Raw genomic sequence first — 576,716 nt, forward strand, 5'->3', positions numbered from 1 at the left:
TTAATAAATTATAATTTCCATATTGTACTAAAATTAATAAAAAAAAAAATCGATCCAGCCTTTTTTAGTCAAACTACTTACAATTATAGGAAAGTAATTTATAAAAAGTTACACCACTCTAGCTGTAACAGCTCTTTTGATATTCAAAAATACCTATATATTATGTATGATCTGATACCATCCATTTGCAATACGTTAAATGCTTCCAAAATAACACATGCAAAGTATTGATAATCACACTATTATAAGTATCCAGATATCAATTAGAATATCGCAAGATATTTAGAAATAACTGTTTTTTTGTATAGGAGGTGATTCACAGGGGTGAATCCTTCCTATTTTTGGTTAAGCTTTGTGCAGTGATGTGAAATAGAATCATATAGTTTTAATTTAAGCAATTATTCTACTCCAGATATTCGAAAAAAAACTATTTACATTGTATGATAGGTGCCACGCCCACTAATCAAATAATATTCGAAAATAACTACATAATTACTTTGAATAACTAATTATTTGTTCCGATCCGTCCCATTTTTGGTTTGACTTCATGCACTGATAAGAAATTGGTTCGTATAATGTTTGAAGATATTCAAAAATAACTATTTACTTTATATGATAGGTGCCACACCCATTTAGCCAATTCCATCCACAATGGTACCGAAGTAAATTCCCCTAAGTTTTGTTGCTTTCACAGTTATAGTTCACCAGATATTCCATAATAACTATTTATTTTGTCTGATATTTTCTATTGAATTTTGAGTTTTGAATTTGATAATTTACAATGGAATATACAATTTTCGTTATTGGTTGAACTTTAAATACAAAAATTATTGAATAGATAATTTTCGTAATTGAAAACACAAAAAATAACAAAAGTGTGTTTTCAATTACGAAAATTATCTATTCAATAATTTTTGTATTTAAATTTGTATTTTTGAAAGCGGCGAGTAAGTGTGTAAAAGAAATTTAGAATCGTTAAAGCTTTAGTATGAGGGGAAGATTAAATAATGAACCGAAAATGATCATAGCTTTTCGACCTATGACTAATTATGAGCTGATCTTCATAAAATTAGGTAAGGCTATATTTGTAAACATGAGGATTATTGATGTTGTTTTGGTTAAGTTTTGGTAATAAAAACTTTACCTTTCTGTTAAATTACATTAGCGGTATTCACAATGTAGAGTACTTGGCATAGTAAAAAGAAAAGCTACTTATTGACAAACATTTAAATTTCGAATGTATTTTGTTTTTATTTATTTTTGTTGATATTGTGCTCTTTTACTACATTGCCAGGTACTCTACATTGTGAATACCGCTATTATTTTAATTTTTAAAATTTTCATAACAATCTTAAATAACTAATTAGGCAACAAATCAAATTTTCAAGTACTATTTTTAATTTTTCTCATAGCAAGTTTTCTTTGAACCAAAATTGGGTCAAATTTAAAAATACTGTTAAATTGTTTTAAAATAAATTAACAAAATTATACAGTACACGTACGCAAAAAAAATCTCACACATTAAAAATATGTAAGTTTGTACATATTGTTTATATTGTTTATAAAACAAACAAATTGTAAAGATAGTAATAATTTAATTTGTTAAAGTTAACGCATAAAATAAGTACTTATGTACTACAAGATAAGTAAGTAAGTAATATGTATAATAATAATAACAAATGCCACAAGTTGTACAGGAAAAATAACAAACAATTTATTTTAGGAAATGCCCCTAAACTTAAGAAAGGTCAATGTGATTTGTTATTAAAATTAAAACAAGTGACTACAAAAATAAATAGTACTATAGCAAGTAACTACATTTGTATAATAAAAATGTATAAAATGAAAACCTTAATAAATAATGTTGAGATGTATAGTAATCGTACGTTTGATGTTAAACATTGTATTTAATACATAATTTTGTTAATTGTTGGTCTGAGAATTAAATAGTCAACGACTAAGGAATGACCCTAAAAATGAATTTTAAAATTGTATTATTACACAGGACTGCAATGATTCTGTTGCTGCCAAAGCTAATACTAATTTTAAATATATTCGATACCCTGAGTTAACTGTATACTTATGTTTTTTTTTTAATTTTAAGTTATGTATGTACACTTTTGTGTATGTTTTTGAACCGGAAAGGATCTCGAGTCAAAAAGTTTATAATATGATAAACACTTGCAATAAATAATAACTGTGGTAAATTTCGTTAAAATCGGAGATGAGAAATCAAAAAATTACTAGTTTCTGTACGCTTTGGGATAGATTCTCCCTACATTTAGCTTTAAGTAAAAAAAAAAAATTATAAACAAAAAAAACAAACATTTTATGCACACTCACATACTTAAATAGATAAATCTGTAGACAGTTTCGCGATGAAGTGTGAGTTTAAATATTTTGGAACCCAGCAAACACTACAAATGTTTTTCTGAAATCTTAATAAATGCATTTTCAGCGTCATTCAAACAATAATTAATACATTTAATAATTACGTTTGAGAAAATGTTAATTCTTTGTGACTTAGGGGTTGGCCCGTGGATAATGAACTGAGCAGTGCATAAACTCCAATTTGTGTATTGATAGGACAAGGCAGGTTGTGACAAGAGTAGTGTATAAAGTATATACAGTAGGGTGGAGCGATTTTGATTTTTTTTCGTAATCGCTTAGGAATACTTGTTAAAAGTTGCCTTTTTAACTCCTAAATATACACAAAAAATTTCATTTGGTGGATCATATATATAGAGGTGCCCCCACATCATTATAATAATACAGAAATAAATGTCTCTAGAAAGCGGGGGGAGTGGAAGTCCCCAATGCCCTCCTTATGTCTAGTAGCCTTGGATTTCCTCTATCAGTAAAGAAAATAATTTTTTTTTTCCATTGAAAAAAAAAAATTCATACATTATCGCTGGAATGGTTAATATTAAATAACAATAAATATACAAAAGAGCTAAGTCCATTTTTTGGTTGTAAAAATTTAAAAATTATCATTCAAAATTATCAGTCAAATGGAATTGAGTATAAATATGTTACTAAATATATAATACTTGTTTTAATTATAGGTATATTCATTAAATTTCAACCAAAAAATATAAATCAATTTTTCAATTAAATATTTGATATGAAACCGAAAATGTTACAAGTCCCAAAAAAGGACCTATAAGATGTAAACGCACTTCCTCTTAGCTGTGATTATTTGTCATTATAAAAAAAACTCCATTATCAGTTTCCTTAAATATTTCAAATAATGGATTTTTGAACGTTTTTTGTCTCTCTTGTAATATTTCTGAAAAGCTAACGAAATGATTAATAAATTAAAATTTTAAGAACAAAACACACTAATGAAGTCAACTTTATTGAAGGAAGGTATGTACATCGAATTCATTTTAACGTTTGGTAGGATCATCACTAAGTTTTTAATGTATCATTAGTAAGATTTAGCATAAACCTATAGAATTATGCGGAATTTAATTTTAAGTTTTAATAGTTTCATTATGTGACTTTTATTCTGAAAAAATTTTTAACTCATTAATTACCAGAAATTTAAACGTTGGAATTTTTTTGATAAAAATTTCAGGAACGTCTTTTGATACCATTTTAAACATTTTCACAGAAAACAATTTTTTTTCGACGAGTAGTTTTTCTGAAAATTGTCGTGTGTTTGACCACACGTTGGTACTGTAAAATGCTTTGAAATATTTTGTTCGGTACAATTTTTTTAGTTATTTATTGTACATATTTAAGAAAGTATAAGTATATAAAGAAAACAGCTGTTCGATAAAAAAAAAACAAGCCGCTACTAAAAAAATATTAAATGTCCAATTTCACTATCAGTACCACCGTGTGGTGAAACACACGTCGGTATTAACTGCCACCTAGCGGCTCATATATTTACCAGTACGGTGGGTAAATGGCCTCAGCTTCCTTTTTGGAGATTTTTTTTATATATATTATATAATTAATTTAAAAAGAGTCTATTTTTGGACACTTTTTAAACCACATCTTGTGAAATGGGCTTGCGAATAATTTCCAAAAATATTTTTTTGTTGGTAAGAGACCATACATTTAATTATATATATTTATCTGTGTTTTATATTTACTCAAAGTTGAGAAATGATAAACTTGTGCTCAAGCCGTTAAGAAATGGGTTAAGTAAACTCATCGTCCTCTACTATTTATTATCATTGTAATTCTTGTAAATCAGCAGTTTAGGTTTCAAATCAGACCAACAATGAATTTTAAAAACCAGTTAACCGGTGATAAAAATCGGATAAACCGGTTAACCCCAGATTCGGTTTTTCGGTTAACCGGTAACTGTGATAAATTTCATTAATATCGGAGATGAGAAATCCGAAAAGTACTGTTTTCTGTCCGCTTTGGGACAGAAATATTACCATTTATTAAATGTTACCCATACCCTCATAATATGTTGCATTTTTAAAGATCACAATAGAACAAAAATCATTACCATTTATGCAATTCTCTTTTATGTAGCCTCGAAATATTATAAAACTATACTTTTTGCTTATATAAAAAGTGGTGCATTTCTAACCCTTTGATACAATTGAGGGTGAAACATGTAGCATATATTCAGGGTTTTAGGGTAAGCTTACAACTAAGAAGTTCTTCAGGTATGTAAAACTATGTCCTATTCAACTAAGCAAATATTAAAAACTTGTGTTATAGGGCCCATACACTACACCATCATGAATGTGCAATCAAGTGATTGTGCCAGCTGATTGGCCGTGTATGAGCTTGTAGTGTGATTGTACCAGCTGCTGGTGCTTTATCAAAAATAGTTTGATATTTGTTTGATTGTACCAGTATGATTGAATCGAATGTTGTAAAATTAGCTCATACAAGTTAAATAAAACCTAGCTTTCCTTTGTTTTCTAGCAATTTATTTATCCAAACGCGTTTTTTAGTCCTCTTTCGTTTTAGGATAATAGCAATAATAAATGCATTACAAATTTAATCGTTATTCATTACAACCTCTTCCACTCAATTTTTGGTAAAAAAATTATTTTGTACCAGCATGCTGGTTGTAGTGTGTGTGTCCACTTTAATTGCGCAATCACTTGATGGCACACCTTTGATGGTGTTGTGTATGAGCCCTATTACTTACATAAAAACCTCAAAGTTTACATTAACCTTCGCTTTACCAAAGGTTTTTTATGTACATGGTTTACCAATACCCACCCGGGTGACACTACACTTCTATAAATATATGCGACGAACGAAATTTTAAAAAATTGAAAAAACCTTATAAAAAGTTTAAAATGGTTCTATTAAATTCTATAGAACTCTAGAATTTGTTCAGTGAGTACAAATTTCATATAAATCGAAACAAAATTAAAAAAAATATTAAACCAATAAAATCGATGTCGACAAATTTCATTTAAATCGAAACAAAATTAAAAAAAATATTAAACCAATAAAATCGATGTGGGTAAAGCGAAGGTTAAAGCTCATTTTTGAAGAAGAGGAGGAATCGGTTAAACACCTTCTATATGATTGCCATGCTCTACAGAATCATAAATTAAAATATCTTGTTATAGGTCTCTTGATCTGAACTGAAAATTTATCAGAAGAACAGATTGTTTCTCACGGGGACCACGGGAGATAACGTGGTCTGGATTAGGGAGGGTGATTTTTAATATTCATGTGTAAATGGTTCTTAAAGGTATCCGAATGTACTCGCGACCCAAGTAACCTAACCTAGCCTGACTTTTTTAGCAAACTCTTTAGATATAAGTAGAGATGCTAATCGGGACTGATTTTTGAAAATCCCGGGGATCGGGATTTGGTAAAATCCCGAAACCCCGGATCGGGATTTCGGGATTTTCGGGAAATCTAAAATCCCGAAAATTATAAGAAAGAAACGTACATAATTATGTATTTACAATTGAAAGTAAATTTTTTATTTAGCAATTAATTTTTATTAGACACTAAAAAGCATACTATTGCATCTATGGTTTCGTCAGCCATTCTGGAACGAATTTTGTTTCCGACATATGCTGCTGACGAAAAACATATTTCATATTGGCAAAAGCGTTTGCAAATACTTACAACAAATCTGCAAGTAATTTCCTATTGTTCCTTCAGAAATAAAGTGATATATTTCTTTTGCAAGTTGCAAATCTACATATACATAACTTGGTTTCGTTATTGTTATTTGGGTTTTTTACATTTATTAATAATATCTTTTAGCCTTTGAGCAATCGAAATATTTTCATTTTGTTCGAGCTCCTCATCTGAGATAAAATCAATTTCGTTTGAAGAGGATTTAAATTGAGTTTTGTTAGATAACATACAAAAAAATGTGAAGAATTGATTTTCCAGAGGCCCAAAAATACCCCTTTCCTTTATTAACTATGTTGTAGCAGGAGTTGAGCTTAACAAGTTTGCTGAACGTCACTTTGCGATATTCGGACATGTAGAATGTCAAAATGCATAAAAAAGGCACACAAAAATTATAATTTCCCCTATTTATTTATGAAAAACGGGATTTGGAAAATCCCGAAAATCCCGGGATATAAAATTAAAAAATAAATAAAATTAAAACTCCGGGATTTTCGGGAACGGGATTCCCCGTTTGGCATCTCTAGATATAAGTATATATATTCTCTTATTTTACAGAAGTTGGTATTTTTGGAAAAATTAACGGTTTATCAGACAAATGTTTCCATTTATATTAAAATATAAAAACAATTTCAACATACTTATTGCAATGCCCCGGCAGACTGAACACTTCTTATAATGACTTCTCGAGCAGGTCAGAAAAAGGTTGAACACCTCCTCTGTCTTTGCCCTGCTCTATTGGGGACCCGGACTACGACAATGGGTAGTCATTTTATGTACGTTTTAGCTGATATATCGAGGGTGGATATTAGGAAAATGGATTCGTTTATTAATTGCAAACATTTTAAAAAATGTTTGCTTTATAAGTCAAACAGTTCCCCCAAAGCACAAGAGATAATATAACGAGATAATAATAGGCTGTGCAAACTATAATGTTTGCTGGGCTATCGTAAGTATCTATTGTATGTAATATGTATTTAAAGGCATATGGAATAAATCGTAAAATTTTTCACGCAAAATTCATAACCTTGAAATAAATTGTGATGAATGGGCAATAAAGACGTTAATTTTTGGTTTAAAAAAATAACGAAAACCGAAACAAATTCCATTTTACAAAGTGCGGTCAGAAACAAAGTAATAAAAAGAAAAGAAGCAAATGCCAAAATGATCATCTACAATATAAACAGAAAAAGTTTAATAAAACTACTACAATACATTTGAACCCCCATTGAAATTGGTAACGCTTGAAAGTACTTTTAAATTATTCTGTTTTTCCATATCGGTCAAAAACACACTTCTTCACCTCAAAGTTCATGCAACAATAATTCATCTTTAAAATGTAACAGGTGTAAAATAGACATGATTTATAATGCTAGTTAATGAATAATTAATATTTTATTTGAAAAGTTTTTAAGAAATTTGTATACATACCTCAATTTTTTCAAAACAGTTTGCACAATTTGTATATTTTCAAAATTATTAAAGTTATGTGTGCAGTGGTCACTCTTGCACATTGTGACACATCAGTGTTTTATTTATTTTTTTTTTTTTTTAAAAAAAAACTAAAACTATTTGTTTACACCTGTGATCACAATCCGCAAATTACAATTCACATGTACTCGTATTAAATGATACACTTTGCATCACACTTTTATCATATACGAGAGTACGAGTGCGTGGAACTGACGACAGAGTCGCAGCAGTCTCCGTCATATTGCCAAATTGTCATCGTTGGTTTATTGAAATTTAAAACCATAGTTTACAGTTGTTGTACGAGTATTGCACTGAGGTATTGTATTTTAAATGAATGAACGCATACATACTTAAATACAAACGTACATAGATATGTATGTGAAAGAAATGCGAATTACAGTGGCATCTGGGATGATGAGTTAACAATAGACAAATAGTTATGGTAACCACTGTTATACACTGAATATTAAATCGGTTTTGATATGTAGAGCAGGGACATATTTATGTCATAGTTTTTGCACATTGGGCCCAGTCATAAAGGAATGTTAAAACAAATAGTACTTCTAAACTACATGCATTCAATCTTTTTTAATTTAAAACAATACAAATCAATTAAATAGTATATGTTTACCGAATATGATAATATCGGAATACCTAAGGTCAATTTGTCTAATTTTTATAATCTTACCCTCATTTTCTCAATATCTTGTTATCGTTTTTCGTAACGATATACATACATACTTCCAATTTACATTTTTTTGTATGAGAACTGTCAGTATATCGTCACGATAAAAAATAACTAGATATTGAGAAAATGGGAGTTAATCTTATACTAATCCTTGAATGCTTTTTATACCCTTCACCACCATAGTGGGGACAAAGCCTATTCAAACTGGTTGAAATCCGTCCATTATTTCACCTAGCCCCCATACAAATGTCCTCTCGAAATTGGACTTTATCGGTCATAAATGTTTAATTTATACATGTATCTCCACAAATTCCGCTCCAAGTAAGTTTTATATACACAAAATTCATGTCACCAAATTTTGTTACGATCGATCCATAATTAGTCATAGCTCACATATAGACCCGTTTCCGAAAATCACTTTAACGTGCTTAAATTACTTAAAAATGTTGGTATATACACAAAATTCAACATAAATAACTTTCATTAAGACATAAATCACACGACCTAATTTCAAGGTGATCGGTTCATAATTGGTCATAGCTCCCATATAAGGCCCACTTCCGAAAATCACTCACGAATAAAAATTATTGATATTTTAAAAGAAAAATATATTTACTCATTTATTTGGTGTAGGGTATTATATGGTCGGGCTTGACCGACCATACTTTGTTATATGTTTTCTAATGTATTAGGTACTCAAAAAAAATTAGATGATCAGGGTCCTTTGAAAACGGATGTCTTTAAATTAATGAGCTTAATTTAGTTAGTGCATGACTTAAAAATTCGGGATTTTCAATAGATGGCATTTCTTTTCAACGCGGTTTATGTTTTTAATCTATAAAACAAAAAATGTTTCCACAAATGCCGTTATAGACTCTGAAACCATTCAACTGATTTCATTGCAAAGGAAATTTTCTGAAGATGGTTTTAGACACCATTCGGTCCATTCTTAAACACTAAAAGTCGAACTTAATCAAAATATATGCAAAAAATAAGTGGACAGGTTGTGGTACTTTTGATTTTTGTACTTTTAAGGGTATAAAATGGACGAAACCTAAGTTTTAGTACTTTTTTGTATCCCATATCGAAGAAATTTAATTTAAACGGAATTGTTGTCCTTCTAAAAAAAAATAAAATTGATTTTGTCACTTTTTAGAAATTTGAACGTGTAAGGGGTTAAATTGATCCCTCTTTTTGGTACTTTTTATACCTTAATATGGTATAAAAATGTTTGTTATAAAACAACTCTATTAATAAACAATTTTTATCGTAGTAGAATACGCTGGGTATCCGCTAGTAACTTACATGGGCAATTCCACAAGAATGACAACCATGACTGAAAAAACAAAAACGCTTGAAACTTTTTTTCAAAATTATTTGAATAGGAGAAAACACTAAAATGTTATTAAGTGAAAGTAGAGCTTATTACAACATTTTAAGGGCAAAAATAAGAGTATAAATTGCATATTTTTATTTTTTTATTTAATTGGTATGTTTTAGGCAAAGATTGCGGAGAAAACTAAGCTCCATGTTAGCATGTAGTATGACATGAATTTGACTCCGATTGTTTTTTTTTTTTTTGCTATTATCAAATTGTTTAGTGAAACCGAATTTTTAGTTTTTGTATACATATCATGGTGGGCCAATTTGTTCGGGCGTGAAAAAACGTGACAGGCGTATAGCAAAATCGGAATCTACACAAAATTCTAAGAAAATTACCAAAGTATGGGTCTAAAATCAAAACCTAGCTCCCGCTGAGAGACATCAAGATACACGTTTAAGAAATTTCACTGTCCAACAAATTGAGACTTTTTGATTGAAACAGAATAGCGACCCTATAATTCTGAAAGGGCATGTTGAGTAGATCATTTTTGCAGAATAAACTTATAGTCCAGCTGGTCGGAATTTTTTTTTACAGTGGGTCAAAGTTTTCATTTTTTTATCGAAGGGAGCAGTATACTAACTGAAAAAAATGTTGTAAGTTAATGTCTAAGAGAATTCTTATTGTCAGAGTTATATTGTGGAATTTTATGGGGATCATTTTTGTGGAAGATCTTAGCCCTCTATCTCCACTCTTTAGGGGTCAATTAGACGGTTTTTCGAGAAAATAAAAAAAAATCCTTTAAAAAATTACTTTTAAGGATTAAAATATTCTACGAAAATGTTTGCCGGAAAATTTCAGTGGGGTCACCAAAGATATTAAAGTTGTAAATAAAGCTCTTTATGCTTAATTAGCAAATTTACACGCCACCTTGGGTCTCATATTTTTAAAAAATATCTCCAAAAATCCAAGTATGCTCCGCATGAGCTGAAATTTAAAATATAAATAGTCCTTAAGGAGATCTACAAAAAATATGCATACATATGTAAGCTATCTCTTTTAGTTCAAGAGATATTTAGGTTCATTTATTTATTTTTTTTAATTCTGCTCGATTTTTTTTTTGGTTTTTTAGATATGGCGGGACTACGGAGGTTCGAAATTTTTAAAAATATCGTCTATATTTGTAATTAAATTTTGAATACAATAAAAATAACTTTCAAAAGTTAGAACATGTAAAAATGGCTGTATTTTTTAAATTTTTTCGCAAAAAAGTCCCTATATTTTTTCTTTTGTATAAACAAATTTTCTTCGGGACTATATAAAATTTTATTCGAAAAGAAAACCTAATGTAAAAGCATGTAAAGTAAAACTTGGCTCACCTAAGTGAACCTGGTCGCCTCCAGAACTATCCAATCTTTGCCAATTTAAAAAAAAATTGGTTGGAGTAAAAAATTCTAAAGAGGCAAAGCACCGATCCTCGAAAAAGTATCATGCCCTATATCTTATTTAAATACGTACAATGTTATTTTACTATCACCCGAAATAAATAAATAAACCTAAATATCTCTTGAACTAAAAGAGATAACTTACATACGTATGCATGTTTTTTGTAGATCTCCTTAAGGACTATTTATATTTTAAATTTCAGCTCATGCGGAGCATACTTGGATTTTTGGAGATATTTTTAAAAAATCTGAGACCCGAGATGACGTGTAATTTTGCTAATTAAACCTAAAGGGCTTTATTTACATCTTTTGTATCTTTGGTGACCCCCACTAAAATTTTCGGATAATATTTTAATCCTTAAATGTCCATTTTGAAAGGACTTTTTTGATTTTCTCGAAAAAAGGGTCAAATTGACCCCTAAAGAGAGGCAATAGAGGGTTAAGATCTTCCAGAAAAATGATCTCCATAAAATTCCACAATATAACTCTGACAATAAGAATTATCTTACAACATTTTTTTCAGTTAGTATAATGCAACCTTCGATCAAAAAATTAAAACTTTGACCCACTGTAAAAAAAATTCAGACCAGCTGGACTATAAGTTTATTCTACAAAAATGATCTACTCAACATGCCCTTTCAGAATTATAGGGTCGCTAGTCTGTTCCAAAAATGCTGTTGGACAGTGTAATTAAAAAAGTTCCAGCGTTTTGTATTATAATCTAAATTTTCATAAAAAGTGGACTTAGCTCTCGTTTGCATACAAAGCTAATGATATTTATCTTTATATTATGTACTTTTATTAAAATAATAATGATCACAATTTAGGTATATGTACTTTAAAATATCCTTGCTTAATTGGTATTGTTTAAATTTGTTAAAGTCCCTGCGATTAATATAAGACTAAGGCCGGGTAACTTATTAAATTTTAAATATAGTTAAGGCTTAATCAAAGATAAAATTTATTTAATTTTATTAAAAAAAATACATTTCAGAATTTGTTTCTTTTACAAATAGTAACTACATATTTTTAAAGACAAATGAACATAGTAGGGTGATCGATTCTTCGACATTTTTTAGAAACCGGTTTTCGGTTTCTTCGAAAAATTGCGGTTTCGGTTTTTTTTATAATAACCGGTTAACCGTGTTTTAGGAAAAATATTAAAACGCCTAGAATAAGAAGAAAAACAGTGTTAATTATTAAAATAATAGTGATTAAAACCATTTTGATTACTTTTTCATCCTTCACAAGGTCTTCGGTTCAAATTTGACCCATTTTGAAATTAATATTTAATTTTTTATAAAATAGAGTGGTTGATATTTTTGATATTTTATGAATTTTATTTCATTTCAAATGTTAGGTTTTTAGAAAAACAAATTGGCAAACAAATATCTATAAACTTTTTTGGTCCTAAGGACTTTTGTTACGTACAATTAAGTTACATTTTTTTCAGAGCTTTGGTAGCACTACAATATATCTTTGGTAGCTCTAATATATATCTGTCTCTTTTCATCATACTTGCTGAACTACTGTTTTTCTTATCCTTCATAAGATCTTCGGGTAAAATGTTACCCATTTTGAAATTAAAATTGAATATTTTCTAAAACTGAGTGGTTTATATTTTTGATATTTTATGACTTTAATTAATTTTCAAATGTCAACAACTACGTTAGGTTTTTTTAAAAAAATCTATTTTCTATTTGGGTCAAATTTGACCCGAAGATCGTTAGCGTCAGTAAATTTGAAGACCTTATGAAGGTAAAATAATCTCTTAGGAATAAGTAAAACACAGTTTAAATGCTATGGAGTATATCAATTTTTTTTTGCTTTTATAAAACTAGTCATTGAAAATCATCTTTTACTCGGAGTATTTGTAGGACATATAGAAAACAAAGCATTGAGTAAGTTTTCAGGCTTTCCATATCACTTGTGAGATTTTCTAAATATAAAAAGTCTTCTAAAATACTTGAAGTATTTGTTTTAATTTTTTGGATTTTGAATATTTTTTAAAGTTTTTAATACACTAAGAGTCATTATTACAACTTGCCTTTATAGTTAATGTTAACTTTAAGGGTACCTATTTCTATTGCTTAAAGTTACCTTTAAATATAAAGGCAAGTTGTAATAATGGCCCTAAAACTCATAAAAACATACTCTTAGAAAAAACCGGCTATTCGAGGAGAAAAACCCGGTTTCTTCGACATTCGAAATGTGAGCTTTTCAAAAAAAAACGAAAATGACCTTATCATAAAAACCGGTTATAACCGGTTATTAAAAACAGGTCGTTTCGCGAAAAAAAGGCTTTGAATGTTTTATGACATTTTACTATTTCTTAAATAAATTTTCAACAAATCATTGGATTTCAGAAATAAAACTTGATTTAAATAGTAAATATTAATATATTTCTAATCTGTACTTAACCCAAATGTTTACTTGTCAAATATACGAGAAAACATGAATTTTAATTTTGACGTTTACAACAAAAGAAAAATACTCTCGTACAAATAATAATTAATTTTTTTTAAAACTGATAAAACTATATGAAAGACTAAAGAACGGCGCATATTTTGTATTACTCAGTTCAAAACACCCGGATTTTGAGTTATGACGTTGTTGCAGCAAATGAGCGATATTATTTTGCGTAAATTCTTAAGACATATTATAACTTTAAAATTCTAAATTTATCTTCCTAGTAGCACACACAATGTTATTACCCATGTGTTTGTCCACTAATTCGGTTTAATTAAGAATTCATGTCAGTTACATCGAGATTTGATGGTATGATTTTAAAATTAAATTACAATAATTATTTGTAACACATTTGTTTGTGTTTCTTCTTCTATTTTTTGTATTGTTGTTAATAATAAACAAATAAAGAAGTAAACAAAAACTAAGAAACGCCTTAACAACAATAGATCTAACGGCAACAACAATAATAATATTGTAATAGCCAACAATAATAACAAGAAAAAAAATTTGTTTAAAAATCTGACATGAATGATACCAATTAAACTCAATGCTCTATTTAATGTAATTCACATAAATTTCAAACATTCAAACAGACGGATGGTCGGATGGACGTATGAACGAATAACGTGCTTGCGTCACTTTCTTTTTAATGAGAAGCGAATTGTTGAATGAATGAATTGTTAAACTTATTTAAAGCCGCCTTCGTTTTTGACCATCGTGTTGATGCTTTTGGCATAAGCATGTCTGACAGTTTTGCTTAATCGAATAAATCTTTTAAACTTTTTGGTAATGTTGACAAAACATTGTTTTTAATGTTTGTAATTTTGTTGTTTGTTATCGTTCAAAAAGGCGATAATGTGGAAATATTAACAAGTCTTAAGAAATACACAGTTACCGCAAGATACTTATTACAAAGACTATTTAGTCAGAATTTGTTTTAAAATTTTGGTTAACGACATACTATCACAGAAAACAAAATCATTACCCCCCAACAAATGTCGGATATTTAAAACTGTTTGCTTAGAAAAGGCACTGCTACACGTTCAATATATATTGACCGCGATCCAGTATCGCGATATATATTGAACGTTTAGCGTGCAGTATTGATGGATCGCGATCCAAATCGCAGAGTAACCTAATTTTGCGTGATCCATTACAATGGATCGCGATCCAAATATCACAACATATGTTGAACGTGTACCAGTGCCCCATGAATTCATCTTCTTCCACAAATAATTCGTTTTTCCCTAAAAACCTGATGAAGACAAGTAAGTGTGTTTGTTATAAGTATTCGTCTGATCCTAATATTGTAGTGCATTTTGTATAAAAACATTTATCTGGTTCAACCGATTTGGTCAGTTTTATATTTTCTACTAGCTGAACCCTGTCCGAGTTGCTGGTCCTTAGAAAACACTTGTTTTATATTGCATCTCGGTTTTAATATACAGTGTCGCACACTTATTATCTATATCCAGATATTCATAAGTACAGTGCCATGATATGCAAATGGAATATATATTATATTTATGAATTCATCTTAAGGCCAAGGGATATACAATGTTTCTTGTTTTTTTTTATTTGGAGTAAAAATATATAAATTATGAAAAACATGAATTTTCCAAATGTAAGCCAGCAATGGTCAATGATTGGCCTTGTGCTTTGGTAATGGTTCTAGCAAAGGCATGACGAAACGGGAACTGGAGCCGCTTGAATTCAAATGGTAAGTCGTTGGAAATCATCGGTATGCATGGAATCAGTACGACTTCGCCTTTGAATCTGCCGCCGATGATTGATGCCCCAATTAAATTTGGTGAACATTTTTTAATGGTCAATCTTGTTCCGTTGCATAATCCAACCTTAAACCATTAATTGACGGCTTGTTCTTCGTTCATTGCTGTGTCAATCGATTTGCAGTTCATTCTTTTTCCAGGCAGTTTCAATTGAATTTGCTCATTGAACTCGTTGACATCATAATTTGATGGTGCCAAAATTGCAAGTTCCCACAACCAATCCGAATTTTTGTAGTTGGTTTTAAGACTTGGGAATACCTTGTCGGCAACGGCTTGAATATTCAATTGCATTTGGCAGAAGTTCGCCGGCAACGAAATCTCATTTGTGTCAGGATCAATTGGAACTTTTCCATTTCCGATGTCCAACAGTTGTTTTGAGTACGTTTTGGCAGAAGAGTTTTGCAGCAAATGCACACGCATGTTCGTCGATAGCGTGATTTTCTCGAATCGGTTCCAAAGGTATGAAGATTTCAAGCATGCGTTCAACTCATCAGAAGGCATTGATCGAGGAATAACGGGCAAAGTTTGGCGGAAGTTAACATTAAGAATAATCCCAACGGTTGGTTGTTTCCTCGAAAATCACGCAGGGTCCGGTCAGGCGCTTCGAGTAATTTCTTATGTGCTATTGTGCATTCATCCCAAATGCACGTTTTAAGGATTGTGGCCATGTCGGATCTTTTTTTTGATGTCATTAGCGGTGTAATGCAAACATTTGATTTTGCAACTCCCCTCCATCCACAGACCGAAAATCAAAAATCTGACTTTATAGTGTCATCATCGGAAATGGTTCTTATATGGGACCTATAACCAATTATAAGCCGATGATATCAAATTTACAACTAATTGTGATATTTTTAAGTGATTTTTGAAAATGGACCTTATATGAAGCTATGATCAAATATTTAAGATATTTATGTAGGTTAATGGTTTTCACAGGACTGGTAAGTAGCGATTGTTTTCGAAGCAGTACATGGTATCAGAAGAGCAACTTATTCAACAATGAATCATTGCCGGTCAATTCCAAAGTCACAGGGGAAGGGTTCTAAAACCGCGGATTTGGTTTTAAACAATTTAAAACCGACAGATTTTGGTTATTTTCGGGCTTGTTTCTAAAAATGTTATCATATTATAGATGAAGATTAGTTGTCGGGAGATATGATAGTTTTTTTAAATGAATTGGTAACATTCTTTATTGAAAGGTTTTCAAATATTTAGGAAGGTTTGTTTCATCGCTTACAAAACTTAGCATACTACTTCATCAGAATCAATTGTTGAAAAACAAATACATATTATATTATGGGTACCCCGATAGATTAGACCTTAGTGAGCTGGAATATCAATCTGAGGGTTGCGGGTTTGATTTCCGCAGGAGACTCTGTATCAGCAGAAAATCATAACGCTTCGCTGTTTGTGCAACTATTACTTGAATTTTCAAAATATGTCTTTAAGAAATCGTATTTCCACAGTTAATTAAATGCTAGTGAACAATTAGAATAATATTGTGAATACATTTCCTTGGTCTAAAAGTGATTTTTTGACAATCCTGTCTAAGAGACTATTTACTATCCTTAACTGTTTTCCAATAGTCAATGTAATGAAGACATGTTCAAATTATTGATAATTTCAAAGCTGGATAAACCTGTGGACTACAAAATACTCGATCCTCTATTCAATTCTATTTTTTTGACAAGGATACCTGATAAATCGCCAGCTTAGGAGATAGCGATACATTATACATAAATCCCTATATATATCGTGAAGGCCAGAACTACATTAAATTACTTGAGAACAGCTGTCATATTGATAAACAATATCTTTCCACAAAGGAAAACTTTATTCCAATCAGATCTGTCTGGCACAACACTCTTCCAGTCTGCTATATTGGCTTTCCTGCAATCTTCTTCGACTCCTTCAAGCCATCTTGACCTTGGTTTGCCATTTGCTCTGGTTCTGTATGGAGTAACATTCATAATTCTTTGTTTGTGCCTTTATAAATCTCACCACATCTATACCTACGATTATATTGTCGACCTCTCGGTTGCTTCTTTTAAGGAACTCTCGTCCGTTTCAAGGACAGCGAAGATTTCTACCAGCTCTCGAACACTATACGCTATTATATGGTCCTAGAATTTTGCGGTTTATCGAATAGAAAGCCTGTTTGAAGTCAATCATGAGCAAACGAGATTTACCTCTTTTATACTCATTCCCCTTTTCCATTGGAGTATTTAGCAGTGTTATTCCCCTGTAATTTTCACAGTTCATTTTGTTACCCTTTTTGTGTATAGGAATTATAATCCCACGTTGCCAATCGTTGGGGATCGTTTTTGTTACCCCTATTGTGCATATCAATTTATGGAACTGGGACCGGAACATCATCACAAGGGGCCTTGTTGTTTTTGATTTGTTAAATCGCCAGTTCAACTTCATGTGTTGAGGGCAGTGCATCAAAGGTTGATGATTTTTCGCCTTGAAAGTTTATTTCGCCGGCTAAATCGATGAGCTGCTCTGTCACCTTTAGCAGAGCCCACCTCTTTAGTATTGCCTTGTCTTCACTCAGTATGTTTCCATCTGTGTCTAGACAATTGTTTAACCTCGACTGGAACCCGTCTTTTATATTCTTTATGCCTTAGTAGAAAGCCTTCGAATTACCAGAATCGAAGTCATTACAAATTCTTTCTAGTTTCCTTTGTTGAGCATCTTTTTTCTTTAGTTTTGCATGTCATTTAGCTTTAGCTCTGACTCGTTTATATATTATCTTGCGTTTGATCCTTATTTTGAGCCAGAAACTTACTTCTCGCCTCCATTTTATTCTTCACTGCCAATTCTCTCTTCCATGTCGTTGCTAATAAAAGATGGGTGAAAAAACACACTTGCATTGAAACCAGAAAAATCTTGTGTTACATATGTAAATCCACTGATAATGCGTTCTGCGGTCAATCAATTAAGACTCCGTTTTCGAAACTTTATATCGGTAATGTTTGGCAAGTGGGCCCTTGGTACACATGATTGGGTTAGAAGTTTGCAAAGGAGATGAAGAGGAAACGACTGAAAATCTTCTCTACGTTCCTACGACAATTGGATATTATCTCCGGAACGACACGTCTTACTCGGCCAAAGATTATTGAAGGATTATTGAAGATATTTCGAATCAACCTAACCTACGTAAATTTTCAAAATTAATGTTTTTAAAGGATTGTTTTTTTGGAATCTTATAAAGGATAAGAGAATCAACGTCAAAAAATAAGAGCAATATCTCACATAAATAACGCAATTATTTGACAACAATTTTACAAAAAAACTACTAATCAATCTTATTCTGTCTCAGTAAATACTATTAAATTTAATCGAAATATTATGAATGTATTTGCTAAAAAGTATTTCGCTACATTTAGGATTGATATTGCAAGTTAAAAATGTGATAATTAACTCCTTTGAAACCAAAAAACCCTTGTTAACTTGTCTATATTATTTCCACATCTCCTTATTTTTAAATGTAAATATTAATCTCATACATACAATCGATATAACTGTACAACTAGCTGTCTAAATGTCCATCAATTTGACAGTTTTAATTCATGGACTTCATATTTATTTAAATACCTTTTTTTATTACCAAATATTTTATCTGTTGTTTGCTTCCAAAACGATATTTTGCATTCTCAGCTCAAACACGCCTTTTAATTAATGACCGAAAAATATAAATCATTTCAATGAAGAAAAAAAAACAAAAAAATCTGTAACAACTGAAAATAAAATAAATGATTTGGCAAGTATTTGTTGAAACATTAATGAAACGATTTGTTGCTACAAATAAAAAATAAAAAAATTTAAAAAATGAAAGTACAAATTAATTAAGCTCTAATGCTGATGACTGACTCTGACTTTGGTTGTTAATGTGGTTGCAGCATGGTTGGGTTTTTTTTCTTCTTTGTCTCACTAAGGGAAAGACCAAAAGCAGCAAACATAATATAAATGATAGTGCATTTCAATTGAATTTAATTAAAGTTCAAGGTTAGAAAAAAAAAACAAAATATTTTTATTACCAAATTTTTGGTATTTTTTTTTTTAATTTTGTTTTGTTATTTAATTGTTAATCTAATTAAATATATCGTCTCATAGCAGTATGTTTTATTTTTATTTTTGCTAAAGAATTTACTTAAAATAAAAATAATTAATTTAATGTTATTTTAACTCTAAAGCAAAATAAAAACAATTAATAAACAGTGTAATTAAGTTTAGTTTTAAAACCACTAAGAAATAATTAATTTGTATTTGTATAATATGTAAATATTCCCAGCAGTAGGAAGAAACTTTAAATTGTTTTAGACTTTTTTTAACAAATATATTACGCAGTGAACAGAGCACCGTTGAGGAAAACAAGTGCGGATACTGATTCACATGATATTCGTTCTATTGCCAATTCCCCTGAACACTTGATTATGAAAATTAAATAAAATTATTAATTAGTTTCAGGATTTTTTAACGCAGGACTACATTTTTAAAATTTATGTATACAATTTCTGAACATTATGACCTAAATCTAAATGCCTAACCAATTATCCTCTTATCCGCATGGGTTTCCTTCTTAAAGTATTTCATGTATGGATTTAACTCCGTATAATCACATATTTCTGTATAAAAATAATGCTAACTAGCAACTAGCAGAACTAATAGTAAGGCTTATTGCTACTTGTAAAAGTATGTATGTAAATGCTCAAAAACAAAATTTTCTGATATTTTCTATTGAATTTTGAGTTTTGAATTTGATAATTTTGACAATTGAATACACAAATTTCGTTATTGGTTGAATTTCAAATACAAAAATTATTGAATACACATTTTTGTTATTTTTTGTGTTTTCAATTACGAAAATTATCTATTCAATAATTTTTGTATTTAAAGTTCAACCAATAACGAAAATTGTATATGCAATTGTCAAAATTATCAAATTCAAAACTCAAAATTCAATAGAAAATATCAGAAAATTTTGTTTTTGAGCACATGAATACTTTATTTAATTATGAAATAATTGAAACCAGTTCAATATGGGATAAATGATTGAATTGAAATATGTTTTTTTCTGTGTAGAATCAGAATCAATTTGCAAAACATGTTTGTAATTAATAATGAATTCATCGGCGCCATCCAAATCTAATATAAAAAAATTTTTAACAGCTTTAGATAATGGAATGTTTTCGAATCGGTATTCAATATTAAAAATTATGCTACATATTACTGGATTATATATATTTAACTTCCAATAATCAACTGAAGGAATAGAATCCGGCAAATCCAGATTTTAGCTTTTACCTAATATTGATTCTATATAAAAATCTTCAAGATCACTTTTAATTACAGCGTAATTATACCCTACACCACCATAGTGGGGAGGGTATTATGCTTTTGTGCAGATGTTTGTAACGCCCAAAAATATTAGTCTAACACCCACCTTAAAGTATACCGATCGACTTAGAATCACTTTCTGAGTCGATTAAACGATGTCCGTCCGTCCGTCCGTCTGGTTGGCTGGCTGGCTGGCTGGCTGGCTGGCTGGCTGGCTGGCTGGCTGGCTGTCCATGTAAACCTTGTGCGCAGAGTACAGGTCGCAATTTTGAAGATATATCGATCAAATTTGGTACATATTACTTTTTCGGCCCAAGGACCAAGCCTATTGAAACTGGCTGAAATCGGTCCATTATTTCACCTAGCCCCCATACAAATGTCCCCTCGAAATTGGACTTTATCGGTCATAAATGTATAATTTATCTATGTATCTACACAAATTTCGCTCCAAATAAGTTTTATATATACAAAATTCATGTCACCAAATTTTGTTACGATCGGTCCATAATTAGTCATAGCTCCCATATAGACCCGCTTCCGAAAATCACTTTAACGTGCATAAATCACTTAAAAATGTTGGTATACACACAAAATTCAACATAAATAACTTTCATATAGACATAAATCACACGACCTAATTTTATCGGTCCATAATTGATCATAGCTCCCATATAAGGCCCCTTCGAAAAATCACTCAAAAATATAAATTATTGATATTTTAAAAGAAAAATATTTTTACTCATTTACTTGGTGTAGGGTATTATATGTTCGGGCTTGACCGACCATACTTTCTTACTTGTTTTTAATTACTGACTTGCAAATTTTATATCTATAACTCCATCTAGTTGTGCAAAGGCTGTTTATTGTATTATATTATTAAACTGTTTAATTTGAAGAGCTTGGCTTAGGCTTTTTAAATCATTATTACTTTCTGGTTTCGAAAAGTGAATGCATAAAGCCTCTATGCTAAGAATGTTTGCGCTGGTGATACATATGTGTGAACACGAATCCACAATAACTAAGTTTAGCTGTCGGATAAACAATGAGCCAAAATGGCTTGCGGATTTGACTCCTTTATTTTATTTTGTAAACCGTTTTTAAAACCAAACATTACATGTACGATGGGCATTGGAAATTTTTTGGGTTCCAAAAACCCCATGATTAATGTTCTAGGGAACTGGAATCTCTTAACGGAACAATCTACAAATCCAAAAAAAATCTTTCTGCGACTTTCCAAATTTTTATCTGGGGTGGGCAGATGCGAGTCTGGGGTGGTTCTATGTTTAGTATTGAAATAGTCGGCAATGCAGTGCCGTTTTTAAAAAAACAGCAAGATTCTGTAAATTTTCTGTTTGTTGTTGATTTTGAATCCATAAATTTGACTAGTGGAAAAGATAAGATAATATTATATATCAACGTATAGGAAATTGTGTCTTCTTTTCAAAAATAAATACAATTTTAAAGAATTAAAAAATTTATAGAAGACTTTTTGTAAAAATGTGAGAAAAAATGTTATTAGGGGATATTTGCTTTATCTTTACTTTATAAAATCAAAAGTTGTGGATTGATTTTAATCATTTAGAGCTTGTTTTATTTGAAACTTTATTTTCTATACGCTTAGAAAAAATTAATAGCGTTGCTTCATTTTTAGCTAAAAAATTATTTTTTTGGCAAATAAATTTTTTTTTTAAATTTTTGCGAAATTTCGGTTTTTTCAATTAATTCAATAAACTAAACCGTTTTTGAGTTACGCGAATATATGTTGTTCAACCTCCTCCATTTTGAAATAACGGTGTTGAAGTTAAATAAGCTCCTGGTCTCCACTATACACAGAAAAAAATGGTAACAGTTATTAGGTAATTAAAATTTTTTTTTTTGAAATTTGATTTAAATTTTCAATAATTTTTTTATTTAATATATTTTTTTGATACTCATATCAACAATTTATTTTAGATATTTATTAACAATTTCAGTTGTTGAAATTCAATGGAAAATTATATTGAAAGTAACAAAAATAAATGTGTCAATAAAATAAAAAATAAAGAAAATTATACACATTTTTTTTTCATAAAAAATGTTTTCTTTTAGATTATGATAAAATTGGAGCATTATATATGGTAAGTTTAATGTGAAATTATAATCTATCGCATCACTTTTATCAATTTTATAAAAAAAACTTTTCAACTACACTTTACAACAGGATTTCAAGTGGACTCTTTTTGTCATCAAATGCGTCCAGTGTAAAAGGAACTCATTCAAGAACAATACTGGAGGAACAATATGTATAACCGTTCGTAGAAGGGGATATTGATCAAATTACTGGTTCAAATGGTGAGAAAATGGATATTTACATGCTTTAACTTTATATTTTAAACTTATATTTGATATTATTGTAATAATTTGTAAATTTGTTTATAATAATAAAAAAAATAATTAAAACTATCAAATTGCATTTTTATTAATATAAGAAAAAGCTATTGCAGATATACTATATATTATTAACTAGTAACAATATAATTATTCAATATTACAAACTTATTGTTACAATTTTAATGTTGACTGTTAACAAATTTTTTGTTTAATTTCACAAACTCGTTGTTAAAACTTTTTGTTGAGAGTTAACAATTTTAAGTAACAAAAATATTTTTTGTATGAACAAAATCGGTTGTTGGTGCCTTTTCGATTAAAAAATTATTTGTATTGACGAATATGGTAATTAATATGACAATTGATTTGTCGTAATTTTTTCTGTGTAGATTGTAAACACAGAATTTTAGTTTTGGGTTTTAAAAAAATATTTAATTTTATTTATTAATATTTTAAACGCTGTTGTTAATACTCTTATGTTAAAATTCTTTTTGGTATGGTGGCCAAGAAAAGTTTTTTTGTTATACAAACAATATGTCATAAATTTACAGATTTCACTCAACAAAAATCTTACAATGTGAAGTTAACAATAATAAAAAAGAGGTTAACGATTATTTTTAATATCTCGAAAATACGAGCTCATCTAAAAAACGGTTAGCACCACTGATTTCAGCGTACCCGAATTAGTTCAACCCATTGGGTGCTCCGCTTGACAGTTTTTTTCTACTAGCACAGTAATCGAATGACCATGATGTATTTTAGGTTTTAACCAGAGAAAGTCAGTTGATAATGATGACTTTGCGTTTCACTGTTCTATCGGTACTACAATGGAATGTGTTCTAATGAAATTAGAGAACTTGTTCCTGATACCCGCAGATTTTTACGTAATACTCGTTTTTCATCAAGAACACATCCCTTTGTGGTGGGTTGGGCACAGGACAATACATATCCGTATGTGGAACAAACTTCCCGCTGAAGTCTTTACTGTCATTTTTAATATAAGAATGTTCAAATTGAATACTACTCCCCTTTCCTCCCTCACATAACCTATTTTCCTAGTGCCAACACAATGCTTTGTATGAGTAGGGTCATCCCCTGAGTGCTAGTCTAAGAAGAAAAACAAATCATTTGGTTGGTAATAATTTCGGTTGTCACAACAAAACTCCATATTTAGTTATTTGTCGGTGACAAATATTTGCTTTCAATTTTACTCCGACATGTAATATTTTTGCAGATATGGGGTTATAAATTATTGCATGAAATACACGGATGAGCTAAATTCTGAGCAGAATGTAAATGCATTTTCATGTTTCAGAACCAGAAATAATATGCGATAATATGGAACATGCTTCTACATAAAAATACAAAACCCTTCCGGAATTTATATTAAAATTCATACATTTTTATTAATGCGTATTGAATTAAAAACAAAAGATAAGCAGAACTATTCTATAACTTTAAACTTTTCATACATACAACATTTGTACGCGTGTTAACAATATTTATTATCTTACTTTTTCCTTAACTAATCTAGTTTCAAATCTCAACTTCCTATATCCGGTTCTTTAAAAAACCCAAATATTTTCCCACAAATAAAAATTACTTATCATAATTTTGGCATTTATTTTTTTTATGGAAAAATACGGAAGTACCGGTTTACATATTACGGCTATAATTTAAATTCAAAACAAACAAATTAAAAAAATATAAAAATAAATAATTTTCATATCATTTAAACAAGAACTAAAATTAAATAAAGTAATTTTTTAACGCTCAAATTCTACATGTTTAAGTTTAAATGTTTTTTGTTTGTTTTATTCATGCGTTTAAAAATGATTGACGTCTCTTGTTGTAATTCAAAAAAAAAATGAAAGGCCAGTGTTTTAAAATTCCAGCTATAATTATTATTATCTAACTTATATAATTTTGTTTTATTATTATCATAGCATTAATAAAGTTACTATTTGATGATTGATATTACGCGAAGAAGTGTTACTAAAAGAATGACTAGGTTTTTTGTGTGAACAATATCTACAGCATAGAGGAAGACATAGAACAGACGCTATGCAATCAAAAACATAGTTGTGATAAATATACCCATTAGTGTAAACTAACTATGAATTCAAAGATAACACTTATTTGTAGTATATTTTGTGTAATTTTTGGCTATTGAGTGTGTTTGATCTCAATGACACTCAAGGTGCTACGGCAAATTACAGAAAAATCTATACAATATATTTTTCAATATTTTACTAAATTTATTTCCCTGGGTGTTTGACTAATAATAATAATAACACATCATTCAACAGAGCAACTCCCTTAAATATATTTACCACACAATACATATAACAAACTAAACAATAAACAATAGATTGATTATTCATACAAGTACGTATAAAGTGAATAATAAACCCCTGCACAGTGGGACCTAAACTATATGGTAATACATATAAAACATCTTTACTACAGGTCAGATTTCTTTGAAATCTAGAAAGTCAATAAAGTAGGAGCTGAACATTTAACATAGTTATCATTGACAAGAATTAGCAATTTTACTGTGTGACATTAAGTATTGAATCCATTTATTTGACATATTTTTTATCTACAGATAAAAAACACTGTGCTAGTTGAAAAAACAGTCAAGCAGGGAACCCGGTGGGTTAAACTAATTCGGATACGCTGAATTCAGTGGTGCTAACCGTTTTTTTAGGTTAGCTCGTATTTTCGAGATATACCGTTATTTCGAAAATGAAGGAAGTTGTATAACATATATTCGCGTAACTCAAAACCGGTTTTGTTTATTGTAAAAAATTAAAAAACCGAAAATATCGCCTAATAACATTTTAACATTTTTTCCCACATTTGTACAAAAAGTCTTCTATAAATTTTTTAATTTTTAAAAATTGTATTCATTTTTGAAAAGAAGACACAATTTCCTATACGTTGATATATAATATTATCTTATTTTTTCCACTAGTCAAATTTATGGATTCAAAATCAACAACAAACAGCAAAGTTACAGAATCTTGCCGTTTTGTAAAAACGGCACTGCATTGACGACTATTGCAGTACTAAACATAGAAAACAGTGCACGATGTAACTAATTACTACGAGTTATGTATCTTATCTTTTGTGAATAAAATTAAAAGTTGTGGACAGATTTTAATCTTTAGGGCTTGTTTTATTTGAAACTTCGTTTTCAATTTTTAACAAAACCAAAAATTTCGAAATTTTTCTAAAAAATTATTTTTTTTTTGGCCAAAAAAAATTTATGTTTCTAAAGCGACTGCGAAGATTAAAGAGGTGTTAAGCCTTACTTAAAGGTAATTTTATTTCGGAATTTCGGTTTTTTCAGTTTATTCAAGAAACTAAACCGTTTTTGAATTACATAATATGTGTTATGCAACCCCCTCTCGAAAATACGAGCTCACATAAAAAACGGTTAGCACCATTGAAATCAGCGTACCCGAATTATATTAAACCACCGGCTGCCTCGCTTGACAGTTTTTTCAACTAGCACAGTGTAATTATTATATTTATATGTACTTCATTACGAGTTGGCTAAATTTTGAATTAATTGATTTCACAACAAAAAAGAATTGAATGAAATTTGAATCAATTCAAACGAATTAGGCAGAAATGAATTTCAATTCATTTCCAATTCAAATACATTTGTAAAAATGAGTTGCAATTCGTTTCCAATTCAAATGAATTTGTCAAAGTGAATTGCAATTCATTTCCAATTCGTATGAATTGAATTAATTCAAATGAATTAGAACAAAGAATTGCAATTCAAATGAATAAAATCAAAAATGAGTTGTAATCAATCAAAGGGGGAATGAAAAATTTAAATTTCTCCTACCAAAATTAAAATTTTCAGTACAAAAATTGAAAAGCCTTTGGGTTCAAAGCTTTTAACCACAGGCACTTAATTGGTGGACAAAGAAGAGATGCCACAATTAAAGTTTTGACAGATGCATCTCAGTTATAGAAATTGTTAAAGTTTTTTCGTCAATTCAAATGAGCTGGAAATGAATTGCTAATTATTTTTTCTAATTCATTTGAATTAATTCAAAATCAATTCAATTCAAATAAATTGGAAATGAATTGCAATTCACTTTGGCAAATTCAAATTCTACAAATTCATTTGAATTGTAAACGAATTACAATTAATTTTTACCAAATTCATTTGAAATTCATTAGATTCTTTATATGTAAGTTTTATGAAATCGGAACCCAAACGAAGAAATAGAATCGTAATAGAAAATGTAACATACTCGAGGTGTCTTTCTTTGGGGACTCCTGGACACGGCCCTGGTAGGCCCATGAGGTCCGAACTCAAAACTTAAACTCGACAATACTTCCTCTTTGCGCATGTCAAATTTAATTGAAATTGGACTAAGCGTTTAAAAGTTACAGATTTATTTCCGACTATTTTTTTCTATACCACTGTGCATCGTTTAGTCGACTCAGAACGATCGGTATACTTTAATCCCGCAATACTAACGTTACACAGTGGGGGAACTAAGAAAAAAAGTGGAAATAAATCTGTAGCTTCTAAACGAAATTTTAATAAAAATTTGGGCTTATAACACCAAGGGAGCGCCGAGCCACAATGCCCTAAAGTGGGGCACCTCGGGTATATCAAAAATTAAAAATGATTTAAAATTTTTGCGATCCGATTTAAAAGATTTTTATACATGTAATCTAATAGCCGAGATCTACAAAAAACATTGCGTTAGCCATATATTATCTCTTATAGTTTACGAGTTATTCGCATTTGAAAAGTAAAATTTTATGTTTTTTACCTACCTTGGTCTGATTTTTTGCTAATAACGGATCCAATTCTTTCCCGATTTTCTTGAAGTATCTTTTTTGAATTAAAAACAAATTTATTAATAATCGTAAGAAAAAACTGAAATAGTCGTTTTTACATTAATTTTAAATTATACAGAAAATAAGAAAGATAACATCTCGGGAAATATTATAAAAGCAAAATAATGTCAAAATTCTTATAAGTGCGTGGTCCAGATCCTTCCGAAATAGACCTATTTTTTAATCGCATATCTGCTTTCAAAAAATGCATGTTTTGTATGTCCCAATATGTTCTTCAATACTGCGTAAAGGGATTTCATAGCCCCGAACTTGGTACCTTCAATAGATCAAAAAAATCTATTGAGAATTGTGGGATTGTCATTACCAATTTACAAATATCTTTTCCACTTTTGGATTTGGATCAAAAGTTTGTATATAAGTGTAAAATTGCATTAAAAACGAATCATAAACAAAACTTTTATTGCATTTTAAAAATTAAAATTTTCAAAAAAATCAGCTACCATTTTTATTCCCATATTTTTGAAAAAAGTCTTCTATAATTTTTGTAACTCTTAAAAATTTTGTACATTTTTGAAGAGAGTATATAATTTCCTACACGTTGATATATAATATGTAGTTATATCTTTTCTTTTCCACTAGTCAAATTTATGGATTCAAAATCAACAACAAACATAATATTATAAAATCTTGCCGTTTTGTAATATATTTTTTTGCACTGCCTTGCCGACTGCTGCATAAGCAAATACCGGTGAACACTACAAGATGAAGCTAATTACTGTGAGTTATGTATTTTGAAGCCATTAATGAGAATAGTGGAAAGGAAAAGATATACATATTATATATCAACGTTTAGGAAAGAAGACTTTTTTCAAAAATATGGGAATAAAAACTGGTAGCTGACTTTTTTGAAAATATTAATTTTTAAAATGCAATAAAAGTTTTATTGAAGAACAAAAGCAGCTATGCGACTGCAGAAAATGTTGTCTAAAGTTGAAATTTACATAAAAAATAGGTCTACTTCGGAAGGCTCTGGACCACGCACAAATACGAATTTTGATATTATTTTGTTTTTATAATATTTCTCGAGATGTTATTTTTCAGAAATATATAAAAAAGGTACTTTAAGAAAATCGGGAAAGAATTGGATCCGTTATTAGCAAAAAAGCGGACCAAGGTAGGTAAAAAACATAAAAATTTACTTTTCAAATGCGAATAACTCGTAAACTATAAGAGATAGTATATGGCTAAAGCAATGTTTTTTGTAGATCTTGTCTAGTAGATTCTATATATGGGGGATTTCACGTCAAGTGAACAAACTTTTAAAATCGATGTCTTCCGATCGGGATGCACCATGGTTTGACCTATTGGATAGTAATTCAGACACAATTTTTCAACAAGATCTGTCAAGAACTCTCGGAATTAGATGGGGTCAAAATTTTACATTTTGGCCAAGCATGTGATTATTCTCATCCATGTAACTTATTACCTATTGTTCTTAGCAAAATGTGTCCTAAATAGTTTATAAAGCTATTTCTTCAATCTTTCGAAAAAAATATTTAAAAAAAATAAAAAATTTTTAATTTTTTCCCGAAATCAAAAACTTTTTTGATTTTTTTTTTGTTCAAAATGGGCCCTTTTTTGTCTTAAAATAAAGCTTAGATATTTTCCTTGAGGACCTATTTGGTCGCTTAGTGGGATGCGAGTTCGATATCTATCAAAAAAATGTTTTGTAACTCAAGACATACAATTTTTGTGTTAAAACATTTATTTTGATCACACGGCATCCCTCTAAGAGACCAAAAAGCTCTTAAAGGAATGGACCTAAGCTTTCATTTGAGCAAAAAACAATTTTAAAAAGAGGGCCCATTTTGGCTCGGCGCTCCCTAAGTGTTATAAACCCAAACCCAAAAAAACATAAACTTATCAACACCTCCTCTATAGCCATGGGAATTTTTATTAAAATCGGTCTATTCGTTTAGAAGTTACAGATTTATTTCCACTTTTTTTCTGAGATCCCCCACTGTGCTATGGTAGTGTAGGGTATAGAAAATAACGATAGCAAATGTTGAAAAAATTTTAAACTTTTTAGAAAAATTGCCAAAATTGCCTGCCTTTGCTTAAAACACATAATTCCACAGAAAATATTTTGAAATATAAATTTTTCCTCTACAGATTCCACTGTGACCAGTAGCTTAGAGTGTAACGCCAAAATTGTAAATCTGAATATACTACTGGTAATTACAGGTGTTTGTTTTTACCTACATTGCAGCAATAGAAGTTTTCTTTCATTGTTTATTTATTTAGTTATTTATTTCGAAAAATTCCCTACCAATATGGCACAAAATAGAATAGGAAATGACACAATTTCTTTAAACAAACTCTTAATTATTTAATAAAGTCATGCAGTTAGTCAGTCACTAAGTCAGCCAGTTAAAATGAGGAAATTTGCCAAGTTTTAATATTTAAGAACCACAAATGAAAACAATTCATTCGTTCAATCAATTAATTATGGATATAAGAAAGCATAAATTAAACAAATAAATTACGTTTATTAGCCTAAATAGAAAATGAAGTGTGTATTAACCAGTTAATAAGTTATGAATGCACAATTTTGTATCTAAATACGAGTGTTTTATAGATACACAGGTACGAGTTAGTTATTTAGTATTTTAGTTATTGAAGGTACAAGTAAATATTTATGTATATATTATATATATTTAGTTGTTAGGTATTCATTATGCAATACATTCACTTGTTGTGAAAAGAAAAAATAAAAAATAAATTATGAAAATAAAAAAAGAAATGCAGAGAAAAAAAACCTAAACAATAAAATTAAGTAAATATTGTAAAAAGAAAGGTAAATTACTTTGCAAAAATATAAGCAGTATGAATTTATGATAAATGAAGAAGAAAAAAGCTAAAATAAAAATAATAATTTAACAGTTGAAATGGAATTAAATATAAAACGGTTTTAATGAAGTAAATATTTAAGTATAAAAGAAAATAAATAATAAAAAAATAATAATTTTAAACTAAAATTTGCACAGAGTTAAAGTAATTTAGTGCAGTCGAAAACTAAATATAAACTACAAACCAATTTATTTATTACAAAACCAAATATTTAGGAAGCAAACTTGAAAGCAAATGGACTATTTTGATTATTGTTATTATTTTTTGCTAAATTAGTTTTTCATATACTTATAATATACTCGTATACTTATAATAAATTTGTAATACACAATTGAGGGATTCAAACGGTCTGCTATTAGGTCATATTGTCATAATGTCCGAATATATTATGATAGTTTAAACAAACTAATAAGACTTTTTGAACTACGTTTATTAATTTGTCATAAAATAAAACTTTTTTAGTATGAAGCACAACGACAATTTGTTTAAACTATCATAATACATTAGAACATTAGCTTAATTTTCTATAACTTAGTTTTTTTTATTTTTAACCAGACTTAGCACTATTACTCTTCAACATGAGACTGTATGTCTATTGAAATCAGTGTTGCCAATTCTTGGTGAACAAAAAAGGCTAAATTCTTAGAAAAAAGGCTAAAACATGGCTAAAAATTTTTAATTAAAAAACACATACATTTTATACCAAGAACAACTTAGAATGTTATATTTGGTTGTGCCGAATGGATAAACAAAATTGTACGAATATAACACACGATCAGATGGATGGAAATAGAGAAATATCCCTGTATGTTGATCTTTAACATTAAAATAACGTAATATTTGGCCGCACGTATATCACGGGTCGATCTTTTTTGGAACCTCGTATTTATCAGCTTGCCTGAAAAATACTGCTATTTCATAGTATCTCTCAAATAGTGCCATAAAAAAAGATGTTCTAAAAATTATACACTTCGCTCGGTAGCTCAGAATTAATTTTCATTGGCCAAAACATACATATTTGCACAGAAAAACTATTTCTTAAACCGTTTCAATTTAAATATATATCACATATTGAACTGGTTTCAATTATTTTGTAATTGAATCAAGTATTCATGTGCTCAAAAACAAAATTTTTTGATATTTTCTATTGAATTTTGAGTTTTGAATTTGATAATTTTGATATTTGAATATACAATTTTCATTATTGGTTGAACTTTAAGTACAAAAATTATTGAATAGATAATTTTCGTAATTGAAAACACATTTTTGTTATTTTTTGTTTTTTCAACTACGAAAATTATCCATTCAATAATTTTTGTATTTAAAGTTCAACCAATAACGAAAATTGTATATTCAAATATCAAAATTATCAAATTCAATAGAAAATATCAGAAAATTTTGTTTTTGAGTACATGAATACTTGATTCAATTATGGAATAATTGAAACTAGTTCTATATGTGATAAATGTTTGAATTAAAATATAATTTTTTCTGTGTGGTTAATTATTTATATTTGATCCGATATAAATGATCATAGATTGTAAACTATTATCGATAATGGATTGACATTTTTTTGCTAAATTAGACGGATTGTAGTCTTTAGAGGAACTTAACTCTTAAGGATAAAAAAATCATCCAAAGAAAGTGTCTTTATAAATGCCCGAACCCGCCCGTAGAACATTTTTAATATTAACAATTTTTATTCAAATAATTAAAATTTTTGAAGTCGTTTTTATTTTACCTGCTTATATTTATGAGTCTAATATACGCGTAGTCCTATAAGTATAATATTTAGACTAGTTTTACCTTTTTTAACCCCTTTTAATAAGTATAGCATAATTTTAAATTCTATTTAATTATATGTAAAAGCTACAAAGTTTTGGCCAATGAAAAACGATTCTGAGCAACTGTGCGTCCCAGGCAAGAATACAACATGTATTTTGAATGCGCCTTTGATGCAAATAATAAAATAATCGATCACAAATTTAAAGATATAATTTGAAAACTAGAGCAAGTTTGAAGGATGTATGGAAGGTTTCAACATTTGTATGTGCCTAAATTGTTTACAGATTCAACTTTTTTAGTTAATTTTTGTCATAATATTCCTGTAAATTTTTTTATGTATAATCAAATTGTGAGTAGTATAATTGGAACCGATTATGGCCTATTGGCTAGGATTCTGTAACTGAATAAAAAAATTAATTTTTTTTAACTGATTTTACTCGTTTTTCACACCAAAAATTTCAGATCATTAGAGTAAATATATAGTTTTGATTTAGCCATAAAAATTAGTAAATAAAATAAAAAAAGCTAACACAGAAAAAACTATATTTCAATTCAAACATTTATCACATATTGAACTGGTTTCAATTATTTCATAATTGAATCAAGTATTCATGTACTCAAAAACAAAATTTTCTGATATTTTCTATTGAATTTTGAGTTTTGAATTTGATAATTTTGATATTTGAATATACAATTCTCGTTATTGGTTGAACTTTAAATACAAAAAATATTGAATGGATAATTTTCGTAATTAAAAAAACAAAAAATAACAAAAATGTGTTTTCAATTACGAAAATTATCTATTCAATAATTTTTGTATATAAAGTTCAACCAATAACGAAAAATTGTATATTCAGTTATCAAAATTATCAAATTCAAAACTCAAAATTCAATAGAAAATATCAAGAAATTTTGTTTTTGAGCAAATGAATACTTGATTTAATTATGAAATAATTGAAACCAGTTCAATATGTGATAAATATTTGAAATGAAACGGTTTAAGAAATAGTTTTTTCTGTGTAAGAAAAGCCTTTAGCTAAATTAATTTTTTACTGGCTAAAAAAGATTGAAAACGGCCAGAAAAGGGCTAAATTGGCAACACTGGTTGAAATCAACTTTTTGAAGCTCCAAAAAAACTTATGTTACAGTTTCTCGATCAGGTTGCTATTGAAAATGAGGAGGAATATGTTTATTTAAATAGGAAAATTAAAACAAAACACTTGTTTAACAAATTAAAATTACCTCAAGAATTCCTCGATACTACTCTGCATTTAATATATTGTTACTAGGTAGCATTAACGATTAGAATTTAACGGTCTGTGACCGCTGCTTGCAATATTAATCATGTTTATAAACATTTCCATCAGTAGAAACTTTTACTTTTCAACAATGTTGATAATACCAGTTATTAACATTGTTTGTAAGTATGGTAACATTAAAGCTGCTAACATTAACATTGAAGCTGCAAAAACTCTAGAAATAGAACATTCTAGTTTTATCGTTAGGCGATGATAGACTTAACATCAAAGGTATTATTGTACATTATAAAGTGTGTAATATAAGGTGGCGCAAAAGTAATCCTCCTATCAGAAAATGCTATATGCTAATGTCAGTTCTGTTTTGAGATTTGTGTAGTAAACACATGCGAAATACAAGTTAATAAACAATGTTACGCTATACTGCTCCAGAACGCGGAATATTGCTGACTATTTATTTGACCAATAATCGGTCAGTGACTTTGGCACAACGTGAATTTCGTCGCAGAGGCCCATTTCCATCTTAGCGGGTACGTAAATAAGCAAAATTTACGCTTCTGGGGCACTGAAAATCCGCGTGTAACCCACGAAGAGCCATTACACCAGCTCAAGGTCACTGTATTGTGTGCTGTTTTCGCTTTAGGAGTCATCGGACCTTTTTTCTTCGAAGACGTCGCGGGCCAAACGGTTACTGTGAATGGTGAGCGCTACAGAGCAATGATCAACGAGTTCTTTTTGCCGCAACTTGATGAATTGGGATTGGAAAACATGTGGTTCCAACAGGACGGTGCAACGGCACTCACTGCACGTGCCACAACCGATATGCTGAAGGATGCATTTTCCGGGCGCCTAATCTCCCGTTTTGGCGATTTGCACTGGCCAGCAAGATCGCCTGATTTGACCACTCCAGATTTCTTTTTGTGGGACTTTTTGAAGTCGCGGGTTTATATCAACAAGCCTCAGACTCTTGCAGCTCTTAAATACAATATCCGTCAAGAATGTGAGGACCTATCGCCGGAAGTTTTGGCCAAAGTGATGGAAAATGTCATAAAAAGGGCTCAAATGAGAATCAACTGTGGCGGCGACATCATATTTTCGACTTGATGTAAAAAAAATTAAAGGAAAAGACCTAAGTCGAAAAATTTTTTGATTTCGGAAAAAAAATGTAAAAAATTTTTATCTCGAAAGATTGAAGAAATAGCTATCTAAACTATTTGGGACACATATTGCTAAGAACAACAAGTAATAAGTTACATGGATGAGAAAAAACACCTGTTTGGTAAAAATATAAAATTTTGACCCCCTCTAACTCAGAGAGTTCTTGACCGATCTTCTTAAAAAATTGTGTCTGAAGTCTTATCCAATAGGACTAACCTTGGTTTAATCCCGATCGGATGACATCAATTTCAAAAGTTGATTCACTTGACATGAAATCCCCCATATATTTAAAAGAAATCTTTCTAAGATATTCTGATAACAAGAATAAGACAATGTGTCCAAAAATACAAATGTTATTAGCAATTTTATTTTCCACCCACAAATTTAAAAATGTCAACTACTTTCAATATCTGCAAAAGCCGAACTAAAGTTATTCCCCATATCCTCTACTTTTACGAAATCAACTTTTGTGGTCTTCCAATTGATAGCGACATATTTCAGAAACTACATCTGTCGAATTGGCTGTCATTTTTACGTTGATGTAGCGTTCAACAACACGTGCAAAATTTGCCGAATTTGCTACGTACCATACAGCTCATACCAGATTGGATATTCTGCACGAGCGATTTGAGGGCATGGTCATCTCTCGTGGAGGTAATGTGTACTGGCCATCGAAATCATGTGCTTTGAGTCTAAAACTACTCCATGTTATTTGGGCTCTTTTGAGAAGTCCTGAGGAATACCAACCAATCGAGAAGGCCTGAAAACTGGAATTACGAATTACCTGGTAAAAAGCATTCTCCTTCTTGATCCATGGTATTAAGACGTCCAAAACTGATTACATTAGTTCACTTATCGTGGAGAAGAACACATTGCGCTATAACTTATTTTTCATAGAAAATACCACTTCCTTTCCCTGATATACGATTTTTGATCTCCCTATTATATATCGTTGATATGATAGTTATGCAGAAGTTACTCGGTCAACTGACATGTACGTCAACCAATGCTTTCCTTAAAAATGATTAGATATTTGTTGGTCTATCTATAACTCCTTTTTTTTCGATCCATTTTCAAGACTCGATAACGCAATAATCACATCCAGAGTGACATCGTTGAATGCCCCCAATAAGTCTATGAATACTACCATTGTAGATTCAGTAATAGAGAAATATTTCTCTAAAGTACTTACTAGCTAATGTATAGAAGTCTTGATAATCTGAAAGCCTTACTTTTTGCATATATGCCACACAATTCTCGAATATGTCTTCTGATTCCAAAGATATTAATATATATTTTTACTTAGCTTTCATATTAAAAATAAGTTTTTTTCTACTGAAATGTTATTAAAAAACTCAAAAACTTATATTTGTATAATGTTTACTTAATAATTTTATTATTTTTTAATATCTATTTAATAACAATTTATTCTACAACAAAACACAAACTAAAAAGAAACATTTTTACATAAATTTAAATGTATTTTCAAAACAAAATTTCATAAATATTTCTAGCACATGATTTGTAATCAATTATAAGCTTAATTGTGAGTTAGATTTAATTAATGATTTGCTAGATTTTTGTTATTCAATTTTATATGAAATTTATTCCAAGATGTTTCACCCTTCTCTTATTAGAAACAGCACGATCATCATTATTGAAGTCGTCATTACGATCAACTCCATGCTAAAGAGTGCAATAATGTTTGTTTAATATGAGTACAAGTATGAGTTTAAAATATTAATACTGTTTGCATGTGTTTTTTAACATTTTTCCAATTTAGTTTTCTAGTTTCTATGAAGTTTAATTTTGTATTTATTTTATTATTTCTTCTATATTGTTTGAAATAAGAAAAAAACAATTTAAACAGAAGATGGAAGACTCGAAACTTGTTTGATGATTTTCCCAGCCTTCAGTTTAAGATTTTTTTTTTAACTTTAAGTCATCGCTGTTGTTGTTGCTGTAGTTGTTACTATTGTTGTTATTTAATTTCGAACTTCTCTAGACGTCTGTACAAGTTAGGTTGGCATGTTGTATTTATTCACTCGTACTCGTACTCGTAGTCAAACAGAGGGTAAATTTGTAATTCGTAATAAACTGCATAAATTTGCTATAAAACCACATTTGCATGTTGAATGCAATAAATGATGTTTAGAAATTATATTCTCCCACCATAAAAAATGTATTTGCAAAAAAAAAATAAAATAAAGAAAAATCTCAAATCAAGTATGAAATTTATGATCAGGTTAGCTTAGTTAGATGATGCGCTACTGTCTCACCATTTTTATTTACATGACAAAGGTTCAACTAATGATGAAATGGTTCGATTTACATTCGATTACTGCCCACAACGGATGATTGGTTAGTGTGATTTGTTCATGTTCGACGTCTTGTTATTTGTTAATAGGGCTGCGTGCGAACCAAATCATAAGTAATTGAACATTTTCAATCACAAATCACACCGTTTGTGACCAGCTTTAGTCTCCTGTCCACGATCTTATCCATATTAGCACTATACATAGATTTTAGTTTGATTACATTCAGTTTCTGGAAAGTAAAATAGTCCCTCCTCGTGGAAAGTACCAGTTCCATCTTCAAGGTGTTCACACTAAGTTCACATCTTCATCGCTGAAATCAGATCGAATGAACATATTCAGGATATAATTTTACCTTCAGGCGCTTCAAGTATTAACTGCAAATTTAATCATGGTGAATCCGTTTCATGGAGCAGCAGTGAAGCATAAACCTATTTAGAAAGGAAAGTACTCATGTCAGAAACTTATTGGAAAAACATTGGGATATAATAGACCATAGTTAGGTGAATCCGGGCACATAGTTTACTTGTATGGTGGCCTATAATGAACTAACTACTTCTATTCACCTTTTATAGTATGGCTCAGACTGGTATGACGAAAGTCCGGTGAACAAGTTCGACCATTTGCAAAAGGAAAGCTATGAGCTATCCTACCCGGTGAATTTTCCAAGCAGACGTAAACAACCATAATGGTGGACCAGAAAACATCAAGTTCAAAGATTGACGGGGAGATGCTTGTTCAACAAAGCCAAGCTCACAATATTATCTAAAGAATAGCTCAAGAGGTCAAACCGGAATTCATGGGTGTTATACTGCGAATCAGTTGACAATGTCAATGAGTTATCTAGGTTCCGTCGAATTCAAAGGGAAGATAACTCATGGACGGAGTATATGATGCTTTATTTCTATTGGCTGATATTTTCGAGTGTTGTCACATTAGGGGTTATCTTCCTAGAGGGTGAATAGAGGTAATCCTACTTCAAGGGTAAGTCTATGAGGTTGTGGATGGTATTGAGCAAGGCTTGAAACACTAGCTGCGTTTTTGGATATATAGGCAAACTTCAGTAATATGAAGATAGAGAGATTCGTTAGTAGAACTCGTAGTTCAGCACTTCCTAATGAGTTGGATAGTTTCAATGCTATGTAACAGGATTATCAATTCAACCCTAGGGGATGATAGGATTACGAGACGAGTTAGCTGGTTACACAACACGAAGAAGTGTTTACTCCTATATTATGGTTACTAGTGGTTAATTCTATTATCAGAATCTTTGAATCTAAAGATAGGTAGATAGTTGCCTATGCGGATGACGTTGTGATTCTGTTCAAGGGAAATATTGTTTCCACAATCAGTGATATCATGCAGGCGGCCCTAGTAGTTCTCTCAGTCTGAGCAAAAAAACTTAATAACAAAGGAAATTCATGGAAGAAAAATACTCAGGAATTTATAAATCTCCATTCCCGAAATCAAATTCATTAGCTTCATTCAAAAGCACCCATAGTCCCAGGGGCCAAGTAACTTCGAATATTTATACGTGCAAAACACGAGCTTCAACAAAATTCAAAACAAATACTTCATTCAGCTGTATGCTAGCCACGTGGTTTGAAAAATAGAGAACACATTTCTGAAAAATTACACTTTTAATATTTTTCAAGAACGAATATTTTTGTTATCTTTATAAATACAATCATGATAAAATAATATAGCCAGAAGTTTGACTGAGTGAAAAACACCAATACGGACATTGGTTTAATGGAATTGTTAAGAGATGATGGAAGATTCAAAATGTTATGAATTGTATATCTTTCAGAATATTCTTGAATTGAATGGTAAAATCCACAGAAGATTACGAAATACGTAAAATTTATAAAAATAAATAAAAAAGAAGAACTAAGATCAGTCTAAGAGATTAATCATAAGAGCAATACAATAGAGGCTCTGTGTGCATTAATATAACCTGGAGTTAAAACTTTCATATAGATAAGGTACCCACCATCTCAATTACTGAATAATTATCTTCAATATAATATGGTAAGCGGCATTGTAGAGTAAAATACACTCTGCAAAATATTTTAAAGAATTTTACATCCAAGAGCTTTGATCAACCATTGACCGATCCTCAGAAAAGGGATAAGACTAAATCCAGGAGAACATCTGCATGGAAAGTATGATAAATTATTTGTGTTGTCTTCAAAATTGCGACCTGTAATGTAGAGCCGAGATATCTTGAAAACCTCTACTTAGAGAATCTTTTTCTACCCGATGCGAAATCAGCCTTCCAAAATCAATTACAATAGATGTGGTACAAAAGTCTGCAATTTCATATTATAAAAAAGAGAATGCTGAATGTAGGGTATGAAGAAAAATCCCATATAAGTTTGCTACTGATTGCTAAGTACAAATACAGAGTATTTGCATAAAAAGCTACACATTTCTACAAACAATTAAACAATGAAATTTTGTGAGATGCAGTTTAGTGTTTTTGCGCATTTCACAAAAAAGAAAAAAATAACAAAATTAAAACGTTTGATGAACTTTAAAATCATTTCAAATGATTTGTATTTAAACACTTGATAAACTTCTTTGTTGTTATTGTTGGTGTTTTTTTATTTGAAAACAGCAACAAAATGTATGCATAAATAAATATTTATTTGTATTTGCTTTAGAAAATGAAAATCATAATCATTGAAGCATGTTAGAAGAAGTTACTCAGCCAGTTCATTTATTTTTGTTGCTGATTTTTTCAATTCAGCAGCAAATACTCCAGCTGCAGCTGTTGACGTTGTTGCTGATGATGATGCTGTTGTTGTCTGCTTGTAATGCTTCTGTAACTATTTTTTTTCCTTCATTTAGACAGAGAGAAGACCTAGAGTTGTTGCACTTGTTTTTCTTATTTCTGTCTGTGTAAAAGAAATGAAAACCACAACAAAAGCAGCTTTAGCAGTTGCATGATTGTTGTTGTTGGTGTTGTTTCAACATCTTTAAAATGCATTTTGCCGGTCGAACACTGACCGCTGGTTAAAAGAGTTTGGTTTTGGATGAATTGTTGAAAATCTAGCTTGGATTTAAAATGCTTTTTTTGGTTTTCAGAAAATTTAACAAGTGAAAAAAACAACAACATAAATAGCAAATAGTTTTATATGAATAAAACTTAAAATACCGTAACGATAGAAGAAAGTGGTTGTTGGTTAGTGTTGGTAACTGGTGGTTGCCATGACTTCTGGTGTTTCATCCATTGCGGTTTATTTCATTTGTTTCTTTTCATTTCTGCTCGTAATTCATTTTGAATATTGAAAGTGAATTGCAATGAATTGCATTGAATGAGTGTGTGTAAGTGTAACAATGTATTGCAGTTATTTATTTATAACACAAGTATTATGAAATTTCTACATAAATAAATAAATAATATCAATTATAGAAATTATGAAATAAATAATGGAAAAATAGAAAAATCGAAAAATGATCAAAATAAACTAGAGTTTATAATGCCACCAAGTGTTTAAGCCAAACACAGGCATAACTAATTTCAAATAAACCATTTATTTAAAAGGAAATTGAAAATGATTGCTGTGTTTGTGATACAATACACACTCGCATACAAAAATACACCCATTGGACAAGTAAAGGGTGTTAAAAAACTACTACATTAAAGTTTATGTTAAAACAAAAGACTTGAACAACAAACTTGAAAAATGTCGGTAAATCGGTGCGGTTTGCTTGTGTAAAACAAAAGACATAGGAAACGAACTTGAAATATGATTGTCTAGAAATTAAACAAACTAATCAACATCGAATGTTCGTGTGTTTGAAGTTTAAACTTAAAATACTTTTAAATTAATAGATAACAACTAAATGATTAATTAATTTAAATCACAACATACACTCACACACACACACGCAAATGCACACATGTTAGCACATCATGTAATAGATTGTTGTAAGTAACTCAATTTAACTGATAATTAACAGTTGTTATTGGTAAAGCTGATTACAACAGTACCATTTTGTTAAGTCTTAAGGAAAATTACAGCTCTTCATTTTTAGCAAATGTTAACCAGCCAAAAATCCCTCTACCATAGATTCGATTAGTACACTATCCTGACTTTCGGGAAAAACTATATTCATTTTTAAACAAGTAAGAAAGTATGGTCGGTCAAGCCCGACTATATAATACCCTACACTAAGTAAAAGAGAAAAAACATTTTTCTTTTAAAATTTCAATAACTTATATTTTGTATATATAAAACATATTTGGAGCGGAATTTGTGGAGATACATATATAAATTAAACATTTATGACCGATAAAGTCCAATTTCGGAAGGACATTTGTATGGTGGCTAGGTGAAATAATGTACCGATTTCAGCCAGTTAAAGGCCGAAAAAATTATATGTACCAAATTTGATCGAAATATCATCAAAATTGCGACCTGTACTCTGCGCACAAGGTTTGCATGGATAGCCAGCCGACCAGCCAGCCAGACGGACGGACATCATTTAATCGACTCAGAAAGTGATTCTAAGTCGATCGGTATACTTTAAGGTGGGTGTTAGACTAATATTTTTGGGAGTTACAAACATCTGCATAAACGCATTATACCCTCCCCACTATGGTGGTGTAGGGTATAAAAAATGTCTTGACAAACTTAAAATGCATTCGCATGGTGAAAATTTAATTTTTACTTCATTAAAAGTCATTAAAAATAAACAAATTGAATTTGTGTAAAGCCTTAAAGGCAGCTGAAGTCTTGCTGTAAGCTATCTTAGCAGTATCGTTCATATCGAAGGGCCTATATTCAAAACCCCCTATCTTTGATTTTCACGAAAATTACTTTTACATGGTAAAATGTTAAGTAAAACAGTATATGCATAGTGGCCGAAATATCCAATCTAGCGGCGCTTTGTTAATAACTTCACAAACATAAAAAATTGTGAATGAATTTTTTTATTTTTTTTTAATTTATATATATTTAAATATAATAAATTAATTAAATTTTAAATTTTGTTTGTTTTTTTAAGTATATGGATACTTCCATATATAACCAACCAACAAAATATACATTTTGGACCTGATCCTCTCCAATCTTGACGAAATTCGGTATAAAAATTGTGTTCTACATGGTTAAGACAAATAAAAACTTTTGGATTACTGGACCAAATGGTTCCGGAGATACCAGGGCATGAAAAGTGAAAAAATCGTCAAAATATTATTCGCCGCGTGGGCGGTGTGCGTGACCGATTTTATTGAAACTCGCATGTGATCTTTGTTTGAATCAGAAAATGTATGTACCAAATTTCTAAACTTTTGCTTGGATAGGACAAATTTTACACGCCCACTGAGAGTGGGCGTGTAAGTTTTTGATCGAAGGGCCATTATACTAAATGTATCAAATGTTGTAAGTTAATGCCTGAGAGAATTCTTATTGTCAAAGTTATATTTTGGATTTTTATGAGGATCATCTGTTTAGTGGTCAATTTGACACTTTTTAGAGAAAATCAAAAAAAGTCCTTTCAAAAAGGACATTTAAGGATTAAAATATTCTACAAAAATGTTTGACGGAAAATTTCAGTGCGGTCACCAAAGATACAAAAGTTTTAAATAAAGCACTTTACGCTTAATTAGCAAAATTATACGCAAAATTATACGCCATTTATGATCGAATGAGCTGAAATTAGTGTTTATAAAAAACCGACTTTTCAAAAAACCAGTTTGTCGGTTAACAGAAAATTGTCCTTTTTTAGTAAACCGGTTTTTCGGTTAACCGTCATATATGTGTAGAAAACATAAAATGTCCCATAAAGTATATACAACTTTAAAATTTGTAGTTTTTAGTAGTCAGGAATGGTTAATATTAAATAACTATAAATATACAAAAGAGCTAAGTCCATTTTATTTTGTAAAAATTTCAAAATTATTATCTCAGTCAAATGGAATTGAGTATAAATATGTTACTAAATATATAATACTTGTTTTAATTATTGGTTTATTCATTAAATTTCAACCAAAAAATGTAAATCAATTTTTTTAATTAAATATTTGATAATTTTAAAATTTATTATCACCTCGACTTTATGATATGAAAAATAAATTGTTACAAGTCCCAAAAAAATGACTTATAAGATGCAAATGCACTTCTTCTTAGCTGTGATTATTTGTCATTATAAATCATACCAAATAATTTATAAAAATCCATTATCAGATTTCAAAAAGATTTCAAATCATGGATTTTTGAACGTTTTTTGTCTCTCCTGAAAAGGACTTTGTACAGTAAGCTTACGAAATGAATAATGAAATTAAATTTTAAGAACAAAACACACTGATGAAGTCAAATTTATTGAAAGAAGTTATATACATCAAATTCAATTTAACGTTTGGAAAAATCATCACAAAGTTTATAATGAATCAGTAGTAAGATTTAGCTTAACTTCTAGAATTATGCGGAATTAAATTTTTTATAGTTTCATTGTGAGCAATTTATTCCGAAAAAGTTTTTCAGTAAACTCATCGTCCTCTACTATTTAAAATCATTGTAATTCTTAAAAATATTGATCTAAAGAGGTTTGTATTGTAAATCAGCAGTTTAGGTTTCAAATCAGACCAATAATTTTTATACAATGAATATAAAAAATGCACAAAAACATGAGATTTATTAATTTTAGTCCCAAATTTTAAAAACCGGTTAAACGAGTGATAAAAACCGGATAAACCGGTTAACCGAAAATCAACATTTTAAATTAACCGGTTCGCAAAAACCCGAGATTTCGAAGAAAAACCGGTTTTTCGGTCAACCAGTTAACCGGTTTATAAAAACTAGCTGAAATATAAAATATAAATAGATCTTAATATGGTCCACAAAAAACATGAATACAAATGTAAGTTATCTATTTTAGTTGAAGAAATATTTTGATTTTTTTATTTAGTTTTTTAATTCTGCTCGATCTTTTTTTTTGTTTTTTTAGATATGACAACCCTATGGAGGGTCGAAAAAATTTAAATTTAAAAATATCAGCTATATTTGCTATACAATTCTGAATAAAACTAAAATGACTTGCTAATCTCGTTCCTATAAAAAGTTACATGCATCAAAAGTTGGAACATGTAAAAAAGGCCGTATTTTTTTACGTTTTTTACTAAAAAAGTCCCTATATTATTTCTGTTATTGAAACAAATTTTCTTCGGGACTATATAAAATTTGTATATGGTCCAAAAAGACATCTTAATGCAAAAGCAAGTAAAGTAAAACTTGGCTCACTTAAGCAACCCTAGTCGCCCCCAGACCTATCGAAACATTTCCAATTTTAAAAAAAATTTGTTTTGAGTAAAAAATTATAAAAAAGGCAAAGTACCGATCCTCGAAAAGGCTCCATATTTGTATAACCCTATATCTTATTTAAATACATACAAAGTAATTTTACTACCACAAGGTAAATAAAGTCACAGTAGGCACTTTTCTAAAAAAAACTCAGTTTTTGGAATACATTTTTCCCGTTTTAGAAATTTCGGTATTTGAAAATAAAAAATGTCAAAAATTGTAACGCCATTAATTTAAGGACATTCGGTTCTACATTATTTCCAAATATTGTTAAACCATTAAAATTTTACATTAATTCAAATTTTAAAATTTTATTCATGGAAAATCCCTATATTATAATTTTTTTAGTTTCTAAGGTAAACGACCCCCGAAATATTCATAAAATTATTTCATTTCACTAAACTGTTAATTTTAAAGTCCTAAGGTTTTCATCAATATCAACTACTTATACAAAAAGCTTATATTTATTCATCAGGAGCTACACACCTTCTCTATTGCCGTTCCAAGTTTCAGAGGAATCTGAGCAGTAGTTTAGAACTTACTTATTTATTGCTATTTATTTTTCGATAAGCCCCACTGTGCACTGTAAATTGTTTAGTAAAACTATAAATAGGCGTTTTCTTGAAAATGTTTGAATAAATGGACATATCTATAAATAAATTTAGCTATTTGAAAATATTTCTTTTTTTAATTTGAAAATAAAAGTAAACTTTTTTTTGCAGTTACTATTAGTTTTTGTAACTTAAAACAAAAGCCATCTATGGTTTTTCTACATTAAAATAAGTTAAAAGCTCTCATTATTGTAATTCTCTTTTACTCATTTTTTCACAATTTTTATTCAAATGTTTTCACTCAAATTATTAATTATGCTCTTTAAATTGTCTCGTATTCAGCAAACTCAAAGAGCAACTAAATGCTGGCTGACTTATTTTACTAACAAAGTTTGGTATGAATGAGTATTGTTGGCCATTGCTGGCTGTTTTTTGTTAACAACTATTAAAATTGGTGAGTAAAATTAAAAAAATAAATTTTGTTTATGCCACCAAACAAACGATTTTTCTTGAAGGTGTTTTTCTTTAGTGAGTGTGTATTCGTTGGATTGTTTTTATTTTGGCAGTTTTTGTATTTTTTTATTTTTCAAAACTGTTTTTGCAGTATAAAATACAAAAAGTTTCAATAAAAGCGATTCATTTAAAGAGTAGAGCTCAATTGTTAAATATCAAAAGGAATATAAATAAAATATATAAGAAATAAATTTAGAAAAAAAAATACTATTTGTAAAGCAACAAAAAATAAATTAAAGGTTTTAAAGTGCAGTGTTTTTTTTTAAATAAAATATTTTAAAAATATTTGAAATAAAATAGAAACCTCAAAATAAAAAAAGAGTTTATTGAAGTGTTTAAACAAAAACTATTTGTTTTAGTTGGTTTTTAAACCAAAAAAAAACAAGGATTATTTTCTTTTTTGCCACAGTTAAGGATTGGTTTGGATAAATCTTTAAACTAAAACAATGCAGTAAGTTTTTTTTTATAATTAAATTAACAATGAAAAAAGAAAAATGTAAAATTTAAAATGTTACAGTTCCATTTTTAAAGTGTAATTAAAGTGTTGCAAACCTAAGCCGACTCACTTTTTGTCATTTGCTTTTTACCTTTAAAGCTTAAGGGCCTAAAATGATCTTTATAAAAATAAGATTTTCAAAAACCTAAAAATAAATTTAAAATCTTAGTAAACCAGCAGAGACTTGGCAACACAAAATAAATGTTATGCAAATTGTATTTATTTAACATCTGTTGATTTAAGATTCTGAATTTTTTCCTTTAAGTTTCAGTTTTAAAATGAAACAAAGACAAATAAGTAAAACAAAAAAAAAAGTTGAATTCAAAACAATTGAAAAAACAATCTAAACCTTTGTGTAAACAATTCATAACTAACACCAGTGTTACTTTGGTTTTTCATTATTTTACAAGTTTTTGTGGGAGTCTTTTTGGCTTAAAAACCAAAAGCCTTGTGCCAGCATTAACTACTTGACAGTCTCTAGTAGATCTTCTTCACAGAAATTATATATTTTTTCGTATAATTTTCTAGTGTTTATTTTAATGATTTTTTTTTGCTTGGTTTTATGGCTGTATTTTGTCATTTGTTTTTTTTGCAGATTTATGTTGGGCTTAAGAGTTGGTGTTTTTTGTGTCTGTCAATCAATAGTGTGTAAATGGGTTTTCTTAATACTCATTTTTTGCTTTCAGTTTTTGTTTCGAAAAATATTGTGATAATTTCATTAACTACGTGGGTTGTTTGTTCTTTTATCAATACATGTTACGTGTTTGTGTCTTAAGACTTTTGTTTTGTTATTAATATCAAATTAATTGTTATTTGGCAGACATGATTGTAGACACCACAAATAAACTAACAAAAAAAAAATAGACACCACAATTCTTATTCCGGATATATGCAATAGTCACAAAAATAAATAAATAAAATACAATATTATAGTTAAATAAATGTATTGGTTACAATTGGAAATTGAAAATTTACAGTTTAGCAGAGGTGGCATTGGGTAGTGATTAGAATCTTAAATTAACTAGGCTTTATTTATTTATTTTTTTTTTTTTAAATTTCATTTAAATACCAAATTAATAAGCAAGTATATTCGATTAAGCCTAAAAATATTTTAGCCTACAACATGTTGTACTGTTGTAACAGTTCAATTAGTTGTTTAGTACCGAAACTTATTTGTATAATTTAACTATGGATTATTTTCAAACAATTTCATACTGATATTTTAGTTCAAAAAATACTTATAGACAGACCTCTTTCTGTCTATATAAAAGTTTATTTACTTTATAAATATAAAAAACTTATGACGAAATGTTCGAAAGAACTAATTTATAGTTGAATTTTCAAAATTAATTAATTAATTCATAGGCTACATTCTTCATTACTTCAAAAGTATTGAATAAATTCCTTTAAGAATTAATTCTTTTTAGAATTAATTATTTATAATCTTTTATTCCTTATTCAATTTGTCTTGATTTTATAAATAAAATAATAAAATAAATTGAATAATTAAATTTTTCTTCAATTCAAATTAGACAAGTTTATCAACTAATTTTAAATTTTAAACAATTAAGAGAGCTATATTCGACTGCGCCGAATCTTATATACCCTTCACCAAATTATACTTCAAAATAAAAATTTGAAATATTTTTAGGTAAACATTTTTTTTTTTTTCCAAAGTGTTTTTTTTTAATTTTTTGGAAAAAATTTTTTTCGAATTGTTTTTTTTTTAAATTTAAAATATTTTTCTTTTTAAAACTTAAAAATTTTTTTTTTGATTTTTCAATTTTTTTTTAATATTTAGCGAAAAAAAAAACTTTTGGTGAAAAAAAAAAATTAAAAAATAATTTTTCCGATTTTGACCCATTGTAGATGCAACTTACTATGGTCTTATATACGTCGTAAGCTTTGAAATATCTATTATTAGATATCCATATTGTCTATATTAATGACTTGTTAATCCAGATATAGGTCAAAAATCCTTTTTCCTTATATCTCAGCCATTTGTGGACCGATTTTCTCTATTTTAATAGCAACGGAAGAATTCCAGATATATTGATGTATGAATCGTGTATGTATTTTGGGGGCTTCGATAAGTTGATTTCAACAGGCAGACAGACGTACCGACAGACGGACATGGCTTAATCGACTCCGCTATCTATAAGGATCCAGAATATATAGACTTTATAGGGTCGGAAAATTATATTGTGGAAATTATACCCTTCTCACGATGATTAAGTGTATAAAAAACTAACTGAACACAAAATTATTTTCATTAAATTTAATAATATTTGAATTAACAAAAAATTAGTCATTTGAAGGTTAAAACTAAAATTAATTAATATTGAGTTTAATTCATTAAATCTTAATTCAGAAATAAAATTTGTCAGCAATTCATTCAATTAATGGTAAAAAGTTATCATTTATCTTCAAAGGCTTTTATTTAAATAGAATTCATTCAATGTTGAATCAATTCATAATGGAATTAATTCAAATCTAATGCAAATAAAATTAAAATATTTTTTTTATTCAATTTGTTTTTGATATTAATCATTTACAAAAATAATTGTTTATTTGTAATAGATTTGAATTGAAAAAAAAATGTAATCATTCAATAAATTTAATTAAGCCATTTTGTAATGAATTTGAATTACAGAAAACTTGAATGATTCAATAGAGAATTAATCATATAAAGAATGAATTTTCAAACCAATGAACTCAATACATTTGATGTACGAAGGAGTGGAATGTTAAAGAGAATATATTTAATTTGATTTTGAATATTTCATTAAGAGTTAATACTTTCGAACATTTAAATGAATATTATCAATTATTTGAATCACGATAAATAATAAGTTTTTTTGGGAATGATTTTATGAAATGAAATGACAAATTATTACCAATTTCCATAGGCTTCGTCATAAATATCGATTTCAATGGGATCTGGCTGAGATTAATGACTGTCAAGCGGGGCACCCGGCGAACTAACCTCATTCGGGTATGCTGAATCCGTTTTTTTAGGTTGGCTCTTATTTTTTATATATACCGTTATTTCGAAAATGGAGAAAACAGCTCAGTTTATTGAATTAGCTTAAAAAATCGAAATTCGACAATAATTACCTTTAAGAAAGACTAAACCTTTTTTATATGCGCAGTCGCTTTTGAAATATAATTTTTTTTTATAAAATCTAAAGTGTATAAAATCAAAAGTTGTTAACAGATTTTAATCATTTTAAAAATCAAAAATTTCGAAATTTTTATAAAAAATAATTTTTTTCGGAAAAAAAAAAATTATATTTCTAAAACGACTGCTAAGATTATTTACTTAAAGGTAATTTTATTGCGCAATTTTGGGTTACGCAAATATATGTTGTGCAACCTCCTCCATTTTCGAAATAACGGTATATCTCGAAAACAAGAGCTAACCTTAAAAACGGTTAGCACCACTGGATTCAGCGTACCCGAATTAGGTTAACCCGCTGGGTACCCCTCTTGACAGAAAGTGTCAAAATCGTGCACAGTGTTATCATAAACTTTAACAAAATAATCGTATGTGTAAATTATATTTAATTAAATTAAAAATTGCGGCATATACTTTAAATACTATGTTTACATGGACCCACAGAAAGACAGACACCCTGACGGACGAATACATATCGTTAGGACTCAGAAAGTTGTTATGTTTCTTTTTAAATAAAGGCGTATTTTATATGGTATCGTTTTTAATAAGATAGGGCAACATTTTTGAAAAAAAAGAAGAAAAAATCTGGACTTTTAAGGTTAATAAAATCTTTGTTTTCAAATTCTCTAAAATCCTCATTAAAAAAAGAATACATTCATTGTTGAATTAATTCATAGTGCAACTCAATTTTGGAATAATTAATTCAAAATTCAATCCAAAAATAATAAAATAATTTTTTTGTTTGTCAAAAAAAAATCGAAGATTCATTCATAATTAAAGTTTCAAAATCAAATCAAATTAAAGTTTATCTCTTAACAATTCCATTAAATAATACATTACGAATTAATTCACAAGCTTAATTCATTATTACTTGAGTAATATTGAATGCATTCCTTTGAGAATTAATTCCTTATTGAATAATTCAGGTTTTATTTAATTCAAATCCATTTAAAATGTAGTTTAACGATTAATTTTGTAAATGATTAAAAACAAAACTAAAAGAAATGAAATGAAATGATAGCAACATATTTCCATTCAATTTTGTTTAAATTTGAATTAACAAAAATTGAACCATTCTAAAGTTAAATGAATTTTATTGTGAATTAATTCAATAACGAATGAATTATGAAATGAAATAAAATATATTTGAATTCTTTTATTTACTTCAAAAATTTATTTTACTTTGGATGATACAAAACAAAAAATTTAGTTTTATTTTATTTGATGCTGTTTGATCTTACAAAACAATTGTAAGAGTAAACATGTCAAACAAATTTGTGCTAAAAAAAGTGGTTACGCTTTTTTGAGCAAATATTTGCCATGTGTGACCCTACCTTTAGTAAGCTAATTCGATTCTATAAGGAATGATTTTGATTCAATTAAGTACCCATCCATAGTGTGAAACAGTTGCTGCAAAACATTTGAGTTTGTTGATGAAAGGGGAAAGAGGAATCGTATTCGTTCGTATTCGTTTTGTACAGAAATGTCAAAAACTGTAAAGCAAAAACTTCACTGTGTTTCAAAAGAGAATTTAGAAATGTTTCGAAGCAAATGATTCACAGTGTGGGCCGAGACTAAGTAAAACAAAATTTATTAGAAATTGAAAGAGTATATGGAAAAGAAATAGAGTCTCCTTTTTATTAATTTTTACTAATTCCTATCATTAATTTTGTTTTCATTTTGAAAATTAAGGAAATTCAAAATGTTATTAGAAATGAAGCATTTGTTATTTTACTAAAAATATTTTTATTATGCTCTTTGTTTCTAAGCGACTTACTTGACTTTTTTCCTACAATTATATATTAATCATACTCTATAGATTCTCAGGCTAGTACCCACACCCAGCCTCCATTATATGCATTGTGTAATTATTTTCAGCATAAAATAGAGAGAAAAAAAATAAAAAACAAATTAAGTAAGAAAATATTTTCATTGGCATATGTCAAGGTTGAATTAAAGTTTTTTTTATACAAAAATAAACAATAAAAACTAAATACAAAGTAGACATTTTAATTGAAATTAAACCGTAAATAACTCCGACTGTTAGATTTTGAAATAATAAATAAAAACAGTTTCATCTTTTATAACAATTATAATAACAATAATTTACAATTTTCTGCATCAATTAATTAAACGAGTTAAAATTATTTAATACTTTACATGCTTCATATTTATCTGAACGAAAAAACACATTTAATTCCATTAGTTTTTTATCGTTTAACATTTACCAGCTTGTTAAAGAAATCAACGAAGTGTTAAATAGCGATTTTTTAAAACTTTTTATTATTTTCAAAAAAAGTTGTGGCAAAAATGCGTTTATTACATGTGTTTTTCAATTAAATTGCAGTTTTAATTTACTTTTACAAACAAAAACAATTATTTTATTGTTTGCCCCTGATTATTGTTGCACAATTGGTCTGCTTCAATTTTGCAGGCCTATTGCATGTGAAAGAAAACTATTTGAAGTTTAATATTCAATAACAAGAAATATATATATATGTATGTATGTTTGAAAATTTTCAAGGTTTATGACCTGTATTTTTTAAATAATTGTTTTTATTGTGAAAGGTACACAAAACTCAAATATTTTTAACTCTTTTAATGCCTATTATTCAACATTCGAATTGTGTAACACTTGGAATTATTAATCTAGTAACCAACAGAATTATATATTACATTAAACATATGTTTACCTTCCTAATAGAAAAATCGTTACCTTAGATACAAATATTTATAACTTTTAATACTTTGTGCAAAATTTAGAAAAATCTAAAATATTCAGGTCTGTCATGGAATTTGTACGAAAGTGAAAATAATCGTATGTTCCAATTCGTAACGTTTTGCTTTTGATTCTTCAGCTTTCGTAAAAACGTTCTGCTAGAAAAACGTTACATACATTAAGGCGCAAATCACAATTTTTTTTTTCAAGCACAAAACTTATGAAAGAATTATTTATTTATGACTCCTAAAAGTATACATGAAATATTTTCATGGATTTTTCGTTTGAAAGTGGAATTCACAGATTATTACAGATATGCAACAAATTACAGTTTTAAATAAAGTAATATCGAACCGTATGGTTATTTTGAATTTCTACAACCACTTTTCAATAGTTGCGGTTTGCAGACCGAGAGAAAAAATACAACTTTCAATAGGCAACTCTTGTTATATGTACATATATATTTGTCCATCTTTCCAAACCTCAACCATTTTGATATTTTTTTTGTTTGTTTTTTATTGCCATATTAATGAAACCAGCTGATTCATATCTGTATAATCTGTGGTGAAATTTTTTGGTTTTCTATAGAACTTAAATACGTTTTAGTTTTCATTTTCGTACGAATTTGATAACTGTGATATTAGGGTGGCTCTTAATAAACAAAAGTTGGATTTTTGCCAGTTTCATTGGTAAAAAAAATCATCTGAAGTTTTGAGCTGCATTTACAAAGGGAAAAAATGCAATTTTTTCAGTTTTTGTAAAAATAATATGGAATAAAAATATGAAAAATGTATGACAATACCTCCTATATACCTACGAATTTGAAATATAACATGAAGTCTATTATTTACAATAACAGCTCAAAAATGGAAATTAACCCTTACTGTTAAGGTTTAATTTTAATTTTTGAGCTGTTATTGTAAATAATAGACTTCATGTTAAATTTTTCTTAAGTTTCATCAAAATCGGCCCAAAAATATATAACATTTCGCTATCTTTCCATTAGAAATTCCAAATATTGAAAAATTTGACCTTTGACCTTCACGATTTAAGGGTTAACGTTTCCCAATTTTAGTAGAACTTTCAGACCATATTTCAAATTGCTAGGACTATAATATTATTCTGAACAGATTTTACTTAAAATTAATAACAGTAAGGAAATTGGGCTCATTTGCCAAAATATGGCCAAAAAATTAATTTTTCTCGAAAATCACAAAATTTATATAGCAGGTACGGAAATACTATAGGAGGTATTGACATACTTTTTTCACATTTTTATTCCCTATTATGTTGTCAATAAATCCCCATGTGATCATCAAAAAATTCTAACATTTGTTCAACAAAACTTTTAAAAATTTAAAAATTGAGTTTTGAAACCGCCGTTAAAAAAATAATTTGTTTTGGTCATTCCTGCGAATAGGTTAACGGTATCCAATGAAGAAAAAAACTTATATACAAGTAAATATGGATATATTTTAAGTAAAAATGTGCTTTTATTTTAATATTTCTAAAAATTTTGTTCCTATATTTCTGTTCTAGTGGCCTAGTCACGTTAATGACCTGGATAATTTGTAATAACTTTAACATTTTTTAACCTATTTTTGTCTTTTATATCTTATTAGAACGACAATGTAAAAGTAATTTTTATAATATCAAAATATTTACAAAAACTGAAAAAATTGCACGTCTTATCCCCAACCGATTTACCTAAAAAAATTTCAGGATGATTTTTTTACCAATGTTTTTTACCACACTGAGGGGTGAGACTGGCAAAAATCCAACTTTTGTTATTAAGAGCCACCCTACTGTGATATACCTGATTGTTTGAAATACTTCTGCCAATGGAAGTTATGAATACAAATTTTAACCCTTAAATGCATGATTTTTACTTTCATTTTTCTATAAAGTATCAAATATTTAGTTGATTTTTATTTATTATATTTCCTTTAGCTTTAGTTTGATTTAGAATTTCTTTAGCTGAAACATTTCGTACTTCATTTGAATTTGCTGAAGGAGAATTTGAATTAGTATCAAGCTTATATTCGTCTAAAATTAAGTGGAACTGGAATGTAGACAATTGGCAACAATATGCATTAAAGGATTAAAGCCTTTGGGTCTAAAGAAACATTATGGAGTAATAATTGCAAGTCATTACCAAGTTTTCACTTGGATTCTTTTTATATAAATTTAAAACTTACCAAATGAACTTAGCTGTCTTTACTGTCTTAAAAATAATCTGGTAAATATAATAGTGTAAGTCACGTTGTGGTACCTTTGTCAGTTTCTGAGCAGATTTATCGAAAATCGAGTTCTCTGCAAATCCATAATGGGCCATATTCTGCAAATCCAAATGGAAATATTGCCAGTGGGTACTCTTTTCCATTTATCGTTGGATCTAAAAGAAGATTTTTGTGAGATCAGTTGTAGAATATCACGTCTGAAATCATTCGAATTTATATTGGTGATTGCTTTCTTAAGAATTTATAAAAACAATCTCTAACGAATAGAGTTTATAATCTGTATATATTCATTAAAATATGTATAAAATACATACACTTATTAACTAAGATAATAAAAGAAATTCAATAACAAAATATTGACTCACAACTTAAAATGATTTTATAGAGATTTCAAACTGTATTTCAATTCACATTTATAAAACAAATTAAGAGCCAAATCAAATAAATTGCACATAATATTGAATTCAAATTGTAACAACATAAATGTACGGCATTCAAAGAAATAATAAGTGAGTCATTATAATAAGCAATCAAGATTAGATTTCGCCTTGTAAATAGTAAATGGATTTATTCTTATTAAACACAGCTGAAAGCAAACACAAACCTAACAATATTAATATTAATACAACCAAAATAAATTGATTACTAAAGTATATATTTCTATCAATTTAGAACAAAGATCATATATCTAACCACTCATAAACCAAACAAACAAAAAGAGAAAAAGTAGGCTAATAACTTAAAAAGACCCTTGCAATAGTTGAACTCACAGAATGATTTTTCATATTAAAAAAAAAATTACTAAATTTTGGATTTTTTAAGACTTCAAAGCCATAAATAAGAAAAACTTTAGGCAAAAAGCAAACGCCCCTTAACAATTGTCAGTAATTGTTGTTAGAAAAAAACAAAGCATACAAACAAAACAAAACAAAAGACTTAAGCAACATGCACCATACACTATACATGGCTGAAACAAAATAAAATAAATCATGCTGCTGTTCAGTGTATTTTTCATTCATTTACATATTTATATAATTTAGTTTTTTTTTCTCTTCTCTCTTTTTTGCATATCATATAATCTGTTTGAGTAAATGCATAAACGCATGATCATATTTCAATTATGCGTGAAAAATCTATAACATTTGTAACTTCAGCTTACGGCCCAAAAAATACATTTGTTTCGAATGGTTTTATGTGGCCATTTAGTGGCAGTATAAAGTATTTCAAAGATTTTTTAAGTGTTTCAGTAGCAGCCATAGCGGTTTTCAGTTTACAATTTACAACACATTTGAAATACGAGCTTAACCATTCACTTCTGATCTAAAACATGTGAATCTAGTATTCAATGAATGACTGAATGACTGATTGCCGACTGAATGAATGAATGCGAGAATAAGCGACAGTGTGAAGCAAGGAATGAGTGAATGAATGAATTTATTGTAAATTGAATAAAGTGCATTTCGATGTGTGTGTATTGCGTAGACGCCTTAGTTTTTTTTTAAACAAAAAAAAAAGCTCTACAAAAGCAACATTCAAACACATACGTTCATATATTTGAGACTCAAAAATTCACAACACTTTAAATTGAAAGTAATAAAAACTAGCTGCAACAGCAAACTGCAACAATTGCAGCATAGACAACGCCTGTTATGGTTATACATGCTACAGACATGCTAACATACTCGTACTTAAATAACAATATTTATATCTATAGATGTTCATATAAATAAATATATCTCAAATAATAAGAAACATTTACATTAGCATGGACCCAAACATTAGTGTAATTTTTAACCCCAATTGCCATTAAGAGTTAATTTCCATTTTTGTGCTAGACACTAGACATCATGTTATATTTTTCTAAAGTTTCAGCACAATCGGCCCAAAAATATATAACATTTCACTATCTTTCCATTAGAAATTCCAAATATTGAAACATTTAACCTTTGACCTTCACGATTTAAGGTTTAATGTTATCCAATTTTAGTAAAACTTTCAGACCATATTTAAAATTGCCAGGACTATAAAATATTATGAATAGGTTTTACTTAAAATTCATAACAGTAAGGAAAAGAGCTCATTCGCCAAAATATGTCCAATCAATTTATTTTTCTATTGAAGGTATTTTCATAATTTTTATTCCCTATTATATTCTCAATAAATCTCAATGTGATGATCAGAAAATTCTGAAATTAGGTTAACAAAATTTTTAAAAATTTAAAAATGAAAAATTAAATATCTTTAGTTTAAAGTTTAAAGGTATCCTACGAAGACTCATATACAAGTAAATATTGATATATTTTAAGTAAAAATGAGCTTTTATTTTAATAATCTCAAAATATGTTCATTTTGTTCTTACATTTCTTGTTCTAGTGGCCTGAGACACGTTAATGGCCTGGGGAATTTTTAATAACTTAAAGTTTTTAACCAATTTTTGTCTTTTATATCTCATTAGAACGACAATTATGTACACATTTCTATTCTTTCAAATTAAATAGCAAAAGTATTTTTTTAATGGCAACATTTCTACAAAAACTGAAAAAGTTGCATTTTCCCCTTATAAATGCTTCACGTCTTAATCCCATCCGAATTACCAAAAACTAGTTCAGCAGGATTTTTTTTTTACCAAAATTCACCAAACTGGGGTTGAGACTGGGGAAAAATCAAACTTTTCTTTATTAAGGCCACCCGTAGGGGAAACTGATTCTACTAATAATTATAAAAATGGAAATTCTAAAATATCTGTTAGCCGGATTATTTTCATATTTTTCATTTCTTTCCATTATCTTTATCAAGCCGAATTTATACAAGGTGAATTTATATCGAGTGAATTTATTTGTTTACATTTGGAGTTTGATATTCAAAACTATTTTCTCACTGTTGAGAATGCGAAATAAAGACAAAATCAAGGTGTATTAACAAGGTGAGTGCATAAAATCATCTGTTTTTTAATTCGCCGTAGTTTAATGTAGGTCTTCTGTCAAACTATGTTTATGTTTTTATTTGTTATTGTAAATAACATAGTAATTTTTTAATTCGCCTTGATTTTGACATTTGTTCTACATTTTAACAAAAACAAAATTCAGCAAAAGAACATTGGGTGATTACTTTTGCCCCACCTTGTACATTCAATAGCATTAAACAAAACTTAAATATAATTATTCTATTCACAGAACATGAAATAAAGTTCACTTAACGGTAACTTATTGCTATTTTCGATAATAAAACAACCTGAACCTAATTACTTTATCCCCATAAAATCCCCGAAATATTTTCAAATATCCCCAGTCCCCAAATGAAATTTTCTGTCCCCAAAAATCCTTACAAAATCCCGATCTTTGGGGACAAATCCCCAATATTGGCAAGCCTGAGCCTTGGACAAAATAAATACCAAGGCGAATTTATACATGGTGGTGGCAGTGGCAAATTCAGGCAAATTTGAGCAATTTCATTAAATGTTTGATATTCTCAAAATTGAGAGAATTATTTGAAAGTGTCAAACTCCATATATAAAAAATACAATAATTGGCTTGATTTTGCATGAATTCTCCACTGTGTCCAATTTGTCAACCAGTAATCAAGGCGAATTTATACAAGGTGGAGTCAGTCAAACAGCTGATAATTTTTTTTCGCCTTTTGGTTCTAACCACTGTCAAATCTTGTTTTTATATTTAAATATCTACATATTCTAAGCTTATTAAAAAAATATTTATTGTTTAAATAAATAAGTAAAGCCCTCACTATTCAATTATCTACACTATATTAAGTTTAAATACAAGGCGTATTTAACAAGGTGACAGCAGTGGCGAATTGAAATAAATACAGGCGAATTCGCTTATTTTTTATATATGGAGTTTAACATAATGGCGTTCCGGCGAATATTTTTTATCTATGTAGTTTGACATTATCGCGTTCTAGTTCTATAATCAGCTGTGCTCTCGATGACACCAGATTAAATGCACGTTGTTTAAATACTTATTTGTTTAATTTTTCATTTTGGTTTTTTGACATTTGTTAAGACCAATCGTTGTTTTTGTAGAACTGACACCACCTTGTATGAATTCGCCTTGCCAGTAATCGAGTGAGAATTAATGGAAACTAAGTTCCTTTTTTTATAAATTGTAAAAAATATAACAGTTTATATTAATACGAATAATAAATACAAATTCATGAATATTAAATTTGAATAAAAACAAACTGTTGAAAATTTCGAAAAATTGTTACGTTATAATTTAATAAATACTACTTTCATATGATAAAAATAAAAAATTCTGAAGAATGTCGATTTGGTTCACTAATAAGTGACTCTGAATCAAAAACTTTTAGAAATTGCCTTTATTTTAAAATTTAATTTTCAAAATATTTTTTGTCTTCATACTAATGGACCATCCTAATGTATACAAATGCATACATATGTGTTCATGTAAGTAATGAGAAACATCTACATGGTTTCTTGCTAGTTGCAGCATCAGTCATTTGCTGCTAGTTTTAATTTTAAGAAAAAATCGAAAATATATAAAGAAACATTTTTCTTTATTGCATAATTCTTTAAAATGTTTGCTACAATTTAAACTAGTATTTTTTTCAAATAACTTTTATTATATAATAAAATTAAATTAGAAAAATATCAAAGAAATTTGGAGGCTTTTTCGATTCCAAAACAAATGATCTTCTATTCAACTTTTGTATTTAAATAATTATAAATTTACACAGAAAACACTTTCTAATTCTTATATTTTCTATGTGTCTAACCAATTTAATCATGTTATGTAGAATTGTCCTTGTCCTACTTGATGGCAAATAATGATTGGATTGTTTTTTTCTTTTAGATAATATTTTATAAAACCTTGATAAAAATAGATTTCTGCGGTATGATATTGACTAATCAAGCCGCGCCCTTTTATTTTTTTGACATTAAATTTGCTTGCTTTTATTTGACATGTACGAAACCAGATCATCAGATCCTTTATATTTTGAATTTGCTGTAAAACAACAACAAGATAAACAAACAATTTTATTGTTTACCACCCTCTATTTTTGGCATATTATTAAAACCAAAACTGTTTAACAATTTGAAATAATTACATAATTTACTAAATACTTAAAACACAAGCAATTTACCAAATTATCTTAATTTGCATATAACCTTAATTTGTGAGCATACAGTACATGCCATTCAAATGAATACCAGAAATAAATTTACATAATTTCTTAAGGTGGCAAGCATTTAATTAGAGAAATTATATTTGGCACATGCTCCATTAGACAAACTACTTTATTTTATTTTTATTTTTTTGCGCACTTAACATTTGTTTGTAATTTTTTTTAACAATGACATTATGTAGACACTTGTCCAACAATTATTTAAAACGCTTGGACATGATTCAGCTGATAAGTTTTATTTTTTTTGTTGTTTATATTGAATGTGCCAACAATTTGTCGTTAATATGAAATCAATTCCGAATATGAGTGGTCTTAATGGCAACATATTAAAGAGCATGGCCAATCAGAAATTGCTTGGCTGGGAAGTGGCAATAAAAAGTAAAAGTATAACATACAATAATACATTGGCATATAACTTTCAATCACTAATGATGACCTCAATTAAGAAATATGTAGACAAAATGCATATGACGGACGGACGGACTGATGGACTACTCGCTTAAAACTATTTGAAGAGCTGCTTAAATTAATGTATTTCAAATGCCGGCAGCTGCATAAGTGTATTGTTGCAATCTATTAATATTGTTTAATGTAAATATTTGTATTTATGACTTGTGTTGTAAATCTTAAATATAATTATTATTAATAGATAACAGTATTTTAATCTTAATTTCAGATATTCGTTTAAATCTGTTATAAACAAGGAAAGAAAAGTTGTTAACGATACAGTTATTATTTAAATTAATATGGTACCAACAAAAATATTAAAAAAATTTCAGAAATTGGGAATTCCAATATTTTTGACCATTGGGATCACACTTGATCCGAGGCTGATAAAAACTTTTATGGCATTTTCAAAACATACTAGGGCATATAATATTGTATTTCATTGGGGATTCCCTGCTTTGGTACTTTTGAAAAAATAGGATAAATCGAAAATTTTAAATTTTTAAAATTTGTTCGATTCGAAAACTTCTCATAAGTTATAGAAACGAGGTCTAGTTTGCAAAGCTTTGTACAGTTCGTAACTTGTATAAATATGGACAGTAGGGTGTCCCAATTTTTTGTTGGAATTTTGGAACGCATACCCTCTATTATTTTTATATATATAAAACTATAGTGAAATATGAAATTTTGTCTTTCTATCAGTTTCTAAAGTTTTGAGGTGCTTTTTCAAGGGGAACAATTTTTTTCAGTTTTTGTAAAAAATTTGCCATTAAATAATTACTTTTGCAATTTAATTTAAAAAAAAAACGAAATGTGTACATATTTATCGTTCTAATAAGATATAAAACACAAAAATTGGTTAAAAAATTTTAAAGTTATTAAAAATTCGCCAGGCCATTAACGTGTCTCAGGTCAAGAAATGAACAAGAACAAGAAATGTAGGAACAAAATTAACATATTTTGAGAAATATTAAAATAAAAGCTTATTTTTACTTAAAATATATCCATATTTACTTGTATATGAGTTTTTGTCTTCTTAGGATACCGTTAAACTATTCGCAGGTATAGCCAAAAAAAAAAATTTTAACGGCAGTTTTAAAACTCAATTTTCAAATTTTTAAAAATTTTGATAAACAAATTTCAGAATTTTTTAATCATCACATTGAGATTTATTGAGAACATAATAGGGAACAAAAATATGAAAAAAGTGCTATTTAAATTTTGCGATTTTCGAGAAAAACTTATTTTTTGGCCATATTTTGGCGAATGAGCCGAATTTCCTTACTGTTATGATTTTTAAGTAAAAGCTATTCAGAATATTATATAGAGTTCTGTCCGGCTATCTATTGATAACACGATAGGGCCCAAACGAAAGGAAATATCTGTCTGAAATTTCCCAGAAAAACAGCGAATTTTTATTTGATATTGAAAATGGGCAATATTGGTCCGTAATTTCACCTAGCCCGTATACAAATGTCTCCCCGGAATACTGATTTAGCAGTCATAAATTTGTTGATTATGCTGCAGTCCTGATAAAATGTTTCACAAATTAGTTATAAGTACTGTAAAATTATACTGTAATGTATCGTTACGTTTTTACCTTTTAAAAATGTTGGTTTATTTCCTTTAAATAAACCGGATACTTTTGATTGCAAATAAAAACAGATTAGACTGACTGTTTGGTGTTCTCATGTGCACTACATTACCATCTAGATTCTAGATGCTTCTTGAAAGCTTTATTTCTATAATGTTCTTGAAACTACTATATTCAAAATTTTGAGCTTTCGATGTTAATGTTAGCAGCTTAATCATTTAGTGTTTATTTCTTAGCTATTATTTACAATATATTTTCAGTTAAAACCAAATTAATGTTTTAAAATATTATGTAATGGTATATTTTTTTAATTTATGAGCTCTGTTACAATTATTAATAGCTACTGATTATGCCTTTTACAAAAATACATATAAAACTTTTCTTAACCTTAAGCCTTTCTAATTAATTTTCACAAAATAAAACTACAATTATAACAATTTAAATTACAATGATAATAATTATTAACAAACATTCATAAATTATTATACACATAAATAAAAGTACAATACAATGAAAATAATAATATTTGCAATTATAGTGACCTTAAAATTGTTAACGACTTTTTGTGGCCAGAAAAAGAAAAGACAACAAAAAATTAACAACCACTGTGCATAATGATGGTAAACAGTTCAATTATAGACATAACTAGATGATTTCAAAAATAAAAAAAACACATAAAAAGAAGGCAAAAAATAACTGTTACCAAAAACATTAACAACATTAATGAAATAAAAAAAAATAAAAACAAATTATAGTCATTTATACCATACCAATGTCCAATTGTAATGGTTGCGACAATCAAAAATCTTTCCCAGACTACTTGGTCACTTTAGCTTAAAGTTGACGCAATTTAAAAGTTGATTTTTTTTAATTAAACGTTATTGAGTGAATATGTATGACACACTTACCATTAGTTGTAGTGAAGATAGCTGAGATGCTTAAGTGTAATTCTTAAGATTTAATTATAATTAAAGATTGTTTCACTGTTCATAAATCAAAAACTGGCAAAGTTTGCTAAAACTGTGACATTATTGCAAATTTTTTTTTTAAATTTTTCTCAAAGATTTTGAAAAAGTGTGAAATATTGATAAAAATGGTGTTTAGCTTATTGAATAAACTTGAAATTCCGCAATAAAATTACCTTTAAGTAAGAAATAAATTTTTTTGCCAAAAAAAAAATAGCCCTAAATGACTAAAATCCGTCCAAAACTTTTCATTTTATTTGCAAAAGATAAAACAAATATCCCTAATATTTTAACAAAATACAGAACTCGTAGTAATCAGCTACATCTTGCAGTGTTCTCCTATGTTTAGTACTGCAATAGTCGGCAATGCAGTGTACAAAAATATATTACAAAATGGCAAGATTCTGTAAATTTTCTGCTTGTTTTTGATTTTGAATTCATAAATTTGACTAGTGGAAATGATAAAATATATTTATTATATATCAACGTATAGGAAATTGTGTCTTCTTTTCAAAAATGTATACAATTTTAAAGAATTAAAAAATTTATAGCAGACTTTTTGCAAAAATATGAGAAAAAATGTTATTAGGGGGTATTTGCTTTATTATCATTTGTTTATAAAATCAAAAGTTGTGGACAGATTTATATCGTTTGGAGATTGTTATGTTTAGAACTTTGCTTTCTATACGCATAGCTGTATTTTCCAATTTTTTATGCCGTTTTAAAAAACAAAAATTTCGAAATAAAATTTATATTTCTAAAACGACTACGAAGATTAAAAAAGTAATTTAAATCCGGAATTTCGGTTTTTTAGTTTATTCAATAAGTTAAACCGTTTTAGAGTTACGCGAATATATGTTGTGCAACCCCTACATTTTCGAAATAACGGTATATCTCGAAAACAAGAGCTAATCTAAAAAAACTGGTCTATTAGGTCTATTCCTTTAAGAGCTTTTTGGTCTCGTAGTGGGATGCGAGTGGATTATCTATCAAATAGATCTTAAAGGACTAGACCCAAGCTTTCTTTTGAGCAAAAAAAAAAAATTAAAAAAGTGCCCATTTTGGGAAAAAAGTTCGATTTTGAAAAAAAGTGAAAAATTGCATGTTTTGAGTTACAAAACATTTATTTTGAAAGATATCCCACTCACATCCCACTAAGCGACCAAATAGGTCTTCAAGGAAAATATCTAAGCTTTATTTTAAGAAAAAAGGGCCCATTTTGAAAAAAGTTAAACAAGTTTTTGATTTCGGAAAAAAAATATTAAACATTTTTTATTTTTTTTTTAAATATTTTTTGTTTCGAAAGATTGAAGAAATAGCTATCTAAACTATTTGGAACACATTTTGCTAAGAACAATAGGTAATAAGTTACATGAATGAGAAAAATTACATGTTTGGCCAAAATGTCAAATTTTGACCCCCTCTAACTCAGAGAGTTCTGGACCGATCTTGTTGAAAAATTGTGTCTGAATTACTATCCAATAGGTCTAACCTGGTGTAAATTTCATTCCGATCGGAAGACTTCGATTTTAAAAATTGGTTCACTTGACGTGAAATCTCCCATATATGTAGTTTAAGAAATCTGAGCAAATCGAAATGGCTCCAAAAAATTTTTCATTTGTTAAGTTAGCTTGGTCTACCTTCGTATTAGTACTACTACTAAATGAAAGTTTGGAATATTTTCTTTCATTTTATGTAAAAAAAATTCTGCGACTTTTTGCGATCGGTGAACAAACTTATAAATTTTGTGATAAAACTCACGTATTTTTTATGAATATTTACAGTAAAAGGTTTTGCATACTTTTAGGCTTTTACTTTTTATATGGGGGATAGGACAGAGCTGTAAATGAATCATTCTTTTTTGATTTTAATTCATTATGAATTAGCTAAATTTTGAATTAATTCATTGAATTGAAAAAATGAATTGAATGAAATTTGAATCAATTCAAACGAATTAGGCAGAAATGAATTTCAATTCATTTCCAATTCAAATGAATTTGTAAAAATGAGTTGCAATTCATTTACAATTCATTTGAATTGAATTGATTTTGAATTAATTCAAATGAATTAGAAAAAAGAATTAGCAATTCAAATGAATGATTCAAAAATGAGTTGCAATCAATCAAATTCAAGAGCAGATCTCTAGGGGGAATGAAAGATTTCTCCTACCAAAATGAAAATTTCCAGTACAAAAATTTAAAAGCCTTGTCCTGTATACGCGCCTGATCAATGAAAACATGGTGTTTGCAGTTTATTTCTTCAAGAAGAACTGATTTTTATTTTGAAATACGCTGAACGACATAACATATTTAATATTCAAGAAGCAATTAATAATTTTTGAAATTTTGTGACCCACGACCACCCAACAACAAACTTTTTGCTAATATTTATATTATATTTATTTCAAAAAAATAAAACTATCTTCCAAAAATAATCAAAAATCAGGAAAAATAACAATGTATGTAGTTCAAAACACAATTGAGTTTCATAAATAAGGCTAATTAGATTTAATTAGAATGCTTCATTCACCTTAAACAACAATAGCTTTTCAAAATTATCATCTGAAAGAGATCCACGTTTAGGGATGTTTAGAATAGAGGCGTACGAAAATAATCTTTCAATACCAGCTGACGATGGTAACGGCGCATTATATTTAAAGGAAGACTCTTTAACCGTCGATTAATTATACTGCATACTTAATGACATTGAAGAATCTGCTAAATATGCTGCGAATTTCGCGTCGGAGTTGGAAATGAATTGCTAATGTTTTTTCTAATTCGTTTGAATTAATTCAAAATCTTGTTCAATTCAAATGAATTGTAAATGAATTGAATTAATTCAAAATCAATTCAATTCATTTGAATTGGAAACGAATTGCAATTCATTTTTACCAAATTCATTTGAATTAATTCAAAATCAATTCAATTCATTTGAATTGGAAACGAATTGCAATTCATTTTTACCAAATTCATTCGAATTGACTCAAATTTCATTCAATTAATTTTTTTGTGTGAATGATTCGCGAATTAATTCAAAAATGAGTGATTCGTTTACAGCTCTGGGATAGGAGCAATTATGCTCCTATTCTTATGAAACTTAACAGATAGATTTGGGTTTATATAAAACTTGTTTATGTCGAATTTCATCACGATACTATTATTTTTATGTTAGTTTTGAACAATAAAACTATTTTCAGAAAGGGACCTATATATGGACTAGGTTCAAATATGGACCGATTTTCTTCATACTTTGTAGTATGATATCTGGGCACTTGGAACTAAAATATGCAAAATTTAAATAAGATCGTTGCATTCTTTATGAATTTATGACTTATACAACGTTATTTTGGAAGGACCCTTGTATGGGAGGTACCCCTAGGGACTATCCGATATGAACCATATTTAATATTTGGCTTTACTATATGAAACTTACCAAGTGTACCAAATTTATTATCATAGGAGCACTGCTTCTACTTTTTGCAAAAAATGTATGAACACATACCACTGTGCGCCGGTTGCCCCGCTTGACAGAAAAAAAGTGTCAATTTCGTGCACAGTGTAATTAGTCTATGCTTTTTTAGAAACATTAAAAAACTATGACACCATATACCACCTTAAATCCAGATATTTCACTTTCTCTCATTTCGAAAAGATCACGTTATTTGCTTTTACAAAAGACATGTAAGATCGAATAAACAAATGTGATCGTATATTTGGCCTAGGGTTCTGAAATTGTTATTAACGGAAAAATCTCCTGTTATTTATTTAATACGCACCTATATTTAATCTAATTGATCAGTATTAAATTATCTGATCAAATGTAGCCACAGATTATGAATTTATTTCAGAAAAAACCTACCTGACTTTACCTGTTATGACATTATCACTGAACCCAACAACAAATACTATACTAACCCACATATAGAAATGCTTAAATTATACATTTCTAATGCAATTTATGAATCAGGAAGTTTTGGGATAACAAACACACACACTTGCAAACTAACATTTAATAAACTAAAAGTAAAACTAGGACACAACCTGCTGATCTACTTTTCGCCAACAGTGTGTGCAACACAAAAACCGGCTTCAACTCCAAAAAGAAAGAAAGAAACAAAAAAGCAAATGAAAATATTTCCTAGTAAAATTTCAAACTCAATTACAAATAAATAGTGGAAAATAAATAAACCAGTGTGCGTTTTTATGCAATATTTGGTAAATTTTATTTAAGATTTTTGGAAAATATGTATTTGTTTGTTTGCTGTTTAAACGAAATTGCTGTGGTGCAGTAGTTGACAGCCAAAGTAAAGCAGACCAACCAAGCCACCATATTCCAAAGCATCGCTTACAGTCTTTACTTTTTTTTGCATACTTTATGTTAAAAGTAAAATTGTACATAAAAAGTGAAAACAACATTGAAATGACGTTTGAAAAATTGCATCATATTAGGCAAAATACGAAAAAAAACGAATAAATTTTTGTACTATAACTAATATTACAAATCACAATCAGTTAGTTGATAGTTATGGTAAAAGCCTTACAATTTGTTAAAAATGAAATATTTATAATTACTTGACTAACTTACATACATACTATAAATAGTTTTGAAATTAGTTTTAGATATTTTTTTTTATTTTAGGTAATTAGTTAACAACATGTATCAATACTTGTTGAGGTATCGGAAATTTAATTGGGGCCACATAAATACCATAAAAGCACAAAAGCAATTCATTTGAAATAAAACTACCGACTACCCAAAATAAACCAAAATATAATTATAATATAGTTAGCGTTACCTTTTCGCCATTTCGAAACGATAGCCAACCTTACAAGAAACATGTTTATATTGAATGAAAGAGATTTACGATTTTTCGGGATGGACTTTGGTAAATGCGTCTTTTTTAATAACCAAAGGCCGCATAGTGAGGACGATCGAAAACAAGTGGTAGATATATTATTAACTAGTTGATCGGCCCGGCTTCGCCCGGAAGCATTTACTAATGTTAGTTCTTCAAGTTTCTCCAACCCACTCACACCAGCCTGTTCTTATTTATTTGCAAATAAAATATCTAAATTTGTACTGCATACTTTAGCGAGCTTTTTTATTACAGTTGACTGGACTCACAAAAAAAAGAATTTCCGAGTTTTACCCGGAATTTTTTTCTTTACAAACTATCTCCTGAAAATTTCGAATCGAATAAAAAAAAATCAGCCAAATCGCTCAAGCCGTTCTCACGTGATGACATTACATACTTGAACCATTTCATGTTTGTATATATAGATTTCTAAAATACTGGTCAGAACAAATCATACAGGAGGCCATAAACTTTCCTAAAATGTAATATATGACCACCATGTTAGAATACAAAGAGAGATACAGAGTATCAAAGTTGAGGTGGTTTGCAAAACTTTGAAGAGCTCGTAACTTGAACAAATATAGACAGAATAATATTCTCATAAAAAATCCCGTTAAGGTATCATAATAATTTTTTAAATATAAAATTACAATATAATAATTTCAAAATTTAAAGTTGAATATCTTTTAAATTATAGGAGATAATTTAGGATAATAAACAGGATTTTCATTACTATTATATCTTATAACAGAGTAAAATTGACCATATTTGTTCAAGTTACGAGCTGTCCAAATTTTATCTTTTAAAATAACAGACCTTAATATTTAAATTTTATTTTTCAATATACATATATAAAAATGAAATGGTCCATGTATGTAATGGCATCACGTGAGAACGGCTGCTGCGATTTGGCTGATTTTTTTTTATTCCATTCGAAATTTTCAGGAGATGGTTTGTAAAGAAAAATATTAAAAAATTACGGCTAAAACCGGCTTTTTTGTGTCCAGTCAACTGTAATAAAAAAGCCCCTAAAGTATGCAGTACAAATTTAGATATTTTATTTGCAAATAAATAAGAACAGGCAGGGTTGGAGAAACTTGACGAATAAAAATAACTAGGTTAGGTTCCATTGGTTGCCACTCTTCAAGCAGCTCACTTGGGTCCATGCAAAACAGATCCCATTGTGATACCCAAGGGGTAAACATCAGGGTGTTAATTATACATCCATTGTTTCCAGGCTAAACCAACCAGATTCTCTGATGAAAGAGTAGATTCGTCTAATACTCAACCTTGATAGCTCATCTAAGCATGATAGGATGCGTTCCTCAGGTCGGGCATTGGCAGAATAGGTGGGACACCGTATCCTCCTCTTCTTCATTATGACAGCTCCTACAGTAGTCATTGTACCGTAGGACCAATCTCCTAGCATGTGTCCCAATTATACAGTGTCCTGTAATGAAGGAAACAATTAGCCTTATTTGCTCACGACGAAATTTCATAAGTAGATTCGTCCTACTGGCATCATATACGAGCCAAGTAGACCTCGTTATAACACAGGAAGACTCATTGGTCCACCTGCTTTATGAAGACAGCCATCTTGCATTTAACAAGGGAAATACCAGAAAAGGGGTCGATCTCCTCATCATCCATCATCGCACCTCTTTTGGCCAGTTCGTCTGCTATATCCTAGAATGTCTAGCTATTTCATTAAGGGATACCCGGCATTCAGTATCGCGATAATCCTGAGAACTCGTTCCACAGCCTTCCGGTGAGTAGCATTATCAAAGGCTGACATGCCTTGAGTATCAATTAACAACTGCTTTGAAGATCCAATTGATACCCTTCGGCATAATACGGTTGTCATAACTTACAAAGTTGTCAGTAAAATGTTCTCATGGTTGTGTTAACCATTTTCCGAGCATTTTTCTGACAATCTGACAACCGTGAACACGTAGCTATTGATACTTTTAACTTACAAAATAGTATTATTTTTTTAAAACAACAAGTTATAATACAAATATTTTTTAAAAAAAATTAAAAAGAAAGGGCCTGTATGACAATAACACTTCATAAAACTTTAATATAAATTGTCCTTTTGTTAAATGTGTAATATTTTTAATAATTTTTGTTTCGTTACTAAAAAAAAAATTCACACAATAATAAAATATGTATTTAAATGTTTGGAGGCTTTCAACATTTAGTTTTTTTGTTTTATTTTATTAAATTTTACTGTAGTTTTTTTTTTTTTTTTGTTTGTTATTGTCTCTTTACTATTTATATTTTTACTTTTTATGTTGAAGATGAGCTCGCAAATGTAAAATCAATTTTATTTTTCTTTTTTTGTTCAATTTTATTGCATGTGCTTTAATGGGCGCTACTTTGAAGTCAGCGGCGTCTTGTGTTATGCTTTTCATATGTTACAGTGTTAGCTTGTAATAAATGCTATAATACACCAAATTGTTTATATTCAAAACCGCCTATCAGCACAAGTTTTCAGGAAAGCAATAAAAACTGTTTCACTTATTCATAAGGAAATTGTCATTCATTCTTTTACAATATTCCTGGTTCTTTGAACTAGTTCCGACACGTCAAATTAGTTAGACACTGAGAACTACTACTAGTGAATTTTCAAACCACGCGCGATGTTAATGGCTGGTGAATTTCACAAGGGGATGTCATTGCAGATGGCCGATTAGCACACTTTGCGTAACACTTCACTAATTAATTCAATAGTACTAATTCTACAGCATTTGAGAAAGAAATAAATTTAAACTCTCGTTTTCTTGTCAAATGATATAACCACTAAGCAACAGAGATCTTATTAGTACTGTTCTCTATTTGTTATTAAGAATTGCATTTTCTGCATCATCAGTGAGAACGAAAACACGAAACTAAAATCTTACTCGGTGTAGGGTATAAAAAGACACATCATGTGCTACTAAGTCGTATGTTAAAGATTTACCTGTGTCTTCTTTATATACATATGTATATAAAAACATATAGATGTATAAGTAAATATTTATACACATGTAACTAACTACCACATAAGGTAGTTAACATATTTCACTTTGTAACGCATTTGTTTTGTCAATATTTAAAAGGTCAGTTGCAATGTTTAAACAACTTGTACTGCGATCGTCTACCACTATACTCCATCTAAAGTAAAAGTGATGATCGTTAAAAACAAAAAGAAGAGTTTTTTTTTAATATAAATTTAATTTTATTATTTAATATAACTGTGAGAAATAGCATAAAAACAAAATGATGGTGTTTTTTAGATGTTGTATGTTTGACTTGGGCAACCAAAAGTCAAACAAAGTTTGTGTTTTAATTTGTTTCAATATTGTTTGTGTCAGACAATTGTGATTTTTGTAAATAAAGTTTGTAATTATAATAAAGTTATAAAGTTTATTATTAGACGAAATTATTTAGGCTCGACCGGATGTTGGGCAAATATACAAGCGAATGTTGGGTTTTCTTTTTTAGTATAAATGAACTTGGGTGATTGCAGCTGTTCTTTGACCTTTAGTATGATTGAAAATACTGTTTAACATCAAAGAAGAAATGGCATACAAGGGTTAAGTTGTTTAGAGTTGAGACAAAATTAATTTAAATTGATGTGGTCTTTTTTTAAGATCATTAAATTGTAATTGTGTACATCAAGGGGCTGTATTCAATACCCCTATCATCGATTTCCATGAAGACGAGTTTTTGTTGGCAAAATATTCAGCAAACAAGTCTACATATCCCAATGCAAAATCATCCATCTTTTTGAATAATTACTTTTTAATTCAATTATTTTCTATAAATTTCACTTACAAATATTTTAAATTGACTAAAGTGTTTTCGAGATATCGCCCATTTTATTGTTTTATGTTTATTTATAAATATGTAAATATTTTACCCGGATTATATACTATATAAACCTCTGAATTAAATTAAAATGATCTATGGTTAGTAGTACATTTTGATAGATTACGTTGTTGTACTGGTTCAGTCATATTGAAAGCTTAACGCTCTAACCCGCAAACTTTAAAAAGCTAAAAAAAAGTTGTCGAATAATTTTTTTAGGGTATTTATGATTTTTGGAAGTGGGCCTTATATGTGGACCAATTAAATACCGATCGCCATGAAATTAGGTCGTGTGATTTATGTCTATATGAAAGTTTACTATGTTGAATTTTGTGAGTATACCAACATTTTTAAGCGGCTTATGCACGTTAAAGTGATTTTCGGAAGCGGGTCTATATGGGAGCTATGACTAATTATGGACCGATCGTAACAAAATTTGGTGACAAGAATTTTGTATAAATAAAACTTATTTGGAGCGGAATTTGTGGAGATACATATATAAATTAAACATTTATGACCGATAAAGTCCAAGTTCGGAAGGACATTTATATGGGGGCTAGGTGAAATAATAGACCGATTTCAGCAAGTTTCAATAGGCTTGGTCCTTGGGAAAAAATAATATGTACCAAATTTGATCGAAATATCTTCATAAATTCGAAATATCTTTAAAAACCTCTACGCACAAGGTTTATATGAACAGCCAGCCAGCCAGACGGACGGACATCGTTTAATCGACTCAGAAAGTGATTCTAAGTCGATCGGTATACTTTAAGATTAAACTAATATTTTTGGGCGTTACAAACATCTGCACAAACTAGAGTGTCCAAGGAAAAAGGTCTCCTTAAATTTATTTTTATTTGTGTTAAAAAATAAATCAATATTTTTGAAAATGTTATCGAAGTTTTTCATAAATATGTTTGAATGACCTCTAGAAAATATATTTAATTAAATCCGGTTAACCGTCTTACAAAAATCGGTTTCTCAAAAAACCAAAAAGTTAAAAAAACCGAATCCGGTGGAGTTTACAAAGATGAAAAAACCGGTTGACCGTTTTTCGGTTTTGGATACTCTAGCTCAAACGCATTATTCCCTCCCCACTATGGTGGTATAGGGTATAATTACTTTTTGAGATAATTGGTGTTTTGTAATGCATGGCACTCTTGCGGGTTAGAGGGTTAAAAAAGGTAAAAGTCGTTTTTGTAGACAATACGTACTATATATTTCTGTATTTATCCTTCCTGATGTCAAAAATTATTGGCTTCTTTTGTCACAACTGCTTGGCTTGACACACAAGAAACTTCTTGAGGAATTTTGTTTGTTTTTTGTCCGGTATTGCTCTTCAACATTTCCTCGTCCATCAGCCACATAAAAATCTTGACCCTGAAGTTGTGAAGTCTGTCAGTACATAAGTTTCATCATCCATCATACAACAGATGTATTTTTTCTGAAGATTATACAACTGCAAACCAGCATTAGCTTTGGCTCTGCGCACAAAAGAGTCAGATCATTTAACTTTACGAGCTGCTTTTCTGATAGAAGTGTTCAGTGCTCTTCGAAATAGTTGTTCGGCTTCTTTTGTCTTACCAATATCTGTTAGACCTTTTTTCATCCTTATTCATTTCAATGTTCAAGTCTTCCTTACACTGTGTAATGGCTTTTGAAACAGTGTGACGATGAACATTAAAATCTTTTGCAATTTTCTTGAAACTCCATATTGGATTTATTGAAAAGTTTTAATTATTTTTTCACGTACTTTTTTCGGTAGCCATTTTGACCGAAATAACGGTTGTAAATGGATGATTTAGAAAAGATAAGTTTTGGATGGAATAGTGTGTATACGTTTTTTTTACTACTCTTTATATGGAATAGTATTGGATTTAATATACCTTATTAATTTTCGAAATAAGCAGTTATTTTGATCCCCTGAAAACGTGTGCTTTCTAAGATAGAGGGTTTTGAATATATAGCCCCTCGAGATTATGGTTCCAGAAGATTTTTTGTTGTTTATCAAAGACTACATTGTATTCATATGTTGTTACCTTGTAAAATAACTATTAAACTTCAAATTGAGTTCAGTCAGCCTAACCACATGTCAAACATGCTTATTATATTTCAATACAGTTTAAATCGAACAGTTTTGGTGTTAATTTAAAAACTTTTGCAAAGTTTTCCAATCTTCTTATAAAATTTCCAACATATACATAGGTATGTAAGTATGTAGATTTTTTCAATTTGTTTTACTAAAATTCTAAAATAAACTTGTGACACTTAGCAGTTCACAATTGTTTCATTGAAACCCAAAAAATCATATCCATTACCATTAAAGAGTTATTTAATAAGTATTCTTAATACAAATATGTAATAAATTCTAATTACACACATTTGTGTGGGTTTTAAATTCACCAAAAAAAATATAACCTACAATTTAAACGTATCATTTTTAAACAAATTTATAAAATAACCTCTGAAATCTATACGACACCAAAATAAACCAAAATGTTTTAGAAATTAAAATAAACAAATTGTGGCTGTTTTTTTTTTTTTGCCACTTCTACAGCCTGTTCAAATAAAATGCCGACAATAATATAAAAACCACCACAATGAGACCAAAAACAACAAAATAATCTGCGCAAAAAAACATACTGACTGAATGACTGACTGACGTACTAGTACCTCTACTTACTACTTATTGTTGCATAATGTTGCGCAGAAGACTTCAGCAAATAACAAAAATGAAGAAGACAAAGAAGAAAAAGTAGAAAAATAGAAATAGAAACACACGGCGACTATGACTTTGAGGCTGACAAATGCTGCAAAGACACCAACAATAACAACAACAAAACAATAGTGGTAAATAATCATTGTATTAGCCAAAAAACTGTAGACCACATACAACAACAATTACAGCTAGACATTGTTGTATGACTTCTTTTATTTGCCACATCTTTACAATTTACCAAAAAGATTTTTCTAAAAGCCAACTTTGGTAAATCCAAAGAGGGGATACTTTAACCCAAACAGGGTTTTAGTAAAGTACTAAGACATGCAAGTATAGTTGCCACATAAATGTGTTACAAAATCATCACATTGAATTTTCAAAATCTCCAAAAACTATTTGTCATAGATAAAGAGTGATCCAGAAAAAACTTATACTTGTATTAAGTTAAATTGTTCAATATAAAAATTCGTAAAAATACGTAAATTTATTCAAATATTGTTCAAATTCATTAAACATTAAAATATTGGCATATTACTCGATATTTATGAATTAATCCACATTTTCCGGAAATTCTTCCATTATAGATTTTATAGTTGCACTTACGCTTAAAATCGTACATGTCCTGGCATACCTGCTCTGTGCTCTTTAAATCTCATTTCACAAGAGCCCAACCCCTGTCCACAGGCCGAAGTTCTTGACAGTTGTTTGGATTTGCCTCCCGTTATTGGAGACACTCCGAAATATATTTTTCAGTGTTTATCGTGCCTAATTTCACAAATGATTAGCTAGCTTTTTTTGCCACAACTGCAAATGGCTTGCCACAAAAGAAACTTCTTAGATAATTTTGTTCGTTTTTGTCCCCTTCACCTTCGTGACAAGGGTATATATAAGTTTTTCCGACCCTATAAAGTATATATATTCTGGATCCTTATAGATAGCGGAGTCTGTTGAAATCAACTTTCCGAAGCCGAACGATTCATACATCAATATCTCCTGAATTCTTCCGGCTCGGTTGCTATTTAAAATCGAGAAAATCGGTCCACAAATGGACAACCTCGATTTTTGACCTATTCTTTGACCTATATCTGGATTACTAAGTCATTAATATAGACAATATGGATATTTAATGATAGATATTTCAAAGACCTTTGCAATGACGTATATAAGACCATAGTAAGTTGAACCAACAGTGGATCAAAATCGGAAAAAATATTTTTTAACCCGAATTTTTTCTTTTACCAAAAGTTTTTTTCGCTAAATATTAAATAAAAAATTGAAAAAACAAAAAAAAATTATAATTTAAAAAAAAGAAAATTTAAAATTTAAAAAAAAATTAAAAAAACAATTCAAAAGATTTCTTTTTCCAAAAAATTAAAAAACAACTTTGGAAATAAATTTTGTTTACCTAAAAATATTTAAAATTTTTATTTTGAAATATAATTTGGTGAAGGGTATATAATATAGTGCTTAATACTTAAACATTACCTTGTCCATCAGCCACATAAAAATCATGACCCGGAAGTTGTAAAAAGTCTGCCAGTACATAAGTTTCATCATCGATCACAAATCAGGTATATTTTTTTTTTATAAAATTGTACTTCGATTTTTTCGCTCGTTCTTTTGCTTCTAAGTTCATTGCTGCATTGCAATCTGGAACTTTCTGAACTTCATACGATTCCAATCTAGTGTTCGGTGGTCTTCGGAAGTGTTGTTCGACTTCTTTTGCTTTACCAATTTCTGTTATCCCTTTCTTGCATTGAATATTGGATATAAACCATATGTTTGAACCCAGTACAAATTTCCTTTAATGGATTAAAGCCAAATATAGAACGCGACATAGTTTGGAAAACATTAGGGTCTGTAGAAATGGTCTATGAAGCAAAAACCTATAATCACTAAACGTTTGGTCTTGTTACAACTCAAAATCGCAGTAATTCCAGTAATTTTCATTAACCGACTTTCTAAAAATTGGGACCATTTTTACCACTGAAAATCGTCAAATCTGGCAACAATTCATGTAACTACAATACTTTAATATTCGATACATACACATGTGTATGAGTAGCAAGAAAAACACCTACAAAATAAATTTTCCCGCGCACTTTTCTATTATTTGGCTGTTTTGCAAAGTTATAGTTGCTGGAGTTGATTTTTTTGTTTATTTTGTCTTCTTCAGGAATTTTCCCATATCATAAAGATGTTTCATTGATTGCATGTTAAGTTTTTTTGAAAAGCAACAAAAAATTAAAAAAAGCACTTACTAAAAAATAAAATGAAGAAGCTCCAATAATGTGATGTACAGTGGGATTGTCATAAAAAATTTTAAATCCGACGATTAGGAAAGAATGTTAAAATGAAAACAAATAATAAATTTTGTACTATAACTATAATTATTAAAAAAAATATTCATAAAACTAAGTAATTTATGAATACTGATGATAACTAGTCTCGTGACTGCTTACTCAATGGTAGGGACCAGATCTGTTTAGTTCAATACTTTATATGAATTCAACCTGTAACTTTAGCATGGAGTTGACATTAGATGCTGGTCAATTGAAACGATTTAAATACTTTTTGACAGGCGAAATCTTAACCAAGGTCGTTAAGATTAAGCCTGAGACGAACACTAGTTATTTCCGCTGATTTATCCACAGGAATTATACTAGAACCGTTCGGACGTTCCGCTCACATCAATGACTTGTGATAATGGTTGGACAAATTTAATATAACAGTTTGTTCAAAAGTGTGTACATTACATTCACTCTAAGAAGCGAGAGTTGTCCTTTCAAACAGATAAACAATATCAAAATAACAGAACTAAAAAACCTTGGAATACTTCTTGACCGCTATCGAACATGGACCCACCATATTTAATATAAAGTAATGCCCTGATATCTTATATGAAGGGGACCCATAACTTTATCATGGAATCGCCATTTAGATACTCTTCGACATGCGTAATCTTAACAGGCGCAGTCGAAACATTTCATAATGTTTCTATTTGGGGAGCCGCAGAACAAAAGGTACTTTTTTGAATATTTCAAAATGTTGGGAAATTGATTTTTTCTAGAAGATTTCAACCAAATATTATAAAAATACCAAAAAATCAATAAAAAAAATTCGAAAAAGTACCTTTTGTACTGCGGCTCATCATTTATACAAATACACTAACCAGAGAAGACTTAGCCCAATTTTCTTCATCATCTCTCTTTGTATGAGAACTGAGTATATCGTCCCGATAAAAAATAAACAGATACTGAGAAAATGGGGCCATAGACTAAAAAATTGCAATCTTTATTCAAAAGTGCTTGGTGTGAGGTTCATTTAAAAATTGGGTGAACTACAAAACTTTTCCGGAATAGTTAGGAATTGAGAATATTTATTTGTTCAATCGAGTTGTTTAGAAAATAATTATTTTATTATGCAATGCACTGTGTCACAGTGCATTGCATTACAATACAACTAACTAAACAATAAAAACCATCTAAATCACAGGTGACTGATGGAGCATGTATCACGTTAAATTAAAAAAAATACAACATGGAAACAATGATTGCATTGATCATGTTTTATATACCATGAAGGTTTTAACTTTGTCAATTTCCAAAATACAATGTAGGAAAATCGAAAATGATTTTCTTCATATATCGCGTTTGAATATTAACCTTAAAATAAGGAAACTTGTCAACTTACCTGTTAAAGGTGAGTCTTCCAAAAAAATAAAAATTGTAATACAAGAAAACTATCTACATGATTTTTGTTAATTATTCAATACGAATGTAGTTGTTTGATCAAACTTTCACCAAACATGTAAGGCCTTATTCATAAACAATTTTTTCAAATCAAATTTTGTATGGAAATTTTGCTTTAAAACATTATTTAAATTTAAAATTTTTATGAATATGGGTGTTAATAAAAACAAATAATAAAACAAAGAGTTTTAATAAAACAATTTAGGAACAAAACACGTTATCCATCATTTAACACTTAACATTTTAAGCAATAATTATAAACAGTTGCAAAACAGTTGTATTACAAAATATATTGCAAATATACTTATGTTCCGCTTCTCTTTCTCTCTACTTACAGTTTCAATTATTTCCTACTAGTCTCCTTGGCATGTTTTGTGGGCTACAGTCAGACGGCCGCCACTACAAGCGTTACAGCCTCAGCTACCACTGCCAAGCCACAAGGCTTTCAATCACGTTCCATAGATGCCGCCAGCGAAGATGAAGGCGATGATGTTTTTGAAACTCAGGCACAAACACATTTGACCTACAGACAGCAGCAGCAACACTATCTGCAACAACAGCAACATCAGACACAACAACAACAACCGCTTTACGATTACAGTCAGTCGGAGGAAGAACAAGAGGAGCCCCCTCGGCAACAATATCAAACACGTAAGCAGCAGCAACAAAATTATCAGAGCAGCGTAAAAGCAAATTCTAAACAGAAACAGTCAAGCGAAGAAGAGACTGAGGAGGAGGAAGAGGAGCCCGATAGGCTGTCACTGTTGTTGGCACAATCGAAATTTGCTTGCAATGGAAAAACTACTGGGTATGTTTTAAAATTAAACACAATTTTAAAAAAGATTTAAAGGTATTTCTTAATGATTAAAAAAATCTTTTTCGATCATTCAGGAGATTAGCAAACTAGGGTAGAGCTTGAGGCGCAACTGAGAGTAAAAATAATTACTCTCTATGTTAACAAATATCAGCGATTGACAATTTTTTAATTTTTATTTTAAAATCTGTAAATCAACGTTTTCGAAATATGACATTCATTAATATTTGAGGACATTAGGCATTTCCCAATGACAGAATAAAAGACTGATGAAAGTGTTACAATATTCTTGACAATTTTGCGACTTTAGGTCCGAGATTTATATCAGCTGAAGATATAAATCTTACCAATTGTATTTTAGAAGTTTCTAATTGTATTTCAGAAAATTTCAATTGAATTTCCGAAATTTCCAATTATATTTCAGAATTTTCTGATAGAATTTAACAATTTTCCAATTATATTTCAGATATTTCTAATTGAATTTATGTTGGAAAAATTGAAAACCGGTCGGTTTCGGTAGGTTTTGTGATAATTTATTAAATATCAAGTATTATAGAAACAAAATCAGTTGATAATATAGGAAATGCTATACACATTTAAAATTCAAACTTGACGGGTGTTCAAGAGGATAAAGGAAAATTGGTACATTTGCTTTTAATGGTACTTTTCTAATATATTAAATTAGTTAGCTTATATACATTAAAGTTGGCTAATTTGCTTCTCAGTAAAGAAATAATCAAGAATAGGGGGCTCAATACTATTATGATTCAAAAAAGGAATACTCAACCAAACTAAGGAGTATTTTTTTGTTCTTCAAAATGGTACTTTTTGAATTTTCTTCATATTGAACCTATAATCGGGAAATTACTTTGATTTCAAACTTGAAAATTGGTACTTATGTACATAATAGTTAGCTATAGTACTATTTATTTATTGTAATAGTACTTTTGGAATATTTTATAATAATAAACCTAAAAATTAGACACACATGATTCTGAATGAGTTAGAAATAGCAAAAGGTGACTTTAAAGGTACATTTCTTTAGCATTTTCAATAATAATAATGGGCGCAGAAATATGAAATTAGGCATTTATGATGCTGATTGGGAATACAAAATGTGGTACTTTTTTAATTATAATAATACGTTTCAAATAAGCTGAAATCCTTATTACAATAAACCAATAAACTTGAAACTAGAGACATGTTATCCGGAATTATTAATAATTCACAAAGGGAGACTTAATAGTACTATTTCTTTCTTCTAATTGGGGTGGCGAAGCGCACCGGGTCAGTCAGTACAACATACTTTTATTGGATATTTGTAAATAACTAAGTCTTTGTTAAAAACACTTTGCATTCTTTTTTTTAAATTAAATAAATAAACAGTCATTTGAATTTTAATTGTCAGAAAATACTTGGATGAATCCTTGGATGAATCCTTGGATGAAAAAGTTTGTTTTTCATTTCTAATTTTTTTATTTTTCTACTGAAAATAGATTAAAAGTAAAAACCGCGGTTTCGGTTTCGATTAAAACCGAACACGAAACTATAGTATATGTCATATCTATAGACGAACTTGACTAGTGTCGAACTGGTCTACAAATCTCAATACGATTCCCCATCTATTTGACTTTGCATTGAATATTTCCCGAATGGAAAGTATCAGAACACGGAAAAGATGTTAGTCAGCTGACGTCATATATATAGCTTGTTGTTAATATTCTCAAAATTGTTTAAAATGTTGCTCCCTGAAAACCTAGTAACACATATTGACACTAACTGCATTGTTTCTGGTTATTAATTTGAATTCAGAAGCAAACATAATGCCATCAAACAAGTAAATCGTTTATTCTACCAAATGAGTCCACGTTACATTCACTCTCAGAAGTTGTTCTCGATCTTTTGTGTACTAATTTCGATAATCGTGTTATCAGTCGGCTTGGCGAAGTCAATTGGCCGCCACGGAGCTGTTTTTTGACTCATTTAGACTTTTTGCGTACTAAGTTCGATAACCACGTTTTAAGTCGTCTTGGTGACGTCAATTGGCTGTCAATAGGAGCCAAAATAAATTAAGTTTAGTTCATTTTATTTAATTTTTAAAAAACTACAAGGGTACTAACTTGAGTACTAGAGCATCAAATTCTCCCTACAAGGGATTTGCTATCATGTGTGACTTAATATAGTCAGAACATAAAATCGCATAAGACATTAATTTCCTCATTATTAATTAATTGCGAAGTTGTTACATTAGTTTTCATCCTCTTACTATTTAAGAGTCCAGTCGAAAAATCTACTTTGATTTCTCTTTACACATCCTCGTATCAAAAACGTTTCTCAATAGGTCCTTCAAATACTGAATAGAATTAATTCATATTCATAAATGTATCTGCTATTGATTCGCTATGCTAAATCGATCATAGAATCAAGAAAGCACATAAATTAAAATTTCCTTACCATATAAATATTAACAATATATCTCTTTATAACTCTCTCTCTTCCCCAATATCCAGTTACTACGCTGATGATACACTCAACTGCGAAGTCTTCCATTATTGTCAGGAAAATCAACGTCACTCTTGGATCTGTCCTGAAGGTTTCACCTTCCATCAAATCCATTTGATTTGTATGCCACCCTCCAATGATAACATTTGCCAACAATCAGCCAAATATCATATTGTCAATGAGTATCTGTATAAACCTGTCAATTTGCAAGAACATCAAAGTAAACCCAATGTAACATTGCGTTATTCCGAACGTTATTATCCCGAGAGCTATTATGACAATGATCGTTATGAAGATGAGGAGGAAGCACCCAAACCACGTGTGCAGCATCATAGACAACCAGTAAGCTTTAGCAACTAACACCTAATATGTCTTAAAATAAACTACAAAACTAAACTAAATTTTTTCCCACCAGCTCCAAGTTGGATTCCACCAACAGCAGCAACAACAGCAACAGCCACAATATCAACGATCACAATCTGTGCCACAGCAACAACAACAGGTACGTCATCAACCTGTGCAACAGATCTCGCAACCCCAACAAACCACAGTCTATCGTAAACCACTGCCAGTAACCACCATTCAACCTCAAATCCAACCACAAATCCAACAGATACGCAATCAAGCGCCAGCACCCACTGTAACACCATCGCCCTATCGTTACTTTACCGCTGCACCACAATTGCAACACTTGCAACAGAATCAACAGCAGGTGTATCGTTCACCCGAAGAGATTAACATTTCCCTGCAACAGAGACGTCCTCAGATCTTCATAGCCAGCACAACACCGCGCTACTACGAGGATGAGTATTTGTATGAGAGAAAGTAAATGCTAGTGTGAGAGCATAGAGGAGAGCAAATGCCTTGCTTAACCTTTAAAAATCTATTTTAGTTTTCATTTCAAATAAATTCTCTCCTCATTTGAACTAATTCCATAAACATATTTGTAACTTTCAAAAATATTTAATTTTTATTTAAACATTCTAATTAGATTTTTTTTAATATATATTTTGCTTGTAGAACGAAGAATACTTTGCAATTTTATTGTTTATATACTTATATATATAAATATGTATTTAATTTTATTATTTTATTTTATTTTTTTCTTATGCTTTATGAGTATAGTAACTACTAAATACTACTCTACTTCTTCTTAGTTTTATTAAGTTTAATTTAATTTTTATTAACAACAAAATACTGCGCGAATAGTCCCATACAACAAAAATAAAAAGCGAAAGAAACACGAGATTTATTTTAAATGTTTTTAATCTTTAAGTTTTTGATTCTAGTAGATTTGAATTTTTTAAAAATATATAAATAAAAAGAAAATATATGTTTTTATATAAATAAATTAATTTTTTAGTTTCTATTCATCGGGGGTATTAAAAAAGCGAGATCTTATATACGAATTGTATACCAGCCTGAATAAACTATTTTTCTATAAGAGAAATAATATGAAGAACTTTCTCAGATCTTGTACATATCCACATATACGAGTATCATTTTTGTATATTCGAAGAACATTTCTGAGATGCCTCGGAAGGACTCTTACTCTCTTAAGTGGATGTTATGGTGGTTTCTCCGATGACTTCCCAGAAAGAACTGGGGAGAAATCAAGCTGTTGTGTTCCTTGACCGGTAATATTTTTGTTTTCCCATTAATATTGCATTCCTAATTTGAGTGGCTATGGCAGTTAATGCTGTGGTGGTGCTGTGCTTTTTCCGGAAACCATTCTGGTTATGAGCAACTGTAGGGTGTCGTGTCAGTGTGTTATCTCAAGTATTTTCGCGGCTGCAGATAACAGGTCAGGTTTCAGCAGGGGGATCACTCGATCCATTTTTCATATATCGGGTATAATTAGCATCTTTGTCTAATTATAACTGTAACTTCGTTAGGCTAGAAAAGTTGTGGTTCTTCAGTGGCTAGAAGGTTGTGAAGTTTGCAAACAACGCTTCGTTTCGCAGGCTTAAAGAGAGATCAGGTAAAGGCACGAAACTGTACAAGGTTCTCTCTGGCATACTTTGAAAGGAGTTATCCTTTAAAGTACAGGCAAGAGAGAGGCAACTCATTAGGAAACACAGAGTGTCGCAAGATTAGAAGGAACCTAGGGTCCTCTCAGTGCTATCCTGGACAGATCCTCTTCCAAGGAACTGCTCAACAAAGTAGAGCGGCAGTAGCCACGATTACAACAGGCTCGATGAAAGGGGAGACGGGTGATGTTATTTCGCCCAAAGTGCTCATATGTTGGAATGAGCTGCAAGGGCCGAGGGAACATTGCCTAAGGTCTCCACACAGGCGTTCAAAATATTGGACTTGACTGGAAGGTTAGTGAGACTCCGGCTGTATATCCTAAGCACCCCCAAAAGGAAGCTATTAAGAGAGATAGATCTGGAGACGATTAGCCTTCCACACCAAAGAAAGCAAGGAGGTTGAAGAGCACTGTTGCATATCTTCAAGTGGCCGTCATAGATCAGAACGATTCGGATGGGAGGATCAGAACGGATCTATTGCAGCTGGTTGAGGACAGGCTCCTTAACAGTTGTCATACTAGCCTCGGGAAACGAGGTGGAATATCTAATTGTATATACTAAAAGAATAACCACTAATCTGGTATTAGGGTGTGATGCTAACGCATATCACAGGAAGCAAGGAACTAAATAAGAGATGTAAGTTAGTGTATGAGTTTATAACTACTAACAATCTTATAGTCAACAACACGTTGAGAAATAAGGATAGGGAAGCAGTTATAGACATCACATTGACAAACAGTAAGGATGGCCTCTTGTTGTAAATCACTTATACAGCGCAAACTTTTTCAGTCTGCTCAGCTATGATGAGCTATTTTGACAAATTGCTCAGTATCTATATAGGCTTATAAGGCACTTTTACGACCATCATGGGCAATGTCCCTTACGGGACTACCACGGGTTGGGCTACGAATTTTGATAGCCGTAGTTTAGAAACTTTTTTTGGAAATAATTCGGTATCTTGGGAACTATTGCAGATATTGTTACGAAAGTGCACATGGTTTGAGCTGAGGTGATTTCGAATTGATTTACGTTTGTTTAGCTTTCTAGCGATAATGGGGTCCAGTGCATAGCCCCTCAAAGTTGGCAACCTCGGATCTCAGTTTTTTTTTTAAAAATCGCCAAAAATCCATTTATGATCCGAATGAGCTGAAATTTTAAATATAAATAGTCCTTGAGAAGGTCTACAAAAAAAGTACAAGTGTAGGTTATCTCTATTATTTGAATAGATATTCAGGTTTATTTTTTTAACTATACTCGATCTTTTTATTGTTTTTTAGATATGGCGGGCCTACGGAGGGTCGAAATTTATTTTTAAAATATCAGCTATAATGGCGATAAAATTCTAAATAAAATAAAAAAAAAACTTGCGAACAGTTATATGTTCCCTATGAAAGTTATATGCATCCAAAGTTGGAATTTGTAAAAATGGCAATATTTTTTACGTTTTTTCCCAAAAAAGCCCACATATACGCCCCAGAACTGGCGAATTTTTAAAAAAAAATTTTGGTTTGAGTAAAAAATTCTAAAAAGGTATTTTTTGAAAATCACCATATTATACAGTGGTGGCCAGGAATTTAAGACAAAAATTGTTTGCTAAATTCCACGTGATTGTCAATTATTTTTTCAAATATTTCAACAAATATGTATGCATGAGGACTGTTTTAACACACAAGTGTGTTTTATTCGACTGTGTCAATTCATACATATTCACCACGAACACATAAAATTTTTCTACAACTTGACCAAAAAATTTTTTTTTTAAATAAACATATTTCTCACATTTATATAATGATATATTTTTATTATTATAAAATATTCGGACCAAATTTCGTATTTTTAGTTCCATTAGTTTCGGTCATATCATGTTATTAACAGCGGATGTTCGCTGAGGTGGGTCAACGTATTTCCACATATCTTTGTACATATATGTTTTACCGATTTTTCCAAACATTTTTGAGAAACTAGAAACATTAATAATAAATTGCATACCCTTAGAAGTCCTTTTATTTTGGCTCTAACGCACTTAAAATTCAGTTGATGAAAAATATTCAAGTATTTGTCTTAAATTGGTGGCCACCACTGTATTTCTTTAGTTTTTAAGGTAAATGAAGTCTCAAAATTTTATAAAATTATTTAATTTTACTAAAATAATATCAATCCTCAAGTCATAATATTGTTACGAAATTGTACTTGAATTCAAATATAACGATTTTAAGGGCTGATTTAAAAGTAGAATAATGCTTTCAAATAACAGTGCTGTAATGGCAGACTGTAACATATCTGTGGGCATTGTTAAATAAAAGCTTTCAGTTGATTTGATCGTAAGTTGGCAACGCTGTATTCGAATATTCAGTTAAAGAACATTGTAGAAAGTACAACCACAGATGGCGTATGATCTATAATATTCGAACTTTGACAGTTAAAGAGCTTTCTAGATGGTAATGCAGTGTTATAAATAGTGGCAGAGGTTGCAGTCGTGTGTGAGTTGATCAGAGACGCTTTTCGAAGAAATATCATCTAAGTGCCTTAAGCTGGCCACACACGGATGATTTGTGAGTCCGATTTGTTCGTGTTTGACTAGTTAATGGGGCAGTGCGCGAACAAAATCACAAGTAATTGAAAATTTTCAATCACAAATCAGGCGAACAAATCATTCCGTGTGTGGCCAGCTTTAAAGTGTGTTGTGTTTTTCAAGCAAATTCGTGTACATTATAAATTGTGTCTGTAATTCTGAGAATTTATAAACGTGTATAAAAAACATTGAGTGGCTATTTAATTCTGTTGTTGTTGTACATTTTAAAGAAATAAAGAGTTGTTACAATTTTCAAACTACTAAACGGCTTTTATTTGCAATCAAAAGTATCCGGTTTATATAAAGGAAATAAACCAGCGTTTTGAAAAGGTTAAAACGTAACAATATTTTCAACAGTATCAAATATTTATATAAAAAGCCTTTATTTACTCGTAAGAAGTTCCACAAACCTTGCCCCCTTTGACAAATTTGTACGTTTTTTCATATAAATTTCGTAACAATATATCCAATAATTCCCAAGATACTGAATTATTTCCAAAAAAAAAGTTTCTAATGAGGTGCGTATTAATCTTGATCATCAGATATAGATCTATCGTCGCTCGAGTGTTTTCAAAAGAACAGAAAACAGGTTGATAGGTCTGAAATTCTTTGATTTCGAGTTATTATTCTCAAACATTATTATTTCTTTCCAATGATAACCATGTTGATAATTTATTAATCATAGGCCGGCTAACTTATCAAAATTTTAAACATACATATATAGTTCCTGTGGAATAAAACACGTTATTTTAACACAAACTATTTCTAAAACTAATTTTATTCAGATCAAACTTTAATGTAACAAACAATTATAAATTTACGTTGTGAGAAATGTTTTCTACAGCTGTAGCAGCAAAGACAACGCGAGGAATAATTTTCTGTTTTCTTCTACTTCTATTTTCTGATGTGTTGCCAGACTCATCACCTTCACGAGCTGACAGTCTCGGTGCTGCCACATCCACTCCCTCTCCAGTGACTAAGTCAGGAACTGTTTGGAACGATCCACTTTCAGCGGCGTTAACTCCAGAATCAGTGGAAGTCTCGTAATGGGGTGATGTTGTAGGTTGTTGTGACTGAAGGTTTCGAGAATTCAGTTGTTGCAAATTGTCCTGTTGAGTATCGTTGATGATAAAGGCTGGTTTCAAACGATCTACGCTAATGTTAACATCTTTGCCTTTAATTTTAATGGTGTATACACGATCAGATAAACGTTGAATAACCTCATACGGGCCGGTATAAGGCGTTTGAAGTGGTTCTCGAACTGCATCGGTGCGTAGGAACACATGACTACAATCGTCAATATTTTTCAAAACAAACATTTTTCCTTTGTTATGATGAGCTGTGGGTGTTGGTCGAAGAACATCAAAATGGTTACGAAGTTTCTTGAGAAATTCATCGGAATTAACTGTGTCGTCAGTATCCTCAAAAAATTCATTTGGTAAACGTACTGGACCTCCATATAGTAAATCTGAAGGAGAAGCCTGCACATCCTCTTTGAAGGCGGTTCTCAGACCAAGTAATACTGTTTGGTAATATGTCAACCCATGACGTATTAGGATGGCACGTAAGAGCTGTTTTAAATGTCCTATGCCATCGCTCAACCATACCGTTCGACTGCGGATGATATGCAGTAGTTCTAGCGCGCTTAGAACCAGTAAAATTAATCAATGCTTTGAAAAGTGCTGATTCAAACTGGGTACCTTGATCCGTTGTTATCGTTTTCGGACATCCGAATCTTGATATCCAGTGGGTCCAAAAAGCTGTTGCAACGGTTTGTGCGGACATGTCCTTTAATGGAATTGATTCTGGCCATCTTGAAAACCTGTCAATCATGGTGAGACAGTATCTATAACCTTGTACTAGCGGCATTACTACGATGTCCAAGTGAATATGGTCGAAACGGTTATCAGGTACATCTATTTTGTTGGGTGTAAAACGATTGTGTTTGGTTATTTTTGCCCTTTGACAAGGTAAACAATTACGAGCCCAACTGATAATTTGTTTCTTCATTCCAGGCCAAACATATTTTTTTCGGATCTGTTGAAGACTAGCTTTACCACCGGGGTGTGAAAGGTTGTGTATGGAGTTAAAAATTTGTTGGCGTAGTCCATTAGGAACGTAGGGACGAACATAACCAGTCGAAACATCGCAATAAATTGAAGAGTCGAAATGAACGATTTGAAGTTTTAACGAGTTGTTACCTTCCAGTAAAGTTTTCAATTCGTCGTCTGCTTCCTGTGACAATTGTAGTTCCTCATACGAAATTGTTAATGGCATTGAAATCGCACTCAGGCGTGACAGGGCATCGGCAACTGTGTTATCGGAGCCAGATAAATGTATTATCTCTGTAGTAAACTGCGATATGAAATCTAAATGCCTGTCGAGGGGAAGCTTTTTCAGGTTTCTGCGAGAATGCGTAAACTAACGGTCTGTGATCGGTTTTAATGACGAAGTGTCGAGCTTCCAGCATATGACGAAAATGTTTAATAGAATCATAGATCGCCAGTAATTCCCTGTCATAAGTACTGTAGTTGTTTTCCGCCTTTGACAATTTCCTGGAGAAAAAACCTAGCGGCTTCCACAAACCACCAATTTTCTGCTCGAGAACAGCTCCGATAGCTGTGTCAGAAGCGTCCGTAACGAGTGCCAGTTCGGAGTTTGGGGCAGTATGCGCTAGCATAGTAGCCTCGCTTATACTTTTCTTACAAGCTTCAAAGGCACTTTCAGCTTCTGGTGTCCAAAGTACTTTCCTTTTAATAATTAATACACCCAGTAATAATTAATGACACCCAGAAATCTTCGAAGCTCACAAATCGTTTCTGGTTTCGCGTAATTCTCAATAGTAGTAACACGATCTTTAGGTGGTCGACAACCACTACTATTGATAGTGTATGCCAAAAATTGTACTTCCGATTCACCAAAATGACATTTTCCAACATTAATTGTCAATCCGTGTTGGCGGAGGCGATCAAAAACTAAACGCAAGTGGCGATCATGCTCTTCGATTGAATCGGACATTATTATAATATCATCAATGTAACAATAAACGAAGTCCAAACCTCTTAGCACAAAGTCCATAAATCTTTGAAACGTCTGTGTGGCATTTCGAAGACCGAAAGGCATATATAAAAATTCTATTAAACCAAAAGGGGTACATAAAGCTGTTTTTTCAATGTCCTCATCGGCCATCGGAATTTGGTAATATGCTCAAACAAGATCTAGAGTGGTAAAAATGGACTTACCATATAGCTTTTCAGCAAAATCGTTGATATTAGCTATTGGATAACGATCCGGAACAGTTTGCGAGTTTAACTTACGATAGTCACCGCATACACGCCAACCACCAGTTTTTTTAGCTACCATGTGTATAGGGCTAGACCACTGGCTCTTAGAAACACGGCAAATTCCTTGATCCAATAGAAAATCAATTTCCACTTTCGCAGCAGCTAATTTGTCTCCTGAAAATCTGCGAGGGCGATCCGCTACAGGCTTACCGATGGTTTCGATGTGATGTACGACAGTTGCATCTCCTGTGTTACGTCTCAATGTTGTCGTCGTAATACTAACATACTCCTGTAGTAAATTTGAAAATTGTGTGTTCGACGAAATGGTTGAAATACTAAAATCTTTGGTCTTACGAATTTCACCATTACTAGAAAGGTTGGTTATACCATCCAATAAGCGTTGGTTTTTGAGATCAATAATTAAATTGTAATTAATTAAAAAGTCGGCTCCAATTATGGGCGATTGGACGTCAGCAATAACGAATAACCATTTAAACTCACGACGTAACCCAAGGTCCAGTTTAAAAACAGAGTGACCATAGGTTGTTATCTCACTGTGATTGGCTGCCAAAAGTTTGACCTTCGATGGGCAGAGTTTAGCTTTGACTAATGATGGGGGTATGACCGAGACCACCGATCCAGAGTCAATTAAAAATTTAGATTTGGTTGAGTTGTCATAGATGTGTAAACGATTCTCTAAAATGATTCTATTATCACTGTTGCTGCCGCCAATTGAATTGATTGACGACAGCTCGAATAGTTTTCCGAATTGCCGTTGTTGTAACGGGGGCAATTGGGTTTACAACGTTTTGCATTATTCCCAAATTTGTCATGGTACCAGCAAAGTTGTGGTTCGGAAGAACTTTGACCCGATTTAAAACGGCTACGAGATCGTGATCGGCTACGACGACCATTATTCTGATCCGATTGCATTTTCATATTGTCAATCTTATCTGATAAAATGTTTATGGCTCGAGTAAGTTCGGTCATTGTTGGGTTGATAGCATTCACCGAAAGTTGTGTCTCACTATTTGTACTACTGTGTGATATAGCACTGACCGTGTTGGTATTTGCTTCTAACATTTTATCTGCTGTTTTGGCCAGTTTGTCCAGATCGTCTTGTTCCCATATACTTAAAAGTGGACGAATCGATTCTGGCATTTGGCCAATAAAAAGTGTACGGATTATTGCCTCATTTTCTTTACCAGGTGCAAGACGTTTCATATGCGCTAAAACTTCGGACGGTTTCATACCAACTGTTTCACCACCTTGTAATAAACGGCGTAATTTGGATTCAGGTGACTCAGCAAATTTTGAGATCAGTCTCTCCCTTAAAACGTTCAATTTGTCGTTTGCAGGAGGATTGGTTATTAAATCCTCAACAGACAAAAGTACATCGTCCTCGAGACGAACAGAAACAAAATCAAATTTGTCATTATCGGATGTAACATCACACAAAGCAAACGATCTTTCCACTTGAGCAAACCATAAGTGTGGGTTATGCTTGCTGAATTTAGGAATGTGCACTTTTTGTATATTCGATCACGCTGCTCCCGCAATGAGTGTACTTCTCGTTGAAGTTCCCTCATTTGAGTAAGAATATTATCCATCTCAGACATTGCCAAATTTGTAGTATCAAAAAATTCGATGTCGTCACTGCCAAATGAACTTTTTTCGCTTGCCACAGTTTTCTTGCTTCTTAAATTGTATTCGTTTGAATCCATAAACAGGATTGTTCTTGCTCGTGCAAAATTTGTTGTTGTCGCATTGAAAAAACTTTAAGATTTCAAAAATGCTGCGACTGCGCTGCTTCCAGGAAAAAAAAATCCTATCAGAATCTCACAAATTCGTGGTTTGCCACAATTAAATGGAATACGGGGTCACCAATATGGTTCCTGTGGAATAAAACACGTTATTTTAACACAAACTATTTCTAAAACTAATTTTATTCAGATCAAACTTTAATGTAACAAACAATTATAAATTTACGTTGTGAGAAATGTTTTCTACAGCTGTAGCAGCAAAGACAACGCGAGGAATAATTTTCTGTTTTCTTCTACTTCTATTTTCTGATGTGTTGCCAGACTCATCACCTTCACGAGCTGACAGTCTTGGTGCTGCCACACATAGTTTAGGCATAATCAATGTTTAAATATATTTTTTTCATATAAAAAAAATATTTAAACAATGATAAAGCTTAACTATGTTTAAAATTTTGATAAGTTACCCGCCCATAGAATGGTTAAAGTTATACACATAGAGAAATATACATAGAGACGAGACACTTCGATTTGTCAAGCAAAAATACAACAATTCATATGTCTGATACAACAACAAGATACATTGAATTACATGTATTTTGTTGTTGAAAGAAATAGGTTTTTGTCAACAGACTTAGGTTTTTGAAAATTACGTCTCGCCACAATGTTACCCTATGGTTATACATAGAAATTTTAAATTTAATAGTGCATTTACACCGAAGCGAAATCTAGTACATATGAGATTTCGAGCCAAATCTAGTTATTTTGACGAGATTTCCCATACAAAATGAAATCTACTTCGTGACTAGATTTTGGGGAAATCTCCTCAAATCTACTCAGTACCAAGTGATGCAACCGTGAATTTCTTCATAACGGACTAACAAATACAGCACTGTACAAGTAAAATTTGACAGATACAAATAAAAAAAATAATATAAAAAGTGCGGAACAATTTTAGCGTTTGATAAATATTTTCAATGGATGCAAATATGAATAAAAGTTAAATTTATAAATTATAATACTAAAAATTTACTAATTTACTGCGGGTTTTGTTAGTCAGCTGTTTTTGTTATTAAATGAAATCTTGCTAAATGTCAGAAAACAGCGGTGTAAACGGTATAGATTTTGAACAAGATTTCAATTAAAATCCACTAGATTTCGCTTCGGTGTAAATGCACTATAACCGATATTGATTTATAGCCTAGACACCCTGTTGCCTTCAATAATAACAAACAGCATGAATCATAAACAATAAAAACCCTAAACAAAAATAAACAGCTGACGTTGACGTTTCACAGCGGCGTAAACACACACGTAGTGCATGTGAAAGCATATATTTCGCAAATTTCTTGAATTAAAATTAAAATATTTCTTATAAAACTACACAAAAATGGTAACACAGGAATTTCAAGCAGTTGTCTTGGCTGCAGGAAGAGGTACACGTTTGCCTGAAGTACTTGGACAAACACCAAAATGTTTGCTGCCAATCGGACCGTACCCTTTAATATGGTATCCTTTAAATCTATTGCAGCAGCACAATTTCCAAGGTAGATTTTATGATGAAATCCTAGTATATATTATTAATTTAAAAATTTTATTTATAGAGACTATTATTGTGGTTTTGGAAAGTGAGCGCTCCGAGATTCAACTAGCCTTGGAACGTTTATCTTTAAAAATGAAGATAGACCTTGTTAGCATACCCACAGACAGTGATTTCGGTACTGCTGACAGTTTGCGCTATATACGCGATAAAATCTTTTCAGACTTTTTGGTTTTGAGTTGTGACATTGTTTCCAATGTATCGTTATATCCCTTGATTAATAAATTCCGTCAACATGACGCCTCTTTGACGGCTCTTTTATTTAAAAGTGGTTTTGAGTCTGATGTTACATTGCCCGGACCAAAAAGTAAACATAAACCCGAAAGAGATTTAATTGGCATACACCCCGAAACAAGGCGTTTATTGTTTTTGGCTTCAGCCAGTGATTTTGAGGAAGTGATGAATGTTAATGCTCATCTTTTGCGCAAGAATGGTAAAATGACTATATTCTCCAGATTAACTGATTCACATATCTATGTGGTCAAGAAATGGGTGCTGGATTATTTGGAAAAGGTACGTTGTTTCACTGTTTAAATTGTGATTTAGATTTAAATATTTCTATTTTTTTGTAGAAAGAACATTTTTCCACATTAAAAGGAGAATTTTTGCCTTACTTAGTCAAAAAACAAATGGCCAAAGCTGCCGGAAGTGGCAGTAACGCCAATCATGTTTCGGATACACAGTCAGAATTGGGTACTAGTATCAAACAAGAGGAGAATATTTTCGGTGTATGTAATAACAGTTTTTCAAAGTGAAAACTTATAAAATCTGTTTAAATTAAGTTGTAAATAAATTTAATACTTTTTTGCAGTTCATTCCCAATTCAACTTTAGATCAACAAATTTTAAAGATCACTCTTTACAACGATAACAAAACGAAACCTTTATATCATGGAGATTTACTGAGATGTTATGCCTTGGAAGCTCCCAAGGAAACAATTGGCGTAAGAGTTAATACAACTCTATCATTTTTTGCAGTAAATCAAAAGGTAAAGACACTACTGTAAAATAAGCCAAACATTTTAATTCCAATTTATTATATGTTTTTAAAAGCTCTCTACTATTTGGCCTTTGCTGTGTGGTGGTCAGGAAATACCTTTAATATCGCCAAACGCTTTAGTTAACTCTACTCAAACTAAAGAAATAGCTGTGGCAGATAATGCGAAGTTGTCGGAGAAAACTTCATTGAATTTCAGTGTCTTTGGACCGAACAGTTTTATTAATCCTAAAAATATTGTTAATAAATCTTTAATAATGGCTCATGCTGTTGTTGAGGAAGGGTAAGTTGTACAGAAGGGACTTGTTTGCAGCGCTTGTTATTTATTTTACTTTTAATTCTAGTTGCAATATAGAAAATTGTATTATTGGACCAAACGCTGTGGTAAAAAAAGGTACAAAATTGAAAAATTGTTTGGTGGGTGCCAATTTTGTAGTCGAAGAAGGTTCACTTTTGGAAGCAAAACACTTAACGCATGCTGATGGTTATATGGAAATTGATATACAATAAAATTGTAAATACAAGGAAGGAGTTTTTGAAAATATATCGATGAACTATTTTGTAAAAAATCAATTAAATATTCATTAAAAAAATGTATATAAAGTTATTTTCAAAGTTTTTATACAGACGGGTTAGATTGTTGTGTTGAAAATTTTTTTAGATTTTGCAATGTATCACACAACTCGTTGTGATGTCTTTTGTAAACTACAATAATTTTTTTACTTTATTATGTATCGATTGTCCTTGAAAAATCTTCTAAATGTTATGAAAGGAATCATACTCATACAATTAATCAGGCCTGTCACACATTTTGTTCGCAGTGGTTTTAATTCCGTAGTTTCTATTTCGATCGATTTCATTTTAGGTTCTTCAGATTCCGTGTATAAATTAAATGGTTCAAGTATGTAATGGCATTACGTGAGAACGGCTGGAGCGATTTGGCTGATTTTTTTTATTCGATTCGAAATTTTCAGGAGATGGTTTGTAAAGAAAAAAAATTCAAAAATTCCGGGTAAAACTCGGAAATTTTTATTTTTTTAGTCCAGTCAACTGTAATAAAAAGCTCCCTAAAGTATGCAGTACAAATTTAGATATTTTATTTGCAAATAAATAAGAACAGGCAGTAGTATACGGGTTGGCCGGGGCGCCCAACTAGTATTTAATAATTCTGTATTTCTAATTTTAATTTGACAGAGTTGTTTATGCATACATATATTGAAACAAAAGTGAAGTGTTTGGTACAGAAATTGATAAAAAAAAATTTAGAAAAGCAAATATCAATTCGACTTTGAAAACTGAAACTGGTTTTATTCCAAAAAAATATTCGTTTTACTTTTTCTGAAGAACCGAAATACAGAATTAATTCTACTTTCGAACGGAATGGAATTCTGTGACAAGCATTAATAGTTTTATTTGACTTTGCCTTTCAATAAATAAAAAAATTTTAGAAAAGCAAATATCAATTCGACTTTGAAAACTGAAACTGGTTTTATTCCAAAAAAATATTCGTTTTACTTTTTCTGAAGAACCGAAATACAGAATTAATTCTACTTTCGAACGGAATGGAATTCTGTGACAAGCATTAATAGTTTTATTTGACTTAGCCTTTCAAGAAAAAAAAAATTCCTATATCGGTTAAGTCGGTTAAGCCGTGCCGAGAACTATTAGGACATTATGACAATATGGCATGATATTTACTTGCGAACTGACCAAATATATCAAAATAATACCGGTCAAAACTTTGACTGGTTTAAATCCAACGACTTTTGAAACTTAGTGATCAATGTGTCGTTAATGGAATAAGGTAAACATAATTTCTTAAAATTCTTACAATATTTTCCAAAAATGTAATATTTATTGTTTGCTCTAGAATTTGAATTTATTGTTTTCAATATCAAATGGTCTAAATTTAGCCAAAGTAACACATTTTGAACTATTTCTTTATCTTTTCATCAATTTGGTTAAATCAAACACAGCAATCTCCAAATATATTTTCATAATTGTCCGCAAACTTCTATGTGAATTTTGTTCATCTCATTCTAATATAATAAAAAACATATATACTAAGTACAGGTCTTTTTCATTTATTACGGAAACTAAAAACTGAAGATTACAGCCTTTACTTCCATACCCCTCATTAATCCATTATAATTTCCTTCTATTTTATTTCTACAATCCGAAATAAAGTAAAATATAACCGTTATCAAAATTAAAATAATCTTCGATAACACTATCGATTGCTCAACGATAACAGGAGACATCCATTCATTGTGATTTCACTGCTGCATCGGTGTGTTATTATTTTAATGTGAGTGGTATTGTGGTTGCAAACATTTAGATTGTTTTGATTATTTTGTGCGAAAAAAATTATAAATATCTATTAAATAATTATAAAAAAATGTCCACCACCAGTAATGAAAATAATAAATACTCCGAAACAAATTCCATTGCACAAAACAACCCCAACGCGGATGATTCAAATTCAACAGAACCGGCTTCATATAATCCTACTCTTGCGGAAAATGAATGCGAGGAGAACGATTTGGAGCGTTTAAAAGGTGATGCTATTGGTGATACACTGTACAGTGAACGTTTTGTCTTGAATACACTGCTTCGACTGGGACAACTCAGTAAAGATCTGCAGGAAGAGGAAGATGTCGAAAGAGATTTGTGTTCTCTATGGGACATGACTCTGGAAGAGGATGTTGTTAAGTATTTGTTAAATCATGATGTTTTAGAACTGTTCGCCAATATAATTAAGAGCACAGAGGATAAACGTTTAACCGAAATATTGGTAGGCATAATAGGGAATATGTGTAATGTGCAGCAGACAAGAAATCTATTGACTGAGAAGAAAGAAGTCATTAACATTTTATTAGATTTATCTGCCTGTATGGACTCCTTAACCCTTGAACAGTTAATGCGTCTTTTGGCGGTAGTGTTTGTAAAAATGTCCGAAGATCAAATAGAAAAATGGTATAATCTTATATTGAAATCAGACAAATTTGTGGAAAATCTGTGTTTTATTTTAAATAATGCCGCCAATAACTCTCTTATTTTACAAACTATGGAATCGTTAAATGCCATATTGGCAAAATTTTTTGTTCTCAAGCTCTCACTGGCAACGGAGAATGGCAAACGTCTAAACGAAATAAGCAAAACTAGTTTTGAGGAATTATTTGTGCAGCCAGAAATGATCGAGTGCACCATAGAGGCTTTTAAAACATTGGTAAAAGAGAGTAATGAAAAAAAAGATTCCTATGAAGCGGCTGAAATTCCGGAGAGCATACACAAAGCCAAACAAACTTTTTGTAATATACATAGTATATTAACACAATATCAACAACTATCCAGAGATGCCTACGCATCTAGCAATGACGAAATCTTAAAATGTTTTAAAGATATTTTGCAGCCCATGGCTGAAGATGACAGCATAACAACTTGGCAGCAATACGAACAAGATGTTTTGGAAACAATAAATGATATACTGAGGGTAAGATATAGACAGATGTTTTTAAGATTACAATTGAATTACATTTAATTATAATATATATTCATTATCTTACCAGGTTTTACCTCGACCTCTAGATTTGGACATCGTAAGATATTTACTTAAACTCCTTTATCATGTTGATAAGGAGCAAGAAAAACAGTTACAAAAATCTGCTACTGCAAATGATTTTGAATCAGACGACGATGATGATACTGAAATTGATCATCAAATTTCCTATACTATAATATTAAATACTCTATACTATTTAGTTTTAAAAGCTGACAAAGAAATACTTAAACAATATGTTTCAACGTGTCCTCGAATGTATACTGTCAAATTGTTAGAATCATTTGAACAGCCTCTGGAAACAGAGTATATGAAAAATTGTTATCAGAAATTAAAAGAGGCTCTGGATTAATAAAAAAATTGTATTCAGACAAAATATTTATAAAAAAAAATATGCGAATAACTGATTTAATTTATTTTTATTTCTACAATAATAAATAAACTAATTTATCTTATGTAGAAGCTCATCTACACTAATGAAACTGTCTAGCCATAAACATGTAAATTGTGTTTACTATCTAAATATTAAATTTTAATTTGCTGTTGCATATTGCCCACTTTACTGGCAATCTATTTTTGTTCTCAATATTGTGTATTTCATAAGTAAATTAATAAAGAAATAATTGTATTTGTTAATTCTTTAAAAACTTCTTCAAAAAGCTTCAATTTAAACAATGATGATTATGGAATCTATAAAATCTTTTGGCTTCGTAAGAGTGTTATATTCGGGTATACCCTTCATCAGAGCATAACACAGTGATTGATACAAAAAAGAATGTAGTATAAATACGTTTAAGGTGATACTATTTTTCTGGTAGGTTTTGTCGAGTACTAAAAAAAATTGTTCTGGAGAAATACCCATAGATTTCTCAAGGTTACTTTAATATCATCTATATCATTCTAAAGGCCTCAGTTTCATGTTTCTAAATCCGGGAATATACACTATCAATCATGTTTGTAAATTATTGTGGGTTTCGGAAAGTGGCAAAATCGACTTCAATATCAATAATGATCCAAAAACACAATCTATCTTTCTAACCATGCACACAATCTAAGTGCCTCTATTTACCTGCAATGCTTTAGGGGTTAAATTCGGTAACCTTATATCTTATAAACTAAAAAAATTCTTTTCTTAAAATTCGAACCTTTTATAGGTGGATACAAGTATTGTCGATTACTTATCAAAAATATCAAGTACATATTTGGTACTTTTTAGAAATTTAAACCCTTATGGGGTAAAAATTGTATTTACTTTTCGTACTTTTTTCCACAAAATATGTGTTTTTTTATAAACTCACATAGCTATATGACCATTTGATTATGAGCTCCCACTACTATTACGAAAATTATAAAATTCAAAGGGCATAATAAACTATAAAAACAAATGAAGTTAAGTATTGTGTTAACAGCTAATATTCAAAATGGTTTTGAATGATCATTGATACTAATATATATATTTTTGAACTTTAGAGTCATCTGGCTAAAAACATTTTATTTTAATTATATATTGCATTTAAATATACACATATGTATTTAACATATTAACTAGTTTAAGAATTCACGTTTTAAGATTTTGCTTTTCGGCCATTTGTAAACGCATCATATCCATCCATGATGATTTCCCTAAAGTCGTTGAACTCTTACTAACAACCTTTAATTGATTCGGCTGTTGCTTATTTAAAGGCCACTTAAATTGTTGCTTATTTTCAGCTAAACCTAATGATAAATGCTTCAATGTGCTGTCCAATGTAATGATGGATGTGTCAGTATCCGCAGTCAAATTCACATCTACTAATGTATTTTTCTCTACATCATCAGATATATTAATTATAGACGATGTTAGATTGTTAACCTCAATAGTATTTTCACCTTGTAATTCGGATATTTGCAAGTACATGGTTCCTTCATTGGCAACAACACTTAGATTACCGTGAATGCCAGCTGTAAAATAAAAAATTAAAAATTGTAATAGTAATTAAGATATTTCGTGGATTTATTTTGTAAAAAGAATAAAAAAGATGTAGAAATGTAAAATTTTTTCCACCAATTTCTTTCCGATTGACAAAATAAGCCTTTTAAGTAAATCTTACTCATTTTGAGATCTCCCTTCTTATGTACAAAAACAGCCGATTTTTTGTGTACATTTTTTAAATCCAAACAACCTGTGTCTGTTTCAAATTTGGATGATTCCACATAACTACAGTTGGTAGATATGTTTCCCTGATTAGTTTTACATGTTATTCTATCACCTTGCAGTTTGTCCAATATTATATTCTAAAAGTAATACGAGATTGTTACAATGTAAGGGTTTTATTACAGCTAATTTGTTTGAATTTATATATTGTTATTCTCTTCTCTTAAATTCTGATTGAACTTTAAGAAAATCGTGATTATTTTCGTAGATTATTGTAGCGTAATAAATTTTACGATCAACTGATTAACTAAGTTTATTTGGTACATATACCTATTATGGAAATCGATTTTGAAATCAAAAGAAGTTGTAATGGATTTCTTACTTTCGTTTTGTGTTGTTAAAATTTGAAATGTGATTAAATTTGTATCACATTTATTAACTAAATTCTGTTAAATTACTTGAAACTTTTCACATATATTTTGTAAAGAAATAATAACCTACTACTTAAAAATTTATATTTTTGAAATCGAACGATATTCATCACATTTTTTCAAATCGATTGTTTTGAAACCTATCGATTTCCATAACATAACTCTGTGGTTCAAAATTATCTCTTATTTAAAAATATCATTCCAGAATATTTTACAAATATTTTCTTTCAAACAAATTGTTTATTTCAATTTGTGGTTAACTCACTCCTTTATTTTGTGCCTCTACCGTAGTCTCTTTTCCCAATAATATTCCCTCACACTTGATGTCGCCTTCCGAGCTTAACAACTCTATAGTTTCTGCCCGAACGTTTTTCGTCTTGATAAATTTCGCCGCCTTCACTTTCAATTCATCGCCAAAAGTATTCATAACAATGACGTCGTGCTGAGAATTGATATTAAGAGCCGCCTTTATGGGCACCGCTAATTCACAAAGAAAATCCGTATCTTCAGTTAATTTTTTCAAAACAATTTCCACATTATGCTCATCATCGCTAACTTTCACCTGCATAGAAGCAGTACAATTTTTTACCGGGCCTCCTCGTAGTTCTGCAATTAGAGCATCACCATTGGGATATTTGTGCGGATCAGCAGAGTATACTTTTACGAAAATATCGGAGTTTATTTTGATGCAGGCGTGCGGATTAATGTAACGTAATGTTTCCTGATGGACTTGATTCATATTGGCATCTGTGGTGGCGACGACTTTGCGTGCATAAAAACGCTGGTATAATTGAAGACGTTGTGAAAATGGCGCCAATCGACGCAAAATTAACATGACTCTAAGGTTTCTGCTGTATTTATTTAAAATTGTTTTAATTAAATATTTTTACTAACAAGTAAAAGGCACGAATTTTAATAACTTTTTTAATTAGAACAGCTGTTTAGTATGGACAACAACCCTTACAAATTGGAATTAAAACAGACGAGTATCGATTATAAATAAAATTAAAAAAATCGATATTATTTCAAAATTCATAGAGTTTTAAGCAAACCCGTTAAAATATCAATGTTTACTATTGCTACAACTACCGCTTCAAAATGTTTCTGTAGCGGTAGCATTTATATATATTCGTTTTCTTATTATTACTAAAGCTACTGCTACTTAAACGTATATACCAGAGCTGTAAATGAATCATTCTTTTTTGATTTTAATTCATTATGAATTAGCTAAATTTTGAATTAATTCATTGAATTGAAAAAATGAATTGAATGAAATTTGAATCAATTCAAACGAATTAGGCAGAAATGAATTTCAATTCATTTCCAATTCAAATGAATTTGTAAAAATGAATTGCAATTCATTTACAATTCATTTGAATTGAATTGATTTTGAATTAATTCAAATGAATTAGAAAAAAGAATAGCAATTCAAATGAATGATTCAAAAATGAGTTGCAATCAATCAAATTCAAGAGCAGATCTCTAGGGGGAATGAAAGATTTCTCCTACCAAAATGAAAATATCCAGTACAAAAATTGAAAAGCCTTGTCCTGTATACGCGCCTGATCAATGAAAACATGGTGTTTGGAGTTTATTTATTCAAGAAGAACTGATTTTTATTTTGAAATACGCTGAACGACAAAACATATTTAATATTCAAGAAGCAATTAATAATTTTTGAAATTTTGTGACCCACGACCACCCAACAACAAACTTTTTGCTAATATTTATATTATATTTATTTCAAAAAAATAAAACTATCTTCCAAAAATAATCAAAAATAAGGAAAACTAACAATGTATGTAGTTCAAAACACAATTGAGTTTCATTAATAAGGCTAATTAGATTTAATTAGAATGCATCATTCACCTTAAACAACAATAGCTTTTCAAAATTATCATCTGAAAGAAATCCACGTTTAGGGATGTTTAGAATAGAGGCGTACGAAAATAATCTTTCAACACCAGCTGACGATGGTAACGGCGCATTATATTTAAAGGAAGACTTTTTAACCGTCGATTAATTATACTGCATACTTAATGACATTGAAGAATCTGCTAAATATGCTGCGAATTTCGCGTCGGAGTTGGAAATGAATTGCTAATTTTTTTTTTAATTCGTTTGAATTAATTCAAAATCAATTCAATTCAAATGAATTGTAAATGAATTGAATTAATTCAAAATCAATTCAATTCATTTGAATTGGAAACGAATTGCAATTCATTTTTACCAAATTCATTTGAATTAATTCAAAATCAATTCAATTCATTTGAATTGGAAACGAATTGCAATTCATTTTTACCAAATTCATTTGAATTGACTCAAATTTCATTCAATTCATTTTTTTGTGTGAATGATTCGCGAATTAATTCAAAAATGAGTGATTCATTTACAGCTCTGGTATATACTAATCATTGCTACTGCTCTACTTTGAGTTTTAATTTTTATTACTTAGAAGTTGTGTTTTTATTAAAATCTGCAATCGATGTCATGCATTAAAACAGAGTTGTTACTTGACACTCGATAAAATTATAAAGTGTCAAATTGCGAGACTCGAATGTCAAATTAAAAAAAATGTTTACAGTTGTTCGCTCGGAAGAAGAAGAAGAAACACACAAATAAATGCGACAAGACCACGGAAATTTCAAGAATTTACTAAATAAATCGCTACAAAAAGTAATAACAGAAGACCATGTCGTTCGATTCTATACCAAAAGATTTACGAGGTTTAAGAGCCTGCTTGGTGTGCTCCCTGATAAAGGTTAGTAAAATTACCAGTCAGCAACGATTGCGTTTCCTAACATGAAAACTAAACTTTCTAAACGTTTTTGTCTTTTTACAGTCCTTTGACCAATTTGAATACGATGGTTGTGACAATTGCGATGAATTTTTGCGCATGAAAAACAATAAGGACAATGTCTACGATCACACTAGCAATAATTTTGATGGCATTATAGCTTTAATGAGTCCTGAGGATTCTTGGGTGGCCAAATGGCAAAGAATAGGTTAGTTTTTGTTGTTGCTTGTGATTTTTGTGCAACAATTGAAACCTAAGTGTATGTATATTTGTAGGTCGCTTTTCAAGAGGCGTGTATGCCATATCCGTATCGGGTAATTTGCCTCAGGCCACATTAAGGGAAATGAAGAGTCGTGGCATTCCATACAGACCAAGAGATACTAGCCAACGTTAATTGAAATACATTGCTGGGGAAAAACAAGAGGTAAGTAAATTTGTATTGTCAACTCGTGTCTTATTGAATGCTGACACATACGCATGAAATACTCTTCTCCGCACAATGGAGCAACATTTATTTAGCAGTCTGGAAAAAATGTAATTTTCTGAAATCTTTCCATACGATATTTTTTGACGCAACCACGTTATAATACATTAGTTTAAAGTTATATACCCTCCATCACCTTACTAAAAAAATGGTTTGATTTTACCAACTAATGCGAATTTTTGTTTTTGTAACAGTTCCACTGTTGTCGAGAGATATTATTACTTGTGTATATGGTAACGGGAACTGGAGAAATTTTGACAAATCATAAATCAATGAGGCACAAACCAGGGGAACAAGTGGTATAATTTAACAATTCGTTCAATTCGGCACAAACCAGGGAACTAGTTGTATAATTTAATTCGTTCACGGTAGGCCTAGTACATGACGATCCTGAACAATGGCTGCACATAAATGATGACCTCAGTGATGTCAGTTAGATTTTAAATGTCAGCAATGGCCGACGGTCGGCCTCTTTCTACCGTAGTTCAGAGCTACTAAATACGAGTTACCATCTAGTGGATCCTTTACGTACCACCGTGTGTTCTCTAAAATTCGTAGGTCATTAAACTGCTTAATCAATATGACATATTTTCCATGTCCCAAAATAGATCTGATTCTGATGTAATTTGCTTGCAGCTTGTGACTGTTCATAAGGCCTATTTGGCTGATTTTCAATACAGAAATTCTCATATATCTGATATATTCATATACACTGATGGACGAAAGTCACCGCCATTTCCCTTCAGAATGTTTAAAGGACTACCACGTTATAAATATAATTGAAACAAAATTTTATTTTTTCAACAAAAACAATAATTCAATTTAATTATACTTCAGTTAAAACAAGTCTTTTTAACTTAACCTAATTTACAAATACGTACCGTGGCGATCCTTTACACATCCTAAAGAGGAAATGTCGGTGAATTTTGTCCATCAGTGTACATAGTAATTTTTCCTGGGACTGATTTAAACAACACACGGAAACTAGGACATCTCTAAATCAACTCCAGGATAAATACTTTATGTGGCGGCAAATGAAATTATCAGGTAGGTATGTCAAGAAAATCGATTTTGAAAAAGAATCGTTTGATGCCGAAAAAGGTTGTGATGGATTTAAACATTCGTTTTGTGTGTTGTTTAAAAATTCCATTTGATACTTTTCCTTAAATTTTTATCAGATTTCTTGACTTGAAGTCTGTTAAATTACTTCATATTTGTTATTTGGGCTGTATTTGGAAATAAATAACAACCACTACATGAAATCTTATATTTGAAAACGAACGAAATTCATCATACTCTTTCAAATCAATCGATTGTTTTGAAACCGATCGATTTACATCACATGCCTGCATATAAACCTTTACAACCCACGATGAACTTTGACTTTTCGAACTTTAGATTTTTTTTAAACTTTTTAATAAGTTAATTTTGGGAACGAAAAATCCACTTTTGCCGACTTTTAAAATGTTTCGTCTTAATGTAAAAATATATAGTTGATAGGTTTATGATAAGAAAAACTAATTTTTTAATATTAGTACAAAAAAATGAATATTAAAAATAATCGATGTGCATTTCTCTATGGTTAAAAATCAAACGTAAAAATAAAATACGACTGTTTAGCAGTATTTAAAAATTAACCATCTTGTAATTGTACTATTTCAGCGGTATTTATTGACAACAATAATTGATTTATGTTATTTAAATATGTACACAAGTTGTTTATCATTCTCTTTTATTTCAGTTTTAATGCAGAATGAATTCATTGGAATAATTTTCACTGTTGGACGTACTAAACTTTCTGGATTTGGTCAAGCTAAACTATAAACAACAATCGAATTGCATATTCTGTTTAAAATCTTTTGTTTAACAATAAAAATACTTTATTATAAATTTATATATGGACAATGTCCTCAAAAAAAATAATAGTTAATAATAAAAAAATATTATACAATATTAAGCAAAAAATACATAAACAATTTGTTCTTATTTCATGTATCTTTATACATTTTACACCACTGCTAAATTATTACAATTGTTCCATACGTAAACCTTCACCTCCAGCCGTGGTAGCAAATACTCCAAAACCTGCTCCCTCCAATTCCTCTTTTAATTTCCAATATACCTCATTGCTGGCATAGTTTTCGGGCAATAAAACAATCACATAACCACCGGCACCAGCACCTGTTAATTTACTGAAAAATCCCCGCTTAAAGGCAATCGAAAAGATCTGTTCCAATTTGGGATGTGTAACGCCAATGGCTTTCATTAAATCATTGTTGATTTGAAATAAACGTTCGAGTTTTTCAAATTTCTCACTGTCATCTTGGCTATTACCAAAGTTTTCGTACAAAGGAATGGCATCGTTAACCAAAGCCTCACAGGCATTCCAAATCGAATTGATTACTTCGGGAAATTGTTCGCCGAGATGGCGCACCTTGGCTACAATATCAGCGGTGGATCTTTTAACTTTACTGTCCACCAATAGTATATTTAAGGGTCTCTGTATTTTAAGTGCTTGAAAACCTTGACCCTTAACGAAACGCAACATGCCACCGTAAGTGCAGACGGTATTGTCAACGCCAGAGGGAGTGCCATGCATTACACGTTCCGACTCAAAAGCCCAGTTGGAAATTAATGCTTGATTTTCGGGCTCGTTATAAGAATTCAGATCGAAATGATGAGCATAGAGAAGAAAAGCCGCCGCCAATGCTGCTCCATAGGAGGCAGAGCTGCCTAAGCCGGCTCCAATATTGAGTTCAGTATCTACGTTAACGGTAAATGCTTGTGTTAATTCCAATTCCTGTTTAGGTGATGATAAAATGGCTCCAGCCAAAAGATAATATATCGACAAAAAAGCCTTTTGAGCTTGTTGCTTCTTCGGCGATCCCTGCTCCAATAATTCCTCATGCTGTCTGTTGAGTTCGGTGCGCACTTCTTCCAACAACTGGGCACCACTTTCAAATGTTTCCTGGGGAAATTTTGAGCGACATTGCTTAAGAAACTTATTAAACGTGTCAACTTGTATTTCGAAATTTGCGTTCAAAGCCTCCAATTGTATGGTAACAACTCGTTTGCCATTTTCAGCCGCTGTAAACTTTAATGTTGTGCCCAAACCCACTACCGCAGCCAGAGCAGGTTTGTGATAAACCACTGCATGCTCACCATGTAAAATGATCTTTCCTGGTGATTTCACTTGGAATTTCAACATTATGTAATCTCGTTTTGAAAAATCAAAACCAAAATTCAATGTGATGTTTTGAGAAGAGTTTTATTCTATATGTGATGCAGAAGTATTTGTAAAAAGTGTACACTGGGGTCAAATAATGTTTCTTTATTCGTTTGTTCGTTATAGATTCAAATATCAGTCTATGAAAAAATGTTTTACTTCAAAAGTTTTTGTTTTTTATTATTTATCCGCTTTTAAAAAATCTACAATATTATAGTTTATTACGGTTCAAAGCTTGGCTTAACACTGTGGAAGTTTTTTGTTTATGCTGTTTAATTTTTTTGCTGTTTTGTATTCCAAACACTTTCACTTTCTTTGCGATGTTGATTTTTGTTCGTTTGTTCGACTTTAAATAAAAAAAACTCATATTACTACTAACTGTTGCACAGTGGCTTGTAAAGATGCTAAATTTCTTGATCTGATTACATCAATGATGTTTTGGATACATCACTCGTATTGTTAAAATAAAGCAATTTAATGTAAATGTCAACATTTATGTTGTTTCTTATTTCAAGACTTATTAATTTGAAATATTTTTTTTCCCTTTTTCCCATTGAGGTAATACGAATTTTACTCATAGAAATTTCAGTATCGTAGATCGTAACAAAAATATATATAATTTTTACGTCTGAAAGACCCCTTTCACATTAGGCAATTTAGTTGCACAAGTCTCTTGAGTTTGTGGATGTCAGAGGTAATGTCGGGTTAAGGAGAAGAAAATTGTGCATGTTGAGCAACTAAAGTGCCTAATGTGAAAGGGGTCAAAGGTTCGATTATCCAAATATATATTTTGTATTTTTTGATAAGTGAAGAATATGATTTAGAATCTATTTGCATTATTATTGGTTTAAAGAATACATAGGGTGTAAAAAAGTGACAATTCTAAAATTATGTTGATTTAGTCTGTCGGTAACATTACTCTTTATATATAGCGAGCTGTTAACTTTCACTTATGGAAATTTAATCACATTGAGCATAGGTCCGCTAGTGTTCCGCAGGTACATAAATACGATTTAGTGTCATGATTGATAAAATATTTTAGGAGACTTTAATGATTTAACATTTTTAATATCGGATACACTTTTTCTGAAAGAGAAAAATCTAATCTTATGGGATAATCGAGTTCACTATCTCTTCGGCCTTTTAATTTTTAACGCAGCAGTGTGGCAGATCGATAATTGCAACTTTTAAAGTCTAATGGTAGGGTCACACATGTCAAATATTTGAAAAAGATGTAACCACTAAATATACATTTGAATTCGTTTATTTATTTTAAAAACTTATCACGTTTTTAAGTTAAACATGAAGCAAAGTTAGCCGGGTTTTAACCGATGATTGTGAATCCTCAAAATCTTTCATATACATACATAAATATGTCAATACCAAAATTTATAAAAAAAATACTACAAAATATAAACCATAGAGAAAATAGGTATACACTTAATCGCAAAACTCTACATACAATATCGACATTTCATTTAATTTGCGAATAATTTTATATTTAATCTTTGAAAATGATCACTTGTAAATATTTATCAGGGTACACTTTACATCACTGCAATACATTTTTTTAAAAAACTATGGTCACTGTTTGTTAAAATTGAAATTATTGCAATATTCTACATTTGAAGCGTTGCAAAAGTCTACATACGACATTTACTTCTATACAAAATTGTTATGATAAAGCCGTTAATTTCACAATTGATCAGTTGATTTATATTTATAGTAGCTGCGTGTGTGAGATTTGGTGCTAATTTTTTATTAATTGTAATACAATGAATCTCAAAATGGCGAAAATATAGGAAATATCCGCCGACTTCGGAAAATTTACGGCAAATGTGGCGGAAATCGTTAGTTTGTCAAAATCTAGAGTCTAATAGAGAATCTAAACTACATATCGTCCCCTCAATAAAACAATAGTGAATCGTAACCATTATTTTTATTGCATAATAAGAATCTTCATAACTGATTCTATATGCGGTCAAAATTTGGTGAAATTCTACTTCCACAAAGTGGGCCAAAAGATCAATTGAAATATTACTTTTGATCTAGATGTCTACTAACACAAAAATTTTAAACTCAATTATTTCGAAATGGAAAATAAATTATACACTATTGTTTTACTAAGGGTACGTATGTATGCATAACCAAAAAACATAAAAGTTAAATAACGTTTATTTTTAGATTAACTAATCTGATTATTATTAACTAGCTTTTGATCCTAAACTCAAAAACCTGCCCTAAATTGTTCATAAAATGATATCAATGTTCATGGATTAACCAAGTCAGACTAGATCAGCGGTCGGCATAAAGAGAACATGGGCTATGATACCCTGTTATGGACTTTCTTTCTCTGTTGTAATCTGACCAGCTAGTGATTGTAATTTTGGTTTCTTTTCTGTTCATTTTTATGAAGTTCATTGACATGTTTGTGATGGCTACAAAGTGAAAGCCATATGACAAATTGCTGCATTTTTATATTGTTAAATAGTGAAAAATTTTCAATATACCTACTTAAAATTTTACATATTTAAGCAAGCCAAAAAGGTAAATATTGTCCAAGTTTCTGTTGAAACCCAGTATCGTTCAGACTTTAATAAGTTAATTATTACAAAATATCGATTAAAAGTATTAAGATTTTCATAACAATTTCTTTACAGCCCACTGTGCAAATGGTATATTATGCAGTCTCTCATTGTTTAAATATAATTTTTTGGTTTTAATTTTATTGAACCCTTTGTTACATTACACAAACACACAGCAGTATTTATTTAAACTTTTTTACATTTAACAAAAAAAGAACTTCATTAAATTTTTTTTTTTAATTATGTTACTATTTGTTTATTAGTCTCTTATTGTTGCTGCTGCACTTTCTCCCACTCTTCTGGTGTGTAGGATTTTTGTGAGAAGGCGTGTATTTCTTTAAGTTCTTCCGCTAAAGCTGTATTAACCAAACGATGTTTTTGCAGTAGTGTTTTGCCTTTAAACTGGTCGGATACTATTGTCACACTAAACTTGCCACCACAACCATCTGATTCATCTATGGCTTTAACATATTTTGCTTCAAGTTGTTCGGTTAGTTTGTCTTCAAGATATTTTGTTGTGTATTTGCTCATTTTGATTATTATTCTTTGTTTCGTTTGATTCCAATACACTGCTGGAGTGGTTTGTTTATGTCTTCTAGAATGTTTGTTTGCTTCGTAATAGAGATTTGTTTAAATCTATTTAATTTATTATGCAAATAAATACTTGTTTTATTTAAGTTTTTTTTATTAATGGTCTTGTGTGTTTTTATAACCTACCTTTCCGGTTTTTTAAAGTTCTTTTTGCTCTGCCTTTCTATTTATATGAATTTGTGCGAAAACAAAAGAAGCGCTAATGCGAGACTCGTTTAATGACATTTCAATGAAATAACAGTGTTGGAAAGTTGCTAAATATTATATGCAGCGGTACATACCATGTAAAATTACTAAGGAGTTCAGTTCTTAAAATTCCTTTTGTATTTAATTTAGGCTTTCTATATGTACAGAATTAGGGTTTATAATTTCACGGACTTTTTCCATTCCCGAGAAATATTAAAAGAATCTGTTAATTCCCTGGAAATGTTTAATACTAAATTATGCCTAAAACCAGTAAAAGTTTTAAAATAATCGGTCAAAAAATCCGACTAAGTTAAAATTAGAAAAAAAATTGAGAAATACGTTTCGAAAGAACATATTAATAATAGAATGTATATCGTCACCTGAAATGCAAAGGGCCTAACATTTCTATTTTTAAAAATAACGACTTTATTGAAGAAAGAAAATTAATATGTTTTTTGTATCTAGGCCCTTTTGCATTTTAGGTGACGATTTATATAAACAAATTTAAACCAATATTATTGTCATTACTTTTTTTAAATTGAATATCCTTTGAAATATAATCAGAGGTATGTGATGAAAAACGATTTAGATGCAAAAATGATTTCAAAACGACAAAAGGTGTGATGTGTTTGTTTGAATCCTTTTGTCATATTAGTTTCAAATTGCAATTTGCTTCAAAAGGAATTTATCGAAATCAAATTTTCACATTAATTAAGGTAAACAAATGGAGAGTTGCATATTTTGTTTTTTGCTATAAAAATTATACGGAATGAACCAAAAATTGAATATGAAATCAATCGAAATTCATCATACCTAAATCGTTTTTGAAATTGATTTCAGTTTTAAAAACGATTGTTTTTCATCACATGCCTTAATAACTAAAACTTCAATTTGTATTAAATAAAACGTTTTTTTGTTTTTCGTCACACAGACAATAGTTTTGGTAGTGGTAAGTAACCGAATTTATTGATTATCAAATGATTCACTATAAATTACCGAATTTTCCTAAACGGAAAATGTTTGCGATTAGGAACCCTAATTAGTAGTCGTTTTTACTAGCTCTTTTTAGTCGGGAATAATTCCTTTTTGGTATTTTGCATAACTTCCTAATAACAGCCAAATATGAATTTTAACCATGGTTGGCTACCGTTACCGCTGAAATACCATTACAGAAATTATCCAAATTAGTGTTACCATTACCTTTTAAAAGTTTCTAATCGGTAGCCAGCCTAATAATGGAGTTAATATTTACTAATAAAAACTTTGTTAAATAACTTTTTTAAATTGAAGCAAAAACTTTATTTTCTGTAATATGTCTAATATTTTAAAGATATTTTCAATCATTTTTTTAATTATTAATGTACCTATGTATATGAATGAATAAATGTTCGTTTATTTAATAAGGCAAGTAGTGTAGCACATTGAGACAAACAATTAATACATACTAAAGGAATGTTAAAAATTGGGAAAACTAAAGCACGCTCATACTTACAAAATTAAAAGCAATATAAATAGGTCTAACAAAAAAAACATAAAAGCTGCACAAATTAAATAAACAATAAATACTGAACACGTCTCAAAAGAAACAAACAAAATCAAGCTAAAGTACAATTAACTAAATGGGTTTATAAATCGTATAAAAACAAATTGTTTAGAATTCTTAAATACCAAACAAACCTTTTTTAAAAAAAGTTTGATATGAACCACAATATTATTGAAATATTTTAAACTACTAACAACCAACTTAAGGCAATTGATGCAGATCATAGAGAGTGTACAGCGCCTGGGTGCGATCATACACCGTTTTGGTATTATTTAACATTTCGGGTAAGAATTCTGATATACGATCTACATTGCAGCACACACGTTTTAACAGTTCACCTTGTGTGGGCAAGGCATACATGGCCACCAATGCGCCCTTGCGTACAACCCAGGGATGATATTTGGCCAAAGTCGATTCATATGCCGTCTTACAGCAACCATGCACTTTATCACTTTCACACAAGTCACCTAAACGATTGAGGAATTCATAGACAAACTCTGAAAAAGAATAGATATAACAAAATTAAAAAGTAAACCAACAAAGTTTAGACAGAAATTGAAATAAGTTACTACATATTTGATAAAAATTGACATGACAAGTAAACAAGATAAGATATATAAACAAAATGAATGAGAAAGAAATGTTGAGGAACACTGTGCAATAGTTGAATAGAGCAAGAAATAATGTTCTCGTCAAGGAAAGCTAAGCGTTTACATGCCTACAGTCTGATTCTGTATTGCGACTGAGGTGTTCGTTTAGTAATTATGCTTGGAACTACTTTGAAGTAGTTTTAATTAAAATTTTCTTTCGATTTTATATATTTATGTTATAATAAATACCAATTCTGACTATAAGTAATAATAATAAACTGTAACAGAACATCCACAAAGTCATATTACTAATTTCAATCTCACCCAATCCTCTATGTAAACGCAACAGTGTACGACTGCCCGAAACATATTTAGTATCCTTTAATAAATTAGCATCCTTTTCATATGACATCATTGTTTTGATTGTAAGAAATTTATCAGCTTTTTCCACATCCGTTTCCTTTCGAAACGTTGTTAAAATTTCGATTTTCGATCTCACATCACTGCTTACAAAACCAAATACTGAACCCAACAAACTGAAAAATCTGTAATTATCACAAGAAAAACATCACAAATAAAATATATGCATATATAGGCAACACCATGAGAACAAAGAAAGTTCAAAAACATCCTTTTGCACATAGCAAATTGTATGTAATGTAGTTTACTTGTTTATTTCCTCGTATGCTTTTAAATAATCATCCATTGAAACATCATCATCGTCACGTAAACTATCTTGAAATATTTGAGCAACTTTTTCAATATCAAAACGTTCGACAGCAGCCATTTTTTATTACTGATTTATACACTGATATTGTTAATATTTCTTAGTAATATTTATTATTATAAAAGTTAAAGTACACTAAACTATGTATTCAACTAACGTTGGTTGCTGCAATTTATTCTAAACATAGACGAACTTCTATAAAATGAACTAAATTAATGTGAAAGTAATCATGTTGATGTATAATTGCAGTTCAATGTAGTTGCAAACAGGCTGGTTCAAATATATTTAATAATAATGCTTATCAACACTGTTGGGGTATAATGTAGTTAGGCAAAAAACCGTTATTTCTAAATTTAAAAGTTTGATATTGTTTGTTTTTACCCTATATGATAACATTAATTAAAGGCAAATATTAAATCACAAATTAGTCTTAAAAATTTCTGAAACAACCTAAAATGCGAAGTTATTCTGTAAAGTCCGTTTTCGGTTAGGTTAATTTTCTACTGTAAATTAACATTTGTATTTCTAGTGTATTTTTAGTTTGTGCTAGACCAAGTACTCTACATTGTGAATACCGCTATTGAATTTCAAGCGAAATTGTCACAATTTATATTAAATTACATGTTTTTTTTTAAATATTTAATTTATTTTTGTTCTAAGCATGGTTGTAAAAATATGGAGTATTTGCAGTAAGACAGAGATGTTCATTGTAATTTCGTCGAAATTAAGCAACAAAACATAATCTGGAAGTTACCAAATTTAATTAGGTACAGCTGCGAAAAAAATAGCACCATACCCAAAAAATACCTTCATGTTTAATGGTTTTTGTTGTATATTTTGGATTGTATTCGAGTTTTGAGGACGTCTGACGTATAAGCGAGAACCTTCTCCACCAAACATGACAAATTTACTCCCATCTGACCATAAAATATTCTTCCACTTTTGGACTGGCCAATTTTGATGTTCCTTTGGGAACTTCATGCGGATCAATCTTTTGGCGTGAAGGGGGGTCAGAACTCGTTTTCTTCCACGTCTTTCAGCCTTTTCTTCATAATAATAAATTGCGTTGTGAATCATTTGGTTAGAAAACCCAACCAATCGACCAACTTCTCTATAAGATTTTCAATCCGAGATTAGTTTTTTTCATTATTTCGAGCTTCACCGCACTGGAGTCTTTTCCACGATCCATTTTATTTAAAATATTTGATTTTCATTAATCTTTATGATCGAAATAATAAAAATCATTTCCTTTAAACACGTGCTTTCCATTAAAGCACTTTTGCGAAACAAAACAGTTTTTATAAAAAACTAGATCGCCCGGTAGCTATTTACTAATGTTAGTTCTTCAAGTTTTCCAAAAAATTTCTCTTATTATGAAAAGTGAGATAAGTGGCGGCATGGTGTAGTGGTTAAAGTGTTTGCCTACAAAACCAAGCACACCAGGTTCGATCCCCGGCAGAGGACGAAAAATTTTCATTATGGTTTTCGAGTTTTTAAAAAATTAACACCCTCTAAATAATCCATCCAAGAAGACACCTGACCACCTCTCCCCCTGGAAAAGAGGATAACATCATGATAAAGTTCAGGTAGCCCGCCACCCCCTGGGAAAAAAGGTAGGAATCATGTATGCTTGGACCCGCTACATCAGACCAATCACCAACATAGCAGGAACAACAACCGTTTAACGAAACTGATACAAAAATAACAACAGTCTGGTTCTAATGGCAACATCGTACATGAAGACGCACGATACTCCAATAACAAGGAGTGCAATCTTACATGGGAAATATACGAAAAACAAATCGTATAAGATGGAGATGCTTTATGGAAGCCAAATGCTCTCAAGAGGAGTAATGGAAAAAAAAATTAAAAGTGAGAAGTGAAAAAAAGAAGGCAATATATTCAAAATTAAAATTTCGAATTTTTGAATTTTTTTTCTTTACAAACCACATCCTGAAAATTTCGAATCAAATAAAAAAATATCTGACAAATCGCTCCAGTCGTTCTCACGCGATGGCGTTACATACATGGACCATTTCATTTTTATATATATAGATTTGTAAGTGATGCTATTTTATTTTTCGGCATTTTTTGAAATTTTTACTTCAAATTGCGAAAAAAAATTACTATAACAATTCCAAGAGAAGTAGTACATTTTTAATGTAGGGGACATGCTAAGCTATGAATTAAATATCAACATTTGTAAAAATACTAATTAATTGTTTTTGGAAAAATAAAAAAAAGTGTCATGGTGGTGCTATTATTTTTTCACAACTGTATGTATGTGCTAGGGTATTCAATCGATCGGTTTACCGATTAATTTTTTTGGTCGATTAACTGTTCGAATAATTTGAAATTGCCGATTTTCAAATAACAAATAAACCGATTAATTTGTGTCGATTATCCGATTAACATACATTTTTCAAGTAGAAATATACAATGCCATTAATCATGTACGTATTAGGTACTACTTAAGTGCTGTAATAAATCATATGAAAAACAGCAAAAATTACATGCTTACGTAAAGTTGCTAGAAAATAAAGAGATTCGCCTTAAACATAATGTAAAACATCGCTTGCCATTCTTGTCTAATACGATAGACAATTTCATTCGTATATAGAAATACGTTAACCATGCTCCTTCTGAATTGGTTTAAATCCCTAGCAGTTCTAGGAGACAGTTCCGAACTAGTGATTTTAACCATCATTTAGGATGGGAACTAGTAACTTCCATAGTTACGTGATTAAAATGAGACTGTCCAACAGCTGGTCCGGTTACATAGCGTCAGTTACCTTACTAGCTACCTAACTGGTAACATGATCAGCTAAATAACTAGTTATTTTAATATGTACGGGTGCTAATTGACCTCAAATGGTAACTAAAAAGACATATCATAGTCAGTCGAATAAACAGTACAAAATATACGTTTAAAGTGACTTTACTAAAGTGACTATTGACATCATATTTTACATGGGATGTCAGTATACTTAAGCAAAAATAAACTGTATGAGAATTATATCATCACAATTTGTATAAAACCAGTTTGTACGAATAACTCACAAAACATTTAAAGTGACTACACTCTAGAATACTTAGAGACACTTAATTGACAATTGTATTCACACTAGATTACCTGGGATGTATAAAGTAACCAATGGTCTTCTCTCTTCACTTTAAGGAGTTTCAAATGACCCAAATATATAATTTGGAGACAGCCAAGTGATATGACATTAGTGACAATTACTGTCTATAAGGGACACATTGACTACTTGCTTCACTGCTGGGTCCTTTTACAAACTCGGAAATACAAGTTTTGGAAAACATATCTAAAACCTTAAAGCCGTTGGACGTGGATATAAAAGATCTTAGTAAGGATTCTGCTACTTTAATTGAATTTAAGAAAATAAAAAACTTAACGAAACTATTAAAAGTATTCAAAATCTAAAAAAATCAAAAAAGGACTCCAATGGTATAATGGAGGATTTTATATGTTTAGAAAGAGTTTTTTCTAAGAAATAAATCTTTTAAAAGGAAAACATTTAAATTAAATTCTTTTTTAAAAGATTATTACAGAAGATCTCCTTAAATCGTAAAAAAACTGTGTATGTATATAAAAAATACCAAATACCACACTTTTTGCTACTATTTATTTTTTTGGTTTAATTGTCATGTTTTGTTCGTTTTATTAATAAAATACTTAAATAAGTACAAATAAAATATAAATTATTCGGTTAATCGAATAATTTAAAATTAACATATTATTAACCGATTAAATCTAAACCCCGATTAATTATTTGCTCGATTAACCGATAAAACCAGAAACCCGATTAATTGGATAGCCTAGTATGTGCGAATAATCGATTAATCTAACATCCTGATTAATGAAATTCCTAATTAATCAAACATTTTGAATATTCATATCATAAGCTATTCATTGGTATATAATACTACTAAATAATTTTATTGGGTTAAATAACAAACATTTTAGTTTAACTAAAATACTTTATTTATCTTGTTTTCCTTGTTTCAATTTTAATATTTTTGTTTATTTAATGCGATAAATTAAAACAAATGTGGTGCTTATATAATATAAGGTTTATTATTTTACACTTTACATATTGGCAATTCCATGTCATCGTACGTGACATTTGTACGCCTATAGAGTGGAATAGATTTTGCAAAAATAAGAGTATCTGAAAAATAATTTGGTCTTTATGTTCCATTCAGGGGGTACAATATTTAAAAAAAAAAATAATAAGTTCTTTCGAAACATTTTTGTCCAAAATATTGAGCTAGATAAGGGCATATCGTACGTGACATAAAACGGAAGTAATTTTGAGGCACATGTAGGAAAATGCGAAAATTTGATAATCGTGAGATGCGTTATGTTTTCTTTTAATTTCTTACACTAAGCCAAATATATTTCCTTTACAATCTGTCATATTTAAATAAAATCAATCTTTGGAAATTTAATAGTAAAAAATTTAATATCGTATTTAAAAAATCGTATCGTAATTAAAAAAAACTAAACATTTTTGAGAAAAATTACAAAAGTTCGAATATTTTTGTACACCTATCACATGATACTGAATAACAGAAAATAAGTATAGACCGGAATTCCACAAAGGCTGTCATTTAAAATAGCCTGATTTTTTCCCTGATAAAGCCTACTAGATTGCCTAGATCATATATTCTCTAGCTCATCGTTGAATATATCCCCTAGCCATTTTTTCCTGCGACTTTGTTAACTAGGAGAGTTACACTAAATGTGTTCTTCTGTTTCTAGCTCCTCAATGTACTCACACAACTTACAAAAGTCCTGTGTGCCACTTTCCCATTTACTGATGAAGGCTTCAATTGAGCAGTGGCCAGTTATCAATCCTACTAAAGATCTGAGACTTCTCCTATCCAACCCAATTAGTATTTTAGTTACATTTTCAGCCAACTTTGGCCAAACAGCCTTGGACACCTTGCAATCCATTCTACTGAGCTAGGATTGCTTTGTAGAGTAACAGAATATTTTAAAGATCAATCCGTAATAGTGTCCCTCTACTATGATCCAGGTCTGAACTCTGTCTGGCCACTTCATCTCTTTTCACATTACATACCCTGTTTGTTACAGTTCGCTGACTATCTACATAAATTCGCCACGTCTCGACGACACGATGGCTTTACAGATCGATAAGATCTCTACCTGAAGACGTTGCATTCGTCCTGGTGTATGTATGATATTTTAATGTCTCTTTCTACCAGTGCCAGATTCCATCTTGGATCCATCAGTGAAAACTGCAAACCCTTCAAACAACAGTTCAGATCCAATCCATCCTTAGGGTAGAAGGGGTACCATTCGCCATAGGGGCACATCTGCCAATACCGAATATCTTAAAAACCGATTTTGTTACATTATCATGTTATGTTTTCGTTTATAAATTATTTACCATCCCTCAAAGTTGGAAAGTTTAATTTTGCATATGATGTAAATTAATTGTTTTTCAAAAAGCTGTGAAAATATTTCAGCTTGTGAATTTTTGTGCTAACTTCTTTAGTTTTTGGTATACAAAAAAGTTATTGGTTGGTGATAGAATGTCAATAATAGTGAACAATAAGTGGCAATAGACTTTTCGATCATTTAATTTGAATTAAAAAAAATTATATTAAACCTCAAAACTCCCCCTGGGGCACATTCGCCAGATACTAGGAATCCCTGTCATGTAGAGCAAAATGTTGATAAAATATAGAAAAAATCAATCACAATTTGTTTACATTTTTTTGTTAAATTATGTGAAATAAACAATAAATATATCTAGTTTATTATACTTTGTTTATATTTTTGGATTTTTTTTTGTTTTATTTTACAAATCTGCCGTTTGGCGTATTTACCCCATGGGTGGGGTGGTTTCGCCATTTTTGGTCAGTCTATAAATGTTAAAAAATATGCATATTAAGATGAGATAGGCAAGAAACAGGAAGAAATTTAAGAATATGTATTGTGGTTTTGATTTGAGATCGCTTAAAAAAAGTGGCGTATGGTCCCCCTTCTACCGTACTTGGAAACACAATTTGGCGTGTAGCTCCAAAGTCTAAAGTCGTTACATTATGGTCCGAAATCCCCGTAGGAATTCTATCCTGACCAATTAGTCCTACCAGTCTTAAGATAGAAGACTCTAAAAATTCTTCATTATCAGGTATGTTCTGCAAATCACATTTTATAAAAGTGGTTTGAAATCACATAAAAGGTGTTCTGAGCACATAATTTTGTGATTTTAAAACGTTCAACAAAGTCACTAATGTTTTCAAATCACTTGGTTATTTCTGCGGCTATTGCATGGAAAATATTAAAATAAATTATTTAAATAAATTAAACAATATGTCCGTTATTAATTTTCTTATAGAATTACTTGTTTTATTAAAAAAACACTTAAAATTTAATAAAAATCTAGAGACACCTTTTCTGCTGTAAAAAGTTTATTTGCTTTTGTGATTTCTTTTGTGGTTTCAGGTTTGTTTTCAGTTGTCAGCTGTTTATGATTTTCGAAAATACATGGAAGCTTGCCAGACTAAAATTTTTTAATGTCTGTCTAAAATATGTTCAATATCTTTAAATTAATTATAGAATTCGTCATAAAATTTATAATATTTGTTAGATTATATTATAAGTTATCAATATGCGTTAAGTTTTTTGCGCAAATTGGAAAAAAAAATGCAACAAAGTTGAAGCAAGTGGTAACCAAAAGCAATTGTGTACTGTGGCAGCTTTGCTGTTTTGTTTTCTTTTTGACATAGTGGTTGAGCTTGCGCCATAGTTTTTGCAAAATGTTTATAAAATGTAATTCCATTCTTTTTAATTCAATTAAAGATATAACAGAAGCTCCAGGCATTTTTTTATTTTCACTTTAATATTTCTACAAAATTATTTGCAAAACAAAACATTTAAAATAAACGAATCAGCTGTTTTCTTGTGCTTTCGAAAATTTAAAATCACACCGAAAAATACAATAACAGTGTGATTTACAGAACAGGCACAAATCACACGTGTGATTTTAAAACGGTATGTGATTTGAAATCACGTGGATTACAGAACATACCTGTATGACATGAATCTAAATTGAATAAAACATGTTAATACGCAGAATAAAGTTTTGTAGTTCTGTGTAATTTATATTAATATAAATTACAGTACTAAATATCAGTATTCAATTATACATATGTATATGAACCCTGGTTGTATAATAGGTCGCAAGGACTTCCCTTTACAATATAGTTGTATTCATTCCTCATTTAACGTTTCCCAAATCATGTTTTTTTGTAAAAACTAGGATTATTATATTATTAAAAATACTTTAAGATCTCAAACATTGATCGCGAATTTCCGAACTTAACATGTTGTGATTATATTTAAATAAATCAAATTTAAGGAAATAAATATGTATTTATGTGTATGTGCACACGAATACTTCGAGATAATAATATTTGGTGGAAGTAAATTAAGGAAAATATTAAACAAACGCTAATCCAAAATAAATATATGTAAATATTAACATGCTCAAGCCAATCCATAGCAACATTAAAAACTACCTAAGATGAAAAGAAAACAAGTGTATTTTGTAGGGTCAAGGTAAATTTGCTCCCTAGCGTAACACTTTTCAAGATAAAAATATGATAAATTTTATTTTAATGACTAAACGGAACGACTAAAACGAAAGAAACATTACGATGGACTTGTGTTTATTTATTGCAACATCATAAACAATAAAAAAAATATTGTACATAAATGTGTATTCTGCTTAAAAAGGGATACTTCCAGGAATATAATGTACCTGTTTTAAAAGAGAAACAAAAACATGAAAATAGAAGATAAAAAGGGAATCAAACAAAAATGAAGTAGTTTTATTTAATTTGTGTTTGAGTTTAGCTGGTCACCCTAATGTTGAAACCGTGTTACCTGTATTTAAGTGCAATGCACTCATACACTTACAAACAATTACTCTCACACTTATTTACACGCATACACATTTGCAATTGCACACACACAATTGAGCGCCATCTTTAAATTAAACGAAATTTTAACTTTAGCTTCGTTAGACCACAGCACATGAAAACAAATCATTCGCTAAGCAACATTCAACGGGTAAAGACGTTTTAAATTCTTTATTCGGTTAGTAAATTTGTTAGTTAACACTGTGTGTGTGTTTGAGTAAGTTAGTGAGAACGGGAGTGTACTGTTAAGTGAGTAACGGTTAAAAAGAGTGTGTGTTTTTTTATTAATTAAACGCAGAGAGAAAGAGCTTTGAACAAACTTGGCTTAAAGTAGAGAATTCAAAAAAGAATAAGAAGATAAACCCTATAACAACAATAAAGAAAATAATAAGAGAGGTAAAAAAAGTCAAGTGTTTTCAGTTGTTGATTTGAAGTTTAATACTGCGTATATTAAATCTTCACTTAAAGTCAGAAAGAGAGCAGCCTAAAATATACAACATCTCGGAGCAGTGTTTCTTCTTGTACTTTAAAATTTTTCTATAATAGAGATCATTTTGATCGTTTTTCGGAGACGCAGCGAGAAACAGCCAAATAAAATTTAAAATACTACTATACAGTTTCAAATTGACTCTTAAAGAAGCAACAAAGCGAAGAAAGAATATCGAAGCATTAAATTATTAAGCGTTTCTTTTCTTAATCGAGACAAGCAAACAAAAATCCCAAGCTTAGGGTGTGGTGAGCTTAAATATACAAGCAAAAAATAAATTGAATTGAAATAAAATTAACAAAAACAGAAGATTTTATTAAATTTTCCGCGATATTTTTTTTATATAACCAAATAAAAAAATATAAACAAATAGACCAAAATGTCTACAAATAGAAGAAATTTATTTTCAACACAAATATCCACCTCACAAATGCTCACATTCTTTGTGATATTGATGACGACGTTAACGTTTAAAGGCGCGCAGGCCCAAAGAACACCAACGATCTCTTATGTAACACAGGAACAGATCAAGGATATTGGCGGTACAGTAGAATTTGACTGTTCCGTTCAATATGCCAAAGAATATTCGGTTATATGGACAAAAACCGATGGCGATTCGGTATTTTTATCGACGGGCTCTACTCTGGTGATTAAAGATTCCCGCTTTTCACTGCGCTACGATCCCAGCTCCTCCACCTATAAGCTGCAAATTAAAGACATACAAGAGACCGATGCTGGTACTTACACCTGTCAGGTGGTCATTTCTGTTGTTCACAAAGTTACCGCCGATGTAAAATTATCGGTCAGACGTCCTCCAGTAATTTCCGACAATTCAACACAATCTTTGGTAGCCAGCGAAGGCAGTGAAGTACAAATGGAATGTTATGCCAGTGGCTATCCAACACCATCAATTACTTGGCGTCGGGAAAACAATGCTATTTTGCCAACTGGTAAGTTATAAAAAAAAAATTTATTAATTCACATGTATGTATGTAGATTTCTCATGCATATTTATTGCCAAGAGTTTATAAAGTCAAGAAAATATATGTAGGAAAAGCACTAGAGTAGTAAATAATTAATAAACCATGTAATGTGACTATTTTAGCGGGTTTTAAAAGCACAAAGTTGTTAAAAGATTAGCTAACTATATTGCTGAAAATATATATATTTTTTTGGGGAAACAATTTAATAAAATTAATTGCTGATAAGGGCAGCACCTTTAAATTATCTGCTGACAGAAATATTTGTGTATTGTATATTAATCTTTGAGTTTATACAAAGAATTAATAGCACAAGACGGTAAACATATTTTTTCCGTGGCGTAATTTTTTGTAATCAACTTAGATACTTGTCATAATAATGTTCTATGCTTAGAAACTTTTTTAATTGACTTTGGTTCTCAGGATTGGTCTAATTAAAATTACCTCCAAGCTAAACTAATATTACTTCAGAGTTATACCAAAATTATTTTTTTTAAATTTTTCTTTTTGTCATTTTGGAATCGTTTTATTTTTTTTGGTCGTTTTGGAATTTTAAAAAATTAAAAATTGAGCTGAATAAAAAATAGTGTTAGTATAGCTGGGATGTATTTTGAATTAGAATCGGACAAATCATTCTCCAGTTATGTTTTTTGTTTGAAAAGTAAGTTTTTACATATTTCACAAGACTAGCAAAAATAAATTTTTGGCAAAACCTTGTTTTGAGTTATTGAGTTGTGTATCCACCAGAACATATCGAATATTGGTTTTGACCCCATAACTGATATATATTTTGGATCCTTATGAAACTTAAATACCATCTAGTCATGCCCGTCGGTTTATACGTCTGTTGAAGGAAAAATATTTTTTACCTTGTCAATTACGAATTACGTTTTTGTCAATTCACATTCAACATCCTAATTTACAATATATTAGAAAAAATTACGAATGCAAAGAAAGTTCTCAAACAAATGTTAAATTTGTGGAGTATGCAAATTAAGTAAATGAGTTAGTGTTATTAATGATAATATTATTATTATATTTACTTGTACTTATTTTTATTGATTTAATCGCTTATAACACAATTCTCCTTTGTTATTAACAACACTTGCGAAAATAGGTATATTTCATTAGCTTTATTTCGTTGAGTCACTCACCCTCACCAACAACTGTGTAAGAGTATCGAAAATCTCCAAACACTAGTTCTCAGTTCTTGTTTTTACTCACTCTCGCTATAAACCAGTATTTTTTAAAATAAACTTGGCTTAAATAAGCTCTCAGTTCTCTTTTATTATTTATTATTACGCAAAATTAATGCATTTTTGTTTTCTATTTTGTTGTTTTCTTTATTCATTCCAAACATGAATGGATATGTTTGGAATTTTTTCTAATATAAAAAATTAAGACTAAACAATAGATTACATTGATCTCAAAATTTAATTAAATTTTAAAGCATGTCGTTGCTAAAGAATTTTAAAATATTTCATAATTTAAACAAAGTCTGGAAAAATTAAAAAATTATGCATTTTTAGGTTCTTAAAAACATAAAATAAATATGAGATAAATTTTAACAAAACTCTCTAAAACCTATAAAAATGTTGCTAAAGAAATTCAAAATCTATTTCACAATTTAAACAAAGTTTGGAAAATTGTATAAAGTCATTTCATTTAATTATAAAACAACATTTTCCCATATTATTTTTTTTTGTTTTCATTCCCTGCCTGGAACAATGGACCAACAGGTGTAAATGTTATTGTTTCTTTCATTATTTGTGTAGACGTAATCTTGCTATTATAGGTTATTTCCTTTACAATTGTTTTATTCTCTCAATTTTTTTGTTGTTGAGTTGTATATTTGTTTGTTCTTTTGTGTTATTACTATAAAACAGGTAGTAAGTTGATACTTTTGTTTGGTAGATTATAAAAAGGTGTTATACCTTTCATAGCTAAAGTTAATTAGCGAATTTTTGTCCAGTCATTATTTCCTAAAGTACAATGCATTTTACTACGGATTAACATTTTCCTTTACTAATTTAAAAAAATAATTAATGATCTTTTAAAATATGCAGTTACAGCTAGAAATGTGTGTCTGTGTTGTGAAAATATTTCAACAAATTTGTTAAGAAATTTAAGAATAATAAAAAATATCTTATTAAAAACAGTTTTAAGTTAAACTGCCTTAATTAAATAATGACCACTGTTCTGTAAACCGAAACCGATCAACGTTTTCGTTTTTCAAACGAATTCACATATTTTGGTTTTACTTACCGTTCGTCTCCACGTAACATAAGTTTGTCAAGGCCGCATTTGTTTGAATATTTTTTTTTCGCCATAAATGTTATGTCTGATCAATAATGTCAAATAGAGTTTTTATTTTGCAAAACAAAAAAATACCCCTTCAACAAACTCTTGCGATTTAAAATTATTCCGTTTTGGAAATCGAAGGTTTTTAAAATCACTGGATTTATAGAATCGCTGGATTTAAATTTTAAACTTGTTCTCGACTTAAAGTTTACATGAATTTCAAGCATATTTTTAACCTTAAAAATAAAATGTTTTTATTCTTTTTACTATCTGACACAAAACAAATGACTATTGTTGGCATTTTCGCTGCATTACTCATACGCCTGGAGATTTTTCCGCATAAGTAAAGTCTTGTTGGTGTTAAAAAGGACACCATAAGTGTGTTTTATTATATAATCCCCAGAGGTTATCTTTTTGCTTAGCTTTTCTTCTAATGAATTAATGCCGGTGTATCCTTACACCTCGTCTAAGAGCATATAAACAATTTGGTAAACACCAAAGGTTGTCTTAATAAAGAATTAAATTCAAATGAAAAAAGATTTAAAACCATTTGACCTAAGTATTAATAAAATGTATCGATATCGCAGTGAGAGTAAAACAAAAAACAAAACTGTTTAAATTTACATTTCTAAGCGAACATAAAAAACTGGCACACGTTCTAACTAAATCCCCTGATACCCTAACGTAACTTCACACAGTAAATAAATCCTGTCAGTTTATATAAAATTTATGGGAATATTTCCAAAATGACTTTACACTGATTATCTTAGCAATAAAATCAAATTTAAACATATACAACAACAACAAAAATGTAAACATAAACCAGCGTTACAATATTTAGGATTAACACTTATAAAAAAGTATGTACAATGAAGCCTACATAAAGTAAGCAGCGCTGCATAAGTGTATGATTATTGCTGTTACTAAAGCCATCAAACCATTGACAACAGCAACACCAAAACAATACCAAATTCATCAGGAAGAAGCTTTGTAAACAAAAGTTTGTTTTTCTCCCACCCAAAGTCAGTTACATCTTTCTTTTAATGGCAAGTTTCACACTTTGCATGCAATTTCTTTCTTTCTTCTCAAAAAGAAAAAAATGCTTGTAATAAGAAATGAAATTTTTTATATTGGATGGAATAATGATGATGTGTAATATTGTGTATGTCCACAAGGAAGGAAGGATGTGTTGTAGTATAAACAAAAATATAAATAAAAAAACCCTTCTTTCATCATCTGCATGCTCGTATTAGTGAAGTACAGGTCTACCAAAGACTAAATGACGTCGATACGTTTGAGGATTCGACAACTTCAGCACGCGCAATTTGCTTCCGCATCTTGAAAATGTGCCCGAGCAAAGAAAAAATGGGTGGTTTGGCTATATGCCCATACTTAAGCCATACACTACAATCAAATAAAAATATAAAACAACGAAGACGACATGTATACATGCAAAATATAACAAAGAAAAAAGGGAACGAACGAACATACATTTGAAGTACATTATTAGAGCAGTGACTCCCAAACTACATACATTATTCTATGAAGACATTTACATACATTAAGCTGTCCTTATTGGAAAACCTTTTAGAATTGGGTTAGGTTAATAAGAAGGAGCATATATTGATTCGTTGGCCCTACGTTTTCAATATAGGTTAAATCGGATCCTACTGTATCCCCTAATAAATATTTGTCTTATATTCAACCAAAACCTGGACACTAGTGTTCTAAAGATTCGTCCTCCTCCTTCAATTCAATATAACCAGTAGGGACTCCTATTTGCCTTCTCAATAATGGTCTGCTTAAATACTGAATTTTGAAAGAATACCGAAATCGTAACTTTTATAATGAAAAACCATTCCAGAGGGGGTGAAATAGGAATTCCCCCCAAAGCCGAAGTTTTTTCCAAAGTTGTTTTTTTCATTTTTAAAATTTTTTTTTTTCAATTTTGTTTTTTTAATATTAACGAAAAAAAACTTTTGGTGAAAAAAAAAATCGGGTTAAAAAATATGTTTCCGATTTTGACCCATTGCAGGTCCAACTTACTATGGTCTTATATACGTCGTTGCAAAGGTCTTTGGAATATCTATAATTAGATATCCATACTGTCTATATTAATGACTTAGAATACAGATATAGGTCAAAAATAGGTCAAAATCGATGTTGTCCTTATATCTCAGCCATTTGTGGACCGTTATTTGGGGGCTTCGGAAAGTAGATTTCAACAGACAGACCGAAGATTTTCTATAGAAAATTTTCAATTCTGAATACGGAAGAGTTTCTACTAAAAAGGTGAACATTCGTAATATTGTTAAATATTATCTATAGAAAATAATGTTATACTGAGGATTTTCTATAGAAAATGTTCTTATTCTGAAGATTTTATGCAGAAAATAGTGTAAGGTATATTGAAGATTTTCTTTCTCAGATGCTGTTATCCACATGATTATCTATAGACAATATTTTTTATAGAAAATACTGAACTATAGTAAAATATCATCTGAATATGTAAATTTTACATGTTACATAAAATACTGAAAATAATTTGAAAGTATCACTTGAGTCGCAGAATTTTTGAATATGAATTAGTATCAAAAAAGTACGATCGTAGGTATCAACTTTTATATTCCTGTATACAAGTATTTCACAGAAGTTTTCATATTCCCGATTTGTCAAAATGAAAGCGATGATTATGATGATATTTTTTTATTGTGAATTTTGCGAAAGTTCCATTAAAGCAGCACAGCAGACATTTTTCATAAAAAACAAAGTTTGAGAAACCCTGTCTTAGACTTTAGTTAAACATACAACGAGAAACAAAAAAGGATAACGACAACAACAAACGTACATACATATTTAGAAACTTTTTTTGTAGACACGGGCACTGTTAATGCAAACAGTTTGCAACTAATGTAAACAAATCCAAACAAAAAACCCATAACGAATCCGTAACAAAAAGGATTCGTTACTTAAGCTACATGAATTCTACATTTTCACATCCATACATAAACACATACACGTTTTTCGTCTCTCCTAAATGTGACATTCAGACTAAAAAACAAACAATGGACTTTAACGAAAATATATGTACTACATAAAAAACAAATTTTGTATGGCGGCATAAAACAGCCTTACAAAAACAAATGAAAATAAAAAATATATGCAGTATATAAATTACAAGGTACTAATAACAAGGTAACAAAACACTGAGAAAACGCCCGATGAATGTTGCTGCTGTGGATGAGACGATTGTTACTATTGTGTGAAAAATAAACAAACATGCAGAGTTTGCAAACATTGCATGAACTTAAATGCAAACTCCCCTCGAACAGAAAAAACTTAACCTCACCAACTCCCTTTTCCGCTAAGACCGCTCGCAACGAATGTACTACTATGAAAAACAAAACTCTTTCATGGTTTATTATGACAAATATAGGGGTCTCTCTTTCATTACAAAACAACAAAAAAAGTGCATGCATAAAAAAACTGTATCAAGGTTTCAGGGTTACAATTTCCCAAAAATTACTCAAAATTACAAAAAAAACACAATAAAACAATACTCGTACAAATAACTGTAATTAACTGCAAACAAAATCAATTTGTTATTGTTTCTCTGCGTTTTTTAATTCACAACAAAAAGTGCTTAATGAACAAGGTAATGCACCAAAACAAAAATTTTGACCTCCCATACCTCTCTCTGTTTGTTTTGTTTCTTCTCCTCTACCCCATGTTTTTTGTTTACCCTTTTATTGTTATTGTTGCTCAATTGTAACTAAAGTTCTAAAATTGCAGCTGTTTTTATTTCTAGTGTTTTTTTCAAAAATTATTTAAATGTTTATTGTTTTGAATTTTTTTATATGCATTTATGTGTAATATGTATCGTTCACGTGCTTCATGAGTTGTAAAATCGAAGACAATGCTAAAATTTATTAATGCAGTTTAGTTTAAATGCTTTAAAGTCAAGTGAGAAATTTCGTTGTATGAATCAACAGCAATTGACATCTGTGGCTGTTTTATAGAAGTTTGGTTTTAAAAACTAAATATTAGTCATCATTATTATTGTTTTTTTTTAATAAGTCACCAAAAATTAAGGCCAAAACTTTAAGCTTAAAGTTGTGTTCGATATTTCTTTAAAAAATCTGTTCTTGTATTTATTTACAAAACTTATTTTGCACTAAGTAAATAGTACTTAGATACATATGTATTTTCATTTAAAATAACATTCTTGGGGTTGCTAATACTCTGCTGCTTCTTTAGCTTTTATGGAAATTTTAATAAATTTCATTTTTTTTAATAAGCAATTTACCAACTTCAAAACTTAATAATCCATAAACAAATTAAACATTATGCTACTGTTTGTTGTTTGTCCCATCTAAGGGGAGTTTCTCAATAAAATTCTTTAGAATCAATTTCAAATTTTAATACAATTTGAATAAATTATACGGAATTTTAAACAAAATTGTATAAATATTGCAAGTGGATAGCAGGAACATCAATTTTAAATGTATGGTACTAAAATGAAGTCATGTGGAAAATAAGAAATTTTAAAATGATATTAAATTATAATAACAACAACAACAACGCAAATGGTAGGGTTAATAAAGCAACAAACAAGCAATATCCCATACTCCAGGTATTGCTAAGTTCATACGATCGTACTTTTTATTCAAAAGAACCGTGGTATACTCCCGTAACTAATTTGATACATAATACAGGCCTGTCACAGAATTCCATTCTGATCTAAAGTGGAATTAATTCCGCATTTTGCTTTTTCAGAAAAAGTAAAACGAAAATTTCTTTCGGAATGATACCACTTTCAGTTTTCAAAGTGGAATTGATATTTCTTTGTATTTATTAGTTTTTTTTAAAAATTTTAATAAATTTCTGTACCAAAAACTTCCCTTTTGTTCTAATATTAAAAACGTTTTCAAATTAAAATCAGAAATATAGAATTATTAATTATTTTTTGAATTAATAAGTTACGCGAAATCTGAAGAATCTAAAACGAAATCGATCGGAATAAAAACTACGTAATTGGAACCATTCCGAACAAAATGTGTGACAGGCAGGTGATGTAATTTGAACATTTAAATTTAGTTCCAATTTGATGTTCAAAACGGGACAAAATTACTTTTTAGAAAATATACAAGAAAGTAGAGTAGAAAGTAGTGGCAATTCAATTGAAATATATTGTATATAGATCAATAGTGCCGAAATTACTTTTTAGGAAATAATCAGTTTGACACAATTTTTATATAATTTGTTGAAGAGTAGTGGCAATTCAATATACTGATATCGAACTTGTTTAAATATAAATCAATAGTGCCGAAATATAAACAGGATTCGAATTGTTTTTAATATAATTCGTTTAAAATATACTACGTCATCTGAAATCAAACCAAACAAGGTTGGTGGATCCATTCCAATTTGTTTTCCAACAATATCTCGTGCGTTTTTTTTAAATATGGCAATTATAATGAAGACATAAGATGAAAATAATATTTAATTATGTTCGAACTGAATTTAGCAGGATTGATAAATGAGATGTTCCATATTGTACTAAATTAAATAACAAATTTTACTTTTTGTATCCTAATTGTACTAAAATGTTTAATATACTTAAAATTAAAAAAAAATATGAATTCAAATGTACCAGCTAAAGGCCGAAACACCTTCAATATTGTTTAGGTATATTCATTGTGGCAATAAAGGATGTTTACTGAAAAATCTAAAAATTATGCCAAATTCTGTAATATATTAGACTTTCAGTCAATTATTCAACTGTCAAACAATGATCGAACCTTTGTATCTTTAATTTAATGACATAAATTAAATCAGAACTTTTGAAAAGTGATTTGTACTGAAAAAAAGTACAATTGTGCCGAATTTATCAACCCTGTTAGTTGTAAAAATTCCTTTATTTTTTAAATATAGCTTAATAATGAAAACTTGTTCTTTTTTAATATTAAATTCTGGAATGAATGCATTTAGTTTTATTCGTAAATAGCACAATGCCGCAAATCCCATATTACAAAAAAGTATGGGAAAGACGCGGTGTGACATTTACAATTCTAGCCCCATTTTCTCAATCTCTGGTTATTTTTTATAGTGACGATTTACTGACAGTTCTCATACAAAAATTATATTAATTGGAAGTATTTCGTTACGAAAAACAATGACATTAACCAGTTTTAGCTTAATGGCCAATGAATAGAACCGCAGTTTTAATAGTTTTTCGATTTTTTTCTGTGAATTTTTAAAAATCTAAAATATTTTTCTTCAATCGTTTCTGAATATCTACAAAACTATTGGGCAGATTAAATAATAATGTATAACTTGTAGGTAATTTGAATACTTTTTTAACCATCACAGAAAATTTTGTTTGCATCAAAATTGACTAATAAATCCCTTGCCACAGAACAATTTAAGCTAAATTCACTAAAATTATGATTCAGAATTAATAATGTCAGCATAGGATTGCATAAAAGAATTCCGACAAAGGTTTTTATTTGAATAGAATTCATTTATAGTTGAATTATGTAATTCATTCAAAATTTTAATGATTATATTTTTGTTAATTCAAGTCCAAATTGAATTAAAATATTTTTTCTTCATTCAATCTGTTTTTGTTTTTAATCATTTACAAAATGAATTTGAAATAATTATTATAAAGACTTTTTGTAATAGTTTTGAATTGAAAACAATTGAATAATTCAATCAATTTTATTAAGCTAATTTTCAATGGATTTCAATTAAAGACAACTTGAATGATTCTATAAATAATGAATTCTCAAAGGAATGAACTCAATACGTTTGAACTACTAAGGAATTAAGCCTATGAATTGATTCATAATGAATTAGTTCATGGAATGCAAAAGAATCAATGTTGCCCTGTGTTTTAATTATTTACTAACGGTGGTTTAGTGGCAGCTCTAAATTTAGTGCCAAAAGCTGTCGTTTAAAAGGAAAATTCAAAGAAGAAAAAAAACTTGTTTAGTTAAGGTTGCTAAGGTAAAATAGAAGAAACGATTAAATAAGTATATATGTGTATATAACAAAAAATACTAGAAACAAACTTAAGTACTTAGTACACAAAAAGTAACGGTCGTTGTTAAGAAGGTTTTAAGACGAGACACCACATAATAAAACAGTTTTGTATTGTATTTTAAGAAAAACCAAGTTAAGAAACAGGTATTAAAGAAAATGTATAAATAAAACAAAAAGAAAACTAAAAAATAAAAAAATAATGCCAGAAATAAAACTAAAACTAAAATAGTACAATGCCAACAAACATATCGTAGCTGTATCATTGATGTTCTGTATTCAGAATTATTATTCTTATTATTGTATGTAGGTATATAAATTGTTGTAGCCGGTGTGTTGTAAAGACAACAAACAGCAACAGAAAATCATACCAACCAAACCAACCAACCAACAAACACATCAAACATGAAGAAAGAACCCTGTAAAGTTGTAGGTAAAGTTGAGTAAACTCTATTTAGTACAGTTTTTCCCCATTCAACTCGGCTCAACTAAGTTCTTGACTGATTATTATTACAACACTGAAGCATTTTTGTGCTCTACGTTTTTCTATTTACAAGTACATATTTGTGGTTATTTATTTAGCCCTAGGTATAGGTTTTCAAATGTTTTACATTATTTGAAAAATGTTCTTTTACCTTTTTTTCCATTTTCCGTTTTCTCAAAAAGACAGTCTCTGTTTAGTTTAGTTTGAAAAAACAAGGAAAAACATTATTTTGCACTAAACAAATATTGTAAACAAATTTTCTTCTTTTTTTAGAGGAAAATTATTATTTTGATGTTTTTTTTTCTATTTTGTGTATTTTTTACACAATAGTGTTAGAAAACTCGTTTATTGTTTACCAAAACCAACAGACCCCATCAGATGTAGAAACGTACCAATATTGTACTTATTGTATAGTAGTGAAGCGTACGAACTTATGCATGATTTATTTATTTGATTATTATTTATTTTAAGGCTTAAACACCATGTTTGTTTAGGTCTCAAAACATACATAAATACCTCTATGATTTAGAAAGAATTTATGATGTAAAAATTGTTACAATAGGGATTGAAAAACATATTGAAGCATTTGAGCGGGATTAATATTTGTTACACGTCCATACTACATATCATTATTTTAAGCCTAATTGCGTTTTTAATAGTTCGCTTCCCTTATCAACAAACGAGATAATTTTCGGGGTTAATTTTTGGAAAAATTTCATTTCTTATGCATTTTACGGTAAACAGGATTATCTACTAGATTTATGGGAGGGGGTAAGTTACATACATTGTGATTTTGGTTGCTACTCAAACTTGTGATTGGTTGCTGCTACTTTTATGCACAAGTCCTTAACCATGGGTTGCTCTCTTCTTGTTTGGTTTATAATTTGTTTAAACATATTTAAATTGCTGTGTAAATTGTAACGAATTTTCATTTAATTATGATAATCCGGTAAAACAAACCTACCGCCTTTTATGGTAATAGTAACAGAAGTCTTCAGTCCCAGGGCCTTTGTTCAAGCCTTCAATAAAATATTTCTAACAAAATTGTAGTCGGTAAATTATGACATTCTAAAAAAAAAAAAAAAAATGGCGTTTTTATAAATTTTTATAAATATGTATTCAAAATGAAAAAAAGAACTCCACAAAATCTCAGTTTAAATAAATTTTTCAAATATTTAACTAATCCAAAAAAAATCGTAACCATTAAATTTAAACAATTTAAATTTCCATACAAAATTTGATTTTAAAAAGTTGTTTATATTTAAAAAAATTTTATGAATAAGGCCTCTAGTATTTTATTAATAAAAATAAGTAAAATAAGAACACAATTAATTGACAAAACAACAGAAAGAAAGGACCATTTTTACAAAATTTGTCTGGTCCTTTTTGTGACATAGGACAATTTTCTCATTAGGTGATTATCTTTTTTCCCAACGAAAAACTGCAGATTAAAGAAATTTGGTTTTCACAATGTCTCATTTGCTTCTTTCTCTCACAAAGCTAACCCGACCTCACCAGCCAATTATTTATTTATCGTACAGATAAATTCAATCAGCTGATTGCTGTTCATAGTTTTTATGTGTTTGTGTTTTTGTAAACGATATTAAATAGATTTCTTAAAAAATAAGTTTAATAGAGGAATTAACATTAATTGGATGGAGGATGAACTCGAAGAACATGAGTTCCAAGTGAATGCTGAAAGAGTTTATCATGCCAGGCCTAACTACCAGGCAGACATGCAGGATAATGAATTTTTCAAAAGATTCCGGATGTCGATGGCCACATAAACATGTTGTCACTTGAAAGCATCTTTCACATCCATTTTGAGAGGTATTGCCATCTGAAAATAATGTTTTTTGTCGGTATATTGAGAAAACCAAAATTGTTATCAGACAGTTTATCTGCCTAATAAATTTATGTCGACATTTAGTAACAAGCAGTTTGTCGATACATTGAGAAAACGGGCCTTAGTATTTTGCTGGAGAGCCCTTGTTTTTTATTGCTGTTTCACCGCGAAGATGCATTCATTGAAGCAATTAAAGACAGAATCGTCTTCTTTGAAATATTTTTCCATTCCAACTTATTACTACAAAAGCTTCCTTCGTGGTTTAATTTTGAGCCCGTTTATTGTGATATAAAATATTCTATGGGATTGAGATCTGGCGATTGAACAGACCACATTAAAAAACAATTAATGGACAAAACAATGTAAACTTAGAATAATTTTTACAAAATTTGTTTGGCCCTTTTAGTGACTCAGTATTTTACTGGATAGCCCTAGTTTTTTTATTTCTACTTCACAGCGATGATGATTCATTGAAGCAATTAAAGACTGAATCGTCTCCTTTGAAATATTTTGCCATTCTCTTATAACCACATCTGATAAAGCTTCCGTCGTGGTTTAATTTTGAGCCCGTTTTTTGCGATATAAAATTTTCTAAAATATCTTAAAGTATTCGCTCATCACTGCCTCTTAATTTCTATTTCGAAAAGAGAACAGTATTCCATTTCTATCTCGACTAGTTTGAATGTTATTTGGCAAATTGTTTTTTTAGAAATAAGTTATTTAGCGGGGCGATTGCAACCAAGTCCAAAAAGTTGAGCTTTTACAATACCTGTCTCACGAAATTCTTGTACAATTTGTTCAATCCAGCATTAAAATTGTTTATTATTTTGGTTTTGTAACACAATTTTATAAAGGTCATATTTATGAAAACTGAAATCAAGGAATATAGTTTTCAAAAAAGTTGTCAATTATATATTGACACTCACTATATTTTTGGAATTAATAAATTTCACGGAATCTGAAGAACCTAAAACGAAATCGATCGGATTAAAAACTACGAAATTGAAACCATTCCGAACTAGACTAGACGATAATGTCTTGAACTATCAATCTGGGTAGTCTCTGGGTGTATCTGCAGACAAGCAAAAAGCTTCGGAGTATGTGTTTGTTTAAAAAAAAATAAAAAAATGTGTGACAGGCCTGTATATTTATAAAATAAAGCCAACAAAATCACTTTGCACTTTGATATTATTCAAGTAATAAATCGACCAAAATGACGATAAATTTGTCAGCAGCAAATTCTCTCACTGATTTAATTAAATAATATACAAATTTCCTATAAAAAAAGATGCCACAACATCATCAATTTTGTTTGGTACGACCAAAAAAATAAATTTCTCTGGAAGCCTATTAAACAACTTTTTATATTCTAAATACATATCGTAGATGTGTACATAAATATTTCGAAAAAAAATATTGTTGACACAAGCAAAACACATTGCAAATCATAAAGAAAATATGAGAGGGAAAAAACACAACCTTTATAACACCCAAAGTGGGTGCATTCACATGTCTCAAGAGCTTGTTATATGCTCGATATGTTATAATATACAAAACAACAAGTACGAATGCAGCAAACGGTAAAACCATAAATATTAAAGAATATCAGTAGAAGTAACAACAACAAAAACAACATCAAGGTCCCCCCCTTACAGAAATGTCATATAAAAGAACACCAAGCTTAAAACCTACCGAAAAAAAAATCAATTCTAAAACGCGTACATTGTATGTATGCACGTAATAATTTTCAAAGTTCAAAAAAAAGTGAAAATTTCTCTATGTGTACTTATTTTCTATTGCTAAGCCAGTATGGAAAAATTCCTTAGTATGCAGCCGTTACTTTATTCTTAATTGGATTTTATTTTATTTCTTTTTTTTTAAATTTATGTGCACATACTTCTACTTTATACATATATCTCCAATCCTCAAAACAAAATGTCAAAATTACTTTTCGTCGTATGTTGAGTTTGACAAACACCTCGCTCGCTCTAAGGGGAGTTGAGTGAGCTGTTTGTTATTTTATGCCATTTTTTTGTTGTTTATTTTTGCACGTTTTATATAAAGCAGTTCTGTTTTTTTTTTGCTCTTGTCATTATCCTTTACACATATCCTGTGACATTATTTTTTTGCTGCCGGTTTTGTTGTGTTTCTTTCATTTCAATTTTTTTTAATTCAAAAAACACCAGAAGTCAGACAAATTTAACAAGGCTTGCTTAATTTAAAAGCATCGTTATTGTTTTTCTTCATAGTCAGAAGAAGAAGAAAAAAACATAAATTTGTTAAGAAATCATTAAGTGTAAATTTAGGGAAATAAAGAAACGGATTTGCAATAAAAAAAATCATGGCAAATTTCACACATCGTAGTTAAGCAGTATTAAGACAAAATAAAACTAAGCTTTAAAGTTAAACTAGCTTTAAACTTTAGTTATTTAAAAAGTTTTTGGTATTAAATATTTCATCGTGTTTTAACTAGAGTTTCCAAGAAACAGCTGTTTCGGTTTGAAAAAAAATTTAAAACCGAAAAAAAACATATTGTAATATGAGTATTACAATAGAATAATACCTAGACCCATTTTCTCAATCTCTGGTTATAGTTTATCGTAACGATATACTTCCAATTAATAAAAAATAACCAGAATTGAGAAAATTGGGGTATAACTTGTCACATTGGTGTTAAAATTATAATTCTGAATATTGAAATATTTAATTGGATTATTATTTCACAACACAAATAAAATATATGTTTTGAAAATTTGCAAATTTAAAATAAAAACTAATATTCTTGTATGTTTCAAAACAGGAACCTTATTCAGCAAGAGTTCTTTAAAAAAAAACAAGTAAGAGAGCTATATTCGGCTGTGCCGAATCTTATATACCCTTCACCAAATTATACTTCAAAATACAAATTTTAAATATTTTTAGGTAAACAAAATTTATTTTTTTTCTAAAGTTGTTTTTTTCATTTCTTGGAACATTTTTTTTTTCGAATTTTTAAAAATTTTATAAATTTTAAAAAAAAATTTTTGCTTTTTAAATTTAAAAAGTTTTTTTTTTTAATTTAAAAAAAAATTTATTTGTGTTTTGAATTATTTTTTGGTGAAAAAAAAAATTCGGATTAAAAAATATTTTTTCGATTTTGACCCATTGTAGGTCCAACTTACTATGGTCTTATATACCACGTTGCAAAGGTATTTGAAATATCTATCATTAGATATCCATATTGTCTATATTAATGACAGAGTAATCCAGATATAGGTCAAAAATCGAGGTTGTCTTGGTTTTTTGCTCATATCTCAGCCATTTGTGGACCGATTTTGCTTTTGCAAACGGAATGACAAACTTATATATACCCTTCTCACGAAGGCGAAGGGTATAAAAAACGTCACCAAAAACCAAATATGTAAAAACTAATTATGAAAACTTAAAAATTTGTTAATTTTATTGTGAAATTAACAAAAGTTTAAGTCATTAAATAGCAGCTATTAGCTTTTCTTTGACGTGAGAATTTTGAAACAGTCATGAATTAAACATATTTTATGGTGATTTTTTTTCTTTTTTTGTTTAAATTTACAATTAACGAAGCGTGACTCTTAACCAAAAATATATGTAGGACTATGAAAAATGCTATTAAAATTTACAAATTATAATATTGCTAACGTAATGTAACCACATACATACATACTTTTTCTAAATTTCAATACGCATAATTATAAAATAAATAACGAAAATAACGAATAACGAAAGAAGAAAGCTTCATTCTCTATCTAGTCAGTCACATTGTAGTGATTAAAACCATAAATGTTTTCATGCATTTTAAAACAAAAGAACCCCGTCCGTTTTGTTTGGCTTATTTTCAAAATAACACAAAAGCCTAAACATATAATAAAACTGGGGTGTTTTTTAGCAAATAACTAAAACGTGTTTAAAATTTTAACAAAAGTTGTTACGTTGCTACTTGTATTTGAATGGAAACAACAACAGATGTTCTTAAAGACTTTCTAGCCATAATTGGGTGTGGACTTTTTTTTAAGCTTCAACTGCTTTAAACACTCACCACATTTGTATCTTTATCGGCAGCAACAGCATATTGTATTAATTAACTAACTATGTATGCATTATTATAAGTACAAAATAATGCTATCGTTGACCGCCAATTTATATGGGTATTTTTAATAAACGAATTTCGTTGCCTTATCACCCTCCTCCAGAACATATTTGTTTATTTCGTAGAAATGAATAACGTATTGTGAATATTTACGATGAAAGATCACAAATTATATGTATGTATTCAAGAGTAAATGGCGTATGTTAGTCATAAATTAAGAATATTTTCTTTATTTTTCATTTTTGTTATTATTAATTGTATTTGGTAAATTATTTGGAAGTTAATGTTTGGGTCATTTTAGGTTACATGTTAAACATAATAATAATAAATCATTAATTGTTTTTAATTAAATAATTATTTGTAAATAAGCCATGATGTTATTTGTATGTTGGGATTTATTTTTACTTTTTTTACAAACAAAAATAAATCAATCATTTGAATTTCCTGTTTTCATAACGAAACACCTGCTTTTTCTATTCCATCTTTTGTCAGAAAGACTTATCTGTTTGCTCTAAATGTTTTCATCTATTTGATTAGAATTTTCTTTAACAATATCAATTGTGAAATTAAATGTTTCTATTATAAAAGATAAATGATGCTGACTGTAATAGACAAAATATATTATACATACATATATCCGTTTCAATAGTTGAAGTGTAAGTGACTTGCATTTGGGCCAGACAATTGAAGTCTTCTGTTTTATTCATGTTGAGAAAACAGTAGGAACTATAGATTCTGTTACATAGGCAGAATTCGATTTTAGAAATTTTAATTTTTAAAAATTTTAGGTTACAATGTCTGCTAAAATTCCGTGAATGGGACGAAATGAAAAATATCAATGTTGAAACTAAGAAATACTAATTAAGAAAAGTGATTAGGGCCTGTTTACGTTTTCCAAACGTTTTTTTTACAAAAATATTTTTTTTAAAACTGATCTTATCCGTAGAACAGTGGTGGAATTCAGTATTAAGTGCGAATAGTCGACACCGTGAAACAGGCAGTTAAAAAAATCCAAAGTAAATGCATAAAAATATGGCGGCAATATCTTAACAATCAATTGGTTAATTTTCTTTTTCACTTTCACTGATATTTTAGTGTCGCCATATTGAAAGAGAGAGATAGTGATACAAACGCAATATTGTTTATCTTATTTTTGCAATCCAACAACAAAATACATACATAGGAATGCAATTGTCAACACTCAAAATTGTTTTTTAGCTTTTTTGCGATGTATATTTCATTGCCATCACATTTTCCACATGTCTCTCTCTCATTTAACATGGCGAAATAAAAATAACAGAGAAAGTGAACGAGAAGAAGAAAATAATTAAAGATGTTGCCATATATTAGTGTTTTTGCTTAGGAAACATTGTTTAAAGAAAAAGTTGCACTTGTGATCTTTTGCAAACCATAACGCATATTTATCGGATACCACTACTGATTTATAGGTTTTTATATAAAATTGGTTTAAAATGAAAACTCTTTATCAAAAATTTCATAAACTTAGTATGTTTAAATTAAACCGATATATATTTGTGCTATATTTCTTTGGTTTTAAAGAAAAATTATAAAAAATCATTAATAAAGTTTTCTTTATTTTTAAATTTAAAAACTACATTGAATGTATTGAGTACCGAAATGAAAAAATCGAGTAATCAAAAGTAATGTAATATGCACTTCCCTTAAATATATAAGCACATAATTTTAACTAAAAACTAAGTCAGTTTTATAAAAAAAAACTTTAAAATCTTTTCAAGTGTCTCAGCTGCCAGAAAAACACATATTTTTCTAAAAAAATTATAAAAAGCTGAGAACAAAAATTAAAATTTTTAATTAGAAAGAAATTGAAAAATTACATTTGTTGAAAACATACCTTTTTCAAACAAAAACTCGTTACTTTTATAAAGATAAGAAAATTCCTTTCCCAGACAGGTTTCCACATGAAATGACAAGTGATATCATAAATTATATACAAAAAAAAAGATAGAAAAAAACAAAGGCTAACCTTTTTAAAAAGGATCATTTCTAGCCTTTCAACCTGTTCAACTTAGACCAAAACACATTAAATGAGTTTTCAATAGACAAGTTAAAACCAACCATGACATTTATTATATTTTCTGTTAAAGAATAGATAGATAATAATTTATTACATTAAGGGATAGTTTTTCGACAATAAAATGCCTCAATAACGTTTGTGCATTGTTAACCATAACAACAACACCTAAATGATAATGTTTTTTTGGTATTAGTTTCCCCCCAAAAAAAAAGGTAACTAAAATATGTTTAATGTTTTGTTACATTTTTCTTAATTTCATTTTTGTTTTGTTTGTTGGCTCCCAAAAAAAGGTGATAAACTGACATTTGTTTAAGTGGTTGAGATCACTCAGTGGAACGATTTCTTTGCTAACAAAACAACAGGTAAAATTATTTAACATAAATAGTTTTAATAACCACCAAATAAAATTGTTCATTTAAAACGCCATTTTTGTTTATGAAATTTAAATTTGAAACCCTTATTTCTTCACACTTTTGTTAAAAAAAAAACAAATTTCATCTCCGGGGGAAAATGCCACCACACTTATTTAGTTTTTTATTCCCAAGCTGTAGCAACCAATCGTCATCATCGTCACCACCACCATAGGTCGTTATAACGTTAATATAATTGTCTGTACAAATTTTGTGATTTTTTTTTCCAAGTTTAATTTTTGTTGCTGGTTGTATATATTTTTCCTTCGGGTTTTTTGTATATCCTGTTTTGTGTTGTTTGCCAGACAACAACCCAACTTCAGTGTCTATGTGCTGTGCCGAGTTGGTTGTCGTCTACCAGGTTCTTTACTAATTTCCTGTAATTTTGCACGCACTTCTTAATTTTTGTTTTGTATTTCTTACATTTTTTTATTTATTTTTTTGTTTGTTTCGTTACCTTCATAACATTTACATGACATGCAGAAATGTTGACTGACGGTAATATTATGCTCTTATATCCTTTATTTTTTCCTGCAATCAATAAACTCCTACTCCAGTGGCAGTGTCCTGATGTGTTTAGGTGTTCTTTTTTATTTATTCACCATTTAACACATGTACGACAGGAGGATTTTGCACTACATTACTCATAACATTTGTATATTTCTTTCTGACACGGCAATTTTCGATGACTTTATGTTGATAATGATTATAATTATTTGTAGAAATAAAGGGTAAAAAGTCTGGTTTTAAATTTATATGTGCATATTTTAGACAAAGTAATTTCTAATACACAATAATATTTTTTCTATTATGAATCATCATTATAAACAGGGGGAAAATTGCATTTTTTGGTTTAACTCAAGATGAATGCTACAACAATTTTGAACGTGTTTAAATGTAATAAAAACAAACTATTTACATATTTTGTAACAAAATCTTACAAAAATGCTTGAAAATAGGAGGTTTTTATATAAAAATTTAGTGTTTTGCTATAGTCTTAACTGGAAATCAAATAAAAATTACTGTTTTGTTATATTAAATAGGAGCAACATTCCCGTTATGCAGAAATATGTCAAACTTAACAGTAAATTTAGTTTGGAAATAATACTGATCTCAAACCAAAGAAGTATTTTTATAATATATAAAAAAGTACTAAATTCTTTGCACTTAATAAAAGTTGAAATTCGTTTTAGATTGTAATTCAACAATCTCCCCATGACAAATATATGAATCATACCCCTGTCTATACTTGACAAATATTCATCATAACAATAAATGACATTTGTTGTCAATACAAATTTGTCTAAGCTAAAGCACTAACAATTTTATCATAACGAAGCAATAATACTAATAAATGGAGGCTATACCTGATAAGTTTTTATCTAGGCAACCATTTTGAAGTTTATCATTATAAAAATTTATCAGGTATAACCAGGGGGTAAAACAATTTTCAGATCCAATAGCATATTTTGACTTTTGAAAAAAGCCAAAATATATACAATACAATTAGGGAATTTAATTTAACATTTACAAACTTACATTCACTCGGCAAATATTTTAAATTTTACCCAAGTTTAATTTGGATTATATTAGATATTTATAGAAATGTTTCAAAAATTCTTATATCAATCCACCAAATTCTTTAATTCTAGAAATTGTAAGAGAATAAATAATAGCAAGATTGTTAAGTCATTATGAATCATAGCTTCAAATTAATTAATTCAAACAAAAATTAAAAATTTCAACAATTTATTCCACAAAACCATACTTTAGCTTCATGTAAAGACTTTTATTTGCATATAATTAATTCATTGTGGAATTAATTCACAATAAAATTCATTCACCCCTTGAATAGTTAATTTTTTATTAATACAAATTTAATGAATATATGTTTCTTCATTCAGTTTTGTTTTTGTTGAGCTTTTAACAATTTACAAAATAAGTTGGAAAAAAATGAATTAAGCCTTTTTGTAATAGATTTCAATTGAAGAACAATTTAATCATTCCATATTCGAATTAATTCTCATAGGAATGAGTCATACGTAGTGAATTCTTTTATTAATGGTTAAGAGGAAAAAAAATTAATTCGATTCGAACTTTAGTTCAGTTCATGTCTTTGAGGTTTATAAAGATTTAATTCATATTGAAATTAATTCATAATGAAATTATTTAAATGAAAAATTTAATTTGATTTTGAAAATTTAACCAAAAATTTATATTTTTTAAGGAAATTTTTAAGGAATTTTGAAATTTATTATCATCTGACTACTGACATCAAAAACGTTGATGCATTGCTTTATGAGATCAACTTTAGTGACAATATAGACTTTAAATCAAAAAAGAGTTAAAACAATAAAAATGTGTTAAAGTCCACTAAAAAAAGAACAACAAAAATAATAGAAAATGAGCTATGTTCCAAAAAAAAAAAGAATTATAGGTCGCCAATGCACCTCTTATAAACTATAATTATTTATTATTATAAATCATATCAATTAAAGTAAAAAAACTGGATTAGCAGATTTCAAAAATATTTAAAACTAAGAATTTTAGTGTTTCTTCTGTAAAAATTGTTAAAAGGGACTTAGCACGTTTTCTCACCAAGCAAAAAATATACCTAAAAGTGGCGCTATGTTTTAAAAAGTGGATGACACTTAAAATTAGTGTTTTTCTTATGGAGCACTCTATTATTAATACTTCAAAAAATTAAAATAATATTTCCTAAATCATTCCTTACAATAATTATTCTCAGCACTTATACATTATAATAAAGTTCTAAGGCTTGATATTTGTAATATAAGAAGATCTTAATATAAATACAACAAAATATGTAATTGAATGACAAACATAAAAAAAGAAAAGAAAAATAATTTAATGCAATTGAAATTGACTCTATTTACGACTTAAGCGAACATGAACATTTTATTCCCAGTCAGTCATGAAGAAATAAGTCACGTTCTTAATGATTCATGTATGATAGATACATTTATGTATATGATGCAGTAGACTATGTTCGAATGTACGTAGTATGTACTTAAATACTTAACATTTTTTTATAAAACAACTTCAATTACTTAATGAAATGTCACTTAAAACTCAACCTATAGACAGTTTTGAATTTTTTTTTATTCTAAACAATTTAGCTTTCTTAAGAGGAACTAGAGGGGAGATGAGTAAAGGGTTTTACAACCAGCATGATTTGGATTTTTTTTATATTAAAATAAAACAATCCAGTAGCTATAAATGTATACATACGTATATACATGAAAATTAAAATTTATTTAAAATCTTCTATTAAGAAAATGTACATTTTAAGTAAGTTTTCATATTGACATTAATTTCAAGTTGATGAATTGAAAATTGTTTAGTTAGTGTTTTAGGATTTCATTACCCAAAAGTAATTAATGTATATTATACTGACTGACATGCATTCAAACAATTTTCTTTTGCACCCGCATTATTTCCCATAGACACGCGTATTTATTTTGTTTTAATTTTTCATGCAATTGTGTTTGAGTTGGAAAGATTTTACTTTTCCATACCCTCCGGACAAACAATATAACTAACATGCTCATACAGTACTTAAGAATGAGTGCATGTTTGCCGAGAATTGTTTAAAGTTATTGAACTGTGCATATTTTGCCTATAACAATAAATTAATTGCACAGGAGGATCAATATTGAAAAAATATAACTAAATAGAAGAGGGTTCCTTTTACCAAACAACATACAATTAAGGGTAACAGGATTTTTGAGCATAGACCCATCCGAAAATAGTTATCAGTAATTAAAGTATAGGTTTACTTAGCTGCAAAGGGATGTCTGAAAATTCCTTTTAAAATGCGAGAAAAATAATAATACAAAATTCTTCGTCGTGACCTCGTTGCTAATTCCATCTGAAAAAACTGCTATGTAGGCTGTGGAGTGTTGCACGTTTAGGTTCTGAATGAATTTTAGTTATTGCCCTCGTACACCGCATAATTTTTGCCACATCTATACGTTTCAATTGTTTAACTTGTGCACTTTTTTCCCTTATCATATCATAACATTCCCTACTCTACTCTATCATGTACTTCATACGTACGTACATTCATTCATACTCTTTTTCTTTTTTGCTGTTTTGTTAGTGAAGTGCATTTTTGGTATGCACGTTTCACATGCACAAACACACACTCATGCGAACCTCATGATAATTATGTAGGTTTAACGGCTGGCAACTCTGCGTTACCGATTTTATTCAGTTTTTCTGTTTTCTTTTTTTTTGTCTTGTTTATAGTTAATACACTTCCGGTTTTTAGGGTATATTAAAATATGAAGAGTTAAATAGAGAAAAACTTTAGGTTATGAACTCGTTAAATGCTAGGTTGCATCATTTTGTTGTTGTTGTTGTTGTTTGTTATTATTTCATACATAACCTCATTTCAAGTACACCATATACATGGAAGATTTTTGTGAATAAGAAATAACTTTTTATTATACACTTAGCCAAACACATATTTATTACTTACATGCAGTAACGGTAAGCTTGTGTTTAATTTTTTTAGTGTAAAAATAAATTTCTATAGAATAAACTTGAACATTTAAAGATTCTATGGCAGCACATTAAAACAACATAAAGCCCAATTTGCAATGACATGCAGTTTTTTAAAGCAGCAGATATTTTAAAGCGCGCAGTTTGATTACAATTGGGGTTTTTAATTTCCCAACCAAATTTTTTCCGGGAATCGGGAAAAATTTTCTCTACATTCCCGGGTACCCGGCTATTCCCGAAATATATAATAATACTGTAAGTTATGAATATTATAGCAAAATTTCATATAAAAACTCAGTGCTATAATCATTATATATAGAGCTTCGTATTAATTAATTCAATTTGAGCTTAATTCACTAAAATCTTAATCCGTAATTAAAAAATGTCAGTCTTTCATTTCATAAATTCATTCCCAATATCTAATTCTTTAGCTTCCTACAAAAGCTTCATTTAAATTGAAGTTAATTAATAACAGTATTTATTCAAACTTTGAATGAATAAATTTTTGTTGATTAAAATCATTCAGTTTTATTTTGCTTTCAGTCATTTACAAAATGAATTAAAAAAAAATTTCTTAAGCCTTTTAGTAAAAGGAATGAATCGTTAAGAGATAAAATTTATTTTGTCTCGAAAATGGAATTACATAATAATTAATTCCTTCGATCCTTTGTTATATATGTTATATGTACATATACATAAATTTAATGCTTTGTTATTTACAATATATAAACGTTTATACAAGTAATTTTTAACAAATATAATGACGGAAAGCTTAAAGATGAAAATTTCCAAATTATTGGAAATTCAAAATCAAGACGATTATGAATTTTTTTAATACATCTGCAAAACACACTAATTATAAACCTTTTATTGTTACTAAGAACAATTGCTGAGTTTCCTTTAAAGGCCAAAATAAAATCTATACTTGTAAATACCAAATGGTGTGCCGCCATCAAAAGTAGGGGCCTTTGTTCTACTGGAGTTTTTTGGAATAATTCGCACCGATCCAGCTTGGCATTGAAGATTATTCACCTTCATTTCTAGATCGTGTAGTTTTCCATAAAAAGACATATTTTTTAAATGTTAATTCGAAAAACTCCAAATAAATAATAATAAGCGGTCTATTATTGCCAAGATATAAACGAAAAACTGTTTATTTTTTTTTTTTAAAAATAGAGTTCTTACTTGTTTTATTTGTAGTTTCGTCAGTTTTTAATTCCCGGGAATCCTGACTAAAAATCCCGGAAATCGGGTAGTTAAGAAGAGAAATTTGTCCCGGGAATTCCCGGTATAGTTTGGAGCAATATACATTTAACTGACTAGAAAGAAGTCAATGCTAATTTGGGCTAAAGTCGAGATTAGGGTTTTCAATTATTTGAGTTTTAATTTGATCGAATAAATGTTCATAATTTAGTAAGATTTAAAATCAGAGTATTCTTGATAATTTGTTAGCTTAGTGTACAAACGTGCTAATTCCACATTTATGAAAATTGTGATTTTAATACAAAACGCTAGAATAAGTGTTTGCTTAAAGAAAATTTACAATTATTTGCAATTATGTGCATTTTGTGGTATTCCCAACAATGATGAGTTTTTATTACTTCTCGAGAAGGGAAAAAGTTCGGGAAATTATGAACCCTAGTCGAGGTGATAATTGAACCTTTCTTATGAAGTGATGAATAAAATGTCTATATTGTCATTTGACTGAATGATGTAATATTTTGTACAAATTGTTTTTTGGATGTACCAGGATTTAATTCATTTACTTTTAAAATCTTGTAACGAGAGATCAAGATCGATAATACAGTGACAGTTCGATGATAGAAAAGTAAAGAAATTTCTTACACTATTGTGCACCATGTGGCACACTCGATAATTATAAAAGGGGCCTGATACAGAACTAGTCCTGTGAAACGATTATAACAATTTATATAAAAGGAACCTGTCACAGGTCATCAACTATGTAGACTCAAATTAACAGGTATGTGATGGAAATCGATTTTGAAAACTAATAGTTGTGATGAATTTTTTACTTTCATTTTATGTTTTGTTAAAATTTTAATTTTATACTTTTCCATCAATAATTTGTGGAATAAATTATTTTAAATTACTTGAAATCTGGGCTTGATCATCTCTACTGTATACTCGTATTGATATAAGAACCCACTATTTAAGAAAACTGATCGATTTCCATCACAAACCTGTAATGTTTTTGCTTGCATTTAATCACACAAAGAATAAAATAGTGCATAAATGGTACTTATTATTTGAATATAAACATTTTTGTTTAAATTTATTTATATAAATTTATAAAAGCTTTATAAAATGAAAATTCATGTATTACAATACAAAATTAGTTTATAAACCTATGTATGATACATTTAAAAGTTGATTATGAATAAGGCCTATACATTTTAACTTTAATATACATATAACTGCAGTGTACACTTGAAATAGTGCAAGCGAGCATTTAAAAACAAATAAGCCGTTTGCGAAAAAAAGACGTAGGAATAAAACGGTTTAAAACAAAAAAAAAACTTTCAACTCATAAATTTCCTTAATAAGACCCTGAGGTTTTTTGTTGCTTTTCCTATTTGTTAAACTCCACAAAACGCAAAAATAAAACAAAAATATAGGAGAAGTAGAAGAAAAAAATTAGCAAATTATGGTAGGTAACTCCCCAAACCATTAGTTAAATTGCACATTTCTTTCTATATGATGCAGCTGCTTTCACAGCAGGCCCATTCATCTTTTGCGTTTCCCTTTTTATGATTTTTCTGCTGTTTTTGCACATAATGTACTTGGATTGCACTATGTAAGTATGCTGTAGGATGAGTACAATGCAAGTACAATAATGTTTTTGTATTTAAGAGTAGTACAGAGTAGTACTTTCATAAATTTTCCTGAAAGATGCAATGAACTAAAAGGTCATTAACGTTGTTATTGTTTTAAAAAGTTTAAGGTTTTTTCCCTATGCCACCATTCAACAATTAATTTCGAAACCAAACTACTTCCAACTATGCCATAAAACAGATCATAATAAAATAAATTGATTTTTGACGTAAAACGATTTACCCTCATAGGAAATAATGACATAAAATTAATTTTCAATATCAGGATATTGAACAATGATTATATGAAGTACCAGGGGTTTAGAAATAAACGAAAAATTGAAACTAAACAGTTCACGTTGCGATTTAAACCACTTAATGACAACTTGTTGTGGAAAGTGAAGAGAAAAAAAAAAACTCAAACACTTGACCACATAGAAATTCAACTTGAAATTTATGTGGAATTTAAAGATGAGGTGGAGGAAGGGATGTTAGTTGCCATTTCATGTTCATTTATGTTAGTAGTATAAATATTAGAGTACATATTCAAATCGGTTAACCGATTTAATTTAAATGTTTCATTATTTTACAATCTATTTTAAATTAGATTGCAAATTCGGTTGTGATTTTTACAAATAATGAACAATTAAACTTGCGATCAGGAAAGTGTATCAAAAGCATCTGCAGTTCAAATTGGTCTTGAAATCGAACCATTTTTTTCCTTTTACAAATAGGCTCTGTTCGGCTATTGGTCTTGGAACCAGAAGCTATTATTTTAATTGCAATGTTTGTAGTATGTTGGTTTAATAGTTCTCATTGTCATACCTGATGAAAATTAAATATTATGTTCGAAAATTCGTAGTTATGTTCGAACAAATTTTAAAGTTGTTAAAATAAGTTCTACCTTAAGCTTAAACTCGATAACAATGCAATATTATGTTCGAAATTAAATTCGAACTTACTTTCGAAAACTTTGTAAAGCAATTAAAATAATCTCTAAATAAGAAGGATTCTTAAAAAAATTATTTTAGTTTTATTTGAGCTCAATTTCAATTCGAAAATATTCAAAACCGGTCTTTTTTTGAAACAGAAATAACCGGTTTCCAGTTTTAGAATACTCTAAAAATACTCCCTTGCCTTTAAAAATATTTAAAATGATTAAATCAGCCTTATAAATTAAATACCTTATACTTAACCTTAAAGAAATATAAATAATTTTTGAAAACTTTCTTACATTTTATTTTCTTTTATTTCAATTACAGATAGCGCTACCTATGTGGGCAACATTTTGAAAATTAAATCGGTTAAAAAAGAAGATCGTGGTACTTACTATTGTGTAGCTGATAATGGTGTCTCTGTGGGCGATCGTCGTAACATCAATTTAGAAGTTGAATTTTCCCCTGTCATTACCGTGCCCCGTCCTCGCTTGGGACAAGCTTTACAATACGACATGGATTTGGAGTGCCACATTGAAGCCTACCCACCACCAGCCATTGTCTGGCTCAAGGATGACATTCAATTATCCAACAATCAACATTACAGTATTTCACATTTCGCTACTGCCGATGAATATACCGATTCTACTCTACGTGTCATTACCATTGAAAAACGTCAATATGGTGATTATGTCTGCAAGGCTGTAAATAAATTGGGTGAAGCTCAGGCTCGTGTTAATCTTTTTGAGACAGTTATTCCAGTATGTCCTCCCGCCTGTGGCCAGGCGTATTATGGTGATGCTGAACGTGTGGCTGCCACCTCCTTGGCATCGTTAGCTATTCTCTTAACAGCTTTATACGTCAGATAAACAGTTTCCCGCCTTCCTGAATGTGTAGCCAGTGATTAAAATGTTAAATAAGGCTTTAAACAGGCAAAATAAAACGAATAGCAGCAACATTAAACAGGAAACTAATATTTTACAAACAAAAAAGTGATTAATTAAAAGCAAAGTATTTAGTTTATGTAAACATTCCATATTTAAAGAAAATTAAAACTCGAAAACATTCCAAAAAAAACTCCTTATTTTTCACAAATACATGTAATTTAGGATTCTTTTCTCTATTTTCATACGTCCATTTTTTAAGTTAATAACTATAAAATAAGTTTTTACTAAAACAAAAACGAATTATTAACCCTTAACCCGTCCGTTAATGTATACAAATCTTCTAAATGAAATGGACCCACCATTTTTCTAATTCGAATACTTGTATCTTGCAAGAATCTCTGTCTTAAACAAATATATTTGTTTTTTTCTACATACATCATTTAATTACAAAAATCATCACGAAAGCAATTATTATTAATTTTTAAAACTCCTTCAGCAGTTATAACTAAAAACTTGAAAATATTTTATATTTATTAAATAATTTATAAAATATTTTCATTTAAAATTATTATTTCTTTTTTTGTTTACATCATAAGACTCTAGTAATGTAAATTTTCCATTCTAAAATAAATAATTAAAAAAAAAACACATTAATGTCAATTTATTGTATCTGATATTTTCTGATCCCTCTTTTGTAGTAGTTAAGTACAAACCGTAACTCTTTAAAAAAAAATTATAAAATATTCTATAAAATTATTTCGTATAAATATAAAAAACCCATATTTTAAATAAAACTAAATGTATATGTATGTGTAGTTTTTATATAAAAAAAAATATTAATAAAAATTAAGTCGTAAGTTTACAAAAAAAAAAAACATTTTGAGACCCATACCAATTTATGAATACTGGGTGTAAATACAACTAAAAAAATAAAACAATTTTTGAAATAAAACAAATGTGTATGCCTCAATTTTATACAAAAATTATTTTAAATAAAATTACAAAAAAATATATAAATATTTGCATTTTTATTTTTGAGATTAAAGGCCATAATCACATTATATCGTCCCCTCAATAAAACAATAGTGTATATATACACCATTATTTTTTTATTGCATAATAAGAATCTACATAACTGATTCTAGATGTGGTCAAAATTTGGTGAAATTCTACATCCACAAAGTGGGTCAAAAGATCAATTGAAATATTACTTTTGTTCTAGATGTCTACTAACACAAAAATTTTGAACTCAATTATTTCGAAATGGCAAAAAAATTATACACTATTGTTTTATTAAGGGGACTATATATTAATTGATTGATATGGGGGTAAATATTAGGATAAGAAATCCGTCATATTTTTGTATTTATGTTATTTTCAATGACTTTTTGAATGTCCTCTGGATTAACTATGATTATCTGATTAAAAGGAGGATTTACTAGTACAAAGTTATTATTGGATGAATTAAAAAACATTACTTCCTAATTAACATTAGCCTTTCTCAACGGACTTTTTCCCTCTACCGGCGGTTTAATGTCACGTGTTGTTACCAAAGAGAAATGTTCGTATGTTTAACACTCGTCAAACACTGGATCTATTTCAGCGATCCTCCTCTAAACAAAGGGTCTTCTAGTATTGATGGTCAGACAGCCTCTGCTTTGCTCTCTTCTAAGCTGTCTTTTTTGTAAAAGTAATCGTTCATTTTCTGAATTGAAAATATGCATTTTTCGTTTTGCTTCGTGCTCGGTTTTAACCGAAACCGCGGATTTTCAATGCCTAAAACCGAAACCGACAATTATTCTTCGGTTTCAACTTTTAAACAATTTTCAGTAGAAAAATTAAAAAAATTTTAAATTAAAACCAAAATTTTTATTTGTATGGAAAACACGCAGAATAACAGGTTTTTATATTCTGATGATTCATCCAATTTCTCTAAAAGCAGTTTGATGTAAAAATATCTTTAGATTTCTTTAAAATTTTTAAATTGTATTACAATAATTGCTTCAAGTGATGTAACACGCTGCCTTTCGCAGACTAGGCAAGTAAACCTTTTAATAAAGAATGACAGTAAACTTTTATGTATATAAGACATGTTCTCATTGTGGTGTTTATTTATGTTGTAATGATAAAAAATACTGTTTCGTAAAATACCATAAAATAGTCTTGTAATAGAAAATGTTACAAAAGTTACAAAACTAATTAATATATTAATAAATATTTAAACATAAATCTATGAGTTTTTTATCTTTTGGCTGATGCCGACCCAAGGATACCAGGTCCTACACAAAGTTAAAATTTTGTAAATTACTTCAGGAAGTATTTATTTACAATATTTCATAAAAAAAATATAACTTTTTCAACGATTTAAAGCCTTGGTCAATAAGGGGTTAAATGGCTTCTAATTAAGATGCCAGTACCATCATGGGATTTTCCGTCAGGGTGTAAGTGTTATGGAATGACAAATCTGGGATATATATAGTTGTATCTATTTGTAAGGTGAGTCTCAGAATTTAACAGTATATCGCTTTCTTTATTCCAGAGACCGAAAATAACGAGTCTAATTGCAGTTCAATGGCCTTAATCAATTAAATATCATGTTGCTGTTATATCATTGAGAGAATGTTTTATAAGGGCACATTTTAGGTTAGTGGTTGAGAGAAAGTAATCAGATGAGTTATTTGTTCAAATCTTAAATCTAAATATTAATTTTTATTTACGTCCCACCACAGTTGGACGAAAAATTATGTTTAATTTATAGATCCTATCATCAGCGCAGGTATTTTGGATTCCTTCTTCTTAGTCGGATAGCCATTACTTCTCATTAATGTTCGTGCAAGTGGGTTTGGGTGAACTTCTAACTTTTTCAAATATGACTCCCCTTGGTTTTTTATTTCATTTTTCACCAGGGAGACACCTAGGTCCTTATGAATGTTAATATTCCTCACATACCAAGGCGCTGCTGTTATCATTCTTAATATTTTATTTTGGAATCTTTGAATTTTTCAATATTAGAAGCTGAGGCCGTGCCCCATAATTGAATTCCATAGCACCATATGGGTTTTATTATTGAGCTGTACAGCAAATCTCGAGTTTTTACCAATTAGCCAGTAAATTTGTAGTAATTTTAACTTCATTTGAGTCAATTTCGTATCTATATGCTTTTTCCAGGTAAGACGTCGGTCTAGATGCAGACCTAGATATTTAACTTCAGTTTGTTGAGGAATTATATGATTATTTATTAGGATTGGAGGGCACGATTCTCTACGCAATGTGAATGTAAGATGTATACATTTTTGCTCGTTTATTTTTATTGTTTTAACCACCTTTCTATGTCGAGTATATGGTCTTATAAAAGTACAGATGCTTCTTGGGGGTTTTCATGAATGGCTAGTATAGCTGTGTCTTCAGCAAAAGTTGATATGTGGGTTCGACTGTTTGTAGGCATATCACAAGTATATAGCAAACATAGGAAGGGACCCAGTACACTTCCTTGGGGTACGCCTGCTGTGGAGAACTTATGAAGTCTCCCTCTTTAAGAACGAACTTTCGATGACTTAAATAACTTTCTAGAAGCTTGTGTGTGTTCACTGGTAAATATTGTTCTATTTTTATCGATAATCCTTCATGCCATACTTTGTTGAAGGCTTGCGAAACGTCGATGAAGAATGCAGAACAATATTTTTTTTCTTCAAATGTCTTGGATATGATTTCTACCAACCTGTGAGTTTGTTCTATGGTGTTATGTTTTTCTCGAAATCCGAATTGATGAGTTGGAATATAATCAAAATGATTCACTATCGGCTTTAACTTATGCATTAACAGTTTTTCGAATAGCTTTGATATATTTGACAATAGGCTAATGGGTCTATATGATTCTACTTTACTGTGATCTTTTCCCGGCTTAGGTATCATTGTAACTAAAGAAACCTTCCATTCTGGTGCATAATATTCAAGGCGTAATATAGCATTAAAAATAAATAGGATTATTTTTAATGCAATTTGGGGTATGAAATATGAAATTAATAAATCATTGAATGTAAAATTATCATAACTTTTTTTAAAAAATCATAACTTTTTTAAAAAATTCAAAAAATTTAAAATATTTTCAAAAAATTAAAAAAAAAATACAAATCGTTAGTTCTAGAACTCAGATTAACCCAGATATGCCGACTGTACTACATGTAGTTCTTGTTTACAGGATACGTCACGTTTATCAAAATACCATTTTTTTTGTTCACATACTTAGTACTCACCAATACCTCATGGGAAATTGTGTGATCGCATTATTTTTTGCTACTATTTTTGAGTTATTGAATTTTTAATTTGTGATATTTTCATAATGCCCATATTCAGTCATTATGGACATATCTCGTTTGTACGGAAAGTAAAATTTTGTACATTTACAAGTGAATAAATACTATTATTTTTTGGAATTTATATTTAAGAAGAGTAGCTTGATTGTTATATGCATGAATGTTTCATTATTGCGTTTAAGTTTTGATGTTGTGACCCCAATGTCCTATATATAGGACGACTTTAAAAAACACTTTTTCCAATAAATATTTAAAAAACAGTAATTTCACTGTTTTTTATTTCTCATTTGCTTCCAATTCATACAGTAACGTAGAGACGGAACGTAATTGTCAAAACTTAAGTCTATAGAGAATAGACATAGAGCGGCAACTCTCCTGTCAAAGAACTAACTCAGTTGTCAGAAACCTAAGTGAGAATGTATTAGTAGAAAAATATATGTGAAAACAAAAACAACACTCGTATGTGTAATTATTTTGAGTAATTTTTTTGTTTGAGTTTTTTTCTAGTTTCCGCTCTATGTTTCTCTATGATATTAGACATATGATTTGTTTTAATTTTGTTTGACAAAAATATGGCTCAAGTATTTTTTCGTTGGCCAGGTTCAATATTTGTGTTTAAAGTTATTTCCGCTTACTGCAATTTTTTCAAAAAAATAAATGTTAAAAATAACCTTTATTTCGGCTTGAAAATACCAAAAATGTTCTACTATTAGACAATTTCTCATTGCTAGATTTATGCATTTAAATTTTATTGGCTTTTTACAGGTTCAATACATTTTCTTAATTTTTAAACACAATAACTATTTGTGTCAAATTTCTTTTATTTTCCACGTATCCTCGTTTAGGCCCTATATTGTTTTAATTGTCGAACGGACATGTATTCTAAATAAATGTTTGGATTTATACTAAATATATTTTTGGTTGGATCGATTTTGTCTATTTTAAATATCAAATATCCCTAATTGAATTCAAAAGGAAATCGATTCGAATTACAATGTATTTAGCACACAATTTCGAACATTTTCATTTTCGAATTCAAATTGGTATAAAAATTATGATTAATAACATTGTGAGTATTTTTTTCGATTTAGTATGTGTTATTAAATATGTAATATACATATATTACTCTAGAATTCTCTAAGACTATTACCATTTTCGTTGAAATACTTGTTAATAAAACATTAATTTCAGTAATATTTGTTACTAAATTTAAATATTTTATAGTTTAATCTCAGTCCTTATGGACAAATTAATTTAAGGAATGTAATCAAATGGTAAATTAACATTAATTTGCCTTATTAATATCCATATACCGAGATAGAGCGTTAGTACTCACTTTATTAATTTTTTTCTTTTTATTCGCTTTTACCCGTTTTATTAGCAACAGCATCGTCATAAGTTGTCCACGAATTAATTCTAACTTCAACAATTCAAGGTTTGATTTGAGTATCTGTAAACATATATAAAAATTTATTTAAAATAACACACACAGGCATCATTAAAAAATCAAATAATATTTAAACTAACATTATAAACTAAGTCCAATCAATGTCTTTTTTCTCTCCTTACAAAGGGGACCGAGGGTTATTATTAAAATAAAACACTCATCAAAACATACAAACGAATACATTCCCTTAAAATTAGCATGCCAATTGTACCACTTCAAACGTAAATCATTTACTTAATGGAATTTCCAGTTGTGGCCATGCGAATATACATGAGTAGTTCAGCTTCATAATCTGCATATGATTGATTGTTAAACAATTTTGTTGAGGGTATGAAGTGGCGCAGAGGATTGTCAATTAGAAAATCATAAGTTTTTGTCAATTTCTGTAAGCTACGCAAAGAATTTAATGAACAAACATCAATTTTATCTAATATTTCAATAATGCGATCATGCTGTTGTTTAGCGCGCTCTTTAAATGCTTGTGGATCAACTGAAATGGAAAGTAACAACATGAAATGCAATTATCAATAATAAAAATACGAAAAAAAGCAAATCTTCTAGTGGCTAAATTAGTTGTATCACAATCAAATAAATGAGAAAATATTTTACACACTATACCTAAAAATGTGTCCAAGTTTATCTTCAAATCATTTGAATGTTGTGCAATTAAATCCGCCCACAAAATACGATTGCGGACTTCCTGTAAGGCACCAAAGGGTGTTAATAAAATGCCTGGAGCTAACTGGATTGTAGATGTGAGTTCACGAGATTCAATTATTAAGGGATTTGGTGATAAATAAAATGCACTGTTGTTTTAAGGGGGAAGAATATACAAAGTACAAAATATTAGGTGGTTTAAACAGAAATATAAAACAAAATGGTTTTTGCATATAAAGAGTGTTTTTTTTAGAGCTAAACCAGTTTAAATCATAATAAAACAAAGAAATATATTCGTAGGCCCTAATTTTGTAAATCACGTCACCAAAGTGATATAAAACAAAACAAATTTTTAAAATGTGTGAAATTTTGTTTTTGCTATGCACATAAATATCACTTGGGTGACGTGATTTACAAAATTAGTGCCATAATATCAATGAAGCGGACTTTATTTGATAGACATTCATGTTTAAATATGACTTTGGCCATATGGCCGCCACGGCTAGCGTGCACAAGGCGCAATCAGGAACACCAATTTTCACAAACTTTTCGCAGCATTTGCGGTCGTATTTGTAATTTAAATTTCTAATCATGTCCCTATACCGTTCACCATTGACAGTAACATTCTGACCATCGTCGTTTTTGAAGACATATGGACCATTGACTCCGCCAACCCACAAAACGCACCAAACAGCAATTTTCTGTGAATGTGATAGTGTTTCGACAAAAGCTTGTGAATTATCCTATTTTTCTGCTTATTTACGTACCAATTCAACCAAAAATGGGCTTAATCAGAGAACAAAATTTTGAATGGAGATTCAATATCAATATTGGTGTTCCAGATTGCGCCTTGTACGCGCCAGCCGTGGCTGTTACATGGCCGAAATCACATTTAAACATTAATGTCTATCTAATAAAGCCTTTTTCATTGATATTAAGTATATATTTTTTGGTTTTATTATGATTTAAACTTGCGTAACTCTAAAAAAAACACCCGATATGAATATGTATATATAAAGTGTATGTGCAACTTCTTTTTAATAACAAACAAATACCAACAAAATATGTTTGTCTATATTTACCATTCTTTACTCATACAAGATAAATGCTCCAATGATAGGTCACAAAACGTATTCAATTCCATAGTGTGGGGAGTCAATATTTTATTTTGCGCCTGAGGCATTAATGTAACGTCACCAGCTCCAAAAGTACGTCGTGACGATGAATTGTTCAAGGGGGAAATAGTAGAATCAAAATCCAATTTTGTACTACAGAAAACATTGTCGTTACTCATCTCAAAACTGTCAACACCCAGTAGTGAATGATTATTGTTATTGTTAAGTTTTAACTTGGTGGGTATGAAGCTCGATTTGACGTTAGTTGTTGCTTCTAAATCATCCAATTGATGCTTCATAATGTTTTTCGAATAAATTATTTTGTCTTTAATTTGTGATAATTGCATCATATCGTACTGTAGCCGATTAACAGAAGTACTTATTTCGCCGTAAACTTGTTTTATAGAACCAAGAAGTATCTGAAATTTGGATATTAAAGTTAGAAAATAATTTTTATATGGGATAAAAAGTTAAATAAATTAAGAAATTCCTTTTTATCTATAACGATCCAGAATATATATACCCTTACTGCTCATAATGAAGGGTATAAAACTATTTCAAGAACTTCCAGCGTCAGAAAGAAAAATAAATTATACGAATTTCCAACTTACTTCATGATTATCCAAATGCTTATTAGAGTTATCTATCTCCGCTTTCAGCATTTCAATTTGTTGCTGCAAATACTCATTTTGACCCTTGGTAAAATTCAACGAATAGTATTGTATTACATAGTTACGCATAATGGCTTCATTATGTTCCGAATCTGTATCAGCATTAAATATTTTCACTTTTTCCAATAGCTTATCTTCGAATTCACTAAATGCCTTAACATATTGTTCCTCCAAACGTTTGCGTTCTTGACACGCGGACAAATATTTGCCCACAAGACTTAAAAAACTCGATTTTGTTTTCATCAGATTTAATTCAAAATTTGTCAATGATTCACGATTATTAGTGACATTGTTTATATGAGATTCATTGGATGCAGTTTTATTTAAGGCCATTATATATTGCAATTGATCCTCCTTTAAGCGCATGATGGCATTAAAGATGAGAAATACTGGTATATTGGTGAACATTTTACGCAAATTAGACCATAAATTATTCTTGGCTTCTTGTAATTCTACGGCTGTAAAAAAACATTAATTAAGTTACGCTATTTTTAGAAATTAAAATCATGTCTTTTCAAACATACCATTAGTATTATTTTGACAAAATGTATAGAAATCTTCCAGTTCTTTAAGAGCTTTATTCACGGCCTCTGCAGCATTATGTTCACTCTTATTTTCATTTGTTAGGATCACTGGCATTGTGGCTTTTATCTTTTCTTTATTCTCTTCTTCTCTCTCAATTTCTTTATCCAGTGCTTTAGTCTTGAGATCCAAAATGTGTACTTTAGCTTCCAATAAATCACACTTATTTTCTAAATTTATTTCTTGAATGTCTTCATAAAATTAGAACAAATTTAGAAAATCGTTAAAAAAAATTATATATGTAAAAAACTTACTTTTAGCTTTAATTGAAGCGGCCAGCGCTTCATATTCTTTTTTGCGTTCATCAAAACGTTGTTGCAAATCCTTTTGCTTCTTTTTTAGATCTTGAACCTTAAGATGCGTTTGCATTTCCCGGGGTAAAAAGGCACGTTCGGAGACCTTTTTTACAAATTATATACTAAGTTAGATTATTTGTATACAATGTTAACTATATATCATATCATTAGTCTTACAACTAGAACAATTGAAATAATTGACATTGAAATGCATACATTCCTATTATATATTATTTAAAACAAATAGCAAATCACCTTTGTTGATAATAATTAGGGTTAAAAAATATATTTCGCGATTTTGAGCATTAGAAATGATACTATAAATTGTTATCATTAGATATCCATGTTAATGAATTAATAATGCAGATATACGTCAAAAATCGAATTAGTCATACAAAATTCAACGCAAATAAGTTTTATCAGTTTATCGTGTATAAATTCTCTTTTTAAAAAAAACATTGAAATAAAATTTGACTTAAATAACTTTTATAATTACCTAAATCGTTCTACCAAGTTTTATGACGATCGGCCAATATTTGGACATAGCTCCCGTAAAAAAGACCACAAAAAATATTATTTAAAATTTACGAATTATAGACCTAAAGCATGTTTTATGTTTGATATTGCTTGATATCTCATAAAAACCGTACAAAACATCGAACAACGGCCTTCGGAATTACGAAAAGGACATTTTAAATATAAATGTCAACAATAAGCCATAACTTTGTGATCGCATATTTATTATTAAAGATATAAAGTCTAAGTAATTTAGAGTGCTCAATGATTTCCTAAAAAATTATATTGATGTAAAAAAAATAGAAAAAATCCTGAGTTAATTTTTGCTCCAAATGTTTTTAATTTATTTCAATATCAACTTTTTGTGCCACCCTGTTTTTTTAAATTGTTTTGCAAATAGGTTTCCATTCCTAAAGAATATATTCTTACCGGCACAACACGTCCTTTGATTTTTTCCACTTTATGTATCAATATATTCTCCTTAACATCTTGTACTTCCTGTCGAGGACAAACACGACGCATCAAATTGCAAAAATAATCCCGTTGGCGAGATTTAAAAACACTACAAACAAAATTTGGGTGGTGGTTCATCACAATACATGTCAATCTAGTGGCGGAATTTATTTATTAACTTACGATTTTAAAGCATCTTCACTGGGTATTGCATCGGGGGGACAACCTAGTTTTGTAGCCCACACACGAAATGCTTCCATGTCATCTTCAATGGTCATTTTTTAGTCGAATTAACAAAATTTCTACAAATAAAGAAAACTAATGCAACACAAAATTAACCAATTGATTAATATTTTTGTTTTTGAAACATGGCCGCTAAATTATGAAAAAGTGCTGCCAAATTTATATTAAAAATAAAGTTACCAGACTCTTTAAAGTTGCCAGTTAGTTTGTTTTTAAACGAGATGTCGCTGCAAGCGTTTAATTAATTATATACAAAATTAACTATTTTATTAAACGCAGTGCGTTTACATTATCCGTTTTTTTATAAAACGATACATCTGATGTGTATTTTGCTTATATTTTGTTTTTTTACTTTTGATACTTAAGTAAATTAAATATGTATGAATTAATTGCATTGAGTCATAGAAAGAAGAAATTTAACATTAATTACAACTCAACTGACAGCTTATTGCTTAGCAATAATTGCTCAGGCATTCTATAAAGCAATCATTGCGCAATGGATTGCTACATATGGCAATTTGCCGTCTACACTCGCAAATTTCATTGACGCAATATAAATATTTCTACGTGGAGACCTGGTGTAAATAAGTAATGTTTAAAATAATCTGTCAAAAACAGAACAATAGAAATAATGTTAATAGTAATTAAGCAGACAAATCAAGAAATGAATAAAAACAGTTATAAAAATAAGAAATTACAAAAAAAAATTAGTAAAATATAATAATGTTATAACGTAAACTGTCAAATTTAATTAGTTTTTTAAATTGAGTATATTCTTTGTAGAATCAAAACAGAACAAAAGTAGTTCTGTTGAAGAGGATTAATTTTAATTTTTCGAATTTAAATATTTTTGTTCAGAAAAGTTAAAAAAACACATAAACAAAATTTTTCAATTAATTTTGAATATGAATAATCAGAATATTTGATTAATCAGGATTTAGACCCTTTTCATTTAGTTGCGAAAGTATATTGTGTTTGTAGATGTTGGGATAAGTAGAAGAAAATTTTGGAAGTTGTTTGGAAGACTTGCGCAATTTCATCGTCTAATCATAAATTGTATTAGATTTTCAAATATTACACATATTTTTTTGGTTTACGGACGGTTTTCATAAATTCCCTGAAAGAAATGTCAATAGTGAAACTGTATTGACTTACTATTGACACTGTCACCAGTACTAGTGACTTATTATACCCCAGACAATGCTATTTATTATAGATATTTAACATGTGAGTGTTTTATTGACTAAGTACTTCTTGGGGACCATATGTAGACATTGTAACCAGAGACTGGCTAGTACATTTTAGTAATTCTAGTCTACACTTTTGGTGCTTTTCTGAAGTAGGTGTCGATAATGACGTTGTGTTAAAAAAAAAAATTGAAAAAAAATGTTTTTCTTTTTTTCTCATCAAAGACAAGTATAAAAATGTAGATGCTACGTTGACAATGTCACCAAAAAGTCACCAAAATAGTCGACAAAACTTGTGATTTGTAGACAGTTGTCCCCATCAAAAAATACTTTCCATTGGTTTTCTTTTTTTTTATGGTGAATTGAACTTTATACAATCTTTGAAAAATTCAAATATTCAAAATATGTACTACATGTGATCTAAATAAGATCCAAAATTTAAGATCCATCAAAAAATACTTTCCATTGGTTTTCTTTTTTTATGGTGAATTGAACTTTATACAATCTTTGAAAAATTCAAATATTCAAAATATGTACTACATGTGATCTAAATAAGATCCAAAATTTAATTTGTGTATGCTATATTAAAATTAAGATAGCTTTTATAAAAATTGCAAAAAAAAATAGCTGAGATTAAAATGAGTGCACTCAATTTTTCGTTTAATATTTTTATAAACCATTTATGGTGTAAAAAAAATATTTTAGGAGTGGCAACACTGTTCAGCTAGATCAATTTGACAGCGCGCATTTTTTTACTACGCCAACAACTGTCAGACGTATTTTCCTCGAATTTTTTTTTTCATTCAAAATTTTCTTGCATTGCTTCAGAATTGAACATGAATTTTATGCTGCAATTTAGTGTAAAAATAAAATAAGTTGATTTAAATAAAGTGGAAAAACAAGTAAACATCATGAAAACAAATATGAATTATGTACAAAAATACTTCAGCAGACAACAGGGAATTTGTAAGTATTGCACAAAAACAGAAGAGTAAAAGTAAACAGAGGTTTTTGTTGGTAACTTTATTGAAAGAAGTTGAAGAAATGCGAGGGGGGCTTGCTAAAAATACAACAACAGTAAACATTTGGCGCTTTAAAAAAGTCATTTTGGCTCCAAAACTCCCCTTCTATGCAATAACTAGGCGGGAAATAATAGCGCCAATTGTTTTTGTTGATAAAAAAGGTTTTTTTTTCATAAATTTATACGATATTTATTAATTCTAAAAGTGCAGTGTAAAAAAAAGCTGATGTATCAAAATTTTTCTTTTTTAATTGTGTTGTTTATTTTTATTCATTTACAGCAAGTGACCTGAGTTATGATTTCGCTCTGAAACGTTTATGTGTGGCAAAAGAGGATAGTTGGCGTGGCATATTGCCATCAAATTACAGTTCAGACTTCAATCCGGAACCACCTATATTTGCAGCAAAATTTGCCAATTGTGAGGGTTATCGTCATATGTTGGCTATCGCCAACGAAGATGGCAAAATCGCCTTGCAAGACACCACACAACGCAACTATGAACCAGAGGAAAAATCTTTGACGGCGCCCCAATGCCATTACAATGCCGTATTCGATTTGGAGTGGGCTCCGGGACAAATGCGCTTTGTATCGGCCTCTGGAGATCATACAGCACGTCTTTGGGAAGTAACAAATAGTGAAATCATAGGTGTGCGGCCATTTGTAGGCCATACTCGTTCTGTAAAAACGGCAGCTTTTCGTAAAAACGATTCATCAGTATTTGCCACCGGTGGTAGAGATGGAGCCATTATCATTTGGGATACAAGAGCAAATTTAAATGTAGACATGACTCCAAGAGCGGATAATTGTATATATAGTGGTCATGTTGGTGGCCCTGGTACGCCTGTGTCACAGAGAAAACGCTCACGTACACCGAAAATGCCACCAAACACAACATCGAGCAGTATAACCGGCTTAGCTTTTCAAGTAAGTGTATATTTATTTAGTTGGCCAAATTTAGTTACATTCTAAACTTCCATAAAACCTATGGTATGTTAGTGTTTCATCATTCCTGCAGTTTAAGGAAATTATAGATACAACTTTTCATACCAGGGGGGTTACCCTCTATTGCGATGCGAAAGCAATTTCGATGCGAAAGGTAAATGCGTTAAGAATACAATTTTGTACTCTGTATCGTCTACGCAAACGCTTTCGCAAAAAGAAGCAATACTGGCACCACAAAATAAACAATAGCGAAGAATGACAAAATTAAATGTCAAAACTTGTAAATAAAAACATTTTAAACTAATTTTTTGTGCGATGCGAAAACGCAATAAAGGGTACCAATTGTACCATTTTTCTTTCGCATCGCAATAGAGAGTAACCCCCCAGGAATTGAAATATTTAAACGATATTGGAAGGAAACAGAAATGTTTGACAACACATCGGACCTTACCCGAAATCCTGGAGAACATTATATATTATCGACATTTTTCATTTCGTCCCTATTGTCACATATTTTTATAACTAGCTATCAATCACATTTGGGAATAAAGTGTTTGACAGAAATGTTAGAAATAGGATAAATATCTCATTCAACCACTTCAATATTGCAATGAAACTTTAAGATTTTTATAAACATTTGCATGAAAAACTAAGTAGTCAATAGTTTAAAGATTAATTTATTTCAACTGTTATTTGAAATTTTTGTTAATGAAATTTATTCGCAAAAATTACCTAAAATATCGTTAAAAATAATGAAAACATTTCAACAGTATTGATCCGTTCGGTTCATTCCTGTCTAGTTCCATGGTTGTTATGATAGAAAAAATTAAACATATTTATATGAAATCACCAATCATTTAAAAAATCTTTATTTTAAATTTTTACAAAAATTATTTTTCTTACACTTTTAGGATGAAAACACTTTAATTTCCTGCGGAGCTGGTGATGGTATTATAAAAGTTTGGGATCTTAGACGTAACTATAGTTCCTACAAAAAGGAACCACATCCTAAACACAGTCTGCCATATGCCGGCTCATCCACCTTTAAAGGTTTCACAAATTTAATAGTAGATGATTCGGGCAGTCGTCTTTTTGCCAATTGCATGGATAATACCATCTACTGTTATAATTTACATTCATATTCACCAAAGCCTTTGGCACTTTATCGCGGCCTTTTAAATAGTACCTTTTATATAAAGTCTTGCCTTAGTCCGGATGGCAAATATCTACTGAGTGGCAGTTCAGACGAGAAAGCCTACATTTGGAACTTGGATTATCCGGATGAACCGCTGGTGGGTTTATCAGGACATACCGTGGAGGTGACTTGTGTTGCATGGGGCTCTACACACGATCGTCCAATTGTTACATGTAGTGATGATGCTAGGCACAAAATATGGCGTATAGGACCGGAGGAGTTGTTGCCCTCAGACATAACGGAAAACTATCGTGGCCAGGCGGAATATGTTAGAAAGTTTTCAAAACCAGCCCATCATACGGCATCTACGCATAAGTATAATCTTCGAGATTTGGAAAGTACTCCTAGATCTTTGAAGAGACTGGTGGAACAGAACGAAAGGACACCCAATACTGTGGAAAAAGTTTCAACCAAAAGAAGTTTCTTGGAAATGTTGGGTTGCACTTCCACAAATCAGGCTAATGAAGATAGTGGAGATATGGAAATACATGAACCTAAGAGACCAAAAACCTTGGAAACTCGGGGACGTAGACTATTCAGTCCTTGTCACTCAAGTGCCAGCGGCCCCTCTACAAGTTCGGCAGCCGGTTTTTCATCGAGAAGTATTTTTAAACAATTGTCGAGTATTCCAGAAGAACGTAATATTAGTATTAATGCGAACGCAACAAGTCCTTTAACACATCACCACGAAACTCTGCAGAACAACGATTCGAATCAAGAAAATAACCAAGAAACTGTAGTTCTGCAAACACCACCCTCCGGTGTTACGGCAAATATATCAAAAATGAATTTAAATACTAGCAGCAATACTCCTTCGCCATTGTCAGAAAGACGGCCAGGTTTAGAAATGAATCTCTCAGCAGCCTCTTTTACTTCTCCGCCCTCTACGAGTCTGCCGGCTGCTTACACACCCACACAGCAACCTTTCTCTCCCATGATCTTTTCACCTACTTCAAATTTACCTAATTATGTATTAGACGGAGAGGCGCCACATTTAGGCATCATGTCACCGAAACGTAAACTAAAAGATAAGGTCGATTGGCTGACAAAAATACGCAAACAAAAGCTAATGTCTTCGTGTCGAGGGACATCTTTGACAGAGAAAATGCAAGAACACCAGCCACATTCTCCAGCCATATACACAAATGAAGTTACAGGTGGTGGAACAGCTGGTGCAATGACACAAGTATCATCCCCTCGTTTACAAAGTCTTCGTCAGTCAGAGTGTAGCCCAAGATCTACAACACCACGCAGACGTCTGTCACAAAATCATTTGTCCTCGCCCTCATCATCTTCACATCATAATCACCAACCACGCACACCCACCTCAAGTCGAAGGAATAGTGAAACTACTCTTCTTCGTTTCTTTAGTGTTCAGTCTCAAAACTCCTCCTCGTCCAGACAACAGCACACATCCACATTATCTACGGCCGATGTGGGAGAAATGATGCCATTGTCTCCCAACACCATCAGTTCATCTCTCAATACCAATCCCTCATCATCTAGCAACAATATATCAAACCCAAATGCGCCTTCTTTACATCCAACGCCCACGTCGGCAACCACCTGCACTGAGTGATTTAGTTTTATAATACAAATTTGAGTTGTTAGTTGTTAGTTTTGTACTACTAAATTAATTTATTTTTTTACATTTATATTTTTTCACTACATCATTATTTTTATTTTGTTTTAACAAACGTTGTTGTCAATTCCAGATTTCGCGTTAATTTGCATTTTTTTACTTCTATAATTTATAAGTTTTTGTTTAGTTTTTCTTTTTATTAAAATATTATTTTTATTTGTAAATTATTTAGTTCTTAAGTTAATCATAACTGAATTTTTTTTTATTAAAACACTAGTTGTTAGTCTTTTTAAAATTCTTTACCTTTTTAAAAAGAATTTTAAGTTACTATAGTTTTTAAATCCAACAAATTGATAACCCATTTATTGTTCTCGAAAACAAAGTTGCCGCTTTTTCCCGCATTGGAAAAAATAGTTTAAAAATAATAAAGACTTATAAAATTATTTATAATTTAATAAAGTTAATGAGATTTATTATTTTTATAGGGAATTATGAATATTGAATTATGTTCTAAGTAGTGACTGGTAAATCGAATACGATTATAGTCGAAAATCGATTTTCAGGGTTTAAAAACGATTATTTCGTGATCGATTATATACTCCGATTTTTATGCTGAAATCGATTTTTGATAACGTTTAATCGAAATAGAAATAAAATTCCGGAATTTTTAGTATTGTCTACGTTTTTTGATTACATTAAAATTTGCAATATATTAATCTTCAGTTGACATCGGAAAATATTCACGAAATTTTTTCAAACTTAAGAAATTTTTATAAAAAGTGCTACAAAATTGTTTCCATAAAATTGTTGTTAAATGTTTGACGTTACGGTTTATAAAATGAGCACCTCAACATAAAGGACTTATAATACTCTTCCAAAATATGATTTTAATCCGTAATTATAGCGTATATGGGTCATTTGCTATAGTTCCCAAAAATGCAGGTCGATTATTAAAAAATCGATTATTGGGTTCGATTAATCGACTGTAAAAATCGAAATGAAAATGGTTGATCGAAAAGTCGAAAATCGATTATTAGCTTTTCATACCATTCACTAGTTCTAAGCTTCATCCAAAGTTTTTATTTTAGTATAGAGCCCAATCATGAATAAAAAATCCGCGGCATTTTTTTCCCTTTATCCCTTTTCCCTTTTTTCATGTTCAAATTCAGTGTTAAAAAATGGGAAAAAAACTCCCACGGATTTTTTACTCATGATTGACAGATAATGTAATTAATTTAAGAGAATGATTCAGTAGTTCGATCACAGAACCACGTTAGTAAATATATTCTGGGTCCTACAAGACGATCTAACTATGTCTGTTGAAAACACGATAGGGTCCAAACAAAAGGAGCTAGCTGGTTGAGATTTTCCACAAATACAAGCTGTTGGTACGGTTTGCTTGGTATTGAAAATGGTCAATATAGGTCTATGATTTCACCAAGTCCCCATACAAATGTCCCCCGGAATACTGTTTGAGCTGTCAAAAATATAGGCAAATCCTAATAAAACTTTGCACAAATTACTTCAAAGTACTCTGAATTTACACTATAAAGTATGGCGAAAATCGGTCATCATTTCTTCCTAGTCCCCATAAAAGGTCCCCCTCAGAAAATGATTTCAACATTAATAATTATCTTATAATAATTAATAATATATTCATGATAACCAAGTTTTATATCAACCTAGATCTTTCTACCAACTTTTTAAATGATCGGTCCATAATTGCCCCTACCCACCATATAACCCCTATATCAGAAAAATATTTTATTGTCACATATTAATAGGTATACAAGATTCGACAAAGCCGAGCATAGCTATCTTACTTCTGGTTAATTCAAATCTCCCAGGAAAAACGTTGTTAGTTCCAAAACTAGTTATAGAACTCATAAATATAGCAACTACTTATTCTATTTTGACGTCGGGACAAGTTCTATTGAATCGTCACGAAGCCAGTACCCCTCAATGAATTTTGCATGCAATTGTCACCCTCGGAAATAGTTCTACGAAAGGGCATTCATTTCTTGTGTTTATTGTAACCAAGTGTAATAAAATCAGAAGGTAAAAAAAATTACAAATAAATAAATATTGAAATAACAAAATAACATGATGCTTTTTACATCGTTTTATGTTTTGGTCTTATTTCTTGTAAAATCGTTTTTTTTTTTTTCATAAAATTTTTGTCATACTTTATTCGTCTTTTATTCTATTACATTTATGCATTTTGTTTTATAAATTTTAACAAATATAATTTGAATATTAATTTTAATGTTTCTTAGTCTTAGATTTGGCACTTGATATGGAACCATTAGCAGATGACTGTTTAGCTTCATTTAAATCTTGTTGTTTTCGTATGGCAGTACTTTGACTAAGAGTTTTGAACATATTGCGGGCCACACCATATAATAAAATCAAATGACTTAAATGTAAAACAACACTGGAGAAATCGGTACTGGGATATGTATTCCAACAGAATTCTATAAGACCCAATAAAAGATAACGCAATCCCAAACTGTAGTTGGTGGACCATGTCAAGTAAGGCAATGAGTGGTAATACCAAACATAGAATTGGTAGTGTAACGAACGAGCACATAAGACACCTATAAAGTTGCACAGGAAAAAGGGCAACAACGCCAATTGGGTGCATTGATCAAAGTGTACAGATACTTTTTCTGTTTCCGAGTGGGATTCCACAGACTTTTCAGGTTCTTGCTGTTTAATTGGTCCCTTACGGCCAGTTGATTGTTGCAAACCCTTTTCAAAACTATGTAGAAAAGCTTCTTGTTCAGCTGTTAGTTGTTCTTCATCCCCAACCACTTTTTTGGCTTCAACTGGTTTTTTCGTTTTCTTGATTTTGTCCTCCTTTAATTTCATATTTTGTTGGTCCAATTGAGGCTGGAATTGAGATTGCAACTGTCTAAGGCGTGTGTAATTTTTAAAAAATGTTATTGTTGGTTTGGCAAACACCATCAGCAGCAAAATATGCAGACATAGAAGAGCCAAATGGAAATATTTATTTTCAAAATAATCCGTGGCTAAAAATCTGTAGTTTACCGTCCATTTATGCTCGAATACACGTCCCAAATCAAAACTACCCTTTACATACTGCCACGGATAAGTCAATAAGAAGGGCAGACCCAATACTAATTGTAGTATGCCACAAACAGCCAACTGCACAATGGTCTTCACAAGACCCAAATTAATCAAGTAGAACAGTAAAAGTGCTGGCGCAAATAGTAGTATATTCATTTTGCATCCCACACCCAAACTGAAGCATACACTACCCCATGTCCAGCGACGGTCCAAAAATAGGTTGAGAGCAGCATATAGGAAGAGTATGGCCACAGGATCATTGAAGAGACGCAATACATAAATTGAATGTATGCGATACGATGTGAAGGCACTGATTACTAAAACATATGGAGGCACTTTGCGACTCTTGCTATAGAGACGTAATACAAGCCACATTTGCAGCAAGTATATTAAACCGAACACATATTGAGCTAAGCGTATATTTTGTCCATAAGATGTAAGGAAGTACAACGCTGAATAGATGTACACAAAGGCAGCAGGATAAACCAAAGGACCAGTGTCACCTAAAAGTATACATATAAAAACATGGATTAATACGAAAATTAGTTGATTTCATTTAAAAAAAATTTTATTGATTTTTAAATTTATCAAAGGTTTATAACAAAAATTTTGTATGGAAATTTTCTTTTATAAACCCTTTATAAAATTATAAATAACGTTTAATTTTGTATTTTTCTAGTAAAATTCGATTCATTTTAAAATCACTTATTAAACACAATTTAAATTTCTTATTTGTAACGGTTTAAATTCCTCTGCTCAAAATAGTTATTCGTTTGGTGTAGCAACGACCGCGTGTTATTGTGATTGTTTTTATTGACATTTAGTTTTTTTTTTGTTTTTATTTGCAAAGTGTTGCTAACCTTTCCTTATTGTAAGCCGCTAAATTTTAGCTAGAAAAATCTAGAAAATATATTACTCCATTTGTTTTTGGTTCAAGGTTAATCAATAATTAAATTATAAATATTTTTCTTAATATTAATTCATAAATAGGAAAAGGTAGGAAAAAAGCAATAATGGATACAAAATTGTTCGTCAGGCACTAAATAAATTATATTTATTAGATGTAAGATATGAAATACTTATGCATTAAACACATTGAAGACAGCAGGCTTCACGACTTCACGAACACAAATGCTGCTGGCTGAAGTTGCAGCCGTGCGGCAGCCGGTGAATTCTTTTAAAGACGACAGCTTCAAAGTAAACAGCTGATTTATAATTCAGTGATGTCACTTTAATTTTTTATTTTAATAAAAAATAACCGTACAAAATTCCAAAGTAATTAAACGTTAAACAATTATTTTGAGTAAATATATATATGTGGTAATAATTTATGTACCTGTTATTAATTCATTTCAATATGGTTATCAGAAACTTCTCTTAATTAAGTAAAAAAAAATATATTTTTTTAAGCACTAATTTGATTTACATTTTTTATTATATTAGCAACACTATTTCTGTTTTGAAGTTGACAAAAATAGAAATTAGCCTAATTGGGCAGCAGCAGCAAACGAAGTCGTGTCGTCGTGAAGTTGTGCTGTCGTCAAAAGAATCGTCTTCATATAAACGTGTGTATTCTATTTTTGACAGATTGAAGTCGGAAGCCTGCTGTCTTCAATGTGTTTAATGCATTATTGTTAATTTATTAAGTAATGAAAAATACGCAGACATTTATTTAGCAATTTGGATATATTAATCGCATTTAAATATTTATTTGATGTTACCTTTAAACCATTTATCTTCTTTATTTTGATAAGCTTTATGTTCTTGTTTAGTTTCGGTCCTTATTGTTTTTGACGGAATGCACTATAGGAAAATTCACTAACTTTTATGTCTAATTACCACCAAACAGCTGGCCTGATTTAAATGATTTGTTGGATTTTACAATTTAAATACGCAGAAGATTTAAATAACAGAAGATTATTTTTTTGTTTCTGATTTTTGAAAAAAGTTTTAATTTAGTAGAGGCATACTGCGTTTTAATCAAACAGCAGGCTGAATTTTAAAAGCCTTCAAACACTAACACTTATGCCTTTACAGATTCATATTTGATTAAAATATTCGTAGATGCTCTTCTCAATATTATCTAAAGTTTTCGGAACGATAACCTCCAACAATACAAAGCGGCTTCTTTGTCAGCTTCACTGAGTTTTTCTTGCCATATAGTAAAGAACTCTGAATTTGGCACGATAGAGAATTGATTTTTATAATATAAATTAATAAAACTTTAGGTGCCTAAAACGTTTGAACTAAGAAATTAACAGTAATAAAAATTATTAAATACAATCTGCTTCTTTTATAGATTGTTATATTTCCAGGAAACTTTTCCCCAGAAAATCGCTAAATTAACATCACTTATTGTGAAGCAGCATGGAAGTTACGGCATTTCATCAGCTGTGATTGTGATAGAATTTTGTGTGGAAAAGAATTGTGTGTAAAAAGCGAAAAATTTATGTAAAAATGATAACTTGTAATCGCATAAATTTGCACATTTTACGTAAAGTATCAATTAAAAGTGTAACACAACAGCCTCTGCTGGCAATCGAGAATATTGGAAACAGCAGACAAAACACAAAGTCCTGGACCAGCCTCAGTTTAACAAATGGAAATTTCTTATTGCAAAGACAGCTGGAGCAACAACAACAACACCAGACAAGTAAAATACAACGTAACTTTTATACCTCACAAAAATTAAATGCCAAGGATTACTATCAAACACTGGGAGTGGCTAAAAATGCCTCGGCTAAAGACATAAAAAAGGCCTACTATCAATTGGCTAAGAAGTATCACCCTGATACGAATAAGGACGATCCCGACGCCGGTCGCAAGTTTCAAGAGGTTTCTGAAGCCTATGAAGTCTTGAGTGATGACACAAAAAGACGGGAATATGATACATATGGCCAAACTTCAGAAAATATGGGTCGCCAGGGAGCAGGAGGTTTTGGCGGACATGGTCCTCAAGGATTTTCACAAAATTGGCAATTTAGATCGTCCATAGATCCAGAAGAATTATTCCGTAAAATATTTGGTGAAGGAAATTTCCGTTCCAATTCATTTGATGATTTTGCCGAGTCACAATATGGTTTTGGCCGCTCCCAAGAAATGGTAATGGATTTGACATTTGCCCAAGCTGCTAGAGGTGTCAATAAAGACATCAATGTGAATGTGGTGGACACCTGCAATAAATGCAATGGCAGCAAATGTGAACCGGGTACCAAACCAGGCAAATGTCAATATTGTAATGGCACAGGTATGGAAACCATATCGACTGGCCCCTTCGTCATGCGCTCCACATGCCGCTATTGCCAGGGCACACGGCAATACATTAAGTATCCTTGTGCCGAATGTGAGGGTAAGGGACAAACAGTGCAAAGAAGAAAAGTAACAGTACCAGTGCCGGCTGGCATTGAAAATGGACAAACTGTTCGCATGCAAGTGGGTAAAAAGGAACTATTCATTACGTTCCGTGTCGAGCCTAGTAAATACTTTAAACGTGAGGGTGCCGATGTTCATACCGATGCTACCATTTCCCTGTCACAGGCAGTCTTGGGAGGCTCAATACGTGTCGAAGGCGTCTATGAAGATCAATGGCTAAATATAGAACCGGGCACTTCATCACATCACAAAATTTTCCTCAGAGGCAAAGGTCTGAAGCGTGTAAATGCTCACGGCCACGGTGACCACTATGTAAATATTAAAATAGAAATTCCTAAAAAATTAACCAAAGAACAAAAAGAGTTATTACAACGTTATGCTGAATTAGAAACAAATACACCGGGTTCGATACATGGCTTGGCAAATCGACAAGATGGCAGCAAGAAAGCAACGTAAAGTATTATCAAAATGTTAAATTCGTCTCAAATCCTTTAAAATATAAATTCTAATTAATTTTCAATTTTATAAATTACAGTTCAAGCTCTTCACAAAATTCCACAAAAAGTGAAACCGAGTCACCATCTTCGTCAGCACAATCTTCTACAACACCGAAATCGTCTTCAAAAGAAGAGGAAGATAAAAAAGATAAAGATTCAGGCATGTTTTCGAAACTAAAATCCATGTTTAATTAATTAATCTTAATTAATTGGCTGTTTTTTAATTAGTAATTTTGTTTTGTTAAAATTTTGTGTATTTTATCCCCTTCCTCAACAGCTGTTAAGAATTTGCAAGAAGTTTGTAGAACAAATGCCTCCCAACTAAGTTCGATTTTTTTTTATAAAATGTTAATTTTATAAAAAAGTAAATAAATAAATAAAAGAACATGTTATGTTATAATTGTTAGTTATTTTACATTAAAAAAATAACAATAAATAGACAAAATGATAAAACAAATGGAGAATACTTATTTTATGTTTTATTCAAAAGCAACATGGTTGGCTACGATTCGAAATGTTCCGACGACTTCGTTTTGGATCTTCGCTCCACGAATCTGACTCGGCCAAAGATTCAATAAAAAAGCAATATTCGGATTTCCGAACCGTATATACCCATCAATATATGTGCAGTTTTTATAATACAAGCCAGTACCTTGAGGGGAAATTTTACATGAATTTTGTTTTGTTACAATGAAAAAACACATGTAAAATATCCACTCAAAGTATATACTCGATTGTATTATAAAAAACAGCACATTTTAATATTTTTATATAAAGATTAAAAACAATTTTACCAAATTTGCTCTAAAAATTTAAAATATGCTGTAAAAACTAATAAATGCAAAAATATACTCTTGAGGGCAAAATATGAAAAAATTTGTTCTACTTGATTCTTAAAAAGTTCTGAAACGGATAAATTATGCATCTCTCCATAGGACGTTCTGGAAAAAAATGCATTTGCATGGTTCCGGTTTCCCTGATGATATAATTAGGAAAATAGTGCAACATTGGCAAGAGTTGCAAATAAAACCAACATGTTGCTAGCTACATTTATGTTGTGATGCCAACTGAGAATATTAAAAGCACTATCATTAATTTGGAATATATATTCACTCCTAACTAAATTTTTTTATAAATAATCGGTGGGCCAAAACGCGTATAAACTGGCAATATATTCTAAATATTAGTATTTTCATGTATTTTTCGAATTAATGAAAACCCTAGTCTATTCAATGATTGTTCATTGGTTTTAGCTATATTTTTAATGACGGCACTTTAGCTAAATCCGAATCATGCTAATGTTAAAACAATGCATGTTTCACATAAAAATAACCAGTTCATTATCAGTGGCATTTACTACTTCTTTTGCAAAACTTTTTTTGTTGGGTATTTATAGAGAGTCGCGATGTACATTTGTTCGTTCAAATAGGTTTTTTGAAGCTACCAGATAACGTACGTATCCACATATAAATATATCACTCCTAGTCATGAGCAACCAGTTAAAACCAGTTCATAAATTATTACAAGATTATTTTATTAAGAAACCAAATACATATGAAGAGCCACAGAGCAAAAACATTTGCAATTTATGGGAAATTGAGTATTATTTATTTGGCCCTTTAAAAAAGTGCATGAATCTGAAATTTGTAACAAGTTGCTCACTTATCAATAGATACATCTAACTGCCATAAGTCACCACAATAAATGTAAAGGATGTTTGATATAAAACTATTTTTATATCGGAAAAAGAGCCTTTTGTTAAAAATGAAGTAAAAAAGTACATTTTGTTAAAACCAAAATTAAAAAGTACGTTTTTCATGAGTTTTTTTTAAACAATATTTTGAATGAATGTTTTAACCTGATCTAATATATAAACAAATTAGACATTTGAATTAAATATATTATTTTTCTCTTCTACGTTTTGTTAAACACCAATTTTTTTAGAACCCATTTACTTAGTAAAAAATTTTGCTAACTTTGTTTCTAGATTTCAACCCAAATATTATAAAAATACCAAAAAAAAACATTTTGTTAAAAATACGAAAAAGTACCTTTTGTACCAAATTTACCAAACTTTTTTTAATATTTATTTTCTGAGCACCGGCGATATGTTTATAATAATAAAACTTTGTTGCTGCAACAATTAAACCAACAATGTTCTATTTGTCAATCACATTTGACAACATTGTTGAATGAAAATAAACAAAAATAGAACAAGCTAAACAGCCTCGACACCAAATTAGGATAAAAATCAAAAACTATTGCACTGGACACATAACACATACCTTTTAGCAGAGCATAGTTGGTGGTGCCATTCAAGAATCCTTCACATTCCTGCATATACGCCTTCCAGTCAATTTCCGTATACGGAACACGATTTATAACCAGAACATTCAGAACCAATTCAGCCAACAGTATGAAGACGGTAACAATGGGCAAAGCAGCCGGATCGAATATAAGGTATTTAGCAAATTGAAAATTTACATATTTTCTATAAACTTTTTGCAGAAAATGTTCACCGTTAAAACGTTTATTGACGGCTGCACGAGCTACAGCAGCTGGAGGTTTTGTGGATGGAGGCGCCATAACTGCCCAACCGCGTTCTTTCGCCCACAGAACTTGTAAATAGGTAGCCGGCTACCTAAGTTGCGTAGATAGAAGTGGTGTGGCATTAAATGAAATCAGAAACAAAAACAACATAGTTGAAACATGTTGCTAGATAGACAGACAGCTGTTTTCATTTAGTAAACAATTGTCAGTGTGATGTATGTTCAGTGTTGTTGAAAAGGGTTACCAAACATATTTTTATGGTTTTGTTTTTTTTTGTGTGAAATAAATGTATTATATTCGTTAGTTTGTGTATCTAATAATTTGTTATTGGATTGCGTTCGTTTAATATTAAAAAATTGTGCATAAATCAAGGTAATCAGCTTTTATATTAATAATTTCAAGGTATATTTTGGATGAAGCTAAATTTGAAGATGCACATTAACTCCACCATTGTTGGAGTGCATGACTTGTTTTTGACCTATTTAGAAACTAAACCATTACAATTATTACAATTTCAATTGTTAAAACCAATTGTTGTTTTTGTATTCTTTTTAACTTAACGCATCAAATAAGTAGGCATAACGAAGATTCTCATTACCTACAAAAATTAAGCCTAAGTGGTTCCAAATTTTGGAAAATTTATAAAAAAAAAATTAAATCACGCGCCATTTTAAAGCTAAGATTTTGGTTTAAGAACTGCGATTATCTGTAAACTGTAATTATTTCTTCCGAACTTTATATTGAAACTATAGGGAACTTTATATCAAATCAATTACGATGTAATACTTACAATATTTAGTAACATTCTTTGTGGTGAATTTTATCTTGATATTTATAAGTGATAAACGATTTTCGGTAATGTCTGTATTATATAAAACTTATTTGTGTCTAAGTAATTATCAGGAGTGAGCCACATATTAGAACAATGATCCAATATGGTCGATCCTCACAACATTTCCTTGTGAGATTATGCAAATTTGTATCTCAATAACGACATTTGTAAGAGCTTTATGTACGTAAAACAGTTTCTTCTGAATATTTTTCAACTCGATTACAATATAGTATCCATTTTACATTTTTTTTAAATTAAAATATCTAGTCTTCAATATTACATGTGTTCTAAAGATTTTAATTGCAATATAAACGAACGGGTTTTCAAAGTATTTTTGAATTTATAAGATCAACCATTAGCTAAGACGTATAGTTCACTAATAAATTTAAGTTTTAAAAGAATTTATACAGATAAGTTTTTTTATACGACGGACTTGTTTTTTGTCTTCTAAATCTTCGAATTTAGAACTTTTTGAAGGGCCCCTCGATTTTAGGATAAAGTTTGTCAAAATCTCACTAGTTTATTGAATATTGAAAATTTCCAAATTGAAATTAAACTTTTATTTATGAATATTTTTTAATGAAATTTTACAGTTATATAGATTTTTCTATTGAAAATTGAAAAATAAAAACATGGAGAAAAACGGGAAATATTTGAACCCGCTGTTATCAAAAAACTGGAGTAAGGTGTTTTAATTTTCAAATGCGAATATCTCCTAAGTTGTAAGAGTTAACTCATAGCTACGACGAGGTTTTTTGTAGTTAAAGTATATTTCTTAATAAATATCCTTAAAGTCCTTGATTTTTTATGGTCATTTTGTTAAATTTTAACAAAATTGAATGAATTTATACGAGGAAACACTTAATTTTATTTCCAGAGTGAGTATATTAAATTGGATGCAACTTTTTCCACGATGTTTAATTACTATATACCTTAACTTGTGAATTTCATGTAGTTTACTCCCGGAGAAATATAAAAAAATCATGTATTGTTATAATAGAACTTATTACCCAGCGGAATTAAAATTATGTTTAGCAATTGCATAAATATCGTACATTATTCCAAATTTATAAAAACTTTATCCTAAAAATTTCCCTTTTTCAAGATAAAATGTAAAAATAATACTTTTTACTAATTTTTTCACATCACGAACAGAAATAACTAGTGTTTCAGTCAAATAATAAGTAGTTATCACTTACCTCCAATATTATTTGCTGCCTTACTAGATAAGAACCCATTTAACGTAATGGAATCACAATTGTAATCCTTTTTATGTTGTGACCGAATGTCAATAAAATCTAAATATTTTTAGTAGAAAAATTAGCTCCATATTAATATTTTCTTTTAATTTATCGAAGGTTTATGAGCATACAAAGTTTGTTTTATAAATGGTCTTTTTATAGAGTTGAAAAACTTCAAATTTAAATAAAACATTATTACCTAGATTGGCTGATGCGGCTAGCGAGTGCATGGTCTACCCTGGAGGTTAAATTTTCCAATTCATAAAAAAAATCGTTTATATAATCTTATGATTAATATCCCTTAATCATTCCATTAAAGAATTCATTATGAATTAGTTCATATGCTTATGCGTTTGACGTACTAAGGAAAGTCAAACATATTGATATTGAATTAATAATTCATTAATTGTAGAATTAATTTCTTATTGAATCATTCAAGTTATCATTAATTGAAATGCAGTAAAAAATAGCTTAACAAAATTTGTTGAATGATTAAATTCTTCTTAAATTCAAATCTATTACAAATAGGCTTTAGTATAACTCTATTTTCTATAGAAACTATTGCATTTTATAGAAAATCTCATTTTAAGCAGTGTGTTTGTGTTAGGGATGCCAAACGGGACTGGGTTTTACAAATCCCGGGATTCGGGATTTTAGAAATATAAATCCCGGGATCCCGGGATTTTTCGGGACCCCGGGATTTTTCGGGATCCCGGGATTTTTCGGGATTTCGGGATTTTTCGGGACTTCGGGATTTTAGTTAAACGTCAAAAACATTAAATTCAACAATAAAAACTATTGATTTCATTAATATATTTAAGTAAAAATATAACAAATCAAAAACTAATGCATTAAATTAAAATAAATGGTCCATGATTTCCCCTAGCTCCATACAATTGTCCCCCGGAGTACTGTTTGAGCAGTCATAAATATCTTGATTACACGGCAATCCTTATAAAATTTTGCACAAAATAAGTTGTAAGTACTCTGAAATTATACTGTAGAGTACTGCGGAAATCGGACTACATTTGCCCCTAGTCCCCTTCAGAAAATAACTTGTAAATTGTGTAAAAGCCTGTCAATGCAAGGGAGACGTGCTGCTCCCTGATTCAAGTGAAAAAATTTGGCTGCGTTTGGATTTGAAGCGAAATTAGTATTATAAATATGCTGAAATTTAGCTTTCTAAGTATTTTGGGTGCTTCAAAAATCTTCCTAAAATATCAAAAATCTCATATATTAGCTAAGACGTATAGTTCACTAATAAATTTAAGTTTTAAAAGAATTTATACAGATAAGTTTTTTTATACGACGGACTTGTTTTTTGTCTTCTAAATCTTCGAATTTAGAACTTTTTGAAGGGCCCCTCGATTTTAGGATAAAGTTTGTCAAAATCTCACTAGTTTATTGAATATTGAAAATTTCCAAATTGAAATTAAACTTTTATTTATGAATATTTTTTAATGAAATTTTACAGTTATATAGATTTTTCTATTGAAAATTGAAAAATAAAAACATGGAGAAAAACGGGAAATATTTGAACCCGCTGTTATCAAAAAACTGGAGTAAGGTGTTTTAATTTTCAAATGCGAATATCTCCTAAGTTGTAAGAGTTAACTCATAGCTACGACGAGGTTTTTTGTAGTTAAAGTATATTTCTTAATAAATATCCTTAAAGTCCTTGATTTTTTATGGTCATTTTGTTAAATTTTAACAAAATTGAATGAATTTATACGAGGAAACACTTAATTTTATTTCCAGAGTGAGTATATTAAATTGGATGCAACTTTTTCCACGATGTTTAATTACTATATACCTTAACTTGTGAATTTCATGTAGTTTACTCCCGGAGAAATATAAAAAAATCATGTATTGTTATAATAGAACTTATTACCCAGCGGAATTAAAATTATGTTTAGCAATTGCATAAATATCGTACATTATTCCAAATTTATAAAAACTTTATCCTAAAAATTTCCCTTTTTCAAGATAAAATGTAAAAATAATACTTTTTACTAATTTTTTCACATCACGAACAGAAATAACTAGTGTTTCAGTCAAATAATAAGTAGTTATCACTTACCTCCAATATTATTTGCTGCCTTACTAGATAAGAACCCATTTAACGTAATGGAATCACAATTGTAATCCTTTTTATGTTGTGACCGAATGTCAATAAAATCTAAATATTTTTAGTAGAAAAATTAGCTCCATATTAATATTTTCTTTTAATTTATCGAAGGTTTATGAGCATACAAAGTTTGTTTTATAAATGGTCTTTTTATAGAGTTGAAAAACTTCAAATTTAAATAAAACATTATTACCTAGATTGGCTGACGCGGCTAGCGAGTGCATGGTCTACCCTGGAGGTTAAATTTTCCAATTCATAAAAAAAATCGTTTATATAATCTTATGATTAATATCCCTTAATCATTCCATTAAAGAATTCATTATGAATTAGTTCATATGCTTATGCGTTTGACGTACTAAGGAAAGTCAAACATATTGATATTGAATTAATAATTCATTAATTGTAGAATTAATTTCTTATTGAATCATTCAAGTTATCATTAATTGAAATGCAGTAAAAAATAGCTTAACAAAATTTGTTGAATGATTAAATTCTTCTTAAATTCAAATCTATTACAAATAGGCTTTAGTATAACTCTATTTTCTATAGAAACTATTGCATTTTATAGAAAATCTCATTTTAAGCAGTGTGTTTGTGTTAGGGATGCCAAACGGGACTGGGTTTTACAAATCCCGGGATTCGGGATTTTAGAAATATAAATCCCGGGATCCCGGGATTTTTCGGGACCCCGGGATTTTTCGGGATCCCGGGATTTTTCGGGATTTCGGGATTTTTCGGGACTTCGGGATTTTAGTTAAACGTCAAAAACATTAAATTCAACAATAAAAACTATTGATTTCATTAATATATTTAAGTAAAAATATAACAAATCAAAAACTAATGCATTAAATTAAAATAAATGGTCCATGATTTCCCCTAGCTCCATACAATTGTCCCCCGGAGTACTGTTTGAGCAGTCATAAATATCTTGATTACACGGCAATCCTTATAAAATTTTGCACAAAATAAGTTGTAAGTACTCTGAAATTATACTGTAGAGTACTGCGGAAATCGGACTACATTTGCCCCTAGTCCCCTTCAGAAAATAACTTGTAAATTGTGTAAAAGCCTGTCAATGCAAGGGAGACGTGCTGCTCCCTGATTCAAGTGAAAAAATTTGGCTGCGTTTGGATTTGAAGCGAAATTAGTATTATAAATATGCTGAAATTTAGCTTTCTAAGTATTTTGGGTGCTTCAAAAATCTTCCTAAAATATCAAAAATCTCATATTTCGGGATTTGTTAATCCCGAAAAATCCCGGGATTCTTTTTCACAAATCCCGGGATTCGGGAAATCCCGATCCCGAAAAATCCCGGGATTTTCGGGATCGGGATTTCGGGATTGGCATCCCTAGTTTGTGTAGACAATTTTATATATAACGGTATTTTTGTAGTAGATTTGCACCATAGAACTACGCTAATATCAAAATAAGTAAACAATTAAATTTTAGTACTTTTTTTAAACCTACCGAGCAATATTTCAGTTGCCATCTCTGGTGTGAAACAACATCTCTCATGTGTACGAGAGAGTGAGAGAGATGTGTTTTTTTTAATAATATCGGTCACTTGTTATCAATTTTCTATCATTGAAAACACACTACCACCACTACTATTGAAATACATACACACATAAATACATACCGTGTTATCGTTATCAATTTGAGCAGATATTATTGTTGTAGTTGTTGTGATTTTCATTGTTTAGATTTGAATGCACCCTTTTTGTTATTGTTAAAATTTGTTTATAAATCAATAATGTTTTCATTTGTTTTGCTGATAAGATACAACGTCAATAATTTCAAATTTTTTTAGCACCGCCGTCTGTCTGTCAGTGTAAAAAAAGTGTTTTTTTTGGGCTATTGTGTTAGTAATGTAGCTAGCACACATATGTTTGCAAATGCATTTGTTGAAAATCTATTAGATTGAAAATAAACAAGGTGTTTTATATTAAAAATGTACATGTTAGTAACTGTTGTTGCTGTTGTTGATAACACCGCACAACAAAAGTCAAAAACAATTGTAAAACATGATACACACTTAATATAGTCATACTTGATTTTCAGTTTTCATCTCGTTATCCTTTTTTGCTTCAAAAGGACTTTAAATTTTCAAAGAAATTGAAATTTGAATTTCTTCTTTTCTTTAATTTATTTCATATACACATCTGCTCAAAATAATAGATACACCTAATTGGAAAAAATTTAAATGGCGGTAACATTGAAAATTTCCTCGCAAGCGTTAAGAATACATCATATTATTAAAATTTCTATCTGGAAATGTCATGTCAGTCAAAAATCTGGCAACTATTTGCTTTCATGTTGATTTTTAAAAACGAATTTATTTGAATTACAAAAAATTATTTGCTCATAAAAATAGATACACATCAGTAATTTGTAATTTGTTTATATACAATTTTTTTTTGTGCAATTTTTTGTTCCTATTTACGTGAAACAGTAAGTATAATTTAAATTTTAGCAACAATTTTATAAAAAATAGGACTCTTTTGAAGAAAATGGGACGAAATCATCATTGTACCGAAGATGAGAAAAAAATTGTTCAAACGATGAGAAATCAAGGAAAATCATTACGGGAAATAGCAAAGAGCATAGGAAGATCTTTACATTTTGTCCAAAATGCTTTATCTAAAAAACAAAAAAGAGAAACTCGCGGTAGACCAAAGAAAACCAGTCCAGAAACAGATAGGCGGATCGTCCTTATGGTTAAAAAAGACCCTTTCATATCATCGAAAGCTATTTCTGCGGAGCTATGTAACGAAATCAGTCCACAAACAGTTCGTCGTCGTCTTTTACAAGCTAAATTGCCGGGAAGAATTGCCAGAAAAGTGCCACTAATGCGCCAAAAAAATATCAAGACAAGATTAGAATTTGCTAAAGAGCACTTACAATGGTCCGGGTGTGAACGCGAAAAAAAAATGGAGAAATATTTTATGGAGCGACGAAACAAAAATAAATTTGTTTGGAAACGACTGCCAAAGAAATGTACGCCGACCAAAAGGAAAAGAATTCCACGTTAAATTTACAAAAAGACGGTAAAACATGGCGGGGGAAACATAATGGTTTGGGGTTGCTTTTCATGGAATGGTGTTGGTCCGATATTCCGAATAGAAGATACCATGAATGCTAGTGGGTATAGAGACATATTGGAAAACGTAATGCTTCCATATGCATCGGAAAATATGCCATTAATATGGACATTCCAGCAGGACAACGACCCAAAACATAGTTCAAGATTAGTTAAAAACTGGTTCTTGGAGAATAACGTACCTGTTTTAAGCTGGCCCAGCCAATCCCCTGATTTAAACCCAATAGAAAACTTGTGGAGTGAATTAAAGATAAGGCTTTCGAAGGAAGTTTTCAAAAATAAAGACGATTTATGGGAGAAAACGCAAAAAATATGGTACGAGATTCCATTGGAGAAGTGTCAGAACTTGATTCATCTCGTTATCCTTTTTTGCTACAAAAGGACTTTAAATTTTCAAAGAAATTGAAATTTGAATTTCTTCTTTTCTTTAATTTATTTCATATATGTAAAAAATGTCCTTCAAAACTTTAATATCCTTGAAAGTTTCCATGCCTTTGTCTGCAAAAATAAAATCTTTAGCTGTGTTACTACTAGCTAAATTTTTAAACAGAAATTTTTAATTTTCTTATTGAGAAAATTTGTATTAATTTATTTACTGTATTAATAACACTGTGCTAGTTGAAAAAACTGTCAAGCGGGGCACCCAGCGGCTTAAACTAATTCGGGTACGCTGAATTCAGTGATGCTAACCGTGTTTTTAGGTTAGCTCGTATTTTCGAGATATACCGTTATTTCGAAAATAGAGAGGTTGCGCAACATATATTCGCGTAACTCAAAAACGGTTTATTTTATTGAACAAACTGAAAAAACCGAAATTCCGCAACAAAATTACCTTTAAACAAATCTTGACATGTTTTTAATCTTCGCAGTTATTTTACAAATATAAATTTTTTTTTAGAAAATTTTCGAAATTTTTGGTTTTTAAAACGGCATTAAAAATTGGAAAATGCGTAGACGCTCTTAATTTTTAAATTCATATGCATATAACTTTGGAGTCAGTCACGATTTGTAAACAATTATTTTTTTGTTTGACATACATATACATTTGTAGTTAGTCCAATAAAAGAAAAAAGGAGCAAATCGGGAAATATTTGGACCCGCTGTTATCAAAAAACTGGAGTATGGTGGGTAAAAATGTTGATAATTTAATTTTCAAATGCGAATATCTCCTAAGCTGTAAGAGATAGTTGATATCCACATACTATATGTGTAAGCTTTTTGAAATCGGAACACAAACGAAGAAATAGGATCGTTTAAATTAGATTTAGATTTATTTCCTCTTTTTTTCTCTACCACTGTGCACTGCACGATGTAGCTACTTACCATGATAAAAATATAGAAGGTAGTTTCAATCAAATTTTTTTTTTCAAATAAGGTTTTTTGAAGTTTCCTTATTTTGTGAGCATTATAAAAAGCGTTGCCACATTCCTAAAAATCATTTTTATTTTAGAGAAATTTTTTACAAAAAATGTGTAATTTATAATTTAGTATTTAAATAAAAATATATTATGTATGTTGGAAGTTAATGTATTAACTGAAATATTGCTTTTAAGGAAATGGTCGGAGCACACCATTGGCTCTTTCGGCAAATCTTCTTCGCAAGTTTTACATACATCCAGCCACTGTTGTCGTTTGTTAGGTAATGTAGGGACTTTAAAAAAATTTACATTTGAATTTTTGCAAAAATATTTGGTATTTTCGCAGTTGGGGAAAATGCAACTCATGTTTGTTAAATCTTAAAATAATGTTCACAAATTAGTTTTGAAATATTTGAAAATAAAAATCTTACCTTTGATCCCAATTTGATAGTAAATATTTTTTATATTTTTTTAATATTTTTCAAATTAATGAAAATTATGTATTAATTTTTTACAAACTTTAAAGAATATATGGGAAAATTTTTAATTAATATGGTATTACTATTTTAACGAAAACGTCAAAATCCTTAAGCATGTCAGACGTAGAATTTTAAAAAATAAAGAGAGAATGAAACTACCTACTATTTTTCTACAATGCTACTTACTACGAGTTATGTATGTATTTTGATAAAATATTAGGGAATATTTGTATAATTTTTTGTGAATAAAATGAAAAGTTGTGGACAGATTTTATTTATTTAGAGCTTGTTTTATTTGGAACTTCGTTTTCTAAATGTGTAAAAAAAATTAAGAGCGTATATGCATTTTTCAATTTTTAATGCCGTTTTAAAAACCAAAAACTTCAAAATTTTTCTAAAAAATTATTTTTTTTGCCAAAAAAAAAATTATATTTCTAAAACGATTGCGAATATTATAAACATGTTAAGATTAGCTTGAAGGTAATTTCGTTGGGGAATTTTGGTTTTTTCAGTTTATTCAATAAACTAAACCGTTTTTGAGTTACGCGAATATATGTTGTGCAACCTCCTCCATTTTCGAAATAACGATATATCTCGAAAATACGAGCTAACCTAAAAAAACGGTTAGCACCACTGAATTCAGCGTACCCGAATTAGTTTAAGCCGCTGGGTGCCCCTCTTGACAGAAAAAAAAGTGTCAATTTCGTGCATAGTGTAATTTACGATTTTTAAAGTTTTATGAAAACTAACAAAAATATAGATATAAGGACCAAATTTAACCTTTCTCCTAAGCTGTAAAAGATAATTGATAGTAGATAGTGCTTGGAGAGGAGATTCTTTAAATGTAATTTTTGATATCGGAACCCCAACGAAGAAATACAAATTTAACATACCCGATGGGTCCGAACTGAAATCTTTAACTAGACAACACGGACTAAGCGTTTGGAACTTCGAATTTATATCCCTCTATTTTTATACCCTTCACCTTTGTGAGAAGGGTATATAAAAGTTTGTCATTCCGTTTGTAATTTCCACAATATAATTTGCCGACCCTATAAAGTATGTACATATGTATATATATATTCTGGATCCTTATAGATAGCGGAGTCGATTAAGCCATGTCCGTCTGTCTGATGAAATCAATTTTCTGAAGACCCCAGATATCTTCGGGCTCGAAATGTTCAATAATTCTGTCAGACATGCTTTCGAGAAGTTTCCTATTTAAAATCAGCAAAATCGGTCCACAAATGGCTGAGATATGAGGAAAAAACCAGGACAACCTCGATTTTTGACCTACATATATCTGGATTACTAAGTCATTAATGTAGACAATATGTATATCTAATGATAGATATTTTAAAGACCATTGCAACGACGTATATAAGACCATAGTAAGTTGGACCTACAATGGGTCAAAATCAGAAAAATATTTTTTAATCCAAATTTTTTTTTTCAAAAAAAAAAAAAAAAAATTTTTAAATTTAAAATAACAATTCGAAAAAAAAATTTTGCAAAAAATTAAAAAAAAATTTTTGTTTACCTAAAAATATTTAAAATTTGTATTTTGAAGTAAATTTGGTGAAGGATATATAAAATTAGGCACAGCCGAATATAGCTATCTTACTTGTTTTTCTAATTCATTGTCAAGCTGCATGAATACGCGACATGTACCGTTATGTTTTTATTCCAATATTATAATGAACTCTTAAACATGGTTTAAGATAAGAAATTGCATTGAAAATAAAGGAAATATGAAAGTTTGAAAACTGCTGGGATATATAATCCCAGTAGTCCCGAAAGGGTTTAGAATAGTCATAGGGTAACATAGAGGCGAGACGTAATTGTCAAAAATCTAAGTCTGTTGTCAAAAACCTAAGTCTTGCAACAACAAAATATATGTTAGTCAATAAATTTTGTTGTTGGATCAGACATATGATTTGTTGTATTTTTATTTGACAAATCAGAGTGTCTCGTCTCTATGTATAATTATCTATGAATCTAGTACTTATTTATAATGTCTGCAATATAAGTTGTTTAGAATAAATTATGGGAAAAGTTTAAGGATATTAAGGATATAATTTTTGAACGACATTTAGGACATAATTTGAACATCAATAATATTCTATTTCATTTGATACCCATATTCGGTGCACCATATAACAAAAATTAAGAATATTTATAACAAATATGAAAGGGCATAGAGGAGAACTAATATTGTTCAAATATTTCACGAAATAGGCTTTCCCAATATCTTAAACATATTTGTTTAAAGGAAAATTTAAATTTTTAAGCAGTCACACTTATTAGATCAAATATTTGAGCAATATGAACGTACCTTAACATACTCGTAACTACTTTTTCAGTGTTTAAATTCGTTATGAAGCATTTTTTTTTAAATTAGCACAACAAAAATGCCAAAAATGTCCTTTAAATTAATTAAATTAAACCTTGAAATGTAATCCATTAATATCCTTGCAAATCTCAAATAAGTTTTTCTATATAAGATATTAAAATTAACAATATTGTATGATATCTTTACTCTTAATATTTTTTTAGGATACGTTATGGAAAAATCTTAAGGATATTACAGGATAAAGATTAAAGCAAATAATTTTACCGAAATAGCAAAATCGTTGATGCACCATTTTTGAATAAAGGCATAGTGGGGTAAGTAAAAATATTATATTAAACAAGTAAGATAGAGCTATATTCGGCTGTGCCGAATTTTATATACCCTTCACCAAATTATACTTCAAAAATTTTAAATATTTTTACGTAAATTAATTTTTGTTTTCTGTTTTTGGAAAAAAAAATTGTCGATTTTTTTTTTTTTTAAATTTTTAAAAATTAAAAAAAACTTTTGGTGAAAAAAAAATTCGGGTTAAAAAATATTTTTTCCGATTTTGACCCATTGTAGGTCCAAATTACTATGGTCTTATATACGTCGTTGCAAAGGTCTTTGAAATATCTATCATTAGATATCCATATTGTCTATATTAATGACTTAGTAATCCAGATATAGGTCACAAATAGGTAAAAAATCGAGGTTGTCCCAGTTTTTTTATTTATATCTCAGCCATTTGTGGGCCGATTTTGTCGATTTTAAATAGCAACCGAGGCGGAAGAATTCCCGACATATTGATGTATGAATCGTGTATGTAAGTTATTTGGGGGCTACGGAAAGTTGATTTCAACATACAGACGGACAGATAGACAGACGGACATGGCTATATCGACTTCGCTATCTATAAGGATCCATAATATATATATATGTACATACTTTATAGGGTCGAAAGTGTCGGTTAAGCCGAGCTGCCGAATCATGATATATTAAGACCTTGTGAATTGACCAATTGTCTATATTAATGACTTATGTATATCTCAGCCATTTTATGAACGATTAATACATCTATATCCGGAGATATAGATGTATGAATCGTGTATGTAAGTTATTTGGGGGCTTCGATAAGTTGATTTCAAGAGACAGACAGACGGACATGGCTTAATCGACTCCGATATCTATTAGGATCCAGAATATATATACTTTATGGGGTCGGAAAATTATATTTTGGATATTACAAACGGAATGACAAACTTATATACCCTTCTCACGAAGGTAAAGGGTATAAAAATATGATACTTGAAATTTTAAAATCCTTTATGTACTTACTATAAATGGTGTGATAAAAGTGTTAAAAATGCCGTTGTATGGTGTAATAGATTGAAACATTAAACTAAGCTTTTCTCTACAAATGGAAAATAAATATTTTATATGTAGTATGATTTAGTTATAATGTGCTAAATTTCCAATTTAACTATTGATAAATTCACTGAAATTTATTGTTGGAGGATAAGCTAGTATGTGCATTTCACTGGTTGCTTTATAGTGGCGTGAAAGTATTGAATGGATCTAATTGACAAGGTTTTGATGGAATTGGTTCATAAACAAGTTTTATATGAACCTAAATATTTCTACCAAATTTTGTGAGGATTGGTACACAACTCATTAAGCCAATACAACCAGAAATGTCTTCCAGTTCATCGTAGAATTGTATGCTCAGCCATCTAATTCTATGATATTGTTACGAATTTGCAATTAGTAAGCAGTATGTACGAGTAGTATGTGGTTTTTGATGTTACTGAGTTCATGTTAGATCATTCAAATCTCTACATCGTTTTGCTTTTTAAAGAATCACGAATAGAATTGACATTTATCCCTGGGTAGTCAATTTTAATCCTACAAAATACTCCAGTTCTGCATTTTATTTCTTTAGATTCTTAAAATTTTACATTTGATTCTTTGTCTCCTATAAATAGTTCATCTATTCCGACGTACAAACATACATATAGACATATGTAGATAATTATGTACATATGTATGTATGAATGTATGTATGCCTTTCTATGCTATAAGTACAATTGCAAGTTATTATAAATCCCACAATTCCATGGCATAGTTCAACATGGTCTGCGTCTACGATGTGATTGTATCGTTATCATGGTTCGCCGTCAATGATGCAGAGCTCACTCGCATAAAAACAACCAAAACGAGCAGCTACAGTACATATTCGTATGTACATATTTTATTTTTCATTATACCAGTGCGATACGAGGGCCATCTGAAAAGAACTTTTAGAGATGTTGAATGTAGTTTTGTTTTTCTGAGGGAGTTAGGTGACATATATGTTGTGTTTGAGCAAGAAGATCTAGAAAGGTGAATATTTTACGAACCTGTTGAAACATTTTAACGACGATTTGTGAGAAATCATTCTATTTGCTAATTAAAACTTACCAAAGCACAAACAATTTGTGAACGTGATGAATATTTTCTGGAGTACAACATATGTGGGAGTGTTGGTTCAATCCTAGATCGATTGCCATATATATAAATCTTCTGACATCTGTAAGGTTTGTGTTATATATAATAAGCTTTGGGAAATTATGGATCGACCCTCACAAAATTAAATAATTTATTTGGGTGCTGTGTGTTGAATTTTATTATGATACCAATATTTTTTAGAAAAGTAATTTTCAGACAATCACCTTATATGATGAGTGCGATCTTTAATTATGGACTAGGATTCCTAGTTTTCCGGACTTTTTCCCTTCCCGGGAGGAAATTAAAAATGCTTTTGAATCCCGGGAATTTTTTATACTTTATAAACTCAAACAAATGTTTTTCTTGTTTGCTATCGCCCCGCGAAAACAACTCTTATTTCAAAAAAACGTACTGATCGTATATAATTTGACAAAAACATTAAAGAGACTGAACTGGAATAGTGTTCTCTTTTCGAATGTCTCCAAATACAATATAAGACGCAGTGATGAGAGAACATTTATAAGACGGCCGAAGGCAAAGATACTGGACCCCAAGGAATGGGTCCAATACATATCCTAAGATATACTAACACTGGTATCCAGACACTGAGAAAAATATGCCGCTAGTTTGGGGATTCCAGCACGACTATAATCCCAAACACATTTCTAGAATTGTTACCGAGTGGTTACAATCCAATGAGGTGCGTGTTTTGAAGTGGAAATTGTATATCGCAAAAAACGGACTCACCTAAGCTTTTATTGTTTTGTCAATACCTTAGTAATAAATATTTTTTAGTTTCCATTGCACCACCACATCACTATATATACCAGATCCTTATAGATAGCAGATAACCTACAGATATAGTCATGAGAATTTTTGTATTTTAAAATCAGCACAGAAATGGCTTAAAACAGAAAGCTTAACCTCACGAAAACATTTATTTTTCACCCAAAACATACAACAAATTAACTTTTGGAAGCTCTCAGAAAACGCTGCAATCTGCCAGAAATTCATTTAGAGTTGTCTAATACATATAAGCGAAACATGTTTATCGGTTCTAGTGTAATTTTCTCTACTCTTTCATGTTTTCAATTGCTTTGTAAATAGACTATTTTAAGACTGTCCTCGTATATTACTTGTAGTAAAAAATAAAGAAAAACAGCAGCACCACCCAGCAGTTTTACAAGTAGTCAATGTATCCCTTAGAGGCAGTAATTGTCTCTAATGTCTGATCAATGGCTGACTCCTATTTATATATTTTGGGACATTTGACATGTATGTGCTCTTTGTAGTACAGAAAGAAGTTAATTGTTTACTTTATACATCCCAGGTTATCTAGAGTGAAGACAATTGTCACTTAACTGTTGACGTAGTTTACTCGTACAAGTGTTTTGTAAGATCAATTAATATCAAATAAAATTAAATTAAATATTGATTTTAAATCATAAAAAAATAAGTTTTTGAAATAAATTAAATAAGAATTCAAATCTGTTTTTAGTGGTGCACTTTAGAAAGTAGTTATTTTACCCACCAGTAGTTAGTTATATATTGAAGAGTATTCGCATGACAACTTGGATTGCCTAGGAGATGTCTTTTTAACTGACTATTTGAGGTCAATTAGCTTCCGGTTAGCACCCTAGTTACATTGTCAGTCAAATTTATAGCACTTACGGCCATTTTCACAATGTACAATTATTTCATTTTAACCGGAAAATTAACTAACTGTCGGTTTGTTTAACGGGGACCATTTAACCAACGGTTACCGATTTACGTTTCACCATCATTTGATTACTTAACCAAAGCATTCAGTAGAAAGTATGGCAATAATGCATACATTTGTTTACGAAAAATAGTGTAATGAAAGATTGAAATATAAAAAATTGTCTATAATAAAAAAACGTATAAAACTCAAAAATATTAAGGTACCTAACTGTAAAATTTACAGAACAAACTGAACAACAATTACTGAAAACCAACAAGGAAAAGTGCACATTTGTTGTTTGGTTTGTAAGTGCAATATCCGGGTGCAAAAATTACTTTTCTTCACTTTACACTTTTAAAAATTATAAATATTACAAAAATATAAATGTTTTTCCATGTTATTTTATTATATTTCTTACAATTAAGATGCTAACCGGCGAAATTTATTCGGTTATATTTAACAGCAACTTTGTTGTTAAATAGTGTCAGTTAAGAATTAATCGTATATTGTGAAAATGGCCGTTAAAGCAATTAACATGGGAAATATTTTTATTTTTTGTAATTTTTATTAAATAAAATATAAAATCTTTAATTAATCCCCATTTACTTTATAAGTAAACTTTTCTCTAAGAAATATTAACCTTTCAATTAGTCATAACGGTATTTTGGAAAAATACACAGATTTTATGCAGTCAAAATAATATTACCATCGTGTAAAAATATAGAATATTTGTGTGTCCTTTTATCCTCTTAAAATTGTAATTTGAATCTATTTACTCATCGAATTGAGCAAAATTAAAATCTATTTTCATATGTTTTTATTGACCAGGTGTATAGAAACAATGAATTTAGAACAAAAATATTTATAGATATTAATAAATGGTATTAAAAGACATTGCGTTCCAATAGAAATTTAAAGTTTATGTTAGGAAACTGCAATATCTCATTTAATCATAATACTCTTGGCCCATTGTTTCGAAAATCAGGATCTTGTGTTCTCGACGATTCTCAAAAACGACCTTCAAGTGATCCAGCTGACCATACAAACTACAACTTCGGGACAGTTATCCAGCAGTTAAGCAAGTAGTCAAAGTATCCTTTAAGGTATGGTCACACATGACAAATATTTGATGAAAGAGACGTAACCACTAAATAAAATACATTTGAATTATTTAATTTATTTTAAAAACTTATTTTACTTAGGATGATTCAAAACAAAAAATTTAGTTTCATTTAATTTGATGCTGTTTGATCTTACAAAACACTTGTAAGAGTAAACACATCAAACAAATTTGTGCTAAAAAAAGTGGATACGCTTTTTTGAGCAAATATTTGCCATGTGTGACCCTCCCTACCTTTATAGGCAGTAATTGTCACTAATGTGTGATTTGGGTTATTTGGCACGTAGTGTAGAGATAAGTAACTTGGTTACTTTATACATACCATGTGATCTAGTGTGAAGTCAATCGCCAGTTCAGTGTCTCTAAGTAATCTAGAGTGTAGTCACTTTAAACATATATTATGTGAAACCATTTGTCATGTACAGTGTATTTTGTTTTTACTTAAGTATACTGACATCCCGTGTAAACTAATGTGGAGTCAATTGTCACTTTAGTGTCTTTAAGTAACCTAGAGTTATGATTTATAAAGTAGTTATTTTACCCATTAGGTGTTGATAGTTGTCGTAGGAAGGAATTAACTGACAATTTGAAGTCAATTTGCATCCGAACATGTTAAAATAACTAGTTATGTAACTGATGTAGTAACCACTTATGTAGCTAGTAAGGTAACTGACTCTATGTAACTGCTAGGGGAATCCAACTTTGGACCAGCAATCAGACAGTCTCATTGTAATCAAAAAGGGTCTGGAATGCATTTATGTATCTAGTTGTCACCCTAACCATTAACACGAAGTCTGGTTATGTTATAACTAATAGTTACACTGACAGTTTTCATACAAAAATAATTTTAACCCACAGTATAACTATTAGTTAACGCATAACCAGGCTTCGTGTTAGTGGGGGTAAGTGGTAAAATCACTAGTTCGGGACAGTCGCCAAGAACTGCTGGACTTTGGAAACAACACACACGCACACTCACATATCAAGTAGCAACGAAGATTTAACGAATATCAGTACAACAGTACAAACCATAATAATAACAACAAACGAATAAGTAAAAACACTCACTGAACGAACACCGAGTTGAACTGAACAGACTTGAATGGTTGTTGTTTTTTTATTTCATTTATTATTATTTTGATTACAGTTGTTGTTGTCGCATATGGAGAGGCCTGTATGAAAAATAAGAAAACAAACTACAAAAAATAAAAAAAAAAAATATAAAATTGTATATACACAACAACAGTTCAGTTGAAGTTTGGTTACGGTCGGTTGTGGAACGTGGTATATGTGCGTTACGTTTTCGTTTTTTTTTTGAAATTTTTGATTTTCGTTTTATTTTCTAATACCTATAATTTTGTTTTGAAATGAATTTATTTGAACAAATTAAATAAAAATCTAATTTTGCCAAATAAATAACAACAATTGAATGTAGGATATTGTTGTTTTAATAAAATTATTTACTTTTATTGGTGCTTGTTGAATATATAAAAAAGAAATAACAAAATATAAGATTTGATTTAAATTTTGAAATAAAATCTGACGAATTATGATATGAAGTATAAAATTAGATCCGTGTTGTTTAAAAAAGAATTAAAATTTTTGAATTTAATCTTGTTTTGTTTACGGTTAAAGTGATTTTCAAAAAAAAAGAAAAATATTATATACCTATGTGTTGTGTTTATTTGATATTTATTTTATTTGTTTACCAAAAAAATAAAAGCCTAAAAAATATATAAAATAATAGTGAAAAATAAAAACTGAAAATTTGTTTTGGTTGCTTGTTGTTTAATTTAAACTCTGTTAAGGTTGTTTTTGATGATGGAATATTTTGCTTTTTTCTTTTATTTTTTGGTAAACAATTCATAAATCCCAACAAAAATATGGAAATTTTTATTTTACTGTGGCTATTTTCGTAACTGCTTGAGTTTTTGGGTGAAAAGATAAGCAAAAACTTTTATTCACATAAAAACATAAAAAAACGTTTTATCGAAAAAAAAATGTTAAAAGAAAAACTACATAAATCTTTATAACTGAAGAATAACCAGCAAATGTTAACAAATATCTAAATTTATCAAAAATCTATTAAAATCTTTAAAACCCATTCATTGCTTTAAAAAAAATCAACAAATCCAGAAAAAAATTAAAATTTTAAATTACTAAAATAAATTATTTTAATTTATGTGTATGCCGGCTTTAATTTTTTTTTATTTAGTATTAATAAATATCAGACATCATGTATGAAAACAACATTAACAGTAATAAATACAACAACCACAAACAAAACATGACAAAAAAAAGAAACAAACTTCTTGTCAAAATAGAGCAGAGGTCTGTCTGTCCGTCTGTCATTTATTCAATCAGCTACAATATTTTGTTTTTTTTTTTGGAATAACATCTTGTTGTTTTCGTTTCGTTTCAAAACAAATGTAATTAGAGCTGCCAGATTTTAAAGGATTTGTTTAATAGATTTTTTGGTTTATCATTATTAGAAACATTTTTAGTATGTATAAGCCAGTCAATATTAGGCTGTTTCAAATCTTATATTAAATTAAAGCTTAATATTTTGCCTATAAACTAACTTTATCTAAAATACTTAAAAATGTAGGTTTAAAAAAAATTTCCCCGAAATTGGCGGATTGTTGATCCAAAATTCAAAGTTGAATTATATTTTGACGAACCTCTTTACATTTGATATGTATTTATAATGCATATGTAACGAACATAGTATCCGAGCCTATAAATAATTTGTATTTTTACTTGCAATTATAGACATTATTTGAATGTGATACAGTGGTGGTTCGCAGTCTAATTCATGGATTTTTGCCATGGAAACTGCATATGTTTGTACCGTTTTGTACACTCGCTAGTGAGCAAACGTGGCAGCTATCTTGCGGAAAGCTTCCTCATACCCAAGTAAGCCATGTGAGATGCCTATAGATTCCAAAATCTCTGGCACTTTCAATCTCCGATCGGCCAACACCATATCGTGATTTTTTTTGTTCAATTGTTTCGGGTGTAAAGACCTCAACTGGACATATATTTCCATCGACATCTTCCGTGCTTGTACGGCCACAACGAAATTCAGTAAACCAATTGAATTGATGGTGCAGAGTTCCGATACTATATATCAAGCTTAGGACCGTTTTCTTAATGTATCGACAAACTGCGTGTTACTAAATGTCGACATAAATTTATTAGGCCGATAAACTGTCCGTTAACAATTTTGGTTTTCTCAATATACCGACAAAAAACATTTTCATATGGCAATACCTCTCAAAATAGATGTGAAAGTTGGGAACAACATGTTTACATAAATCAGCTGTTTAATGTGGCCATTGACAGCCGGAATCTTTTGAAAAATTCATTATCCTGCATGTCTGCCAGGTAGCTAGGCCTGGCATGATAAACTCTTTTAGCATTCACTTGGAACTCATGTTCTTCGAGTTCATCTATTTAATTTCGTTTACAAAAACACAAACACATAAAAACTATGAACAGCAGTCAGCTGATTGAATTTATCTGTACGATAAATAAATAATTGGCAGATGCGGTCGGGTTAGGTTTGCGACAGAATTTCTTTAATCTGCAGTTTTTCGTTGGGAAAAAAGATAATCACCTAATTACAAAACGGCCCTTAGACTTTATTTGAGTTATGGGTTTTTCCCGCAAAAAAGAATGCTTAATTAGCAGACGAAATTTACTTTTTTTCAATTTCTCCTCAAGTCACGAGGTATGGTCTGTTCACTGCGCTGCATCTGATGCAAATGTCTTGAGTTCTAAAAGGCAACCGTCGAACAGATGATGCGCAAAAAAACATCAAACAATCCTCACAAAAATGGCTGATGCATCGTCTGCAAATCATGATTTTAGGCCCGTAGTCTGTATCAATGGCTGTCAAATACAGTTTGTTCAAATTTTGACAGGAGTCTGACAGATGCCTGTTGACAGGAGCAGTGTTGTCCTTTCAGTTAAGAGACGGGAGATTCAAAAAACAGCGGTCTTATCAACCCATCCTTGTAAGAACTGGACCCATAGCATGCCATGAAAAGCAGCCTTACACCATAATATTGCCATCGCCAAACTTGACTATATTTTTTGTGTACTCTTTCCCTTTGAACGTCTAACAAATGTTCTCCCATCACTTCCTTTCAAATTGTATTTGGATTCATCCGAAAAGGTAACAGTATTTCTGTCTCGGCCAGTTTAAACGATCTTTGGCAAAATGTGAACAAACAGTAAGGTTTTTTAGAATCAAAAGTTAATTACGCGGAGTGATAACAACCACCAGCAGCCATATTTACTCTGTGGTAATTCTATTACAAATTTGCAATTTTAGATTATTCATTTCTTAAATTCTCTTAGAGTAGTTTTACGAGGACTTTCTACATACTTTCTATATTTGCGGAATATAGTCACTCACTTTATACAAATTTCCACTAGAACCGAGTTAACGCACTTTTTAAAAACAGGCCATTTATGGACCGATATTTGATATTGGGAAAGCCTATTTATATACATTATACGGTCGCAATCTGGAAATTTTTATTTTAATTCCGACATCGAATGCAAAACAGCGAAACGAAATTTAATACTATTTGTTTGGAATGAAAAGAAAATCATCAACTTTTATCTTTAATCTGGTAACTCAAGTTTTTGCGTAATTAAAGAGATTGACAGAATCTAAAATGAAAATGATGCGGATACATCAGAATTTGAAATATTTAAATTTGTATCAACTAAAATAGATAACATGAACAGAGTAAACAACAAATAAATTCAGTCAAATAAATAATATGCTCTTGAATTATGATTTCAAGAAAATTATTTTTTTTTTTTTAAAATATCAAAATTTTCATTACTCACTCACTATCTGCAAACATAAACTGTGAACTAATAAAATATAATAAATTTTCATTTAAAAGTGTTGACAAATTTATGCAAATAAATAAAAATATCTATCTTTCTTCTAGACTATTTGTAGTGATATGTATGTTCGTTCAGTGTTCTAATTTTCATAAACAAATATAATAAATTTTGATTATTTATTATAAATTAGAAAAAATTTAGATTTATCTAAATTATAGAAACCCATACTTTTAACAAACTAAATATTGAAATGCCATACGGTTTAGCTGTCATTAAATCAATACAACTTAAAACAAATTCTGGGTGGTAAGTTTATTTACAAACTTTTTTATTTCTTTAACTTATATTTTGATTATTGTAGCTCTTCATATTAATATATTATTAATAAAAATAATTAATTTTAAGAACTAGATACAATTTTAAGTCTAGTGTATGTTTTTATACCCACCACTAAAAATATGGGGAGTATATTGAGTTCGTCATTCCGTTTTTAACATATCAAAATATTGGTCGTGTAACCAAAAATTATATATATTCTAGGTCCGTATAATATTCTAAGTAGATCTAGCTATGTCCGTCTGTCTGTTGTTGGCACGAAAGGGCCTCGAGGATGAAATTTTATCGAAATTTGAAAATGGCTAAATCGGTCAAGTAGTACCAGAGTTATATATAAATTTCATATTCTTCTAAAGTACATGAAATAAACATAATTTTTTGCTCTATTTTGCTATATGGCTCTATGGCAAATAAATGCCTATATAATAGCATTATCCATACAAAATTCAGTAAAAGTGAGCTATATGTACGGTTTTTAATTTCCCGACCTTTTTTGATTCCCGGGAATCGGGAAATTTTTTTCTACATTCCCGGGTACCCGGCTATTCCCGAAATATATAATGATACTGTAAATTAGGAATATTATAGCCAAAAAACTTAGTGTTATAATTATTAAATATCAGAGCTTCGAACTAATTAATAAAATTTGAGCTTAATTCACTAAAATCTTAATCCGTAATTAAAGAATGTCAGCCTTTCATTCCATAAATCCATTCCTAATATTTAATTTTTTAGATTAATTCCAAAGCCTTTGTTTAAACTGAATTAATTTTAAAGTTAATTAATAACAGAATTTATTCAAACTTTGAATGATTAAATTTTTGTTAAATCAAATCATTTACAAAATTAATTGAAAAAATTGTCTTAAGCTACGTTTCCGCATACACCGTAATCGGCACCGAAAACGATATTCCATACATTTGTTCGTTTCAGAAATCTGCAACGAAAATTGGGAACGAAACGGCCACGATCAGTAACGAAAACCTGTCATATAGGGCCGGAACGAAAACAACTTCAAGTAGGTTGTTTTCGGTGCTGTAGGAACGAAATTATTTTAATTATTTAAAATTTAAAGAAAATCAAAATGAAAGAAAAAAATTAATTTTCTTTATTTTCTACTGTTTTATGCCGCAACGCACCCAACTAAAACGAAAACAATTCAGAAACGAGACTGTGAAGAACACCTACGTTTTTCAGTTTCAGTTTTCGTTATCGGCGCCCATTACGGTGTATGCGGAAACCAACATTTAAGCCTTTTTGTACTAGATTTGAATTGAAGAAAAATTTTATAATTTAATAAATTTTTGAAGCTATTTTGTTATGGATTTGAAGAAGAAATTTAAAGAAATTAGAATGATTCAATAAGAAATAAATTCTACATATAAATAATGAATTCACTTTTTAAATTTTCATACGAAAAACCCCAAATAAATAATAATAATAAGCGATCTATTATTGCCGAGATATAAGCAAAAAACTGTAAAAAACGTTTCACTGTTTTTTGGTGAAAAAATAGAGTTCTAACTTGTTTTCTATGTATTTTCGTCAGGTAGTAAAATAATGGCAAAATTCCCGGGAAATTTGTACCGGGATTTCCCGGGATATAAACCTTAGCTATATGTAAAAAGAAATCACAAAACGGAATTTTATTTAAATACGCATAAATATCTTATAAATATCGTTATCACGTGAAAGTTTGGCATAAATAATACTCCTATATGGGCAATTCCATATCATCGTACATGACATTTGTACGCCTATAGAGTGGAATAGATTTTGCAAAAATACGAGTATCTGAAAAATAATTTGGTCTTTATGTTCCATTCAGATGGTACTATATTTGAAAATAAAAAAAAGTTCTTTTGAAACATTGTTGTCCAAAATATCGAGCGAAATAAGAGTATATCGTACGTGACATAAAACGGAAGTCATTTTGAAGTACATGTGGTAAAATGGAAAATTTTCGAATTGTGAGAGGCGTTATGTTTTCTTTTAATTTCTTACACTAAACGAAATATTTTTCCTTTACAAGACGTCATATTTAAATAAAAACAATATTTGGAAGATTTTATAATAAATATAATTTAATATCGTACGTGACATACTGTACGTGACAGATTTTTCTCTTATAATAAAACAGTATACATATATTCAGTAAATATACATATGTATACAAAAACTAAAAAAGTGAATAGAAAATACACATTCGGTTTCAATAATCAATTTTATAATAGGAAATAAACAATCAGATTCAAATTCATTTCATACTACAAGCTAATTCGGAACTTAGTTTTAAACGAAGTGGTCTGCTATTAGTCATATTGTCATAATGTCCTAATATATTATAATTGTTGTTGTTGTGTTTTAAACAAAAAAGTATTATTTTATGACAAAACAATAAACATAGTTCAAATAGTGTTATTAGTTTAGAACTTTTTTGTTTGAAACACAACAAAAATTTGTTAAACTATCAGAAAAAAAGGACATTATGATAATATGAATAAATAGTAGATCATGTGAATCCCCCAAATATTTATTTATTGTATAACAATATTCTTCACATTTCTTATTCTGGTATGAGTTTAAAAATAATTCTATCATTATATTGAAAAAGTAAATTAGACATTTGGCAGACTGGATAATTTGTCTGTTAAGTCTTCACCTAACATTGTCTAATTTGCAATTATAGTTCACGATAACTGTTTATGTTATTAATTGAGATATTTTGTAAATGACCGTTAAACATTTTAATATGATTTAGCTAAAATATTTATTGATTTTATATGACTGCTCACATAATCATTTTTAAATTGTGTCCAATTTTTTAACAGTTTGATTAATAGTCAAATTATATTATGTCCAATCTATCTATTAATTTTACTGGGATATTAACAAACTATTGATTTGATTAATGAGCACTAATTAACCATCATAATATAATTTATCAGAAACAAACACTTGAGATAGAAAATATGGCAACACTACTACCTCTATTTGTTTGCGAAAGTTGGATAGAAAGATAAATAAAATAAAAGATATAGAAACAGAAAAACAAAACAGAATAAAAAAAGTGACCAAAAAAATTTTAGAATTCTTAAAAATAAAATATTTGTTTGATGGACAAATATTGCAACAAATTTTTAAGTGTATGTTTGCTAGATAAGAAAATACGTAGTAAAAAAGGTTAAACCTTAATTGAACGTTGTGTAGGACGATAATGTATTAACAAAACACCTTAGAAATATATAGAGGAAGCTCTGCTATAAAATATCTTAATACGAAGTTCATATCTGACTTTTTCAGAGCTAATTATTTACTTGTTAGTTAAACCTATAAAATTAAGTCAGTGTTAGATTTAAAAGTGCCAAATTCTAGATTTGGGTGTATTGTTATTCAAGAACTCATTAATGTGTATACATTTCGCCCAGTTAAGGACCGATTTTGCAGATTTTCAATACCCCAATTAATCACTATATCTGAACATATTTTGTTCCGTAGGTTATCTCGGGGCGTTGGCAAACCAATTTCAAACTACACACGAACGTACTTGGAAAAACATATTTGAATCGACTGATCTTTCTATAAGGATCCAGAATATATAAACTTTAAAAAGTCGCAAATGAATGGGTATTGTTGAATATTACTACTCAGTGTGAAGAGTATACAAATGTTTATTGTTCTGGATTAATTAATGAAATTATTTATTCCTTCATTGATATGTTGTGTATTCAAAAACCAACCGCTAATAAAATCAAATGATATTTATACATATTCATATAATTATTTAAGTAGTATTAAATAAATTACTTGTTTAACCATTTCTATACATATCTTAGCAAATACAATGATGTTTTGTGTAGGTGTAAATCTTACTAAATAGGGTAATATCTAATATATTTAAGTTCAAAATAATGATTAAATACATACTTATTTATATTGTTAATTTAAATTTGAACTAATTGTTATGCCCACAATCAAAAAAGATGGGGGCTATATTGATTTTAATATTCCGTTTGAAACATATCGATAATATTGGTCGTAGAACCACAAGTATATATATTCTGGGTGCTCATAAGATTCTAAGATTCTGTTGAAAACACGATAGGGCAGAAATGAAAGGAGCTAGCTGGTTGAATTATTCCACAAATATTCTCTGCTGATAAGGTGAGAAAGATAGGTATCTCAATCCGTATCTCAATTACCTTTTAAAAACGGTGGTTAATTTCGTTTAATTAAACCGTATTCTTTTAATTTCAAATAAAAGCGATTAGTAGTCTTTACATTTTATTTAAATTAACACAATAATTTATTTAAATTAACACAATAATTTACACTCTCTTTTAATACACACATTTTAAAAACACACCTTATAATTTACAAGAATACACTGGTAATACAGTTGATTTTAATTCTAACAGCGCCTTCGATATACTGACTCAATCACAACCCGCTGTTATTATTTAAATACACAGCGCCATCGTCTAGAAGTCTCATGAATAATCTAACGGAAATACTAGAATGTTCTATTTCTACAATGATCACCTAGAACTTTTAAAGCTGTTTTACAGTTAATTTTGTCATATATATAAACAATGTTAATAACAGCGTGTTATCAACATTGTTGATAAGTAGAAGTTTCTACTGATGGAAATGTATAGACATGATGAATGTAGACATGACGGTCTGTAACGGCCGTTAAATTCAAATTGATAATGCAATTTTGTAACAATACATTTTTAATTGTGAAATCACTTAAGATTTGCGGCGGTTACATTAGAAGTTCATACCATATTTCTTAAAGCAACGTGGATTGCACAGAGAAAACTGATTCGTTATAGCAACCGAATTTGTTGCCAATCGAATGATTCTACCTTAGTGACCGAATTTCACAGTTGTGGCTACAAAATTTTAGTAGGGTAACAATAGTTTGGTTGCTTCAACTGAAATTCTTCTTCATCACCTGACTTTCTGTTGATAGAACCGAAAAATTCTATGTGTGCAATCCAATTATTTGATTGGCAACAAATACTGTTGCTACTACGAATCCGTTTTCTCTGTGTGTGTAAAGGTTGGCTACCTTGGTTTATAGTTTATTGGTTGGCTTAATTTCATAATTTCTAGGTCCATTATTATTGAAAATTCAAAAAGTACCATTGAGAGGAAAAAATGTATAACTAAAGTGACCTTTTCTAGATTCTAATTCATTTAAAAGTACCATATTCAAAAAGTATTATTAGTACGAAAAAAGTACTCGTAAGTCCAGTTTTTGTATTAGAAATCTAACTAAGTCTAGGTTCAATATTACAGAAAATTCAAAAAGTACCATTTGAAGAACGAAAAAGTACCATTAGTTCTCCACTTTTGTTACCATAATGTGAAATAAAAATTTGTCAAATTAAAATCCGGCTCCGTAAAAGTTTGAAACACGATTAGTATTATAAGTATGTTGATTTTCATTATACACCTATATATTAGTATCGGGCGCGGATCCAGGTCAACCATTTGGTCTACATATTTCTTTTTTTTTACTTTTTTATAAGAAAACTTTTTGGTTTTGGATTTCTATTTCACCCCCTCTGGATCCGCGCCTGATTAGTATATATTGAATAGATATTTAATTTTAAACAATAGTTTAAACTAAAACTGAAAAATAGCTATTTACATTCGATATAGAAAATACAATTTTGTAATTCACATACACTGTATTCGCATTTAGTTTTAATTAAATTCCCTTATTTTGTATTTGTTGTGTTTTAATTAAATGTGAATACTACTTACATACAAAATTTCTTCACTTGACCTTGGTTAACATTAAACGGATTAGATTTTATTTCATTTGTATTTTACTTAGTTTATTTTGTATTGAATCAAAATCGTATTATTTTTATGTTTCTCAGTACATTTATACATAAACATACACATGTATTTGTTTATACAGTTATGTATTAAACAATAGAGTCAAAAATTTCAAATCTTTTAAACATATTTATACGAATTTCTAGAAATTTACTTTAGAAAAAAAATCTAACCATATCAAATCTTCATTTGCCACTAAAAAAATCAAACAACTGGCAACTGCGTTTTCTTTGAGCTGCCATATAGTTGTTTAGATATTGCCCCTGTCTGGACAATCAATCAATTTGTTTATTCAGTGGACAATATTTTGTGCACACATGAATTTGTCTAGTGTGGACAGGAACATAACACTGGCAAGAGGTGTCCAAATACGACATATTCAAGATGTGGGTTTAAAACTGCTAGATTTAATTGAAATTCATTACGGCTAATATTCAAATATGTTTTTCTATATTTTTGTACCCAACTGCACATAGTTTTGTATAAGTGTTGGTGTAATTATGATTATCTGTGATTTGTTGCTAAGTAAACAGAGTTGACAGTTGTAATGTAAAATACAACAATAACAATAATAAAAACAAACAGAAAATCTAAATAGATACGAGTGGGGTACTAAAGTTGTACTTATATATCGTTAGCTAAAAAGCAAAACCACGTAACTGAAAGAATTTTCGAAATCAATTTTTTAATTAATATATATTGTTTTAGTCCGCCAAGATATTCAATTCTAAGCTCCGGTAACATATAATAAATGCATAGAACGGAAGGATAGAGAAATGGCAGAAGTTATTATAAGAATTCTATTCGATTAACTAGTAAGAACCAATAGAGTCTGGGTCATTTCATTCGCCAAAAATGGGCCAGAGAATTATGGATATTATTAATACCAGCGGTATTAATTTCTCCAAATAAGTGGAAATTGTAGAGTAGGACAAATAGTGGTATTAATTTCAATTGCAAAATTATCTGCAAAAAAAATTTAGAGGAGGATATAAGTTTTCAGAAAATTTAATTTTTTAGAATACAAGACACAGTGGGGCAGAATCGAAATTTTTGGTAAATAAATCTGGCATTTCTAAACGGCTTATCCGATCAGGATGAAATTTGACATGGACAAGGGGTATTCGTGTTTAAGTTATTAAAATTATTATGATTAATAAAAAAAGAGTTAAGTCACCCTTTCTCCCAAAAAACAGCAAAAATCTACTATTTTTTAATTTTTAATTTTAAAATTGAAAATCGTTTATTTTTGGATCCGTAATTGAATTACTCTGAAATCTTTTACATATTATTGGTAATTTAGTTGTCTAACTAATAAAAAAAATGGAGTCCATTCGGTCCTATATTTTTAAAAAAGTGGACCAAGGTATGGTAAATTTTAAAATTTCAATTTTCAAATGCCTATAACTTGGAAATTTTAAGAGATACATAGCATACACAAGACCTAGCTTTCCAAAAATATAAAAATCTTTGAATTTGGATGGGAAACAAAAAAAAAGCATTTGTAGGGTCGATATTAATAACTTAAACTCGCCCATGTCAAATTTCATTCTGCCCCACTGTGCAAGGTGAGACTTGATCGACTTTGAGATATCACCTCGGTTGTGCAAAACTTTGCACAGATTATAACTTGTACAAATATAGACAGATTTCAATGAATTCATAAAGAAAATAGGAAAACAAAGATAATCCGGTTAATCTCTGAGTTACCATGAGGTCCCGACACTTTGGATCCCCATTAATCTATAAAGTTCGATATTGCAAGCAAGATTCATTCAAGGACGACCCATACATTCGTTTGAATTTTCATTTTGACTGATTTCCTCATGTCCCGGGTCCCATCTTAGCTCGACATAGTGTTGGACAGCTGGGTTAGGGAAGTATATACAGTAGACATTTCGACTTTACCATGTAGTCGAAAACGGTACTGATATGGGCAGACTGAGAGATACCCGAAGGTTTTACACAAACTGTATAGAACCAGAGCCTTTGTTGGGAATCGAACCAGCAAACCTCAGACTGATATTCCAGCATTGCTGACCCAGCATACTATGACCTTAATGTGAAGATCAGCAGATATCGGTAACGGTACTTTGGCTCATCTCGGTAACGGTATTTCCTGTTATTTAGGTATGGTATTCAGGCAGCCGTCCAAAAACTTCGTCTCGTACAGCTCACTTGGGTCCAATAATCGTTCCCTTTCTGATACCTGAAGAAGAAAAATTAAAACAGAAAGAAGGAAAAGGGAAATAGAAGTTAAAGAAAGGGGAAATCTATAGATTAAGTTATAGTGAAATTTTCAAGAGTAGAGTGTAGATAGAAAGAGAAAAGAAGGAGGAGAGGGGTTGAGAATTCAAAGAATTCGAATAACGCAGACCTTCATGGGATGGTTGCTGGGTCCCTAAGAGGTACAATTTGCATGTCCGGTCTTATCAAGCATCCGCTTTCCCTGATAAAGGCGTCTATATTAGAGTATCCAAAACCGAAAACCGGTCAACCGGTTTTTTCATCTTTGTAACCTCAACCGGTTTCGGTTTTTTTAAATTTTCGGATTTTTGACAAACCGGTTTTTATAAGACGGTTAACCGGTATATATATTTTCTAAAACTCAATCAAACATATTTATGAAAACGTTGATAGAATTTTTAAAAACATTGATTTGTTTTATAGAAAATTATAGCATTTGTTTTATAGAAAATTATAGCATTTGACAATATTTCGTAAAGCATATTGTTACGAAATTGTACTTGAATTCAAATATAACGATTTTAAGGGCTGATTTAAAAGTAGCATAATGCTTTCAAATAACAGTGCTGTAATAGCAAACTGTAACATATGTGTGGGCATTATTAAATAAAAGCTTTCAGTTGATTTGATCGTAAGTTGGCAACACTGTATTCGAATTCGAATATTCAGTTAAAGAACATTGTAGAAAGTACACCACAGATGGCGTATGTATTAGTAAGATCTAGAATATTCGAGTGCAGATGGCAGTGTTATAAATAGTGGCAGAGGTTGCAGTAGTGAGTGAGTTTATCAGAGACGCTATTTGAATAAACATCAACTGAGTGCCTTAAAGTGTGCTTGTATTTCTCAAGTGAATTCGTATACATTATAAAGTGTCTGTATTTCTGAGAATTTATAAACGTGTATAAAAAAACATTGAGTGACTATTTAATTCTATTGTTGTACATTTTAAATAAATAAAGAGTTGTTACAATTTTCAAACTTCTAAACGGCTTTTATTTGCAATCAAAAGTATCCGGTTTATTTAAAGGAAATAAACTAACGTTTTGAAAAGGTTAAAACGTAACAATATAAAGTAATTGCTAAAGATAGAGCTTTAAAAATTCGAAAATGCTAAATAAAAATTTAATATAAACCGCTTAACCGGTTTTTTAAAATTCAATAATCATAACCGGTTTTTTCAAAAACACACTTTTTCGGTTAAACCGGAAACAGGTTTTTTCAAATTTGCCGGTTTTTTAGACACTCTAGTCTATACATCTTAGTTCCTTCACAGATAACCCGGAGAGGGTACTAAAGATTAGGTAACGGTAATTTAGGTCTGACATGAATTATTGTTAATGTTTACATAAATTAAAAATAATATGACTCAATTATTAAAATAAACTATTTTTATTTTTATATTATAAAATTATTTATAGTTTAGCGGTAATGTTAATTGATGTTATTTCGCAGTACAGCTAAAAGTATATTTTAGGGTTAACGGAAGCTTTGCGGTAACCGTAGCCAACCTTGAATAAATTTCAACAAATAATGCTTACAATCTGGGTCATAAGTCTTTTAAGCGTTCCAGCTTCCTATATGAAGATATAGGTCGACTAGGGACTTACTTAAATCGTGTGGTATACCCTGGCGTTTTGGTTAAAAAAACCAAAAAAGGACAATAAAAATAACCGGGACAACTAAAGAAAAAAAGTTTATTGTGGTGGAAAAATGGAAAAGATAAGATTAGAATATTTTGGTACTAAATTTATTGATAACTGTTCAATAATTGCAAAATCTCTGCCAAATTCTTGTATTTTTTTACTTTTTGCCGAACTTTTTTACATGGCGAAGAACAGCTGATGCTGTTGTTAAATGAGTTAATAACAGCTTCAGATTGTTTTATATTTACAGTCGACTTTAACGTCAAAAATATACTTTAACTTGTCTAAAGACCTAAAAAAAACCTAAAGTCCACTCTTAAGTAAAGACGACTTTATTTATATTAAAATATACTTTATTTCTGACTATGATTATGGGCCAAACATTTTTCATTTGTGCATAGATGAAGTGCAATCAATTGTTATTTCTCTATGCAACATAAAGAGAAATGACACATTTACCTCAAACCAAATATAATTACATGGAATATATGAAAAAAGCAGAATAGAAAAATGCAAAAATTGCAAAAGAAAACAAATCAAACAAAATGTTTGTAGAAAGTATGACTAACAGAACAACTGACTTGACAGACTGTCAAACTGACTGCAAATGTGCAAACATTGTATTCCTATATAAAATGAACATAAAATGAATGAACAAACAAAAAGTAACAAATTGAGGTGACTGAACTTGTTGAACCTTAAGCAAAATGTTGCACAAAAACTACATGGGTACTATGAGAAGCAACTATTAAAGTACTCGTACGTATTGTTGTTTTTAGAGTTTTCTTTTGCCCATCAGCAGCCATAACGATAGGAAAACTGCAAGAAAATTACGATTTTAGGCTACACATGGAGAAATGGCTGTACGATTTTAAGAAAATGCTAAAGAGTTCCTTACAACCATTTATCTGGGGCATTCTTGGCTATTAGTGACTTTATCTTTTATAATAATAAACACAACTTTATTGTTCATTTTCCAAATTAAAATATAATAGAGTTTTTTTTAATTAATTGCCACTTAAATTAACGCTTGGCTTGTAAAATGAAAACTACAAGAGGCAACAACACACTTATCAAAAGGCCCTGGCAACAGCTAAATAAATATGTTTTATTGTTGCTTTAAATTGTATGTAATTCTCATATGTGCAATACAAAATAAATCCCTCATTGTACACCCCTTCCAACCCTTTCCAATGATGTCGTCATCAGGCACTCTATAATTTTCAATTTTGCTTGGAAAATGTAACAAGTGTGTATGAAAAAAACAAGTACTAAACTGGAATGGGTGCCATGTATTTTTCTCTCTTTTCTAGCGGGCAGAGGGGAGTAGGAGGTGTAGAGGGGAGCAGTATAAAGACTGGCATTAAATAAATGAACAGATACAGAAACAGATTTACTGATAATTAGGGTGGTTGTATGGAATAAAATCGAAAAAAAAGAAAATGATTTCATTGATTCATTCATTGATAATCGTAATCGGTTGGCGACGTCAATTTTGATTTAGGCAAACATTCACTTGTGTTAACATTTGATTGGCCATTGATTTAATAATCAATTGTTGACTTTAACCTGTTATTAAAACTATAAGTTAAATTAGGGAAAAGAAATTAGAAATGTTAATCTTTATTCAAGCATGAATTTCAATAAAATAGCAATATTACTTAAAGTAACAAAGTAGCAAAACTTATTAAACATTTGATATTTTACATGGATATCCTAAATATGTGATCTTTAACTATTGTAAACTAGTTGACCTCCCCGGCTTCGCCCGGTAGCATTTACTAAAGTTAGTTCTTCAAGTTTCTCCAACCCACATACACCTGCCTGTTCTTATTTATTTGCAAATAAAATATCTAAATTTGTACTGCATACTTTAGGGAGCTTTTTTATTACAGTTGACTGGACTCAAAAAAAATCCAAGTTTTACCCGGAATTTTTGAATTTTTTTTCTTTATTCTTTCTCCTGAAAATTTCGAATCGAATAAAAAAATCAGCCAAATCGTTCCAGCCGTTCTCACGTGATGTCATTACATACATGGACCATTTCATATTTGTTACGAAATTGTCCTTGAATTCAAATATAACGATTTTAATGGCTGATTTAAAGTTGCATAATGCTTTCAAACAGCAGTGCCTCTCAAACTGTAACATAACTGTGGGCATTATTAACATTGAATAAAAGCTTTGAGTTGATCATTGATCGTAGGTATGGCAACGCGACTCGTATATTCGAATTCGAATATCCGGTTTATTTAAAGGAAATAAACCAACGTTTTGAAAAGGTTAAAACGTAACAATATATAGATTGAAGGTAGATAACATATGAGAAAGCGAACTTTTATTTTTTAAAGTGTGTTTGCTCCATGACCGAGACTATTCCAAAACATGTGCAACTGCACATTTAGACCTTTAAAAAAGTCACTTGTTTTTGAGGCAAACTTTAAAAACTCCCATTATCGGTGTTTTCCAATTGCTTTTTTTTAAAAAAATTTCAGCCTAACAGATATTAGTGAACATTCTAGATTGATTAAATAATACGTTCGTGTCATGAATGGATTTTATTTTCAACCAATCAACACGAACATATTTCTTTGGGAAAATGACCCTTTGATCGATAATGATTTTTTTATTTACGCAGTCGACGACTATGAGAGATAGAAATTGAACAATAGATGTGATTCTAAACTCTACGAACGACTGACGGCCATGCAAGTAATTCATTCAGGTTGTTTGATATGCAGGACTGAAATTATGGAATTACTGTTAGTGTCAATGACCTTAGGTAGGTTCAGTGCCACATGGAAAGTTATTTCACACAGTTTTAGTTGGTTCAACTCTTTTGAAAATTGCAGAATAGTGAAGTAGAAGAGCCCCGAGTGTCTACGAGACAGCAGACAGATACTACCTGTAGTGCGATTCACTAACTTTTAACGAACCGACAATCGTAATGTTTATCGACATAAATAATCGCTTGCAGTAACGATAGTGTGATTCAGTAATTTATTTTTAACGATTGTTGAAGATATAACATCTCTGTCTACAAAATATCAAAATAAGCTAAAAGTAGAAAACCATTATTTGACACATAATGAAATAATTAACCAGTGGTGTAGTGAGTACAACGTTGACTAGCAATCGGAAGGTTGTTGGTTCGACACTTGGCTGCGACTTGCATTTTTTTATTTTTTTTTTTAGTAAATACATAATTTTATAAATAATTCTACTAACAAAACAACTTATTTCCTGCCAAAATGTAAAGGATTACTTTTGGGACATCGCGAACAAAAATAAGTACTTGAATAATTAGTAGTACTATAATCGTCAAATTCCCATATTTTTTATATTTTATTGTAAATATTAATAAGTTAAGTAAACAAAAATGTGTTTCCATTATTTTTACGATAGTTCCAGCTACAAAAGATGAAGATGACGACGAAAAAATTGCAAATACACTTTATCGATTAAATAAACACAACTTAAATTATTGTCGCTAACATAACGAAAGAAAAACTGCATAAAGTAACAGCTGACTTCAACCGACAGCGATTGTCGTTAAAAATGTTACTGAATAGCAAATTCGATAAATTTTCGTTATATTTATTTTAACGATACGATTATCGTTATAAAAGTTAGTGAATCGCAGTACTGGATCGAAATTTTCCCAAATTTGAGGAGTGGAAGTTCCCGATTCTTGACGAACAGTGTTATAAACTCAACTCACTGCTCTCCAATAATCTCCAGCATCAGCATGGTAATTCCAATTGGGAAAATAGCTTTAGAAGGATATGTAGTTTTGATAACCTCTGCAACTTACATAGACGTGAAAATCTGATCAGAGATTGAAATGTTGTGTCGTTTAGCCTTATTTGTTGTCAAATAATTGGTAATGACGCATATTTTTGTTGGCCATAATTACAGCCAAACCGCTTGACCGACTTAAATGATATTTTGGATTTTACTTTTTGAAGGCTCCCTTAACATTTTGCATATACTAACACTCGAATCTAATAGAAGACAATTTTTTTATTACAGCTTTTTGGCAAAATGTTAATTGCAGGAGTCCAGTTTTTTTGTTTTACTCATGCAAAGCATTGTGTTGGAACTATGAAAATAGGTTATTTGAGGGAGGATAGAGGGAGTAGTGTTTGTGGACATTTGATTTGAATTTTCCTATATTGAAAGTGACAGGAAATACTTCAGGAGGAAGCTTATTCCACATACGGACAGTACGGCTAAAGAACGAATTTTCCCTGTAATGTGTTGTGCGATCTACTGTCCAGTCGACAACGAATTGATGTGCCCTTGCAGAAGAACGTGTGTTGCGTAAAAAACTACGGGTTCCGGGAGAAAGTTACCTAATTTCAGCAGAGCACATTCCATTGTAGTATCGGTAGAACAGTGAAACACAACCCGAATTGCGACGATGTTCCAGTGAGTCAATAGAGCTAGATACCCTACTGTCACCGATAAGCACCTTCGCCCTCTCCTGTACGTGGTCGAGTAACTCCAAAATATACTTCGAAGCACCGGCCCACACCTGAGAGTTGTAATGTGTTTTGTGATCCACCCTTGATGAGCCCTTGCCGAAGAACGCGTGTTGCGTAAAAAACTACGAGTTTCGGGAGAAAGTTCCCTAATTTCAGCAGAGCACATTCTATTGTAGTATCAGTAGAACAGTGAAACACAACCCGAATTGCGACGATATTCCAGTAAAGCTGGCCACACACGGATGATTTGTGAGTCCGATTTGTTCGTGTTCGACTTGTTAATGGGGCTGTGCGCGAACAAAATCACAAGTAATTGAAAATTTTCAATCACAAATCAGGCGAACAAATCATTCCGTGTGTGGCCAGCTTAAGTCAACAGAGCTAAATACCCTACTGTCACCGATAAGCACCTTCGCCGTCTCTTGTTCGCGGTCGAGTAACTCCAAAATATACTTCGAAGCACCGGCCCACACCTGAGAGTTGTATTCCATTTTAGGTCGGATATAAGTGGTGTAAATAGTAAAGAGATCAGATGGAGTTAAGTATTTCTTACACCGTTTTAGAAAACCAAGACACTTGAATGTTTTTTTCGACACTCGAAAAATGTGTTTTGTCCAGCGGACATCGCACTGAATACTCATGCCAAGAACATCAAGAGCTTCTGATTCCTTAATATTTACACCACCCATAAAAACAGATGGAGCAACATGATCTCTTGGGCGTTTGTGTGTTAACATACAACATTGAGTCTTGCGTGCATTGAAATCGACTCTATTCGCACAACCCCATTCAGAAATTGTCACAAGCTCTTGGTTGAGCGTATCATTCATGTTTTGCCTCATTGCTCCAATCTCCGACAGGCTTGGTCTATAATTGAATGCATATGAATGGCAAATGTTGCTGTCATCTGCAAAAGAGTAGATAGGGTTGGAAATTGGACGTAGAAAGACCTTCTACTTAAAGATAAGAAATATAGTAGGAGAAAAAATGGAGCCTTGCGGTACCCCTAAATCGTTCTTGAACTCGTTTGATGAGATTCCATCTATAACAAGAAAGCTCGTTATAAATCGAGAGAAGTTATTACCGACACCATTGGTTATAAGCCAAACAGCATGCTGAGTTGAAAAAGCCTTCAAACACCTACAATTCTAATGTCATTTCCGATTCATATTTTATCTAAATATTCGTGACTGCTCCTCTAAATATTTTTTAAAGTTTCCGGAACAATGACTCTCAGCAATATAATATATATTATCATAATATTATTATTATGTATGAATAAAAATGAGCATAATTATTGTTTCTATTGTAGGCATCGCTATTAATATCTCGCTATATAGTTAATAATTGGAATCCTAGAAAAATAGGTTGTACGTAGAAAACTGTAAACACATGCAGCTGAAATAAATTAACTTTGGGAGATAATAGATTGGTCTAGATAAAGTCTAAACAAAATTCCAATTTATAATTTCATTAGTTCATCTTAAGTTCACTTCAAGTTTACAGATTTATTTATCTAACAGACGTATTCACAAACACTTCAATTTATATAAATAAACTAGTCACTTTCGAAATTATTTTACATTAATTACATGAGAACAAATGGGAATAAATAGCGGCTCCTTTTTCAGTTTCTCTCGCGATATAGTAAATAATTCTGAATTTGGCACAATAGAAAAATTGTTTTTTTTGAAACTGCAAATATATACAGCTGAAATAAATTAATTTCGGAAGATAATGGATTGGTCTAGATAACTGTTATGATATTATAATTTCAATCCTAGAGATTACTTATTGGCCTAGGACTTTTCAGACTGTTAAAAACTTGTTAAGTATAAATAATTACAATTTGAGACATTTTAATTCCTCTCATTAAACCATATCACGAATTTATGGTTATAAGTCATCTCCTCAGCGTTCTATTTCAGTTCTGGTGGTGCTAACCATTTGTTAAACCAATTATAATAGAAATTATAGACACTTTTTTAATTTCTATAAGTTTTAATTCACAATTTCTATAATAATATGGCCACCCTATAATCATCGTTGATTTTGCACATTTTCAAATGTGCATGTACGTACGCATTCATGTACATTAGGAGAGTCCCATTTTTAGGGAATTATTAGTTAATAACCCTTATCGTGAAACACATGTGAAATTCATGTGCCCATGAAATATCCATTTCCCTCGAAGGGAAAATTGCTATCGTGATATTCCCCTGAACATTTCATTCACAATAGTTGATTTTGTTCCTAAAAGCTGTTTATTGTTTACAAAATTCCATCTAAAAATTTCCCATGTTGGGGAAACAAAGTTTATGAACGAAAAATGGGAAAAGGGAACACCTTACATGTGAAATATTGATTCGCGATAGGGGTGAATGATTTTAACCCTCCGTAGGATGAGAAGGGGACTTTTTTCTTTTTCAAACTGAAATTACTCCTTGATGGTCCATGGGAAGTATACCCGTCCCCCACATGTATTCCAAGGAAATTTTATCTAGAATCGTTTAAAAAAAATCAAAGCGATCCAACCAATAGCTTAGTTTCTATTGAGATTTAAATGTGTTTAAATCTGAAAAGGTAAAAGGTCTCTGAGGACCTTTTTATATAATAAAAAATCAAAACAAAAAATGTTTAAAAAATGCGTTTTCATATAAAATTCCCTAAAGGTCCCTGTCCCTGCAATTTTTTTTCAACCGTCGGAGGGTTAATCAAAATGGTTTTCCCGTGCAGTCGAATTTAGTCATCTTATTACAATAAAACCATGTGACATTGATTCATCTAATATTTTAGGAAATGATATCGGAAGGCGTTTTCTTTTGTGGCAAGAAAGATGTCCTTTTTCTGGCCTTTGCCTTTTTGTGTTATTCTATGAAAAACAGGCAAAACTATGGGAGAAAAAATTACAACCTAAAATGGCAATAAATGTTTTTCAAATATTTGTATGAAAAACACTCAAAAATTATTTAATAACTGAGTGATTTTCTTACAAAAATTTGGAAATTGTATTCCTTTTGTCTTTTTGAATCAGGCCCTCAGTTTTGTTTAGAACTTTGAGTGCTATTTTTTTGGTGTCATCCTAATATTCATGCATATGTGAAATTGTGTCTAAAAAAATAACCTGTTGTTGCTAACTTCAAATAACAATAACAAAACAAAAAAAAAAATAATAATAATAATGAAAATATTGCATATAAAAACATATGTATTGTATATTTATAAATATGTATGTATGCATTTAATTTTTGTTGTGCATGTTACAAAAACAACAACACAAAAAAACGGTATTATTGCAAACAAAACGAACAACAACATTAAAGAAATACTGTTACTAAGCAATTTTTTACAGCAACAAATTAAAAGAGTACAAAAGCAACATGCATGCATGTGCAAAACAGACATATACAACTATTAATTCAAATAGTTTTTTTTATAAGAAAATTGCTAATCAAAAATTGCACACATATTTCAAAATATCCAATAATGAATTAATTCTCTTAATTCACATTGGTTATTTTTTTTTTTAAAAAGAAACAAGTAATACTTAAAACAAATTACATCGTCAACATTTAAAAATATTGCACTTTCGCTATTTGTTTCTCTTTTGCGTTGATTTAGTGAGTTCAGCTTTTACGCACATTAAAATTATATTGATTTTACAAAAGAAGACAAATTATTGACAATACTAACGTATTAAATAATTAATTTAATAATAAAATTTATTAAGAATGAAATTAAACTTGTTTTGGATGGGTAGATTTGGCAAATCGAATAGAAGAGGCAACTAAGTTGCCAACTTCCTGTTTGGCAAACTGATAATCCTATTGAGAATGAAATTAAACTTGTTTTAATTTAATTTCATTGTTGCAAATTTCGAGCAGTGCGGAAGATTAGTGAGTGTAACACTTCAAATTAATTTTTTTTTGGCAAAAATAATTATTAATTTTCTGATTTAGTAATAATGGAATCGTAATCTATACATCAATCACCCTTATTCTACAAAAAATGGTAGATGTTACGCCGATATCGATAACAATTGGTAACTTTTGACAGCGTTTTCTACTTTAACCCGACTTATTAAAGTATAAAATTCTGTCAAAAGTTACCAATTGTTATCGATTTCGGAGAAACACATACCATTTTTTGACTCAATATTGACGACGACGCCAAGTAGAATAAGGGTGAATATATTTAAACCGATATAAAAGTCAAAAATCGTTTGGTAGAAGTTTGAATTATTAAAATTCCCCCAAGAATTCCTAGACTATTTTCTTCTCGGATTTTTTTATTGATGATTGGGCTGAATGTTAAACAATGTTTAGTCAAGGTCATCAAAATAGGTATTTTTTGTGAGATGATTTCATCGTTGTGGTCAAATCTCTTTCAAGAAATAGACACTCGGGGCTAAATCCGTGAATTCGTAGCCTAATTCATGGATTTTTGCCAGGGAAACTGCAGATGTGTGAACCCTTTTGTGCACCCGATTGTGAGAAAACGCAGCAGCCATCTTGCGGAAAGCTTTCTCGTATTCAAGTGATCATTAAAAATTTAAACCACTGAGCCATGTGAGATGCTTAAGTGTTCCACAAACTCTCGCACCAATACCATATCCTGATTTTTTTTAATTGTTTCGGATGTAGAGGTCTCAACTTCGTTACGTATACGACAGCAACGAAATTCAGTAAACCACTTTTTTAACATTAAAATTGATGGTGCAGAGTTTATTCTTGATTTATTTGAGTGATGAGTTCTTTCCACAGACCATCATGTTTAATGAGCAGAAGAAATTCTGCTATCAATGGCTGTCAAACACAAACTAAATGACGCAGCTTGTTCAAATTGTGACAGAAGTCAACTGACAGAGCCTGGAAATTTAAAAAGTTGCCGAATTGTTGGCTCATCCTCGTTACTTTTGCAGTTGTTATTTCGTAGCAGCTCTTCGAATTATTTAATGAAATTTTGAGCTTAATTGACTAAAATCTTAATTCGAAATTATAAAATGTCAGTCATTCCATAAATCCATTCTCAAAATCGAATTCATTAGTTTCATTCAAAGGTTTTATTACAATAGAATTCATTCATTGCGAATTAATGCATAATGGAGTTAGTTCATAATAAAATTTATTCAACCATTGAATGATTACATTTTTATTAATTCTAATCTAATACAAATTTAATTAAACAATTTTTTTCTTCATTCTATTTGTTTTTTTTAGCTTTAATCATTTGCAAAATTTAAAAAAAAAATTTCTAAAGCCTTTTAGTAATAGATTCGAATTGAAGAAAAATGTAATCATTCAATACGTGTTTAAAGCTATTATGTAATGAATTTCAATTAAAGAAAAGTTGAAGAATTCAGTTGTTCCTAATTTCCCGGATTTTTCCATTCCCGGGAAATATTAAAAAAATCAGTTGAATCTGAATTTTTTAATACGTAATAAAGCCAAAAACCAGTGTTATATTTTAAATAATCGATGAAGAATGCGTAATTCGTTTCGAAAGATAACTTTTTTAAATCATGAATATATTAAGAAGTTTTAATGTTAAGCTTATTTAAGCTTATTTAATCTGTTTTATCTTTGCGGAAATAATACTGTAACTTTAAGAACGAAACTTATAAAGAAATACCGGAATTTTATTTATATAATTAGGAACCCTATTATTAAAGGCTCTACCATTAAACGTTTAAATTTAAATAAAACAAAGTGTGTGTGAGATATCATCAAGATTTTTTCGTTTGAAAGGTCTATCGTTGGCGTTATTTATGTATGCACGAAATTTAAAATTTTCCATGACTCTGGCGCATAAATCAGTCTGAATTTGACCGATGACATGGATTATGTTGCCTTTGGGATCGCTTTGGTTTGTGGTTTACTCGCATAGACCTGTGACTTAAGAAACCCCCACCCACTAACGGGGTAAAATCGGCCACGATTTCGGTGGCCAGCTCACATCACCTCCCCGTCCAATCTAGTGGGTAATCAAAGACCTATAACGCTCGCCGTTGACGGTGATGTTGTGGTCATCTTCGTTTTCGAAGAAATATGGACCGATTACGCCGCCAGCTCAAAATCCACACAGTAAACAGTGACTTTTTCGGGATGCATTGCACACTCTTGTATCTCATTTTTGTTTGTTGAATTTTGGTCTCATTGCGTAAAATATACGAAGCTCGCGAAACATTGGCCAAACTATTTTTTTATTGAAACGCTATATCCGTCCATGATAAAATGTCAGCCAATTGGACAGATGTAGCTTTAACAATATGGCCGCTATCAACTGTCAAAGTGCGGAAGTCCTCTTCGAAGACCCTTTATATAGTTAAAAAACCTATTATTTTAAGCAAAGTTAGAATTTCTAGATTGTTTACATTTTGATTTATGTTTTATAGGATATTTTGAGAAAGCTTAGAGTAAATCAGTTGAAACAAACATTTTTTTTCTGCTTTCAAACGTTTTCAGTGAATTTTATCAATGATTCATATGCCTTTTTTATAGCTCTTTACTATATACTCGTATATACATATGTATATTGTGAATTGTCTATCAACATAAAATAAAACATATTTATGTACTAAATATTCAATTTATAACCGAAATAAATCCATCATTATTGTTGTCAACGTACATACAATCATAGAGAAATACACCTAGAATAGAAACTAAAAAAAACTCAAACAAAAAAATTACTCAAAATAATCACACATACGAGCGTTGATTTTGTTTTCAACACATAGATTTTTGACAACTGAGTTAGGTCTTTGAGAGGAGAGTTTCCAATCTATGTGTATTTATTTATGCATACAATTTTGTTTTTATCAATTGCTTTTGCATTTAGTTGTGTTCCCGTTCCATTCCCCTCTTTATTGGTTTAAAGATTATTTACGATAAATATCGACCTTGCTATAAAATATTACCACAATTTAGTTTTAATATAAACTTCACTTGTAGTGTCTAATTTCTTACTAAAAATCTGTGGGGAAATGGAGGGATTTTAATCTTAACAGATTTATCTGCTAATTGAATTTGCTTCTTTCTTCTTCTTTTATTTTGTGTTGCTTCTGTTTACGTGTTGCCAACTGCTTTTTTTTGTTTTTATTTATAAAATAAGATAAGATTGTGTGGCCAAACAAGCAAAACAAAATAACAATCGCTTAAATTAATTTAACAGACTTGTTAAGTGAAGAACATGGAGAAAAATACAAACAATTATATATAGAATATGAATGAGTTAATATTAATTAAACAAGACTTTGTTAGAATAATTATTTTTATTTTATTTTTATTGCAGATTTCCACCAATATAGGATTGAAATAATAAAATAAAAAGAAATCATCATTATCACCTGTCAAACTTTTGATAACGCTTGAAAGGTATTTATTAATAGTAAATTCATTAATTATACTGTAAATGTTGTTATACGTCATAAATGCCTTCAAAACAGACAAATGAAATATAAAACAGTCCGCCCTATGTAGGAAATAGGAAACATTTTTACAATTAAATATTCAATCCAAACAAAAATAATCGAATGTTTATAAGTTTTTTTTTATAATTTCGAGGAGTTGGATGTTTATGTTCATAGTTGTCTTTGTAATTTTTTAAAATTGCATTATTATTATTATGTGAATATGACATTCAGATATAGGTTTGCGAACAAATGATGTTCTGACAGCGAAGTTCAAACATGAATGTAACACCGACAAGAAGACAAGAAATTGTTCGCCGTGCGAACAAATTGATGGCTTGTGAAGACGGGGGATTAAAAAAAAACTTGTTTTGACATAATTTACAGAATGGGGCTGACAATAAAATATGTTCACAAACAAAGCTAGACGCAACAACATGAAAGTAAACAACTAATAAACAAAATAAAAGTGTCGTCAAATAAAACAAAGCGAAAACGAATATAACAGTTCCAATAATTTAGCTAAAATTATCTCGTTTATACTTCTTTATGACCAATGTAAATAATAAATGAAATAGACAATCTGTCAAAATGATCAATATTCGATGACAACATAAATTAAACATTATTTTATATCATAACAGAACAATTAAATATTTAACTATTTCATAATATTTATTATCATGATTATTAATTCACAATAGCAGTATTCACAATGTAGAGTACTTGCTCTAGTAAAAAAGCAATGTACTCTACATTGTGAATACTAATGTACTATTTTGTTTTTATTTTTTTGATATTGTGCTCTTTTACTACATTACCAGGCCAAGTACTCTACATTGTGAATACCGCTAATATATTATTGTAAATATTTACTTATAATATCTAATATAGAAATAAGCAAGTAATGTTTTAATATATGGGGGATTTCATGTCAAGTGAACCAACTTTTGAAATCGATGTCTTCCGATCGGGATGAAATTTGCACCAAGGTTAGCTCTATTGGATAGTAACTCAGACACAATTTTTCAACAACATCGGTCGAGAACTCTCTGAGTTATAGGGGGTAAAATTTTGACAATTTGGTCAAACAGGGGTTTTTTCTTATCCATGTAACTTATTACCTATTGTTCTTAGCAAAATGTGTTCCAAATAGTATAGATAGCTATTTCTTCGATCTTTCGAAAAAAAATATTAAAAAAAAAAATAAAAAAATTTTAATATTTTTTTTCCGAAATCAAAAACTTTTTTGACTTTTTTTTAAAATACGCTATTTTTTTTTATTTTTTTTTTTTTCTTAAAATAAAGTTTAGATATTTTCCTTGAACACCTACTTGGTCGCTTAGTGGGATGCGAGTGGGATATCTATCAAAATAAATATTTTGTAACTCAAAACATAAAATTTTTGACTTTTTTTGCAAAATCAAAAACTTTGTTGACTTTTTTTTTTCAAAATGGACCCTTTTTTAATCTTTTTTTTTAGGTCAAACAAAAGCTTAGATATTATCCTTGAAGACCCTTTTGGTCGCTTAGTGGGATGCGAGTGGGATATCTATCAAAATAAATATTTTTTAACTCAAGACTTACAATTTTTGACTTTTTTTTTTGCAAATACGATTTTTTTTCCAAATGGGCCCTTTTTTTAAAATTTTTTTTGTAGTCAAAGAAAGCTTAGGTCCATTCCTTTAAGATATTTTTAGTCCCTTAGTGGGATGCGAGTGGGATATCTATCAAAATAAATATTTTGTAACGCAAGACATACAATTTTTTAATTTTTTTTTGCAAAATCAAAATTTTTTTCCAATATGGGCCCTTTTTTAATTTTTTTTTTTGCTCAAAAGAAAGCCTAGGTCCATTCCTTTAAGATATTTTTAGTCCCTTAGTGGGATGCGAGTGGGATATCTATCAAAATAAATATTTTGTAACGCAAGACATACAATTTTTTAATTTTTTTTTGCAAAATCGAAATTTTTTTCCAATATGGGACTTTTTTTAAAAAATTTTTTTTGCTCAAAAGAAAGCTTAGGTCTTTTCCTTTAAGACCTATTTTATCACTTAGGAAGATGTGAGTAGGATATCTATTAAAATAAAAATGTTGTAACTCAAGACATTCAATTATTGACTTTTTTTTTGCAAATTCGAATTTTTTTTCAAAATGGGCCCTTTTTTAAAAAATTTTTTTTAGTCAAAAGAAAGCTTAGGTCCATTCCTTTAAGATATTTTAGGTCCCTTAGTGGGATACGAGTGGGATATCTATCAAAATAAATATTTTGTAACTCAAGATATACAATTTTTGATTTTTTGGCAAAATCAAAAACTTTTTTGACTTTTTTTTAAAATGGGCCCTTTTTGTAATTTTTTTTTTTGCTATAAAGAAAGCTTAGGCCTATTCCTTTAAGATGGTTTTGATCGCTTAGTGGGATGCGAGTGGGATATATATCAAAATAAATGTTTTGTAACTCAAGACATACAATTTTTGTGTTAAAACATTTATTTTGATAGATATCCCACTCGCATCCCACTAAGGGACTAAAAATATCTTAAAGGAATGGACCTAGGCTTTCTTTTGAGCAAAAAAAAAAATTAAAAAAGGGCCCATATTGGAAAAAAATTTTGATTTTGCAAAAAAAAATTAAAAAATTGTATGTCTTGCGTTACAAAATATTTATTTTGATAGATATCCTACTCGCATCCCACTAAGGGACTAAAAATATCTTAAAGGAATGGACCTAAGCTTTCTTTTGACTACAAAAAAAATTTTAAAAAAAGGGCCCATTTGGAAAAAAAATCGTATTTGCAAAAAAAAAAGTCAAAAATTGTAAGTCTTGAGTTAAAAAATATTTATTTTGATAGATATCCCACTCGCATCCCACTAAGCGACCAAAAGGGTCTTCAAGGATAATATCTAAGCTTTTGTTTGACCTAAAAAAAAAGATTAAAAAAGGGTCCATTTTGAAAAAAAAAGTCAACAAAGTTTTTGATTTTGCAAAAAAAGTCAAAAATTTTATGTTTTGAGTTACAAAATATTTATTTTGATAGATATCCCACTCGCATCCCACTAAGCGACCAAGTAGGTGTTCAAGGAAAATATCTAAACTTTATTTTAAGAAAAAAAAAAAATAAAAAAAAATAGCGTATTTTAAAAAAAAGTCAAAAAAGTTTTTGATTTCGGAAAAAAAATATTAAAATTTTTTTATTTTTTTTTTTAAATATTTTTTTTCGAAAGATCGAAAAAATAAGTTACATGGATAAGAAAAAACCCCTGTTTGACCAAATTGTCAAAATTTTACCCCCTATAACTCAGAGAGTTCTCGACCGATGTTGTTGAAAAATTGTGTCTGAGTTACTATCCAATAGAGCTAACCTTGGTGCAAATTTCATCCCGATCGGAAGACATCGATTTCAAAAGTTGGTTCACTTGACATGAAATCCCCCATATGTGTATAGTTTCAAATTTTATTTATTTCTGTACAAACATGCAAAAAGTTTGAAAACGATGAAAAGGTTTTTGTCAAATATTTTTTTCAAAATATCCTATAAAGCCTAAATCAAAATGTAAAGAATCTAGAAATTCTAACTTTGCTTAAAATAATATGTAGGGGTCTTCGTATAGGGATTTCCGAACTTTGACAGTTGATAGCGGCCATATTGTTAAAGCTACATCTGTTTTCAGAGCAACTTTAATGGCAATAGGAACATTAAATAAAATGTCGAGAGTTAAATGGTTTAAAATAAAGAAAATATTTTATAAGAAAATATATTTAGCTAAAAACAACAAAATAAGTAATGGAAAATGAGCTAAGTCACAAAAAAGGACTTATAAGTCGCCAACGCACTTCTTCTAAACTGTGATTATTTATCATTATAAAACATTATAATTATAAGTAATAAAAATGCAATGAAAGATTTCAGTAATATTTAAAACCAAAGATTTTAAATCGTTTTGAAGGCTCTTCAACAAATTTTGAAAAGGGACTTAGCACATTTGCACACGATATAATTCATAATTGCAAAGTTTACTAGTGTCCTATAGTTGAAACAAAAAGTCAACTTTTCGACTTTTACTAATTTACTAAAAGTCGACTTTTTATGGTTGATAAGAAAAAGGTCTTCTATTTAAATTTTGCAATAAAAATAAAAACTTAACTATACGACTTTTTCAGTTATTGATTAAAAAAACAAATTTTCCAATGTTACGACTTTTTCAGGTAGTAGACTTTTATGGATAAAGTCTACTTTTATATACTTTTTATTCTATTTTAAAGTACAATTTATATGGTTGATAAGAAAAATTGTGGGTAGCTGCCTTTCTTATCGGCTCATTTTAATTTTGGAATAAAAATTCGATTTTACGACTTTTTCAATTTGTCGACTTTTTTGCAATAATCGATTGTTCGATTTATTTCCTGACTAAGAAGATGATTGATAATTTTATGAATAAAAAATAGACTTAACGACTGTTTCATTTGAGTTTTTTTGGGATAGCGTAATCGATTTTTCCTGACAAAAAGTCAAGTGTTCAATTATTTGAAGGTTTAATGTAATCCGACCAATTAACATGAGCTTAATACATATTTGAGGGATTCAAACGGTCAGCTATTAGGTCGTATTCTCATAATGTCCTGAAATATTATTTTAGTTTAAATTAAAGAATATTTTAGGACATTATGACAATATGGCCTAATAGCAGACCGTTTGAATCCCCCAATTATGTAAAAAATTAACACAATTAAATCGACAAAAAAAATAACATTTAATTTCAGAATGTAATAAAATTAAATAAAACCATGTGTGGTCTATCTGTCAATAATAAATTCAATTAAATTACAAAACGAAAAACCCTCTCTTATACAAGTGTTTTGGAGGGGGAAAAATAATATTAAAATACAAACACTTGATACATTTAATAAACAATTTATTTAATTAATTATATTGTGCTTATTTGTTTTAAACACAAAATGTTTAAACTATTTCAATGATGTAATATGTGTTTGTTCAATTTTGTAATATTTCAAAAAAACAAAGCAAATAAACTTTGTTTGTTATTCTTATGCCCAATATATTTATGGATCCAAACACAATGTTTATTTTAAAGTGGCCCCAATTTACAAAACATTTATTTTTATCTTGTATTTTTTGAAAATATAGTTTCTTTCAAACATTTAAATGTTTGGCTAAAATATTTTAAATTGAACAAATTTAACATAAAACGTAAGAAAAATATTTGTGTGTCAAATACGCTGTCAAAGTGTCAAAAAATATAATAATAATTGTTGATGGTTTAATTATGGCACTTTACAGAATTTGAATACCCATAATGAGGGCCAGCCAGGCATAGTGATGCCAACTTTGAGAATGTCATTAGTTACTTTTACATTACATTAGGGTGGTGTTTCTTTTTTAAACTATAAATTAATTTTTAGAATTCTATAGGACTATGGTTATTGCTATACATGTTATAATAATTTATTAAACTCTGAAAAATTCAAACAATACTTTCTTCACCTCTATGTATGTTATTAGAAAGATATTTCTGTACTGTTAAAATTAAATTCAAAATTTCAAATTCAAATTTAGTGCTGATGCGAAACAGGTTAACATTGCAATTGTGTACCAAGTGTCATACTAATCCAGGCCTCACTTCTGGATAAAGAGAAAATAAACTGCCTAATATTTATATCTAGGTTTACAATTTTAATTTGTATTTAAATGTTAATACATTTTCACAACAACAGCCGAAATTTTACAGTTTTTCTTTAAATTCAAATAAAAAACAAACAAAAGCAATGATTCAAAAAAAACATTTGCCAAATAAATAGTAATTTTAACACGTGCATTTAGTACAATATTTGCTAATTGTTTGTTAAAATTTGTTTTCAATATTTTTCTCTTTAGGAAAAATTTAAAACAAATCATTAACAATTGTGGTTTATTGACATTTTACAGCTAAATGAAAAATTACCCTAATTTATTTCATAATTTCACTTGTCAGTTAATATTAATTTGAAATACTTTGTATTTATGTATTTAAAATGAACTATTCAAAGAAATTTCTTATTTAAATAAAATAAATTTTTAGCTTTATTTGTTTGTGTTCATTTTTCATTTGTTTCTATTTTGTTTTGTTATTTTATCATCATACTAAATAGCTGTCAAGTAACTAATTGAAGTCAATTAATTAATTAAATTTAATTAAAATCAGTATGTGATCAAATAAATGGGAAAGCGCGTATTACAATTACACATGACCATGTTCACTCACATGTTGTGAGGGGTTAGTTAGTTGACAACATTTTAAACGCTGAAAAACATAAAATAAAAATACAAAAAAAAAAAATTTTGTTTTTGTCCCACATCTAAATAAATAAATATATAAATAAATAAGTAAATATCATCTGGTAAAAACGCATAATTAGTCAACAAATGTTCATTGTATTTAAATCATCATATTGTCTGAAAAGGTTTAAACTTTTAAATATTTTAGTAAACACAGACGATTAAATATTTGAATTTATATGAAAATCATTTTGCCGGATTTACTGAATCAGACCCAATCTCTAACTCCCTGTCTATACTTGACAATAACATTTAATGACGTTTGTTGTCAAGAACAAAATCACTAACAATTTTGTGAAAACAAAGTAATAATATTAATAAATGCTATTTATTTATCTTGACAACCATTTTGACGTTTATCATAACAAAAAATTATCAGGTATAGACGACATAGGGTATAGCTTTTGTTTATCATATTGGAAAAATATTATTTGTCATTTGTTATTTACATGAAATGCAACAAAAATACAGATGTTTGCATTTAGTATTCCAAATTAAAAATCATGTGATAAAATTCTACATCTGTTGCTAATTTAAATCAATTGTATATTTGATTTTATTTTTTTTGGTAAAAATGATGCAAGTTTTTGCATAAAACTACTCATACCCAACAACCCACCAAAATAAAACGCATTGATTAAGAATCTGAACAATTTATCTTATTCACACTTGTTTGGCACACCGCTATTTCTGTGTAAAATAAAAAGTAAATTTTGAACACTAGAACCAATGCACATCTCGTGAGTAAAACTTTAAAAATAGATTTTGAAATTTTAAAAACAAAAACTATAGAACGTTGATCTTTTTTTTCTTTCTTTTTATGGTTTTTCAAATTTGTTTTTGAATATAAATTATGTAAGAGACAGGTAATTTGCTTTATAAATTTTAATGCAGGTGTAAAATTCTTATAACAATGTAGAGTGAGTGATAAAACAATGGAAATATTTTTGAAAACTATATTCTGTAATTTCTGTTTTGAAAAACATGAGCTTTGTTTTAATAACTTATATGTATGAAATTTTGAAGGATACATATCTGTCATTTATTCTCATTTATTTATTAATTTATTGAACAATATTTTTTTTTTGAAAAAATACATCAAAAACTTATCATACAAACCTCCTAGTATAACTCCTACTTGTTTGTGAATATTTTTTTATTGATTAAATAAATTCAAATAAAATTCGGTTCATTCACTCCATTGAAAAATTATAAATAATTATTGCATTTTTGAAAACATGTGTTACTTTGTTAAATGAATAAATAATAAAAAAAATAATTATTTATAAAATAACAGAAAAAAACCAATACAAATTTTCAACATCAATCATACTCATAATTGGTTTTTGTCTGTTAAGAAGTTTTTTTTTATATTTTTTGTTTTTTTTTTTAATGTATATCAGCAATTTATAAAATAAATCAATTTTTATTTTTATAAAAAAAACTCACTATGTTTTAATGAACTCTTATTTGTTGCAATAATTTTGTTTTTAAGACAAACAAACTGACAGATGACAAATACAAAACACAACAATTTGCATTTTTTTATTTAAAAAAGCGACGAATTGTCTATTGAAATTCTGTCACAAAGAAACTGTTTAAAATATCACACTGTGGGTTAGATACAAATATATATGGATATGTTTGCATGTATGTTTTAAAAATTTTGAAATTCACCGACAAAAAAGAAAACACAATAAATACAATTATGAATAATATTAGTGCAGTGAGTAGAATTTTAAATATACTACAATAGGACATTCTTTTAATTATTAACAATAAAAAATTCTTTAAATTCCCCAAAAATCATTTGAATCTAACACTGAACCTACTTTTAGTGATACTCACTGAACGTTAAACGCTCAAATTAACATTCAAACTGAACATACTGCCAAAATGAACAGTTGTTATTATTATTGTTTAGATGTTGTGGTTTGATGACTCTTGCAATTTGTCATAAGCGTTAGATAAATTAAATAAACAAAATAAAAACGCACAAATTTTCTTAAATTAATGGATGAACGAAAACAAGAAAACAAATTCATTGAGTTTATTATTTATTATGTTCGTTGTTGTCGTTGTATTTTTTGTTATAAAAAAAATTATTGATTCAAGGCAACAGTCGAGTGTCAAACTAATTTGCATTCGCCATTAAGAAAACAAATCAAATCAAATTTCTTATATTTTCTTAATTTTGTGAGATGACAAATAAATAAAAAATACATAATTTAATGACAATAACAATTCGATTACATTTAACGGAAAATTTGAAATTTCCACGAATGAAAGAGGGTTGGCAACACTAAACAGTGAGAAAAACAAGCAGAGCACAGCAGAGTGGAGAGAATTTAAAAAAAATGGAAATAAATCTGTAATTTCTAGACAGAAAGTCTGATTTTAATAAAACTTCGCTTAGCTATAGAAAAGTTTATGTTTTGAATTTGTACCCTTTGGGGAACAGGGTCACAAGGAGCTAAAGTGAAATATCTAGGGACTATGCAACATTGAAAACGATGTTTTTGATCCGATTGTACGATAAAGAGTGAGTAAAAAAAACTTATATTTGTATTAAGTTAAATAAAACGTAATCGTTCAATATAAAAATTCTCAAAAATACGTAAATTTATTCAAATATTGTACAAATTCCTTAAACATTAAAATATTGACATATTACTCGGTAATCCTCCTTTTAAAGATTTTATACAAGAGCCCAACACCTTTCTACAGGCCGAAGTTCTGGGCAGTTGGGTGGATTTACCACCTCCCGTGGCACAAAATTTATATACCATTCAAAGGCCTTTTTCTAAAGTGGCATGATGCCAAATCGGTCCAGAAATATGAAGTCAAAGGTGAAAAGCGTTTTTGTACACTCAGTAATATATTTTTCTATTTCTATCGTGCCTAATGTCACAAATAATTGGCTTCTTTTGCCACAACTGCAAATGGCTTGCCACACAAGGAACTTCTTGGGAAAGTTTTGTTTGTTTTTTTTGTCCGATATTGTTCTTGAACATTATATCGTCCATCAGCCACATAAAAATCTTGACCGGAAGTTGTGAAAAGTCTGCCAGGACATAAGATTCATCATCCATCCCACAACAGGTGTTTTTAGGTTAGCTTCCCAGACAGCCGCATAGTGAAGATTGGAAAGAGAGCTGCTCACTTGGGTTCAGGTCTGAAAATAAAGAAAGAAAGAAAAACAAGGGACAGATAGAAATGAAAGGAGAAGGGGAAGTCAGATGTAATGAAGAAGTGAAGAGGAAGGAGGTCCGATAAAGAGAGGAGAATATTATTATTATTAGGCACCAGTTGATTGACGGATAATAGGACTCTCCATTGAGATTTCCGTGTATGACCTAATTAGCCATTTGCTATACCTGATAAAGGCATTGATGCACTCTAGCTTCATATCCGAAAGCTCAGACAAACTATTTAAGGAAGTCTATGTGTCCGTAACACAGTTGCACAGTTGCCCGTAATATCTCCGTGTTCACGTACACATATGAGTACGACTGTTGAATGTCTCGCCATCCTGTTTAAGGATGCTCAGCATTCCTGGATTAAGTTAGATGTGTACACACCTGTCAGAGATTTTATTGCGGTCTGACTGTCAGTATATATACGAGCCAGTTATCCGCCCTTTAATGGCCGATATTTCAGCTTGAATAATGCTACATTCATTCTAAAGATAGCCTAGTTTCGAATTCCTGAATATAGACACCTATGCGAATCCGATCTGCCTTCCTAGAATCGTCCGTGTAGACTGAGAGACTTGTTGTGTTATGTAGAGGTCCGTCCATTTATTCCGTGTTGTACGGAATTGAGAAACCGAAGTTCCTCGATAGAAAGGTCCTAGAGATGCAGTAATCAATATTATCCGGAAGATTCTGTATGGAGCATGTTTCCACGCGCCAATCGCATTTAGCCTAAAGGCCGAAATGAATGCCATTTTCCTGGTCTTTAGATCCACATAGATCCAGTTCAGTATAGTAAAGAGCGACTTTGTTGCAGTCGTTCTTAGAGCTCTTATTATCAGGATTGCCGTTCTCCTTAAAACACTCTCGAATACCATACAAATTGAACCTTGGTGTCTCCCACCATACAGAGACTCCATAGAATAATATCGGCTTGGTGACCCTATGAAATAGCCAATTAACCTTCTTACAGACATACAGTGCCGTTAAGGCTTTTGATGTCATTGAAAGGATATTGGGTTTCCAGGATAGTCTACTATCCAGAATAACTCCCAAATATTTTGCTCTGTCCTATAGCGTTAGTTCACCATTTAATCACGAAAGCGAGAAGTGAAAGACCTTGTACTTCCTTGTGAACAGTACAAGCTCGGTCTTGCTTGAGTTTATACTACATTACTGAAAACTCCTTCTATATCCAGAAAGGCCACTAATGTGAAATTGCCAAATTCAAGGGATTTCTCGATATATCCCACAAAGGAGTGAAGTGCTGTCTCAACAGATTTGCCTTTTATGTAGGCGTGTTGAGAAGAAGATAGTGATTCTTGATTCAAAGACACTCGTATATGGATGTCGATGATTCTCTCTAAGGTTTTCAGCAAGGATGATGATAGGTAACATTTTGACCTAAATAACAGTTGAAAATTAATGATTTAGAAAAGATAATATTTGACATGTAAATATTTTCGAATTCTCATTGGCTACGTCAAATTTTATTCCGATCGGACCAGCCGTTTAGAAATGCCAGATTTATTTCCCAAAAATTTCGATTCTGCCCCACTGTGCATTGTTAATCGTCTATTTAGGTAGTTTGTTAATAATTTAGTTTGATAACAATTTTATGATATTAACAATTATATTTCTACATTATTTTTTTTTCAAATCCCAATGTTATGCATTAAATTTTTCGAAACTAACTGGCAGCAGTTTTCAGCAAAAAAACAATCAGCCATTTTGTGTATATAATTTAAAAACTAGAGTAAATCTGATACGCTTTACATTTCTGTATGAATAATAAAAAAATTTTGTTAAATTTTTCAATAAATTATACAATTTTTGCCAACCAAAATAACCCTAATTCTAGAGCATTATTAATTGCTAGTTTTTATTAGCCTTAATTTTGTTTGTAATACACAATTTGTTTTAAACATTTTTTTAAAAAAAAACACCAAAATTTAAACATTTATAATGCATAATAATAATAATAATTCTAAATTTTGCTGTAAACTCTTAACATCAACATGAACAACATCATCATTATTATTGTCAGCCTGATGATCATGTTTGTAAACAACATGATGATAATGATGATCATTTTGTCAGCAACATTAGCGGCACAGATGTGCGATTGCAACAGGCAAAACAATTTTGTTTTTGTCTTAAATTGTATTCATTTAGACAAAAAATAAATAAAAAAATTGAAATATTTTTTAGTGACAACATTTAGCATCTGCTGCCAACAAACCAGATTGTTGTGAGTTTTTTATTGGATATTTTTTTTTTTTGATTTTTTTCTTTATTGCAATAAAATTACTCGCTCACATATTTATTTGCGTTTAATACTTAAAATGTTTTGCAAAAAAAAAGAAAGAAACAAATTATTTATATATATTTTTTTTGTGGTAATTAAATGTTAAAAATTGCATCAGTTTATTTATTTTTCTTGTTGTTTTTCAACGCAATGCTTAAAATTAAAATAAAATATATTTGATTTTTTTTTTTGCTCTTTAGTGTGGTGTTTTGTGTGGTATCAAAACGAGCGAGTGCATTAGTAGCCGTTTAAACATTTGCTTCAAATATTTACATTTTTATTGAATTTTAAACACCCTACTATTTAGATAAATTTAAATTTAGAATTTCTATTTAGTTAAAAAGTTCTAAATTCGTTTTAACATAATGCAAATTAAAATCGGTGGTTTAATTCAACAAATACAACTATACAAAAACAGCAGGCATTTTGTTTTTGTTAAAACTCCCAACTGTCAATAAAGGCGAATTCAAAAATAATAAATCCTCGTGCTAGAATAGAAGAAATGTGTATTTCGTCAAATTGTTGCACACTTATTTATTTGCATTATTTTTTTCTTTTTTAAAACCGTTTTTATTTTGACACTCTCCAATGTTATCAAACTTAAATACAAATTTTGACAGCTGATGTCAGCTGAGCTAACGAGTACATCTTATTAAATATACCTTGATGTTATTGAAGGCAGCACATATTAGTACATCTATGGAACTAATGGCAAATGTCAAAAAATAATCTCGAACCGTATGATTATTTTGAAGTTTTGTACCAGTTTTGTAATTTGTAGAGCGTATGATTATTTTTATGTTTTGTACCAGTTTTGTCAGCTGGTTCATATCTATATTTATCAGTGGCAACTACTGTAACTTGAAGGCCCAAGCACATACAATATTTTCGCTTTATCTGCGAATGACTGGGATTTATATATATTGAGTATTCCAAACAGTACAACAAAGTTGGTTTCTTTTTATCTTTGAAATATGGAAATGTATGGAATATTACATCGTGCAAATGTCTGCCGAGGCTTCACTGGAGAATTATCCATTTTTCATGACCTTTGACTTTGAGGACCGCTGTTGTTTTGTAGCATATTCCATGGCCAGTTCAAATCACATCCACGTAAGGTGGATGCTGAATGTTCAATGTGGGTGGCATGAGTTTTGTTGCACGTATGTTAAAACCAAATGTCGTTGGTGTCCATATCATCCAATTCAGGGCAAAAGAAGGTGTTGATCATCGACCTATAGCGCTAGCAGTTGACGGTGATGGCCTAACCAAAGATATATGGACCGATGATGCCGCTAGCCCAAAATCCTCTCCAAACAGTGACTTTTTCGGAATGCATTCCAAATTCGACCATGTGTGTTTTTCAATATGACGGCGATGGCCTGGCCAACGTCATTCTCAAATATATATGGACCGATGATGCCACTAGCCAAAAATCATCAACAAACAGTGATTTTTTCGGAATGCATTGGACGCTCTTGGATCTCATGTGGATTGGTATCGTTCCAAATTTGACAATTTTGTTTGTTAATACACTCGCGGAATCTTGCGCAAACAGAACTCCAATTTCCGTCCATGGTGACTTGGCAAAACAATGTCCATAAAAGACAGCCAATTCGATAGATGTGGCTTCAACAGTATGACCGCTATCGTCAATATTCAAAAGTCTCTATTGGGAGACCTTTTATGAAAAAAGTTTAAATTCTCCTTGGTTTGTGACAGCATGATTCAAGCAAATTGAGTCAAATTCATTAATTTGTTATATATGAAGATTAACATTCCCATTATGTTATTTAGTTAAGGCAACCTTGTATAAATTCGCCTTGGGTGAAGCTATTCAGATTGACGGTTTTCAATAACCCTAATAAATAGTCAGTGCATTAAAAGAAAACGCTCAGAATCACTTTGAACTCATTTATCTTATTATTTTACAAATTATTAAAAATCAAGTAAGAGAGCTATATTCGGCTATGCCGAAGCTTTTTTCGAATTATTATTTTAAATTTTTTTTTTCTAAATTTAAAAAAAAAATTTTTGTTTTTTAAATTTTTTTTTGCCGATTTTGACTCATTGTAGGTCCAACTTACTATGTTGTTGCAAAGGTCTTTGAAATATCTATCATTAGATATCCATATTGTCTATATTAATGACTTGGTAATCCAGATATAGGTCAAAAATCGAGGTTGTCCTGGTTTTTTCCTCATATCTCAGCCATTTGTGGACCGATTTTGCTGATTTTAAATAGGAAACTTCTCGAAAGCATGTCTGACAGAATTATTGAAGATTTGGATCCCGAAGATATCTGGGGTCTTCAGAAAATTGATTTCAACAGACAGACGGACAGACAGACAAACAGACGGACATGGCTTAATCGACTCCGCTATCTATAAGGATCCAGAATATATATATGTACTTTATATTGTCGAAAAATTATATTGTGGAAATTACAAACGAAATGACAAACTTATATATACCCTTCTCACGAAGGTGAAGGGTATAAAAATGTACAACTGGAGCGATTTAAGATATTTGTTCTTCAATAATCTTGACGCTTTAATCTTTTAGGGCTTTCTGAAATACAATTAGAAATGTCTAAAATATAACTAAAAAATTCTGAAATTTCTCAAATACATTTGGTTGAATGCAAATTATTCAAAACCAGAATTGTGGCGACCAGTTCAATATGTTTGGTTCTCATTGTTAGATAGTGATAAATTTTGTGTCACTATATTTAAGGAATCAGAGTGTTTGGAAATTCAAGGTGTTTGGAAATTTTATTGAATTAAAATTTATGTTTTGCTGCAAAACTTGGCACTATTAATTTGTCACGTTAGTTAACAGACTGTTCTGTAATTGGATGATGTCTCCGTGGCAGTGTCAGGAGTATCAAGAGTGGACACAGTGAGATTCCTTCGTAAACTTATTTTGTACTTTTCTCAAGGAAGTCCCATGTTAAATTGGCTTCCAGTTTACCTTGGTCCAAAAGCATTACTCCTAATGCGACTTTAAACTCGATACTACTGGCGTATATAACCGAAGGAACTTTAGCCAAAAAACCACATTGGGCCGTCTGGAAGGATTCCCAGACATCATAGATTACTGCACTCCTTGTGTCTTTTAGTTTACCGAACTAGTACACTATACGAAATTTTCACACTTCTTTTTGACCAAAATTAAAAATTTATATTATTCCAAAATTAAAATTTGTTGCTTTAATATAAAAAAAGAAACATAACAAATTAAACAAATCTATTAAGAGTTTTTGATAACATTGCTTTACCTTTATCGATTTCGAAATATCGGTTTATAAATGAGTTAGCAAAATGCGATTGAGTGCAGTAAATTATGTGTCAACTTCTGATAAATGTTTTATTAATAACAGCTGATAGATTTTAACAATCAAAAAAAGAAAAATAATGACGAACGTGAGTATTTTATTAATATGAAGTAAAATGTTTGTGAATTCGTCTGTTATTCAAATAAATTGGCAAAATTGGAGTAACTTTTAAGTGAACTAATGAAATAATGAATTGGAATATTAGGTAGTTTAGTTAGTGTATGTAAAATGTTAAAGGAGCATTCAAAAAGCTAAAATCCAAAAAATCTTTTAAACCGGTACAGCCGTTTGGCTTTTATTACATATGATAAATAGGTATAATTTCAAGTGTAGGCCGAGTTTACCGTGGGGTATTCGGACTTACACTGACAGTCTGCCCGTCCAGAAATCTCTTATTGATGGATTCTTCTGGATACCAGGAAACCACAATATCCCTTGGTCGCTTGAGACCATGTGCTTTGCGCCGACAAGAACAAATACTGATAAACATTTCCGGTTTAACCGAAAAAGTGTGTTTTTCATAAATATGTTTGAATGAGTTTCAGAAAATATATTTCATTAAAATCGGTTACCGTCATACAAAAACCGGTTTGTCAAAAAACCGAAACCGGTGAAGATTACAAAGATGAAAAAACCGGTTGACCGGTTTTCGGTTTTGGATACTCTAGTTGCAGTGATCACAGCTCAATGTCTGATGGGTGTGTATGCTAGGAGATTGATTCTTGCATATAATGAGGAAAATAATGGGTATGTAAAGCATCTCCTCTGCCACTGCCCGGCTCATACTGGCCAGATATTGGAAAGCCAGGGCGAATCCTTCCTTCACGAACTGATGGCTCTGATATCGGTAACAGACATCAGAAGGCTGAATGCCTCCATAAGTGTAACAGGGTGGTTTGGTAAGAATTCAAACCTAGGAAGTACACAGAGAAAACAGATTCGTGATAGCAACCGAATTTGTTGCCAATCGAATGATTCTACCTTAGTGACCAAATTTTACAGTTGTGGCTACAAAATTTTAGAAGTTGTAACAAATAAATGGTTGCTTCAACCGAAATTCTTCTTTATCAACTGACTTTCTGTTGATAGAACCGAAATATTATATACGTGCAACCGAATGATTCGACTGGCAACAAATGCTATCACGAATCTGTTTTCTGTGTGTAGGAAGTATTAGACTATTGACCATATTATTGTAAAAAATTACGAAATTCAATTGCAGGTACGATTAAATTACAAGAAGTATTGACCTAATTATTTATTTTTTCGGATTTTAATATTTTGTTCCATTAAAATCTTTAAAATTTAAAAACAATTTTTCTAAATTAACCTTTTTTGGCCGCAGATGGTAATGGGTACATGTCAGATCATTAATGGATATTTATCTAGATTCGAATCCAAACTATTTATTTTGTAAAGCCAGATTTCTATGTAAATGTAGTGCCTTTTCAACTCGTGAATTACCAATTTTTTTCTGTTTACATTAGGTTTTGCGATTGAAAAACTCAACTATTCAACCATAGCACAAAAACAACTTGAAAAAAAAACATCTCTAAGATTTTCTATAAACAACCTGCACGATATCTAGATACATACATACATTTATAGATAGTTTGGTTGGTTGCTTGTTGTTCATGTTGTTGTAAGATCAGCAGCAAAGAACAACAACAATATGAATTTTTCATTAAAATTTTCTTAAGTTGTTGTTTTGTACTACATATTTATTATTATTATTGTTGTTGTTGTTTTTGAGTGCATCTTGTACCGGCTGTTTTTGTTTTCAAAATTGTTTAGATTTTCTTTTCTTTTTTTAAATTTTATTTTGATTCTTGTTTTTTGTTGTTTCTAGTCTTTGTCGTCATTTTGGCTCAGTTCAATAGTTTGTTGTTGTTGTTTTTGTTCCACCACTTGAAATTGTTGTTGTCGTTTTGTATGCATTTATTATATTTTTGTTAAAATTTTTAGTGCAGCCAACAACGTTTCTTTTCGTTTTTGGCGTACGGTGGTGGCTGTGCCTGTGGTTGCAGCGCTTCGTGCCGTGCCGCCTAATCAGTGTGGGAACTTTTGTGTTTTTTCTTTTCTTTTGTCTTTTGTTTTTCTGCCTTGTGTTTTTGTTCTGTTACAAATATTTTTCATACAACGGCCCATATTCATTCTGAACGTTCACATCGTTCAGATCGGTTCAGTTCGCAAAAACTGTCGGCGTTTCTAAACACAATAGTTGATGATCGATTTGAAAATAATAGAAAAAAAAACAGAAAAACGAAAAAATCTTTCGGCGCGTATTTGTCTACAAGTGTTGAATATAAAATTCAAGTGTTACCATTAAAATAATATTTGTCATTTACAAATTTTAAATGCAAAAAAATTTGTCTTAAAAAAAAGAAATTTGTGTGAGTATTTTTTACCAAAGTGTTTAAAATATGTGTGATCAAGGAAGTAAATTGATTGAGTGATTTTCTCTATAAAAATCAGTGTAATGGAAAAAATTAATGTGATAATTTTTTTGATCCTTAAACATTTTATGTTTGTAAAAATTAAACTGATTTTATTTTAGATCCTTAAACGAAAATAATTTTATGGTATTAAACAAAAAAATATAAAAAAAATACATTTTCAGCATAAATATATATGTATTTGGACAGCATCATCGTTATCCTGTAGATATTGATAATATTTTGAATGCTAATCAGTTTGGGTTACAATTCGCTAAATTGTTCGAATACATTTAGTGTTTTTAGTGCAAAGTTCCTTTTTAAGTTAATGCTAATATAAGTCAAATCGGACAATGTTAACTTGTGCTTAATCGGTTCTGAAGTTTTAACATGTCCTTACAAAAGGAACCATTAATTTTGTTTAGTTTTATTAAAAATTCTGTTATTGTATATTATTTTTTATTTTAAATCGTAATCTATACAGAATTACCTTTCTGAAAAGATGAACAAATCATAAATCGTTTGAAAAATAATTGAGTTATTACAAATGTCAAATAGGATTTTTGGCTCGTGGAAATAATAAAATAAACCTATTTTTTTATCAACAGGTTGGAAATTGTATATACTTTTCGTAAATATCTAAATTGTAATTATATTTTAATGTACTAGGGTCTCCCAGTGGCCGAAATTCGACCACTTCAAAAACGATGGAACCACTGGACCACTTCACCTTTATGGAAAGAATTTTGAAATAAATTTTTACATTGTGCATATCTAGAGAAAATAACATTTTATGGTTTAAAATGTTTCACCAATATTGGTGGACAATAACATACTTAAAAGTGTACCACAAAAAACGTGTGGTTTTTTTTTTTATATACGAAGATTTAAAAGAAGAGATTTTTTAAAATTCGATAGATAAAAGGGTAAGAACGTCTAAAATCTGTAACCTAATATGTCCGAAATTAAGACAGATGGAATCAAAATTCAAAAAGAAGATTAATGCCGTCAATAAAGAAGCTAACACGTGTTAATACACGTGGGTAAAAACTTAATTTTTATACTTTTTATACCAAATCTAAAGTATTAAAGATGGGAATAAAATTTAAATCGAATTGATATTTTCATAAAAATATCTCGAATGTGTTTTGGTATTTTTTTGAGAACAAAATTGAACTGATTTTTGGTACTTTTTCTAAACAAAATAAAAATGTTTATAAAAAAACTGTACTCCTTTAGAAATCTATTGTAAAAATTTCTGTTTTTTCACAAAACACATTTGCAATAGCTTTCTGAAATTATTATTCCATACAATTTGATTAAACATATTTTTCAAATTCAAAATATATATTTTTTACAGACTCAAAAACTTTAAGTTTTGTTCAAAAAATGTCTGATATTTGATCCATGTTGGTTATTGGGTGCATTTCCAAAATTTTTCTATCTGCAAATTTTAAGAAATATTAAATAAGATTAGCAATAATAGGAGAATAGAAACGATGGTTTGTAAAAAAATTTGCCATTTTTCATACAAATTTGAAAATGAACTAATAGAATGAAAAAAATGTGCTCATGTTTATCACATTGCAATAATCAACTTTGGCCTACTGTAAACGGATATATTCAAAGACCATGGCATATTCTGAAAATCCAACTCAACTTTTGAAGTTACAAGTTTCAAAGAAATTTAAGCAGGGGGTAAATGATAGGTGTGCATTAGATATCGATATTTAAGTTCTATAGAGATTTCAATCGAAATTAATTTGCGCAAATTGGGACCCAGTAGTTTGGAAATTATATTTATTTTGATATTTGTGTTTAAGTGAATTAATAAGTTTTTCCCGAAATCCTTAGAGTTTAGATTGCGGGATTCCAATTGTTAAACTTGTAGAATTTGGTTAACAAAGTATTGAAAAATTTCAAATTGGTGCTATAAATAATTAACCAAATCCAAATGTTGCTATTGCTATTGGTTAAAATCGGTCCAACCAAAATATTATGAATTTTTTAATCGTCACACGTTTAAAAACAATGCACAAAAATCGGTTCCTGTATTACAATATATTGGTGGTGGGTATATCGCAAAGTCCACAGTAATGATTAGGGTGATCGATTCTTCGACATTTTTTAGAAACCGGTTTTCGGTTTCTTCGAAAAATTGCAATTTTATAATAACCGGTTAACCGGTTTTTTTTGAAAAATATTAAAACGCCTAGAAATAAGAAGAAAAAAGTTATATTTTTGAAATTAATATTTAATTTTTCTAAAAGTTAGTGGCTGATATTTTTGATATTTTATGACTTTAATTCAATTTCAAATGTTAACAAATACGTTAGGTTTTTTTAAATCTATTTTCTATTTGTGTCAAATTTGACATGAAGATCGTTAACGTCAGTAAATTTGAAGAACTTATGAAGGTAAAATAATCTCTTAGGGATAGGTAAAACACAGTTTAAATGCTTTGGAGTATATCTTTTAGAAAAAACCGGCTATTCGAGGAGAAAACCCCGGATTCTTCGATATTCGAAATGTGAGCTTTTCAAAAAAAACCGAAACCGACCTTACCAAAAAAACCGGTTATTAAAAACCGGGACGATCACCCTAGTAATGATGATAAAATACCACTTGAGAAGTCAATCGGCAAAAAATAACTTGACAAATTAATAGTGGCACATTTTGTAGCAAAAAATAAATTTGAATTCAATAAAATTCAAAAAGAAGCGTTCATCCTAAAAATGTCATATCTGATTCCTTAATAATCATACGACTCGCAGGTGACGCAGACTTTATCACTCTCTAAGGCCCAAGCCACGCAATGATCGGCTAAGTGGCCACGCAATGAGCGGCATTTCTGAGAGGCTAAGCGATAGTATTTCATATGTTTTAATTTTTTGACGCTCATCGCTCTGACGCTAGCCGCTCATTGCGTGGCCTCGGTCTTACCAGGAGAATCAAATACTATAATTCTATTTTGAATAATTAGCATTGAAATGAAAGTTTTCCCGATTGTTTATCTGCATTATTTCCAGATTTGTTTAATCATATTTTAGAAATTTTAATTGTATTTCAGAACTACAAACTTGCCAGCTCTAAGAGAGGACATACACAAATGAAATTGCATATCTGTCTGCTATGGTGTAGATAATTTTTCTTTAATAATTTGTAAAATAATAAGATAAATGAGTTTAAAGTGATTTTCTAGATTGCACTGACTGACTAAAATGCAACATTTGGATTATTGAAAACCGTAAATCTGGATAGTTTCACCAAGGCGAATTTATGCAAGGTGGCCTTAACTAAACAACATAAAAAAATAATTCGCTACTCATGGGGTCTTCATATAAAAAAATTTATGAATTTGACTCAATTTGCTTGAATCATGCTGTCACTTCATTAAATTCGCCTTGCATTTCCCTTTACCTCAAACCAAGGCTAATTTATACAAGGATTAAGCATGAACAATTTGTAAATTTGTTTCATAAACGGTCTTCCAATACAAACTTCCGAAATTTTGACAATACTCTTGAGGCTGCATTTGTCGAATTGGCTGTCATTTATTCAGTTTGTTTTGTCATATCACAATGTACAGTTATTCCGCTCAACAACACGTGCAAATGATAATTTTTTTTTTTCAAAATAGGGTTTCTGTGAACTGGTCACCGATATCGTGCGATTTGGCCCCATTATAATTTTTCCTGTGGGATTTTCTTAACATAACGGTTTACCTCAAAGCCAATATTACCCATGCCATCGGTAAAATTCAGACTGATTTATGCGCCAGAGTCATGGAAAATAGGACATTTCGGATGGGAGACACCCAGCGAAGCCGCGGCGAATATTAGCACGATGTTATATTCCATACATAATGACATCGATAGCACTTTCAAACGATAAAAAATGGAGATGATATCTCAAACACAGGAATGTCATTTATAACTTTTTAGATAATTCAGTATAAGTTAAATTAAAAAGGAGAGAAGTAATATCCAATAATAAAATTTTTACGAAAATTAAAAAAAATCAAAATTTCCCTTGTATGTAAATGCATTTTTAAACTTCAGATGCACGGCTTAACATTGTACGAAAAAGTTCGATCCTCACTTTTTCGAATAAAAAATAAAACAAAAAAACCGTAATATACTTAACAACAATTTAAATTAAAAATGCATTAAATCATTCGTCATGACTACATTTTCAAAAGTTTCCATTAAATTATCACTCACTGCATGAAGTATGTAGAACAATATTAGTCACAATTTTTCATTATCTTAGACGAAAAATACATTTTTTTTTTTCAAAAAAAGTTTCCATTGTTCAGTCACTCAGTGTTTTATTTATTTATTTATGCACAGATACAGACAGACAGATTAACTGAAATGAAACAAATAAGTATGAATGTGGTTTGTATATACGAGAGGATTGTGTTATTAATATTATTTATTTACATACAATAAATACATTTAGAATTTTGAAAAAGTTTTCAAAGCGTAGTTTTATTATTCTTCGTTCTAGTTAAAATCTACCTACGATCAACCAAAAATATTTAAATATCATTTTAATACGACTACAAATATGTAGTTTACTTTGGCTTTAACAACATTTTGTTGTTGTAGTTAGTTTACCATCTCTTTTTATGTAAAAATTCGAAAACAACATGTAGTCAGTCTTCTTGTTTAATACTCGTATACTGGAATAAAATAAAGTAAACAAGAAACCAAACAGAAGATTAGAATTACAAAAATAAAATGAAATTCTATTTAATGCCTGCAGTATTATGAACATTTCATATTGTTTGTTGTCATTTTATTATAGCTGCTGTTGCTACACTTAGACACCAATAACAACAGCGACAAGTAAGTAAATCATATTACTTAACAATTGTGACAATAACAACAACAACAACAACAACTAACTGTTTTGACAGTAATACTACATGTCATTTCAATTATCTTTGATATTTTCTTTTGCAGCAGACAGACTCTCTGTCAGTCTAACAATGCTAAATACATATGTATGAATGTATGTATTGATAAACATGTACAGACATGCATGTTTGTATGTAAATTCATAAATGCATTAACAATAATAATAATAACGACAATAACAACGATAACAAGAAAAATAAAATAGAAAATAAGAGAGTGTCAACAAAATATATACAATGTTGTTGATATGCACATACTTACAATGTATGAATATTAATACAGGGGTTTGCATGTTTTATAGAAAATTTGTGAAGATTTATAACGTCACCCACCTAAAATGCTAATGGCCATAGAGAATTATTTATAGAGACGCGACACTCAGTTTTGTCAAACAAAAATAACACAAATCATATGTCTGATACAACAACAAAATGCATTGAGTAACAAGTATTTTCAAAACTATAAGGATTTCAGAAAAAACAAGGATTATTTAATAAAACAAATTTAGAATATTATTACTAACCTGTTTTTCTTACCCCTCACCCCTTTGGGAGCATATGGCTTCCACAAAGCATCTCCATCTTACACGATTTGTTTCCATGTAAGATTGCACTGTCCTAGATCTTGGAGTAACGTGCGTCTCCATGTATTCTTTGGCCGACCACGCCTTCTTGAACTTTGAGGGTTCCACTCTAGCGCCATACTTTTTATATACTGTCAGGATTCTTTCTGATAATATGGCCGATCCACCTACATTTCCTACGTTTTATTTGTGTTAGAATGGGTTCCTCGTTGGTAGGGTTCCAGAGATCCGTGTTGCTGATGTTGTTAGGCCAGAATATTCTGCAAATGTGACTGAGGCACTTGGTAATGAATACATGTAGTTTTTGGGTGATGATTTCCGTACAACAGAGCAGACTTTACAAATGATTTTAATATTCTACGCTTGGTTCGTCTTGATATTTGTGAGTTTATCCATACTGGTTGTAGTCTTCCTAATGCCGCTCTCGCTTTATTGGGCCTGTTATTTTCATCTGTTTCAGCGCCGCCATTCCTTGATACTGTACTGCCTAGATAGCAGAAGCTTTCTACGTATTCAGCTGGTTGGTCTAGTAGCAAGATATTACTTACCTAATCCATAGAAAATATACATCAAATATATCACTGAAATCGGTAAACGTTAAAACTTTTTACAATTTATGGATGGATTTTGATAAAACTTCATAGAAAGTCCAAAATGTTCGGAAGTTATTTTTCATACGTATTAACCAGACAGTAATTTTTAAACGTTTTACAAATTTTAGATTATTTTGACCCCAATATACGAAAGGGTTAATTTTGAATAGAAATCATGGAACATTTCTCAAAACATACCAAAAGTACTGCTCATCTTTTGTTACGTTCGGTAAAGGTTTCCTGTGATGGTCTGACCAGATTTCAGCAGCTCATAATAGATTGGACCCACCAAATACAGATCAATTCCTTAGCGCCATGGATGTTTGGCTTTGGTGTCGATTCGGCGGGTTGGCCGGACTTCACGTACAATCTCTTATGCTTCGGGTTATCGTAATAGATAAATTTTTCATCGCAAGGTTTGAATCCTTTCATTGAGTTCATTGAGTACCTCCCAATAATTTCTCTTATTGAGTTTGACAACAATCTTCATGTTATAATTGTTGTTCTTCAAACTGGCCTGGGCGATATTTGTCTCCGTGTCAAATTCTGAATCGCACAAAAAATTTATCGGACGTTGAATCCGATAGAACACATTCACCATTAGCTTTGGTGAGAATTCGGTGTGCTTCAGCGACTCTTTTTTCTAATTAAGGAAGTAAAGCTAAACTTCCCGCATATGACGCTTGTTGTTTATACTACAATGTTCAATAACTAAGTGAGATTAAATGACAGATATGTACCCTTGAAAATGACATACAGAGAGCCTCAAAAGTGAGTACATTTTTTTTCAGCGAATTTTTTGATTTTTTTAAGATCATGAAAATCATTATTGTCCGACATCAATATTTTTTTCAGAACCGAATATATTATTCAGCCCAATCTCCAACAAACCGAAACTTTTAAATTTTAATCGATGGATAGATTTTAGGATTTTAATTTTTTAAAAAAAAATTAAATAATTTTGGTATTTACTCACTTTTGAGGGTCTCTGTATAAGTTATTTTAATAGATGACAGCACCCTGTTTACATCTAAAATATTTAGACGTCCATACAGCTGATACTATTGCAAACTTATGTAAATTGAATTACATACATGTTTACATACAAATACAATATATACTTACATATTTACTACAATATATATAAGAATGATCACCCTGCAGCCTTTGTATCTAGTTTTTCGTTACTGTCAGTTTCTAAAACTCACCACTGGTTACCAGCCAATCTACTAGCAATGCTTTTATATGGTGCTATGTTTGTAAATAACCTTTCTATGGTAATTTAAACATATTTTTACTGAAGAAGCAGCAAGTGAACACTTGGTGGGATTTTTTGCATGATTTAAGGAATCTAACAACTCGGGTACAGATTGTCATTTAAGTTGTCCGTTATTCATTGTTAGCCATACAGAACTAGCGATTTGGTTTAAAGTGGAGATGACCAATTGTCACCTTTTGAATAACTGTGCATTAGAAAAGTAACTACATAGTAACAACTAAGTAATTATGGTAAGTTCAACGTAAAGACTTAAACAATACCGATATGGTTAGTGCATACAATGTATTATATTGTATACCAAGTGTACACACGTATTTGTAAGCGTATAAAGTTACAATAAATAAATATTCAGAATGTATGAATATTTTGGACATAGTAATGTACATACAAACATATAGAAATAGATATTTATTCAAACAGCAACTATGAAATACAAGCACCTTTATTGTCCGCACTCCGGAGTGTCAATTGTTGGATTGTCTACGGAATATTGCTTTAATATACATACATACACTTAACGACAAATAAATACCACCTACGAAATACATCAATCACAAATGTAAATTTAATTATTTCAATTTGACCTAAGAAGCATTCCTTGTTGATCAGAAACAACAATTTAGTATATTCTGACCTTCGAAGAGCTTTTCGAATATCATTTTATAATAGTTGTATACATATATATTCCAAATGGAACAATAAATATCAAACAAATCTAATTCAGAAACTGAAAATACCGGAATTTTTCGGGATCAACAAATCCCGATTTTTTTATTTATTTTATTTGAAATAAATATCAAATTTTTGACTTGTGATATATGTATAGGTAATACTAGTTCCAAAATCTGAGGAAACAAAACAAAATGTTTGAATATATTTAACTGTAAAGACAATATGATGAAAGAAATAAGCAAAATTAAAACAACTGATTTGACGAATAGACATTTACTGCTAATAAAAGTTATATACTTAAATATAATTTAGAATTCATCTGAACATTTTTTTTGTTTGGACTAGACTCGCGAAAAGGGTTTAAGCGAATTTGGTTAGTTCATTTACTTCCATTAGTTCCTTTTAATATTCTATTAACCTTTTTTTCTTATTCAAAAAAGCTGGTACAAATATTTACGAATTGGTGTATTCAAACCCTAAATGAAACAACAGTCGGCAGTGGGGATTAAAGTAAATTATGATTGGTAGATAATAATATATCGGACCAAAGAAATTAGTAGTAGAGTCCTAATTTGGCGGCTCATGATCCAAAAATATTCTATACAAAGTAGGTTTAAATTTTATATGACAAATTTTCGAAATTTTCGTATTGATTAACATTCAAATTACTCAGAAAATGAAGTCATGAACAATTATAAGCGAAGCTTACTTTGGACACACGCCAGAGGAGAAACTTCTTCCGCACGGCCGAAGTCTGGCTATACATGAACAATTTACTGGACGAAGACGATTTCGGACCTAGAATGTGCCCGGCTATGCTAAGATCATCTTGCAGTCAGCCAAAGACTTTTTAATTCGTAATTATGAGTATTTTTCCTTCAATATAATGAAATAAATCATCAAAGTTCCTTAACTGCTTCTTGAATGTAGTTCCAATTGAGAAAATTTCGCACAAAAACATTGATGGAAGAACTAGTTCTAGTTCCGTTGATTTTAGGAAACTAAATATTTGGATCCCAAGAAAAACTGTACTAGTTCCATAACAACTTCTCGAATATATCTAGTTATCATTCTTGTTTAACGTTGCAATCAATGATTTTTTAACTAGAACTAGTTCTTCCATCAATGTTTTTGTGCGAAATTTTCTCAATTGGAACTTGTTTCAGAAAGCAGTTACGGAACTTATTTATATTTACTAAAAAATGTTTATTGATTCTTAAATCCATTTACCGTTTGATATATTCGATTTTAAACATGGCCGGCCATCCGATTGAAAAGAAGCGAAAAGAATCGATGTCAATATTTTATTTCACTCCAAGGACATCGACATGTTAAGAGACAGGTCCGCTTCATATAAAGCGTTTGAACTAGAACCGGTTCTGTTCCCCCAGGGTAGTGATTTAAAAAAATAGTTCTAAAAATGTTTACTTTATTTAATCAATGTCTATTAATAAGGTCTGTGCAACTCTATAACAATTCAAAAATAAAAAGAAAAACCGGCATTTTGTTTGTGTAAAACTATACTGAGCTTGTCAAAAACAGCTGACTACAATACCAAGAATTCAAGGCGAATTCACCACAAAGTGGTGTCGATGGCACAGCTGATTATTTTTTTCTCCACTTGTTTAGGGCTCAAGCTGTCAAATTCACAAGTTTGTTGTTGCGAATACCACAACAAAAGGTATAAACATAAACAAAAATTTTGACAAGCACAGTATGTAAACACAATGGAGCAAAAAAGATCAGCTGATTAGATGCACAGACCTTATTAATAGACCTTGTATTTAATAAAGAAACAATTATATATTTTTTTTAATTCCCCACATTTCATTTCCGAGACTCCGTATAACACATGATTGATACATATATATATCCGCAATAGTTCCGCTTAGGTTTTTCCATAATTGGCTGAGATATAATCAAAAACCACGATTTCGACTAGATTTTTGACCTATTTCTGGATCTATATCTGGATTATTATGTCATTAATATCTAATGATAGACACTTCAATGACCTTTCCAAGGATGCACAGTGGGGTAGAATCGAAATTTTTTGTAAAAAATAAATCTGGCATTTCTAAATTTAAATTTTAAAATTTTGCCATACCTTGGTCCGCTTTTTTAAAAATATATCACTGGACTTGACAATACCAATTATGAATCCAAGAAGAAAATAGTAGATTTTTGCTGTATTTTGGTCGAAAAGGTGACATAACTATTTTTTATTAAAAACAAAAACTTTCTTTAAGAATACATAACAATTTTACATTTTTCTCTAAGTTATCTTTACGGAGAACATTTTGGTATAAAAAATATATTCTATTTGTCGAATATGTCGGCCTTACGCCCTTCGGAAATTGACCTATTTTTTTTATCAAAATTTCAACATTGGGCCACATCTAAAATCCCAAAGCTGGGATCAGAAAACGGAAAGCAGTTTTGGAAACCGTGATATGTTTGGGGATAACTCAAAGCATTTTCCCAGCCCCGAAGGAAATGTGGATCCTATGGGCAAAATTGTAAAACTTAAAATTTTTGGGATTTTCACTCCAATTTTTAGGAATTGCGGGATTCTCTTTGAGCTTTTGACAAGTTTTTTTTTACACTTTGTTATTTAGAATAATAAGTTTAAAAAACGTTGAAAATTTTATTTAGTTTTGTTAATAAATAACGATTTACTTATTACATATTTATAGAGTTTCTAAAACTAAAATTTGTATCAACATTTTAATAGGATTGCAAATATTGGGATCAATTTGATTCACATTTACTATTTTTTTGTTTAGATAAGTTAATTTTTGGTCTTACAAAAATTTATCTTAAAGTACTTGGTGAAGTAAATATAAGATTCGGCCGAATATTACTTAACTTTTTTTTTGTCGTTGAGTGTGTAAACAGTGTTGTCGAATCAATTTACCTAAATTGGGCAAACTGCTTGTCATACGTGTTATACGAAATCAATTTGTGTTTTTAAAGGCTTTTAAAATTTAAATTAGTTTTGAATGAAGAAAAAAAACTTCAATAAAAACTGTTTACATATTGATGATTGACACAAAGAAAAAAACGTTTTTTTTTTTTTTTCATATACAGTCAAACACATTGTAACAGTAACCATGAAAAAGGCCCTAAGTGCACTTTTTATAGTTTTTAATAATAGAAAATCTAAATCTACATATATATTAATAAAATTTACAAGTTGTTGAGCTATTATTCACTGGGGACTTTTACATAAAATGAAATCATTTCATTGAAGATCTAAATGATAATAAAATATTTATGATCATTTGATTTTCTTGTTCTGTTATTATTAGTATTAAACAGAATACATATTTAAATACCAGCTCGTAAAATGTTTATTAAATTTTCTTCTATACCGTTGACTTTTGTACTCTTATTTGATTTTATTTTCATAAGAAAAATAAAAATAAAACTAATAAAATGTTTAAAACTAAATTTGGTTTGATTTTCTTCTATTGGTTTGTTGTTGAGGTTGGTTTCTTAATTAATAATTGTATTTTGAGTTCATATGAGACCTACTCTCTATTTTAATATTTTTTTCGTTTTTTAACCTTGATTTTTATGAGTTTTTGGACATTTAAGTGTTTGAAAAAAAGCTAAAAAAAAATATAAAAAAAAGAAATATGAAATAAATTTATTCATAATTAAGCCCTTAAATAATAATAAATGTTGGTTCTGATTTCTTTTTTCTTGTTTTGTTGTTTTTTTTTTTTGAAGGGATTTATTTGAACGAGGGCTGCTATAGAGGATTAGGTAATTCCATGTTGTATATTACGATTTTCATATCTTTGAATTAAAATAAAACAAATTGTGTGTGAGATTTCACCGAAGTTTTGTATTCGTTTGAAAGGCCTATTGATGCCATTATGTTAGCTGTATGGAGCTCATCCGAAATGTGCGATTTTCCTTGACTCTGGCGCATAAATCTGGCTGAATTTGACCGATAGCTTGGGTTATGTTGGTTTTGAGGGTCGACTTATTCGTATAGACCTGTGACTTAAGAAAACCCCACAAGAAAAATTCTATCGGGGTCAAATCTCATGCTCTCGGTGGCAAGTTTACATCACCTCCACGTAAGATGACCATGCCCTCAAATCGCTAGTGCAGAATGTCCAATGTGACATGGGCTGTGTGACATGTAACTTCGTTCTGTTGAAACCCCTTGTCATTGGTGAATATATGGGCCTCATCGCTGAAGATGATTTTTTGATGAAAATTGTCCAAACAGAACACCCATTTTAATAAAACAATTTTATAATTTACACGCTATATCCATCCATGGTTATTTGGTAAAACCAACTGAATAAATGACAGTTAATTCTAGAGATTTAGCTTCCACAATTTGGCCGCTATCAACTGTAAAAGATCGGTCCCTATTGGAAGACCAGTTCGGTTAACAGCTTTCAAAATTTTGTTTAAAACAACAGGCTGGAACAGAGTCTCTTCAATATTCATTTCAAGCTATTATAATATTATCATATGTCCATAGATTAACATACATTTTTCATCGGCACTCGTTATTTTTGTTTGTTTTTACAGCCTAGCCTTAATAAAGTAATTTAAGTAAGCCCTTCTTTTTTGGATTTCATATTTTTCTTTATTTTTCAATTTTATTTTGTTTACTTTTTACAAAACCTAGTATTTATTTGTTTATTTCTTTATTTCTTTAAACAAATTATTATGTTAAACGGCAAAATACACTAAAACCGAAAAAAAACAAATTGAAAGGGCGTGCTCTGGCGAACGTGACTTTTAAAGGTTTAAATTTATTTTTCATTTTGAAAATTATCTAATTGTATTGTTTTTTTTGTTGTCTAGCCATAGTTAAATAATTAGTTTTATCGGATGTTATGAATAGCGAATGAAAATAAAATATAGAAAAATACAGCTGCCGCAAAATGCCCTTCATTTGTGACAGCCTTTTCAATGGGTGTTAAATTACGCTTATAATTATTTATAATAAAATTTACTATAAAAAAATTATAAAAACTCTTTACTTATGATAATTATATAAAGAAAAAATAGACACATTAAATATTATTATTTAAATTATTTGTTTTAGTATAACAAACAAATAGTTTTCTTTTATTTAAAAGACAACAATTTCTATTGTTCTAGTGAATATTTATCAAGTATTTCTAAAACTATAAATTTAAATTTACATATTTCCTTAATATTTCAAATCTTCCACAACTTTAATTTTTATTTATTCTTCTTTTGTTCCATTGAAATTTATTTAATTTCATTTTATATAAACACTTTCATTATTTAAACAGCGAACGGCCTGTTTTCATATTTATTTCAATAATAAATGACATATAGTGTTGAAAACTAAAATAAAAACAAAAAGTCAGATTTCTGTATTCGGCTGTGTCGAATCTTATAAACCCTTCACATTAATAGACGTAATACGTTATTTTCGACCACGATTTTATGTGAAAAATTAACATACCTAAACAAACAATTATTTCTGAATAAATGTAAATCAAATTGATCCTAATATTTGCAATCCTATTAAATGTTGATGCAAATTTTAGTTTTAGAAACTCAATAAATATGTAATAAAATCTTTATTTATTTACAAAACTCAATGAAATTTTTAACGTTTTTCAAATTTGTAATTAACATATTGTCAAAAAGTCAAAGGGTATCCCGCAATTCCTAAAAATTGGAGCGAAAATCCCAAAAATTGTATTTTTTACAATTTTACCCATACACATTTCATTCAGGGCTGGGAAAATACTTTGGAGATAAATAGGGAATACATCAAGGCTTTCCGTTTTCTGATCCCAGCTTTGAAATTTTAGAACATGTGGCTCAAAAAAATAGGTCAAATTCCGAAGGGCATAGGGGCGACATATTCGAAAAATAGGATATGTTTTTTTTACCAAAATGTTCTCCGTAAAGATACCTTGTAAAAAAACAAAAATATTGTTATATATTATTAAGGAAAGGTTTTTTTTAACAAAAGGCTCCTTTTCGCCCAAAAAACCGCAAAAAATCTAATATTTTTTTAATTTTAAAATTGAAAATCGTTTATTTTTGGATCATAAATTGATATTGCTCTGAAATATTTCGTATATTATTGGTAAATTAGTTGTCTAACTAACAAAAAAAATTCAAGTCCATTCGGTTCAAAAATACGTCGTATATACGGACCAAGGTATTGCAAAATTTTAAAAATTCAATTTTGAAATGCCTATAACTCGGCAATTATAAGATATATCACCTAGCCGAGCGCTTGAAATCGGATGTGTACAAAAAAATGGCACGTGTTGAAAATATGAGCCCCATAGCAGCCCTGCACCAGCCGTCCCACTGTGCTGAATCAAAAGAATCCAGAATATATATATGCCCAATTCGCGATTGATGTCGTAGTGTTGTAGCATTGTATGTCATAAATATTTTTCAAATTAATTTTTCGAAACAAAAACAAAACATTAATAAAACAATTCGACATACAATAATGGGCAATAATTTTAATTGGTTCACAACTGAAAATTGTGAATATTACAAACGGAATGACAAACTTTTCTAAACATTTAACATTCTGGTTGAAGGGTATACAAATCTATGATGTTTTGGGTCACTTGTTGACTAAAACAAATGATTGAATGCCAAATTGCAATGAAAACAGATGTTCATTATGAACAAAAGAAAATATAAAATACTACAACAGTAGAACTTAAAACAAGAAAATATATTTATATTAAACATTATCTAAAATAAAACACATGTCATTGTTTACAAGTTTTTGAAATATATTTATATTAAACAATTTATTTATTACACAAAGCGTGATAGCAAAGTCTGTTTGTAGTTCAATTCCAATAGGAGTAGGGGGTGGTGGAGGGGAAAAACATGAAATTATATTTTAGAATCGATAAATTAAATAATTATTAACAGCTCGGTTTGCCATAGTCATACATCAAAAGAAATCTCATATAAAAATTAATGATTGTATCAAAAGTGTTGGCATTTTTGCACCTACCAATATTTTTAGGTTTTTCAGGTTTTCTTTTCATCATCTATATACTTTTTAAACCATAAATTACTGCATATTTCAATAATTTATTAAATCAATACCTACCTACATTAACAGACCGTTTTGAGGGTCTGTTTATTAAAAAAATATATAAATAATAATCGTAATCATTTATTAATAAAGAAACAAAAAAATATACAGTCAAACTCACAGATACAATATCAATAATTATAATAATAGTTCAATCATTTAAGTCTTAGTAATAGTTGCTAAGTGTGGAATAAATTAGCGGCTGACTGGCTGGCCGGTTGACTGACTTGCCAACCAATTGATTGGGCTGATAGAATACGATTTTTTTTGTTCATGTCATTAAATAGCAACAACAGCAAGCTATTGTTTGATTTTTCAAAAGTGATAAGAACACTATAATAACAACAAATAAAATGAATATTTGTCACAAACATTCAACCATACGAATATGATAATATGAACTAATTCAAATATATGTAACAGTTTGTTTTTATTAAATATACTGAGATAAAATATTATTGGGTACACATTTTTATTTCAAATACGGCACGAGTTTCAAAACTTAAAATATGGCTATTAATATTCGAAGCACTTAAATAATATAGAAAATAAATCGAATACTACTGACAAATTTGAATGGAGGACAGTGACACATCTTTGCGACAGTTCAGATCAAGAAAGATGCAACTTCTGCCATTGTAATTGATACATCAGCAACTCATACTTTCCAATATGCAGTGGTTGACAATACAATGGAAACTTTTCCAAATATTTAAGTATTTTATTAATATTGTTACGTTTTTAGCTTTTAAAAATGGTGGTTTATTTCCTTTAAATAAACCTAATTTTGTTGCTTGCAAATAATAGCACTTTAGTAGTTAAAAATTTGCAACATCTATTAATTTATTTAAATTTACACAACTATTTAAATATGTAGTCACTCTCTTTTAATACATTCGCTTACACATTTTAAAAACACACTGGTAATATTCAAGAATACATTGGTACTAAAGTTGATGACAAGAATGATAAACTAAACTGACTGCAACTTGCTGTACCCATTTATATACACAGTGCCTAGAAGTTTCATGAATTATCTAACGGACAAAACTAGAATGTTCTATTTCTAGAGCTTTCAGCAGCCTTAACAGTTAATTTATGACATGTATTCAAAAGCTGGTGGATGTGAAAACTGTTGTTAAACCTTTAAATTCATATTGATAGTGCAATTTCGAAACAATAACTTTATTTAAATAGAAAACCTAATCAAAACCTTTTAAGTTGGGGTGATTGCAGAAGGTAAATTGAGTGAAATGAAACAAGGAAAGTGGTATTATAATATATTTTTGTCTGGACCTTTAGTACCGATGTTTTTTGATATCACTGACAATTTTTAGATGTTTAGCAAACAATTCAAAATAAAATCTTAAGCCACCACATTAATTAACATCAAGATTATTGTTCATTACTTTTAAATTTACTGATGTACCTACTTAAATACTTATTGATATTTTTTCTAATAAAGTTATTTTTTCTTTACTTTCTTTCCAGAAATCCGTGAAAATAAAATTTCATTTCGCCTAAAACTCAACTCTGTTCAAAGAGAATTATATAAAAAAAACTATTTTACCCTTGATAAAGGATTAAAAAAAAATAAAACTCCTTAAACGTAACAAAGAAAAAGAGTTTAATTTTTTTTTACCTATAAAAACAACAATATCGTTGTAAACTACCAATGATTACAAGTCAAAAGCACAAAAAGTACAATAATAAGTGCAACAACAATAAAATTAATAAGAATAGTAATAAAAGTGCGACGAAAATACAACAAACTATTAAATATTATTTAGTGAAAAACAACAAACAATTTCTATTGCAATTTTACTATTTAAATTCAAAAATCAAACGTGAAAATTACAAATTTAAACGTTTAAATCACGAACCATTATTGCTGAGGTTGACAACACTGAAAATAGAAGATACAAAACCATTATAACAGCATAAGCAGCAGCAGCCGCAAAAGCAACAACAATTCTTATAACACTAAGTGAAGTGAGTGTGAGTACAAAGAACTCACTAGAAGATAAGAGGTGAAAGGGAGCAATATTTGTAACAGCAACAACAACAACAACAGCGCTACATATCAACAACAATAACAAACGTTGACATTTTATTCCCCCAGGCATAAATAAATAAACGCTATATTGTTTTTTATTGTTGTTTTATATTCATTTAATCTAAATTTGTTGTTGTGTGCACACGGGACTCACGGTCGCCAAGGTTGTGTGAGTGTGTTTTGTATTTAACGAAGAGTGACGTTGACAGCTAACAAGCAACAACAACAACAATACAGCAATCATCATACACATCCATAGTAAACCTCCAAACACTCCAACACAAAATAGTAAACAAGCCAACCAACCAACAGACAAACAAACAAACATAAACAAACTGGTTGAATAGACGACGATTCAAAACAAAACCGGTTCAAAGTGTTCAAACCAAAACAAAAAACCAACTAAAAGCAAAACAAAACACAGCTTTGTTTTTATTTGGCATCACTACCATAACAAAACACCAAAAAATAGTAGTAAAAAAAGAAAACAATTCCTACTACATACATTTTGGCTTGAAGTGAAATTTGTTAAAAAAAATAATTAAATAAACACCCCCACCGCTGCAAACCTAAACATAAGGCAAACAACAAACCTTTAAACAAAAAAAAAAGAAAATCTTTCTTGAAATAAACAACAAAAAAAGAGAAAATTTCCATATTTGTCCCAGTTTTGTTTGGTTGCATTGCAAACAACCACAGCAACAGCAACAGCAACAAACAAGTAAACCAACCTTAAATCACAGCAATAACAACCAGTGAAATACATTAAAACAACAATAACAAAAAAACTGCACTGTAGTTTTTTTCAACACAAAACTCTACACGCGATTTTAAGCACAAAACACGTTTTTTTGGATTTTGTTTTACAACAACAGCAGCAGCAACAACTACAACAACGAAAGACATTATTGTCATTAACAGCATCAGCTTTAGTAACAACTACAATTGAAGTTTGCTGCTGGTTTTTGTGGATTTTTTTCTGGTGTTAAAAAAAAATATATTTGTGTCTTCGTTCTTATTTTGGTGTTAAAGAAACTGGATTTTTCATTCAATGTACTCAATGGTTGATTGTTACGCAGATATGGGACAAATCGGTCAAGAAGTAAGTACAAAATATGTTTTCTTTCTTTTCTTTTTTTTGTTTATACTAGAATACTACTCGTACTTTAAATAGTTTATCATTTTTTTATTAAGGGTATTCATAGTAAGACAGTGTAGCAATTTTAGAATATTTCTTAATATTCTTTTATTTTGGAAAAAAATCGCCAAAAATATTTTAAGATTTAGTTTTATTATAAAATTGTATATTTTAATTATGTAGGTATTAAAGATTGCTTTTAATTTTAAGTTAGAAATTCCCTTGAGTGATGTTAAACCGAAGGATATTTATATTTTGATAGAAAATATAATTAAAAATCTATATAGATATTCAAAATAATACAATATTTAACATACAACATAAATGTTAATAAAAAAAAACACTAAAACTACGGTTCTGATTTTTTTAATAGATTGAAATTATTATACAACTTACAAAAAAAAAATATTATTTTTATAGCCAATAGTGATAAATTTATGAACCTTTTCCGGAAACCCTTCCATTAAGGTTTATATGTATACTGCTTTCAGTCACTTTAAAATCTACCACACTTTTGGCTCCGGTCAGTTTTGAGGATTTGCTTCTCTTGGTACAAATACCACATTATTGTTTTTGTACCACTCAAGACCTTGCTTACCACATTGACAGGATACCAATTCAGGTCAAAAATAAGTGGACACATTAAAAAGTCTTATAAATGTATGCATCCTCTTTTGTAAACATTCCTTTGTAACAAATGTTTGGCTCCTAAGAACTTTTTGGCAAAATTTTCTGCTTTTGGGCAATAAATTTTTCTACAACATTTTCTCAAGCATCAGCAACATAAAAATATTAACTCGGAAGCTGTGATAGCTTTTCCAGAACATACATTTCGTTATCCATTATGCAGCAGGTATATTTTTTTTTTTATAAAATTTGACTTCAATTTCCATGCTCTGTCTTTGGACTCTAAATTTTTAGCAGAGTTCCTGTCAGGAACTTTTTGAGCCTTGTATGTTTTGAATACTGTATTGGCTTCAAATTTTCGTACCAAATAGTCCGAGTACTGAGCTAACCAGGCTGCTTTTCTAGCGGATGTGTTGGGAACTCTTTTGAAAATGCTTTGTATTTATTGGCTTTAGAGACATCATGTGGACCATTCCTTCTACCTCAACCAAGTTTTCTATTTGACAAGTTCTCCCGATACTGTTTAATAACATTGCAATCAGTTTGACAGCAGACCTTTGTTTATTTGTCCAACTTTTTGTAGGACCAAGTTGAGTTTTGTTGAAAATATTAAATAATTTTAGTACGCACTTTTTTCTCGTCACTCATTTTAATTTTAATTTAACAAGGAATTTGTGTTTTAGAGATACTAAAAGGAGAACCAGAGAAGAAAAATCCAAATCTGGATTTTAATAGCCAACATATTCCCCTGATAAAACCTAGTATGTTATTCAATTTACATCCAGCAAAACTCCCAAGTTCATCAAAAAATCTGTTACTTAGCCATTTAAATCTGTGACTCTGTAGTCTCGGGCAGATGTTCTCATGTTCTCTACTGACTCCAACTCCTCAACATTCCCAAACACCCTACAGAAATCCTGTCTGCTATTATCCCCAATTAAGCAGTTATCACTGCCATTAGTGTTTTGGTTGCCTTTGCATTCAGTTTTTGCCAATAGAACTTGGATACTTGACAATCCATTCTACTATTGCAGGATTGGTACCCAACACACAATCTGATTGAGTAGTGTATCAATAACTCTTCGAGAGCTCTCCTATTATTAAGTAACATGTTTTTATTAACTCTGTGGCTTTCCTGATAGCGAAGATCTGTATCTGAAAGACACTGAACTCGTTTGAGAGTCTATATTATCGTTAAAAGGTTATTCGGGAATACAAAATTAGTATTTTAGTAAAATTGTTTTATGCTAAATTCCCAATTTTTAATTTGATAAATTCACTGAAATTTATTGTTGGGGGATATCGTTTAATATCCTTGTCGACCATATAAAACCCGGTCCCTGTACCAGAGTCCATCTTGGATCCATCAGTAAAAACTGCACCCCCATCGGATCCAACTGAAAAACTCTACTGGGGGTGGTATGATCAGAGATTACCGTGGGAATGATGTACTGATCGATAAAACCAGCCTCATGTAATATCTTAGTGTGATCTACCCGCAATGGTTTCAGTAACGAGGACTCAAATTGTCTAAGTAAGTTCCTTGCCGACACACTCTCAACATAATTCTCACTGATTAGTAAGTTTATACCCAGACATGATCAACTTTGAGCTTTGTTGAGTATAATCCTATAACAATATCATAAGTAATAATAGACCATACTTGGTCACAAACCCCAATTCTTGCCATTGATTTTTCATGACAATTTTCTGTCAAGGAAGGTTCCAAAACACTTTGCTCCCCCTGATAAAATCAGCTCAACGACGTCTAATTTCGGCAAATTGAAAGTCTCCATCCTGTGTTTCCTGGTAAAGAGCACCAATTGTCTGTCTTCGATATATTTATACCCAACCTGGTAGTTTTTTCCCAGGACGAGTAATAGTGACATAAATTGGATTATTTCATCCGTAATGCTTCTTTTCCAACTGACTATACCGAAAAAATCTAATTGTATAAAGAAATTAGCAAAAATTCCCGACAAAGATTTCCCGAAAATTGGAAATTCCGGGGAAATTATCAGGCGTAGAAACCCTTCAACAGACCATAAATAACCATAAATTTCTTCCACGGATTTAATTTTGTTACAAAGATCAGAATAAGGGAGTTGTTATTTAAATTTAAATTATGTAAAGTTGTATTTCTACTTATTACCTTTTTTTTTTCTTTTTCATTATTTATTGTCATTTATATTATTTATTTAATTTAATATATGCAATTTCAATTCAAGGTCTGCTGGTGGTTAGAAATACAAATAAAGTACTTGTTGTCATTTGTTTAGGAATCGATACCAAAATAAATAAAAAGATTAATGTTTAAATTACAATAATAAATGTTAAATAAACCCACTTAATTACATACAAAAATATTGCATAAATTCTTAAATATGCATTCATACAATTAATTTTATTTATTACTCGAACATTAACAAATAAATAATACAAGAACAACAAACCGCATAACGTAATTCGAAATATGTTGTCCTAGGTTGGGTACTTTACGAGCCATAAAAAATGTATTAAAAAATAAAAACAATTCAATAGAATTTGAAAAAAAAAACTAAATCATAATAAATATAACGATGGCAATAATGTACGTACGAGTAGAGTAAGTAGTATTTAAAATTATTAGAAAAAATTTTTAATTTTATCGCTCGCTCAGCAGTAATTAATTTTTTTAATACTTTTTGTTTGTGTTGTGATGAATATCAACACATTCTACTCGTATTTCTGTGAGGATGTTGTTTTTTTATTTAAATGAAACATAAAATTGTAAACTATTTGCACATAAATATTATATTATTTTAGTTTAGTTTTTATTGCTAAAAATTTAACTATAGTGAACCGAATTGAAAAACGCAAAAACTGCATACAAAATAAGATTTATGTTATACACTTAAAGAAATTCACGACTGCACCAGTCATAAACATTAAACTATGAATTTTAATTATTGTCTGGCGCCCAAACAAGGTTCTTGCCATCAGTATTATTAGCTGTAATTAAAAATGTAAACATTTTAATTGATATTAGAGACTTACAGAGTGTTGGCAGAGGCTTCTATAATCATTTATAAATTAATTGCAAATATTGCTTCTGAGTTCATCTTGTAACATTCTTGATACATTTTCGTATGTCAAATAAAAGAATAGTCGCTAATAATCACACCCAAGAGATCACTTAGGTCGTTCAGAAATGGACTACCGATATAGCAAGACTAACGCTGCGGAGGTGTATATATATGTCTATGAGATAAATACAAATCCTCCGACTTACTTATTATTAAAAAGTCGATGTTTTGAACTTTCGACTTTTTATTTTTTTTTTAATAATCGACTTTAGTTGACTTTTTTGGGATAATGGTAGCATTTACACTTTGATTTAAAGTCATGTCGTTTTTTTGTTTTTCTTTTAAAACCCCTACGAAAATCCCCTTGCATTTATACGATGCCTTTTTTGTCAACCACGTTTGCCTTTTTTTTTAGCATATAATCGTATCAACACCAATCAGAAAAGAGCTCAAAGCAGAATATCAAAAAAGTCTTGAAAAACAGAAAACTTGCCTTTTGTTTAGACGTCACAATTTGTTAGTACAAAAAATAAAACATGATTTTTAGTCATGACTTAAAATCATAATGTAAATGCCCCCAATGTATTCGATTTTTTTTCGATTTTTTTCAAAATTGTTCGATTGCTTGAACGATCGACTTATAGAATCCTACTTCACACCAACTGATTTGTACAGACCCATAAAGTTCCCGATGTATAGATGATTTACAGCACTAACCAGTTAATTTCGTCTAGCGGTCGGGAACCGGATTTTGCCAGTTCATTCTCAATATTATTGCCAGGTATGTTACAATTTCCCGGCACTCAGAAGAGCTCCAGGTTAGAATGACTCGTTATTTCATTAATAGCGCTAGTTCTAATGCCAGTTATGGTCGAGAGCTCACTCTGGATAATGCTGCACTGATTCAGTCTCAAGAGTCTGATTCAGTCACCCATCTAAGCCACGGATTTAGAGCCATCTGAATGGATATCAAATCGATATAGAAAATTGTCTGTCAAGAAGTTTGTGGGGCAATATATAGCGGAATGTTAGTGACACATCTCAAAATGGTTGTATGACCAGTATTTCTAGCCCAACAGAGATAAGATTGATCGCCGAGTTTGATAATTTCGATAGTCCCGTAGTAGGTGGATTTATCAAGTGCCATCCACCATCCATACATTAGTATGGCCTTAATTACCATACCGAATATTTTTTTTTTGCGTTCTTTCGGCTAATACCCCAGAATTTTCTTATGTCTCTTCCGGCTTTACTTAAATTTTCAAATAAAAATCGTTGTCTATTGCATCTGAAAACATTTTTAAATATAGAAAATGTTCTTTCGACATCAACTGATGTTACAGGAGCAAATTTAAAAGACAATATTTCTTTAACACTTAGAACGGTTAAGTTTGAATTAGAACTAAAATTTGATATTTAGATGGAGCTATTATTAAAATAGTGCTTATTTTATATTAAAACAAGTAAGAGAGCTATATTCGGCTGTGCCGAATCTTATATACCCTTCACCTAATTATACTTCAAAATAAAAAAATTTAAATATTTTTAGGTGAACAAAAATTTTTTTTCAGTTTTTTCATTTTTTGGATAAAAAAATTTTTCGAATCGAACCAGAAAAAACATGCATTTGCATATTTTGGTTTCCCTGGTTATGACGTTGTTGCAGCGATATGTTTACAAAAATGATCTCAAATACCTTATTTGCTGTTTTTTATGTTTTTGTACAAAAAATGCGTTGTTGTAATTTCAATTTAAAATGAAAATATAAATTATTCGGTTAATCGAATAATTTTAAATTAACCGATTATTAACCGAATAAATCGAAACCTCGATTAATTATTTGCTCGATTAACCGATTAAACCAGAAACCCGATTAATTGAATACCCTAGTATTTATTCTATGCTCAGTAATTTATGAGTACATGACATTTCTTAATAAAAATTTAATGAATATTAAAATTTTTAAAATTAGTTCGGTTTAAAAACATCTCACAAGTTAAAGAAATGGGGTAGAATACTTCTTTAATTCTCCAGTTAAACAATTGGCCTGCTTTGCCACATGTGATATATTGTTACGTTTTAACCTTTTTAAAACGTTGGTTTATTTCCTTAAAATATAATAATTTACGACTGCAACCTCTGCCATTATTTATACACTCACCATCTTTCGTGAACCTTCTACAATGATCTTAACGGACAACTACTACATTCGAATTCTAGAGCTTTCGAAGTTAATGTTCGCAGCTTAAACATTCAGTTATGACATACTTTCAAACAATGTTAACAATCGCATGCTATCAACATTGTTGATAAGTAGAAGCTTCTACTGATGGAAATGTTTATAAACACGATGAATGTTGCTGGCATTTGCTACCGACCGTTAAATTCAAATCGCTAGTGCAAATTCGTAACAATATTTTATTGCTACACTCTTTTGAGTTTGCTCTATCTTTGAGTCTTTCAATATCCAAATTTTAAATAAAATGAAGGAATTTCGCATTAAAATGTTGCAGTGTCGAAACGTGAAAGACATGAAGTCTGTGATATTTGTAACTAAATCTTCCTAACACTGTAAATAAGGAGTCGTGAGAATATGACTGCGAATATATCTATTTCAATTTATCTTACAAAAAGCTAATAAACAAATTGAGTACATACCTCATAAACAATTCTATTTTGCACAATATAAAATGCAAAATTTAGTATATTTCAAATGTCTGCCTAATACTTTATTAAGTAGTGTATGGTTTTTAAAATAACAAATAAATTTAATGAAATATTGTCGCCTTTTCAGCAATTAATCTTGATCTAAATGATTAAAGTTATTACAAAAATTAATATGAAAAAAACTGCAGTAATAAAAACTTAATATATATGTTTACAATTTGTGCAGACAAATGAATATAATTATAGTTTTAATTAAATTCAATAGACACTTTCCTTGAGTTGTTAAAATAAATTTACAAAGTTTTCTAAAGCTTTACGTGCTGTAAAGCTCAAAGTTGGGTCGTTTTAAAGATAACTAACTAAATAAGTGGAAAACGTTTTAACTACTGCAATGATTAGCATAAATCTAAATAATAATATCATTAGAGGAGGAGTTAAACTTTCAAGATAGGGTTTAAAAACTTGTTACAGTTCATTAACGAATTAACCACAGTGGTTAATTCGTGGTCTGCAATGTGAGTAAATAGTGTCAAATAATTGCTTAATATTAATTTAGAATTAACGGTAAAATCAAATTCCAAAAAGTTACAATTTTCAATTTACATCAATAATAGATTTATTTCGTTTCAAAAATATTCACTTCTCCACCTTTCATTGCCATCAGAGGTAAAATATGACAAAGTGTCCCCGATGCAAACAGAAAAATTATCGAAAAAATTACACACCCCTATCGCGAATCAATATTTCACATGAAATATGTTCCCTTTCCCCATTTTTCCTTCATAAATTTTGTTCACGTGAAAAAATTCCCCATGTTGTGAAATTTTTAGATGAAATTTTGTAAACAATAACAGCTGTTGCGAACAAAATCAACTATTGTGAATGAAAAGTTCAGGGGAATATCACAATAGCAATTTTCCCTTCGAGGGAAATGTATATTTCATGGGAACATAAATTTCACATGATTTTCACGAAAGGGGTGACAAATATTTGTTTGATAACATTTGGAAATACTAAATTCCAGATTTTTATTTTCTGCGAGTTGTTAAGTTTTCCTTAATTTATTTGCCACGTAAAAAACATAAGGTAGACATGTTATATATCAATGGATATCAATTTTTCAAAAATATATATAACTTTTGATAATTAAAAAAATCATGGAATACTTTTTTGAAAAATATAACAAAAATTGCTTTTTATTGAGTTTTTGCAAAGATACAAATTTTTCAATTGAAATTAAATTTTTATTTATGAATATTTGTTATAGATTTTGCCATTGAAAATAGAAAACTAAAAAAACAATTTTGAAATTTGTAGTCAGGAATCCCGCTATTCCCAAAAAAGTGTTGAAAAATCCCAAAAATGGGCTTTTTTAGTTTTTTGGCTATAATATCCATACCAAGGGCGGGGTTATCGGAACCCTTAACAAAACAATTAAAAACATATTTGGCCATCTAAAATGGTTTACTATATTTTGATATCGACTATGCGATTTGAGAATTTTTGACCTAAATTTGAATTTTAGATAAAAAATGTAAATATTTGGACCCGCTGTTATTAAAAAACTGGAGTAGGGTGGGTAAAAATGTTGAAAATTTAATTTTCAAATGCGAATTTCTCCTACGACGAGGTTTTTTTGTAGTGCTCGACGAGGAGATTCTATATATGTTGTGGTTTTGAAATCGGAACACAGCCGAAGAAATAGGATCGTTTTAAAAATTGAACATATCCTAGGTGTCCCACTTTGGGGAACCCTGGCCGAACCCCTGGTGGGTCCATGCGGTCAAAATTCAAAACTTAAACTCGTTTCATTCAAATCGGACTAAGGGTTAAGAAGTTACAGATATATTTCCCTCTTTTTTTTCTCATAGCACTGTGCGACGTTTGTGCATAAAAATTTTATTTCTAAAGACAATATTCTGAATGATCTGCTCCACCTCTATTGATGTCACAAAGAAATCTTATCAGCGATTGACAAAAGTTCCATTTATAGTTTTCGAATATTAGAAATAACCGAATATAGCTTTCAAAATTGTTTTAAATTCGTTCCACTACACACCAACATTGAAGTTATTTCTGAAAAGTATTGAACAATTAATTTTTTCATTGGGGCGTATGATCAACATTTAATCATATATAATACACATACGCTAGAGTGTCCTAATTTAAAAAATTCAACCAAAATTATGTGTAATAAAGAAAATATTTTCCAATTTTATTTTAAACAAATTAAATCATTGTTTTATTTTTGTTATATCTTATATCTTTGTTTACAGCCCAATTAAATTTTAACAAATTAAAAAGTGTGCAAACAAATTATAAATAATCAGTACCTAGTATTTTTAATAAACATACAATATATTTTGGTTCTAAAATGAGTTCAATAATCGTAATAAAAATTAAAAGAAAAAATCGCTGCAGAAATTGAAAACAAAAGAAGCTATTTATAAAAATATAAAAATATACTACATACATTCAATAGAATATATAACGAACTCATTTACTACGTCAAAATAAATAATACTATTTAATTGTTGTTTTTGCCGCAAATCAAATCATTGGCAACGAGCCGAAATTCTTTCAAAATTATGTTCATATTTCCAAAATAAAATTCAATTATAATGAGCAAAAAATTTTAACATACGTTTTAACGTATGTGCATGAGCTTTTATAAAAAAGGAATTTTTAAAATTCTTTAACTAAATAAATTAATGAAAATAATGCAATATATGAAAAAAATAACATAAACTGAACAGAAACATAAAAACAAACAATTCCTATTAAACAAAAGCACTAAAAAAACATAACCTCCGACAACATTAAACATATTGAAGCCATATTCTTAAATCGTGTTCTAAAATGAAAACAAAAACAAAATGAAACACAACAAAATAAAAAAAATACAAAAACACCACCCCACCCCCCTCTTGTTCAACATACAAACATATATACATGCACATGTGTAGGTAATTTGGTTAGTTTTGTGTTTATTTTGTCTCACCCCGTTTCAACCTCTTTTTTGTATTAAACTCACTCTTTTTTTTTATTATCTTCTGCTCTTTTTTTTCTTTCAATAACATGACTACTTTAAAATAACGTTGTTCTTGTTTTTATTGTCTGACAACCAAAACAATCAAAAGAAGAAGAAAATTATTGCTGTTGTTGTTCATTAATTACAGAAGAGTAACAACAGTTCTTTATTTACACTGAGAGATGACCTTCAATTTTGTGTTTTACATTTTTTGTTAAAAGTTCTGAGAGCAATTAAACTGTTTAATGTAGACTTAACAGGTGTAAACAAATACATTATTTTTAATTTTTTATATTTTTAAAATTAACAAAGTCGTAAAATTGTAACTGGAAATAAACCTCAATAATATAGGGGCTGTTGTACAAAATATAAATTATATTCAAGGTTATTTAAACAAGAGATAATAAAGATTTTAAATTTTTTGTTTTTGACAAAATACTTAAAAAAATCAGCTCAAAATTATGTAAAATTCATCAAGCCAAAATGTATTGAACACGATGGCGATTTTGAAAACAACTATTTTGAAGTATTCTGTATTCTTTTAGCTGCATCTAACAATTGGGGTATTCACACAGTCTACTATTTGGCATATTGTCATAATGTCCTAATATATTATGAAAGTTTAATAAAATTTTTGTTTTGTTTCAAACAAAAAAGTTCTAAACTAATAAGATTATTGGAACTATGTTTATGTTTTGTCATAAAATAATACTTTTTTTTGTTTAAAACACAACAACAACTATTATAATATGTACATATGTATATTAGGACATTATGACAATATGACTAATATCAGACCGTGTGAATACCCAAAATATGTATGTATTTCTTGTAGGGACCTTAACGGTTATAAGTGATATCAAAAAAGTTATTTTATGACTTTTAAAATAAAAATCCATCTAAAATAGATATTTTTCAACGTAAAAATTTAATTCCTCATGAAACTCTTAAAAAAGAGTTTAAAATGGCCGTCATAGAAAAACTCATTTTATGAGTTTTATTTTTCATGCCAAGAAAATAACTCGTTTGAGGAGTTTTAATTTTTCCGTCATTAAATAAAAGTCATTTGAAGAGTTTTATTTTTTCCGTCACAAAATTAAACTCATTTTATGTAAATTGACACCTAAAGCATGCCGCTGGTCACATTATTACAATTTGTAAAGCCCCTTGCAATTGAATAAATTGGCATTGAAATAAAATCAAGTGAGATTTTAATTTGTTATTGTTTGATTCCTATTATCAAATTATTGTTGTTTTTTTCCTAAACTCAATAAAGAAAGATACAGAAATAAAATAGAAAATAAACGAAGAGTTTTATTTTCTGATGGGAAAAATAAAACTCCTCAAATGAGTTTTATTTTATGACGGAAAAATAAAACTCCTCAATTGAGTTTTTTTTAACAGGAAAAATAAACTCTTCAAATATTTTTTTTTATGACGGCTATTCAAAACTCTTTTGTTTAAGAGTTTCAGGCGAACTATTATTTTTGCGTTGTTAACTGTGGAGTTGAGATAATTTTCACCATAGATTCTGAAAGAGCACGTCTCTGATTTCTTGAACTACTGGTACAATTAAAAAACAATTAGGAATTTTTGTTTTGTATCCAAATAATATTTAAACTAGAGTGAAATATTGCCTTCATTCCTAAATGGGAAAAGGCAAGGTCTCTTGTATTAGGGCTTTAGGCTCATTAGCCTGTCGCCTTTCCTCTTAAAACCCATTTGATGGATAATCTAGTTGTATCTGGAATCGTCGATTGATCAGGGCCGACTTTCAGCCTCTCATCACGTATACATGAAGGTTAGATCAGTTAAAAATTCACTACATTCGCTTGTGAGCTACGAACAAAAATCTTTCTAGATTAGAGACATTGAAGGGACCTTTACTAATATGAAACCGAAGCCCATCATAATGACTCTGGATTGGCTGGGTGTTAATCAGACAATTTTTCACTTAATAGGGTGACTTCTGACGAATATAGTCATTATCTATACTATGGGAAACTGCAAAACCGAGTCACTCCAATGGGAACGATTCTGTCGCCACTTCTTTTGAACCGTGCCATATAGACTTTCTTACAATTCCCACAAACTTCACTTAGTTGATGGAGCAACGGCAGTGTTCTTGATGTGAATCCCACTCTTCTCAAGAAAGTACAAGATACCACCTTTTCCAATACCACGTCTTAATGGGTTGGATCTCTGGCTTACAGGTAATGCGAAGTATGTGGTTATCATGAACTGTACTTTAAACTGTCATGGATCTTAGAGACCCAAAGGAGGACATAAAAGGCAGCTATTACCATGTGTGGCTAGGTTGGGAGGTGTCTTTACTTTCCCCTATTTGGGAAGTGTATTAGTTTCAGGCTGCCTGATAAATGCACCATTATCTCGGCCATACACTGGCTAAGGTACTAAAGGATATGCGGTGAAAACCTCTCTCACATCATGGTTCTTCTAGATAGGTTCATGCTGCAAATCGTCTATACAGTGGGAACTTTAAGGATCTTCTTAGGCCATATGACTACATGCTCGATATCAAAGCTCGTAAGTCGAAGATCGGTGACCAATTTGATGAAAATATTCTGGTAACTGTGATGACAGAACACAGTTTGAGGGATGTGCACATGAAAATATACCTTTTTTGGATTTCTGTAGCAGTTGTCGTGATAGGGTCGTAGAAGAATCGGTTGAACAACACCACTGTGTTTGGCTCAGAGTTTTTGCAACACTCATATGGGTTCAGCGTCTATGCATGCCTCTCTTCTTTTCAATATGGAGAAATTAAAGGAATACGAATGAAAAGAAGATTAAGATGACATGAATAAGCCAACAGATGACTGAATATTGTTTGATCTATTGTGCTAATAATTTGAATAACAACAAAATAAGGAAAAACCGAAAATATTTTAAAAATTTCGATTGTATTGTCTCACATCTTCTAACATAAATTTGTTCATTCAACATCAACAATTTGCATTATTATGTCATAATAAAACTAATAAATTTTACAACAATTGTAACCCCAACAAATGCTATAATTTCTTTATTTATTTATTTTTATATAACAGCAACAACTAGAAATTATACACACAATTTGAAAATAGAAAAAAAACACAAAATACAAAATCACAACAATGCGGAAATGTATTTTGCACTTTTTAAATTAAAAGCAATTTTAATATAAAATGAAAAACTAAATAAACCGCACTAAATTTAAAAATAAAACAAATAGAAATTGAGAAAAATAAAACACTTTGGCGAATTATTTAACTACAACAGCATTTTGCTTACAAAAACATCTTAATAGTTTTAAGCAAATAAATTAAATCACACTTAATTGCTTATTTTATAAATATATTGTACTATTTTTGAATTTCAATAAATATTTATATAAATTAAAAATTATGATTTAAATATTAAAGCAAATTTTACGGTTTTTAACATCAAGTGTGAAATGAAAATATATTTTACAATAATTAAAATATTTTGTTGATATTTTTAACAATTTTATTTGTTTTGAAAAACAGCAACAACGGCTACAAAAACCATAAAAATTCTAATTAAGTTGTTTACTTTTCTAAACAAAAGAAGCTACACAAAAATGAAACAAAACGACTAGAACAAAAATCATTAAAAATTATCATAAAAATTCCGCAAATACTTTGAATTTATTTCTAATAATTAAACAAATAAAAGAGGAATTTTGCAAAAGAAAACAAATAAAAATAGAACAAATACAGATACTGAAATAGTTATAACTGTTTAATATGACTCTATAACGAATTTTTTTTTGGTTCCACAAGAAATGGAAAATTTAATACTACGAGTCAGTATAATGCATTTTTAAAATACTTTCGATATCAAATGGTCACCGAAAAAAATACGTGCAAAAATAATTCAAACTTTCCAAAAAAATCCAATATGGACTTTCAAGAAAATAGCAAACAAGTAAGAGAGCTATATTCGGCTGTGCCGAATCTTATATACCCTTCACCAAATTATACTTCAAAATACAAATTTTAAATGTTTTTAGGTAAACAAAATTTTTTTCCAAAGTTGTTTTTTTTTAATTTTTTGTATATTTTTTTTAAATTTTTTAAATTATAAAATTTTTTTTTTTAAATTTAAAAAATTTTTTTTTGCGTTTTTTTAATTTTTTTTTTGTGAAAAAAAATTCGGGTTAAAAAATATTTTTTCGATTTTGACCCATTGTATGTCGAACTTACTGTGGTCTTATATATGACGTTGCAAAGGTCTTTGAAGTATCTATCATTAGATATCCATATTGTCTATATTAATGACTTAGTAATCCAGATATATGTCAAAAATCGAGGTTGTCCTGGTTTTTTAATCATATCTCAGCCATTTTTGGACCGATTTGCCATTAAACAGTATAAGGAAGACTTGAACATTGAAAGAAATCCGGGAACTAGGAAGAAAAAAAGGTTTAACAGATATTGGTAAAGCAAATGAAGTCGAACAACTCTTTCGAAGAGCTCCGAACACTTCTATCAGAAAAGCAGTTCGTAAAGTTAAATGCTCTGATTCTTTAGTGCACAGCTAATGCTAGATTGAAGTCGTTTAAAGTTCAGAAAGTTCCAGATCGCAATTCAAGTATAAATTTTTTCGGAGGAAAAATTGGAAAAAAGGGAATTTCTTCGGCTCATTAAGCATTATTTTTTGAGGCAAAAAATTCCTAAAATAAAGGCTAAGCTTAATAAATAAAATGCGGTTTACTGAATTTCGTTGTGGCTGTACAAGCAGAGAAAATGTCGAACGTTATAGACGCCCAGTTGAGGTCTTTATACCCGAAAAAATTGTTAAATTCACTATATGGTGTTCTCCGATTAGAGATTAAAAGTGAGAGAGATTGTGATCACTTGGGTATAAGAAAGCTTTCCAAAAGGCTACAAACAGTTTCCATGGCAAAAATCTATGAATTAGGCTATGAAATGCTCCCTATTCATCGGTTTTAACCCTGAGTGAATATTTGTTGTTTCCCAACCTGAAGAAATGTCTCGGCGGAAAGAGATTTGACTCCAACTATGAAATAATCTCACAAGAAATACATATTTTGATGACCTCGACAAATCTTATTTTTTGGAACAGATAAAAAATTGGAGATACGTTGGATAAAATGCATAGAGTTCAAAGGAGACTATGTTGAAAATTAAAATAATTTTTTATCCAAAAACCGGTGTATCATTCAATAAGGCACAGACTTTTTGACCCACCCTAGTATAAATTACTAGGAAATTCTTTCCCGAGCTTTCTGAAATTCCGCGAAGACGTTGAAAGTAGTAAAACTTAATATCGCTAAAAATCTTCAGAGGAGAAGTTTTGGCTGGCATGGGCTTATTTTCAAAAATGTAGATTGAAAATTGATGCCATCAGCGCAAAAGTGGTGTAACTCACAATTTTTTTTCTTCACTACCTTTTGGTATTCAAAAGCAGATGGAGCTGAAAAATCGTTTTTGCACAGAACATAATATAACAAACTATTATAGCAAAAGTGGTGTATGTTGAATATAACACTAAATAAATAATTTGGGGTTACACCACTTCTGCACTGATAGCCTCAATTCTAAAGTTCCTTTGGAATTGGTTGCCAAAACCATATATTGGTTAAGCAGGCTTCTGCTTAATATATAAGAAATATATATTTAAGAAATAATTAAATGTGAATGTAAGTGAATGACAACGTTATAAACATCACGTATTCCATGATAGAAAAGGAAAACAACATGGGATTCCCAAATACGAGAACAAATATTAAAGATAAATAAACGCATGAATAGTGCAACGATTTAAATACTTGCATGTTCTATGGAATATGAGGATAGATTCTGTGTATTTTTTTATTGTCCAGTAGATGTCATAATACTTTTTATCAATTCGGTGTAATTGATCCTAAAACTAATGAAATTCCATCCGGTTATTTTAAAAATGTAGCACATTAAACAACTATTTCATGATTGAACTCATTTATAATAATTTATTTGAGAACCCCTGATGTTTGTTATAAAATTAGAAAGTTCAGTGGCCTTATCTGCTCTGCTTCGTGTTTGTATTATTTTTTATTAAAATAATAAATATTATTTATTAATATAAATTATAATGCTATTATATTAATTTAATTATACAAATAAAGATGTGACGCACTTAACTGCAATATTTCATAAGAAAATGATAAAGATACCATTAAGTATTATTCATTATATACATATTTGCTATTTATACAAGTATTAAAAATTTAAGCCTAACATTTGGTCTAAGTTTTATTTATACCATAATTAGATTTCTTAGACTTTATGTCAAGGGTCAGCTGCAGGAAATCAAGAGATTGTCGGAAGTGAAATATTGTGGAACGAAAATATAATGGATTTTTGTCATGTTGAAATTTGAGAATAGCATCTCAAAAGGTGGAAATTCAAAACATCTTAAATATGTTCTTTAAAAACTAATTTGAAAATTGTTTCTTTTGTTTGAGAGATATGAGTTTAATCTTTCAAATACGATAGTTAGATAGTTTAAAGTCTGGAGAAGGTATGTTTTTTTTATACCCTCTACCTTCGTGAGAAGGGTATATGTAAGTTTGTCATTCGGTTTGTATTTTCTATAATATAATTTTCCGACCCCATAAAGTATATATATTCTGGATCCTTATAGATAGTGGAGTCGATTAAGCCATGTCTGTCTGTGGAAGTCAACTTTGCGAAGCCCCCAAATAACTTACACACACGATTCATACATCAACATCTCCGTAATTCTTCCGGCTCGGTGCTATTTAAAATCAAGAAAATCGGTCCACAAATGGCTGAGATATAATGAAAAAACCAGGACAACCTCGATTTGTGACCTATATCTGGATTACTAAGTCATTAATATAGACAATATGGATATCTAATGATAGATATTTCAAAGATATCTAGTAAGTTGGACATACAATGGGTAAACATATTTTTTAATCCGAATTTTATTTTTTAAATTTAAAAAAAAATTTAAAATAACAATTCGATGAAATTAAATTTAAAAAAATTTTAAAATAACAATTGTAAAAAAATTTTTTTCCAAAAAATTAAAAAAACAACTTTGGAAAAAAAATGTAAATTTTGTTTACCTACAAATATTTAAAATTTGTATTTTGAAGTATAATTTGGTGAAGAGTTTATAAGATTCGGCACAGCCGAATATAGCTCTCTTATTTGTTTTTAATTGAAAAGAGCACGCAAATAATTGTATGAAAAAACGGGAAAAGTCGGAAAGCCTGTCACACAAAAATTAGCATAATTCATTAATTTCTATACCCACCATCAACCTCATCTTTGTTGATGGTGGGTATATTGATTTTATCATTCTGTTTGTAACATATTGAAATATTGATCGTAGAACCAAAAACTATATACATATAAATCCTAGATCATCATAAGATTCTAAGATGATTATGCTAGGTCCATCCGTCTGTCCGGATGAAATCATCTCCCTAAAAATACATATTTTGATGACCTCGACAAATCTTATTTTTGGAAGGGTTATAAAATTTGGAGAAGTGTTGGATAAAGTGCAAAGAACTCAAAGGAGATTCTGTTGAAAACTTAAATAATTTATTATCCAAAAAATTGTGTTTCATTCAAAAAGGTATAGACTTTTTGATCCACTCTCGTATGTCCAATGTCTAGTGTCTAATGTTTACACTACGATAAAACACAACTCTGACACAAACTGTCAATCAGGTATGTTCTGTAATCCACGTGATTTCAAATCACATACCGTTTTAAAATCACACGTGTGATTTGTGCCTGTTCTGTAAATCACACTGTTATTGTATTTTTCGGTGTGATTTTAAATTTTCGAAAGCACAAGAAAACAGCTGATTCGTTTATTTTAAATGTTTTGTTTTGCAAATAATTTTGTAGAAATATTAAAGTGAAAATAAAAAAATGCCTGGAGCTTCTGTTATATCTTTAATTGAATTAAAAAGAATGGAATTACATTTTATAAACATTTTGCAAAAACTATGGCGCAAGCTCAACCACTATGTCAAAAAGAAAACAAAACAGCAAAGCTGCCACAGTACACAATTGCTTTTGGTTACCACTTGCTTCAACTTTGTTGCATTTTTTTCCAATTAGCGCAAAAAACTTAACGCATATTGATAACTTATAATATAATCTAACAAATATTATAAATTTTATGACGAATTCTATAATTAATTTAAAGATATTGAACATATTTTAGACAAACATTAAAAAATTTTAGTCCGGCAAGCTTCCATGTATTTTCGAAAATCATAAACAGCTGACAACTGAAAACAAACCTGAAACCACAAAAGAAATCACAAAAGCAAATAAACTTTTTACAACAGAAAAGGTGTCTCTAGATTTTTATTAAATTTTAGGTGTTTTTTTTTTAATAAAACAAGTAATTCTATAAGAAAATTAATAATGGAGATATTGTTTAATTTATTTAAATAATTTATTTTAATATTTTCCATTCAATAGCCGCAGAAATAACCAAGTGATTTGAAAACATTAGTGACTTTGTTGAACGCTTTAAAATCACAAAATTATGTGCTCAGAACACCTTTTATGTGATTTCAAACCACTTTTATAAAATGTGATTTGCAGAACATACCTGAATATTTCAAATACTTTAAAGAAAACAATATGCTTTTTTGTTTGCTAAAGAATTTTTAAAAAAAAAATTACTCATACACATTATTATTTACTACACTTTATTACGAAAACTGTGAACTAAATTGAAAGACCAAAAAAATCTTTTTTTCAGTACGAGTAATTTACTGTCACAACAAAGTTTGCGTAATAGTTTTGTATGATAATTTATGATCTTGTTAAACCACAAACATCAACACTGTACATCAGCAATGAATAGATTATGGAAACTACAAGAAACTCAGCTAATAATATTAAGAAATATTAAATGCACAAACGTTTTTTTTTGTATATTCGAGCAAAGCAAATATGATTAATTTGACATATTAAGTTGAAAATTATGTTTTTCTTCTATATGATTAAGTAAAAAAAAACCTATAATTTAGATAGAAATCTTAAGGAAGTGTCATTATTCGTTTGTGAAATCATAATTTACTTCATGTTGGGTTATGAAAAAGAACATGGCTGGCCACAAGCAGCTAGTTTTTTTTGTAGATTCTACAGATGATCAGATTCTAAATTTAGTACAGAATTGATTATTATTTGTATACCCCTAACCTTCGTGAGAAGGGTATATATGTATAAGTTTGTCATTTCGTTTGTACAATATAATTTTCCGACCCTATAAAGTATATATATTCTGGATCCTTATAGATAGCGGAGTCGATTAAGCCATGTCCGTCTGTCTGTTGAAATCAACTTTCCGAAGACCCCAAATAACTTACACGATTCATACATCAATATTTCCGAAATTCTTCTGGCTCGGTTGCTATTTAAAATCGAGAAAATCGGTCCACAAATGGCTGAGATATAAGGAAAAAACCAAGACAACTTCAATTTGTGACCTACATCTGGATTACTAAATCATTAATATCGACAATATGGATATTTAATGATAGATATTTCAAAGATCTTTGTAACGAAGTATATAAGATCATAATAAGTTGGACCTACAATGGGTCAAAATCGGAAAAAATATTTTGTAATCCGAATTTTTTTTCACCAAAAGTTTTTTTTTCGCTAATATTAAAAAAAATTAAAAAAATTTTAAAAATTACAAAAATTAAAAATGTTTCAAATTGTTTGTATCTATATTTGTTTAGAAGATATGAGGTTAGAAAACATTAAAATTTGCAAAAATCTTTTGTTAGGGGATCTATGTGGAGGAAACTAAAGTTCAAATTTTATATCTCTAACTTTAGGCATTTCGGCTCTGCGAAGATGATGATTCAGTCCCGTTGTTTTCTTAATATTTTGCTGCATATCAATTATTTCTAATAACAGCATCAAATCTTTTGGGGATTGAATTTAACAAACTTTCGCATGTAGATCGGGAAATTGCATACCATATTTCCTGAATTTTCTGCCAAAGTTCTTCCTTGTTTTTCAATTTTTCAGGTCCGAGTTTGTCTTTTACTATTTTCCATAGGATTTAAGTCTGGTTATTGAGACGGCCATTCCATAACATGAATTTTGTTATATAAAAACCATTTTTTGGCAAGACCTGCCGTGTGCTTTGGGTCATTATCTTGCTGGAAGAGCCATTTTAAGGGCATATTCCATTCTGCATGTGGCTTTATAACATTCTCCAAAATATTTACATACAAGTGCTAATCCATATTTTCTTTAATCCAATAAATACCAAGAAAAGATCCCCATATAATAATATTTCCCCAACCATGTTTAAACGTTTTTGTTTTTTGCCATTTTTTGGACGTCTAACCCATGTCTTATCATCACTACCAATTAAATTAATGGTCGTTTCGTCCGTCCACAACACATTTTGCCACTTTTTTATATTTTCTGGCCCACACTAATCCTTATGATTGCTCCTGGTTTTAAATGAAATATTGGTAGTGATTCTATTGTAATGTCCGTCACTGTAGATATAAATTGGACTTTGGGAGAAAAACCGGGTTTCTCATAAACCTATGTATATTTGACAAACGGTTAAGCATTTCCTAACACAGGTTAAATTCTAACGATTTTATTCACCCCTATCGTATTAGCATTTCATTATCCTATTTCCATTATCGCTTTTCCCATTTTTCGTTCATAAACTTTGTTCACGTGAAAAAATTCCCCATGTGGTGAAATTTTTAGATGGAATTTTGTAAACAATAAACAGCTGTTACTTACAAAATCAACTATTGTGAATGAAAAGTTTAGGGGAATATCACAATAGCAATTTTCCCTTCGAGGGAAATGGATATTTTATGGGAACATAAATTTCACATGTTTTTCACGATAAGGGTGATTATTCTAACCCAATTTTCTTTGTAATCAGTTTAAATAACAAAACTCAAGTACTTTGGGTACAAGCGGATAACAGCAGTAGTGGGTCCAGGGGTCTGGTTAACAGAGCAACTGAGTCTATTTATAGAAAATGAATGAATAAATAAGAGAACATGATATTATTTTGCATTTTAAATACATATTTATTTACATGAGTTTGTTGTTATTGTTGAGTTTATTAGCATTTCATTATCTAAGTTTTCTACAGCTATTTTTTTTCTTTCTTTAAATTTTATTTTTAGTATAAAGTAGTTAATTTCATTTCGTATTGTTGCCAGTTTCCTTAAAAAGTAATCAAAACACCAACCAACACTAATCTTAAGTATAAATAAATAAAAATAAAATAACAAAAAAATAAATACTTACAGTCAAGTATTTAAACAATTTAATTGACCAACCTCAATGTTGCTAATAAATAAACGAATAAAAATAATAAAATAAAGAAATACAATTAATTTACGAGTATCATGGCGTGACTTTTAGTCTTCAACTGCACTGCACAGCAGTCTACACTTAGAACCGCCTCGCCGTCTTTTTGTCTCAATCGATAATGAGTAAAAATTCTACAATTGAAATTGCTTGTTTTGCAGCAGTTTGTTCTGTTTTTATTTTTAATAATAAAACAATAAACATTACAAAGAAATAAATAAAAAAAATAAAATAAAATGACTACACCCATTTTAGTTGTTGATTTTGCAACAATTTATTTTTTAATATTTAAATTGATAAGAATAAAAACCAACGACAATAAATATTCAGTCCTCATAATCTTTGAACTTTCCGATTTGAATAGAACTGAACAAAAAAAAAAAATAAATAAAAAGAAAAGCGCTTGTCAAGATTAATTTTGAATAGGCGACATATTGAAATACATACAAACCTATGTATATATTTGCACAAAAACACAGTTGCTGAGATTATCATAGACGTAGTAAACGAAAGGGCTTGATCTTTCAGGTCTTTCGGGAATAAACACAAGAGCTGGAGGATGAACTCAAAGACAAAAAGTTCACTTGAACCGAAAACCGATTTGCAGTAGAATTAAAGAATTCACCGTGATCAAATCCCACGATCTTGTTTTTTTTAGTTTAGTTTTATTTTTTTTTTGCTGAATTTTCAAGAAGTCATATTTTTGAACCGAAAATAATCTGGAGTCAAAGTGTTTATGATTTGAATAATATATTGCAAGCATTTAAAATAACTTTGTTAAATTCAATTGAAGATACCACTACTATCTCCATTGTTATGGAATCTCCCATATGTTCGTTTCAAAGGTGTGTTTTTTACTACCACATATTTCATAATTTACAAGTTTAATATTTAAACAAGTTTTAAATTTTTAAGAATAAATGCTTTGTTATTAATAATTTCTCTGTCGTTAAAATGCAAATTGTTTTTGTTAAAATGTGCTGGCGTTATTATACCTATAGATACCCAGTGTTAATAGAGTGGGAGGTGTTTGTGGTGATAATTAAAAATTATTCAACACGGTTCATGAAACAGCACTTTCCAAGCTGTTATTTAAGTGTCAATTATCCAGAGTACACACACACATAGTACAAAGTGTTACGAATTATTAACGGCTATCGTTAAACAAATTGTTTATTTATTTATTTATTGAACAATTTAGAACTTGTGTCTGTATCATCAGGGGGTTTAAAAGTAAAAACTATAAATTGAAAATGAAAAAAAATTTAAATAGTTACGTCTGCATGCTTCACCATTTTCAATTGCAATTCAGGAGTTTCAAAATGTGATTCAGAAATTTCAAATTGTTTTCAAAAATTTTCAATTCTGTTTTGAAAATGTTTTGCAATTATAATTTCTATACAAATTGAAACTTCTGAAATACAATAATCCAGTTACTAACATAAACGTAGTTGCTTAAAGCTCTGGAAATAGAATAGTTTTGTCCGGTAGATTGATAATTCATGAAACTACTAGAAGATGACACTGTGTATATAAATAGTAACTGAAAATCAGGGTATTGTAGGCGCTGTTATAGTCATATTGTCGTATTATTTTAGTTTAAACAAATTTACATTGTGTTTAAATTTGTTTAAACTAAAATAATATATTAGGATATTATGACAATATGACAATATGACTTAATAGAGACCGTTTGAATACCGCAATTGTATATCAAAGTTGTATATCAAATTTTTAATAATTAAACAATTTATGAAATACTTTTTGCAAAAACAAGGCAACAATACTTTCAGTTGAGTTTTTGTGCAAATAAACAGTTTTTATTATGCGATAAAATATTTATTTATAAATGTTTTTGATTGGAATTTTGCATTATGTCACATTAGGACATTATGTCATTTTGGTAGTGTCATAATGTCCATGTGTAAAGTGTCGTAAAGTCCATGGACATAATGACACTTTTGGAGTGACATAAAGTCCATGATATTTAAAAAATAATTTAAGTATTTATGTTTTAATTTAACTTCTATCGAATTTACCGTTGTAAATTTAAAGTAGTAATAAGACGATAGCTGCGATTTTTAGTTGTCACAAATTTAAAGTTTAAAAAAGTAAAATTATTAAAATGGGTAATGTAACATATAAATATGAATTTAGGAATAAATTTGACAAAAAAAAGAAAGTTCAATAAAAAATTTAAGAACTTTCACTTCAAAAAAATACTTTTTAATAATTTATTTACAAGAAAGGCTTTATTTAGCGAAGCCGCTTGCCGCGATCTATGAAGCAGAAAGTCCCTAAGAGGGGCCGTAGGCCGCCACGCAGAAAAACTTTATTTACAAAGACAAGTTTTATGCACTCAGTAGCATGGCGAGCAACTATTCGGTATCGCAGAAAAAGGTATTTCTTATTGGCGGCCTGCGGCTTTCTCCTCCATGGAACGCGGCAGGTGGCTTCGCTACATGAAGTTTTCTAATATATGAAAATATAAACTGTTACTAGGATCAAAAATTTTATAAAAATTAGTTATTCTAAACAAAATTTGGACATTATGACACTTTCAAAAGTGTCATAATATCCATAAGCAAAGTGACATAGTGTCCATGGACATTATGACACTACCGAAATGTGACATGCCACCTAAACAATTAAGAGAGCTATATTCGGCTGTGCCGAATCTTATATACCCTTCACCAAATTATACTTTAAAATACAAATTTTTAAATATTTTTAGGTAAACAAAATTAATTTTTTTCCAAAGTTGTTCTTTTAATTTTTTGTAAAAATTTTTTCGATTGTTTAAATTTTTTTTTTCAATTTTTTTTTTTTAATATTTAGCGAAAAAAAACTGGTGAAAAAAAAAATCGGGTTAAAAAATATTTTTGCCGATTTTGACCCAATGTAGGTCCAACTTACTATGGTCTTACATACGTCGTTGCAAAGGTCTTTGAAATGTCTATCATTAGATATCCATATTGTCTATATTAATGACTTAGTAATCCAGATATATGTCAAAAATAGGTTTTTTCCTTATATTTCATCCATTTGTGGACCGATATTAAAAACTTATATATACCCTTCTCACGAAGGTGAAGGGTATAAAAAAAGAATTTAAGATATGTAATTGAAAATCCAACAGTTTCCCAAAAATTTAGTTCTTGCATTAGATAAAATTTGTTTCGAATTTTAAATTTATATAAAAAATATCTCTAATTTGGAAGACTCTGGTCGTTGCAGCAAAAATATTTTTAAAATTTTTCTATTAAGTTATCTTTAAGAGAGTTGTATTGGAGGTATGACTTAAATATTCGGGATTTCTTCAAATTTTAAGCTTTTATTTTGAAATGTTTTACAATATATTAAGTATTGGTCCAAGGCGAATTTATAGAAGGTGACTTCAGAAGAACAGTTGATTATTTTTTTTATTCGGTTGCTTAGACAATTGAACTGTCAATTTACTTGTGGTTGTTGTAGCGAAAAATACAACAAACCCAGAAGCAAAAACAACAACAGGCAACTTTGACGGTTCACTTATCTTTTAACAAAAACAAAGAACCTGTTGTTTTTGTACATTTTGTATTTGTTGTAGTTCTGTCGTCACCTTCTATAGATTCGCCTTGGGATTGGCCATTGTTAGCTATGATATTTTCCCCTTTTTTTGCAACATATGGATTCCAAGCCAAAAGAACTGCTCATCTTTTGAGGACAAGAACTAATCAAGTCAATATCGGATGCTCTGTTTCAAGGTGAAGCTTATCCGAGAGAGAGCGTTCTGCATCGATCGAAAAAAATAGTAGTCTGACGGGACAAATTCTGGACTATAAGGCGGTTGAGGCAGTTTTATGTCTGGCATCATATTCCTTGCGTTTTTCGATCAATGCTCGCTTTTAACAAATCAATTGTGTTCGTTACAGGTTCCCTGTGGTGGTCTGGTCAGATTTCAATAGCTCATAATAGATAGGACACTTTTGCTCCCACCAAATACAGAGAATTACCTTAGCGCCATGGATATTTGGCTTTGGTGTCTTTTCGGCTGGTTGTTCGAGCTTCAAATACGATGTCTTATACTTCGGGTTATTATAATGGATCCAATTTTCATCGCAAGCAATGATTCGGTACAAAATTGGTTTTCTTTCCAAGTTCTCTCGTCTTCAATTCATATGGAACCCAATTTCCCTGCTTTTGAATGAATCCTGCTGCTCGCAAATATTTTAAAATTGCTGATTGACTAGCTCCCAATGATTTTTGCAAGCTCTTGTTGAGTTTTTTAACAATATTCATGGAGTAATGCCTGCAATTCTTGGTCTACAAACTATTTTGGCTGACCTTTGTCTTCCGTGTCAAAATCACCACTTTACTTTTTAACGTTTATACGATAGTGGGTCAATAAGTTAGCGACTTTTTGATTTTTCCTGCTCATAACTGAAAGGTCAACACAGCATCTGTCAGTTGACTCCTGTCTAAATTTGAACAAGCTGCGTCATTTGGTTTGTGTGTGACTTGAGAAGAAATTGGGAAAAAGTGAATTTCGCATTATTTTTTGCAAAAAAAACATTACTTAAATAAAGGCTAAGCTTGATAAATACTATGGGAACTTGCACCATCAATTTCAATGGTAAAAAATTGGTTTACTGAATTTCGTTGTGGCCGTACAAGCACGGATAATGCCAAACCTTTTGGACGCCCAGTTGAGGTCTTGAACCAATGAAAATAAAAGGTACGGAATAAAATATTTGTTACTTAGCTGGCGAAATATTAGAAGAACCGCAATTAATAATCAAAATTTTAACTTAGATTTTGAAACGGTCGTCGAAAGTGATATTGAGGATGACATTCATAATGATTACATTGAAATAGATGAAGGCCATGATCTTACGTACATAAGTGATGTTATTAACCGCGTACGTAAGTGTTGCAAAATATTTAATAAATCGAATTATAAACACAAATATTGCAAACTAACGTTTTGTTACAAGAAAAGCATGGAGTTCGTCTCATAGATGCTTTTGAAAATCGTTGAACATCTTTGTCTAACATAGTAATAAACTTTTTGCGTATTTGTAAATGCGCCAATCATGCACTGCCTGACTTCAAATTAGCCACGTTCACTGACAATGATATCAAGCTTTGGATAGATTCCCTTTATTGTGTAATTCCCCAAGACCACTTTATTGAGCAAAGATTCGGCAACGTTGATAGAGCTTGATGTATAATACAATTTGTTATAAATAATTTAGAAATAGTGAATAATTAATTTACTAAAGTATTAGTTACTCAATTTAAAACCCGTATTAATTAACGACATAAAAAAGTTCTTAATACGTTTATATTGTATTTGAATTCAGGATCATGTCCAACTAGCTCAAATTGTTTAAAGCATAAACGGAAACTAATGGTTTTGCTAGTCAATTGTTTTGTAGATTGTTCGGGAGTTAATCTGATCAGAATATTTCTGTTGAAAATTTAATGATGGACTTTGTTTTCGAATGTTTATTAACATTATCAATACTTGAATTGTTAACTTTAAAGTATTTTTTGTTTTTCTTTAACAATTAAATTTAAAAAAACCGAAACCAAAACTTCATTCTTTACTTTTTTAAAAAAATTAAAATTATTCGAATAATTCGATTAATTTTAAACGTGTGATCGAATTATTCGAACAAGTTAAAATCTCTTATTCGAATTATTCGTTTTATTCGAACAAGAGAAAAATCGAATAATTCGAATACCCTAGTACACACATGTGAAGTTTCCATGGCAAACAAACAAATTAGGCTACGAAATGCTACCTTTTCTACTCTATTCTCTAGATTTAGCCCTATTTTCATGACCTCAACAAATCATATTTTTGGAAGGGATAATGAAATTGGAGAAACTTTATACAAAGTGCATGAAGCAAAAAGGCACGGACTTTTTGACCCACTCTAGTAGCTTGTCTTAGAAAATGTTAATTTTTAAATCAATTATCAATTAAGGGCTACTTATACAAACTGCATTAGTAGCACATATTTACAATTTCTAACCGTCATAATTATTTTGAACTTTGTTATGTGAATTTGTTTAAGCACTTAATAATTTTATTGATTTGTTTACCATTTGGTTTTTTATTTAATTGAAAAATGCAAATAAAATGCATTTATTGCTTTTCTAAGTTTGTTTATTGTTTGTTTTTGTAATAAATAACAAATTCTAATCAGACTCAATACATTCAATTTACTTACTTACTTACAGTTTATCATGTCTAGACTAGACTGTCATGTATTTTTATTTTTGTTGTTTTACACAAAACATTTACAATAATAAAGAATAAATAACTATATAGCAACAGTATAAACAAAAACAATAAAATTCTAATTGTTTACCTATTGCTTTATTATTATTTTAATTACTCGTATGTAAATGTTGAAATTAATCCTTTAATGCTGCAAATATTCAGTATTAGGGTGGCAGCTAAACACTAAAAGTTTCACATTCAAGCAAGTTTAGCTTCATTTATGCTTAAAATGCGTTTTCTGCTTGACTTGACCCGTTACCCCTAAAATATCTTAACAGCTTTATTTTAAAAATAATGGACAACGGCGTCTAATTTATTTCAAAAACGGCTTGGCTTAGTCTAACAGCGGACTTTAATAAATTCGTAAATAACTTCAATATTTACTTGGTGTAAAAATAAATTTATTTCAAAATTTATACAACAAGAAATACATTGTTTACTCGTTAGGTGTATTCTAGTTGTTTTTTTAAATAACACCCAACGTCAGTCGTTAACATTTTTTATTTTATTTGTTTTCGTTGTTTAGAATCTATTTATAAATAAATTTTATGTCTAATGGTTAAAAAATACAGCAATTTTATTTTTATTATTTTGGCCATATTCATTCAAATCATTGTTTACCTTTTTTTCTTCTATGAAAAAAAAATCGAACACAAAATTTAACACACTGAAACACAATTTCAAATTGATACTAAATACATGAGCTTTATTTTATTTTTTAGTTAATTTACATAATTTCAATGTGTAACAAAGCATTTCAATAATCTAAACAGAAAAAGCTGTATAGTATAATTATAAAAATAAAAATAAAAAACTGACAAACAAATAACACAGATAATGTAGGTTGAAATAATATAAAAAAACAAGTAAGAGTGCTATATTCTGCCAAATCGAATTTTAAATACCCTGCTCTAAAAGGTAGCAGAGAAAGAAAGTTCCATTACATGTTCTCTTTATGCCGACCATCGCTTTAAATGGATTCCCATTCAAACGACGTTATTGTTGCCTTTTCGCAACCGATTTTTATCATTGCTGTCTCACATTTTGGTCCATAATCGATTTTGCAGATTTTCAAAACCAAACCACTTAGGACAATGATAACGATTTTTAGGTAAATCTTATTAATTTAGAATTTAGATGAATATTTCCCAGTGTTACAAACTGATTGACAAACTCATTCAGCACGTGTTGAGGTGGAAGGTATAAACAAAGTCAAAACAATTTGAATTTTTATTTAGGTGATGCCAGATGTGGTACTCTCTTGTATACAATCTTCTTGTTGTTATTATTGTTTTTCATTTTGATAGTTTTTCTTTGGTTTTATATTCTATAAGTTTTGTTTGTGTTTGTTTTAAATGTGTTAATTTCAGTCGCTCATCTACTTAATGATTCACTTTGTTTTTATACCCTTCACCTTCGTGAGAAGGGTATATATAAGTTTGTCATTCCGATTGTAATTTCCACAATATAATTTTCCGACTCTATAAAGTATATATATTCTAGATTCTTATAGATAGCCGAGTCGATTAAGCCATGTCCGTCTGTCTGTTGAAATCAATTTTCTGAAGACCCCAGATATCTTCAGGATCCAAATCTTCAATAATTCTGTCAGGCATGCTTTCGAGAAGTTTCCTATTTAAAATCAGCAAAATCGGTCCACAAATGGCTGAGATATGAGGAAAAAACCAGGACAACCTCGTTTTTTGACCTATTTTTGACCTATATCTGGATTACTAAGTCATTAATATAGACAATATGGATATCTAATGATAGATATTTCAAATTGCAACGACGTATATAAGACCTTTGCAACGACGTCTATAAGCCATCTATGGACCTACAATGGGTCAAAATCGGAAAAAATATTTTTTAACCCGAATTTTTTTTCACAAAAAAAAAATAAACATGTTGTAGTTAGGAACTGATGAGGTGATGTTGACACGGAAGACAAAGATCGGCCATCTAAAAAAAGATTGAAGACAAGAATTGAAGGCATTACTCCATGAAGATTATTGTAAAACTCAAAAAGAGCTTGCAAAATTATTAGGAGCTACTCAATCAGCAATTTCAAAACGTTTGCGAGCAGCAGAATTCATCCCAAAGCAGGGAAATTGGGTACCATACGAATTGAAACCGAGAGACCTTGAAACACGAGTTTGTATGTCCGAAATGATGCTTGAACGCTTTAAAGGAAAAAAAAATGCTATGAAAAATAGATCCATTACAAAAAACCGAAGCTTAAGAGATCGTATGTGAAGCCCCAAGCCAAATATCCATGGCGCTAAGGTAATTCTCTGTATTTGGTGGGGGCAAAAGGATCCCATCTTTTATGGCCAGACCATCACAGTGAACCTTTACCGAACGTAACAAATTTGCTTGAACCGAGAATTGACCGAACAACACCCAGAATATGCTGCCAGACCTGAAATATTCCATCATGACAACGCTTGGCCACATATTGCAATTTCTGTTAAAAAGTATTTAAGTAGTAAGTTTTGCGTCAACCGCCTTATAGTCCAGAGTTTGCCCCTCCCAACTACTATTTGTTTCTATTGATGCAGAACGCTTTCTCTGTGATACTCTTCACTTTGCAACAGAGTAGCCGATATTGGCTTGATTCGTTCTTGGCCTCAAAAGATGAGCAGTTCTTTTGGCTCGGAATCCATAAGTTGCCAGAAAGATGGGAAAAGGTCACCGTTACCTCTGAAATACCCTTTCAGCTCGACTTTTTGAACGATTGGGTGCATTTTTGAATGAAACACTGGTTGTTTGAGCTTTATGCACTTTATCAAACGTTTCTCCAATTTTTTTATAGCATCAAAAAAATAGGTATTTTTGTGAGATGATTTCATCGTTGGAGACAAATTTCTTTCCGCCGAGACATTTCTTCAGGTTTGCAAGCAAGAAATAGTCATTAGGAGCTAAATCCGGAGAATATGGAGTATTTCATAGCCTAATTCAAGGATTTTTGCCATGGAAACTGCACATTTGTGTACTCTTTTGTGCTCCCGATTGTGAGCAAACGCGGCAGCCATCTTGTGGAAAGCTTGCTCATACCCAAGTGATCATTCAAAATTGAAACCACTGAGCCATATAAGATACCTAGAGCTTAAAGAATCTCTCGCACTTTCAATATCCGATCGGCCAACACCATATAGTGAATTGTTTTGGGTGTAGAGACCTCAACTTGGCATCTATATCTTTCGTGTTTGTACGGCCACAACGAAATTTAGTAAACCACTTTTTTACCATTGAAATTGATGGTGCAGAGTTCCCATAGCATTCATCAAGTCTAGCCTTTATTTGAGTGATGGTTTTTTTTTTGCGCAAAAAAATGAGCAGACAACATTCACTTTTATCCAATTTCTCCTCAAGTCGCGAGGTAGTCTTCTATCAATGGCACAAAATAAATGACGCAGCTTATTAAAATTTCTACAGGAGTCAACTGACAGATGTCTGTTGACAGGAGCTTTCAATTTAATATAAAATGTGGTTGTAAAAACCACATTTAGTGTATAAGCATATACACAATTTTTTATTGCATAATAAGAATCTACATAACTGATTCTATATGTGGTCAAAATTTGGTGAAATTCTACTTCCTCAAAGTGGGTCAAAAGATCAATTGAAATATTACTTTTGTTCCAGATGTCTACTAACACAAACATTTTCAACTCATTTATTTCGAAATGACAACAAAATTATACACTATTGTTTTATTAAGGGGACGATATATCAATTTGTTTATATCGGTAGAAATTATTTAAATTGGCGTCAGACTGAAAGGGCCATAAGAAACCATTTGGACTTGTGTATTTTAAACAGAATAAATAATTTGTATTTTTGAAAAGCAAATATTAAATAATTTTTATTTAATTAGATCCACGTCTTGATCTACATGACATAGCAAAAATTAACAATACTAAGTAAATTATGTTTGATAAAAATAAGTTCATAAGCATAATTTATTAACTCAAAACATTTTAATTTAAAACTTAACAATAATTCTTTAAAATTTTCACAATAAAACGTGTGTTTCTCTTCTTTATAAATTTAACATAAAACTTATAGGAAAATATGTCAATTAGTGTCAGCGTCAGTTTCACAACAAAACAATGACTAGGCAAAAAACTAAAAAGAATAAAAATATATTTTCGTTTTCTATATTTAAATGTCATAGACCTTTAATATTTTTCCATGGGTGTAGTTATTTTTATAGTTTATTTATTTATTTATCATTTTTTTTTCTTCCATAGAGAATGGATATTTTTTCCATTTTATAAGATTTGTAATAGTGATTCTTTGTTGTTAAGTTTTGTAATTTGTTTATCATTATTTTACAATAAATTTTAATAAAAATTATTTTGCGTATGCCAGGCACATTTTACAAAATTCATAAAATTTTATGACAGCATTTGGTTTGTTTATAATAAAATTATTATTTTTTTTAAGGTTGAGGTTTTTTTCCGTTAAAATGCCTATAAACAAATTAAAACGTGATATGGTTTTAATGTTTAAATGAATAAACAACAATTAAGTAAGAAATTTTTGCCAAGAAATAAAATTCTATTAAATAAAATGATTTTATGTTCATTGCAGTTGAGTTAAGTTATTAACGGGCCCAATTTTTTTGAGTGTACTTTGTCTATAGGTTGGTTTTTATAAGGTTTGTTTTAATTATGGCTCTTTGTTTAAATTAAAAAAAAAACATTTAAATCGTTTTATGTAAATTAAATTATAAATACAAAGGAAAACAGTCATTCAATAATGTTGAAGACATATGTATATTACCAACAAGTATTAAAAATAATTTATATTTGAATAATAGATAATTATTGGCGAATTAAAAGTGAAACATGTCTGGTGGTAAACAGGAATATATGGATAAGAGGAAACAGTAATTAAATCAGTATTAAATTCGATGCATACATTACTTATAATAGTAAAAATGTTGTAGTAATCATAGTTTTCAATAATATTACAGACTAAGGCTGCTGAAAACTCTAGAAATAGAACATTCTAGTTTTGTCCGTTAAATAATTCATGAAACTTCTAGAAGATGGCACTGTGTATATAACAGGAGGTTTATGCAGTCAGAAGTGTTTGTATTAAAAGAGAGTGACTATTTAAATTGTTGTATAAATTCAAATAAGTAGAGAGTTGTTACACATTTTAAACTACTGATCGCTTTTATTTGCAAATAAAAAATGCGGTTTTTTAAAATAAATAATTCACCGTTTTTAAAAGGTAATATCGTAACAATATTATTTACTCCGTAGGAAATTTATACTGTAGATTTGTTAACATTAACCCTTCACAACATGGGTCAAAGGTTAAAGTTATGCATAATAATTCGATACTAATTATGAAAAATCCCAAATATTTAACAATTTAACCTTTGACACAAATATTAAAGGGCTAATATCCCGATTTAAAAAAAATCTAAAGTATATTTTTCCTATGGATTAACAAGCACACTTAAACAAAAGCGGTAAGCGTTTTCTAGTTGTCAAAAATTCTCATGCCCATACAATTTGTATGCAGCATACCGAAATAACGTGGCGGCAACGCTTTGCAATTGGAAAATCCGTAAGAAATGAAATTCTGATTTTGTTTTATTAAAAAAAATCACAATGACGGCTTGCCATTGAATTTTGATAGTAAATTTCCACATTTAAATTTTGTTGTTCACAACTGTAGCGTGAATGGTAGAAATTGCCCAAGTTTGTACTGTAAATGTCAAAAGATGACAGCTAAATTCTTGTCATTTCAACATATGACAGCTCATTTACTTCATAACCTCAAATTTGTCCAAACTTTACTTATTACCATATTTTTGAGATTGACCCTACCTTGCTTTTAAGTGTATTTAGGGTAAAAATTAAAATCAACTAAAATTATGAGGCATAAAGATAAATGTTTGTGATAATGTCAACCAAATAAGATGATTAAATAAATATTTACATAATACAGTTTCTAAAAAAACATATTTTTTTTTTGTTTTCAAACCCCATTCTTAACTACTCCAAATTAGCATGTCATTAGTTTTGTCATTTTGACACTTTTTTTTTAAAAATGTTGTATTTATTTAAACCCTTCTGTCAAAATTTACTAACTCTGTAGCTCTAAATAAATTAAAAATTAACAAAGCCATTAAGTTTCTAAGCCATATATAATCATTAATCAATTTGACAATATCACAACTTTTGCTCGTTTTATTTGACCAGCCATTAATTTAAAACTTAATTAATAGAATTAGTTATAAAAAACAAAATAAAAATCTAAAAATAAACACAAACTTTTAAATTTACTATTAAATTAATGTTTCAAACATCGTTTATTGACACACGTGCGAACAATTTGAACAAAAACAAAAATTAGAAATCGAAAAAATCAAAACAAAAAAATAGAGTTTGCTGGCATACACCAAAAATAGTTATAAGATCTGAAATCCTATTAGAGAAATACACATAGAGCGGAAACTAGAAAAGACTCAATCAAAAAAAATTATTCAAAATAATCACACAAACATTCTCACCATTTAGAGTTTTGACAGGAGAGTTACCGTTCTATGTATATTTCTCTATTGTAAAGCGTTAAAAATTATAATTTAATAATTTGTTTAAATAATATGTTAATTAACAACTAGTTTAATCATATATTTCCCCATTTAAATCATCCAAATTAATATTATATTATTAGCCATTGAGTAGCCGGTATAATAATTGAGAACATCTGATCATCTACATAATTACCTGTATTTTAACTGCTCATTCTGTTAATGACGCTTGATTAATGTTTAACTGTCAGTTCAGATGACAAGTTGTTTTTGATAGCAATCAAAATTTTAAGTCATACAATTAGTTTGCTGACCAAATATATATAAAATTTATAATTTGGCACACGTTCTTTTGTGCCAAATTAAATATGTTTTTGATTGTAGTAGATTTGTTAGTTGTTTTGTATTCAGCACTATACAGTGGGACTCAGCGTAAATGAATGGTAATAAATTTTGTTTTATATAAACATACCAGTTGTTAGAAGAGATAGAAAATAGAATGAAAATGATTTCTTCAATAATACTTTAATTATTTTAGTGATAAATAAACCATATTTATATATTATTGTGTAAAAACAAACAGTCTAACCACAAAAGCCTTAAAGTGGATTTTAAGTGCATAAAGTTGACTATTATTTAAAATTTCAAATATAATTTAAAATGTTGTTTTATTATTTAAAAAAAAACTTTTTGTTTTGAACTTTTATGTACATTTTGTTTTTTTTTTATTACCATTCATTGAAAAATATTTTCATTTACATATTTCAATGTCTGAGTTGTAAAAAGATTTTAAAGCTTTTTTAAAATATTTCTTATTGTACGAGAAAAATCAAAGTTCTATTTTAAAATAAATTCGACTTTAACAAAAATTAACTTTAAAATTTCTTTTATGGTTAGGCTGAAAAATTTCCAAAATTTAAAAACTAAAATTATAATGACAGCTTTATATGACCTTTAATGACAAATAAGGTATTATGACAGCATCGCGACATTTATTTTTATTCAAAAATAAATGTCAGCTGTTCTCTCGCTGTTACCTTATTAGATTCGCCTTGGTAGTATATAAAGTTTCCACTTTTAATAGCCCAAACGGAATTGCGTTATATCTATTGAGAATATGTAGATATATGGTTTAATCGGGTAATCGAGCAAGCAATTAATCGGAGTTTAGATTTAATCGGTTAATAACACCGTACTACAAAAAGAGAAAGAAATTGTTAGATACGAAGTATTCTTCGTTGCTTTTCACAAAGGTTTTTGTTATATTTTTTTCGAATGAAATATTAAAATAAAATATAAAAAATCAAATAATGCAAATTTAATATATTATTTAACACTTAAGTAGTGAAGATAGAAGGATGAAATTTTGGCATGTGCTATTCAATATTTGGATCTTTAACTCACTATTTTTTTTGAAAAAAAATTATTGGAAATCTAAACGGATATTCAAGGATAAAAATTTTAAAAGACATTTTTGACATCTTTTGATCCTGACTGGATAAAATAAAAATAATACGAAATATTTTACAACTCTTCTTGATCATTTAACACCAAATTTTGCATATTAGGATGATCAGAAGTATTTTAAAACATTTTTTTTAAAAATGTACTCCTCTGAAAATTTAAAGTCCTTTTAAAAGGAAACAGGATCACAAAATGAAAAACTGAAAACACAGTTTTTTTCCATTTAATTTATAGTTTCAGACGTTCGTGTCTAATATTGAGTGTCGTAGGGTGTAATCGATTAATTTTAAATTATTCGATTAACCGAATAACATCTATTTTAATTTTAAATTGAAAAGAAGAACACGAGATTTGTGTGTAAGCATTTTGTTAATAAGCATATAAAATCCTCCATCATACCATTGAATACTTTAATAGTTTCGTTTTAGTAATATCTACCATGTGGACCTCCGACTCATTACGACAAAGTTCATCATAGAATATTCTAGAACATTCTAGGTCATTTCCAAATTTCTTAGTTTCAGTTTTCATACTATACTTCAAAAAACTATTGCTAGAAGAAAATGTTCACGAGTTAAGAAATAAAATTTGTGTGTTTAAAACTATATTTCTATATAAAGTGCAAATAAACGAAATATCGGTTAATCGACACAAATTAATCGGTTTATTTGTTATTTGAAAATCGTAAATTTTAAATTATTCGATCAGTTAACCGACCAAAATTAATCGATTGAATACCCTAGTAGATATGGTATTTTTTCTAATATTTTAAATTCAGGAACTCACCTACATAAACATTTCCTAATATAATTTTGAGTTCATTAAGAATCAAGGATTTTCTACTTCTTTTTCATTATTCTAATGGTAGTTTTTGAATTTTCTATAATAATATAATGACTGAGACTCACTTTTTTTCCTTTCTTCTGGAAACATGAGAATAAGTGGGTTCTTTATGCTACTTTTTATCTTCTAATAGTAAGTTGTTATGATCCTGAATGAAGTGAGAATGTACAAAGGAGTCCTTATGGTACTTTTTCATTCTTCTAATAGCACCTTTTGAATTTTCTATAATATTTGACATGGAATTAAGCAGATATGTTTCTGAGCGAAGGAGATATGTGGGATTTTATGGTACTTTTTGAATATTTTATATTTATGAAACATTAATTAAATGCACATTATCCTGAAGGAAGTGAGGAAGGGGGACTTAATAGAACATTTTCTTTTTTCTAATGGTACTTTTTTAATTTTCTATACACAGAAAAAAAATCATAATTGGAATGAATTTTATAATAAATATTATTAATCGAACTTGACTTTTTTTTCCCAAACTTATTTCATTCAAAATAAGAACATGTTCATAAATATTATAAAATTTTACATGACGGAAATTTTTGCTTTTTTTACTTAATTTTTTTAATAAATTGCATTATAATTGTATTATATAATGAATTAGTGCAAGAATATTTGCATAATAGCCATATATTGGCCAATATTTTAAGATAAAAAGGAGAATATCTGAAACTTAAAAATTATCATTAAACATAATAAAACATTCATAAATGTAAAAGCATTTCATCCTTTTAAATCAATTTAATCATTTTCGCGCTTTTTATATCATTTTGTAGCTGAAAATCATAAAAAAACTAAAAATTTTCCATGAAAAATTTCAAACATTTTTGAACAACATAAAAATGAAATTGAAATTATATTTTTCAAGCCTTCTAGATTTTATTTCAAAACATAAAATATTAAAAAAATCATACTATTTAAGAAATTATTTATAAATGTTATGAATTGAAATCAATGAATTCGAATCATAAATTTATGTTGAAACTTTTTTCTGTGTAATAATAAACCTTAAAACGTAATAGCGGAAAAAATATTTTTTAACCAGAATTTTTTTTCACCAAGTTTTTTTTTTTGCTAAATATTAAAAAAAAAAATTTTTTTTGGTTAAAAATATTTAAAATTTGTATTTTGAAGTATAATTTGGTGAAGGTTATATAAGACTCGGCAAAGCCGAATATAGCTCTATTACTTGTTCTAATAGTACTTTACGATAAAATATTCTTCATATCTAAGGAGTAGATTAGTAAGGTCATCATTATATGTTTTTAGGAGTACACGTACAACCAGATCCTAAACTGATACACACTATTGAATTTGAAGGCAGATCAGTTAAACATCAGGATCATATAGTTTTAGAAGTTTAAAGAAAATATCAAAGCCGATCACCTAACAATTACAAAGTAATCCTCTGTAATTTAAAATTCAATACTGAATAATAAAGTAATTGATGTTGGAACTGTAGGATTTATTGTATCTTAACTAGTTAAATTTAAACCATTCAAGAACTAAATGAAATATCTACTCTCAATATTCATAAGGATCAGCGGTCAATGACTTTGACTTTGATCAGCGGCCAATGACTTATTGTTGAATATCCATGGCGATAACCTAACTAATGTACTAGGCCTTATGTACTTTAAAACTTCTCTTTGTTAACAATAGTTATATGAATTTGTTTTCGCAGTTCAATTTGTTTCTTTGTACATATTCATAGATATTTATTTTAAATATGTAGTTTTGTCATTTATAACTATACAATTAAGTGTATTTTGTTGTAACAAATTAACAAATACATAGTTTTCCTTTATTTAACAAGTCGCCGAGTTACAAACATGTATAATTTCACAGAAAAAAAAGAAGCAAAACTAAACACGTACGTGAGCCATAAGACCATTTTTGAATAAACATGAGCAAACACATCGCCTCACATCACCACAGCCCATCCCGGCACAGTGCTGCGACTGCAATTGTTTCGGTTTTTTTATTTTATTTGTTTGTTAACTGGCGGTCTATTGTGCCAGTACAAAGTTCTTCCATATAAAATAAGTTGTTTTTATCTTATTTGGTTAAAAATATATGTTTGTTTCAATTTTAATTTTTGTTTAAACCGCTTATTTTCTTTTTTAGTTTTAAGTATTGTAATAAAATGGAATTTAAATTGTTATGTTTTGTATTTTTTTTCTTATTTATTTTTGGTAAGACCAAAAAAAAAAAAAAAACAGCAACTCAATAGCAAATCAAGTCATAGAGAATGGCATTGAGGTAGAAATTTTCTCTTGATCGGTTTTATTTGGAAGATACAAAGTGGAAAGGAAGTGATAAGCGTGTTATTTTATATCCTACATGGGTAAATGTAGAGGCTATATTACTGGAAAGGTCTGTAGAATAAAAATTAAATGAGAGATGGTATAAATAATTACTGGCTAGTTTTAACCAGACTTGGGCGTTGCCAATTACTTTTCAATTACCAATTACATTACATGTAATTGGTAATTGAAAAATACCAATTACCAATTACTAGCAATTAGTAATTGAAATTTGCCAATTACAAATCCAATTACATTTTGTAATTGGCAACCAACAAATACCAATTACAATTACAAGTAATTGGTAATTGGCTTTTATAAATTACCAATTACTGTAATTAGTAATTGGTAAATGCCAATTACCAATTACATATAATTGGTAATTGGTAAAGTAATTGCAAGTAATTGATAAAAAAGTAATTCTAATTACATAAAAGGTAATTACATTTAAATTTTTTTCTAAATTTCTAAACAACATTAAATAATAACACTATGCTACAAAATAACACTTTTTATCAGAACTTGAAAATCGGCCTAATTGGGGTTGTAGGCTTAGGTTAGGACATACTAAAACCGTTTTTAAAGATTTTGAAACACCCTCAAAATTTTGAGTTATTTTGAAAAAAACTGTTTAGGTTAGATTCTTGTACTTTAGTACCTAAAGGCAAAGAATTAAGCTTTCATAAATTGTATATTTGTTTTTCGTAATTTTTCAAATTTAACAATAACACAGGCAACAAAATCGAAAAAAATTAGAGGCTATTAAAACCGCTACACAATTTTGATGTATTGTGGTTCCAGTAGTTATGGTCCAAACTTTAAATTCTATGGAAAAGTTTTTTTTGTAAAATCGTGAATTTTTTTAGACGTTTCTCCACATAATTTATGATAACTCAAAAAGGGTTAGTCCGATATTATAAAAATAAACTTAGAAACGTTTAAAGTTACATAACCTTTAATCCGCTATTTATTGCGTTTTAATCGGCTCAGTAGTTTCTTAGTTATAATAACAAATTGAGCAAATTAGTTTGTTTTAAAAAAATCGAAAACGGCAGAAATTGTTCAGATTTATTGCCTTATCGTAAAGCCTCAATTAATAGAATACACTTATTTTCAGAAAATTGTAATTTAAAATCATCAATATTTTGATCGAGCTGAAAGTAATAACCCAGCAGTTAAGAAAGTAGTAAATCTATCCCTTATAGACAAATGTTTGATGACTTGATTGACTCCAATTGATATATTTTGGGTCATTTGAAACGTATGTGCTATTTGTATTGCAGGGAGATATCAATTAGTTACTTTATGCATCCCATGTAATCTAGCGTAAAGACAATTGTCACTTAAGTGCATCTAAGTAATCTAAGTATTGCATTCGTCTCTATGTAATACAAAGGATCAATTGACGCTCTGCTTGGGACATTCACGTGTTAAAATAACTAGTCACGTAGCTAGTTATGTAACTAGTTGTCACCCTAAATGATAGGTAAAATTACTAGTCTCATACAACTGCTGGGAAATGACTGCGGTAAAACTTTGTATCTATGTGAATTTACAAAATCGTTCGATAACGAAATCTCTTAAATATTGAAATTGCAAATTGTTATGAAACAACATAACTCTAAACTTTTTTGAAGCGAAATGTTTTGAAATGATAATTTTCAATTGTTCATAGAAATGAAGAAGTTAGTCGACAACATTTGGAGTTATTTCTATAACAAATTCGACAAATATGTTGCCCATCGACGACAAAAACTTCTACTTTTATTAAAAACTTGGATAATATGCACATAAATATGCATTTTGAAATTAAATATAACTAAATATTCATTATTAATAAAATATGCAAAAATATGCACTAATAAATCAATGCCATTTTACAGCAAAATGTGCGATTATAATAGATAATTGTCTACATTTTATTTGGACTTTCGAGAAAAAACATGCATTTACATATTAATCCGCCCCCTAGTAATAATATGTTTGGATTCCATTATTTTTTTTTTATTTTTGGTATATTGTGTAATGTACGAGTTATTTAATAATTACATTGTTGGTAATAAATACTTTAAAAGTAATCATTACACATTTTTTATCAATTACTTTCTATTTCAATTAATTTTTACCCATTACATGTAATTTGTAATTGACAATAACCAAATACCAATTATATGTAATTGGTAATTGGCATTCACCAATTACAAATTACATTTAATTGGTAATTGGCATTTGTCAATTACAAATTACTTATAATTGGTAATTGGTTATTGCCAATTACCAATTACACGTAATTGGTAATTGGTCCTGTAATTAATTACAAAATGTAATTGGTAGTGCCCAAGTCTGGTTTTAACCATCTCTAAACCCAAATTAGAGATGATCCTGCTCTTTATTTTTTGTTCTAGGTCACCCATTTATGAAATAATTTTCAATAGCAACAGTCTAGGAACCATATACAATATATTTATGTGAAGAAATCTGGTGTATCTTTCTGGCGATTATTGAGGATATGTTGGGGATTAAAGTGGTGGACTGTATTGTAGATCGAGATTATGTAGACCTTTGGGAAACACTAATTTCTCATAAAGTATATTTTTCTCAACGCATTGGGAAAAATATACGAGGGTGGTTGAATGCAATTAGAAATAGGGTTAGATAATTAGTGGATTTAGTATATAAAAATGTGTGGATGTATGTATGTGTGTGTGTGTTTATGTTCGAAAATTAATAATTCACAATAGAAACTCGTTACAATTATTTAGTTACTCGTTACAATTATTAAGTTATTCGTTATAATTATGATAATAATTCATTTAGTATACAATTCAGTAAAAAATTCAATTAGTAAATTATAAATACAAAAATATATTTATTTTTATTTATGATTTTTTTATAAAATCATTGGATTTTATACATTATGTATCATTCATGTTCGTAAGTTATTTTGGGGGCTTCAGAAAGTTTGTTTAAACAACTGCCGTTTCTTTGATATAGTTTGGTTTCGGATCTCGTAATCGTACTGTAACAAGTCCGAAATTGCCTTATTCATTGCGAATTCTGATGATGTTTATAACCTCAATTGGCCTGTAAGTTGATCTCTATTTTGTTTGGCCAATATAGCCAGTATGGTTTCCACTGGCCTTATTCGTTTTGAAGGCTAATCCCGTCTTATATTTTTACCCCAATTTTTGCTTTTCCAGACTTGTAATTATATTTTTTATAATTTTGAAGAAAATATAAAAACTCAAAACTTTGTTCCTCAATCGGTTCTTTAATCATCAGAATCTTATTTTGTAATATATTTTAATAACATTTGGGATTCTAATAATCATAAAATTTCCAGAACTCATTCATACATTGTTACTCTTATTTAGAAGGATTTGAAAACTAGTTCTTAAATCAATGTTGAAATAGTCTCCTAACTAGCTTTACGGAAGTGCTATAAAAATTACTTGGAATGGTTCTAAAAATATTCTATTTCAAATCGTATATGCAAGAAATAAAGTAATTTGGAAATTGCAATCAAAAATATTTATCAAAAAATAAGACGTTTGACAGTTGTTAGGTGCTATTTGGAAATTAATATTGGAATACGACCGAAAATTACCGAGAGCAAACCTAATACAAATTAACTTTTTTTTAATTTTACTTCTGAAAATTTTAGATGATGTTTTTGAGTTTCATCTTGTATCTGGATGCGTTTTCTACCTTGTCAATTATCTAAAGATTTGATTAGTCCTTTAGAATTTCTAAAATTTCTTTTATCCCGTGATATTTCAAAATCAATCCCGATTTCTCGGGAAATGAAAAAGCGATTCATTCAGAAATCCAGATTTTTTATAACATACTTTTCAAAATACCGCTTTTTCATAATATTTACTTCGAAATACCGTTTTTCATCCCGCTTTTTGCTAAAACAAATTTAGTCACTGGTATTGAATTCGAATGAGTTACCACAGTTAAAAATCTTGGCTTCCTTTAGGTCTGTATGTGCACTTAAATGAATACGGAAATTTCTCCGATGAGCATAAACTTTAATTATATCGATTTCTTCGCTTCTCTAACATCGTGGGCTGATCATTTCCAGATCTATAATTGTTAATAATTTCCTTTTGGAGACCCTTAATAGATCCAGACAAGTCACCACCAGCATCCCTAATATCAGAAAAGCCAGTGTCCATATTCTCTTGAGTAACATTTACGGTGACGACCGGTTGTTCCCCGGAGAGGGTATTCCCCAAAATAGCACTCGTGGGGTCCTAAATTATTTCGAATTTCCCTGTGTTTACCGTGAACTGCTTAGCATCTCTCAAAACCATCTCATTCCGATAGGCCAGAGACATCCTTGTGGCATCCACCGCCTTCTACTACTTATTTCGGCATTTGTTATTATCAGGGAAACCGGAAATATGCTCTAAAAAAAGAGTTTTAGGCGCTTTAAATATGCAGCTGATGTTACAGGAGCAAATTTAAAAGACAATATTTCTTTAACACTTAGAACGGTTAAGTTTGAATTAGAACTAAAATTTGATATTTAGATGGAGCTATTATTAAAATAGTGCTTATTTTATATTAAAACCAGTAAGAGAGCTATATTCGGCTGTGCCGAATCTTATATACCCTTCACCTAATTATACTTTAAAATAAAAAATTTTTTTTTTTAGGTGAACATTTTTTTTCAGTTTTTTCATTTTTTGGATAAAAAAATTGTTCGAATTGTTATTTTAAATTTTTAAAAAAAAATTTCTGTTTTTTAAATTTTTTTTTTGGTGAAAATCCATCTATTTTTAATTTTGAATTTTAAACAAAGGATGTAAAAACCTGTAACACAACAGCGAAAAATAAGTAAGACAAAATTTGTTTTTGATAAACTCAAAATATGCTATTAAACAGTAAAATATGCTCTTAAAACAAATATATGCAAAAATATGTATTTAAGGGTAAAATATGCAAAAATATGCACTAACAAATCGATGCCAAAATTCTTAAATAGTTCTGAAACGTGTAAATATCTTATCCATGTGCTCATTAGACTCACCAGAAAAAACATGCATTTGCATATTTTGGTTTCCCTGGTTATTATTCTCTCGTGGACTGATACTAAGTAACCTGACGAAAAATGACTGTGAGCAGATATCACTGTGACATCATGCTTTTCTTAAGAGATTAATGCCAAATTTTCCAGTTTCTGAGTGTCACTGGTTAGATTTTAAACTCTATTGATTGATCAGTGTCTAAGCTTTGGAAATTAATGGAATGTAACGTTTTAAATTTCAATCATATTTGGGGTATTCACACGGTGTGCTATTAGTCATATTGCCATAATGTCCTAATATATTATAATATTTGTTGTTGTGTTTTTAACAAAAAAGTATTATTTTATGACAAAACAATGAACATAGTTCAAATAGTCTTATTAGTTTAGAACTTTTTTGTTTGAAACACAACAAAAATTTTATTAAACTTTCATAATATGTATATTAGGACATTATGACAATATGCCAAATAGTAGACTGTGTGAATATCCCAATTATGTATTAAAAACTAACAACTCGAGTATGTTTTTAATTTTATTAAAATCTCTAATAACGTTTGTACTTAAATAGTTTTGTGGTTAATTAAATAGCATGTAGAATTTAAATTTCTTTTGTTTTCAATTTAGCAGCAGCAAAAGTGCAAGGTAATTTAATATATTTTCAAAAGAAATTGTAAACCAAACTTGGCCTTAAATGTAGGAATTTGTCACAAAAACATGATGAACAATAATATTTTTTTTGTGCAGTGGTTTTGTATAACATGGAAACATTTTTCTTTTGTTAGTTCAGCAATTTGTTGCACTGTTTTTAAGTTAATGTTAAATAAATAATTTAAAATTCAAATTATTTACAATATTAACAAGTGTTGAAGGGAATTGTTGCCAAATAAGAAGATTTAGTTTTATTTTATTATTTTCATGACATTTGAGATTTAATTTTAATTGTTTCTCTTATTTTTTTGCAGTGTTCGGTTCGTGAGTATAACATGGATGATCTGGAGTTAGATCAAGTAACGCAGGTGATTGGTTATCATCCCCGTTTTTTGGATCATTTCTTAAGAACTCAAAATTTTATTATGAATGGCGATGGTCCACTGCCATATGATTATCGCTACTATTTGGCCATAATTGTAAGTATTTAAATTTTTAAATTTATTCAAATCTATTTATATAAACATTTAAATAAAAATAAGGTTTGAAAACATTGTGCTAAAGTGTGAGTTCTAATAGAAATTAACTAAATTAAGAAACGATTACATCATCATTCTTCTTTACATCGAGATTTCTGGGAACCCACTCTAACAAATCTCAAGTATTTAGTTATTCAACTTCCAATCCTTTAATTTTTATAATCGAAGATAGATTTTGGATCTGAAGCAATGCGAATTGGGTTAATATTATTGTAAACTCGTTTCGAATTGAGTTGACTCATTTGTATTAATATGTTATCTAAATATTGATATATCGGAAGCACCTGTTTTTCTGGGCTTAAGAATACAGCGTAATATTGCCAATACAAAAAACAAACACACTTTCAAGTATCCAAACAATAACAACACCAAATGTAAATATTTCAAAACACCATACGAGTCATTTCACCATCACTCTCCCTTATTATGGTGAGGTAATGTAATGTAATGATGGGCATAAAATAATAATTATTATTATTTATAAACAAAGCCATTCCATTCATTTAGTATACAAACATACCCTGTCTCGAAAACAAAAAATAAACTAAATACTCGTGTTGTAATAAATTGAGGTCTTTGTTTACAATATTTATTTATTTGTTTATTCAATATTTGTTTGTTTTTAAGTATTTAAATGCATATAATTTTTATTTTCACTGCATTTTGCACTCGCATCTCTTTCTCTACTCGTGTACTATTAATTGAAGGCGTTGGTTGTTTAAGGTCATCATTATCATCATCATCATCAACAACGTTGTCGTCAACATCATTATAAAAACAATGAACTGACCAAATTGATGACGCCTTAATTAATTACTTACAAACTTACTGGCATACTTATTAAATGAGAAAATTAAAAAAATATCTATAAATTTTAACTGCATACAAATTAATTTATGACACTTTAGTAGACAAGTTATAAAAATTGAAACCTGTTTAATCTTAATCGTTTTAGGAGCCTCAAATACTGCAGTTTCCACTGCAATTAGATTAAGTAAGTGCTTAGAGAGGCCCATGGAGTCAACGCGTTGCAATGGCAGTGAAAAAACAATTCGAAGATGTCTTAAAAATAACGGACTTAAAGCAAGAGCGATTATAAAAAAAACATTTTCAAGTCAAAGCATCGTAAGGCTCGATTAAAGTTCGCTAAATTGTATGAAAACTTCACCATTAACGATTGGAAACAAGTTACTTGGTCTGATATAACTAAAATTAATCGGGTGGTGTCAGATAGACACACATTGACATGGGTTGTTAAACGCGTTTAGGTACAAGATCGCAACATATTTCAAACTATGAAATTTGAGGGGTGGATCAATCATGGTTTGGGGTTGTTTTCGTGGCAATGAGCCCGGTGTACTTCGGCGTATCAATGGTATTATCATATTGGAGGACTCTTATCTCCCGAGTCTAGATATATTCGGTGTTGAACGTGGTCAACAAGAAATATTAATGCAGGACAATGATCATAAGAACACCGCGAAAATAACAAAAAAAAATGGTTTGTTGATAACGAAATCAAACTGCTCGAATGGTCTCCCCAGTTCACAGATTTAAACCCCATCGAGAACCTCCAAGACCCGTATTTGAACTGTGGGATAGAGCCCTTCTAGTATGGCAAAATATAAGCCCAAAAATGTCGGAAAATCTTGTAAATATTATGCCAGAAAAAATCAAAGCTGTAAAAAATCACTGGTGGTCATACAAAATATTATAATGAATAATAAAATTCTTATGTAATACAAAAATTTCGGGACTTTTTGCCTTGTCTTGTCTTGTACTGTATTTTTATTTTTTGTTAAAAAATTATTTAATTTTAATATTTCGTTGCTCTACCTTGGTTTTTCACAACTTCCTTGTATCAACCATTTTTTTGCAAACGTCCCTTTCAATGGAAAACCACTCTTCCTGGAGTTTTCCCACAATTCGTAATTAATGTTCGGACTGAAACCCTTCAGCTTCCTCATGAACACTCCCCAAATGTGTTCTTTGTTGACAGCTTCGTTTGGATCATTCTACGGATCATTGTCCTGCTGAAACTCCCATCTCAAGGGCATCTCTTCCTCAGCAAATGGAAGCATTAAGCTTTTCAATATATTTACGTAGTCCGAGGCGAATATTTTATTCTTAATCCAATATATTGGACCGACACCATAAGAGGAGAAACACACCCATATCATAAAGGATCAACCGCCTTGTTTTACAGTCGTTTTGGGCTGTGTTCAGACGAAACAAAGATAAATTTATTTAGATACGATGGGAGAGATACTTGTGATACACTTGAAAACTGCTGAGCATTTTGCTTGGGTGCAGATACACCCACAGTCTCGGTCGGGAATCGAACTCGATACCTTCAGATTGACAGTCCAGCACACTTTCGTCTAGTCTATCGAGGCACCCAAACTGTTACGATCCCTGATCTAAAAACGATAAAATCCGACATCAGTTTCATAAGAAACGAAGAGTTAAAACTACACAATAACAAATTTTTTTTAATTTTGCCAAAAATTTAAATTGTAAATAAAATCGAGGGTTTTGCGAAATTAAAAGAAATGAAAACGGAAATGTCCAAATTACTCTAAAGTTTGGGAGACCCAAGATCAAATTGTTTGACATTCAACTGTATTGTTTGACTTGAATTCAAGTTTATTGGAGAATGCTATTGAAATAAAGTGTGTGTTAGGCCTTGAAATTTTAATATATGACTGGAATGTGAATTTTATCGAAATTTTTCATTTAAGTATTCTAAAAACTCAAGTCTGGGATTGAAAAACGGTCAACAGTTTTAGATGATATAATCTATCCGGGTCAAATGTGTACCTCATGGACAATATTTCCAAAAAATTCGAAAATTTTGGAAAATTGATTGTGTTTTTTTTGGGAATTGAGGGATTTGATTAAAATGAGCTATACATCGAGAATCTATATTCAAACATGCCAACTCGAATTTTCGTCAAACTGAGATTTTGATGTCAAGTAACGTATTCTTCACATCGTATTTATTTTGAATATAGAAATTTAGGTTGAAAGAATAAATTTAACACACTCCTATTAAATCTGACAAGCCGATCACGAAACTGGTTATACAAATTTTATATTTTGAAAACTTTACTTTGTTGACTTGTCATTTTCTGAATTCACTCGATACACAATTAAATTACTATAAAGCTTTTATAATCCATCATAATTGTTATTTTCAAACAAAAACTCTACTTTACTATAGAATAATTGAACATAATGCAGTTTTTTTTTTCTTTAAGCAAACCAAATAAGATATCGTACGTGCTTTGAATTTGTTTAAAGGCTTTTAGCAAAATAAACATCAAATCAAAAAAAAAATATTAATAATTGTTTATTTTATATTTTATTATCATAAAATGCAAATAATTTTATTATTTTTTTTATAAAATTTAATGGTGTGATGATATTTGTTTAAATTACTAAGTCCCCACCCCACAAAATGTAAAACAATACGAGTATGAAAACAAGCCTTGATTTGTACCCCCTTTTTTTGTTATAAAACAATCGTCATTTACACTCAAAAAATAGCTGACAATTAATAATATGAACAGATGTTTAAGTAGTAATACTTATCTAACGCTATAATTGTTACACTCAAAATAAGATAAGTGATTTTCAAATATAAATACTATTTTATTGAGACATTTAGACATGAAAACATATTCGCCATGGCAACCGAATTTGTACATTTATGTTTATATATCGGCTCTGCGTTCAAAAGTCCCTTCTGAAGTTATATTTTTTTTCCATATTTTAGATTTTATTGCAAAATATTTCCCTTCACAACCTACATTATCTTTTGGATGACACACTACTACCTGAAAGTGCGAAAAATATTAACAAACCTTTTAATATTCCATACGCTGCCTATGGAAAACGCACAGACACGAGTTAAATTCAAATTCTAGTTTGAAAACTATCGGAATAAAATGACTGCAAATATTGTTTATTATTTGAGAGCTTTCGCATGTATATGTATGATAAATACATGATCATATCAACAATAAGTATTTAACAATATATATTTTTTTGTATTCATTTAAAAATTTGCAATGCAAATATGTGAACATTTATTTTGTTTTTTTGTATGAATGAGATTTGCAAAAATAAACAAAATCTAGCAGCTGCAACGAAAATATTTACCAAAAAAAAAAATAGTTGAAATAAACAATAATTGACCGTGCATTGTTTGTGAAAATATTTAGCTAAATAAATAGCTATAACGAATAGGTAAACATACCTAATACTACTAACAAGCTTCAAAATATGAAATGCCGATAGCTATAAAACTACTCTTTACCCAGCAATTGCACTTGCAAGTAATTTGTTGCAAGTTCAAAATGATATACATAGTCGAAACCTTTGATGAACTCATCAAAGTAGCTGGAGTAACTAAACTATAGAGTCATACGTACAATAAAGTATTCCGTAGGATAATATTTTTGATGTTCAGCAACTTTTTGTAATTGAAAATCTCAAAATGTTTTGCTTAAATTTCGTTAATCCATAAATTCCACTGGATGAAGTAGAGTTGGCAGGACAGTTTAAAGTATGAGGATTTTAGCGGGACTCTGACTAGAAGATATTAATCAATCGAGATCTCAGCTGAGCTCGAACGAATTTAATGTCCTCCCTGAATTTATGGCTTCTTAAAAAATTTCGTTTAAATTTATAAAGTACGGATTGCTATAAAATGGGAAAAAATCAGGGAAACCTCCAACCAAATGAGGTCATTGTTTGTATGATTCCTTCGATGACATCCTTCGATGGCTCGTTGACCGATCGAACGTTTGTCTCCTAGTAAATATGGTTTTCTGAGAATAAGTTTAAGTTTTCGTTTTTAATATTTCTCCAGTCCGCTCGATTTCTAAATTGTTCATCGAACAATTCGGTCGTTATTCTTTAAATTTCAACAACACAGTGCAACACGAAAATATATAGCCATATACGGTCACCAATACGTGATAAAAGACCAAAAAAAAAAGACTCGTGTCTCCCAGTTTTGTACAAAGTTATGCACTTTTTTATGGTCCCCCAAAGATTTAGGGCCACGGTGTCATTTTTGCAAAAAGGTGATCATATTCTCAGACTCATATCTTGCAAACAGTTCGGAATTTTGATTTACTCTCTGAGGCAAAGTTGTAGCCCTTGTCATAAAGAACAAAAAATCAAAACAACTTCATCTTCAAGTTAAAAATCGCAAAAAACTTTAAAAAATTCGTTTTTTTTACATTTTTTCCCCTGTTCAGGTCAAAGACCTAACTCAGTTGTCAAAAACCTAAGTGGTGAGAATGTATTAGTAGAAAAAACCATAGAGAACAAAGTTACACATACGAGTGTTGTTTTTGTTTTCACATAGTTTTTTTTACTAATACATTCTCCCCATTTAGGTTTTTGACAACTGAGTTGGGTCTTTGACAGGAGAGTTTCCGCTCTATGTGTTTTCTGTATCCTAGGAATGATTCTTTAGGTAGGTCAATATAAGTTAGTAAGAAAAAACTAAAGAAATTAAGTGTTTTGGGCAATAAACTATTAAATTATTATAAACTAAAGCCTACTTTTAGGCAGCTTTAAAAAAAATTATTTCGATTTTTTTTTAAGTTTTTTGCAATTTTGATCTTGAAGATGAAGTTTTTTTGATTTTATATGTTCACAATTCTTGTTCTCTATGACAAAGGCTACAACTTTGCCTCATTGAGTAAATCAAAATTCCGAATTGTTTGCAAGAAATGAGCCTAAGAGAATTATCACTTTTTTGCAATAATTACACCGAGGCCCCAAATCATTGAGGGACCATAAAAAAATGCATGACTTTGGGCAAAACTGGGAGGCACGGGTCTTATCACGTACTGGTGTCCGTATATGGTTATATTTCCATGACTTAAAAAATTACATACAGTGAAAATCAAAATCAGAATGGATGTAAAATTTAAACATAGCTAAAAAGCGTAAAAGAGAATGTAAATTTTTTAAATTTAAACTAAATTTATTGTTACATATTCTGAACAAATAGTATTTTTTTAGAATTTTAAAATGTTTGTAAAAAATGTTCAACTTAATTTATTTAAATAAATACCTATATACGTATGTATGTATTTATTTTATAATTGTTTTTGTTGTTATTGAATTTTGTAGCAAATTTTCTTTAGTGTTTTCAAATTAATGAGTTTTATGGCAAATGTACTCGGTGCTTGGAAAGCTAGAATAGGCTTAGCTCGCCGGATTGGGGAGGGTTCTTGAGCACACCTGACCTTTACACACTACACAAACAAATAAGAAAATAAATCTTTCCAAGACTTGACTTTAAAAGAAATGTAAATTTAACAATAAAACCTGGCTATTGAATGAATACTAAATATGGTATTTTTGTAAAATCTGTATAGAAAAGTGATAGATGTTCTTATCACATTGAACACTATTGAATAATTACCCACCCTCATTCTTCTATGATACCCTAGTGTTCTTTAAATAATGTTCAGTATCTACCCTAAAATAACATCCTACTAAATCATCCGTATTATATAATTAATTCTCAGCATTCCCAATAAAATTATCTTTACTCAGAACTTTCCATATTTGTCAATTCAAAACTGTTTATTAATATAATAAATTCTTTTTATATAAAGCAAGATATTCATATCAGACTTAAAATATATATCTTATTTAAAATAATTATTATGAAATAATATAAAATTTGTTAGTAAAATTATTAAATTTTAAACGATTAAATGTTAAACGAACGCATGTTATTTAGTTTTGTATATTATAACTTACGATTTTTGTGTTTCATTGGTGATGATGATGTAAAATGTTACCCTTTTAAATACCCTTTTTCTGTTACTCGGCTGATAGTTTGAGCTCAAAATATCCAGTATACTGTAACTCAGAGAAATTTGTATTAGCAAAAATATTATTTAAATCTGTAGATATAATATACAAAATATATTTAACATGCCAAAACTTATAAATTAATAATTAAATTAACATTATAGTTATAGGTATGTGCAATATAATTTACATTAACAATATATATATATATATATATATATACAATATACTAATGTTTGATTCATTAACATTAATATATTAAATCTCTTAGTTGTTCATTTGATAGAAAATAATATTAAATGTTAATGTTAAATGAACATTATTCTTTACAGATGTAAAGTAGAAAAATTATAAAACAAAGTTTAAGAGAAACTCTCTTCAGGTTAATTAAAAAATCTTAATGTTAACTTACTTACATATATATTATACATTACAAAGCTTACTGTTAGTGTTTCTTTTGTTTTAAATGCTCTTAGCGATTGATTTGCTTTGTAATAAATCGATGACGTCACGCAATAATTTGGGATTTTTGTGTTCTTCTTTTTGGTACGTCTTAAGTCATAAAATAAAATAATACAATTGTGGGCTAAAATTGAGCACATTTAAATCTTCTGAAGAACATTCATTTTATAAGTTATACAGATGATGTGATGAATTTTGTTGTTGATTAATATGATTTAACGTCATAATGAAGATTGCATTACAATTATGTAGAATTAATGTTTGTTGAGGTTATGACAAAATTTCATGCTGGCAATCGATAACTTATTTTAATAATTTTACGGCCTTGTATATAAAAGTTTGGAGTTCTGTAATTAATATGGGAGCAATATTTGGACGAATTTTACGATGATGCTGATTTTATTGTAATGATGATGTATATGGTTGAGTATTAGAGGCAAACATTAGGAGAAGATTTATTGTAAATGCAATCAGAAAACGTGCATTTGCATAATGTTGAACTTTGGACGATGCTCAAGTAAAATGATAAATTGATGATTTCATCAAAAATAATTACTCAAGTAATTAAGACCACATTAAAACATCTCCAGTATTAATTATTATAATGTTATAAAAACCCTACAAATAGTTTTATATTATTTAAACATTTTAAATAGTATTTTATTCAAATTCTTACCAAAATTAATTTGGGTTTTACACATTCGATAAAAAAAAACACTAGATATATCGGTATTTCTGAATATTTTTATGAAACTATTTGCAAATTATATTATTTTATATACATAAGTATATAAATCTTAATATATATAAAAAAAATCTTTTATTAAGTTCTTTATATTCCGTAAATTAACTTAACTCTTAGAAATTCCAATAAAAAAGGCCGAGCGGAAGATTGAATCAAGCTTTACACTTCGTTTATGCTTAGATATCTCATATATGTGATTACTTGATAATTATATTGGTTATCGATATATTATCAATGTTGCTAACTACATTAGTACTCGTAACTATTATATCTGACATAATTGTAAGACATAAATTATGTTATCATATGACATGAGATATATTGGTTATGTTGTGCTACTGGTGTGAGCATAATTGCATCATGATTTAACATAATTTATGATATACTTACATACTTATATTAACATACGTATTTATAATTATTTGAATAAACATATGAGTGTATCTCTACATTTAATATTTTATTTTATAATTTTAACATTTGTAATTAGTTTTGAGTGATTTGTCTGTAATTAGTATTGAGTGATCTGAGAAATGTTCTGAGGTTTTCAGTTTACATAAACTTGGTATATTTTAATTCAAAATAAAAAAAAAACTCATTTGGCTAGAAGTTTATCAACATTCTACTTTTGATTTGTTATCACAATTCAAAATTTGTTACAAAACCTTCTTTGTAGTACTAGTATACATATGACGAAAATAAGGAAAAACTAATTTTGAAAGGTTTTCGTGGGGCACGACCACACCCTGATTATAGTATTAGCCGGGCAATTATTAATCTATATCGTTAAACTAATTTAGAGGCTTAAGATCCTTTGCATGATACATGCCAATATACTTGCCTGTAGTAGTCTCAAGCTCATAATAAGATGTACCGACTTTCTTTCTAACTTTGCATTTAACATAGGGTGGCAATAATTTCGCATTAACGCCCTTTTTCATGTCAGATTGCTGAAAGCTTTTTCGCAAAACTTCCTGACCAGGCTTATAATTAATATCTCTAGATCTTAGGTTGTATCTTTTCGTTGCTTTTTCATGAGCTATGAGTAAATTTTCTTTCACTTTTGCGTGTAAATTGGACATTCTGCAGTCATTTGGTATGAAATTGCATTGTGGCTCATTTAAGCTATTTAATTTTTGAAGAATCTCATAGGCAGATCCGTGAGTTACCATATTATAGCCGAAGACACAAAAATATGGCGAACTCTTGATTGCGCCATGGTAATCGCTTCTTAATATACTAGCTATTTTAGACACATGCATGTCCCATCGATCTTGTTTATCTTTTAATAATACACGAAGTTTTACTAAGAATTCGCGATTTGTTCTTTCGGAAACATTCGCTTGTGGGGAGTAGAAAGCAGTTTTTATATGAGTCACCCCATAAACTTTTAAAAAATCGGACATTTGTGATGATACGAACTGCTTCCCATTGTCCGAGTGGATAAATTGTGGGACACCAAATTGATGGAAAACTGTTTCCTCTAAAAATTTTATTATAGCAGAACTTGTAGCTTTTTTTAGTGGTTTCAAGAAAATATATTTTGAAAAATGGTCAATAGCTACGAAAACTGTTGAGTTACCCATCTTGGTTCTAGGATAAGGTCCTAACAAATCCATATAAATCCTCTGAAATGGACGTTCAGTGACAATTTGTCTACCCATAGGTGGTCTAAGGATTTGGTTTGCAGGTTTTACAAGTTTACAAACTTCGCAATTGGAAACAAATCTTTTTATGTCAAGTGACATTTTTGGCCAGAAGTATTTTTCCCTGACTCTGTTTAGCGTTTTTGCTAAACCACCATGACACGACAATAAAATATGGTTTAATTCAATAACCTGCTCGCAAAGCTCTTTAGGCAACCACAATCTCCACAATGACATTTCTTCGACATATTCACCCTTTCGAAACTTAACCCCTTGGTAAATAAAACCTTCAGATACTACAGTATCGGGAAAACTAGCAGGACTTTCAGAAATTTGCGTAATTAACTTTATATATTCGTCAGATTTAAAAAATGGTGAACTGAGGTCAATTTCAGTTGGAAATGATGGCAAGGAAATTTCATCGACGTCTAATCTAGACAGGGTATCAGGTACCACGTTTGCTGAACCTTTCCTATACTCAACTTCAAAATCGAAGCTTTGGAGCTTTAAACTCCAACGGCCAAGTCGACCGGATAAGTCTTTCTGAGACATCAACCAGCGGAGACTGGAATGATCGGTCACTATTTTGAATGGGAGGCCTTCCACATAGGGACGAAATCTTTTAAGGCACACAATCGCGGCGAGGCACTCCAGTTCCGTAACTGTGTAATTTTTCTGGTTTTTATTCAATTTTTGTGACACGTACGCCACTGGGTGTTCTCTGCCTTCCTCATCTGTCTGTGTGAGTACACCACCTACACCTACACGCGACGCGTCGCACTGGATACTAAATGGTCGTCCGAAATCAGGCTGTACGAGCACTGGAGCAGATGTTAAAGCTTCCTTTAACTTGCCAAATGAAATTTCCGCTTCTGGTGTTAGTCGAAATTCTGTTCCTTTTTTTAAACAGTCAGTAAGTGGTGCTGCCAAATCAGCAAAGTTGGGTATAAACTGACGATACCACCCAGTCATCCCAATGTACCTACGTATCTGTCTGGCGCTTTTTGGTAATGGAAAATCCATTATTGCAGCTACCTTTGCCTTGTCTGTCCGTAAGCAACCTTGCCCTACGATATACCCGAGGTATTTTATTTCTTTTTGGCAGAAACGACTTTTCCCGACATTTATTGTCAAATTCGCGCTTTTTAAACATTTTGCCACCTCTCGTAAAATATCAATGTGTGTTTTGAAATCTTTTGTACAAACTAACAAATCATCAAGATAAATGAAGACGTTTTCACGGAGTCGACTGGGAATAGTCTTGTCCATTAAACGACTCATTCTTTGTGCGGCGTTACACAGCCCGAAAGGCATAACTGTAAAGTGATACAGTGGCCGACCAGGTACTGCGAATGCCGTTTTTTCTTTGGAAGACTCATCTAAAGGTATTTGCCAAAAGGCGTCTTTTAGGTCAATACCTGTAATATAGTGAGTATCCTGTAAACGACTCAAAAGACCATTGATATGTGGTAAAGGATACGCGTCTTTTTTTGTTAGAGTATTTAATTTTCGAGAATCGAGACAAAGTCGAATCTTACCCGGTTTTCTAACCAATACAATGGGGCTACAGTATGGACTGTTGCTTTCTTCGATAACTCCCAATTGTAACATACGGTCCAGTTCGGTATAAGCTTCTGCCTGTCGTGGTGGAGATAAGGGATAATGCTTTATCTTGAATGGTAACGAATCGCCAGTATCAATTGAGTGAGTTTCTAATGAAGTGCGGCCTAAGCCAAGCTTACTAAATGATGGAAATTCTTCCACTACACTTTCAAGTTCAAAAAGATCTATGTCTGAAAGATTATGAATATTGGTTTTAATGTCAGAAGAAAATGCTTCACTGTCTAAAGAAATTTCAGAAACAAACAATTGAGGTGCAATATTAAAACTTTTCCAAAAGTTTATCCCTAAGTAGAGAGATTGTTTTAAATTAGGACATAAGTAAAAAAGTATATTTTTTGTAACGTTGTTGTAAGTCGCTGGTATATCTACAAACCCAATAACACTCTGTTTTCCGCCGTCCGCAGTTTTCAGTGAGGTAAAAGTTGGTGTATAATCTAAATGGATCCTGGCTAAAAACTCCAAGCAGCCTTTTCCCAGAACACTGATCGAGGCCCCGGAATCAAGTAACCCGAAAAGTTCTAGAGAAGCCAAACTAACTTTTGCGTATGGCCTCGTATCTTTCAATTCATCTATAACTGTAGATTCGACTATTCTTGCAAACTTTTTCCTTTTCTTATATCTTTCTCTACATTTCATCACCCTTTTTGGAATTAAATTTTCATTAAAAATGCGTTCTCTTGCCTGCTCATATTTTAATTTTCTCTGATGAAAAGTTTCATTTGGTTCAAAAATGCTCGGAATTTTGTTATTGTGGTCATTATTGTCACTATGCCTAGTCAAAATTTTAATTTTTTCATTATCTTTAGCCTTTTCATTTCCTATGTCATCAACTGGTTTTTCATTATCTTTAGCCTTTTCATTTCCTATGTCATCAACTGGTTTTTCATTATCTTTAAACTTTTCATTTCCGGTGTCTTCAACTGGTGTATAAGAATTTAGATCTGAGGGATTTTTGTGAGAGAACGAGGAACCCTCTTCTACTCGTTCGAGTTTCTGTTTTTCGAGTGCTTTTTGCACTGTGGAGTAGCAATATTTTTCTCGCCACATCTGAAGCAGAATAGAGTACGTGTTTCGGACGGACAATCGTAGAAAGAGTGGCCAATTTGGTCACAATTCCAACATTTATAATGGCGTGTGTCCAATTCCTTTCGCTCCCTATTTTGGTTGCCCTGGTACCTAAATGCAGCTATTTCCTCTTCCTCGTCATCTAATTCCCTTACGTTTTCATTGGCTTCTAATTCTGCAACATGTTTCTTCTGAAATCGAATATACTGTTGTCTTATAACATACGTTTCGGCTTTTCTAGCAGAATCTCTCAAATGATCTAAGCTGAATAATTCCGTGGCAAACAAAAGTGAACCTAAAGATTCCTTAAGATTATTTTTGATCAACTCTATCATTTTACTCTCATTCATCGGCTGGGAGAGACGATTGTTCATTGCGATCATTTCGGAAAAGTAGTCGTCAAAAGATTCCTTTGGCGTTTGTCGACGTTCAATCATTCTGACGATTTTGTCACAGTCATTTTCTATCTTTCCAAACTGTTTTGTTAATGCAAATTTGATTTCGTCGTACTTTGAGTTAGGGTGCTGTTTCAAAAATGACCAAAACCAAGTGTCGGCTTTGCCTTTTAAAATAGTATGAAAATTGGAACTTATATATTTGTCTGAGCAATTATATCTATTTTTGAGCGTGTCAACTTTAAAGAGAAAATCGTTGACATCATCTGTACCATCGTAAATGATGTTCCATTTGTCTAATCGAACATAATCATTAGAAGATGTACTTCTACCCGCATCTGAATTCATACTTTGATTATGGAAAGAGTTATTATGGCCGTTGTTAGTATTGATGCCTGAATTGTTTTGATTTACCTGTGGTTGGTTATGAGTATTTGAATTTCGGTTAAAACCTTCTACTAGAGACTGTCTTAAATTGGATATCTCACCCATAAACGCATTATGATTTAACGTGGAGACACGTTCTAACCTTGAAGTTAAAATACTTAAATCGTTTACGTTAACGCCGCCAGTAGGGACTTGTTGTGAACCACTTGGCAAACTACTACTTTCGTTTTCATTACCCATGTCAACAGCTGATTCTGCCGGTTGCAAAGAAGACCGTAAATTATTTCTAGCCTGTGAAGCTATTGGACTTTTTACAATTTTAGGCCTTGACACAAATGGGCTGTCTGAGTTTTCAACAGATAAATTAAGAATTCGAGCTTTAGATCTTGTTAAAATTGGGCTTTCGCTTATCCTCGGTCGAGGAATAAATGGATTTTCGAAATTTTCGTCAAACGTGTAATCAATTTGGCTATCACTAGTTGGTTCTTCTCTATCTTTCGACTTCCCTTTTCTCTTTGACATTACTCAAAAAAAAAACTTTATAGAAAATTTAAAAAAAACTATTGTTTCAAAAACGTATCTCAAAATCTATGGGAATGCTGAATTGAAATTTTAAATACGGATAAAAATTTATACAAATATTTTACAAAATACCCCCTCCAATTATCTGGTAAACTAATTGATTATATTATTGTGTCGCAAATGAGATTATCTATTTGAATAGAATAATCCATGACTTACATAACAATATAAAACAAACTATTGAAACTAAGTGGAATCATAAAAAATCATATCAGTTAAAAAAAATAGCAAAAACAATATTCGATTTCAACCAAATATTGAAAGACTTACTTTAAAAAAACTGACAAATAATGGTGAAATGACTTATCACAGCAATATAGGTAATGTTACCACATATGTCTTGTGCATAAGTAAAAAAATGAAAAATGGAATAGTAAATTGCAAATCGAAGCTGACAAGAAAATAATCAGTTCGAGACAAATTTACGTAGAAATTAAAAATAAAATCGAAAACGACATTTAAGCCGAACTCGTTGGGCGCCATTCTATTTATGTAGCAAATTTTCTTTAGTGTTTTCAAATTAATGAGTTTTATGGCAAATGTACTCGGTGCTTGGAAAGCTAGAATAGGCTTAGCTCGCCGGATTGGGGAGGGTTCTTGAGCACACCTGACCTTTACACACTACACAAACAAATAAGAAAATAAATCTTTCCAAGACTTGACTTTAAAAGAAATGTAAATTTAACAATAAAACCTGGCTATTGAATGAATACTAAATATGGTATTTTTGTAAAATCTGTATAGAAAAGTGATAGATGTTCTTATCACATTGAACACTATTGAATAATTACCCACCCTCATTCTTCTATGATACCCTAGTGTTCTTTAAATAATGTTCAGTATCTACCCTAAAATAACATCCTACTAAATCATCCGTATTATATAATTAATTCTCAGCATTCCCAATAAAATTATCTTTACTCAGAACTTTCCATATTTGTCAATTCAAAACTGTTTATTAATATAATAAATTCTTTTTATATAAAGCAAGATATTCATATCAGACTTAAAATATATATCTTATTTAAAATAATTATTATGAAATAATATAAAATTTGTTAGTAAAATTATTAAATTTTAAACGATTAAATGTTAAACGAACGCATGTTATTTAGTTTTGTATATTATAACTTACGATTTTTGTGTTTCATTGGTGATGATGATGTAAAATGTTACCCTTTTAAATACCCTTTTTCTGTTACTCGGCTGATAGTTTGAGCTCAAAATATCCAGTATACTGTAACTCAGAGAAATTTGTATTAGCAAAAATATTATTTAAATCTGTAGATATAATATACAAAATATATTTAACATGCCAAAACTTATAAATTAATAATTAAATTAACATTATAGTTATAGGTATGTGCAATATAATTTACATTAACAATATATATATATATATATATACAAAATACTAATGTTTGATTCATTAACATTAATATATTAAATCTCTTAGTTGTTCATTTGATAGAAAATAATATTAAATGTTAATGTTAAATGAACATTATTCTTTACAGATGTAAAGTAGAAAAATTATAAAACAAAGTTTAAGAGAAACTCTCTTCAGGTTAATTAAAAAATCTTAATGTTAACTTACTTACATATATATTATACATTACAAAGCTTACTGTTAGTGTTTCTTTTGTTTTAAATGCTCTTAGCGATTGATTTGCTTTGTAATAAATCGATGACGTCACGCAATAATTTGGGATTTTTGTGTTCTTCTTTTTGGTACGTCTTAAGTCATAAAATAAAATAATACAATTGTGGGCTAAAATTGAGCACATTTAAATCTTCTGAAGAACATTCATTTTATAAGTTATACAGATGATGTGATGAATTTTGTTGTTGATTAATATGATTTAACGTCATAATGAAGATTGCATTACAATTATGTAGAATTAATGTTTGTTGAGGTTATGACAAAATTTCATGCTGGCAATCGATAACTTATTTTAATAATTTTACGGCCTTGTATATAAAAGTTTGGAGTTCTGTAATTAATATGGGAGCAATATTTGGACGAATTTTACGATGATGCTGATTTTATTGTAATGATGATGTATATGGTTGAGTATTAGAGGCAAACATTAGGAGAAGATTTATTGTAAATGCAATCAGAAAACGTGCATTTGCATAATGTTGAACTTTGGACGATGCTCAAGTAAAATGATAAATTGATGATTTCATCAAAAATAATTACTCAAGTAATTAAGACCACATTAAAACATCTCCAGTATTAATTATTATAATGTTATAAAAACCCTACAAATAGTTTTATATTATTTAAACATTTTAAATAGTATTTTATTCAAATTCTTACCAAAATTAATTTGGGTTTTACACATTCGATAAAAAAAAACACTAGATATATCGGTATTTCTGAATATTTTTATGAAACTATTTGCAAATTATATTATTTTATATACATAAGTATATAAATCTTAATATATATAAAAAAAATCTTTTATTAAGTTCTTTATATTCCGTAAATTAACTTAACTCTTAGAAATTCCAATAAAAAAGGCCGAGCGGAAGATTGAATCAAGCTTTACACTTCGTTTATGCTTAGATATCTCATATATGTGATTACTTGATAATTATATTGGTTATCGATATATTATCAATGTTGCTAACTACATTAGTACTCGTAACTATTATATCTGACATAATTGTAAGACATAAATTATGTTATCATATGACATGAGATATATTGGTTATGTTGTGCTACTGGTGTGAGCATAATTGCATCATGATTTAACATAATTTATGATATACTTACATACTTATATTAACATACGTATTTATAATTATTTGAATAAACATATGAGTGTATCTCTACATTTAATATTTTATTTTATAATTTTAACATTTGTAATTAGTTTTGAGTGATTTGTCTGTATTAGTATTGAGTGATCTGAGAAATGTTCTGAGGTTTTCAGTTTACATAAACTTGGTATATTTTAATTCAAAATAAAAAAAAAACTCATTTGGCTAGAAGTTTATCAACATTCTACTTTTGATTTGTTATCACAATTCAAAATTTGTTACAATTTACAATACAGTTTTTAAATAATTTTCAAAAAAAACAATGAAAACAACAATAAAATCATTAAAACGAATTATGTAAATATCGCAACTTTTAGCAATTAAATTTAAAACAAATTATACAAATAATCCAAAGACAACAAAAACCCCGCAATAATTAATTAAACCAAAAAGGCTAAACAAGTGTTGCACTTAACAACTCACACGTATTAATTAATAATTAATTACAGCAAGAATTTCAACAACAAAAACTAAATAAAATTTAACAACAACAAAACAGCATTATTAAAAATAAATTTAAACTATGTGCAAATAAATAAGTAAAGTGATATATTGGGGTAAAACGAAAACTATATACCCTTCAAATTTTTACTTGAAAAAAATTTGTTTGGTGAAAACAAAAAAAAACATAATGGAAAGTCCTTTGAAATTCAAGATTTAAATGCAAACAAATTCTCGAACGAATATCTGATCTAGAGATTTCAACCAACATTAAACGAAGCCTTATGTATATATTTTGTATAAAATTGTAGAAATTACAAACAGAATGACAAACTTATACCTTTACCACTCATGGTGAAGGGTATAAATATGATTTTGCTAATACTGCTGCTGTCGAGATCCAGTAGCATTTTGCTACCTGCCAAGTGAAACATGGTCCACAAGTCTCTTGAAACTTGCAGTCAAATCTCCCTTAGCAGGACTTTCTCCAGTACAACTCTGGTGGTGTCAGAATAGTGATTTCACCGATACCATCAGGTATAAATCCGAGCTTCGTACACTAATCCGCAATATCGTTGTCCTCAATATTCCAGAGTCCTGGTATACAACACAGTCTGACTTCATAGTAACCCATTCAGGGTACTATTATATTCATGTACCAGCTTGGATATGACCATGTGACCTTTAACTCCACTTGACTATCGATATATAGAAAGTCACCTTATCACCTTAAGTGATCTCTTGAACAAGATCTGAAGCTTTCAACACCGCCAGAATTTCTGCCTGAAACATACTACATTAATCTGGATGCCTTAAGGCAGCCATCGGCACACTCTCATGTTTTTCTTTTAACATTGATTAAACTAACAAACTCAAGCACCAAGCGTAACACAACCTTGCCTGAAGGCTCGTGATATCACGCTCTTAAAGACATCCTAGAGTCCTTCTCCAATCGTTGCCTTTTTTCATGTTATATCCCGGGGATCCCGGGAATTAAAAACTGACGAAAATACATAGAAAACAATCTATTTTTTTCACCAAAAAACAGCGAAAAGTTTTTAACAGTTTTCTGCTTATATCTCGGCAATAATAGACCGTTTATTATTATTATTTATTTGGGGTATTTCATATGAAAATTTAAAAAGTGAATAATGATATTTATAGAATTTATTTCTTATTGAATCATTCTAATTTCTTTAAATTTCTTCTTCAAATCCATAACAAAATAGCTTGTTAAATGATTAAATTTTTCTTCAATTCAAATCTAGTACAAAAAGGCTTAAGACAATTTTTTCAATTAATTTTGTAAATGATTTGATTTAACAAAAATTTAATCATTCAAAGTTTGAATAAATTCTGTTAATAATTTTAAATTAACTTTAAAATTATTTCAGTTTAAACAAAGGCTTTGAGTTTGAATAAATTCTGTTAATAATTTTAAATTAACTTTAAAATTATTTCAGTTTAAAAAAGACAAAGGAATGGATTTATGGAATGAAAGGCTGACATTATTTAATTACAGATTAAGATTTTAGTGAATTAAGCTCAAATTTTATCAATTAATTCGAAGCTCTGATATTTAATAATTATAACACTAAGTTTTTATATGAAATTTGGCTATAATATTCCAAATTTACAGTATCATTATATATTTCGGGAATAGCCGGGTGCCCGGGAATGTAGAAAAAATTTACCGATTCCCGGGAATCAAAAAAGCTCGGAAAATTAAAAACCATAGTTTCGGCCCACAAAGAGATATCACAAAGTAGCGTTTATATTATATAACTGATGATGTCACCATTCTGAGAATAAATTAGTACTGTTTTCAGGCCAACCACAGTCGGAGCGATCGACTTACATCGCATAGATTAAAAATGATAATTCTGTTGTTAAGCTTCAATACTTGCATTTTATCAATAAATCTTGCACTCCAATCCGCTCGAATGCCTCCCGATTTTCCAAATTCCCCTTCTGTATCCATGACTCGCGTTTCTGAACATATTTACACTTATGTATTCATCAAGTGTAGATTAGATGATCCATTGTTTTCCAGAGAAATTTGATATAGACTGATCGGTCTAAATTCTTTCGGCTTGCTTTGCCGTACTTGGATATAAGTAAACAAACTCGTTATCCGAGATATTGCACAGTAGACGTCTGGCCCCGGTGATTTGTATGACTCGGGTGTATATATCCAAACAACCAGGAAATTATATCTCCATAAGAGTCTCTATCAATGGCACATCGCTTCTTTGCATATATCCGATTTTCCTAGGATCTTTGGATAGTATTCGGAGGAATTTTGATAACTCATTGACAGAATCGTTGGACTCACAGTAACAAATCCATGAATTTCTTTTTTAAAATTCTGTTTAAAGGTAATTCAGCTTTGTTCTGGAAAAGTACCTTTCGATGGTATGGATACAAAGAAAAATTACATGTCTAGAGCAAATCGAGATTTGCCTACTTTTATTCCTCAAAATCTGTAATTGAATTCCTGGGACCTGCAACTCCTATTTAAAGATAAATACAAATATACTACAATGTTGCGAAAACTACCATAATAGGCTAATAATAATTTACATTCAATATCTAAAATAAATTGTAGAGTGATATACTTGTAAATTAAAAATATCACACCTGCTATGGCATAAACAATTCGATTTCGCCCCAATATGGCCACACATTTTGAAAAAAATCTTTAAAATTTAAATTCCTCTGTAGCAATAATTAAACAAGCACAAATATTACTAACTAACAGCTAAGCAGCTAAACGAACAAAAAAAATAATTATTTTTCATACAATGTTGCAGTTCAATGACTTGTTCTCTGCAGGTTAAAATACCAAATACTATTATGTACGCGATATATGTATGTATGTATGACTGGCTGGCCCAATGACTGTCTGGTTGTAAGTCTGTCTATCCGTTTGACTAACTAACTGACTACGTACACGCAGAGAAAATACATGATTGTAAAGAGCAACATATTCAGTCCAATCATGAATAAACAAATCCGCGAAATTTTTTTCCCTTATCCCATTTTTATACCCTTCAGCTTCGTGAGAAGGGTATATATAAGTTTGTCACCCTATAAAGTATATATATTCTGGATCCTTATAGATAGCGGAGTCGATTAAGCCAAGTCTCTCAGTCTGTCTGTCTGTTGAAATCAACTTTTCGAAGCACCCAAATAACTTACATACACGATTCATAGATCAATATCTCCGTAATTCTTCCGGCTCGGTTGCTATTTAAAATCGAGAAAATCGGTCGACAAATGGCTGAGATATAAGGAAAAAACCAGGACAACCTCGACTTTTGACCTATCTGGATTACTAAGTCATTAATATAGTTGGACCTACAATGGGTCAAAATCGGAAAAAATATTTTTTAACCCGAATTTTTTTTTTTCACCAAAAGTTTTTTTTCGCTAAATATGAAAAAACAAAAAAAATTATTTTAAATTAAAAAAAAAAAAATTTTAAATTTAAAAAAAAAAAAAATTTTTAAGTTTAAAAAATTTTTTTTAAAAAAAAAAACATTCGAACTTTGGAAAAAAAAAAAAATTTTGTTTACCTAAAAATATTTAAAATTTTTATTTTGAAGTATAATTTGGTGAAGGGTATATAAGATTCGGCACAGCCGAATATAGCTCTCTTACATGTTAACACTGAATTTGAGTTTTTATTCATGATTGGGCTGATTATGATAAGATTTACAATTGTAGTCGAAATATATTATGATCATTATTAGTATCGTAAAATATCATATTATGATCAAATATAGTCGTAATATCATTTTATTACACGATCATAATATGTTCTGGAATAATCATATTATGATCCAAAGTAATTATGTATGAAAAATAATATTGTTTCGGTGAACCATACCATACTTATAATTGCGATGAATATAAAAATGTTTACAGTAACTAAAATATGGTTGAAATTAAATTAAAATAACAATTATATTGAATCATGGTTTTTCTCTAAGTGTATTTACGAGCTAAATTAGTATGTAGATATGTATGTATGTGCATATCGGGCAACCGGCAGCGACCAGTGAATACTTAAGTGACGGACTGACGATTGACTGCAAGTAGGAACGCAAGTATTTGGTACGTTTGCATGCAACATTTTTGTGTTTTGTTTGTTGGCCTGCCTGCCAGGCAGTCCAAGGCAGTTTGTGGTTGAAAATAAATTTTATTTTTAACACTTTATATTTATTTTTTTTTCTGTTTTTTGTTTTTCTTTTAATTTTATTTTTATTTCGTAGAAAATTTCAAACATCTGCATCTGGTTTTACTACAAGTTTTTTTTTGTGTATGTACAAAATAAGAAAAATACGATTTTCTTTTGAACTGTGTCACTAAATTTTTTGCTGTTGATTTAGTTTTTGTTTGCTTGACTTTTTTATTTCATTTCAATTTAAATAACTTGGCTTTGAATTTCCCATTAGATACGAGTGTGGCTGGCTGGCGAGTATGTGTGTGGTTGGTTGATGTTGTACAATTTATTTTTACTGCAAAGAACCTGAGACTGTTTGGCTACTAATTGTCAGAGAATTCAAAGAAGAACAAATTAAAATAGAAATAGAAGATTCAGTATTTCAATTTTAGAATTTTGAAAATCGTTTTGGTTTATTTAAAAAAACCGGCCTTTTAAAAAAATGGTGTTGTTTTCTATGTCCAATTCTTTAAATCCTTCACTTTCTTTAGGCAAAAATAGTAAATATGTATATCCATTAAATGTAGCCTGTATAATTAATTTTTCTTTTTATACTTTTGTTTAACTCAACACTGGCTATTGCTACGACAAACATTTTAAGAAATTATGGAGAACATTGAGTACTTCTTATATTTGATGTTGAAAATATCTTAACACAATCTGAGTTATTTTAAAAATAATTTGCAAAATAACGTAACATAATTTCATCAACATCATCCAATTAAGGCAGAAAGAATTCTGCTATCATGTCCCGATATCGAGCACCAGTCTCTGCTTGACCAGTCTCTTTTAATGCCTCGAACAGCACCACAACAGTGAAGTTTTGGATACATTTTTCGATCAATCACAATTATCAAAAGCAGTCATTTTGACCATAACAAAGCCGCCATGTGAAAATGTGCTTCATGGATTATAATCCCAGTAAGCACCAAACCCTCAAAATTTCAAGCACTTGAAAATTTTGTTGGAATTTGACATGAATGCAAATGTAATTATACTTTAAACATGAAAAAATTTGAAAATTTATTTATTTTTCAAACAAAAAACATATGGTTTGAATTTATGTTTCCTTTTTACTGGAGAATGCTATTGAAATAAAGTGTAATACAACTGTAATTCAATTGCTTGACTATAATTCAAGCCTTGAATTCCAGTAAAAATGCTTATTGGGAATGTTTTTAATCGTCAAATCAAAACTGTGGTCGATAAATTTTCATTATTTTTTATATATTTTTCAATAAAAAAAAACAAAAAAAAAATTGGGAAAATGAATTTTGATAAAAAAAATTCTGGTAAAAATGGTGAAGAATATAAAAATGGACATAAATTGAAGATTGCATTGCCGGTGGAAAAGGTTTTCTGAGTATTTCGAATCATATCTGCAGTAAGAGAAATTTTTACTGGGCGAAGCTGGTTTTGATACACACACATGGAGAAAACCCTTGCGACCGGCTGAGTAGAACATTTGGTTTTTTAATTCATAACAATAAACTTTGGGTCCTTAATTCATTGTCGGTTTGGCGACTTAGTTCTATAACCATTCGATTTACAAAGATGAGAACTAAATTGGTAATCTTACAATAATTACTAATTTACAAAAATAAAAAAGTTTAGAATCCTGTTTCAAGGCCTAACTAATATGACAGAAATGTTATTTTATCCTTCAACAATGTGTTAGCTCTGTTCCGGTACTTGTCAGATGTATCAAGTTTTAGCCAAAATTTCTTTACATTATGAAGGTTTATTTTATTATTTCTGACTAAAACCTGTCGCATTGCCTATGAAAATATTTACGAAAAAAATATCAAAAATATATTTTTACCTCAAAATAAACGTATAATTAGAATTGATTTATAGCATAGTCAATTTAAGTTTTAGGTTAATTTGAAATGAAACGTACGTTAAAAAGGCATATAATGAGAAACTTGTATGTACCCTGCTGTTTTTATAAACAAAAATTGACATTTGCCAACTTTTTAGATCTAGAAATAAAGAAAATGGATTTGTTCAATATTATTCTTAAGTTTTATACAATAATTCAAGTAAAATAAATTAATGATAAAGCTACCACATTTGAAATGCACATATTATTTAAAAAGCTGCGGTTGCCACTTCACTACCCACTGGTAATGCAGTAGGTGCAAAGTTCAAATATGATGTTTGTGTGATTCGATTCGAAAAAACACATTTTCGAAATACAATTTATAAAGTATATAGATTCAAATGATTTTTTTTAAAAAAGAATTACAAAATAACTTCCTCGTTTTTGTATTGAGATTGAACATTTTCATTTAAAAAAATATTCAATGTCCTCTTGTTAAACACAAGCCAAAAGTAAAACGTCTAATCATCAACAAAATCTTTAATTGCTAAGTAATTAACAAAAAAAAATGTTGTGAAATTACAAAAATCAACAAACTGCAGGGTATTTAATACATACACAAATACAGACAGTAGAACTCAGAAAAGTAAATTTTTTGATTTTTCAAAATTTTAAAATAAAAAAAAACATGCATAAGTATATTTTGTTGCTAACAAGTGCTGATATATGGAAATGTGTTTATGGGTGCACACAAATAAGCCATCAAAATTTTAAAATAAAAATGCATCATAATTCAGACAGAATCAAAATCTTTTATTTTAATGCATAGTACAGTTGATAACATAAGAAATTGGGATATTTAAAACAATGCTATCAAAACAAGAAGGAAAGTAATTGGTGTGGAAAGTCTCGAATTTAAAATTTAACTACAACTAAACTTAATTTTGCATTCTTAGAAATGAACATCTTGGACACCAAATTTTTGAGATATATTCTAAAAAGTTATTGTGACAGATCTCATTTAGAATTACATAACACAGCCATTTAAAAACAAATCTGGATACTCTTTGCAAAATAAACGATGACAATTACTTAACGTTCAATTAGTTAGCAAATGTGCTAAGTCTCCTTTTTATGAAATTTGAGAAAAAAAATACAAAAAAAACCATATGCGGACATCACTACGTGATAAAAGACCAAAATATTAAAGTCCCGTGTCTCCAAGTTTTGCCCAAAGTCATGCATTTTTTTAATGGGCCCCCAAATATTTGAGGTTTCGGTGTCATTTTTACAAAAATGTGATCATTTACTCAGGCTAATATCTTGCAAACAGTTCGGAACTTTGAACTTTTTAAGTTTTTTACGATTTTGATCTTGAAGATGAAGTTTTTTTTATTTTATATGTCCTGAGAAAATTATCACTTTTTTGCAAAACTGAAACCGATTTTGGGCAAAACTTGGAGACACGGGACCTTAAAGCTGAATTCACCCATGAGTTTCTGAAACATTTTTTGTTCGGAACATTTTTTTTTATATGTAGTTTGACGTTCTATTTTTGTTCTAAATTCTAAATTGTTCCGAACAAAAAATGTTTCAGAAACTAATGGGTGAATTCAGCTTAATATCAACAAATAGGAATTGGCATAATTAGTTATTAAAGATTACTGAAATCATAGAGAAAATATACATAGAGCGGTAACTCTCCTGTCAACGACCTAACTCAGTTGTCAAAAACTTAAATGGTGAGAATGTATTAGTAAAAAAAAACTATGTGAAAACAAAAAACAACACTCGTATGTGTAAACTTTTTAAGTAATTTTTTTGTTTGAGTTTTTTTTCTATTTTCCGCTCTATGTATATTTTCTCTATGACTGAAATTAAGATCAAAATGGTTTAGTTGAAATATTTTATTGAGACTTGAGTTAATCGTAGAAAACATAGAGCGGAAACTCTCCTGTCAAAGACCTAACTCAGTTCTCAAAAACCTAAGTGGTGAGAATGTATTAGTAGAAAAAACTATGTGAAAACAAAAACAACACTCGTATGTGTGATTATTTTGAGTAATTTTTTTGTTTGAGTTTTTTTCTAGTTTCCGCTCTATGTTCTCTTTGGTAGAAAATACTGTTATATAAATGAAAATTTAAGCATAATTCTTTTCGATATAGATTTACATATTTTCAAAGACCATTAATACAGTAAAATCACTGAAATCTATTTATAAATGATATCGATTCATTGGTTTTTCTCAACCATATGTATATTTTTGTAACCTACTGTATATATTGTTAGGCCTTTATATATTTTCGTTCAGATTCATCGTCATCATTAACACTGAAATAAACAACAGAATCAAACATAATTTTTAAATATTTTTATTTTTATTTGTTTTTTTTTTGTTATTTTGGTCTGCTTGCTGTAAAATTTAAAAGTACAACGAAAAGAAACATCAGCATCATTATTCATGATTCAAATTGAGGGCGATTTCGTGAGTTGACTAATAATCGACACGAGTACTAGTTTTGCTTTGGGGGAAAATAATCTATAAAAAATGAAAGAATTTAAATAATAATAGGTCCATATGTGGCTTTAAACTTAGGGATATTTATCGTTATTGCTCTGTTTATATAATTTTTATAATGGGAGGTAATTCAAAGACCTTTCCAACGATGTATAAAGCGATAATATTTTTTAAGCCGACTTTTTTAATAAAAGCGCTATAAAAAACATTAGATTAAGGTAGTGTTTAGCCGAGACATTAAGATTCTATTTAATATGTCATTGCATGTGCTCAAATTTCGGAGATCTTAGCAGATTTTTCCAAAAAAAACCTAACAATGTACCTGGATTTCACATAAAGTCGGGGCCTCCAAATATTTCTCCTATAAATACCGTTTTTAACAGAAAGCTGAAGGGTTAACAAGATGTCACTAGAAAAATTTGTAAAATGATTTTTTTTTATCTTTATATCTTTGGGAAACAAAATTTTCCCTAATTTAAATATAAGTTTTATATAGTACGTAACTCATGCTGGGTATAATTTATAATTAAATTTTCGAAATTAAAACCAAATTTCCCTCATAAAGACATATGTCAATGTCCTGGAAAAATAAAATTAAAAATACGTTTTTTTTATAAAGAGTTTTTTTTTATACTAAACAATTTTGAAGCCTTTAATTTATTCGTTTTAAAAACAAATTTCGAAAATGTTTCGTAAATTAACAACGGCCTTGTATCAAGTGACGCATCAACAATTACTGACCACTTTAACGAGAACCAAAAATGTAAATTTGAACAATAGCTATGGTGAACTTAAAAGTACTATAGCTCAAAACTTTTTAAGCCATCAACTGCCTCAAAAGACAAGTTGTAACAAGAAGATCACCATTGTGGGCTCTGAGAAATCCAGTCTGACAATGGCCAAAAATTGCTTGGATCGTGATGTTTGCCAAAAAATTTGCATAATGGATCTGCAAGCCATGAAAGAGAATTCAAAGCCTAATTTGCTAATTACCAGTAATCCCCACATAAAGGCCACTAAATATTTTCAGGACACGCGTAATTCGGATTTGATAATTCTAACCAAAGATATACAACAACGAAAGGAAACGGCGGCCATTACCACATTTAAAGATACTTTGGAGCAGTACACCAATGTTATGAAAAATCTTATACCAAATTTAGTGAAATATAGTCCAAATACTATATTTTTAATAGATACCGAACAGGCAGATGTTGTCACTTATGTGGCCTGGAAATTATCACGTTTACCCAAGAATCGTGTATTGAGTCCCAGACAATTAAAAGAATTTATACAAGAATCCCCACAAAATTGTGTTCAAGAGAAGAAACGGCCACAAAACTGTACTGCTGATGTTGCAGCAAAAATTATTGAAAACTATCATCATATTCTCTTAACTACTTTGCCTCAAGTGACAACAAATCAAGAAAATTCCTATAAATTCCCTAGCATATTTACTTCGTCTTTCTGTAAAACCATGCAACCAAATCGAATTGGTTTCCAGAATATTGATTGCCGCAAAATTGTTGTATGAATTCTTTATCATGACAAAACATTTCAAAATTCTATTTGCTTTTACTTTTTTTTAAAATAATTAAAACCTGTAAATCATTAAATTTACTTGATATAAATAATTAATTTACATAATGTAAACAGGCTATTTACAATATGTAAATTAATAGTTTACATTAAGTAAATCTAACATTTGCATTCAGTAAATTCACATTATGCTAATTTTGTTGTTATATTATGTAAATTTTTTACATATTTTCTTTACGTATAAATTAAATTAACAATATTTTTCTCGATTTCTGTACTGACGCCATTTATTTTGCATACATTCCATGTACTCATTGATATTTGTAAATTAATTTTTATACATATGTAATAAAATGATTTATTTAAATATTGGGAGTATTGAAACAAATGAATACGCAAGTTTTATTGATTCATAATATTTGCAACGTAATTTAGGCGCCACATTTCAACATTAGATGTAAACTATTTTTAGTATTGGACCGATCCACAATATACATTAAAGTGCTCCAAGATTGTATGGCCGAAAAATAAAGTTAAGGTACAGGACACACACCCCCCCCCATCCCCTAGAATTGTTCTATGTATTGTAGAACCACGTTCTGTAAAATATTAATACAATAGGATAACGTTTTCAATTTTTTCAATATTTGGAATTTCTCATGGAAAGATAGCGAAATGTTATATATTTTTGGGCCGATTATGCTGTTTTTCAGAATTAAAGAAACTCAATCATTCATGTTATTTTTAAATTTAATAAATCAAAAGTACACTAATGGGTTAAAATCAATTTTATTGTTCAAAAATGTGTTATATTTTTCTTAAGTTTCAGCAAAATTGGCCCAAAAATATATAACATTTCGCTATCTTTCCATGAGAAATTTCAAATATTGAAAAAATTTAACTTTGACCTTCACGATTTATGGATTAACGTTTTCCGATTTTAGTAAAACTTTCAGACTATATTTAAAATTACCTGGACTATAATATTCTGCATAGCTTTTACTTAAAAATCATAACAGTAAGAAAATTCGGCTCATTCGCCAAAATATTTTTCTCGAAAATCGCAAAATTTAAATCGCAGGTACGGAAAAACTGTGAAGGTATTGTCATACTTTTTACATATTTTTATTCCCTTTATGTTCTAAATAAATCCCAATGTGATGAATAAATCCCAACAAAAAATTCTGAAATTTGTTTAACAAAATTTTTAAAAATTTGAAATTGGAGTTTTGAAACTTCCGTTAAAAAATTAAAATTTTTTGGTCATACCTTCGAATAGGTTAACCGGTTTTAAAACTATATAGTATAACATATTGCCATAAAATTATTTCTCGCTCTCCCAATAACATGAAAATTCTCAAATTTTGACATGGAAAATTAAATCGATTTTCCTAGAATTATGAGCATTATCTTCAATTACAATTTTTACTCAAACTCAAATTACTTGATTGAGTTCGTTCCAATTTCGCCAGAGCCTCACTTGAATGAATCTGTATGTAATAAACAGCATTTCATATCTGCAATATTTAATTTTCCCGGAAAATAACCGCATTTTTGTGTGGGACAAAATAAAAATGAATCGTTATTTAATTTATTATTTATTTTTATCATTTCAACTGAATTTACTTAGTACTGTGACATATAAAATTAAATAACCACTTAAAAGAAACCCAATAAGCACCCAAAAATTTTAAATTCAAATAATAAAAACGAATAAGTTTTAAGCAAAATTAATATACATAAGCAAGTCCATTAGCAAAACATAAGCAAGTAAAAGCAAAATATATTATTAGAAGAAAAAGATCAACATGATGTTGTTTCTTTTTTCCGACTTCCAACAGAATGTTACATATCCTTCCAAATCTCACCAATTTTCAAAAATGTAAATTGTTTTCTAAAGAAGATTTCGATAATCGTAAAAAGGAAATAATGATGCTTACAATAATCTTACTTTTAAATGTAAATATATTCTGATTAATTTAAATATTCAGATTAAATAAATAAAAATAATCAAAATCAAATTTGTTATTGAATTTAGAACTTGTTAAAAATTAAAGCTTGACTTCTACTATTTTTCGACTTACATATATTGAACTATAATTCAAGGGTTGAATTAAACTATATTTCAAAGCTTAAATTCAACTATTTTTTCGATTTGTATTTCATTGTAATTCAAGGCTAGAATTCAAATGTACTAATACTTTCATGTTCGACTTGAATTCAAGTTTCCTTTTCACTGGAGAATGCTATTGAAATCAAGTGTAATACAACTGTACAATAAGCATTTTGGCTGGAATTCAAGTGTAAAACAATTTGAATTGCAGTCATATATTCAAACTTCAAGGGTTGAAATACTGTTGTATTACACTTGATTTCAATAGCATTCTCCAGTGAAAAGAAAACTTGAATTCAAGTCGAACATTGCAGTGTTAATACAGTTGAATTCCAGCCTAATACAAATCGAAAAAATAATTGAATTTAAGCTTTAAATACAGTTGAATTCAATATTTTACTTATTTTTTAATTCAAGCCGAAAAAATAATCGGATTCAAGTTTTAATTTACCTTTTTTCTAAAAATTTGATTAATTTTTGTTAATTGTTTGACAAAAAAAGAAAAAAATAACAAAATGTTGAAATCTTTCAAAAATAATGTTTGACAAAAGGTCTGGAATTCAAATTGAATTCAAGTTTAATTTCCTTTACTTGAAATTTAATTTTTGAATGCTTATTGGGATCAAAGGAACGTTTATATGATTATTTGATGTTCGGTAAATTATGTGCTCGACTGTACTTTACATTATGATAATTTTAAAATTTCTAAAGGCTGCTCACAATTTTCATTTTATTATGAAAAACTCTTCAACAAGTAAATGAAATAAAGTGAAATAATCATTATCATCGTCAGCAATGTTCGTTCTCGGGTAATGAGTTTATGCTCATAAATTATCATATAATTTACGCATTATTTAATTGCGTAAATGAGTCAAAGATTCTATTCTTTTCTTTTATCACATGCAACAAAATAAAAATTAAGAAAAATTGCTCAACAAAAACAAAAAAATTAAAACGAGAAATTAAAAGTTGGCATCATTATGTGTTTACAATTTGTTGTCTTGTTTTTGCATGATTTTTATTTGTTTTTTTTTATTCATCTTCAGTCTCAGTCATGCCATCTTTAGGTCATTTGCATTCCTAAATGATGACATTTATGTTGATCAACATTTATTGTGAAGGTTTTTAACATCAAATTTTCATAGTATTTATAATTAAATATTTATAATTTAACACGAGTAAAAGATTATTTATTAATGTTTTTTTTTGTGTGTTTTATTGTTGTTGTTTTTTGCAGGCTGCAGCCCGCCATCAATGCCCCTATTTGGTGAAGATGTACGAAAAGGAATTTATAAATCAAGGTGGTAATCCGGAATGGCTAAATGGTCTCGATTATATACCGCCTAAATTACGTGCCATATATGAGATCAATAAAATTTTAGCCCATCGTCCGTGGCTGTTGCGTAAGGAGCACATAGAGGTGAGAAACTAAACTTAAGTTGGCTAAAAATTTTGAAAATTTAATTTTCATATGTGATTATATCCTAAGTTATAAGAAATAACTGATAGTGTGTAGTGTAGTACTCGATGAGAAGATTATATATGTGTATTTAATTTAATAAAAGAAATTATTAAAATCCCGCATTTTTAAGTCATACATACTTGAATTTAGATTTTGGAAAAAAAGTTTTAGTTTGGAGTTTATCATGACATAAATATATAAGGTAGACTCATTAGAAAATAAATTCTCAATTATACAATTTATGACGTTACAAGTCAAACAAAAAAAATATGAAAACAATCAAAATCAAAGTTTGACGTTATAGGGCTAAATATTGAAAACTCTCCCTAGTGATTCTACCTTCTACAATTATTTTATCATGATTTTGAAATACTTTTTTGGAAATTGTTAAAGAAAAATAATATTTCATCAAATAAATTTGTTTCCGTTTCAAAACAAACGTGCTAAATCTTAAATATCGCCAAAACAAAATAAAAAAATTGAAGAATTAAAATCATAGTTTGACGTTGCAGGGGTAAATATTGAAAACTCTCCCTAATGATTGCACCTTCTACAATTATTGTATCATGGAGTTTATTAGATATAAAATAAAATAAGAATTTTAGATAGTAAAAATGTTTGACAACTATTGCGAAAGATATTTGAGAAAAACAAAATAAAGTCAAGGTTAAAATTGAAAATTTCAAAACTGAAACTTAAATATCTTTTAATGTATAAGGGTACTGCTACAGGTTCAATATACATATGTATATTGTGATATTTGGATCGCGATCCATTGTAATGGATCACGCAAAATTAGGTACTGCATGCTACACGTCAATATCGCGATACTGGATTGTGATATTTGGATCGCGATCCATTGCAATGGATCTCGCAAAATTAGGTTATTCTGCGATTTGGATCGCGATCCCCAATACTGCATGCTACACGTTCAATAAATATCGCTATACTGGATCGCGGTCAATATATGTATATTGAAAGTGTAGCAGTGCCCTAAGAGATTACTTAGTGAATTGAAAAACAACATTTTTATTTGGAAATGTGTTTGTCATTCTGCTTAATGATCAAATGTGAAAAAATAAGTTTATAGACATTTTTAATTTTTCAATGATTTTTTGCATATCGCTTTAAAAATTGCTGAAATTATGTTACGTTATTTTGCATTTTAGATGACGATATGTATTTTATTCGTGAATTATTCTTTCCCATGTTTTATTTTTAGGCGAATGATATACAATAATTTAATTTTCCTTTAATTTATTTTTATCTTTTCTTGTTATCTGTTTTAGAGCCTTACACGGGGTAAGAACAGTTGGTCGCTGTCGGAAGTTGTACATGCCATGGTTCTTTTGTCGCATTTTCATTCGTTGTCATCGTTTGTGTTCTCCTGCGGTTTGACACAGAAACTTGATGGTTTGTCTAGTCCCAAATTGAAAACACCACCCGCAACACTAACCGCACCACAAACACCCACAGACCCAGCAATGCAACACCATAATTTTTTGGCTGCGGAAAATGTAACGCAGCAGCCACAAACAATGAATGCAGCTGCGATGCCACCACAACCACAAAAGACTGTATTAAGCGAAATAACCTTAAACAACAATAATAATTCTATTGATCATCATAATCATCAAGTGTATTGTAATAATAATGCAGCAGCAGCCGTTGCTGCCGCCACTGTGTCGCTTAGTAGTGGAGGTGGTGTTGGCGGCGTGACTCTTACAGGTGTTGGTGCAGCCTCAAATGCTGTTAATGGCGTCAATAAATTAAATGGTAAATTACAATAGAAAACATGAATTCACTTCTTATTTATACAAAAAATATATTTAAATTTTTATTACAGCTCAACCCAGTGTTACCGTTGAAGCCTTAATGGAACGCATGAAAGTTCTCTCCCAAAAACAAGATGAATGCAGTGAAGCCGAACTTAGCAATCGCTTTAAGAATGTCGAAATGCAAACGGCTGAACTGCCAGCTGCCGCCACAGCTGCACCCGCTGAAATACCCCCAGTTATCTCCCACTATATTGAAGATCCAAATTTTACGTATCAAGACTTTGCCCGTCGCGGTGCTGAGAATATCCCAAATACTTTTCGCATCCAAGATTATTCCTGGGATGATCATGGTTATTCTTTGGTTAATGGGTAAGTTTTGCAATTGAGTTCTCTTAACATTTTAAAATACTTATAAATACTTTTGTTTATTTGTTATTCATTTAGTTTATATGAAGATGTTGGCAATTTATTGGATCAGAAATTCCGTTGTGCTTACAATTTGACATATTTCACCATGGCTGGGGTTAAAAATGTTGATACTTCAAAGTTCCGTCGTGCCATTTGGAATTATATTCAATGTATTTATGGCATTCGTCATGACGACTACGATTATGGCGAAGTTAATCAAGTGAGTAGACCAATTAAGTCTAAATATTTGGAACGCCAGCACTCTAGCAAAGATAACTGTGATCTGTATGTTAGACTTAAAAGAGTAGTGCCATTCAGTACAAGTAGCAAAGAGAAACGCACTAGCTGTTAGCAGGAATGGAAAATAAAATTTGGAATAGTCAAATAGTACATTCTTCACCCTCAAACTCCTATAGAGATATTGTTTTTTAATTTTAATACATTTTATTCAATATCGAATAAAGGAATCCTCGAACGTTCCAATAAGAATTCGCTCGTATACGAATACGAGAATTAGACCCTAGGATTGAAATTGTCACACCATAGCGTTTTTACAATACTCAAATGGGTTCAGATTATTTGTCAATACTTCAATATTAGTTAGTCAATATTTATTATTTAGTTAGCCGTCCCTGAGTTTTAAATTCATAAGATCTCGGGAAACCAATTTCAATAAATCACTCTAGGTCAAAGTTAAAACTTCCCGGCAAAAAAGTGAGGAAAGCGAAGTAGAAAAACACCACATATAAGTGACCTGTAGTAGTTAAAATTTTGGTGAAAAACCAATGAATTTTACAATAGAGTGTTATTGGAGGGATGTTGTTCATTTTTGACAGCTTACCACATTTCTGATACTTTAAAATTTCGGAATTTAGATGTTGTTTTTAAGTAGAAAAAAGAGATATAACTCTTCAATACAAGATGTGCGCCCGGCCAAATGACGCTTGTACCGACAAGAAGTTATTAAAAAATATTAAAAATGAATCCATTACGATAACCCGAAGCATAAGATAACGTATGTGAAGCCCAGCCAAACAGCAGAATCGACACCAAAGCCAAATATTCATTACGCTAAGGTATTTAGTGGGAGCAAAACTGTCCTATCTATTATGAGATGCTGTATCTATCACAGTGAACGCAACTGATTTGTTTGAAGTGAGAATTGGTCGAAAAACGCCAAGAATATGCGGCCAGACATGAAACCATAATATTCCATCATGACAACGCTTAGTCACATTATGCAATACCTGTTAATAACAATTTAGAATGAAGTGGTTGGGAAGTTTTACCACACCCACCTTATAATACATAACATGCCCTGCCCAAATAGACGCTCTTTTCAAACCACAATCATTTTGAAATTTTCTTTTGTCATTTATCTATTGCAATATTTCTGAAACTAGCTGATTCATGTTAGTATAATTTGTGGCCAACACTTTTAATAAATTTATATTGTTTAAATCATGGAGAAATATACGTAGAGCGGAAACTCTCCCGTCAAAGACCTAACTGAGTTGTAAAAAACCTAAGTGGTGAGAATGTATTAGTAAGAAAAACTATGTGAAAACAAAAATAAAAACTTGTATTAGTTATTATTTTGAGTAATTTTTTTGTTTGAGTTTTTTTTTCTAGTTTCCGCTCTATGTGTATTTCTCTACGGTTAAAATTTTTCAAAATAAAAGCTAAAAATTTGAAAAAATTCCCCATTTTTGTATTATACACTCAATACAAGTACAGAAGAGCTATAACTCTTCTACACAAGATGTGCATCCGGCAAAGGTCACCTGTACCGGCAAGAAGTTATTACTAATAGTAACAAAATATTAAAATTCAAGGTGTACTAATTTAATTTGTTCAATAATATTTATATTTTTTATTGATTAATAATTCTTTATATACACACATCCGAATCTATCATTCAGCCGAATCTCCAACATACCGAAACTTTTAAATTTTAATAGATGGATAGATTTTACGATTTTCATTATCTTTAATAAAAGAAAACATAACGACTCTCACGATTCGCATATTTCTACATATACCTCAAAATTACTTCCGTTTTATGTCACTTACAATGTTTCGAAAGAACTTATTCACCCTTATTCTACTTGGCGTCGTCGACATCGTCGTCAATATTGAGTCAAAAAATGGTATGTGTTTCTCAGCGTTTTGTACTTTAACATGACTTATAAAAGTATAAAATTCTGTCAAAAGTTACCAATTGTTATCGATATCGGCGTAACATCTACCATTTTTTGACTCAATATTGAAGACGATGTCGACGACGCCAAGTAGAATAAGGGTGATTATTTTGTTACCCTCTGCATAAAGACAAAATTTTTGAAAAATCTATTCCCTCTATAGGCGTACAAATGTCACGTACGATGACATGAAATTGCACATTTTTGGATATAATTCAGATGTCGTTAGTAAATTATGACTTCTATTATTTTTTCATGGGTTTGAACAATTTAGTATTTTTGATAAAACTATAACAATATATTAGATATTTAATGACGGAGTTTGATTAAACTTTAGAAACATATTCGCTGAGATTTTAAGATTACATTAGAATAGACATTTATCCCTTAAAGCAATTGGGATATAAATAATAACAGTCACTAGCAGTTTTATATAGCGGATGTATAAAAACATTACTTGAAAATTAACATTTTTTAAAAAAAATAATGGAATACATTTTGAAATTTCGTCAAAATCGGTTATGAAACAATTACTATTAAAGATTTCTGAATGTCATGAATTTAATTACATCTATTAATTCTAAACTTAAATCTTCAATTCCTTTTATTTACAGCTATTGGATCGCTCTTTAAAAATGTTTATTAAAACTGCCTGTTGTTTTCCTGAAAGAATTACCACTAAAGATTATGACAGCATATTGGTTGAACTGCAGGACAGTGAAAAAGTAAGTTATATACAACAAATGAAGCCCCAACTAAGAAACGAAACTAATAAATTCTATTATATTTTAAATTACAGGTTCACGTCAATTTAATGGTAATGGAAGCTCGAAATCAAGCTGAATTATTGTATGCTCTACGCGAAATAATGCGTTACAGGACATGATCTCATTAAATACAAAAATCAAATAATTAAAAAAAAATTAAAAACAATTTTTGTAAAACTTTTAAAACAAAAAAATTAAGAACTTTATAAAATACAACCAATATACATACAATACACACATACATGAAAATAATATTAACAATATTGTTAACTAATATTTAAAGGAAAACTAAATAATTATTATTTTTTATATAAATAAAGATTTAAAAAAAAACACTAAAAAATATATGTAATTAAACATTTATACATAATATACTATCTTTATACACACATGCATACATATACAGAAAAGAAAAAGAAAAAAAAATATTGTCAAAAATCACATGGAATTTAAATGTTTAATAATAAGTTTAAAAATCTAAATTTAAAAGAAAAATACTATCAGCAAATAAATACCAAATGTTAAAGAAAAGTGAGGAAGAAACCCAAACAAATTTACGGAAAATCAAGTCCTTTAAAATACATATAAAAAAGAGATTAGTTTATTAAAAAATATAAATATCTTTTGTTATTAAATATTGTATTCAAACATTATTTCGAGCATACATCTTCAAAATATTTTGAACAGTATGTGGCAATAGATTTAAAGAAAACTTGCTTAATATATGTATTTGAATAATAACAATTTGGTTTAAGCCAACTCCAGTTAGTAAAATTTCTGAGTTGTAAATTCTTCAGCCACTTCTCTGTGCTTTAATTTATTATTTATTTAAAATTATTCAAATTTAATTTTGTGATCTCAATTAAAACTCCGAATAGAGTTGTTAATATCATAAATATTTCACAAAGCTAAAGTGAAAATACACTTGAAAAGTAAACCAGTGCGGTTACTGCGTAACTCAATCCGAAAACTAAAATGTTCGAAAATGTGTGCTAAATACATTGTAATTCGAAAAGATTTCCTTTCGAATCGAATTAGGGGTGGTAACCCGCCAGTTAAGGTTACAATCAGCCAGATTATTAATGTCCTTGTCGTAGTTGAAAACTACTCAAATTTAAAATATTTGTTTTACAATTGCTAACTTTTCACCACAATTGGAAAGTTAACTAATATGTTAACTTTTCACAAGTGACGATTAAAACAGTTGACGCAAATGTTCCCGCAGGAATGATTTCCTCAAATGATTTTCCTGAAAGTATTTGGTTACTCAGTACTCAATACTGTCTATTTATCCCGGTACTAAATACCAAAAAGTAACTAACTCCATATTTTCAGAGTTGAATTTTTCAGAACAATAAGGAACAAAATTTCAATATTTTCCAGTGAAAACCCGCAGCTGTATTTTTGAAATACGAATATTATATGTTAAATATTGCTTTGAAAAGTATCAATTACACAAAACCATGTATTGAGTAGAAAAAGGTAATAATATTTAACAGTTCTACTACACATAGTTCGGAAACTCTCCTGTCAGAGACCTCAGTTGTCAAAAATCTAAGTGGTGAGAATGTATTAGTAAAAGTTTTAAGTTTTTTTCTAGTTTCCGCTCTATGTCTGGTTATTGTTTTTCTCAACGATATAATTCCAATTAATATAATTTTTGTAAGAGAACTGTCAGTATATCGTCAATATAAAAAATAACCGGATATTCAGAAAATGGGGCTAAATGTTTTTCAAAACTTGTAAAACACTCTACTGATTTGCAAGTTTTGTTGATGGTTTTATTTTTATGTTCAATTTCCTACAACAGTCACAGACTCATCCTTATGAATTTGTCCCTCGTTCTATATACTATCTCAAAGAGCAGCATCCCACCAAAATTTTGCCACTGCCAAATATTATTGTTTTTATTTGCATATTTGAGATCTAGTATTTATTGCTACAGGGCCATCTAGTAAACATTCTTCATGAGGAAATCATACTAAAATAATTTGGTTATAGAAATATTTCAACATCATTATAAATGTTGGGGCCTGATTCAGAAACACGAAATTTATTCACTAAGTTTTCAAATAATTTTTGAGTTTTTTTCAAACTCAAAAAGTTTTCAATCTATTGCCACATATTATTTAAGAAATATGCTTTTTAAATAAATAAATGTTTTTATTACATATTTTAAATTGTTATTTAAAAAAACAACAAATTTTAATTCAAAATAATTCTCTGATCAGAGAACTTTTTGAAAAAAAAAAACATCTAATGTCTGATTCCGAAACACGCCCGAAAAACAATTTTCGAATTTTTGTATAAAAATCACTTAGTTTTTAAATAATTTTTGAAAATTGTTTTCGGCCTTATTCCTAAATCAGGCACTAATTTAGAGTAAACTATTTTAACAAAAATTGTGATGTGTTTTTTTAAATAAAATGTTTTTGTAACTGAAATTTTAAAATTGTCTTAAAAGTTAATTAAATATTGGCTATTTAAAGCTTAAAAAGTTGTCCATTAATTATGTTTTCTTATATTGTAAAATGAAAACTAATTATGATTTGAATTTAACAAATTTGTATCACTTTTGTTTGGTTTTTATAAATATTTTGTTATTGCGTTGTATATATATATAAATTTCTTTCCTAGATCTTTTTTTATTATAATTTTATGTTATTATATTTTTTTGTATTTAAAATTTTTTTATAATTGTGCTTCCTCCTCGATTCAATGTTAAACATTGGCTAAAATTTATTAATTACATACATACATACACACATATATTTTTTAAAACATTTATTATCAAAATGAAAATAAATATAATATTAAAATAAAAAATACATATATGAAGAGTTTATTTTTTAAATTATGTACATATATCTGAATCTGGTAAGTTAAATTAAATAAATGAACAATAAATAAAAAATGGTATTGAGTACTTAGTACTCAAATAATCAGTAACTTTACATCACTACTTAATGAATTAAGTCCATTAATAAAGTCCATTAATAAAGTTTGTGTAGCTAATCAGGCGATAGTTTTTGTTGCAGTAGCAAACACCAGATGTTCAATCGAAATAGTGAATTTAGACAGCTGTTTTTGGCAAGCTCAAATTTGTAAAATTAGGTAAATAAAACACTGTACTACACTTGCGCATAGGAACTAGCTTATCCCCCAACAATAAATTTCAGTGAATTTATCAATAAAATTGGGAATTTATAATAAAAAAATTTTACTAAAATATTAATTTTGAATTCCCGAATAACCTTTTAACAACAAATATTGTCTTTGTTGTATTTGTTGACATTTTGGCCAAACATGTGATTTTTCTCATCCATGTAACTTATTACCTATTGTTCTTAGCAAATTGTGTCCCAAATAGTTTAGATAGCTATTTCTCCAATATTTGGAAAAAAAAAATTAAAAAAAATTTTAATATTTTTTTTCCGAAATCAAAAACTTTTTTGACCTTTTTTTAAAATGGGTCCTTTTTCTCATAAAATAAAGCTTAGATATTTTCCTTTAAGACCTATTTGGTCGCTTAGTGGGATGCGAGTTCGATATCTATCAAAATAAATGTTTTGTTATTCAAAACATGCAATTTTTGAAATTTTTTGCTAAATCAAACTTTTTTTCCAAAATGGGCCCTTTTATAAAATTTTTGTTTTGGTCTATCCTATAAGACCTATTTGGTCGCATAGTGGGATGCGAGTGGGATATATTTAAGAGATTTTTTTAAGTTTAAGATTTTTTTTTGGCAAAATCAATTTTTTTCCAAAAGGGACCCTTTTTAATTTTTTTGCTCAAAAGAAAGCTTAGGTCTATTCCTTTAAGAGCTTTTTAAAAGCTCTTTCAAAAATTGTATATCTTGAGTTACAAAATATTAATTTTGCTATATATCCCACCAATTAGGTCTTATAGGAATAGACCAAAGCTTTCTTTTAAGCAAAAAAAAAAATTTAAAAAGGCCCATTTTGGAAAAAGTTAGATTTTTCCAAAAAAAGTCAAAAATTGCATTTTTTGAGTAACAAAACATTTATTACATGGATGAGAAAAATCATCTAGTTTCCTATATACCAATTGCCTTGAATAAAAATAATATTGAGTACACTATGCACTTGTCATGCATTTTGTTGCGTTTCAAGCCACATCCATGATAATTTTTAAAAACTACTTATATCCGATGTAACCAACTTGGCGTATGTGTGACATTTGTTTATGAATCATTATTATCAATCATACGTACATATGTCGACGTTTACGTTTCATTTAACGAGTGTAGAGATGCAAATCGGGACTGATTTTTAAAAATCCCGGGGTTCGGGATTTGGTAAAGAATCCCGAAATCCCGACCCGGGGTTTCGGGATTTTCGGGAAATCTAAAATCCCGAAAATTATGAGAAAGAAACGTACATAATTATGTCTTTACAATTGAAAGTAAATTTTTTATTTAGCAATTAATTTTTATTAGACACTAAAAAGCATAAAATACTTGCATGAGTACATTATATAAGAAGAAATAACAATAAAGTATGTACATTAGGCCGGGTCGATTTGTATGGACGATCAAAACGTAAAAAATCGTATAGCAGAAACGCAATCTACGCAAAATTCTAAGAAATTATCCCCAAGAAACCATAGGTCTAAAATCAAATCCTATCTTGCGCATTTCGTCTTTTATCCAATAAAAAAATAAAACTATTAAAAAAATATATACATATACTGCAATATCATCAATATAAAATACGAAATTCGATAGGATTTGATTTTAGACCTATGGTTTATTCTTAGAATTTTCCGTAGAATGCGTTTCTGCGATACGATTTTTCGTGAAAAAAATCGACATACTGGTGAAAAACCGTACTTTAGTATAAAAAAGTGTTTATTTTAAATAGCTTCTTAAGAATACTATTGCATCTATGGTTTCATCTGCCATTCTGGAACGAATTTTGTTTTCGACATATGCTGCTTCCGAAAAACATCTTTCACATTGGCAAATCCGTTTGCAAATACTTATAACAAATCTGCAAGTATTTTCCTCTTGTTCCTTCAGAAATAAAATGATCTATTTCTTTTGCAAGTTGAAAATCTACATTATAATTTGGTTTCGGTATTGTTATTTGGGGTTTTTACATTTATTAATAATATCTTTTAGCCTTTTAGCAATCGAAATATTTTCATTTTGTTCGAGCTCCTCATCTGAGATAAAATCAATTTTATTTGAAGAGGATTTAAATTGAGTTTTGTTAGATAACTTACAAAAAAAGTTGAAGAATTGATTTTCTAGAGCCCCACTCAAGGAAAACCAAAAATACCTTTTTTCCTTTATTAACTATATTATAGCAGGAGTTGAGCTTAACAACTTTGCTGAACATCACTTTGCGATATTCGGGCATGTAGAATGTCAAAATAAATGAAAAAGTCACACAAAAATGACAATTTCCCCTATTTATTTATGAAAAACGGGATTTGGAAAATCCCGAAAATCCCGGGATTTTTTAAGTTTAAATTCCCCGTTTAGCATCTCTAAACGAGTGTAAAAAAAATTGCAATTTTGTTCATTACTTTGTTTTAATTTTTTATTTATTTATAGTTTTTTATATACATTTTTAAAAGTTTTCTTTAAATAATTAAATATTGTTAATCTTAAAGTTAAAAACAAAATTCCCATTTTCTTTTTTAATAATTAATCACAAAAGAGAATATATTAAAGATTAACCCCCATATGCATAAACAATTTTTAAATTTATAAAAGGTTTATTAAACAAAATTTCCATACAAAATTTGTTTTATAAACCTTTGATAAATTTATAAACTGTTATATGGGGGTAAATATATAAAAACATAATAAATTAGTATTATATGATTTAAATTACTTCCGTCTTTAATAAGAGTATTTCACTTAAAATAAATTATCTGCCTAAACATCGTTAAGGAAAAAAAGTGAGTAGAATAAAATTTGGGGCCGCATTTTTTAAAATGAAATTTGTTTGTAGTGTTGTATTATAAAATTCTTTCAAATGGCTTTTCACATATATTCTTTAAACTCACTTTTCATACGACTTCGAAAATCGGACAGTATATTTTTTTCCTTTTTATGGCTTTACCAATTATTATTTTTGCCTTATACACTTTTTAAAGGTTGAACAAAATTATTTTGTGTAAATGTTTTATTTTAAAATATTAAATCCTCACTTCATGTATTTTCAAGTATTTTATTATTCGAATAATATTAAGCCTATTTACATATCCTATAGACATTTGAAAAATATGGATGGCTCAACATTTCCTATTGGCACAGGATATCTATCGCTGACTCAACATTTCCTATTGATATAAGAAATCTATCGCTGACTCAACATTTCCTATTGCTATAGGAAATCCATCCCTGGCTCAACATTTCCTATTGGCACAGGAAATCTATCGCTGGCTCAACATTTCCTATTGATATAAGAAATCTATCGCTGGCTTAACATTTCCTATTGATAAAAGAAATCTATCGCTGGCTAAACATATACTATAGACATTTGAAACCTATGGATGGCTCAACATTTCCTATTGACACAGGAAATCTGTCGCTGGCTAAACATATCCTATAGACATATGCAATCTATCGCTGGCTCAACATTTCCTATTGCTATAGGAAATCTATCGCTGGCTCAACATTTCCTATTGATATAGGTAATCTGTCGCTGGCTCAACATTTCCTATTTACATCACAATTGCTTCGAACTCCGTTTGTTTCAAAGAACGTTTACACTCATCCAGTTGTGCCATGCTAATTTTAATAATAATTTTTGACAACTAACAATTCAAAAGCAGAACATGAAAAATCCCCTACAATCGAAAGCCATGTTTAACAAAAAAAAAAACTACGAATTATCCGAAAAACCTAATTCATGAGAATGTATTGCCATCTATTTTGTTATTGAATCACCCATATGTTTGAAAAGAGAGTAATTTTGTCAAATTTTTTTCATTGAAAAAGAATATTATTGTATTTTCCTGACATTGTCAAATTATTTTACCATAATATTTTACAACATAGAATAAACGCATAGAACGGAAGGAGAGAGTAAAAATTAATCAATTTTCACACATACAAAAACAAAATACATGCAATACATTCTCATGAATTAGGTTTTAGACAACAGACTTAGGTTTTTGGCTCTCAGTTACCTATCTAGTTATTGTCTATGTTTTACAATTTCAGCTATGACAGTGATATCCAGGACATATTAAATCCGACGTCAAGCGAGTGTGATTAGTTTGTATTGTGAGAATATTGTATCAAACGAAGTAAATACCCTGAAAATTATGGTTGTAGTGTAAAATATATAAAATGAACACTACGTTGTTATTGCAACAGTTCCGCAATCGCAGAAAGTTCTTCCTTGGTAAAGAGTTTCCGACTGATACAGTTGTCGCTAAGTTCAGTTTTTGGCCGAATAATGGGTCTTCCAAACGTTGACAGTTGATAGCGGTCATATTGTTAATGCTACATCTGAATTGGCTGTCATTTATTCATATTGTTTTGCCAAATCAGCATGGACGAATATAGCTTTTTGTAAAAATGGGGGTTCTGTTCGGGTAACGTTCCGCTAATTTTTATTAAAAAAATAATGTTCAGCGATAGGGCCCATTTCTGGATGAATGGGTACGTTAAATAAACCACAGTAGATCCAAGAGCATCTATTGGAGAATGCACGAGCAATTTGAGGGCATGGTCATCTCCCGTGGAGGTGATGTGAACTGGTTGGATACTCTGAAACTGAACACTCAATAATTCGATTCGAAAGGAAATATTTTCGAATTACAATCTATTTAGCACGCATTTTCGAACATTTTCGTTTTCGGATTGAGTTACGCAGTAACCACCCTGCCCACCGATATCGTGCGATTTGAACCCGTTAGAATTTTTCTTGTGGGATTTTCTTAAGTCGTAGGTCTATGCGAATAAGCCACAGCGGCCGTCAAAACCAACATAACCCAGAACATCGGCTAAATTAGAGTCATGGAAAATTTGACATTTCGGGTGTGTACCACCCAGTAATGTTATATTCTATACATAATGGCATCGATTAGCCTTTCAAACGAATACATAATGTGGATGATATATCACACACACTTTGTTTTATTTAAATTTAAAGATAGAAAGTGCTCAATGAAATACCCTTTATCTTAGATGATTTCAAGAATATATCAAAATACAATATGTATTCCAAAAATTGGAGTAATTCCACATTTTAGTGATTGCAATAATATGAGATTTTTGTATTTTGTTTAGCAAATTAGAAGGAACAATTTTTTATTGGTGCTCGTATTTCAAGAGTTCGTGGAACTCTTGATTTTACATATTTTTATTAATTTGATCAGAGTAAAGTATATTTAAATCTTCTTCAGTTAAAAAAAAATACTAATTAAAAAGCATACCAACATATGATTCTAAGGCCTGTTGTTCATACAAACAAACAAACAAATAATTCCACTTCATAATATTGAATAATGAAATATCTCGAATTTTTAAAGGGGAAAAGAAAATGTCTTTATTTAAAATGTATATAATTAATATTAAATTTAAACGAATTTTTAATCTCACAATTAAAATTTCATTCAAATGATTGCAAAATTTTACAACGCAATTGTAGAAAAAAACTCGCCAATTTATAATATACATACATCTTCTGAAGTTTGTTTAAATATAAATATTTAAACGTCTTAGTGTTTGTTAATACATACAAGTGCGTTGGTTGGCATTTGTGACATGCATTTCTTATTAATTCGTATAATATTTAAACATATGAATTTTGTACATATATATTTGTATATATGTCTGCCAATATTTATAAATTGAGAAAATTAATTAATTCATTATTGATAAAATCTTTACTTAAAAAGAATAAAAATAATGTTAATTAATAAAATATTTTGTAAGCGAGTCTATACATTTCTTCATTAAAAGTTATTTTTTTTAGCTTAATTTTCAAAATCGAAACTATTTTCATAGGAATTCAAATGTTTTTATATCAAATTAGTATTGGTTTTTGTTTTTGTTTTATTTAAGATTTTTATTATAATAATTTTGTTTAGTTTTATTTTTATATTTAATAATAATTAACTGAATAATTGATAATAATAATAAATTTTATTTTAGTTACTTTTTGTTTAATAATTTTAATTATAATTCTCTACAATAATAGAATTTACCTTTTAGAGTTGTTTATAAAAAAAATTAAAACAATTACAATAAAAAATAAAAAATTTAATTTTTTAAAGCCAAAAAATTAGTATGTAATTATAATTTTAATATATTTTTTTCATTAATAAAAATAACATTTAATATAAAATCAAGGAATATTGTAATAAATTTATAACTTTGATTTATTAAGAAAATATTAAGAATTGGTTTAATTTGTTGTTAATATTTGTTTTTTTTTTAGCAATAAATGTTCAACATTTAGGCACATAATTTATTTAATATTGCTTGATTAATAAATTTTGAAGTTTTCTTTTTTAATTTCCTGTGGAAAATAATACAAATAAATTGAAAGTAAATAAAGGGATATCAAAATAAATGTTTAATTAAAAATATGTATGAAATAAAATATTTCTTTCTATTTTCAATATTTAGGAATCATTAATGTGTTCAATTTTTGTTTTTTTTTATTTATTTTTTTGTGAGTTTTCTTTTTTTCAATTTTTTTTTTATTTAAGTTTCACTTTTTCACTTTTTTTTTGTTATTTTATGAATTATTACGTTTTGGCGATGAAGTCAACACTTTTTCTTTGGCCTTATCATGTTCATCTTCAAATATAATTTTTGTTATAACAATGTCTCCAGTACTTAAAGTTTGTGATGCTGCATCATTCATTTTCACCTGACCCTTATCGGAATTAACCGCACGAGTGTTGCTGGTGGGTGTAGTACTTCTTGCCTCACCATGGCAGTTACAGTTTTTCATGCTGAAAATTCATAACGAAAAATTTATGAAAATTTACTTGTATTTATGTATGTTTCTCTATCTAAAAAATTGTGTTAGAAATCTATAGCTGGCTCAACATTTTCTATTGATAAAAGAAATCTATCGCGGGCTAAACATATCCTATAGACATTTGAAAAATATGGATGGCTCAACATTTCCTATTGGCACAGGAAATCTATCGCTGGCTCAACATTTGCTATTGATATAAGAAATCTATCGCTGACTCAACATTTCCTATTGCTTTAGGAAATCCATCGCTGGCTCAACATTTTCTATTGGTATAGGAAATCTATCGCTGGCTCAATATTTCCTATTGATATAAGAAATCTATATCTGGCTCAACATTACCTATTGATATAAGAAATCTATCGCTGGCTTAACATTTCCTATTGATAAAAGAAATCTATCGCTGGCTAAACATATCCTATAGACATTTGAAACCTATGGATGGCTCAACATTTCCTATTGACACAGTAAATCTGTCGATGGCTAAACATATCTAATAGACATATGAAATCTATCGCTGGCTCAACATTTCCTATTGCTATAGGAAATCTATCGCTGGCTAAACATATCCTATAGACATATGAAATCTATCGCTGGCTCAACATTTCCTATTGCTATAGGAAATCTATCGCTGGCTCAACATTTCCTATTGATATAGAAAATCTATAGCTGGCTCAACATTTCCTATTGATATAAGAAATCTATCGCTGGCTCAACATTTCCTATTGATAAAAGAAATCTATCGCTGGCTAAACATATCCTATAGACACAGGAAATCTGTCGCTGGCTAAACATATCCTATAGACATATGAAATCTATCGCTGGCTCAACATTTCCTATTGATATAAGAAATCTATCACTGGCTCAACATTTGCTATTGATATAAGAAATATATCGCTGGCTTAACATGGCCTATTGATATAAGATCTCTATCGCTGGCTCAACATGTCCAATTGACATAGGAAATCTATCGCTGGCTCAACATTTCCTAGTGACATATGAAACCTATCGCTTCCTCAAAATTACCTATAGACATACTAATTCTAGATTCATTTCCCCATCGAATTTGAAAGTATTTGTTTTTAGAAACTTACTTTTTCGTTTTTTCTCGCACGATTTGTAAATTATCCGTAGTAGCAATTGTGGTACCCAATTGATCCTGCATAGAATTGGATGTAATAATCTGTAAAAATAATAAAATCAATTAATAGAAAACTTTATAAAAGAAATGCCAAAAAAAACACTCCTACTTGATCATTGGGCAATAAAGTAACAGCCGATAGAATTGCTTCCAATTTATCAATTTTAGCCATACGATCCATTGATTGATTCGATATGATTTCGTCCATCATTTGCATGGATTCAGTTAAACTGGGTGGTTCCGAGCTGAAACGTGGCGAAAAGGTGCCAGTCAATGAGTTGTCCGATGGCACTGAATCCAAACTGGGGAAATTATCGTTTTCATTGACCTCCTGCTCATCTTCGGAGTCACTTTGATCTCTGTTGGTGTTAAAATAAAATGTTATGAATGAATTTTTAATTGGTTATAGATAAAACGCACTTGTTTTGCTGGCCTGAAGATTCCATTTTCTCTAGTTTCTTAGCTACTTTATAGTAGCCCTTCAAACGTTCCTTTTCGTCTTCCGTCAAGTCCATATATCTTTATGAATTAATAATAAATGCAAAAAGATATTGTTTGTGTATAAATATGTATGTATTTCAAGTGTTGTATGAAAATATTTTACCTTAATAAACGTATTTCCCTATTGGACAATACAATACTTTTATTTGTTTGGGCCAATTTATTTTTGAGATCCGATACTTCAGTACTTATTTTACGTTGCTTTTTGCGTATTTTAACTTCATTTGGTTTGATATGCATTAAAATTTGTTCGGTACAAAGTTCAGAAAATAATAGTAAATTTTCTGGTTTGATTTGTCTGCAAAGAAGAAAAATAAATTTTATTTTCACATTCACAAATTCAGCAGTACGAAGAATTATTAACATACCTTGTTAAGTTGCCATATAATTGATCATTGATTAAGACTAATACATCTCCGGCAGCATAGAGCAACATTTCTCGTGATAAGGGACGTTTGGCCCAATACTTTTGATCACGTCGATAGATTTGTTTTAACTGCTCCTTGATGGGATTGATGGGGGCATTGTATTGTTCACACAACGAATTCAATGAAATGTATTTTGCCTTGTACACTTGCTTGCCATTTTCCTGATATTGTACAATAGCATGGGCAGCCTGGGGAGAAAAAATATTAAATTAACTATCAATACCCATTAACAGGTTCTTCAAACTCACCTGTGTATCGAAAACATTTCGCAATAGTATGCCAAATTGTAGATACAAATTCGCCGCATCATTGCGACAATCGTGCACCACCTTTATCACATTATCATGTTCCAGTAAAGCCTTCAAACCGCCATCGTTAATCATTTCGGGACAAGAGCGCACATCGAATATAAATGCTTCGCCGCGTGTGGTTCCAATCTCGATCAATGTAATCTCACCCTTGACACCCAAATTGATGCCCTCGCAATCCAGCGATATGACAATCGATTGATTGGGATTTTGCTGGGCAAACTTCAGCATGGCTTCCGTGACAAACAGCGATTGTTTAATGTTGGCAATGACACTGGTATTCTGGAGAACCTTAATCTTCCAAGTATCGCCAACGAAATAATTATGACTAGGAGTATTTGTGTATGGAGAGTTGTTGGATGAGTTATGGCCGACAGAATTGGCATTGTGACTTGGACTGTTGTGGGGTGAGTTTTGGGGATTGTAGCCAACAGAACCAGCCTGTTGATTGGCTAAAGATTGCTTGTCTTTCTCGTAGTTTTCGGCTAAAGTGCGTATGACCAAGTTGTTGATACGCTGCTTTAAGGTTTGATTGGCACTATTTAGACGCTCTGTGGGCGGTTGGGGTGGCAAAGTTATAGCGGGCGGATTTTGATTGTGATTAGTTCCCGCTTGCTGCTGCTGTTGTTGTTGTGAATTGTTGTGGCCGCCATATGAAGAGCATTGATTGGGAGTGGGATAGTTGCGTTCGCAAAGATTTTCCAATTTCATTTCAGATATGGGGATGTAGCTGTCGAAACCAGAATTCGGTTCCGAACGTGTTTGTGACAGGTCGCCGTTGCCCGAGACATGCGAGGAAACGGGAGCATTTAGTTTGAAATTGGGCGAAGCAATGCTATTGTTGTTGTTACTCATGTTGGCATTTTGTTGAGAACTATTGTTGTTGTAGCGCAAAGCAGGCGACAGCAAACGTTGTTGCACAGCACTCACCTGCTGGGGTGTCGTTTGCGGCTGTGGCTGCGTCGCTTTCTCAACAGCTGGAACAATTGGCTGAGCATTATTGCGATTATTATTCATTGCATTGTATTGCTCTCGGGATTTCGCTTGAGACTGTTGTATGTGTGAATCACTAAGTTTGGGTTTTTGTAGAAGCGTGACTAGATTGGCTTGTATGTGAAAGCAATCGGAAAACAAACGCAAGAATGTCATCAAATCGCTGGGTGTCTTAAACATTCTCAACCACTGTTCCTGGGGGAATTTAGTGGTTACCAAATGGAAAAGCTGATCCACCGTCATTGGTCCCTTCAACTCTATGCACTGAGCAAAGAAATCCAACATTTGTTGAGTGCCGCGTGTATCGATATTGGTTTGCGGCAAATGCAAACGTTCTCGGGCCGGCAATTCTTCCATGCCTTCGCAACCCACCAAAACCACATGATCGTCCACCACATTGAAAGTATCCGTATGTTTCGACAAGAATTCCGTAAACTCTTTAATGTGTTGGCCTGGTAGAAGGTGAAAAAGTTCAACATGAAATTAATAAAATTCCAATTGCAAAATAGACTGCAATAGCAAACTCACCTGATATATGTCTCACTTGTGGTGATGCTTGTGATCTATGACCCAATAGACTGCGCACCGGCACCTCTACACTAACGCCGTATTGCAATAATTTATTTTTAAAATAGTCTTTAGCCTCTTTAATGTAATCACGTCTGCCACCATAGCTGCCATCATCCGAACTGGAATGTTGATAACAATTCACTTGCACGTAATCGCCGTCCACAAGAAAAATGGAAGGATATTGAGCCAAGAACTTCTTCAAACCTGCAACAAGCAAAAAACAAGACATTGAAAAAGTTGCAAAAAAAAGTATCTAGAATGTATCATATAATATTCGGTTTTATGTGCAACATACAACCACGAGGCATGTACATGAGTAATAAAAGCAAATGTATGTAGTAAGTATGTATGTATGTATGTAAGTATTTCAATTTTGTTAAAAGCTAAATAACTGAAACAACCATAAAGTAACATCTTCTACAAAATGTGATTAAGAAATATGTCTGTATGCCTGTATGTAAGCGAGGCTGGCAATGGAATTAATTTTTAGACTTGCAATTCAGTTGCATTACAATTCCTCTCCGGCACCTCGTACTTAAATGTAACAAAGATTTATTCACAGTTTTTAATTAAAACCCATTTTCAAACACAAAGACCGAAAGCAAAAAGAATTGCAACTTGCTGTTGCACAAAGTAGTGCATCTACGAGCATGAAGAGGAAAAATACAAAAATTAATACATAAATATTTTCAATTTATTTATTCACAAACGGAAATTCGTTATGAAAACAAAAACAACAAAAAAACCATTGTTTAAATCTAACAAACACAACCAACTACATTTGTACTAGCAACATGAGTAACGAAGAACTTGCAACAATAGAACAAAACAAATCAATAAAATATTTAATGCAAGTGGAGAACAAAAAAGACAAAAAAAAAACAACAACGAATGAAACTAAAACTTTAACCCATGAGGAATAGCGATGGTTTAATGAGTTATCATAAATACATTTTAATGGAACAGATTCATCAGTTGCGAATTGGGCATCGTTAAATTGTTTTAAATGCACTACTTCCGTGGGATGTGAACAGTGGACATATCACTTAATTTCTACAATTGTGGCAAAACGTTGACAACTAATCAATGAATTTAGACCTGGTTCCGAATTACCGCATTCGATATCGAATAAAATTTATCGTAATTTTCTTATTTGAGATTATGGCATCGATATCGAGCAAAAAGTTAGCGCATTTTATCATAATTTCGATATCGAATTCATTTTTCGATATGAGCCGAACACGAATGCGGTAATTTGGCCCCTGGTTAATATCCAAAATAGAAGAAATTCGTTCAATGCTTCAATCTATCAATTTACACCTTTAATTAATTCTGTGTCAGTTCCATTCCCATAAGGAATGTATTCTATTATTTAACTTGTAAATTTTAGTGTAGATATTTAAAAACCAAAATTTTAATGAAGTTCTCATCTTCAAACACTTAGAGAGAGAATTAAAAAAAAAATGTAATATCCATAATTTTCATAAAGGTTGATTTTTTACTCGGACATTTTCCAAAGACGATTTGTTTTAGATTTCAAGATGAATTAAATTCAGGTCAATTTTTACAGTTGAGCAAAGGCGAATTCACTAATTGTATACATGTATTGAGTTTGAAAATGTTGTGTTAATGTCAAACTCCATATATAAAAAATTAAAGAATTCACTCCAATTTGCCTGAAATCACCTTTGCTACCACCAGTGGCAAAGCGCAAAAGTGGTGTAACTCACAATGTTTTCTGGTAGCTGTTCTGGTGTCATATACAGTCCTTACAATACCTTTTGGTATCAAAAGCAGATGGAGCTGAAAAATTTCTGAACCGAGCAAACCATAGGGTAACATAGAGACGAGTCGTAATTGTCAAAACCTAACTCTTGCAACAACAAAATATGTATTTTGTTGTTGTATCAAACATATGATTTGTTGTATTTTCGTTTGACAAACCGGAGTGTCTCGTCTCTATGTATACTTCTCTATGGAACATACCATTCCACAGAGCATAATAAGTATAACAAAGAAATATAGCAAAAATGGTATATGTTGAATATACCTCTAAATAAATAATTTGGGGTTACACCACTTTTGCACTGATAATCTCATATATCTAAGTGTCTTCTTTTCAAAAATGTATAAAATCTTAAATAATTAAAACATATTATGGACGACTTTTTGCAAAAATCAAAAATACTTTCGGTTGAATTTTTGTGTAAATTTTTGTGTATATGACTTAAAAATGCGGATTTTTTTCAATTCGGATACTCTGTTATGAAATGAAGCGTATCACAGAGACAGCGTTTTGCATCGATCGAAACAAATAGTAGTCGGACGGGGCAAGGTCTGAACTATAAGGCGGGCCAGACAAAACATCAGGTTCCCTGTGATGGTCTGGCCAGATTTCAGTAGCTCATAATAGCAGCTCATAATTTTGGCCCCACCAAATAAAGAGCATTACCTTAGCACCATTAATATTCGGCTTTGGTGTCGATTCGGATGGTTCGGGTAATCGTAATGGATCCAATTTTCATCGCTAGTAATGATTCGGTGCAAAAACGATTTTGCAAGCATTTGTTGAGATTGACAACAACCTTTATGGAGTATGTCTCCAATTGTTGGTCTTCAAACACTTTTGGCTGGGTGGGCGAATTTTTCTTCCGTGTCAAAATCACTACTTCTGAATCGAACTTTAAAACCAATGAAACACATTCACCATAAGCTTCGGTGAGTAATCGGTGTGCTTCAGCGGCACTTATTTTCCAATTATATAAAGCAAAACTTCCCGCATTTGACATTTTCGAAGCAAAAAAAACGTTGTTGTTCTAATAACTAAGTGAGAATAAATGACAGATATGTACCCTTCAAAATGACACACAAGTTATTAAAAACAAATAATAACACCCAATATAATGCGATCAAATATTTATTTATAAAAGTTTTTCAATGAAATATTACAGTTATATAGAATTTTTAGTTTAAAATGCTATACTGGTAAAAAGAGATGTGTCATTGAAAAATCCCAAAATTTAAAAAAAAAAAAATTCAAGATTTTTGGCAGTATTTACCATACCAATGCGGGGCGAAAAATTCCCTATGCAAAATAATTCAGAACATATCAAAACAGGTTTTATTATTTTTTTTTTAAATATATCAAATTTGGAAGCTTTTGGTAAAAATGTTTTTTTCCTTTCAGATATTAACCTTTTTTAAATTGTCGAATAACTAAAAAAAATATAAGTACTTTTTTCGTAAAAAAATTACCAAATTGGGTGAACCAGAAAAATGTTTTTATACAAAATGCATAAAAATCGGTCACAGTATTATATTGGTGATGGGTATATAAAAATCGCCACAGGAATCTTGTCTGACTTCTATAATTCGCCATTGCTAAAACTTAAATACAAAATATATTAAATGCACTTAGTACACTTAATATAAGTTTAACGTCCTATTAAGCACGATATGTAGAGTATTCCCACAAAAAATTACTTCGAACGAAGCCACTGTAAAAAATAGTAAAAAAAAAAACACTGTAAAAAAATGTCTTGCATAAATATGGAAATGACATCATTTGAGCCAAAAAAACGCCACACACTCATGATTATTATTAAGTAAAAATGCAAAATAGGCAGAAATGACAAACAAACATTCATCCAGATACATTCATTCGTAGAAGCATTCATTGTAAAATAAAACTGTATATGAATGAATGTATAAACAAAAACGTCTAAGTATTAAAGCAACTCATTTTGCTGATGACAATAAAAATGAATGAAACAAAAAAAGAAAAACAATTAAACCGCATTTTAAGCTTAAATCTCAGCTAAATGAAATTTGAAGTGTGTATTTAACATGTTATGAAGAGAAAAAAAATTGATTAAACAACAACAACAACATGACAGAAAGATCTAGAGTCAAATCCTTTAAATTGTGAATTCATTTTCTTGTCATTATTGTCAACATTATTAACATACTTACTTATATTCTACGTTAAGACATGTCATTGTTGCTAATGTTATTTTCTTTAGATATAGTATGTGCATCGTATGTATCGTATTAATACGATTTGATGTGACATTATATAGTCATCATCATCCTACCATCAAGTATAATTTTGAACTATGCGTATACCTTATAATGTATTATTGCTATGTACAGTGAAGAGCAATACAGTTTGGAGTTTATTCCGTTGTGGTAAATTTGAATTTTTATACCCTTCACCTTCGTGAGAAGGGTATATATAAGTTTGTCATTCCGTTTGTAGTTTTCACAACATAATTTTCCGACCCTATAAAGTATATATATTCTGGATCCTTATAGATAGCGGAGTCGATTAAGCCATGTCTGTCTGTTCGTCTGTCTGTTGAAATCAATTTTCTGAAGACCCCAGATATCTTCGGGATCCAAATCTTCAATAATTCTGTCAGACATGCTTTCGAGAAGTTTCCTATTTAAAATCAGCAAAATCGGTCTACAAATGGCTGAGATATGAGGAAAAAACCAGGACAACCTCGATTTTTGAACTATTATTACCTATATCTGGATTACTAAGTCATTAATATAGACAATATGGATATCTAATGATAGATATTTCAAAGACCTTTGCAACGACGTATGTATATAAGACCATAGTAAGTTGGACCTACTACAATGGGTGAAAATTGAAAAAACAATTTTATAACCCGAACTTTTTTTTCACCAAACAATTTTTTTAAAATTTAAAAAACAAAAAAATTTAAATTAACAATTCGAAATTTTTTTTCCAAAAAATGAAAAAAAAAACTTTGGAAAAAAAAATTATTTTGTTTACCTAAAAATATTTAAAATTTGTATTTTGAAGTATAATTTGGTGAAGGGTATATAAGATTCGGCACTGCCGAATATAGATCTCTTACTTGTTTTATATTAAAGACCGTCAAATTCCAACATTTGTAACAAAATATCATGATAAGCCTAACAAAAACTTCGTAATGACATGTTATTACTCTGCACTACAAATAAGTAAATAATAGAGTTGATATAGAAAAAAGAAAGAAACTTATCCCATATGCCTAAATGTTCAAAAGCAATCAATTTCTGTCAGTCACTGTATAGTGTAAATGTGACAGCAGTAGTTGATGCCGCAGCAGCAGCAGTAGTTGCTGTTTTTGCCGCTGTTGTCTTGAGTTAAAACAAGTGACGTTGACATAAATTCATAAATTCATAAATACATATAATGTTGACGTTGCATGCTCATACGACAAACATCTACTCATAATCATAGTCAAACTCATAATCATAATACCATCATTATTACAATCGTTATTAATGTAATTATCATTGTTTGTTATTATTATTGTTGTAATTATGATTATTAATTTTGATGGGTTGAGAGGTTGATGTTATAACACATTTTTTTACGAAAATTAATTCAATTTATATTTACTAACATATTTACAGCAGCGCTAACAAGTAAAAAATCTCAAAAACAAAAATACATAATTATGAGAAAAATGTTTGTCTGCATAAAATATATTTGAATAAGTTGCTATTGTAAACAAATTAAGTCAAAATTATGTAAAAGAGAACGAATAGTGGTGGATATGAGATTTTCGAAATTACTAGTGAAGGGTTTGTCTAATATTTAGGTGCACTTAGGCTTAAGTATATATTTAATGTTACATTTTCTTTGCTTAATACTTATGATGTATTATTTATGAAGAAGAATTAATACTCAAACATTTTTGTAAATGTGATTTTTGGCTAAATCAGAACATATATATCTATGGGAAATTTGTGTCAATTGCTTGTCACTTGTCCAAATATGACAATTCAAAGAAATTTTTAAAAAAGTTAATATAATTTAGTGATCAATTTTAAAAATGGAGCCAGAGCTTTTGAGTAGTTATGTCAAAAAATGCCAAAATGGTAAATTTACCCCTTTCTAGGACTTTAGCATATTAAATTGACAGGTCACTATCCCTGAGGAACCTATTACGGGACTAATTAGTTTCGTTTCTCCTCCCTCTGGACAGGTAATGAAATATGAATTAAATACTAAGAAATTAATCCCGCCCAGGAAAATTTTTAGAACTTATTTTAAAATAACTAGTTCTAGAACGGGTGCAATCAGAACCATTTTAAATTCCTCAATGACAGCATTGGAACTAGTGTTGTGATTCTAAAGTATTCTATAGAATTTTCTATGAACCAGTTCTTTAGAACTTGTGATTTTTATATTTCACCATACTCTTTTTATACCCTTCACCTTCGTGAGAAGGGTACATATACATATATAAGTTTGTCATTCCGTTTGTAATTTCCACAATATAATTTTCCGACCCTATAAAGTATATATATTCTGGATCCTTATAGATAGCGGAGTCGATTAAGCCATGTCCGTCTGTCTGTTTAAATCAATTTTCTGAAGACCCCAGATATCTTCGGGATCCAAATCTTCAATAATTCTGTCAGACATGCTTTCGAGAAGTTTCCTATTTAAAATCAGCAAAATCGGTCTACAAATGGCTGAGATATGAGGAAAAATCCAGTACAACCTCGATTTTTTACCTATTTTTGACCTATATCTGGATTACTAAGTCATTAATATAGACCATAGTAAGTTGGACCTACAATGGGTCAAAATCGGTCAAGCCCGACCATATAAAACCCTACACTATGTACATGAGCAAAAATATTTTTTTTTTAATTTAAAATTTGCATTATATGAGAGCTATGACTAATTTGTATTTTATAAATTTACTGTTAGACACATTAGTTTCATATGAAAATAATAAGGGTACTCATTTAAACGCTTAAGTTTCCCATTTGTGCAAATGTGCAAAATTTGCGCGACGTGTTTCATGAACTCACCTTTTCAATTTTGTGCAAGTTTATACAGAAAATTTATATTTGATAAAAATGTCAAATAAAAATAAATTCAACAAAAGCTTTTAAACAAATTTGTTCAAATTGCATACATTTTAATTTGAAAAATGTTGAATGAAAGTTAAATCTTTGGAACAAATGGTGGTATACATAGTTTGGAAGATTTTGTTTATATTCTATCTGTTGGTTAATGTTTTCAGATACAATGCCATTTAATCCAAACATTCTGTTCCAAAGTTACACAATTTTCACATGCACACAATTTTTATTTCTTATAAATAAAAATAAAAAAAAGCAGCTGATTCATCAAATGCACAATAAATTCAAGTTTGCGAGTCTAAATTGACGCGCAAACTTATCGGAGTTGTGCAAACGAATTTCCATACATTTTTTGACAGTTCATTTGCGAGAGTGTAAAAATGCACAGATTGCACAGTTTGCGAGACATATAAGCGTTTACATGAGGACCCTTAATGTGTCTTTGCTGGAATCGATAGGAATTTTTAAATTAATCTTTATACACAAAATACTGAACATTTTTTGATATCAAATGAGTCTTGGAGTACCATGGAACTTTTCAATATGAAATAGTATCAAAAAAAGTACGATCATATTAACATTGCCATCCCTGACTTATCCCCATTAAATCTCCAACACATTTGAAAAAAAAAAATTCAACCAAATGCCTAAGTCTGGTAAGCCTGATTTCAGAATAAGCGATTGATCGATTCCCTAACCATTTTTTATTGTAAATTTAGTATGAGAAGTTCTGAGAAGTTGTAGAAAACGTAATACGCGTAGGGTATTTTATGACAATGCACAGTGGTATGAGAAATAAAAAAGAGGGAAATAAATCTGTAACTTCTAAACCCTTCATTCAAATCGGACTATGGGTTTAGAAGTTACAGATTTATTTCCCTGTTTTTTTTTTCTCATACCACTGTGCAGTACTTATCTCACTTTAACATTTTATATCTTACTATACAAATCAATTAAAAATTGCTTTATATTTTTCAATCAAAGAATTTTTCAAATTGCAACTCAATTGTTAATCTCGTATTAAAACTCAATAATTATTTCTACATAAAACTTAAGTTTCAATTGCAGATAAGAACATTTTCAGTATTGTTTTCAATTTATTTTGAAATATTATGTACATATGTATGTTGTAAGTTTTGTAACAATACAATTGTACAACTATAAAATATGTATATAAAATACACTCGTATTTGGATTAATAACAAACATGTGTCACATTATATTCTAGACATTAATTCGTAAAGAAAACAATAAAAACTTAATTTAAATGCTTATTTACTATTAATAAAAAACTAATTTATTCATAAATAATTAAGTACCCAAACTCTAAAGCGACAAAATATAAAGAAAACTTTCCCAATTGTATGAATAACCACCACTTTTTTATTATTGTTTAATGTTAAAACAACAAAAAAATAATAAAAATAAACTTTGGTTGGTGTTTCCCTCATTCAATCAAGTGTTTGCAAAGTGAAAAACTTTTCAAGTTTTGGAAAATGGGAGTCAACAATAAATTGTTTTAAATGAAGTATTTAAATGAAGAAAAATATACAATATAATGGCAACGACATCGTCAATGAAACTAAAACTGAAAATCAATGAGTTACAAATGTTGTCGAAAGAGCCTACAAATGTTTTTAATCTGATAATAAATTTTTGAAAAATAGATGGTAACATGAGCAAATGTAATTAAGGGGTGGTGGAGGATTTTTATTTATGTACTAAAAAATGTTCATATGTTTACGAAGAATAATAGTATTAAATAGTTTATTTTGTATATAACCTTTAACATGAGTAAGTAGTAAGGATATATCGAGCCCTTAGCGCCAAATTATCGTAAGCGACAAAACACAAATTTTACAGGAGAAGGTTTTTTCGATTATTTTGAAATTTATACATAGAATTAAAAATTTTATGATACGATATATTATAATTTCGTTCAAGCTATTTGTCTATTTTTGAAAAATATTTATAACGTTTGACAATTAAAAATTCATGGAATACTTTATTGAAAAATATGACAAAAAATATTTTTTATTGAATTTTTGCATAGATACAAATTTTTCGAATTGAAATAAAATATTTATTTATGAATAGTTTTTAATGAAATTTCACAGTTATGTAAAATTTTCTATTTAAAATGGAAAAATAAAAAAGAATTTTGAAATTTATTATCAGCAATCCCGCAATTCCCAAAAATGTAAATTTTTAGTTTTTTTGCTATAATATTCATACCAGGGTCGGAGTTATCGGAATCCTTTACAAAATAATTAAAAGCATATTGGGCCATCTAAAACCGGTTATTATATTTTGATATCGAAAATGCAATTTGAGAATTTTTGCCCTAAAGTTTAATTTTACATAAAAAAATAGGTGTTTTTTGAGTGGACCTGGTCCCCTCGGTAACAAAAATTTTTAATTTTTTTTTCATTTAAAATATTTTATGAAAACTTAGCTTTTAGAAAGTATAAATTCCTTATACATCCTCTTAGAAATTTTTTGAGATAACTTAAAAAGAAAAAAAGGTATTTTTTCCCAAAAAATTAGCGAAAAATCGGCTTTTCAAAATTTTTTAAATTCAAATGCATATAACTTTGGACTTAGTCATTATTTTTAAACAGTTCTTTTCCTTTTTGACACATACGTATGTTGTTAGTCTAATGAAGGAAAACTGGAGAAAATCGGAAAATATTTGGAAACGCTGTTATCAGAAAACTGGAGTAGATTGGGAAAAATTGTTGAAAATTTAACTTTCAAATGCGAATATCTCCTAAGCTATAAGAGACAATTGATAGCTACGACTAGGTCTTTTGTAGCACTCAATGAAAAGATTTTATGTGTGTAATTTTTTTGAAATCGGAACACAATCGAAGAAATAGGAGCATTTTAAAAATGTAATATACCCGAAGTGTCCTACTTTGAGGAACCTTGTTCGCGGCCCTGGTGTGCAAATGAGGTCCACGTTCAGAACTTAAACTCGAGAACACTTCTTCTTTGCGCATGTGAAATTTCATTCAAATCAATCAAACCATTTAGAAGTTACAGATTTATTTCTCTCTTTTTTTTCAATACCACTATGTGTCGCTTACGATAAAATTCGTTTACTGTAAAATGTAAACATTGACTTACGATAAAATCTTACCCCCTATAATTTTGAAGTTATTAACAATTTTGATATTCTGAGAACGCTAAAACATCAGTCGGACCATAAAATTTTAATTTTTGCAATAAAAAAAAAATTTAGAAAATGTCGCTTACGATAATTTGGCGCTAAGGGCTCGATATATTAGGGATCTATAAATAAAGGAGCTGAAAAGTTGAACAATTGACTAACTGAATAAATTCGTATTGTCAATAAATAACGGAAATTTTGGTCCTTTGACTTTTTATTATAATTATAAAAATGTTGAGCAGTTTGTTTCAACTATAGAACCCTAGTATATATAAATTTGCCATTCGGTTGTGTGGTTTCTACGAATTTCATTTACGACCCTTTAAATTATATATATTTTTAATCCATACACAGAGAAAACAGATTCGTGATAGCAACAGAATTTGTTGCTAATCGAATGATTCTATCTTAGTGACCGAATTTTACAGTTGTGGCTACAATATTTTGGAATGTGTAACTAACGTTTGGTTGCCTCAACTAAAATTCTTCTTTATCAACTGATTTTCTGTTGTTAGAACTGAAAAATTCTATGTGTGCAAACGAATCATTCGATTGGCAAGTTGTTTAAACTAGTTTTAAAGGTAAAAAATATTCATGTGCTTGTAATATTTTTTTATTAATGCTTTAAAAATGAGAATATGAAATATAATTCAGAATTTTTTGCATTAAAAAGAAAAAATTTTAAATAAACTACGTATGGGTTGATATTGCATTGGCCAAAACATATGCAACAAATTGCTTCGAAAACATTTATTTTCGTGGCAAATCCTATATTTTCAATGACGGCCTTACATCTGCAAGGCAGTGAATCTATCAAATTGGCAATAACATTTGCAGGAATAGAGTTCTAAGCATCTACCAATCCTTGAAACATAATATTTGAGTTAGTGCAATTTTCGGGATCGATTCTTTGATTAACAATTTCCCAAAGGTTCTCAATTGGGTTTAGATCTGGTAATTGTGGTGGCCATTCCATTACCGAAACTCTTTCTTGTGTTAACCACGATTTAACAACATGTGTAGAGTGCATGGGGTCGTTATCAAGCTGAATAATTCATCGAAGAGGGATATTATCCTCAGCATTTGGAAGTATTACTCTTTAGATAAATCCATCCATTATTCCATTAATTTTGAGCATTGAACCAACTATAGCAGCTGAAAAACGACCCCCATACCATTACGTTGCATCCTTCTATATTCCGCATTTTCAGGTTAGGATGAATGTCGGTACACTGGATGATGTACTATAGGTTATTTGGTGTGAATATCCGAATCTGTACTGACAGATCTGTACTGACAGATCTGATACAGCGTAAATTATTTGAGTCTGCTCAGCTGAGATAGTCTAGTCTAACAAATTGCTCGATATCGAGGCTCATTTGACCGTATTTGACCATCACAGGTCAATGTCCCTCACGGGGCTATCAAGGGCTAAGCTGCGAGCTCTGATATCAGTGCTTACTGGGCACTGCTTGATTGGTGCGCATGCTAGGAGACTGAACACTCCATACAATGACTTTTGTAGAAGTTGCCATGATGAAGATGAGGAGGAAACTGTTGAACATCTCCGCTGTCTTTGCCCTGCTTTATCGGAGGTTCGGACTGCGACAATAGGCAGTCCTGGCCCATGTGAGCTGGTTAATACTAGCTGCCTTCATAACCTAACCTATAAATATATTCTAATGTCAAAAATAAGCTATTCGGTTTAAACGAAAAATAAAAAACACAAACATTGAAATCCTATGATTAAACTGAAGTAAATATTTCACGTGATCACAAATACAAATACACAATAGATGTTTAGGATCAACATGTACGAAGTCGTGTATATTTTGTTGCTGGTGCTGGGTACATAACAGTCGGCACTGCGGACTATAACAATTTTACTTGTTTATTTTGTTTACTGTATTGTTTTCTTTTAGAACAAAACAAAAAACAAAACATATTCTTTTGGGGTTAAAACCATAATTGTTAACCAAGGTTTTCTGTTGTTTTTCTGTCAATATTAAACACGCAACGCAGTTGACAACTAACTAGCACGCATGATATTTTAATACATTTTTCAAACTACATTCATATATACATAAATACATACTGTTTTTCTAATAAATAAGTAAAGACTGTGGAAATACATATTACTAAAATATTTAAACATTTGTTTATTGGTCTTAATACTTTTTACCGTCAAAATCAAGCTGACATTAAAAGGAAAATTAGTAAAATAGCTTAACATAAAGTGTGTATGCAGTAAAATTTAATGGGAGCTCATAATTGAAGGCCAAGTTTAGGTATTCCCAAGGTACTCGCATAACAAGTCATTTTTCAGATACTTTATTAATTAAATAAAAATAAGGATAAACAAATAAAGAGTTGATTATTTGCCATTTTAATAGCCTTTCAAAAAAATTCTATAAACAATTCTGAAGGCGTTTATACAATTTACCATGGTGTCAAAAAAAAACACAATTAAAACGATAAACCGCAAAAGTAATTTCAAATATTCAGAGGCTATTTTTACATTAAGTGTTTTGGAATTTAGCAGCTGCCTGTGAATCTGATAAATTATAATAGCGGAGTTCACTATTAAGTGCGAATGGTCTTGCATCATTGCAAATGCAAAATTGTATAGGTTGTTGTGTGTATTTTGTTATTGGATTACTGTAAAATTTTGCATTTGCAATGATACAAGACCATTCGCACTTAATAGTGAACTCCGCTAATGTTTTCCGACAATCAAACCTCAAACTTTTTAATAATTAACTTTGATATGAACTTAATTAGTGTAAAGTAATGATAAATTGGGAGGCGCATAACTTTAAATTGAATCAAAATAGAGAAAACCCTTTTTAATATTCATCCAATTGGCTTTAATAATATGATTTCGGTCAAGTGGCCGCCACTGCTAACGCTTACGTGGCGTAACCTGGAGGTTTCACACACCCTCGCAGTAAATCAGGCTGTATTTCGGCAATAACGCGACAAATATTCGCTTCCAAGTGCTCGATCGTTTCTGGTATATCTGCATAGACCTGGGACTTTACATATTCCCAGAGAAAATAACATGTCTGCAATACTATTGCCTTCCAATTGAGGCACGAAGAAGTTAGTAAAAATTACTTTATACCGCTCACCGTTGACTATAACGTTCTGGCCATCGTTATTTGTGAAGACATATGGACAAATGATTCCACCAGCAGACAAAGCACACCAATCAGAGAGTTTTTCTGGATGTAATGTTGTTTCGACAGTTGATTGAAGATTATCATCGCTCCAAATGCGGCAATTCTGTTTAATGACGTATCCATTTAACCAAAAGTGAAATGAAATTGTCGGGCAATAGCGATGTTCCCATTCACCAAATGCACGGCGAACGATGAGGCTTCAATTCCTGTACGTAAGCATGCAAAACAAAATCCTTTTTGCAAAAGTTTAATTGTTGAACACGATGACAAATTCACACTTTTGGATCATCATCGGCAGTACGCTGCACACTATCGAACGGTTGTTCTGTACATCTTTCGGGTGCGTATTATCGTTAAGAGTAAACGTATAGCGAAAACGATCCATAGTTTATCGAATTAATCGCTCTAATGAACGATTATGATCCCCATAAAATGCACATCGAATTAAACCATGATTTTCAAAATAAATTTGAACAATTTGCAAATGTTGCTCTGGCGTGAGTCTATTCATGTTAAATTGCCAAACCAATCTAACCTCAAAATAACCAAGAACTGTCAAATCAGCTGTCACAGAAAACAGTGCTGCCAAAGTTATCCGCCTCTAAAAACACCTTTTATTTAAATAATTTTAGATGATCTAGCAAACATTTTCTGCAAGACAAATTGGGCAATAAAAAGATTTATATGAATAATTTGTAAATCTTAATTTTTATTTTTAAAGATTTTTCTTAATGTTTTTTCTTGCAATTAAATTTGTGATTCATTTCTCTTAGGCGTCACCCAAATTTTGTAAATTGTTTTAGTTTAATAAAATGATGACAGCATATTAAAAATGTTGTTGGTTTGCCGACAAATGAAGCGTAACTTATTAAAAGTTAATTTAAATTCACAATTAGCAAACGTTTGCCATAATAAGTCAATGTTTTTGTGTTTTCTTATTGAAAATATGTACAATGTTTAAATATGTACATTGTACATACTTATATGACAAGTTAATTAGTATTTGTAAGATTGTTCGTGATATAATTGTAATCAAATGAAATTGCCACAATTGGAACTAGTTCCGAGTTGTAGTTAAGAAATTTTACTATTTCGTGGTTCTGATTATAGTCGTTCAAGAACTAGTGATTTTGGAACTAGCTCTATAAATTTTCGGGGGTACCATTAATTTAACAAGATGATTTGATGAAGTTTAAGGTGTTGGGATAAACGTTAACTGGTATGGCACTTCACAAATAATCGTTTGTATTCAAGAAGATGTAATGCAAAAGGTATTTAATAGATCTTGAGAACTATGTTATTCAATATTTGCAAGTAACGCTCTCCTTGTATTTATAGAAGATACGTCAAAGCCCCAACATATGTGTTGTTGATTGTTTAAATACTCCAAACAATTAATTTAATTGAAATTAGCTGTATAATTAATAATACTTATATTGCATTTGCAGTAAATTTTAATTTTATATGACATATTAATATTTAAACCGCTGATGTGAATAAATATAATGCGAAACCAACAAAATGGTCATTGTTGCATAAAGAAACGTGCCTTAAAAGTTTAAAAATAAAATGTATGTCTTGTTTGGCAAAACAATTTAACAACCTTCTTACAACCATAAGGCGATTTTATTAGACTTAAGAAAAATGACAATGTTTGCTACATCTATTCACATGATTATTGGATATTTCTTTAAAGGTGTATGGATTACACAGGGCTTTAAAGGTGTATGAATTACAATCAAATATCAATTCCACTTTGAAAACTGAAAGTGGTTTCATTCCGAAAGAAATTTTCGTTTTACTTTTTCTGAAGAACCAAAATACGGAATTAATTCCACTTTCGATCGGAATGAAATTCTGTGACAGGCCTGATAATAACAAATTGAAGCAAAAAATATATTTTTTACGTAAAAATAGCAAATTTTTGTGTTTTAAAAAACTCATGAAAAATCTAAAACGGCAGAACTTGTTCAGGTTTATAACAACGTATAATATAACAAAATAATAACAACAAAATGAGATATCGAAGATAAAAATCGATTGATTCTTTTCGAATTTATTCACAATTAAGTGAATTCGCTCATTTTCACAAAATTTTACTTTTTTGTTTGATATACATAAAATTGAGTAGTTAATATTCTTCTTTCGATTGATTGAATGTTAAGAACATTTTCCCCGTGCTATGTACACATTTTTACATATATATTGCGTTTTAATCGGCTCAGTAGTTTCGGAGTTATAATAACAAATTGAAGCAAAAAATATATTGTTTATGTAAAAATATCCAATTTTTTTGTTTTAAAAAAATCATAAAAAATCGAAAGCGGCAGAAATTGTTTAGATGTATTGCTTTATCGCAAAGCCACATGTAATAGGAACAAAATGAGATATCGATCATAAAAATAGATGGATTATTTTCGAATTTATTCACATTTAAGTGAATTCGCTTATTTTCAGAAAATTGTGTGTGCGTACAAGCGTGTACTTTGAGTTTACATTTTACATGTGTTTTGTTTTTGTATCGGCGTTTTGAAAGTTTACATCTGAATTTCATTTGAGGGGGGGTTAAAGTTTCCCAACTCTGGCACATTCTTATTGTTAATCTGCATAAGAAACCATGTGATCCTTACATTTTAGCTATAAAATGTTTTCAGCAAATTTATGTAAAATGTTACGGAGAACATTTTTGTAGAATACATTAACCCTCTAAATCCTCTAAGCTTGGGTCTTTTTAGTCCTTCTTTTAAAAAAGAGCAAAAAACACTATTAAAACAGGGATTTAAGGGGTTAAAATGTTCCGCAAAAATATTATCCGTGAAATTTTACTATAAGTCCCTGAATACACCAAATCGAAAAATTCAACCATACAGTCAGAAATAAGAGACAACAAGAGAAAGCTTGGAGTTAATTTCGCACTTATTAAGAATTTTATTTTTTAAAGTACCCCAAAAATTTAGCATGAAAAAAATAGTTCAAATTTAACTAAAAATCACTAATATCTCTATTATTTTACCTTCGATACCAAATTTGGATAGGAAGTATTCATTAATTACATTTTCTTAGCTCTAGGCAATTCCACTTCTTTATCATACAATGTCCAGCATATTTCAGCGATAAGCGAATAGGTGCGATTTGCATTAAAAAATTTAAATCGAATATATTGTTGGTTAAGCTATTGTCGCTGTTAGGGATCGATTTGGCCAACTCAACCCACATTAGTTTTTCTAATTTTGTTTTAGCTATTGGGTTTTCTTATTTTGACTGATGAAAAAAACTTAAACTAAATAAGTACATAGTCAAGTGTAGTTAATCACTGACCATTAATGGTTGCCAAGACCACTGGTTTATTTTATCAATTAATGTCTTCACTTCAAATCACACTTTTAATTGCATACCTATACAGAAGTTCGGGTGTATGAACGAATATAAATAAATCTATGGGTATGTGTACTTAGCTATTTATTTTATTTATTTATTTCCAATAATAATTTGTTGATTTGCAATAATTTTCGCAACTACAACAGCAATAATAATAATAACAAAACAAGTTTCATTATTTTTTGAAAGGCCGAACAAATCATGAGAAACCTAAACACATTGACAGCAAAAATCAGCTGAAAAACAACAAAAACAAACAAATGGAATAGTACAAGTGTGCGAATTTATAAGTGCAAAAAATTCCAACAAACACATCCACACATGTATTGACTAAATGGAATGTTGTTGTTCAAGTTAATGAATCGTCGTCGTTATTTATTATTCGTTAATTGTTCGTTGAGTTTAAGCGATGTCTTTGCAAAGACTGGTCAGGGGAAGTAAATATGTATTGAAAGGTGGGTGGTTGAGTGATTGAGATAAAAGAGAGCAGCTACTTGCACAGTAGTAGATATTTCGTACTTAAAGTACTTAAATTAATGAACGAATGTGTGCGTGTAAGTATTAAAAGGGTTTTGCGTCAACTAATTGACTTGCAATTATAGAATCTTAAATGTGAAATGATTAATACGAAATTAATGGTATTAATTGCATTAAGAAATCTCAAGTATTATAACCAGTTACAAGTTTAACACATTAGATTGCATTAAATATTAAATTACGATTATAGATAAAATAAATTAAGATAATAACTTTAATAATAAAGAAAAGTTTTGTAAATATGACGGAAAACTTTGTTGTAACATGTTTGATGTTTCGCGTAATAATTCTTTATTTCGCGTAAAACAATACATCAGTCACATAACAAAAAAGAAATTGGGACTTAAAAATCGCGTTAAATAGAAAACACTGTACATTAGGGATATAACTATTGACAATTTTCGCAAATATGCAAATTGGCATAGCATAGTCGAATAGAGCATTAAAAAATATAAAAAACCACGGTATTATTTTTTCGCGGTTGTTAAAAAGTGCACGCACCAAACGCAATAAAGTTTTGCATTAAATATTTTAAATTATTTTGAAATACAATATATTTTATTTTAATAATAACTGCGGACATAATTCAAAATATAATTTTTAAATAAGGGAAGTATCCCTCACACTTGCAAAAAAAATATGAAATTATTTATAGAATTTTTCGGAGAAAAAATAGTTTGGTTTATTTTAGAAATTGGTTTTGGTACGTGATGTTTTTGCTTCCAAATGACTTAAAAAAATAAATTTTCATTACTTATACAACATTGGCCATCATGTGGTGGTATGCCAAAAATTTCACCAAAATTAGTTATATGCCTAATGTACATACATATCGCCACCTTAAATTAAAGCGGACGTAACTACACAAAAATTCAAAATCGAGTTTTTGATTGAACAATTGCCAAGAATACTCTATTATTATTGATTTTATAACGTATCCTGTAAAAACAATAAAAATGCAGTTATGTCCGTTTGCATTTAAGGCGACGATATATACTTTAAGTAAACTTATTTTATTTGTACTTTTAAAAACTTACTTAAAACAAAAGTAAAGTAAAATAATTTCTTATCGAAAATTATGGAAAAAATGTCAATTAAAAAAACAAAATATTCTAATACATAAAAGATATCAAAACATAACAAAAAATTCATAAAAATTAACGAAGTTTTCAAAAAAGAAATCCGTGTTATATAAAAATCGTGTAAAAAAGTCGCGTATTTGAAATGATGGTTGCTAATTTGAGTTCACGTTATATGAGTATGTATAACAACTGACATATTTAATTTACATGTATTTGAAACTTTGTTTGGATTTACATGTATAGACGAAACTTTTTTTTGAAATGAGTCTTTTATCATAACTAAACGAAACTATGCAAAATCTAAAACAATGCAAAAAGGAATATTCTTTATCATGCTTTTGATTTCTCTAACATATACAATCAGCGACAGAGTTTTTTTCCAAGAAAAGTTTTATTAAATCTAAAGAAAAAATCTTTTAAATTATATTCTTTTAATAAAAGATTATTTAAAAAGATCTCACTAAAGCCCTAAAAACCTCACACATTGCTCATTTGCGGCAACAACGTCATAATTCAAAAAAGTCGTTTCGAGAAAAAAGTCTTTAAATATTTTATGACATTTTACTACATATTTCTTAAATAAATGTTCAACAAATCATGCGATTTCAGAAATATAAATAGTAGATGTTAATATCTTTCTAATCTGTATTTAACTCAAACTTATAAAATATACGAGAAAACATGAATTAATTTTGATGTTTACAACAAAAAAACACTCTCACACAAAAAATAATTGACTTTTTTGAAAACTGATAAAACTTTAAGAAAGATTGTAGAACAGCTCATATTTTGTATTACTCAGTTCAAAAAAAACAGATTTTGAGTTATGACGTTGTTGCAGCAAATAGACGATATGTTTACAAAAATGATCTCAAATACCTTATTTGCTGTTTTTTATGTTTTTGTACACAAAATTCGTTGTTGTATTTTCAATTTAAAATGAAAATAAAAATTATTCGGTTAATCGAATAATTTTAAATTAACCGATTATTAACCGAATAAATCTAAACCTCGATTAATTATTTGCTCGATTAACCGATTAATTGAATACCCTATTAGGTACGTATGATGCAGAATTTAACTGTCCCTGGGTTAAGTTCAAAATTAGTTCACATTGTTTGCATTTCGGGTTTCTTTATAGTCCAAATGCGGGAAGGGATATTGCTATATCGATGCCCTTTCCGATTCCATATCGAAGATTCTTGTCATATCGAAGAATTGTCAAAACAGTGAAATAGTTGTTGCTAGTGATTTTAATGTTCACAGCTCCTCTTGGTTTCACATTCAAGCCATACAACTACAGAAGGCCAATATGTTGAACTATTCGCGGCGCACAATCACCAACGCATATTTCATGCGTAGATGGGTGTTATTATACCCCCGATCTATTTCTAACATCACACCCTGACAAGTAATGTGTATCTTGGAAATTAAGATCACTGTACCATTTCCGCCTCCTTTTCGCTCTCTGAACTTTGTAACGTATCACGTCCAGCTATGAAACGTTCAACTTTTATTTAAGGAAAGGCTAGTTGGACTGAGCTCAATGGCATTTTAATTGGAAACTATGTTTCTTAGACAATAGTGTCAATGTCATGGCGAAAATTGTCCCGGGGCAGTAAAACCTTTTGCTCATTCGTTAAAAGAATTAAAGATAATGCTAGTTCATCCATTCCTACTCTTTTAAGCGATGGCTAATCATTCACTGACCGCTTGATAAAGCTAACCTTTTGGCTGAATTATTTGCAAATAACTCTACCCGAGCCCAAGTTTCAGTTACTATGTCGATTATATTATTTCGCGCTCGCGCAGTTAAAAGGGTATTAGCGGATCTCAACATAAATAAGTCTCCTTGACAGGATGGTATTCCAGATTGGTCCTGAAACAGTGTTCTTCTTCGAGCTCGTCCATTAGCTAACCTTTTCAGCACTTTATACCATGCCGTCAAATTTCCTGCATGTTGGAAGGTTGCTAATATAACGCCAATTCCTAAAAAACGAGAGGCTAACAACCCTGGAAATTATCGTCCAATAGCAATTTGTTCTGCACTTTCCAAAGTTATGGAGAGTATGGTTAACTACCATCTTGTGAAATATTTAGAGTCCAACAATTTACTCAACGACCGGCAGTATGGCTTTCGTAGAGGACGGAAAAATGGTGTCGTTCCATACACAGTATTGGCTCTAGATATTTCTGAGGCCATTCATATGCAATCAATTATAGAGCAAGCCTGTCGGAGATTGGGGCAATGAGGCAAAACATGAATGATACGCTTAACCAAGATCTTGTGACAATCTCTGAATAGTGTTGTGCTAATAGAGTCGATTTCAATGCACGCAAGACTCAATGTTGTATGTTAAGACACAAACGCCCAACAGATCATGTTGCTCCATCTTTTTTTATGGGTGGTGTAAATATTAAGGAATCATAAGCTCTTTATGTTCTAGACATGGGTATTCGGTGCGATGTCCGCTGGACAAAACTAATTTTTCGAGTGTCAAAAGAAGCATTCACTTAACTCCATCTGATCTCCTTACTATTTACACCACTTATATCCAACCTAAAATGGAATACAACTCTCATGTGTGGGCCGGTGCTTCGAAGTCTATTTTGGAGTTACTCGACCGGATTCAGGAGAGTCCGAAGGTGCTTATCGGTGACAGTTCCAGCTCTATTGACGTACTGGACCATCGCCGCAATGTGGGTTGTGTTTCACTGTTCACCGATATCACAATGGTATGTGTTCTGCTGAAATTAGGGAAATTGTTCCCGAAATACGTAGTTTTTTATGCAACACACGTTCTTTGGCAAGGGCTCATCAATTTGTTGTCGACTGGACTGTGGATCGCACTGCACATTACAGGGAAAATTCCTTCTTTAGCCGTACTGTCCGTATGTGGAATAAGCTTCCTCCTGAGGTCTTTCCTATCACCTTTCAATATAGGAAACCCTACTCCTTCTATCCTCCCTCAAATAATCTATTTTCCTAGTTCCAACACAATTTTAGCAGAACACATACATTTCAAACAGGATTTCTTAAAGTTTTTGAACGTTTTTAGTAAAATCAGATACATATTACTGAACTGAAACTAGTCATTTCTAATAGAATAAAGTGTTATGAAAAAATCTAACCGTTAGTGCGTGTCATGAAGTCATTTCTCATAAACGACTCGTTCATACATAAATGAAAGAGAAAAAGTATAGCTATTACAATCTAACATACATGCGTAAGTACGTATATTTAGACTTCAAACACAAGTATAATTTTTTCAAAATAATAAAAAGGTCATTATCATAAGAAATTGAGTCAAGGTTACATCAATAATAACAGGCATGCGACTTACTTACTAATTTCCGAAATATCAATCATTTTAAATGTATAAAAAAGTCAAAACCAAACAGACAGAAAAATCCCACTTGTCTTGACTATGGAGGAAGTCAATTGTGTACAATATGGATAAAGATTTCAAATTACAAAGTAAATCTTAACAAACAAAAATACATATAAGATTTGTAAGAATAAGAATAAAATTAAACAAACAAATGAGACATTTCATAAACAAAAAAATAGACATATTTGAATGATTAAAGCCAGTGATAGGGGGTGAAATGAAACCTCCCCCCTGTGAATTCATACATATATTTGAAAATACATATGGTAACTATGTGTGGGATGATGATGAAGATAATGATGATGATGTACTAAACATTTTAACAATATTACTTTTATTAATATTGCCAATATTTATTTAGGCACTTGAAATACATACTACTCATATACTTTATACACATATGAAATGTTATGGATACTTTATTGACTAATATTTATATTTATGGAAATTTATGTTTTTTCATACATTTAAATTTATTAGAAAACCCCCCCCCCCAAAAAAAAAACATGTACATAAATGTATACATTTGTAAAATCATCATAAAATTTTTTCAAAATCAACCCAAACAACATATGAGTAGACCATTAAATATAAAAATAAATTCACATACCAGCACCTGAATAAAATCTACCTGTACGAATGAATGAGTATTAAAGTGAATATAGAATATTCATTTGTTTGTAACATTTTCAATTGTAATACACATCGTAAATTGACTCTAATTTATGGCCATAGTAAAATATAAGTCTTGCCGCATAAATAAAACCCTTCCGTTATGGCAAAGCCCATTTGCCTTATGAATTCATAAACTGCAAAACATATTTTCCACGGCTAAAAAAGGATTTTAAGAGTTATAGATATTATTTGTTGTCTGTTCTTTTACCACCACACGTTTTTGGTTTCAAAATTGAAACCACAAATCAAACAAGTAGGAATAAGTATTAGAAATGGTTTAGACGAATTGTTTTCACACTTTGTGGAAATATTGTCACTATGTTAAGTTATGTCACAAAAGTAGTACGAAATATTGGAAATGAAAATGGACCAACAAAATGTTTGTATGTTTTGGAACCTTTTCTATTTTGTAAAAAAATTTCTCGGTCAATGTTTCATTAATGTTTAAAAGTGTGGCATAATTTAAACTCCACGTATTAATTTCGATTAAAATATGATGAGATCGATCTTTTGGTATGATATTGCTCTTGAGCATTTCCAGCTTACCAAGGCAAACGATTTTAGACCAATTAGCTTCTCCTTCTTTCTACTTAGAACATTGTATAGAATCATTGATATCTACATTCCATTGTATCTCACACCTCTTTTTAAGGCTCAATATGGTAGATCTACCAAAACTGCATTAAAGAATACATTAGCCCTAAAAGAATACACATTAGTTGAAGCAATGATACAATTATAAATTGATAAATTAAATTGCAGTTACTTAATTTTTTGTGAAAACTCTTAAACTTCAGGCGTATTGAATTTACTCTAGGCGCTTTGAATATTTCCAAACTGGCTGTTCCTTACACCACAAGGAGATATACTCTCATCACGGCTCTAGAATCTTAACATCAACACTAAGTAGATGTTCCAGCTAAGTAGATGATTGGTCTGCTGTAGTGAGTCCAAGGATACATATACGATGTTGCCTTAAGATGTGTAGTGGTGGGGAACATTGCTAATTCTTTGATTCCTACCTTTTACCCAGAGGGTGACCTTTGCCATTATATTACCCTCTTTCCAGGGGGAGGGGAGGGCTTCTTGGATGGATTGTTTAGAGGGGGTTAATTTTAAAAACTCGAAAACCATGATGAAAATTTTTCGTCTTCTGACGGATCGAACTTGGGGTGCTTGGTTTTGTAGGCAAGCACTTTAACCACTACATGCCGCCACCTGTTAATTACGCAATACCTAAACTTTATCGGATAGATCAGATTATGACAACTTCCTACATCTTCCAGTGAATTTCATCCAAATATTCACGGACGTATCAAGATCACATGGAAGTGTAGTATGCAGTTTCTATTCAGTCCAGTTGAATGAGAGATTATCCAGCATGCTGCCGGATTGTGATAATGTAATTTCATGGATTGTATGTATATCACATCGAAAATTGTCCTAGAATATAGTTTGTCTCTGGAGGAGAAACGGGGACTTTCACCCTAATATGAATTTCTGGACACGAGAACATTGATGTAAATGGCAGAGGTGACATACAATATTTGAATAAGTTTAGTTCCTCTCCCGTGAAGTAAATAATTATTTTCACATAAACTTTATATCATTGACATGTAAAGATAGGAGTAAGAGTCAATTGCATGGATACCAGACAAATCTGGCCCAATATGAATGTACTGAAGATGTGACTTTCGATAAATCTGCGTACCTGAAATCTGCGTGACTTCTTTATACAAGATTTAACGACAAAGAAGAGAGGGCTTCTGAGAATCTTCTCTGTCATTGTCCTGGATTTGGGGACTTAAGACGAAGAATATTTGGGAAACATGTAAAGACGGTTGTCAAATCTTACAATATTGTCAGAAAAATGTCTAGTAACTGTCTGAACTTACAAATCTTGTCAGACATCTGACAATCGTGTGAACACATTACGTTGCCATTATTAGATTATTGTAAGATAATTGTCAGACACTTTTCATTGTCAGGTGTGTGAAGTTTATGCATCCGACATGGCAGCATTGTCAGTCCATTTAAAAAAATCAATGCCAAAAAAAGGAGGAATGCGTGTGGTCACACGAAAATATTATGAAACTGCTCAAGGAAATAAGGCACGGCGAAGTTTATATGATGCTGGTTGTTCTAATTATAAACTTCCCAAAGATATTTTAAGGCAAGATGTCGCAAATGCCACCCACGTAAGTTTTAACGATTGAAAGGAAAATGGGCAAACCTCCAACACCTCTTTCAATTGCAATTTGGAAATATTCAGAAGAAAGATGTCAGGTCAAGGCACTGATGAACAATTTCAAATGATTTCACAGGTCTGGCAATGTCTATCAACAGATCTTGGCTGATTTGTGTAGAATCCACACCTCTCATTAAGAGAAAATGGTGAAAGTGACGGAGAACAAGAAATACGTATGGTGTCTCGGACGGCTGCCTATTAAACCTAACCTAATATTTACGTACTATTCTCAATTTTTAGAAGCAGCAAAATTTTCTTATGCACTCCTTAAAAACCCTGTTACAAACCCCAGGATAAACTCCTATATACCAACCTAATATTTAACTTATTTCTGGTGGTGGCTTTACAAAGAACAAATACGACAAAAGAAAATAAAAACCTTGAAAGTACAACTGTAAAGTAGACAAATAAATGTAAACCACAACAAATGTGGCCAAAAGAAGCAATCAATTTATTGGCACAACTTTTACTTTAAATTATTGTTTTGTTGAGGGTGTTAAATAATAATAACAATATGAAGTACGAGTAACTATGTTCTGCTATATGGAAATATTTAGATTTCTGTATAATAAAATAAATAAAATAAAACAAACACATAAGGAATGAGAATTTATGAATTATTGTGTATGAAAACATTTCTTGGATTTTTTTCAAAATGTGCATACATTTTTAAATTACGAGATTTATAAAGAACTGCTGGTCTTAGTTTTTTATGATTAATGACTTTTTAAGAAAGCATGTTTTATAGGTATTGCGGAAAGCACCTGTAACTCAATTCTGATTTGAAAATACAAATAAATTAGATTTGAATCTAAAAGGACTTGTAAATAATAAGGGATTTTGAAAATAATGTTTGGGATTTAAAAGATATATATTTCACTATTTTAAAATGACATTAAAATTAGTATTATAATTAAAATAACTTTAATCTTCATTGATAAATCTTACATTTTCGAAGATTAAATTACATGCATATTTTTTAATAATTTTTGTAAATATTCACATTTAATATGTTTGTTTTTAAAATTTCTAATCCTCTTAACAATCATATTGTATTGTTAAAAAGTTTTGTTTTACGAAAAACGAAAACAAGTAAACACTTTATAATAATTTAATTACATTTACAAATGAATGCCAATTAAGCGCTAAATTAACTTTTTTGTTTTAGCAGTTTTAGCTGTTCCTATTAAACTGTTGTTTTTTAACACTTTTGGCACAAATTTTACAAAACGATAAATAAAACACACTCGCACACACCGTATTTAAACCAATTTAAAATTGTTTATAGGTTAAATTAAACATTTAACTCGTATAAAACATAAACACACACAGAAACCTACTAAGACGAAAAAAAACATAAAAATAAATTATAAACGATAAATATGCGTTGAAATAATGAATTCAGTCAAATTGAGGGGAAAAATTTTAGCAAAAATTATGAAAAATTATGAAATTTAAACTATAAAATTAAGACGTTGAATGTGGTTAAATTTTTACTTTAAACACAAATATATCAGGCATAAAAAGTGCTTTACAAAAAGTAACACTTTTCGTTTTAGATCTATTTAAAAATAATGGTTTTAGCAACTCCAAAATGACATTTTTAAGAAATCATTCTCTTAATTTTACCAGGGACCGTATCGGTTAGAAGTGAAATCAAAAAAGTTATTTTTCAACGTAAAAATAAAAGTTCGGATGAAACTCTTAAAAGAGAGAGTTTTAATTTGCCGTCATAAAATAAAACTCATTTGAGTAGTTTTATTTTTCCCGTCAGAAAATAAAAATCATTTGAGAAGTTTTATTTTTCCCATCAGAAAATAAAACTCATTTTATGTAAATTGAGACCTAAAGCTTGCCGTTGGTCAGATCATTAGAATTAGTAAAGCTCCTTGCATTGCAATTGCATAAATCGTCATTAATATAAAAACAAGAGGGATTTTAATTTGTTATTGTTTGATTCCTATTATTAAATTGTTTTTTTTTTCTTAAACAAATAAATTACTACACACATTATTATCAGATAGACTCAAAAAAGAAAGAAGATACTGAAAAAAAGAAGAAATGAGTTTTATTTTCTGATGGGAAAAATAAAACTCCTCAAATGAGTTTTATTTTCTAACGGGAGAAATAGAACTCCTCAAATAAGTTTTATTTTCTGACGGAAAAAATAAAACTCTTTTGAGGAGTTTAATTTGTCTTTTGAGGAGTTTTATTTTATGACGTCTAATTAAAACTATCTTTTTAAGAGTTTCAACCGAACTTTTATTTTTTCGTTGAAAATTAACTGTTAACTGTGGAGTTGAGATCGTTTTTTTAACATTACCATAGATTCTCAAAGAGCACGAATCTATTGATATATGACAGTTGCCTCTAACATGGAGAGTTTTTGAGTTTAAATTTTCCGGATAAGCGTTATTTGCATACAGTCCCTGAATTTTATCAATTTACGGCGAGAGGAATATTTGAAATAGGGTACCTAATCGGGAATAATTTCTACGAAATATTTATTTAGAAATACTGGAAAAATTTTTGTCAGCAAATTATGGGAATGAATATCATTATAAGTTTTTTTTCTCCAAAAATCACAGTGTTATTTGTTTATTTAAAACAAGAAAATTAAGCTAATAAAATTTCCAATTCTTTAAGGAATTATTAAGATGCTTACTAAATTTATAGGCTGAATAATATGTCCTCCAAGTTTATCGGCGACTAATGTAAAGTTTGAAGAATATTACATATCGTTTTCTGGTATGTGGTAACTACAACGCCAAGTCTACATACTGGGGTTCTCGATTAAAAAATTACTAAGGTAGACAGTTGTATATGACTCTATATTCCCTCTGTAGGCAACTTACTGGGTATCTGATCCGTTGAAAAGTTTGTCATAAAAGACTTATCGATCGGACCGATAGGGTAAAGTTTGTTGATTACGTGACAAGGGACTATGAAATTAAAGCTGTTAGGTTATAAAGGCAGCCAGTATTATCAGCTCACTTGAGTCCATGCATTGGTCCCTTTGTGATATCCTAAGGATCGTGCTCAGGTCCTCAGGAGGTTCTTCACATGTCGGAATGGGGATCGATACCAAACCAACCTGACGCACGAATAAACGAATTCATCTTCATAACATCCACACTCGATAGATCCGGAAGTCCTCATTATGACAAATTTTACAGAAGTCATTATATGGAGTGTTCAGTCTCCTAGAATGCGCACCAATTAAGAAGTGTCCTGTCAGCACCGGTATCAAAATTCGTAGACGAGGCCGTGATAGCCCCGTAAGGCACATTGACCTATGATGGTAAAAAAAAACGGGCGATGTGAGCCTCGATATCGAGCAATTTGTCAAACCAGACCATGAGCAGGCTCAAACAAATTACGATGTATGAGTGACTTACAGCAGGAGCGCGGTAAACCGACCAAAATATATATTTCGTCGACTTGCAGACGTGATCCTTTTTTGGTCAAAATCGGATATTCACACCAAATAACCTATAGATATATAGGACCAACTTAATAAATTTATTAGTTGGTTATAGTGGTAGTTCACTGTGCGCAAATAGTCAAGTAGAGTCAAAAGGACCCCGTTTTGGTAAAAACGTAATGTATGCTAATGTGGAAGCTATGCGATCCATCCTGTAGCTGTGGGATATCTCAAATGGTCATTAAGTTGAGACCCAGATAACTCACCAAGGTTGGCTAGTCTTTAGTAGCCCAGGAAAAGATTCTCTTGCCATTTGGGACAGCAGACAAGTTTTATAACTTTAAAACAATAATTTCTGATTAATATTTTAAAGAGTCACAAAAAGTATGGCACACTTAAATGTCAGTACTTGTGTATATTAAAAGTATTTAACAAATAGTGTATATTTTAAATAAAATAAAATCTTTTTCAAGACAATTATTACATAGTTTTAGCCTTAAAAATGACTAAAAGCAAACACCCACGATATTTCTGGTAAAGTACGCAGTCACATGGCAAAGTTAAAAGTGTGCACTGTTCAGACATACCTAATTAGAGAGACACTTTCCTTAATTCACGTACATTCATATCGAGACACGCACCCAACCCGACAAACAGATGGCTAAACAATCAAGCAGCCAACCAACCAGGCAGTCGTTCATTTAGTCAGTCAGTCAATCAGAGAGTCAGTCATCACGCGATTAGTTAGTCTTTTAAACATAAATTATGTTACACATTCATTTAAAAGAATTCATTAAAGAGTTCTGAAGTTAAGTTAGAAAATTAACAAAATAAAGTTTTAAATAAGGTTGGCTACTGATTCGAAACGGTAAAAAGGTACCGGTAACGCTAATTTGGATTATTTAAATGATTAATAAAGTTCACAAAACTTAAAAATAAGGTGACATAGGTATTTACATTTAAACTCCTACATATATATTTAAATAAACTCAATTATTGAAATAAAAAGTTTGTATATTCATAATTAAAAATTGATTATAGAATCGCGGTAATGGTATTCACGATTATATCGGTAACGGTATTTTAGCGGCAACATAATTGCATTCATTTCGGTAATGATACCTTAGCTGTAACTGTAATCGAGCTGAAAGGGTATTTTAGAGGTAACGGTAGACAACTTTGATTTTAACCTATAGTTTGCACTAATCACAGCTCTTAATATTTAAAATTTTTACTCAAAAATAGTTAAACATTTGATACCACTAACGAAGAATTTTGAAAAACTTAAACCTTTAGTTAGAGCTTACTTCAGATTAAGTTTTATTATTTACGAAGGGCAACAATTTAAAAGAATTTGAATATCATTTTCCCAAATTTACAATTCACTCTTTTTAATTTCTGCCTGTAACACATTCTGTTAGTTTAACTTTATTATTTCTGCTTCATTAAAAGTTTAAACTTTGTTTTTCTTTAAACTTCGTTTTAATTTCATTGTAGTTGTTGTTTCAGAATTACGATTATTGGTTAGCAACCATTTGTTGTGTTTGGCTTGTTAATGGCAGATTGTTTAAAGCTGATAAACTATTTTAAAATCATATAAAAAGTGCGAGACTGTAGAGGAGTAGTTAAAGAGCTATAATTAGCACTGAAATTTCTTAAGATTACACTTTTAAAAATAATTATTGGAATTGATTATAGTAAAGGAAATCTGAGTTTTCCCTGCCAAGGGCAGAAAATATATGTATCTTATATTCCCAAGATCTTAAAATAGATCATTAAAATAAATTTATTTTTCAGATTAAAAATTAAAAAGTTCCAATAAATACCAAATTTTCTAAAGTAAACAGTTTTTTTTTGTTGGGATACCAGATTTTAAGTAAAATAAAACTTATAAGTTGGGAAGTCTAGAACAACTTATTGCTACTAGTAACTGTGCCTTTATAAATGCCATCAAAATAAGTCATTTAGTACCCGACGTCAATAAGATCCTATTCGTCTTATCGATCGAAATATACGATAATATCAACCAGCTACCAAATAACTAAGTTTCAATCTTCATTATATACTTGATCAAGGCGAATAAGGTATAGGCAATTATACAACAAGAAGAAGGCGAATTTATAGGTGAAGAACAGCTGATTATTTTTTTTATTCGGTTGTTTAGACAAGTGAACTGTCAATTCACTTGTGTTTGTTGTGGCGAAAAATACAACAAACCCAAAAGCAAAAACAAGAACAGGCAACTTTGACAGTTCACTTATCTTTTAACAAAACCAATGTAGTCTTAAACAAGAACAACATTTACAAAAACCAAATGCAATTTGGTTTGGTTTATGTTGGCTGGAGCTGTCAAATCTACCTGTTGTTTTTGTTGCTTTTACGTTTGTTATAGTATTCGCCACAACAAACATTAGTGAATTTGACAGCTTCAACATCCAAACAACCTTAATCGGCTAATCGGTGGAACACACTTGTTAAATCAATTCGCCTTGTAAATGACGAAAAAACGTTAAATGAGCACCAAGTCGTATTAACAAGGTGACCTCATAAAATTAGCAGTTTTTTAATTCGCCGTGATTTAATGTAGGTATTCTGTCAAAATTTGTTTATGTTTCCATTTGTTAATGTCAATAACAATAGCAATATTTTAATTCATCTTGATTTTGACATCTCTTCTACATTTGAACAAAATCCCTGTTGTGTTTGCGGAGCACTCACCTTGTTAATATGCCTTGATTACTCTAAACAGAGAGATTTGGTTGTCACCAAATTGCCACAGCCGCAATCAGCTGATTATGAATTATGGTAATTTTAAGTAGATATTTAAGTAGATATTAATTTGAAATTAATTTTTTTTCATTTAATCTTTTTCTTTATTGAATCTTTCTTTTGAGAAATTTACAATAAGTATTAAAATCTTAACCTAAACTAAAATTAATGTAAAATGTAACATTTTAGGTACATTTATCTGCTGTGTATTTTACATCGTAAATATCTATTTGTTCAAGTTACGGACATAAGTCGGTATATATCAGCTATAGGCACTATATAGGCATAATTCGTAGAATTATGTTTGTATTTCACTTCAGCTGTCGATGAATCAAATCCAACAAAAGTTGTTCGCAACTGTTTCTTTGGAAAAATGGAAATGTCGTCATCAAGTCAGATATATGTAAACTACCAATACATATAGTGTGTCAGAAGATTTCCGATAAATAAAGAAAAATAATAACGAAAATTTCTCCACTATGATGAATGAACTAAGCTCTCAAATGTTGTGATCGAGCACTCAAAATATCAAAATGACCCCGTACATCTGGGATTTTTCATTTTAAAAAGCAATTAATTTATTTGTAATATAATGGCTCTGTTCCTATTCTAGACAGATTTACTTCTTTAAGTCAAATTTAGTCACCAAATTATATTAAAATTTTAAGTAAATCTAAAATCCTTACTAGTACTTTCAAAAATAACAAAGACATTTTTAAATAAAAAATCATGTAAAAATATGTTTCGCATTTATATCTATTCTTTAAATCTTCATCAGTATCAGTGTAATTTCTGTAATTTTCATGGAGTGATTGCAAAAGTTCAATGATAAGCATGTAACAATAAATTGTAATAAATGTTGATGTTAATTCAAGTTTTTTTTTTTAGTACAAATACCTAAATGGAAATCCTCCCACACTGTGTGCATGTGTGGAAAAGAAGAAAAGGTGCAAATGTAATAAAATACATATTTTATTTCATCATCTAAGAGAGTTAATACCCTTTAAGATGCTGTTGTATAAACCCATTTTAATAAACCCGAATATTGCGTGGGCAATCTGCAAAGACTCTGCAACATTTAGAGAATTCCATAAGTAATATATGGAGAAATTAAGTTATCGAGAAACATCATTTGAGAAAATCATTCTTAATAATGGAAAAATTTGTTATTACAATAAAATTAATTTAAACTTGTTTTCTATGCATATTTTAAATTGTTTATGCATTTTTAAACCTGCCTTGATTATAACCAAGAAATATTCTACGTGATATATTTATATGGTCACCGAGTCCGTAGAATGAGTCATATTTAGGATAAAAAAACTATTATTATACTAGTGTCCATGACAAGAAAATCTATCGCTCCCTGAAATTTGTAGCATTGTTTCGGAAGGAAATTTGTCTGCTTGCCTCGTACAAACAACAACATTAACCTAACATTAACAGTTACACGAAAAATAACAAAGAAGCAGAAGACGAAGTATGTTTATAAACATTTAAACCTACATACATTTGTGTTTGAATGTATATATGGGTGCAATCGAAAAATTTTGTACAAAAATTGTACGAACAAAAACTAGTTAATTTTGTAGTTTTTTTTTATTACAATCTCTATGTCACATCATCAGTAAACTTAGTATAAAATATCTATATTACAAGTTCTCCCAAATACTTGAAAATGTTAATAAACATTTTCGTTTTTGGTCGTCCTTAACAATTATCGATTAAACGATTAAAAATATTTTGTTTTCATATTTTATTGTTACGAGTATGTAACACTTTTGAAGGACAATCTCCTTTAAGTCGTGTTTCTATTTTATTTGAGCGAGCCATCTGATATTGAAACTGTGAAGCGGTTTGCTTATGTGGCGGGAATCGAACCCACAACCCTCTGATTAATAGTCCAGCACACTATCATCTAGTCTATGATTAATAAACATTTGTATGTAAACAAAAAATACTTCAAAAATATCGTCCATCAATTAGATTACATGGTTGTTCCACATTTTATGATTTCACCCATATGTATGCATGTATGTATTTAGACTATAAAGAGAGTAAGAGAAGTCTAATATGTTTATAATGTCCGTGCTAAAGCCTCTTGAGACTTTCAGCCACCACAAATAAACCAAACCAAGGAATCAAAAGGATAAAATGTTAAAAAAAAAACAAATAGAACTTATTTCAATTGTTACATTTATACTAACATATACCGTTACCACTAACCACCACACATTCATACATACATATGTATGTATTGTATGTGCGTGTGTGTATTTCAGCTCGTAATTGTATAAGTGTATTTTCTTGCAAAAGCATTATGTATGTATGAATAAAAATTTGTAATGTGAACCAAAAAAAATAAAAAAAGTAACTAACAAACAAACAATCGACCAAAAAAATATAGACATTTACGTGACAAAACTAGTCAATTGAACTGAAATTATATTAACAAAAATATCAATGTATTCGTTTAACTACTACAACTACAACATTTACATAAAAATAAACTTTTTTCCTATTTTTGATAGAGCATTTATACTTTTACAGCGATGTCTCGATGGACGAGAATGAAAGTGAGGTGCTTAAAATACAAGGTAATGTGATCTGGCAGTGATCGAGTACCCCGATAGACTAGACGGTAGTGTGCTGGGCTATCAATCTGAGGGTTGCGGGTTCGAAGCTTCGCAGTTTGTGTTTGTTATTTAAAAAAAAAAAAAGCAATGCTCTATAATATCGAGCAGTAGTTTATCTAGTCATTACTATCGTTCTCTATCGAGTTCAGAAACGAACGTTGAACTTGCATCAACTAGAAACCAGCCTGGCTCATTTGCAAAGAATTTTAAACAAGAGAGCTATATTCGGATGTACCGAATCTTATATACCCTTCACCAAATTATACTAATAAAAATTTTAAATGTTTTTAGTTAAACAAAATTTATTTTTTTTTCCAGTTGTTTTTTTTTAATTTTTTGGGGAAATTTTTTTCGAATTGTTATTTAAATTAATTTTTTTTAATTTTAAAAAAAATTTTTTGTTTTTTAAATTTTTCTATCATTAGATATCCATTTTGTCTATATTAATGACTTAGTAATCCAGATATAGGTTGTCCTGGTTTTTTCCTCATATCTCAGCCATTTGTGGACCGATTTAGCTGATTTTAAATAGGAAACTTCTCGAAAGCATGTCTGACAGAATTATTGAAGAATTGGATCCCGAAGATATCTGGGGTCTTCAGATTTCAACAGACAGACAGACGGACATGACTTAATCGACTCCGCTATCTATAAGGATCCAGAATATATATGTATATATAGGGTCGGAAAATTATATTGTGGAAATTACAAATGGAATGACACCATTACCATTACCATTCTCACGAAGGTGAAGGGTATTAAACAGATGTTTCAATAATATTCAGCACTTAAGGTAGGATCACACGATTGCCGCAATGAACCAATTTAATACAAATTTTATTGTGCTGAATTGGGGCCCAATAAAGAAATTGTCCCAATCAAATTCTCTGCAGTCACATGATTGCCTCATTTTATATAAATTTGATTGTCGTTAATTGGCGCAAAGCGATATAGTGGCAATAATTGTCGCATTCCAGTCACACGATTGTTCTAGTTTGCGGCAACTCAGAGAAACAGCTGTTGTCTAGATGTTAAATTTTGTTTTGTTTACATAAATGTAAAAAAATCTAATTGTGAAAAAATTATTTGTTAAATAAAAAAAGAAAATTGCGTCGACCTTAATTATCGTATAAAAAAATTAATAAAGAAATGTTAAAAGATGTATGTGGGTCAAAGAGTGGCTCACAAAAAGAATATTTCTTTTACAAAAATGAATATTGGCGCTAATTGTCTTCTTTGATTGCCGCACTAGAACACAATAAATATTGTTGTATTTTTAACTTTTTTATTGGTGCATGTTGCCTATCAAGCATTCACATGATTGCCGCACCAGTGTTGCATTTGATTGGGCCAAATAAGCACAATATTGTTGTGGTTTGACATATGAGCCAATGAGTTGTGAAATCACACGATTGACGTATAAAATAGACCAATAATTGGTGCATTGCGGCAATCGTGTGATCCTACCTTTAGAGAATCAGACATTCACTTTATCTCCTCTGGTTGAATAATATTAATATGGTCGCACTCAAGGCGTATTAACAATGTGAGTGCATAAAATCAGCTGTTCCTTAATTCGCTGTGGTTTAATGTGCATCTTCTGACGAACTATGTTTATGTTTACATTTGTTATTGTAAATAACATGGTAATATTTTAATTCGCCTTGATTTTGACATTTAGAGTACATTTTAACAATAACAAAATGCCTGTTGTTTTTGCATTGTTGTATTTGTTGCCGGGACGCACTCACCTTGTTAATACGTCATAAGCGAGAATAAGACGTCGAATCCTCTTAATGTGGTCTCACTACTTTTGCTGAAGCAAGAGGAAACACATAATTAGAAAAATTGTAAATTTTACACTTGAGTATTGGAGTGACAAAGTTTATGAGAGACGGCAATATGTCCAGGCTTTCAGTCAGATCTTTACTCGCCATCCAATTAAAGCCAAGTTAAAATTGCAGAGGTCAAAAGTCAATAACCCCTAAGTTATGTATATTCAAGCAGATGTGGAAATACCTTGCAATAATTGGAGATCGATTCCGTTATTTAAACCCCGAAAAGATAATAGAAAAGACTTTCCATCACCAACTTTTCTTCAGCTATAAGCAGCTCGATACCAGTATATATTGAACTGACGCATTATGAAAGGATATTCCTTGTGCAGCTTGAATATTCTAAGGTCTTCGACACTATCAGCCAAAAAAAAATCTTAAGGATGGTGCAAATATCTGAGAACAATAAATTAATTAGAAATATAGGTTTCTTGCGGTCAGAGAACACAGTAGTTCCCCCCACAATATCATATATTTCGAGTGTCAGGTAGGAACTTCAAGAGCTTGAGAAGACCAAATGCCAAGCCTATGATCTGGATTATAATAATATATCCCCTATATTTAAATGTTAATACAATTTAGTCCCATCACGTCTATTGGATTTATAAACTAATCGGGTAGAGCTAGAGCGATATCTTCAGGAAAGTGCAGAAGGAACTCGAGACACCACCAATCAAAAGCCTTCAAAACGGATATTCAATCATTAATTGTTCTCACATTAAACTGATCAGAAAGCTCAACCACGACTAGGTACGTCTAGGTTTATTTTATTATATCCTTCACAACGAGTTTGTCATTCCTAATAAAAGATTTTGAACAAGGAAGGGTCGATGTTGACAGTCTGTGGCTTTGGCGGTTGTTTTGGCGGTGTATGTTAATTCTGTTGTTTGTCTTTTAGTCACTGATGTCAAATATCAAGGCTTATCTTAAAATTAAGCAAAACGTCTAAATGATAAAAACATTCTTATCAAAATGAGAGTGCATTAGTACAAACGTCATCATCATCATTATCTTTATCTATAATTGCTATAATTGCCACCCACACGAAGCTCGCAAGGTGGCGGAACCATTAGTCCTTTCCACAATATCAATTTAATCTGGGCCGAATTGAATACTATGAACGACATGTAGTTTCAGCAGGGCGTTGCTTGCTACTTTCTATACAGTGAATGTATCCTACATCAACTATTTAAGGGTATGGTTAATTCTTGGAGAGGTGACGTGAATTGGCCATCAAGATCGTGTGATTTGACCTAGCTATACTATTTTGTGAGAGATATTCTGAGAATGCAGCCAAATCTATGCGACTTCTTGGATCCGTGTCACCATTTGGACGATATTATATTCCATACATAATATCTTCAACATTTGGCCGGTATAGTAAGTATATAGTTATCCCAATCATTTTCATGCATCTATGTCAGACCTCCCCGTGGTCCCAGCTGTTAACGCTCTGGGTGTGGATGATCGCGGTCCTCGGAGCAGGTGCTCACTCAAATCTAAGAAACAATTCATATCTTCAACATGCAATTTTCAACTATGTATCCCAATATCTGACGGACCCAAATATTGTATCTATTTACCAGTAAAAAAGCTTTTACGACCAAAAATATTTTTTTTTTCAAGGTTCAAAAACGTGGTAGTGGTGTAAAATTCTCCAAGTATATGTATATACAATCAAAGTATGACTACACCGATATGTAAAAGTCGAATCAGTAAAGGAACGTAAGAGAACATGTTGAATAAATGAATGTGAGAATGAGTATTCGTGTATTTGTGTGTGTTTGCGTACAATTTACTCATTCGTAATCGGTATTTTGTATGATGTGAGATATTGACGACACCCATACAAATTGTTTTTCTATGTACTAAATTCGTTGTTGTTGTTGTTATTATTGTACTCTGGTCTGTCTATTCCAACAACATATAGACATGACATTTGCATTTGTGGGTGTGTTTGTTACAGTGTGAACTGAGTAGAAATTAATACGAGGGCATAATGAGAATTGTAGCTCAAGTGAAAAAATAGCGGCAATAAAGATCTTAAGAAATAGTTGTATTTCAGGGTTATCCGGTTTCGAGATATATCACAGAGAGTCTTTAAGTTTGTCAATTTATCCCATCCTAAGTTAGAACTGGAAGAATGTTTGGGCCCATTTTGGAAATAAAGTTATATTTTGCAAAATAAAAGTCAAAAATTGTATGTATTGAGTTTATATTAATAAATATTTATTCCCACTCGCATCCCACTAAGCGACCAAAAAGGTATTCAAGGAAAAGAACTAAGATTTCATTTGAGCAAAAAATAAATAAATAAAAAGGGTCCATTTTGAAAAAAATTTCCAACAATTTTTTGATTTTGCAAAAATAGTAAAAAATTTTATGTTTTGAGTTAGAAATCATTTATTTTGATAGATACTCCACTCGCATCCCACTAAGCGACCAAATAGGTCTTCTATTTTTTTGGGAAAAATAGTTTTTGATTTCGGAAGATTGAGGAAACCGTTATCTAAACTATTTGGGACACATTTTGCTAAGAACAATAAGCAATAAGTTACACCTGTTTGGCCAAAATGTAAAATTTTGACCACTTTGATGAAAAAAAGAACTAACCTTGGTGCAAATTTTATCCCGATCGGAAGACATCGATTTCAAAAGTTGGTTCACTTGACATGAAATGATATATGAAAAACTCCGAAAACTATTGCTTTTCAAAAAACTTTTGCATTCCAGCCTCGTATTTTTTGTAGGTAAGTGAGTATAAAAATGTCTGTAATTTGGCCTCTATATTTATAATATTTTTTTCGTCGTTTTGCAAATTTTTGTTCAAGAGGGTTGTTGCTTGTAGGGAACTAAGTATAGCACTTATTTATAAATGTATGTAAGTCTTGTCTTTATTTTTTTTGCAACATTTCTATTTTGTTTCCATTATAACAAAAAAAAAATTGTTGCTGTCGCATGGATTTGTTATGGTTTTTTTTTCTACACGTTTGTGTTCAATATTTAAATGTAAAAATTCGTTTTTTTTTATTTTGCATTTGAATGGTTGTTTGTGTATTTGTTTTTGTATTGAAATTGATGTTAATGTCATTATTTTTGCATATTTAAAAATATATCGCAAAATAATACTACACATACCCCTTTTTAGCTGTTGTTGTGTTTCTATTGTTGCCATTCTTGTTATTTAGCTGCACGACATTTGTGCAAAAATTATGTTGACATCTTTTTCCTTTTTTTGGTTTGTTTTGTGCAAAATTTATTTCATTTCTTTTATTTTTTTGTAGTCACAAGTCGTAAGTGTGTTAAATGGCATTAAACTTTATATAATGAGTTCATAACTGTTTGGGGACCAATGTTAATGTTACAATAGAGTCATGATATTCAACCATCGTAAATGGAATTTTAAATTAAATATTAAGAAATATAAATGAGACATTGGAAAAACTAAATGGCAAACTTAGTTGGTATAGTTGTAAAGGGGTAAAATAATAATTTGAATCAGCAGGTCGCAATGAAAAAAAAAACTATTGGAAATACATACATAAATAGATACTTAGTTGTGGTTTTAACAAGAAAATATGTAATAATCGGAATGTTTTCTAAATAATATTTTGTATATCTTTTCTTTATTTAATATGTCAAAAACGTACTTTCGACCATAGTAGACCTACCATTAGACCAAACCGATTTTTTAAAAAACCGAAAATTGTCCTGTTTTTAATAACTATAAATATGCAAAAGGACTAAGTCCATTTTATTTTGTAAAAATGTCCAGATTATTATCTCAGTCAAATGGAATTGTTTTAATTATTGGTTTTCATATTCATTAAATTTCAACCAAAAAATGTAAATCATAAATTTCATAATTCAATATTTGATAATTTTGAAATTTATTATCACCTCGAGTTTCTGATATAAAATAAGTAATAAAACTCCATTAACTGATTTCAAAAATATTTAAAGTCAAGGATTTTAGAACATTTTTTGTCGCTCCTGTAATATTTCTGAAAATGAACTTATCACGTTTGTACACTAAGCTAACGAAATGATTAATAAAATAATATTTTAAGATAAAAACCAGCGTTGCAAATTTAGCGCTTTTCGCGCTATATTTAGCACTTTTTAAGAATCCAAAAGTCGCATTTTTCCCTCTAAAAGACGCGCTTTCCTTATTTGTTTTTTGATTTGAAAAAATGGAAAATCATCTTAAAAATTTCAAATTATGCCAGTGAAACAATAAAGATAAGACGGAATCATTTTGGATAGAAGAACTCTGCATAAAATTTCATTAAATGTTTTCCTACATCCAACGAATCTTAGCAAGTATTTTATTCAATCAGTGTAGGGAATTTTCATAATTTCTTCTAGCAACACTAAACTTAAAATTTAAAATATCAAAAATGTAACTGAAATATTTAACTTAAAAATAGTATTTTAATGTAAAATATATTATTGTTCCAGAATTAAAACACCAAATAGTTGAATTTAATATTATTTTTAGTGATTTTATATTCAAATGTAATTTTTAGCGCTTTTTAGCTTTTTATGTACATCAAATTCAATTTAACGTTTGGTAAAATCATCACCAAGTTTTTAATAAATCATTAGTAATCATTAGTCTATACTTCTAGAATTATGCGAAATTTAATTTTAATTTTTAATAATTTCATTATGTGCAATTGATTCTGAAAAAGTTTTTATGTAAACTCATCGTCCTCTACTATTTGGAGCCCAATTATGAAATGAATAGGAAAAATGAGAAAACTCACGGGGATTTTTTTTTCATGATTGGGCTGTATAATTCTCTATAACATTGTTTTATCGAAAGAACTTTATATTGTATATCAGCAGTTTAGGTTTCAAATCAGACCAAATGTTTGATATATAAAATGAAACATGAGATTTATTGATTTTAGACCCAAATTTTAAAAACCTCTTAGCCGAGTAATATAAACCGGATAAACTGGTTAACCGAAAACCAACATTTTAAATTAACCGGTTCGCAAAAAACCGAAATTTTGAAGAAAAACCGGGTTTTCGGTTAACCGGTTTATAAACACTACTCACCACTATGGTGATGTAGGGTATACAAAATCAAATCCCGCGACTGAATTGATACTTTCAAGCAATTTTCAGTATTTTATGTCAGCAGACATTCCTATATAGTTTGCATTATTTGGTGATCTATATAAGCATTTTTGTTCATATCGTATTCATATTCTTTTCTTTCGTTATTTTTTAAAGAAGACAGTTATTGAAACCTTCGAACCTACCCATTGAACCAGTTTCAGTTTTCTATGGAAAATCTTGTGTAAAACAACATTTTTTATAGAATAAATTATCACAGTAAATTTTTTCTTAGAAAATCTTGTGTATAACAGTGAAGATGTTGTGCAAAACAGTATTTTCCATAGAAAAATTCCATTATAACAGTATTTTTTACAGACTTTTTGTGTATAACAGTATTTTCTATAGAAAATCTTGTATACAACAGTATTTTCTTTATAACAGGATTGCTATAGAAAATCTTGTGTATAACAGTAATTTTTATTTACATTGTTCTATTTTTAATAGAAAATCTGGTTTATAACAGTAATTTTTATAGAAAATGTTGTGTATATTAATGTTTTCTATGGTATATAACAGTATTTTCTATAGAAAATATTCTGTATAACAGTAAAATGTAAACAGTAATGTTTATAGAAAATATTGTGTATAACAGTGATTTCAATATAAATATTTGTGTATATAAAAATCGTGTGTATAACAGTACTTTCTATAGATAATCTATAACATTATTTTATATAGAAAATTACAGTATAACAGTAATTTTTATAGAAAATTTTATGTAAAACAGTAATTTTTATGAAACTTTTGTGTATAACAAAAATATTGTTTATAACAGTAAAATGTATAACAGTAATTTTTATAGAAAATATTGTGTATAACAGTAAAAAAGTGTATAACAGTATTTTCTATTGAAACTAGTGTGTATAACAGTAATTTTTAAAGAAAGTATTGTGTATAACAGTGCTTTCAATATAAATGTTTGTGTATAACAGTATTTTCTATAAACAATTTTGCACCACAGAATAAACGACCAATATTGCGACGTGTTACAATCGGAATGACAAAATCAATATACATCCATTTTGTAAGTGGTGGGAATAAAAATTGTTTATCAACATCGTAAATCTCGATTTAATGTATCAAAAACAAAATTTCTCAAATTGTATCGAACTGGGTGTCGAAAAGTTTGCAATTTACATCGTTTAAGGCGAAAATATTTGTAACTGTTTGATTACTATATCGAAACATTTTTTGAAGAAATTTCTGGCAAATAACTGCTTTATTTTTTTATTCCTACAAAAATTGCTCATAATTAAATATAATATTTGATCCAAATATTATTATACCCTTCACCATGAGTGGCAAGGGTATATATAAGTTTGTCATTCCGTTTGTAATTTCCACATTTTTCATTTGCGACTCCATAAAGTATATATATATATATTCTGGATCGTTATAGATAGCGGAATCGATATAGCCATGTCCGTCTGTCCGTCTGTGTGTTGAAATCAACTTTGCGAGGCCCCCAAATAACTTACATACACGATTCATACATCAATATCTCCGAAATTCTTCCGGCTCGGTATTTAAAATCGAGAAAATCGGTCCACAAATGGCTGAGAATATAAGGAAAAAACTAGGACAACCTCGATTTTTGACCTATATCTGGATTACTAAGTCATTAATATAGACAATATGGATATCTAATGATAGATATTTCAAAGACTTTTGCAACGACGTATATAAGTTGGACATACAATGGGTCAAAATCGGAAAAAAATATTTTTTAACCTAATTTTTTTTTCCTCAAAAATTTGTATTTTGTCATAAATTCTTTTTCCAACAAAAATAATTAAAGAAATTTAAAAAAAAAAAATTTGAAAAAACTTTTTTAAAAAAAAATTAAAAAACAATTTGGAAAAATAATTTTTTTTTTTTAAAATTTTAAAACATTAAAAAAAATTTTGATTTTGTTTAAATAAAAATATTTAAAAAAAAATATATTTTTAAGTATAATTTGGTGAAGGGTATATAAGATTCGGCACAGCCGAATATAGCTCTCTTACTTGTTTTTTGTGTAGATTTATGTATTACATCAACGTGGTGCAGTTTATTTACCAAAAACACTGGCCATTACACTTCCGGTCGAACTTTGGGCACCTTATATTTCCCTTTCGTTTCAAACTATCTATTTTACGCCTGTATATTTAAATATAATAAATAGTGGATTCCCATTTTTTGCTGTATTACTTCGAAATAAATTTAACCCAAACCAAGGAAGGTATGATATATGCTGTCGATGAAATTGTTTAAATTTTAACAAATGTATGTATGTGCATACAAAAAAATTTCGCTGAAATGTCAAACATCTTGAAAAGTCAACAACTGAACTCCGTGAACAAATGGGAAAATGTGTAGTAAAAACTCACACAATGAATGAATGAATAAACGAATGATTGAGCGAATGAATGAACGAACGAACACACAGTGAACCTAAAATACAGGAAACAGCCCGCCACAACAAATGTTGCATGCTGGCATGCTGCACTTCACAAACAAACCACACACAAACACTGAGTGCAACATGTTAAAAATCAAAAAGAGCAAATCGAAATAAAATAAAACAACATGGAAAGCAATAAAGCCATTTTGAATAGTACAAGTAATACCTACCGAAAAATTAAATAACAAATCCATTTGTTTCTTTTTTTATGGGATTTAGAAAAAACAAATGCAACCTCCAATGTAAACAAAGTGTAAAAATAATCTAGCTCCGCGTAAATGTGTATTTAAATAAATAAATATGTATTCAAGTACTACACATTTCAATATGTGTTTTTGAATTTATTTTAAGAGTTTCATTTTATTTGTAACACACCAGAAAGTATGAAAGAAAAGCCCATCTAATGTTAATGACTTTGATATGTCGCCGTATTTGTTGAGTGGAAAATGTTGCATAGAAAATCAAATATACATATATTTGGAGTAGCGAGCTACAAGGAAGCCAATGACATGTTACACCTGCATAATATTAAAACAAAAAATCTGAAAAGTATTTAATAACCAGTGTATAAAGACAATGAATGTGGCATGTGTAGAATGTCATTGAACGCGTTATCAAGTTACCAATTTAGTTGATTATGAAATATTCCATTTTTATTAACAGAGACAACGACTGCATCCACATTAACAAAGTCTATGTGGATGCAGTAAATATTCCAAATTAATATTTACAAGACTATAATACCATGATAGGCCGTGTTGTCCAATAAAAACAAGTGTTTATAAAAATGTCCATATAGAAAGTCCATCATTTAGACGAATAGGAAAATCATAATATACATATGTACAAGGTGGCTGATGAAAGCCGCTATTAAAAGAAAACTTGATAACTTTTTCTCCATCTAAGTAATCTGGATTTTTTTTTTTTGTTTTTGTAGATTGATCCTTAGATATAATAAAAATGGAAAACTGGGACACTGAAAAAATATTGTCCACCGCAATCACACTTTGGAGTCTGTAATTTTGGTTCAGAATATAGACACACATTTGGCGGCGATCCTCCGAGTACATGGACCATTATGAGACTAGTGAATAATTTTCCACAACACGGGACTGTCGCTAGAAGGCCTTATAAACCCTTCCGTTCGAACAGAGGAAACTATTGCTGCCGTAATTGCAGCCATACAAAGCAACCCCAGCGTTGCAACAAGGTGATTATCTGCTCAAATAGGATTTGAACTTATTCCCCCACAAAGTCTAAAAAACTTAATGCAGCTTAACTAAATGTCTAAAAAACTAAATGCAGACTTGCCGATTCGCTTGGAATTTTGCCAGAACATGCTTGAAAAGATGGAAGAAGACGAGAACTTGTTGAATTGTTCTTTCATGTCTGATGAGGCTCATTTTGATTAGAACTGCAATGTAATCTAATAAAATTGTCGCATATGGAGTGGTTTCAATCCAGAAATACTGCATGAGAGTGAATTGCATCCAATTCGCGTGGTGTGCACAACTTTTTGCTAAGATGCCGCAACTGCATCAACGAGCAGGGCGGGTATTTAAATTCAATTATCTTTAAGACTAATTAAACTATTTTTAATACAATTCAATGGGCTCTCAAATGAAAAAAGATTGAATAAATTCTATGGATTACAAAAAAAGTTATTCCAGTTTCTTAATGTATGAAAATTCATAGGTCAACCTGTATATGTTTCATATGTTAAAAGTCTGGGGAAACTAAGTGCAATTTATCGACATATAATTGTGATTTTTATCTTGGTTAGTGGATTCTGCAATGCAACTTTTGAGATAATAAATTTAAAATGCTATCCTCGCATCTCCTAATTCCAATACTTTTTAGTTCCTTCAACTTCCCTTTTGCAGCCAATTGTTAGTGCCGAGAACCTGAATGACTAGTGAGTGGTTAAAGAAGACAAGTCGCTAATAGCTCCCCTTCATGTACGCCGTCACTGAATAGATCGTCCATCACCTTACGTGCCTACTCGTGAAAACAACATATGGATTCGAAAATAAAACTAAAAAACAACAAGATGTACATCTCATTCGAGGACAAACATATCACCACCAGTCTGAAGACAGTAGTCGATTTCTTAGTATGTGGTAAAAGTCACACCAAATAATTCTTCAATACATCCCAATAATTGGCCGTCAAGTCTGAGGACCAATCGAAGGGTATGCGAAAAAAAACGAGTCAGAAAAGATGAAAAGAGTCTTAAATCCCTATAATCCAAATCGCTACTTGGAATCACTATTTAACCCATTGAGATCGAGTAAAGTATCATGCTCTGGTAGATGAGTACCTTAAGTTCAAGAATTTTGTACCCAGCACTTCCCAGCCGGCAGCACAATAGGTCTGGAGCTCTAAATTTAAATGCTCTCTGAATGAGAAGAAGGGCAAATCGCCAAAAAGTAGAAAGATAATCGAGAAATCTTTCCGTTCTTGGTCCCTTGTAAACACATTTCCAAACATTATCCGATCTTACTCAGATTTTCAGGGTTTAACTATTATATCAAGTGTCACAATACCCAAAAATCATTCAAACAAAATCACTTTTCATACAAATAAAAGTACTTTTGAAAAAGTAGTAAAATGCAAGACTCACTTTAAGTTTAAAATCACTTTTCATACAAACAAAAGTACTTTTGAAAAAGTAGTAAAATGCAAGACTCACTTTAAGTTTAAAATCACTTTTCATACAAATAAAAGTACTTTTGAAAAAGTAGTAGAAAGGTACTTTGTATGTTTTGTGTAATACAACACAATTTAGCATAAAACTGTTATATTTTTGCTTAAAATTACTAAAATAAAAGCTTTGAAAAATAGTAGTAGAAAAAGTACTTTTTTATTTTTTTTTTGACAGAATTCAATTAACATTTATATTTTTAATTTTAAAGTACATAGTCTCTAAAAATATTACTTTTGAAAAAGTAGTAGAAAAAGTACTTTTTCGTTTTGAGTTAAAAAAGCCTCACTTTAAGTTTATTTTCCATGACGTTAGTTGTTACCTCCACAACATTCAACTAATCATAATAATATTGACACTCATGAACTAACATTAATTTTTTAAAAAAAAAATATTTCTATAATTATGAAGTAAACTTACCCGACTGTGATCCACCAGCTATTTGACGCATTTCCTTGGTGAATTCCTTGTTGCCAAATTGACACGACAAATCGTGAACGGTACGGGGCTCGCCTTTGTCTAGCAAACGTTCTAAGAAGAAAAGCAACGTCATGTTGCGTGCCATTTCATATTCCATGGATTCCATATTGAGTGGTTGGTTGTTCGCTCTATTTAGACTTAAACTTTTGTTTTAACTTTAATATGTATTTTGATTTAGATTAATTTGGATTTATTTCCTAGGTTTTAAGCACAACCTTAATCGTTGTAACAATTATTCGTTAGATTTTAATTTAATTACTTTTATTTTTGGGAATAAAATTTTTATGAATTTTAAATAGGAAGCTCTCGTTTTATGTTGATATTTGATTTTTGTTTTATTTAATTTAATTTTAGATAAGGCAGTTTGGGAAACACTGATGATAAGTGATAATTGTTTAAATATTATTTATATTACGTTTTTTTCTGGTTTTTATCTAAAAGTAAAATATTTAAATAGAAATGAAATAAAATTAAAATTATATTAAATTATACAAAATTTCTAAAGAAAAAGAGAAAAAACAAACATATTATGCAATAAACTAATAAGAAATAAAGAATTCTTTTTATACATTTGTTTATATTATTTTGTGTTTATAAATAAATAAAGAGCAAGAATAAAATGTTGGTTAAAAGGTTTTTTATTTGTTTTTGATTTTTTTTTTCTGTTCAGCTGGCAAACATTTACATTTGCTGGGTTTTGTTATGATGTTTGGGTGTAATTGTATGTCTTGCATTTTACATTATCTTAAGTAAGAAATTTGAATAAAAGAATTATGTAGCACGTTTATGTTGTAAATAATTAACCAACATTACTACCTGATGTAGGACACTAAGCTACGCTAATACACTACTTGCACTCAAACTACAATAACACAAATTGTCAAATAAAAAACACAAAACTGTCCGAACAGTCGTCACCGCCATAAAATTCAAATAAATCAACAAAAACATTACATTCTAAGCTAAAGGAAACCGTTACTCGTTACACACTTACGTGGTAAAATGAACGCTTTATTTCGAGTATCCTTGTGTTAAGGAAACGGAAGTTGAATGAAAACTAAATGCTCTTTTCGTTTTCTTCAAACAACAACACAACATTCCTTTAGTTCAACAAACAAACAATAAACACGGCGAATTAAACGAGTCTGCGCTTTGGAATTTGTTTTTAAGACATACAGCTGTTTACACCCTACAGACCTTCACAACCTTCATTTGCGATTAGAGGGTCATAACTCAAAACTTACACCCTTATTGTGGTTGGCGTAAAACGCCATTCGACAGTTTCGTATTAGATTAAAGATAAAATGCATTCTGTTTCTTTATACTAATGCGAAACTTTCTATGGCGTACAGTGGACCAGATTCATTAATAAAATCCGAGGTGAAATTTAACGTGGGCGTAGCCAAGTTATAAAAATGGGCCGAACAAATGCTCCAGGAGCGGCGCTATTTTTTTTTTTTGTTTCCATCCGATTTTAATATTTTTGGAAAGCGCTCGGCTAGATGTGCAATAGTTTTGAAAGAGTGAGATTTAAAGTGTCATATTTTTGAATCTAAATGAGATATTGACTTGAAACTTTTTTGTAATGCCAAAATATAACTTATCTAAACAAAAAAGATTAGTTCGGAATAAATGTGGATCAAATTGTTCCTAATATTTGCAATCCTATTAAAATTTTCAATGTTTTTTAAATTCTTCATTCCAAATTACAATTTTGCCCACATTTCCTTTGGGGCTGGGAAAATACTTTGGGGATAAATAGGGAACACATCAAGGTTTGCAAAGCTGCTTTCTGTTTTTTGATACCTTTGGAATTTTAGAACAAGTGGCCCAAAGTTGACATATTGATATAAAAATAGGTCAAATTACGAAGGACGTAGATGCGAAAATGGGACATATTTTTTATACCAAAATGTTCTCCGTAAAGATACCTTATAGAAGAACATGAAATTGTTATATGTTCTTAAAGAATTTTTTTTTTTTAATAAAAAAGAGTTAAGTCACCTTTTCGCCCAAAAAATAGCAAAAATCTACTATTTTTTGAATTTTTATATTGAAAATCGTTTATTTTTGGATTCATAATTGATATTGCTCTGAAATCTTGAATCGAGTCTATTTGGTCCAAAAGTACGCCCTATATTTTTAATAAAACGTACCAAGGTATGGCAACATTTTTAAATTTATATTTTCAAATGCCTTTAACTCGGAAGTTATAAGTGATAAATAGCACACGCCTTTCCAAAAAAAATAAGAATCTTTAAAAGGGGATGGCAAACAAAAAAAAAATACCACGTGGTTAAAAATGTTCCAAAAGCAAAAAAATATGATTCTGCCCAACTATGTTGCGTAAAACGTCAACCTCGATAAGGGTCTTTACTTTTTTTAAATAAGTACTCAAAACCATTCGCTATATCTTTCAAATAGCTTTTTCTTTCATAAACGTCAAAACTAAAAATACGTGTTCTTCTAGAAATGCTATGTGAGATCATCCGACTATTGGATCGCACTACTTATTACGGAAAAAAGCCATTATATAGCCGCAATATGTGGAATGAAATCCCAGATATATTTTCCGCGTACAAGCGCGAAAGATGCCGATCGTTATTTACGCCCAGTTGAATCTCTACACCCGAAACTATTGATATGCTGTTGGCCTATCGGAGATTAAAAGTGTTAGAGACTTTGGAGCCATAGTCATCTCACATGGCTAAATTTTGAATGATCACTTCAGTATGAGAAAATTTTCAGCAAAATGGGTGCCGGATTTGCTCTCAATCGGGTGCACATGAACAAATTTAAGAAACTTTGATAAAAATTTATAGAGCTCAAAGACTATGTTGAAAAATAAAATGATTTTTTTATCCAAAAACCTGTATTTCATTCAAAACGTCACTGACTTATTGAGCCGTCCTCGTGTGATGTTTTGAAGTTGCAACTTTAAAAATATCGTTATTTCACTAAAGCGAAGTGATCGAGAAAAACTATTTTCTTTCTCTATGGACAGATCTCAAGACAGATTTGCAACATTAGAACCTCTGGATATTTTTTTTTTAAATTCCTTTCCTTTTAATTGTAAATGAATTCCTTTTTCTCTGAGCAACAGAAGACTCTCTATCAAAGACTGTCAACAATTGTTTAATTGTCATCTTTAAGGAGACCGTATTTCACTGGTTTTCCTAATTGGTTTGGCCAAAATGTCAAAATTCGACCGCCTCTAACTCAGATAGTTCTTGACCGATCTTGTTGATAAATTGTGTCTGAATTACTATCCAATATGTGCAAATTTTCAAATCGGAAGACATCGATTTTAGACGTATATTCGTTTGTTTCTCCTTTAAAATTTCATTATCTTTATTTTTACTTTATAAAAGTTTCGGTTTAGTTATTCGGCCAAATTGTGAATACTGGTATTAGGCCGATGTTTGGCCCAATCCAAAATCGAATATTCGGTCGGATTCTATATCTATGCACTGAATATTGCATAAGGAGTGTAAACAAGTCGATTGAGATGCATTACACGTGGAATATAAGATCATAAAAGGCGACGAATTACAAATCTATGCATATGAGCCCCATATATAACAGCTGCCAGCTGGATGGTACTTCTAATAATCTCAAATAATCATAAAATAAAATGGATGTTCTGTAGTGTACTTATTGGAAGAGGAAAATTGGTTTCGAGAAATGATTGAAAAGTATCTTCATGATATCGTCGTATTATATTATAATTAGTAATAAATGGTGCTAATCTTTCTCACTTTTTGTGTAAAAGTTCACTCTAAATGTGCCCCCTTATCTACCAAGAGAAACTTCTTCCCACACTTATGGATAGTATACAATACATATCTGCCTGAGATGTGTTTATAATTCCAGTAAAACTTATTTTGTTCTCTAGGAGATACGAGAAGATACAATCTGAGAAACAGCAAAATCTATCATTCCAAAAATGCTAAGTAAATTCATTATTATGGGTTTTGAATTTATTTTGAGTTTTCTATATGAGTTTTAAATGTAATATAGTTGAAACAGTAACAATGTCCTTTAATCCTGAATATTGGCCAACATAGTCTATTGGCTACAAACGACAGTAATCAATCCTACTTTCCTGTTAGAGGTTCTTGTATAATGACCGGTCTTGGAGAAGACCATCTTATTGATGCTTCTAGATCATGTACCGACATTAATTTTTGCAACTTTAATTAATTTAAGATCATAATGGAAAGGATCTCCGCAATCCCAAGCTTCGTCATTGAACAGATATTAAAAAATTTAATTTTTGACAGAATTTTTAATATGTATTAGTATATTCTAGGGATGCCAATCCCGAAATCCCGATCCCGAAATATTATGAGATTTTTGATATTTTAGGAAGATTTCTGAAGCACCCAAAATACTTGGAAAGCTAAATTTCAGCATATTTTTTATAATACTAATCTCGCTTCAAATCCAAACGCAGCCAGATTTTTTCATTTGAATCAGGGAGCAGCACGTCTCCCTTGCATTAACAGGCTTTTACACAATTTACACTTTTACGAAATTTATGTTCAAGTTATTTTCTGAAGGGGCAAATGTAGCCCGATTTCCGCAGTACTTTACAGTAAAATTTCAGAGTACTTACAACTTATTTTGTGCAAAATTTTATATGGATTGCCGCATAATCAAGATATTTATGACTGCTCAAACAGTACTCCGGGGGACAATTGTATGGAGCTAGGGGAAATCATGGACCATTTTATTTTAATTTAATGCATTAGTTTTTGATTTGTTATATTTTTACTTAAATATATTAATGAAATAATAGTATTTATTGTTGAATTTGATGTTTTTGACGTTTAACTAAAATCCCGAAGTCCCAAAAAATCCCGAAAATTCCCGGGATCCTGAAAAATCCCGGGATCCCGGGATTTTCATTTATAAAATCCCGAATCCCGGGATTTGTAAAACCCAGTCCAGTTTGGCATCCCTAGTATATTCTAAACTTCAGTGAAAATGCGTGGGCACCAATTGGTCGATGATATGACCAATTGTTGCTGTTCTTCCCTGGTGAAAAACTTCCGGTTGGTACAGCTGTCGCTGGATTGACAATCTTTGCCGAGTGAAACTCGTGTCGTTCCGGAGCGAATATTCAATTATCATGGGAACGAATATGATCAGTTCAGTTGTCCTGCTTGGATTGCCAGACTCTGATTGAATGCACTAATTTCTATTGGGAATCTATGTAAAATTCTATATGAAGCTTACTAAACGATTTTAAGTTCAGATTTCTTGAGCAACGACATTCTCTGCAATATCAAAAATATTCTTCGATTATTATACCCTTCACCTTCGTGAGAAGGGTATAGAGTAACTTCGGGTAATGTGGACTACCGTTTTGTTTTTTCTAAATTTTGGCCACAATATATATGGATATTAAAAGAGTTGTGAAGCAATAAATTAGCTAATGTATTCTCTAATGGTTTTTGCAGTTGAATATTTTTTCCGTTAAAGGATAAAAAATTTATGTGAAAATATTGTAAGGAACCCAAAAATCAGCATTAAAAAAATTGGAGGGTAATATGGACCACTATATGAGGGTAATGTGGACTAGTATTTAATACATAAAATTCATGAACCAGCTAATCATGAATGATTAAAAAATTTAATTTCAATATATTTTTATTAATACAAACTAAAAAGTCGCGTTCTTGGCTTAGATAGATTGCTTACAAAGTACATAGTTATTGTCGGGTAATATGGACCAGTAGTACATAATCAAGTAATTTAAGTGGTCCACATTACACGAACTTGGGTTACAGTGGTAAAAAGTTATTTTTACCTAATAATCTAAATGTGCTTTAATTCTTACCAAATATATGCAAAACTACGTGTCCACTTTAACTATATAAAACAACCAAACATTAAATTCTACCAAGTAACTGTACCAAATTTTGTTTCTTACTTGAGCCGAAAAAAATGTTGAGCAGGCGCATTAATTTCAATACAAGAATAAAAAGTCAACATATCAATAACTCATGAAAGCAAATGTGCAATTGTCGTTTCAAACAAATTGTAAAATGTACGACAAATCAGTTTTATCATACCTTCAATAGTTTCTGAAAAAAGACACTGGTCCACATTAGACGCATAGTCCACAATACCCGAAGTTACTCTACATATATAAGTTTGTAATTTCTACATTTTTCATTTCCGACCCTATAAAGTATATATGTATATTCTGGATCCTTATAGATAGCGGAGTCGATTAAGCCATGTCCGTCTGTCTGTCTGTCCGTCTGTCTGTTGAAATCAATTTTCTGAAGACCCCAGATATCTTCGGGATCCAAATCTTCAATAATTCTGTCAGACATGCTTTCGAGAAGTTTGCTATTTAAAATCAGCAAAATCGGTCCATAAATAACGGAGATATGAGCAAAAAACCGGGACAACCTCGATTTTTTACCTATTTTTGATCTATATCTGGATTACTAAGTCATTAATATAGACAATATGGATACCTAATGATAGATATTTCAAAGTCCATTGCAACGATGTAGATAAGGCTATAGTAAGTTTGACCTACAATGGGTCAAAATCAGGAAAAATATTTTATAACCCGAATTTTTTATCATCAAACAATTTTTTTGTCATACATTTTTTTCCAAAAAAAAAAATTTGGAAAAAACTTTTTTTAAAAAAAAATTAAAAAACAATTTCAAAAAAAAAATTTAAAAACAATTAAAAAAAAATAAATTTTGTTTACCTAAAAAAATTTATTTTAAAGTATAATTTGGTGAAGGGTATATAAGATTCGGCACAGCCGAATATAGCTCTCTTACTTGTTTTTTGTTATTTTTGTCGAGAAATTGTACAATTGTGTTTAGGGTACTTGATAAACATACTTGACCGACCACATTCTACATCAATTTATCTATATTTCTCTCATTCTCTTTAAATAAGAGTGTGTTTGATTTGTTTTTACTAAAATGTGAAAGTTTTGTGTATTTTTTTAACAAATTATTTTTTATTTCATGATTTTTGCAACAAATAAATTTCTTGTTTGTAAATGTTTGGTTAAATAGTGTTGAGAGAATTAGTTAGTTGAAGAGGGAACAAAATGTTGGCTTTGTCCGTTGCTTTTTACTTTACATTTCTTGAGTAAGCATGTTTGACTCTCTGTGTAGTACATATTTTTTTTTTTTTTGTTTTTCTTTTATTCAATTCTTTTCGAACCAAAAGCAAAAACCGTTTTAGTGTTTTGCGTGTGAACATTGCGGCCAAAGCGGCTGGCAACGGCAGCACTACCAGAAAACTGAGAATGAAGAAGCAGCTGTAAAAAAGTGCGCGCGAGGAAAATGTATGAATCAGTTCGCCGACAGGTAAACGAATGAGTGACACACTTATGGGTAGCAAGAAATATTTTTTATTAACGAAGAAAAATGCCAGAGTGGTCAGAATGTAATGTTCTATTTAGGATATCTTGTTTTTCTTTTTTTAGTTTAGTGCTCACAATGTGTGAGAAAAGACAAATAAATTTTAAATTAGTCAGAATCTTTGGTTGATGAATGTTTTTCTATTTTTCTAAGACGAATGATATTTTTATTAGGTTCATTAAAAAATTTAATTAGTTTACAAAAATAAAGTTATTTTATAAGCGTCAAATCAATTCGATTTTGGAAACTTTTAAAATCTTACTCGACTGGTCAGATATTCATTCAATTTAAAATAGGCTTAGGAGTTCAAGTTGAAACGGTGAACAGATCTCTGCTACCATTGACATGAGTTCCTAAATAATAATTAGTCCATATTTGTTGATTTCCAAATGTTTTATAACTTGTTTTTCTATTGACTCGGTGTCTAAGTCAACAGAGGCTTATCAAATTATCTTTGGTATGGACATTTTACTTTGACATGAATAGTTTAGTTTAGTATTTACATGGTGTACATATCCACTCGGAGACCCCTAGGATCCATTGTGATTCGCTTCGAAAATAATAGTAATAACAATCTCCTGTTATTAAACCACTTTATTCCCCTAATGAAACAAAAGATATACTTCAGTATACAACCAAAAATGTCTACCAGTCCATCGTTGAATCATACGACCAAAAATGTCTACCAGTCCATCGTAGAATTCTATCGCGTTCTAGCCTTGGACAATGACAGAAGATATGTTCGTAAGTCATTGCACATCCTACAAACATCAGTGGTGTCATTATCACATTTACTAATCCTATCGAACAATCACCTCTTGTCATCCCCACACCAATTCTCTAACTGCTCATGTCTAACCTTAACAGCAATCTAGTTCCTGTCATGTACGGCCCAAGCGAAATTACATAGCCTTATCCAGGAATGTCTCAGATATTATCAGATATAATAGTGACAAATCGAAAGTTTCGCGCACACATCTTCCTCACCTCCAGAATCTAATCATTCAATTTCATCGATGATCTCATTTATCCAGTACCTGTGTCAACGTCGTATTAGTGGCAACATAAATAGTCATATTTAATCCCATAGTGACGTTCGCCGTCTGAGTGTATATAATCAGGCCTGTCACACATTTCGTTCGGAATGGTTTCAATTCCGTAGTTTTTATTTCAATCGAATTCGTTTTAGGTTCTCGGGTCATTCCGGTGCGTAGAAGCGGCTGTCGTGGGAATGTCAGATTCCGTGTAATTTGTTAATTAATTTTGTATATTCATTCCTTGTGAAGAAGCAAATTACGGTCGATCGGAAGGGAATTCTGTGACAGGCCTGAATAACAGAGTATCAGTCTCCTCACAAGGTTTTGTGTCTATTTCTATCTATCGGATAAAATCTTGTATATTATATCCTTTCATTCCTGGGAACGTTATTGGGGTATAATACAGAAATCGAATAACGAGATATTGAAGTCTGTTATTCCCGGATGAATTACTTCCTGTTCAAGTCATCCGATTTCATGCAAAATCGTAGTATAGCAAATATAAACAATTTTGTGTCGAAATCTTATACCAAATATACTTTTTCGATTTCTATAAGATTTTCTTATACGTTTTTGTTTTCCTTATACCCTTTTTGTTACATTTGGTCATAAAGTTTAGATAAAACGCTTTTTGCTCACTTCTATAGAAACCGATAAAGCAACGGCAAAGCAATGTTATCGACACATTCCCACGACAGCCGGTTCTACGCACCGGAATGACCCGAGTTCACTTGGCCAAGGGCTGTCAACTCAGCAATCGCTGCTGCTACAACAACAACAAATTTTAACAGATTTGTTTAAAACACCATGGCTCACTAATATATACATATCGTGTGTCAGTGTGTATTCCTACATGGTGGACGAGGTGTCGAGAAGTCTTCATTCCTAAAGGAGGTAAGGCGACTCATACTAAACCAAAGGATTACAGACCAATTAGTCTTGCATCCTTTCTGCTGAGAACCCTAGATGGATATTGAGGTACACCTGAGAACAGGCGCGGATCCAGGTCAACCATTTGTGGGGGGGAAATTAAAATTTGTTATACATTTTTCTTTTTATTCCTTTTTGATTCGGTTCGGTTTTGGGAGGTGGGGTGGATTTCCTATTTCACCCCCTCTGTATCCTGAGAATGACCATTCCGACGGAACTCCCAACATGCCTACACTAAGGGAGATCTGTGAAAACAGCTCTGCATCCGTTAGTTGGTACAATTGAAGAGTTGCTATGAAAAAAGCAGTATTCACTTGTAGCCTTTCTCGATATTGAAGGAGCTTTAAACAATGTCAATGCCATGCTATATGCGATGGACTTGGTATTGATCAATCGTGAAACCCCGCTGGGTGGTGTATTATCACCACTTCTGTCGAATCTGGCTATGAATACCCAGTTGGTCAGGATGGACAACAGAAGGATCAAAACAGTCGAGTATGCTGACGATGTTGCGGTATTAATATCTGGTAAATTTCTGGATACAATAACACTGAGTGAGTGGAGTGTTTCGAGTAGACTTATGGTGTTTTCTTTTCTAGCATAAATGTTGCATTTATTCTGCCTTTTACCCTTCTTTGTGTTCTTTTCTGAAAAAAATGTAGTTTGGTCGTGTTCTTTTCTAATAATGTTACCATAAAACCCAGAATATATGAAAAAACCCTCAATTTTATCAAAGGAATGCACCACTTTTTATGTAAGCAAAAAGTATAGTTTTTTAATATTTAGAAGCTACATAAAAGAAAATTGCATAAATGGTAATGATTTTGTTCTATTGTGATCGTTAAAAATGCAACACATTATGAGGGTATAGGTAGCATTTAATAAATGGTACACAATATATAGACTGAATGGAATCAATCTTGAGATCAGGGATAATCAGAACAGGATTAATAAAGCCTATGTGGCCATCTAATGCTGTGAAAGAGCAATTGGGGTATTATGCCGAAGGGCATCAATTGGATCTTTAAAGCTGTTGTTAAACCCATCTTGTTCTATGGGGTATTGGTGTGTTGGCATGCTACTCACCGGAAGGCCGTTGAACGAGTTCTAAGGACTATCGCGATACTGATTAAACTGGTTACCAGTGGATTTATTGGTTTTACAAACGGCTCTCAACTCTGCTGTGAGACTAAATGCTGGTTGTTCGTGGTCTGGTAAGGACCTTGGACATTCTAGGATACTGAATTACTATGGGCACCTACATAGTAATGTTTATTATTGAATCGCAAAACCTTTTTTCGGTAGGCATTTCCATATTATAATCCCGAATAGGGATTTATGGCAGCGCGTACTCTTCCCTGATGCCTCTAAAAAGGGCATTAGGGTCGGTGGAGGTTTCTATATTGAGAACTTTTCTGGTATTTCCCTTGTTAAATGCAAGATGGCTATTCAGCAGAAACCATATGAGACTGCACAAAACAGGTTTACTAATGAACATTCCTGTGCTACAACGAGGTCGACTTGGCCCGTATATGATGCCAGCAGGACGAATCTATTTATGGAATTCCGTCGTGAGCAAACAAGGCTAATTGTCTCCTTTATTACAGTACACTGTATAATTGGGACAAATGCTAGAAGACTGGGCCTACGGTACAAAGATTACTGTAGAAGCTGTCATAATGAAGAAGACGAAGAAACTGTGTATCACCTTTTCTGCCAATGCCCGGCTCTGACAATTCTGAGAGAACGCGTACTCTGGATTCCATTCCTATCATGCTTGGATGAATCTTAGATGAATCTACTCCTTCATCAGGGAATCTGGTTGGTTTAACTCGGAGACATTGTGATACCCCTTGGGTATCATATTTGAATGGACCTGCTTAACGAGTGGCTGCCCATGGAACCTAACCTTTAAAAACATGCATTTTGCAAAAACTTTAATTTTAAAAAATGTAGTAACATTTCTTAGAGAACATAAGAAACTGATCTTCGTAACAATGGATATGCGTATTATGATTAAACACAAATTTTCTATATTTTCTCAAAACTTGACTGCACAGAAGCTATAAAAATGTACCCTATCCCATGTTAAATAATTTAAGCATATATTTATGTACATAGAATTATACATAGAGACGAGATACTCCGATTTGTGAAACAAAAATACAACAAATTTTTTATTTTTATTTTTGGACCAGCACTCAGGGATGATCCCTACTATCGATAGAACGGTGAAAACCAGCCCCATTGCAATGGTGCTCCAGCGAATCACTAGAGTTGGATACCCTACTGTCACCGATAATCACCTTCGCCCTGCCCTGTACGTGGTCGAGAAGCTCCAAAATAGACTTTGAAGCTCCGGCCCATACATGGGAGTTGTCTCGTCCCCTCTCTGTGTTTTTTAATGTTCGATATCAATTTCTAAAATCCGGAAAAGGAAATCAGTACAATCAATAACAATCAAGTTGTTTAAAAACGCAAGCAATAAAAAGTCACCATTTAAAATCGCTTAAAAAAATCATGTAAACAAAACAGTAACAAAAACCCGTCATTATCATCGTCATCATCATTATTAAGAACAAACAACAAAGTGTAATGAGTATGCAGAGAGTAAGGAGTTTATCTATCTCTTCTTCATATGTTGACTTTATGTTTGCATGTGTGTTTTTATAAAAGCAATAACAAAAACAACACACACACATGCTAAAACACAACAAAGACAAGACGATGACTGAGTGTAAAGAATGAATAGGAAAAAAATAATTGAAAATAATCGTAAAAAAATATTTTTTGCAAAACTATTAAAACAAATAAAACAATTATTATAGATAAGATGATAAAAATACCAACCAAAAATAGGTTATGATAATTAAGCACTCAAACTAAATTTCGCGTTTTTTCGGTTGCTCTTCTTTGATTTAATGAAACTGCAAAGAACGCGTTTTTTGCTTTTTCTTTAACTTTGTTTTATTTTTCTTATAGGTATCAAAAATTTAACTAACTTTACCTTGTTGAATTCGTGTGACTGACTGAATGTTGACAAAGTGAAGATATGATATGAAGGGGGGCAAAAATAACAACAAATAGTCGTGTATTTCTTTGCTTTTATAATTATTATTTTTATTTTATATAATAAGAGCACTTAAAGGCGGAACTTTATTTGAAGGATATCTTTGTAGCAAAAAACACAACTTCGTTATAAAAAAACAACACGATACAGATCCTCGTGTACAGGATGATTTTTAATTTCGATTGCAAAAGCACTTGTTTTATAATAATAATTGTAGTTTTATATAAAAAACTTAAACTTTTTTCGGTTACTTTCACACTAAGTTTCGTATTAAACTTTAAGTAGATATTTTTTGTTAATTATTCATAAGGCCACTTTATTTTTTGCTTTTTGTTTTATTTAAATACAATTCGAAGACTTTGAAATAAACTACAACAACTACGTCGTTTTATTAATTTGCTGCTACTGCTGCCGAGCTGCTGTTATTGTTGTTGTTGTTTTTTTTTTACTTTAGTTGCTTACTAATAGAAAGGTGTTGTTAACATACAAATGTAGAAAATTTATAAAATATAAAAGACAAAAAGAAATTTGAGACGTGGTAAAAAGATTTCTTCTTTTGCACTTTTGTTTAAGCGTTAACACTTTGTAGAAATTTCTTTTTTTTTATTTATTTTTCTGTATTGAATTGGTTATTTAAACACTGACTTTTATTTATTTAGTGAATTTTTGTACAAAATCAAATATTTTAGCAACAACCCAAAAAGTAAAGAGAAAAGCCACGAAACGAACCTTCAATAGGAAACGTCGCGCAACAACTGATTTTACGGCGAATTCATTCCAACTAGTACTGTCATAAATTATTATTTTCTAATTCCGTTATGTTCTGGTATTTCGTTTTTAAATAAATGCACTTTACCAAGACGCATTTATAAAAGGTAGCAGCATTTCCACAACAAAAACAACATGTACAATAACAACATACAAATTGTTTTTTTTTGGAATGTTTGTGCTGTCAAAATCTTCCTGTTATTTTTGTTACTTTTGGATTTGTTGTGTTATTCGCTGCAACAAAAACAAGTGAATTTGACAGTTCAAACAACGAAGAAAAAAAATCAGCTGGGCTAGCGACAGCACCTTGTATAAATCCGCCTTGCATTTTACTAAAATGAACATAAAAATTAAAACAACTGATACCAAGGTGCATTTAATAAGGTGCCATCGGCAGCACAGCTGATTATAGAAATAGCACGCACAAATGTCAAACTACATATATAAAAAATATTCCCCCGTACGTCCGTATGTCAAACTCTATATATAAAAAATAAGTGAATTCGCCTGTATTTATTTCAATTCGCCACTGCTGTCACCTTGTTAAATACGCCTTGACTGATACTTTTACAACACAGAGTGGTATTTAGTGCAATAATTAACATGAAAGATGAATTAAAAAGATAAAACCGTTAGTTTCAAATGTTAAAAGCGAAAGAAATCAATGTACATCGACCGAACGAATTTATTCTTTCTACGAGGTTGTGTAGGTTAAGCTGGTCACACACGGAATGATTTGTTCGCCTGATTTGTGATTGAAAATTTTCAATTACTTGTGATTTTGTGTGCGCACAGCCCCATTAACAAGTCGAACACGAACAAATCGCACTCACAAATCACCCGTTTGTGGGCAGCTTTATAATCAGATTTAAGTTAATAATGCATAATAATACAGTGGATGACAATATTATTAATTATTGAAAAAATTAAAAAAATCAAGTCATAAGAAAATTTTTAATTTTTTAGTATTTCATTCATTATAATTAATTAAATTCTAAAAAAACTGAAAACTATTCATTATTATGGTATGTAGTAGCAAAAAACAATGGAAACTTATATTTTATTTTAACAAAAGTAGTCTGCCCTTTTAGTGACTCAGTATTTTGTTGGATATCCCTTGTTTGTATTACTGCCTCACAGCGACGATGCATTAAACCAATTCGACGATGCATTAAACCAATTTTTCCTAATACCATATAACCGCGTCTGATATAGCTTCATTCGTCGTATAATTTTGAGTCCGTGATCTACAATTTTCCATAGGTTTTCTATGGGATTGATATCTTTCGATTAGACAGGCAAATTCAAAACACGTACCTCATTGGATTGTAACCACTCGATCCAGGAGGTGTTGTAACAGAGGCGATTTTTTTCCTCAGCTTATAAATACTTAACATCCTTTAAAATGGATCTGTAGCTGATATACCTAGCCCAGGTATATCATATTTCCCTTCTGCAGTCTTACAAATCTTCTCCCATCATTTAGATTCATCCGAAAAGAGGACAGTATTTCATTTTGTCTCGACCAGTTTAAATGTTACTTGCCAAATTGTGTACTTTTTTTTGGAAATAATACTAGCCACATTTATCCTGCGGCTAACTATTCGATAACTAATTTCCAATTTTAAATTATTGATAACCGTCGGAGTCGTTTTTATGAATTTCTTAAACTCAGTTTTCTCTTATTTTGTCTTGGCTTGGAGTAGTTTTACGAGGTCTTGCTCCCAAATGTCAAGTTTTTACCAAGGCTGGCTTCCGAATTATTTATAATAGATAGTTTTTACTTCAATAGAGTATTAAACTCGTTTAAGATAGCGATGATCATCAAATAAACTTTCTGAAGCCCTCAAATAACTTACAAACATAATTGATTCGTTAATGTACATAATGGTGTTTAAGTACAAGTACAATAAGCCAATTTTACAAAGCCGAGACGAACTAGTACTCGTAGTTTTTTTTGAAATATGTAAGTGTATTTCATACAGCACGGGTTGTGAAATGAATAATAATGTTTTAAGGTTTTCATATAAAATAAATGTTAAGCTTTAAAAAATGCCAGTCATTTAATCAGTTTATTAAAACAGAATTCAATCATTATTTTTTAATATCTAACTTGTCAATCTCGTCCATTTCTCACTTACTGCCCACAGCCATTTTCCCAAAGATTCATCTTTTGCTTGTGGTGCAACGTCTTTAATTTCACAATCACTAAAGTATTGACCGCTAACATTCGCCAAATCTTCATCTAGGGCAGCATACAAAGTTGTTTGAGCTCCATTTTGAGGAGATTTAAGGAAAGGCCATGCCAAAGGCTTAAATATCAGACTGGCAAAGAATGAATTAAAGAAGCCCATGTGACGGAAGAGTTCGGTGTCAACAACACCGGGATGTAGAGCATTCACAGTGACACCAGTGCCTAAAAGTATAATTATTAAGTTTCAGTAATTAACAAATCGATTTCAGGCCTAATTTTTCGGATATTCTTAACAATTGAAAAAATACACAGGAACTTTTTCATTTCATTTCTTTTTTCTGCCAATCCATTTTTAAATTAAATAATAAAACTTACCCTCTAATCTCTTGGCCAATTCTCGTGTAAACAACACATTTGCTAGTTTACTTTGATTGTAAGCCTTGCCTTCATCATACGATTTTTCACTATTTAAATCACCAATATTGATCTCACCACGAGTATGCGCCAAACTGGACAATACAACTATGCGACTGGGAGATGATTTCTGAATTTAAAACAGAAATTATAGACATGAAAATAAATTGAAACACTTGTTAAGAATATAGGGGATACACATTAAAACAATATTAAGCAATACCTACTTTAATTAAATCCAATAAGAGATTTGTAAGCAAAAAATGTCCCATATGATTAACACCCAATTGTAGTTCGAAACCATCTTTGGTCAAAGAACGAGGACAACGCATAACGCCAGCATTATTAATTAAAATATCCAAACGATCCTGTTCCTTTTTAAAGCTGGAAATAAAAATAAATGTTAAAACACAAATATAACAAACAAGTCTAGGCTAAATTTACTTGTCTACAAATTTACGTATCGATTCCATAGAAGCCAAATCACATTCCCTACAATAAACATATTTGTTGCGGCTTTCCAAAACGATTTCTTCACGGGCCTTATTAAAAATTTTAAAATTATTAAATTTTTGTTTCTGAACTCATAACAAACCTCTTCACATTTGTTCATATCCCTACAGGCCATATACACTGTAGCTCCCCTTTTGGCCAGCTCCCTTACTGTTTCCTTGCCAATGCCGGTATTTGATCCGGTTACAATCACAACTTTTCCTTCAGCTTTACTTTTCTTGGTAAATTTACCACCTTGCATTAGGTCTCTGGAATATAAAAATGCTCTAAGTTGTAAATTCTAGGATGAAATGTAGTGCTTACTTAACAAAACATGCTAGACCCACTGTAGTGCCGGTAACACTTATCCAAAACACGGGACGACTTTTAAGAAACTTAAATAAACCTTGCATTTTAAACAATATATAAAGCTTCTTGATGAATTCTATGAATTATTTATATAATTCAATTTATAAAAATTAATTTAATTTGTGATAAACTAATTTTATATTTCTAATCGTGATTATTACAGTTAAGTACGGCGAAAATTTATTAAGGACACAGCTGTTTAACTAAATAAAACAGCTGACGAAAGGTGACTAAACTAAAGTTTTCAAATCAAGCAGCTTTTCGTTATAATAAGAATATAGGGTTTCTTGTGCTATCATATTTAAACTCAAATCCATCCAACAGCTTAAATTTGTTTTAACTGTTAATATTCACATTTACTTGAATCAATGAATTATGTATTACCATTAATAAAATTTTTTTTTATTAAAAATTTTCATAATTTTTGAGATTCTATTTTGTCGAAATAAGTGAAAATTATGTGGATTTCACAAAAGCCCCAGCAATTATAATATTTTTCTTATTCCAAATCATATAAAAGAATGGATGGTCAGCTCTGATGCATTTGTATCTAGGCATACAACGCTTTTTTAGCATCATTCTGGTGGCGGCTGTAGCTTCAGAGCCCTCTTCATTTACTTCAATGGTTGCTTTATGAAGAATATTGGAAATATTAAGGTCTTCGGGTTTCTCCAAAATTTTGCTGAAATCGCCATTTTTAAATGCCCTTTTAATGCCCATCTGAAATTAGAAAAAATATACATATGTACATATATAAAACTATATGTAAACACACTTACCCTCATTAACACGAAGTCTGGTTATGCGTTAACTAATAGTTATACTGTCGTTTAAAATTATTTTTGTATGAAAACTGTCAGTATATGTAACTACTAGTTAACGCATAACAAGACTTCGTGTCAATGGGGGTAACACATTATTGTCCGGTTGGGAGGTAATGCTATAGTACGGGACTTTCTTTTGGCTTTTGCGGACATTACAAATTTAAATGCCAGATTTTAATAAAATCTAAACTGCAGTTCTAAATTTAGATTAAATTCATTGCGTTATTTTTTTGATTTACTTGAAATATGTATGTAGATTATCAATTATTCAAAAACTAATCTGTTACTTTCCTTATCAGGCTTGTGAGCGTAGGAACTGTATAACTCTACAAAAGTTTCAATCGGTCTACACGAAACCGAACGAAAACGATGGCGAGCAGCTGATTGGTTGGGAGGTCCCGCCCTAGTACAGGACTTACTATCCGATGTGGAGGATATATTGGAACTTTTTTCGCATTGGAAATTCTGACATTTAAAAAAATAATCCGAGTGACATTTCAAAAGGGTCACGGTTATAATCAACCTGGAGTCCCTAGCCGGCCTTCGAGAGTAAGGTCTTTCTTCGCGTTTGCCAAGGAAACGTCAAGGATTAAAATGTACCTTACGGGTTTTCGAGGGTAAAGTATACTATTCGATCTTTATTGCAACTCTGAATTTTTGAGAAATACGGTACAATACCCCCAATATAAGAGATTGTGAGAGTAAAATAAATTAACCTCCACCACTCCAAAGCAGCTTCGGCTGCTCCTTCCGATGACTAAGAGGATTTTTAAAGCTATTTTGTAATTGATTTCATTTAAAGAAAACTCGAATTCGTAATAAATTCTTTAATGGAATGTTTAAGAGAAAAAATTGTATTTGATTTTGAAAATTGAATTAAGAATTAATTATCGTTTTTGATTCTTCAGATTTCATTTGATTTTATTAATTCCCAAAAGATTTAATAATTCTATAGGACAACGTTCTGTATATTAAAATAAAAGTCAAGTTTTTGGTAAAGATTGATTAAAAATTTAAGAAAATCCAATAAATATACACCAATATCAATTCCACTTTAAAAACTAAGAGTGGTTTCATTCCGAAAAAATGTTCGGTTTATTTTTTCTGAAATTCGTTTTTCGATCGGAATGGAATTGTGTGTCAGGGCGTATATTACATTTTAACTTCTATAAACTCAATTATGAAAATAAAAATTTGTAATTTCATTATTTAAATTATTTCAGTAGCTGAATTTTAGTGCTAAAAAGGAGTTTTAAGAACAAAGTTAATTTACATGCTAATTTTAGAACTAAAAAGACGTTTTAACCCTTAAATGCATGATTTTTACTTTTATTTTTCAAATATTTAGTTGATTTTTATCTTTATATTTATAATTCTTCTGTACGTCTGTTAGTAACTGAACTCCTCCTTAACGGCTGGGCCGATTTCGATGAAATTTTTTGTCCCTGGATGGTTTAGATTTACAATTGACCTATATAGGTACAATGGGCGTGGCACCTCCCATACGAAATAAGAATTTATTATTGCATATCCGAAGTACTATTATAGTGGGAGTTTTCAAACTTTGTGTGAGCTATGGCAGAACAACGTTTGCCGGGACAGCTAGTTTATTATATTTCTTTTAGCTTTATTTTGATTTAGAATTTCTTTAGCTGAAACTTTTCGTAATCCATTTGATTTTGCTGAAGGAGAATCTGAATTAGTATCAAGCTTATATTCGTCTAAAAGTAAGTGGAACTGGAATGTAGACAATTGGCAACAATATGCATTAAAGGGTTAAGGACAAAGATAGCTCACAGACAACGGTAGCTTAAAGATAATTTTGAAGGTAAAAAAATGTTTTTTTATAATGATATTTTCAGTTATTTCGGTAATTTTAGCGGTAACGTTAGTAAAGCTTTTAAGATTTAAGCGACAATGGTAGCTTTGTGCAGTATATTCCTACAATTATCATCAATAAGATGTTTCAAATTTTATCAAATCTGTAATTTATTAGAGTTTATGCTGCAGTTTCATGGAAATATGTATTGTTTTATAAACCTTTTATTAAACGAATAAAAAGAAATAATTTTTTAAACAAAAAACTGCATATATTACATTATTGAGTAATAGTATTAGAAACTGAAATTTCTTTAATAAATTAAAAAAAATATTTTCTTCATAAATTTGTTTTTATTAAAAAAAAATAATAATTAAATTAAAAAATAAAAATGTAAGTAAAAAAGTAAAATTTAACAATAATTTTTAAAGCAAGTTTAAAAAATTCTTATAGGATAAATCCTGAATATATAATACTATATTGAAAATCGTGTCATGGACTCATTATTTTTAGGAAATGCATAATATACTACTCTCTCAACTACACATTTTATTGGGGAGCATTAACAAAGGCACCAGCAAACAATATGTTCTTCTTGTTCCAAATCATATACAAGAAAGGACGATCGGCTTGGAATTGTAAAGGTAACATCATCATTCTGGTCATCATAATCATGCTAGTGGCAGCAGCTGCCTCACAACCCTCCTCATTGACCTCAATGCAGGCCTTGTGGAAAACATTAGATACGTAAAGATCTTCGGCAGATTCTAACATATTGCTGAAATTGGCCTCGTTGTTAAAAGCTTTAGTAATGCCAAACTGCAAAAGATCATGAAATGAGAAAAACAATTTTGTAATTTTGATTTGATTGTTATCGATATGTTCGAAAGTGTTTTTTTGTTTATATTAAATTATTATTATTCAGGTTATATAAATAAAAAAGTGTACATTATCAATAACCCACCTTCCATAGATTAGTTAATATAAATAAATATGTGTGTAATAACATTTAAATGGTGCTACTGGTATCATTTTTTAGTTCTTTTCTTTTTTTTGTATAACATGTTTGTTCTAAACTGTTATTTTTTATAAGAATTTATGATTAGATATTGCAGTCACTACGTGTTCAAATTGAATCATTTTCTTTTAATTTTATAGATGACATAAATTTGTATAGCCATTTTTTAATAAAATTTGCTAGAATTATTGGAATCAAATTTAAATGCATTTACAATGCAAAACCAAATATTAGTTTTACATTTTTCTAATCAGGGCAAGTTTAAATAGGCAAATATTTTAATTATGCAAGCAAAAGCGGCAGAATATGAAAAAAATCAAAAATAGAGTTAAAATTGATTGTAATAAAGATTTGTTTACAAAGAACAATAAATTATTTTTCCACTTTCCAAAATGAAATTACATACATATATTTATTTATTACATAAAGGAAGAATTTATTTTTCATTACGAATAAGCGAAATAAACATAAATAAAATCTTTGTGTCATGGAGGGTTTAATTTCCAGAAAATAATGACGTGAACTAACTTCAGTAAATTGTTGACGCATTTCTTTACTCTTGGTTGAAAGAAATGTTTGAGTTAGCTAATGACCTTCTAGCTTCTTTTGTATGTAAATTAACATAAGGGAAAGTTAGCAGCACGGTAGTAAGCATATTAATATTGAATAAGGCTCATGGTTGTTTAATGGTGTATACAAATTTAGCTTACGGAAAGAGGAAGGTACTGTGTAAGTCAAAAACTAAGCAAAGTTAACTTGTATATATACATATATAATTGTGCCAAAAGTTATATATTTCCATACTTTAAAATAAATCTGAGAAACAAGTAACTTTTTTATGTGATTGCAAACTATAGTGAAATATTAATCTAAGTTGCAAACCAGCAATAAAATTGATTAAAATTTCAGATATTTCTGAAGATTTTTTAAATTTAGAAAAATAAGTTGAACAAATTTGTACATATATATTGAGGTAAAAATGCAAAAATCCAGATTTTGTTTGTAACAAATTTTAAACTACTATGTACCAAACTAATTAACTAATAATAAACAGCTTTCAAACTTACCTCTTTCAAAACCTTGCACAATTCCACACTATAGTCCACTTTGAATTTGGGGAATTTCACCACAACCTCTTCGGTATTCATTTTGTCAGCCAAATCAACCAAATTAATGCCTTGCAATTTTTCGGCCAAATCTTTTAAACCCTCACGTTCGTTGGGCAACAAAACGAACATACTTAAATCGGAGTCTTTGTAGGGCATTTCCAAGGCTTGACAATTCAATTCCTCAAAGAAGCCGTAACCAAATTTGGCCTTTTGATTCATATAGTTAACCTTAACCGATTGTTCTTCGGCAATCCAAAAATCATCTTCTTCTGTGTGAGCTTCATCGAATTTCTTTTCCCAATCGCCCTTGAAGTGCATTGCATTCAAGAGTATCAAACGAGTGAGGGCATTAAAACAACCGGGCTCTACGAGATTTGTAATTTTGCCCGCTGTTTGATCTTCCACCCAGGAATTAACAGCTTGGGCAGCTGCCTCACTTTCGCCGAAATTTATTTCCTCTGCTTCGGCATGATAGTTTTCTTTGGTGGCAGTAGCATATTCGACCTTGAGACTTTTGCCCTCTTGTACGTAAATCTTGTTGGCGATTTTCAACAGCTCACTATTCTTGTACTTTTCCAAAACAAATTGGAAGGTTTCAGCCACTTCTGGGGGGAAGTTTGAGACATACTTCATGGCGGTGGCAATTTCATCGGCGGTTTCTCCTTCGGCACCGGCAAAAGCCAAAGCTAAACAGGTCTGTATAGAAAATGGAGAAAACACGATATTTTCTTTAACACCACCAGCAGCCAACTTTTTGAAAAGTTCCACAGTAAATTGAGCACCACCACGAGCGAATTCTAAATTAAAATCGAACATTTTGATTTGATTTTGTTTTTCACTTGTCACTTCAAAAAAATATAAATTGTGTATTGTAGCACAAAGATTTATAACTTGAAAACAACTTTCCTTGACCACAGTCTGTTATGGAATGTTTCAAAAAACCAACTAGAGCCACAACAAATAGTACATGTTTTTAACGCCTTCAATTTTCGGTTTCTCACCGCCTAATACACACAAATGACTCACGCATTGTTTATCTACAATTCCACAAATTGTACTACAATTCGTCGGTCTCTGCCGTTATCAGCGGCTACGTTACCGCATTCCCAAATATATTTTTGTTTTTCTTGTTTTGTTTTTATCTCTGCTTCATTTATTACCTTTTCTGTTGACTTTGTTAATTGCTTTTGACATGGGGGGAAATACAAGGGCAGTTTGTGTAAATATATATTTTTATTGTTTTTTCTTTTAATTTCTCATTTACCTTTTTTGTTTGTTTGTAGTCTCATTAATTTTCGTTAGAATCAATTTGTTTAAACATATTTAGTATTAGTTCAAATTTGATTTTCCATAATATATTGACTTTTGCCCATCATATTAATAATTTATTTAAAAATAGCAAATTGCTTAAACATCGAGTGCTGCACATGCAATTTGTTAATAATTTATTACGAAATTTGTTTGTTTACATTTTTGTTTATTTTTTTGTTTTGTTTTGAAATGTTACAGCTGTTGGCAGCTAGTGATGACAGAAGTTATATTTCTTGTTAAGAAATGTTATCGATATATTTATATAAAATGTATAAGAAATTTTAGCGACAAATTAAAACAAAATATTTAAATAAATCAAGATGCCTGTAATAGTTTATATTATTCTAAAATTGTCTAATTTGGTAGCTCGTGATCGATTGAACATATTTTAATGAAATTTCATATAGTCAGTACTGAGGTGTTTTTGAGCTGATTTGTATTTAAATAGGCTCGCGTTTGGAATGCGAGCTAGTGGGTGATTTACTTAAATATACCAAAATTTAATAAGCTATTACTCCGTTTATACGCAAGGCTTATTCATAAATAAAAATTTCCCGTATAAACAGTGAATTAATTTTTTATTTGCAAATAGCTAACTCACGAAAACAATTCCTGATTAACGACACTATTTGCAAATCAGATTTTAAACATTGCCATATTTTTTAACGTTTTTTTAGTTTTTCTTTCGTTTTTTTAAACATTTCATTGCGTTTTTGCATTAATTGAATTGTAAGACAAACAAGAATTTTTAATTCTTTCATTTTTGCATTTAAAAAAATAAGAATTTTCCGTAACCAAAGTGACATATAAACAGAGAGTTAGTTAATTACGAATTATTTTTTTTGCGAATAGGCTACGTATAAACTAAAGATGCTAATCGGGACTGATTCTTGAAAATCCCGGGGATCGGGATTTGGTAAAGAATCCCGAAATCCCGACCCGGGGTTTCGGGAAATCTAAAATCCCGAAAATTATAAGAAAGAAATGTACATAATTATGTCTTTACAATTGAAAGTTCATTTTTTATTTAGCAATTAATTTTTATTAGACACTAAAAAGCATACTACTGCATCTATGGTTTCGTCTGGCATTCTGGAACGAATTTTATTTCCGACATATGCTGCTGCCGAAAAACATCTTTCATATTGACAAAACCGTTTGCAAATACTTATAACAAATCTGCAAGTATTTTCCTCTTGTTCCTTCAGAAATAAAGTGATTTATTTCTTTTGCAATTTGCAAATCTACATTATAACTTGGTTTCGTTATTGTTATTTGGGTTTTTACATTTATTAATAATATCTTTTAGCCTTTGAGATAAAATCAATTTCGCTTGAAGAGGATTCAAATTGAGTTTTGTTAGATAACTTACAAAAAAAGGTGAAGAATTGATTTTCTAGAGCCCCACTCAAGGAAAACCAAAAATACCGATTTCCTTTATTAACTTTATTGTAGCAGGAGTTGAGCTTAACAACTTTTCTGAATATCACTTTGCGATATTCGGGCATGTAGCATGTCAAAATGAATGAAAAAGGCACACAAAAATGACAAATTCCTCTATTTATTTATGAAAAACGGGATTTGGAAGATCCCGAAAACCCCGGGATTTAAAATTAAAAAATCCCGGGCTTCAAGGTTTAAGAAATCCCGAAAACCCCGGGATTTTCGGGAACGGGATTCCCCGTTTGGCATCTCTAGTATAAACGTAGTATATTCGACGAATAACGTCTGAAAAATCAAAATTTTTTAACATATTTTTCCCCTTTTAGGAATTTCAGTATTTAAGTGCAGACAATGGCTATTGTTATCAATCGATCGATTATTAGTTCCAAAATATCGATATCTTAATCTGTTCTAATTTTATATTAATTCGAATTTAAAATTTATCTTCACAAAAAATCATAAAATTTCAAGTTTCTTTAAAATGTTATTCCTCATTCCTAAGGTTTTTAATAATATTAATTTTTCAGCTATGGTTTCTTCTCAAAGTTTCTTGGAATAACACATAGAACAAGAATCGTGGTGCACCTTTGTCGCAACGTTAAAACCGTTAAATTCAAATTGATAGTGTAATTTTGGAACAATAAAAAGTTTCCAGACCACTGTGCGTAATATAGTTTCATAATGTTGTCTTTGGTTCACTATCTTAATTTTACCATATTATTGGAATATCTGATGAAAGATATGTTTCGATAATATTGAATTACGCCTTCAACTTGGATACTACCATGTCGAGCTAAGATGAACATGAGGACATCTGCGGGAATGAAAACGCTAACGAATGTGCTGTAAACAGGTCGTCCTTGGACGAATCTGTTTCGCGCATCGCCATTCACATCACTTTGGTTGCGATAATGAATATTATTGATGAATGGGCACTCAAAGAGTTTGTTGAAACAAACAGCACTCGTTAGAAAATTAGATTTCTTAATTTCAGTTTGTTTTTTTTTCTCAACATTAAATTAAATTTTTTTTAATTTCAATTTGTGTTTTCTTAGTATTAATTTGGTCAGTTTCACTTTATGCAAAAGTCTACAAAACAAACAAAACATTCAATATCAAATTTAAATCTGTTGATTTTGATTGTTCTGCAACTATGACTGCATTGTATTTCTTATATTTTAAGTTTTTAACGGTTGTTTCACATCCCACTAATTTTTCATCTGGCAATACTGCTATCGATAACTGTTGAGAATTCGAATTTATGACACACCCTGTGATGGAAAAACTACACAACAAATAACAGCTGTTGACTTCAAGTGAACTACTAAAATAAAAAGAAAAAGAACCTCAGAAAATGAATAACTTTTATTTGATAATCTTTTTATTTGCTAAAACTAAGTAATACAATTAATATTGTGAAGTACAGTAAGTTATAATAAAGATTTTAGTGACAACAAAGAAACCATTGTGGCAAACGAAAAATTATTTATAAATAAAAAAGTAAAGAGTAAATTATTAAAATGCAACGCAAAAGAAGAAAATTTGTCTAGGTAACTTTGAATGAAGGTGGTGATTTGACTTTGTTCATAAATGGAATGTGAACATAAAGTGTATTTAATAATGTTACCCCAATTAATTAATAATAAAAACAAAACAAAATAATTCTTGTGCAAAAAACATTAATTAGATAAGAGCTAATTTAGATTAACGCTGAGGAATTGAAAAATTCCCACAAGTTAGACATAAAAGCAATCACTGTAACAACAACAATACAAGTTCCAACTATAAAAATCGTCCAATTTTTGCCAGATTTATTCAACGAAAAACGCCACATCCTCAACATGAGAGGTATTGAGGGTAAAGTCGTTATTTTAGGATCTAGGGGTAAGTCAATGTATTCATTATCAATTAATATCAATTTCATTTAAGTAGGTAATTTGTTATTAATTGATCTTTATTCATTCATAAAGACCTCGAAAGACATTAATTTAATTTAGCTTGTTTATATATATATATTCTGTTGTTATCACAACAATACTATTTTCATGGGTTTTTGTCATAGAAATCGATAAGCAACCTTTAGAGAGGTTGTGTGTGGTGTCTTTTTGTGTTTTTGTTGGCCTGGCCTGACTGTGGCGGTAACCTTGAGGAATTCACTCATGTTTCTTATATTTTGTTTCCATTTGCAAGGCATAGGCATTTTTGCTGTTAATTTTTTTTAATTCATTGCAATCTTTTGTAAGCATGCACTTTGTGGGGGGTATTTTTTTGTTATCGTAGAAAAAACCTTTTTACCCTACTTATAACTGATAAGTACGTTGAGTTTGTTTGTATTGTCTGTATCGAAATGGTGAGTAAGAATATTTGGTGTAAATAAACGAATACTGTCATCGAGCATTAGTTTTTGTTTTTGGCAAAAAATTAATAAGAATTATCCTGTCAGTTTGTTAAATTATTCGAAAATATAAAAAAAATATGAGACCTGGAACCGAATTACCACATTTGTGATGTAATAATTTCTTGCTCTATATCGAATAGAATAATCTCAAATAAGAAAATTACGCTTAAAATCGGACATGACCTGAGATACCTTGCCTGTGTTCTTTATTTTTTTTTTTTACAAGAGCCCAATACTTTTTCACAGGTCGAAGTTCTGGGCAGTTGCGTGGATTTGCCTACCGTGGAACAAAATTGACATTATTGTTTGAATAACACTCAAGTGCCATTTTTCCATAGAGTCATGAAGTCAAATAGGGCCAGAAATATGAAGGCGTTTTATGCTGTTTTAAGAAAGGCAAATACCGTTTTTTTTTGTAGACCCTCCGTAATATATTTCTGTGTTTATCTTGCCTGATGTCACAAATAATTGGTTTATTTTGCCACAACTGGAAATGGCTTGCCACACAAGAAACTTCTTGGGGAATTTTGTTTGTTTTTTGTGCGGTATTATTCTTGAGCATTACCTCGTCAATCAGCCACATAAATATGTTGACACGGAATTTGTGAAAAGTCTGCTATTACAAGACAATTTTTTAATAAAATTTTACCTCAATTTATTCGCTAGTTCTTTTTTCTTTGCGATCTGGAACTTTCTGAACTTTATACGACTTCAATCCAAAATTAGCTTTGAATGTGCGCACAAAGTATCAGAGCATTTAATAGATAGAAGTGTTCGGTGCTCTTCGAAAGAGTTGTTCGATTCTTTTGCCTTACCAATATCTTTTAGGCCTTTTTTCTTCCTGATTCTGGTTTCCTTTCAATGTAGTCTTTCTTATACTGTTTAATGGCTTTTGATAGAGTGTGACAATGAACCTTCAGATCTTTTGCTATTTTTTTGAAAGTCTATATTGGTTTTTTTTGGTAAGTTTAAAATATTTGTTCATGTACTTTTTTTCGGTGACAATTTTGACCGTACAGTTGAAAAATTATGATTTAAAAAAGATTATATCTGACATATTTTTTAAAGCTAACGTTTTTAATTACAGTTTTTTTCAAATTTGAAAATTATTTCAGATATTCAACTTATACTTTGGACCAAAGTATACCCTTTGGACCATAGGGTAACATAAGTCTGTTGTCAAAAACCTAACTCTTGCAACAACAAAATACATGCTAGTCAATGTATTTTGTTGTTGTATCAAACATATAATTTGTTGTATTTTTGTTTGACAAATCGGAGTGTCTCATCTCTATGTATAATTCTCTATGATTTGTACTATCCTCCCTAAATAAAGTATTACGTGTTCAATTCCATATTTTTCAAATTTGTCTCCAGAATTTTGAAATTCCAAAATTATTTCAGATATTCGACTTATACAGTCGCATTTAAGACCATTTGGTCAACCCTCCTTATGTAGTGTGTCATGTGTATATTTCCATATTTATCCAAATTCTTCTCCAGAATTTTTATCCTAATCATGACTTTATTTCAACCATGGTACAATCAGTTACCAGGTACAATTATTAGAGAGAGTTTCCAATGTTCACCCCTAAAACGTCAAACTATGTATTTAATCACTTAACTTTTTTTAATTTGTTACCGCGATATTTTTTAAATTTGTTACGTTTTAACTGAAATTATACACACTTATTAAAAAATATAGTTTTTCTTCAATTGTTAGTAAATTTTTGTAATAAAAATTTAAATTCAATTATTTCTTTTTGGCATTTCCTTTTTATATTTTTTAATTTTCTTTTGTTTGACGTTATAGGGAATGTATAATTGAGAACATACTTTCTAATAATTGTACCTTGCTAATTCTACAATGATTTCAACATTCTCTATGTTCCATTCAATATTAATATAAATACAATTTTTGGAATATTTTTTTTATTTTTTATATGTATGTATGTATCAGAGCTGTAAATGAATCATTCTTTTTGATTTTAAAGAATTAGCAATTCAGAATAATCTCTGTTCATTTGAATTGAATTGATTTTCAATTAATTCAATTGAATTAGAAAAAAGAATTAGCAATTCAAATGAATGAATCAAAAATGAGTTGCAATCAATCAAATTCAAGAGCAGATCTCTAGGGCGAATGAACAATTTTTCCTACCAAAATGAAAATATCCAGTACAAAAATTGAAAAGCCTTGTCCTGTATCCGCGCCTGATTAATGAAAACATGGTGTTTGGAGTTTGTTTCTTCAAGAAGAACTTATTTTTATTTTGAAATACGCTGAACGACAAAACACATTTAATATTCAAGAAGCAATTAATAATTTTTGAAATTTTTTGACCCACGACCACAACCACCCAACGACAAACTTTTTGCTAATATTTATGTTATATTTATTTCAAAAAAATAAAACTATCTTCCACAAATAATCAAAAATCAGGAAAAATAACAATGTATGTAGTTCAAAACACAATTGTGTTTCTTAAATATGCGCATTAAATTTAAAGAAAGCCATTTTAACCGTCGGATAATTATGCAGCATACTTAATGACTTTGAAGAATCTGCTAAATATGCTGCGAATTCCGCTTCGGAGTTGGAAATGAATTGCTAATTATTTTTTCTAATTCATTTGAATTAATTCAAAATCAATTCAATTCATTTGAATTGGAAACGAATTGCAATTTATTTTTACCAAATTCATTTGTATTGACACAAATTTTATTCAATTCATTTTTTTGTGTGAATGATTCGCGAATTAATTCAAAAATGAATGATTCATATACAGCTCTAGTATGTATATCTGAAATTATTTCAGAAATAATGTTCAGACGAATTTTTTTTATTGTAATTCAAGTATCAGACGGTTGAGTGATTAACAGTGCTCTGTTGATTGAAACATGAGCACTGTTAATAAATTACTAACAAATTAAAAAAATCTTAAGATTTTTTTTTGGTTTTTGATAAATTTAATTTTTGTATTGTCAACCACTGCAGTCATTTCAGTTATTATTTTTCCAAACAAGTGATTTTATTTTATGCATGATACCTCAAACATTCAAAGTAATTTTACTCGAAATTTTGTTTTTCGATTTATGACCATCTTGCCGCAAATGTGCTATATGTCTGTACTTAAAAAACCTCATTATGACAAAGCCCTTACCCTCCCTATTTAACACCCATTTTAGTTTCATTCTCTCTGCTTTGTTTGTTTTTTGTTTTATAAAGTCGTCTAGTTTTAATGCATTTATGTACATTAGCGTGTAGTTTTTTTTAAAGGGTATTTACACTGGATTTAATATAAAATATAATTGTTTGCTTTTTTTTGTATTGTTTTGTTTTATAGTACATGCCAATGTCGTTACTCAGTATGTTTTTATTTTCTAGACCATCATTAACATTGGCTGAATAAATATTTATTGTTTAATTTAATTTTTTTTTGTTTGTTTGTATTTCTCTTTCCCTGAAGCCTGCATTTGTTTTAAGACTTATTTATGTGGATTATTAGCCTGGTATTGGGTGCTCTAACTGGATTTGTTCCCTTGTACACTTGAAATATTACCCAAAAAAAAAGTCTTCTTATAACCAATAGAAATTTCGGTTGATTAACTAGAGGAGATTGGTAAGATTTTCCTTTTTTTCCTCTCTTCTATATAATAGGTCAAAAAGTCCGTACCTTTTTGAATGAATCACAGGCTTTTGGATAAATTTTTTTAGGTTTACATATTTATTTTGGTCGATTTTTTTTTGGTTTTTATGGTTGGGGTAGAATTTTTTTTTTTTAAATTTTAAACCATACATATGCAAGTTATCTCTTTTAGTTTTATTTAGTATGTGTTTTGTATATCTTCTCAAGGACTATTCACATTTTAAATTTCAGCTCATTCGGATCATAAATGGAAAATTACCCCATTAAATCCCTCTCAGATATTAAATTACAAAATGTTGTTCATTTGGTATAATAATAATAACACACTCTAAAAAAGACTATAACTTTATTCTACAGAACAGATTTACTCAATATGCCCTTTCAGAATTTTAGGGTCGCTATTCTGATCCGATCAAAAAGTCTCAATTTGTTGGACTGTGTAATTTAACAAAAATTAAAAAAAACGCCCTAATATACTTGCAGATTAAAAAAATTGTTTTTATTTACTAATTACAGCACATTAAACCAATACAGTTTTTCCTGTTCAACTTAATATTTGAATGGGTTGCATGCAACAATTTCCATAGAATTATAAAGTTAAGCTAAGTTGAATTATAGTTTTAAAATGTCTGCAATTTAATTTGGACTTTTAGGCAATTCATTTACAATAGGTAATTTGAAATGTAAAGCGAAATTATTTAGTTTTCGGCGTATATTGTTGTAATTAAAGTTTGAATGTGAATAATCTATATATTTGGTTATACATATACAGCACTTGCAAACAGCTGAGACAACAAAATGCCATCAAAACAACCAAACAAGATCACTCGAGCCACTTCGAAGCGCTGTATATAATTACGTTTCTCATTGACAGGTTGATATCTGTCGAATTAACGCAATTACTCATAATCCGTGCCATTCAGTATGTGGAAGATGAAATCGTCAATTTGTTTCGTCAACGACGCTCCTCTGTGGTCTTCCTCAAGACTTGATTGCCAAAGCTGATGATGAGCGTTAAATTTCTCAAGGACTAAGTTAAAGCTTTAACTTTGTTTTTCGCGATCTGGCCGCAATACCTTTATTCTCAAGAGTATTGGTCTCTAATATCAGGATCAAGAGAGAAAGAGCATTATACTAAATGATGAAAGCAATGTCTCCACCGTTGCTTAAGGTGCAGTCTTTTCGGAAATCATTGTATCTTCTGTAAAAACCGTGCCACCTCAGACGGTCTTAACCATAAGTCTATGTAGAGAAAACTACATCAACCGGTTCTTAATTGTTCTAGGGTAGATCTTGTTTACCTGGGCAGTTGTCTCTTACTGTCCGAGATCGCTGGGCGATGTACATCAATAATGTCCACTTGATAGCATAATAACACACGTTTTCTTATTCTCTTTTGTTTAGTCGTCATAGAGACAGCGAGGATTGCACATCTGTTTTCAGATAGTGCAATCATATGGGGGCTAGGAGAAATAATGGACCGATTCTCATCAAATTCAATAGGCTTAAATTTTTCCTACCAAAATGAAAATATCCAGTACAAAAATTGAAAAACCTTGTCCTGTATCCGCGCCTGATCAATGAAAACATGGTGTTTGTAGTTTGTTTCTTTAAGAAGAACTGATTTTTATTTTGAAATACGCTGAACGACAAAACACATTTAATATTCAATAAGCAATTAATAATTTTTGAAATTTTGTGACCCACGACCACAACCACCCAACGACAGACTTTTTGCTAAAATTTATATTATATTTAAACTATCTTCCACAAATAATAAAAAATCAGGAAAAATAACAATGTATGCAGTTTAAAACACAATTCTGTTTCATTAACCGTCGGATAATTATGCAGCATACTTAATGACTTTGAAGAATCTGCTAAATATGCTGCGAATTCCGCTTCGGAGTTGGAAATGAATTGCTAATTCTTTTTTCTAATTCATTTTAATTAATTCAAAATCAATTCAATTCATTTGAATTGGAAACGAATTGCAGTTTATTTTTACCAAATTCATTTGAATTGACACAAATTTTATTCAATTCATTTTTTTGTGTGAATGATTCGCGAATTAATTAAAAAATGAATGATTCATTTACAGCTCTAGTATGTATATCTGAAATTATTTGAGAAACAATGTTCAGACGTATATTTTTTATTGTAATTCAAGTATCAGACGGTTAAGTGATTAACAGTGCTCTGTTGATTGAAACATGTTTAGTCGTCATAGAGACAGCGAGGATTGCACATCTGTTTTCAGATAGTGCAATCGTATGGGGGCTAGGAGAAATAATGGACTGATTCTCACCAAATTCAATAGGCTTCAATAGTCTTGAAAGTCATCCTCACTTTTTTCCAGTCAATTTACTTCTGTGAACAAATTTTTTTTCGGATTTGAAATTCATTTGTTCAAAGCTACGTAATAAAAGAAACACAAACAAATTCTATTAATTCGAAAATGCCGTAAAGTCTTCATATAGACGATTTAATTGAAGAAATATAATAACAATTTTATTAAGATTGAGGAATTCATTCTTGTGAACAAATGAAACCTGATAAATAACTGTCATTTGTTTAAGATCACTGCACTTTTATTTTGGAGCAATTCTCTCTTGCTCGCCAACACAACATCGGGATCCCTGATGTATATCCAGTTTAATGGTTTCGGAGACCGCCGTTTGATGCAAAATATTCTGACCATTTGCAATAGACAATCGGTCGACGTATGATGAGATGACGTCTGGTACTGTGAAAGCTTCGGAAGTCCATCCGGCTGTTGCTGTTCGAATGTGTTGGTGATCTGGGAGGTTATCTGATTGAGTACTGTTGTTGTGGCTTGCGCTTTCCTGAAGCCATGTTGGAGTATGGCTAGCGGAAAATGTTCATTCATGGGTAGTAGTAGGGATTCTTAAGCGGTTATCATTAGGAAATCCGACGGTACGATTCTCCCTGAGTAGCCGAGGAACCGAGAGTTCCAGCAGCTTCGTAAGATATTTCAGGCCTGCAGTACCAAGTTTCTTCAGCATTAATTTGGAGATGACATCCGGACCTAGAGCTTTCGATGGTTTTGCCTTGAAAATAATGTTCTCGAGAATCACGATTAAAACTCTTAGTTCTCCGTACAATTGTTATTTCAATATTTGTTAATAATAATTCCTGGAAAGGAGTGTTAATATTTTCATTAGCAAACAAATTTAAATAAAACTAGTTTTTGTATTAGGCATGTTTTGTTGCAGCAAGTATGAAATTAGTAGTCATAGAAAATATAATTAGATAGGTATCAAGAATTGCAATTAAATGGCCTCAGGAAAACGAATCTACGATAATAAAATTTATATAATACACAAATAAACGATACTTGGAATCGTGTTTTCAAATACATATAAAAAAGCTTGCAACATTGTAATTTGTATGATTTTAATAAGTAGACTAGTCTTTTACTATGTCTGTTGCAATTAATTATAATTTAAACGTTTGACTAAAACTTTACACTAGTTGCAATCGACATATTCATATAATTGTTCAAACACTTGAATTACTAATTTACTTGGTTCATTGTGGCGATAACTAGAGTTAGATAAATTGTTTCTATTTAAAAGCTTTTGTGCTCGTATGTATGTTGTATTGGTATTAGGTTGAATATTTAGGTGAATCCCTGGCCGTTATTCACTTTATTATAATAAATTCAATAAGTGAGTCGGAAAATGAATTATAAAAAATCATATCATATCATGGTTTCTACTGTTGTTATTTTATTGCCGCTTAGCTTTTGCTAAAAAAATTCCATTGTACCATCAGATTTCTTATTGAGATATAATTGTATTCATTACTGATTAAATCAAGACATCATAACACACCATAGAGAGAAATTAATTTTCTTTTTTGTTCGTGGGAACAGAAAACGTAACTTCAAAGTACTTTTAAAAACATTTCAATTAAGATTCTTTTCATAGAAATAAAAAATCCTAAAAATACCATTTATTTCAATTTAACAAAATATTTTAAATATCTTATTGTCTGAAATTTAACCACAAAAACACACATACACAAACAAAATAATAATAAATATTTCTTTGTCTACGTTATTTCTCTTTTTTAGGTGTTGGTAAAACATGCCTTGTAACCAAATACATTAAGAACACTCTACACAAAGATGTTGGTCCAACAATAGCTGCTTCGTTTTTTACTTGTAAGGTCATCTTGGATGATGTTAAAGTAAAATTACAAGTGAGTAATTGGGTATATGTAAAGAATTATATAGTACGTAAAAAGAGCACAACAATGATTTAAAAAACCATCTAAAGCATAAAAATACACCAAAAATCCATTTAGCTTATCAAAACACATTTATTAACAATTAGAATCATGTATTTGTTACAATATTCAATTTATAATCATGGCAAAATAAGTTTGTTTTTCCAGGCTTTTAAGTATTAATAGTATAATTTAATATTAAAATGGGGGCATGAAAGTAAAAGGAATTTTAAATTATTTTCTTGTATTATTTATTAGTTGCCTTAATTTTTGTAATAAAAGTTACACAAGATTCTTTCTAGCATTTACTTGATTTTTAGGTTATATGCGCTTAGGCATTAGATATAAGATAACAATTATACCGCTACTTCGTCTAACAAAGCTGTAAGGTGCTTAGTTAAGAGAGTCTTAATCTGTGGTCGGCATAAAGAGAACATTTCACTTTCTTTCTATCAGATCTGTCACTGAATTCCATTCCGGTCGAAAGTGGAATTAATTACGTATTTCGCTTATTCAGAACCACTTTCAGTTTCTTGGAAATTATTTGTTTTTTAAAAATTTTTAATAAATTACCGTACCAAAAACTTTACTTTTCTTGTAATATAAAAACTCTGTTAAATTAAAATCAGAAATACAGCTCACAGCTTAGAAAATCGAAAATTTGTCAATGTTTATTCAATTTATCAAACAAATTCGATATAAAATGTAATGATATATATGTATGTCCTGTTATAATGCTGAGGAAGACAAAATAACAAATAGCAATCTAATTGAAGAAAAATTAATGAAAAAAAGAATTTTCTCCTTAAAATATGCTCACAGCTCAAATGATGCAGTGTATTTTATACTTTCTCTGATAATAAAATACCGGTGCACTGCATTTTTTTCTGTTTAGGCCATTTTCTAAAGAATTTTTATAAAAATAAGTTGAAAAGATTTTAAATTTTAAAATGGGAAAATAAACTTCAGTTGAGAAAAGAAAAGACGCTATTCCTCATTTGAAACAGTGCAAAATCCAACGATAATTTTTTGAAATTGTTGCAATTAGTTCCCCAACTGTTCAGCACATTATAGAAAGGTTTCGACACGTAAATAGAATAGACGATAAGGGTAGATCAGCGCCAAATAAAATATTTAATAATGCAGATAAAAGATGGATTGTTCGTAAAGTTAAAGAAAAACCCAATTTAAGTGCTCCAAAGTTGAAGAATGAGGTGGAAAAATATTTAGGTTTGACGGGGCAAATTTTTATGGAAAGACTGCCTGAAATAAGCTGTTGATAAATGCTGCTAATAGAAGACGAAGAATCGAGTTTTGTCGACAACATTTGAACAAAGACATTTCATTCAGGAAGTCCGTTATTTTTGCAGATGAAAACAAATATTTTTCGATTTTCTAAAATAATTTTACCTGCATCAAATAAGCTGTCAGTCACTGTATATTTGGTATTAATAAATTACACGGAATCTGAAGAACATAAAACGAAATCGATTGGAATAAATACTACGGAATTGAAACCATTCCGAAGAAAATGTGTGATAGGACTGTATGTTGTAATATGATCAGCTATTAATTGTTTGATACTCGTGGCTATGAGTGCCGTTCACTGATCTAAATATACAGTGGTTGATAATGCTGTTACGTTTTTACCTTTTAAAAACGGTGGTTTATTTTCTTCAAATAAACCTAATTATTTGTATTGCAAATAAAAGCAGTTTAGTAGTTTTAAAATTGTAACTCTTTTTATTTAAATTTACAGAACTATTTAAATAGTCGCACTTTAAAACACACTCTGCACAGTGGGGCAGAATCAAATTTTTTTGGAAATAAATCTGGCATTTCTAAAGTGATGATCGGGATAAAATTTGACATGAGCATAGCCATAGTATTGCAATTCTATTAAAATTTTGATACAAATTTTAGTTTTAGAAACTCAATAAATATGTAATAAAGTCTTTATTTGTTAACAAAACTCAATGAAATTTTCAACGTTTTTTTAATTTGTCATCCTAAATAACAAAGTATAAAAGAACTTGTCAAAGGCTCAGAGGGAATTCCGCAATTCCTAAAAATTATAGCAAAAATCACAAAAATTCTATTTTTTACAATTTTGCCCAGCCCCACATTTCCTTCGGGTTGGGAAAATACTTTGGGGTTAAATAGAGAACACATTAAAGTTTCCAAAGCCGTTTCCGTTTTCTGATCCTTTGCTTTGCGATTTTAGAACATGTGTCCCAAAGTTGAAAAATGTTCTGCGTAAAAATACCTTACAGAAAAACATAAAATGGTTAGATGTTCTTAAAGAAAGTCGGAACATCCGTTTAGAAATGCTAGATTTATTTCCAAAAAATGTTGATTCTGCCCCACTGTACACTTGATGTTAATTCTAACAGCGCCTACAATACACTGACAGACTGCAACCCGCTGCTAGTATTTATATAAACAGTGCCATCTTCTAGTAGTTTCATGAATTATCTTATAATGGACAAAACTATAATGTTCTATTTCTAGAGCGTTTAACTGCTTTAATGTTAATATTGCCATGTTAATAACAGCGTGTTATCAACTTTGTTGATAAGTAGAGTTTAAAATTTCAACATTTAAATACCAAATATTATGTAATTTAATCTTAATGCTAATTTTTTTTAATTATTTGCTTTTTTCAGATTTGGGATACTGCTGGCCAGGAACGTTTCAAAGCCGTTGCGCCCATGTATTATCGCAACGCCAATGCTGCCATATTAGTTTTCGATTTATCACAATATCGAACATTTAGCGAAATTAAATCGTGGATACAGGAGCTACATCGCAATGTACAGGAACCCTTAATACTAACACTAGTGGGTAATAAATTAGATTTACATGCAATTCGTGCCGTGTCACGAGAAGAGGCTTGCCTATTTGCCAACTCTATGGGAGCAACATATTTCGAGACATCTGCCGAGACGGATCAAGGCCTGGAACAGGTGTTTGTCAGTACTGCCTTAGGTTTAGTGCGTTTGGCTAAAGAAGGCAAATGTCGTTCTCTAAGACAATTTGATTCGTGTGATTCGATCTCGACCTATACCAATAATAATACAGCGTTCAATCATACCGCTCAAGCGATTAGTAGTCGTCATTTGCATGAAAATGGTTCCGTAATACATTTGCCCTCAGTGCCGTTGGGTATACCGGTAGAGGGGGATGATGTTAAAGCCACAGCAGAGGGACGTTTAGAGACACCATCCTGGAGTATAGAGCATATAGCGTTGGGTGAAGTGGAACCCGTCAATTGGTGTTGCTAAATTCTAATTGAAATTCTATATAAAACCCACAAATATGAATTTGATGCATATGCAAATGCAGTCAGTAAAACAAAAGTAGTTGAAAGAAAACAATTGTGATTTTTTTTATTAAGAAAACAAACAACCCAACCAACAAAAACAAAGCAATTTATGAATGCAAACCACAAGAATCTTTAATCAAATACACAGATATTATTTATAATTTATAAATAGCTACATACTTATTTATGTATGTATTTAATTCATTATTTTTCTTTATGATATAACAATGTATGTATGAATATGTAGCAATAGATTTAAGTATATAAAATAAAAAAAAAACAGAATTTTAAAATTCTTTTTTACAATAATCTAAATTTGTATTGTAAAATGCTTTTGACCAAAAATGCCCATCGAATTTCTTTTCGTTTTTTTTTTTATTTCAAAAAACACTTTTTTATATAAATCAAATTACTTTTATTTTTATTATTATGTATTAATTTTAATTCTTTTCTACTAACCACAACTGGTACTGATGTGTTTTTAATTAATTATTATGGTATTTTTTTTCTTTTTTTTTTTAAAACAATTAATATTCATTCATATTTAAATTTATAAGTTTTCCTTCATTTTCCTACACTCATTCGTTTTGAGTTTATGATTTAATCTTTTTATTTATAACTTAAAAATAACATGTGTACAAATAGTAAAACATATTCATTTGTTATAATGAACGACATGTTTATTCATGCTCATTATTCTCATTTAAAACCATTTACATACGTAAATATTTTATTATTATTATTATTTTTTTTACTAAATTTGTACATACATACATATGTATGTATGAGGAAATATTTATATTCAACTTTAGGGTTTATTTGATTTTAAGCTTCCTTTTAACGAGAGCAAACAAACAAACAAAAATCAAATAATTTATATTCATATTTAATAATACATACTATTACATTTAATGTTTACTTTATAATAAATAAAAAAAGCAGAATTTATTATACAAAACCCATTTAAAATTAAAATGTTGTTATGATTTGTTAGAAAACCAGGAGTTGGTTTTTGATTTGAAGATTTTATATTATATTAAGAACCAGCTGACCCAACAGACATTGTCCTGTCCTGGGTTATGTTTGATTTACATTTAATTTTAAAATATGTACAATGAATCTTATGGTCATAGAATAAAATATACATAGAAGCGTTACTGAGAGACAAAGAACCTAAGTCTGTTGTCAAAAACCTAAAGGTAGGGTCAAACATGGCAAATATTTGACGAAAAAGACGTAACTCCTAAATAAAATATATTTTAATTCTTTTATTTATTTCAAAAACTCTTTTTACTTAAGACAATTCAATACAAATATTTAGTTTTATTTTGTTTGACGCTTTTGGATCTTACAAATCACTTGTAAGAGCAAACAACATCAAACAAATTTGGTGTTATTTTGAGTAAATATTTGCTATGTGTGACCATTAGTGTCCCAAATTTTTTCTATCATGATTGCAACCCGCGCCTGCCGTCTTGCGATTTAGTTTTGAGGTTCATTTACAAAGGGAAAAATGCAATTTTTTCAGTTTTTCAGAAAAGCACAAAAGCACAAAAATTGGTTAAAAAATTTTAAAGTTATTAAAAAATCGGCAGGCCATTAACGTTTCTCAGGCTACTAGAACAAGAAATGTAGGAACAAAATTAACATATTTTGAGAAATATTAAAATAAAAGCTTGTTTTTACTTAAAATATATCTATATTCTCGTACATGTAGAGTTTTTATCTTAGGATACCGTTAACCTATTCGCAGGTATAAGCAAACAAAAATAATTTTTTTAACGGCAGTTTCAAAACTACATTTTCAAATTTTTAAAAATTTTGTTAAACAAATTTCAGGATTTTTTAATCAAAAAAATGAAAGAAGTATGTCAATACCTCCTATAGTTTTTCCGTAAACTAATACTAATTTTTTGGCCATATTTTGGCGAATGAGCCGAATTTCCTTACTGTTATAAACTTTAAGTAAAACCTATTCAGAATATTATAGGCCATGCAATTTTAAATATAGTCTAAAATTTTTTACTAAAATCGGAAAACGTCAACCCTTAAATCGATAAATGATCACAGATCGAGCTCCTTTCCTTGATTATACGCTTATTGGCCAAGTTATTAAGGAATTTAGATATTTTGCGTTTTTACATAAAAAAAATCGATTTTGTGTCAGAAATATGAGTTATCACCAGGGAAACCAAAATATGCAAATGCATGTTTTTTCTGGTGAGTCTAATGAGCACATGGATAAGATATTTACACGTTTCAGAACTATTTAAGAATTTTGGCATCGATTTGTTAGTGCATATTTTTGCATATTTTACCCTTAAATTCATATTTTTGCATATATTTGTTTTAAGAGCATATTTATGTCATATTTTTGCGTTTTTAGAGCATATTTTACTGTTTAATAGCATATTTTGACTTTATCAAAAACAAATTTTGTCTATTTTTCGCTGTTGTGTTACAGGTTTTTACTTCCTTTGTTTAAAATTCAAAATTGAAAAACAAATTAAAAAAAAAAAAATTTTAAATTTAAAAAAATTTTAAATAAAATTTAAAAAAAAATTTTTTTTCCAAAAAATAAAAAAAACTGAAAAAAAATTTTTGTTCACCTAAAAATATTTAAATTTTTTATTTTGAAGTATAATTTGGTGAAGGGTATATAAGATTCGGCACAGCCGAGTATAGCTCTCATACTTGTTTTAATATAAAATAAGCACTATTTTAATAATAGCGCCATCTAAATATCAAATTTTAGTTCTAATTCAAACTTAACCGTTCTAATATTAAAGAAATATTGTCTTTTAAATTTGCTCCTGTAACATCAGTTGATGTCGAAAGAATATTTTCTATGTATAAAAATGTTTTCAGATCCAATAGACAACGATTTTTATTTGAAAATTTAAGTAAATTTTTTTTGGTTAAAAATTATGTAAAAGTTTTTTTTTTAAAAGCATATTTCTTAAATTTTAAGAGCATATTTTAAAGTTTTTACTGCATATTTAAAGCGCTTAAAACGCTTTTTTTAGAGCATATTTCCGGTTTCCCTGGTTATCACTTATCGAGCTCCTTTTCTTGATTAAACGCTTATTGGCCAAGTTATTAAGGAATTTAGTTATTTTGAGTTTTTACATAAAAACTCGATTATTAACGAATTTAGATATTTTGAGTTTTTATATAAAAAAATAGATTTTTTGTCAGAAATATGAGTGATCACAGATCGAGCTCTTTTACTTGATTAAACGCTTATTGGCCAAGTTATTAGCGAATTTAGATATTTTGAGTTTTTATATAAAAATCGATTTTTTGTCAGAAATATGAGTGATCACAAATCGAGCTCTTCTACTTGATTAAACGCTTATTGGCAAAGTTAGGGAATCCCCTTATATTAAAAATGTGTTTGCAACCTCTAAATTATTTTTTTTTTTTGTATGACAGCGAATGAGTAATTTTATATTTTCTCGTGATCTCGTTTTCGAATTTTAATTAATAATTTTAGTTTTATATTTTAATAAAGCAGTTAATATTAAAAGAATTTCACGTTCAAGCGTCATCACATTGGGAAGTAACGGAATCCAACGATTTGTACGTCATCAATTCGATAGCAATTTCAATTTGAATCTTAAAATTCAATTCGTCGACATCAATGTTTTTCGCAGCCAATATAGCACGTAGATGGCGGTCGATCAACTCATTGTAAAGTACACTCAGTAAAGTACACTCTTTGAGCATTTTCAAGTTGTGCAGACAGTTGGATATCTTTCATGAATGGCAAATGAAAAAATGCGCCAATTTCACTACCTTTGGTCACATATTTACAGATTTGATAAGTGGGCGTATTAGTGGGCGTAAAAAACTTTTGTGGACTATTGCGAACATTTAAAAAAAAATAGCCAAATCGGTCCAGGGGTTCTGCGAGTTTAGATATATCGAAAAAAGTGGGCGTGGTAAATTTTTCTTACGAATTTTACTACGAACATTTAAAAACAAATTAGCCAAATATCGAAAAAAGTGGTCGTGGTTAATTTTTCCTTCAGTAAAAACTTAAATTGGATAACTACGAACATTTAAACAAAAAATTAGACAAATTTAAACAGCCGTTTTCAGATTTTAGATAAATCGAAAAAAGTGGGCGTAAACTGGACGTGGTCAATTTTTCATTCTGGAAAAACCTAAGTTGGACTATGACCAACATTTTAAAAAAAAAATTGTATAAATCGGACCGGCCGTTCTCAACTGATGCAATTACCAACGAACGACATTCGATTTTTATTTATATAGATAGATGTTGTTTTGAGTTGTCGGTTAATGTTGTGCAAAAATTCCCAATCTACAAATAGCTGATGAAAAACATAAGTAATTGAAATGGTTTTATGTAAACATATTTATATTTGAATGCGTTACCACTCAAGATGAAGGATCTAATCCTTCACCTTCAGTGGTAAGGGTTTGATTTTTAAATTTCCAAAGCTGTATTCTTAAATATTCTCAATTGAGCGATTTTCAAAAACGGTTAATTTTCAAATTGATGATCCGCAAATCGCGCGATTTTGTACACTGAAATAGGTTGCAATATGTGAAGTCCTTTTAAAATCAAACGTTACTCGGATATTTTTCTAAATCGAATAATAATGTTGAAATAATTTTAAATTCTTGAGATCTGTCAGAAATATATATAGGGGATTTCATGTCAAGTGATCCAACTTTTAAAATTGATGTCTTCCGATCCGGGATGAAATTTGCACCAAGGTTAGTCCTATTGGATAGTAATTCAGACACAATTTTTCAACAAAAGGGTTAGGTCTTTTCCTTGAAGGACGGATACAGAAAGTGAACGCGAATCACGGCTTCAGCAAATGCGTCGCATTGCTTCTTCATCGAGAGCTGCAGAGACATCCCAACAGCATACCGAAAGACTAAAACCAATAACTCACGAATGGATCGATCAAGAGAAAAATTCGATTTAAAGTTGACGGCATTTCATTGCAAGAAAGATGATGACTACAGGAATCACAATGATGTAATGATTGGCGCAATGGACAAACATCGAGATGCAATATAAAACAGATGTTTTCTAAGGGTCACCAACGCGGTCGGGGTTCAGCTAGTACATAATAATTGTAGTAAATTTCGTTAAAATCGGAGATGACAAATCCGAAAAGTGATGTTTTCTGTCCGCTTTGGAATGGATTCCCCATCGTACAATAGAAGTAACCTTACACATTCTTACTTATTTTTACAAGTTCGACGTAGCTTTAGTAAAATGTTAAATATGCACCAAAACGTTTGCTTAAATGTTAATACTAAAGTATTTGTAAAGCTTTTTACCTAAAGTTATTTACTTTAGATAATTAGCTATTTATAAATTTCATTTCAACACCAAAGCCAATTCAATTCAAGCTTCATTTTAACAGTTTTCATTTTACACATTGCTTTTGGTTATAAATACTTCCTTGTGGTTAAATGTATAAGTTTTAAATTCGTTAACCGTTTTTTTCCCACAAATTATGCACCCTTTTTTGAAACTTTTAAAATCTTTTGTTCGTTTAGTGCCTGATACAAAAGTAGCTTTAACAAAATTTCAACGAGAAGCCCTACTGCACAAAATAAAATAAAAACCGAAAGAAATTTAACAAAAACATCATGTATTTAAATAAAACCCATTGAAGTTTTCACTTCGATACAATAGTAACAACAACAAAATAATAAAAGTTACAAAAGGGAAAATGGAAATAATAATAATAAAACATGTATCCTTTTAACACCCCATTATTTCGAAAATAAAAACTTTCACCATTTAAAAAAATACAGGAATGCGAACTAATGGAATAATACAGCAACAATGACTACCATTACTAGGGTAAGTTTTTTAAGCAAAAGTAAGCTTTTGCATATTTTAATGTTTTTAGATCAAACTTTTTTTTTTTACGGAACCGTGTATAAGTGTGCATATATCAATTGGATATTAGAGTAACTTCGGGTAATGTGGACTACCGTTTTGTTTTTTCTAAATTTTGGCCACAATATACATATGTATATGGATATTAAAAAAGTTGTGAAGCAATAAAATAGCTAATGTATTCTCTAATTGTTTTTGCAGTTGAAAATTTTTTACGTCAAAGGATAAAAAATTTATGTGAAAATATTGAAAGGAACCCAAAAACCAGCATTAAAAAAATTGGAGGGTAATATGGACCACTATATGAGGGTAATGTGGACTAGTATTTGATACATAAAATTCATGAATCAGCTGATCATGAATGATTAAAAAATTTAATTTTAATATATTATTATTAATACAAACTAAAAAGTCGCGTTCTTGGCTTAGATAGATGGCATACAAAGTACATAGTTATTGTCGGGTAATGTGGACCAGTAGTACATAATCAAGTAATTTAAGTGGTCCACATTACACGAACTTGGGCTACAGTGGTAAACAATTATTTTTACCTAATAATCTAAATGTGCTTAAATTCTTACCAAATATATGCAAAACTACGTGTCCACTTTAACTATATAAAACAACCAAACATTAAATTCTGCCAAGTAACTGTACCAAATTTTGTTTCTTACTTGAGCCGAAAAAAATGTTGAGCACGCGCATTAATTTCAATACAAGAATAAAAAGCCAATATATCAATTACTCATGAAAGCAGATGTGCAATTGTCGTTTCAAACAAATTGTAAAATGTACGACAAATCAGTTTTATCATACCTTCAATAGTTTCTGAAAAAAGACACTGGTCCACATTAGACGCATAGTCCACAATACCCGAAGTTACTCTAATTCAATTTCAATTAAATAGTAATTAAGACACAATTTTCCAACAAGATCGGTCAAGAACTTTCTGAGTTAGAAGGCGTCAAAATTTGACATTTTGGCCAAACAGGTGTTTTTTCTCATTTATGTAACTTATTGACTATTGTTCTTAGCAAAATTTGTTCCAAATAGTTTAGATAGCTATTTCCTCAATATTTCTCAAAAGAAAGCTTAGATCTTTCCAATATAGAGCTTTTTGGTGGCTTAGAGGTATGCGAGTCCATCCACAATGAAGCAATAGGATGCACTCGTCAAATGTTTGGTCAACAAGTCGTTAATTTCATAAACTTCATACGTTGATATAATCAATTGGAACAAAATCGAATTGCTGGAAGCATTTTAGTGTTCATACGACATAATCGAATAACCAGGTTAGCATAAGGAAAATAACTTCATTCGATATTTTTGTTTGCTACAATTAAATATTTTCACAGCTTACCAATGCCATTCACAAAACACCGAGCGTTTGTCAATGTAGTACATGAATCGTCCAAGGCTGTAACCGATTACCAAAGCATGGACCATATTATTTATAAGCTAGATATCCCCAAAAATACATCCAACTTGAATCACGTCGAAATATGATTGATTAAAATTTCCAACATTTTATTTAACTTTTAATTTTTTGTAATTCTTTTTCTATAATTAAGTTTTAAAATGATTTAGGGTGGTAGAAACAGAAATCTGGTTAAAAAATACTAGGACGGGATGCTTGAGGTCAATGGCACTTAGAGCAAAATATTGGTCTGCTCGATACATCCATAGATCGTACTTTAAGATCCGACTGTAAATGAAAGATATAAAATATTCTCGAAACTGCCTTGCAAAAATATTTTATATTAAAGGGTGTACGGTGATTTTTTTGAGGTCTATATATGTATAAAACACAAAAAATATTTCTACTTATGTCCGTTATACACTCTGAAACTATCCAACCGATTAGCTTCAAACCGGTTTCATTGGAAACGAAATTTTGTGACACCTAAAACACTACATTAGGCCCATGCGGTCAATTCGTGAAGCCGATTTTCGAATTTTCCCATACAACAATTTTTTTCCAATTTTGAATATTTAAAATGTGTACATTAGAGTGTCCCAAAAATATTTTTTTTGGAATTTTGGAACGCATACCCTCTATTTTTTTATATATATAAAACTATAGTTAAATATGAAATTTTGTCTTTCTATCATGATTGCAACCCGTACCGACTTGCGTTTTAGTTTTGAGGTGCATTTACAAGGGGAAAAAAATGCAATTTTTTCAGTTTTTGTAAAAATTTTGCCATTAAATAATTACTTTTTCAATTTAATTTAAAAAAATCGAAATGTGTACGTAATTGTCGTTCTAATAAGATATAAAACACAATAATTGGTTAAAAAATGTTAAAGTTATTAAAAAATCCCCAGGCCAACGTGTCTCAGGCCTCTAGAACATGAAATATAGGAACAAAATTAACATATTTTGAGAAATATTAAAATAAAAGCTTATTTTTACTTAAAATATATCCATATTTACTTGTATATGAGTTTTTGGGTTACCATTAACCTATTCGAAGGTATGACAAAAAAAAAATAATTTTTTAATGGCAGTTTCAAAACTCCATTTTAAAATTTTTAAAAATTTTAGAATTTTTTTATCATCACTTGGGGATTTATTGACAACATAATAGGGAATAAAAATGTGAAAAAGTATGACAATACCTCCTACAGTTTTTCCGTACCTGCGATTTAAATTTTGCGATTTTGGCAAATGAGCCGAATTTCCTTACTGTTATGATTTTTAAGTAAAACCTATTCAGAATATTATAGTCCAGGTAATTCTAAGTATAGTCTGAAAGTTTTACTGAAATCGGAAAACGTTAACGCTTATCAAAATATTTAAAAATTTGAAAAACAAGTTTCAGAATTATTTGATCATGGAGATTTATTTACAACATACTAGGGAATAAAAATATGAAAATAGTATGACAATACCTCCTATAGTTTTTCCGTACCTGCGATTTAAATTTTGGGATATTCGAGAAAAACTAATTTTTTGGCCATATTTTGGCGAATGTTCCGAATTTCCTTACTGTTATAAACTTTAAGTAAAACCTATTTATTTTCTGGGGCTTCTCGTTGAAATTTTGTTAAAGCTACTTTTGTATCAGGCACTAAACGAACAAAAGATTTTAAAAGTTTCAAAAAAGGGTGCATAATTTGTGGGAAAAAAACGGTTAACGAATTTAAAACTTATACATTTAACCACAAGGAAGTATTTATAACCAAAAGCAATGTGTAAAATGAAAACTGTTAAAATGAAGCTTGAATTGAATTGGCTTTGGTGTTGAAATGAAATTTATAAATAGCTAATTATCTAAAGTAAATAACTTTAGGTAAAAAGCTTTACAAATACTTTAGTATTAACATTTAAGCAAACGTTTTGGTGCATATTTAACATTTTACTAAAGCTACGTCGAACTTGTAAAAATAAGTAAGAATGTGTAAGGTTACTTCTATTGTACGATGGGGGAATCCATTCCAAAGTGGACAGAACGCATCACTTTTCGGATTTGTCATCTCCGATTTTACCGAAATTTACTACAATTATTATGTACAAGCTGACCCCGGTCCGCGTTGCTGACCCTTGGAAAACATCTGTTTTATATTGCATCTCGATGTTTGTCCATCGCGCCAATCATTACATCCTTGTGATTCCTGTAGTCATCATCTTTCTTGCATGCCGTCAACTTTAAATCGATTTTTTCTCTTGATCGATCCATTCGTGAGTTATTGGTTTTTAGTCTTTCGGTATGCTGTTGAGGTGAAGAAGCAATGCGACGCATTTGCTGAAGCCGTGATTCGCGTTCTCTTTCCGTTTCCGATTTAAATCTCAGGTACGGAAAATTTAAATCTCAGGTACGGAAAAACTATAGGAGGTATTGACATACTATTTGCATATTTTTATTCCCTAGTATGTTGTAAATAAATCTCCATGTGATGATCAAAAAATTCTGAAATTTGTTTATCAAAATTTTTAAAAATTTGAAAATGGAGTTTTGAAACTCTCGTTAAAAAAAATATTTTTTTTGGTCATACCTGCGAATAGGTTAACGGTATGCTACGAAGACAAAAACTAATATACAAGTAAATATGGATATATTTTAAGTAAGAATAAGCTTTTATTTTAATATTTCTCAAAATATGTTAATTTTGTTCCTACATTTCATGTTCTAGTGGCCTGAGACACGTTAATGGCCTGGCGATTTTTTAATAACTTTAAAATTTTTTAACCAATTTTTGTGTTTTATATCTTATTAGAACGGCAATTACGTACACATTTCGATTCTTTTAAATTAAATAGCAAAAGTAATTATTTAATGGCAAAATTTTAACAAAAACTGAAAAATTGCAATTTTTCCTCTTGTAAATGCACCTCAAAACTAAATCGCAAGTCGGCACGGGTTGCAATCATGATAGAAATACAAAATTTCATATTTAACTATAGTTTTATATATATAAAAAATAGAGGGAATGCATTCCAAAATTCCAAAAAAAAAATTTTTTGGGACACTCTAGTGTACATATGTATGTCATAAAATTTTGTATGTGGGAACCTTCCCCGATGTGTAGATCTACAAAAAAGGGATTTTTGGAAAAAAATTCGAATTTTAAAGGGGTAAAAACGGAACAATAATGATATCACCAAATATCCAACTTAATCTGAATTTATGAAAATATGGAAGTGGACAGGTGTGTGGCACTTCCTGATTTTTTACTTTTAAGGGTATAAAACGGAAAAAACCGAGTTATTGTACTTTTTTGTATAACATATCCCAGAAATTAAATTTAAATGGAATTGTAGTCCTTCTAGAAAAAAATAAATGGAATTTGGCACTTTTTTGATATTTGAACGTCAAATTGTTATTTTTTTTTTTGGTACTGTTCAAATTTATTTGAACATAGTTTTGTATTTACTTAGGCTAGTAATAATGTTATCAATAATTTAGGAACAATTCTCACACATGCGATAATGATAAGGGTTTATCAACAATGAGACAAAAAGTTTAACAAAACGGGAAATAGGGTACTTTCTGAAACATATTCAGTTTTCTGTTTCTACTTTAGTAAAAACTGAGTGGTTAATAGTGGAAATACCATGGTATCCGCTAGTGTATATATGTATGTATATTGGGTCCTTATGATTATGTATATTGGGTCCTTATGATACTTATATTGGGTCCTTATGATACTTAAAGACGATTTCCTAGTGAAAGGAAAAAACTATTTTTGTCATGAATTTTTTTCAAATGTATTTTTTTTTAGCATTTTATGTATTAAAATAATTAAATTTTGTGGAAAAGTGTAAAAACACTTTATTGTTTTTTGCAGATCACTCTATTTCCAACGTTGTCAAATTTTATTTTCATTCTTTTTTCTGTATATTTGTGTCCATATTTTTCCGTTTTTTGAGTCTTAGTAACATGCATATTTTAAACTTTTTTGAGCATATTTAAACTTACCCTGACCATTACAATACGAAAGGAAAAGGTATGAGAATTTTAAAGTGATTGAGAATTTTTACTAGTACAATGCAAATTCAGTAAGAATGCAAATTCATGTACATTTTGATTTCCCGGGAAAGGGGTAACATTTTGTGGCATTTTTTTTTGAAAACGAAATATTATTTTTTATAAACAAAATTATGCAAATGTCTATAAATTGAAAACTACATTTTGCTTTTATGTGCACCATAGCGAATGTGTAACATTTATGTAAATGAACTAATTCAATATTACTTATACGCCAGAGAAATGAAACAGTGCATTTCATATCTATAATATCAAACTTGATTTTATCAATAAACTAGCTGACCCGGTGCGCTTTGCCATCCCAATTAGACGAAAGGAATAGTACTATCAAGTCTCACTTTGTGAATCTAATTGTAAATGTCTAATTTCATATTTCTGGGCCCATTATTATAGAAAATGCAAAATGTGTTCCTAATTTTAAATTTTTAGGATTATTATTATTAATTGAGTATCACTTTTAAATTCGCATTCACTAAACCATAACCCGTCAAGTTTGAATTTTAGATTTGTATATCATTTCCTATATTATCAACTAATTTTGTTTCTATAATACTTAATATTTAATAAATTATCACAAAACCGAAACCGATCGGTTTTTAATTTTTTAAAACCCAAACCGCGGTTTTGAAATTCTTCGATTTTTGGAAACTCTAGGTCCATTATTATAGGAAATTAAAAAAAGTACCATTAGAATATGGGGGATTTCATGTCAAGTGAACCAACTTTTGAAATCGATGTCTTCCGATCGGGATGAAATTTGCACCAAGGTTAGCTCTATTGGATAGTAACTCAGACGCAATTTTTCAACAACATCGGTAGAGAACTCTCTGAGTTATAGGGGGTAAAATTTTGACAATTTGGTCAAACAGGGGTTTTTTCTTATCCATGTAACTTATTACCTATTGTTCTTAGCAAAATGTGTTCCAAATAGTATAGATAGCTATTTCTTCGATCTTTCGAAAAAAAATATTTAAAAAAAAAAATAAAAAATTTTTAATATTTTTTTTCCGAAATCAAAAACTTTTTTTTAAAATACGCTATTTTTTTTTATTTTTTTTTTTTCTTAAAATAAAGTTTAGATATTTTCCTTGAACACCTACTTGGTCGCTTAGTGGGATGCGAGTGGGATATCTATCAAAATAAATATTTTGTAACTCAAAACATAAAATTTTTGACTTTTTTTGCAAAATCAAAAACTTTGTTGACTTTTTTTTTTCAAAATGGACCCTTTTTTAATCTTTTTTTTTAGGTCAAACAAAAGCTTAGATATTATCCTTGAAGACCCTTTTGGTCGCTTAGTGGGATGCGAGTGGGATATCTATCAAAATAAATATTTTTTAACTCAAGACTTACAATTTTTGACTTTTTTTTTTGCAAATACGATTTTTTTTCCAAATGGGCCCTTTTTTTAAAATTTTTTTTGTAGTCAAAAGAAAGCTTAGGTCCATTCCTTTAAGATATTTTTAGTCCCTTAGTGGGATGCGAGTAGGATATCTATCAAAATAAATATTTTGTAACGCAAGACATACAATTTTTAAATTTTTTTTTGCAAAATCAAAATTTTTTTCCAATATGGGCCCTTTTTTAATTTTTTTTTTTGCTCAAAAGAAAGCCTAGGTCCATTCCTTTAAGATATTTTTAGTCCCTTAGTGGGATGCGAGTGGGATATCTATCAAAATAAATATTTTGTAACGCAAGACATACAATTTTTTAATTTTTTTTTTGCAAAATCGAAATTTTTTTCCAATATGGGACTTTTTTTTAAAAATTTTTTTTGCTCAAAAGAAAGCTTAGGTCTTTTCCTTTAAGACCTATTTTGTCACTTAGGAAGATGTGAGTAGGATATCTATTAAAATAAAAATGTTGTAACTGAAGACATTCAATTATTGACTTTTTTTTTGCAAATTCGAATTTTTTTTCAAAATGGGCCCTTTTTTAAAAATTTTTTTTTAGTCAAAAGAAAGCTTAGGTCCATTCCTTTAAGATATTTTAGGTCCCTTAGTGGGATACGAGTGGGATATCTATCAAAATAAATATTTTGTAACTCAAGATATACAATTTTTGATTTTTTGGCAAAATCAAAAACTTTTTTGACTTTTTTTTAAAATGGGCCCTTTTTGTAATTTTTTTTTTGCTATAAAGAAAGCTTAGGCCTATTCCTTTAAGATGGTTTTGATCGCTTAGTGGGATGCGAGTGGGATATATATCAAAATAAATGTTTTGTAACTCAAGACATACAATTTTTGTGTTAAAACATTTATTTTGATAGATATCCCACTCGCATCCCACTAAGGGACTAAAAATATCTTAAAGGAATGGACCTAGGCTTTCTTTTGAGCAAAAAAAAAAATTAAAAAAGGGCCCATATTGGAAAAAAATTTTGATTTTGCAAAAAAAAATTAAAAAATTGTATGTCTTGCGTTACAAAATATTTATTTTGATAGATATCCCACTCGCATCCCACTAAGGGACTAAAAATATCTTAAAGGAATGGACCTAAGCTTTCTTTTGACTACAAAAAAAATTTTAAAAAAAGGGCCCATTTGGAAAAAAAATCGTATTTGCAAAAAAAAAAGTCAAAAATTGTAAGTCTTGAGTTAAAAAATATTTATTTTGATAGATATCCCACTCGCATCCCACTAAGCGACCAAAAGGGTCTTCAAGGATAATATCTAAGCTTTTGTTTGACCTAAAAAAAAAGATTAAAAAAGGGTCCATTTTGAAAAAAAAAAGTCAACAAAGTTTTTGATTTTGCAAAAAAAGTCAAAAATTTTATGTTTTGAGTTACAAAATATTTATTTTGATAGATATCCCACTCGCATCCCACTAAGCGACCAAGTAGGTGTTCAAGGAAAATATCTAAACTTTATTTTAAGAAAAAAAAAAAATAAAAAAAATAGCGTATTTTAAAAAAAAGTCAAAAAAGTTTTTGATTTCGGAAAAAAAATATTAAACATTTTTTATTTTTTTTTTTAAATATTTTTTTTCGAAAGATCGAAGAAATAGCTATCTATACTATTTGGAACACATTTTGCTAAGAACAATAGGTAATAAGTTACATGGATAAGAAAAAACCCCTGTTTGACCAAATTGTCAAAATTTTACCCCCTATAACTCAGAGAGTTCTCGACCGATGTTGTTGAAAAATTGTGTCTGAGTTACTATCCAATAGAGCTAACCTTGGTGCAAATTTCATCCCGATCGGAAGACATCGATTTCAAAAGTTGGTTCACTTGACATGAAATCCCCCATATATAAAAAGTACCAAAAATCCCCCACTTGTGGTTTCCTACTCACTCGGGTCCATATAAGCTTAATTTCATGGCTTTAGGTTCATTGGTGAAGAAATTACAAAAAGTACCATTCGAATAAAGAAAAAGTACCAAAAAATCTACCCCTAGAATTCACACTTAGGACCATATATGCTTAATTTCATGTTTCTAAGTTCATTGTTATAGAAAATTCAAAAAAGTACCATTAGAAATAAAAAAAATACCAAAAAGTCTTCCTCTATAATTCTCCCTCACTTAGCTTATATAAGCTTTACTTCATGTTTCTAGGTTCATTGGTGAAGAAATTACAAAAAGTACCATTAGAATAAAGACAAAGTACCAAAAAGTCTCCCCCTATCCATTGTTATAGAAAATTAAAAAAAGTACCATTATAATAAAGAAAAAGTACCATGAAGTATCCGCTTGAATTTTCACTCACATAGGACCACATACGCTTAATTTCATATTTCTAGGTCCATTATCATAGAAAATTCAAAAAGTACCATTAGAATATAGAAAAAGTACCAAAAAGCAGCCACTTGTGGATTCCCACTCACTCGGGCCCATGTAAGCTTTATTTCATGTTTCTAGGTTCATTGGTGAAGAAATTTCAAAAAGTACCATTCGAATAAAGAAAAAGTACCAAAAAGTCTCCCCTTAGAATTCTCACTCACTTAGGACCATATATGCTTAATTTCATGTTTCTAAGTCCATTGTCATATAAAATTGAAAAAGTACCATTAGATGAATAAAAAAGTACATATAGTTCAGTTCTCACATTTTGGTACCTAATTATTATACCCTATTTCTAACACTAACTTCACTCAGATACATATCAGCTAACTTTAATGTCGATAACTGAAATAATTTAAAATGTTAAAAAAGTACCATTAGGAGAAAAGTACCAATTTCCCTTTTCTTCCTTGAAAACCCCTCAAGTTTGAAATTTAAAAATACTCCATTTTGCCAAAATTGTTTATGCTACAGGCATGTCTCAATATATTAAAATCTGTGTTAATGTGCCCAAGAATAAATATGTTTTAAAAAAAGTACCAAACTGTTTACCCGGATTTGGCCCAATATACAGCTTGGTACTCGAGTTCCAAATAACACCCTGTTAGTTAATTTTTGTATGAATCCAGGAATCAACGTTAAAAAAATTATCAAAATTGGCTTAATAATTTCAAATATAATGTATTTTCCTGACTTTATAATGTATTTTCCTGATTTTATCCCCTTTTTGGTACCTTTTTTATCCCCATGAGGTGGTAAAATTTTATTCAAATAAATTTCTGTAACGTGGTGGGAGCTCATATTAAAATATTCGTATGTTTATGTCAGATTATAGAAAAACATATTTTATGAAAAAGTACCAAAAATAAACATCCCTTAAGGGTTCGAATGTAAAGAATTCGATTTAAAATTTGATTCTATGTTTATTGGTTTAAAAGATACATAGGGTGCCAAAAAAGTACCAAAATACAGTTTTTACCCGTTTTCTCCCCTAAAAGTTTCGAATTTCGAAAAAGTACCAGACACCTGTCAACTTATTTTTTGAATGGAGTAACATGCAATTTTAAGTTTTTTGTATTTTTATTACTTTTGAAGATTAACTGTGGGAGGAACCCACAGTTAAAATTTCGTGATTTTAGCTTCAGCCGTTTGGGCTGTGCGATGATGAATCAGTCAGTCAGTGAGTCAGTAACGTTACTCTTTTATATATGGAGCATTTCATGTCAAGGAACCAACTTTTGAAATCGATGTCTTCCGATCGGGATGAAATTTGCACCAAGGTTAGCTCTATTGGATAGTAACTACAAAAAAAATTTTAAAAAAAGGGCCCATTTGGAAAAAAAATCGTATTTGCAAAAAAAAAAAGTCAAAAATTGTAAGTCTTGAGTTAAAAAATATTTATTTTGATAGATATCCCACTCGCATCCCACTAAGCGACCAAAAGGGTCTTCAAGGATAATATCTAAGCTTTTGTTTGACCTAAAAAAAAAGATTAAAAAGGGGCCCATTTTGAAAAAAAAAGTCAACAAAGTTTTTGATTTTGCAAAAAAATTAAAAAATTGTATGTCTTGCGCTACAAAATATTTATTTTGATAGATATCCCACTCGCATCCCACTAAGGGACTAAAAATATCTTAAAGGAATGGACCTAAGCTTTCTTTTGACTACAAAAAAAAATTTTAAAAAAAGGGCCCATTTGGAAAAAAAATCGTATTTGCAAAAAAAAAGTCAAAAATTGTAAGTCTTGAGTTAAAATATTTATTTTGATAGATATCCCACTCGCATCCCACTAAGCGACCAAAAGGGTCTTCAAGGATAATATCTAAACTTTTGTTTGACCTAAAAAAAAAGATTAAAAAAGGGTCCATTTTGAAAAAAAAAAGTCAACAAAGTTTTTGATTTTGCAAAAAAAGTCAAAAATTTTATGTTTTGAGTTACAAAATATTTATTTTGATAGATATCCCACTCGCATCCCACTAAGCGACCAAGTAGGTGTTCAAGGAAAATATCTAAACTTTATTTTAAGAAAAAAAAAAAAAGGACCCATTTTAAAAAAAAGTCAAAAAAGTTTTTGATTTCGGAAAAAAAATATTAAAAATTTTTTATTTTTTTTTTTAAATATTTTTTTCGAAAGATCGAAGAAATAGCTATCTATACTATTTGGAACACATTTTGCTAAGAACAATAGGTAATAAGTTACATGGATAAGAAAAAACCCCTGTTTGACCAAATTGTCAAAATTTTACCCCCTATAACTCAGAGAGTTCTCGACCGATGTTGTTGAAAAATTGTGTCTGAGTTACTATCCAATAGAGCTAACCTTGGTGCAAATTTCATCCCGATCGGAAGACATCGATTTCAAAAGTTGGTTCACTTGACATGAAATGCCCCATATGTATATATATAACAAATATAGTAAACAAAATGATTAACGATTACTTTCAGAGATTTCAAAAGAACAAATATTTAACAAAAATATTTGTAACAGTGCATATTTATCAAAATCATAATATTTTATAAAATGTTTTTTTCTTTTTAATATTCTATACGAATTTGTGAACATTTGTGAATATACATTAGCATTAACTAAACTATGGCCAATATTTGTAAATCTTTGAAAGAATTATCCGTACAGGGTTATTGGGATGAGGTGTTTAGTTGTTTAAATATTGAAGCAAACTCAACCATAGAATTGGCCAGTTTGAAAAGTAAGTAGCAGAGTTTTGGAAATATTAAATAAAAAAATAATTAAAATAATTTGGCTTTCAAAGTACCAGAACAACAAAATGATTTGTGGTTAGATGACCATAAGGCCACCTTAAATTCATTGGAAATAATTTGGGGTTTTATATTGTTATGTGATCAAATATTCTATATCCTGTTGCTGCTGTATCTGTCACTATTTGTAGTAAAATTTGTACGTTTACATTTAATTGGCATTTTACAGAAGTGGATTTTGAAGGTCAAAATATTATTAAAGAAAATTCAGTGTAAAAAACCAGAAAAACAGATGATGAACTGTCAGCAGGGTAAATATAAAATTCAGAATAATAAGTAAACAAATAAATGCACAATAAATGTTTTAAATTTCACTAAAAAATCTGCCTGTAATCTTAATGTGAAGGAAAACAAAAGACTTAAGATGTACAGACCTACAGATTGTAAACACAAAAAGGAAACAAACGATTTGAGTAACGTTACTGACTCACTGACTGACTGACTGATTCATCATCGCACAGCCCAAACGACTGAAGCTGAAATGAAATTTTAACTGTGTGTTCCTCCCTCCCCAAAACGATCCGATAAGAAGGGATTTTTGGAAATTCGAACGTTTAGGGGATAAAAAGGGTAAAAACGGGTAAATTCGGTAACCTGATATCTTGAAAACTAATAAAGATACAAAAAAACTTAAAATTGCATGTTACTCCATTTAAATAAAAGCTTTTTCGAAATTCGAACCGTTTAGGGGAGAAAACGGGTAAAAACTGTATTTTGGTACTTTTTTGGCACCCTATGCATCTTTTAAACCAATAAACATATAAACAAATTAAATCGCATTCTTTACTTATCAAAAAATAAAAAAAATATAAGTTTGGTACTTTTTGGAAATTCGAACCCTTAAGGGATAAAAATTGTGTTTATTTTTGGTACTTTTTCATAAAATATGTTTTCTATAATTAGACATACGAATATTTTATTATGAGCTCCTACCACGATGCAGAAAATACATTTTATTTGAAATTATTAAGCCAATTTTGATAATTGTTTTAACATTGGCTCCTGGATTCATACAAAAATTAACTAACAGGATGTTATTTGGAACTCGAGTGAATAGGTGTATATTGGGCCAAATCCGGGTAAACATTTTGGTACCTTTTTTAAAACATATTTTTTCTTGGGCACATTAACACAAATTTCAATCGTTTGAGACATGTCTGTAGCATAAACAATTTTGGAAAAATGGAGTATTTTTAAATTTCAAGCTTTAGGGGTGTTCAAGGAGGAAAAGGGAAATTGGTACTTTTTTCCTAATGGTACTTTTTAACATTTTAAATTATTTCAGTTATCGACATTAAATATAGCTGATATGTATCTGAGTGAAGTTAGTGTTAGGAATAGGGTATAATATTTGGGTACCAAAATGTGAGAACTGAACTATAGGTACTTTTTTATTCATCTAATGGTACTTTTTCAATTTTATATAACAATGGACTTAGAAACATGAAATTAAGCATATATGGTCATAAGTGAGTGAGAATTCTAAGGGGAGACTTTTTGGTACTTTTTCTTTATTCGAATGGTACTTTTTGAAATTTTTTCACCAATCAACCCAGAAACATGAAATAAAGCTTACATGGGCCCGAGTGAGTGGGAATCCACAAGTGGCTGCTTTTTGGTACTTTTTCTATATTCTAATGGTACTTTTTGAATTTTCTATAACAATGGACTTAGAGACATGAAATTAAGCATATATGGTCCTATTTGAGTGAAAATTCAAGCGGCTACTTCATGGTACTTTTTCTTTATTATAATGGTACTTTTTTTTTTAATTTTCTGTAACAATGGACTTAGAAACATGAAATTAAACATACAAAGTCCTAAGTCAGTGAGAATTCTAGGGGGAGATTTTTGGTACTTTTTCTTTAATCGAATGGTACTTTTTGTAATTTCTTCACCAATGAACCTAGAAACATGAAGTAAAGCTTATATGGAACGGAGTGACCACAAGTGCCTTATTTTTGGTACTTTTTATATATTGTAGCGGTACTTTTTGAATTTTCTTCAATAATGGTCATAGAAATATGAAATTAATTGTCTGCAGGTAAGGGTAATGGCTATAATGATATTTTCTCGATATTAAATAACAATAGAAACGGGTCTATAGCGGATATATTGATATATGAATATGTGTAAAATTTCGTGGCATTATATTCAAAAAAATATTGAAAATACTTTTTCCTTCCAGACGACTCTCCTCAATCCAGACGACTCTGTGAATAGCCCACGTGCGAACCAACCGGTACTTCTGACAAATTTGACTAGATTCATAAGTCAGTCATGAAGAATTCGAGCACCATGATACCATAGTCTATAATCCTGTAGAATGGAGCAGTCAAATACCATATGTTGTACCGATTTTTCTTCTTCTTCCAGACAACTTATGCAAAAGTTGTTAATTAAGCTCAATCATCTTCGTATATCGTATAAACCCCATCGTAATGCGTATGAACACGTCTGCTCTGTATTAAATTATATTTCAAAGGAATATTACTCGGGAGGCCCATTGATTCCTTAATCCAGACGACTTTGTGAATCGTGTGGTCTCTATGACAACCAGACAAATTTGCTTCAGACAAATTTGACTTTGATACATCAATGACACGTCTTTGAGACAAATGAGATAAACCATTTTGAAAAAAGTGTTTATGTAGATAAACCAAATAGAAAATGTGAATAAGTTGCAAACAAATCAACAGTTGGCATCAAAAACTTATTTTTACGAAATCTGAAGATAAACCATTTTGGATAAACGCCGTCACTTTTTGGTTCTACAGCCAATATTTTAATTTTTGCTTTGGGGCATGTGGCTCTGCACACCCTTGGTGTTTTAAGCTCGGGCCATCCGTTTAGAAGTTACAGATTTATTTCCACTTTTTTTCAATTCCCCCACTGTGCAATCGGGGAAGGAATACAAAAGTTGGTAATGTAACTGTGTTGTATAGAGCACAGTTTGAAGCATAGGGAATATACTTTAGCTGCGTTTCTGGATATAGAAGGCGCCTTTAATAATATAAAAACAGAGGCAATTAGGAACTCGTTAGTGGAACTTAGGGTTAACGATTTTCTGGTGAGTTGGATAATCTTAATGCTGGAAAGCAGGATTATCAACTCAACCCTAGGAGACCAGGGGAACACCACAAGGTGGAGTTCTTTCTCCTCTTCTGTGGTTGTTAGCGGTTAATTCTATTTTTAGGACCTTTGAATCTAAGGGTAGGAAGATAGTCGCCTACGCGGATGACGTGGTGATACTGATCAAGGGAAAGTTTCTTTCAACTATCAGTGACATCATGCAGGATTCGCTTGGCGATCTCGCGTCCTGGGCAAAAACTAACGGGCTTGGTGTGAACCCATCAAAGACAGAATTGGTGTTATTTACCAGGAGATATAAGGTAGAAAGCTTTCATTTGCCGATATTAGACGACATTGAGCTAAGCTTATCAGGGGATCCAAGTATTTAGGAACCTTCCTTGGCAATAAATTGTCATGGAAAATAAATACGCAGGAAAGACTAAAGAAGGGCCTTAATGCTTACTATACATGCCGGAACTCAATTGATAAGAATTGGGGCCTGCGACCAAGTATGGTTAATTGGATCTACACTTCTCTGGTTAGACCTATTATTACATATGGTTGTGTAGTGTGGTGGGAGGCAATGAGGAAACGTAGCTACAGGGCTATACTCAATAAAGGTCAAAGGTGTGCATGTCTGGGCATCACAGGTGCCCTAGGTAGCACTCCGCAGGCGGCCTTGGATATAATCCTGAACCTACTACCTATTGAGAACTATGTTGAAAGTGTGGCTATTGGCACACTACTCAGTAAGACTGTGTTGGGTACCAGGGCACTGTGACATACAGGGAAATGAGGTAGCAGATGAACTGGCTAGACATGGTTCTGATCTAGATCATGATACTAGGGAACGGGGGGTTAAACCACCTATATGTCACTACTATAGGTTAATTTATGAAAGATTCCGCAACTATGCAAACCAATCCTGGAGCAGTAGATCGGATTGCAAAGTGTCCAGGGCCTTATGGCCAAAACTGAACACAAACGCAACTGGTACATTGATAGAGTTGGACAGGTATAATCTTAGGATTCTAGTAGGAGTGATAACCGGTCATTGCTCAATAGGAGCCTTTAAGAGTAAATGGGATAATGGCACACAGGACTTCTGTAGAGTGTGTGGGGACGCAGAGGAGCTAGAGAGAGTAAAGCAAATAATGTGCAACTGTCCAAGGTTACAGACTTAGATGGCTAGGAAATAGATTTCTGGACGAACTTGGTAGTGTTGCTGGCTGCGAACTGAGCAACATACTAGGTTTCATTAAGGGAATAGGGTGGCTATTTAAGGGACGTTCTACAGCGACTCCGAATCCGGGATAAGATCTCTCTTTTTCTTTCTTTCTCTTTTTTTTTTTTTTTTTTTTTTTAATATACGGTTTTGGACTCTTTTTGCATTCTTAATCTATCCCCACTATCCTTATCTTTTGAAGGGAATCACAATGGACCTCAAGGTCTCCGAGTGGAAGTGCACATAGTGTACACCCCTTCCTAACCTAACAAAATTAAACCGTTTCCAAGTTAATCGGTGCTAACAGATGTCCCCTATGGCGAATGGGTGTCAGCCAGTTCATCTAGGGTCCCTAAAGGGATTTGCTGTAGTCATTGTAAATTACATCGCGATCACAAAGATTTTGTGATCAAGCTATAACAAATAATGTGAAAGTCTTTACCATAACATTCAAAGAAATTATTATGGCCAGCGTACTAAATATGACAAGGATCATCTTAATTTTGGGAAATCCCTTCACTAGTGCAATTTATTTGGATGTCATTGGATTACCCTATATTAATTCATTTCAGAAAACATATCCTAAGTTATTTTCACTTATTTTTATAATCCCAAATTTATAATGCAAAGCTGTTATTTGCTGTTCTATATATAGGCTACATATTGTAGAGTATTCAGCAAAAATAAATTAAATAAAATCAACTATTTAACAAAAGCCAAAAGTGAAATACAATACACAATGTGCCTAAAGTTAAATGGGAAGAGAATGAAAATGAAAATGCAAAGCGTTGAAAACAGCACAAAAGAAATGAAATATGAGTTGCAGGTATTAGAACATTGGAACAGGGCCATTAATGTAGAAAATCTTGTAAAATCTAAGTATAAATGGAAACAATGAAATTATGTGGTTTGTATTTTTTTGTCTTACCACAATTTTTGTTTTTTGTTCTTTAACATTTCAACAAACATTATGACTATTTTCAGTATGACCCGTATGATGCGGCCAAAAAATAAAATCCTCTTAAAAGGTAACATAAGGGCAATACCAAAAAAAGGTATACATACGTACGTACACAGCAAATGGGAAAATCTGTTAGAAAACCATGGAGCTAGGTAGGGATAGACGGCAGACTGAAGGAGGAAAAAGCTAAATAAATACATATCTACATATAGTATTAAATTTTATCCAACCGCAAATACGAATATAATTTCTCAACAAAACAAAATAATACACTTCTTACACCACAAGTTCATACAAAGTGTAGCACGTTTCAAGATTAGTAACCATAAATCTAATTTATGGCCATTGGATGAGGGTTCAAAATACAATATAGCACATTGCACATTACTGGCCGCTCGTCTGTTCAAGTGTATAGGCTACTCCCTCTCCCAAAGTAGAGTGTCTTTGCCACAACTTACTAACAAACAAAACCAGACCACACCAAAAAGTGGTTTAAGTGTGAATGAAAAATATAATTCACAATGTTGCAAATTTCATGGAGGTTTTTCTTGTATTGGTTTATAGATTCTGCTGGAATGTTTTATTTTCTTGGCCCTTTCTCTCCTTTCCCTTACAACATACATAAATATTTCTCTTTATGATGGCATAATAAGGGAATTATTATCTGATAAATATGGTTGGTAGTAATACTTAATAGATAAATATGTTTGTATTAGGAGTTTATGCCTGATATATTGTTGTAACATAACAATATTTGTTTTGGGGGGGCTTTTGTCGATTTTTTTTTATCGAATTTTATGTTTTCGCAATAGACAACCGGATGTTTAGACATTATTTTACTGTTTAAATGAAATAAATCACAACAAAAATGTTGGGTGGGAGAATGAATGAATTCGGAATTTTTAATTTTGTATTGACGAAACGAAAATTTTCAATCAGAAAAATGGAATTTTTAATATTTACTCTTCTCAATTCGATAATATTTGATATACATGTTTTCCATGGCCATTAGGGTGATTTTTTGTTTGATTTCGGTGCCGGGTGGAATATTGTGATACTAGGCCTAAAAGTTAAGTGCTGAAAATTTTACCTAAATCGGATAACGATTTCTGGACGCTCATCGAGGTCAAAGTTCAGATATATGCAAAATTTTACTATTTATATGAAATAAATAGGTGAAACTCGTAAAGTTTCTGCATTGTTTTCCAGAAATATGTAGATTTATTTATATTAATGAAAATTACATTACAAACAAAATGTTGGAGTTAACCCTTTATCTCCTTTGGGTCAAAATGACCCAAAAACTATATTATCGCTAAAATTCGGAAAAAATGCTAATTTCAGTTTTTGTAAAAATTTTGCTAAGAAATAAATACAATTGAATGCAAAATAATCGAGATCTGTACGTAATTGTCGTTGTAATGAAATATACAGTGACTCACAGCTTATTTGATGCAGGTAAAATTATTTTAAAAAATCGAAAATTAGTCGAATGTTCATGCAATTTATCAATCAAAATTTATATAAAATATAATGATATGTGTCCTGTTATAATGCTGAGAAAAAAAATAACAAATATCAATCTAATTGAAGAAATATTAAAGAAAAAAAGAATTTTCTCCTTAAAATATGCTCACAGCTTAAATGATGCAGTGCATTCGATACTTTGAACAAAGATATTTCATTCAGGAAGTCCGTTATTTTTGCAGATGAAAGCAAATATAACCTTTTCAGGTCTGATAGGAAGTCTTGTGTGAGAAATCCAGGTAATATTTGCTTTCATCTGCAAAAATAACGGACTTCCTGAATGAAATGTCTTTGTTCAAATATTGTCGACAAAGCTCCATTCTTCGTCTTTTTTAAACAGCATTTATCAACGGCTTATTTCAGGCACTCCATCCATCAAAATTTGCCTCGCGCAGAATCCGTCAAACCTAAATATTTTCCAACCTCATTCTTCAATTTTGGTGCACTTAAATTGGGGTTTTCTTTAACTTTACGGACAATCCATACCTTATCTGCATTATTAAATAGTTTATTTGGCGCAGATCTACCCTTAAAATCTATTCTATTATCATGACAAAACCTTTCTATAATGTGCTGGACAGTTGAGGAACCAATTCAACAATTTCAAAAATTTATCGTTGGATTTTGCACTGTTTCAAATGACGAATAGCGTCTTTTCTTTTCTAAACTGATGTTTGTTTTCTCATTTTAAAATTTTAAATCTTTTCAACTTATTTTTATAAAAATTCTTTAGAAAATGACCTTAGCTTAGCGCCTAAACAGAAAAAAATGCATTGGAACGGTATTTCATTATCAGAGAAAGTATCAAATACACTGCATCATTTAAGCTGTGAGCATATTTTAAGGAGAAAATTATTTTTTTCATTAATATTTCTTCAATTAGATTGGTATTTGTAATTTTTTCTTCTTCATCATTATAACAGGATACATATATATACATATACAGGATACATACATTTTATACATTTTTTTTTGATAAATTGAATGTACATTGACAAATTTTCGATTTTCTAAAATAATTTTACCTCCATCAAATAAGCTATGAGTCACTGTATATGACATTTTCAAATTTTTAAAAATTGTGTTAAACAAATTTAAGATTTTTTTGATCATTACATTGGGATTTATTGAGATCATAATAGAGAATAAAAATATGAAAAAATTATGTCGATACCTACCTCCTACAGTTTTTCCGTAACTACGATTTAAATTTTGCGATTTTCGGGAAAAAACTTTTTTTGTCCATATTTTGGCGAATGAGACCAATTTCCTTACTGTTATGAATTTTAAGTAAAACCTATACAGAATCTTATAGTTCAGATAATTTTAAATATACTCTGAAATTTTTACTAAAAACGGACAACATTAACCCTTAAATGGTGAAGGTCAAATTTAAAATTTTGCAATATTTGGAATTTCTAAATGATAGATAGCGAAATGTTACATATTTTTTGGCTCAATTTTAATGAATTTCAAAATTCGCTTTAGTTTAGTTTTAATATAAGTTCAAAGTTCATATTTTTAAAGCAAAACTGTTAAAAAAAACTTTTAGTACTGTTAATCAGATGTTATCATTTTAAAGATAATGAAAGTTTTATTCTAAAAATTCGGTTGCTGTTACGAATCTGTTTTCTCTGTGTATAGAATTCAGAATTTGAAAAAATGTATTTACACAAAAATTTGCTATTATCATGTAAAAAATATATTTTTTTTTTTTGCTTCAATTTGTTCAATTTGCAATATATAAACGGATTAAAGATTAAGTAAATTTAAACTTTTCTATGTTTATTATAATAATATCGGACTAACCCTTTTTAAGTTATCATAAATTATATGGGGAAACGTCTAAAAAAATTCACAATTTTACTAAAAAAAAAAGTAAGAGAGCTATATTCTTATATACCCTTCACCAAATTATACAGTGGCGGACATTACAATAGAATCACTATCAATATTTCATTTAAAACTAGGAGCAATCATAAGGATTGGTGTGGGCCAGAAAATATAAAGAAGTGGCAAAATGTGTTGTGGACGGACGAAACGACCATTAATTTAATTGGTAGTGATAAGACATGGGTTAGACGTCCAAAAAATGGCAAAAACCAAAAACGTTTAAACAGGGTTGGGGAAATATTGTTATATGGGGATGCTTTTCTTGGTATTGCGTTGGTCCAATTTATTGGATTAAAGAAAATGTGGATAAGCACTGTATGTAAATATTTTGGAGAATGTTATAAAGCCACATGCAGAATGGAATATGCCCTTAAAATGGCTCTTCCAGCAAGATAATGACCCAAAGCACACATCAGGTCTTGCCAAAAAATGGTTTTTATACAACAAAATTCATGTTATGGAATGGCCGTCTCAATAACCAGACTTAAATCCTATGGAAAATAGTAAAAGACAAACTCGGACCTGAAAAATTGAAAAACAAGGAAGAACTTTGGCAGAAAATTCAGGTATGCAATTTCCCGATCTACATGCGAAAGTTTGTTAAATTCAATCCCCAAAAGATTTGATGCTGTTATTAGAAATAATTGATATGCAACAAAATATTTAGAAAACAACGAATTCTTATGATGATTTTTTATTTTTAATCATTTTAAGACTGTTGATTCTATTTGAATGTCGCATATTTTATTTTGTCTTTTAGATTTGACATCGTTTTTAACATAAGAATGTGTTATTTTTTTATTTTATTTTTTTCTATTTATTGTTTACGTTATGAGCATTAATATATAATGAACAAATTTTAAATTTTGAAATCAAATTTTGTAGTTTTACCGCTTTAATCGAATTCATATGTAGTGATTCTATTGTATTGTCCGTCTCTGTACTTCAAAATACAAATTTTAAATCTTTTTAGGTAAAAAAAATTAATTTTTTTTCCAGTTGTTTTTTACATTTTTGGGAAAAATTTTTTTTGAATTGTTATTTTAAATTATTTAAATTAATATTTTTTTTTTTTTAAATTTAAAAAAATTTGTTTTTGCTGAAAAAAAAATTCGGGTAAAAAAATATTATTTTCCATTTTGACCCATTGTAGGTCCAACTTACTATGGTCTTATATACGTAGTTGCAAAGGTCTTTGAAATATATATCATTATATACATATCCCTATTGTCTATATTAATGACTTAGTAATCCAGATATAGGTCAAAAATAGGTCAAACATCGAAGTTGTGCTTTTTTTTTCCTCATATCTCAGCCATTTGTGGACCGATTTTGCAGATTTGGATCCCGAAGATATCTGGGGTCTTCAGAAAATTGATTTCAACAGACAGACAGACGGACATGGCTTAATCGACTCCGCTATCTATATGGATCCAGAATATATACTTTATAGAGTCGGAAAATTATATTGTGGAAATTACAAACGGAATGACAAACTTATATATACCCTTCTCACGAAGGTGAAGGGTGTAAAAATATAAAAAAACTTCTGCCAACTTGCATTTGGCAGAAGTTCGGTGGGAACGAAATCTCATTTGAGGAGGGATCAATTGGAATTTTTCCATTTCAGATGTCCAACAATTGTTTTGAGAAATGCACACGCATGTTCCTGAATAGCGTTGGGCTTCTGTAGTTTAATTTTAAGTGAAATAAATTTGAAGGAACTTTGCATCATCATTGGGAAGCGGGAGCAATGATCCAATTCTGTGGTACATTTGCCCTTGAACTTTATAGGTTTGAGCCGATTTTAAATAGCAACCGAACCGGGAATATAGTGGATATATTGATGTATGAATCATGTTTGTAAGTTATTTTGGTGCTAAGGAAAGTTGATTTGAACATACAGATATGTCTGTGTGTGATATCATATCCTAGATCAAGTATAAACGGAATGAAAATATTTAAATACTAGCATTAACATCAAGATTTACGAAATACATATTTCCCCAAACCAATAAAATATCTGTAAGAAAATTTATCTTCAAAATTGATTATTTTTTGTTTAAATAAATAAACAAATAACAACATTAAAGTTTGTGGTAAAATAATTTAATTTAAAAAGTTTTTATTCAACTCAAACACATAAATTTCATTTTAATTATACTCATTTCAATAACTTCCTTTTCTAATAAAGGGTTTGTTAGTCATAAATAACCCACATTCAAATTGTGTAAATTGTCAAATATTTAGTTTTATTAAATTAAATGGTGCGGTTTTATTTACATACTCATTTAGACAGAAATGAGATTTATAGATACAATTTTATATATTTTATATGTGTAGAGAATTTCGCAGAATAATTCATAATGCGGACGATTAAGTAATTATACGTAGTATAAATCACATAACCTAACTGGGCTAACAGTAGCCGAAACTTCTACCAGATTTTGGTTAATTCTGTTATACTAATTTCCGGAGAAAATTTTATAAAATTGTCTCCATTATATATAATTGTCTCTTAATAAATATTAGGGTATTCATTCGACTAATGATCGTTCGATTAATCGATTAATTTCTTACGAATAATTATTCGAACAATTTAAAAATGGCCATTTTTGAATAACGAATAATTCGAACAATTTTATGTAGAATAATCGAATAAAACGAATAAATGTTCATATATATTGATATTTATTAAATTGCTTAAAATTTTTCATAATTTCAAATTTAAATAAGTAATAATGACTATTTAAAAAAACTATTTTTTTACCGATTTTGACCCATTGTAGGTCCAACTTACTATAGCCTTATATACATCGTTGCAATGGTTTTTGAAATATCTATCATTAGATATCCATATTGTCTATATTAATGAGTTAGTAGTTTGGGGGCTACGGAAAGTTGATTTCAACATACAGACGGACAGACGAACATGGCTATATCGACTTCGCTATATATAAAGATCCAGAATATATATACTTTGAGGGTTGCAAATGAAAAATGTAGAAATTACAAACGGAATGACAAACTTATATATACACTTGCCACCCATGGCGAAGGGTATAAAAATAAAAAATAGTGGACATTTTTTCCGAAATCAAAAACTTTGTTGACTTTTTTTTTTTTTTTTTTGCAAAATGGACACTTTTTAATTTTTTTTTGCTCGAAAGAAAGCTTAGATATTTTCCTTGAAGACCCTTTTGGTCGCGAGTGGGAAATATTTTAAAAAGTTGCACTGTAAATGTTATAGCCAATATAACACGTAATACCCTACACTAAGTAAAAGAGCAAAAACATTTTTTTGAGTGATTTTCGGACCTATGACCAATTATGGACCGATCACCATGACATTAGGTCGTGTGATTTATGTCTATATTAAAGTTAACTATGTTGAATTTTGTGTGTATACCAACATTTTTAAGCGATGTATGCACATTAAAGTGATTTTCGGAAGCGGGTCTATATGGGAGCTATGACTAATTATGGACCGATGGTAACAAAATTTGGTGACAAGAATTTTGTATATATAAAACATATTCGGAGCGGAATTTCTGGAGATACTTATGTATATAAATTAAATATTTATGACCGATAAAGTCCAATTTCGAGAGGACATTTGTATGGGGGCTAGGTGAAATAATGGACCGATTTCAGCCAGTTTCAATAGGCATGGTCCTTTCAATATGTACCAAATTTGATCGAAATATCTTCAAAATTGCGACCTGTACTCTGCGCACAAGGTTTACGGACAGCCAACCAGCCAGACGGACGGACATCGTTTAATCGACTCAGAAAGTGATTCTACTTTAAGGTGATTCTATTTTTTCGCGTTACAAAGATCTGCACAAACGCATTATACCCTCCCCCTATGGTGGTATAGGGTATAAAAAGCAATATATTTTTCAATTTTGAAATTTAAACAAAGGAAGTAAAAACCTGTAATGCAACAGCAAGAAATAAGTAAGACAAAATTTGTTTTTGATAAAGTCAAAATATGCTATTAAACAGTAAAATATGCTCTAAAAACGCAAAATATGACATAAATATGCTCCTAAAACAAATATATGCCAAAAAATGCATTTAAGGGTAAAATATGCAAAAATATGCACTAACAAATCGATGCCAAAATTCTTAAATAGTTCTGAAACGTGTAAATATCGTATCCATGTGCTCATTATACTCACCAGAAAAAGTATGCATTTGCATATTTTGGTTTCCCTGATGATAACAATATCACTCATGTTTTAAAAATCTCATTATTGAAGTTATTAAGATATTCGATATAAATATTGACTTAGCACGGGAGAGGCCAACCCCAAAACAAAATTGTAAATTATTTGGGTGAGCTTCGGAAAGTTGACTTCAACATAAATCTTCCAATAACTCTGATTTATTTACATATTTACCAATCAATATTCAAATTTACCATTCAAATAAAAACACAAACATAATTCACTGATAAGGATTGACAAAACCAAAATTAATTAATTAACATCAATCATAACTAGTAGTTGTGACAGATTGCCTTCAGTTGAATATTTGTGTATATACAAAAAAACGTATGCATTTAGGTTCCACAAAATTTAATTGGAATAAAGCTGTAATTTGTTTCACGGACGATTCATGCGTTCAATATCAATCTGGTATTATTTGAATTTTTTTTTCTTAAAAAAAGATTTACTGAATTTAACGATGTTGTTTTGCTTTTTTTTTCTCCTCAACTTTGTTTACATCATTTTTAATTTAACGTTTTTTTTTGTTGCTCTTGTGCCTACTCTCTGACCATGGACTCTGATGATTGTGTCATCATAAAAAAAATTAAATCGCACTCATCATGCTTTTCAGTACTTAACTATCAAGTACAGGATTTTGTATACCCTTCACCATGAGTGACAAGGGTATATAAGAGTTTGTCATTCCGATTGTAATTTCCATTTTACATTTGCGACCCGATAAAGTATACTCATTCTGGATGGTTATAGATAGCGAAGTCCATATAGTTATGTCCACCTGTCCGTCTGTCTGTTGAAATCAACTTTCCGAAGCCCCCCAAATAACTTACATACATGATTGATACATCAATATATCGGCCCACAAATGGTTGAGATATAAGCAACTCAATTATTTTTTTATACAATTTTTTTTACTAAAAACTTTTAATTGAAACAAAAATTGTTTTTAATATTTAGCTTAAAGTAAACTTTGGTGAAGGGTATATAAGATTCGGCACAGCCGAATATTGCACTCTTACTTGTTTTATCTCAAACTATTATTTTTTTGTTACAAGTTCGAATACAATTGACTGTGTGTTAAATACAAGCAACACATCCGTCGCATTGTAGAACAATTTCCACATCATTTATTACATCTTTACAACCTCTGGTGATGATGATGATGATTGCGAGATGAGGTGTTGAAAGCATTGTTAATGGCCGCTAACATTCAAGGTACAGAGTTACTTATACTCGTCGACTACATATTTTAAAAAAAATGGGAGAATAAAAACAAGAAAGTTAAACAATTGAATATAAATACAAAATAACAACCAGCGCCCAGGTAATATCAATTTAATGGAGAAACAATGTAAATATGTAAAAGGTAATTTAAACATTTGCATTGGCTCACAAATCCTCGAAATACAATAAAACTAAGTAATAAAGAATTTTTTTTTGGTTTAAATATTCTGCACAATATAAACATTTAAGAAGAAATAGGAGTGAGTATATTGTAGTCACTAGTATCGAATGTTTAACACCCCTGGGTTATGTAACATTTCTAAGCAATGACTAATTTCTTTAAAGACCTTCTACATTTAAATAAAATGTCACATTTTGGTGATATGTAGCTCAGGGTGGCCTTTAATAAACAAAAGTTATATTTTTTGCCAGTCTCATCCCCCAGTTTGGTGAACATTAGTAAGAAAAAATCATCCTGAAAAAATGTTAGGTAAATCGGTGGGGTTAAGACCAAGCCCTCTAAAGTTTTAAGATGCATTTACAAGGGAAAAAATGCAATTTTTTAAATTTTTGTAAAAATTTTGCCATTAAAAAAATTAAATTTTTAATTTAATTTGAAAGAATAGAAATATGTACGTAATTGTCGTTCTAATGAGACATAAAGACAAAAATTGGTTGAAAAATGTTGAAGTTATTAAAAATTCCCCAGGCCATTAACGTGTCTCAGTCCACTATAACAAGAAATATAGGAACAAAATTAACATATTTTGAGAAATATTAAAATAAAAACACATTTTAACTTAAAATATATCCATATTTACACCGTTAACCGTTAAAAACTTAAATTTTTTAACAGGACTTTTAAAACTCCATTTTTAAATGTTTAAAAATTTTGTTAAACAAATTTCAGAATTTTTTTTATCATTACATTGCACATTAGGTAATTTGAACCAATATCTTGGCCAAAAATAATTGTTTGCACTAACAATTATAATTTTTTTGTTAATGACTTTTGATTATGCATAAATCAAAGTAAATAACTGCATATTTGGTTTTTGTAAAAAAACAAATATCATCTGATTTATGAGTAGTCGAAGTAGACATTTGCAAACAATGTTCAAAATGCAGCACAAAAAGTGTCATTTTAATATGAATTAAAACGTTTTTTTTATCAGTTATTAAACAAATAGAAGGAAATCGTGCATAATACGGTAAAGAGAGAGGATAGTAAGTAATTAAAAACGAAATATTTTGGTGGACGTTATTGCTTTTGTTAACAAAACGTGTAATTCTAACTTAACCTCAAATTAATGACTTTTGCCATAAATATAAACTTGATGAAAAGTGTTAAAAAAAGAATTCTAAATTTATTTTTCGTTTCGGTTTTTTGCGGTTTTTGATTTATATCAATTTCATTTAACGACTTTTTCAAGAAATATTTTGTCTGAATGGCTTATACGCCATTTTGTTAGACAACTTGCGTATTTCCATCGTGTCGAATGTCAAAAAAACCTAAAAATATTCACTATTACAAAAATCAAAAAACCCAGCTGTACGTGCTTATAAAAAACTCCTAAATTCCAAATTTTAGTCATATCGGTCCAAAACTTTGGCTGAAATTAATTATGGCCTAAAAAGTAGGTTAAAATACCTACTGTGCATTTGGGATTTATTGAGAATATAATTGGGAATAAAAATATGAAAAAAGTATGACAATACCTCCAAAAGTTTTTCCGTACCTACGATTTAAATTTTTGATTTTCGAGATTTCAGGATGATTTTTTTACCAATGTTCACCAAACTGGGGGTGAGACTGGCAAAAATCCAACTTTCGTTTATTAAGGGCCACCCTAATGTAGCTATTTAGAAGTAAGAGTTTTATATTCGGCTGTGCCGAATCTTGAATACCCACCATTAATATGTAGTTTTGGCCTTATATGGGGACTTTAACCTTCGCTTTACCAATACCCACCCGGGTGACCACATCGTTTTTATTGGTTTAATTTTTTTTTTAATTTTGTTTCAATTTAAATGAAATTTATACTCACTGATCAAATTTTAGAGTTCTATAGAATTTAATAGAAACATTTTAAACTTTTTATAAGGTTTTTTCAATTTTTTAAAATTTCGTTCGTCGCATATATTTATAGAAGTGTAGTGTCACCCGGGTGGGTATTGGTAAACCATGTACATAAAAACCTTTGGTAAAACGAAGGTTAATCAGTTATGGTCCGAACTGTACAGAATTTTATATAGTCACTAGCTTTAACTCGGTGCCCTTCGTTACCCCTATCGTAGCAAAATAAATATGTGAAAAGATTTTTTAAAAAAATAAATTAACATAATTAATACCGCAATTTCTTGCTTAAGACATATAATATTGTACGACTTTTCAGTGGTCAAGATTCGATCCAGCCTATTTTTAGTCAAACTACTTACAATAATAGGAATGTATGTAATTAATAAAAAGTTGGAAGATTCTAGCTATAACAGTACTTCATATATTCGAAAATAAATATTTACTTTGTATGATCTGATACCACCCATTTGCAATACGTTCAATGGTATCAAAATAATACATGCAAAGTTTTTGACAAAAAATTAAGAATTAATTAATCTTTCAAACTGTATTGTTATTTTTTTTTAATTTTCATAAAAGTTTAAAAATTTATAAAGCCTTATTTGCAAAATTTATTAAGAAATTACGAAAAATTATAATGTAGGGCAACTTAATAAGCCAATTCACTACAAAAACTAATAGTTTTTGTACACCAAAATATTGGATATTCTTCTTTTAAAATGTTTCCGTAAAAACTTTCTGAGGAAAACTCAAAAAAAGGCCGACAAACTCGATTTTTGACAAAAACTCGACTTGAGCGACCTCTAAACCTCTTCCGAAAAATCTGAAAAAAAAATCTCAAAAATACAAATACACACTAATAAAGAATTTCCTCGTCGAGCACTACAATTAACTCTTATATTAATTAACTCTTATATCTTAGGAGATATTCGAATTTGAAAATTAAATTTTCAATATTTTCCAGTTTTTCCATTTCTATTTTATTGGATTAAAAACAAATGTATATGTCAAATAAAAAATAATTGTTTAAAAATCTTTACTGAGTCCAAAGTTATATGCATTTGAATTTAAAAAATAAAAAAAAAGTTAATTTTTCGCTAGTTTTTTGGGAAAAAAGTACTTTTTATCTTTTTAAGTTATCTAAAAATTTTAGAAGATTTATAAAGAGTTTATACTTTTTGAAAAATATACCTTAAGGTCTTAGATTGCCAAAATGGAAATTAACCATTTTGTAATCTTAAACTAGTCAAAATGAACCTCAATTTGACTGTAATTTTTGTGATTTTAAAAGTTGAGGGTCATTTGGACCCAAAGTGCTCTTAAGGGTTAATTTATATTTTTTCACTGTTGTAAATCTAAGACCTTAAGGTATATATACAGTACAGGAATTATATACTGTGGTAAGTCCGAACAAAGTTAATTAGATATATTGACCCAAAAAATATCGGTTCAACCTATTTTGTTAATTTTTGAACACATAACTTAACAATAGGCAATTATTAGTGCAGTTTAGGACCTATCGTGCTAAACATAAATTCGACACTACTACTTAGTAGAGGTTGCTGCTAGGACACAGTAAGAAATATAACAAATTTTCGTTCAAAATAAATGTAACAGGAGTAGCGTGTTATGTAGTCATGTAAGTCCAACTGAAATTTATTACTTGTGTTATTTACAAATTTTCATTATTGTCAGTAAACGCAACATTGATGATAATAAATAAAATAAATTAAATGAAAATAGAATTAAACCAACAACTACAACAAATCAACAAATCTTTTGTATTTGTTGTGCAAGTATTTATTTTCAGTTTTCTGATTTGTTTGGAATTTTTGGGTTTTTTTTGTGGGATGAAAACTGAGAAAATAAATTGAGTTGTCATAGTTTGTATTTATTTATTTATATGAGTGATTTTCATTTCCTTCGAATGTTGATGTAATGGAAATTCTATGAATGGCTCTCTTAAGTCAATTAAATATTTTAAACTTGTTTTAATAAATATGTACATCCATGTACTATACAAGTTTTTATTTTTGTTTCTATTTTTTCATTTAAATTAAAATTTGTATTTAGGTATTTCTCATTGTCTTGATTCAATTCGAATTTGTATAAATGAATTTTTAATTTTTCATGTGTCTCTGTGTGTGTGTGTGTGTGTGTGAGAGTTGGAAAAATGTGTTTGAATAAGTAATTTTTAAATAAATTCAATTCATTACATTCAAATGTCTTCTACAACTGAGGTTTTACTAAAATTTGTATACACACCACGAACATTATTGGGGGTATATTTATTTTGTCATTCCGTTTGTAACACATCGAAATATTCATCGCAGACCCACAAAAGTATATATAGTATATTCTGGGTCCTATTAAAATTTGAATACGATCTAGCTATGTATGTATGTCCATCCGTTTGTCTGTTGAAGGCATGTTTGGGCATTGATAAAAAGGATTTAAGAAAATCAATTTTTCTTAAAATATTCTTAGTTTTATCAGAAATGTTTGGATTTGAAATGTGAGACAACATCCAAAAAAGCTGATGTTTTTCAAAACTTTTTTTTGGCAATTTTCTTTAAATCTATTGCATTCATAAAAGGAACATTTGTGTTGAAAAAGGTAATTGTGTGCACGCTTATTATTTTTTATAGATTTTTGCTCCAAAACTAAAAATAGAAAATTGATGTGAACATGTCTCTCAAAATTCACTTCTTGCATCACCATCTCGAGTCGAAGGAATATGGCGATCGCTTAAAGGTAATAGGCTGGAATCGCTGGTGGTCGCAGAAGTCGTACGATTACGATAATGAAAATGAAGAAGATACAATTGGAGTTTCCTCCGAGGGTGTGTCACAAAATTGAAGTTAACTGACTAATTAAAAACAAATGATTTTTTTTCCAAGACAGATCATCATCCAACACAGACTCCAAACAAGAAGACGCAAGCAAGAAAGTACTGAAATTAATGGGGTCAGGTACTTTTAATTGAAAACTTTGATGATGATGATATAACTTGAAATTATACTATTTATATGGAATAAATAGGTGAAACTCGTTAACTTTCTGCATTGTTTTCTAGAAATATGTAGATTTATTTATATTAATGAATATTACATTCAAAAAAAATTTTTGGAAATTAACCCTGTATCTCATTTGGGTCAAAATGACCCAAAAACTGTATTATCGCTAAAATAAGAGAAAAATGCAAATTTTTCAGTTTTTGAAAAAATTTTGCTACTAAATAAATACTTTTGCAATTGAATGCAAAAGAATCGAAATATGTACGTAATTATCGTTGTAATGAGATATAAATGACAAAATTTGGTTAAAAAATTTTAAAGTTATTACAAATTCGCCAGACCATTAACGTGTTTCAGGCCACTTGAACAAAAAATTTAGGAAAAAAATTAACATATTTCGAGAAAAATTAAAATAAAGCTAATTTTTATTTAAAATATATTCGTATTTACTTGTGTATGAGTTTTTGTCTTCGTAGGATACCGTTAACCTATTCCCAGGTATTATTTTTTTTAACGGCTGTTTCAAATCTCCATTTTCAAATTATTAAAAAATTTGTTAAACAAAAACTCATACACAAGTAAATACGAATATATTTTAAATAAAAATTAGCTTTTTTAATTTTTCTCGAAATATGTTAATTTTTTTTCTAAATTTTTTGTTCAAGTGGCCTGAAACACGTTAATGGTCTGGCGAATTTGTAATAACTTTAAAATTTTTTAACAAAATTTTGTCATTTATATCTCATTACAACGATAATTACGTACATATTTCGATTCTTTTGCATTCAATTGCAAAAGTATTTATTTAGTAGCAAAATTTTTTTCCTAATCTGAAAAATTTGCATTTTTCTACAGTTTTTGGGTCATTTTGACCCAAAGGAGATACAGGGTTAATTTCCAAAATTTTTTTTTAATGTAATATTCATTAATATAAATAAATCTACATATTTCTAGAAAACAATGCAGAAAGTTAACGAGTTTCACCTATTTATTCCATATAAATAGTAAAATTTTACATATATCTGAACTTTGACCTCGATGCGCGTCCAGAAATCGTTGTCCGATTTGGCTCAAATTTTCAGAATTTAACTTTTAGGCCTAGTGTCACAATATTCCACCCGGCACTCTTCAAATTTTTAACAAAAATTTGTTTCCATACAACTGATTGTCACTCTAATGTATATGGTTAAAATGTATGAAAAAGGCACACAAAATTTTCCCTTTACGATACTTACTAACACCAAATTGATATATCTCGATTTCTAGACCTGACTCAGCTAAACGCTGGGACTTTATAACTTTTTTTTGCCCGATATTACTGTTCCCGGTAAGCAGAAACCCCGCCGATCACTGACCCCCACAATTTGTGGCATAGTGTTATCAGAAAATGAAAATTTAATTTGAGAAAATACAACTTAATGTTAATAGATCGGAATGTTTCCGATCTATTAACATTAAGTTGTATTTCATATGAGTAACTTTTTGCTATCAGTCCTTTTGTAACACATCGAATTATTGGTCGTAGACCCACAAATGTATAAATGAATATTCCGGGTACATATAATAATGGTGGTGGGTATATAAGATTCGGCACAGCCGAATATTAAACTTTTACTTGTTTTCTATTATTTTTTGTTTTCTTTTTTTAAATTTGTTGTTATTTATTTTTCATACGAGTTAGAATTGTGGCATCTGCATTTGAGTTACAGATAAATCTGAAAAAAGAATAATATATAGTGCGGAAAATAAGATAGACTTACAATTGTGAGGAAATTACTAGCAAATGTGCAAAGGCAATTAATTTAACTCTTATTTTGGTCTTGTTCGATACTCTCAAGTTTCTCTGTCATATGAATTGTAGCATAATCGGATAACGTTTAGAGGTTGTACATTTTATTTGAAGATTCGTGTTTTTGATCAAATTTTTTTTTGATCAAATGTTTAATAAAAGTATTTCATTTACAAATAGATGTATGATAGAAGTATACAATGTAGTTTCACTTTCTTTTTCTGTCGCCTGTTCCGACTTTGATGTATTTTTTTCTGTATCATTCATAGATGTTCAAATATAATTTATAAAAATTTTCTGTCATCGTTAACCCATGATAAGCAACAAAAAAAGAAGTTTAAACGAAATTTAATTTTTTTTGATTTTAATAAACGCTAAATGAATTTAAGAATTGTAAATTTCAACGCTTGTTAATGAAGTCCCAGTAAAAAAAATATTTTTTGAATATTTACGGTTCAGTAGAATACCAACATTGTTTTTAACAAGTACATTTCGTATATTAAATTTTCAAAAATAGTCTATGACTTGTTTTTTAAGAAATATTTAAAAAAAAAATGTTAACAAAATTTCTTCGCAGTCTCATAATAAACAAAAGTTGGACTTTTGCCAGTCTCACCCTCCAGTTTGGTAAAAAAATTCATTCTAAAAAATGTTAGGTAAATCGGTTGGGGTTAAGATGTGCCGCCAATTTGAGATGCAAATTGATTGTATTTTTCGTGGTTTTAAAAGTTGAAACCCCAAGTGCCATTTGGAGTTAATTTCTATTTTTGTACTGTTATTATAAATACTAGACTACATGTTATATTTTTCATAATTTTCATCATTTAGCTATCTTTCCATGAGAAATTCTAAATATTGAAAAATTTGACCTTTGACCTTCACGATTTAAGGGTTAGCGTTTTCCGATTTTATTTATCCGACTATATTTAAAATTACTAGGACTATAATATTCTGAATAGGTTTTATTTAAAAATCACAACAGTTCATTCGCCAAAATATGGCCAAAAATTAGTTTTTTTCGAAAATCGCAAAATTTTAATCGCAGGTACGGAGAGGTATTGTCATAATTTTTTTCATATTTTATTCCCTATTATATTCTCAATAAATCCCAATGTGACGATCAAAAAATTCTGAAATTTGTTTAACAAAATGTTTAAATATTTGAAAATGGAGTTTTGAAACTGCCGTTAAAACAATTGTTTTCGGTATCCTACGAAGACAAAAACTCATATACAAGCAAATATAGATATATTTTAAGTAAAAATTAGTTTTTATTTTAATAAAAAAAAATTTAATATTTAATTTTGTTGCTACATTTCTTGTTCTAGTGGTCTGAGACACGTTAATGGTCTGGGGAACTTTTAATAACTTTAACATTTTTTAACCAATTTTGGTCTTTTATGTGTCATTAGAACGACAATTATATACACATTTATATTCTTTTAAATTAAATTACAAAAATAATTGTTTAATGGCAAAATTTTTACAAAAACTGAAGAAATTTTTTTTTCCCTTTTGTGAATGCATCTCAAAACTTCGGAGGATGATTTTTTTTGCCAAACTTCACCAAACTGGTAGGTGAGACTGTAAAAAAGTCAAACTTTTGTTTATTAAGGGCCACCCTAAGGTACAACCATTAATATTTATTAGAACAAAGATTTTTTTGAAATTTCGTTTAAAAAAATTTTGGTGATATAAAATTTCGGATTTGAGATCTGCATTAAATTTTTTATGGTATCAAGTTATACTGGGACATTTTTATATGCGATTTTTTTTTTAAATTTTTAGCTTATATTTTGAACCTTATATGAAACATAATATAAATTTATTCAAATTATTGGCCATTGGATTCCGAGCCAAAAGAACTGCTCATCTGCCAAGAACGAATAAAGCCAATATCATATACTCTGTTCCAAAGTGAAGGGTATCCCAGAGAGAGCGTTCTGCATCGATCGAAACAGATAGTAGTCGGGTTACGGTCTGATCTATAAAGAAGGTGAGGCAAAACTTCCCAGCCACTTCATTCTAAATACTTTTTAACAGGTATTGCAATATGTGGCCGAGCGTTGTAATGATGAAATATTACGTTTTCATGTCTGGCCGCATATTCTAGCCGTTTTTCGGCATTTGCTCACTTCAAACGAATCGGATGCGTTCGGTGTAGGTTCACTGTTATGGTCTGGTCAGATTTAAGTAGATCATAATATATAGGACCCTTTTGCCCACACCAAATACAGAGAGTTACCTTAGCGCCATGGATATTTGACTTTGGTGTCGAATGGCCGGCCTTTACTTACGCTTCGGATTATCATAATGGATTCATTTTTCATCGCAAGTAATGATACGGTGCAAAACAGACATGTAAAATCGTTTTTAAAGGTATCTCAGTTTCAATTCGTATGGTACCCGATTTCCTGCTGCTTGCAAACGTTTTGAAATTGCCGATTCAATAGGTCCCAATGATTTTGCAAGCTTTTGTTTAGTTTAATAACAATCTTCATACTTCAAACTTTTTTGGCTGGACTGGGCGATCTTTGACTTTCGAATCAAAATCATCACTTCTGAAACGAACAAACAATCTCTAGGACGTTGAAACTGATGAAACACTACCATAAGTTTTGGTGAGCAATCGGTGTGCTTCAGCGGCAATTTTTAATTTGTTTTTACTTGAATATTTTTCAACATTAAAACAATTTTAGACCTTTTTTTTAATATTTTTTTCCAATTTGAGAAATACCTTTATTCAGAATCCCTATTCTCAGAAGTATTTCAAATGGGGGAATGCAAATAAAAATCATTTCTTAATTTCTTAATATTTTAAATTCAAATCAAATTGGAAAATAATTCAATAGTTATACCATTTTCATTCAGATTTGAGAAAAACGTTGATTTTTTTGACTCAACCATAAATTTAATTCTAGTATAAAATTACAACTGCTCTTTATGTTTGAGAAAGCTTTGAGATTTATCTTTGATGTCAGAAGAAAATACACATAATTGTTCAATTGTTTGATTTTGTGTTTTTTCCGGTTTGTACAGCGTTACAAAATTTTGTAACATATCTCATATCATACAGTGCCATTTTTTTGGCTGACACTGTACTGTAGGTATTATTTCTAAATATTTGTTTATTTAATTTTATTGTTACAATAAAACTATTGTGGGTTTATATTAGCTTACGGACTGTTAAAAACTATAACATATTTTAATATAAATGTAAACTTAAAACTGCTTTATACAAGAGAGTTGAACAAATATAGGACTGCACCTGAAGATAATATCAATACCTTAAATGATTATGTTAATGATTCTGGGACACTTAGCCTTAACTGCTATGTATTTATATAAATTGCAATGTCAAATATTTGTTAATCTTCCTAATATTAGAACGATTGCTTATGCATACGTGTGAATATAAATTGTCTATATTTGTATCTGCATAAACATTAGATATAAAATTGGAATTCTTATTTGTTACAAATTTACATACTTACAAATATAAATTTGTAAAAAAAAATATTTTTTTTATAACAAACTTTCTGCAAATTTACATTAAGGTACATTTGTTCAATTCAGAAACTATCATACAAGTTGTATGTTGTTTGAAATTTATTTAAACGTATTAAAAGAAGTACGATAGCATCAACTATTTCCATCCCTGATGAATGCATTTGTCATTCATTATATACTAAACATATGTAAAAATGTCTTCATAAAAAATTATGTGTACAACAATTGTAAAAGGGGAAAAGAACATTTTTCGACGAGACCTCGGACCTTACCCGATCCAAATTAGCTTACACGGGTTCCTTATGGTCATACAAAATTTTATGTTGCTTAAAAATTTTGAATTCGCTTTCGTTTGTCCTTTATCGAGTTTCAAAATTAAAATTTTATATAACAATGGATAATATTGTTATATACAATTTTAATTTTGAAACTCGATAAAGGACAAACGAAAGCGAATTCAAAATTTTTAATTGTTAAAAATCAATTGTATACAACTTTTTCAACGATCATCCGACAATATAGTAATTCTTATGTACACTAAAAAATAAACACTCAATTTTTTTCAAAATTTGGAAATGATCCACTATTTAAAAACTTCTTCAATTTTTCTTCAATAATTTTTTCTTTTGATAAATGTTCACCAAACCTTTTTAAATTAACGAATTCATCAAACAGTTGATCCATGTCAATGTTTTTGATAGAAAATGATTTAATGACATCTGCAAATACATAATATGTTCGAGATAAGATTTTAAGTAGAAATTTATAAACGGTTATGGCCAATAGGCTAGGTTATTGGAAAAAATATAAATAAATTAAAAACAGAAAATTTTTCGAAATTATTTTTTGTCTTCGTTTTTATACCCTACATCACCATAGTGGGGAGGGTATTATGCGTTTGTGCAGATGTTTGTAACGCCCAAAAATATTAGTCTAACACCCACCTTAAAGTATACCGATCGACTTAGAATCACTTTCTGAGTCGATTAAACGATGTCTGTTCGTCCGTCCGTCCGTTCGTCTGGTTGGCTGGCTGGCTGGCTGGCTGGCTGGCTGGCTGGCTGGCAATGTAAACCTTGTGCGCAGAGTACAGGTCGCAATTTTGAAGATCTTTCGATCAAATTTGGTACATATTACTTTTTCGGCCCAAGGACGAAGCCTAGCTGAAATCGGTCCATTATTTCACCTAGCCCCCATACAAAGTCCCCTCGAAATTGGACTTTATCGGTCATAAATGTTTAATTTATCTATGTATCTACACAAATTTCGCTGCAAATAAGTTTTATATATACAAAATTCATGTCACCAAATTTTGTTACGATCGGTCCATAATTAGTCATAGCTCCCATATAGACCCGCTTCCGAAAATCACTTTAACGTGCATAAATCGCTTAAAAATGTTGGTATAATTCAACATAGTTAAATTTAATATAGACATAAATCACACGACCTAATTTCAAGGTGATCGGTCCATAATTGGTCATAGCTCCCATATAAGGCTCACTTCCGAAAATCACTCATGAATATAAATTATTGATATTTTAAAAGAAAAATATTTTTACTGATTTACTTGGTGTAGGGTATTATATGGTCGGGCTTGACCGACCATACTTTCTTACTTGTTTGAATAAAGAAATATTCCGTTGATTACACAGGTCAACAGCAAAAAAGGCTTCACTAACCACAATATAAAATGGTAAAATTTTTTGAACTCTATGGAAAGTTTTTTTTTAACATTTTTGTTTCTAAAATTGTGATACTTTTAGATGTTTCTCCACATAATTTATGATAACTCAAAAAGGGTTAGTCCGATATTATTGCAGTAAACTTAGAAAACTTAAAATTAGCTTAATATTTAATCCATTTATATATTGCATTTTAATAGGCTCAGTAGTTTCTGAGTTATAATAACAAATTGAAGCAAAACATATATATTTTTTACGTGAAAATAGCAAATTTTTGTGTTTTAAAAAACTCATAAAAAATCGAAAGCGGCAGAAATTGTTCAGGTTTATCGCAAAGCCAAATATAATATCAACAGAATCAGATATCGAACATAAAAATTTATTGATTATTTTCGAATTTATTCACAAATAAGTGAATATGCTCATTTTCAAAAAAAATGTACTTTCTTGTTTGATATACATAAAATTGAATAGTTCATGTTCTTCTTTCGATTGATTGAATTTTGAAAACATTTTCCCCATGCTATGTACAAATTTTCGCATACATAAAGCAATAAATCTGAACAATTTTCGATTTTTCATGATTTTTTTATAACCAAACTAATTTTTATTTTCTCGTAAAAAATTTATTTTTTGCTTCAATTTGTTATTATAACTCCGAAACTACTGAAACGATTGAAACGCAATATATATGCTAAAATTTATACATATCATCGGAAAAATGTTTTCAATATTCAATCAATGGAAAGAAGAACATTAACTACTCAATTTTATGTATATCAAACAAAAAAGTTAAATTTTGTGAAAATGAGCAAATTCACTTAATTGTGAATAAATTCGAAAGGAATCAATCAATTTTTATGTTCCATATCTAATTGTGTTGTTTTATATTTGGCTTTGCAATAAACCAATAAACCTGAACAATTTCTGCCGCTTTCGATTTTTCGTGAGTTTTTTCAAACACAAAAATTTACTATTTTCACGTAAAAAATATATTTTTTGCTTCAGTTTCTTATTATAACTCAGAAACTACTGAGCCGATTAAAACACAATATATAAACGGATTAAAGGTTATGTAAATCTAAGCTTTTCTAAGTTTATTTTATTAATATCGGAGTAACACTCCGATTTATGAGTTATCATAAATTATGTGGAGAAACGTTTTAAAAAATTCACAATTTACAAAAAAAAAAATTAAAAAAACTTCTCCATAGAATTTAAAATTTGGACCATATTTGTACTACTGGAACCACAATACATCAAAATTGTGTAGTGGTTTAGAAAGGCTGACACATTTTTTCGATTTTGTTGCCCTGTGTTATCAGAGTTACAGCAGATACATTCAGTCAAATATCCATAAAATTGTTCATTCTTTTCTTGTTCATATTTATCATAGAGTTGTTTAATTATCTGAAACAAGCCAATGATTACTAGATTATGGTTTTCTTCTAATATTTTTATGGCCAGCAATATTGAATTTCCAATATTGTGGACGAATCCCAAATAGAAAGAAGTTCATGTTCAAAAATTGGCTTAAAACTGGTGAAAAACTATCTTGAGACAAAAAATAAGCTTTTATAGCTGGGTAATTTTTTAACAATCTTTCTACTGCAGGTGTCAGAGTAAGCCAACGTGTTGGTACGTGACGCAGTATTTCAGACCATTCCAATTCACAAAATTCGAAAATATTTTTAGAGTCTTTTTTGTTGAGGTTGAAAATTCATTAAAAATCTTTATTATAATATTTTCTAAATCAAATTTCAATAGCATTTTTGAACGAATTGTTTAAATCAAGAAACAAACATCCAACACCAATAAAATTGGGTTTGTTTTTTTAAGCTCCACAAATACACTTTTCGTAGAAGTAAAATTTACATTTGCGTTATCCCCGCCAAAGCTAATTGCATTTGCCAAACATAGATTTCGGTATTCCAATTTCGATTTGAATGAATTTGGTGTGTCTAATGACATTTCATGAAAACATATTCACTCCTTTTTCTTTATTGAAATATCTCAAAATAATAGAAAAAGTTTTATGTGCCCTTTTTCTATAGCGAACGAGTACTTTGAGTGGAAATTTAATATGTGTTTTGTTATTGTAACAAAAATAAAATATGTACATGTAAAACGTCCACTCAAAACGCTCATTCGCTATAGAAAAACAGCACATTAATAATAACTTTATTCGACGCGTCAGTCGATATCGAAAATTGTCTAAGTCTTTCAATAGGAATTAGGGTATTCATTCGACTAATGATCGTTCGATTAATCGAATAATTTCTTACGAATAATTATTCGAACAATTTAAAAATGGCCATTTTCGAATAACGAATAATTCGAACAATTTTATGTAGAATAATCGAATAAAACGAATAAATGTTCATTTATATTTGAATTTATTAAATTGCTTAAAATTTTTCATAATTTCAAATTTAAATAAGTAATAATGACTCAGAAAAATTGTATTGTTTCTGAAATTCGACAAATAACTAAAAACAAAGGCGACAAATAACTAAAAACTAAAGCACTGTAGATGAGTGTTCCGTTAGCTCCTTCTATAAATATATAAATATTACTGCAAGAAGTTACAATTCTAAAAACAAATCTTTCAAAATTTATAACTCAGGACTTTAGCCAATGAAATTAAAAGGTACGGAATAAAATTTTTGTTATTTAGCTGGCGAAATATTAGAAGAATCGCAATTAATAATCAAAATTTTAACGTAGATTAAAGTGGAGTTCAATGTGATGGAGAATGTGATTTTGAAACGGTCGCCGAAAGTGATACTGAGGATGGCATTTATAATGATTACATTGATATAGATGAAGGCTATGATCTTAAAATATATGTATAGAAGTGATGTTATTAACCGCGTACGTAAGTGTTGCAAAATATTTAATAAATCGAATGATAAACACAAATATTGCAAACTAACGTTTTGTTGCAAGAAAAGCATGGAGTTCGTCTTATATATGATTTTGAACATGGTAATAAACTTTTTGCGTATTTGTAAATGCGTTAATCATGCACTGTCTGACTTCAAATTAGCCACGTTCACTGACAATGATATCAAACTTTGGACAGATTACATTTATTGTGTAATTCCCCAAAAGCAAAGATTCGGCAACGTTGATAGAGCTTGATATATAATACAATTTGTTATAAATAATTTAGAAATAGTAAATAATTAATTTACTAAAGAATTAGTTACTCAATTTAAAACCCGAATTAATGAACGACATAAAAAAGTTCTTAATACGTTTATATTGTATTTGAATTCAGGATCATGTCCAACTCACTCAAATTTTTTAAAGCATAGCTCCAAAACGGAAACTAAAGGGTTTGCTAGTCAATTGTTTTGTAGATTGTTCGGGAGTTAATCTGATCTATATATTTCTGTTGAAAATTTAATGATGGACTTTGTTTTCGAATGTTTATTTCGAATGTTGAATTGTTAAATTTAACGTTATTCTTTATTTTTCTTTAACAATAAAATATTAAAAAACCGACATCAAAACTTCATTCTTTACTTTTTTAAAAAAATTTAAATTATTCGAATAATTCGATTAATTTTAAAAGTGTGATCGAATTATTCGAACAAGTTAAAATCTCTTATTCGAATTATTCGTTTTATTCGAACAAGAGAAAAATCAAATAATTCGAATACCCTAATAGGAATTCAACTGATTATTTAGCTAGAATGTTGGCTATAATAATTCTGTCTTATTATGTTTTCCTGCTAAATAGTTTATTGTTTTAAATGTCAAGAAAAACGATAATTTGATAAATATGTATTGAATAAGTACTTAATAAGTGAAATCCAATCCCTATTAATGAAGGTTTATTCGGAAAAATAGAAGAAAAATTAGAAAAGTTTCTTTAACATTAGTATGTATTGAAAAAAACCTCGATTAATAACTTTATGCCACAAATACTACTTCTAAACTTTTATGGTTTCATTGTTGTCTTCATTCTTTGGAAAGTTTTTTAATTGGTTTTTAAGTCCTTATTTGGCTCACTTCATCTACGTAAATAGGGAAGATACATTTGCACTACAACTTTAGTTTTGTTTTTACTTTTTGCTGCATATTAGAAACTTATGTAGTTACATGACGTATGAGTAATATTTCATTTGTTTTCATAGGGATAGACAGTGGTAAAGATTGTGAAAAATGGTAATACAAAGGAGACTTGTGTGAATGTTTTAGTTCTTGCCTGAGATTTAAAAATTTTATTTTTATTATTATCATAGTTTTTCCTATCGTCGTCACAGTGAGTAACAGACAAATTATTACTTATATGTAGTTATATATATTACTTAACCTGCAGTTCGGAGAACTAGGTCCGTAACATGTTGACAATATTACTAGAGTTTTTCTTTTCCCGCACTTTTTCATTTGCCGGGAAATCGGGATTAAATTTGAAATTTCCCAGGATTCCGGGAAATCCCGCTTAGGATAAATTATTCAATTTTAAGAATGTAGACTTCGTTAAAAATCTAAAGAATGTATTTTATTTTGAAATGTAATTGGATACAAATAAAAAAATCCAAGAAAAAAAAAAATAAACTGAATCGATTTTTAATTTTGGGTTTATACAACCCTGTCACCATTTGTCATATGTATCGGAATGGCTTCAATTTCCATTAGCTTAGAATTTCCATGTTTTGCATATTAAATCAAAAATTAAGTAAAGTTGTTAATTAAAACTTCCAAATATTTTCGTTTTACTCTTTGTGAAAGTGAAAAATACTAAAATAATTCCACTTTCGATCGGAAGAGAATTCTGTGACAGCCCTGAACATGCACGAGTTTTTGGAATAATTTGAATAATAAACTTGTTATTGGTCTATTTCGGTTAAATATTTTTTGTTGTATGACTTCTGCATTTGTTTAAGTATCTTTTAAATAGTAAATATAGAGGAGCCTCTTAAGCGTAATCATCCAGTTCAGTGTAGTAATTGTCAGGAATTTGGACATACACGTAATTATTGTACCCTACGCACAGTATGTGTTGCATGCGGAGGCCTGCACTCTTCGTCACAATGTGATATTGTTGAGAATGGTCTCAGTAGGAAATGTGGTAACTGCGGTGGAGATCATTCCGCTAATTATCGCGGATGCCCGGTCTACAAGGAGTTACTAAAAAGATTAAGAGAGAGGCAAAAGCTGTTGAGAGGTGAAATAGTTGAATCAACACCTACAAATTCGGTATCTACATCTAGACCACTAAGCTCTGGAGTAGATTTTTCAAATGATAAAATAAATGCGGCTCATCCAGTATCACAGGAAAATGGTCAGGGAGCCACAATTAATGCTTAATTTTGAAATTACATAAAATCAAATATTGAAAAATGAAAAAGATAGAGAATTCCGGATTTACTACTAAACATTGGATATGGGCACTTCCACGAGAATGACAACCACGACTGAAAAAACAAAAACCCTTGAAAATATTACTATGTGAAAGTATTAAGAGCTTGTTGCAACATTTTAAGGTCAAAAATGAAAGTTTAAACTGACTATATTTATTTTTTTAATTTAATTGGAATATTTAGATTAAGATTGCGTAGAAAACTAAGCTCCCAATTAGCATGTAGTATGAAATGAATTTGACTCTGATTGTTTTTTTGCTATTATCAAATTGTTTATAAAAACCGAATATATGTATATTTTCTATTTATTTTTTAGTTTTTGTATACATATATTTACAGAATATATACTGTTTTACTATAAGAGAAAAATATGTGACGAATGGTATGTCACGTACGATATTAAATTGTATTTATTATAAAATCATCCAAAGATTGTATTTATTTAAATATGACAGATTCTAAAGGAAAAATATTTTGTTAGTGTAAGAAATTAAAAGAAAACATAACGCCTCTCACGATTCGTAAATTTTCGCATATTTCTACATGTACCTCAAAATTACTTCCGTTTTATGTCACGTACGATATACCCTTATTTTGCTCGATATTTTGGATAACAATGTTTCGAAAAAACTTATTATTTTTTTAAAATATAGTACCCTCTGTATGGAACATAAATACCAAATTATTTTATTGATCTATTATTATTTTTGCAAAATCTATTCCACTCTATAGGCGTACAAATGTCACGTACGATGACATGGAATTGCCGATATGAGACAGTGGTTTCCTTTTTTTGGAAATAATTCGGTATCTCGGGTATAGTAACGAAATTTAACAAAGTTGGAGCTGAAATATGTATAGTACTTGAGAAGGTTGAAGATATATTTAGGTTTCTTATTTTTTTTAAATTTAGCTTGATTTTTTTTCGATTTTTAGATATGGCGGCCTACGAAGGATCGACTTTTTTTTAATTATCAAAAAGTTCCGTATTTTTGACGTTTTTTTTAGCAAAAAAGTCCCTGTATTGTTTCGGAACTATATATAATTTGTATATGATCCGGGAAGACATCTTAATACATAAGCGTATATAATTTGGCTCATAGCATCCCGAGTCCTAACGAAACTTGGAAAATTTTGAAGAAAATTTTAGATTTGTAATTCTAAAAACGAAAATCACAGATCCTCAAAAAAACTCAAATATATAATTCCGTTGATATAAGTACATTTGGATCTATATCAGTTCCAAATTTTGTTATGATATTTTTCTTCTTCACCATATTAATTTTCTTTAGTTTTTAATATGGAAAATTATTTAATTTTACTAAAAAAATCAATCTTCAAGTCCAAGGGCTTTTACCAAAAAAAAAAAAATTCTTTGGAATTCGTGACTGGGATTGACAAATTTAAGTTGGGGTGACAAAAATTCGGATATCTCAATGTCAATTATTCTTTTTCAACTGACTTTCTTTTAGAATAGAATCGAATCATCCTAAGTTTTTCCCCATAGGCCATATCGTGCTTTCAACAGACAGATTGACGGAAACAGCTAGATCGCTTTTTAACTCTTTCAGTCACTCTTTTTTGTGTACAAGTTTAAAATTAAAACAATTGCATTTTTACTTTAATCAAAAAGTAACACAAAAATAAATCAAAACAGAAAAAAACTAAGGTTTTTTGTGGGGTGGTTGGTTTACTAACCACCGTGGCGTATAAATTTTTGTTGAAATCGAATAATTTTGAATAAATTTTCTGACCAAACAAACAAAATAGCTAAGTAACACTGAATCGATGAACAATAAACACTTTGTGCTTTTTTATTGAATGCGTGAAAATCTCTAAAAAAAACTGCGGTTTACAATATTTTCAAATTAATATATTAATCTAACCAGAACATTTTGACGGCAAAGTTTTCAAAAAAAACATAAACGATGACTTTAAAAAATGTAATTGTTTAGCAAAATTCCAATAGATGCCAATAAACTATGTTTTAAAGACTGTATAAAAGGTGGTTAGTAAAGTGATCAATAAAAAGCAAAGAGTTAATTTTATAGAGAACCTTAATTTATATACTTTTGTGGGTGTACGATGAATATTTTGATATGTTTTTGGTATAAAAAATCTGAATACTGAAATTACCAGTAAAGAGTTAAGTGTCAATGATATTTACCTATAATACAAAAATTCGACAGCAGAAAACCTAAAAATGAGTTCGAGATAACTTATCGCTATTAGTAGCTGTTGGTATGATATTCTTCAACAACTTAACTTAATACACTACTTGTCAAAGTACCAGTGGCACTTGCTACTTTTAAAACTGCTGGGTAAATATAGGAACATTGCAGATGGAGTGTGTGTCTGTGTTTATAAATGTGTTTATATGTCCACTTGAGCTTTTGCTGATGTTGTTGTCGAAACTTTTCCAAATAATAATCAACGACAACACCAGCAGCAAAAACAACAAAAAAAAAAAGATAAGAAATAAGTAGACAAAACTTCTTCACTTTTAAGGAATCTCTTTAAAAAATATTACAAGCCAAACGGAAAATTATGAATTGTGTTGCCAAATCTTTGTTTTCTTAAAAGAAATTTGGCATAATTTTTGTTTTACAAAAATTTATTCATATAAATTTGTATGAAGTAACTTTCAATCAAGTTCAAGTAGTCAAGGAGCTTAAATATTTTTTAAAAATTATTTGTTTACACGAAATGTGAGATCAAAGCAATTGAAGAATGATTTAAAATATTAAATTGTTGTTTAATTATACCCTACACCACCATAGTGGGGAGGGTATAATGCGTCTGTGCAGATGTTTGTAACGCCCAAAAATATTAGTCTAACACCCACCTTAAAGTATATCGATAGACTTAGAATCACTTTCGGAGTCGATTAAACGATGTCCGTCCGTCTAACTGGCTGGTTGTCCATGTAAACCTTGTGCGCAGAGTACAGGTTGCAATTTTGAAAATATTTCGATTAAATTTGGTACATATTATTTTTTCGGCCCAAAGACCAAGCCTATTTAACTGGCTGAAATCGGTCCATTATTTCACCTATCCCCCATACAAATGCCCTTCCGAAATTAAACTTTATCGGTCATAAATGTTCAATTTATATATGTATCTCCACAAATTCCGCTCCAAATAATTTTTATATATACAAAATTCATGTCACCAAATTTTTTTACGATCGGTCTATTATTAGTCATAGCTCCCATATAGACCCGCTTTTGTTCTGCGGTTCTTCATAAACAAGTTAAATCAATATTTTCCGATTTTGAAAACTTTCTTTTGTTTTATTGCGTAAACATAATTTCTTTATAAATTTATAGCCTGTACAGCAGCATTTAACTCCAAACAAATTTTGCTTTCAAACAACTGTCATCAAAACAAGTGTAAAATGAAAGATTTCAATTAGATTGATAAAAAAATCTTGTGGATATTAAAATATTTTAAGAACATACAAATTTATGAACCAAAATATACTTATATAACTTCAAAAAATATCTTTAAATAGTTTACATTATGTTTCGAAACAAAAATAACATTTAGCACAAATACAAATTAAAAAATTGGCCAAACATTATTTTTTGAAAAACATAAATCGCGTTCTTTTTGCACTTAGAGCAAAAATTAAGTTGAACATGTTTACTGTAACCATTTCAAAATTTCCATAAGTTTTTTAAAAATATTATGGTCACTGTAATTATTTATATGATTGCATTAACCATAATATGGTAAGGTTACTATTCACATGATTCAACATTTTTACAAGTTGTTTAATAATATGAATAACTAAATACAGAATAACTATATGTGGAATTGTCCCGCCATCCCGTTAAAAAACATCCAACATTCATGAACATTCTGATTGGCATCGGAACATATCCGAATATTATCACCGCATATGCCTTAGTACTATGATTTCTTAACCATTAATCAATTATCGTCTTTTTAATGGACGAGATCTTCGCCTGATCCGGCAGTTTCAATTTCTCTATCTTCTGTAAAAGAGGAATTCAAAAATCGTTACTTATCCCAGTCGCAGACTGCAATGGATCGAAGTCTGCTACTGATATTAATATGTCGTCCCAAACGCTCTCATCCTAAATCTGTGATGTGGGAGTTCAGAAATTTTCATTCTAATGCACACCAGAGCCATAGCACAGTCGTAATAATCAGTACAGAGATCATTTCTATGGTCGCACAAAATTGGATTAATCGGGAACTATTGGATATATTGTTACGAAATATCACATGGTCGGAGCTGAGGTGTTTTTGAGTTGACTTACGTTTGTTCAGCTTTCTAGCTCTAATGGGGGCCCCTGCGTGTCCACTCTAAATTGATCACCTCGGGTCTCAAATTTTTAAAAAAGATCGGCAAAAATCCATTTATATTACGAATGAGCTGAAACTTAAAATATAAATAGTCCTTGAGAAGATCTACAAAAAATATGCTTAATATCTCTTCAACTAATAGAGATAACCTACACATTTATCTCTATTAGTTGAAGAGATATTTAGTTTTATTTATTTTTTTTTAATTTTGCTTGATCTTTTTAAGGTTTATTAGACAGGGTGGGTCAACGGAGGGTCCAAATATATTTTTAAAGTCTCAGCTTTATTAGCGATAAAATTCTAAATGTAATAAAACAACTTGCTAACCGTTATCTCGTTCCTATAAAAAGTTACACGCATCCAAATTTGGAACATGTAAAAAGGGCCGTATTTTTTACGTTTTTTTTTATATAGTTTCTTCGAGACTATATACAATTTTTACATGATCCGGAAAGAGAACTTAATGCAAAAGCGTGTAAAGTAAGGTGACCAAGTCCCAGGCATATCCAAACTTGGCCAATTTAAAAAAATTTAGGTTTGAGTAAAAAATTCTAAAAAGGAAAAGCTCAAAAAAGCTTCATATATGTATAACCCTATATACTTCTTAAATACTTACAACGTTTTTTACTATCACACGGTAAATAACGTCACAGTAGGCACTTTTCTAAAAAAAACTCATTTTTTGGAACATATTTTCTTCGTTTTAGGAATTTCGGTATTTGAAAATAAAAGATTTCAAAAATTATAACGTCGGTGATTTAAGTACATTTGAGTCTATATTAGTTCCAAATTTTGTCAAAATATCTCTAACCGTTAAAATTTTATATTTTTCTTATGTTTCCATAAAATTTATAAAATTATTTAATTTTACTAAAATATCAATCATCAAGTCCTAAGGTTTTACAACTTATATAAAAAGCCATTATTTACTCCTCAGAAGTACCACAAACCTTGCCCACTTTGACAAATTTGTACGATTTTTCATATGTATATTTAAATAAACCTAAATATAATATAGACCTTAAGCACTATTTATATTTTAAAATTCAGCTCATTCGGATAACAAATAGTTTTTTGGGATTTTTTTTTTAAATTTGAGACCCGATGTGATCAACTTTGAGGGGACACACACTGGTCCCCATTAGCGTCAGAAAGCTGAACAAACGTAAGTCAACTCAAAAATACCTCAGCTCCGACTTTTAATTTGAAATTACCTCCAGCTATATTTTTGTATTACGGCAACTCTATGAGTATTTTTAACAGAGACCGAAAATAAGGTGACCTTTTATTATCCAAATGTTATTTGTTAACATTTATGGTTTATGATTAATTTTTAGCAGTAAATCATGGAGAGAAATATGTTACATCGAAGAAAGTGTGTGTTAGACAAGACCATCAAAATTTCGATAGTGACTTTCCTATGACTAATTCATACCATCTGCATTACTTAGATGTAGCTTGGTAATGTCTAACATATAATCTGATATATAAGTACTCAATTACAAAATTCAATATAATCCACATTGATTTAAAATATATTTTCTTCATTCAATTTCTGGACCCCCACTAGAATTGTTCTATGTATTGTAGAAAAATATTAGCGTGATAGGATAACGTTAACTGGTGCCGCAACGATGCTGAAGTTTTGATGTGCATTTAAAAGGGTGAAAAATAATTTTTTTTCAGTTTTTGTAAAAATTTTGGCATTAAATAATTACATTTGCAAAATAATTTAAAGGAATCAAAATATGTACATAATTGTTGTTCTAATAAGATATAAAACACAAAAATTGGTTAAAAAATGTTAAAGTTATTAAAAAATCGCCAGTTTCAAAATTCCATTTTCAATTTTTTAAAAATTTTGTTAAACAAATTTTAGAATTTTTTGGTCATCACATGGGGATTTATTGACAATATAATAGGGAATAAAAATATGACAATACCTCCTAAGTTTTTCCGTACCTGGGATTTAAATTTTTCGATTTTCGAGAAAAACTAATTTTTGGCGAATAGCAGAATTTCCTTACTGTTATGAATTTTAAGTTAAACCTATTTAGAATGTTATAGTTTATGTAATTTTAATTATAGTCTGAAAGTCTTACTAAAATTGGAAAACGTTAACCCTCTAATCGAGGAGGTCAAAGGTAAATTTTTCAATATTTGGAATTTCTCAAAGAAAGATATCGAAATGTTATATATTTTTGGGCCGATTTTGATGAAACTTAAGAAAAATATATCACAAAGCCTAGTATTTACAAAAACAGCATAAACATTAAAATTAACTCATAATATCACTTGTGGTTAAAATGACCCCAAACTTCTAAAACAATAAAAAAATAACCAATTTCAATAGTGCTGATCAAAATTTGATTTTTATAGGAAACAAACTTTAAAATATTGTATTACATAACAGTATTACTAAGCCGTTTTGAAAAATGTTCACAATATTGACCACACATTTATCAAATGGCAAAATATTGTATTTATACCAGATTTTTTCTTTAATAACGTAATTAATATTTTATTGAGGATTTTTGAATAATAAAATTGATTTTAACCCGTTAGTGTACATTTTATTTATTACATTTAAAAAATAACTTGAATGATTCAGTTTATTTAATTCAGAAAAACATTAAAGTCAGCACCATTCATATTGAATGAGTTTTTCGTGATTTTAAAAGTTGAGGGTCATTTCAACCCCAAGTGCTATTAAGGGTTAATTTTAATTTTTGTGATGTTATTGTAGATACTAGACTTCATGTTATATTTTTCTTAAGTTTCATCAAAATCGGCCCAAAAATATATAACATTTCGCTATCTTTCCATGAGAAATTCCAAATATTGAAAAATTTTACATTTGACCTTCTCGATTTAAGGGTTAACGTTTTCCGATTTTATGAAAACTTTCAGACTATATTTAAAATTACCTCGACTATAATATTCTGGACAGATTTTACTTAAAATTAATAACAGTAAGGAAATTTGGCTCAATCTCCAAAATATGGCCAAAAAGTTAGTTTTTCTCGAAAATCGCAAAATTTATTTCGCAGGTACGGAAAAACTGTAAGAGGTATTCACATAATTTTTTCATATGTTTATTCCCGATTATCATCTCAATAAATCCCAATGTGATGATCAAAAAATTCTGAAATTTTTTTTAACAAAATTTTTAAAAATTTGAAAATGGAGTTTTGAAACTGCCGTAAAAAAATATTTTTTTTTGGTCATACCTGCGAATAGATTAACGGTATCACATAAAGACAAAAACTCATACACAAGTAAATATGGATATATTTTAAGTAAAAATAAGCTTTTATTTTAATATTTCTTAAAATATGTTAATTTTGTTCCTACATTTCTTGTTCTAGTGGCCTGAGACACGTTAATGGCCTGGCGATTTTTTAATAACTTTAAAATTTTTTAACCAATTGTTGTGTTTTATATCTTATTAGAACAACAATTACGTACACATTTCGATTGTTTTAAATTAAATTGCAAAAGTAATTATTTAATGGCAAAATTTTTACAAAAACTGTTAACGTTATCCTATCATCCTAATATTACACAACGTGTTTCTACAATACATAGAACAATTCTAGAGGGTGGGGGCCGGTCAAAATTCGCAATTTTATTTTTTTGGAGAACTCTATTGTATACGTACTTATAATTTAACAAAATTAAGTTTCATTTTATTTCATTTACTCATAGTTCCCATATAAGACCCACTTCCCACTTATTGAAATTTTAACAGAATTTTTCTCATTGTTGTTGCTCATTTACTCACCGACCATACATTCTTACTTGTTTATAACTGTAAATAAGTGCAATTTTCTACAACTTAGATTTGGGGGCGAGTTATTTTCGTTCTCTCGTATTATTATAAAGTTTTAGTTCTGTTCAAAACTAAGTTTCATATACAGATCATAGTGATGATTATTGCAATAATTGTGAAGTAAAAAGTTTTTTACAGGAAGAAAAAACGATGTGTATGAGATAAGAGAAAAAAGTAAAAAAATAAGCTAAAGTAATATTTCTTACTCTACTGGGTTTTGTTCTCTGTTTAAATATACACAAACGCAAAAAAAAACATAAAAACTTAAATGCGTAAATAGCAGGAAGTGGCTTTGAGTATATGTATGTAGGTTTATCCATATATTTTGGACTGTATGCTTTAGAGTACATTAGGGTGGCATCTTTAGAGGATTTTTTCGATTTCGGTGCTTCCAAAGTCTATAATTTGTAAAACCAATTACAGAAAATTATATAAAAATTTTAATTGACTTCGAGCATTTACTAATATTTAATTACAGATTATGGGTTGCTAATTTACGATTTCTAGGATATTGTTAACTCTTTTATATATCTCAATTACAGCTAAGTTAGACCTCAAAACCTCAGCCTGTGCCAAATCTTATTTACTCACCATCAATGTAGTACTGCCACCGATTGTTGAGCGTTTTGTCTAATAAAATTTATCTGGTTCAGCCGTTTTGCCTAGTTTTATATTTTCTATTACTATTGCTGGAGGATAATGAATTTTTCAAATGACAAATGATTAATGAGAAGATGAAATTCACTTTTGTTCCAATTTCTCCTCAAGTTACAATGAAGTCTGCTATCAATGGCTGCCAAACACAAACTAAATGATGCAGCTTGTTCAAATTTTGACAGGATCCATCTGATAGATGCCTTTTGACAGGAGTAGAGTTGCCCTTTCTGTTAAGATTCGGGAAATTCAAAACGTCGCGGGCTTATTGGCCCAACCTCGTATATTCTATATATGTACATAAATTTAAATGCACTGCAGATTGTTGAAAATGTAATAAGAAAAATTTTAATGAATTCAATTTAACTAAAAGGTATTTTTGTTTTTCCAATTGACAAACAAAAATAGGAGAAGGAAAATTATGTATCGGCAACAACAATAGAAAATACTCTTATAAAAGATGAGAGTTTTTGTGCGTATTTGTACATAAACATTCCATCATATGAATAAATTTCACACACTGCTTCAACCCTACAGCTGTACAGTATCGGTCAAAGCATAAAGGACAAAATTTGATTTAGATTTTTTTTTTCAAATTTCACACTAAAATAAAAATAAATCTTCAGTATTATTAACAACGAAATTTAGTTCCAGTATTTCTCATATTATTTTTATTTAAAAATTACATACAATTTCTTAAAAAACAAAATATTCATCTATCTATATACTATATAAAAGAGTAACGTTACTGACTGACTGATTCATCATCGTACAGCCCAAACGGCTGAAGCTAGAATCACGAAATTTTAACTGTGGGTTAAAACGATCCGATAAGAAGGGATTTTTGGAAATTCGAACGTTTAGGGGGTAAAAACGGGTAAATTCGGTAACCTTATTTCTTCAAAACTAATAAAAATACAAATAAAATTAAAATAGTATGTTACTTCATTTAAAAAATAAGCTGACAGGTGTTTCGTACTTTTTGGAAATTCGAAATTTTTAGGGGAGAAAACGGGTAAAAACTGTATTTTGGTACTTTTTTTGCACCCTATGTATCTTTTAAACCAATAAACATAGAAACAAATTTTAAATCGTATTCTTTAATTAACAAAAAACAAAAAATATAAGTTTGGTACTTTTTAGAAATTCGGACCCTTAAGGGATAAAAATTGTGTTTATTTTTGGTACTTTTTCATAAAATATGTTTTATTATGAGCTCCCACCACGATACAGAAATTTATTTGAATTAAATTTTACCAAAGCAATGGGGATAAAAAAGGTACCAAAAAGGGGATAAAATCAGGAAAATACATTTTATTGAAATTATTAAGCCTATTTTGATAATTTTTTTAACATTGGTTCCTGGATTCGTGCAAAAATTAACTAACAGGGTGTTATTTGGAACTCGAGTGCCAAGGTGTATATTGGGCCAAATCCGGGTAAACAGTTTGGTACTTTTTTTAAAACATATTTTTTCTTGGGCACATTAACACACATTTTTTAATTTTTTGAGACATGTCTGTAGCATAAACAATTTTGGCAAAATTTAATATTTTTAAAGTTCGAACTTGAGGGGTGTTCGAGGAAGAGAAGGGAAATTGGTACTTTTCTCCTAATGGTACTTTTTTTTAATATTTTAAATTATTTCACTTATCGACATTAAAGTTTACTGATGTGTATCTGAGTGAAGTTTGTGTTAGGAGAACTGAGAACTGAACTATAGGTACTTTTTTATTCATCTAATGGTACTTTTTGAATTTTATATGACAATTGACTTAGAAACATGAAATTAAGCATATATGGTCCTAAGTGAGTGTGAATTTTAGGGGTAGACTTTTTGGTACCTTTTCATTAATCGAATGGAAAGAAACATGAAATAAAGCTTACATGGACCAGAGTTGGTGGACATCGACAAGTGACTGCTTTTTGGTACTTTTTCTATATTATAATGGTACTTTTTGAATTTTCTATAATAATGGACCTAGAAATATGTAATTAAGCGTATATGGTCCTATGTGAGTAAAAATTCAAGCGGATACTTCATGGTACTTTTTCTTTATTCGAATGGTACTTTTTGTAATTTCATCACCTCAAACATGAAATGAAAACCTAGAAACATGAAATAAAGCTTATATGGACCGGAGTGAGTGGGAATCCACAAGTGCCTGATTTTTGGTACTTTTTATATATTGTAGCGGTACTTTTTTGAATTTTCTGTAATAATGGACATAAAAATATGAAATTAATCGTATATGTTCTAAAGTGAGTGAAAATTCTAGGGGGAGACCTTTTGGTACTTTTTCTTTATTCTAATGGTACTTTTTTTAATTTTCTATAACAATGAACTTAGAAACATGATATTTAGCATATATGGTCCTAAGTGAGTGAGAATTCTAGAGATACACTTTCTGGTACTTTTTCTTTATTCGACTTTTTGTGATTGCTTCACCAATTAACCTAAAACCATGAAATTAAGCTTATATGGGAGTGAGTGGGAAACCAGAAGTGGGGGCTTTTTGGTACTTTTTATATATTGTAATGGTACTTTTTGAATTTTCTGCAATAATGGATATAGAAATATGAAATTAGGCGTCTATGGTCCCAAGTGAATTAAAATTCAAGGTACTTGAATTACTTTTTCTTTGTTCTCATAGGTACTTTTTTGAATTTACTATAATAACGGACCTAGAGTTTCCAAAAAACCGAAGAATTTCAAAACCGCGGTTTCGTTTTTTTTCGGTTTTGTGATAATTTTTAAATATTAATTGTTATAGAAACAAAATTAGTTGATAATATAGTAAAGGCTATCTGAATGAATGTGAATTCACAAAAGGTGACTTTAGTGGTAACTTTCTTTTGCATTTTCTATAATAATGGACCCAGAAATATGAAATTAGACATTTACAATCAGATTCACAAAGGGAGACTTAATAGTACTATTTCACTCTTCTAATTGGGGTGGCGAAGCGCACCGGGTCAGCTAGTATCAAATAATAAGAAAAAAATGCAGTTTTTTCAAAAATAAAGAATTTTCTTGTTAAATTTGCGCTTTGATGTAAATTCCAAAAATTTAGATACATCGGACAGTAAAACGGTATTCAATTTTAAAATTTTTTTTACTAAAAATAACAATAAACAGTTAATAATATAACACATTTTTTTATTCGAAAGATCAATACATATTGCCACCGAGACTGTTCTTGATGAAGCGCATTATGGACGTCCAATTTTGGGCCACTTTTTCGAGCATTGCAGGCCGTATGTCACGAATTACACGAACAATGTTCAAAAATATTTATGTTTTTTGGTAAAATTGGAAAAAATTTCCTTTTAGAAATATTATAAAAAGCAATTTTTGTTGGAATAAGTTTTGACCGATACTGTAAATACACTCCCACATACCCATCAAGTTTTGAATAAATTCATTTTCGTTTTTCTTTGAGTGAAAGGTGCAGTTACTTGGAAAAATTGCTTAAAATTTTTCAACTCATTTTCATATTTATATTCTTCAACAACTTTTTTCGTTTTTTAGGTGATGCTGGTGATAATGGTAATAATCATCAAGACGATGTTTAAGGTTAAAGTACAGAGTTTTTTTTATTGCTAAAAGAATATTTATGTTTCATTTAAACATTTTGAACGACATATGTGCGTGAAATAAAAGACATCTAAATATCAGCAAGAAGAGAAAAATTAAATAAAAAAGAAAGAAAGAACAAGCTCCACAATATGATACCCTTCAGCTAGTACAAATATTATTTAATATAATTATAGTTATAGAGCAATCCCAACAATTCTTAGCCACACGATTTACATATATTTATTTACATACAAATAATTATGCTAAATTGTATGCCACTAAAAAAAGTTTTAAACAATTTATGTGCCTTAAACTGATTTTTTGACATAGAGAGCTTATGACCCATTATGGACCAATCGCCTTAAAAATCTACTTGGACGGACGTAAGGACGTAACGTTTAATTAACTCAGTTAGTGCTTCTAAATCGTATGGTACACATTAAGCTGGCTGTCCAAATTCTGGGCGTTACATACATTACAAAAAACTTATTATACCCTCCCTTCGTGTGTGTGGTGCAAAGTATTGTATAATGACTGTATGTGGATTTATTGCATAAAAATTGAAATGGGGGATGTTTTAGACATACATGAATTTATTTGCTTTTTTTCATCTTCAACATAAGTGTTATATAAATCTTTCGAAAATCCCCGTGATGTTGAAATATTGAATGTTTTAAGCATAAAAGTTAGTAATTTATGCTTTATTTTATAAGTGAAAATCCAAAATAACAACTAGATTTTAAGTAAAAAAAATATTATTGAAATTGAGCTTCAAATGTTAATTTCCAGACATATTTAAGCTTAATAATGTGTATTTAGATTGCATTTAAAAAATGTATTAACTAGCTTTAACCCGGTGCGCTTCGCTACAACTATCGTAGCAAAATAAAAATGTGAAAGGATTTTTTAAAAAAATAAATGAATATAACACCGTACGACACTCAATTAGGGTTTTTATCCCGGGAATTCCCGGTACAAATTTCCTGGGAATTTTGCCAATTTCTAGTACAAAAAGGTTTAAGACAATTTTTTCAATTAATTTTGTAAATGATATTTGATTTAACAAAAATTTAATCATTCAAAGTTTGAATAAATTCTGTTATTAATTAACTTTAAAATTAATTCAGTTTAAACAAAGGAATGTTTAAACTGAATCTAAAAAATTAAATATTAGAAAAGTATTTATGGAATGAAAGGCTGACATTTTTTAATTACGGATTAAGATTTTAGTGAATTATGTTCAAATTTTATTAATTAATTCGAAGTTCTGATATCTAATAATTATAACACTAAGTTTTTATATGAAATTTGGTTACAATATTCCTAATTTACAGTATCATTATATATTTCGGGAATAGCCGGGTACCCGGGAACGTAGAAAAAAATTTCCCGATTCCCGGGAATCAAAAATTAAATTAAAAACCCTACACTCAATATTAGACACGAACCGGATGATATACGCCTGAAACAACAAATTAAATGGAGAAAAACTGCGTTTTCAGTTTTTCATTTCGTGATTTTGTTTCCTTTTAAAAGGATTTTCAGAGGAGTACATTTTTAAAAAAAAGTTTTAAAATACTTCTGATCATCCTACTATGCCAGATTTGGAGTCAAATGATCAAGAAGAGTTGTAAAATATTTCGTATTATCTTAATTTTATCCTGAAAGGATCAAAAGATGCCAAAAATGTCCTTTAAAATTTTTATCCTCGAATATCCTTTTAGATTTCCAATGGCCATTAAATTTTTACGGCAGCAAACTTGACACAACTAATGATGCAGAAGTTCTTATTTTTGGGGCTACTTTCACTTGCAATTGTCAGAATTGAGTCCCAAAATCATGTGTTGTACTGTGTTATTGAACATTACAGTGTAAACAACAAAGTTTTTTTGCTTCGAAAATGACAATTTTATGCCAACAAAGCGTCATATGCAGGAAGTTTTGATTTACTTCTTTAATTTGGATAAAAATTGCCGCTGAAGCACCAAGAAAGTGCCGCTGAAGCTTATGGTAAATGTGTTCCATCGGTTTTCACGTGCGAGAGATGGTTTGTGCGGTTAAGAAGTGGTGATTTTGGCACGGAAGACAAAGATTGCCCAGGCCAGCCTTTTGGCCAAGAATTGGAGGCATTACTCTATGAAGATTGTTTAAAAATTCAATAAGAGCTTGCAAAATCATTGGGAGCTACTCAAGCAGCAATTTAAAAACGTTTTTAATTCATCAAAAAGCCGTGAAAATGGATATCATACGAATTGAAACCGAGAGAACTTGGTAGTCGTTTTAGCATATCTGAAATGATATGCTTTGAGCAAAAAGAGTCAAAAATTGTATGTTTTGAGTTACAAAATATTTATTTTGATAGATATCCTACTCCCATCCCACTAAGCGACCAAGGAAAATATCTAAGCTTTATTTTAAAAAAGGGCACATTTAAAAAAAAAAGTCAAAAATGTTTTTGATTTCGGAAAAAAATAATAAAAAATTTTTTTTATTATTTTTTTCGAAATATTGAAGAAAGAGCTATCTAAGCTATTTGGAAAACAACACCTGCTTGGCCAAAATGTCAAATTTTGACCCCCTCTAATTCAGAGAGTTCTAGACCGATCTTGTTGAAAAATTTTCCAATACAATTAACCTTGGTGCAAATTTCATCCCGATCAGAAGACATCGATTTCAAAAGTTGGTTTACTTGACATGAATTATACACCGATCTTTATATAATTTGATATATATGGGTATTATTTATGCCAAATTTTAACATAATAGAGATATTTATAAGAGATTTATTAATATTAAAGTGTTTTCCGGAAGTGTACCTTATATTCACAAAATCGAGTAGTTTTATTTGTGAATAAATATTACTGATCTCTGTAGAATTTTAATTCGGTGTAGTTATTTTTAAGATATTTATGGAAATTAATGTAGTTTTTGGAAGTTGTCCTTATATGGGAGCTATAACCAATTATACGCCGATCTTCATAAAATTCGGTACAGATTTTCATGTACAATATATGGGGATTATGTATGTCGAATTTCGACCTCATAGCGCTATATATAACACATTTATGTGTATTGAAATGATTTTTGGAAGTGATAAGTCCATTTTATTTTGTAAAAATTACAAAATTATTATCCCAGTAAAATGAAATTGACCATAACTAGGTTACTAATATACTAGCTATTATAATACTAGCTATAATTATTGGTTTATTCTCATTAAATTTCAACCAAAAAATGTAAATCATAAATTTTTTAATTAAATATTTAATCATTTTGAAATTTAAGTACTTGAAATTTAAGTAAAGTCGAGGTGATAACTTTCTGATATTAAACAGAAAATGTTCCAAGTCCAAAAAATTACCTATAAGATGCAATAGCACTTTTTCTTAACTGTGCCTTTTTGTCATTATAAATCATACCAAATAAGTAATAAAACTGCATTAACAGATTTCAAAACAAGTAAGAAAGTATGGTCGGTCAAGCCCGACCATATAATACCCTACACTAAGTAAAAGAGAAAAAAAAATGTTTCTTTTAAAATTTCAATAATTTATATTTTTGAGTGATTTTCGGAAGTGTACCTTATATGGGGGTTATGACCAATTATGGACCGATCACCATGAAATTTATGTCTATATTAAAGTTAACTGTGTTGAATTTTGTGTGTTAAAATGTTGCGCGTTAAAGTGATTTTCGGAAGCGGGTATATATGGGAGCTATGACTAATTATGGACCGATCGTAACAAAATTTGGTGACATGAATTTTGTGTATATAAAACTTATTTGGAGCGGAATTTGTAGAGATACATGTATAAATTAAACATTTATGACCGATAAAGTCCAATTTCGGGAGGACATTTGTATGGAGCTAGGTGAAATAATGGACCGATTTCAGCCAGTTTCAATAGGGTTGGTCCTTGAGCCGAAAAAATAATATGTATCAAATTTCAGCGAAATATCTTCAAAATTGCGACCTGTACTCTGCACACAAGGTTTACATGGACAGCCAGCCAGCTGACCAGACGGACGGACATCGCTTAATCGACTCAGAAAGTGATTCTAAGTCGATCGGTATACTTTAAGGTGGGCGTTAGACTAATATTTTTGGGCGTTACAAACATCTGCACAAACGCATAATACCCTCCCCACTATGGTGGTGTAGGGTATAAATATATAAAATCAAGTATTTTTTTGTCTCTCCTGTAATATTTCTGAAAAGGAATAAGCTAACGAAATGATTAATAAAATAAAATTTTAACAAAAAACCACGCTAATGAAGTCTAATTTATTCAAAGAAAGTATGTAGAGTAACTTCGGGTATTGTGGACTATGCGTCTAATATGGACCAGTATCTTTTTTCAGAAACTATTGAAGGTATATTAACACTGATTTGTCGTACATTTTACAATTTGTTTGAAACGACAATTGCACATTTGCTTTCATGAGTAATTGACATGTTGGCTTTTTATTCTTGTATTGAAATTAATGCGGGTGCTCAACATTTTTTTCGGCCCAAGTAATAAACAAAATTTGGTACAGTTACTTGTTAGAATTTCATGTTTGGTTGTTTTATATAGTTAAAGTGGACACGTAGTTTTGCATATATTTGGTAAGAATTTAAGCACATTTAGATTATTAGGTAAAAATAATTGTTTACCACTGTAGCCCAAGTTCGTGTAATGTGGACCACTTAAATTACTTGATTATGTACTACTGGTCCACATTACCCGACAATAACGATGTACTTTGTATGCAATCTATTTAAGCCAAGAACGCGACTTTTTAGTTTGTATTAATAATAATATATTAAAATTAAATTTTTTAATCATTCATGATTAGCTGGTTCATGAATTTTATGTATTAAATACTAGTCCACATTACCCTCATATAGTGGTCCACATTACCCTCCAATTTTTTTAATGCTGGTTTTTGGGTTCCTTACAATATTTTCTCATAAATTTTTTATCTTTTGACGGAAAAAATTTTCAACAGCAAAAACAATTAGAGAATACATTAGCTAATTTATTGCTTCACAACTTTTTTAATATCCATATATATTGTGGCCAAAATTTAGAAAAAACAAAACGGTAGTCCACATTACCCGAACTTACTCTACATCAAATTCAATTTAACGTTTTATAAAATCATCACTAAGTTTTTAATGAATCATTAGTAAGATTTAGCTTAAACTTCTAGAATTATGCGGAATTTAATTTTATTTTTTAATACTTTCATTAATTGATTCTGAAAATGTTTTTAAGTAAACTCATCGTCCTCTACTATTTAAAATCATTGTAATTCTTAAACATTTGTAGCGAAAGAGGTTAATATTGTAGATCAGGGGGCAAATTCTAGTACTCGTAATTGAAATAAATTTCGAACGCTTATTGAGTAAAAACTTGTTCGTTATCGAGCAATTATTATCTATACATTTTATTCGATATCGAATAAGAGAATCCCAAAAATAAAAAAACTCGCACGTTCGAATAAGTATTCGATCGTGTTCGACTGCTGTAATTAGCCCTCAGAAGTTTAGGTTTCAAATTGGACCAATTGTTTGATATAATAGTAGTGTTCGCGTAGTTGATAATTTGTACAAATTATCAGTGGAAGTTACTGGATTCTGTTCGTTTACTTTTAAAAACTTTTATCGAGAGAGCACGAGAGGGTTGAAAGTGACAGTTCATAGATAGAGAACATGATATTTTTTACTGGACATTTTTTGTCCAGTAAAAAATATCAACATAAAAATATGTTTAAAACATATAATTAATACAATTTACAAGTTTGCAAAGAAAAGATGTAAAATAACACAAAACAATCGTTATGAATTGATTTATAATAAAAAACAACTTATTTTTACAAATTGTTGTTCGAGTACTTTTTTTTTGGTAATTTTTCAGATTGCTCTCTAAAATAAAGTTACTGGATATTTTTTACTGGAAAGTACGCGAACACACCTAATGTATATACAAATAGAATATAAAAAATTCATAAAATATAAGATTTAGTAATTTTACTTGTGAAGGTGGAGGGTATGAAAAAGAATATTTTAAAATTCTGATTTCTTCATATTCGTTTAAAAATTTACTAAAAAACTAAGGTTTTAATGGTTATATTTAAATTTCTAAAAATTATATTATATTATATTAAATTGTTTATTCACTTTTTGGTTGATAGCGCTTTAGAATAGACACAAAATGCAATGTCAATTTACACTTCATTCAATTTAAATAATTGTTCTTACTATTTTGTGCAAAATTATACGTTACCCAAAGTATACAAGGCCAACATATGCATAAACACGCTATTCCATACTGTCATAGTTTTAGTCTTATTGCAAACAAAAAAAGCATTTTGGCTTTAATGACCTTCACTCGTTATAAAACGATTTGTTATGTGTCATCACATGACACCAAAAGTAGAATGAAAAAAAAAACAAAAAAATTTGAAAAGTAAAAGAAAAATTTTAAACAGATGAAAACTGAATCGTGCAACTTAAAAAAAGACAGCTGTTGCGGGTAACTATCATTAACAATGCACATACTCAAACAAACACACGAGTATAGAACGAATATATGGGTCGTTTCGATAAAAGCAAAATAATTTTGTACCAATAAATTTTAAAAGAAACTTTATAGTGGAATAACTCTAGGCAACTGGTTTTAAAACAGAATGTTTCTGAAATCCAAAAGCTAATGGAATATTTTTATACTCTATACCACCATAGTGGGGAGGGTATAATTCGTTTATGCTAATGTTTGTAACGTCTATATTAACATAACATTCCTCTTTAAAGTCTAACGATCGACTCAGAATCTCATAACGATGTCCGTTCGTCCGTCTGACTGAAAATTGTGTCAAACTACAGGTTGCAGTTTCAAATTTCCATAAAATCTGGAAGAAGCCAATTGGAATTGGTTGAAATTGGTCCATTATTTCACGTAGCCCCCATACAAATTTCGCCACAAATAAGTTGAATATCAAAATTAATAACACCTTATGAATACATCAGAGATGAAAAAGTTGACACCATCATATCATACAACTTATACGATATGTTGTGAATTCTTCTTAATTTTGCATTATCACGAAATGACCCATATTAGAATTCACGTGATGTTTTTCTGTTTCTCTTAAGCCATGTGCATATTTGGCCCCTCATACTTGTTGTATGGAATGTTTGAGAATGAGTTTCAATGCATGAGTGGAAAAAGTTCAAAAGATAGAAGAGAAAAAAAGTAGAAAACATTATGCAAATTTCCTTTGTGGCTTTAATTTGCAACAGATAAGTGAAATAGAAAAGCATGAAGGAACTTATTGTAAGTTAATTTCAAACGTTAGTTACCCTACAAAGCAAATGCCATCAATATCTGCAAATGACATTTGTTTGTGCTTGATGTTTAAATACGTATTTGCCCTTATACAATGGGGGGAATCAAACGGTCTCGTATTTGGTCGTATTGTCATAATGTCATAAAATATTTTTTTAGTTTAAACAAATTTTTGTTGGGTTTCAAACAAAAATGTTATAAACTAATAAAACCTTTTGAACTATGTTTATTGGTTTGCCATAAAATAACACTTTTTTTGTTTGCAGCACAACAAGAATTTGTTTAAACTAAACAAATATTTTACGACATTATGATAATACGACCTAATAGCAGACCGTTTGAATCCCCCAAATATATTTTTTGAAAATGATTTCAATGATTTTGTATATGGCCAAATAAAAGCTTAGTTGTCACCACTTTTTTCATTGAAATAGTATTTTTGTGTTTTTTTGTTTATTACAAACCTTGAAAGGTGATTTTTGCTAAAAAGTTGACAATAATTTTTTTTTAGTTCAATATTAATGAAGAATTCGAATTTATTTTCAATACACGACATTCTAGTGGTTTTAATATAGATTTTTATATCCAAGTTGCCAAAGAAGAGTGTGATTCTGAAATGAATGAACAAAATGACTTCAAACAATTATGGACAAAAACCCACCAAACCCAACAATGGCGTCGTGTCAATATCATGTGTTTAGAGCCGGGCCAAAAGAATAAAACTCTATTCCAATTGATGTTTTTAAAATTGTTTACACAAAATAATGCATTCATTATTATAATTGAAAAGAATCGATATGGAAGAGAGGCAGTCAGCAAATGGAATGCGGCAAATACAAACCATAAATAAAGAGTCTGGAAAGATCAAAGACAAAGCTGCACCTATTCGAGATATGTGGAATTTTTTCAATGAAAATCTTGAAAAATATTATAGCCTTCATGAAAAAATAATAATTGACGAGCAATTGTTTCCATATCCGGAAAATGTCAAAACCTGCAATACATGGTGGGTTTGCGACTCGAAAAACGAAGTATCCATTGCAATTAAAATTATGCGCAGGTCGACATTTTGGTTTCAAATTGTAGATACGTTCCAAACAATAATATTAATCTCTTTTTCCACTTCACATTATACAGACAAATGTGAAGGTGAAGCCAAGAAAACAGTATTATAATAAAATTAATGCTGGTGTCGATTACATTTCACAACAACCAAGAGGTGGACTTTCGCATTCTTGTGCAATATGTTGTCTGTTATGGCGTTGGCTGCCTACTGTATTACCAAGGAAGTCGATGACACCAATCGAAATGACGCATGACGAAATTTATTGAGTAGTCTATCTATTTTTTTAGTTGTTCCTAATATTTGAAATCAAATGAATAACACTCATATTATAAAGCAATTCAGACAAACGTATGTTGAATGAAATAAGCAAGTTTTTGCCATTTTAACGCTATTGAAGATCACCCTTGTGATTTTTTATTTTCATTTAAGATATCCAAAGTAATAAAGAATGCGCAATGGGAAGTGAAAAAATTCACCGAAAGACTCAATTTTTTTGTTCAAAATGTTCAAATTTAAATTTTTACTTTAGAAGTACTTTTCCCGTTTTTTTCGATTTGTTATTAAATTTTAAAAATATTTAAAAAAAATTTTTTTTGTTTTTTAAATTTTTTTATTTAATATCGGGTTAAAAAATATTTTTTTCCGATTTTGATCCATTGTAGGTCCAACTTACTATGGTTTTATATACGTCATTGCAAAGGTCTCTGAAATATCAATACCAAACTTCTCGAAAGAATGTCTGACAGAATTATTGAAGATTTTGATCCATAAGATATCTGGGGTCTTCAGAAAATTGATTTCAACAGACAGACAGACATGAGGGCTTGCCGGCCTCGCGAAGTGATACCATTAGGCAGTAACGTGGGGTACATAGTAGGGTATTCAATCGATTAACCGTTAATCGGTTAACCGATTAATTTTGGACGGTTAACTGTTCGAATAATTTGAAATTGCCGATTTTCAAATAACAAATAAACCGATTAATTTGTGTCGATTAACCGATTAACCAAAATTCCTTTTTTTTGCACTTTAAACAATTTGTTTGTATTTATTTTTCCGTTTCAATTCAAATACAAATTTCAAATTAAAATTAGATATTTTTGAACATCCAATAAACATGATTAGTGAGTATGTATAACAATTGACATATTTAATTTACATGTATTTGAAACTTTGTTAGTATGTATTTACATGTATAGACGAAACTTTTTTTTGAAATGAGTCTTTTATCATAACTAAACGAAACTATTAAATTAATCAAAATCTAAAACAATCCAAAAAGGAATATTCTTTATCATGCTTTTGATTTCTCCAACTTATACAATCAGCGAGAGAGTTTTTTTCCAAGAAAAGTTTTATTAAATCTAAAGAAAAAAATGGTTTAAATTATATTCTTTTTATAAAAGATTATTTCAGAAGATCTCACTAAAACCCTAAAAAACTCACACATCGCTCATTTGCTGCAACAACGTCATAATTCAAAAAAGTCGTTTCGAGATAAACGTCTTTGAATAGTTTATGACATTTTACTATTTCTTAAATAAATTTTCAACAAATCATGCGATTTCAGAAATATAAATAATAATAATTTAATATCTTTCGAATCTGTATTTAACCCAAATTTTTACTTATCAAATATACGAGAAAACATGAATTTTTATTTTGATGTTTACAACAAAAAACACTCTCAAACAAAAAATAATTGACTTTTTTGAAAACTGATGAAACTATATGAAAGATTATAGAACAGCGCATATTTTGTATTACTCAGTTCATAAAACACGGATTTTGAGTTATGACGTTGTTGCAGCAAATATGTTTACAAAAATGATCTCAAATAACTTATTTGCTGTTTTTTATGTTTTTGTACACAAAATTCGTTGTTCCATTTTCAATTTAAAATGAAAATAGAAATTATTCGGTTAATCGAATAATTTTAAATTAACCGATTATTAACCGAATAAATCTAAACCTCGATTAATTATTTGCTCGATTAACCGATTAAACCAGAAACCCGATTAATTGAATACCCTAGTACATAGGCTGTGTTTTAGTACGTAAGAATCGTGCATGCCTTCAAATAAAAAAATTAAATATTTTTAGGTAAACAAAATTTATTTTTTTTGCACTTTTTTCATTTTTTGGAAAAAAAATTTTTGATTTGTTATTAAATTTTTTTAAATTTTAAAAATATTTAAAAAGGAATTTTTTTGGTTTTTAAATTTTTTTATTTAATATCGGGTTAAAAAATATTTTTTCCGATTTTGATCCATTGTAGGTCCAACTTACTATGGTTTTATATACGTCATTGCAAAGGTCTTTGAAATATCAATACCAAACTTCTCGAAAGCATGTCTGACAGAATTATTGAAGATTTGGATCCATAAGATATCTGGGGTCTTCAGTAAATTGATTTGAACAAACAGACAGACATGAGGGCTTGCCGGCCTCGCGAAGTGATACCATTAGGCAGTAACGTGGGGTACATAGGCTGTGTTTTAGTACGTGAGAATCGTACATGCCTTCAGTACGGACTGAAGGTATCTATACAAGATTTCACACCTACAGCGGATCAAAAAAAAAAAAACAACGGACAGACAGACGGACATGGCTGAATCGACTCCGCTATCTATAAGGATCCAGAATATATATACTTTATAGGGTCGGAAATGAAAAATGTAGATATTACAAACGGAATGACAAGTAAAACCAGTTAGTATGGAGTACATACAGTGGTTGACAAAACAATGGAAACTTTTCCAAATATTCATATGTAGCCCAAAATTTAAAATATTTTTTTAAAATAAAATTTTTTTTTTTGTATTTTACTTGTATAGTTTTATTTATATAAATTAGCTGAAAAACAAACAACATAATTAATTATATTCTGAAAAAGGGAACAAAATTAAAAATATTCACTATTTCGCTACTGAAACTTTTAAACTTCTGTAAAAAGCATCCTGTTTACAGTTATTTTATTTTATTTTTAAATTCTGGTAATTTTTCACAATTTCTTTTTCTAAGTTTTTCGTATAATTGCTTTTTTTCAAAGCTAAAGAAAATGGCTAAAGTTAAGATTTGTGAAGACTTAGAAAATAAAATAATTAACGATTTTAAAGCTGGTTTAAAACAAAAAAGTATCTGTGACAAATATTCAAAAAAATAAATCAGCAGTTTCAAAAATTATTAAGAAATTTCGTGAGACCGGTTTTGTAAAAACTCAACATTTAGGTGGAAGACCTCGTAAGACTACTCCTAGACAAGATAATTTAATAGCGAGAGAGTTCAAGAAATTACCAAAAATAACTCCTCGAGAGGTTGTTAATAGCCTAAAATTAGAAATAAGTACCCGAACAGTTAGTCGCAGGGCGAATGAGGCTGGTCTTGGTTGCTATCGTCCTGTGAAAAAACCACTCATTTCTAAAAAGAACCGTTCTGCTCGTCTAAAATTTGCCAGGGATCATTTAAACTGGTCGATACAGAAATGGAATACTGTCCTCTTTTCCGATGAATCCAAATACAGTTTAAGAGGCAGTGATGGGAGAAAATTTGTAAGACGACCAAAGGGAAAAAGGTTAGATCCAAAGTACAAAAATAAGACTGTAAAGTTTGGCGGTGGCAATATTAGGTATGAGCCCAATTCATATTATAAAACATACCATGACAGGTATAGGATACAGAACCATATTAAACGATGTTATGTATCCATACGCTGAGGAAAATATGCCCCTAGTTTGGAGATTCCAATACGACAACGACCCGAACACACACCTCTAGGGTTGTAACCGAGTGGTTACAATCCAACGAGGTACGTGTTTTGAAGTGGCCAGTCCAATCGCCAGATCTCAATCCCATAGAAAATCTATGGGAAATTGTAGATCGTAAAATAAGGCGGTTATAAGAGAATGGCAAAATATTTCAAAGCAGACCATTGACTCTTTAATTGGTTCAATGCATCGTCGATGTGTAGCAGTTATAAAAAATAAGGGATACCCAACAAAATATTGAGTTATTGCAAAGTTTAGACCATATTTGTTAAAATAATACCTAGTTTCCATTGTTTTGTCAATGCCGTAATAAAGAAATCTTTTAATTTTGTTTTCTCATTTTTAGAATTTAATTATGTCCTTTGTTTTTTGTTAAATTAAGTTAATAAAAGTATATAAATAAAATACTATACAGATTTTAGGCCACTAATGAAATATTTGGAAAAGTTTCCATTGTTTTGTCAACCACTGTATATTGGAAATAAGGGTATATTTTTAGAAAAAATTTTGCAAAAAACAAAATCATTCGAAGTAATAAACGTAAATTTAAAAATTGATATTTAAATATATTTTAAAGTGTACGAGATTACAGAAAAGAGCTGGATTTTCTTTATAAATAAAGTTTTACGATTAAAGTTCAACTTAGATTTCAAAGATATATATTATTGCAGCTCAACTTAGATTACAAAGATGTCTACTATTGCAGAACAACTTAGACTACATAGAGACCTACGATTGAAGCTCAACGTAGACATTAATAACCTGCGATTAAAGCTCAAATTTGATTAAATAAAGAAATATTGTTAAAGTTAAACTTAAATTCCATAAAAAACTATCTATATGTAAACCTCATATCATGATGACTTAGTGTAGAGAACATACAAATGCAAATATTTCAACTACAAAAACTTGAAGTTTAAAAAAAGTTTATTTGCGTTTTTTCTTCGAAATATTTGTTTGCATGTGTTGGCATGTGTGTATGTGTTGTTGCATAAAATCATGGTTGGGACAACATTAAAATTCCCCTGGAGTGGATAAAACAATTTTTTGTCACAACAAAATTGATATTTCTTTATTTCGTTGTTCTTTTTTTGTTTGGATTGTTGTATGCTGGCAAATGCAATGTTAATTATTTCAGCAAAACTGATAAACAAATTGAAATGGCCAAAGATGTACTCATTCCATTAAATGGGATTTATTTAAAAATTGTGGATTAAAATAATGACATTTGTATGTGCTAAATGTTTAAAATTGAAAATGTATTTGAAATTATTAAATCTGGAGTATAATTTTAAACTTAAAAACTTTAAAAGTAACAGATTTAACAATTCCGATTTAACAAATAAAAAAAACATTTTTCCTTTTCTATTTTGAAATAAAATTCGCAAATATCTAGAATTTATTTTCCTGAATATAAATAATTATCATTCCACAATATTAGTTATGATGAACTAACATGCATACATGTATTAATAAATATAAATGATGGTTATTTATTTTGTTATTAATAATTATCTAATTTAATAATAACCCTCCAATCTGTCATTTATTTCACATTGATGTTTTATTGCTCCCATTGTAGTGCTCGTTATAAATAATATTTCATCACTCATACGTATGATTAATATTTCAACAACCAATTACATATTATTACTCATACTCAAACTAGCAAACAGGGATGGAAAATTAAAAATGTGCACGTTATCAAAATAATATTCATATATTTCCGTTTCCTACCTTATAAAATTTAAATTTATTTTCATATTTTCTGTTGCAAATAATTTGTAAAAATACTGTTATACTGAACATGATCTCTAGAAAATACTGTAATATTGATGATGTTCTATAGAAAATACTGCACCCTAAAAAATGCATGTAAATTTACTACTATAAAGTAAGTAAATTTTCATGTAAAATTGAAAAGTATGTAATTAACAAAGTTAATTACATACTTTTATATACAAAAATACATAAAAATGTAGTATTTTGAATGTTTTTCAACATGTTTATAATATAATAGGCCTTTTATATTTAAAATTACATATACAAATTGTACTTAAATTACACACAAAGTGTGTAATTTTACTTCAAACGTCTAATATACAAATTGTCAAAAATTTATTTATAAAATAATAAAACATCATTTGATATTAAAAAAATTTCGAATACAAATTGTGAAAAATCGAATTTTATTTGTAAAATTGGAAAATCATATACATACATAAGTGAATGTAAGTAACCTGACAATCAGTTCTTTGTCATAATTTAGTATAAACGCATAATCTTCTTACAGCTAACTCTATTGTTATAACGGAGAGTGAGATGTGATGGCTGGGGACTATGGAGTCTACGTTCTAAACAAATAAAAGTAAGTTGAGAACACTGAATTATCAAAAGTTATCCCAAATTATCCAAATTTATTTGAAATTATTAATTCAGGTCTGCCGTCATCGTAAGATCTTCCCTGAAGTAATAACTTCCGGTTGATACAGCTGTTGCTGAGTTTCCAATTTCTAAGATTCAATTGTGGAGGGAATGCTACTTGAATAATATGGTATGGGTTCATAATTTGTAAGAAGTTTCAATAATATTGGTGATATGAATTGAGTATTTTTTATCAGGATAACAGAATGCTACTTTTCGTCCACCATATCAATATTATTACTTCAATACACACTTACCATAATATCAATGTACCAACAAATCAAACAAACTTAAAAACGACGACTAAATTTCCTAAATTCACTGCTACGGAATGTCCAAAAAACAATACCTCTTCACTGTAGTATACATATAATATTTAATTTAATACGTTTTTGCTTAATTTTAATAAAATATCCTTTAATATAATAAAATACATATTTCTTGTTATTTTATTCTTGGAGTAAAGTGTGGAACCGTAAAGCGTGTAATACATTTTGAATATATATTTACACATTTACCGTGTAATTTTACATATTTTCAATGTTTTTATACTTAAATTTATATAAAATTGGTATGTTGCTAAACATTTTTTAAACACATAAATAGGTAAATTTTCACATTTTTTGGTATATTTTTTTACATACAATGTGTGTAAATGTTTGAATTTACACACAGCATGTATTTTTACACTAATTATAGTAGGAGAAAAGTTACCTACTATAAATGTAGTAAATTACATGAAAATTTATTAAAGTGTGTTATACACAAGATTTTCTATACAAAATGACTTTAAAAAATTAAAATATTTCACTACGAAAGGACCTAATATTTGATAAGACAAGATTTTCTGTTATAAAAACAATTTTCGATAGAATATACAGCTATACACATGATTTTCTATCTATTATAAATAATATTTTCTATAGAAATACTGTAAATAAATGCTTCAAGTAGTTTTAAAATTGTAACAACTCTTTATTTTATCAAATTTATACAAAAATATGATGATAACTCAAACAGTGCTTACGATACACTCACAACTAACTGTTGCCAAGCAGCATCATCTTCTAGAAGTCTAATGAATAATCTAACGGAAAAACTCGAATATTCCCGTAAGCTGCTTCACAGTTAATGTTGTCATTAGAATTCTATCGAATTTATGGTAAGAAAAAAGAGAAAGAATTGATTACGTTATCCCAAAAAGGTCGTTTAAGTAAAAAAATCGAAAAGTCGACTATTCGATAAAATAATATCCTGCAATTTGGTACCTACACATTTTTCTCCACCATTTCAAGTTGAAATTGAGAAAATCCAAATTATTATTGAGAATAAACAAACAGAAATTCTGAAATTCAAATTAATATTGAGAAAAAACAAATTGAAAACGAGAAATCCAAATTAATTTCAGAAAAAAAAAAATTTATTTAAATTCATAGAATACAAGTTTATATCTTGATAAATATCTAGTGGGCATTATTAACATTGAATAAAAGCTTTCAGTTGACCATTGATCAACGCAACGCTATTTGCTGCGACCGTATATTCGAATTCGAATATTCAGTTAAAGAACATTATAGAAAGTACACCACAGATGGCGTATGTATTAGAAAGCTCTAGACAGTTAAAGAGCAATCTAGAGTGCAGATGGCAGTGTTATAAATAGTGGCAGAGGTTGCAGTCATTAGTTTGTTTATCAAAGACGCTATTCAAATAAACATCAACTGAGTGCCTTAAAGTGTGCTGTATTTTTCAAGTGAATTCGTGTACATTATAAAGACAACGTCTGCCGGGTCAGCTAGTTTTAAATAAATAAAGAGTTGTTACAATTTTTAAACTATAAACGGCTTTTATTTGCAATCAAAAGTATCCGGTTTAATTAAAGGAAATAAACCAACGTTTTGAAAAGGTTAAAACGTAACAATATGTTTATATTTTTGGATTTTGTTGTTTTATTTTACAAATGACAAATCTGCCCCATCCCTTTGGCGTATTTACCCCATGGGTGGGGCGGTTTCGCCGTTTTTGGTCAGTACAGAAATGTTAAAAAATATGTATATGAAGATGAGATATGCAGGATTGAAATAATCAAAACTAAAGCCAACATATCTAAGTATCCGAAACAAAAAACAAATTAAGAATATGTATTGTGGTTTTAATTTGAGATCGCCTCAAAAAAGTGGCGTATGGTCCCCCTTCTACCCTGAACTTATAGTCCAGCTGGTCTGCTTCTTTTACAGTTGGTCAAAGTTTTAATTTTTTGATCAAAGTGAGAATTATACTAACTGAAAAAAATGTTGTAAGTTAATGTCTGAGAGAAATCTTATTGTCAGAGTTATATGGTGTATCTCCTCTCTTTAGGGGTCAATTTGATCACATTTTCGAGAAAATCAAAAAAAGTCCTTTCAAAAGGACATTGAATGATTAAAGTATTCTACGAAATTTTTTCCCGGAAAATTTAAGTGGAGGTCACCAAAAATACAAAAGTTGTAAATAAAGCGTTTTACGCTTAATTAGCAAAATTACACGCCATCTCGGGTTTTAAAAAAATCGCCAAAAATACAAGTATCCATCTTGGCCTCAAAAAATTAGAAGTTATTTTGGCTTGAAATTCATATGTGCCAGAAAAATGTGAATAGATCAGAAAAATGTGAATAGATCATAGTTAACAATGGTCAATACATTGAGTAAATTTAAAAAAATCCCACATGTTTAAGTCATACACCCAATAATAAAATCAGCAACCTCTAAACGTTATCCGATGCTGCTCAAATTTTCAGTATTTAGTTTTTACATGATGAGAACCATTTTCGACCTTGTGAGCATCGATGATCGAAAAATGTGTAAAATAAGGGGCAACCTAATATACATTCATGTAGAAATACATTCACTTGCACAATGTATGTATGTGGCCACAATTGTGTGAAATCTTATTTAGATTTATTGTACATTGTGGGCGTGTATAAGTGAATGTATTTGTATGAGAAATGAATTGAAGCGAGCGACACTTGTTTAAATGTCAGTGTGTTTGGCTGGCTGGCAACTTGACGTTTAAATTTGATACATTTTTCGAAAATTAATTATATGTTTGTATGGATGGAGGAGTAGGAGTGTTGTTATAATTACGAAAATATGTATGTATGTTTAGGTATGTGTTTAGATATGTTTAGGAAATAATAAGATCGTTTCTACTATGTATATACTACCATATACAGACATTCATCTTTTTTAACATTCTATGTCTAGTCTCTTTTGTACCACGAAACTGTTGCCAACATGTGTAGAATTTCAAAAGTTTATTACATATTTGGATTAACAACTTTAACAGATTGAAGGCAAATTATAGTAAAAATATAGAGAATTTTTAATTATACATATACAAACAATACATCATACATCTACAATCACATCATCATAAAATGATTTAGTATCTTTGTCATTAGTCCGCGTCTGTATATCTCCATCTCTATGTATTTTACGTCAATCAAATGGTACTCTTAAGTGGTACTTTATGATTGAAATAAAGCATTCGCTGTTGAACAAAAACCAAGAAACTTGAGTGTTTCTGTCATTAGAAAATGCTTTAAATCAGAGTCTTAGAATATTTAATATGTAGAAGTAATTAATAGTCTTTTCAAGTGACAATTAAACGGGGTTAGTTTTTATTGAAATGTTTCAACAATTAAGTAAATTTTTAAATATAAATAGAAGTTATTATAATAACACTGTCCAACAAATTGAGACGTTTTGGTTAGAACAAAATAGAGAGTAGAATAAACTTATAGTCCAGCTGTTCTGAATTTTTTTTACAGTGTGTCAAAGTTTTTATTTTTTTATCGACTAACTGAAAAAAATGTTGTAAGTTAATGACTGAGAGACTTCTTATTATCAGAGTTATGTTGTGGAATTTTATGGGTATAATTTTTATGGCAGATCTTAAATCTCTATCTCTTCTCTTTAGGGGTCAATTTACCATTTTGTTTTCGAGAAAATCAAAAAAGACGCCAAAGTATGATCTAAATAAGCTAAAATTTAAAATATAAATAGTCCTACAGGCCTACAAAATATATGTATACGTAAGTTATCTCTTTTATTTCAACAGATATTTAGGTTTATTTATTTATTTTTTTAATTCTGCTCGATCTTTTTTTATTTTTTTTTAGATATGGCGGGCCTATGAAGGGTCAAAGTTTTGTTTATGAATATCAGCTATATATGCTACAAAATTCTGAATAAAATCAAAACAACTTGCTATCAGTTATCACGTAACTATAAAAAATTACAGGCACCAAATATTGGAACAATGGAAATTGGCCGTATTTTTTACTTTTTTTTTTTAAAAAAAAGTCCCTATATTTTTTTCTTTTGTACAAAACAATTTTCTTCGGGATTATATAAAATTTGTATATGATCCGTAAAGATAACTTAATGCAAGAGCGTTTGAAGTAAAACTTGGCTCACTTAAGAGGACCTAGTCGCACCCAGACCAACCCAAACTTTGTCAATTTAAAAAAAAAAATTAGGTTTGAATAAACAAATTCTAAGAAGGAAAAGCACCGATCCTCGAAAATCTTACTTAAATATATGCACGTCACAGTAGGCAATTTTTTTTTTTAAAAAACTCAGTTTTTGGAACACAGTTTTAGGAATCTCGGTATTTGAAAATAAAAAATGTCAAAAATTATAATACTATTGATTTAAAGACATTGAATCTACATCATTTTCATCATATTTTTGTTCATGGAAAATCCCTATATTAATTTTTTTAGTTTCTAAGGTAAATGGTCCGAAAAATTCATAAATGTTTTCATTTCACTAAACTGTTAATCTCCATGTCCTAAGGTTTTCACTAATACCTATGCGAAAAGCCACAAACCTTGCAACCTTTTGAAAAATTTAATTGAGCACATTAGAATATAAATACTCCACACTATTATCTGATGCATTTAATCTAGAGTTGAGACGCGAAAAACAATGTGATTGCGATGACTTGAGGGACTCAGTTCGAACAAACGTTCCACTGTTGAATTGACAACAATAATATGCCTACGACACTTTTATAAAATATGGAACTCTTGTGAAATATGGAACTGGTGGGTTTTTTTGATCGCGTTGATTTTGGCAACGAAGCGTTCGCAGAATGATATTGCACTTGCAGTTGCTACATCAGGAATTGCAGCTACGTTGTTGTAAGGCTGTCGAGAACTAATCATTCAGAAGTCAAGTTGCAACATAGCTAAAGTTTTGCAGCAAAGCAAACTGATCGTAATGTGTTAAAAAGCTAATATAACTAATCTTCATCAGTACATACATTGGCATTTTAACACATTATTTTAATACGGTGCACAGTGGTATTTTTTTGCAAAAAGTCTATTTTTTTACAGTTATTTTTAGAAATCTAATGATGCAATTCTGTAGAGAAATGTTTCATTAGTAGAAAACCATGATTTCTTTTCGAAAAAAATAAAATTTCGTATAAAAAAGAGTGTGGTAAAGTTATCTAAATATTATACAACGAAAAGTGATGAAAATTTTACTACATTTTAGTTGTTTATACAATATATATGGTTCAACTACCAATAGTTTTAGAGCATTTTTATTAAAATATAGTATTTTGAATTTAGTAGGAAAGAAAAAATATTTAAATTACATATATAGTTTAAGAGATCTGAGCAAATCAAAATGGCTCAAAAAAAATTGAACATTTGCAGTTTTCGTTAGAAAAAAATTAAGTTAGCTTGTTACTAAATGAAAGTTTGAAATATTTTCTTTCATTTTATGTAAAAAAATTCTGCGACTTTTTGTGATCGCTGAACAAACTTATAAATATGAATATTTACAATAAATTGCAATGCATATTTAGGCTTTTACTTTTACTTTTTATTAGCAATTATGCTCCTATCCCTCATATAAACTTATGAAACTTAACAGATAGATTTGGGTTTATATAAATATTGTTTATGTCGAATTTCGTCACGGTACTATTATTTTTATGTGAGTTTTGAACGATAAAACTATTTTCAGAAAGGACTAGGTTCAAATATGGACCGATTTTCTTCATACTTTGTAATATGATATCTGGGCACTTGGAACTAACATATGCAAAATTTAAATAAGATCGCTGCATTATTTAAGAATTTATGACTGATACAACGTAATTTTGGAAGGACCCTTGTATGAGAGGTACCCCTAGGGACTATCCGATATGAACCATTTATAATATTTAGCTTTTCTATATGAAACTAGCCAAGTGTACCAAATTTTATTATCATAGGAGCATTCCTTCTACTTTTTCCAAAAAAATTTATGAACCCATACCACTGTGCGGTGTGTCATTGGATGTAAGTACTTACCACCTTCGCTTACATATAGTTAAGTCCCTATAAGTATAACATACAAAATATTATTTTTCATCTCATTCATATCATATGTATCATATCACATTTGTATTCGATTTTAATCAACAAAAATTTAATCAATAAAACGTTAAAAGCGTTTTATAATGAAATAATTCTGAAATTCGCTTAAACAAGTACTTATCTATCATATTCTATGCTAGCCATTACTAAAATACTTATTGGTAATGCAGGTGGTATTAAGTAGTCATTGGAAAATAAGCTGTTCAGTAATTTCAAGTCATTATCAAGTTTTTGCTGGGTAATTTAATCGCCCGCTTCGATCGCGGAAGAGTCTTTACGCTCATAACTCCTAAAATACTGAATCAATTTGAATAAAATATATATTGTGCACATCTATGTATAAATAAATATCTTTCAAATGGTTTTACAAAATCAAATGTAAAATGTGAGCGTAAAAAAGGTCACAAGTAATCACTATTTTGAACTTAATATTAGTTTAATTACTGTAAGTGCAACACCCTCCTCTATAAATCGTTATTTAATTCGGCCCAAAAATACCATTTTAAATTAAAACCTACCAAATAAAAATAAAATTTTTTCAGTTCAACCAAATTTTTTGTGCACCTATAGAAATATACAAGGAAACGAGTGATATGGAGAGACAGACAAAGGAAAAAAAGAAATAAAATAAACCTTTTCAGCATTAATTTCTTCGAAATGATTTATAAGTTCATGTCAACAGTGAACAGATGACCCTGACCCCGATGTAAACAATGGAATTGTCTGCATTATTTATGTCGTTTTTTTTTCAAAAATAAAACAAGGGTAGAAAAGGATAATATTAGCAAAATGAGTAAAATAAATATTGTTAATTCGGCAAAAAATAAATACTACCAACCTTTACACAAGCGACTATTTGTGGGACATTTTTGTTCAACTCGAAATTAATTGATTAATGTATGGTTTTAAGTAATTAAATAAATGTGAGAAGAAATAAGTAAGAAAGCATAGTCGGCCAAGAGCGATCATGTAATACTCTACATTTAAATTTAAAATTTAAATAATTTATTTTCGTTAAAGTAATATTTGGAAGTTGGTCTTATATGAGAATTATGATAAATTATGGTCCGATCACCATGTATAAAAGTGTGAGTAAGACACATTTTATGTAGTTGATAAATACAAATTTGACGTTCTCTATAGAGCAAGTTGGATTCTATTATGGGTTTTTGTGGAATAAAATTAAGTATATAATGCATAAATTAGCATATCGAGGGTTTATATTCAAATACAGCCCAATTATGAATAAAAAATTCCGCGGGAGTTTGTTCCCCGGGAGTTTTTTCTCATTGAAATTGAATAGGAAAAATGAGAAAAGGGAAAAAACTCCCGCGGAATTTTTATTCATAATTGGGCTGATAGTGTTATACGACATTTTCTCGAAAATGAGTTTTTTATAGCAACGTATTTCCTGACTAATTTGTCATCTGTCATTTTAATTTAAAAAAATATAAAAAGATATTTCCAATGATTTTTTTCATAAAATTTGTATTGTGCTATCTAACACACAATTTATTTTGTTAGTAAAAAGTGCTATATGCATATGAAATATTCACGTATGTATTTAATAAAATATTAAAAGTGTTTTTTTTATAAAATATAATATATATTACACCGTACGACACTAAATTTTAGACACGAACCGGATGATATACGTCTAAAACTATAAATTAAATGGAAAAAACTGCGTTTTCAGTTTTTCATTTCGTGATCCTGTTTCCTTTTAAAAGGACTTCAAATTTTCAGAGGAGCAAATTTTTGAAAAAAAATTTTAAAATACTTCTGATTATCCTACTATGCCAAATTTGATGTCATATGATAAAGAAGGGTTGTAAAATAATTCGAATTATTTTGATTTTGTCCTGTCAGGGTCAAAAGATGTTAATAATGTCCTTTCAAATTTTTATCCTTGAATATACTTTTAGATTTCCAATAATTTTTTTTTTTAAAAAATAGTGTGTTAAAGATCCAAGTATTGAATACCACATGCCAAAATTTCATCCTTCTATCTTCACTACTAAAGCTACGTTTCCACATACACCGTAATCGGCACCGAAAACGAAATTCCATACATTTGCACCGAAAAAATGTTCTAAAACGAACTTTTTTTCGGTGCAAATGTATGGAATTTCGTTTTCGGTGCAGATTACGCTGTATGCGGAAACGTACCTTTAAGTGTTAAAGAATATTTTAAATTTGCATTATTTGATTTTTTATATTTTATTTTAATATTTTATTCGAAAAAATATAACAAAACCCGTTGTGAAAAGAAACGAAGAATAATTTTTAATAAACAAGTAAAATGGTATAGTCGGGCAAGCCCGATCAACCAAAAAAAATGAATTCCCTACAGCCTACATTTGAAACGTTTTGGAGTATGTCCTGAGAAAGTAAGCATTTTTTTTTAAAGAACCACGAAGCACAGCTTCCTACAAAAGGAAATTCTGTGGAAAATTCTAGAAAGCTGATTAGCTTTATGTATACACTTTCTTACAACTACGAAGTTCTTCACGTATGCAAAACTATGTCCTATTCAACTAAGCAAATATTAAAAACTCGTGTTATAGGGCACATACACTACACCATCATGAATGTGCAATCAACTGATTGTGCCAGCTGATTGGCCGTGTATGAGCTTGTAGTGTGATTGTACCAGCTGCTGGTGTTTTATCAAAAATAGTTTGATATTTTTTTGATTGTACCAGTATGATTTAATCGAGTGTTGTTAAATTTGCTCATAAGAGTTAAATAAAACCTAGCTTTTTCTTTGTTTCTAGAAATATCTTGACTCAAACGCGTTTTTTTACTCCTTTTTCGTTTTAGGATAATAGCAATAATAAATGCATTACAAATCTTATCGTTATTCATTACAACCTTTTCCACACACTTTTTGGTAAAAAATGTATTTTGTACCAGCATGCAGGTGTAGTGTGTGTGTAGTTTAATTGCACAATCACTTGATGGCACATCATTGATGGTGTTGTGTATGAGCCCTATTACTTACATAAAAACCTCAAAGTTTACATTAAAGCTCATTTTTATTTTTGTTCAAATAGTGCTATCAGCTTATTTCACTGTTAGAATCGAAAAAACGTCAACTTGTAAAAAGTGCTATCTAACACATAAGCGCGAATATCAGGAATTAATAAAAACTTAAAATATGTAGGATTTAGACGTCGTTTTTAAATAACATTGTAAAATAAACTTTAGTTATTACTCTTAAGTTAACGAAAAATCAGTTTTTTCGCTCTCGTGTAAAATGTTGATTTTCTATATAGCATTATTTGAATATAAACCCTCGATATTTATATATGATTATATATGTATATGGGGCATTTCGTGTCAAGTGAAACAACTTTTGAAATAGATGTCTTCCGATCGGGATGTAATTTGCACCAAGGCTAGTTCTATTGGATAGTAATTCAGAAATTTTTCAACAAGATCGGTCAAGAACTCTCTGTGTAGAGGCGGTCAAAATTTGACATTTTAGGCAAGCAGGTGTTTTTTCTCTTCCATGTAACTTATTACCTATTGTTGCACAGTGGTATGATAAAAAAAAGAGGGAAATAAATCTGTAACTTCTAAACCCTTAGTCATATTTGAATGAAATTTCACATGCGCAAAGAGGAAGTGTTTAAATTTTCAATTAGGACCTCATGAGCCCACCAGGGGTGCCCAAAATAGGACACCTTTCCTTTTTCTTCGTATATAGAATCTTCTTGCCGATATAGAATCTTCTTGCCGAGCACTACATAAAACCTTGTCGTAGCTATCAATTATCTCATATAGCTTAGGAGATATTCGCATTTGAAAATTAAATTTTCAACCTTTTTTCCAGTTCAACCCCCCTACTCCAGTTTTTTGATGACCGCGGTTCCAAATATTTCCCGATTTTCTCCATTTTTCTTTTGTAGGATTAAAAATGAATGTATATAACAAATAAAGAAAGAATTGTTTAAAAATCGTGACTGAATCCAAATTCACATGCATTTAAATAAAAAAAATTTAAAAAAAGGCGATTTTTCGCTATTTTATTGGGAAGAAAGCACTTTTATACTTTTTAAGTTTTCTTAAAAAATTCTAAGAGGATTTACAATGAATTTATACTGTTTTAAATGAAAAAAAATTATAATTTTTGATACCGATCGGACCAGGTTCATTCAAAAAACGCCTATTTTTTATGTAAAATTCAAATTTAGGGCAAAAATTCTCAAATCGCATAGTCGATGTCAAAGTATAGTAACCCAGTATGTTCTTAATTATGTTGTAAAGGGTTCCGATAACCCCGCCCCTCGTATGGATATTATAGGTAAAAAACAAAAAAATCACATTTTTGGGATTTTTCAAGACTTTTTTGGGAATTTAATTTTTCATTTTAAATAGAAAATTCTACATAACTGTGAAATTTCATTAAAAAATTTTAATAAATAAAAAATTAATTTCAATTCAAAAAAGTATTCAATGAATTTTTTAATTGTCAAAAGTAATATACATTTTTGAAAAGTAGTCAAAATCCTCTATCCATTGATATATAACATGTCTTCCTTATGTTTTTTTACGTGGCAAATTAATTAGGGAAAACTTAACAATTTGCAGATAATTTACCATTTGATTTCGGAAAAAAAAATATTAAAATTTTTTTATTTTTTTTTAAATATTTTTTTCCGAAATATTGAAGAAAGAGCTATCTAAACTATTTGGGACACATTTTGCTAAGAACAATAGGTAATTAGTTACATGGATAAGACAAAATACTTGCTTGGTCAAAATGTCAAATTTTGAACCCCTCTAACTCTCGACCGATCTTGTTGAAAAATTGTGTCTGAATTACTATCCAATAGAACTAACCTCGATCGGAAGACATCGACTTCAAAAGTTGGTTCACTTGACATGAAATGCCCCATATCTTTCTATGGGAGTCTTTAATTTGCATATTGAGAGCAAATCAACTTTGGGCCACATGTTCTAAAATCCCAAAACTGGGATCAAAAAAAGGGAAGGCAGCTTTGGAAACCTTGATGTGTACTCTATTTATCCCCAAAGCATTTTCCCAGCTCGGAAGGAAATGTGGGCAAAATGGTCGCTTTAGAATGAGAATTTTAAAAACGTTGAAAATTTCATTGAGTTTTGATAATAAATAAGGATTTTATTACATATTTATTGAGTTTCTAAAACTAAAATTTGTATCAAAATTTTAATAGGATTGTAAATATTAGGATCAATTTACTCCATTTTTATTCCGATCTAATTTTTTAGTTTAGATAAGGTAATTTTTGTTCTTACAAAAAAAAATTCAAGTCAATATCTCAATTAGATTAAAAAATATGCCACTTTAAAACTCCATCCTTCAAAAACATTGCACTTTTACATATCGGGAGCATTTGTAGATCCCATTTTAAAAACTTAAACTCATATACTCCTTGTCTACGCCCACGTCAAAGTTTATTCCGATCGGACCAGCCGTTTAGAAATGCCAGATTTATTTCCAAAAATGTTTGATTCTGCCCCACTGTGGGCTGTGGCGAAAATTTTGTTGAAAAAAAGTTTTAGTGAAAAATATGTGAAAAATCAAATCATTTTATGTTTATATCTTAGCCGTTTGTGATCCGATTTTCTCGATTTGAATGGATATGTTGATGTATCAATCATATAAATAGGTTATTTAGGGCTTTGGGAAGTTTTTTTCTACCTACAGACGGACATGGACACTGATATCTATAACGACACAGAATATATATACTTTATAGAGTCGAAATTAAAAAAATGAGGAAATTACAAATGAATGAACACATTTTCTTAACAACATACTAGAATATTACCCAGTATGCAACATTTCGAGTCAGTTCTTTTTATCGAACTTATTTCGAATTAAAATCGAAAATATGAATTTATTATGATGCTCTATCCAATCTACATTTTTTAGAATATTTTTTTTAATATTTTATAGAAATGGCGAATAATGTTCGAGTTTTTTTTTTAATGTCAAATTTTATTTTTAAACAAATTGACAAATTCATATACATACATATTATTCTTTTGTCAATTTGTGAGAAAATAAAATTTTATTTCTAATCCTATCAATAACATATTCATAAAAATATAGTTTAACACGAAAAATGGATCAAAGACATCTTAAAAGAAAAGCGCAGTCAATTATTGATTTTGTTTTTGACAATTCGAATCTTCATAATCAGCAAACATCAAAAATATGTGCAGAGTTTATTGCATTGAAAATGAAAACACATCTAACGCAACATTATTGGATAATAATAAAGGTATTAAATATGCATTATTTCAAGAAGATATTGCTCGATGGTATAAAGTATACGAAATTGTTCATATATTTAATCGAAATCGAATCAATTTAGAACATTTTTAATACCGAAAAAGAATCGATAAAAATTAGAATCAGAATAATAAATAATTTTCGACTCTTTATCGCTCTGCACTCTACTTAGGAAAACACGCACATTCTCGACATTATATCGAAGTCGATATCGATCAAATTTTACGAAAAAATGTATCATTTTCGACATAACTTCGAATCATTTTGCATACTGGGTTAATTTCTCTTTTGAGTGACATTATGTTCAATAACAGTATCTTATATGTAGTTGTTTAATACCAACTACAACATATTCTATACATACATAATCTTCTAACAATTATTCATCTTCAATACGCTCTGTTGGAGCGTTAGACATTACACACGGAAAAAACAAATTAATTTAGATGGCCACAATAAAGGAAAATACATTTTAATTTCAGGTACATTAACTTATTCACTCGTATTTGAGCAAACATCCTGTCTCCTGTCCGCTTGTCATATGAATTTTCATTTATTTAATTAAATTCCCATAAATATGTGGGTTCACAAGCATCATCCCTTGATACAAAGTAAAATGTTATTTGAAATGAACGTTTGTCCAACAATAAAGTCACCCGTCTGTCCTTTGTACTTCTTAATGCAATTTGATAAAAAAAATTATTTTTTTTTTGAGGCTAAAAAAGAAAGAACCTGTTCAATAACATTTTTTTTTTGGAAATTCTTTCTGACAAAATAAAAATAAATACAAATCTATGTCAATACATATTAATTTTATGGTCAAGTAATTTGCAACATGTGGTTATTGTCAAATGAATATTTTTTCTGTTATTTATAAAATATTAACTTAAATTTCAATTAAAGTTAATTTTATTTATTTAATGGTGACAAAAAATGGATGCAATGGGGCTCAAATATGTACAGTTTTGAGCTATGATTTTTTCGGCAAAGTTTCTTGGAATGACCAATAGAACAAGAATCGCGATGCACCTTTGTAGTAAACAATTTGACCCATCCTAATAATATATAGTTGACCATAAAAATTGCTTGAATTTCATATAAGGTAAGATACCTAGTGGCCCTCCGATCTTAGGAAAATTCCTGATTTCATAGACTTTGACATATCCAAAAATTTTAATAGAAATTCAATTACTACAGAAATATAACACAGTACAACATTTTTCAGTTCATTGCTTTGGGACACAATTCTGACAATTGCACATGAAAGTAGCCCCAAAAAATAAGAACTTCTGCATCATTAGTTGGCTGCCGTATTAATTTAATGGCCATACGATTTTTTTTCCTCAAGGTGGATTTTTATCACTTTTTCTATATTTTAGCACGGTTATATCTCGTATACCGTACGGAATATCTCTTTTGTGGCTGAAGCAAAGTTGTAGATATTGAATAGTAGAAAAAAAGTACGGCACATAACTACACGAAAAAGGTGCATTCAGTGCCTTAAAAATCGCAAAAATGCCCATTTTTTAATAAAAATTTACCAATTTTTCACCTTTTTTGCTCAATAACTGGATTACAAATCCAATTATAGACTGATCACCATGAAATTAGGTCGTGTGATTTGTGTCTACATAAAAGTTATTTATCATGAATTTTGTATGTATACCATAATTTTTAACAGATTTATTCACTTTAAAGTGATTTTCGGAAGCGGGTCTTATATGGGAGCTATGAATAATTATGGACCGATCATAATAAAATTTTTTGACATGAATTTTGTATATATAAAACTTATTTGGAGCGAAATTTGTGTATATACATATATAAATTAAATATTTATGACCGATACAGTCCAATTTCGGGACGACATTTGTATGGGGGCTAGGTGAAATAATGAACCGATTTCAGCTAATTTCAACAGTCTTCGTTCTTGGGCTGAACAAATTATATGTACCGAATTTGTTTATGATCGGTCCATAATTAGTCATAGCTCACATATAAGACACGCTTCCGAAAATCACTTTAAAGTGCATAAATCTGTAAAAAATTATGGTATACATACAAAATTTATGATATATAACTTTTATATAGACACAAATCACACGACCTAATTTCATGGTGATCGGTCCATAATTGGATTTGTAATCCAGTTATTGAGCAAAAAAGGTGAAAAATTGGTTAAAAAATGGGCATTTTGGTGATTTTTAAGGCACTGGATGCATCTTTTTTTGTTTGCTTCAGCCACAAAAGAGATATTCCGTACGGTATACGAGATATAACCGTGCTAAAATATAGAAAAAGTGATAAAAATCCACCTTGAGGAAAAAAAATGCGTATGGCTATTAAATTAATACGGCAGCCAACTTGACAAAACTAATGATGCAGAATTTCTTATTTTTGGGGCTACTTTCATGTGCAATTGTCAGAATTGAGTCCCAAAATCATGTGTTGTACTGTGTAATACACAGAAAAAATTGTGAATGAAATATTTCCAAACAAACGCTTGTTTGAAATAAAATTTATATTTAGTATTATTATACCCTTCAGCTTCGTGAGAAGGGTATATATAAGTTTGTCATTCCGTTTGTAATTTCTACATTTTTCATTTCCGACCCTATAAAGTATATATATTCTGGATCCTTATAGATAGCGGAGTCGATTAAGCCATGTCCGTCTGTCTGTCTGTCTGTCTGTCTGTCTGTCTGTCTGTCTGTCTGTCTGTCTGTCTGTCTGTCTGTCTGTCTGTCTGTCTGTCTGTCCGTCTGTCTGTCTGTCTGTCTGTTGAAATCAGTTTTCTGAAGACCCCAGATATCTTCGGGATCCAAATCTTCAATAATTCTGTCAGACATGCTTTCGAGAATTTTGCTATTTAAAATCAGCAAAATCGGTCCACAAATGGCTGAGATATGAGGAAAAAACCAAGACAACCTCGATTTTTTACCTATTTTTTTACCTATATCTGGATTACTAAGACATTAATATAGACAATATGGATATCTAATAATAGATATTTCAAAGACATTTGCAACGTCGTATATAAGACCATAGTAAGTTGGACCTACAATGGGTCAAAATCGGGAAAAAATTTTTAACCCGAATTTTTTTAAAAAAAAAAAAAATTGAAAAAACAAAAAAAAAAATTTTAAAATTTAAAAAAAAAAAATTTTAAAATTTAAAAAAAATAAATTTTTAAAATTTTAAAAAAAAAAATTTTAATATTTAAAAAAAAAAATTTTTAAAATTTAAAAAAAAAAAATTTTAAATTTAAAAAAATTAAAAAAAAAATTAAAATAACAATCGAAAAATTTTTTTTTCCAAAAAATTAAAAAAACTGGAAAAAAAATTAAATTTAGTTTACCTAAAAATATTTAAAATTTTGAAGTATAATTTGGTGAAGGGTATATAAGATTCGGCACAGCCGAATATAGCACTCTTACTTGTTTTTATTTGGTTTTATTAATATATTTATTAATTTTAAATTTTGTTTTTAACAATGCTGACAACTTTTTAGATAATCAAAAACGCGTATTTATTTTTAAACTTTCTTTATTTATTGTACTGCAAATCAAGAACGTTTTTATATTACGAAACATTTTTATAATTTGCTAAACCATAGGCAACACTTCTACACAAACAACTTTTTTTCTTTACAAATATTTTATTTGGTTTTAAGAAACATTTTAATAGAATCGAATATTTTTTTTAAATGTCTTTATAGTTTTTTTGTTTACTATGAAACAAAAACAAATTTATGTAATTTGACAGACAGTTGGAAAAATAAATATTAAAAAAATATAACATCTTTATGTAAATGGGTAAATGTTTGTCCATTTTGTGGTCTGCATTGTCCAGACCGGGTATTGTTGAACTGAATGACGTCGATAATATTGGAGTTCATGCTTAACGTTCGGTAAGTATGATATTACAATAATTGACAATACTGTTAAGCGTTCCGGTGCAGTTTCAGATTTCCAGATGATTGGGTGCCTATTCCGGCTATTCTTCTTGCGATAATACTTAATAAATGGTAAGTACGCTTGATTATCATTTAATAATACAAATATGCTAATAAATACAGTTCATAATGAATTTTTCTCTATCTTCTCGTAGGTTAAGAATCTTCAGTGTTATTGGATTTCCGTTATATGGAAAGTGCGCAAGTTTGGCTGACATCTCACGCATTCATTCCTGGATATTTTCTATTAAAAATGTCTATAAAATTATTTTATTTTAATAACATTGTATTATTCAAAATATTGTGTATTTTCTATAGAAAACATTATTTATAACAGTATTTTCTATAGAAAATGTTGTTTATAACAGTATTTTCTATAAAAGTTTTACTAATTTTTAATTGTATTTTTTATGAATATTTTTATTGATTTAAATATAAAATTGTTTGAATTTGTACTCAAAACCAATTATTTGTTTTTATTGTTTTATTAAAAAAATTTTTTGATATTTGGAGGATATTCAAATATTATATTTTATTAATAGTAACAATATTTTAATAAGAAAAAAAATATTTTTTTTCAATAAAAATATTACGAAATGTAGTGTTTGATTTTGTGAATTTTGTGATAGGTCCTATTTCAGTAAAATATTTGTTTGATTTTATAAATTTTTGTGTTTGAATACGAAATTTAATTTTTTCTGTGTACGAACGATCTTCTGACAATTACTTAGCGTTTCTTAACTTCTACGGGTAAAATAACTTACAAAAGTTCATATTTTAAGACCAATTAGTTTGAATATATCACCAGTCATATCCGCAATGATCTACAATAGGAATGATATCAGTGTCCTTGATTATTGTTGCCTTGGATAACTGTAAGTGCTAAACTGCCTGAAAACTTATTATGTATATTTCTAACTCAGATATTGAAAGACTTCCCCTTGAGAAGAGGAGGCGTAGAAGAGAGTGGCAAAAAATCAGATCTACTGCAGAATAGCAGAAGCTGACCGCTGCAAGTAGGTATAAAACTCTGAAGTGCCTTTCTTTCGGAATAGCATCGCCGTAATGTTAATTACATTAAAAGTTGAACAAATCCTAAGCACTCAAACTTCTCCCTTGGAAAGGCTTTTGGATATATTAAGCCACCGTTAGTGGAACAAAGTTCATTAAGAAAAGCTGACGGTACCTGGGCACGAAGTTCAAAGGATAATGCCCGAATATTCGCGGAACATGAATAAGATTGAATTAGAGGAAAAACCTATTCGTACATTATCTGACTCTGAAAGAAGTTCAGAAAACCATAAAGAACAATATCAATCCAAGATTAGAAATCTGCCTAATGCTCACAGTATTGTTTAATGCGATTTTAAAGCTAGGCGTTTTTCCCAAAAATTGGAAAATTTCCCAAATTATGATGATACCAAATACAGGAAAAGATTTGATAATACCATCTTCTTATATACTTATTAGTCCACTATCATGATTATCAAAATTTTTAGAGAAAGTATTTCAAAGGAAAATTATAAATTTATGGATTAACAAAGCATTGTTACACTTCAACAATTTGGTTTCCGGGTAAATCATGGAACAATCGAGCAGTTAATAGTTTAACTGGAGGAATATGAAAACCATTTGAAAGGTCTAATATATAATATTAAATGTTTGCTGCCTCCTAGTACTCATAGATTATTTGAGTCTTACCTACACACAAAAAAATTCATAGGTTATATTTCCTAAGAATATAGTATAAATTTAACTAAGCGCAAGGGTAGAATGGCATTTACAAATTTTCTTAGTTAATATAAATAAAATTTTAGATAATTTCATACATACCCTTTTGCACCAAAAATATTTTCAATTGACAATAAAATAACAAAAACAACATCGAAAAAGATACCAAACATCAAATAACTAATTCCAATAGTTATATTAACATAGTTTTTAGGTAAAGTGTATTGTTTGAATTACCTATTGGCATAGATAATAAAACATAGTTTTTAGTTTTCATATAAAAAGAAATTAACTATTTAAGCTTAGTTAATATAGCCTCGATTATTTTTGTGTGTGTATTGCACCATTGTTTACGGATAAAGTACAATGATTATTAGAGAGACTATGAAATCAAACAGAGGGAACCATGACAAGAGAACCATTGTATATAAGAAATGAAAACGTCCATAGAGACATTGCAGTACTACTGGTAAAAGACGAACAATATATATATGTACATTAGGGTGGGTCGATTTGTAAGGAAAAACATTTGTCGATATTGTGCCATCGATTTTTCGACAGTTTTTGGCATGAGGAAAAACAGTTTCACTACGACATATTACGTTTACATTTTTTTAAATATATCCTATTCAAGGTAAAATTGTACGCTTAAAACGAAGAAAAAACTGTATTTTTTTGGGTTTTTAGACGAGTTTTTGTCGAAAAAACTTCTTTTTAGATATTTTTATGGCTCCAAAAGAATTTTTATGTACTTTCTCCCGTATCAAATAACACATTTTTAAAGAAATTCGCCAGTTAAATGAGATGATGATATCAGTTTTTCGAAAAAAAAAATAATTTTGAACGAGTTTTGGTCGATTTTTTTTTCGAAATGATATCGCCATCGTTTTAAGCGTACAATTTTATCATGGATATATTTTAAAAAAAATTAAATTTGACGAATTTTTTTTTAACAACCCGCTGACAAAAACTTTAAAAATTAATACATTTTCCACAGTAAAGTTCACTCTTTTACCATTTTCCAGATGTGCGACTAAATGAACAACAGTTGATTAACTTTCATGAATGGCAAATGAAAAAAATGCGCCAAATTGCTTCCTTACTGCTAACTAGCGGGCCATTTAAAATTGAGTGACTTCATCGTTGGAATTTTACCCACTGACTCCGATCACTCACATATCACTTGACATGCTAGTGGTTACATATTTTTCATATGTATTTGATAAGTGGACGTATTAGTGGACGTAGACAATTTTTCTTTCTGTAAAAAAATTAGGTGAACTATTGCATACATTTAAAAAAAATTTGCCAAATCGGTTCAGCCGTTCTGCAATTTTAGATATATCGAAAAATAGTTGGCGTAAAAGTAAGCGTGGTCAATTTTTCTTTCAGTAAAAACCTAAATTTGATTACTACGAATATTTAAAAAAAATTATTTAAATCGGTGCAGCCATTTTCCGATCTTAGATAAATCGAAAAAAGTGGGCGTAGTTAAGTTTTCATTCCATTAAAACGTAAGTTGGAATATTGCGGAAATTTGAAAAAAAATTATCCAAATCGGTCCAGCTATTCTCAACTGATGCTTTTTATTTATATACAAGAAGATAAATATTATCTTTTAGTGAACATTTTCGAATGGAAACAATTTTGCTCAAATTTTCAACATTTGGTTTTTAGAGGTTGTACGAGGAATAAATTTTATACCTTGTGAGCATCGAGAATTCAAAAAGTTTAAAATAATTGCAAAATTCTACACAAATAAGTTTTATTTAAAAAAGAAATCATAAACATTTTTGCTGATCGATACATAATTGACTATAGCTCTCCCATATGGCCCGTTTCCGTTTCCGTTTCATAATGTAATAAATTTTTAGTTTTTGACTAATTTTGAAATTATAAATTTTTGTTCTCTCTATTTCTGTTATTTAATTTTATTGTGTGTAAAACCAACAATATATACTACATATTTGTATGTATTTCAAACAAACGTCTGTATACCTACCAATCCTCCATTAGTATGACAAAATATTGTATACATTTTAACAATTTATGTCATTCATATTTATGTTCTTAAGATTGTCTGTTTAACCGAAAATACCCCATAAATTAATGCCAGCAAATACTCAAATATTCACCCTTTAATGCTAACGACAAACACAAATATTTATTGTTACAAACCAATAATACTGATACGCAAATATGAACAATATACTATGAACCCTTTTATTTGTCAGACTCCATCTCAATTTTATATTTATGAGAAACAAAACCTTCATATGGTGTATCTTGTGCACACGGATTACTGCTGCTGCCACAATTCATGTAGATTTGTTATGAATTATGTCACTTGGTATTTGTTCGAACTGTTTATGAACATGAAAAATGTAAGCACGGTAGGTATTACTTATGTTAAGTTAAGTATTTTTATTTAATACAATTTACGGTTTTGAATTTAAACTTATGCTCGAATGGCCAGTTTGGTGAAAGGAGGGATTTACTTTTATCCTGATGTTAGGGTCTAATGGTAGTTGTCATACCATAACGCTGATTTAAGCTAATACAATTTGTTAGAAGAATATTCACTCATGATATGTAGTGCATTAATCATTCGTTGCTTACCCAACACTGTTTATTTCTTTATTCAAATACAAAGAATTTTAACAAAAAGACCAAAACCGACAATAGAATGACATTGTGAGAGCGATAAAGAAAAATAATAATATTGTATGTATGAACGAATCTTGGTACAAAAGAGAACTTGTTGTTTCGAATTGATACGAATACATGCGGCATGATACGAACAAACATGATGCGATATAATGTGACGTGATATAATTTTCAAATCGTTGCATGTCAATGATGTTGTTGACATAGTCAAAAGTATGAATGAAAAAAATAAATCCCAAGATACATTCAAATCAAACTTGTTTTCCACAGAGATACATATTTAGGTTTAAATACTGTGCGCAGCATGGATAAGGTAATTTAGTTGAATTTGTCAAAATTTTAACATATTTTACATTAAATAAGGAGTGAGATCGAAAAAACCTAAACACACGATTTTCCTTTTAAAACTTTTAACCCAAGTATTCACAGAAAAAACAAAAATTCAAATCCAATTACAAAATTCATAAAGTCAATTGAATATTTTATTGAAATGGGACCTATCACAAAAATCACAAAATCAAACAACAAAATTTGTAAATATTTTATTGAAAAAAAAATTTTTTTTTTCTTATTAAAATATTTTAACTATCAATGAAACATATTATTTGAAATTCCTCATAAAATCAAACAATATTTTTAATAAAACCATACAAACAACTAATTGGTTTTGAATAGATTTTCAAACAATATTTTTTATTAAATCAATTAAAATATTAATAACATTTAAATTCAAAATCAATAAATATTTTAATTAAATATTATAATATAATATTTTCTATAGAAACTACTGATATACACAATACACAATATTTTCTATAGAAACTACTGATATACACAATATTTTCTAAAGAAAATACTGTTTTACACAACAGTTTCTAAAGAAAATACTGTTATACACAATATTTTCTATATAAAATACTGTTATACACAATATTTTCTTTATAAAATACTGTTATACACAATATTTTCTATAGAAAAACACTGTTATACTTAATATTTTCTATAGAAAAACACTGTTATACACAATATTTTCTATAGAAAGACACTGTTATACACAATATTTTCTATAGAAAAACACTGTTATACACAATAGTTTCTAAAGAAAACACTGTTATACACAATAGTTTCTAAAGAAAACACTGTTATACACAATAGTTTCTAAAGAAAATACTGTTATACACAATATTTTCTATAAAAAATACTGTCATACTAAATATGAACTAGTTTCTGCCAAACTTACGGACTTTCCAGCAAACGGGAATCCAAGGGAATTGTTCACCTGTGGGAAGATAAACCAGTTTTCACATTCATCTTAATGAAATTCAATCGTCTTACCATTTATGACGTATTCTCCCAAATTTCTGTCATAGGTAGCTATGGTACGGTATTCAGGCAGCCGTTCAAAACCTTCATCTCGTACAGCTCACTTGGGTCCAATAATCGTTCCCTTTGTGATATAGGAAGATTAAAACGTCTGCAATTATACCGGAAGGTTTAGCAATAATATAATAAAGAGTTTTAAGTTCATACATACTTACCAGTCTAGAAACGTGAGGAGCTATTGAGCCCTTGAACTCCAAGTCTGTTTCATGAAGACCAAAACATAAAAATTGTGTACATATGTAAATATTTTTTTTCAAAATATATGTATAATTTATTTTTAATTTACAGCTGTTTGTCAAAATTCACTACAAATTTTGTTTTTGTTTCAAAGTAAACAAAAATTTTTTCAATCATTTAAAAAATTGTTTGATTTTATAAAAAAATTCAAACAAAATTTTAATAAAGAAAATATTTTGTTATGTACAAGTGTTGTCTATTATTTTTAATATTATAAAAATGTATCACAAAATGAAAACGTACTTGATTTTATGTACATTATGTTAAAAGATTTACAAAACAAATAGACGTTTCCCATTATTAAAAAAAGTTGTTAGCATTGTTAACCAGAAAATTTGAAACCAATTAAAATATTTATAAAACCAAATAAACTAAATAATAAAATACAAATCTGATTTTAAACATGCATATGTTTGAAAATATTTTAGTCATAATTTTTTCTGTGATTATTTGATTTTTTTTTATTAGTTACCTTTCAAAAATTTCTCAGTTATTATGTTTAATGTCAATTATGTTCATTTGTTTGTAATCCTTATAAAATGAGTGAATAGAAAAATGTGCGTACTAAAATAACAAAATGAGACTTTTGATTGGAACAGAATAGCGACCCTATAATTCTGAAAGGGCATGTTGAGTAGATAATTTTTGTAGAATAAACTTATAGTCCAGCTGGTCTGAATTTTTTATTACAGTGGGTCAAAGTTTTTATTTTTTTTTCGAAGGGAGCATTGTACTAACTGAAAAAAGTGTTGTAAGTTAATGCCTGAGAGAATTCTTATTGTCAGAGTTATATTGTCGAATTTTATGGGGATCATTTTTGTGGAAGAGCTTAACCCTCTATCTTCTCTGTTTAGGGGTCCTTTTGACCCTTTTTTCGAGAAAATGAAAAAAAGTCCATTCAAAAAGGACATTTAAAGTTTAAAATATTCTATGAAAATTTTTGCCGGAAGATTTCCGTGGGGGTCACCAAAGATGCTAAAGTTGTAAATAAAGCTCTTTACGCTTAATTAGCAAAATTAAATGCCACCTCGGTTCTCACATTTGAAAAAAAAACGCCAAAAATCCAAGTATGATCGGAGTGAGCTGAAAACATAAAGAGTCCTTAAGAAGATCTACCAAAAACATACATACACATGTAAGTTATCTCTTTTAGTTCAAGATATATTTAGGTTTATTTATTTTTTTTAATTCTGCTCGATGATCTTTTGTTTTTTTTAGATATGGCGGGCCTATGCTATAAAATTCTGAATAAAATCAAAATAACTTGCTAACAGTTTTCTTTACATATAAAAAGTTACATGCATCAAAAGTTGGAACATGTAAAAAGGCCGTATTTTTTAAGTTTTTCCCAAAAAAGTCCCTATATTTTTATTTCTGTAGAAAAAAATTTCTTCCGGACTATATAAAATTTGTATATGATCCAAAAAGGGAACTTAATGCAAAAGCGTGTAAAGTAATACTCGGCTAACTCAATCAGTCCTAGTCGTCCCCAGACCTATCCAAATTTTGCCAATTTAAAAAAAAAATTTTGAGTATAAAATTCTAAAAAGGCAAAGCAGCCATCCTCGAAGGAGCTCCATATTCATATAACCCTATATCTAATTTAAATAAGTACAGAGTAATACCAACTACTTATACAAAAAGTTAATATTTATTCATCAGGAGCTCCACAAACCTTGATCCTTTTTGAAAAATTTAAACTTTTTTTATACATATATTCCATGGAAAATGTGTTTTGGAAAAACGTAATAAATTCGGAAAGATATAACTTACATATGTATGAATGTTTTTGTAGATCTCCTTAAGGAATATTTATATTTAAAATTTCAGCTCATTCGAATCATTCTTGGATTTTTGCGATTTTTTAAAAAAATGTGCGACCCGAGATGGACTGTAATTTTGCTAATTAAGCGTAAATGGCTTTATTTACAACTATTATATAACTTTGGTGACGCCCACTGAAACTTACATACACGATTCATACATCAATATCTCCGGAATTCTTCCGGCTGGGTTGCTATTTAAAATAGAGAAAATCGGTCCATAAATGGCTGAGATATAAAGAAAAACTAGGACAACTTCGATTTTTGACCTACATCTGGATTACTAAGTCATTAATATAGACAATATGGATATCTAATTATATATATTTTAAAGACCTTTGCAATGACGTATATAAGACCATAGTAAGTTGGATCTACAATGAGTCAAATCGGAAAAAAAATTTTTTAACCCGAATTTTTTTTCATAAAATTTTTTTTTGCTCGAAAAGAGAAAGCTTAGAAGAGAGTGACAACAAAATAGATCACCTGCTGCAAAGCATAGGCTGTCCATCGCTTCTAGAAAACTGAAGAGAGCCCTTTGTTTAGAAGAGCATCGCAGAAACAGAAGATACATTGAGAGTTTGACGAATACTAAACATACGAACTTTTCTCTTTGGAAAGCCACACGTAACATCAAACTACCGGTAGAGGGAAAAACTCCGCGGGCAAGAAATGCTAAGGACAAAGCATTAATTTTTGCCGAGCAACTACGTAATCTATTTAAGCCAAATCCACCCAACAATGATTTTGTACTGGAAAATCCTCCTGTTCATGAGACAGCGGATGATCATATCAGAGTAAGTCCTGAGGACATTCGAAAAGTTATCATAAATAACATATATACAAAAAAATCTCCAGGATATGACAAAATTACGCCATCCATGATTAAAAAACTACCGAATATAGCTATAATCGTGCTATCTGTATTGTTTTCTGCGATCATTAGACTAGGCGTTTTCCCAACAAATTGGAAAATTGCTCAGATCATAATGATACTTAAACCAGGAAAAGATTTAACAATGCCGTCTTCATACAGAACTATAAGTCTATTTACTCTCAGAAGGGGTGACTGTCCACCTATCACACTAAATAACATAAAAATTCCACAGACAGATACTGTTACATACCTTGGTATTCACTTGGATAGACGAGTTATTTGGCGTCGTCATATATAAGCCAAGAGACTCCACATGAAGTTAAGAGCCTCTAGCCTCCACTGGTTACTCAATCACCAATCAAAATTAAGCCTTGACTATAAAGTCATCCTGTATAAATGTGTTTTAAAGGAACGGCCAGTAATTCCAGTATTGAACTTATACAGAGGGCCCAATCGAGAATTCTTAAAAAAATGACAGGTGTACCTTGGTACATAAGAAATGAGAACATCCATAGAGACCAACAAGTACCGTTAGTTAAAGATGAATTCAAGAATGTCCGTGATAAATACATCATGAAATTGCGGAACCACCCGAACCCGCTTGCAAGACATCTCACAAAGACCCAAACAAGATCAAGGCTTCGTAGAGCCGATCTACCACCCCGCTAAGATGTGGCCCATATGTACAATAACGCTCCCGTCAGAGAGCATTTAGTTTTAATTTTAGTTATAAGATTTTATTACTTATTGTCAGGCCTAATTAAGGCAGATTCGATAAATAAAAAAACGATAAAAAAAATTTAAAAAAAATTTAAATTTAAAAAAAAAACAATTGGAACATTTTTTTTTCCAAAAAATTAGTTGTATCAGTACGTAATTGCCTATAGTTCCCACATAAGATACTATTCAAACCAAATTTTGTTTTGTGATTTCAGTTTACATAGCACTAAATGTATGATCGCTGGGAGAAATCATGAATCGATTCTAGCAATTTTCAAAACAGACGGACCGATATAGCTAGATCACCCTTTCGTACATTAGGAAAATATTTCACCTGCCTGTAAATAAATTTGTTTGATGAAAATCATTTGTTTCGATTCAGGCAAAGATATTTTTGACGAAAGACGCCAAATATTAGCATACTGTGACCTCTTACCTTTAGAATCATCCCGTTCACTTATTCAAATATCTTGAATTATAAGCTGCAAAAAATCTTTTTCTCAACTATATTTTTTCTGTGTATTTCTATTTCTTTTGTAAATATGCAAAATGGCTACGTTTGCATTTCATTGTATCTACAATTTGATCTTTAATATGACGAAAATATTTGTGTCTTTCTGGGAAAAAGAAAAAAAATAGAAATAATAACAACAAAAAGTTTATCTTTAAAGTATGTCTATAAGTCTGTCCTGTCCTGATTCTGTTTCTGTTCATAAATATTTATAAATATGGGTATAATTCAAAATAATATAAAAAAATATTTTATATTAAATTTTTGCTTTTTATGCGGTTTGTTGACTTTTGTGATGGCAATCATTGTACTTTGTAACAACATTCACAAAAAATATATTCTTCTATCTAACTATTATGTAACATTAATGGAGCACAAGGGTTGGAGGAGATGGTCGAAATAAAACCAAACTAAATCTACCATATAAAATTTGGAAAAAATAAGAAAGGACGTTTTTACGACAATCAAAAATTAAAATACTCGTAGATAAAATATAAATAAACAGAAAAAACTTTAGCATTACAAATTAAAGGGTTAGAAGCAACAATATAAAACAAACAAAATGTTTTATACATTTTTTTAGAATTTTTATTCTTACACTGCTATTTTTCGACCAACAACTGTTTCTATTTCTAGTTCCAAATTAAACTTTTAAACCAACGTTTTGTTTAAACTTCTAATGAAATTTCGGTATTTTTGTATATCATTTTTAAAAGCATAAATATTTTTGAGCAGAAATGACTTTAACAAAATAATAACAATTTGTTATGCTTTGCAATTTAGTTGGTTTTTGGAAAAACAACAGCCATAACGTAAAACTACTAAAAATACTACTATCTATCTATCTATGCTACATTTATTCATTTTAAAAGCCATTCCATTTTTGTTTTATTTTTTTTTTTGTTTAAACCATAAAACAAAAGTACGAATACAAAGTGTCCATTAGTGTATTTTATGACAACATGCACTACGAACAACCACCACTGACAGACATACAGTGAATCGGATATTTGCTACATGGTTGAAAGTGTTATTTCACCCCTTTTTAACACTCAAGTTTTATTGCTGCAACGTAACTTTGTTTGAAATTTTATTTGACCTTAAGATAAATAATAAAAAATAAGAGTAAAAGTGGAATTTTTAGAGTCATGATTTTGTTATCAACGATTTATTTTTACAAGCAATTCAACATTGAGAAATATTCATCTGAGACACAACAAATGATATATATTATTGATGGAGCTATATCCGTTTGTCTATCCCTCTGTCTGTGTAAAACACTCGCACGTCTAAACTACATAAGCGAATTTAACCACCTCGGTCCTGACGTGCATCCTACTGGACATTATTTAAACGTCTGCAGACCTGCTTAAAAAAAATTTTTTTCGTCTTACGATCATTTATACAGCCAGCTGAACATGTTTTTTGTTCCAAAAACCGGTATTTTTACAGATTCGTGATAGCAAGCGAATTTGTTGCCAATCGCATCTTAGTGACCGAATTTTACAGTTGTTGCTACAAAATTTTAAAAGAGGTAACAAAATTTTGGTTGCCTTAAATGAAATTCTTCTTTGTTAACTAACTTTCTGTTGATAGAACTGAAAAATTCTATGCGTGCAACCGAATCATTCGATTGGCAACAAATTCGATTGCTATCACGAATCTGTTTTCTCTGTGCACTTTATTTTCATTAAAAAAATAGATTTTTATATGAAAACACGTTAGAGCACTATATATATGGGGGATATCATGTCAAGTGAACGAACTTTTGAAATCGATGTCTTCCGATCTTCATCAATGTTAGTTCTATTGGATAGTAATTCAGACACAATTTTTCACTAAGATCGATCGAGAACTCTTTGGTCAAAATTTGAAATTTTGGACAATCAGGTGTTTTTTCTCATCCAAGGGATGGGATATTTTCGTTTTTTGGCTATAATATCCACACCAGGGGCGGGGTTATCGGAACCCTTTACAAAATAATTAAGAACATATTGGGCCATCTAAAATGTGTTACTATATTTTGATATTGACTATGCGATTTGAGAATTTTTGCCCTAAAGTTAAATTTTACATAAAAAATAGGCGTTTTTAGAATGGACTTGGTCCCCTGGGTATCAAAAATTATAATTTGTTTTTTTTCATTTAAAATATTTTACGTTAATTTAGCTTTTCAAAAAGTATAAATTCATTATACATTCTCTTAGAAATTTTTTAGATAACTGAAAAAGAATAAAAGTACTTTTTTCTCAAAAAAATAACGAATAATCGCCTTTTTTAATTTTTATTAATTCAAATGCATGTTACTTTGGACTCAGTCATGTTTTTTAAACAATTCTTCCTTTATTTGATATACACATCTATTGTTAATCCTATAAAAGAAAAATGGAGAAAATCCGTAAATATTTGGAAAAAACTGGAGTAGGGTGGGTAAAAATGTTGAAAATTTAATTTTCAAATGCGGATATCTCCTAAGCTATAAAAGATAATTGATAGCTACGAGGAGGTTTTATGTAGTGATCAATGAGAAGATTCTATATATGTAACTTTTTTGAAATCGGAACACAAACGAAGAAATAGTATCATTTTTAAAATTGACCATACCCGAGGTGTCCTAATTTGGGGACCCTTGGTCCAGCTCCTGATGGGCTCATGAGGCCCAGATTCAAAACTTCCCCTTTGAGCATGTGAAATTTCATTCAAATCGAAGTAAGGGTTTAGAAGTTACAGATTTATGTCCCTCTTTTTTTTCTCATACCACTATGCAATATATCATAATAAATTTTTTATTTTGTGTTTTATAAACCTTTGATAAATTAAAACAAGTAAGAAAGTATGGTCGATCAAGCCCGACCATATAATACCCTACACCAAGTAAATGAGAAAAAATATTTTTCTTTTAAAATATCAATAACTTATATTCGTGAGTGATTTTCGGAAGTGGGCCTTATATGGGGGCTATGACCAATTATGGACCGATCACCATATAATTAGGTCGTGTGATTTATGTCTATATGAAAGTTATTTATGTTGAATTTTGTGTATATACCAATATTTTTAAGTGATTTAAGCACGTTAAAGTGATTTTCGGAAGCGGGTCTATATGGGAGCTATGACTAATTATGGACCGATCGTAACAAAATTTGGTGACATGAATTTTGTGTATACAAAACTTATTTGAAGCGGAATTTGTGGAGATACTTATATAAATTAAACATTTATGACCGATAAAGTCCAATTTCGAGAGGACATTTGTATGGGGGCTAAGTGAAATAATGGACCGATTTCAGCCAGTTCCAATAGGCTTCGTCCTTGGGCCGAAAAAATTATATGTACCAAATTTTATCGAAATATCTTAAAAACTGCGACCTGTACTCTGCGAACAAGGTTTACATGGACAGCCAGCCAGCCAGCCAGACGGCCAGACGGACGGACATCGTTTAGTCGACTCAGGAAGTGATTCTAAGTCGATCGGTATACTTTAAGGTGGGTGTTAGACCAATATTTTTGGGCGTTACACACATCTGCACAAACGCCCTCCCCACTATGGTGGTTGTTGCAGTAGGCAGTTTTAAAGTTATTTGATATTATGTTATTTTAGTTTGGTCGTACTTGGAACGATTGAAGTAAAGGCTTAGCTCGACGGCAATGGGAGGGTCCTTGACCATTCTAAAATATTTGCTACTGACAAGAGAAAAAAAATATATTCATTCCAAGATTTAGTTTACTACTTTAAACTACGTTCCTTTTATGTTTCAGTAAAATATATTTTAATAGTCACTGACGATCTAATCTAACTTCAAGTTAGATTCAAAGCGAATGGTGGATTATCGCTTGGACACTTAAATTTTTCCCAGCCCTCTACATTTAGCGACATTGTGTCCTGTAATATTTAGTCACTCCCTAAATTTAAAATCAGTTAAGTTACTTTACTTACAAATATCCACATGATTATGTTGTAATCTAATATTCCCACAAAAAAAAATCTTCTACTCCATAATTATATCTTTACAATTCATTTATTAAAATAATCTATATTTGTTTTCATTACTAAACTTATTAATTTTTAAAATCTATTAAATAAAATTTTAAATACGAGCGTATCCTTTTAATACAATAAAAAATTCATTTGGGTTTAGTAAATAATTATAAATATAATGATCAGTTTTTGTTAAATTTCGAATACATGTTTGAATAATATGAAACATACATTGAATGTTCCTTATGCAAGGAAAACGTTGGACTAAAAAAAAGGAAAATTATCTTTACCAGGCTTATGACAACTGGATATTTTGGTTACTCATGAAACTCCTTCGATGTATTGGGCCCAATTCATACGCTTGAAGTTCCTGTAATTTTTTTTATAAACAAAATCATTAATCATTCATATATTAATATTATAATAATTTGTTGTCATAAGACATGGATTAGTTCAAAATTATATTGTATGTATGTAAAATCTTTACATGAGCTTTTTATTTATAATACTCTGGAGCTATGTAAAGGATTTACTTCATAAATCCAAACATGCAAAGTAAATATAGTTAATCAATTAATTACAATTATAAATATCTAAATTTTAAAATATATCTATATATAATCGCTACAAATGTTGAACATATTAGTAGATCTAAATTATTTTTAGTATATAATAAGATAATATTTAGCTTAACACTAGTTTTTATAATTAATAATTCAAAAATAGAAAATTTGTTTGTAATTTGTATATTTTTAAATTAGTATTTTCATCTCTTATTCGATTTCCTATAGGGTTAGTTATTCTTTTGTTAATGAAGTTTTGTTTGCAATAATTAAGATTTTTAACATATATTTAATGATAATTAATATGTTAATTATCACGATACATTTTTATACTCTTTCGTTTGTTTTTATTTTTGTGTTTTCATTTCTTTTTGTCATCGATACAAAGCAAATGCATGAACTCTGATGTTTAGTAACAGCAGTAACATGTTAGTGACGTCATAAACAATTTGTTAAAAGACAATTTGTTTTGTTATTTTGTTTTGTAAAATTATATGCACAATGGCTCGATCGATGGCAAAATTTTCAAAAATTTTAATACATTATAATATTAATATATTATAATCTAATATTAATGCATAATAATATTAACATATTAACACTATTGGAGATGATAAACTTAGTCAAATTCCATAGGATATTTAGTGGTGATATGAGTGATGATTTTGGCGATGAGTGTGATTCAGAATTATATTTTAAGATGATGATATTTGAAGATGATGATAATGAAGTAATCTATGGTTGCATTTATGAGTTAAATTAAATTAAATGCGGTCGGCTATTGTTGTTGTTGTAAAAAAAAAATGTTGATGGAATTATGATTTCGTTTGTAGCTTTTCTAGGTGGTGGTTAAGTTAAAGATGAAAATGTAGATTCATGATGAATAAAAATTAACTCCGGACTTGGATGACATGATGACCATGTGCAATATTGATGTCAATGGATCCGTATAAAAACACTCTTTATATTTAAAACTCAAAATTATGTTCGAATCCAACGTATTTTAATTAAATTAACATTTAAATATATATAGATATTTTATCAAAAACTATTATCGAAGCCGATGGATTTCGATTATCAAAATTTATTATTTCAGCAAAGCTAAATTAAAAACACGTCGTTGTTGATTGACCCGCAGAAAAAAAAGTAAGAGCGGAAATTATTCTTCGATGGTGACGGCAGAAACATTTCTTGACGCCGTCGATCGAGATTTTTTTATTTTCTTGTTTCTCAACTTTTATTTAAAATTGTGGCAACTCACATAAGTGGAGAAATAATACCAATTATTAAGATATATATTTGATTAAAAAAAAGGTTATATAAACAAGTGTTCTTTTAATTATTTGCCTCACATGCAAAATATCATAAGATCTAAAGATATATTGATTTATACATACAATGTATAAATATAATTTGGTTGACTAATACATAACACAACTAAAGTACTGTATAAAAGCAATTGCAATCACAGGCTGAATCAAAGTATTTCTTTTTATTAAAACGTTAATTTCAAAACATAAAAAATCTGCAACATGGTGTAGGGTATAAAAATTGATTATGAACAAGAAGACCTTTTGTATGAAAATAAATTTAGTTAAATTTAGTATTTTTCATACAAAATTTCAATATAATTTTTTTGTTTAACGTGATACATTTTTTTAAGTATTTTTATTCAGAATTTTAAAGTATAAAAACTTTTAATCAGCAACATGCAACATTAGGTATATTTCTACAGAAATATATTTTACCTTTATTTTATACTTAAAGATGAGGATGCACATAGAAATACATATCATCATTATAATCTCATCAATCATGATTTAAATTTTCAATTACTTTATTATATTTTACTTGGCTCTTCTTATTTTTCAAATTCAACGGACTGTAAATTTGGTTTAAAAGATGAAGATTTTGTTTGTAGGTATTTTTACAAATTTAAAGAAATACAAGGGATAATCATGGAACACAATAATGTGTAAACAAAGTATAAGGGACCATGTGATCAGCAACAGCTGTGGGATGATGCCTCAATTTGGTATTACATTTAACTGTAATTGGCAAATTGATTTCTTTATAAATGCAACATTTAAATACAAAGTTGTTGACACAATTATTTAAGGTTTTATTTTATATATCACCTATGTAAGTAAAAACAAGTAAGAAGGTCTAGCCCGACCATACTATAACCTACATTGAGTTAATGAGATAAAAAGTGTTTCTTGTAAAATTTCAACAATTTTATGGGGTATGTTGGTAGCCAAGTACAAGTTACTTCAACTAAGTTTCCTTTCACAAATATTAATATCGAAATAAAATTTAACTCAAATAAGTTTTACATCCTCAGAAATCATGGTGTATGGGGTCAGGCTTGACCGACTATACTTTCTTAATTAAATTTAAGAAACTTTTACTAACCACAATGTATAGTGTCAAAACCGCGACTTGGATTTTTAATTACCGAGCTTTTTTGATTCCCGGAAAACGGGAATTTTTTATATGTTACGAGAAAGCCGGGTTTTCCGAATTAATTATTTAAATTCAAAAGCTTTTATTTAAATTGAATTCATTCATCGTTGAATTAATTCATAATTAAATTAATTAATAACATAAATCATTCAAGCTTTAAAAGATTAAATTTTTGTTAATTTAAATCTACTACAAATTGAATTAAAATGTTTTTCTTCATTCAGTTTTGTTTTTCTCTTAATCCTTTAGAGATTTGAATTGAATTTAATCATTTAATACATTTTTTAAGCTATTTTGCAATGAATTTGAATTTAAGAATATTGTAATGATTCAATAATAATGAATTCTAGAAGGAATGTATGATGAATGAAAAAATATCATAATATTAATAGGCAAGTCGATTTCTTTAGACCCCTTTTACTCTCACATTATACATTTAATTTGGGCAAGAAATATACCATTTTAAAGGGATTTATTCACAGATGTGCAGAATATATATTTTATTAAAATCGGTTCAGTTTTTTAGGAGTTAAAAGCGTTTAAAGGTGTTACTAACACATATGCAAAAACGTGTACATGTGAAACTTAAGCTAAAAAGTAAACGAAGCAATGCGTGTTTGTCCAATTTGTTGTTGTAAATAAATAATAGAAACAATTAAACAGTTGATTGATTTCGCTCTGTTTTAAATGAGAGTTGTTATAGAAAACAAAGAAGAAGACTTTAGTAATTTAAATTCGCTTTAATAAATATATTTTGAAGGTGTTTTTTTTATTTTCTAACTCCCATATGCATAAACAATTTTTAAATTTATCAAAGGTTTATAAAACAAAATTTCCATTCAAAATTTGTTTAATAAACCTTTGACAAATTTAAAAAACTATTTATGCATATGGGGGTAATTATGTAATTGTACATAAATAAATAGTTAATTTATAATATGTATGTGCAGAACTATAATTGTGACGATTTTCAACGGTTTATCACTGCATGAAGTTTAATGAAAAATGGGACGGGTCGGAAAAAATACAAAGTCGAGTGAGTCGCCTCCCATACAAAGTAAATAGTTATTTCTAAATATTTTGTGAACTATAATTGCAAGATTCTTCAAACTTAGTCTAAATGGCTCTTTTATAAATTAGCATAGCTTCGCTGAAATTGTTCGGGATTTGAATAGTGGGCGTGGCACACCCTATACAAAGTATATAATTAATTTCGATTATCTGGGGGGTTACTCTCTATTGCGATGCGAAAGAAAAATGGTACAATTGGTACCCTTTATTGCGTTTTCGCATCGCACATTAGTTTAAAATGTTTTTATTTACAAGTTTTGACATTTAATTTTGTCATTCTTCACTATCGTTTATTTTGTGGTGCCAGTATTGCTTCTTTTTGCGAAAACGTTTGCCTAGACGATACAGAGTACAAAACTGTATTCTAAACGCATTTACCTTTCGCAACGCAATAGGGAGTAACCCCCCTGTAGAACTGTAATTGTAAAAATGTTTAAACTTTTAGCAAATTAATTTCTTATTATTGTGCGGAGTTTAGCTGAATATAGATGGAATTAGTGGGCATAGCTCCCAAAATGGAAGGGTCGGAACAGGGGGTGAGTCACTTCCCATAAAAAGTAATAATTACAAGGTTCTTCAAACTTTGTCCGCATAGCTCTCTTAACATTTTACACAGATTGACTGGAAATGGTCGGGATTGCCTTAGTGGTTGTGGCACAAAGTAAATAATTAATTTTGAATATCTGGAGAACTATAATTCTAAAAGAATTTAAACTCTGTATCAAGTAGTAGGAATGATCCCTCCCTTATAAAGGAAAGTTAAAGTAAAGCTTGATATTTACATAAAAGGTTTAAAAATGGGTGGAATCAGAGCAGTGGAGTGGTATCTCCTATACAAAATTAGTTAGTTATTTTCGAATATCAAGTGAACTGTAATTGAGATATTCTCGAATTTTGTATGTGTTATTTTCGTATTTCCACTCATATTTTTTTTTTAATTTTACCATGGTAGGGGTAGCGAAGCGCACCGGGTTATACTAGTATACATTATTAACTGAATGGTTAAGGGCCGTAATTACAACTTGTTTTTATAGTTAAAGTTATCTTTAAGTGTTCCTTTTTCTACACAGAGAAAACAGATTCGTGATAGCAACCGAATTTGTTGTCAATCGAATGATTCTGTCTTAGTGACCGAATTTTACAGTTGTGGCTACAATATTTTGGAAGGGGCAACTAAAGTTTGGTTGGCTCAACTGAAATTCTTCTTTATCAACTGACTTTCTGTTGTTAGAACTGAAAAATTCTATGTGTGCAACCGAATCATTCGATTGGCAACAAATTCGGTTGCTATCACGAATCTGTTTTCTCTGTGTATTGCTTAAAGTTACCTTTAACTATAAAGGCAAGTTGTAATAATGACCCTAAGAGATATAATTTATTTTGAAAGACACGTGTATCGGCGTTTTGAAAGTTTACATCTGAATTTCATTTGAGGGGGGTTAAAGTTTCCCAACTCTGGCACATTCTTATTGTTAATAGGCATAAGAAACCATGTGATCCTTACATTTTAGGTATAAAATGTGTTCAGCAATGTTATGTAAAATGCTACGGAGTTTATTTTTGTAAAATATGTTAACCCTCTAAATCCTCTAAGCATGGGTGTTTTTTGCCCTTCTTTTAAAATGAGCAAAAAACACCATTACAACTGGGAATTAAGGGGTTAAAATGTTCTGCAAAAAAATTATATGTGAAATTTTGCTATAAGTCCCTGAATACATCAAAACGGAAAATTCAACCAGAAAGTCAGAAAGAAGATATAACAAAAGGGAGCATAGGGTTAATTTCGCATTTATTAAGAATTATATTTTAAAGAACATTTTAGGTATAAAATGTATTCAGAAAATTTATGCAAAATGTTACGGAGAACAGTTTTGTAGAATATGTTAACCCTCTAAATTGTCCAGGTATGGGTCTTTTTTGTCCTTCTTTTAAAAAGGTGCAACAAACTCCATTAAAACAGGGATTTAAGGGTTTAAAATGTTCCGCAAAAATATTATCCGTGAAATTTTGCTATAAGTCCCTGAATACACCAAAACGGAAAATTCAACCAGAAAGTCAGAAAGCTCTCTTTTTAACCCCTTAAATCCCTGTTTTAATTGTGGTTTTTGCACTTTTTTAAAAGAAAGACAAAAAAAAAAGACCCATGCCTTGAGGATTTAGAGGGTTAACATATTCTACAAAAATATTCTCCGTAACATTTTACATAACTTTGCTGAACTCATTTTATACCTAAAATGTAAGGATCACATGGTTTCTTATGACGATTAACAATAAGAATATGCCAGAGTTGGGAAACTTTAACCCCCCCTCAAATAAAATTCAGATGTAAACTTTCAAAACGCCGATACACGTGTCTTTTTTTTTGTCTCCTCTATCAAAATTTATTGGTCGGACCTCGTAATTTTTTTTGGTGTTAGTGTAATTTAAATATTTTTCTTTTAAACTGTGTTTTCTTCAGTTTTAATACAACTTGACTTGGAAAAAAGGTAATTTTAAAATTCCTTAGTTTAAGTTTTCATATTGTAAAAATATAATGAAGGAAAGCTTTAAAAAATCGTCTCAATTTTTTGACAATCATTATTACCAACATATATTAATTGAATAAGCGGCAGCAGTACGTATTCAGGAAAATATATAATCAAAATTATCACTTTTCCAAAACAAAATTTTGAGATTTTCTTAAAAAAATATTTCAATAAATACCTCCAAAACAAAAAAGTTGGTTTAAATTCAGATTAGAAAGATATTAACGTCTACTATTTAAATCAGCTTTTATTTCTGAAATCGCATGATTTTATTTAAGAAATAGTAAAATGTCATAAAACATTCAAAGCCGTTTTTCTCGAAACGACTTTTTTGGAATTATGACGTTCTTGCAGCAAATGAGCGATGTGTTGCTTTTAAAAATAAAAATATATGAAACAAATAATAATATAAAAAACAAATTTATAATACATATATTCATTGAAATTATAACCATAAAATTTATTTATTTTCCTAGAAATTGATACATATGTATAAGCTCGTTCCTGAATAAATTACACAAGTTTACAAAAAAATATTTGTTTTGTTCATTGAATGAAACATATGGGTGTATGACTTAAAATTTTTGGATTTACAATAGATGGCGTTTAAATGACAGATATGAAGGGTACATATCTGTCATTTATTCTCATTTAGCTAACGAACATTATAGTGTAAACAAAAACAATGTTTTTTTTTTTGGTTCGAAAATGTGGAATTTTGGCTTCTTCATATGAAAAAAAGTGCCGCTAAAGAACACCGATTGGTCACAAAAGCTTATGGTGAATGTGTTCCATCGGTTTCAACGTGGGAGAGATGGTTTGTGCAGATCAGAAGTGGTGATTTTGACACGAAAGACAAAGATCACCCAGGCCAACCAAAGAAGTTTGAAGACCAAGAATACTTCATGAAGATTGTTGACAAACTCAACAAGAGGTTGCAAAATAATTACTCAGTCAGCTAATTCCAAAACCTTTGTAAGCAGCAGCATTCATTCAAAAGCTGGGAAATTGGGTACAATACGAATTGAAGCTGAGAGAATATGATTCTCTCTTAGCGCCAAATATCTATGGGTGTACGTTATAATAAATATTTACAGTTATTTCGTTGTATACCATTGAGAGAGTATATTGCGCGTATATGTCCGCCCCTCAGTCTGACAGGCTGGACAACGGCAGTCATGTAAACTTTGTACATGTCGAAATTTCGGAAATGTGCTAAATCTTATTAGCGCGTTAGTCCTATTGGTCAGTAATTCAGACACAACAAGATCGGTGGAGAACTGAGGTAGATGGGGTCAAAATTTGACATTTTGGCCAAACAGATGTTTTTTCTCACCCATGTAACTTATTACTTATTGTTCTAAGCAAAATGTGTCGCAAATAGTTTAGATAGCTATTTCTTCAATCTTTCGAAAAAAAAAATTAAAAAAAATAACAAAATTTTTACATTTTTGTTTTTTAAATAAAAAAACATTTTAGACTTTTTTTCTCGAAAGCAAGCTTAGCTATTTTTCTTGAAGAGCTTTTTGGCAAAATCAAAAACTTTTTTTTAATGGGCTCTTTTTTAATTTTTTGCTCATAAGAAAGCTTAGTTCTATCTATTCCTTTAAGAGCATTTTGGTCGCTTTGTGGGATGCGAGTGAGATATATACAATAAAGCTTTCAGAATTTTTAAACACGTACATAGTTTGGAGTGGACAGCTCGGTTGTGCCATATTTTTTTTAAAGCTCGTAACTAAATATTATCAATATGAGACATTCATTACAATAATTTCCTGTATTTTTTTGTTATCATCAATATTCTTTTCATACAATTTATTTCTTTATTATTCTTTCGGTTAAATTTACAATATTTAAGATTTTGTTTGTTTTCTTTGTGTTTTGTTTTCTGCTGCAGTGTACTAAGTATTGTTTTCATACAGTTTTAAACTTTATTGCTACTTATGCAAAAACTTGTTTTCGTTGGAAAGAAACTCAAAGAGATTTTAATTTACAATTTTGTTTTACATTTAATAAAAAGGAAAAACTTTTTCTTTACTTTAATGAATTCATAAAGCTAAAATTGTAAACAAACTATTGAGGCGAAAGCAATGGCAGTTCCTTTTTTTTTTTTTTTTTTAAAGAGAAATAACCCTCAATTAATTAATGCCTATATATTAATTGTGGTACATTCTTTGGAAAGGAAATATGTGGGTGAATAAAAGAAGGTAAGCTTTTGATATGACAACTCCATCTTTACGAGTTATGTTTGTTGCTGTACTTCTTAATAACATCGTTACAACGCATCTGCTAATAAGTCGATTGATCGAACACTTGAGGTACAAAATAGTTCAGACTGATAAAATATGTGTGTTGCTAAAGTCATCAAAAACCAAATAAACATTGACAGTTTCTATACATATTTCCATACAAATTTTGACAATCTTTATATTTTAATACAAAAAATGTCTTCAGCTCAAATATTAACTTTACAAATATAGGGTGCGTTATTGTCTGATTTGTTTTCACATTTCTTTAGAAAGTTTTTAATATTTATTTTCAAAGAAATACATAAATATGTATAAATATATAGTTTGGAGTTTACTATTCATTATGTTGACTGCATACATGAGAATCGTATAAAAAATTTTAAAAGGAAAAAAATATTTTTGTTTTCATTTAAAATTATAAAAGCGAGAGGTTTTAATTGACTTAGTTCCCATTTATTGCTATCAGGAAAGTTGGTACAATTGTACTTTTTTTTTGCTACAATTCGAATACGAAAAGTACAGTGGTATATCAATGACCCATTTAATAAAATTATTTCTAACTTAAAAAATAAATTAAAAAATTTTATTTATGTATTAAAATTTTACTTAGTAAAAAGTTCAGTAAAAAAAATGAATTAAAAAATGTTAAGTTGTTGAAATAGGAAAGGAATTAAATCAGTTGATTTTTTATGTTACACATTTTTGGAATCGCCTAGAATTTGTTTTTATTTTATTTTATTTTATATAATTTTTTTTTTTTGGAAAAACAAAAATTCCGAAGAAACAAAAGCTAAGATTAAAACAGAACAAAGAAGAACAGAATTCGCAATAAAAAAGCTACTGAATCTAAAAGCAATTTCGACAAAGTGCTTGGAAAAAAAGCTAATTTTTTGACTGGTATCTGCCTTACTTAGGGATGTCAAAAAGAACATAAAATTTAACAATAAAATCATTTCAAAAAAATGGAAAATTACACTCAGATTTTTTTACACTTTTACACAACAAAGACATGAACAAAATTCAACCAAAAATATACAACTTTTTATGAATTTTTTTTTCGTGTGTTTGTTTTTTAAAATGTAAAAAAATCAGAGTGCAGTTTTCCATTTTTTTTAAATGAATACCCTCAATATATAATTAAATAAAAAAACTAAAAGCTTATGCTCTGATTTTCCAAAGCTTATTTTAGTAAAAGAAAAACATCGTTCAATGTAAACCCGAAATAATTAATAAACTTATGTATAAGCCTGTGAATGCAAGGAAGACTTGCTGCTCCCTATTTGAAATTTAACAAGTAAGAAAGTCGGTCAAGTATTATATGGGAGCTATGACCAATTATGTATCTACCAATCGTCATCCAAATATGTCGAGTAATTTATTTCTATATGAAACTTATTTATGTTTAATTTTTTATGAAATGTATGCTCTTTAAAGTGATCTCTAAAGCTATGACCAATTACACTGTACAACATCAACCAAAATTACGAGGTCCGACCAATAAATTTTGATAGAGTAGAAAAATAAAAAAGACACGTGTATCGGCGTTTTGAAATTTTACATCTGAATTTCATTTGAGGGGGGGTTAAAGTTTCCCTTTGTCCTTCTTTTAAAAATGAGCAAAAAACACCATTATAACAGTGATTTAAGGGCTTAAAATGTTCCGCAAAAATATTATCCGTAAAATTTTACTATAATTTTCTGAATACAACAAAATGGAAAATTCGACCAGAAAGTCAGAAATAAGACATAACAAAAGAGAGCCGAGGGTTAATTTCGCATTTATTAAGAATTTTATTTTAAAGAACACTTTAGGTATAAAATGTGTTCAGCAAAGTTATGTAAAATGTTACGTAGTTTATTTTTGTAGAATATGTTAACCCTCTAAATCCTCAAGGCATGGGTCTTTTTTGTCCTTCTTTTAAAAACGTGCAAAAACCACAATTAAAACAGGGATTTAAGAGGTTAAAATGTTCTGCAAAAAAATTATACGTGAAATTTGACTATAAGTCCCTGAATACACCAAAACGGACAATTCAACCAGAAAGTCAGAAATAAGACACAACAAATGAGAGCATAGGGTTAATATCGCATTTATTAAGAATTTTATTTTAAAGTACCCCAAAAATTTAACATGCGCACCCACTGAAGAACGCTTATATCTGAAATATGCTGGACATCGTATGGTAATGAAGTGGAATTGCCTAGAGCTAAAAAAAATGTAATTAATGAAGCCATCCTATCCAAATTCTTAATAAATACGAAATTAACAGCAAGCTCTCTTTTGTTAAGTCTTATTTCTGACTTCCTGGTTGAATTTTCCGTTTTGTTGTATTCAGGGACTTATAGTAAAATTTCACGTATATTTTTTTGCAGAACATTTTAACCCCTTAAATCCCTGTTTTAATTGTGGTTTTTGCACTTTGTTAAAAGAAGGACAAAAAAAAGACCCATGCCTTGAGGATTTATATTCTACAAAAATATTCTCCGTAACATTTTATATAACTTTGCTGAACACATTTTATATCTTAAATGTAAGGATCACATGGTTTCTTATGAAGATTAACAATAAGAATATGCCAGAGTTGGGAAACTTTAACGCCCCCTCAAATTAAATTCAGATGTAAACTTTCAAAACGCCGAAACATGTGTCTTTTTTTTTTGTCTCCTCTATAAAAATTTATTGGTCGACCTTGTAATTTTGGAAAAAAATTGAATTTGTTGTATAGTGTTATATAGAGTAACTTCGGGTAATGTGGACTACCGTTTTGATTTTTCTAAATTTTGGCCACAATATATATGGATATTAAAAGAGTTGTGAAGCAATAAATTAGCTAATGTATTCTCTAATGGTTTTTGCAGTTGAAAATTTTTTCCGTTAAAGGATAAAAAATTTATGTGAAAATATTGTAAGGAACCCAAAAATCAGCATTAAAAAAATTGGAGGGTAATATGGACCACTATATGAGGGTAATGTGGACTAGTATTTAATACATAAAATTCATGAACCAGCTAATCATGAATGATTAAAAAATTTAATTTCAATATATTTTTATTAATACAAACTAAAAAGTCGTGTTCTTGGCTTAGATAGATTGCTTACAAAGTACATAGTTATTGTCGGGTAATATGGACCAGTAGTACATAATCAAGTAATTTAAGTGGTCCACATTACACGAACTTGAGTTGCAGTGGTAAAAAGTTATTTTTACCTAATAATCTAAATGTGCTTAAATTCTTACCAAATATATGCAAAACTACGTGTGCACTTTAACTATATAAAACAACCAAACATTAAATTCTACCAAGTAACTGTACCAAATTTTGTTTCTTACTTGAGCCGAAAAAAATGTTGAGCAGGCGCATTAATTTCAATACAAGAATAAAAAGTCAACATATCAATAACTCATGAAAGCAAATGTGCAATTGTCGTTTCAAACAAATTGTAAAATGTACGACAAATCAGTTTTATCATATCTTCAATAGTTTCTGAAAAAAGACACTGGTCCACATTAGACGCATAGTCCACAATACCTGAAGTTACTCTACCGATTTGGAAATTTGGTCGCTTGATTTGTTTTTATATTAAACTTGTTTGTGTTGAATTTTTTCTAGATACTAACATTTTTAAAAAATTTTAGGTGTAATTTATTTGTATAAAAATTTATTTATAGAAAAAATTGTAAAAATCCAGTATTTTTGGCCGATAAAGTTCTGTTTCGAGAGGACATTTGTATGAGGGTTTGGTGAGATAATGAACCGATTTTTACCAATTTCAATAGTCTATAGTCTTTTGTAGATAATACGCGTTCTAAATTTTATCAAAATATCTTCGAAGTTGCGACATGTACTTTGCGCACAATTTTGTATGGACGGCCAGACAGACGGACTGATGTGACGAACATCATTAAATCGATTCAGAAAGTGATTCGATCAGTACAGTCTAATTTGGTTGTGGTTTTTGGCCGTTACAAACATAAGCACAAACTCAGGTAGGGTATAGAAATCTTGAAAATTTATTATTTGAAGCATGATTAATATTAAAAATCGTGGAATTACCAGTGATTTATATAAAAATCTTGGCGTTTGTTAATCCCGAAAAATGACTGGGCTTACTAAAATATAAAAAGAATATTGCTAAGATTTGCGAAAATTTGATTTAAAAAAGTTAAATTTTTAACGCTTGTTGGCACAGTTTTTTAATTTAACTTCACAGTGGGGTAGAATCAAAATATTTTGGAAATAAATCTGCCATTACTAACTGGCTGATTCGATTGGCATGCAATTTCACATAAGTTTAGTAAAGGAGTGCCCTCAGGAACGGCACTGTGGAGTCTCAAAGTAGGTTAATTAAAGATTTTATTAGACTATGAAAAACATTTTGGTGTCTAATTTTTATCTCTTAAAGTTATTTTAAATACTTTAATTTTTAATTTATTAATTTTGTATTGAAGTTTGAATGAATTCTTCATGAATAAAGAATTCTTGAATATATTAATTTTAAAATACAATGAATAAATTAAAATATGAATGAATTCTTTATGAATTAAAAATTCTTTAATGCATTATGCCCAAAATATGAATTGAATTGAAATTTGTATGAATTCATCATGAATTGAAATTATTGAATGCATTTGTTTCTTCCAAAAAAAGGAAGAAAGGAAATATTGGTACCGTTTTGATAAGCTTAAAATGCATTTTCATCGTGCATGTTTAAAAAATCTAAAATTCTTTTTTTATTTTTTTTATTAAATTTAATAAAAAATCCCCTGTTGTGGATTTTTGGAACTATTTTTAAGGATTCAAAAAACATCAATTGTACTAATTTTTGATGCAGAATAGACTCGGATTTGCAATATATACAACCGTTTTTGCTTTACAGAAAAATTTGCTCAAAATGTGCATCTTTAGGTGCGTTGAAACACCACAAGGAGTGAAAATTTTCCAAAAAAAGGACGCCATTATTTTTATTGACGCAAAAACCTTCAGAAAAATTATGATACCCTAAAAACAAATGAAGTGACCTGGTCATATACGAACTCTAATATTTATACATTTGAATTTTTTGGGTGTTTGAGGATTTTCTAAACATAAGAGTTAATTTTAACTTTAAAAAAAATATAAAAACAGTAGTTAAGGACAAATTAGTAGAATTTATATTTCTTTAACGCTTGAAAATATGGTTACGGTACCATTACCAACAAAATGCAATTATTTTAAGATTCTTACACGCAAATTTGTGTTCTTTGTATGAGAAATGTATAGTGACCACAAACAGTTGTTCTTTTTTTAAAAAAAATTGTTTTCAAGGAACAGTTACAAGTGTTGTAAGTTTTACAAAAACTGAAAAACATTTTTGAAGAGAAATGCATATAGTTGTATTATAAGCAAAAAATAAACACAAAACTATATTTCTTATGTAGTTAGTAAATAATATTTGTGGTTTAAACCCATTTGTTCTTTTTCTCAATTTTCTTTTTACCGCACAGCGGGTAATGTGTCTGTATGATTTACTTTTTCAACTTTCTCTGTTGTTGGTTTTAAAGTTTTTTCAATATAAAACACAAAATACAGAAAGTAAGAGTGTCGATTTGGTCCAGCCTTAAAGTAAGTTTTAGAAGTGATGCTTATGTATGTGATTGCCACTAAGTTTTTTTTGTATATTTTGATAGCCTTCTTTAAGTATATGAGACTTTTGATTGTTTAACTGAGTTTCGGAAGTACTCCTTGAGTTTCTCAAAAAATCCTGTTAGTTAAACAATAAATAAAAAAAATCATATGAAAAAAGTTTCATCGCAATATTTGCGAGTTCAAAAATAAAACAGGACAACAGCAAAAAAGGCTTGACTAAGTACTATATAGATTTGCTACACTCTAATAAATTTTCATGTAAATTTCCTACATTAATAGTAGGAAACTTTTCTCCTTCTATAATTAGGGTAAAAATACACGTTGTGTGTAAATTCAAATATTTTTTTTGATAACAAATGGTTTTTTTTTTTTTTAGAAATAAAATGTTGACAATTTGTATATTAAACATTTAAATTAGTTTACACACTTTATGTGTAAAACTTCAATTTATGCACAATATATGTAATTTTAAATATAAAATGCCTATTATTTTATAAAAATTTAAAATACAACATTTTGTTTGTATTTTTGTTGAAAAAAATATGTAATTGATTTTGATAAACATATTGTGCTTAAATTTACGCATATTGTGTAATTTTACATGAAAACTTACTTACTTTATAGTAGTAGATTTACATGCATTTTTTAGAGTGTACATCATGGCTACCTAAGTACAAAAATGGTAACATTTTTCAATTCTATGGACAGATTTTTTTTAAATTTTTAAGAAAAATTATAAATTTTGTTAGATGTTTATCTACATAATTAATCATAACTCCAAAAGAGTTAGTCCTATGCTATTAAAATAAACTTAGGAAAGTTTAGATTTACATAACCTTTAATCCATTTCTATATATTCCGTTTCAATCGCCACAGTAGTTTCGGAGTTATAATAAAAAATTGAAGCAACAAATATATATTTTTTTGTTTTAAAAAAATCATAAAAATTTAAAACAGCAGAAATTGTTCAAGTTTATTACTTTATGGAAAAGACACATATAATAGCAACAAAATGAGGTATCGACAATAAAAATCGATTGATTCTTTACGAACTTATTCACAATTAAGTGAATTCGCTCATTTTCACAAAATATTAGTTTATTTATTTTGTACCACATAAAATTAAGTAGAAAATCGTTCTGGCAACATATGGATTCCCAGGCCAAGAACGGATACTCTCAGGGAGAGCGTTTTGCCTCGATCGAAATAAATAGTAGTCGGACAGAACACAGTCTGGGCTATAAAACCGCTTTCAAAATATACGCAATCTAGAGACTTTAACAATTATTACTCTCAAAATATTCAATAATAAGTAATCAAACCCGGCTCATTTTCAGCCAATTACCTACCATGGCACAGTGGGGCAGAATCTAAATTTATTGGAAATAAATCTGGCATTTCTAAACGGCTGGTCCGATTGGGATAAAATTTCCACATTTATTCCGAGCTATATTGTTTTGTTTAGATAAGTTAATTTTTGGTTTAACAAAAAAAATTTCAAGTCAATATCTCAATTAGATTCAATAATATGCCACTTTAAAATTAAGTCTATCAAAAATATTGCACTTTTTCATACTAATTTTTTTTTATAAATTTTCTTAATATTTTATTCAACACAAGTCATTGGTTCTGACTCAGTCACATTAAAGCTGGGTTTTCTCATACACCGTAATCGGCGCCGATAACGAAAACTGAAACTGAAAAACGTTGGTGTGGTATTGTTTTCGTTTCAGTTCGTTGCGTTGCGGCATAAAACAGAAACGAAATTATTATTTAATTTTGGGTGTCGCACATTAAATAAAATTTCATTATTTTTGACAAAATCTATTTTTTTTCCTCTTCCAATAAAGAGAATTTATTTTATTTATTCATTTTGAATATCTTTAAATTAAAAAAAATAATTAAAATAATTTCGTTCCTACAGCACCGAAAGCAACCTACTTGAAGTTGTTTTCGTTCCGGCCCCAAATGACAGGTTTTTCGTTACTGATCGGTGCCGTTTCGTTCCCAATTTTCCTTGCCGATTTCTGAAACGAACATTTTTTCGGTGCAAATGTATGGAATTTCGTTTTCGGAGCAGATTGCGGTGTATGCGGAAACGTAGCTTAAGAAAATTTATATAAATTTTTTAGTAAAAAGTGCAATATTTTTGAAGGACGGAGTGGTAAAGTGGCATAATTTTGAATCTAATTGAGATATTGACTTGAATTTTTTTTGTAAGACCAAAAATTAACATATATAAACAAAACAATATAGCTCGGAATAAATGTGGATCAAATTGTTCCTAATATTTGCAATCCTATTAAAATTTTGATTTAAATTTTAGTTTTAGAAACTCAATGAATATGTAATTTATATAAATATATAAATGTCTTTGTAAGTTTGTTTGTTTGTTTGTTTGAGCATTACGCCTAAACGGCTGAACCGATTTTATTGAAATTTTGAACGTAGATAGATCCTTACTGGGAAGTGTCAATAGGCTATATATTTTTTATTTTACTACGACAGGGGTAGCGAAGCGCACCGGGTCAAGCTAGTATGTAATAAAATCTTTATTTATTAACGAAACTCATTGAAACGTTTTTTACGTTTTTTATGTTTGTCATTCTAAATAACAAGGTGTAAAAAAACTTGTCAAAATGTCAAAGGCAATCCCGAAATTCCTAAAAATTGGAGCGAAAATCCCAAAAATGGTATTTTTTACAATTTTGCCTATATGGACCACATTTCCTTCGGGGCTGGGAAAATACTTTGGCGATATATAGGGAACACATCAAGGTTTCCAAAGCTGCTTTTTGTTTTCTGATCCCAGCTTTGGGATTTTAGAACATGTGGCCCAAATTTGAATTTTTGATAAAAAATAGGTCAAATTCCGAAATTTTCTCCGTAAAGATATCATTCAGAAAAACATAAAATTGTTGTATGTTCTTAAAGAAAGTTTTTGTTTTTAATTAAAAAAGAGTTAAGTCACCTTTTCGCCCAAAATAGTTGATTTTTTGAATATTTAAATTGAATTCGTAATTTAGTTGTCTTATTAATAAAAAAAATTCGAGACCATTCGGTCCAAAAGTACGACCCTTATTTTGAAAAAAGCGGACCAAGGTATGACAAAATTTTAAAATTTAAATTTTGAAATGCCTATAACTCGAAAAGTATAAGAGATAAATAGCACACGCAAGCATGTTTTTTTAAGCGGAGCGCTTTCCAAAAATATAAAAATCTTTGAAATCGGATAGGAAACTAAAAAAAATTGCATAATTATATTACTTAATACATTTAGAAATAACTGTTTACTATGTATGGGATATGCCAATCCTTCCCATGTTCCGATCCTTCACATTTTTGGTGAAACTTTATGCAGTGATAAAAAATTGATTAGTATAAAATTTGAAGACTAGTACAATGATAGCTATACAGATATTCGAAAATAACAATTAACTTTGTTGGATGGTGCCACGCCCATTTATCCAATTATATGTAGTTCAACAGATATTTCATAATAATTATTTACTTTGCATGTGAGGTGCCACGCCCACATGATTTCAAAATAAAAAGTTGCCTATTGTTCCTTCCTGATATAGAGGAATATACAGTATATACAGTATATCATCCAACTATATACAGATTTGGATTAGAAATTCATTCAAATTAATAGCACTTATTTAAAATATATCTGCATTTTAAATTATAAAAAAGATAGTGGATCGGATTTCATTAATATATATTAGGGAACTTCGAATTTGTTCATTAGTCAATGAAAAATTCATCCTTCGGACACAATAAAAGAAAATTACTTAAAATGAATCTTTCAATAAACGAAATAATAACAAATGGTGCGTATACATAATATTAATATATAAATATCAATAATATAAATATCAATCATACGCATACGATTTTGTTTGAGATTTTTAAGGTTGGTTGAAAATGGGTTTGGCGCTAATTACATCAAATTTTATCGTAATATGTAATTTTAAATTCATCAAAACGTGTAAAAATTCGTCTAAAAATTGTTATATAAATTCAACAGAGTTATATGAATATGAACTGTTTGTTTTGAAAGTCACCCTATTTTCACGAAAATTACTTTTTGATGGTAAAATATTCAGTAAAACAGCCCTCATCTATGGTGTGAATTTCATAACAAACATTTTTGTTGTTTCTGTTTTATTTGCATTTTTGTTATTTCACTATCTTATACAATTAATTATTTCCGAAAGCAAAATCCTCTATCTTTTCAAATAATTAATTTTCAAATATTTTTTTTGGAATAATTTCTTCTTGAAATTCATGTTTTCTTAATAAATTTTGCTGAACATAAATTTTACATTTTTCAATCATTTATCGAAATAGCGATTGAATTACCATGAACATTTTTTTTCCTTTTTGTTTAATGTCCATGGCATAAAAATAAATGGTTAAAGTTGGAGTTTGCTTAAGAATTTACTTTCAAAGTGTCATCTATTTAATGTTTAATGTCCATCGCATACAAATAAATGGTTAAAGTTGGTGTTTGGTTAAAAATTTACTTTTAAAGTGTCATCTATTATTTTACTATAACTTTACCAATCAAACTACAAAATAGCTAAAAAAAAGCAACAAAGAAAAATTTTTTCTATAACTTTTTGGTTAATTTTTTATTATCTTATCTTGTATTATTGTAGTTATCTTTAATAAATCACTTTAAAAACTGACAGATGGCATAAATGAAATCAAAATAATTTAATCTTATTAAAATGCAAAATCCTCTATCTTATCATTTTCATACATACATATTGAATATTTTGTGAAGAAAAACCCTCCATCTATCATAAAGTCCCCAATAAGGCAAAATTTTAAAATCCAATTATATGTGAGATTCAGTAGTTGCTTCAAACAAAATAGTGTAGAATACCGAATTTTAATACTGTAATACGCGAAAGAAACTGTTTTTTAGCTCTCCTGAAAGGTTGTGTTTTTTAAGATATAGAATTTTGAATATAGTCCCTCGATATTGTCTTCATTATTAAGTAAGTTTTCGATGAGAAATTGTTTAATTTTGATAGTTTTACGCAGGAAACTGAAAACATTATGAATAATATACCTAAATATGACTTTTTTTTTAAATATACATCATTGTAGAATAAGCAAGGTACAATTATTAGAAAGTATGTTCTCAATTATACATTCCCTATAACGTCAAACAAAAGAAAATTAAAAAATATAAAAAGGAAATGCCAAAAAAAATAATTGAATTAAAATTTTTATTACAAAAATTTACTAACAATTGAAGAAAAACTATATTTTTTTTAATAAGTGTTTATAATTTCAGTTAAAACGTAACAAATTTAAAAAATATCGCGGTAACAAATTAAAAAAAGTTAAGTGATTAAATACATAGTTTGACGTTTTAGGGGTGAACATTGGAAACTCTCTCTAATAATTGTACCTGGTAACTGATTGTACCATGATATACATATCTTACTTCATTATTTGTTCCTTTGCTTTTTTGAATTTTTCTATTTTTTAAATTTATTTAGAGGGTTTTGTTCTTTGTTACTTTTGACGTGGTTACCAAAATCAATCGTTAGCAAATACCACAAAAACTTTTCTATTTATTTTACACATCTGCACACTCATATACAAGTAATATAACTAACAAACATTTTTATGGTCAACGTTTTTGGTCAACACTGCCATTTTGATGATTTGCTTTCCTTATAGTGTAGGGGAGCTGGAGTATGCTGGTTATTTGGAATGTAACACAAGCATTATTTATATATTAACCAACAAATTCAAACATTGATACTTTTCAGTTGGTCAATTCACATATTGTCATAAGGTCCTAATATATCACGACTCGGCAGCTCGGCTTAACCGACTCTTAGGCATTCGGCGCAGGTCTCTTCTGGTTGGTTAAGATAACACAATAAACATAGCATACATACACAGAGAAAACAGATTCGTGATAGCAACCGAATTTGCTGCTAATCGAATGATTTGGTTCCATCAACAGAAAGTCAGTTGATAAAGAAGAATTTCAGTTGAAGCAACCAAAATGTTGTTACCGCTTCTAAAATATTGTAGTTACAACTGTAAAATTCGGTAACTAAGGTAGAATCATTCGATTGGCAACAAATTCGGTTGCTATCACGAATCTGTTTTCTCTGTGTAGTAGTATTATTTTAGGCCATTTTTTTGCTAGAAAAGCAATAAAAACCATTGCAAAATATTAGGATATTATGACAATATGACAAGATAAGAGACCTTGCGAATTGACCAATTATTTATTAGACATTATTTTTTGGCAATTAGAAATTCACAAACTTCAGCATTTTTATTTCATTAAAATCTAAGGCAATGAAAGGTATCCTTGATTCCAGCGTAAGTTTCAAGGGTCACCATCCATTATATGTAACCAATCTGTTGAATTAATAAAGGTGTAAAGTTTGGGAATACTTTTCAACGTTTCAACGAAAATCATAAATACCTAGAGGCCACTTATCTGTAATCTATAGATTAACGTGTGAAACGTCTTCCCTTCCTATTGAATGATGACCACATTGCATTTGGTCCAGAATCCTAGAATATAATATCATTTAAAACTGGTGCTTCACATGATCCAGATTAGCCCTTATCACAAATGAAGATAGTTAACAGTTCAAGTAGTTATGTATCATCTCATTCATTGAAAGGAGCCAACGTGGAGAGTGGATATCAATTAGAGCATCAAGTATACAAGCAAAATACCCGATGGCATTGATTTTGCAGTTACAAAAAAAAATACCATTAGAATTATCCTCGGATCACTCACCCACCTTCGTTACTCTATTGAACCCCCGAGAAATAGTATCCCCGACTGGTCACTCTGCAATATCAAGCACGAAAATAAATTGGCTGAAATATAGAACATATATTAGCACACACAGTACAGAAAATATATCACCAAGAACACCAGAACATATCGATATCTCACTCAAACATTTTGAACAAAACTTAAAATTTGTTGTACACGCCACTCAAATAACCCAACAAATAAGATACAATAGACTCTATTCTGCAGACATTGAACAGTTATTAGCTGAAAAAAGAAGAGTTCGTCGAGAGTGGCAACTCTACAGATCCCCTCAACTTAAAACGGATCTTAGAAAATGTCGCAAACGCCTCAGTATGCTTCTTCACAAACGCAAAACTGACTCAATTAATAAATATCTGGAGAACTTAGATGCCACCCAGTACTCAAATTACTCTCTATGGCGAGCTACAAAAAAATTAAAAAGAGCAGAGTTATGAGCAGACCTCCTTTACGAAATTCTAGTGGAGGCTGGGCGAGAAACGATACTGAAAAAGGAAACCTGTTGTTAGTCATCTAAATAATGTATTTTCCCCAAACGAGTCAAACGACATAATATACCCCATATTACAGCAGCTGAACCACTTCGTTTTGAGATTTCAGAGATTGACAAGGCTATTGTTGATTTAAACTCCAAAAAATCACCTGGTATTGATAAAATCAGTAAGAAGATGCTCCTCGAGCTACCCCAAATTACATTAAGAATAATCCTATTTATTTTTAATGCTATATTACGCCTTGAATATTATCCACCAGAATGGAAGGTTTCTTTAGTTACAATGATACCTAAGCCGGGAAAAGATCACAGTAAAGTAGAATCATATAGACCCATTAGCCTATTGTCAAATATATCAAAGCTATTTGAAAAACTTTTAATGTACAAGTTAAAGCCGATAGTGAATCATTTTGATTATATTCCAACTCATCAATTCGGATTTCGAGAAAAACATAACACCATAGAACAAACTCACAGGTTGGTAGAAATCATATCCAAGACATTTGAAGAAAAAAAATATTGTTCTGCACTCTTCATCGACGTTTCGCAAGCCTTCGACAAAGTATGGCATGAAGGATTATCGATAAAAATAAAACAATATTTACCAGTGAACACACACAAGCTTCTAGAAAGTTATTTAAGTCATCGAAAGGAAGCAGGCGTACCCCAAGGAAGTATACTGGGTCCCTTCCTATATTTGCTATATACTTGTGATATGCCAACTAACAGTCGAACCCACATATCAACATTTGCTGATGACACAGCTATACTAGCCATTCATGAAAACCCCCAAGAAGGATCTGTACTTTTACAAGACCATATACTCGACATAGAAAGGTAGAATAAAAGTAAACGAGCAAAAATGTATACATCTTACATTCACATTGCGTAGAGAATCGCATATATGTAGATCGAAAAAGCATATATGTAGATACGAAATTGACTCAAATGAAGTTAAAATTACTACAAGTTTACTGGCTAGTTGGTAAAAACTCGAGATTGAGTTTAGATTACAAACTTTTGCTGTACAGCTCAATTATAAAACCCAAATTCAATTATGGGGCACGGCCTCAGCTTCTAATATTGAAAAAATTCAAGGATTCCAAAATAAAATATTACGAATGATAACAGCAGCGCCTTGGTATGTGAGAAATATTAACATTCATAAGGACCTAGGTGTCTCCTAGGTGAAAAATTAAATAAAAAAACAAGCGGAGTCATATTTGAAAAAGTTAGAAGTTCACCCAAACCCACTTGCACGAACATTAATGAGAAGTAATGGCTACATTCGACTAAGAAGAAGGAATCCAACAGACCTGCGCTGATGATACACCCAGAGAAAAAATGAACACATCCGTGTACGATTTGACACCATTCGGTGTCAATAGTGTATCAACCCCGTATGTGCACAAATTGTACGGTGTCAATTTGACAACGAAAAAATGACACCATTCAGTTGCCGAATTGACACCATCCGTTGTCGATTTGACACCAGACCGTTGTCAATTTGATACCGCACCGTTGTCAATTTGAAACCATATGTTGTGGATTTGATACCGTTCGTGTACGATTTGGTAATTGAAATAAATTAATAATTCCTTTATGTTTTACATTTATTTTTAAATACAATACGAATAAATACTTAAATATAAAATACATATAAATTTCATGTTTAAATTTGGCAAAACATTGGTGGCAATTATCGGAGTTCCTGTATGTTAAATTTCAAATAGTATCCCTAATTTTGGCACTGCTTCCACAGGTCATCATTCTAAAAAATAAAACAAATACTTATTGTATTCTACATTGCTGATAATTATATATATAGCTCTACTTTCCTTTTAAATGTACAAAAACTGTATGTTTATTGTTTCCAGGAATTTTTGGAGTTGTATGTCGTCAGTGGATTCGGTGATCTTCTCATTTCTTGCACTGCCTGGATCTTCATCTGAATCAACACAAATTCACTATTAAATACAATTACACTTTCTTTTATACATATTTTAATTTTTAAATATTTTCACTTTTTTAATGTAAATAAAATTTAAAACTCACTTATAAAAACAAAGCAGAGCAAAAAGTTTCGCCGCAACACTTTGACAATAACTTGTCAGCAACTTACGTTGAGATGCGTCGGCGTTTAATTTAACAACAATGCGTTGTCGATTCGTACCCATTTGTTTACAAATTGTAAACGTACGGTGTCGAAAAAAAGTGACACCGTATGGTGCCAAAATGACACCAACCGTTGTCGATTTTGCAACGTCACTTTTCCCTCAGTGTAGGATCTATAAATTAAACATAATTTTTCGTCCAACTGTGGTGGGACGTAAATAAAAATTAATATTTAGATTTAAGATTTGAACAAATTGTTGATAGTTTACATTATTTTGTGAAGATACATTAAATAAAATATGAAAAAAAAGTATACAAATTCTTCAGCTGTCACAAATTTAGTTTTTAAATTCAAGACATATGGGGTTATAGACAGAATCATGACCGGGTGGCTGGACTTAGAAGAATGTCAGAGACTTGTGTTTTACAGATCTTTTAATTGTCCTATATTTATTCACCGAGGACTTATTGGGACTATAGAAGAGGTACAGTAGAATTTATGTTTTGAATTTTGAAATTATTAGGTCTCAGGATGTGGGATAAGAAACATTTAAAACGATCCCAAGTTTATGTTTTTAATCTGACCCGAAAGAGTGGAATGTAATAGTTAAGGTCCACAACAAAAACTAAATAAACCTATAGATTATCTGTTATTGTTTACGAGATATTCGTATTATAAATTAATATTTAAATTTGTTGGCCTAACTTAGACAGGCTTCTCAATAATAGCGAATTCAAATCTTTCGGAATTTTTTGAAATTTATTTTATTGTAATAAAAATAATTAAAAATTCGGACTGACTCAAATTTAGAATTAAAAATTTAAATAATTAGATTTTTCGCAATATTTTAGCGAAAAAAAAGTACTTTCATTGGTTTTTGAAATATACAAAAAATGTATTATAAGTCTGTAAGTTAGGGTATTAGAAATTCGTTATTTAGTTGTTTTTTTTTATAAAAAAATGCTGTCAAATGCAAACACATTCATCATTTTTATCAACGAGTAAAAGTAAATAGTCAAACTATGTAGTTAAAAAAACTAAAAACTGTTTTTTTTCTATTTCAATTCCAATATAAATGGAGAGGCGTAGTAAAATATACACCTTTTTCATTTTGATAATAATAAATAATGCAAAAACTTTTGAATTTTTTACTAACTTTTACTAACTGAAATAAACAAATTATTATTGAAAATAAATAAATATTATACGAAATTAAGGTTAATTTCTGGCTCCTTCTTTTAAGCGATTTTATTGTCAGACTACGTCTCTTTGCACCAGCATGATTACTGGATTGTTTTAGTCAAAGTTTTTTTTGGAATTTTTTTTGCTGCTGCAAATAAATAGTTTTGATAGTTTTTATATTTCAAATACATATGTATGCCTTTTATCTTGTTCTGAATGAGAAAACATATGATATTTTAAATGAATGTCTATATCAAGACAGTCAGAAAATGTTGTTAGTAATTGATAGAGTTTGGAGAAAGTTTATAAGACAAATTCCATTCCAGTTAAGTTAAATGATTAAATACACTGCACAACAGAAACAAAAATTACAAGCAAACCGGTTTTTGCTGGAAATCTAATGCTATGTTCACACTAGGGCTTTTAAACGCGTTTAAGCAAAATTTTGATTAAGTTAATCAAAGCCGTTCACATTACATTTGAGATGATTAATTGGACACTAAAATGATTAAGTTGACAAATAAAAAACAACAAACAGATTTATATTTCTTTAAGGCATTAAATATGGAAATAAATACTTTATTAAAGATACCAGCAGATTATTTTAAACTTTTTAATTATGAAATTGTGAACATTGATGAATTATTTAAGGTTTTTTAAGGAAAAAAAAATTCTGTCAAAATGTATTTATCGGTACTACACTAAAAGGTCGCCGATGCTACATCATCATCAGTCTGAGGTATGTTCAGTTGATCCTACGTGATTAATGAAGTGATTAAGATTTAATCATGTCAATTTGAAGTGATTAACAAATCATTTAAATTTATGGATAATCATCTCGATTTTGAAGTGATTAGAGCTTAATCACGTTTGAGATGATTAACTCTGTAAATGTGAACATAGTATAACGGGACTTTTTAAAAATAAAATTAAAAGCATGAGCAAATATTCATTTGCAAAGCGCAGCTGAACGCTGGAAGAATAATCTAAAGCAAAAGTGCACTTCAAAACGGTCTTGCAATTGCTGTAGTCTACAAAATTAAATTATTTTCAATGGATTTTGAAATTAATGGTATTTATTTTGTCTTTAGAAAATAATAAAAACTAACTTGTGTTGTAATTCTTGTGAAATTAATGTTTTAGTTAACCTATTTGTTTGTTACTTTTTTGTAAAACTTCATTATATTTACTTGTGTTCCCTCAAGATTCACCCGTAGGTTTCTTTTTCATTGTATTAATCTGATTCTTAAGATAATAAAAGTGCTGAAGTTGGTTGCGGAAATTTTCTGATGGGCGTGCAATCTGTAATATACTAACCCGGCGTCTTATTTTTGCATCGGTACGTAAAAATCTAATCCATGGAGCTGAGGTAAGCAAGCATGTAGTAGTGTCAATAGGTGAATTATCGGAGGAAGCAGCTGAAGCGAAAAATAAGCATATAAAACAGTATAGATTGCAACATACCCGGAAAATACAGCGCAATGCTACAAATACAGAACATTTAAATAGGCTGTTTTAATTTCAGATCCATTTATTTCTGGAGGCCTAACTTACCAACAAAGAAAACAAGTAGTTTAAGTCAAGGAGTTTTAAATTTGATTAATATTTGATATATATTAATGTCTTATTTTACCTTACTACCTTATATTACTTAGTAATACCTCATATTGCATTATAGAACTTCGTATAACTTTTTGGGTGCCCCGATAGACCAGTCGATAGTGTGCTGAACTATTAATCTGTGGGTTGCGGGTTCGATTCCCGACAGAGACTCTGGGTGTAACTACAGACAAGCAAAACGTATAATTCAAATGAATTAAAATGGAATAAAAATTTACTAAAATTGTTTAACAAACGAATTTTCATACTGAAATTCTTAATTTCAAAAATTCATAAAACAAATCTAAAAGCTAATTAACCCTTCAAAGATCAAAAGGCTACTGTGGCTACACTTGTTAATATTTTTTCTTAAGAATTTGCAAACATTAAGTTCTTCGTTAATAGTTGAAATCTAACTAAAAATCACTAATATCTCTATTATTTTACCTTCGATAGCAAATTTGGTTAGGAAGTATTCATTAATTAAATTGTTTAGCTCTAGGGAATTCCAATTCATTATCATACAATGTCCAGCATATTTCCGCGATAAGTGAATGAATGCTTTTGAATTTATAGCGTTCTTAAATGGGTGAAATTTTTTATCAAAATTCAACAAAAATTTATTTTTTAACAGAATCTGATGAGCATGGTGAACAATTTCATCAGACATGAGCACTAGGGTGGCCCTTAATAAACGAAAGTTGGATTTTGGCCATTCTCACCCCCCAGTTTGGTGAACATTAGTAAAAAAATCATCCTGAAAAAATTTTAGGTAAATCGGTTGGGGTTAGGGCCTCTGAAGTTTTGAGATGCATTTACAAGGGGGAAAAAATGCATTTTTTTCAGTTTTTGTAAAAATTTTGCCATTAAAAAATTACTTTTGCAATTTAATTTAAAGGAATAGAAATGTGTACGTAATTGTCATTCTAATGAGTTATAAAAAACCGAAATTGTTAAAAAAATGTTAAAGTTATTAAAAATTCGCCAGGCCATTAACGTGTCTCAGGCCACTAGAACAAGAAATGTAGGAACAAAATTAACATATTTTGAGAAATATTAAAATAAAAGCTCATTTTTTCTTAAAATATATCCATATTTAGTTGCATATGAGTTTTTGTCTTCGTAGGCTACCGTTAACCTATTCGCAGGTATGACCAAAAAAATAAAAATTTTTTAACGGCAGTTTCAAAACTCCAATTTTAAATTTTTAAAAATTTTGTTAAACAAATTTCAGAATTTTTTGATCATCTCATTGGAATTTATTGAGAATATAATAGGGAATAAAAATATGAGAAAATTATGAAAATATCTCTTATAGTTTTTCCGTACCTGCGATTTAAATTTTGAAATTTTCGAGAAAAACCAATTATTTGGCCATTTTTTGGCGAATGAGCTCTATTTCCTTACTGTTATGAATTTTAAGTAAAACCTATTCAGAATATTATAGTCAAGATAATTCTAAATATACTCTGAAAGTTTTACTAAAATTGGAAAACGTTAAACCTTAAATCGTGAAGGTCAAATGCGAATATTATCACTAGGCTCTCTTTTGTTGTGTCTTAGTTCTGACTTTTTGGTTGAATTTCCGTTTTGGTGTATTCAGGGACTTATAGTAAAATTTCACGGATAATTTTTTGCGGAACATTTTAACCCCTTAAATCCCTGTTTTAATGGTGTTTTTTGCTCTTCTTTAAAAGAAGGACAAAAAAGATGGACATGTACAAAAATGTCCTCCGTAACATTTTACATAAATTTACTGAACACATTTTATACCTAAAATGTAAGGATCACATGGTTTCTTATACACGTGCCTTTTTTTGTCTCCTCTATAACAATTAATTGGTCGAACCTTGTAATTTTGGAAAAAAATTGATTTTGTTTTATAGTGATAGATATGTATTAACAGTCAATTACACTATTAGACAGCCAAAAATGTATACTCGTGCCAAACATTATACCCACCATCAAAAAAGATCGACATTAAAGTATTTGTCGCTGACACACGTTAGCATAAGGGGAATTTCATGTCAAGTGAACCAACTTTTGAAATCGATGTTTTCCGATCGGGTTGAGAAATATTAATTTACTAAAACTTCTGTGTTAAATTATAGCATGAAAGAAAATTGGACCAATTTGTTATTGGTGATCAAAAATAGGTTGAATGGTTAAACAATTTTGATAAAAATATATAAAAAACTTTTTTCGGTCTGATATTTTCTAGTAATAGAAAATATATAACTCAAAATCCGTGTTTTTTGAACTAAGTAATACAAAATATGCGCCGTTCCATAGTTTTGTCAGTGTGAGAGTGTTTTTTGAGTTGTAAACATCAAAATTAAAATTCATGTTTTCTAGAATATTTGACAATTAAAAATTTGGGTTAAATACAGATTAGGAAGATCTTAACATCTACTATTTAAATCTGGTTTTATTTCTGAAATTGCATGATATGTTGAAAATTTATTTAAGAAATAGTAAAATGTTATAAAACATTCAAAGCCGATTTTCTCGAAACGACTTTTTTTGAATTATGACGTTGCAAATCTATATAAATAAAAATGATATGTCGTTCGTTGGTAATTGCATCAGTTGAGAACGGCCGGACCGATTTAGACAAATATTTTTTTAAAATGTTGGTCATAGTCCAACTTAGGATTATACGGAATGAAAAATTGACCACGCCCACTTTTTTCGATTTATCCAAAATCGGAAAACGGCTACACCGATTTGGCTAATATTTGTTTAAATGTTCATAGTAATCCAATTTAAGTTTTTGCTGAAAGAAAAATTGACCACGACAATTTTTTTTTTGATATATCTAAAATCGCAGGACGCCTGTTGACGTCCACTTATTAAATACATCGATCTGTGATCACTCTTATTTCAGACCAAAATTCGATTACTTATATAAAAACAATATCTTAAATCATTAATAATCGGCCAATTAAACGCTTATAATCAAGAAAAGGAGCTCGATCTATGATCACTCATATTTCTGGCCAAAAATCTATGTTTTTGTATAAAAACTTACAACATCTAAAATCGTTAGTAACTTGGGCAATAAGCGTTTAATCAAGAAAAGGAGCTCGATCTGTGATCACTCATATTTCTCGAACTGTGATCACTCATATTTCTGAACAAAAATGTTTAATATAAAAACTCGATCTAAGATGACTCATATTTCAGACCAAAATTCGATTACTTACATATATAAAAACTCAAAATATGTACATTGATTTACACGTATTCTATTGTTTCAAGACTTAGGTTTTTGACAACAGACTTAGGTTCTTTGTCTCTCAGTAACGCTTCTATGTATATTTTATTCTATGACCATAAGATTCATTGTACATATTTTAAAATCAAATGTAAATCAAACATAACCCAAACCTATATGAATAAAAATTATTATTCAACAAAAGGTTTGTTTTTGTGTTTTTAACTATTAACTATTTTTACCCATTTCAAACCGCTTCTCACAAATTCACAAATCGAACACAAGCATTTTTTTTAATTTGACAGGATACAACGTCTGTCGTGTCAGCTAGTGAGTGATATAACTAACCAGATAAATATTTTTATACAAAACGAACAACAATCAGTGACCGTAATATATTCGTGGTGGGTGGGACTTAAGTCCACATTTAATTTGAGGCTAATAGAACAGTTTTCATGGAGTAATATCTACTTTCAGTCTTTAACTAATTTCTTCTACTCGAGTGTAATATCGTATGTTGTATAAAAAGATTTTGGTGTTAGAAAGAGAAAAATGAATTATGTGTTTGTACGACATTGAAGTTTATTTGAAAAATTATATACATAGTTGTTGCATACAAATAAACTCAAAATGAAAAATTGCATTTGTAAAATATTTAGTTTTTCGTTTAAATTTTTGCTAAACCTCATGGTACTCGTACACTTGGTGTGAATGAAATATTGTATAGATTTTTAAATGCTTTTTTGTGGTATGTTGCAAGTAAAAGTTTTTTGCTTAAATTTTGAGAGGAAAAAAACTAAAATAAATTTGTGCAGTTTGTATGCAGTTCAAATTAAATTGCAAACTAGTTAAACAAAATAACAAGAATGTTGCACATATAATAAAATGTTCGATAATAAATTTTAAAGTTGAACAATCTGCTGGAAATTATGATTTGTTTATTGAAAAAGACAAACCCATTAATCATTTATAAATGATTAAATTTCGCCACATTTCTGCCAAATTAACAAGTGATAAATGTTCGAAAATTAAACCAAATTCTGTGTGGGTTTTGCGGGCATGATTTACAAGAATTGTGCCAAAAACACCTGATGACTGACGTTTGTAGAATGTAAATTTACACAAAAACATTAAATAATAGTTGTTTACAGCATCTTTTCAACGATTATTAAATATTTATAGAAAATATGTTTCATTTTTAATTTTTCTTTTTGTGTGTGTATTGAAATGAGATGAGTTTTGGTTTTTAGCTGGTTTTATTGTTTGAATTTTTTTCTTCAAATTATTTTGCCTTATCATGGTGGTTATTTTGTGTAGGTATTAATGGTTGCAGATGTATTACAATTTCATCTATATAGTGTAATTCATTTGATATTTTTTTTTGAAGCTTTAAACATTTTTTAAAGCACCAATATGTGCTTGGAAATAAAGTCAATAAGTTTTAAAAAAAAAAACTCTTGACTCATTGTGAAATATAATGATGTATTAATGATATTTCTTTGAAAATACGATGGACATTTCGGATTTTATATGTGCTGCATCATCTGGGTTGGAATTGTGGGTTGAATATAAATTTGTGCTTCAAAAATTAATATTAATAGCGCCAATCCTATTTCCAAACACTTCCTTCAAAAGTGCAACTCATGCTTTAAAACCAAGTAGGTTTCATGCCCACCTTTAATGTTCCAGGCCAAATGTACCACGGAATTTGATCATTGCTCCCGTTTCCCAATGGTGATGCCAAATTTCTTCAAATTTATTTCACTGGAAATCAAGGTATAGAAGACGAACGCTATAAATGTGCATTTGCTGCACTCCTTCAACCGAAACATTCTCAAAACAATTGTTGGACATCGGAAATGGAAAAATTCCAATTGATCCCTCTACAAATTAGATTTCGTTGCCGAACTTCTGCGAAATGCAAATGAATATTCAAGCCGTTGTCGACAAGGTATTCCCAAGTCTTGCAACCAATTACAAAAAATCGGATTGGCTGTGGGAACGTGCAATTTTGGCACCAACAAATTATGATGTTAACAAGCTCAATATAATACAAATCGATTGACACAGTAATGTACGCAGAACAAGCTGTCGATTATCCTAATGAATTTTTAAATTCATTAAAACCACCACATGTATTAACATTGAGTTTTGAATTTGGGCTTAGAAGACACAGGTGGGGCCGAGCCACAATGCTCCAAAGTGGGGCACCTCAGGTATATCAAAAATTAAAAATCATGCAAAATTTTTGTTTGCGATCTGATTTGAAAGATTTATATATATATGGAATCTACTAGATGAGATCTGGAACATTGCTTTAGCCATATATTATCTAATAGTTTACGATCTATTCGCATTTGAAAAGTAAAATTTAATTTTTTTAACTACCTTGGTCTGATTTTTTGCTAATAACGGATCCAATTCTTTCCTGATTTTCTTGAAATGTCTATTTTTAATTAATAATTGTATGAAAGAATTGTTTAAAAACCTCTACTGAGTCAAAAGTTCTGTGCATTCAAACTTAAAAAAATAAAAAAAACTCGTTTTTCGCCATTTTTTTCGAAAAAGTACTTACATTAATTTTAAATTATACAAAAAAGAAGAGAAAGATAAATATTGTATTCATATTTTTCTAAAGATAATATTTTAGGAGTTATTATAAAAGCTAAAAAATATCAAAATTCGTGTTATTGCGTGGTCAAGAGCCTTCCGAAGTAGACCTATTTTTTATATTAATTAAAATTTTAGACAACCTTTTTTCTAATAGCAATGGCACCTTGAAACAACTCCCAATGATATTTCTGTTGGGTTTTATTTCCTTTTATTTTGGGAATTAGGAGTTATTTCACTGTATTGGGAGTTATTTAATTTTTGCTGGGTTCTACTTTGGGTTGTACTAATTTGAAGTGTATTAAAAACTGGCTTCTCATACTATAAATTTTTTGAATTGCCGGCATCGCTCATAAAAGATTATTTTTGCATTGTCGGCCTTTGTCAGGTCGCAACGATTTTTTACTCTAGTGTGCACTATAGGTTAAACGACTACCAAAACTGTGCTAAAGTCCAATTTTTCAAATGCAAATATTGCACTTTTTTTAATGCCATTTTGTAACCAATACTCCAAATTAACTAAGTCAGCTTTTTATTTTTGGTAAATATTAAATTCCATTTGACAACGCGCAGTCAAAGACATTGCATAGTAATTACTTAATAAATTTTGTTGAAAAGCCTGTATTGCTTTCAAATTTTCAATTGCATGTTTAAATAATTTCGCGATTTATAAACAAGAAAGTGAAAATGGAGAACAATAAACTAAGTAAGTAATGTTTTTTGTTAAAAAATGTGATAATATTGTTTAACTTTCATGAAATAAATCCAATTTTTTACATAACCTTAAAAGTGCTGCGATTGTTTTCAAAATGTAACTTCGTGGAATCTTTTTAAAATTTCGGAAAAGTTCGGCAGATTAAATGAAATCAGAAATGAATATATTGAAATGTTATAAACCAATTTTCATTTACATATAATACACTCTAAAAAATGCATGTAAATTTACTACTATAAAGTAAGTAAATTTTCATGTAAAATTACAGAAAATGTGTAAACTTAAGCACAATATGTTTATTCAAATTATTTACATACTTTATCAGCAAAAATACATACAAAATATAGTATTTTGAATGTTTTGAAACATGTTTATAATAAAATAAGCATTTTAACTTTAAAATTACATTTATCCTGAGTAAATATAATTTTTACACACAAAGTGTGTAATCGTACTAACTTTAAATGTGTAATATGGAAAATGTCAAAATTTTATTTCTAAAATAATAAAAAAATTTCTAATCGTTTCAATAACTTTTATTATTAAAATTTCCATAAGAAAATTAATAGAAATTGTTAAAAACGTAAATTCAAATTTTGAATAAAGAGCATATCGAGATGTGCGCGAAAATGTATAAAATTTATTTAAAAATACGTATATAAATTGGCAGCTGCTGAATTTAGGACCTCCGGAAACAATATTTCAATGAATTTGCCGAACAATAATTCATTAAGATACATCCAGTCCAAGAATTCGTGGTTAATGTCTGAATGGCCATTTATATTCCACAAAGAACACCATTGTAATCAATTTAAATGGAAAGAGGAAATTATCATAAACAATTTGGTGAAAACTTAATTGATGAAATCAGATGCCCAAATAAAAGCACAAGAAGTTTGCAGTACTTGATGCAAAAAGATATTAGGTTTCAGTTTAAAAACTTGGAGGTATAGTTCTTATATTTCGATTGCATTAATGATAAGAGGTTGGATCTATTTTTACATATTGTATATTTTATCATACAGTAAAGATATCTCAAAAAATTAAGTGCTGTTCAAAATTAATCCATAGATCCTGATACGGAATTTTTAAGATAATCGTGAATTTGTCTTTTATATAGTTTTAAGAAAATGAAGACGTTAATAAAAATGATAATTTAAATAGTTGTTAAGTAATATGTTCTGTCTATTATCTACTTTTCAAATGAATTCATTGTATTTATTCAGTTCTTATTTAATTTTAATTAAACATCTTTTTAAAAATAATTTTTTTGTTTTTATTTCCTTCAAATGTGAAGTTGTTAAATACACATTTTGTTGTTGCAAGCTGTTTAAATGTAACTTTAGACATTTTCAATGTATTTTTACACACAAAAAATTTAAATTTACATGAAATTGATATGTTGCTAAACATTTTTTAAATACATAAAAATGTAAATTTACACACTTTTTGTTTATTTTTTTTTACATACAATGTGTTTAATTTTTTGAATTTAAGCACAACATGTATTTTTACCCTAAGTATAGTGGAGAAAAGTTACCTACTATAAATGGAGTAAAATTACATGAAAATTTATTAGATTCTAGCCATTTTTAGCCGTTTTCGAATAATACTATCTTTTTCAGGTTATTGTTTGAAATTTGGCTTAACGAAAATTCAAGAAAAGAAAAATTTTATGCCGTTTTCAAACATGTAGGGGACAAAATTGAAGTAAACATATTTTCAGATGAAGTGGAGAAGCATATAACGAAAACAATAAATTTGTTATACCCTACACCAGCATAGTGAGGAGGGTATAATGCGTTTGTGCAGATGTTTGTAATGTCCAAGAAAATTAGTCTAACACCCACCTTAATATGGCACATATAATTTTTTCGGCCCAAGGACGAAGCCTATTTAAATTGGGTAAAATCGGTTCATTATACTACCTAGCCCCCATACAAATTTCCTCCCGTAATTGGACTTTATCGGTCATAAATGTTTAATTTATATAGGTATCTACACAAATTGCTCCAAATAAATTTTATATATACGGAATTCATGTCAGCTAATTTTATGATGATCGGTCCTTAATTAGTCATAGCTCCCATATAATACCCGCTTCCGAAAATAACTTTAACGTGCATAAATCTCTTAAACATATTGGTATACACATAAAATTCAACAGAAAATTAAACTCTCATAAAGAAAATAATCACACGACCTAATTTCATGACGATCGGTCCATAATTGGTCATAGATCCCATATAACCCACTTCCGAAAATCACTCAGGAATATAAACTATTGATATTTTAAAAGCAAATGAGACTCTTGCCAATGTTTCTTTGCAATCTATTTTACTTCATATTGCTGAAAAATGTTTGAGATGCAAAAAGACGCTGTAATGGAAGCGGAGAAGACATATTTTTAAGCTCCGAATTAATATTAATATTAAGCTGTACCTCAGATCCATTAATTCCCACATCATTTTTAGATATGCGCTTACAAAACCGGAAACATTCCACACTACCAGAGGTAATTCAACTGTTATGTTGCAGTGAACCCATGGAAGAATTTCACTTTAGCCACCAAGGCAATGAAATTAATGAAAGCGAGAGGACCTTTATGATTTAAATTTACAAAATGAATTAGATTTAAGCAATTACTGAAAGTTTTAGTATAATTAAAATAAATTAAATTAATGATTGTAAATGGGTTAATTTTTGGTCGTTTGTGGGTTTAATTCCATTTTTTAATAGAATTATTCTTACTTTTGAAATTCATTAATCCTTAAGTTGATTTTTATTTATTATATTTCCTTTAACTTTAGTTTGATTAAGAATTTATTTAGCTGAAACTTTTCGTACTCCATTTGATTTTGCTGAAAGAGAATCTGAATTAGTATCAAGCTTATTTTCGCCTAAAATTAAGTGGAACTAGAATGTAGACAATTGGCAACAATATGCATTAAAGGGTTAAGGTTTTGGTTTGAATACCATGATTTTGTAGTCGTTATTAATTTAGCACTGAAAAATTAGTCATTTAAACTATAGTGGTGTGAAATGAAAATCGCTATACCCAAAGGAGCAAACCTTAGCGCCCAGCCAAAGGCCTGCAATGCAAGTCGACTTTCCTGAGCGAAGCCAGTTTTTTATATACCCCAGAGGCCCACAATGAAAAAAATGTTTGGTAATTGGGAGTTAGGTTACATAAATAAATTGCTTCGGATTTGGAATTATTTAATTTCTATTGGGAGACTAATATTTTTAAAATTATGATTACGCCGATTATTGGAAGTAATTTCATTTTACCCTTTGGTAGTTATTTAACTTTTCAAGTTTGCGATTTTTTAAAAGTTTTTTGCATTTTGATCGAAAACAATGTTTTTTTGTAGATCTCATCTAGTAGATTCCATATATATACAAATCTTTCAAATCGGTAAGATTTGGGGCATTGCGGCTCAGCCCCCGTTGTGCTATTAACCCAAATTCAAAACTTAAACTTATCAACATTGATTTTTTTGTTTAGAAGTTACAGATTAATTTCCACTATTTGTTCAGTTCTCCCACTGTGCACTGTATATTAAAATCGAGAAAAGAGATGCAATTGGGGTATTCACACGGTCTACTATTTGGTCATATTGTCATAATGTCCTAATATATTTTGATAGTTTAATCAAATTTTTGTTGTGTTTCAAACAAAAAAGTTCTAAACTAATAACACTATTTGAACTATGTTTATTGTTTTGTCATAAAATAATATTTTTTTTTGTTTAAAACACAACAAAAACTATTATAATATATTAGGACATTATGACAATATGACTAATAGCAGACTATGTGAATACCCCAAATATAAAACAAATGTTTTCTAAGGGCCTGCAACGCGGACCGGGTTCAGCTAGTATCGAATAAAATAAGCTTACTTAAATAGGAATATTTCCATGAATAAGAAACTTTGAACTCTTTACACCAATGTAGCTTTTGCAATTCTCACTATATTTAAGATTCGGTACAACCAAATATAAATTTCTAACTTATTTTTTCTACATTTTTATTCAAGTTATAACTTTATTTTATAAAGTTATAACATTTTTT

The 576,716-nt window shown here is 29.8% G+C and overlaps 19 protein-coding genes across 23 annotated transcripts; 10 read left to right on the plus strand and 9 right to left on the minus strand.

The window, feature by feature from the left end:
* The first annotated feature begins 45,940 nt into the window (after positions 1-45,940).
* Positions 45,941-82,265, plus strand: LOC135960777 (transcription factor SPT20 homolog). Its single transcript, XM_065512162.1, has 4 exons — positions 45,941-46,065; positions 77,932-78,402; positions 80,919-81,252; positions 81,326-82,265. Exons 1-4 carry the CDS (start codon positions 46,061-46,063, stop codon positions 81,737-81,739), a joined length of 1,224 nt encoding a protein of 407 aa, XP_065368234.1. The 5' UTR covers positions 45,941-46,060; the 3' UTR covers positions 81,740-82,265.
* A 9,580-nt stretch (positions 82,266-91,845) lies between these two features.
* eIF2Bgamma (eukaryotic translation initiation factor 2B subunit gamma) lies at positions 91,846-93,759 on the plus strand. The gene is made up of 6 exons (XM_065511185.1): positions 91,846-92,103; positions 92,161-92,669; positions 92,729-92,884; positions 92,968-93,144; positions 93,209-93,435; positions 93,497-93,759. The coding sequence occupies exons 1-6, from the start codon at positions 91,947-91,949 to the stop codon at positions 93,660-93,662; spliced, it is 1,392 nt and encodes a 463-aa protein (XP_065367257.1). The 5' UTR covers positions 91,846-91,946; the 3' UTR covers positions 93,663-93,759.
* Positions 93,760-95,520: 1,761 nt separating this feature from the next.
* Positions 95,521-97,193, plus strand: LOC135961975 (protein saal1). Its single transcript, XM_065513634.1, has 2 exons — positions 95,521-96,645; positions 96,722-97,193. Exons 1-2 carry the CDS (start codon positions 95,551-95,553, stop codon positions 97,061-97,063), a joined length of 1,437 nt encoding a protein of 478 aa, XP_065369706.1. The 5' UTR covers positions 95,521-95,550; the 3' UTR covers positions 97,064-97,193.
* Positions 97,194-98,163: 970 nt separating this feature from the next.
* On the minus strand, positions 98,164-100,143 carry LOC135960283 (uncharacterized). The gene is made up of 3 exons (XM_065511527.1): positions 99,542-100,143; positions 98,802-98,985; positions 98,164-98,652 (listed from the first exon to the last, which is right to left on the minus strand). The coding sequence occupies exons 1-3, from the start codon at positions 100,109-100,111 to the stop codon at positions 98,270-98,272; spliced, it is 1,137 nt and encodes a 378-aa protein (XP_065367599.1). The 5' UTR covers positions 100,112-100,143; the 3' UTR covers positions 98,164-98,269.
* A 1,731-nt stretch (positions 100,144-101,874) lies between these two features.
* spt4 (Transcription elongation factor subunit spt4) lies at positions 101,875-104,533 on the plus strand. The gene is made up of 4 exons (XM_065511049.1): positions 101,875-102,037; positions 102,119-102,281; positions 102,349-102,497; positions 104,299-104,533. The coding sequence occupies exons 1-3, from the start codon at positions 101,969-101,971 to the stop codon at positions 102,465-102,467; spliced, it is 351 nt and encodes a 116-aa protein (XP_065367121.1). The 5' UTR covers positions 101,875-101,968; the 3' UTR covers positions 102,468-102,497; positions 104,299-104,533.
* Positions 104,273-106,129, minus strand: Mvk (Mevalonate kinase). Its single transcript, XM_065511048.1, has one exon. The coding sequence runs from the start codon at positions 105,763-105,765 to the stop codon at positions 104,584-104,586; it is 1,182 nt and encodes a 393-aa protein (XP_065367120.1). The 5' UTR covers positions 105,766-106,129; the 3' UTR covers positions 104,273-104,583.
* A 2,451-nt stretch (positions 106,130-108,580) lies between these two features.
* LOC135959912 (uncharacterized) lies at positions 108,581-109,219 on the minus strand. Its single transcript, XM_065511050.1, has 2 exons — positions 109,086-109,219; positions 108,581-109,004 (listed from the first exon to the last, which is right to left on the minus strand). Exon 2 carries the CDS (start codon positions 108,897-108,899, stop codon positions 108,636-108,638), a length of 264 nt encoding a protein of 87 aa, XP_065367122.1. The 5' UTR covers positions 108,900-109,004; positions 109,086-109,219; the 3' UTR covers positions 108,581-108,635.
* A 1,201-nt stretch (positions 109,220-110,420) lies between these two features.
* LOC135960183 (ceramide-1-phosphate transfer protein) lies at positions 110,421-112,135 on the minus strand. The gene is made up of 3 exons (XM_065511413.1): positions 111,947-112,135; positions 111,603-111,823; positions 110,421-111,185 (listed from the first exon to the last, which is right to left on the minus strand). Exons 1-3 carry the CDS (start codon positions 112,063-112,065, stop codon positions 110,890-110,892), a joined length of 636 nt encoding a protein of 211 aa, XP_065367485.1. The 5' UTR covers positions 112,066-112,135; the 3' UTR covers positions 110,421-110,889.
* Positions 112,136-120,115: 7,980 nt separating this feature from the next.
* Positions 120,116-148,919, plus strand: Lac (Lachesin). The gene is made up of 2 exons (XM_065510673.1): positions 120,116-121,419; positions 148,316-148,919. Exons 1-2 carry the CDS (start codon positions 120,849-120,851, stop codon positions 148,855-148,857), a joined length of 1,113 nt encoding a protein of 370 aa, XP_065366745.1. The 5' UTR covers positions 120,116-120,848; the 3' UTR covers positions 148,858-148,919.
* Positions 148,920-154,617: 5,698 nt separating this feature from the next.
* On the minus strand, positions 154,618-159,243 carry dgt5 (dim gamma-tubulin 5). Its single transcript, XM_065511832.1, has 8 exons — positions 159,109-159,243; positions 158,902-159,034; positions 157,915-158,059; positions 157,603-157,851; positions 157,019-157,536; positions 156,375-156,826; positions 155,254-155,441; positions 154,618-155,125 (listed from the first exon to the last, which is right to left on the minus strand). Exons 1-8 carry the CDS (start codon positions 159,201-159,203, stop codon positions 154,866-154,868), a joined length of 2,040 nt encoding a protein of 679 aa, XP_065367904.1. The 5' UTR covers positions 159,204-159,243; the 3' UTR covers positions 154,618-154,865.
* A 1,929-nt stretch (positions 159,244-161,172) lies between these two features.
* Positions 161,173-165,548, plus strand: l(2)dtl (lethal-(2)-denticleless). The gene is made up of 3 exons (XM_065512610.1): positions 161,173-161,321; positions 161,657-162,300; positions 163,230-165,548. Exons 1-3 carry the CDS (start codon positions 161,267-161,269, stop codon positions 165,090-165,092), a joined length of 2,562 nt encoding a protein of 853 aa, XP_065368682.1. The 5' UTR covers positions 161,173-161,266; the 3' UTR covers positions 165,093-165,548.
* A 1,657-nt stretch (positions 165,549-167,205) lies between these two features.
* On the minus strand, positions 167,206-174,724 carry Alg3 (Alg3, alpha-1,3- mannosyltransferase). The gene is made up of 2 exons (XM_065510834.1): positions 174,340-174,724; positions 167,206-168,688 (listed from the first exon to the last, which is right to left on the minus strand). The coding sequence occupies exons 1-2, from the start codon at positions 174,638-174,640 to the stop codon at positions 167,358-167,360; spliced, it is 1,632 nt and encodes a 543-aa protein (XP_065366906.1). The 5' UTR covers positions 174,641-174,724; the 3' UTR covers positions 167,206-167,357.
* Positions 170,550-172,511, plus strand: LOC135959773 (protein tumorous imaginal discs, mitochondrial). 3 transcript variants are annotated; one of them, XM_065510835.1, is made up of 2 exons: positions 170,550-172,009; positions 172,093-172,511. In XM_065510835.1, exons 1-2 carry the CDS (start codon positions 170,643-170,645, stop codon positions 172,247-172,249), a joined length of 1,524 nt encoding a protein of 507 aa, XP_065366907.1. In that variant the 5' UTR covers positions 170,550-170,642; the 3' UTR covers positions 172,250-172,511. The 3 variants fall into 3 exon arrangements, with proteins under 3 accessions (XP_065366907.1, XP_065366908.1, XP_065366909.1); XM_065510836.1 differs by having other exon boundaries at positions 170,550-172,014; positions 172,093-172,233; XM_065510837.1 differs by having other exon boundaries at positions 170,550-172,027; positions 172,093-172,231.
* Positions 174,725-196,378: 21,654 nt separating the features above from the next.
* Positions 196,379-337,341, plus strand: Sesn (Sestrin). Of its 2 annotated transcripts, XM_065511059.1 has the most exons (10): positions 196,379-196,558; positions 218,118-218,200; positions 252,482-254,148; positions 298,429-298,593; positions 329,135-329,317; positions 330,649-331,135; positions 331,206-331,506; positions 331,582-331,765; positions 334,361-334,471; positions 334,546-337,341. In XM_065511059.1, the coding sequence occupies exons 3-10, from the start codon at positions 254,098-254,100 to the stop codon at positions 334,630-334,632; spliced, it is 1,569 nt and encodes a 522-aa protein (XP_065367131.1). In that variant the 5' UTR covers positions 196,379-196,558; positions 218,118-218,200; positions 252,482-254,097; the 3' UTR covers positions 334,633-337,341. The 2 variants fall into 2 exon arrangements, with proteins under 2 accessions (XP_065367131.1, XP_065367132.1); XM_065511060.1 differs by lacking the exons at positions 196,379-196,558; positions 218,118-218,200 and adding an exon at positions 235,605-235,803.
* Positions 324,826-326,292, plus strand: LOC135962303 (L-lactate dehydrogenase-like). The gene has a single exon (XM_065514153.1). The coding sequence runs from the start codon at positions 324,931-324,933 to the stop codon at positions 325,777-325,779; it is 849 nt and encodes a 282-aa protein (XP_065370225.1). The 5' UTR covers positions 324,826-324,930; the 3' UTR covers positions 325,780-326,292.
* A 6,201-nt stretch (positions 337,342-343,542) lies between the features above and the next one.
* Positions 343,543-407,627, minus strand: egl (Egl_like_exo domain-containing protein). The gene is made up of 10 exons (XM_065514494.1): positions 406,802-407,627; positions 394,359-394,852; positions 348,390-348,635; positions 346,809-348,313; positions 346,501-346,748; positions 346,236-346,430; positions 346,052-346,150; positions 345,741-345,990; positions 345,585-345,673; positions 343,543-344,464 (listed from the first exon to the last, which is right to left on the minus strand). Exons 2-10 carry the CDS (start codon positions 394,522-394,524, stop codon positions 344,245-344,247), a joined length of 3,018 nt encoding a protein of 1,005 aa, XP_065370566.1. The 5' UTR covers positions 394,525-394,852; positions 406,802-407,627; the 3' UTR covers positions 343,543-344,244.
* A 2,016-nt stretch (positions 407,628-409,643) lies between these two features.
* LOC135960061 (retinol dehydrogenase 13-like) lies at positions 409,644-411,212 on the minus strand. The gene is made up of 6 exons (XM_065511258.1): positions 411,057-411,212; positions 410,836-411,001; positions 410,685-410,782; positions 410,468-410,624; positions 410,202-410,370; positions 409,644-410,048 (listed from the first exon to the last, which is right to left on the minus strand). Exons 1-6 carry the CDS (start codon positions 411,143-411,145, stop codon positions 409,741-409,743), a joined length of 987 nt encoding a protein of 328 aa, XP_065367330.1. The 5' UTR covers positions 411,146-411,212; the 3' UTR covers positions 409,644-409,740.
* A 2,865-nt stretch (positions 411,213-414,077) lies between these two features.
* On the minus strand, positions 414,078-416,836 carry Spn55B (Serpin 55B). The gene is made up of 2 exons (XM_065511716.1): positions 415,830-416,836; positions 414,078-414,563 (listed from the first exon to the last, which is right to left on the minus strand). Exons 1-2 carry the CDS (start codon positions 416,685-416,687, stop codon positions 414,294-414,296), a joined length of 1,128 nt encoding a protein of 375 aa, XP_065367788.1. The 5' UTR covers positions 416,688-416,836; the 3' UTR covers positions 414,078-414,293.
* Positions 416,837-419,943: 3,107 nt separating this feature from the next.
* Positions 419,944-432,768, plus strand: RabX1 (RAS oncogene family member RabX1). Of its 2 annotated transcripts, XM_065511533.1 has the most exons (4): positions 419,944-420,050; positions 420,127-420,509; positions 428,773-428,900; positions 431,594-432,768. In XM_065511533.1, the coding sequence occupies exons 2-4, from the start codon at positions 420,467-420,469 to the stop codon at positions 432,209-432,211; spliced, it is 789 nt and encodes a 262-aa protein (XP_065367605.1). In that variant the 5' UTR covers positions 419,944-420,050; positions 420,127-420,466; the 3' UTR covers positions 432,212-432,768. The 2 variants fall into 2 exon arrangements, with proteins under 2 accessions (XP_065367605.1, XP_065367604.1); XM_065511532.1 differs by having other exon boundaries at positions 419,947-420,509.
* Positions 432,769-576,716: the final 143,948 nt, after the last annotated feature.

Source organism: Calliphora vicina, chromosome 5, assembly GCF_958450345.1.
Source record: "Calliphora vicina chromosome 5, idCalVici1.1, whole genome shotgun sequence".
Classification (NCBI taxonomy): Eukaryota; Metazoa; Arthropoda; class Insecta; order Diptera; family Calliphoridae; genus Calliphora; species Calliphora vicina.

Excerpts from the sequence above, each read along its gene's own strand:
- LOC135960777 (XM_065512162.1), top strand. Across the intron at positions 78,403-80,918 it reads TGCAATGGAAAAACTACTGG|TTACTACGCTGATGATACAC; the intron begins GTATGTTTTAAA and ends CCCAATATCCAG. Across the intron at positions 81,253-81,325 it reads TGCAGCATCATAGACAACCA|CTCCAAGTTGGATTCCACCA; the intron begins GTAAGCTTTAGC and ends TTTTCCCACCAG.
- eIF2Bgamma (XM_065511185.1), top strand. The coding sequence starts at position 91,947 with ATGGTAACACAGGAATTTCAAGCAGTTGTCTTGGCTGCAGGAAGAGGT. Across the intron at positions 93,145-93,208 it reads TTTTTGCAGTAAATCAAAAG|CTCTCTACTATTTGGCCTTT; the intron begins GTAAAGACACTA and ends TGTTTTTAAAAG. Across the intron at positions 93,436-93,496 it reads CATGCTGTTGTTGAGGAAGG|TTGCAATATAGAAAATTGTA; the intron begins GTAAGTTGTACA and ends TTTTAATTCTAG.
- LOC135961975 (XM_065513634.1), top strand. The coding sequence starts at position 95,551 with ATGTCCACCACCAGTAATGAAAATAATAAATACTCCGAAACAAATTCC. Across the intron at positions 96,646-96,721 it reads CAATAAATGATATACTGAGG|GTTTTACCTCGACCTCTAGA; the intron begins GTAAGATATAGA and ends TTATCTTACCAG.
- LOC135960283 (XM_065511527.1), bottom strand. The coding sequence starts at position 100,111 with ATGTTAATTTTGCGTCGATTGGCGCCATTTTCACAACGTCTTCAATTA. Across the intron at positions 98,986-99,541 it reads TAGAGGCACAAAATAAAGGA|AATATAATATTGGACAAACT; the intron begins GTGAGTTAACCA and ends TATTACTTTTAG. Across the intron at positions 98,653-98,801 it reads GAAGGGAGATCTCAAAATGA|CTGGCATTCACGGTAATCTA; the intron begins GTAAGATTTACT and ends TTTATTTTACAG.
- spt4 (XM_065511049.1), top strand. The coding sequence starts at position 101,969 with ATGTCGTTCGATTCTATACCAAAAGATTTACGAGGTTTAAGAGCCTGC. Across the intron at positions 102,038-102,118 it reads TGGTGTGCTCCCTGATAAAG|TCCTTTGACCAATTTGAATA; the intron begins GTTAGTAAAATT and ends GTCTTTTTACAG. Across the intron at positions 102,282-102,348 it reads GGCCAAATGGCAAAGAATAG|GTCGCTTTTCAAGAGGCGTG; the intron begins GTTAGTTTTTGT and ends GTATATTTGTAG.
- Mvk (XM_065511048.1), bottom strand. The coding sequence starts at position 105,765 with ATGTTGAAATTCCAAGTGAAATCACCAGGAAAGATCATTTTACATGGT.
- LOC135959912 (XM_065511050.1), bottom strand. The coding sequence starts at position 108,899 with ATGAGCAAATACACAACAAAATATCTTGAAGACAAACTAACCGAACAA.
- LOC135960183 (XM_065511413.1), bottom strand. The coding sequence starts at position 112,065 with ATGGCTGCTGTCGAACGTTTTGATATTGAAAAAGTTGCTCAAATATTT. Across the intron at positions 111,824-111,946 it reads GCATACGAGGAAATAAACAA|ATTTTTCAGTTTGTTGGGTT; the intron begins GTAAACTACATT and ends TGATAATTACAG. Across the intron at positions 111,186-111,602 it reads GCGTTTACATAGAGGATTGG|AGTTTGTCTATGAATTCCTC; the intron begins GTGAGATTGAAA and ends ATTCTTTTTCAG.
- Lac (XM_065510673.1), top strand. The coding sequence starts at position 120,849 with ATGTCTACAAATAGAAGAAATTTATTTTCAACACAAATATCCACCTCA. Across the intron at positions 121,420-148,315 it reads CAATGCTATTTTGCCAACTG|ATAGCGCTACCTATGTGGGC; the intron begins GTAAGTTATAAA and ends TTTCAATTACAG.
- dgt5 (XM_065511832.1), bottom strand. The coding sequence starts at position 159,203 with ATGACCATTGAAGATGACATGGAAGCATTTCGTGTGTGGGCTACAAAA. Across the intron at positions 159,035-159,108 it reads AGTGAAGATGCTTTAAAATC|TGTTTTTAAATCTCGCCAAC; the intron begins GTAAGTTAATAA and ends TTTTGTTTGTAG. Across the intron at positions 158,060-158,901 it reads TCAAAGGACGTGTTGTGCCG|GTCTCCGAACGTGCCTTTTT; the intron begins GTAAGAATATAT and ends TTTGTAAAAAAG.
- LOC135959773 (XM_065510835.1), top strand. The coding sequence starts at position 170,643 with ATGATAACTTGTAATCGCATAAATTTGCACATTTTACGTAAAGTATCA. Across the intron at positions 172,010-172,092 it reads GATGGCAGCAAGAAAGCAAC|TTCAAGCTCTTCACAAAATT; the intron begins GTAAAGTATTAT and ends TATAAATTACAG.
- Alg3 (XM_065510834.1), bottom strand. The coding sequence starts at position 174,640 with ATGGCGCCTCCATCCACAAAACCTCCAGCTGCTGTAGCTCGTGCAGCC. Across the intron at positions 168,689-174,339 it reads CAACTATGCTCTGCTAAAAG|GTGACACTGGTCCTTTGGTT; the intron begins GTATGTGTTATG and ends GTATACTTTTAG.
- Sesn (XM_065511059.1), top strand. The coding sequence starts at position 254,098 with ATGTACTCAATGGTTGATTGTTACGCAGATATGGGACAAATCGGTCAA. Across the intron at positions 329,318-330,648 it reads TGCGTAAGGAGCACATAGAG|AGCCTTACACGGGGTAAGAA; the intron begins GTGAGAAACTAA and ends TATCTGTTTTAG. Across the intron at positions 334,472-334,545 it reads AACTGCAGGACAGTGAAAAA|GTTCACGTCAATTTAATGGT; the intron begins GTAAGTTATATA and ends TTTAAATTACAG.
- LOC135962303 (XM_065514153.1), top strand. The coding sequence starts at position 324,931 with ATGTTTCGTAAATTAACAACGGCCTTGTATCAAGTGACGCATCAACAA.
- egl (XM_065514494.1), bottom strand. The coding sequence starts at position 394,524 with ATGGAATCCATGGAATATGAAATGGCACGCAACATGACGTTGCTTTTC. Across the intron at positions 348,314-348,389 it reads ACAAGTGAGACATATATCAG|GCCAACACATTAAAGAGTTT; the intron begins GTGAGTTTGCTA and ends ACCTTCTACCAG. Across the intron at positions 346,151-346,235 it reads AGGGAAATACGTTTATTAAG|ATATATGGACTTGACGGAAG; the intron begins GTAAAATATTTT and ends TAATTCATAAAG.
- LOC135960061 (XM_065511258.1), bottom strand. The coding sequence starts at position 411,145 with ATGCAAGGTTTATTTAAGTTTCTTAAAAGTCGTCCCGTGTTTTGGATA. Across the intron at positions 410,783-410,835 it reads ATATGAACAAATGTGAAGAG|GCCCGTGAAGAAATCGTTTT; the intron begins GTTTGTTATGAG and ends ATTTTTAATAAG. Across the intron at positions 410,049-410,201 it reads ATTGGCCAAGAGATTAGAGG|GCACTGGTGTCACTGTGAAT; the intron begins GTAAGTTTTATT and ends TTATACTTTTAG.
- Spn55B (XM_065511716.1), bottom strand. The coding sequence starts at position 416,687 with ATGTTCGATTTTAATTTAGAATTCGCTCGTGGTGGTGCTCAATTTACT. Across the intron at positions 414,564-415,829 it reads TGTGCAAGGTTTTGAAAGAG|TTTGGCATTACTAAAGCTTT; the intron begins GTAAGTTTGAAA and ends GATCTTTTGCAG.
- RabX1 (XM_065511533.1), top strand. The coding sequence starts at position 420,467 with ATGAGAGGTATTGAGGGTAAAGTCGTTATTTTAGGATCTAGGG. Across the intron at positions 420,510-428,772 it reads CGTTATTTTAGGATCTAGGG|GTGTTGGTAAAACATGCCTT; the intron begins GTAAGTCAATGT and ends TCTCTTTTTTAG. Across the intron at positions 428,901-431,593 it reads ATGTTAAAGTAAAATTACAA|ATTTGGGATACTGCTGGCCA; the intron begins GTGAGTAATTGG and ends TGCTTTTTTCAG.